The sequence below is a fragment of the Odontesthes bonariensis genome, chromosome 2 (genome assembly GCF_027942865.1).
Source record: "Odontesthes bonariensis isolate fOdoBon6 chromosome 2, fOdoBon6.hap1, whole genome shotgun sequence".
NCBI lineage: Eukaryota > Metazoa > Chordata > Actinopteri > Atheriniformes > Atherinopsidae > Odontesthes > Odontesthes bonariensis.
Window position 1 is genome coordinate 11,104,375 of NC_134507.1, and position 516,244 is coordinate 11,620,618.

The 516,244-nt window shown below is 41.3% G+C and overlaps 21 protein-coding genes across 34 annotated transcripts; 9 read left to right on the forward strand and 12 right to left on the reverse strand.

Annotated features, from left to right (window-relative positions):
• Positions 1-75,803: 75,803 nt before the first annotated feature.
• unc5b (unc-5 netrin receptor B) lies at positions 75,804-127,695 on the forward strand. Of its 2 annotated transcripts, none has more exons than XM_075476936.1 (17): positions 75,804-76,504; positions 110,535-110,765; positions 111,026-111,169; positions 111,511-111,614; positions 112,709-112,889; positions 113,131-113,298; positions 113,745-113,909; positions 115,634-115,666; positions 118,095-118,289; positions 118,653-119,021; positions 119,143-119,230; positions 119,488-119,662; positions 119,752-119,991; positions 123,386-123,535; positions 124,415-124,579; positions 124,663-124,868; positions 125,098-127,695. In XM_075476936.1, the coding sequence occupies exons 1-17, from the start codon at positions 76,417-76,419 to the stop codon at positions 125,261-125,263; spliced, it is 2,868 nt and encodes a 955-aa protein (XP_075333051.1). In that variant the 5' UTR covers positions 75,804-76,416; the 3' UTR covers positions 125,264-127,695. The 2 variants fall into 2 exon arrangements, with proteins under 2 accessions (XP_075333051.1, XP_075333057.1); XM_075476942.1 differs by having other exon boundaries at positions 124,690-124,868.
• Positions 127,696-129,630: 1,935 nt separating this feature from the next.
• Positions 129,631-135,425, forward strand: slc29a3 (solute carrier family 29 member 3). The gene is made up of 7 exons (XM_075477004.1): positions 129,631-129,744; positions 130,769-130,885; positions 130,991-131,397; positions 131,793-131,875; positions 132,116-132,342; positions 134,037-134,199; positions 134,348-135,425. The coding sequence occupies exons 3-7, from the start codon at positions 131,071-131,073 to the stop codon at positions 134,961-134,963; spliced, it is 1,416 nt and encodes a 471-aa protein (XP_075333119.1). The 5' UTR covers positions 129,631-129,744; positions 130,769-130,885; positions 130,991-131,070; the 3' UTR covers positions 134,964-135,425.
• Positions 135,426-135,606: 181 nt separating this feature from the next.
• On the reverse strand, positions 135,607-143,366 carry psap (prosaposin). The gene is made up of 14 exons (XM_075476972.1): positions 143,231-143,366; positions 140,477-140,610; positions 140,190-140,264; positions 139,959-140,084; positions 139,307-139,522; positions 139,075-139,218; positions 138,941-138,997; positions 137,807-137,965; positions 137,602-137,694; positions 137,317-137,500; positions 136,932-137,095; positions 136,750-136,830; positions 136,562-136,669; positions 135,607-136,363 (listed from the first exon to the last, which is right to left on the reverse strand). Exons 1-14 carry the CDS (start codon positions 143,262-143,264, stop codon positions 136,328-136,330), a joined length of 1,611 nt encoding a protein of 536 aa, XP_075333087.1. The 5' UTR covers positions 143,265-143,366; the 3' UTR covers positions 135,607-136,327.
• Positions 143,367-145,297: 1,931 nt separating this feature from the next.
• On the reverse strand, positions 145,298-147,440 carry mrps6 (mitochondrial ribosomal protein S6). The gene is made up of 2 exons (XM_075483940.1): positions 146,979-147,440; positions 145,298-145,417 (listed from the first exon to the last, which is right to left on the reverse strand). Exon 1 carries the CDS (start codon positions 147,315-147,317, stop codon positions 146,985-146,987), a length of 333 nt encoding a protein of 110 aa, XP_075340055.1. The 5' UTR covers positions 147,318-147,440; the 3' UTR covers positions 145,298-145,417; positions 146,979-146,984.
• A 486-nt stretch (positions 147,441-147,926) lies between these two features.
• Positions 147,927-156,788, forward strand: nolc1 (nucleolar and coiled-body phosphoprotein 1). Its single transcript, XM_075476953.1, has 14 exons — positions 147,927-148,056; positions 148,330-148,385; positions 149,784-149,923; positions 150,043-150,200; positions 150,289-150,409; positions 150,512-150,639; positions 150,764-150,869; positions 152,467-152,571; positions 152,651-152,740; positions 152,837-153,094; positions 153,239-155,128; positions 155,310-155,440; positions 155,541-155,624; positions 155,732-156,788. The coding sequence occupies exons 1-14, from the start codon at positions 147,946-147,948 to the stop codon at positions 155,888-155,890; spliced, it is 3,537 nt and encodes a 1,178-aa protein (XP_075333068.1). The 5' UTR covers positions 147,927-147,945; the 3' UTR covers positions 155,891-156,788.
• Positions 156,789-158,944: 2,156 nt separating this feature from the next.
• On the reverse strand, positions 158,945-188,046 carry micu1 (mitochondrial calcium uptake 1). 3 transcript variants are annotated; one of them, XM_075476995.1, is made up of 14 exons: positions 187,921-188,046; positions 182,996-183,160; positions 180,345-180,540; positions 178,086-178,248; positions 176,126-176,169; positions 173,737-173,748; positions 167,295-167,297; positions 166,970-167,087; positions 165,305-165,387; positions 164,722-164,922; positions 163,482-163,619; positions 162,026-162,134; positions 159,681-159,770; positions 158,945-159,503 (listed from the first exon to the last, which is right to left on the reverse strand). In XM_075476995.1, the coding sequence occupies exons 2-14, from the start codon at positions 183,157-183,159 to the stop codon at positions 159,343-159,345; spliced, it is 1,482 nt and encodes a 493-aa protein (XP_075333110.1). In that variant the 5' UTR covers position 183,160; positions 187,921-188,046; the 3' UTR covers positions 158,945-159,342. The 3 variants fall into 3 exon arrangements, with proteins under 3 accessions (XP_075333110.1, XP_075333097.1, XP_075333104.1); XM_075476982.1 differs by lacking the exons at positions 167,295-167,297; positions 173,737-173,748 and having other exon boundaries at positions 166,970-167,084; XM_075476989.1 differs by lacking the exons at positions 167,295-167,297; positions 173,737-173,748; positions 176,126-176,169; ... (2 more) ...; positions 182,996-183,160; positions 187,921-188,046 and adding an exon at positions 167,811-173,563 and having other exon boundaries at positions 166,970-167,084.
• A 6,523-nt stretch (positions 188,047-194,569) lies between these two features.
• Positions 194,570-241,259, forward strand: mcu (mitochondrial calcium uniporter). Of its 2 annotated transcripts, none has more exons than XM_075477010.1 (9): positions 194,570-194,739; positions 217,235-217,360; positions 235,556-235,619; positions 237,558-237,728; positions 238,045-238,149; positions 238,244-238,404; positions 240,108-240,311; positions 240,768-240,884; positions 241,048-241,259. In XM_075477010.1, exons 1-9 carry the CDS (start codon positions 194,623-194,625, stop codon positions 241,126-241,128), a joined length of 1,146 nt encoding a protein of 381 aa, XP_075333125.1. In that variant the 5' UTR covers positions 194,570-194,622; the 3' UTR covers positions 241,129-241,259. The 2 variants fall into 2 exon arrangements, with proteins under 2 accessions (XP_075333125.1, XP_075333128.1); XM_075477013.1 differs by having other exon boundaries at positions 217,235-217,348.
• Positions 241,260-246,348: 5,089 nt separating this feature from the next.
• On the forward strand, positions 246,349-256,164 carry oit3 (oncoprotein induced transcript 3). The gene is made up of 9 exons (XM_075483029.1): positions 246,349-246,406; positions 250,673-251,047; positions 251,165-251,275; positions 252,755-252,877; positions 252,980-253,102; positions 253,984-254,144; positions 254,297-254,709; positions 255,692-255,791; positions 255,944-256,164. The coding sequence occupies exons 1-9, from the start codon at positions 246,349-246,351 to the stop codon at positions 256,094-256,096; spliced, it is 1,617 nt and encodes a 538-aa protein (XP_075339144.1). The 3' UTR covers positions 256,097-256,164.
• Positions 256,165-256,378: 214 nt separating this feature from the next.
• On the reverse strand, positions 256,379-259,075 carry pla2g12b (phospholipase A2, group XIIB). The gene is made up of 4 exons (XM_075483952.1): positions 258,481-259,075; positions 257,919-257,995; positions 257,633-257,798; positions 256,379-257,488 (listed from the first exon to the last, which is right to left on the reverse strand). Exons 1-4 carry the CDS (start codon positions 259,022-259,024, stop codon positions 257,370-257,372), a joined length of 906 nt encoding a protein of 301 aa, XP_075340067.1. The 5' UTR covers positions 259,025-259,075; the 3' UTR covers positions 256,379-257,369.
• A 1,491-nt stretch (positions 259,076-260,566) lies between these two features.
• Positions 260,567-264,243, reverse strand: LOC142398831 (uncharacterized). The gene is made up of 8 exons (XM_075483042.1): positions 263,608-264,243; positions 263,296-263,418; positions 262,382-262,441; positions 261,566-261,824; positions 261,132-261,316; positions 260,929-260,982; positions 260,758-260,819; positions 260,567-260,667 (listed from the first exon to the last, which is right to left on the reverse strand). Exons 1-8 carry the CDS (start codon positions 264,241-264,243, stop codon positions 260,595-260,597), a joined length of 1,452 nt encoding a protein of 483 aa, XP_075339157.1. The 3' UTR covers positions 260,567-260,594.
• Positions 264,244-266,828: 2,585 nt separating this feature from the next.
• pde10a (phosphodiesterase 10A) lies at positions 266,829-304,938 on the reverse strand. 3 transcript variants are annotated; one of them, XM_075477019.1, is made up of 22 exons: positions 304,511-304,938; positions 293,244-293,375; positions 281,071-281,099; positions 279,885-280,008; positions 279,039-279,088; positions 278,806-278,946; positions 278,107-278,262; positions 277,117-277,167; positions 276,559-276,617; positions 276,203-276,254; positions 275,440-275,582; positions 274,951-275,043; positions 274,527-274,713; positions 273,476-273,618; positions 273,119-273,202; positions 272,877-273,027; positions 272,607-272,762; positions 271,796-271,968; positions 271,553-271,664; positions 271,261-271,341; positions 270,253-270,341; positions 266,829-269,048 (listed from the first exon to the last, which is right to left on the reverse strand). In XM_075477019.1, exons 1-22 carry the CDS (start codon positions 304,572-304,574, stop codon positions 268,949-268,951), a joined length of 2,370 nt encoding a protein of 789 aa, XP_075333134.1. In that variant the 5' UTR covers positions 304,575-304,938; the 3' UTR covers positions 266,829-268,948. The 3 variants fall into 3 exon arrangements, with proteins under 3 accessions (XP_075333134.1, XP_075333145.1, XP_075333141.1); XM_075477030.1 differs by having other exon boundaries at positions 271,796-271,964; positions 272,606-272,762; XM_075477026.1 differs by having other exon boundaries at positions 279,885-280,005; positions 304,511-304,937.
• Positions 304,939-334,278: 29,340 nt separating this feature from the next.
• Positions 334,279-339,564, reverse strand: tbxtb (T-box transcription factor Tb). The gene is made up of 8 exons (XM_075483964.1): positions 337,223-339,564; positions 336,878-337,142; positions 336,641-336,775; positions 336,411-336,472; positions 336,229-336,290; positions 335,952-336,128; positions 335,510-335,642; positions 334,279-335,088 (listed from the first exon to the last, which is right to left on the reverse strand). The coding sequence occupies exons 1-8, from the start codon at positions 337,426-337,428 to the stop codon at positions 334,818-334,820; spliced, it is 1,311 nt and encodes a 436-aa protein (XP_075340079.1). The 5' UTR covers positions 337,429-339,564; the 3' UTR covers positions 334,279-334,817.
• A 9,208-nt stretch (positions 339,565-348,772) lies between these two features.
• Positions 348,773-351,281, reverse strand: prr18 (proline rich 18). The gene has a single exon (XM_075483976.1). It carries the CDS (start codon positions 351,108-351,110, stop codon positions 350,355-350,357), a length of 756 nt encoding a protein of 251 aa, XP_075340091.1. The 5' UTR covers positions 351,111-351,281; the 3' UTR covers positions 348,773-350,354.
• A 1,623-nt stretch (positions 351,282-352,904) lies between these two features.
• Positions 352,905-363,203, reverse strand: sft2d1 (SFT2 domain containing 1). Its single transcript, XM_075477039.1, has 8 exons — positions 362,866-363,203; positions 362,152-362,238; positions 360,436-360,518; positions 358,969-359,050; positions 358,651-358,686; positions 358,477-358,535; positions 355,911-355,940; positions 352,905-353,653 (listed from the first exon to the last, which is right to left on the reverse strand). Exons 1-8 carry the CDS (start codon positions 362,929-362,931, stop codon positions 353,614-353,616), a joined length of 483 nt encoding a protein of 160 aa, XP_075333154.1. The 5' UTR covers positions 362,932-363,203; the 3' UTR covers positions 352,905-353,613.
• A 7,477-nt stretch (positions 363,204-370,680) lies between these two features.
• On the forward strand, positions 370,681-373,451 carry LOC142398837 (lutropin-choriogonadotropic hormone receptor-like). The gene is given in 4 exon segments (XM_075483054.1): positions 370,681-370,714; positions 372,745-373,005; positions 373,008-373,092; positions 373,094-373,451. Coding segments are annotated over 4 exon segments (738 nt in total).
• Positions 373,452-374,542: 1,091 nt separating this feature from the next.
• mertka (c-mer proto-oncogene tyrosine kinase a) lies at positions 374,543-392,409 on the forward strand. Its single transcript, XM_075477064.1, has 19 exons — positions 374,543-374,801; positions 375,605-375,920; positions 376,001-376,101; positions 376,186-376,356; positions 381,426-381,512; positions 381,599-381,714; positions 381,792-381,981; positions 382,638-382,783; positions 385,208-385,352; positions 387,710-387,860; positions 388,367-388,455; positions 388,540-388,635; positions 388,716-388,796; positions 388,889-388,981; positions 389,072-389,190; positions 389,303-389,412; positions 389,593-389,752; positions 390,150-390,286; positions 391,484-392,409. Exons 1-19 carry the CDS (start codon positions 374,726-374,728, stop codon positions 391,920-391,922), a joined length of 2,823 nt encoding a protein of 940 aa, XP_075333179.1. The 5' UTR covers positions 374,543-374,725; the 3' UTR covers positions 391,923-392,409.
• Positions 392,410-393,299: 890 nt separating this feature from the next.
• tmem87b (transmembrane protein 87B) lies at positions 393,300-403,048 on the forward strand. Of its 4 annotated transcripts, none has more exons than XM_075477073.1 (19): positions 393,300-393,468; positions 394,226-394,286; positions 394,396-394,487; positions 394,577-394,711; positions 394,814-394,867; positions 394,962-395,133; positions 395,331-395,392; positions 396,986-397,169; positions 397,274-397,373; positions 397,493-397,586; positions 397,964-398,034; positions 398,959-399,068; positions 399,162-399,220; positions 399,318-399,427; positions 399,516-399,589; positions 399,678-399,748; positions 399,887-399,939; positions 400,044-400,074; positions 401,536-403,048. In XM_075477073.1, exons 1-19 carry the CDS (start codon positions 393,319-393,321, stop codon positions 401,575-401,577), a joined length of 1,725 nt encoding a protein of 574 aa, XP_075333188.1. In that variant the 5' UTR covers positions 393,300-393,318; the 3' UTR covers positions 401,578-403,048. The 4 variants fall into 4 exon arrangements, with proteins under 4 accessions (XP_075333188.1, XP_075333209.1, XP_075333194.1 ...); XM_075477094.1 differs by having other exon boundaries at positions 399,324-399,427; XM_075477079.1 differs by lacking the exon at positions 397,964-398,034 and adding an exon at positions 398,260-398,331 and having other exon boundaries at positions 398,960-399,068.
• Positions 403,049-404,458: 1,410 nt separating this feature from the next.
• On the reverse strand, positions 404,459-414,235 carry fbln7 (fibulin 7). The gene is made up of 8 exons (XM_075477100.1): positions 413,887-414,235; positions 412,521-412,683; positions 411,009-411,185; positions 408,516-408,641; positions 408,283-408,420; positions 407,710-407,847; positions 407,164-407,302; positions 404,459-405,512 (listed from the first exon to the last, which is right to left on the reverse strand). Exons 1-8 carry the CDS (start codon positions 413,962-413,964, stop codon positions 405,140-405,142), a joined length of 1,332 nt encoding a protein of 443 aa, XP_075333215.1. The 5' UTR covers positions 413,965-414,235; the 3' UTR covers positions 404,459-405,139.
• Positions 414,236-415,012: 777 nt separating this feature from the next.
• Positions 415,013-424,153, forward strand: zc3h6 (zinc finger CCCH-type containing 6). Of its 2 annotated transcripts, none has more exons than XM_075477048.1 (12): positions 415,013-415,496; positions 417,557-417,788; positions 417,926-418,048; positions 418,138-418,372; positions 418,523-418,680; positions 419,451-419,579; positions 419,673-419,787; positions 419,894-420,003; positions 420,083-420,306; positions 420,395-420,804; positions 420,897-421,088; positions 421,272-424,153. In XM_075477048.1, exons 1-12 carry the CDS (start codon positions 415,411-415,413, stop codon positions 422,735-422,737), a joined length of 3,480 nt encoding a protein of 1,159 aa, XP_075333163.1. In that variant the 5' UTR covers positions 415,013-415,410; the 3' UTR covers positions 422,738-424,153. The 2 variants fall into 2 exon arrangements, with proteins under 2 accessions (XP_075333163.1, XP_075333168.1); XM_075477053.1 differs by having other exon boundaries at positions 415,013-415,303.
• Positions 424,154-435,788: 11,635 nt separating this feature from the next.
• itga9 (integrin, alpha 9) lies at positions 435,789-483,425 on the reverse strand. The gene is made up of 28 exons (XM_075477107.1): positions 482,905-483,425; positions 482,524-482,651; positions 481,198-481,304; positions 478,964-479,084; positions 477,334-477,401; positions 473,122-473,251; positions 472,906-472,991; positions 472,749-472,811; positions 472,107-472,244; positions 471,566-471,671; positions 470,411-470,505; positions 469,817-469,907; positions 469,438-469,483; positions 469,149-469,303; positions 467,492-467,652; positions 451,755-451,907; positions 450,705-450,781; positions 450,221-450,368; positions 444,835-444,921; positions 444,590-444,669; positions 444,348-444,431; positions 443,776-443,884; positions 443,557-443,664; positions 442,182-442,307; positions 441,908-442,027; positions 441,728-441,823; positions 438,055-438,174; positions 435,789-436,069 (listed from the first exon to the last, which is right to left on the reverse strand). The coding sequence occupies exons 1-28, from the start codon at positions 483,090-483,092 to the stop codon at positions 435,971-435,973; spliced, it is 3,090 nt and encodes a 1,029-aa protein (XP_075333222.1). The 5' UTR covers positions 483,093-483,425; the 3' UTR covers positions 435,789-435,970.
• Positions 483,426-484,797: 1,372 nt separating this feature from the next.
• On the reverse strand, positions 484,798-506,612 carry golga4 (golgin A4). 4 transcript variants are annotated; one of them, XM_075477127.1, is made up of 25 exons: positions 506,379-506,612; positions 504,843-504,920; positions 503,299-503,400; positions 500,559-500,627; positions 500,149-500,475; positions 499,993-500,040; positions 499,820-499,876; positions 499,634-499,732; positions 499,204-499,348; positions 498,921-499,111; positions 497,679-497,762; positions 497,198-497,345; positions 496,915-497,093; positions 496,608-496,706; positions 496,360-496,515; positions 492,165-495,940; positions 491,917-492,038; positions 490,807-490,874; positions 490,290-490,376; positions 488,858-488,887; positions 488,641-488,709; positions 488,224-488,299; positions 486,447-486,544; positions 485,548-485,634; positions 484,798-485,463 (listed from the first exon to the last, which is right to left on the reverse strand). In XM_075477127.1, the coding sequence occupies exons 1-25, from the start codon at positions 506,454-506,456 to the stop codon at positions 485,449-485,451; spliced, it is 6,288 nt and encodes a 2,095-aa protein (XP_075333242.1). In that variant the 5' UTR covers positions 506,457-506,612; the 3' UTR covers positions 484,798-485,448. The 4 variants fall into 4 exon arrangements, with proteins under 4 accessions (XP_075333242.1, XP_075333234.1, XP_075333250.1 ...); XM_075477119.1 differs by having other exon boundaries at positions 490,744-490,874; XM_075477135.1 differs by lacking the exon at positions 503,299-503,400 and having other exon boundaries at positions 490,744-490,874.
• Positions 506,613-516,244: the final 9,632 nt, after the last annotated feature.

A 516,244-nucleotide genomic window follows, 5' to 3' on the forward strand; every position in this document is an offset into this window, starting at 1 on the left:
TACTATGGAATTTTTTTATGATTTTAAAATAATTTTAGGCCCCTGGATAGTCCTGATTAGGCCCAATAAACTATCACCACATTTGACTCGAATTTGGCAAACTGGAATGACAGGTGCGTGACGTCGCGAGTGCCAGCTGCTGGAACAACCCCCAGTAGTTCTAGTAGCGAAGCCAGCAGTTTGCCAGACCTGGACAGCTTCTTCATGGCAAATTTCGATGTGTGCCGCGGGACGTCGCTTGGAAATATAAAACGTTGGGTTCAGTGCAACTTTTATTGCGAGTAGATGTACGAAGTGCGTGTGTTGCCCTCAGCAGCAGCAGCTCACACCACCGGGGACAGAGGAAGCAGAGACCCGCGGTCTTGTGTCTGTGTCTCCCTGTCCGCCTGCCTCCTCTCTGGTGAAATCAGCCGGAGCCATCCCGCCGTGTTCAGCTCCCTGCGGTGTGGACGCTCAGGGGGAATCCACCTGGCGGAGAGCGGATACACTCTCCGCCAGGTGGAGAGTGGAAATCTCGGCAGAGTGATCATCAAGAGCCCCGACGTGGACACACGTCGGGGCTCTTGATGATCGCTCTGCCAGCTGATTTCAGGGCAACCATCCCACGGTGTGTCCGCTCTCCGCCAGGTGGATTCCCCCTGAGCGTCCGCACCGCAGGGAGCTGAACACGGCGGGATGGCTCCGGCTGATTTCACCAGAGAGGAGGCAGGCGAACAGGGAGACACAGACACAAGACCGTGGGTCTCTCTGCTTCCTCTGTTCCCGGTGGTGTGATAAAAACTGCACTGAACCCAACGTTTTATTGCCTTCACCACTCAACAAGCATACTAATAGCGGCAGCCAGGAAAACCCATGGCACCTGTGACGTCACACGGAAGCCCCGCCCCCAGTTTGGAATTCCAGGAAGGATTTCCAAGCGGCAAATTCAAAATCGCAAATTTCATGCGTTTATTATGAAATGTTTTGGTGTAGGGTCCAATGATCATTATTGTTCCTCTGTGTATGTATTATCATTATGTATTGGGTGTAGTGTCAGCTTTCTGTAGGCCTTTAAGCTGCGTTGGGCCCCGTTAGCTTCCACGCTAGCTGCTACATGTTTAGCGTTGAGGTGATATTTGAGGCTTGATCAGCGGCGGCGCCAGCGATTTTTTGTTGGGGTTGCTATGCAGTTGCTGCATGAATGTGAGGGGTTGCTAGTCAAAACAGCACAGGTCCAACAGTAGCCTCGTACTGTGCTAAATCACACAGGCACAACATTACGTTCAAACTTGTTGCTCACACCAGTCTGTCCGCTGCCACAGCGGACACATAGCCTACTCAAGCCAATCTACTCGCATCACATTATGGCAGAGGAAGCACGCTGGCAACCTTACACAGGGCTCTCAAGTTTTCAAGTTTGCTTGGAGTGAGATTCGGGTGGGGCAGGGGCCGGGCCGTGTGCGCGGGGGGTTTCTTTAGTTTTTTTGGGGGGAGGGGGGTCCCTTGCAGTATCCCATCGCCATAAACTAGCTACTTAAAGAACAAAGATATTGTTTTATTTATACCAAAATCACAAATCTTCACTTTTACACTAAATTCTGCTATATTTTAAAATAAATTGTTTTTAGGTATGCAAAGTCTTAACAAACAAAAAAACAGACAAATGAAATTAAGAAAAACAAACATAACCCCAAATGGGCCCCTTGAGCAGTCCCTCTCTGTGTGTGTTTGTTTATGAGTGTTGTTGTAAGTGTTTGTGGCAGATTTTGATGCTTGATGACTGATATTGGGGGCTCCCATTTAAAGCACTGTGGCTCAATGTCAGCCATTTTCACAGTCATGATGGATGACAGAGTTCCATTCAGAAACAAAGTGTTCCTGGTCTTGGTTTTATTGAGCCCCACCATGGAAAAAACTCTCTCTGCATCAGCATTTCAGTGTGGCAGAACTAATACCAGTTTGGCAATTGTAGATAGCCTTGGGAATCTGCTCATACCAGTCACCTTTGAAAAAAATTAACCACGGAAGCCTAATTACACTCCTACATATTTTTCGTTTTTCATTAAGTTGCTCATGTCAAAGGGTGTGTGCTGAATATTTAGACCTACTACTCCAACGAACACTTTAATCAGCAGGTATTGGTCTTTTACAAAGAGTAGGAAAACTATAGTAACTAATAAAATATTCAAATAAATGAAGATATGACCTGCTGATGATCCTGACGGTTCTCTTCCACCTCCAGCTCGTCTACAACTTCTGCACGCATTCAGAGCATAATAGGCTATGTCCGCTGTGCATTCATGGGACGCGTGCTTGCAGCTGAAAGCTATTTCAGACCTCACCCGGCAACAAGAAATTCTGTTTTCTGATTGGCTGAGAAATTCTATTTTGTGATTTTCCGATTGGTTGCTAAATCAAGACAGCTGTACCAGAGCTATAGTTCTGAGCTGTACGAGCGCACAGTAACCTACCATTGACTCGTTTATAGCATAGGCCATTAGAATTTCTGTGCGACGAAGTTGATCATTTCTCAGCGTGAGAAATGGCATGTGTGGCGTGTGAGCGTGTGAACTTGTTGAAATGCGTGTGTCTCACGCTCATTGCGTGAGACTTGAGAGCCCTGCTTACATAAAGTAAAAAGTGTGTCCGTTATTTTCAAAAGATGGTGCTAACTGCACTGACACTAGGCTACTTAGCAAGTAGCTCTAGATAGACTGCACGCACCTATAGAGTCGACTAACAAACCAAGTCACAAGAAGACTATTTGATAATAGTGTTTCGGCGAGCATATGAAAAACAATTGGGATTTCCTACCTTATTTGTGTTACTTGAAGAAGGACATTTTCAAAATCGGCATATTCCAGTTAGAATCGCCAAATATCCATTTAGAATTGCAGTTTAGCTATGTTATGAGTGAATAGGTGCTAAAATGAGAGGAAAACTGTAACATATGACTATTCAAAAACGAATTAAACTGAGAATACAATTAAATAGGGTTTCTATTTATCTCATAAATCTGCTTTATGGAAATATTATTTTAGACCTCCGATTTCCCCGGGTAATTTAGAACAGACGTGATTGGCTGACTGTAGAATGACATCACCACAGCTACTGTAGATCGAGGAACAATGTGGATAGCTGTTTCACCAGTAAAGCTGGTGTTTTATACCTTTCCATATGTATATTTATCAGCTAAAGAACGAAAAACGGGGATAGGCTACCACGCAGCAACATACGTGATTCTTTACTTCTTAATATTGTTGTCGTTGTTGCACTGCACTTCTGTTCTTTGTGAGCAGTAAACCTGCCTCTAGCCCCAAAGTTGGGGTAGCTATGGGGTTGCTGAGCACATTCTTGGGGTTGCTATAGCAACCGCAAGCAACCCCTTGTCTCTGGGCTTGATACGCTGCGGTGATACGCGAATTCCTTGTTGCATAATCTGCACACAACCACGCTCTTGTCGTCTGTATTTAAAAAAATAAATAAATAAAATGCGTTATTTTTTTAACGCGCTAATATGTGTGTAGTTAATTAATCGAAATTAACGCGCTAAAGTCCCAGCCCTATTTTTTAATTTTATATTCAACTTCACCAAGTACTACATTATATCATTAGTTATGATGTAAAACAAGAAGTTGCTGCTGTGATGCTGTTTTGGAGAATATTTCACTTCTGTGAAATATTCACAGAAATATTCTTCTGTGCTCAAAGTAGAACACTGTGGCCATTACAAATGCAATTTTGAGTAGGAGTGAGACCAAGAAAAGGTTATCAAGAGAAGTGAGGAAATAGAGATAAAGGGTACAAGCCAAATGCAGGACAAAATTAAACATTATATTTACAGTAAGATATTTATCAGAAATGTAAGTTTTAGCCTTATCGTTATCGTCTCCGCCTCACAGATGAAACTTCAGTCTAATTTCAGATTAACATGCAAATGAGTTCTTCTCACTTAAAAATGTTTGTTCAGTTTTTGCAAAGCCAAAGTCTTGGAAGTTTGAAGCCTTGCTTAAGATTCTCTTCTCGTTTGCGATACAAGACACTGTGATATATGCAGTGTGAATAATGTAGCACATGTATTTCATACGTACGCTACATTAAAATGCTTTTTTGTTTCTTTTGTCTCTGTGAGTGTGCTTGTTTATCACGCATATTAAATATATAGAAAATATGTAGTCTTGTTTTTCTTAGGTTCCATAACATTACACTAAATTGATGTTTAAAATTTCTAGTGGCTTCTCCAAGTTTCTTATGTCAGCTTCTTTATCATGTTAACAAATTCACATGTATGGCTGTGCAAATGCAGAGTTCAGATGGAGATTTGCTTTATCTGCAGCAGGGTTATATCCCACAGCAACAGGGGGAGCCCAAAAGCAAAACGTTTACTCTGCATCATGAGGTTTTCCAATGAGGTCAAGTAAGAAAGCTCAAGGAGATTTATTCACTTGAACAAAGTAAAAAAGCTTCTTTTGTGTCATTATACATTATCTGATAGGATGACGCCTTGCTTTCTACATTTTTCCTTAACCCTCATCTGAATAGTGTGACATGACAAGCAAAAAGCTTTAAAAGAATTGCATGATTGATTGTCAAAATTTACTCAGCTTATTCCCCTGTTCATTAACACCATTAGCCATATCAGTTTCATTAAGTGATACCATGCGTTATGGGAGTGTCCAGTGCTGCAGGTGCCATCTTAAAACTGTGAGGTCCTACAAAAACAAAAGTGTCATTTCAGTCATGACCGCGCTGCGCTAATAAGGGCATAGCAGACATGTTGAAAGTCAATAGCCTTTAGTTCTCTGGTAACTTAGGTGGAACTTGTTTCTTGTTGCTACAATGCAAATGCAAGAAAAACCCTCTCTCTGGTTAGCACTGTCACCTCACCGTAAGAGGGTTTCTGGTTTGAATCCTGGCTGGGGGCCTTTCTGTGTGGAGTTTGCATGTTCTCCCCGTGTATGTGTGAGTTCTCTCCGGGTACTTCGGCTTCCTCCCACTACCCAAAAACATGCATGTCAGGTTAATCGGCAACTCTAAATTGACTCTAGAAGTGAGTTTCTGGTTTGTCTCTGTGTGGATCTGTGATGGACTGCTGATCTGTCCATGGTGTACCCTGCCTCTCGCCCAATGACAGCTGGGATAGGCTCAAGCCCCCACTCCGTGACCCTGAGTTGGATTAAGCGGGTATAGGAAATGGATGGATGGATGGATGAATCTCTCCCTTCACACTCTCTACACTCTCAAATGTTGTCACACAACTGTTCCTCCTCCATGAAGCAACTACTGTATCTCTGCCATGTCAAGCGTCGCATTTAATACGTTCTTTTTTGGGGCTGTAAATAATGCTGCAATTGGCATTGAACTGCATCGTACAAAGCTCAGTAAATCAGTCAGCCTGATTCATTTGAATAACCCCTTTCCTGAATTTTGCACTCTGAAAGGGATACTCCTAAGAAACATATTCAACAGGGTCATAGATGGCACTATCTCAGCCCCAGCATATTCACTTTAAAGCTAAGTTCACACAACAATACTTCGAGTCTGATTTTTACATCGCAGATAAATGTTGGAGGTTGCAGACGAATGCTCCGATCTGAGGCAAACTGAGTTAAGTCAGTGGGCGTCAATAGCTATGTGTGAACGCTTCAGAGATGTGATTTGTGAGGCTCACGGAGTCGTCCCAGTCTTTGACTGAATAACCAGCATGACTGATGTTTTATGGCAGTCGGCGGGGGAGGACTTGGTGAGTGAGGGTACCAATGAGAGCAGAAGGGATGCGTCAGGGGACATGACGGGTAAACCTGGGATAAGAAAATAACAAACATACAGCAAACATGGCTCAGAGCATAGTTAAGAAACTACATTTGCTCAAGAAACCGAGCGGAATTTGATTAAATGTTTGAGAGAACGCCCATGCCTCTTTGCTGTTTCCAGCATGCACTATCATGGCAGACTCAAGGGAGAACATCTATGGAGAGAAGCTGCAAGCTCTCTTCAACAACCAAGCAAAACAGATTGAATAACCAGGTGTCACTTGTGTCATCATGTGACATTAGTGACAAGTGAGACTTGTCTGCATGACAGCTGGAACTGCTGGTTACAGATCACGGAGATGCTTTGGGGGTCTTGTTTGATCTTGCAGTGTGTGCCCCCCTGTCACATATCTTTTGTGTGGTGTGAACCTTGTAGGACTTCACAACTCCAGAAAAAAGATACGTTAGTATGAACAATGCATTGTTCTGACATTACTAGAAATACTGTAGTTTGAACTTGGCCCTCCATGGGTCTCCACTGAACAGTACACTGACAGGCCCAGAGAATGGAGGACGCAGGAGTTCCCAAAAACTCTCCAAGAGAGAACAAAGTAGGCTATAGAAGTTATCAATAATATACTCCCAAAATGAGAGAAGCATATCTATGAAAAAATTATCAAAACAAGAATCACTCCACTAAGGAGGAAAAACAAAAGGATTATCAAACTTTAGTCTTAACTTAAAGTCACTCCTGCAGCAGAGGAAAACAAAAAACCTCACCTGAAAAATAGGAGGCACTACAATATGAAATATTATCGAAACAAAAAGTCACTCCACTTGGAGGAAAAAAGAAGAAAGCTATAAAACTTAAACTAGGCTTAATCAAGGCTATATTATAAAAGTTATCCAGAACAAAAATCTCTCTTAGCGAGTAGCGAGGACTCGATCAAAACGATTACTTGGAACTTGGACAATGGCTTAGTAAAGGCAAGAGTGACGCACGTTAGGACCAACAAATACAACACACTGGCACAAGACAAGGGGAGACGCAGACTCTTATACACACAGGGTTAACAGGGAACAGGTGGAATCATTCATGTGACAATCAGACTGGATCACGAGAGGAAGGGCAAGTGACCTGAAACGAGAGGAGAGTTAATCTTTCAAAATAAAACAGAAAATGACGAGACATTACATGGAGACGAGACAAAAAACCCGCTTGACCTCACCGCGGTGTGACATACACCCTGTCACATGACTCTTATTGTCAACATAAAGCCTTAATCAACCCAGAAACCCAATTTATTCAATTGCAAATTTGGTTAATTGTTGAATTTGTCTTCATCTCTTGATCTATTTTCATGCACCGAGACTGGCGAGCTTCTGTGCATAACTGTAAATTTAGAGACAAGCTGCAACCCACAACTAATGTCTAAACACACTGATCAAACTACAGATCTGAGTAAAATTTGGCAAACTGGGGAGCAGAAATGTATTCCCATCAGCAACAGTTTGCATAACTTTGTGAACCAACCTATTAACAAATCTGCAGAATTAGGCCAATAAGTAGTGATGTGTGATGCATATTTCAAGACAGTGCTAAAAGTTTTATATGAAACAAACAAAAAAAAAAGCCTCACATCCCAGCTATTGAGTGCTAGAATATATTGCAGGACTGAAATTCAGTTGATCACCTTAAAAACAATGTGCTCTTCACTACCGTAATTGTAATGTAATTGTAATTGAGTGGGCTCTGCCTCTAGAATTTAAATGTAATGTCTTAGTTGATGAGGTTTGCTTTTCCTCCCAGTGTTCTGGTTTGATGGTAGTGTGATGCGTTTTTTTCATTATTTTATCCAAAAGGTAATAATAAGACTGTTTATTAAGTATAATTAGCTCTTTCTTGTTTATTTACATCCCACCATCTGTTCCTCAGAACTATCATGATTTCATCCTTTTACATATCTGAGTCATTAGTTTCCATCCATCCACAGGACTATCTGAATCACAACTTTATTATTAAGCCAAACCCCGGACACCTATGCAAACTATAGCACACATCACACAGCGTGAGACTGACGTTCAGATTATAAAGGATCATTCCCTGGGGCCTGAGGCCATTGAAGTCCCAATATGAGATAGAGATCTCAGACTTAACCCTGTCCCTTCCTATATACCAATCAAGTAGATAAATAAAGGTTTAATTAAGAGATGCTTCTCTGAGGGGTTATGGAGCATGGGGGTTGAAGGCTGAATGGGGGAGGGGGATAAAAATGGCACTTGGATATGAGAGGCAATACTTGAGCTTCTTTAATGGAATAAAGCACAATAAAGGATATTTATTAAAACATCTGAGAGCCCACAGGCTGTTGAACATCACAGACAATATAGGCCATTCATAATGGGAAAAAAATCCATTAAAAAGAGAAAACCATTCCAGCTTAGTCATTACAAAAATATAAATTAATCAATTCAATTATTTTGCATTTTATCACCTCTTGCAAAGAGCAGAATGCATCTTACAGGTGAGGCATCAAGATTAATTGCTGTGGAAATTAATTTGTGGAGTAATTCTCATCAAAAACAAAATTACCTTTTGCTTTATCAGGATGAGTCAGGGCTGCAGTGTCTGTAGTGCGGTTGTCCTTTCTGCAGAAATCTCTTCTCTGTAGGCAGAACTGCTTTCAGATAGAATACAATCTTTTCATGAGCTCACTATTAATTTGAATGTTTTGAAATGCCATGATGAAAAATTCATCTCCGCTCTATACTGAATAAAATTGCCAGGAAAGCAAACAAATTTGTAGGGGCAAAAAATTGATTTCTTTTTTTTTTTTTTGGTGAAAGCATACACACAACTTGATATATAACACAATACGAAGGAAACTTGTGCTTTTCCTAACACTGTACTTTTTATATACTTTTATACTTTTTACTTTTTATCGATTTAGTAATTTATTTATTTATTTTCCAATCGGGTTAGCATGGCAACCATCTAATCAAAACCTAATGGAGACTTTGCCAACCTCTAGCCATTATACAGTACTTTCCATAAGTGGAGGCTTTCTGCTCTATTGTGCTCAGTGATTACAGTGCATGTGCAGTGATGTGCAGTTGCTAAGATGTAGCTCTTTCCTACTGATTTAACTATTGTCTACAACTCTAAATGGTAAAAGAACAGAAAAATGTTTTCTAAGCGTTGTTTTTTTCCTTTTCCTGGCCATCTAACCTGAGATGAGGACATGCATGTCAGAAATCTGATCTATTATATATCTATCTATGCCTCTAAGGTGAGAATAAATCACTTTTGCTTCATCACACAACCATTTCCAATCGAGTAGCTCGTGGAAAATATTCTCTCAGTGAACTCAGAGGTGACAATGCAAGACGAGTAAAAGGTGTAGCCATGCTTGCAAACTCGCACCTTATGCTCCACCTGTCTGTCTCGTTCTATTGCCCTTCATATCTCCAACACGCATTCTCACACACACACACACACACACACACACACACACACACACACACACACACACACACACACACACACACACACACACACACACGCACAGCACCACGCATTCAGTGGCTCAAATGAAAATTGTGTGTGGTTAGATCCAACTGCTGTGTGTCACACAGTTTATGGGCCTGCTCGCTTTTAAGTGGCCTTTTAAGATGTTCTGCTGAGCCATTAGTAGCACTTCATCATAAAACTGCATCATTTAGGAAGCTGACTCGCAGTTGTGCCTGTGCCCTTAAAGACTGAAGTTGCCTCGTGGGACTTCAAGTACTAGTCTGTCCTCTGTGAAGTGAGTTTGTGCCTGAGCATGCCCACTTGTTTCTGCATTTATGTACAAGGATATGTGTGCTATCTATGTTTGGGAGTGAGCCAAGACAGTATAAAAGAGACATTAGTTTAGACTTTTTTTTTTGTTAGGAGAAGAAGAATTGAACAAATGGACCTTTGCCTGAGGTAACTATGGACCTCCATAGGTAGCAAACTCATCGCCTGACCCTCAGTCCTTGCATCATCTCCAACATGAGCCCCTGGGATCCAGTTGACCCAACTCTATCCTCCATCCTCTGTCCCTCCATCTCGGTCCACAGCCATGCTACACATAGCACACATCCGCCCGAGGCCATAGCTGACTTTCTCTGAAGTTTGCCATGATGTAATGTGAAGTGTAGACAAGACCCCTCCTTCGTCCCTTCAGAGAAGGGAGCGTTCTAAGGCTGACCGATTTAACCGCTGCTGGGTAATACACCGAAAGTCATCTGTTAGAATCTAAGTGATCGCTCCACTTCCACCTCTACATTCAATGGATGTTCTTTCTGCTGTGTGAACATTCTTGAATGACAGATGACATCTGTCCAATGGAGACAGAAAAAAGAGCGGAGATGGTGTGAGAGTAGACTGAGATGAGACACTGCAAATTCTTATCCTTTGTTCCTTCAAAATATCCAGTCGGAACTGTTTTCAAATGCTGTAAAATAACACCTCACAACAAAATAACATACTCAGTTAGTTAAAAAATTAACTGCATTGAGCTGACTGCTGTCACTTGTAAAGCTTACCGCTTTCTCTTGGACCATCCAATTGAACCGGTAATCAACTAATGTTCTTTTAAGCAATTCAGTAATGTTGAAAGGATTTTTCCTTTAGGTATTGAGGAAGTGCCCTGGCTAACCCATGCTAGAAAAAGCTTGCCTTCCTGTTCCATTTACACCTTCTTGCCAAGACCATGCTTTATCACCTAGAAACATTACCTTGAGATGCAGCAAGCAGCTGCGTTCACACTCACACCTTTCTACCAGCAGCTACAACTGCCCCCAGCCCTTTAGATCCCTCGGGAGCCGAGGGGACGCAGCACAGGCTAACCGAAGCCTGGCTGACCATGTGACAATGAGATCAGGGCCATGCCTGTGGTCCACGCACCTCGGGGTCAGTCTAAATGCAATCTTTTCACATCAAAGCAATCAGCCACCACCCCCAGGCACAATTCTCACCTGCTGAGCAGTGAGATGGCAAGTGCACTATACACGTTTGCAACCCTGCTTCGTCTTTCACCTCTTTTCAGTATGTTACTGTGGCCTCAGACAACATATACAACCATACACCTTAGTATAATCATCAGCAGTGGCTTGCACATGCTGAGTGCCTGCCAACCATACACACTCAGAAGGAGGCTCTTGCTCCCTGTACATTAGTGGCAGAGAGCAAGCAGCTAATTATAAAACCACTCTGGGTGCGTGGTTGTTCCTAGGCATTGCTGCTGTGCTGCTACATGCAGAGTGAGGAAAATGAGCCTGTCAGCCCAGTCCCAGGTTGCTGTGATGAGTGCAAATGAGGTAAGGCCCCAGCATCCTCTTGGGGAACTCCATGAGAGAAGGTGGTGCTGGAGGGCGTGTAAACACGCAGACACACATGTACACACACAGAGCACATGAATTGATGGCCCTGATTTCTGTGCTGTCAGAAAAAGTGGGTCAATATGTGACAAACAAGAGGGACTTTCAGAAACTCATGCCTGCAAAAACAGTGTGATCCACCTGTACGACTGTGGCACACCAGGGTTGAGTTCAGACACTCGAGTCCACGCAGAACATCAGGTAGTTTCAGGTCGTAAGGAGATATTATTCTCTTTTTTATCAAATGTGTGATATTAACTTCCCTGATGAATGCTGCCTTTTTCCAACTCTTGATAAGCACTTTGTCTGAGTTCCTGCAGGACAGTGCTGTGTGATGATAGTCAGGAGCAGTTTGTCAATAGAGAAACCCATGGACAGGCACAACCGTCCTGAGGAGGCAAACATGTGACAGGAGACAGCAAGTGTTCTGGCACCCCAGCCCTTCCTGTCATTAATTCCCATCAGTGTCTGAGGTAATTTCATACTGACTGCCTGAATGCATGCAATGATCACAGCTTCATCTGTGCACAGTCCAGCTGCCTAAGATTCCACACTACTTTCCTTTATCATCTCTTTTCTTCCCTTTTTCCCACGTCTCTATATTTTGATCCCCCTCGGCAAGGTATTCTAAGCGGCCAAACAGAATTTTTTATTTTAGTGATTGACAGTCAGGGCAATAATTTCCTGCCATTTGCATATATGCCGTTTACTCCCTATACCTGTCACTAATGGTGGTGATTCCCAGACTGCTGCTCCTGAATTAGTATGCCCCAGCCTGGGAGTCAGGACTGCTAATCAGAGGCTGTGGTGAGAGGAGAAGGATGGCTTCAAATTACATCCTTCACAGTCAACAGGAGGTGCACATGAAAGTGCGATGTCCCGCCGTTTTTCTCCGAGCTGAGGAAGTTTGCAGATCGACAGTGACAGCACCCCGCTTACCTCTGAGACACCCACAAGAGCATCTCCAATTAAAAGCCTCCTATGATTTGCTCTATTAATAATAAATGCTTCTGAGCTCAGTGGAGCTGCTATTGGTTCGTGTCTGCGAGGCTTTTTAACACATGCACACATTTACACAAACTGCCTATTTGCTTGCTGCTGTGTTTCAAAGTGTGCATGTGCTATTTTTCCATGAGAGTGTCCATGTGCTTTGGGCTTTCTTGTACATTCACTGTGGTGTTTATTTTCATGTGGTCTCCACCTCCTGTCTGTGGTGGTATTTATCCCACAATCACAACTGAAAAACCATAAAATGCCTTTCTGGAAACTGAAGATGGCACATTGAATTTCAGCAGGAAATCTGACGAGGTGCTTCTCTCTTCAGTGCTGAGGTGGATGCTCGGAAGCCAGAGACAGTTTTCCTGGAAAAATGTGTTGCAGCAAACACCGACTGTCCCTTTGACTTCTCCACAAGCATTGATCAGGTTCCACCTGGGCTGCTGGAGCTCTTTATCAAAGGCATGGCTGCTCTGCTCCCACCGTGATTACAGTTTACAGGCTTCATATCCACATTTAACTTGAATAAAGGACCTCATACAGTAGGTTGAACTGCGCTGGTAGCTGCAGTACACCACTCCTCATCATTTAAACAATAACTGAAGAGACAGATAATGACATGTAAGTGTAGGGCAAGCTCTTATATTCAGGGTAATTTGCAAAATATGAACCAAGTCAATGTAGTGGATAAAAACTTTCCTATAAATAAGTCTGGAAGATGTCCCCCTTCACTCCTCCTTTTTTCAAAGGACAATAAAGCTGTCTGGCGAGGAAATATCTTCAAAATGACACATGCACCTGGTCGCACTGTTTCTCATTTAACAAGCACAGTCCATCACTTTGGTGTAACGTATCAGCTGACGCTGAAGCTAATGCATCCTGATTGCTGGTTTATTTACATATCCTATCACTACAGCACAGCCCTTTATATTCAGATGTCTTTAAATGCCTTTCAGTCACTGTTGCTACAACATTCAGTCCACTTCTCCATTCTCAGATTGAACTGATTCGGCTAATGCCTCCAGGACTTAATCAATATGCATGACTTAAGGTGTCAGTTATCAACACTTGAGTGGTTTTTCAGAAAACATTACCCTTCTCTGATTCCTGATTTGTACCCGAATAATGCTTTCTGTGGATTGGTAGTGAGCCCATTTAGGAGGTAATCAACAGACATTCACTGTGGCTGTCTTTCTAACGAAAATCATTGTCCGAGCACAGAGGTAAGATACACTTCATGCAAACGGCATAATACTGTGCATGAAGACAGCTGCAACAAACACACATAATGAATGGAGAGAGTATGACCTTGGAGGAGATACAAGAGACACCAGTCTCTCTAGCATGTCTCTTTTCTCTATAATGGCAAATATCATCCTATACATAACTATATAGCTATATATATATATATATACACATACACACATTGGTAGGTCCACGTTCTCTGCTTTAAACTCCTGTAAATTAAACACATACCATAGTTACACACTGAATACCTGAAAAAAAATGTTTTTCTTAACATTTCCCCTTTAAGAGAAATGTGACTTATTGATTAGAGGCTGTTGTTTTGGATATAAGCAGAGAAGAAAATACATTAAAGATCAGGCGACTGTTTCTTGTATTAATCATCAGACCATGACTACACAGGCAGTCTGGTACTTGATACCAGTGTCACACGCTTAATGCTTTTAGTTTTCAGGCATTGTTTGGTTGTGCAAACAGGATGCTGAATCAACTGCACTGAGGCAACATAATGAATACATATCAGATGTTATCTTCAGTATGATTAAAATTCTTGGTATGACTGTTCATGATTATGCTTAAGGTGTTATGACATACATTTCTGATTAAGGCGGCATTATTCATTAATGTCACATCTCCTTTTTACTAATGATAAATGTCCTGCTGCAGCTGTCAGTGATCCACTAATCACTTCCTGCTTAAAGCATTAGCCTGGCAAGAGAGCTTGAAGTCTCTGTGGTCCCATTATGGCAGGAATTGTGATTGACACGCACTCATATCTGAAAAGTGGTTTAACACAAAATTTTCTGAGATAATCTGTTCAAGTCTGTTACCTGACCATCTTAGACGAGTGCGTCTACCTGCTTTTTCCATTTTTATCTATTTTTCCTTTAGAGCTATTCATCTTCAAGATTTGACTACTGTGTGCTTTCTGTCACATGTATTGTGCAAAGGAATAATTTATTCAAAAAAGGCAAATAACCAATTCTTCGATTGAACAGCAAGTTAGCGCTGATTAGTTTGAAAATTGGACATACTGCATGTGGTGGATGCAGCCTCACTTTAAGACATTTTTCTAAAATCTGTCTTTGCATAGTTACGTATTAGAACTGCATCAGCAGGAGGGTTCATTTATCGATGACAGGTGTGTGACAAAGCAGTGCCAATTTTGGCAGAAAATTTCAACAATCATGCATGAAGATAAACATACTGTTAGAGAAGCAATAATACGTTTTCAGGGCTGACAAAGCCTTAATAGGTCAGGCTCAGTGCAGCCCCAGGACACGATGAGGCCACGGTTCTTACAACTGCCTTTACAATGAAAAATTTCTTCTTTCACCTACACTGCACTAGTTGTGGTGAGTGCATCCTTTTCTAACAGACTTTACTTGTGTGAGAAGAAGATGGTAGAAAAATTAATTAATTTATCAGAAACTGATTATCAGAAATGTGGGATCTCTCCTGTATGATAAAGCTTTCTAGAGCAGGTATGGTGAGTCTCGTCATTGTTCTAAAATGTGTAAAGCATAGAAAAGGACAGAGCCTTATTACTTTCTTTCACATCACAATAAAAAAAAGAAAAAAAAACCTTCTATGAGAATTAGAGGTCAGTCAGTTTTTTTTCAGGGTTAAACCACATAAACATATCAGTGCATGCATAAGCAGTTATTAATTGAGCCCTCTCAGTGCTTTGCCACAAGCCAGAGCAGATTTTTAAAAATCTATTTCATGCCATAATTGGATTCATTGTTCTCTCTGCCCTGTAATAGTAGAGAGTAAATGTAAAATATTAAAGTGTTGGGATTAACCTGATGCTGTTCTGCATCAAATACAAAAATCCGTCTGTCCATCCATCTATCTTCTGTACCCGCTTAATCCAATTCAGGGTCGTGAGGGTGGGGATTCTGCAGCCTATTCCAGCTGCCTTTGGCCGAGAGGTGGGGTACACAACATGGACAGGTCGACAGTTCATCACAGGGCCACACAGAGACTAATGAGACAAATAACCATGCACAATCACATTCAGTCCGAGGGTCAATTTAGAATCACCAATTAACCTAACAGCTTTTGGACAGTGGGAGGAAGCCGGGGTACTTGCAGAGAACCCACGCGTACATGGGGAGAAAAATACCATAATGCTTTGGACAAATATTTTCTATTAAAACCCAAATAGCAGAATAAAACTTTACCATTGAATGTTTCCACAACATACGATTACATGTAACTTTTTTATTTTCTTTTTAGCCTTTGCCTTTTCAAAAATAAGAAAGAATGTAAAAGCCAAGATTAGGAAATTGGACCATTAGTAGAATATTGTGGAGGTCCTTCATCTAAGAGACCTTCGTCTAGCCTTTCACAGCCCTGAATGTTCCTAACAACATGTGAACATGTGACAAGATGAGACGAGGGTCATGACTCACATGAGTCCAGATTATAAATACCAGTTTTCATGTAAAATGATAAGATTTCAACAGTATTAAAATCATATAATGATAAAAGAGATTTGTTATTAACCCTTTCACGCATGCAGGGACACATACAATGCTCTGTCTCTCTGATTAGATAGGTCCATCAATCAGGTAACACTTTGTCACTTTCCCAAATGATTGTTTGTGACATGGGCTGTTTAAGCAAAGCAACTAAAATAAAGTATAGAATAGAGGGGGAAACAGCAGCAGTGTTGAAAAAAAGAATTTAATTGGCCTTTGATTCTGTCATCTGAGTAAAGAACTTCATTTTCTCTTGAAAGATATTGGTGATATTAGCTTGCCTTTGAAAGGGAAACACAGCAACAAAAAAAGCATCACTGTAAGATTTAAAAGCACTGCTGTGGATTGTGATCATTCAGAGAAACACTACAGAAAAACACTGCCTGGGCCCGAAGAGATTTTAATGATTTAAGTTGCTGTAGGACAAAGCTTTGTATTTGCAGAACCCAGTTTTGAGAAGGCTTGCTGTGACTTTGGTATGACAGCATGTAGTCTATTAGAAGTGCATGCTCTTGTGGTGCTTGTTAGATGAAGAATAGTCTGCTCAACACAGAGCCCTTTGTCATCTTTTTGTCTGCAGGAGAGAGGTATGATGTGACCTTTAATGGCTGGCAGGCCAGAGGAGAGCACAGGACTTATAAGAAATGGCAGATCTGAAGCTGACCTTTAAAAAACCCTCATATTGCATTAAGACCCTTTGATCACTTGGATTATCCACTGCTGTCTGGGACCTCACTGGATCATTCCAACCTGCCAACCTGCATCGAGGTGCTAAAGAAAAGAAAATACATCACCAAGAAGGCACAAACTTCAGACTAAAAGCAAATTATACAATTAATGCAAAGTGTTTAGGTCCTCTTTAGTATGACCCATACATACAGTTAATCCTATGACAGAAAAATATCAGCAATATAGTTTTGAACATCATTGTTATGCTACTTTAGTTATTCCCATATGAATGCATACCTTTCAGGATGTTCTATACAATAACTTGAAGTTGTAATGAAAGACAGATGATCCAGAAATATCACACTATAAAAAAAACTGTTCCATGAACCTTGTCAGAGCAGCTGTAAAGATAATAGATTACTATGTAAAAAACTAAGTTAAAGGTCACTTACAGCGACATTTGTGTCAACCACTGAGCTTTCATGTCACTGATTCACCTAACTTTAATTCTTCCCAGTCTCTTTTCATTTGCAGAAAATAGTCAGCCTTGTCACTTGGATTCATTCAGGATGTGGAAAGTCACTTCATATATTCTATTTAATTTATCCTCGTACTGTGAAAATGCCTTGTATGATGAATGTGTTCAATTTTAAGTAGCCTCACTGTAAAAAAAAAAAAAGTTGTCATTTTATGATTTTTTCAGCCAAGCGCTTACAAATCCAAGTCTTATTCTGACACTCTCTTTAGTTCTATTTTTGTTTTTCACCAGCTTATTCTTCAAACGCTGAATTCCTAAATGTTGCTCACACTGTATCTTTGTGTATGGTTTTCTGTAGTGTTCTGTACATGCTGAGTAAGAATAAGGTGTTTTTTTTAAAGTGCAAAACTTGTGCAAATCTGGAAAAGCACAAACATCTCAAAGGAAAAGGAAGAGACAATTCACATTAATATAAACAGAAAGAATCCCACCAATCGTGTTTTATTTGGCAGCTCGTTCATGCTCGAACTATTTTTTTAGCGGTGGCGGAGTAATATCAACGAACATCCAGTACAAAATGTCAAATAAAACACGACAGAAGCAACTTTTCGCAACGAAGTTTGATATGGATTACCAGTGCACACCAGTAACCACTCCGGTGAGTTGATGATTTTGAAAACGGACGTTTATGGTGCTTTCACGGACCTTTTTGGACATGCACAAGACTGGCCATTCTGAAGCAGGTTGAGATGAATCAAAATTAGGCAAATACCGGAGACAGCAGTAAACATCAAAAAAGCGATGAGGGGGGGTTCTAAAACATTGCAGACGACTCAGAAAAGAGGCTTAATGTTGAAAATACCGCAGTTCCCCTTTAACTTCACTCCAAAGTCTGCCCACAAAGCAGATCAGTGTTCACTATGAGATCTGCTTTTCCTCAGTAGAGCAAAGCTTAAGAACCAACAATGTAGCCAATACAACTAAGAGCAGCCCACAGCTCAGATTGTTCCACAAAGTTATAAGACTGCCCCCACATGCCAGCAAAATGCTACAACATGTAGACGCATATCCTCATCTCTGTTGCAAGACACGAGCGGAGAGCATGCAATGTTCAATGTTCAGAGATCAATGTTCTGCCTGTAAGATGCTTTAACCCACCTAAACAGTGAAGGAAAGGGAAAGTAAACATATGAAATAAAGATGAGAAAATCTGGGTCAGACATGAGGCATGCAAGTTTTCTGGACGATAGATTTTCCTAATTTTTTGCATCATATTCTTTCTCACTTACAGAAAATACAGCATTGGAAATTATTATCTGTTGTATAGCTCTGCATCACGTGAGAACATATCGAAGACACTGATCTACCAGACACGACTGTGTTTCTAAGGATTATTCTGATGACTCTGATAGTGGTAGTTGGTGGCAGTCGGTCCTGAACCAGGTGCTCTATCTTCTATCTCATCTCAACTTGCTGCCAAAGCTATCACAACCAGCACAGGACCGAATCACAGTTAGTTAGGTGTTCATAAGTATAGCTTTAAGGGACACAAGATAGCTGGGGAGACCCCCATGATAAAGTCCTTTCACTCGCAACTATCTATCTTTAATATCCAAATCACTGCTCTTCCACATGTTGGAGGTAATTGACTTGGTGATTTAAAGGCACCCAACCAACTCCATTCTCTGCATGTGTCTTGGAGATAAAACATTAAAGGTTCTTCTGTTAATCTGTTCAAAGACCTCTTCCTTTCACTGTATAAATCAAGCATGCCACCAGCAATTCGAGATTTCTGTCATGTGAAAATCTTTACATCTCCCATAATTACCATGTTACAAGGGTCCCTTTTATATTATTCCAGTAATAATGGCTTTGTTTGAGTGAGTGAGTGTTTCTTTGGTCTCTGAGTGTAAGTTTACTGAAATGTATCCAGTGATGAGATGAAATGTTTAAATATTTTTTTCAAAAAAGGTATTAGTTTAGTTTTGATGTATTCATCCAAATATAACACTTTTTAATTGACTAAATTCACATAAAAAAAAAAACGCATTAAAGTGAGATTGTTTTAAAAGGTTATTAACTCTAGTCTTACTTAATACTTGTAAGAGGGGATGGTTGGCTCATAGGTGGGGAAGTGACGCTGCCTACACAAACAATACACAAACGTCGAAGGTGATCGTTAATGGCTGCCCTGATGTAAAGAAGGCAATGAAATGAAAAGAGTAAACTGGCTGTTTGCTGTCAAAGGTGACATGTTATTAATTTAAAATACTTTTACTTTTTAAAACTATTCTGTGCAATAGTTTACGTTTATGAAAGCTTTAGTATTTTTTATGGTCATATTTATTTTACATCTGTCAAACGTTCTTCTGTGAACATCAACAATTTAATGGCAAAAATGTATCTAGTTAGTGCAAAGTAATGCATGTACTTTGCCATTGCACACACATGCTACACATGTTACCCTGAAGCGAAAAGGAAGAAGTGTCACTCCATATATTAGAAGTAACACAATATGACAGGAGTGGGGATAACCATGAAATCATACAACGAAGCGTTGATTAGTTTAAACAATATGCGCATGTTAATAAAATTACAACTTAATGCTGGTTGCCACAAATCATAAACAGCAGCAAGAGAACAGAAAGAAGCAGTAACAAGCTACCTAACCTCTACCAATGTCCTTGTTCTTTTAGAAAATGTAAAGAAGAAAAATGTTCATTGAAATGTTGAAAAAAATAAATAATAAGTAATTATGCTTAAAATTCTTATATTCTTGCTTGAGATGCTTTTTGCCTTTTTCCAAAAAGACTTAGTATGCATTAGGAGAAATGGAGATGATTTGCAAATCACGTCTGACATGCCAAAGGTTAGAATGACATGACTCACCTGCTCACATGACTGACTGGCATCTTCCCAGAAATGATGACATCCCAAATATTCCCAGAGATGAAAGTAAAGAAAATAGTTCCTGAATAAGACCTCTATCCATGTTTCTTGTGTAGATGTCCACCACAGGTGTTGCCTTGTTTATTTACTTCAAACCAGTCACCAGATAACTGAGAGACAGGTGGAAAGTAATTAGAAAGGTGCAATTCTCCTGCATTGTCTCTCCTAAAAATAATGTTCTATGTTTTTGTTCAATCTGCCTTGATCTGGTGTGTTTTTGGGGAAATGATCCAAGTGCATGCGTAGTTCCTGCATTTAGTCTGCATTCTTGCAGCCTGTTGCAGATGACAATATTTATGCCACACAGGCCTTGTGCTCAAGTGGATGCAGAAAATCAGGGCTAGCCTGTAAGCTTACCAGCTGTCATAGTCCTGAGGGTAGGAAGGATGAAGGCCTGCTTGCTGTTGTGTCGTATTTCTCCCAGCCATGGCAAAAAATTCTCCCGCCGCGCTTGTAGCTCAGACAGCCAAACAATTTACATAGTTTACAAAACGGCAGGATCTTCATGGTCTTCTTTGAGTTTAACAGCATTTGGCATAACTTTATTGCATTACTTCCTCCTTCTGGCTTTACCCATATAGGTTTTTCATATTGGGAATATGTGTTATAGACTTCTGTGGCTCATTATAATCTCATGATCAGTGATTAATTAACACAAAGCATAAAATGTCATGAGTAAAGCTTGCTAGTCTGTGTAACCCCATAGTACAAGATTTTAATTTCCTCCATCAACATGGCTGTCCTTCTTTCAAAACCCGAACAATATTTGTGTGTATTTGTTAACTCTGTGATTCAGACTCAATTAAACATTGTTTTTATTATTATAGCAACACTAACACAAAACCAAACTGTGCTAAGTGACACTCAGTCTTAGCTTAGTCAATCTTGATAATTACATATCTGGATAGCAATCTAAGACCAATATTTTTCAAAGACTGCAGCTAAATATTGACAGCCCCAATCAACTGTCTATTTTCTAAAACTCCCTGTTTCCTCTGTGATGTATGACTCAATCACTCACCCATGAATTCATGATTGAACAATAGAATTTTGGACACGAGAGATAATTATATTTCTAACTGACAAATAAGCGAATAATCCCAGTCTTCTCCACACTGTGAATCAGACAGTTTTTTAATTCAGCTTACATTGTGGAAAAGCTGCAACTAGCCCATTTCAAATACATGAATTGAATGGGCACTGCACAATTAACTTTGAAATTTTCATCAACAGGGATCAATATGGGTTGATTTACAATTGTGAAATGTATTCACAATGGGTACAATAAGGTTGATTATTTGTGTGGCACAGCAGGGGACACACAAACAAATATGTCTTTTGAGTGCAAAAGAATGGCATCTGGAACTAATGCCAATCTAATTTCAATAAAAATGCTTTCTACAGCTGAAATCCCTGTTTAATTACAAGTTTGAAAATGACCATCACTTGTGGCAATTGGCATATTTTGTCTTGCAGAGAAACTGTAGCTATTTCAATCATATTACTTGTTTGCTTTGTCGACTCGCTCTGCTAAAGAATGTCATTAGGCTCCCCCACATGGTGAATTTAAAAAGGGTTGAAATCTGTGATGCAGCTGCATGGTAACTGGTCAAAACTGGAGTGTAGTTAGTCCAGACAATGCAAATGTACAGTGATTAGTTTAAAGGATAAGTTCAATATCAGAACCCACATTTAAAAAAACATGTAAAAATTGATGACCATTGTTGGCTGTATGAACAATTTTTAATGTTAGCTTTCTAGAAACCTAAATAAACACAAAACAAAAGCAAAAAAACAGGGAATGAGGCCCTGGGTTTGTCTCGCCTAACTGTGACAGAGAAATTACAAAGTGATTTTATCCATTTTTTTACTACCCACCAGATGGCGATTCATTGTTCTACTGTGCAAATGCAACAAGAGAAAAAAAAACTCTGAAAAGTATGCTGTTCTTCAGGGAGTTCCCCAGTCCCCAAAACCCTCACAGAGCCCACAGAGCTGTCTGTTCCAAAGCGCTTATCTAACCCTTTGTAGAATGTAAGACATGGTTAAAAGGTTCTGTAATATCTGCAGACTATTTTCCATTCTACAAAAATGAAGAACTGATACAACATTGCATTCACAACTTTAAATTAGTGTTCGCCTGCATCCAGACAGCAGGATGTCATGCCTCTGGAAGAAAATGGCAGCCTTGCAGTTACCGACTTGTTGTGTGTTGCTTATGCTCACCTCCCACATATGAGATTCTGCAAAACACGACAACATGAAGCTGCCTTTAAGCTCTTAAAATATGTCCCTCCTGCTCACAAATTTGTCTAAAAGAATGACCTTGAACAGTGAGCAGTACAGGCAGGAGGAAGTATCTGCCTCGACTGTTAATGACACTGCCCAGATCAAACCTCTGTGCAGCTTAGTATTTATCTCATTCATTCTCACATTCTTTTTTTCTTTATTCCTTTCTTCCCATACCCCCTCCCTCTCACTATTCTTGGTCTATCTACAACACATTCCAAATGTGTTTTTTTCACTTGTCCTGTTGACCCACACTGTCCTTTTTGCTGTTTGCAGTTCCTTACATTTACTCTTTGGTCTGTCTCCAAACAAATCGAATCTGCCAGCTTGTCTCTTTGCCTGTGTGCATTGCTGACCGATCGATGGGCATCACAGTTAATACCCTCTATTGTTTTTGTTGAGTTGTGGAATGTTTGTTGCTGATGGACACGCCCATCGGCTGCTTTCCTGTCCGTTAGATCATGTTTTTGCTCTGCTTGGGGGTGGTTTGTCGATCCCAAGTTGTTCAAAGTGATCAGAGTCACTGTCTGCAAAATCAATAGGCAATCCTACTGTCCCTTCCTCCTCATTCCCACCACCTCATGAGACTCTACAAACTTTTTCTGTACCTCTTAGTGGAGAGGACATTGCCTGGATCAGTAAATCAAATAACCATTACCAGCCTGGTGGAACTAACAGGTCAATTGCTGTATCAACAATGTGAAGTTAAAATAACAAAACACAGAGGCTTTCTGGCCATTTAAGCTAAGTTGCCTATTAGAACATTTAAAACACATTCTGTAGAATGGATTTATGCGTTCCAAATAAAACAGCACAAAGTCAAAAGTGTCAAAATATCTGACTACTTTTCAATCTTTTAATAGTTTTCTTTTCTTTCAAAGACTTCCCTTTGTTTATGTTGATACTATGAATATCTGAGGCATGCTTTGAACATGCTTGAACAGCCAAATGACACAATACCATACAGACTCATTTATCTGTATGGTTTGGGGGCCACACAGACTTTGATACAAGTAGAAAACATGATACAGTTACTTGTATTAATGTGATGTCAAATGGGCAGATTTGGGATGACCTTTCCTCTACCCTGGGGGTCAGAATATATGCAGCTTTACAGCATTCCTCAATACAGAGCCTTCTGTAAACAATTTATGCAGCACAAATGGAATGTCATGCAGTAGGGATTTTTCTCTAAATGGCTGGTTGATATGTAATATGTAATAGTGTATTGTTTATTTTTCTTATTTCCTTAAGTGTGCAAAAAAAAACAGCACAACGCACAGCAGGATATGTGTTACACATGCAGCAGACTTAGTCCATTGTTGTACAAATATGATTATGTCATTTATTTTAAGCTCCAATACATATTCTCATCCCTTTGTTGTTTTTTTAAATCTCAAATACTAGACCTAATACGGAATCACTATAAATAATCACTTTTCTTTTCTCCCAACAATGCATCAACACATATTCTGATTTCTTGTGTATCAAAATACACGCCAACTTTTGAGGGATCTCATTAATCGATTTTGCAAGACAGAAAATCTCAGTACCTTGAATTAATCAATTATCTATACATGAGGGTATGTTTTTTCTGTGATTTTCTTTTGTGGTGGTATTATCTTGTCTTTTTTTGACATGTGACATCTCTGGAGCCATTTTTGCTGAGCAGTTTCTGCCAGAAAAAGCCATTTGTGCTCTTGAAACTATACCTTCAAATATTTATAAAAAGTAATAGAATGAATTGTATCCAGATCTTTTTAAAGTATTATTAGAGAATTCTGCATTTTAATGTTTTTTGGCTCACCCTACAGTTGTTGGCTGTAACACCACTGTTGGAAAAACAAACCTCCATCTAAGCATTGTACATGCACAGCTATACACGTGAATTTGTTGTCATGATACATAGAGGCTGACAAAAGACACCTCCAGAAGCCACCAAAAAATGTCAAGGGACAAGGTAGGATGATGTTACAAGAATAACAAGAATAAAACATTGTACATACAATGATATTAATGATGAACAAATGATGCTCACAAAGAACAAAACAAAATAGATTAAAAGATGAGTAAATTGTTCTAGTTTGTCTAGTCTGTAATACTGTTATAGTTCTTTTTCTCAGAATTGTAGTTTTGAAGGATCTGAATGTGGCATGTGTGAAATCAATACAAGTGCAACATAATGAGTACTCTATATATTATAGTGCCATGTATTGCAAGTTAGCAAAGAACATTTAGAAAGCCTTTGGAAGATTTTGGTGCATTCTTACATAAGAAGAACTAATTTCCATGTTTATCTTTAACTGAGGTGGAAATCTTAGGCATCTGTGAGGCAGGGACGATAATGATAAGACTATAAGTTAGGCTTCGACTTTTAATAAGTAACAGAATATGGATGAACATGCTGCTGTAGCAATATTGTGCATTTCCCATTAGTAATGATTCAGAGCTCTAAAGTCAAATGTCTGGAGTATGTAAACATGTTTTATTAGTTTTTATTACAGGAATCAACCACAGCTTTAATCTCCTCTGATTTGGCGCCTACACAGAGTAGAGGGAGAGATGACTATGATTGCAATCTTATTATGATTATTAATTAGGATGTTGGCGACTTCACGGACAGAGCCAAATAACTCAAAGATGACAGAACAAGAAAGTAAATCAGTTATTACTTACCAATATCAACATTGAAGCTGACACTGAAGTTGAATTGTACCAACAACAGTGTCTTTTCTTTACAACTTTATTTCTAATGCAGTGTCTTCGTGGTTTTTTTGCCTTTTCTGTCGGACAAAAAAACCTGGATGAATCTGCTAAACGGATGTAGATTTACCTGCTTGTCTAATGCATAATAATAACAGTCTCAGTGCATGGTCGTCAGTTGTGAGCTGGTAACTATCCTCAAGCTGCTTTTTCCTTTCGGGCAGAGTTCATATGACATATGATAGTAATTGAACAACTTATAATTGTACCATTTTATGAGCCATTAGTCCAAGAACGGTCTTTCATGTTCTGTCACGACATTGTATTTCTAATGAAATCGCTGGCACTGTAATTGCAAAATATGAATGCGGAACAGATTTTAGTAAGTACAGACAGTAAGAAAGCATTGTATATTCATTTAGTTGGATAGGTTCTAAATTAGCACCAGACACCTGTTGTGACCACTTTCAATATGTTTTTAACACTGAGGAATAGCTAGGGGACCTTTTCAGTAAGTAAAGCACTATCAAAAAGCCCCATTAGGAGCAGAAAACTTCACAATCAATAAATCCACACTTGTAGGTGAAGCACTCAGAGGGCGTGATGGGGGGGCCAGTCACAGCTTGACAGAGGAAAGTTGTTTTTTTTTCCAATTAAGAACGAAAGTTAGAAACAAAAACTGCCGACAGACAGTTTCTGTGAGCACAACAAGCATAGAATATGAAAAGGCATCTCGAAATGAGATCAAAATCCAAAATGTTTTTACAGCTGTTGATGGACTTCAAGTCGAAAGCAGAGAGTGCAGTGTCTTTATAGATTGTGGAAAGCTTGACCTGTCTCAGTGATTGACTTTAACAGATACGAGGTGTTTGGATGGATAATGAAAACCCTCAGGGATTTTATGTTACTTCACCCATTTACCCAAAGGTAGTTAGAAACTTTTAGTTGATGATGCCACCAAAGATTTGACTTTTTTTTTTCTAAATTATCATCTCGAATCCCTTTCTATGCCTCACTTCTTTCTGGGTTTAATCACCTTTTCTTAGTTTGTACATCATCTTCCAAGTGTCCTGCTGTTGTTTTCCACATGTTGACAAAATTAAATTTCAACATTCCTTTTTTTCCTTCAAAAAAAGGCAACAATATCTGTGACTTATAAACAATAGTAGCCATCATTGTGTTGCCAAAATTGATCGATGAGATTTTACTGCCTCAGAAATATTTCTTCAACTTTTAGTTTGTCTTCATGACTGTTTATCTCTATATGGGTTGACAATTTTTTAAGGATTCTGGCAGCATCAACAATATGGGTGAGTCTTCTCATTTTGGTTTATGTGTACACGCACAGAGCTCTGAATCGTATGAATAGATCTATGCCTCCAAAATCGGGTCTATTTTATATAATATACTGTACTATATGTCAAATGACATGTTCCCACCTTCCACTCTAGACTTTCTCCGTTAAAGATATTGACAAGTAAAATAATATGCCTCCAGATGTATGCCTTAATTATTCATTTGTACATGTGTAGAGCATTGTAAGGCACTTGGAGGGAACATGTTGAGGATGTGCACTACTTATCTGCGTACTTGTTCCGTTCTGTTTATTACAGATTACATTAAGAAAATTGAGGTGCTGTAATGTTAAGGGGTCCATTTAAAAAGTCTTAGTTGGAGAGGTTGACATCAACACAAGACCGTCGTGTCCTTATTTGAATTACGCAATGATCACTAATGCATCAGATCAAAGAAACCAGTGAAGCCTGCAAATGCTAACGGATTTAGGGCACACAATGAACATCACTCTGCAAATAAGCAGCGTGGCAACATTATCCATATCAGTCTTTCATTAAGGATTTTCTGTGGGAATTCTTTGATCTCTTTATTGAAGTTTTACATCTGAGCAACTTCATTCATAGTGTAAAAAAAGATCCAGCTTTGGTTTCTTGGATGTGTAAAGCAACATGGCTCAGGCTCGTGCAGCTTACCTAGCTGCTACCTTTTCCACAATAAAACATCACACTTTAAAAGCAGCTTACAAAAATTAAATCACCATGTGTCCTGACAGCTCAATAGATTTGCACCTCCACATGGATACACAAGGAGACGTAATTAATCCGCCGATGTTTTGGGCGCAGCACAGAACTTTAAATCACAGTAATTACAGTCATATATGCCAATTTTGCACCGTATGATAATAGAAATCTCAAGGAAAGGTAGAAGTCAAGTAATGATAGAGCATACTCATCAAGTTCACTGGTCTTGTAGTGATTTTATTTTTAAGTGTACTGGCTTGTGATGACCCACTCTACAGGCCCTACTGATGTCTGCCACATGTTTAGGTTTATGTGTTTGTTTAATTGCTTCTTGTGTATGCGCTCAGCCACACTCCCTTAGTGACATTCTCAGTGTCAGCGTTGTAGTCATTCTGGCTACAGGCATCCTGTCGCTGCGGTGGATTTACTGGCAACATGCCCCCCTCCCTCACCGGTCAGCTCTTTAATTACCCTGGCCTATTGATCCTGCAGGGACACGGCACTCTGGAGCTGAAGCTGGACCTGTACCAGTTAATGACTGATTATTCCTCCATGGGCCTTAGGGAACATGCAGGCAGTATGGGGACAGAAGGAGCCTGAGAGTACTGGTCTTGCTCTGGAGAAACATTCACATTTTTCTCCAGCTCACCTGAATGCAGGATAGCTCATTAAGCATTTTGGACTAATACAAGATGATTACTTGTAGGACATTTAGACAAACAAAACAACAACATAAATGCCTACCAACCTGTTATATCACACAACCCTTGTTATTATGTCATATGGTGAGTATAGAATTATGCTATGTTTTAAGCAACAGAAAAAATATACGTTTTCTTATCTAATCTATTTAGTATTTAATAAGGGCCTAAACGTGCTAATCATTCAAAATATTTGCTTGCATTTAACTTGTATTGTATGAAAACACGTGTTTCTGTAGCAGTTGGTTTTTCAGGAAAACATGTAACAGAAATACACTGAAGGTAATGATGATAAGCAAGTATGTGACAGGAAGGAGAGGTTGTGAGGCAGTGATATGTAGATGTAATAAGGCCACAACACTAGTTCTTTTCTCCCTATAATAAGCTCACACTGTGTTTGCACTCTGACACTTTTTTTCCTTCAATTCTCTCTCCTCATCGTGCAGAGTTGCGCGAACCGCACTTGAAACCAGGAAGAGCACTAATCACTGGCAACAATTTTAACGCTGAGTGCTATTGCAGTCTTTGATTTTTTAAGTTTTCTGCGCTTGACAAGTTACATTAGCTTGATCTCTTTTGACGTGGGAACAGGTAAGAGTGGTAAAATGGAAAAACAGTAGAGTTCCTGGTTCTCTTTAATGAGAGATAATGATAAGTTCTGTCAGAACCACTCTAGTCAAAAACGAGACGAGAACAGAGATAAATTTCAGAAGCTTTATTTCTGAATGCATACAATTGTGTTTGGCGGTATGGCTCTGTGCGGAGAAAGTTCCCGACTTTTCCATGAGCTCCATGGAAGCCAAGACAGGGAACAGCAGCATCCTCAGGTGGAGTGCCTTCCATTTGCTGTAAAGGCAACATACCCCCTAGAACAGAGCAAGCAACAATGACAACAGTATGTCATTGTTTGGCAATGAGAAGTCGGTGGAGCAGGGGAGGTGGTGGGTGCAAGCAGAAAGCAAAAAGAGCAGTGACAGCAAAACCAATTTGGTAGTTTAAATGAAGCGCCCCAAATGCCAGCATCCAATTGCGAGCAGCAGCTGATTAACCATAAGCGCAGTTGGTTTGTGGACAGCCATAAGGGTTGGGTCGGCGTCAGCCAATAGGCAAAGGGCGCGTTGACTACGTGGTCTGCCAGAACTATCGCAGGTTGCTCCATTTGTCACTTTAAACAACCTCCTCATAGGACACAGTTATTGGATGAACTTCAACCCTTGTGGGGGAACCGGTTAAGGACATTTAAGATGCAGAATTGACGATAAAAATCCTTTTCTCTCACTTTTCTACCATCCCTCTTTTTTTGGCCATCAGCTATTTCCCTTTGGCATACGTGGAATACATAACATTATTGGCTTCATCCATCTCTTAAAGTGATACAGCATGCTGTCATTCAGACACAAGCAACTTTTTCATTACCTTGTCATTTGCATTGGATTGGACAGTACATCAAGTAAGTGTCAGTATAATGAATGAGTTAAGAGCCCACTGGCAGCGTAAAACAGTATGGTAGTGGAAGGGTACGGGTATACATATTGTTTTTCAACTTGCTTATGCACAGCAGCCTGTTTGATAGAAGAATCCCAGGCCCCTCTCATGTCATTCAATGAGACAGTAACTCAGTGTGTCTCTGTCTTTGAGGGGTGGAAGTAATGAAAAATAAATGATTGAAAAAGAGGTTGTATATCTGAAAATTCACAAGTTCATAGTTGAAGCAGTAAAATAGATATACATAGAAAAATGGAGTTATAAATGATCAAGTTTATTGATCAATTTAAAGCTTTTCTGATACAAATAGTTGTGAAAACATTTAAACGTTTCATCATTTACACTGCTTTTGCTATACAGAATCTACCATTCATCATTTGAGGAATGTGCCCTCAAGGGTAGAAACAACAAAAAATAATAAAATCAGGGATAAAATGATGGAAATTATGTGATAAAATGTTAACAGATAACTAACTGGGCTGGGAATTCATCGTTAACAGCAACAAACATTTATCATTTACAGGTAGCAATTTTTTAACTTGTGACTTTGCTGATTTACTCGAGTCTCGACTTTCACTGTCTGCAGAGCCCCAAGTCATACTGTTTCTTCACCATCCATGGATAGCAAAGATTGCCAACAGGCCACTCCGTTTAAAAAGTGGTCCAAAACTATGCCACCTCTTCCAGCTCCTCTGTCGGGTTATTGAGTCTTTCCCAAGCAAGTTGAGATATTATCTGGGGTCTGCCCAAAGATTCCTACCGGTGGGGCATGTCTGAAACACCTCCCCTGAGGAGCATCTGAAAGGCCTCTTGACGAGATACTTGAACCACCTCAACTGGTTTCTTTGTGAAGGAGCAGTGTTGTGAGGGAGCAACAAGTCTACTCTGAGCACCTACCCCATGACTAAAGACCTCGGTATGCTTCTCCGTCGCTATCTGTCAATCAGACTCCGTGGTCACTAAACTTTTCAAAGTTCTCCGTTGGGATGTCAGATACGCAAGGCAATTCACCTCCCGATCAGTAGGCGTCGCTACGTTAGACGACCCAATCTCGCACCGTCTATCGTGAAAGTCGGTGATTGAATGTTCACCTTCCGGCTCCGTTCCACTCCTCACAGTGAACGATGGCGACCGAGAGAGAAAGACTGTTGTTGGAGTTGGAGCTTATTAATATTGAAATGCAAATAATTTTGACCAAATGTTGACCGGCCACACAGTAAACTCTTTCAAAAATGGTGTTGTTGTTGTTGTGACTGGAAGGAGCTAAACCTTAAAAGTAATTCCGGAAATTATGTTGTTAGCCGACCAATCACAACCCTTGAGGTCTCCGCGAGTCTCCGTCGATAGGAATTTTGGCCGACACACGCAAGCGACGGAGAGCGTCTCTGGGAGGGTCTCCGTCGCTCTCCGTAGACGACCATAAATCAGGCTTAAGCTACTCACCCTATTTGTCAGGGTAAGCCCTGTTACCCTTTGAACAAAGCTCATTACTGCCTGTATATGTGATCTCAATCCTTATGTGACTACCTTTGGCTCTCATTTCTACCCCCACTCATGAACAAGACCCCAAGACACTTAAACTCCTATGCCTGAGGCAGTGACTCACCCTAAACTTTGAGTTGAAGTGCTCATTTACATCCTAGCTATGTCATGCTGCAAACACTTTACTGCAGTGCCTGCTGGAGGTCACTGCTAGATGAAATCAACATGACCATGTCATCTACAAAAAACAAAAATCCAATCCTAAAGTGACTGAACCGGAAACCCTGCGGCCCTTGGCTGCACATAGAAAAATCTGTCCATAAAAGTTATAAAATTAATCTGTAAAAAGGGAAGCTCTAGTGGAGTCCAATGCACACTTGCAATGTATCCAACTTACTGCCTGCAATGCAAACCAAACTCTCACTTCGATTGTACTGAGACCAAATGGCCCGTAAAACAAGGCCCTATTACTGCATACTTCTAGAAAGTCTTTAAAGGCCTTCACATTTGACTCGGCGCAATCAACAATGCACCAGACCCCTATGGCGTCTTCTGCAGGAAGTGGGTGCACAGTAGAATGGACCCATGTATCTTGTTTGTGCTGTGCCGGCTGGACATATTGGGAAAAGGTCTGACCACCAGGTGCTCACTAACGAGCCTCTCCTTCAGGCCTGCCTTCAGGGTGAGACCTCTGTCTCCCCAAACCAGGCGAAGTAACTGGGATTCATCACAAGAGTATTTGAACTGCACTTTGTCTGGCCTCTCACCCAGGCCCAAATTGCCTTGGGAGACACTACCAGGTTGCCCCTGGTAGTGTCTCCCCTGGGTGCCCTCAGGTACTCAAACCCCTCTATTACAATAGGGTGGCAATTCATGGACCGGCTTTATGGCTATTTTAATCAAATCAGCTTTATAATAATGACAGCTTTATGTCAATAGAAATTATTTGATCATTCTCCACTCCAATTTTTTATTTACCTCTAGTTTTGAGCTTAATTTTAAACTCCTGTAATTTCATTACCTCCATTTTTATCATTTTTGTTACTTCCACCCCTAATTCATGTCATGTTGGAATGAACACCCTTGTCACTTTTCTATTGGGGTCACATATTCAATTTTACGACATTCAGAGACACAACACCATCTGTGCTGCTGGGTTCAGCACATTATTTACAGAGGTACTAAACCCATGCGATGCGGTCAATTTCAGTAAATATTGCTCTACATCATTACCTCCAAACCATTACCTGACATTAGCAGCATACTCCACATGCCTGGGGAACTTGTTTCTGTCAGATAGCTTTCCAAAAAAGTCTTGATTTTAAAATAAAAAAAAGCAAATTTATGTCATATATTTGAGACAATTCACACATTCAGCAATATTAGCCTTTTCTCCATTTTCCTCCTGCTTGGCTAATTTCTATTGCTTTCATGGATATTCACAGCATGCAGCAGTCAAAGCTCAGCTAAAAGCTTCTCCTGTCTGACCAAAACAAGCAACACCAAAAGCTAAAGTGAAACCTAAGATGTAGCTTTTCAAAAAGCTTACATCTCTATATATCCCAGATGAAGTGAGCCAATTTTGGACACAGATTGTATCCTTCTCTTTGTGATAGTCTTTTTTAATAAAATGATGTGCTTTCTTCAAAGGATCCTTGATGCCGGGTAAAAATCTACAATTCAGCATTTTATTTGAACCACTATTATAGATTTTGAAGGTTTAACTGCAAAAAAATCTCTCTGCTGATGGCGCCATTCTGAATAACTCTAAGCTTTTCTCCCCCGTCAGAATCGGTCCCTGCTTCTCCAAACTGAGAGCGCACCGACTGTTGGCTACTGCCAATAAGAGACTGGCAACTGGCTTACTACACACAACCTACTTAAAAAAAATGGAATATCCCTCTAATGTGATTGCGGCTGTTCAGACAAGTTAGTCAGATTGCTGGCGGGATTTGTTACAATTACAATATGACACTCAAGTATTCAGTTTCTCTTAGAATAATGAAAAGCAGGGCAGGGGGGACAGTTGGTCAGTTATTTTGTGATTTTAATTAATTATTTTCAAATTCTACATGTTAATAGAATATGCTGTGTCTTTAAAAGTAACAGTGTTTGTGTGAATCATCCATCCATCTCATCTCATCTCAAAATTCATGAATATATCCCTTTTAATGTTGCACGGAAGCAAAAGACAGGAGCTATCCCGGGAGCATTTCTGCTTTATTTAGGTTTTATTATTCTGTTCAGACATGATGTGATCAAAGAAAAATAATGCAAATTTGGGTATGAATGTAGCCTTGAATTCTCATTTGACCAGCGATAGTTGCTTACTTTGCTGCAAGTCTTGTTGTACCATTGCTATTTGTCTAGGAAGCAAAACAGGCATAGCAGCCTCGCAGCACGAGAACATTTTGCACAGACATACGTTTGATGAATGTTTCCATACACATCATCCATCTCAGGCTCCTACCGCTGTATGCTATAATACCAATAACACCACGGCCTTGCAAGATGGAAGATTTTGTAGAGGAAATATATCTCTGAGTTGTATGCTGCGAGAATTTTATTATAGTAAAGAATTAACTAGTGTTATTAATTACTTAAGCGAAAATTGCCATTTTTTCTTTTTGTTATAATGAGTAATGCGGTAAGGTGCATGCTCGTTTAATTTGCCTGAAGAACTTTTTACCAGTGCTCTGGGTAGCAAATTATGTGATAAGCAAACAGTCGTTTTCTATGTTGTTAATTGTTGATTACAAGATATGTGTTTCTGTGTTAATAGAGTTTGTTTGTACCTATGTCTATGAAAGAGTAATTATGTGTGCAATTCCTAATTATCTTTAGTCACAAACAACAATGGAGATTATATAAATATCTCTCTAATCCATCTTTGGTTCTATCTCCTGCTATACATGTCTCCTTATTCGCAGCCCATCTCTTCTTTGCTTCCTCATTGTATTAAATATTCATCATAACAATTTATCTGGTATCAGTTCAACTAATTTAATTGTTTATTCTCAAAGCTCCTTAAAAATTGTAACTGCTTCATTTATATATGAGCAAAGGGACTGAGGGTCTCTTTGAATGAAAAAGCTACAGATAAAGTTGTCACGATATTTTGTGCTGTATGGCACGTGCAGTTGATTTTCCAGCACTTTCCAGTAAATAGTATCACGCTGTCACATCTCTACACCGTTATATCAGCAGAGATAAGAGCACCTCATTTTGTGTGCGTAAATTCGGCACACATCAAGAGTTCAGCACTCATCATCTGAATTGCACTCATTGATGACTTGTCCGGGGGTCAGGTGGCGGGTGCAGCAGCTTGAGCAGAGAAGCCCAGACGTCCCCAGTTGTTTCATTTATTTATTTATTTTGTGTAGAATAACATTAAAAACTAACAGCAGAGACAGCAGCATTGTGTTGTTATTTTTCTACTGAATTAACAGCAATGAAATGACAGAAATCTGTATTACTTGATAAAAACTTTAACCAGAGGTTAAGTCAACCTCTGTCTTACTCAGCAAACCACAGCACATGGGTTGTCAATCAATTCCACAACCTGCTTCACTTTGCTATCAAAGTGTCATTAATCTACCCTGAAGGTAAATAAAACCAAGGAAGTCTCACAGCAGAATGTGATACAATTACAAAAACTTTTCACTGTTTTTCTCATGCTACAAGACACAAAAATAACTATATGGAGGAGCACGAGGTCACTGCACATAAATCACAAAATAAGAAACAATGTTATGTTATATTCATATAATTTATTTGGCCCAACATTATTTTTCATCCTACCCCACAGATTTTGTGAAGTCATTCTGCTTGTGTTGAATCTATTGACTTTACTTCAGTCTGATAATTCTGTGGTTTTCCTGTTGCACTCTTGATATCAAATTCCACATTGAAGCAGCCGTCGCGCTTTCCTTTGAAAAGCTAAGAAATCCTCACAAGGAGTCAGAAGGGGTTTATGGCACGATTTCATGTCCATGAGCGCAAATACAAAGTTTGTTTACCGGGATGATTAAAACAAGCTCAGCAAATGAAATGGTCATGTCATCAAACAGATATTGAACAGCTATGATACACACAGTAAGATGTTATTATAAATCTGCAGTGAATTTAAATCCATTGACTACAGTGTTGGGAAAACACAGCAAAACAAACAAAAGTTAACAAACAAGCAGGCAAACTGCACGATTTATGAAAAGGCACATAATTTGAGTCCATTCATTTAAATTCTAAATGTGACTGAATTGTGAAATCTGAATTTTTTTTAGCCCTCACAAAAAAAAAAACTGCATTGTGTTTATTTAATGATTTTCTCTGTGCATTCTTCTCCCTTCACAGTGAGACACTTTGCCTGGTGGTGCAAGCAATCGACAGCCAGCGCAGATTGATGGACTTTTAACAGTGCTGTCTGTGTGCAGTCTTACGATTGATGTACAGCTTGACAGTGTGTACAGATGACCTTATGGAGACAAAGTGGAATGGCGTGGGACACAAAATATAAGGCAGTTCTCACTGACAGCTGTCAACCATTTGTGATATAACCAGGGATTTAAAGGAGAGTAGAAATACAGCACTACTTCATTGGTTGCTGCAGTTGTTTTTGTTAATAGTGTTTGATTAGCATCGTATTTTTTCAACCACCCCCCCATGAGCTGGTAAAGGAGGAAGTAACAAAGGTGAAACTACCTATCTGTGTATGGGCAAGCCTGCATTGCAGATCTGCTCTAATCACAGCTGATTTCCTTACACCAGCTTGATGTATGTACACACAATACCCACAGACGCATGGCCTCTGTGTGTGTATGCTCTGCTACAGAATTGTTATGTATTGTCTACCTTTTGAAAACTGCAGCAGGCTTACGTTTTGTATGACATAAAACGGTTCCACATGCTTAAAAAGTTTCTAAATACTTTTTCAAGGCTCCGACAAAGTTACTTGCCTGTGTTTTCCTTTGAAAACTGTAATGTGCTAGCATTGTGTGAAACTTTCAGAAATGGGATATTGCACAAGTAGCAGATGTTCCAAAAAGTCTATGAGAGGACAATCAGGCCTTAAAAATTATGTTAAACCACCTATTTTCTTTTATTTGTCTTTTTTGCTGTTATTTGCTTTTTCTGCAGCAGAAAAAAACCCCACATATGACACACTCAATCATAGTCGGTTAGGATGAGGATTAAAAAATACACGATTAAATGTTAATAATAGTGTATTATACCGGTGAAAACATGGTTAGTTAGGAATAAAAAAAATACATGGTTCGGCTGGAAAAATCTTTGGACAAATCTTTTACAATGGATTGAGACAAAGTGGAAAACTGTTCTGTGGTCAGAAGAATCAATATTCTTTCTGGACATCATGGATGTGGCGTCATTCACAGTAAAGTGGAGAGAGACCATGTGGCTGCACTGCATCTTTTACAGCAGTATGGTTTGGTTGTAGATCTTTTACCGATTCAAAACATTTGGAGCATCATGAAACACAAAATACAACAAAGGAGACTGTTCTCCTTGAGCAGCTTCATTTCTATGTCGGACAAAAATAGGACAACGTTCCTCTCCCAAAGGTCCAGCAACTGATCTCCTCAGTTCTCAGATGTGCACAGACTGTTGTTAAAAGCCATGGGGCTGTTACACGTAATATTTTTCACTGAAAAGCTTATTTAAAAGCTCTCATTTTCATCATTTTATGTTTGACTTAATATTCACATATAGATACATCAAAACTAATTAAAAAAGAATATATGTTTATGAGATTTGCCAATCATTACATTTGGTGTATATTTACATTTTTACACATTATCCCAACTTTTTGGTATTTGGGGCAGTATTCTATTAATATTTCACTGTAAGCCACGCTGCAGTAACATCAAGCAGACAAGACCAGGATCCTGAAAAATGAATTCAGTGATCTTTTTTTTTATTAACAACACCTGGGCTTTCCCCACTGTGACATCTCAAAATATGGTCTTTGTGAACACTAGGGCAGGATTCTATCACTAACAATAGTAATAATAAAAATACTAATAATGTTTTTACATTTAGCCAACATGGAGGGATGAAACTTTCTGCGGAGGAAAAACACCAGAGAAAAAAAAACTTTGTGTTATCAAAATGGATAATGTTTGCATAAAAAAACACATGATACTCTGAAACGCATCTTTGTAACATATTTAAAATCTTATCTTATAATACCACTGGTTAGGTCAACATTCATGACTTACCTTAATAGCAAATGTGACATATATTTGATCAATTTCAAACCACTTTAAACTTCTAATTGACAGTCCCATCCAATACAGTGCCAGGAGCAGTGTGCAGCTGTATTTAAAATACCTACCTATGAAGCTGATTCCTGGGAGACAATCCAATTAAAAAGAAATGAAAACAGAGACAAGACTATCTGACCTATAGCAACGCTGTACCACAAACATGTTTTACATGATCACTTTTAACAAAAAGACACAGTTTACATATCCCATAAGAGAAGCTAGGAATGTTTCTGTCCCAACATACTATCAGATTGTTTCACTTGCAGCTATTTTCCTTAATTTCATCACACAGTCCTGAAAAAAAATAAGCTCTCCAAGCATCTTCCAGTAACTGACAATGATTTGCCTTCTGGCTAGATTAGTGTCCAACCCCTTACTGCCTCCCAACATCCTAACATCCAAAGCACCAGACAGAATAAAAGCTGTGTTTTCATTACTTTTGTCATTAAAGTAGGATCTTCATCCATAATTGATGGATTGTGTTTGTCCAAAGCACATGTACCTCTTCTTAATTATATTTCCAATATGCGACAAATCTGGTTTGAAAACAGTTATAACCCAGTTGTTATATTTTGGTATAATCTACCTGGAGTGTGGTAGAAATCGTGTAAAATGTCATATTTAATCAGCTTCATTCCCTATTCTAATGACACCTTTCAGGAATCATTGCAACTTCATGATCATCCGATGAAACCCCTCTCACCCAATGACCGCTGGGATAGGCTCCAGCCCCCCCACGACCCGACAGACGGATTAAGCGGGTATAGAAAATGGATTGATGGATGGATGGATAAATTATTTGACATTGTTTAGATGCTTAACCAAAGATTTTAGGATTTTTATTTAATGCCGTGCCTTTATTTCAACATATGTGGGTCGTGTATACCATACGTGGCCTATGATAGGCTAAAATTTTAATTAATGACCAACCTCTGGCTTAATTGACAATATTGTGGTGAATTTTGAAGTGAATGACATGGAGTATGTACACTGCCTGGATCACCCAATAACACTTTGAAAAATAAATGCTGAAGGGTATGTGCAGCTAGCAGCCGTATGTGACCCATCGGGAGTGAGACCAGGCTGTGTCAGCAGAACAAGAGCACACCACCACAGGCAAGGAGCTCACCAGCAAAAGAAGAGACATACAAAGCTATTTATTCATTACTAAGAACATACTGGGCGTACTGCGACGACACAATCTCCTGCACAAGGCAGGTATTTTTGTAAAGCTGCTGTAAACTTCTACACTGAGTGAAAGTTAGAGGTAATATCATGTAATGAGTAATATTTCACCCTTTTTAGGTTCTAAAGAAAGCTAAATGGTGCTTTCAACCCATTGTGTCTGTTGCCGACTGTTAAACACGGCAGCCAAGCTGTAATAGTAGAGAAAGCCATCTACTGGGGACCATTAGGTCTGATTATTGCTCTACATGAATGCATAATAGCTCAGGAATACGAAGCTATTTTACACAGCCAAGTACACCCTGTGGTGCAAATGCTGTTCTCCTGTGATGTTCCCATATACCGAAATGGATGCATGCTGCTAAATAAATTAAAAAGGGGTTTCAAGTACTGGGTGTCACTGGGTGTTTGGCAATACTGAAGAACACTGTGAGAAGTGGCTTTTCACCTCTTTCGTCCTACAAAGACTGGATCCTGTCAGTGTTGAAGAATGGTTTATTATTACACAGTTTCAGGCTCAGTATGACAGAATTTCTTTGATGATTTAAGCTGTTCCTAAGGCCAGCTTCCATTCTTAAGAAGGGCTGTACCCTCAAACTTTTTATTTGTTCTGTTTTTTGCTTTACCTCAGGTCAGTTAAGTTGTAATATTGTAGTCTTTCATGGAGTGATAGCAACTTACTCCAAAAACAAGTGTCTGTCAGTGCTCACACAGTATACAGCATATCTGCCCCTTGAGACTAAAATGCATTGGTACCTGTCTGCTATAAGTGCATGATTTATGATGGCAAAGTCTCATTTATGCTCTCTATGCAGAACATGGACATGTTGTTTCTAGGTCCAACCTTCCCTGAACTTGACAGTTCTGCTCTTTCTCTTTATTTTCCTCTCAATTGACATTCTGCTCATGAAAAGCTTCAAGACGAAACAGATTTCTACAAAGTTCTTATCGTCCAAGATCTTAAACTAATGCTCTTTTCCAAGGTTTGTACAAGTTCAAGAAGCATCACCCGCCGACCATCCTGTTGAATCATTCAGACACTGCACAAGCTTGGCCACCATAGAGACAAAAATGAAGATCTCAAAATAAGAGATTAAGAAGAGAAATAAGATTACGTTTTGGGTGGAAATCAGCCAATGTGGTGAAACCATTTTGATGGAAAAAGATAGTCAATATTCTGAAGTTGTCCTCTCAGAGTTGGTACCTGAATCCCATTGAGAATCTGATAACAATACTAAAGACTTAAATAACGGAAATCTTAACATGCAGCAGATAGTTAATTTCACAGGTGTTAAGAGGTTTTCTTTGATTGCTGTGGTGGCAAATGAAGATTATTTCTCATGAAGGGTATGAACATCTATGGACATGGAAGTTTTTGCAAAAACTTAAAATCTAAAATTTACACAGTCCAATTAGGTATGTATAAGAATGCTATTAACACATATAACACAATATAAAACAGTATAAACAGATTTTATCATTGATTTAGTCTTTTCCAAAAATAATAGAAATGTTGGTTCAACTGAAATTCGCTATTAATTACTATTTGGGAGAGGATTATTTCTCAGCTTAACTGTATATTTACAAAGCCGAAACGTGCTTGTAGGATTTAGTTTTAGTTATTTTTAGTTTTCCACCATCCTCTTGTTCATGTAATTAAGTAACTGAATATGACTGATATATTTTACTGGGCAGTATGCTCCATCCTGAACACCCATAGGGAAATTCTAACCTAACTTATGAGTTTTGATTATTTTATGCTGTTTTTTTCTCTGTCAACGTAGTGATAACTATGTCCGTATTACTGAATGCCAACACAGCTGTGACATCCAGACACCTGAGGCTGCTCTGAAAAAGGTGGTTGTTATACGGAGGTCTTTCCTGCTGCACATCGCAGGGGGTGTGGTCTCTACCGTGACATCGCTGCCTCCTTACAGGAACCTATCATGTTCAGACAAAGTGCTGCTGACAGGCAGTTCAGGGTTTCGCAGCAGCCTTGCTGTGCCAGACCCTCTCCTGGGGTATTTCATCAATGCCTCCCGTTGAGACACAGGGTGCCACATTGCCAATCCCATAGTTCAATGATTCCGTACACTTCTCTCTGATTGGCTGCATGGAGACTGAGGTGAGCTCGCAAAGGTTCAAGATACAGCAGCGTGGGCGAAGTATGTGGTTTGGAGTGGGGGGGTTGACATTGGGTGTGGGCATAATTAGGCTTTTGGGAGCCATGGTGATAATGGCCATGCTCGCAGAAAGGGCGCTCAGGGAAAGCACTTTAATTGAGATATGGAAGACTTGGTTCCAGGGGTACTTCACAGGGAAAGAAATGCCAGCAACAAAAGCTTGCTCAGTGTAAACACTAAACAGTGACGCAAGACCTTTTGTCTGTATTTAGAACATTGTTTATAATACATTGCATGATTAATTACTAACAACAAATGCTACCTTTCTTAATGTTTTAATAGATGAAGGAGGCAAACATAAAATACCAATCAGTGACTGTTTGCATAAGCATGTTTGCTTTCATTCTCAATCAAATTGACGGCTGTAAATTGTGTGCAACCACACTCCCAACCTCCTGCTTTGTAATTGACTTGAAAGCCGAAACGGTGATCAGTAATCAAAAGCTGTTTCAGACTGTAGGTGTTGAGGTGGCAGATGCACTGGGCCCAGGACAGGGTGTGGCACACATAACAATGAAATAACTTCCCATTCTTCTTTCAACAGATGACGGCTGTAGTCCATGACAATGAGCCATGACACGATGAAGTAGCATTAGGCAGGTAAATCTGCAAATTCAGTCGAGCTGTAATTGAAAATACATTCAAATTAAATGATTTTGCAAATACTAATGACAAATATTTGCTTATTTAGGTAGAAACTTTTGCATTTGTCTTTAGGCTAAGTGAGAAGAATCATTATTGCATCCTTATTTAGCATGTTCTGCCAGTTTGGTTTTGTTTTTTCTGAATTTGCTTACAAATTTAGTTTTGTCTTGTCACGGCACACGTTTTGCAAATCAAAGGCTAATTTTGCTTAATTCTTGAAATCAATGTTTGTTGGTGTATCCTAGCTGACTAGTAATTAGGATATCAAAACACAGCAGACAAATACAGCTGTACATAGTGCTGCTGACATGAATTTAGATGGAGTGTGCATGTTACTTCGTAGTTTGGTATATTTCCAAGCTAACATTATCTGATCAAATCTCCAAGGCTTTCACTGTTTCCTCCTGCACCTGTGTGTCTTTCTGCACACACCCTGACCAGCGCTAATAGGTGCATTTACAAATTCACAAGCTGTGCCTTTTACACACACGTGCACACAGACTTACCCTCACTTTTCTTGGAGTCACTTCGGATCAAGACTTTGTTATTCCATTGATTGAACAAGAACATCAATAGCTTTCAAATACATCTACCTGTCTGAAGAAGAGCTATCGTGCATGAATGGCAGCGCCTCAAAAGATTTCCTCCTAATACGCTCTTTCTCTGGCTACCGAAGGCGCTCTGCTATTATTTCCAGTCTTTTGCCTTTGCCGATTTCTCTCTGTTCTGAGGTGAGAGGGCTTTGTCGTTACACGAATGCAGAGCCACCAAGACACCTTCCAGAGTCAAAGTAGAAATGTTTCCATGGTACCCAGCACAAGGTCATCTGGACAACAATATAAAATTAGCCCTCCTGGGACTGAACCTCCTTGACACTTTCCACGCACAATTCCCATTTTACCATCAGTGTTCTTTCACATCTCTGCCCCACTACCACACACAAAAACAGGGGTGACTAGATTTTTTTTTTTTTTAACCCTGCTCCTGTGGGATCTGGCTGAGCAGAAGAGCTGGCACCTGCAGGGGTAACAGAGGAGGGGTGGTGATGACTGAGGTGGGCTGAGTAGTCAGAAGCTTGAAGGAGAGTGGAATAGGTTGGCAGCGGTGGCTGGCTGTGCAGTTCTCCAAGGTTTGGTCTGATGGCCCCACGTGGCCTAACCTACTGCTGGTGGTCAGATGGCTTTCATTGCTGCGAGGCGACAGGACCCATTTCACATTCAAATCACTCTGTCATTGTCAAAGACTCTCAATGACTTTCCAAATACAGGCAAGAGGGAATTTAACACAGAAGGGGGCCATAGTGTGTGATAGAGGGAAAAAAGGTGAAATAAAAGCCTGTTGGAAGTGCAGAGGTGCAAGGGAGTAGCATATGTTGTTTTAATACTCCCTTTATAGAGCCCCTTTCCTTCCCCAATGTCATCAGAAAGGTCCTTTGATTTAAAATGAACACCAAAAATGTACCTACTCTTTAAACAGCAGCATCAGTGAGAAATACTGCGGCCAAGGATACAAAATAAATGCAATAGGATAAGCAGCAGTGTATCATTAATCCAGTCACATGAAACAAAGTAGAGAATGCCATGTCTCAAACTGTGCTTTTTAACCGTGCATCTGAGACTTTTGATGTCTTGTAATACTTTTGCTTGGCAGGCGCTGTTTATCTCAATGTGGCAGACCAATGTTCAAGATGGAGACATTATCCGTGCAGCAGCCAATGTCAGGCCGGCCCCTCCTTTGCCTCAAGACCTCCTGTCCCCCATCAGTCCCACACCCCTGGAGTACAAGGCTGATAATTGTTAGGACTCCCAGCAGGCAATGGTGCTGGTTTAATCTAGTGTGGGTGTAATCCTCATGCTCTATCTGGTGCCAAAAGGCTCTCACTAACCTACAGCATCTTAGAGATTTTACAAAAAACAGCCGAGAAAAGGCTTTAAAGTAGGACCTGCAAGGGAATCCACTTTGTGGATTGGATGAGCAAACAAGTAATAGAGGAAAATTTGATGATAACTAACATAATTTAAGTTACTATTGATATGTAGAACTGCTGAAAATGAGGATTTTTTTGCCAAAGGATATGGGCTATGAGATATACTCTAACTTACGTTAACGTCATATTTCAGTGTGCTTGGAGCTAAGCCTCCCAGGCTTTGCCCTTAGGGCTGGATAAATGTTGGCTTTTGTGGGCTCAGTGCATTGAATTATCTTGGTTATCACCAGATAATGAATAACTACAATAGCTCCACATTTCCCAATCTATGCCAAACATCCTGCACTTTAGGTTGATGTGTTTTGCATTGCAGAGCCCCCCCAGAGGGTGGCTAAATTGACTGTTGGCATGAAAATCACACATGCTTCACTTGGATCCACATGCATACACAATCACCTCCATCTGCATGTTTCCTTCTGCAGTCAAATTGAGTTAGCGTTAACAAGCATGAGAGAACACATCTCCACTCTCCTTAATTTCATCCTACAACAGCACCTATCTATTTAAAAAACTGGCCACAATTTTTAATCTGTTACAACCAGTGTTTCTTGTTGACCTTCAAATCTCCTGTTGAGACCCTGTACCATCATTGTGACAGTGTGGGCCGGGCATTTGCTGGACTCTTTCCTGGATCTGACTTTTCTAATGAGGGATATCAGCACTTTGGCACAGCTTACTGGCAGCATGCATAAAATGGATGGGAATGGTGTGCAGCTCTTCAGAGCTGTCCCACAGTCGTAGTCCAAGAAAATATTGCCCAGAGGGATTGGGTTGCATTTTCAAATTTTGAAATATGCCCATTATTTTCACAGTTATATTTAATCCAAAAGCACCTTTGGGATTCTTGTTATTTGTAGATAATAGGGGCCTCACTATTTGCGGGGGGGTGGGGGTTCTCCGATGTCATGGTATGCTGTAGATGTCTATTTCTGTCCATTTCTGCCCCTGTGTTTGATAGAGCATCAACAAATAGTAATCTTTTGGTTTTTTGACAATATCACATTTGAAATAGGGTGCCTTTGAATGTTTTTCTTGTAATACTTCTCATGGTAAATCTTAAAAAAGGACACAGTACATATATATATATATAAAAAAAAAAGGATAAGCAAGGATAAAAAATCCACTGGGGATGTTTTCAGGGGTGCTATAGAGTCATTATCTTGTAACATATAACATAAAAGACAGCTGAGGCTGACATTGGTGAATGTGCGTCCATATTCCCCCGCTGCTCTTCCTCAGACAGACTCAGAAGCAGCCTCCCTCGTGGCGCATAGGAGAGAGGGCCGCTGCCGCACACCTTGGTAAACATTATTGATTGTCTCCCCAGCACCTTCTGTTTAGAGGTCTCATTCTGTCTGTCATACTCCCACACAGGTGTGGCGTGCACATACAAGCAAATCCATATACACATAGGCAGTCACGCACACTCTTGACTCAGACAAGTAATGCCACCCCTAAGGGCCCTGCTGTTCGACATCTAGCTCACCACGTGCTCAATTAAATTGTGAAAGTGTGACGTTAATACCTTAAACCATTAACAATGGTACAACTCTGCCAGTGAAGACTCACTTTGCAAACTCCCACTCTCTGTCCTCCATGACTTTGTGACTTTTAAGCCGGCCTCTCTGATGCCCAATCTCTGTCAACACTGAACTGAAAGGCTGTAAAACACTGTGGCTTTACTGGTCTCTGCCACTCAGAGCAAAACAAACCCACTGTTAAATAGGAAAGAATGGAGATGATGGAAAGTTTACAATCCATTTTCTCCCACTCTCATTTCATTGGTCATGGCTCTATGCATTTGTGGAGAGGGCCTCTCAATTGATGACAACTGAATCATTGAGAATATATATTTCTTATTAAATCCTCATTTTACCATCAACTTTTCTTATAGCTTTCACTTGGTAACGGTGTAACCATTCAAATTAAGACTTTGTAGACTAGTAATTCCAAAGCATGTCCTGCTGAAAAAGTATGACACACATTGTTCCCTTTGTCTGATATACTAATATCATGGTTGTGATTTGCATTTGTCTGACTAAATCATGGAGGGAAATTAACACCTTTCTGAACTACTATACAAAGATAAGATATAAACATGTGCATGCAGATCCAAACATGTGCGGGGGGATAAGTGTTAATTGACCAACCTGCTAGGCAATTATTGTCGGTTGACCTCACAACCAAAATGTGTTTCTGATTATCATGCTTCAGAAGGTCTGTTGTCAAGGAAGCCATGTTTTAAACTGTTGAGACAGCACCTTCCTCGGTCCACAGGAGACTGTCCTCAATCAGGCGAAAATTAAATCTAAGCTGCAAACTAATGAAAAATGAAAACGAATATATCTTTTCTCTTTTTTAGCATATGAATTTCATTACCAAATTCTTATTATTCAAAGCTCTGGGAATTAAATGATGATTTGCATGTAACCTGATCATCTACCTGGTGGACCACGGAAGTTAACTGGACTCAACCATTCAGATTCTTACGCAGAACATTTTGCCAACTGTGAGCTGATTATTGAATTTTTCACAAGTCTGTGTAAATGTCTTAACAACGGCGTGATAAAAGTGAGTGAGATACGACTCAATCAAGAAGTAAAACCGATTTATGTATAAAACTTCCAAGGTAATTTACTCCCAGCGTACCAGGTTGTGGGGCAGTTCCTCAACAACACAAGAAGAAATGTCAGCAGCCAGGGAGGCAGGGGCTGAGCTTTGTGATAGGAAGATAGCTCCAGCAGGGTGTATGTGCGGGGGTGAGGTTACAGTGTGTTTGTCCAGGAGATAATTATCCACACACACACTCCCCAGGGACAAACACAGCAGAGACAGCACTCTAATAATGTTTCAGTTTTATCAAGAAGCACAAATGTGCACTTTGTGTCTGTTTGCTTTCCAAAGCACAAGTCACACCAAAAACGCAGACAAACATCAAGTGGTGCAGTAAATTAGAAATTCTTTTTTTCCCATATCTAAATCCTTTGAATTCTCCAGGTCCCCAAAGTAATTAGAGTCTCAGGCGAGTGGGGCTCACTGGGGCACCCGCAGTCCCTCTGCTCAAATAGAGGGAATGCCCTATGCCTGGCCATAAGTAAATGATGTCCTAGCCCTTTTCCATCAATTACCCCCTCACAACTCAAATTTACATTAGGTGACTACTCACTGGAGCAAGAATATGCTTTCCTGCATTTGCCTTTAGGCCTTATAGTAACTCAGCAAAGCCCATGGTTGGATATATGTCATGACTAAATTCAGCTTGCACTTTTCCTATGAGCAATACGGTCATCATGCACTGATGATAAGCCTCAGACATCAGTCAGGCTCAGTGTTGATGATCTGTCCAAACACTGACCAAAATCAGGATACCCACAGGGCAAATGCTATCAGCTGAGCAGACGGCTGGTGTTTAACAGGCCCCCGATAGCCTGTTCTCACCTGGCTTCAGGCACAGCATCAAATTCCTTGTCAAAGAATGATGAAGTCAACACAGGCAGTCTGCTTTGGGTTAATAGCACTAAAAGTAAGGGTCAGGGCTTCTATTATGGAACGGTGCCTTATCAAACTTGGACCAGTCACTTGCCAATCACCTGATTTACTTGCTATTCATCCGACTGAGGCATCAATAAAGAGTCAGGTGTAGCAATTCAGTCTTTTTTTTTTTTAATTTCAAGAAAATCATACAGAATCAGTGTTGCATGGTGACAGTTTCTGACAGTTCTCTTGAAAGAGGCTAAATGTTTTACAAAACGCACAGAACAAAAATAAAAAATGATAATGACAATAATTCTAATGATATCCAAAATAAATTGAAATAGTTTAGCCTTTGTTCAGAGCCACCTCTTTCTCTTTTAAGGCCACTGCTCTTCATTCGAGCCTCAGCCACTTCACCTCTCACTTTATCCTCTTGTTTCTCTATAGATCAGCCTGTTATGAACTCATTGCCACTTCTTTTTGGTCTCTTACACCTCCTTTGTGTCTTATTATCATCAGTTGCTTTTATTCTGTAAGTAAAAGCTCAATGTACACTCAAGTGCATATTTGGTGTTTTCTGCTCCTTTCATTCATCCTCCGATCTCTAAACCCACCCCACACTCTTTTTCTCCTTTGTTCTTATTTTCAATTCTTTCTTGGCCCCGTCCTTCTTTTCCTATTTTTCTGCCAATGGAATGATTTCTTTTCATCCAGGAGCGCAGCAGATTAACAGATATTGTATCATGGCCAAGACAGGCAAAGCCCCTCTCTGTCCCTGACATCTAATTAATGGTAATCCTTTAATCTGCTGCTTGTAGTGCAGACCCCTTGGTCGCCATCCCATTTGCAGCAGCAGAAGTGAATGTGATGAAGGCAAAAGATAGTGAGAGGAGGTTTGCTCACTCAGCAGGTCGAATTGGGCTGCTTGGGACAAAGACACATGAAGCCCAATGAAAGATAATGTCTTTTTCATTTCTAGGGATTACACATATTTCACTGCTGATGAATAACACAGAAACTGTCTTCCAGCTGCTAATGTGCAAAGTGAGAAAGGTGTGATATTTTGCGTCACACACCAGGTTATGTACATTAGAACTCTTTCAAGAGTTACTTGGTGAAAGTGATAATTACAATTGAGTTTGTACATAGGATTGCATGAAAAAAGACACATGACAATCTCTAACATTGACTGTGCAGAGGCGACATCTGTATCTGTGATATCAGCTCTGTGCTGTAGACTGAGATGTAATTAACAACAGGAGAGAAGGAAGCAGATCCTGTCATCTTAATTAACTTCATTAATATAAATAAATATTCACCTTCATGCATCTTCATTTTTTAATAACACCAGGTATTAATCTTTTATCTTGATTCTGTCATAAACAATATGCTTCCACTTTGTCTCTCAGACAGTGTCCCAACAGATGGTGTTTGAATGTTCTCTCATGGATCTGTGGCGTTGCCTTAATGCGGCAGCATCTTCTTGTACTTCCAATAAAAGATGCTGGAGCCTCTAATGGCGTAGTTCATGTGACAAACTTGTGTAATACCAGATCAGCAGAGGAGAAGTCTCTTACTAAACAAACATAAACACTTGGACCATCTGCATCGTATTATTTATTTGCTGAGCTGACAGGGCGCGCCTTTACAAGATGTAACACAGCTTTAGGATGTTGATGCCTGCCTCTTGTTGGACAGGTCTGAATAATCAATAAACACCTACATTTAACAATCAGTGGCAAAACAGCTTGTTGGATTTGTCCCAAGTTTGATTAGAGTCTTGCACTGCCAGAGCCAGAAAGGATGTGGCACATATCCAAGGGCAAACATAGGCAGAGTAGTAATACCTTCTTCCTGCACGCAGCAGCTGTTTTTTTTAACAAATGCACACGTTTTTGTATGAAAAGACAAGTCTTGTCTTTTTATACACAAACACAAATATTCAGTTAGTGAGCAACAAACATGTTTACACACATTCATATACAAATATCTAAAGGTTCAGATACCCGCAGACAGTGATTGTAATGAATGTATCAGGGTGGGACCCTGCTGCAGTCGGTGCTCCTGTCTTAATCACCCTCTCAGTGTGTTTCATTAGCTCCTGGTGGTCTCTGATGAGTGAACTGGCCCTGAGCGTTCCAGCATCTGAGGTGGGGCTGTCAACCAAGGGCCTGTTCTTTTGAGGTGCTAATCGATCACACCCACCTCCACTCTCATAATCCACCTCCTCCCGCAGAGAGCCCTGTCGCAGATTGGCAGGTGTGTCTGTCAGGTTGTTAAAGATATGATGTTCATGAGCACAGTCTGCTCCTGAATTCATTAACCTACATTTGAAGGATAATTCAGGCTCTGGTCGTTGGCCATATGTGCTTTGATTGCTGGAGTCTTTCCCACTTTTGGGATTTAGAGCCAAGCGACGGACTGTTTAATAACACATGCAGATGGCCTCTGGTGTTTCTTCATTCTTACTACTAGTCTCTTCTCCTCGTCTCATATGGGAATGTTGTACTCATCTTGCACTCTTAAGATGTTTAGCTTAATTTGTGATATAATGTACATTTTTAAACATTTTACCAACACTTATTCTAATGAATATTCTGACTATATAGCATGGCTCAGATTCCCTCACTTTTCTTGCCCTGATATTGTAATGTTATTGTATAAAAGCAAAGTGTTAATATGGCAGATTTGCAGACCGTATAAAGATGACAGTTCTGAGAGGTGAAATGCGCATACTTTGTCACATCTCATATGTCACCTGAGACCCTTACAGGCCACTTCACCTAAAACATATATGGAGCTGAGAATGATACTCCTGTAGCAGAAATATTTAGCTGAATGATATTTTCAAATCTGGAAAAAGACTTAAAGAAATGTTGATCTCTTGCAGTAAAATGGGCCCACATTATTGGAAAAATTGCAGCGTCAGGGTATGTTGTGGGCTATTACCTCCTGTTCTAAATGCTATTGCAGAGATTGTTGCTGAGGCAGGCATTGCACTGTTGGGGCTTGGTGGTGGAACTTGAGCAACAGAGTTTAGTCAACTCTTTTTCTCTCACCACTCTTTCAGTGCATCATGGCACGGGGGCATACAGAGCAGGGAGTGAGGAGAGAGGAAGCCGCCAGGTGGTCTCACACTGACACTTTGTGCTTGTTTCAGTTTAACCCAGCACTGCATCCAGGCTCGACTTCATCGCCTTCTCAAGCCAGGGCAGAGCATGGCCATGCATGCCACCTCTTTTGATCACTATTGGCTAAAACAGAATCTTGACTGATGGTAAGCTAACACAGTCTCATGACAGTTATTTTAGACTGTCATGAAATCTCTTGATTTGTGTTCTGGGACATGGTTCTCATTTATTAATTGACATGACATAGTGTTGTGGGTTTTCTGTGAAGCTGTCACAAAACAAGTTATCACCAATTTTAAAGGGGAAAAAAAGTCTAAATAGTGCGCATACATGACTATCATTCAGAAGACCACAGCTTCCTGTCTGATTCCTGAGTCCTTTGTTTTCTGTTTTTAGGCCAATATCAGAGTGGTGAAACCCTCCCAAATACACTTCTGTGAAATGGTTGATAATTATTTTTATTCACATCATTTTTAAAAATTAAAAGGAGGTTGTGCTTATGTATCTGTGATTTCAGGTAGTATCTTGTTTCTGCCTGTGATTCCCAGAAATAAGATTTTCAGAGAATATAACATGGGTGCATTTTTATTGCCATTGCTGAAATTCTATAGAAAAGTTCTCATGTAGATTTTCAGACTTTCCATTTAATGATCGACATGAGGTTAAATGCTCACATGACATGTGAAAGGTAACATGTTTTGACTCATGCTGTGTCATGGAGCAGTATCTTTTATTTTTTAAGAGGATTCCCTTTTCTGTTTGTCTCATGCAGCTGGTTGACATTATAAACTGTTCAATCAGAGCTTTAACATTGTTCCTCTGATTCAGATCACAGTAATGCAGCAATGTTCCAACAAAGGCAGAAAAGAAAACCGCCTGCAGGTAAACAATGAAATTTTGCAGTCAACCCGAGTCCATATACTCTTAATAGCTGCATGCTTTAAAGTTAAGAATATTTTAAGTTTTCATGACAGCATCACTAGAGAGCAAATGATTGACGATTGATGTTGAGAAAAGAATTATGGTAGGATACAATGTATTTTTTTGTCATAGGTTATTACTGAACAATTACTGAGGCATAAAAGTAAAAATTCTGGCAAAAAAAAAAACAACTTTGTAACTGACCCAATAATTTTGTCAAAAGATATAATCGAAAGTTTTTCATTTCGGTGCTATTAAAAACTAAATGAACAAAAGGCAGAGAGAAGAAAAGAGAGAACAATTATATCCTTAGAGCCCAGTTATACAGAGGGAGGAAAGGCTGATTAAACAGACTCTTGTAAAATTGTCTACCTCACCACTACTGTGTCTCCTCCATCTTCCTGCTTCCTCCCATGCATTTTATGTTCTTTCCTGCTCTCTCAGCCCCATCACTCCTCTTCTCAACTTATGCTTTCTTTTCCTCCCTTCCCAGCCAATGTGTTTTCTGCTTTTTGGAGTTTCACCAATCCCTCATGCTGTTTCACACCAGATTGTGTAGGAAATACTAAAAATATATGTGTTTGGCCCTGGCAATCCCAAAAGACAACTTCATAGAGAACAAAGGCGTTAGCAGCTCAAATAACTTGTGAGGAGAGAGAAGATGCTGCTCCTGGGGCTTTGTTGCCCAACTGACGAACATTATTACTGGATTATTGATTTACAGCACAAAATGGATGGAACATAAGTAGGGTTAAGCTCATTAATCCCTCTCTTTTGTGAATATGGACTTGTTATCTGTAATTATTTTAATGGATTGTTATGATTCAACATTTACCGTACAAGACGCCTGCTGCCAAGTCGGAAAAAGAACAGGGACAACAGAGGTGAAGTTTGCGGTTGTACAGACAGGACAAAAGGGGCATGGATGAGGCAAAGAACAGAGGTATCTGGCTAAATGAATGCACCAAAATAAATTCTCAAAACACAGACATTGGAGTTGCTGACATTTGTGTGACATTTGGTGTGTCTGTGGCATTTTAGAAGATATATGAGCAGGTAGCTCAGTTCATATCATGACAGGCAAAAAAAAAGCATGTCTAATTTTTTTGGTTTTAAGTTTTGCCGCGATTAATGCTCTTCTATTGTAAAAAGTTCCTGGCTTATTCATTGTTTTGAAGATAGTTTCTGTTATGGAGCTCATTTTAGGGCAATGAAAACTGGATGACATCCTAACCTCAGTCGTTGTCTTCTCGACTCTCTCTGCCTGCCTCCTTCATTCTTCCTCTCCTGTCCCAGCTCCACGTACATCCATCAGGGAGTGCTCCAGTGGAGCGCTGCAGGTCCGACAATTGTCCTCATAAATTGCATGTGTGTCGGGGTGCAGAGGGGCTAAGTGAGCAGTAAATAACAAAAGGCCCCGCCACCATCCGTTCACCATCGCCACGTTTCCGGCCATGCAAGATTACCCAGGATGCCCCTGGAGAGGTGTCTTCTTCCTCTGCGTGATGAATGGACAAGAGGAGGAAGGAACACGCCTTCACCACCCAGCATCTGACAGAGAAAAGGTGAGGTCCAGGAACCCTGCTGATTTAAATTGATGAGTGTCTTTATTCCACTGTAAAAAAGAAAAAAAGAGGGAAGAGAAAAAGAGAGAAAGAAGCTGTTTGTCTCTTTCTTTCTGTAATAACAGATCGCTTGGTAGATATCTTTAACTGCCTCCATTCTTCACTGTCAGTCTCTTTTTATTTCAATCCCACTTACTTTCTCTTGCTCTCTTGCACCCTTTTTCGATTTTTTTTCCCTCTCCTGCCTATTCTCTGTCTCTCTATTGACTGTGCATTCATAACTGCCTCTGGTCACTTAATTTTACTCTATGTTCCTTCTCTACATTCTTACACCACACTGTATTTAACATTATTCTTGTTCCTCAGGTAATGTTCCTCTTAACTTCTTCTGCTATAATGGTCGAAAAATCAATCAAAAACATTATCCAACCAGAGTGTGCCACTTAAGGTTTTCTTTTTCTCCACTTATAGTTCAATTGATGACACATTTTCCACTTTGATGGATATAAGTAGACCATTAGTTCAGTTATTACTCATTTTTGCTCTTACCCATTGTCACAGAGCTTTATATTTTACTCTATTGTGACTATGACCACCAGCTAACTATTTCTGGCTAAGATTCCTGGCCTGCCCTTGATCCTCACTAAAATGATATCCATCCATCTCTGACATCTTCTTCTGCTCCTCTTTATTTTCCATTTGCCAGATCTCCACATGACAAACTTAAAACAATCATACTCAATGACAAATGCTTTTTTCTTTTTTTGTTGTTGTTGTTTTTTTAATTTCCAATGTCCTCCCATTACAGATTGTGATAAGTTAATTGTGTATCATGTGAATTTTTGTTCAGTGGCTCATCCGTTTAATTGAAAAACATAGGGCTAACATGTGATAAAGAAGTGATTGTTAAGATTTTGATGTCGTAGGTTGGTTTTGATGTGAAAGATGAGCCCCTGATGAGCTCTTAAAGCCAAGAGAGTTTTCTCCCAGCTGTAAGGAGGAAGGTGAGTGCTTCAAAAGGGGACATGTAGTCTGTTTTTCTGAGATAATCTTACCATCATAGATAGCTGTGTTAAATGTAGCTTTGCCATTTTCTTTCATGTTTTTAAATGTGAATTTATGTCAAACTACATCTGAGAAATGTTAAACTGTCAGATGTTGCCACTTAGATTGACAGGATGCTCCCAAATAAAAGTAATTTTTCAATGCATGGAGCCGGCTGAATTTTAAGTAAAAGATAATGGTAGATATTTCTCAGGTCTGCGCCGTAGGACAGGGATAACATATCTATAGATTTTTCTATACGGGCAATACATATTGCATATGGATCAATAAAGTATTTAATAGTTTGATGTGTAACCTTTTTAAGAATATCGATTTGTGCAGCGTTCTGCATGAGAGCTCAATTTGGAGGGTATTGACTGTGGTGTTGTTGTGATATGGTGAGAGAAGGCCTCAGGCTCCATCCAGACGCTCCCAACGCCACAATTATTGACCCTCTTGACCTTCTCCCTTCAAAGATGATATAGGCATTTCAGCAAGGACCCTGTATTGCATATCAATACTGCAGAGATACAAACAGAACCAATCACTCTGGTCTTCTTTGGACTTGGAACACTGTAAAGATTTCTCTCAGATAGAATTCCCAAGAAATCTTTGTATTGAACCACAATTAATTTCGAATACTGATACACTATTACCATAGCACTACATATGTACAGTAAAATGAAGTGTCTTTTAATGCTTCATGAGTTTCTTATTTTTCAGAAAAACTTTCACCATATACATTGTTGTTTATGAAAATCGTTGCCTCATTTTTCTTACACTGTGAATTATTTTATTTCGATGATACTTCATGATGATGTTTCAGCTCGTTAGCTGTTCAGGAAAAAAGCTAATGCAAGTCAAGGTGTCATTTCATGAATAAAAACGAGACCGGAAAGAATCCATGATCATTTTTACAACAATGCTCTGTTTATCACTAACTGATGGAACAATTAAACGTAGTCCTGGGATGCAATTTCATCACTCAGAACTTCTGCTTTACAATAAGTATATAATGCAACACTTTACTCTTGGTTGGGTTTTGGCACCAACATTTTATGATTGGTCAGGGTTAAAATACATTATTTTTAAAAGTCACAGGTATTCTTTGAAAATCATGATTTGTTGTGGTTGTCAGCATGAACAAATGATCCATGGGATTGTTTTTGGGGAGGAGGATGGTTTCAAAATTACAGGCTACTGTAAATCTTAAATAGTCCCTGAAAAAGTCCAATGCTTGTTTAAACGGGAGCAAAACAGCTAGCAATATGAATTTCTCTCAACTTCAACCTAACCCTCTAATATTGCTAAAGCCAATTAGAATACACTAACATCTAAAAATGTAAATGTGTGGATATCTATTAATTGCTTTTTTTTAAAAATTGCCAATGAGTACAAGATTAAACAGCATTCTTGTCACAATCCATGGATAATAGAGGCAGGGTTAATGAGGGTTGTTAATATTTTCAGCCAAAACAAAAAGCACTACAAAGACAGGTAATCCAAAAAGGCTGGACAAAGCAAAAACATGGCTTAACTGGTACAGACGAAGGACCTAAGGTAGCCAACTATGATGAGGCTATTGCACTCAACAAGGACATCAATGAACTGATATACTAAACAAAGTAAAAAGTAATTCAAGGCCGATATAGCTATCAAACAGAAAATCAACTGTAAAAGGCATGAAGACAGTACTGCTCAAACACTATTATTTTCGGATCACCTAGAATAAGGTCATATTTGAAGTATGCAATAACTGGATTAAGCTACTAGTTCAACAAGGGGCTCCACATAATCACAAAAATGAAAATAAAAAAAAGTGTTTGTATGCTTTGTCTTGCCTAACAGAAACGTGATCATTGAGGAAAATTTGGTTAAAGTAAAAAAAAGAAAAAAACATCCTTGAGCTGGACAATCAAGCAGTCTATCGTTTCAATTGCACTTTTATACTTTTAGGGCCCTTTTGCACCAGAACTGTTTGGTCCACTTTAAACTGACCAGAGTTTGTTTTCCTCGGATAGTCCACTTCAATTGGGCAAATGTGAAAGCTCATCCAAACTCTGGTGCAGACCAACAAGCGAACTCTGGTCTGCCTGAAAACGTGCTTCTCGGTCTGCTTGCAAGTGAACCCTGGTTCCAGTGTTGTGCGGATCGATGCTAAAGTAGCGATATTTGCAATCCTAAATGTGTCTGTTTTAGGATACTTTATTCAAATTATTGATGTTTTCACAAATCTGCACTAATTTCGTGTTATTTTACCACATTTACCAGATTTTACCACATAAAATGCACATAAATTAACATATTTCTTCCTTCCTTTGCTTTTTTTTGATAAAATTATATTTTTGCATGGGTAATTTGGGGAAAGAAGACACAGTGTGCCATCACTGTGTAACAAAGTGGAATATTCAAATGTCCTATTTCATATTACTATCTCACTGTTTACTTGCTATTATGATTCCTTTTTACAAATACGTTTGGACGAAAATAAAATGAAATATTTTCTTCAAACATGCAAAAACAAAAGCTATTTCTAAGTTCTTATTGTATTAAATTCACATTTATACATGTTCTTTATATTTAGAAATTATTGCAGCGGAGTTTAGCTTTTAATGTTTAACCAGACAATTACATCAGAGCCCTTCAAATAAAGATAAATAAAGATAAATAAAACAATTCCCTGTAAGCCAGCACTTTGTGATAGTGGGGAGAAATAAAATCCCTTTTGACACAAAGAATCGTCCTGCAGAACCAGACTTTAGAACAATAAAGGGTGCCTAAACTGGTTGGAAAGGGTGTGAGAAGAGAAAACGGAATAGTTTTAGAGAGAGTGACACAACGGACAAAAACACATCGTACAGATTGTACAAATAGGCCAGTAAATAAGATTAGGAACATGCAGCTCTGAAGCTACAGTAACCCACAGAGAGGTACACGGAAATAGAACAAGCACAAAATGCAGGAGAGAGATGCTAAACCTTAATGACATGCAATAGTGGCATATTGGCAAAATCATGTAGAGTGAGGAAGGAGAGGCTAGGGGAGATGCTCAATGCATCACGGGAGTTCATCGACCATTACAGGTCTTTTGCAGCATTAGGCAGGAATTGCTCAATGTCACCTGAGCCACGAACTATAGGCTATATCAAAGGAAGGAAAACTTTAAGTCTAGATAAGACTGTTGGGGATTTAAATCAGTGACCTCACTGCAGAACATAACTGGTTAAAACAAAGTCAAAGCCTCAATGGAAAGGCCAATCATACATAAAGAGATATTCCGTTGATTCTGCAAGGAGATTTTTTTTTATCATGGTTTAGGTTTATTTTGCCAGTTAATCGCATACAACTTTGTGAATGTTATCTTGCTGTTTTGCCAAATGCACAGGACGTTCACCAAGGCCTGCCCAGGGAATGTGTCACCTCTGCAGGAGTTTATTGAATGACCACCAGCATCATTAATAAGCTTTTTTAATGGTACAAATAGAACTTTTAACATATTATTAGTTAGTAAACATATATAACTGATGTCTTACATTATGGTTTTAATGTTTGCTGGTGCTTGTTTTTGTATTTATTTTTTTTTTTTGCTGGACACGGGTTTGCTTTTTCAGTATTTAATTCAAGCTTAGTTAAAAGTCTCTTTGTTTAAGCTTCTTGCTCAACTGGCAGATGTGCGAGTGGTATTGATCTGCTTATATAACTTTTTTTAATTGAGAACAAGAATACAAACAACAATAACAAGAGGACAAACAAGCTCATTTATGAAGAATTCTGTTTCTGTAAAAGTGAAATTGTCAAAACAAAACCTAAGGTCACTGAGTAAGAGAAATATCTATATAATACTTGAAATAGTCTTGCATCTCAAATAAACAGACTTAGCAAAAACTTGTAAACTACACCCTGCAGAAGTTCCTAGAATCTGGTGCACACTCAGCGAAACATTCAGACCATGAGTGACATTTTTATGGCTGTATTATAATAATAATGTTCACACTTGGATGTCTTGAACAATATTTCAAAGAGATGACCCTCTAATTCAGCCTGACATTTTTGATATCCTGAGGGGCCTTGATGTCCTCCCTAGAGTTTAAAATGAAGTTCTGTAGTGCTGGTCCATACAACATAAAGAGGTAATAATGTTACCACCAAGAGGCAAATTCCTACTTTTATTTCAGCCACATACCCTGTCAAAAGTGTTACAACTGTGAAAGCACATAACAGTTACTTTTAAAAGATGAGCAGTTGGACAAGGTTTGATGGGTGAGCAATATCATTTCTCTTCATGTCTCTTATACCCTCTCCGCCCATCTTTGTCTCTCTGTGTGTCAGCCTTCCTCCTCTCCCTTCAGCTCTTCTGCTGACTTGGGCATCAGTGCAGAGGTAAGCAGCCTCCCTCAGATAGAGGTGACCCCCCCGGACCTTATTAACATCATAGACACTCTGAGTGGCCAAAACACACTCCCTAAATGAAGTCTCCTCTCCCCCACAGCCACCATCATTGCAGGAACCCACCGCTGGGTGAATTAGATTGCAGGCTTTTTAATATGGCTGTTAATGGTTTATAAATTGCATGTAATGATTCCTCATTTCCTCTCTCTCTTGCAGAGCTTTTTATGGCCCTTTGACTATCCAAGAGAGTGGGTGGGATATGATATATGTTAGAGGAGGGAGAGTGAGCAGCTGAAAGTAGACCTGCGCAGCTTTCTGCCTGCCCTTAACGCTTCCCATGACGATGAGTCAGGAGTCTTGGAAATAATGCTGGACAAGGGTAGCATATGCAACGGGTGGGACAGGAGAATACTGTATGATGAAATGGTCACCAGAGATGTCCAAGTAATCAGTAGTTGTGTTTTTACACATCCCAATTACGTGGAGAACTAATATATGGAAGATGGGGGATTACTCTAAAATATCACCCTAGCATTAATGTTAATGTACTTCTAGACCATGTTTTCCCAGTCTGTACATTGTTTTTAGCAGTTAGTTGAATCTGTTGACAGACTGCTGTCAAATATGCTCAATAGGTCCTCCAATCAAAGTTTCCTTCAGCATGTCCCATATCCTTATAAGAAGAGGCCGTATGCCCTTTTTTCCACAAGCAGATACAATTTCCTGAGGTCCTTGTGATATTCCTGTGAAATTAGTCAAAATAACACAGAATGATACTGCAGCAGCTCCTTTTTCTTCCATTGATTTACACCTTTCTTCAAGTGGATAATTTTAGAGCTTGGACTCAACTCCTCTCTTCTTCAGGTACTGCCTTTAAGATGTTGTAGCACCTTACTGATGGAAAGAATACTTAACTGGTGGATTTATATAATATCACCATTGAGAACTCACTTCGCTTCCCTTTGGTTCATAATAAATATTTCCTTGTTGGGACATAAAACATTAAACAAAGTAGGCCTACTGATGGTGCATTATTAGCTAATTTATTAAGGCTACTTTATTAAGAGAATTATATAACTAAAGAGCAAGAGTTTCAATTTCCCACCTCCAAGGTACAATGAATGCAGCATCACTTGAAGTTGAAACTCAAAATAATGAGAAAATCTCACTGAATGACAGATTTTCAGATATTTCGGGCCCAAAACAAAATTACAGAGTTTTTTTTATTTTTTATTTTTGAGTTGGTTGTGACTTCAGACCTAAATATATGCTAAAGCACATCAAAATAGGACTCTCTCCATAATATGTTCCTTATATTGAGAAAGAAGGGTGGGTAGATGGTGGGATTATGCACAGCTCTTTCAACCAAGGGACCCTAGTTTGATAAAACAGACTACTTTTTCCCCACTTCTCTGTCGTGTTCAGTCAATTGGAAGACAACACTTCACTAAACATGTTTGTCACTTTCTGGTTGGGTTTAGGCAACAAGATCACTTTCTGTCATGTCTGTGGGTTTTTGCCATGTTATTAGTTCCTGTTTAGTTTTTAGTTTTGTCATGTTTTAAGTTTATCTCATGCCTTTGTTTTTTAGTTCAGGTTTAGTATTTTGTTTAGCCATTTTTCCCACAGTTTCTGTTGCCCTGCTATCACCTTATCCACGCCAAGCATCACCACCCCCCCAGACAGAAGGATCTGGCCACAAAATGGACGCGGTAGATAAGCCTCAACAAGTGTGTAATGTGTAACTCCAGAGGACTAATGGCATATGCATCCACATCTTGTTGTTTTCAACAGATTAGAAACACACAGACAAACAGCTATGCAAAATACAGATTTATCAGTTGGATATGTTGTAATTTATATAAATGAAATAATCATACTGGGTTTTTTTAAAACAGAAGTCTAATTGGTAAATTCATCCCACCACGTCTTGACTTCGTAGCGAACATGTCCCTCCCAAACTGCCAAGAGACTGGTAATTAGAGCAGAATGGGAGGTTTTCAATTCCTAATGCAACGCAGTATGGACAGTGGCCAGCACAAACCCAGCACCTTACTTGATGGTGCGTTGGCACTAAGTGAAATTCCAATTAACTGACCTAAAAGTCTACAGGGAGTGTTTGTCAGAGTGTGGTGAGAATACAATTATTTTCCATCTTGTGCTTGGAAGTTATCCGAGGGGTGAGCCCTGATACAGAATCCTGTGGCGTGTCTGAGTTTTCTAAGGGCAGTTTTATGAAGTTTTACCTTTCACTTCTCTACTTTACCACTGTCTAAATGTAAAGTGTGATTCATTATTTGTTTCCAACGGTCTGCTGGGCAGCAGAGGTGAGATGAGCACAAGAAAGAAGTCATTTACATTGTGTTTAGTCAAGCCTTTTAAGTAGCAAAGCTGAGCTAGATGTCCTCTTGCGTACCCATTGTCATAGAGAGGTGCAATGTCTGTAACAATAAATCCAAACTAACTAAACGTCTCTTAGGAAGCAAAGCACTAAGGGTGGTGATGAAAAAAAAAACCTGCTACCTGTCTGTGGAACAGAGAACAGGTGGAGAAGCAAATCTCTGGAACTGCCCCATGCTGTGCTTTAAAGAACAGTTCAAACAACTTTGTTTGTCAAAGAGAGACCTACTTTCTTTTGTTTCCTGAGTATTTAGCTATTTCCTGTGCTACCTGCAGACCTTTTGTTCAGATGAGAACAGCTCCGGCGTTTAAAAACACTGTTGTACACTAGATAGATAGAATGAAGTAATGGAGGAAGCACAACATTTGTAAAGGGGGATGTGGTTTCTTAAAGGCAAATAAAGTCGGGAAATGTTAAAGAAAGTAGAAAATAAGCACACAAATAGAAGTATAAAGAGGAGTGGTGAAAGAAAATGCTGATCCATGATCTCTGTCTGAGAAGAGAAAAACAGGACATTGATTCTTTGAGATCCACAAATGAAAAATCCATGAGGGTAAGGAGCTCTTCGGCCCTGCGGCAGAGACAGGGCACCAGCGGTCAGGCTCTCGTATCACAAGTGACACCGAACCTGGGCCTTTCATTGGGCGGCAGTGGTCAGTGCTGGATCAGCTGGACAAGGGCCAAAACCAAGCCAACCAGCGGGAAGGCTCCATAAGTAGATAGAAAGGATAACATTTTAGGAAAAACAAAAAGTACAAGGAAGCTTTTCTCTTTGATGAAATTAAATCAAAGTAACCCCATGATATTGGAAAAGCACAAAATAATAACTTGCTTCAATCAAAAAATAAATCTAAGATGTAAGTAAAGTCCCAATAAATGTTTGAGCTTGTAATTTTCTATTTCTTTGCTGGTTGTATGCTTTATTCCCATTAATCCCTAACTCTTCATTGAAACTGAAGAAAACATGTCACTCCCTCTACCTGTAAAGCAGAGATAAAGACTTCCTGCATCTCTATCTGTGGTTCCATTTGAACTCCCTCTATTAAATCAGAGGTTTGGAGTCAGTGTGGGGGAGGGAGGTCCTTTTTTTCTCATTACCACCCTCCGTCAGCACATGTACACACCACAGAGGCTCTAATCTGTACCCCTGATATGCTAATCTCTCCAACCACCTCCTCCAACTCCTTTTAGATGGCAGCCACACCTAAATGCACAAAGAGGGAAAGAAAAGAGGAAGTCATTAAAGCACGCCCTGCAGGAGCCTGCCTGGGCCTGGCCTGGATGAGATGGGACAGAAGCAGTAGTTTGGGTGGAAGAGAAAAGGATCCCAAAGGAGAGGCAGATCGGTTAAGGCTCTATGCTGGTTCCCCCTTGGGTAGTCGAGGTCCCCAGCAGACACAATGGCAATCAGACATGCCGGCTGGGAGAAGAAAAAAAATTTTGTGCTTAGTTGTGGTGGGAGTATTTAGGTGCGTGTGTCATTGTGTGTGTATATGTGTGTGTGTCTGTGTTTGCCGTTTTGGGAGATTAAAGGTGACAGTCATCACTTTGCTTAGACCCACTCGCCTGCCACAATCTGTCAGTAACCAAAGCTGCTCAGTGAAGCATACTGCACCTGCCATCTATGAATGTGTGTTGCAGTGTGAGCATGTACGAGCAATTTGTGTGTGCATGTCTCACTCTTTATGTCATTTCACCTGCATTTGTATTGATAGATACTTACTCTCAAGAGAGGCAGTGGGGGGCAATTATGCTCCTATGCAGCTTTTTGAAGCCCAAGCTTTCAATGGTACAGATGATTATATGTACAAGAAATCCCTGACATGTATGAATTCTGACGATGTTATTTCTAATTAAATATTAACATCATTTTGAAAAACATGTTCATATTGGCAATGTGTTTGTGCACACAGACATTTTTATATTCACATTTATGAGGGAAAGAGAAAAGCTGATAATATAGTTTGCTGTTTTCTTGCTGCCAATTTAAAAAAAAATATATATCTATTTAATGTATTACAGAGAGAGATCAAGACATGAAAAGAGGTGGAAGTTGACAGAAAGACAGGCGCTACTTCTGTCTGAAGCACCTTAACTGGTCATATATGTCTTCTATCAAAAGCTATGAGCTGTTTAACAGTTTGAATATAACCTCTTCATTTGTCACAGGCAATAATCACATTGTAACTCGGGTTTAATGGTGATGTGCAAAACCATAATGTGAAATCATACTGATTATTCCATGTGCATGTGTGTGCATGCGTGGGTGGGTGGACTTCAGTGCGACAAGGAACTGTTATTAAAAATGGATTTTATGATGCCTCAGTTTTTTAAACATATTTTAAAGACTTTTATCATGTTCTTTTTTTTCAGGAAATGAAGCTACTCTTCCTGACCATCTTAATCTAAGGGTTGATACAGGAAGGTTCATACTTGCAGTCATGCAGACAAAGGGAAAAAGATATTCAGATGAAAGCGAAGCAATACATTTTAATAAGCAAACAGCACTGAGCATTGCATTTATATGCCCTCTGCATTCACATCAGTACCTCATCACTGCGTTTGTTGTAAATAAAGTCAAGCAATCAACTAAGACGTGCAATAAAAGCTCCATAAAGTGCAGCAAATAGTGAGATGGGAGGAAATTGCATTTTTGCAGACAGACCAATGGACAGACAGAGAGACTTAGATTGAAAGAAGGCAGATAAGAATACAAAAGAGAGAAGCTACAATCTTTTTCTTCTGACCTCTATGTTTAAAGACTGGATGGTGGGTCAGGAAAAAAGAAGAAGGTCATGGTATTTAGACCATTTCAGAGCAACTCCGGTAACAAAGAGCTAACAACAGGAAGCAGAGGCGGTCCTTCAAAAAGCAAAAAAGAGAGTCAGAAAGAGGTTAAAAAGATGTGTTGTATCCTCAGCTCCCTCAGCCCTGCGGCATGGGGTCACCTCACAGACAAGAGACTGAATTACCCACCAGCCCTGGCTGCTCGCAGGATCAGGCGGACAAGGGGAAAGGACGAGAGGAGTTAATGAAGGGAAGAGACAGTTCATGTCCCTTGAGGACCTCCAGGCACCTGCCTGGCAAACTTCCACTGCCCAAACTGCTCTGATTGGCTAATTATCAACATGGATTTAGCCCTGAGCCAAATCACTGATTGATTGAAGTGTTTTCAGTCTGTCTTTGGTCTCTTGCTGTCTTACCTGGCTCTCTCATAGTGGAAACTCTCAGTCACTGGAGTCCTGCTGTGGGGACTCAGGCCGTAAGCAGCAGGTGACAGGTCCTTCTGCACAATGTTAACATTCGTCCTCAACTGTGGTGATTTTGCCTCTCTGTGGACATATAACTAATTTGTTAAGAAATTATTTGGCTCTACAGATAATTACTAATTACAGCCCAATAAGTGACAGAACATTTTTCAAGAGGGAGCAAGGGAAAGAAAGGCCATGGTGTCAGTCATTTTGGGTCAACATAATTCCAGTAATAGATGTTATTTGTCATTACCACAGAGGCTATGGACTGATTAAATAAGAGTTGCTATGTTTATAATATGTTCATATTAATTCATCAGCGATTAAGGAGCTCCAGGTCCAGTAGGAATCTTGTGTCTGCTTCATTATACTGTACTATAAAAGCCAAGGGAATTAAGGCTGCACAGACTGTCGGTATTAGTCACGACTGTTTGTTCTGTCCCACAGATCTGGTGGTTGTTGATTTTACCTTATTTAAGTCTATTTACATGACAACTAGTATGGCTTTAAGCATTTTTTGTTCCGCTCAGTAATATAAGTTACTTCTTCTTTCAACATAACACCCTTGTTGTGCTTGATAAGCAAGCAGTTCAGGAAAAACATTAAAAAGTGGGTCTGCAGGATATTCCAGCAGTATTCAAATGCATAGCAATCAGAGAGTGCATATCGCTTCTCTTTTGCTTGCTTCCTTATCTCCAGTTCAAACTCAGAGCATGAAACATCATGTTACCCAACTGAAAGAACAAGAGATGAAGAAGAATCTAAAACAGGCTGATCACATGTTGCTTGTAAAAGTATGCAAGTTGTTACGTCTCTCTTCTTGCATGCATCAGATCAGTCAGAAGTCATTCTCTTTGCTCGGGGGGAAACATAACGTATGCGCCTGGGTGTTGCTCACAGAGGGATGGAAACATTTTGCCTGCAGACAAATCCTGCTGAGAGCTTTGCAGGGAGGTTAGAATCCTGAATCCCAACCTATATTGGCAAAAAAGAAGAACAAAGAGAAGTCTCCAAAGACAGTAAAATTAGCTCCATAGTCGCAGTCTGCACAACAGTCTGCACTTGGTTGTCTCCCTTGATTTTGCTGCAGTGCATCCTGGGACAAGACATCTATAGCGGTCCCGGGAAGCCCCAGGGGAGGCTGAAGGATTAGCACTGGCCTATCTCTTTAGAGCTGGGAATTAATTAAGTAATTATGAAAACCAAGCAAGGGAGATGAATTATGCATGAGCCCTGATTGGGACGATTGTGATTGTGTAATCTAATTTCAACTGGCTGACCATTCCCGTCAGCCAGGTAAAAGTCACTCCATAGGGCCACCACACACATGCACACACGCACACACGCACACACGCGCGCATCCAACCACACTCATTCACCCATACAACAGAAATTCTCTCTGGCAACACAACACATTACCAAAGATCACATTCACTGTTAGTGGAATGGATATTTTGAGTATCTCATTATGTTAATTAAAATGAGTTAATCAGTCAGGATAAATCACCATAGTAATGAGGATTGAACAGCAGATTATGTCTTCTTACCTAATCCATATAATTGTATTTGTATAACCATGAGATTAATGTGCTACCATCAAACTAATGATAAAATTACTAATAAGGCACACGTTTCACTTTGGAATTTTTTCAGTGTAAAAAAAAAAAGGATTTCTGCTTTTGTCTCTGCTTGTCAGTCTTGATGTAGCAGTCTGTGCATTCCACTGGGATTTCTGTTGCATCACAGTGTCTCTGCCGGTCTCTCTGTCACTTTATTGATGAACTTCAAGGCCTGTTTGCAGCAAAGAGCTCTCCTTTTTGCCTGAAAAATACTTCCTGTTGAAGGCTCAAACAGAGTCAATACCAGACAGGAGATCGGCAGCCATGAAATAAACCACAAGAAAGATTGTCACATTCTCAATATACATGGGTAGCACAGCCATGCAATATAGGCCTCAAGAGTAACCACCAATGTCCACACAATGTAAACACATACACACACACTCCACACATGGTTCTACAGGACTCACATTTCCTATCAGTCACCTGAAAGTCTATTGATCCAGGTGCATCCTCCTTCCTTTCATTTATTTTGCTTCTTTCTTGTATTGATTTGTACATTGACGTATATGTAAGACTGCCTTTTATAGTGTTGGAATATCATATTATAGCTTTGACCACTTGTGTCCTTTTCCATCCATCCAGTTACTTTACCAATATTCCCTCATCTTAAGCGTCACACTCAATGTAACTACACTGTATTTTATGTTGCCTTTTATTTCCTTTGATTAAAAGAAGAGAAGATCATTCACATAAATGCCTCACACTTTGAGAAAAGAATACAAAAAGAACTTGAGTTGAGCGAAAGCCAAACCTTTTTATGTTTCACTATATGCTCTACTTCACTGGAGCACTGCAGAGGGAACCTCCAGTATTTAAACTGGTCCCCAGTGTTTGAACTCTGCTCAGAAAGCAGAACATAAAGCAGAGAGATGAGAGGATATATACAGAAAGGGGAGCAGAGATGAAAGTCTGCTGTGTGCCCTAAAGGGAACGCGAGAGCCTGAAGGCACGCTCACTCACACCTTTAGTAAGTTGCATGATCGTTCCTTTGTCTCTTCTAGTGACAGAAGGAGCTGCTTTAAAGCCCAGGAAATGTTACATGAGAAGGATCGCTGCTCTGATGTTTCAATTTCACATCCTTGCCGATCTTTACATTGTTGTTGGATTACTTTCTATATGTGTTGCTTAACTTTGTAAGATTACAGTCCGGTGTCGGTCAAAATTCAAAAAAAGTTTTTGTCCAACTGACACCATCACCTTGCAATTCTTAAAATAACAATCACGTGGATGATGAGAGGAGCAGGTGTGTCTCCGCCATCAAATGTCCACCTTTTTAACCTAAGTCATGACCCACCCCGGCATAGTGCTGGCCTTTTTCTCTCTGTCTGTCTTATTTGGGAAAGGAAAAGGGCATCTTTGTCATTTCACTCAGGTAGTGCATCTGCATTCTGTCTTGTCCTTTGTCTTGTGTTTGTGATTTTGACAGAGAAAATGGCTCATATTTTAGGCTATCTACACCTTGCAGTAGATTATTTTTATATAACAGCTTATTGTGTTACTCAAGTTTATTTTTTAGTTCAGTCTCATGGTGCAGATTGTGTTGCTTTAGCTGAGCTGCTTAAGAAAAAAAGCGATCACAAAAGGGATTCTCCCAACACATTACTGGTTAAATCACATACTGAGAAGCTTGCATCCATGTCTTTTCACTGTTTGTAAGACCACCTTGCCTCCACCACATCGTGACCTTTTTTTAATGCAGCCTATGCTCCACTTCCTGATTTGAGACTTCTGTGGATTCAACCTCAACTAAGTGCTTTGCATGGATTTGACTTGTAACCACAGAGGGATTTGCATCCTTGAAATGAAAAAAACAGCTCAACAGTTTGGGTATAAAGGTCAAAGAGAAAGAAAGGAAACGAGATAAACATGCGATGCCGCTTTAGGTGCTGGTTGGTTACTCACAACATTCCAATACATTGATCCCCCCCATTTACAGATGTCCATTTTCATTTGTCACTGAGCCTAGGGTGCACAATCCCTATGAGGAGCAACCGGAAGCTGTGGAATCAGTGTTTAGCTTAATTTAATTACAAACCTGGCATTTATTATGTGTAATAATATTCATTAGAGATGTTGCACAGTTGTTCAATGCAAGAAAACATCTAGTCTTCACCCTCTGAATAGTTCACATATATTCGATCCCACTCCCTCTACCTCTCCCCTTCTCTCCCTCTTTTCCTTTTAGCTCCCACTTCATGAAATGAGGGGAAATAGGTGGGATGGGAGACCATGAGCATACCAACAAAGCATACCAAAATCTGAGCTTTTTTATAGTATAATAAGGTCACTGCTGAATATTGGTACTGCAGGGTCAGCGCTTGTGCTATCCCCTTTCTGCAGAAATCCAACCTATTATTATCAACTTGATTGGTTGTCTCGTCAGACACCTAATGATAGAGTCTACTCAGCTTGCATAAGGAATGTGGAAAAACAGCTTCGCTGACTTGTCTCTGACTTGTCTCTGTCTTAATGCGTGGAAAGGTAAATGTTAATGCTAAATCCTTGGGACTGTTTGGAGCTGTGCTGTAAGCCATGATGGCATCCTGCTGTGCTGTGCCTCTTCATGGGATGCCACTGACTCTAATCCAGGCTAGTCACATATGTGGGGAAGTAAACATTTCATCTTGTCTGTGGGAGAAAGAAAACACAACTCATTGCTGTGATTCTTGAGCAGGGGTGATATTTCCTGTTTTTGTCAGCACATGTTGCAGTGTGAAAACCTGCTTTTGTTTTGTTTTGTATAACAGCTGAAAGACACTCAAAAGTACCAGGCAAAAAGCTAAATGCTCCATAAAAAAGACACAACAATATGTATCACAAAATGTTAGCGAACGCATGGAGGATCTTGATCTTGAACATTGGTGTACCTACATTTTTTAACTGATTAAAAAAAAGTAGTGACACCAGAGGGATGTTCTGAATCAAAGTGTTTTAAAAAAAAAAAAAAAAACTTGCACATTAATTTTAATCGGTTGTAATACAACATAATTACTATATTCTTGCCTGTCTCAGCCACATTGAGAAACATCCACAATTATGCTCATCAAAATGAATATATATATACAGCCACCATGGTTATCTTTTACCCCATTAAACACCCACTCTTGGTGGCAGGCAGATATGCAGTAGCGGCAACTCTGAGGCATCCAGAGCTGTCAATGTTTCCCACCAGATCAAGGCTGTGATTAATAAAATAGGCCTCCTGGTCCCCTCCAGCCTATTCTCACCTTCTCCCTTCACTCTGCCTCTGCAGCATATGCTTGTCTCCTCGTGTCTGGCTCTATCATCTCTGAAAATCTCCTTATTTCCATTCCCTCTTTTTGAATAACATGGTTGCCTCCTTTTGTGCCTTCCCTGCACAAACAGAGAATTTCCTTTCTTTTTCTCCCCGTTCTTGCTTTACTGTTCACTATTGCTGCCTCTCTGGAGCCCTGGTAAATGATGCATGGTAGACGCGCGACGCTGAGCAATCATTAGTGAGGTGGCACAGGTGAACAAGAGCGATGGATGATGAAGAGAGAGGGATGGAGGGAGTAACAGAGGACAGCAAAAGTCATGTTTACGCCCTGAGGCGTTTCCCTATATCGTCGCAAAACTAGTAGTTGTTTGTGTAAAACACTTGTCTGTGGCATTACTTATGCCAGTGGTCATTAATCTACCCACATGCACATACGCTCACACACACACAAACACATACATACACTGGGGTACAAATGAAGCCATAATGTTGCTCTCGCAGATGAAACTCTGGCGTACTGTACAGTGTCCTAAAACCCTTTGCTCCCATAAAAGCAAGTCTGGACTGGACTAGCGAATGTGTTGAGCAGCCAATATTATGAAGTGTACTTAATGCTTCCCTCCTGAAATATCATCCCTCAACAATGCCCCGATGCCCCGAATCATAAACAAAATTTTGGTTTATAGTTCACATCAGGACTAATAAACCAAGACATTACCTCACAAAGGCCCACAGTGTGTAAGAAACTCCTACATTTGAAGCCTACTCAAGGCAAGATTCAGGAGGAATTATTCCCTCTTGAAATCAACATATAAAATGTATTTTGTTTGATACAGTAAAACTGTCGATTTTGATGGCTGATGATTTGATTGTCGTCTTGTCGTCGATTGCCTAGACCCCCACTTCTGACAGATGTTAAGTTTAATTAGTGTTCACACCTCTTCTCCTCTGCCGCTCAAGTCTCACAACCTCTCAGCAACACATTCACAGCTTTTGCACACATCTTTACATTTCCGTCTCTAACAACGCATGCTGTGTAAACACAAAAATTTCACAGGAGCACAAGTAATTGATTACATTAAAAAAAAACTGTCTTGCAGCTATTTTGGGGTTCTGGTGCTTTTCATACAGGTTCACAGTCATGGCTTAAGCAGATACTTAATGAACCTGAGCAATTGTTAAAGAAACTTGTTTCCCCTGCGATTCTACTACATCCTTTAAGAAGCTTTAAAAGACAGCTACGATGGAACAAAACACATGTACAGTTAATCTGTAGCTGCTGAGAATTATTATGGTGATGATCCTCATTATCATGCAACACATGCCAGTTGCATGTGTTATCTTAACGAACTGAAGATATGAATCAGTTGTGATAACCTCAGGGATTGGTCCATCTTTCTAGGCTCTTGCCCAAGCGTTCAGTACAAACAATCTTGTTCCTCCTCGATCTGATGTTTATTAATGATGCTTGTGTACAGCTGAGTGGAACACTCAATCTGATTATGGCCATTTGAGAATAAGATGGGGATTAAGATTTCTGGACATCAACACCCAATTCATGAAGTTAAATCCAAGTCATATTGACTATGGGATATATTTGGCAGATGAATTTTGTTCACTTAGAAAATATTAATTTCATGAATTTCTTTGAGGATGGTAGAACAGGCTTTAAATCAGTTCTCCCTAAATTAAGATATACTTGGGCAATTTTTGGGCAATTTTAAAGTTCATTGGGCAGCAAGATAAATTACCTTTCACTGAATGAAAGCTATATTCATTCGTTAGTCAAGGTGCTGTTTCTTTACAGGATAGTAAAGTTAGATTTATATGAAAAGCAGCTTGAGGACAAGTTCTCTTGTTTTCCACATTGTCCTGTCACCTTTAGTTTTATCAACTTTTTTTCTTTCAAAAGAAAAAGGGCAGATTTTCTAGGGCAACAATCAATGTAATTGTCCTAAGTCTGACACATGCAATCTGCTAAAAGCCCTGAAGCCCAAAGGCCCATGTGTACCCAGGGATTACAACAGTGGAGGACAGGTGAAGTCAGTGCACACTGATGGGGACACATACACACATTCATTCCATCTTCTCAAAGACATGCACACAGACACACACTAGTACCCGTGCAGCCATGGACACATTAAAAGAAACCAACAAACCCCAGCACAATCATTCTGAAGGCAAATTCAGTTTTACTTTTTCTTCAAATGAGTTAATGGGTAAATAAATTATTGAAAAAGAATTGATCAAACTTAAACAGTAAACAATCTGTGAAAATCTGTTGAAAGAATAGTTCAAGTAAAAACTGGTTCAGTTGAGGTCTATGGGTTATCCAAAGCAAAACAAATTAAATAACTGACATCACTGAGTGTAAACACTTTCTAATGTGTGCATCATATAGATAAATAACATGTAGACATTATGTAGCAGAATTGTAATTCATATTCTTATAAAATCATATAGGTACGTACTGTATAGTGTCTCATAAATCTTTTAACATGTAAAAAACATTTGAATTGCACATCTTGTGGTAATATATTTACACGTTTATGATTCAAAATCTAATTATAAACTCTTTATGAGTAATAAAAGACGTAGAGGAACACCAGAAGAACCTAAATGAAAATGAACCCTGTCTTTATTCTAATAACCAGCTAAGCTATGGGAATCAGAAGCTGCACTGCAGTGTTGTAGCAGCACAAAAACACAAAATCACAACATTTACAAAAATACATTACATAGTTCTAAAGTCATGAAACAGCTAGGTACATACACCAAGTTAAGTTGCTGGGTAGTCTGCTCTGTTCAATGCTTTAGTTTTATATTTCAGGTTCTTTAGCTGACCACTCATGTCCTCAGACAGTCTGCTTGGGGTCAATGTGAGGTTATCTAATTTAAGTAGGTAAGTTTGCTAAAGTACAACTCTAATCTGGTAAGAACAGACTGTATGTCTGTCTCATAAACAAGTCTATGAGACAGACATGTTAGCCTGCAATGTTGCCTTTGGCAGATAATTTATACTAATTAAATTTGTGCACTAATTTGATTATTAAGACCATCAAATCAATATAGATTCACAAAGCAGTGATTTCATATTCATAATGGATTTCCCCAGTTTCTGTTTCATAAGAAACATAAATATGTAATATATAATATGCACTCAGTGGACTGATTCAGGCCTACTTGAATAGTTTATTTTATTGGGCATATTGTTGAGGTCACAGGTATGTTCCTGTGCATGGGGCTGAGGATAATTTTCCTCTCAGTCTAAAATCCATGGAATACAGTTCATGAAGGACAAGTGCATGTGCCGTCAGAGGAGGAGTTTGCTATTTGAAAACCTGAATCACAGAAACAGTGTCAGAATAATTACTGCTGCTTGCATTTCCTTCGGTGCATCCACTCTAAAACTGCACAGCGGTTACCATAGTTATTTTCTTTCTAAAGTAACAACCAATGGTTGCAAACGTACATGAAAAAAGATAACTATTCAGACTTCAGATTTATTTTCATTTTCATTACTAAGACATATTATCAGTGATTAAATAATACAATATTAGTGATCTATTATTAAATGTAAATGGTAGAACTATTTGTAAATGGATATAAAAGTATTAATTTTAATAAATCAACAACAAGCCTTTTAAAGGTTTAACAATGACACAAAAAGTAAGTAAGATCAAATTTACTGTTTGTATTGCATTTAAGTGATTATGAAAATCCAAGGCTTGTAAAGTGTCAGTAAACTGTGAACAGCTCTTTTTGCTCTTATGGATGTCTTCTGATCAAACAAAAATATGCTTCAATGCTACTATACGCCATATGGTATTATTAACAATTTGTTAACGATTCATAAGGCCATTGTCTCCATTTAATAAAATCATTACAGGGACCTTTGTATAAAGTGTTACTTATGATGGTATTATGTCAATGTTTTTACCAAACATTAATAAAGTTTCTGAGCAGATGTGTTCAGCAACATTGGAACCTCTGATCTAGGGAAAATAGGACACCGCCCTCTGAAACAACACAAGACGCCACTCTGGAACTACTGCAAGATAAATCTGTGCTCATTCCCCAAGCCTTTACTCTAATGATGGGTATTATTCATTTTTGCACAGATACTGTTTTCTTGGTCAGCAGACAGCCTGCAGATTGGCTGCTTTATTTTCCCTTATTCACTGCTACCAGCATCTATCAAACAGGTTCTCCTCTGGTCTGCAAGAAATAATTAGTCTACTGGATAGGTCAACTTAATCATTCCTGAAAATAATATTCAATTATCTTCACAGCAACTTCTAGAGCATGTCTCCTATTTTTAGCCCGCCCCTTCTGTTTTACAGAGATAGGTAATTTGATCCTTTTTATGTCAAGCCTGCAATACAAAGCAGTGGAGAGTCAGCGGTGCAAAACAGTCCTTGCAGGATAACCTATTATGCCTTAATAATAGCCCTTGCTTTCTTATTGTCTCTTCTTCTTTATGGCGCACGGCATATGAGTTCCTCTCGATTCTGACTCTCCTCCTCTCCAGCTTTTCTCTCCAGTTTTCCATTGGACGTCCTTGACTTATATCATCAAGTCAGTCTTAGCAAACAGCAGAATAAAATGATAACTTGTGCCAAGATCAACTTTGTCATCATCTGGACAATAATTGGGGGTGTGTGGGGGGAGAAAAGGTAGAGGGACAATATTCTCTAATAAGCGCTTGCAAAATGCCAACATCATACATGACCTCATCAAGGTAGGGCATGTGTCACCAAATTCATTCATATAAATCTGACAAATGAGCTCTTTTTCCATAACTGCTATGAGTCATTGTCAAGAGATGAGATTTAAAAATAAAAGGGTATATTATCAAATACATTTAGCTCCATATATATTGGGAAACAGACTTATTTGATCATTTTAGCTGTTTACAAGGACTTTCAAGTTGCAGTTATGTCTGAATTAATGGTAGACACTTTGAACATGGGCTAAAAATGCAGACTCTCTGCTTTGATTTGAGGACATTTACATCCTCATTGGAACCCTCTCTTTTCAGGGGACTACAATGTACTGTAATTGGGAAATTCACTCAAAAGCTCTTTCATAGAATGGTGTGGGCTATTCCTTCAGTAACATAAAAAGACCTGAATGTCCACAGAAGGTAACATGCGGTGGTAGATTTTCACAGGACGTGCACTCCAGGAGGTAGACATAACATTATTCATGCCTCCCCAAAAAGAGAAGACTTTAGGGGGAAACTAATAAGCCTCAAGAATAGAAGTGACTTTGTGATTTTAGAAAAAAAAGCCAGATGAGACCGTAAAATGCTTTCTTTGAACAGATTAAACCAAGATTAGCCTGAACAAGAATAGCAAAAAAAAAAAAGTATGGAAGAGCTTAGGATGGCTCATAATCTGAAACATACAGCATCGGCTATAAAACATCCTGAGCCAGTGTGATGGTATGTGCATGCATTTTGTCCAGGGTCACTCGGTCACAAGTGTTCATTGATGAAGTGATAGAAAATAAAGTCTGATGAATTCTGAAGTGTATACAGCTATACTATCTGCTCAGGTTGAACCAAAAGCAGCAAAGCCAATAACACAGAGCTTCAGATAAACAATGAATTAAAAGTACTGTAAAAGCGACCTGGAAGAATTAAAAAATGTTTAAATAGTTAAGTAAATGTCCTGACCTCAATACAATCAACCTACATGTTGCTTGTTGAGGACAAAAATCAAAAGCAGAAAGACTTAAACAGAAAACAGCCAGGGAATACTGCAGTAACTGCCTGGCAAAGCATCACAGTGGAGGAAGCCCATTCTTTGGTGAAAAACTTTGAGTTCCATATTGCACGCAATCATTGCCTGCAAAGAATTTCTGATAAAGTATCAAAAATGAACATTGCATTTATGCCTTAGTTCAGCTTTCCAATGCATTTGAGCCATTCAAATGAATATGCTTTGGTGAACAGCTAAAATGACAAATTTTGTGTCGGCATGCAAATATTTCCACATGTACCACAAAGGAAGAAGAAGAACTCTTAATTCAAAGAATACAGAAATAAAGGGGGCAAAGCTAGAACATTTTTATATCAGATGGTATGGCATGCGCAGACACGAAAACAAAAAATGCATTTGCAGCCCCACAAGTGAAATTTGTCTCAAACACAACTTGCAAACTCCATTTCACACATTACCCTTCTTACTCTCACCCCTTCTGTCAGTGTATCCCTGTCTCCATCACTCTCCTCCCTTCTCTCTGGCTCTCATTCTCTCACCAGTCACAATAAAGACTTGAAGGATAAATAACTAATCCAGCGTTTATATTCTGTGCTCCAGGAAACAGCACCGTTGTCATGGGAGGAAAGAGTCTCCGGGAATCATCATTTGTCCAGATGGATTATGACCTTTGATGTTGGATTTGAGCAAATTATGGCAAGGCTGTTCTGTTGCAAGCTACTGTCACATCTTAGAGACCAGCTCTGCTTTAGGCTCAGCAGCGTGCATATACACACTGGTTCTCACTCAGCCTCACAACATGCTTAAAACTCCAGAATTCACTCTGATACTCTTATGTCTTTAATCCTGAGCATTTTACACTTGAATGTGTCCGATCTCAAGGTAAAAGTCATGCAAGAATAAACTTTCCTCTCATTGACCAACAATGTTATGTGAGTTAGAACAGTGATAAAAAAAAAAAATCTGTGATTTCTAAAGAAAGGAGTTGCTCCATTCTCTTTGTCACCGAATCACATTGCAAACAGATGACAAATTAAAAGAAAAACTAACACTAAGAACATCTTTAAAGAGCCTCGACACAGATTCTCAGAGTCTCTGGAGCTCTTATTGTGAGATGGAACACCATTGCTCCAAAAGTGGTTGGTGGAGAGCACAGACTTAAAACATAGCTCTGAAATCTTGGATGACAACAGGAGACAGCGAGGGCCATATGGTACTTACATCCTCACCGCAATCATCAGAGAGCAAGACAGTATTTGTGTCGGTTTATAATACTACACTGGTATAGTCAATGCTTTCCCATTCCCAAGTAATTGAGTGTTTTTAATTAAACTGAGGGGGAAATGATTAGCTCACTTGGCTACACAGACAAAGAAAACAGGGCTCCCACAAGAAATGGGAAACAGCAACTTTGCCCACATTAAACATGAAAAAGGCCAACCCACACTTAGATAAAAACGATCGACTTTAAAACACCCAGCTTTGATGCCAAACCAGTGCTGTCCTCCTCATCATCTTTGCCGGTGAGGTCCACAACAGGCACTATCACCGTGTCCTGCAAGAGACGGCTTTCAAAATGAAGTGAGGTGCAGAAGATCCAGTTACCCTTTAGTTTCTTTGCAGATGGTCTCATTTATGAGAGGGTGCTCTCTTGTGGCCACTGTGAGTAAAATATCACCAATGGATGCGGGAAGGATGGATTGACAGGGAAATATTATGCTCTAATGAAGCAAGACTTGTGCAGCTGGATTTATTTTATAGACAGAGATTTTATTCAAATTGTGTAGGAGCAACAAAAGGAAAATATAAATAAATTATTACTTGATAGATAGATAGATAGATAGATAGATAGATAGATAGATAGATAGATAGATAGATAGATATTCTACCTTACTCTGCAGCGAATCCAGCGCGGATCTGCGCGCTCTGCGGTCCGGGTTTTCTGTTTCTCCCCTCACACCTATTTCCTCCTCTCTTGCTACTAGTGTACCTTCACTTGATCAGCCTTCAGCCTGAGAAGAGGAGGAGGATGATATATGATTGGCCAACCGTGGACTGGTAGTCCGGAGGTTGGCTCTGTGAGGCTGGCGTTGTTCCCCGTGCTCATGTTTACACCTTGCGGACGGGGACAAGACAAAACACCCAGGGTCCCAGAACAAACTCGGGAGTAGTCTTTCGTTTTCGCGATCACCTGACAGCATTCACTCGTGGCACTATTATTTTTATTTTTCAATCTCTTTTTTTTTGTAGTTATAGTTGCAAAGCAACTTTGTCTTTGTTTGGAACTGGAGCCTCTCGTTTGATTTCATTTTAATCCTCCATTCAGCGCAGTGATGCGTCAAACTTTTTGGTGACTCTCGTTGCACCTCTGCGCTCACGGCTCCCAGTCAAGTAGAGTGGAGCAGGGAATCAGGTCAACCTGGAACTGTGTGGACAATTTGTTTCTTTACCTAGTGTAATATCTACGGACCTCTAAAAACTTTGCAAAAGGAATTAACGCTCCCTCAGTTTTTCTCAGACGCTGTTTGGTGATGGATGTGTTATAAGGCATAGCTGTTTGCGTTAGCGGACAGTATTAACTTTACCAAAACAACGGCTCTAAAATCCTTTCCAGAGTCATTGAACCCTTTGGCGTTTAAACCATCGTTTATAGACTGTGGAGCTCCTTGGTGTGGACAACCAGAGACGTTCCGAAACGGTGTAGCAGAGAAAGATGCGCTCTCTTCCGATGCAACGTGACCAAGGTCTCGGTCCTCTGGTTCTTCTTCTCCTGGTCGGGGGATATGTCGTGTCTGGCACGGGTAAGTTTTAAGATTAAAGATGAATTTTAATTGTATTTGAAGTGAAATGCAATACACATGGTGCAACATAAACACAACACATGTTCACAGATTCCCAAATTGTCATATTTAGTCATTTCAGCTGCGGATGCCAATATTTACTGTAGATAGGCTACTCAACATTTAACGAAAGCTGCAACATACAAGTGTTGTGAACCATCTATGGGAATGAAATATGTATTGTAGCAACAGCAAGTACAGTGCGGGGTCTGGTGTCGCCTGCTAACTAGGACTATTTTCTTTTTTTTTTTTCAAAGTCCTCAGTTTTACAGCAGACCTGAGCTCAGAGTTCTCTATTCTACTTGAAGCGGAAAAATCAAACTCCCCTGGTGCGCAGGGAGTAATTAAGGTTTTGCTCCATTCTTTCTTGGCCTCTCCAAAAAGAAATAGCAAAGCCACGAGAAAAGAAAAGGAAAGAAAAGAAAGAACACTACCAAACCTCGCGGGAGGATTTTTTTTTTTTTGCAAGATAAAGCATCTAAATTTAGTCACACTTGTTTTACGCCTGGGTATGCAAGATTTCTGAAATTCTGAACTTATCAATATGAACTATTTATACCCTTTTAATCGTTATTCAATTAGAGAAAGTTGCAATTTAAGCAGAGCATCTTAGATTGGGTAGTGCAGACTTCAATTAGTGGATTGCCAAGTGTGATGAGACCCGCTCTCACGGAGACGTAGCCTACTGTATTTGCTTGGCACACGAGGCAGTGTTAGTGAGCTGATGGGACAGGACATCAAGGTGACACTTCAATATTGGCGACTGCTCACTGATTCTTCTTTCAGAGCCGCCTATTTTTTGTTTTGTTTTGTTTTTTCTGGCAAGTGTGTATATTTCCCTTTTCTTTTCCTGATCAGATTGAAAAACAAGGGTTTAGTGGATTGTGGATTAAGCTTGGTTTACAGTAGGCAACAACAAAAAAAAGAACAATGCAGGGAATGTGTACAGAATCTAAGCTTTCCTAAAACACCACTTCAGTAGATAAAACTGACCCACTACTGAAGAACAATTTTTTTACTCAATGACAGCTGTAATATTTTGTCAATACACAGACTGTCTGGTAAGAATGCAACAGTGTCTTTGAGTACTAAGAAGAACCCATGGTTTTACCTCCCAAGGTCCTTGTGTGTATTATTCTCAGAACAGGCAAAGCAGAAAAGCAGCTTATGTTTATTAAAATTGTGGGCCATTCTTAAACCCTTGCATGAGAAATGTTGATAAAAACAGTCTAGGCTGGCAGTGAGGTCCTGTTAAGGGAGCAGAATCGGGAGGAGTGGAACACCAGGGCACAGCAGCACAGTGTGCCCCAGTAAAGTTTCAGTCTGGCAGAGAGGAAAGAGGAGATATATTTAGGGAAGGCATGATGGGACAGACAGACTGCATTTATCATGTCTCCCATTGTGTGTAAACCTTTCCTCTTCTGCTTCTACTCCAAAATCCCTTCTGCCTCTGTGCCTGCTTGTATTGTAGATGTGCTGAGCTCACATTTCTGCTTTGGTGCTCCTCTCTCTGTGTTGACATATACATTAATTACCTGTTCTTCCAGGAAAACCTGTCTGGCATTATTGCCTTGCTATATACTGTCTTGCTGTGATTGTGTCAATGCTAATGACTCAATTAAGATTAGATAATCAGCCCAAAGATGAGTATGTGTCCAGTAACATAGCAAGCAGGCAATCTGTGTCTGGACTGGGGGGCTCAAGACAGGAGGAAGTTAGTGAAGGGGCAGTCTGGTGTTTAGAGTTAGGAAGCGTAGCATGTTAGACACTCCCATAGAGACCTTAAAGAAAAGTGACACCCCCTGAAAATGTGCTGTTTCATTTGTATTAAGTGTGTGAATCCTCTTACTCATGTGAAAACAGTGATGTGTAAAAAAGAGTCTCATTCTTTCATAGTGTATCTGGGCCAGTAGAAGGCTCCTAAAATATTTGTTGCCTTATTTCAGCTTCTTTTCAATAGCTAAGAAAGTGTGGGGTTTAGATGCATGGAAAGAAAGGAATGTGACAACAGACTAACCTCAAGCAAACACTAAAGCAGATTTGGCTTCAAAGACACTCAACAGATTGAGATGTCAGATTAGATTCTGGTATCTCTGAAACATATAGTCATAACAAAAGTGCTGCCAGGCTGTTGCATGTGCAGAGGTTTTAGGCAGGTGGTTGGGCACCGTGGTGGTTAAGTAGACAGGCAGCTCTCCATGAACCCGCCGAGTCCTGTTCGCAGACCAGGCTGGGACACTGCTGCTGTCCCGCAGCAGTGCATTAGTTTTATGGCCGTCAGGCAGCAGGGGATGGGATCGCTGGCCAGCCACTGCCCTCTCTTCTCTATTATTCATATGTGCAAAGTGGTCTTTGTTAATATTTAAAATGTGCTTATGATGCTCAAATTCTTGACATCAGATATGGCAAAAGAGAAAGAAATGGGAGGGGAACGGCCGCTGAGATCTCTTTAGCGTAACTGACACGGGCGACTACAGGAGGTGGTGAAGGTTTTAGGATACCAATGGGCATTTATAAACTGTAACTGTTTGAGCGAGTGTGCCAGTTGCAGCCAGGAGCTGTTGCAGATATTGCATGTGAACCAAACTAGAAAAGGTTTATGTAGGGTAATGCAATCCATTTAAAGGCAAAAAGGAAAAAAACTGAAAGAAGAGCTGGAAGAGAAATTAATCTGTGAGAGACACATTGAGATAGATTGATCGCAGGGCTTGGCTTTTAAATATCCTCTATGGGAAAAATCTTAGGAAGAAAACTCTTTAGCAGTGGCATTCAAGCATCATTAAACCTCTGGCACAGGCCAGACACAGAGGTGGCGAAAGGTGGAGAAAATAGCTGGAAAACCTTGCAGTGTGCAGCAGAACGAGGTTACTTTTAGCAACGCAACTGAAGAAACAGTGGTTAAGAAAGGATATTGTTGAGGAGGGAGATGGAGGATTGAAAGTAAAAAGAGAAATACAAATCCATGAGGGGGATGTTTTTATTAAGGCTCTTATCGATGGAGAGAGTTCACAGTATTAAGAGTAGACATGTTTAATGCTTTGCCAATACTGTGCATGTTAGATGGGACTATAAATCTGCAGCAAACAGCAAGAGCTCTGTAAGAGGGCAGAACAGAAGGTAAATGGAGGAGTGAGCTGACTAAGAAGAATGAAAAGAGGAATTAGTAGCAGGGGAAAAAAAGCTTTGGGCAGAGATTGACAGGCCAGAGATGAATATAGCTTTATGGACAGATCATTATTTTCATCTACAGAGATAGTATCTTAAAGTATTTGGAGTCTGTGGTGGTGTTTTAATCATTCCGGTTTGAAATGTCTTGTTTATCTAAAACCAGATGATCTCCTCTGCCTATGTGCCTCCATATAAAACTGTAATGAAATACAGGAATGTTTCAGTTTAATCCAAATGTTCACAGCTGCTGATAACTTTGAATGTACCAATATTTTTGATTGAGTTGCCCAACCCAAGGTCATATAATTCAAATGAGTTGCATTCTTTTAATTATTCTGTCATTGGCTTCTGAATGCTGTGTTGCCAGATAGAATACAAAGATTTTTTTATCCCAACAAGTGAAGTAGAAGAATGTTAATGTTGGAGTGAGAGCAAGGGGGCTGGATGGATAGATGAACTGGGGGTGGAAAAGGGATAGTTTCGCTAGCAGATGGGAGCTGAGTTTCTGCTCCACCGGCAGGACAGGGTACCCCCTGCCTTTCCATCCTGCCCCGTGGGGGCAGATGGGTGGAGCAGACAGGGAAACAGGAAGAAAACCTCTGTGGGGTGCCATTGTGCTTTAGATGAATAGGAGACTCCAAAAAGCTTTTTCTGTCTCTTTGTGTGTGGTAAAGGGGGACAGCGAGAGAACACACTCATTCACAACTTCAACAGGAGCTCTACTCACATGAATGTGTGAATGTGTGCTCTAGAGGTATGTTACTGTTGCATAACCATTCATGCAAAGGAAATTACACCTGCTTGCTTGAGCTAAAAAATGTCAGAATCTCCTAGCAATTGATATGCTAAGACAAGCACTGTGACATCAAATGTCAAAAAGACAGCACTTAACCACCCCCACACACGCACATACACACCCACGCACGCACACACACACACCCACGCACAAACACACACACACACACACACTTATGCAAAGCAGAACCGCATCCTCTGATGAAGAGTTAGTATTTGTGTGTATTATACTGGTAGACCCGCTGGGTCACTTGGACGGGGAAAGTGAGTTAGTGCAGGAATTTTCATTTAAGATCTCAGCAGCACTCTGAACATCATGGCCAATAGGATCAGGATTCTCTGTGGGGGGTCAAGCCAGATCCAGAGCAACCCCTTTACACATTGATAGACACATGCACATACATATACACACATAGTAGAAGTGGCTGAACGGAGGTCTATAGAGTCGGAGGCTGTGTCAGCTTTTGAATGGCTGTGCTTTGGTCCAACTCGGTGTGTGTCCTTGTCTAAAAATGGAGGTTTTCAGACCATATAGATTCCCCTCATCTTCTAAGCGGAGGCTTTTTTATTTTTTTTCCTATTGTGTCTAAAAGGCAGTTGAGCCGAGTCCACTCTTAAACCACAGCCAGTCTGTTAATGCTCGTGTTTGTGTCTGTTTGTGTCTGTGTGTGTCATGTGGGCTCGGCTTACTGAAGGAAAATACAGCTGAAAGTGTGTTAATGGAGGAAATATGCTGCATTTAGGAGGGCTGTGGCAGTTAGTGACTTTAATGAATTTGGCATTTGAAGCTGCATTCCTCTACATCCATGTTAATAAATTGCTACCACTTGTCCCCATTTCTCTTTTCCTCTTGCTTTAGTTTCTTGATAGTCTCATCAGGCATATAAATAGCTTTATTGTCTCACACATACCAACCTCTGTTATCCATATCTCTCTCACTCTCTCTTTTTTTTTCCAGCGAGCTTTCTGGCAGAGTTTGGAAGTTTCTCTTTAAAAGGCACTGTGAAAAATCCCATTTCTCTGAGTATAACGCTTATTAGGGTCCCATCTGCCCTCGAGGTACTTATGAATGTGGGAGGTGTCTGCATTGTCGAGGGTGGGTAAAGGAAGGGGAGCTTTGTCATGGCTGTATGTAAGTGGATGTGGATGCCACGGGGGGCTGGTGAGAGGTGGGAAGGGGATCTTAACACTGCAGAGCACACACTGAGCAGCTGGTGTGTCTAAAGTAGGGGAATGACACATGGACCTCCCTGGAGAGATGGGCGTGTTGAGCATACGTGTGCATATCTCTGTCTGACAAAGGGAACAGAAATTATCCTGCATCCTTCTGTCTTTATGGCACACAGCTATGCAACAGCAGAACTTTAAAACAACTTACCCCCCCCTCCTTCAGATTTTAAATCATGGAAAATTATGTTTAGTAAATGTATTTGTGAGTGTGGGTGTGTAAAAAGGGGAGGAGGGAGGACTTGATGGGTTTCGTGTGATTGGTTGCATGTCAGAGGTCTGCTACTTGTGATTTAATGTAGTGCCTGATGTGGAGCTAAAGCATGATATTTGGCTCTTCAGCTCATTGTGCCTGTCAGTAATGGGGCAGTGATTGGCCACTTAATCAGAGGTCAGCAAGTGCACATACAGACACTCCTGGGTTTTCCTTTCACCTTCCCTTGCATCCTTCAGTACCTTGTCTCTTAATTTTTGTTGCTTATTTCCTCTTCTTTTTATTCATGGTCTCTCTTCTCTTGGATATGATCTTTTAAGACAATGATTAGGGAAAAGGTCTGCTGTGCAAAATCTAGGTTCATCCTTAAAGCATAAGCAGATCCATACAAACAGCTAAAGTTACTGCAATAATCCCTGTTTATGCTCACACATTCTTGGATCGCAACCATAGCAAAGAGAAGAGTGAAAGATTGAGATCTGGCCTCATCCACCCTTTAATTCCTCCAGCCGTCTTCAGCTCTACGACTTAATTCTTACTTCTCCTCTTGAGACTTTGACTGAGAGCCTCTGAGCATAGTAAAGATTCTGTTCTCGCTTGGATGCAGGTCTTAATCAAGGGCTGACAAGCACATCTTGGCTCGCTTTGTGTGTTTGGCGTGGGAGTGTGTACATATGATGGGTGCACCACACACTGGTGGGAAACCAACTGTATCAGTCAGGTATTACTCCTTTTTTATGCGTGGGTCACAGTGGGGTCGCTCTCTCGCTCTCAATCAGCGCACTGCTCGCAAACACACCCCACCTCTCGCCATTCTGATTGCACCAGATGAAACCTGATTTAGTTTTTTTTTTTTTTTTGCTGCATTCGCCATGCAGATTGTTATGTGACGTTATCAACAAAATCCAACTGGGTATTGGCCGCTCTAGAATTAGGAATGTGTGAAGTCGAGGGACAAGAGATCCAGATAGATAGATAGATAGATAGATAGATAGATAGATACTTTATTAATCCCAAGGGAAATTCAAATTCATATAACGTTGCAGATGTACCTGCATGTAATTAAGATTAGATTTAAGTGTCTAAGCTTGCACACGCATCAAGCATGTCAGTGGGTGTGTTTCAAGCCTCTTACCTGCTGCTGACCAGATGGGCTCAACAGCCGACCTCACACTCACCTCTCCTCGCCCCTCTGCTTAGATTAGCTGGCAAGCTGAAGAAAGGCACGTGCCCCTCTCCCCCCCTCCGCGTAACATCCAGTCGTACACACACTCACAAACATACACAGTGCACATATGCAGACCCCATTATTCATATTAAATATTCTGATGATGATATGCTGGTTGTGTGTGCGTGTAGGCATTTGTGTGTGACGCATGGCTTGCTGTTTATGAGGATTATGAAAGCAGATGGGCAGCCATGCTGACTGCTGAGGGTTCATTAACTCTGGGTGTCTCTGTTCTGACTGCTGTTGGTCAGCTTTTCTTCACAACTGATTCAGCAACAGGACCTCCTGCATGTACTTCTGTGTGTAATTAAGCCTGGTAGATATCTATTGTTTCGATGATTGAAAGATTTTTCTATTGACTGGTTCATGTAGCAGCCATGCACTGACTTCTTTTGGTTCTAAAGTCGTGTAAAACTGCATTTAGATTTTAATGAATTAATAACAAAGCATTCATTGTTTTGTTTTTTTATTAAAAGAAACATTTTTTGACATGAAAAGCATCAGGTGAAACATGTTTTTTTACAGTCATCTCACTGCCAACTGAAGAGTACTGCTTTGGCATGAATCTTCAGATGAGGAATATCTCCACAGCAGTTCGCCGCTCTGCTGTGGGAGATGAATTGTTGTAGTTATAGTGGATCATTAAACACCAAGCAGTGTCTCCATTTCTACAGCTTCAACCTTCACGCTGCAGCCGGCTCCTGCCCTGCTCTTCGGTGGCTTAATGAAAGAAACATGGATCATGTCGTGACAGACAGACATACCTGTGGAGAACCAGACAGACAGACAGATGGGCTGGCAGATTCCTGGGCAGATGGGTTGTTCTGAGCCCCATGGAGCCATGAGACACCTTGAGAGACAGAGGTGTGCCCAGGAGTGAGAAAAAATAAGCACACGGAAGAAATTGTCAAAAAACACTAAGAAAACAGTATTTAATGATCATGTTTGGAATGATAGATATAGCTCTTTATTGTGGATGTTTCCTATGTGGTAACAGATGTCAAAGGGGTGATTCTAAGGTGTTGTCTGCAGTTTCTTATAACACGGAAAAGTAAAATTCCAAATGGGTGAGGCCAGATGTTTGATGTCCCGTTCTTGGGCTGACAGACATTTAAAGTACTGCAGCTTTTAGGAAACGCACTTGTGGCCCCTTTCAGCCAAGATATTTCTAGAACAGTATTTACAGCAGCATTTATCAACAAGTGGTGAATGAAAAACAATGAAGGGTGGGCAAAAAGAGACAAAAAATGGGTTGTTGCACTTCCACTAGGCAAGAATTTACAGAAAGCCAGAGGGAAGTTGAAACAATGAAAAGGGAAAAAAACAGTTCACAAATTTAGTTATGTGGCCCCATATTGGCTCTCTTGCCCCTAGAAGTGTAAACTGAATTAGCTCTTGGCTTGAGTTAGCTGAAAAAGGGGCATTAATCACTGTCTTGTCACTTGAAATGACTTGTGTTATGTGCACACTTATTGGTTTTCTTTTCAAAATATAATATTAGAATAACAGCAATCAGTGTATAGATGAGGTCGTTTGCACTATTTCAGAAATAATTTCTGTCCAAATCTACTTGACTGACTACGCACACGACCAATGGCCCACCTTCTGTGTGTGTTGGCAGCTGCTTGATGAAATGCAGAATTTGACTGAAGAGCTGCTGCTGGTTAATGATGTCAGTTATTTCTTATATATTTTGAATTAAACAGTTTCTCAACACTGATGGGTTTTTTTCAGGCTTTAGATGTGCTGGTAGGTGGACTTTGTTATCTTTAGACTGAGGAAGGTCAGATGTTTTCCCTGATTTTTGCCTGATAGGTGGAAGTGGTGGAAACAAATTTCCTATCCACAGTAACACTTGGCAAGAAACAAATCAGCACATTTTCTAGTTTGTTCTTTTTCTTTAAATCATTAACATTTGTGATTATTAGGGTTGTACGGGGAGGATTTTTCCACACTCGTCATACAACAGAAGCAGCCAAAGTATAAAAAACACACAAACCTTTCTCAGCATGCCACTGACTCAAGCACAAAAGCGCAGATAGCTGATTAACATGTATATATCTGTTGTTTGGTACCATGTGTTCCCAAGAGTAAATAATCCCTGTGATGGAAAAATATCGTAATTTTACAACCACACAGCAACAGATTGTTACCTCACTGCTGATCTAAAGCCCTGTTTGATGTCTTTTTGTTAATTTAATTTGATATATTTATTCATTTCTAGATTTAGGTTAGAAAACCATGAATACTGGAAGGGAAGGAAATAGAACATTAATGAGTGCATTTCGGTGTCCACCTACGCTGCTGTCAGTGTCAGAGTGTGTGCATTTGTGAGTCTGCATTACCTGCATATGTGCACATGGTGTTGTTCGTGTGTGTGTGGACTGATGTCGTATTGTTTATGCTCTTGTGAGCGTGGGTATGTGAGTTACAGTTATACAGTGCTGTGGAGTGTGTAAATCTCCTGCCGTCTTAAGCTCTCAGTAGTGGGCCTGACATTAGCACAACAGTTTACACATCTGTCCCGAGGCAACTCTGAGAATAATGAAAGCCTCAGTCAAAAAGAGAACGTCTGTGCGTGTGTGTGTGTGAGAGGGAGAGAGAGAGGTTGGGGAGACTCTGTAAACAAGAGACAAGAGGAGGTTTATTAAAACCCCACCAGCACTCACCATCCTTTTGTCCCTCCATTCTCTGTGTCCCTCACCTCCTCTCCCCCTCTTTTAGCCAGAGGAGCGATTACATGCCTCTGTCTCTCTTGTCTTTCATCTCACTCTGTGAAGAGGAGAGGAATGAAGGTCTTCTGTGGCGTGTAATTACACAGAGACATCCTGGATGAGGGCGTCTGTCTCCACAAACAAAAAAAAGCCACCCCCTCTCCCTTTAAATACCTCTTGATAGGGGAAGATCTAAAAAAGAGACATTTAGCCGCCTTTGATCCACCACAGGGCTGTTGTCTTTACCTGCCACTTATAAAAGCCTGATAAGTACTATCACAAGTCCATTTATTTCATTAGAAGCCCTGACACTAACAGGCATGGCTCCGCTCCAGCACCGTGGGAATGAAATACACAGCTCCTTCATTCGTTTTAAGTACAGAGTCATAATGATGACACATTTACAGACCAGTGTTTCAGTCTTACCAATGAGTCATGTTGTTGAATGATTGTGAAAGGATGGATTTTTATGGGCATACACTGGTTGTGGCTCAACCGCTAACTGGCCCAAAGTACATTTGCATTCTGGGAAGTTAATAATGGGGCTCTTTGGTGGCACGGCAATGAGAAAGTCACTGCACTCTGACTTAATTCTGCTCATAGAAGTGCTGATGCCTCCAGATGGCGTTTTTACTGAGTGTGATATGGCCATTTTGTGTATGTGATTAGACACTTAGCCACTACTTTGGGAACTGCTTACTTTCGAGCAATGCCACTGGTAACAGCAGTATAATGTCTTTATTGCTTCTTAATATTAAATCAAAGGTTTCTCTTTTTTCCTCTCAACTTTTAGCGCCTCTTCTCTATTCATGTTCACATGCGTTTCTCATGTGTTGAGAAATAGCAAGCAATCATGCATTGGTGCCGTGTTACATTTTGGAAAGTGCACTGAGGTCGAGCAGCACCCCGCTGGAGATATAGTTGTCCTGAATGTGTTCAACACGTCTTTTTACTTGTGTAAATCCACCCTCATTCATGGAGACTTAACTGTTTCTCTAAACCCTCTGGGAAATTAAGTGAGCGTTCCTCAGCAGCTCAAACAGATCTGGCATCAGACAATAGATTCTGAGGTCTTCTATTGCACTTAACTGGGGCTGCTGAATAGGCCTGGAGTGGTGCAGCCATGCAGTTGCTGGACAATAGCCTGCTCAGCAGAAAGGCAGCAAGTGACCTCAAGGTGTGCCCTGGCCCTTTCGACTCTGATCCGCCACACAGAGTCAGCACGGGGGTGAACCACAGCAGAGACCTGCCTCCGATTGAGAAAATCAACAAAAATCACATTTACCTGCAAAATTGGTTATGCTACAAGACCGGCAGTGACACAGTTGAAAGAAAAAGAAACATTATTTCCTGGAAGATGAAGCAGGTGGTCAAACTTTGAATGGTTAAACTTTTAAGAAATACAGCCGCTATGAATGATTTAAATGAACACTTTATATCATGTTTGTTCAAACCCAACACTAACAGAAGGGTAATAATGAAAGATAGTAGTTTTATGGTTGGATACACACTAGAAATGGAATTTCTTGGTCTGACCCACATGCCACATTTCCCAAAATATTTCCTTTTATTTTTCATTAGATTGAACTATCATAGGGCATAAAAGGTGTGAGGCACTTATATTATACTGCTTATATCTCGCTCTGTATTATAATTCTACCATTTTCTCTTCATTCCTGTCCCCCTTTCTGTCTTTATTTATCCACTTACCATGGTGATATGTTTGGGAAAAAAATCTGGATCCTGTTTACATCCTTAGTTTGAATTCTTCGCTAAAACTGAACAGACATTCCATAACACTGAGGGAATCAAGCTTTGTTTGAGCAGCATTTTATCATACTTTAATAATAGCAACTCCAAGCCTCAGACGTACTCTTGCTTCCCAAAATAAACACCATCAGCATTTGAATCAAACACAACCTAACACAAATCCCCACCATCAGGAATAAAGGCATCCACACACAGGAGATTCAGCTCCCATCCCAGCATTTTGATCACATGCGGCCTCCCCTCCTCCCCTCTTGAGTTTATTCTGTGGATTATTTTGACTTAATCTCTTTAAAGCATAATTCAGATTAGATTTTGTGTTATTATTATTGCTATGTCCATTCCCTACTGTCCTGCAGGGATTTCCTGAATGCCGTAGTGCTCCTGTGTTTGGAAAATTGATTAAAACTGCTGACCATTGCCCTAGATAGTGCAGGCACTGGGAAATGGATAAAAAATATAACAGAAAAACACTAAACTAATATAGTGCTGCATTTTATAAGAAACATATACCATCTAATAGAAGTGCAGGAGCACATGCTTTGCACAGTGGCACTGTCTTTACGAGGAGTTTGCTTCTCGCTTTAACAAATAGAGAGTGGAAAAGGAAATAGAATTCCAATTCAGTAACCTAAAGCAGTGAAATCTGGGGCTTCACTTGTATTTGACCTGCCAAAGTGATGCTGATCTATTTGATATTCAGATGTCATGTTTAGTCTGTATTTTCAAGACAGTGTTTAAACTATCTGATTTTTATGCAACTTGGTTTAACCTTAGTAATCTTAACTGGATAACCCTTGAATAAATTACACAATATACATAAAGTCAGTCAGTGGAGAAGATTAAAGTATACTCCCTGTGGAGGATCTAATTTTCATTGTTTTTCAAATATAATAGTAACATTTTACCTTTCATTACTTAATGTCACTTTTGTCACCTTTTGAATATGATGTTTTCCCTTCCATGTAACTGTTTTGTTTTCAGCTTCATCAAAGTAAGAAACACCTGTAAACTGACATCCATAAAAATGAACTACATTTTTAACACTGAAATCCATTAACACTAAATGTACAGGATCTCTTTCAGTGCCAGAAGTACATGACCTTTTCCTGCACTTTACACCCCACCCACTACACCCTCCAGCTTTGTTGTTTTTTTAATTAAGATGAATTATAGAATTGCATTGGGAGAAGGAGACACGGAGTGCTTACTGTAACGTTGCCCTGAGGCACTCGGTCAATGACTTAGGGAGAAAAAACAGAGTGCTGTTGATATTTTAGTCTCTGAGCCTCACACCCTCATGTTCCTAATGGATCAAACGATATGTAGCAGCTTTCTTCAAATGTTTGAGAGCCGGTACATGTACATGCAAAGAAGAGGGGAAGGAAGGGTGGAGGTGACGCATTTATTGCTCATATGTGAAGGTGGAGGCGATAAAGGAGGTGAGAAAGTGGAGGCATAGGGGCTATGTTTGCTCTAGCTGTTTGGGACTTGGAGATAGACCGGGCTGCAGTGTACATTTCATTACTCTGTTCTCCCCAGACGCCCGGACGTATGTCGCAGCTCCCTTTGTGGGCAGCAGAGCGTCAGATGATTAGATGAGCTGCACCTCTGTAAATGGATGCTATTGATCTCCACACCTTGTTATATGAAACACCTTAGAACACGATGAGTCTAAGACAAGACGGCATGATGAATCTCTTGCAATCCAAAATTGCCTCTTCTGCTCAGCTAACTTTCTCTCTTTTTCATCTTCACACTCCTCAAATACACAGGTAGGTTCACTTCATCACATCCACTTTACTTCCGTATGTCTCTCCTTCTCATTTTGCTTCACTGATTGCTTTCATTGTCTCTACAGCCATTAAAATGATTGGAGACTGTGTAATGTATATTAATGTGCTTGTACTTTTAAAGTAGTTTCGCTGTAAATGCTATGTTTCATTGGGAAAAAAACAGCTGCAAACCTCTGCGCAGAGAAATGAAATTGAGACTTCAGTGTTTTGTTTTTGTACTCACAGTTGCTTGCCAAAGTTTAAGGACCCCTGTTCTAGAACATCTGGTTCGATATAAGATTATCTGTTCCCCAAAACATTTTAGTTAAGGGTGAAACGTTATGTTCAATATTTCAAGGGGACTTGTAAACGGGCACCATGCAACGGTTTGGGCAATTAAGCAGTGAGGTAAATTTGATTGAGGTCTCCAACCTTAATTATCTCGTTAGAGATTGCTCATATTCATCTTTGCAAAAAGCCAGGTAATGCGAATTTCTGAATCCCTCAAAGAACTCTCAAATGTTATTCCAACAATGGTCAGTCATTTGCAGTTGCCTAGAAACTAAAAATATAGATAATAAAAGTAACCATTATACCCAAGTATTTTTTCAGAAGAGATTTTTTTTCTCCCCTTAAAGAGGGTTAAGTGAAGTACTAATAATAATGTAATTTACCTGCAGAAGGTAGTGGTTGTTTTGCAGCACTAACAGGAGAGCAAAACTAAATACTTCTCAAAATAGAAGCATCAGAGGAGCACATTTTTTCCATCTAAAACAACTCAAACCCCAAAACTTTCACAGCAGTTCAAGCAAATTTTCTATATTGTCGTTTCTACAGTGTTACTTTTTTTTTTATCTTTTGTCACTTCGTCACTACATTTTCTCAATCAAAGAACGTCGTTGCTATGAATCATGCTGGCTGCACAATGTGTCCTTACTAATAGTTCTTCATCTCTATAATCTGGGTCTAGGAAAAAAAAAAGGCATGTTGTCCTTGATTTTTACAGTTTTGTAGTTATTTTTTTTCTCTGATCAGGCTGGCAATATTGTCAGCCACAGCTGATTAGCGGCAGGATACATCTAAACAAAATCTTGATGTTCTTTTAAGCTTATGGCTTTTAATGGGAATAGTGGAAGTCAAGTTGAGGTCTTGAAGATCAAGAAAACTGTCTGAGGAAACTGCTCTCAGGATTGTTAGAAAACAATATTTTTTACTGCAAAAGAGGCTCTGGGATGATTCAGCAGAGCCTGGTGCAGTGGTGTACATTCAACTGCAGAGCCACACCTGCACAAACATGACCTTCATTCATGCATCATGAATAACCACTTCAAAACCTTTCCTGCATCTTAAAAAAAATGGTTGTAAGAAGTGTGAAAATGTTCTTTGCTAACTTTTGGTGAGGTCCAAATGAACATTCACACATGTATAATGCATTTTGAAACAACTCCTATGAACTGATAAAGTCAGAGAAAAAAAAGAGAGCAAGGAACTAAAGGTAGAGGGAAGAATGGCAAGCATCACCCAGTCTTTTAAAAAAAAAGCTAAACAAGTAAACAGGACGTCTTCTACAACAATAATAATAATAATAATGACCCCAAACACACCTCAAAATCCACACTGGGCCACTTTAAGAGGCACCAGCTGAAGGTTTTGCCACGGTCCGTGAACTCTCAAAAATCTATGTATGGAACTCAAAAGATCATTGCATGCAGTGCAGACCAAGAGTCTCACAGAAGTTGTTTGCTTAGAGGAATGATCAAATGAATTGCTGACTACTTAATTACATATTAATTAATTATGACATTTTCAGGAAGCCAAAACATTTACTAAAGACACTTTTCCTAATTTTTTATTATTTTAAAACTTTTTAAAAGATGGATATAGAATAGTATTCTTGATTCAAATGTAAATACATATACCATCATTAAGTTTACATGTTTAGAGCTCAATCTTTTCTTGTACTCTCTAAACAATCCAGATTCACAGAATTTTGGACCACTGATGTTCAAACTTTTGCATGCTCCTCCATATGCATCACAGTTCCCTCTATCTGCATTGTAGCAGGATCTCAGATGTTATTGGCATTGAAAAGTCATGGGCTACAAAGCATTGTGCGACACATGCTGGGAGACCTTTCACTGTTAGCCCTGGCTGCTGTGCATGTTTTATCTGTGTGTCGTGTTGTCTTAGTGATGCAGAACTATGATGGTCATGTAATATTGAGCAGTGATGTGTGGGATGTGGAGATTATGGAAGGCTGGAACTTCTAACCTACAAATTTGCACCAATGTGAGCTATGATTAGAGAAAAAAACAAACTCCTACATGAATATTGGATTTCATCAACTGGCTTCAGTATGCTGTACAGCTGATAAACCCACACTGTCTGGCATGGATTTTTTTTCAGGCATATTTACAGAGGAACTGCAAACACAGAGTCTCTTTTCATTTACATCAGTCATTTGGTTTTAGCTTTGGCAACTATGCAAACAGCCCGTTTAATTTGGTTGAATATGGTGCAGTCCAAACCACTAACATAACTGCATATATCCCACATACTTGCTGTAATCTGGTTGGACAGACACTATATGCTCACAAGATGTTCTTCAGCACATCATCTTTACACACCTCATACAGCCACACACACTGAAAGTTTGTTCTTTATTGTTGTGGTGATGGAACTGGTGAAGTCAGCCGTGCTGAATAGATAGTAAATTGTGGGAAAAATGTAAACACTTTTATATTTGGAGACTGCCCTTGTGCTTCACAAACGATCCAACTGACTGTTGCTATGTGAGGGTCAAGCTGTTCTGTTCTGTTCTTACGATCTCCAGTGTGATTGTGTGGATATTCAAGAGCTGGGCTGTTGTTGCTCTGCGGCTTGAACTGAACCCCAAGGGAGAAATAGAACCATTTTAATTTGACACTACAGTTCTGCATAAGTTAAACTACATTATATATAACCAGTTACACATAATCAGCACTTGCATTAACAGTGGATCAACTGACTGCATTTAATCATAAACCTGCAGATAATATTCTCCACAATCTGTCGTTTCATCACCATTGTATCAGTTTAGAGATTACTCTTTCACCATTTAGCTTAACAGGAAACAGTTCAACAAGTGAATAGTAAGACTATATCTGTATAAAAAGGCACTACCTTTCACGTCCACACTCCTGCACACCTCTGGTGGGAAGGGGCTGCATGGTAGGATTTCACATAAGTCCTTGTTTTGCTCATGGAGCCTGAGCATGTGTGTACCATAGAACAGAGAGGAGGCTGCAGTTTTGGGTCCTTACATCTGTTTATTTATTTTTTTCTGGTGTCAACATGCCCTTTGCCCAAAGCGTATGAATAGAAAGGAAAATAAGACGAAGCCGTGGAAGTACAGGCAGAGGGGCGTTTCTGCAGAGAAACACACCAACACACTTAACTTAATTATTGATTCATTTCTAATGATTTTCCTGAGCTCTGGTGGCCTTTATAAAAAAAAAATCAGAGTGACAGGAAGGCAGACAAAGTGTGGCGACTACCTAGCGCTGTGATTGAGAGGAATTAGTTTCATATGAGTACATATGATGTTGTTTTATTGTTTTAGTTCTGCCTTCAAGTTTTGCTTTCTCTTTGTCTGATTCGTTTCAGCAGTCTGAAATGACAGGACAAGTTTAGGTAGGTGGGGTACGTTTCATTACGTGACATATTAAGCACCCCAATTTTCTTTGTTTACAAGCTGACAAATTGTCCACCACAAATTTTCACATGTATTCATTCACATGACTGCTATTGTCTGCAAATTAAAGTCGGTAATAACAGTTCGAACACACAAGCTTTGATGTTGCTTTTCAAAGGGGGACAGTGTCTGGTTTTTACACCAGCTACTGTCCTCAGCATTGTTTCCAGCTGCAGCATCCAAAGTACTAAAACCTCACACTTCTACCTCTCATTAGAAGCAAAACATAGAAATGGCCTTGCATTTATCATTTGTGTTAATGATGTTTTATATATTTTGAATGTTTAAAAAAGCCCCTGTTTGCCAGAAAGTTTACCAGATAAAGGGAAGTTACTTCTTTCAATTGACATTTTCACCAGTTGAAATAGTTGATATTATGTGAACGTTTAGTTATGTGAGGCCGATGGGAATATACAATTTGACAGGAGTTTATCTGCTACCTGTGTTTCATTTTATTGTGTGGCTTTGGTGGAGTATCTTTGGTTGGCGTTGGACTTTAAAGCTCATAATTCTCAGAAGCGATTATGAAAAGTTAATCTATGAGGAACGGAATAATCCAGACCACTACAGGGGAGATGGGCCTCTGTGTTGTGTATTTGTGTGTGTTTTGGTGGTTACAAACCCTCATAAATCACGCATATTCACATTCCATAGACCATACCCCATAAAGCAGAGCAAATCTCATCAGGTCATGCCGTGCCCCATATGCTACAGCGCTTGTTAAAGCTGTTTCTGCGTCTACATGTAGACGTTTCCACTTCTGACCTGTCATACCTTTTTTAAATCCATTACTGCTATTCTATACAACCGACTTGTTTTGCTCCCACATAAATTCAAGGCAAAGCAGCTACAGGTTCTGGGTGTGTATGTTCTGATCCCCATTGCTGCCTGTGAGCTTGTTCATCTAGCCTTTAAGCAGGTTTCATTATTTGGCTTTTCATCCCTGAGTAATCAATACTGGTCCGAAGAATCCAGGTCATCTTGGCTCCTGTGGCTCATTTGTCTTATCATCTCTCTCTATCAATCTCAGTCAATGTTTCTCTCCCTGTGTCTTTTTTTTTTTGTTCTTCTATCCTAACGTTCCATCTTCTTGCTCCTGTTCTTCCTCTCCTAAAAAATTACTTTTCCCTTCTGGACTAAGCCCTGCATGAACACTCCACTATTACTCCTCTTGTGGCCAAGATTAAAAATAGATCAGAGTACAAAAGAGTCAGAATTAGTCAAGACTGTTCCTTTTCAGCCTCCTCTTGTCTCCCCTCCTTATACACGAGCTCTCATGGTTAGAAATGAGTATAAAATTGAAAATGAAAAGTTGGCAACAAAATGTTCCAGTTTTAACCTTATTTCTGTGCCCAGAGTCTATATGTGTTTTTGTATGTGTGAGCAACAGTGATTGTTTGTCTGTGAGTATGTGTTCTGCCCGCGGATCTCTTTGCTGGGTGCTGTCTCATGTTGAGCCCTGTATTTGAGAGGCTTGTCGAGGTAAAGCTCCTGTCAGCGCCTGGCCGGAGGGAGTGTACTGATGAAAGGCCTCTTCATCATCCTAATGGGATACACAAACCTCTTAACCAGCGCTGCTGTTTTGGCTTCAGCTGGGTGAAGGGGATGGGAGACTGAGCGGGAGAGATGGGAAAGAGAACACTGAGTGAAAAGCCAAGGCCACACACACACTCCAAAGACCACAGTGAAAACACACAAGTGCACAGGTTAGAAAAAGGCACAGTAAACAAAACAGTGCTGCTGGGAGTCAGTTATTGTGGACGAATCGTGACTCTGGGCGGCCTTTGGTTTGTAAGAGGTCCAGCCGGCCATGGCCAATAGGATCTGGGACAGAGTTAATGCCCTGCTGTCTATGGCCATGTGCCCCTGCTCTCCACTGGCAGAGACCCAAGGAAAGGGGATAAGGACCAGAAACAGCTCATATCATACTTTTGATCATCTCAATCCTTTTAATTTCTTGTTACACTTTTTTGTAAAAACTTTTTTTATCTTAAAATTCTTAGGTTAGTTTAGCTTAGAAAAATTATTCTTTTTCAGTGCCATACTTATGTTTAAACACGTTCACATCGAGAAGGGGCTCAATTATTTTTCAGTCTGATTTGGCCTCTCACTATCCCAAGTGCTAAAGCCCATTATTCTAACCTGTAAACAACTGTGGTCCCAATTGTTTCTTGGGAATGGCTTTGTTAATTTTTCAGTTGATTGGTTGTGAAATGAATGATCTTCATATACAGTATCACTTTACTTTATTGCCATCAGTGATTTATTTTTGTTTTGTGACTTTTTTGACAACAACTGTATATATTCCTACAGAACTTGATGCATATTAGATTAATTCAGTGGATGAAGTTACACCCTCTAACAACATTTGTGGCTTTGAGTTAAACATCTAAAAAAAAAACATTCGATATTTCTTTAATAAAATTCAATAAACATATTCAGTCTTCCTCCAAAATGGATTGTACTTTTGAAAACTTAGGTATGCCCCTGACTTTTCATTTAGGCCATCATCAGATTCAAATTGCAGTGTATTCAACACACTTGTAAGTAGCAAATGTTATTTTAGCTGTAGTGGATTAGGTATCTCACAGTTATTTAAATTCATTGGCATCAGGTCAATGTATAAAAAGAGCAGGTCAAGAAAGGCTGAGTCTTTCAGAAGTAAAGATGGGGAAGGATTCATCGTTCTGTGAAAGACTGCCCGGACAAAATAATTTGGGGATGTCATCATCTGGAGCTCATGAGGTCATCAAAAGGTTCAAAGAATACAGAAACATCTCTGCCTGCAGAAGACGAGGTTGAAAACTAATGTTAAATTCACAGGTTCTTCGGGCCCTTTGGTGACACTGAATTTAAGAGCAGACCATTCTGCTGCTGAAATCATTGTTTGTGCTGAAAACCATCAGCGAACATGAACAAGTATAAAGAGCAAAAGATGGGCTGAGGTGATTTGGAAAACTGTTCTGTGGTCTGATGAAATTAAAATTTTCTTTTGAGGAGTCTTTGAGGGTGTGTCCTTCAGGCTGAAGAGGAGAGGAACCATCTGGCTTGTTAGCACAAAGTTCAAAAGTCAGAATCTGCTTTTTGAGGCTGTAATAGTGCACATAAAACATTGCACTCCTGACAAGATCCCAGTAAAGCTGGAGAAATAAAAAAAAAAGCAACAAAGAAAACAGATTCTGGAGCACGAAATGCTGTGATTGGCCTGCCAGATCTATCACCTTTTGAAAACAATTGGTGCCTTATGAAATTATGTAAATGTAATGAACTGATATCCTTCAGACAAGATTGTGAAAATGTTTCAGATTTAATATCTCATGCAGTTTTATTCTTCTTTATGCAAACATTTACACTGTGTTGTAAAGAAAAAGATTTTTTAAAAAGCTGGTTCAGGAGCTGTGCAGGTTTCCATGAACAAGCTGGAGCAAATAACTTGCTCTGTGTAGGGTCGTCAACTATTACGCATGGCTGTTATAAAATGAACTGTGCCCACCAACCAAAAACTACACTACTTGCCTTGGACATATACAAGAGAAGAATTCAAATCGGTGGTGTGAGTGACGTGCTTGCTACATTAGAATGTTCATTTATTGGGTTTGCATGATTACAAGACTGCTTGCCAATCTGATCAGATCCAAGAGGAGTGTGCACATTCAGGCTGAGGATCAAAGTAACGTGCTGCTTCAAGGGGCAGCAGTGGGAGAATAGACCGACAGGAGAAGCAGAAACCAGAGAGATCAGGACAGAGTCTCTCATCATTATTATCATAGTGTCACATGCTTTAGTCACACAGTCACCATCAGTCAACGCTGGCCCTGGGCATCTGGCGGGTGGCCGTCTGCCTCTCCTTGCATCCCACCATCTCACTCTCTTTTAGTTTATATACATAAACACGTGCAAGCTTTTTCTCTCTCACGGCCTCCTACTTTATTTGTCCATGCCAAGGGGTTTTTTGTCATGCTCTCCTCATTACTGCTCACCATCACCACCATTCCTGCCGCTCTTGTCATACTGGCCCTGGCTCGAGGCTTTGTCCTCTTTTCTGGCCCAGCCTGCTCTCCATCCTGTCCTTGGGTCAAGGAGACATTCCAGCAGCTGCAGTGGAGAACAGCAAAAAACTTTGACATCAGGCAAGAATCAAAGCCTCATGAATGATTGATGTCTTAACTGCTGACTCATCACGCAGGAGGAAGAACCGATATTTTGAACTGAAACTTAACAAGATCTACATTTGTGGCGTAGAGAAGAGATGCACACAGGTTGCAGCAGTGTCCGTGCTCTCTTCTTGTACTGCTGAGTTACCAGTTCTCCCCGTTTCACAAGCTGTTGGGAGGATTGCTAGATGTGGAAAAGTTGGTCTGGCCAAAAGTTAGTCTGTGAGATACTTGTGCTTTTGTAACTTTGTTTTGTTGCTGCACATGGAAATCAAGTGGTTGTGGGCTTTTTTTCTCCCTCCTCCTGAACTGTACCACTTCTTGCGGTGTTTGAGTTTGTCTTGGTCTTTCTTGCTTGCTGTATGTTGGAAAAACAAAAACGTGCTACAATAACAATTGTAGAAAATACTAAATCACCAACTATTTGTTGACAAGAATAACTTTGTATCAACCTTGTGTGATAATGTTTCATACGAGAGCCACATTTTGTTCAGTGAAGCAGGTGGTCTGGATCAACAGTCATGGTTGAATGTATTGCCTAGTTTGAGCAACTGTATCTCAGCTAAAGGCGGAGAGGGACATTTATTTTGAGCGAACGATGAAGCTAGGTATAGAGGGAATGAAGGAAAAAGATCAGAAGGATAAAAGAGCCATTAGCCTCTGCACAGGACTACTTTCTGCCTGCAAGACCCTGACATTCTGCAGAGTAAGGAGATTGAATCTCTCCTCTATCTGCTTCCTCTCCATTTGTCCTCCACTGCTATCGCCACATCACTTCTCGTCATCTATCTCCTCCAACGTGGATTTTCTGCTTATTAGGGTCCTAATCTTTACTGTTCCTTGCCTACCTTTCACTCTGTCCTCGTTATCTGTCTATTTCTATCTCTACCTTCTTCATTCTTATTTTCTATCCCACTTTAAGTAAGACTTATTCCTAAGGTGCTTCTTAAGGTGCTTTCAAATTACATAATTAAAGCCTTTTATCATCCATTTAACCAGCAAACTTTTTAATTTGTCATTCTAAAATGTTTATCTCATCCTCAAGCATGTTTTGTAAATATTAATTGCTTCAAGGATATGAAACATTATTCTGCTGTATTGCGAATTTCACAAAGCTAACAAACCATGTCTGCCTCTAACAAGCACACAGAGACACACACTGCCATCCTGCAGCATGTGGCTTGTTGTCTACTCTATATCTAGGGATTTCTCTGATGCAAGGGGACGCAATGAAGGAACAGAGTGACGCCAACCCCGCTGTGTTTATGTGTGGTTTGATTGTGCCTTGTTTTTGGTTTGCACATGTGTTGTCGCCTAGAAACTAGTTGGGATGGAGATCTCAGTGTGTGTGAAGCTCTGTGCACATTTATGACACCAACGTCTGCTCGCGGGCTCCCATAGACCGCTGAACCCTCTGTTTGTCGGCGTGTGTGTGTGAGAGGTCATGCGCGTGGCCTGTCGATCCGCTGTCAATCCAGCTCATCTCCTCATCTGTTCATTAGCATGACAGAGTAGCTCTCCTGCCAAAGCAGTTAGTCACAAGAATCAGCCCCTGTCACAACACATTACAGCGGCAGGCATCTCTAATAGCGCTGGCAATCGTGGCAACCATAGCCAAAGCGCACATCTCACACACGCGCACACTCTAACACTTAGACACACACACCATTCAAGGATTGCTTCTGTGTTTCTATTCAACTCTTTCTACCTTTCCATCCATCCACCATCCACATTTCCTTCCTTCTTCCCTTCCTTTCTTCCCTTCTTGCATGTCAAACTTACAGCCTCCCTATTAATTTCTCTCTTACCTTCCCCCTCCTCCCCGTTTCCCTCCATCATTGCCTTACTTTAGCCAAGTTACATGCATGTACCCTCCATTTTCTTGTCCATTCTCCTGAATTTTACTCCCTGACAGGCTCTATTTCTGTCTCCCTTCCCTCTGCTCTCTGTCTTCATAATGCTTGAAGAGATCCAGACTTTTCATTTTTAATCCATCCATCTTCTCCCTGTGGTGTTTTAGTTCTCTCTCTCCAGCTCACTAAGCACCCCCAACACTCTCCTCTCCCTTCATTATCACCTGCTCAGAGTGTCTGATGTGATTTGTACAGGAAGTTTGATCCAGCCATCATCCTGTCTCTGGGGATCTGAGTTGTCATATCATATAATAAAAAACACATATGTTGTGACGCGTTTGGCCGACTCCTCTCACGATTTGTGACTGAACACATTATAACGTGACACTTCCAAAAGACGGTTTCTTAAACATGACTTGAATCTTTATTTTTAACAAGGAACCTGTGCAGAACGCAGACAGGTCCTTTGCTGATTATAAAGGCTACTCCAGGCTAAATGAAAGAGTAGCAGGGATTGCTTAGTGCAACAATTGTGGGAGTTTGGGTGAACATGTAATTTGGCTGTGTCTGTGTCTCCAGTCTTACCACAGCTCTTAAGTGGCGTGGACTTACTGGTTTTGTTGAGGTTTGTCTATGTGTGAGGTCATGTGTTCGACTCCACCCTTACTCTTAGTGTGTGAGAGATCAGAAAGCAGGGATTTACCTTCAGGGCAGGAACTGTCTCCTCTCAAGAATTGGCCATAAACATTGCCTTTTGACAGTGGCCCCGCCTAACTTCTCACATTTACACACGCAATTACATGCTGTGGAAATGTGCCGATGGACAGCAAGAATGCACCATTATGGCTTTTGAGTGAAGTGTTTCTGTCTTTTTTTTTTTTTTTCAAGAAGGATGCACAATTTAATGTCTGAGAGATCTTTAGGAAAAAGAGCGATGTTTGTAAGGCCGCTCTGCTGTTTGTCACTCTGAGTGGCCTCCAAATGTGTGTGTATGTGTTTGAGGAGTAATCAGTTTTAAGGGGCTATGAGAGAGGACAGAATAGTGACCTGGTGAGGGGAGGGGGGAGGTGGAGTGTTGTAGAATTTGTTAGAGAGGTGGATCCGGGTACAGGAGGCAGGGAGGGGAGAAACTGTTGCCCCGCCAAGGCCGAGCAAAACTCGTGTGAGTGCAGTGGGATTGAGGGTGAAGCATGGGCTAGGGGAGGGTAGGTAGGATAGGGTGGGTAATTACAGGGACCCAGAGAGAAGAGGCCTGTAATCAGCCTGCCCTCAGGAAGGAATGCAGCTCATCTTCTCATGTAATTACGGCCATTTAAACAGCCCCGGTTCCCAAACACTCATCCCACTGTACTGCTCACCTATTCACTATACGTATTTACACGCACAGTCACATGATCAGGAGCAGAGCAGGACATATTTTAAACAAAGACTTCTAGATGGAGGAAGTGAGGTGGCACAAGACCACAGACGATATATGCGTTTGTTTGTTTGTGTGAGTGTGTGTGTGTGTTAATAGCTGTGTAGACTGCATGCCTCTTGAGGAGCCGGCTCCATGTGAACGCCCACCATGGCAACTCGCCACTCTGGGTAGATTTGCACAGCTCTTATCAAGCAGTGGCGCCTTACACTCAACACATACAACATTACTGACACAAAAGGACAAGCAGGAAAAGAAAGTGTCTCTTTGTAGCCTACAAGTTTGACCTCCAAGTATAATAGTTGTGACATTGGTCTGTAAATTGGAGTGAATAATAGGAAAACATCGTTGTCTCACCCACTCCTCTTCCTCTTCCTCCCTCTCAGCCCTCACCCCTCTCAGCCCTCACCCCTCTCAGCCCTCACCCCTCTCAGCCCCCACCCCCTCTCAGCCCTACTTGTCTCCACTTCTGATAGTGATTGATAGAACTTCTTGTGCACGCTTGTGTTCCCATGCAGTAGGTGGTCGTCAGGGCACACACAAACAACACAGGGCCACTTTTTGATGGGCAATGATTAATGAGCTCTGCGGGGGGTGGCGCCCCCTAGCTGTGACAAAGCACTCTTTCAGCATCAATGTGCAGCAGTAGGCTCACAGCTACAACACAAACCCAAATCCTCTTAGTGCTCCCACACTCAAATTCACACTCACCCACACGTTCAAAAACAGTCACAGAATTTGACTTAGAGTAGGCTGTTTGTTGCATACACTGTGGGTAAATATAATCCATAGTTTGTATCTAACGCTCCCGCCCTACCACCACTGAAGGTCGATGGGAAACAGCCACACAATTCTGCAGCATTTACCCAGTTATCAGTGAAAAACACTGTTGACTGCTACTCTTTCATTGTGTGTTATTTACTGTCTGTGACCGTGAGGTTGGATAACATGTTTACACATGTGTATCCGTGTGTTTCCCCATGGCATAAGCTCCAATAGGGCTGATTAAGTGTTATTATGACACCAAAGGGTGAAAAAGAGAGACAGAAGGTGAGTCCTTTTGAAAAAGAGCAGGTCACACTTCATTTACAATTAGAAGGTTCTAGGGCAACACACCTTTCAGCTAAGAGCATGAGATAACACTCTCTTTACAAGCAGATCTGTAAATGAGGTCTTGCATGCCTCTGCATTTGTTGTGAATGCGTGTGCGTCCGTGCATGTGTGTTACCATGTCCTCAGGCTCTCTCCTCTTGCCACCCGGACATGCTGGATGGACAAGCGAAGCATTTCTGTCACTGTGCATCTCCGTCACCTGCTCGGCCTTCTCGCCTCTGCCAATCTGCTCTCCAGCCCTCTGTCACCTACGTCTGTCTGTCCTAGCATGGTCAATGAAGGGTAAAGGCAAACGTAACCCAGTAATAAGTGAAGAATGACCTCAGGAAGTCTTAGCTTTCAGTTTTTGTGTACAGACATGCATATGATTAAATAAGAAATGTAAAATTGCAGCTCTGAGCAAGCTGTGGAGACTGTTTTGATTCTGCATTTGTACAGCAACACCAGGTGCACTTGTCTGCTAACTGTTGAATTAACAGAGGAAATGAGGTAATGTCACTGTGAAAGACTTTAGCATTGACAGATTAGATAGACTTTACTCGAGAAAAAGATTCAGGTGTGTATTTGACCAGTAATTATACACGATGCACTGTGCAACTTGTTGGAAAAAATATATTTTCGTTTGTCTTAGGTGTTGTTTTTTTTACAGGTTTTCTTCTCTTCTTATCAGCCTGCAGTGAGAAGGTCTTTGAAGAGAAAAGCAGCACTTGTCAATTTTACAAAAAGAGAGAAAATGTTTGAAAAAGACATTATGCTTTGTTTAGCAATCAGATCGGAATGTAATTTGTGGTGGTCCACTGACTCAGGCTTACATGCACTCGTGATCCAAAAACACTCTCATACTGTATGTTACTGCTCAACCTTTGGTCGCCATCTCCCTTAAACGGTCATTCCCCCACCTTAAATACGCAGACTACTCTGTTTGGTCAATTTATGGGTTGTAAATGGAGAAGTATAGGACATTTAGTAATGTGTTAATTTCTTAATTTGGGTTGTACGAAACAAGCTGTGGGGTAGGCATAATGCAAAAGTGTTTCACCGAGATCCTACAGGAAAAGGGAGAAAAACCTGAACTACAAACCAGGCTTTCCAGACAGTTAATGTGCAGCATCTTCTGTGGGGGAGAATGACTCCCTTTGGAGACTTTGTAACTCTGCAGACATTCCACAAGAATCTCGAAGGAGCTGAAGAGGCCTATATAGGCTCTAGCATGGTTGCTGCGTCTGCTCGCGCGAGCGGTGTTGATGACGTCACGAGTTTGTGCCCGCCATATATAGTGGCGCAAGTCGTTGCGCCAGTAGTTGCAATTTTCTCCGTCACAGAGGTGGCACTGCTACGTGAAGGTTACCGCTACTCTACAACCACGAAAGTGGAGAAGAAAACAATGAAGAGCAGGAACACTGTCATTAATGATACTGCTGCAGTATTCGGATAATTTAAATTTTTTAATTCAGTTAAAAGAGGTGATGGTCTGAAGCCCCCGGCATCACCACTTTTTGAGTCTCTGCCCTCTTCTTTGCCTTCACGTATCTGTCCCGTAGCTTTCTTCCACACATTCTTACAGAACTCTCCCTCTTACCCCAAAGTTCTGCCAATCTCTGTCCACCAGTTTTGGGAGTTTACGTGCTCCCTGTGCTGTTTCACTGCAGTGTCGTACAGGTGCCTGTACAAACGCACCTCCTGACTGAGCCTGGTCTCACAACGGTCCATCTGGTTTTTCGTTGGTGGCGCCGCCAAGTTACAAAAATCGACTGGTGCACGACAACGCGCTGCGCCGTCTTTTCAAGGGAAGCGCCATGCCTGAAACGTCATTTTGACGTCACAGTCCGCCACCACCATGACAGACGCGTCAACCATGCTAGCGCCTTAAGTGCCTGATGGTGTGAGAGATTTCTGTTAGTTTGAGTCCATGGTGAGTACAAAGAAACAGACTGCAGAGCCATGTGAAGTCACCCCAGGTGCACGTCTTGGTGGCGTCAAAATACCCAAACCAGAGCTTCCAGGGCCAACATGTTGAGGGCGTCATGAGAGAGCACACAGAGCTGAATCTGTGTCACCCTTAGCAGGAAGTCAACCACTGCTTCCTCCCTCCTGCTGTCTCACAGCCTTCATGATGAAATAAAAATAATGGCATGTCTGTTAGTCACTGGTGAATTAATGACATTTCCTATTAAAAGATGACCAATTTTGCCCCCTGTGCGCGCTCAAAGGGTTGCTTTAAATTGTAAGAGTTTGTGAGAGTGGGTGTGTGTGTGTATGCAGTCAGATGGGTGAACTGCATGACTCCTCACACTCCGTCTGCCTTTGTTGATGTGAGAAGTGATGCTGTGTCGGTCCAACCTGCACTCCTGTCACCTGATGCCAACACACACACACACACACATGTGATCACACACTAAGTCTGCATCCCCCTCGCACATACAGTGATTTTTCCATCAAAACCTCCGTCTAAATCTCCACACTTGCTTTTTTCTGTCTTCACTTGTCCTCACTTCATCTTTTCCCCTGCTGGTTTCTTCACTCTACTGCTGTGGCGAGTTTTTTTTCAGGCGGATGAAGATGAGGTCAGTCTGAATATCAATCACTCAGTGTAATTGTCCTTTAAGGAATGCAAGGAGAGACTGTCTCCCTCTATCCATCTTTGTCTCTTTCGACCTGCCTGTGTGTGTGTGTGTGCGTGTGTGTGTGTGTGTGTGTGTGTGTGTGTGTGTGTGTGTGTGTGGCATGTGCAACTCGTACTGTGGGGCTTCCTCACAAGAATGAATGACAGTAATGAGGTAGATAGGATGAGGATGATGTATATGCTCAGCTAGTCAATGTTACATAATAGCTGTTGATCACTATTAATTGGCCTTGTTGGCTGTGTCACCGGAGGCATTGTCATGTTTGAATGTCTGTCCTCACAGCTGTTTGTCCTTAGTGAGCTCAGCCAGACGGTTGTGTTTCATAGCTGTGGGCTACAGCTCCATCTCGATGTGTGTTTGCATTTAAGGCTGCAGGATGTCATTTGAAGTCAACTGGAGCTGCACAAAACGCTTTGAATCCAGCAGGCGGGAGGGAAGGAGGACTGAAGTGAGGGGAGAGCAAGAAGAAAAGCACTCCAGTGTCATAGATCCAACTGGAAGGCAGAAGAGGGCCATGGGGGTGGGATGCTGTCTTAATGTTTGTATTTCACCTTAAAGGACGCTTAAAAGAAAAAAGTATAAGAAAAACTTTTGATCTTGCCAAACACAACTTGACCCTGTGTCTTTTGTGGTGTGTCTTTGTTGTTTGGCTGCTTCAAAGTATTCTTCTTTGTATCCTTTATTCTCTCTTACTCCCTTCTCCCCCACACCCCTCTGCCCCCCCTAACTTCTGAGTGCTGTGTTGGGATGGCGAGGGCACTGAAGGGGACAGTAATGACTAACTCTGTAAAGGTAATGATAAAGTACAGATGCTTAAGACTCCACTCTGGCTAGAGGCGCTGGGGCTAAGAAAATTACAGTCTTCTGTGTGTGTGTGCGTGTGTGTGTGAGAGAGAGAATGAGATGCAGAGGACAGAAAGAACAACAGAGACAGTTTCAGTCAGGCAGGAGGCAAAGACAGACTTTACTCTTATTTATTTTCCTTGCCAGAAATTGTAGCAATCCACTATTCTGTGTGTGTACCTGTGTGTGTGTGTGTGTGTGTGTGTGTGTGTGTGTGTGTGTGTGTGTGCCTGTGTGTACTGCATTGTCTGTCTTCTTCTCACTTGTCTTTGATGGTTTCTTGACCTGTCTTTTTCCTCCCTTCTTGTCACCTTTGGCCACATTCCTTTCTGTCTCTCTCCCATGCAGTCCTGCCCTCCCGTTTAGCCTGGTTCCATCACTGTCATTGCGACTCTTAGGGTTGTTCTACCAAAGTGGTTGCCATCCTGGTTCGGAGCCAGGAACTAACTTCGAACCAGTTGTTTCTGTTTGGACTGCGGAAGGGTCTGGTTTCAGGCCCAGAGCAGAGACCCACTCACTTCTTGGAGTAGGGGCCAGGTTATCGAGACCAACCTGATCAACTACAATGTTGTTATGTTATGTTTAAAAATCCAGAGTCAGTGTAGTGTTGACCACAAGACTAACCTTTAAAGTAGATGTGAAGTTGAGGCAGCTCAGTGTTCCTCTAACTTCCCTTCTGTTTGATATTCTAAAAACACAGATCACGTTTTTAAATGTGCTGCTGGTTTGAAACGGAATTTTTAAAACGCTGTTGCTACCAATTCTTTTTAAACTTAGCATTAATATCTCAAACTTGCATTTATAGATCCAGTCCGAAACAGTATGTATAAATCCTATTTGCGGCATGATTTCGTGTCAGCGTTTGAAAATGCCATTCATGCAAAGACCATTCACAAACACCTATTGTTGTTTAAGAAAGTGTGCTTGGTGATATTAAGGTTATGATATTATGGTCTGTGAAGATACACTGTCTCCCTGCACAGTGGTCCTCTGCAGAACTTCGGAGTACACTAAAGGGAGGTTCAAACATGTATTGGAACAGTGACATGAAGACATAGAGACAACTTAGAACTGAACTGAACTGGAGCAGGTTTGGTTGAAAAGGGGTAGCTGTTACACCGTACTGAAAATCTGCCACATAAAGGACCAGACTCCTCCACCTACGGTTGAGTTCAGCATAGAAAAATAGGAGTTAGTGAGAAGGCACTGCATAAGCATGGGTTGTCATCTGCTGGCTAGATGTAAGTGTGTGTTTGTTCGCATGATTGTGTGCTCAGGAAAAGAATACACAGAAGTCTGTGTTTGCTGTCGAGCTGTCTGCTGTCTGTCATTAGAGTAATAAAAGACTCGCTGTGCTGCACAGCAAGGAGTTCTCATCTTTAAGGCTCCTCCATTTTGCACAAATTGCCAGCTGCTGAGCTCTGATGGATGTTTGTATGCAAGCCCCAAAACACAGGTTCCACTTTAAACCCACCAGCTTCATTATTCCAGAAAAAGAAAGGGGGAGAAAAAAAAAGTTGTCTGTCTCCTACCTCTGTCATCCAAAAGTTTTTTTTGTTTGTTTTTTAAATTAAACTGTGCCTCCCTGCAGGCCTCTGACCACTAACACACACACTCTTCAGAGAGGGAGGTTTATCCAAATATGCAGGTCTCTTCTCCTATTCTGTCTCTGTCTGAACTGCCGTCAATCTCTGTTTGTCTCTCTGTGCAGCCTCTCGTCATGCCTGAGGAGTGACAGGCTGTGTTTTCAGCCGATGTTTGAACACAGACCGATCAATGCCGGACAAAGGGAAAGAGCGGGAGTGAGGGGCGGGGTGGGGCAACACAATTGGTTATTGACGGAGAATTCAGAGTCTGAAAGAGTGGAGGCGCCAGCTTAGTAAAGGGAGAGGAGAGGAGAGGAGAGAATTGTGTGAATCGAAATGATGATTACAATTCATGTGCATTGTTAAGCCTCACTTTTTGATGTGTTAACGTTCAAATGTTACATTTGTATGTGTTTACGTGCATGTCTACCGACTTGCAGTATTGTGCATACTTAATTGAGTGAGTGCACATCAGTGTGGACACCTGCCAGTGACAGCAGAACACAAAAATCTGTAAGTGCTCTGTGCAGGTGAGGACATAGTCTCCATTAAGTGTTTACGTTTATTATTTTGTTCTACTGCAGCGTCCCTGTGAGATAAGGCTGCATAGTGCAATACCCTATATTCCTGCAATATAATTTGAGATATGCAAATAATTTCCCAAAAGAAAAATAAATGGATGACTTGAATAGATACGCAAGCCTCATTTCCAGAAAAGCTGTGAGGTTTTTTAATGCAACAAAAACTGAAATCTTTTTTTTCTAATTCGTTTGAACCTTTACTTAAGGCGCAATTGAGAAGAAATTGACTTTCAATGTTTTCACAGACCGACTCTATTGTATTCATGAAATGTAAACAAAGCAAGAAAATTTGATTCCAGCAGCTCATTAAAAAGTTGGGACACAGGCATGTTTACCATTGTGTTGCATCGCAACTCCTTTAAGTTACATTCATAATCATTTGGGAAATGAGGATAATATTTCTTGCAGCTTTGCAGGAAAGGCGGTCTGTTCTTACTGTGAGTAGATTTTAGCAGCTCAACAGTCTATGGCTGTCGTTACCTGGGTCTCCTCCTCATAATGTGCCATAAATTTTAATAGGAAGCAGATCTGGGCTGCCAGTCAAGCACGCACACTGTGTGTCTGTGGAGCCTCTCTGTTGTAAGCTCTGGAGCTTTTTTCTGATGAAATAACCACAGATCTCTGAAAAAGATGTTGCCTCGATAATAGGCATATGTCTCTCCAAATTTCCAAAATACTCCTCTGCATCAGTGGTACTTTCCAACATATGCAAGTCATCCATGCCATGGACACCGATGTACCCCCCCTCATCATAGTTGCTAGCTTCGGATGGTCTTTCACATCTTTGGCACGTAGAACCATAACTTAGGTTTTTTATTGAAAGAGCAGCTGAAACCTGGACACCGCTGAAGACGCGCCCACTGTCTCTCCATCCATCAGAGATGACCTCGTGTTCAGGGAACTCTGTAGTGTTCTGAGTTCCAATTCTGAATGCAGCAGTGGACTGTACTGAGTGAAAATGGTCAAAGGTACTGCTGAGCCCATGTGGCTGTAATGATCATAATGATTTCTCATGCAGAGCTGCCTGAGGGCTTGAAGATCCCGGCCATCCAACATTAAATCAGCGCACAGTGTTATATTCAGAGTCAGTGTGTCATTAGTTTTTTGGAGGATGACACGTATGTCCTGCTGCGCTGAAAAAATGTCTGTCGGTGAGAGTTTAGAGCAACATAGGCGGATACCTCCTCGTTGATATAAAACTGCTCTTAATTAATATATTCTGTAAACTTTTCTGTCTTTCTTTGCCTTTCTCTTACAACTTTTCTTGTAAAAGTTGTTGGCATCAAAATCTAGATTTGCCTCTATTTTCAAAATACTGTTAAGTTAGTCAGTGAAGAGAATAAAATAATTTTTGTACTTGAAAGGTTCAAACAAATGAACAAATTACAGATTAAAGTTGCAGTCCCAACTTTTCTGGAAATGACCTTTTCTGTTTGGAAAGAATCACTCTGCAATGCAATGAGATATTTACACAGCTGTACGAATAATTGGGAAAAATCTGAAAAATGACCTCAAAGTACCTCTCTGTATGACTGGTGACTGCTGTTAGGTGTGAGTCTTGCACAGGACTGGGGTCAAGAACGGGTAAAACAGAAGGAGTGCTATAATGAGAGTTTTATTCAGACTCACGGGTTAGTGTAGTAGTGAGTGAAAGAACTGGCTGGAGAAAAACAGGCAGGTGTGACAGCCAGAACAGAGAAAAGCACTGACAGAAACAGGATGATGGGTCCATCCCGGGTTAAGCCTCTCTCCATGTGTCCTGCGGCCACAGCAAAGCAGAGCCCTGAGCTGTGTGTAGTACTGCTTCAGCTTCTTCTTGCTCTGCCAGACAGAATCTGTTAATCGGAACAGTGGAATGGAAATTGGAAAGTGCCTGCTTTCCCATATTAGCAGACGATATCTTACTTCCAAAGTAGTTTCTCTTGTTCCCTGGTGGTGGAATAACTGATCAGCTTGGGCTTGATACATTTTGAAAACGAAGCACTGCAAATTTGCCCAGTTTAAATCTCACTGTACGCCGGCTGTTGTACTCCTCCCCCACACACACACACACACATACACCTCCTTCTTTATCCACTAAATGCAGAGAATGAGATTTAAGAAGTGTGACACTTCAGCTTTTTTTATGTGCCTACGTGTGTGTGTGTGCAAAGACAAAAAGTGCACTGAGCTGGATTTGCCTGTAGTTTTTCTGAATCTGCAGACTGGAGCCAACGTGGTCAATCCCCCACACTGTTCCAGTCTCTCACTTAATGCTTATTGAATTCAGATCATTTTCAAAAGCAGAAGCAAGTTTTCTACTGGAAGGTCAGAGCTATCAAACATTTATAGGAACCTTGTTTAACCTAAAGGGAATTTGATGGGAAGAGTTCAAAGAGAGACAATATTAAAACATTACATAAAAAAGTAGAAGAACCATAGCACCTGGTGAGCTATAATGCCTTTTAAACCTACCCTTTAGATATGTATATAGCTATTTATGTTCTACACTTGTGTTGTACATGTCAAGTTTTAAGCAAATTATTGTCAGTTTTTTCTGTTTTGCAAGTGTTAGTTCTGTTTTCTGTGTGCCAAACACTGTGACATAGCACATACATAGCAAAGTTATCAGGACAGATACAACAATCTGTCTACAATGATGGGCTCTAGTACTAAACAATACAAAAGCGCGACACTGACATTCTATGTGAGATTTACCCATTATTATTAAAGTAAAAAAACTGAATTTTACATTGCTTCTGCCAGGAGAAGCTTGGCAGCACTGCCAGGAGGAATGTGTCACATTGGAAATGTCAGGGGATAATGTGTGATCAACAAGACCTATATGTGGAAGGTCAGCAGCTCGCCTCTTCAGCTGAGAAGCATGGACTCTTCCAGAGACTTCCATGTAGGAGGCCTTCATTGAACAGATTAGTGGCAATACATGGAGGCTAAATGTCACAGCGCTCCTCCATAATGGCGCACACTGTCAGCACCTTAAATGCCTTCTTGAAGAAAAAAAAAAGTAATATCCCGAAGTTCTATTTAGACACATAAAACAATCAGTCACCTACACATACATTGGACAAATCCGTAATTCCTCTTATTTCTTGAAGTCCAAGTCCGAGATGTGCCACAGAGCTTATCCTGTAGATCCGCTGCACTCGTTTTTCCACTGAAGAACAGGCATCTTAATTATTTCTGTGTTGTGCTTTTCTAGAGAGCAGCGACTACAGCGAGGCAGAAGTTCTCCCGGACTCCTTCCCATCAGCCCCCGCAGAGCCCCTCCCAGAATTCCTGCTGGAACCAGAGGACGCCTTCATAGTAAAGAACCGGCCAGTCCAGCTGAGGTGCAGAGCGTCTCCAGCCACTCAGATCTACTTCAAATGTAATGGAGAATGGGTCAATCAGAACGATCACATCACCAGAGAGAGCTTGGACCAGATCACAGGTGCACACTCACACACACTGACACGTGCACAGAGGAGCACTGTAAACATCACTATACACACACATAGTAATGTCACCTTGTACTTTACAGAGATAAACATCATCCTCAATTACCAAAATCATTTTTAACTTCATAATCCATTAGGTCCTTTAGGATTTTATGTGCACGTTAACTGCTTTCGGCCTCCAGCCAAAGCATTATTTATATGCAGCGTGAAAAACACGCCTCAGTGATCCTTCCCTCTTTCTGTCTCTCCGCAGGGCTAGTGGTGCGGGAGGTGGAAATATCAGTGTCGAGGACCCAGGTGGAGGAGCTGTTTGGGCTCGAGGACTACTGGTGCCAGTGTGTGGCCTGGAGCTCGGCCGGCACCACAAAGAGCAACCGAGCCTATGTTCGCATTGCATGTCAGTATGACGGCTGTGTGTGTGAGACAGACCGAGTGAAAGAATGGCAGGAGGGGAGACAATGGAAAAAGAAATGTTTCCGATATTTTTTCTTGCTATACGTGTCAGCTTAAGTATATATGCTAAATTTGATGTAGTACTCCATCTTACTCCCTCATGACAATGTGTGGGACGGGCTGATTGACATGTTGCATGTCTATGAGGATATAGAGTGAAAAATGTGACAATGACAGAAGCTTGTCTTTGCGATGCGTGAGTGCATGTACATGTGCGAATTGCTTTGGCAGCTATTGAATAAGCAGCCTCCACTAACTGATGACTACATGTGTCGCCCCCTGTAGTCCTGAGGAAGAACTTTGAGCAGGAGCCTCTGGGGAGGGAGGTGCGACTGGAACAGGAAGTGCTACTGCAGTGTCGGCCCCCGGAAGGCATGCCCGCTGCTGAGGTAGATCTCTCTCCTCATCGCATCTTAATTTGACTGTTTTTAATCTCTCTTAGGGCTGTGTTGTCGATTTTTGATGGTCAGCAAGGTTTTAAATGTATTTATGTTTTACACTGTATGGCCACTTGCTGCAAGTCCGAGCTTCTTAGACAGACATAAAAGCATAGGGCTACCTAATCCGATGCACACATTTTCACATTGCAGACTGCAACAACATAAAACAAAAATAGAGGGAGTAAAGGGCAATGACTGACACCATCAACAAAATCCTCATTAAAACACATAAATAACAGTGAATAATATCTTCTGTTATTTCAGCAACAAATCTCAAAAGTCTTAAATCAACATCATGTTGTGCTTAAACACTTAGCTGCTCTGACTCTACGAAAGCTTATCAAATGGGCTTCATGTTTATAGATTTTTATTATTCAAGTAAGAATGCCTGTTTTGCCATTCTGTTCATTTTAATGTTTTAATAACATGATTATTATGTGATATGAAAATAACTCTTTATGGAACCATAATAAAAATGAAAAATAAGGGTCATGCGATCACATTAGAGCATTAAATTGGCATTTCAGAATGTGTTTGACTATGAATACCGCTTGTGTTGCTTGTGGTAGTTAACTATGATATGATGCTCATTATTAAGGCGGGTGTGTTGCATTTTCCTGCGGAAAGAATGCTAAAATGTGGATGTTTGTAAAAGAAATGTTTGATCATTACTGTGAGTTGTGATGGCTTAATACTCTGCAGGTTTATAGTGTTTACTGAATGGCTTTTGTCAGGGTAAGCTGACTCATGTTTGTGCATAAACAGCTGCTGATTTTACAATGATTTATGCCACCAAAACATCAGACCAAAAAATATTAAGGAGAAAAATAATGAAATTCCAAAGAAAAATGAAAGTTTTTTACCAAATTATTGCTCATCTTTGAATCAGTACCTTATTTGTTTGTTGTTTTAGATGTTAAAGCTTTTAATAATTTGTAAGAGTGAATTTTGTTAGATCCCTTAATACTTTCCTTTCTTTGCAAACGAGTTCCTGATTTTGATTTCAGTGGTGTCTAATCGTCTCCTCTTGCATCCTCCTCCAGGTGGACTGGCTGAAGAACGAGGATGTCATAGATCCATCACAGGACTCCAATTTCCTGGTCACAATTGATCATGATCTGATTATCAAACAGGCCAGACTCTCGGATACGGCTAACTACACGTGTGTGGCACGAAATGTGGTGGCTAAAAGACGCAGCAGCACAGCTACTCTCATCGTTTATGGTAACACATTCTAAAAATGTTTAGCAGAGGTACATTATGGTAAAGATAACAAATGAATCACAAATGAGAAAGTCTGAAATTTTACCAGCTCTGTACATCAATGTCTTATATTACTGAAGGAATTTTATTATTATTTATTTTTCAGCTATTTTCAACTGTGGTTGGCAGTTGGAGGGGAGTTGAATACGATAGATATGAATTTGGACAACTGAAGGCCTTTCTGTGTGTGTCTCTGTGTCAGTGAGCGGAGGTTGGTCCTCCTGGACTGAATGGTCAGAGTGTAACGCTCGGTGCGGGCGGGGATGGCAGCGTCGAACACGTAGCTGCACAAATCCTGCCCCTCTGAATGGAGGAGCCTTTTGTGAGGGCATACCACAGCAGAGAGTAACGTGCACCACACTGTGTCCAGGTAACGAAGACAGTCATTTTCCTGCAAAATAGTCACGGACTGGAATGTCTGGACATATCCCAAATAGGTGCAGTTTGTTGCAAGTACCAGAATAAATTTGAACCATCTAGAAACCATTAAACATCTTCTTCTGGTCTCTCGGGCTCACTTTTACACTTAGCCTTCAAACTTGAAAACCAATTTCAACAACATTTGCTCTTGTAGATGTTAGAGAAACAAACATGGTGAAATGTTGTACAGTCACACTCACCCCTGACTGTTTTTGCTTTGCTGTGTGTCAGACCACCCAGACTCTAAAGTTTTAAGCGACAAACTAAAAAAAAATTTCAAAAAAACTCCCAGCCGTTACATCATACACCGTGGTAATGTAATGCCCCGTTTCCCTCTACCTGAAGCGATGTAAAGATTGGGTTGTAAAATGACTCACATCTCTGTTGTCATTGCAGTGGATGGAGGTTGGACAGAGTGGTCAAAGTGGTCCGCCTGCGGGACAGAGTGCACTCACTGGCGCAGCCGCGAATGCCAGGCCCCCCCACCCATAAATGGAGGAAAGCACTGCAGTGGCAGCATGATGGAGAGCAAAAATTGCACTGAGGGGCTGTGCGCGAGAAGTAAGGCTCCAATTTGTTTGAAGTGGCTTGGTTGTTACAGAAATGTCAAGTTGGGGTAAATATTTAGCCTGATGGGATTTATCCAACTTCTTGCCTCTGCCCTTTAATACAGAGGATCCATTGAATTAAATTCACAAATTCAAATAGTTCAACTGTATGATAACTTTGGGGTCATTTCCCTAACAGCATGTTTGCTGCTTCAGGTGATTGATCAGTTAATAATGGAAAATCTCACCTGCAGTGATTTCTTTGCTCCTAGTTCACAGATTTATGAGGTATATGGTATTTCAAAACCATTTTGTGTGGAGCGGTGTTCCTGAAGTGTTAAGCCATCGCAGCACAGTGAAAGCGAAAATGTGCCGGGAGATGGAAGTTAACCAAGTCACAAACAGATTATTCATGAGGGAAATTTTAGCTTTACGAAGAAAGAAAGCAACTGATCCACATCTAAAAAGCACAGACGGAAATAGAGAGAGGAAAATAAGAAAGAGCAAGTGCAGGCTAAGAGAGCGGATCGAGTGGGAAGTGAGCATGACATGGCCGAGTCAAAAATTAGCACGAGGAAGAGCATATGAGAGTGACTCAGACTCACACTGACACCCAATGTGCAGCCTGTGATGAGCTGGGAGGAATCCAGCTGACAGTGCATTACAATCTCAAAGTTGCACATCCACAAAGGCAGTGAGAAACATTCGTGTACACGGCACACTCTAACCAAGCCTCCTAAACGCCTGTGCAGTGTGCAGCATGGGCGATCGTGTGCACACTCAGAGCAACACTGTGCTTCAGGTCTATCACTTGACACTCAAGGAAGACCCGACATAAACAGTGGCAAGATTATAAAAATACACTGTGTGATCTGGCTGATCAGAGAAAGGCACTCTCAGGTGGAAAACAACCACTCGAGTGTCTCTAACTGAAAGGGAGGATGGGAAGCACTGTTCTGTGGAAGATCTGTCAATGTGTGACTTCGCAATTGACAGGCCATTGACTGACATCTTTATTTACCCTGCATGTTCATCAGATTTGTCTGTGGTCACAAGCAGCCCTGATCATATTCCAAATAATTGAAGCTTACCCCATAGCTACTTTAATGTAATACCCCAATTATAAATGTTAAATTTTCATCACAAACTATCATCTTCATTACTTCCTGGTAGATTCTAATTGTTATTCAGACGAATGGCAAACTCCGGGAAGCCATTTGGTGTTTTGATTATGCTATAGAGAGAGGGTTATTTGATTTGAGATCCACTAAGTGACACAATCCTGAAAGATGGTTTTGATTTTCCTCAAACTGTTCAGTGATGATTCACATTGGTTTTATTTTGGAAATGACTGCTCCCATTGGGGGAGTGTTTGTTTTTCAAGGGAAGAAGGTGATATTGTACCCCTGGGGTGTGAAGAGACATGGTTTTAATCTATATTTTGTCCCACATGTACCACACAAACAACAGTCATCCTTGTTTATTTCTAAAATAGTCTCTGCCACTATCATCCAAATGCCTCTAATCTATTTTATATACGTTTCCATTTGGTTGTTTTACAAATAGTGAGTATATGTTTAATTTTCTATTTTAGTATTAATGAGCTGTTGTTTTCTTATTTTTTTCATTGCATTGAATTATCATAACTTTCATTTGCATAACAACTAGTGCATACATTTTTATGTTTTTTTTGTTTTTCCTTTTTTCTTCTCTTGTTTTTTTCTCCTGTTCAAACAGATAAAAAGATCTCTATTGAACATACAAGCCATCGTAAGTTCACATTTCATGACTTTGCTTCACATAGTCTGTCTATTTGTGTGTGTGTGTGTGTGTGTGTGTGTGTGTGTGTGTGTGTTAGGTTTGGAGTCCTAACATCTCTATTAGCGTTTCTAGTTGAACGTGTGCAGCCTTTTGTGTCATCTCAGATCGAGTTCACTTAAAGCAGGCCTCACTTTCTTATCCTGCCTGTTTGTGAGTGTTGTCTTCCTCTCATGTACAGTGTGTTGACAGAGCGTAGTTTGGGTTTTAGACCTGACTTAATGTTGGCACATTGCACCCCTTTGGTCCATTGTCTGTGAGTTCTAAAGCATTGTGTTTTTTTGGTGAAAAACATTTGATTTCTCACTAACTTTCAGTTCATCTGTGATTTAGTTTACATTCGAGTGATGATAATTCCTTTAGCTCAATATGATGTGGGCTTAGTGGAGAGTAGTCCCAGTAATGCACCTAATTTGCTATGGTTCCGTTTCTGATAATAAGTGTGGACGGCTGTCGGATTCTGTTCAGTCGCTCCACGTGAGCATGGGAGCTCCCTTCTGCCAGCCCGCCCGCCTCCGGCTTTCTTCTCCTCCACACGTCCGATACTCTCACTGCTACTCTGCAGTGTCTTTTGCTATCCTTATCTCCACTCCCCTCCTCAACATACTTATAATCCCTCTGTCCTCTCAACAAATCACAACCTTATCTTTCTCCTTGCTGTCACTTTTGCCAAATTGCTTCCTATCTAGCTCTCTCCTCCTCAGTTTATCCAGCTTGTCTACTCCTTCTTGTTTTTTTGCTCTTCTTCGTCTCCCGCCAACTTTGCTTGCCTCTTTTCTGCTGTGGTGTGACTGGCTCATGTGTCCGGGTTGGGTCTGGCTCTGCCAGCATTGGGGAGTCAGGGCTAAGCAGGCAGTAGAAAGCCCGCTGACCAGTCAAAACCAATCACCCAGCAGGAGAGAAGGAGGGAGCTCAACAGGAAGCAGGTGAAGTTCGGGCCAAACACCCCCTCACCCTGCTTCTAACCATACTTATTTTTGGTATCGGATGCGCCCCCTGCTGGCTAAGAGGAGCCCTTTATGCAGCTCTCTGGGATGATTAACCCAAAAGCAATGCTGCTTTAAACTGAACACAGTACATCCGAGCAATAATTATGCTGGAGTTGTATTTCATTGTAACAGATGAGCAAAGAAAGCCACGGACCTTTTTCTGAGTGAAAATTAATTTCAGACAAAGCTAAAACACGGGTCGGGTGCATCTGCAGAGACAGACCAGCATCTGTCTTACAGAATGGAACTCTGTGCATCCATTTTTATGTTCGGTAACATGATGCCAGTGAAAACCAGTCAGCAAGTCGCTGTGACTGAAATAACGTTGCTCACAGGAAAAGCAATAAATGTGATAATGACACTGACAAGATTCTGTAATGTTGTTGCTAACACAACACTGATCCACTTAGCATCGGTATCAGTGTCAATACTGGTTCACTAAATCAGGTCTTTAGAGGATCTTTAAATTTCTAGTCTGATTAATGCTTAATTAATTTTGTATTTTAGTTCACTAGATGAAGACTCCATGCTGAGCTTTAATAGTTCAAAGGTAACAACAGTGTGAGAGTAAACACTAAAATGACTCATAGACTCATAACAACGGAGGGGGGGGGGCATTTTTGCTCGCACAGTGTACAACAAAATAGACAGGAAATGTGGGTTGAGAGAATGGAAGAATTACATGCAGTGAGGGTCCGATCAGCAAAGAGTCAGACCGAGGACTCTGTTGCTGGAGGCAATGCAAACCATGTGATGTTTGCTTTAACCATTCAACCACTGGGTTGCCCTGAGAAATGCTAATATCATCCCCAGTCTGTCTCTATTGTAACAGCATTGGGGACGGATCTGTTCAGGTTTACAGTTGTAGTGAAGAGGATCAACTTTAGCAACTGTGTGCACGTACAAATGGATGTGTCAGTATTATCTGAAGTGAATATTCAAGTTAAGAGATATTAGTACGTTTTAAAATTTCAGATCTGGCTCAAGCATTATTTAGCTTTAGATAGAATAGATACATGTGTGGTTTGCTTAATAATTAATTGAACCAATAGATTTTTTTTCCAGCTAAAAATTACATAAAAGTGACAAAAGAAGGTTCCACATTGTGTTAAAGATGTCAATGATGAATGTGTAACTATAATATATGTTTTTTGATTAAAATAAATATATATATATATCTTGATATTAACATTAGGATTCTGGAGAAATCTTGGAAGTCTTGTGATCAATTATTGAATCAACCAACCAGTAGTTTCGGCACTAACTTTAACGACAATGACTAATTTGTTCTATTTACATCGTTCACAGTATGTAGTAAATATAGGATTTTCATTGATAGTTTTCTTGTGCTTTTGACGTGTTGACTGTCTGCCTCTTTTCCCTCCTTTTAGCCATGGTCCCTGGTATGGGTGTAGCAGTCTACACTGGTTTGGTGGTGGCCTTGCTCCTGAGTGTGGTCATGGCGCTTTGTATAGGAGTTCTGGCATACCGTCGCAGATGCCGCCATCTCCGCGGAGACATAACTGATTCTTCATCAGCTCTCACTGCCGCGTTCCACCCTGGAAACTACAAGCCTCCCAGACAGGGTGAGTTCGCACACAACATTCATACTTGTTTTTTTTGGGATTGTTTACTTTCTCAGCTTCTCTTGTTTTTACACATTTTCACACAAGCACAATGCCACAATTTGTTTCACTATCACATTTCTATTTTTATCATCACTTGAATTAATTCCCATACGCCATTATCTCCTCTCAGTCGGCTCTCCATTCTTTACCACGTTTCATTTTTTACATTTTAAGCATTTGTCACGGTGTCCGTTCTCTTGCTCTTGCCATCAAATATTAATTAGCAACATTAATCCATTTCGCCCGCGTCACTTTTGCCCAGCCTGTATCATTTCCAGTGATAAGAGGACAGCTTTTCTCCTTTCCACTCTCTGTCCACAGATAACCCTCACCCCCTTCATCCCTCAGCTCCTCCGGATCTGACAGCCACAGCAGGCGCTTTCCGGGGGCCGCTTTTCTCCCTACAGCAAGGTGTCAACGACAGCCCCCACAAAATTCCCATGACCACCTCTCCATTGCTGGACACTCTTCCTAGTCTGAAAATCAAGGTGTATAACTCCTCCACTCTTTCGTCCCTGGAGCTGCCGGCTGACATGGGCTTAGGTGACAGAGAGATCCTCAGCCTGAAATCGGTGGGCACTGTGGGTAGAGAGCGAGAGTTTCACAGCCACACTCTGTCCAGAGAGCCAGGCTTGAGCACCAGTGCTACCCTGGGAAATCTAGGAGGACGCCTTACCATCCCCAATACAGGTAATACATGGTGCATGAAGCGGTTTATTCAATGAATACTAAATTAATTTGAATCCACAGTGGATTAGTGTCATCTTATGTTGATTACACATAAGACAAGTCATGATATCTTCTCCTTCAGGTGTGAGTCTGCTGGTCCCGCCTGGCACAATCCCCCAGGGGAAGTTCTATGAGATGTACCTCATTATTAACAAGTGGGACAAAACAACGTTAGTGTCCTTCATCTTTATTCCTTTATTTCTCTCGCTACCTTTGCAGCCACAAGGCAGAACAGACCTCACTCTCACCTCAATCAGTAACTTTTCCAATACAATTCTGGCTGCTGTGAAGTTTATTTCGAGCTTTTATCACTTTACTTGAGGACAGAAATTTGAACAAATGCCAAATGATGCCACGGCAATTACCTTTTTATAAATAAAGTGTGATTTTTTTTTTGTGGCAAACCTATCTGTGGGTGATATTACAGGTTACCATCTGAGGGCAGTCAGACAGTTCTAAGTCCTGTGGTGAGCTGTGGTCCATCTGGTATGCTGCTGAATCGACCTGTGGTCCTTACTTTGCCCCACTGTGCCCAGCTGGACACGCCTACACCCGACTGGACCCTCACCCTCAAGACGCAAACACACCAGGGTGCATGGGAGGTGAGACCGCATAAAAATGGTGCCAGTGATGAATAGCTTCTTAGTGGGAGATTTGGGAGACATTGAACCCACCTGCTATGTTTCCACAGGAGGTACTGACTGTAGGGGAGGAGACTTTGTCTTCTCCATGTTACCTGCAGCTGGAAGAGGAATGTTGTCATGTCCTCATGGAGCAGCTGGGAACATACGGCCTCGTGGGCCAGTCCTGCCCTCCACAACCTGCCTGCAAACGCCTGCAGCTGGCTCTGTTTGCCCCCCGAGCACCGTGCCTCTCCCTGGACTACAGCCTCCGCATCTACTGTATCCATGACACCCCACATGCCCTCAAGGTGCTGCTTGTATCTTCACGCATCTCTTTTAGACTGTGTTGATGTGTGTTTACATCTCTTGGCTTACATTTGTCTCTCCTGCTGCTTGTCTTTACTTTTCTCCCTGTTTCTCTTGCAGTTAGCTTCCATTCCAAAGATAACACTAAAACCGCCGGGGGACATATTCACAGACATTTTTAGAATACACTCAGAGAGCTTTAGAATTAAGATTTCTTTGAAGGAGTCTTAGTTAGATCAGGGAGGTTTTACATTGGAAAAAGGATGCCCACATAACTGGGAATGACATATACCTTTTAAAAAGAATGAACAATTTAATCCAGAAAAAGAAACTACAATATGGCATGGATATAATGGACATAGAGTTGACAACAGAGTTGTTGTGTCAAGCATTGTGTTATTAGAAATATATTCAAAGCCATAGGTTAAGAGTAGCATTGAAGATATGCATACATAGAACTAAGATGCACTGATAATTGTTATATTAATTTACTTAGGTCAAGTATAGCTCAATTGTTTGGCGAACATGAAAACTGTTCTCATACAAAAGACATTACAAACTGCACTCTTACTTTTTATCTTTTCAATATATCTTATAATTTTGATCGCTTCCATTTCAATCTGTGTTATAGTTTATTGTATTGCATATCTAATGAGACTGACCACAAACATTATCCCTGCTGGATCTCCTCCATACTGTTTCACTACCTGAATATCACTCAGTGATTGGAAAACATTCCTCCCACCTCTATTTCTGCCAGACATTTCCCCCTCTACTTATGAGACTCTTAAGCCTCTTTAACACCCACTCCCTGCTCTTAACTGCTTTTTAGAGCTCTCTCCAGGGCTGAGATTCTTTTCGAGTAACTTTTATCCTCAGAAGCATCTAATCTTAAACGCAAGGACAAATTCTTGAAAAATGTCATATTTCCAATAATTTAAATTCTATGAATCAGAATTTTGACATGAGTAGCAATTATCTGTACCAGGAAGCTTAATAAACAGTGCAGTTGTGGTATTTGTACTGTGAAGATGGCTGTTTGCGCAGCTACGTGTGGGTTGTAACCCAATTCTTTCTTAACAACAAAAGAGCAATCTATGTTGTTGGAATTCTCATCATGAAATGACCAACTCATTTTTAAACTTTTTGCAGATGGACTGCCTTGAACTTTCTTGTTGAACTTTTGAGTCCACTATCAAAAAGCACTTTTATTATAATTCTTTGAACCTCTGAGTGCTCTGGATTTTTATTTATCTGAAAAAACTGAATTTATAGATTTAATATCAACAGTTCTCCACTGATTTATCTCACATTTCTGGAATAATTTTTGCACGTTAATAAAAAATATCAACAGCATAAAAAAGTTAACAAATTGAGGCAAGAACCCAAGCTGGGTTTATAAATAAATGATTACAGTGATAATATAAACTTGATTAAAATCATTTGGAATAAGTATAGGAGGTAGATGTACACCAAGGTAACAATAACCTATCAAAACAACTAATCAAAAACATGTTTAGATATTTCTTCAATAAAGATTCCTTACCTTTCGACCGCAGTTATGGATGTAGGTTCTTCCACAGATGTGATTCTGTATATCTAATTGAGTCATGATTAAGAGAAGTCAGACAACATAGGAGATGCAAGTTTGTATGAAAACTTGTAGAGAATGAATCAATGTCTGAAGAATACAGAAAAAGGTTTTGAAATGCATTTGGCAAACCACGAGTTAAATGGACATATTTATACATGAGAACAGGTCTGATGTCGAAAAACTTCAAAATATTGGTAGCTTATTATTTCTGAAAAGAAGGGCAGAGAAAGCCTTTTTTTTCCCGAAGCAAAATCAATCATTTGTAGGAATTTCATTCTGCAAAAAATTGTCTTGATAAAAGTGGGACATGAAGCAGCTTCAACTGTGTTACAATGACTGATTTAACGGTAAATGGAACTATGATAAAAAAGTTATGATAGAAGATTGATTTACAGACATAAACTTTAGGATACAAACTGGCTTTGTAGTCTTTTTATGGACCAGATCAATGTGGTTATTCCATATGGATTTTTTTTTTACCTACTATGAACTTTCTAATTTAATCTGGTAAACTTAAATCGTGTTTTGGGGCTTTTTTTGGGCAACAAGCTTTTATGACAAAAAACCATGAATTCTTTTTTTTTTTATCATTAAGAGAGTGTTTTTTCACCTGAAACCATTTAGAAATCAACATAAGATCATCATATGTTTCCTGGACCAGGGTGCTGAAATTATCATGTGATACAGATACAGACATTTACCGTCAGCAAATAAAAGAAGTTTTATATAGAGAGTTTTATATCAGTCTGAGGCTGAGGGGATGGTAAGGACTGATTGCATTTCTGTTGACAGTTTTGTTTTGTTTGTTTTTTTTCAAAAAACACAATGCTGTATATTATTTATGTCCAGATGTTTTTGTAATCCTTTTTAACACTAATTTCTCAAGGACTTTCTCAAGGACTGCTAGATTTGCCTGAATCACCTGATTTAAATAGTGGCCTGACTTTATGCTAACTAATCAAAATTTAACACAGCACAGCCGGAGAGTTCACCTGTAATTTATTGCATGATGTCAAAACCTGCTTCCTGCATTCCCCACACACATATGCAGTGGTACTCCCAAAAACTTGTAAGCTGTAATGCAGTTAAAAATGCATCCATCATGTGTGAGGTATAATTAGAACAGACCTTAGTTTAGTTTTGTTTTGCACTCTGAGTTTAAAAGGCAAAAAAAAAAAGGCTCAGATAAAGGCAAGACATGTAAAGTGAAAAAGAACAACACAAAATTAATTTCAATTGCAACAAATAGAATATAACAGATAGGCTGTGTTTGCCCTGTATTGAACTATGTCACAAAATAATAACACCAAAATTTAATATAAGTTATTTCCATAGTGGCTCTGGGCAATAGAGACATTCTGTTCTTGCACAACCCTTCAGATCCACCTTACTTCTCCTAATTAAACTTTGGTATAATATATTGAATCATCTTATCCCAAAAGAAACAGCTGCTCAGAAGTTAGAAAAATAACAGACTCTGTACTAAACGTCCAGAGAAAACTGGACTCAGTGTTATTGAATAGTTGTCCCCTCTCTGTCCATTTTACATTAAATTTTCACTGCCCGGCCAGAACAGTAAACACGAGCGTGCAGTTTACTGGCATTGCATTGCACAATTTCTGGCTCCTAAAATTCATCCAGCTTTCACAATGTTAGCTCTCACACATTTCCTCTTGAAGAACCTACAAAAAATGCACATCATATTTTATGTAAGCATTTTTGATGATTCATGATTCATGAAATGTGTTAAAGTGTTGAGCCTCATCGCCTAATAAATTTGGCCTCTCTCTGCCTCTGTGCAGGAGGTGCTGGACATGGAGAGGAGTCTTGGCGGAGTTTTGCTCGAAGATCCCAAGCCGCTGTTCTTCAAAGATAGCTACCACAATCTTCGCCTGTCCATCCACGACATTCCTCACACTTACTGGAGAAGCAAACTTCTGGCCAAGTACCAGGTGACACAATGCAACACATAGTACATCTGACATTTACTATGCATCGTATCCTTACTTATTCCTTAATCCGATGTGAAGCATGGTGGTCCCCTCAAATTGAACACATATGCAAAGGAACATTACCGTTATCAGTGAGCAGAGCCAGCAAGAAAGCAACAGCTCAATAAACGCCAGGTATGATAACTGTTTACATTGCTCGGTTACAGCAATTAGGCAGATTATATCCCCAGTCTAAGCTATATGTGAGGCTTAATAGCTGTGGCTTGAATGTAAAGCCAAAGCTTCTCAAGCTGCCACAATGCTGCTGTCCTTGTTTTCTGAGGCTGATTGTTCATCACTTGAACAAAAGCAGTTAGTTTCAGTTGGAGTAAGGCATAAATCATCTGAAGTCAACAAAATAAAATAAGTCAGATATCTTCTGTGTTATGAATGAACAATACTACATAAAGAAAGAATGATTTGGAAAAGTCATGATTTATGATTTAAAAGAATAGTATATACAGTATATCGGCTATTTTCTCTGAGAATATAGCCTGTGGACTTAATACTGTTCACTGCTGCTGTAAACACTGAAACGATGCTGCATTCACTCAGCTGCACCAATGAGATTACAGTCTGAGCCTGTTGTGAATAAACAAACAGGAAATCTGATAGTGGTTATAATGTATGGACATTGTGCTTTAGAAATAAATATGAGCTCCAACACACGCAGATACACACAGTTTTCGGAAACACCCAGTATGAAAATAAAGCATGTCGTCCACTCCTTGAATGGAAACTGTGTTCCACATGTTTCTTCAGAGAAGAGAGCCACTTCGGTTACCGTGTTGGGAATCTTTCCCAAGCTTTATTCTTGAATGTTTCTCCTTTGTGTGACAGGAGATACCGTTCTATCACATTTGGAGTGGCAGTCAGAGACCGCTGCACTGCACCTTCAGCTTGGAGAGAGGCAGCTTGGCTGTGTCGCAGCTCGCCTGTAAGATCTGTGTCCGGCAGGTGGAAGGGGAGGGACAGATATTCCAGCTGCACACGGACATCCAGGAGGTAATGGTGACAACTGAGGTCATCTTTGCTAAGCACAGATAAAATAGCAGAAGGTCAAATAGTTACTCAAAGGTTGATCTCAGTGCCCCTCGACTTCTCTGTTAAACCAGACTCTACCACCACACTCGCCCCTCCCCTCGGGAGGCACCTGCCTGCCTTCCTCCCAAGTGGGACCTTATGCCTTTCGCCTGCCTGAATCCATTCGTCAGAAGATTTGTGCCAGTTTGGATGCGCCCAGTGCCCGAGGGTGTGACTGGAGACTGTTGGCTCGCAGCCTGGGCTTTGACAGGTGAGATCTGTCATATGTTAGTTTGTGTCTGGTAAACATGCCTTAAACACTATGAAATTTTGAATTTAATATGTAATATATCTTCTATAATTTAATATATTTGATATGACTGTCAAGATTACTTGCGTTTTTTGCAGTATAAAACATTATTAATGATTTTAATTCTTTTGGAATCAGTGATGAAGTACTTTGGTCTTCTCACAAATTGCCTAATCTTTCTTCCACTCAGATATTTGAACTACTTTGCCACAAAGCCCAGCCCCACAGGTGTTCTACTGGACTTATGGGAAGCATGTCACCAAGGTGACGCAGACCTGGTCTCTTTGGCAACTGCACTGGAGGAGATGGGCAAAAGTGAGGTGCTGGTTGTCATGACAACAGATGGGGACTGTTGATTGGACAAGGAACAAAAGAACAAGCAAGACACTTTTTTTTTTCACCTCCTTGATAAAAATGAGAATACCTGCCTATGGATATGCACAAGCTGACACGGATCTTTAACCCACAGAGAATTTCAGTTGCTTTACGTGTATTCTGTTTCGCCTGCCTCACCTCCTCTTTTGCTGACCCACGATAAGCCACTGTAGCTACATATCAACCATAACGCATTCCCATTCTGGCCATCCAACCGCTGTCCTGATTCAGCTTGAAAAGCAATGTTGCATCTCCAAGATGGAAAACCAATTTGAGTGTACCAAGACGTAAAATTGGTATAAAGTCATCTGACAAATGTAATGTCAACCGTCTTCAAGTACTGAAAATGACATCATTCTTGTATATTAATATCAGTGCTTTGGGACAAAACGAAAACATCCATGTATTTGTCACAGGAGAGTGCACACAACAACATCGTCTCTAACGTGGGATTGGCCATATTTCAGTAGCAGCATGAACGTGCATGATTAAAACCATCTCACCTCATGGCAGGGACTTATATTTCTTCTCGTTCAGCAAATGACAGGCGGCGCCGACCAGCATGCAGCCCCCCAAGGCAGCACACACTCCAAAACACACACAGACACAGTGGCCATTAATCGGCTCTGCGACACACAGATGAGGATTTCTTGTCTAACTGCCTCATAAGAAGATCGAACCCTCAAGGTTTGAGTCATATTGCTTTTGGCTGAAGAAAAGCTGCCTCTTCTTTGTGGTAGGAGAATGAATTGCAAAGTTAGTTTCAGAATTGGCAGATAACTCGGCTGACTCTTCATATTGTATCAACAAATGCCTCAAAGCCTTGGCATATCGTTCTGACTCACAGGGGTGTTTCTCTTTCATCTCTGCTTGCATTCCTCCATCACTCTGCCGCACTCCTATCTGCTGAGAATAAACTGCATCTTTCCCTTAATAGTTTCCTGTGGGGAACGCCTTTTATTTATTATCCATATTTGTGGATTACTTTTTTTTGTTGGTTTGTTTGTTTGTTTCAATTGTCATCAACAGATTGATAACATGGAACCTGTTTTATCATTTTTGCCCGTTCAGGCTACTGAAATGCCTTGCATCATTTTTATCCAAGTAGAGCAAAATCAAATGGGAGGAAAAGGTGCACAGTTGATGTCTCTGTTGTGAATAACAAAACGATGTTTATGTTGTTCTTTCGTATTGTGCATCTATTCAAAATGCAAAATATAAACCGTAAGACACAATTGGAGATGATCATGGTGAATTTACTGAATGCGTTTGCTTTGCTGTAACTAAAAACAGTTTCCATTTCTAATAATTAAGTTAACTGAATAAATTAATCTCACCTTTATATCAACCGCTCAGCAAGCAAACTTATGCCAGTAATTCACTTCAAAACAAACAGAAATATGCTTCAATTTGTCTCCCAATCATGCAGCTCATTATGTATCCCTTTTCTCTATTTGAAACATACTGTTGATCTGCTTTGTGTCCTCAAGCTGTTTGTATTATCAACATTGCTCTGTCAGTTTTTGTCAGACGGGAATTGAAAATTCTGTCATCTGTAACATCATCCCTCCTTCCATTCTGTGTTACTGAGTCTTTCTCTGCCTCAAAGCAAAAGAAAAAAAAAAGTGTTCATATCTTAAAACGACAAAAACCAAAACACCGACAGTATCCGCTCCTCTTCAGCAGTGAGTCATGTCACTGCTTTGTGTGAATGGACTGAGCATGTGTGCGAGTGAATGGGTATGTGTGGGCAGGTGGGTGTACACATACGATATGTGCACATTCTTAAAATCTGTCATTTCTCTTTGTAAGTGCTATGCAAGTACAAAAGAAAAGTGAAGCATTTCCACTTCTTTTGTTTCCTGGAAGAGTAATTCTATTTTTTCAGATCAGGACATTGACAGGGTTTTCATTTTGTATCCTATAGTGGTTTAAGATTGGTTTAACATTCTTGGAGATGTTAATCTGCGTGGGAATTCTCTCTGGACTGGAAGTCCAGGAAGCTATAAACGTCGAAAACAAAAACAAAAGTGGTGCAATGGCTTCAGCACAAGTTGTGATTAACAATATGAACTTGTGCCCTGCAGGTCTTTGCTGTGAAGACATACCTGAACACAACCAGTTCAGTACTTTGGATCCCTGAACACTTCTCTCTTGATTCTTGTTACAGAGACTGGCTAGCTTTAGACTACAGTGTTTATTCCTCCAGATTTCTTCAGTGTCTGCTGGATCTTTTTGCCATATTGCTGGATAACTTATGCTGGAGCTGTACTGGATTTGAACTTGCTCCTTTCAAAGAGATAAACTCAGCCTTTGTTCAAGAAGTCAGACATTTTTATGGAAAACTTAATGGATTCAGTGACATTATTTTGCCTCTGTAAAGTACCAATTGTAAATAAATGTCTAGCCTTCTTACCTGTAACTGAATATAATTTTTATGCAATAAATTATATTTCTTAGTTTAACAGCATTGTTTGTGTGTTTCTGTTTTTACGAGTCAAAAATCACTATAGGGGAGACCAACAGCTCACTGCAAGCAAACCCATCTGAGCACTTTTCTGGACCTTTGGTACTGTAAGACAAAAGCTTGCATCTATCTCATTTACATCCTATTCTAAGTGAAAATTGTCAACCTGCTTTTTTTTTTTATTTTTATTTTTTAAACTTCATACTTAAATAGGAAGTTCCCTTAAGGTCCATTTACCTTTTTAAAGCTGTTAACTGGCACGCTGACAGGCCATCACAATTACAAGGTCTTGGAGACACTGGTCTTCAAGGATTGAGTTGGGCATTCACATGGAGGGTTGTAACCTCAGTGCTTTTTTTAATGACTCCAGGATGTGTGGGGACTCGTTGGATTAGACTCTTCTGTTAAGAGCTAAGTGAGTCATTTGTAGTGATTGTGCACTGCAGCATGGTTATAATGGCAGGCAACACTTTGTTCCTGTTTTATCAATTAAATACGCTGTTAATTAGGGACTGAGTTGGCACCTTTCAGTGCATGAATTAACTGAGCCTTTTATGATTTATAAAATGGTGGTGCAACAGCTGACTTCATCCTCGTTTTCATTACCTATTATGAGAAAGAAGTGACAGTGTGGCTAGTACATTATATTGAAAACAAGTCAAATTGAGAACCTCCTGGATATGCATGCATACAAATACATAAATAAGCAGCATGTCGTGCTTGTGTAAAATAATAACAGCAATTTCTGAGTTCACTCCGAAGCTTATATAGATTTTTGGCCTCATATAATGTTATATAGAGCATTGGGGTTTAAATTGTGATAGGGTCCATAAAGTTTAGGCTTAGATTTTATTATTTGTGTTGACTAATTCTGTGCCAGATCATGAGATGTGAGTTTCAACAACTCTATCCTTTGGCTGGTGATCATTTTTATAATGATCAATAAGCCCAGAAATGGCACGTTTAATCTTGAAGAAATTAAACCAAGTCACCTCTTGTCACATCTCACTCATGCATATTCAGCGTCATGTCTTCTTACAGGTGTTCTAATAATTTTTTGTACTCAAGGGACGAGCAGTAGCACATCACTGACTACACTACAGTTGCACTACAGTGACATCTCCTGGTAAATACAGCAAAGTGGAACCCCTAACCATGCTCTTCCCACATACTGTTTATAACGCAGAGACAAATATATTGTCAAAGGAATAAATGAATTACATTTAATTTAACAAATGTTTTCTCGTCTTTATTTTTGATGGTGGTCGTGCACTGTAGTTTTCTTCTTCTCCATGTTACATTAGAGATGACACGTTCAGTAATTGGTTCTCAATGATTTGTTATAAATTTAGACTGCAACTCTTTCAGCATATTTTTACAGTTGAATCTTCTGCATTTTATTTTAAACTACGTTGCCTTTGGATGATCAAATCCCAACATATCCCAAAAACTCATGTGAATTGTCAATGTTTTTTATAGCAGTAAAGTCATCTGTGGAAGCGTCTGTTAATAATTGTGTACCTTACGTGTGAAAATGTGTGTACACGGGCTCATATGATCTGTTTATCATATTACAGGCATAACGTGTGCTTTTATTGTACAAGGTTGTACAAGTAAATGCGCCTTTTTTCCTTGATAGAACTTCCGGTCTATCAAAGTAACAGCAGGTCTTCCTTTCTCTCTTTCCACATTTGAAAATTATACCTTTTTCCGAATTGTTTGCTGTATCTTTAGTTCTCTACAAGTAAAAAAGTAATAATAATAAATCGTCCAATGCTATTTATTCCGTCTCTGGCTGTAGCTTGTGATGGCTGCTCTATTATTTTGAAGGATCTGCACCGGAAGTTTAATTGTTGTTATTAATGGTGACCAGAAGTGACTATCAGGAAGACCGTTTACTGTCAGCTGACATGGGAGGACGTTGGCATTGAAATTGACTTTTGTGTCAGGATTTCTCTGCAAGAAAAACACACGAGCAAAGTTTCCGGCAATGAGGTATGTTTTTTTGTATTTTTTACATTTTTATTTATCTACAGCAACATTTGGCACGTGTCGGGGGGGGGGTTAGCTACGTTAGTAGTTACCAACGTAACTAGCATTTAGTATTTATTGACTTGCTTCACCGTTTCTTAAAGTGTATAAACTACACATGTAAAGCTGTTAAAGACCCTTAAAGACCGAACAGACTGAGCCTTTTTGCATGAAGCAGTAAAAATAGCCATAGCAGCACCCTCGCACTCACACCGTAAAACTGCCTGCTTTCTTTATGAAAACCCGGTTCTGTGCTGTGTAAAATTTGACTGCATAATAGTTTGTTCTTAGTTAAACATCATGTGAACACTAGTTCCTCATTGTTGACACGCGTAGAATGCAAAGTCAGCTTTCTCCTATAAAGCCACAGTACTCCTTTAGTCTGACTTTGAATAGTCAGAGAAGAACTTTTTGTTCAAGGGAGTGGTGCCAATTAAAGGCTATTTTTTTTTTTACCTTGTTCAGTGGCTGTGTTCCCACACGAGCCCTGTTCGCCGCTTGTTTTAGACATTTTTCACGTGATCGTGCAGTTTGGAATACATAAAGAGGTGTGTGATCGAAATTGCAGGTACATCTTAAAGCCTGTGTCAGGTCAAACAAACACGAGCTGCTGGGGTGTGTTATCTGATGGAGCGTTTAACTGGTTACTTGCCTTACTTGACTTAAATAAACGCCTGATAAAGGACAGTCAGGGAGCTTTGGGATCACATTGTGCTGCTAATCGGTGAGGATGCTTGGGCTCGCAGTAAAGTTACTGATGCAGCCGTGGCACATGCTCATGTGACATTCCACATTTAGATTACAAGATGAATGCCTTGTTGTTTTTACACTGTGTTCTGTGCTAAGTATGATCTGAGCAGGAGTAGAGCGTCCCTGCTACCAGTCTCCCTTAGATATTGATTATATGCATTGCAAAGAGCTATATGTGGAAGATATCTTCTGTTCTGGAGTATTTAATGAAATATGAGTGTGACTTCTGTTGCTGCAGCATTGCAGAGCACAAATCACTGGACTGATGTCTGCAAGCTACATCATGGAGACAACTCCAGGCCATGGCATACCAACTTACAAAGCAATTTTTTCCTCATGCTGACCACCATTAAAAGTAAGTGTCATCTAAGCCCTCTTTAACTGCTGTAACAGTATCACGTAACGGTGATTTTTCTTTCTTATCTTTTCTTACATCTTTTTGTTTTTACTCTCTGCTTAGGTGTCCTTTACTGCCTCAGCCCCCTCCCCCTCGCCGTCTCTCATATTTACTTTGAGTGTCCTGGTTCCTGTCCGTGAAAAATGGACCACACAGAGCCTGCGCTGCCCAGCGTCAACTCGTCCTACGTCCCAACTTCATTCGGTGACCAAAGCGTAACAGATGATGATGAGGAGGGTGAGGACCATAGTCCCTCTGCGTCACTTCTCCCAAAACATTCCCCGGCGCCACTGGCCGTGCGCTACAGTCCGGAGGACTCATATTGTCTGGTGTACATCATCTTTTTTCTGATGGGTATCGGCTCCCTGCTGCCCTGGAACTTCTTCATAACAGCCAAACATTACTGGCTCTACAAACTTAGCAACAATACTCATCAGGGTGGAGAGGAGGAGCAGCATTCAGACCTCAGTGTGAGTAAGAGGGCTGCTCAGTACAACAGCACTATATTTGTTGTCTGAGTGTACAGGAAGATGGTCATTTGTGCGATTCTGCATGCGTCTGACATGGAACTATGACTATCCTGTCACGGAGGATGGGATGAAATGTCCTATCAGATCACAGAGAAATTCCCTTGCAGCACAGTAATGCTGTTGGTAATGGCTAAAGGTCAGTGAGTAAGATGACAGTAGACAAAAGAAAAGTTAGGGTGATTAAATAGGCGGTCAAGATAAGTGTCACAAGGGAGATGCTCATTTAGAAAAATCAGCTAAAAAAAAAAAAACTCACTTCCTTTTACTTTAAGACGTCATGTGAGCACATGGCTGTGTGCTCCTATTCAAGTGTTTTTTTTTTTTTCTCTTCACAGGAATACTTTGAAAGTTATCTGGCCATTGCCTCTACGGTGCCCTCCGTGCTGTTTCTGATACTCAACTACGTCCTTGTTAACAGGTTAATTTCCCACACACACAGATTATGTTCTGTGGCTTCGTTATTTCGTCTCCAGATGTTTGGATAGTACAATGCCACATTTGTTCTATCTAGCAGCTTAGAGGCCAAATTGTGGTAATCTAATTCCTGTGTGTCTCACCGTGCGCAGCTATATGTTGCCAAGTGACATTGCGTCGATTCAGCTGGTCTTTGAAAAAACATCAGCCTCATGAAAGAATATGTGCGTGTGTTTGTTGATAGGTTGTCTCCAAACGTCCGAATCCTATCGTCTCTTTTTGTGATCCTGCTGGTGTTTGTGGTGACCACGGTGCTGGTGAAAGTGGATGTGTCGAACTCCAGGACGGAGTTTTTTATCGGCACTCTTACCAGCGTGGCTGTCGTCAGCGGAGCCTCCAACCTCTTCTCCGGGAGCATGTTTGGGATCAGTGGCCATTTTCCCATGAGGATCTCTCAGGCTCTCATATCAGGTAGAGTCCTTCTTCAAGTCAGGGCGGGCGCTGTTGTCTTTGTGACATCTATACAGTGCTGTGCAACAATTGGTTTTACTCTTTTAAAGGTATCCTCACCTCTCCTCTGGGGTTTTCTTTCCTGGTGAAAGATGATTTATATAGAAAAATGAAGAAAGTTTAGAGTCACTGTGAAATGATCGCTTCTTTTAAAGAGCTAAAGTCTCTCGTTTTATGGGTAAGATGTTGATAGTGATAGATGTATCGATGGAATAAAAAAAGAAATTACTTGCTATATAAATTTTGTGTTGGACTCATACTCATTGGGTACCTGCTTTTGACCAAAAATCCAAATAAAATCTACCAAACTAAGAGAGAGAGCCCCTGTAGAATATAAGAACAACATTTCTTACCCCAAACTTACTCAGTTACTCATATTTGGGGATTTCTCTACTTTATGTTATCAGATACAAATTCAATTCATTAGGTGGCTTCATGAAGGGTTAATTTACTTATTTACAATATTTTGTCTATTCGACTCCCTATTGTATCGATAAAGACAAAAGATTAGATTATTGTTACACTGCCTGACCAAAAGAAAAAAGAAAAGTCTCTCCTGGATTTAACTAATCAAATGATTCGTTATTGAATCCCTAAATGTTGCAGGGAGTAGCTTCAGATTTCCCAAATCAAAGAAAACCAACAGCGGGACTGCTGAAAGTTTAAGTATTTCGACTCACACAGTGCAAAGAGAACTCGAGTTACTTGGACTAAACGACTGTGTAGCCTTAATAAAAAAACAACACTTTCCAGTGACTTTAATAAACTACATTAGTTGTGCGGTGGAGCAGTTTTTAAGCATCACTTTGGGACAGCACACTCCAGTATTTTGGTTGTGATCAGCAAATATGATCAAATAAAATAGAACGAAAGCCTTTTTTTTTTTTTTTATAAATATATTTTTTTATATGAGAATTTAAACATGAATACTGCTGAAAAATGATTCCAAGGATCCTCAAGCTGTGGTGAAGCCATGCAGAATGAATGAACGACTGGCTGGAGAATCTGACGCTTTCAAGGGCAAAAATGATTGCCTGGATTTTAAAAGTAGAAAAAAAAAACGGGTATTCATTTCTCGGAAGACCAGCTTGTAACTTCAGCCGCTGATTAGTTTCTTGGGGCTTCGTGGATAAATAGAGCTGGGTGTCATGAGCATAAGCGTGGAAATGTATGTGGTGTTTTCAAGTGATATGCCCAAAGGTAGTATGTATCGGGAGAACATAATTGGTCCCAGTCCAGAATCCTGTTGAACACCTCTGGTATGTATAGAGGATTTTCCATTTGCATGTCCAAACTGGAATCTAGATCAATGATATAAACCAGTCCAAAGCAGTTCACTTAATCCCTGTGATATGTTCATGTTTTTGTCAGACCACTACAGACACTGTCGGAGGATATCTTTTTCACTTATGTCAAGGTCCAGACCTCAACTTCATTCAGATTCTTTGATACATGCAGCCAAAGACCCGTCGACGACACACGTTCTTGGCAAAAACATCGTGGCATATACGTCCAGTGATTAAAGCCAAAGGCGGTCCAGCAAAATGTTAAAAGTGTGATGTTTTGTTAGTTTTTTGTTTGCCAGTTGGCAAATAATTTTCAAGTGAAAGTGTGTGTTGACTTGCAGAATACATAAGCTGATATCTTTGTTTTAGGCCAGGCCATGGGAGGCACACTGAGTGCAATGGCATCGATAGTGAGTTTAAGCGTGGGTGGGGATGTGACAGACGATGCGCTGGCTTATTTCCTGACAGCCGATCTCTTCATCCTGCTCTGCATCGTCTCCTATTTGCTTTTGCCAAAGCTGACATATTCAAGGTCAGTATCAGCAAATATTTGCATTTTGACTCTGCAGGTACTTGATACATGTCAATGCTTGTGGTATAACAAGTGATTATTTTATTGCCTTGCATATACAGTATTTGAGCTAATGGACGGGCCAAATGCATCCCTTTTTCCTCACCAGACACTACATGCTGGCAGCAACCTGCATCAGTCCAGGAGCGATCAATGAGGGCCAAGATACTGCGGCCACCGTGCCACCACTGCGGCCAATACTTAGAAAGGCGTGGGTGCTTGGTCTGAGTGTCTTCTACGTCTTCTTCATATCCATCACAGTGTTCCCTGCAGTATCTTCGGGGATCCAGTCTGTCGACATGGACAGCGGCAGCCCCTGGACAACTACTTACTTTGTGCCCTTTACCAGTTTCCTCCTGTACAACGTAGCAGACTTCTGCGGCAGGCAGGCGACGGCCTGGGTGCAGGTCCCTGGTCCCACCAGTCGAGTTCTGCCCGCACTGGTGCTGTGTCGCTCCGTCATGGTGCCGCTGCTCATGTTCTGTAATTTCCAGCCACGGGACCACCTCCATACTGTACTGTTCGCCCATGATGTGTACCCTGTGGTTTTTAACTGCCTGCTCGGTTTATCTAATGGTTACCTAGGAACACTGCCGATGATCTATGGCCCAAAGGTGGTACCCCGGGAGCTGGCAGAGGCCACAGGGGTGGTCATGTCATTCTTTCTTACTCTGGGATTGGCTGTTGGATCTGCATTCTCTGTGGTCATCGTGCACTTCATCTGATTGATTATAAAACTATAACCTCGTCACATACAGCTGTGTTTGGAGTGTGGCACTACAGTGTACATCTGACAAAGAAGTATGCAAAAACCAGCTGCCTGCTGTGAGGGACGGTGCAATCAAGCTTTACACCACCTGTGTATACCTCATTGTTACGGTGCATTTACAGTGACGCGAAGCGAGTGGTCCGCTAATGGATATTTTAAGAGGCAGAACTTACTGTGCACATCAGGTCCGATATTACAAAACAGACACCGATTTAAGTTGTTTACCAGACCTTTATCAAGGTATATAATGAGTTACTTTGCTGTGTTTGTTTCCTCCTGGATGATAAAGACTACATTTTTAGCAGATTTGTGAAAACAAATAAATTGTTGGAAATGGGTTTGTGCTTGACTACCAGCTGTAAACTGTAACTTTGATCTTAATAAAAAAAAAAAAAGTCTTTATGAACTTCATTTTCAATTCAGTGTCTTGCTTTTAACATGGCGGCACCATGTTTCTGTTCATGTAGTAAGAAAATGAAACTACTTCTGAAGAGAAGACAGGAAAGTGCAACTCTTCGAGGACATCAAAATAACAAATACAATATTGACTTTGATTTCTTTAGTGAGCCAGAAGATCCGCATGAAAAGCTTCAGCATAGTAGTGGTTTGGGATCACTTTAATTGTTAAATTTTACAGATCAACAGACAATTGGCTAAAAGGTTCAAAGCAAACATTTGAATTTGAGATTCTTTCGTGCTTTAGAAACACTGATTTAAAAACAGTAAGAAGAGTGCAAACAATGGGAGGTTACCTCCAAATCAGCTCATAGAAACGAGAACAAACATTGTCTACAAAAGAAATCAGTATCTGTTCAAAAGGGCCACGTGTAATGCCAGTCATTAATAAGCTGAATAGTCTCTCAGACAAAAGAAAACAGATCTAGCTGCTGGGGGTGTGACCCGTTACAACAGCAGCCATCTGCTGATCAACATTATCCCAAATGTGAAAGTAAAATTATGTTCCTACTTACAATTCCAAGTAAGCAGTACAGAGAGGGGAAGAAAAAAAAAAGCAAATCCTAACAGTGAAGTTCTGACTGCTGCTTCTGAAGCAGTAACAGGTCAAGTTTCAGGCCAACATATGTAGTCACTTACTGTTTTACCCTATATCCCAAATCCCCCCCCCAAACACACCCCCCCTCCAGAAAACAAAAACAATGTCCAGTCCCTTTCCACCATGACATCATTTAAAATATCAAAGTTATTTTAATCACACATTGCAATTGTTTGAGCCTTTTAGAAATTAAAAGTGGGAAGCAGCACTACAGTATTTTTTTTCCTCTTTTAATTCCCTACAGGTCAGTTTGGGGTAATCCTCCTTTATACCCACACATGGCGTTGGCAGTGAGCCACAGCCTGGAAGACAGAAATAAGTGGTTAGACATGACTCTCAAACAGAACTGAACGTACAACATCCCCATCAACCAGTTAATGCAGTATTAGCTACTGACGTCGGTTGAGGAGTCACTGAATAGCTGGAGCTTCACAGCCGTCTCACTTTCATGCACATTACTCTAGTGACAGTTCTTTGGCGTAAAAGACTCATCTACTCACATTGCACCGAGTAGCCGTTTCAATGTTCTTGCACCAGAATTCAGGCCCCCAGGTGCACTGCTCTGTTCCCAGCAGCCTGCGAACAGCTTCGGGACACGCTCCCAATTTCTGGAACACATGCACATAAAAAGCTCAGACAAAGAAGTCCCTTTAACAGTAGAACAGTTGGTGCATCATCTCCTCCTTACCGTGCACACGAAGTCTGGGTCGAGCATCTGGAGCAACAGCTGGACAAGCAAAGGCTCATACTGTTCAATCAACTGGTCACACTGTGGACAGACAGACGAAGTAAACATGAGGCCATCACAAAAAGAATAAGGACAGGTAAAGACGGAAAAAAAAAAAAAAAAAAAAGAACATAACCACCAACCTCGGTCTTATAAGAGGCAGGCAGGAAGCTGCACACTTTCTTCACAGCCTCTTCGATCTCAGCCTCTGTGGCATTCTTCTCCAAAATGCCATCGATGTAATTAACAGCCACCTTACACACGTCGCAGAAGCCACCGGCCTTGAAATGAGCCTGGTCCAGTGCAGCTGCGAAGAGTTTTAGCATTACTCACACATGCAAACACAGATTTTCATTTTCAGAAGTAAAGAGACAAGAATTCACTGTCAGCTAGAAAACTGCCACATCATGCTACAGCAAAGAGGGACAGTTAGCAAAAAACCTATGATGCCTCCACCACAGTTATACACGTCATAGTGTAATTGGCCACAGCAAAACAAGTATTTAGTGTGCATGAGTGTGAGCTTACCGACATATGCGCGGCTGGCGTCATTGCAGAGAGCCAGCACGGTGCAGACAGTCTTGGGGTCGGCCTGCTGCACCAGCAGCTCAATGATGGCCTGGCCGTACGTCTCAATCAGGTCTTTGCACTGGCCGGACAGAGAGGAGGGCAGAAATGTGCACACCTTCTCCACAGCTTGAATAACCTCCTCCTGATATAAGACAAATAGGTTAGCAGGATACTGGGAGCTATGTGCACCAACAGTATGTTGGCAGCAGTCTGTATAGTCACACACAGTAGCACACATCCCACCTCTGTTGCCTGATCTTCGAGCATCGACTCCAGCTGTTTCATCACAAACTCACAGATGGCACATGTTGGGGACTCACGGACATGCACCATGGGCTGAAAGACAAAAACAAACAGTAAATCCCGATGACCATGCACAACACTGTGCTCCAAGTGGTTTCCATCAAATCAGATATTGAACCTTTTAAGTTCATCTGCCATCATTTACCTGAACAGGAGCAGAATCCACCTTGGTGGCAGGGAAAAGCCTGGCAGCTGGTACAGCTTTTGCTGCAGGGATAGCCTTGGCAGCCTGAAGCTTCAGCATGGGAGTGGACTTCTTTGTAGCAGTACAGAAACCAGCAAGGGCACAAATTTCCTTGGGTTGCTAAGGACAGAAACAGACGATTACTGTAGGGTATAAGGTCACAGAACCAGGGGTGCATGCATGCTGTTAGCAAAACAAATGTGTGATCTACATGCCATTCCACAACAGTGGCACCCATGCAATATGGAAATGTTTCTATGCAAAAAAAAACAAAGCGACAATTTTACCAGTATTGAACACAGCAACACACACCCAGAGTGATAAAAAAAATAAAACAGCAGTGCTGACTGAGGCATTCCCAAAAGATCAGCCTTAGCTTTTAAGGGAGACACTTTTTGTGATATGCAAGACCAGTGCATCGCTTAGCTTATCGTTTACACTGAAGCCTGTGAGTCCCACTTTAAAACAAGAAAAAAAAAAAAAAAAAAAAAAAAAGAAAAAAAATCCAACCAAAAAAAACAAAAATAAAGAGTGGTGGTGGTGGGTCAAATGCTGAAGTAGTCCAACTCATAATTAGATCAATATTCACATGCGGCGTCTGTGGTAGGCGTTTAGCAGTAGTAGTGGACAGCACAAGGAGCCAAAACTAAGGGTTAAAAGACTACAGGCTGAACACGGACTGACCTACCTGTTCCTGAGGAGCAGCACACACAACCCAGAGCAGGATGGGAATGAAAAGAAAAGGAGGGAAAGAAAATAAAGATCAGAATGACAAGGATGAAGAGGCAAAACATGAAGAAAGAACATGGGTGAAGGAGACAACACAAATGTAGAGGAATTTAAAACAAAAATTAAAAAGCAATTTAGAGCAGTGAAACAAACTGAAAACCAGCAGGCCAGGTGGTGGTGCTGCTGCGAGAGCAAACATGGGCTAAGCACCATCACAAATTATCACAGAGCCATTAGTTTCGATGGTAAGCTTGTCACTGACTATCACACTTTAATGACCATTCAAGTCACAATGTGGCTAAAAGAGGTTTTTCCTGAATGTACTTTAGATCAGTAAAGCTCATGTGGGAGGGTAAGAGGACTCACCATGGACATGAGCTGCTGAACAACAAGGGTTCCATACTGGCCAACGTACTGCTTACACTGCAAAGAGACAGTCGGTAAGTTTGACAAGTAAGATGTGCAGTTAAAAATCGACAGTAATTCTGTGGGACCCTCACCATGTCTGACAAGCCCGGGCCAAGCAGGTCACACTGGTTCTCAATATTCTGAATCAGAGAGTCGATGAAGGACGAGTTGGCCTTGGCTTCTGCTTGAGCGTCAGTCAGGAACTTGATGCAGTCTTGGCAAACTTCATCACCTCCCTACAGTTGAGAATATCAAATTAAGACAATATTCGACAACCGCACATGGAGAAAGTAGCTGGGTGGAGAGTTGAATAGAACAGTCTACCTGCTGTGGACTCTCTGGCTTGGGGGTGTCCTGTTTGAGGAACTCCTGGGGATACAGGAGCTGGGGGACATTGAGGAGGAAGGGAGCCACCTGCTGGGCAAGGTCAACCTGTGGGATCTCATTGGACACGATCTGCTTCTGGGCTTCAACCTTAGCCAGAGACGCCTGCTGAGACTTACACAGTCCCATGGCTCCACACACTACACCGGGATCCTCCTAAACAAACACATAAACAAATCCCAGACAAGTCAACTCGACATATGCCTTTATTCAGCAGCCTCATCTAAAAAGCCTAAAAGGTTAGACCAGAGTTATTTTACAGTATCTGTAATTAACCGACACTTCCGTTTGATGTTGCTGTGGAAGATGAGAGTTCAGAAAGAGACAACAATGTCTAACACACCCCCATCATGGGATTAAGTGTTGCACAATGAGTACTCTGTTCTCATTTAGACTTAAACTCACTTCCCCATCAATAGCCCTTTTTCAGTTGACTGCACTTTGCTCACACAGCCACTTCTGTTTCCCTTCCCTTTCTTCCTTACCGAAGATCAAATGAGTCGTTGCTTCATCAGTCCATACTGCAGCTGGAAAACTCAATTCAAAGCACCTTAACGGGATATTTGCATTTGATAAGGTTTAAATTGCTCACCAATTCCCCAGTGATAATGCCAATGAGGAGGGGGTAGTAGCTGTCCACCATCTCCTTGCACTGTGCAGTCAAACCTTGATCAGGGATGAGCTGGCAGGCCTTCTCCAGGTACCCGAGAATCTCAGCCTGCAATCACAGAAATCTCTCCATAACATCCTCAGCACAGCTGCGATTAACTCATTTGATAAGCAAATGTTAGGTCAATACTTTACTTTAAGTAGGATTTCTTACCTCAGTTGCATTGTCCTTCAGCAGCTGCTCCACCACCATCAACACCTCTTTACACAAGTCACATGGCACTGATTTCTGAAGCCAGACAATTGAGTGTGTAAATATAAGATTTGCAGCAAGCATTTCTTAGCAAGAATACTCCATGATACAGATAAGCAGTAGATGAAACATTACAGGGAGCACATGCGCTTCCTTAAGGGACACTTAAATACAGACAAAGTTATGTCATTAACAGAAAAGCATATGGAAAGTATGTGTAACTGTCAAAAACATCTAATTAGTCTCACCATCTGAGGCTTGTTCCACACATTCTGCTGGCAGTGAGGCACAGCTCCACACAGAGATGCCGTCTTTACATTCTGGCACCAGTAGGAAGGACCACGAGCACACTGCTCGGTCCCCAGCAGAGGGGTCGCCACAGCTTCAAGAGAGAGGAAAGTCAGATTTCAAACCTTTCTGAGAACATAAAAATCTGAAAATATGGACAAACCACATTCCCAGGATGTCCCATTAAGCATTCACTTCTCACAGATAAGGGGAATAGCCTCAACTCAACTAGAACAGGCATTTTTCACAAGTTTACCAAGTATCGGTAATTCAAAGCGGCACGACAAGTAACTTCCATCTCAAAATTCTGGTGAGTCTAGATTTCTAAGAGATAAGAGGCTCGATTTACCACACCTTTCAGGTCGGCCTGGTGCTGCCAGCTGTGACCAGATACAGAAAACTAAAGCCAACTTCCTCTAAAGCATTCCAAAAGTGAGAAGCTACTTTAGTATATTTCTCAGTACGTGTTCCCTAAAACTAAGTCTACAAGGAAGGGGGAAAAACTAAATGTATGGGGCTGAATTTGACTTTTATTCCACAAATTACATTTATCAAAGTCTATCGAGTTTAGTGCCTCTGAGCTTTCTGGTCTGATGTATGCGAGCCACAGAATCATGGTTTAAGGCGTCAAATGCAGTTTAATTGCACTGTGGGGGTCAAGTAAGATTTTTAGTTTCACATTGACCGCCTCCCAGTTTCAAAACAGGTTCCATTAAGTTCCAGAAGCAGAGTCCTCATCAGTAAGAAAGAGATAATCCCTCAAAAACAAACTGCAGCTGAGTCTTTGAGTGGCGCAAGCAAAAAAATTAATTAGTAACACCCTACAAGCTTGCCGCAGGCATTGTGGGTAAATACCACGCACGAGTGTTTTCAAAGTCCTACCAGGGGAAGGAAAAAAAAAACAAACAAAAAAAACAACGAATCTTATTAGCATGAATTGCCAACTTGCATTAGCATACGACTCATTTTGTCACTACCAAGCACCAAAGACCAGCCTGTAAATAGCAGCTGCACTGTACCGTGCACTAAAAGGAAAAGTACATGCGCATCGAAATTGCAGAAGCGAGTACTGGCGGTTGAAGATGACAAACAAATTTGATATTTTGGCCAGGGGTAGAACATTATCCACAGATTTCCATTTTACTGAAGTGAAAACAGAGGCGTGGGAAAGCACCCAACAACCTGTAGCAAGACTTCCTCTTCATCTCTCAAAGCCTGGCTCACTGAGAAGGAACGAATCATCTTGAACACATGCCAAACAAACAAAAAAAAAAAAGAAGCGAACTCAATCACACAAGCCAAGACGAGTGAGTGGCCTTAGCCGATAACAGACGAGTTTTCGCTCTAAATCTTCAATCATCCACCAAAGCAGGCAGGGACCTCCCATCCTCCACTTCAGTCACATGAGCAGTCAGACAAAATAACAAGTTGTTCTCATGCCAATGAGGGCAGTACAGTACTACAGACAACAATGTATGACTGCATAACACCACCCACCACCCACCCCCCCCCAGCAGACCTGAGCTGGTGTGTGATACATTTATGTAGCAAGCTGGTTTAACTCTGCAACCAAAAACCTGGAGAGACGCAGAAAGTACGCAGCACCCTGAACTGTGTCCGAAAAACAAAGGCACGTGCAGGAATGTGAAATGCGAAGAAAACTAAATATATATATATTTTTAAATATGGTCAAATAGAATGAAAGTATCAAATACACTAAAACATAAAAGCCATTGTTTGAGGGAGACCTTGGTAGCGAGCTGGAGGAAAGCCCAGTTTTAGCCGTGATAAGGGGAGTAAACATTACATTCACTTCAGATCCATTTTCCAAATGCCAAAAGATTGTGCTAATAGGAAGTAAAAGTATATATAAAAATAAAAAAAAAGCCTTGTTGATTTAAAGTCATTGTTAGCTTCGCTGGATACATGATCTGTGACACTGACCCGATTATCCTTGAACCTACAGATAAAAAAAAACTAGATCATAAATGCATGGGCGGAAAAGCGAAAGAAAAAAAATAGGAGAAAATGAAAATGACAAGTTTTTTTCCCCCAAGAGTTCAGTGAAAAGCTTCAAATGAAACTGCTGGTTTAACGAAGATCGCGTCTTTCTGGTAAAACTAAAGCCGGGGATCAACAAAGCAGCAGGACACTGAGGGCAACTTGTTCAAAACATAAATCGTCAGCCCAATATAGCAACACTCAGCTACACTGAAATAAAACAGTGGAATAAAAACCCTAAACACCAGTTAGTTTGCTCTTCAAATGACTAGTTCTGTTGTAGTTGTCGGTTTTTTTAAAATTTCACAAATAAAATGCTTATCGGAGGCTAACGATGAAACAGACTAAAAGCCAATTTGAGTTAGCTAGCAGGCTAACGCTAGTTAGCAGGTCCGCCGAAAGGCCAGCGGTCACAGAGTCAATCTGCACCGATTATTTGATCATTTACAAGCTGTGTCGCAAATTTGTCCAACTAGTAGTGCATGCCTTTGTCACATTTAAAAAAAAAATAACACCCGACACGTGCCAGCGTTCCTGTAAAAGTTGAATTGTTTTTAATCAAGGCTAGCGCCACATGAAAAGCTTCCGCGTACCCCTAACGAAACGCACTTAGTTACGCAACTAAAGAGCTCCTACTGAGGCCTGACAATTGTCAGTATTAAGCCACGTATAATGTAAACACAATCAGCTTTCGCGCTGTATGTTGGAATTACCTGCGGACACAAACAGCAGAGTTAGGAGCAGCATGACTGCGCTGTTTTCTTCTCCGTAGCTTCTGTTTTGGTTTCTCGGGATGCTCTTCAGAGAGCGTTGGGTGGTGCAATGCAGGCGGTGTGGTGTGTTGGTGCCTTTATGATGGCTCACTGTCAGCTGACTGCTCAGCGGGACATGTGACTCGTCATCAGCTTTGATTCGTAGAGGATTCACGTGTCAGAGGTCGTTTAGTTTGTTCATAAAAGTTTGAGCCCTTTGTTACATGGGGAGCTTTAAATTCAGGGCTCTCAAGTCTCACGCAATGAGCGTGAGACACACGCATTTCAACAAGTTCACACGCTCACACGCCACACATGCCATTTCTCACGCTGAGAAATGATCAACTTCGTCGCACAGAATTCTAATGGCCTATACTATAAACGAGTCAATGGTAGGTTACTGTGCGCTCGTACAGCTCAGAACTATAGCTCTGGTACAGCTGTCTTGATTTAGCAACCCATCGGAAAATCACAAAATAGAATTTCTCAGCCAATCAGAAAACAGAATTTCTTGTTGCCGGGTGAGGTCTGAAATAGCTTTCAGCTGCAAGCACGCGTCCCATGAATGCACAGCGGACATAGCCTATTATGCTCTGAATGCGTGCAGAAGTTGTAGACGAGCTGGAGGTGGAAGAGAACCGTCAGGATCATCAGCAGGTCATATCTTCATTTATTTGAATCTTTTATTAGTTACTATAGTTTTCCTACTCCTTGTAAAAGACCAATACCTGCTGATTAAAGTGTTCGTTGGAGTAGTAGGTCTAAATATTCAGCACACACCCTTTGACATGAGCAACTTAATGAAAAATGAAAAATATGTAGGAGTGTAATTAGGCTTCCGTGGTTAATTTTTTTTCAAAGGTGACTGGTATGAGCAGATTCCCAATAAGGCTATCTACAATTGCCAAACTGGTATTAGTTCTGCCACACTGAAATGCTGATGCAGAGAGAGTTTTTTCCATGGTGGGGCTCAATAAAACCAAGACCAGGAACACGTTGGCTCTGAATGGAACTCTGTCATCCATCATGACTGTGAAAATGGCTGACATTGAGCCACAGTGCTTTAAATGGGAGCCCCCAATATCAGTCATCAAGCATCAAAATCTGCCACAAACACTTCCAACAACACTCATAAACAAACACACACAGAGAGGGACTGCTCAAGGGGCCCATTTGGGGTTATGTTTGTTTTTCTTAATTTCATTTGTCTGTTTTTTTGTTTGTTAAGACTTTGCATACCTAAAACAATTTATTTTAAAATATAGCAGAATTTAGTGTAAAAGTGAAGATTTGTGATTTTGGTATAAATAAAACAATATCTTTGTTCTTTAAGTAGCTAGTTTATGGCGATGGGATACTGCAAGGGACCCCCCTCCCCCCCAAAAAACTAAAGAAACCCCCCGCGCACACGGCCCGGCCCCTGCCCCACCCGAATCTCACTCCAAGCAAACTTGAAAACTTGAGAGCCCTGTTTAAATGCTGATAACTCTGCTCTATCGTGTCAGATAGGTCTGTTGCAGACCCATTCAATTACCTATAAATTAAATTAAATGTAAAAAATCTGTGTATATTAATGAAAATGTTATGTACTTTTAAGTAAATGCCAATAACTCAAAGTTTAAACTGTCCCTAGTCATTAAAAGCACTGTACAAGGGTGATTTACTTAACACAGCATAACGCGCTTAGTGACATTCATGTTGTGTAAGATCTGCAATGGAAAGAAAGCCAATGAACAACTGAGGCTGCCTAAGAAAGGTCCCTTTAAATACAGAATTATCCGTAAAGAAAAAATAAATAAATCAGATGACATTCGATGCTATCTAATGACAGTAGCTCAGAATGTTTTAGGCTTACTAAAAGTGTCACGGTTATTTTCCCAGAGGACGGGGATCAAGTCCTGGAAAAAAAAGTGTTTTTAAAACTGCTTCAAACACATCTGAAACTGGGCCGAGAACATGACTAAACATCACATGGGACGCCACGACTTCAGCGAGCTCATGAGAAAAAGGCCGAAACTTGCAAGCGAGAAAAAGAAAAGTACTTTATTATCACATGAAGTCATATCGAGATTTAGGCCAACAGCCACTGGGGGAGGGTCAGCGAGGGGAGGCGTGACGCTGTACTGCCTGGACGTGAGCTGAGGAAACCTGTAAAAATGAAATGGAACAGACATTATGAGGAGTCGGGTTAGAGTGCAGTCAGCAAAAAAAAATATAGTGTGACAAGAGGGTAAAGGCAGCTCATTAAAGCTGCACCGCGAGCATTTTATGCGAGGCACAAGTGGTTCTTCCCACTACTGGTTTATCCCAGCAGCATGACAGGATTCACCCTTTTTGCAAGTAAAATCAAGTTAAAAATAAAATAAAAAATAATTCTTTAGTGATTCATTATCACGGAAGACTAAAAACCATAAACGGAAACCACCAAAAGCTGTTCGTATGTCTTATCCTATCGTGTCAACCCAGCTGAGACGGAGCCATTTAACAGTGAGATGCAAGAACAAATGAAAAGAAAATTCAACGCCTCATACTCCGGGTCTGCCACTTCCACACCCAAACTGAAACCCGACGAGGTGGGAACTTGTTGAAAAAACTTCAGCATGCACCGACACGAAAGCAGAAACACTGTTAACCTTGTAATGATCTTCAAGTTTCAGTTTGGTTTCACATCTCTGTTTCGTATGCACACAGACATTAAATTCTGCTTCTGCACATTTGCGCGGCCTCCTGTCTTTCTTCCCCACGCAGGAGTTGACCTTAGCTCAAAAGATCCACTGATTTGAACTTGCTACGCATTCTTTTTGTAGTAAACAGACATGTGACAGTATGTCACATATATGTCACGCTATCCCACTGCTGATGCATACTTCTGTACTAAATTTGGAACGTAATTTCATTCATTCTGACAGAAATTCTGCAGCGTTGGTGTTTGCGGTTTATCATCCTTGTGTGAGCACACAGATTTCCATCCGTATGGTTCCAGTTATCATCATCAGTCATTAGGAGTTCAGCCCCTGTAACCTTGTGGTGTGATGCTTCGTTGGTCTGATTTGTGTCTCTGCACCTTCTGGCACTCAACAGGCATTGAAGCGAGACTGTGTCAGGAGTTAATCTATTAAAGAAGCCTACAAACCAAGCCTTTGTAACGGCTTGCGTTTCTCATTAAGGTACCAGTCTACTATAAACTAAGCTTTTAACCTAATCAAAATGTCCAGAAGATGTTTGTGTGCGTTCTAAAAGACAGGGATTTCTGGTTTGAATCTGCAGAGCGCCACCCAGTTTCAGACAGCGGTCGTCTATTTATTTGTGTCTCTTTCAGCTTTCACACCAACATCTGGGAATATGAGGTTTAGTCCAATAATTCTTGATGAGACTTTTATGGAGAGTAAAACCCATTTTTGACCACTTTTGGCAGGCAAATTTTGTCGGTTTGCCGACCAATTGCACAAAAAGTAGATTCTGAGCCCTGAGTATAGACATCTATTAACTGCCTGCCCTTATCAACCCATCCCCTGTATTGAGGCACATTTTTGGAGGATTCCCAGTAGACTACAACAATAACACCTTTTCACTACAATCTGAGAATCAGAGTGGGGTGAGGTGGCCCAGTGTGGCACGGACGTATGAATGAAAATACTCGCGCTCACAGCCCAGCAGGGTTTTTTTTTTTGTTTTATTTTGTACAGCTAACGCAGATGACCTTCCTTACATTCAATCACTGCTGGGGACCACAGCAGTTACTTGTGGGGGCCTGGTCTTCTTTCTTCAGCACAGTGGGCCTCACGACGTCCACATCACGGTGCAGGTGATCCAGCAAGCCATTCAGGATTGTGGGCGCTGCGTAAAAGTCGACTAGAAAGTAAGTCCCTCGGCTGTGCCTCTCGTTGTGTTTGGTTATCTTGTAGGGCAACAGTCTCTCTCCCAGGTTATCCAAGTCTCTCACCACGGCGCCGCGCTCCATTAAAGTCTCCACGGTCCGCCGCAGAGCAGCCGCCGTCTCCGGCCGCTGCATCGCCTTCAGGATCAGGGCCAGTTCATACCGAGGCATGGCTCCTGAGAAGTCGTCCTCGTTTCACTGTCAGTTTAACCAGCTAGCACTGGCTCGATGTCATTGCCGTAGGTTTCAGTTAAGCGGCGACCATGTTATGACACGAGGGACAGGAAAGGTCTTTGGCGATGACGTATAAAGCATGCGCCTATGTTGACAACAACGCTGCTGATTGAATATGAAAAAATAAAGAAAAGAAATGCGGCTTTAAACGTTAATATAATCCATCCATGCTTTAAACCAGTAAGGAAGTCCACTGTGAGTGCTTTAATAGGTGTTTTTTCAATATATGCGTACATTTTGTGCAAAATCTAAAATCAAGAAAATGCATTAGCTACAGAGGTCTCACTCTATTCCGATTTTCAGAATACATATTTTCTCTAAATGGCAGAGCTTTTCGTTTTATTAACGCGTGGTATAGTCACAAATATAGTCGGTAGGGTAAAACAACTTGACTCAACTCTCTGCCATTTGGCGAAAGAGTGATTAACCGGTTTATGAGAATTTGTCATCCCTTTTTTTAACGGAGTCAACCAGCTTGTATTTGAGGCGTTCTCTTCCGTCGTCATGACGTCATGGCGTGCGCTCTTCGAGCACTTCCGTCCTTTCCAGAAGGAGCGTGGTGAAGATGGCGTCGCAAAACTCGGTGCCGAGTGATCTTTACAAATGCGTTTACTCCTTTCTGTTGGAGAACAAGTTCACCAAGGCGGCTCAACAGTTCATGAAACAGACTAAAGTTGTAAGTAGCTCACGTTGGGTGTTGAGTTGGTCGTCGTCGGTGCTGCCTACTTTCACTTAGCTTGAACTCGAGGAGTCGATTCCCACACCGGTGAAATTAGCACGTGTGGTAGCACACGTTGTGCAAAAGCTGCCACCTGTAATTGAACTAATTATTGATCTTAATATATAGTTTAGAGCAACCATATTACTTGCATTGCATGTTATGGTGACGTTTGGATGGAACAAATCGATTGGAAGTGACTGATAATACGTTTCATATGTTTCTCTGCAGAATCCGCAGGATCAAAATGAAGAGAGCCTGGTCGGCATCTACAACTTCTGGGTGAAGTGAGTTCCTTAGTCTTTTTCGACCGTTGCATAACAACAGATGGAACTAAACCGCGCTGTGGGTCTGTGTTAATATTCCTGATAAGTTGTAAAGTGTCAAAGAAGCAGAATAACTGGTATATATCAGGGCTTATTGAATTGTATGCAAGACCAACACAGTCCCTATTTATTTGTTTATTGTTCAATTTAAGCAGAGGTCTATATTAACATTTAGGACCGGAGCCATTTACTTTTACATTGTACAAATGATCTGTTTTGGGACGTATTCTCTTTTTAATGTCTTTGAGGGTCTTCAGCGTACTTTTACAGTTTAGATAATTTAGCCAATGATCCTTCTCTGTGGCGTTTCTTAGGTTTTGTCCCCATATTTGAAGCCCAAGGGTGTATAATTCTAGCCCTCGTTGATTTCCTTTGTACTGTTGAAATTCCACTAAGCAATTATATTCTACTTAAGTCTCAGCCGAAGGATGACCAGGCGGACTCTTTATCTACAATATGGACTAGTTTTATTTAGGGAAGAAATACGCAAGTCACCTTTTTGGTACAGCACCGTTGTTGAAATGTCAAAGAGAGACAATAACTTTGATGAAAAGTGGATCAGTGTTCTTAAAATCATATTTGCGTTTGTTCCTCTGTCAGCAGAATTTAACACCTCTCCTTAGAACCTTTTTCTGGGTAAAAAAAAACAATCCAATTTGATGTGACTGGGCCGTGCACAACACGTAGAATCCCACAGCACAGTGCACGGATTAGCCGTGTATCGATGTAGATCCTCAGGGAAACGAGTGTCACTGGAATGTGATCTACTGTTTGAAAACTTGCAGCACATTGTATAAAGTTGTAGTTGCTGTAATGTTTAGTATCAGCAAACGATCACTTGATGGCGGCAAACAATGCAAAAACAAGTTGATCTGGAGTTGATGTTTTATTTTTGCTCCGATAGTCCTGAAATGACCAGAAAAGGGTGTTGAACAAAATCACTTACCAAAGTCTGCGATGGGTTTGGGCACATTTTTGTTAAACCCCGTCGGTTCGGGTTTTGCTGTGCGTTGCATCTACAGCATCAACCTCAACATGGGAGAGCTGAACAAGTTCTTTCTGCATGCTACCACATTGAATTTCAGCGGTTGCGTGGCATTCAAGTTTTCAACAACATATTTACAATGTTGCCCGAGGAAAATCAGTATTTTTGGGAATGCATTTGAAGAAACCAACCGTGGCATTTTTAAGAACTTTTAAGGGGCGCTTGCTAAGCACCAGAACCATGTCTGCGTGGCTAAGTTGTCAATGGCTGCTTGTGAGAGTTGGAGATTTTGACTGTTGTGAAGATTGAAAAACCTCCCATGGCCAAGTTGTGAGTTTTTCTATATAGTAATGGAATTAATCTGACTTATCTAGGTCACCTGAGGCCAAGAAACGAAAAGCGCCTCCAAATGAGCCTGACGGTCCATCGGCCAAGAAAACAAAAACCAGTGCAGGACGCGGGGAGTCGAGCAGCGATGAAGAATCCGATGCAAAACAAACTAAGCCAACAGCAGGTAACAGTGATTATGTTAGCCACTTAAGGCTGGTTGAATTTTATTTGCAATGTTTCAATCTGAAACACAATGCGTCATTATTAGAGTTTGAATATGATTTTTTTTTTTTTTTATGTCAGCAGCCAAAGCGGTGCCAGCAAAACTGGGAGTCACTAAAGCTGCATCCAGCAGCAGTGAAGACTCGAGTGACTCTGAGGAGGAACAGGCTCCTGCAAAGGTTTCTGCAAAGGTTTCTGCAAAGGTTTCTGCAAAGGCTCCTGCAAAGGCTCCTGCAAAGGTAGGAGGAAACGTTTTGATCAAATGTTGCCAGATCTTGTTGTTGTTGGCTTTATATGCAATCATTGAGATGTAATTTGTTTTTGTAGGCTAAAGCTAAAGGATCACCAGCTGCTGCTGCTGTAGGCAGCACAAGGAAAAAGGACAGCAGCTCCAGCAGTGAGGAGTCAGACTCTGAGGATGAACAGCCTGCCAAAGCTCCAGCACCAAGTGAGTCCATAGGCAGATGATAGTAACGCAGTGTTATTCAACTGTTAATACTTTGAATTAAGATATTAATGCGAATATGTCGCATTTACTTATGTAAAACAGAAGCCAAGGCTGGTGCTGTCACCACACCCAAAGCAGCTGCTCCTACCAAAGGTGCACCTCAGAAGAAGCAGGAGAGCAGCAGCAGTGAAGACAGCTCCTCCGATTCTGAAGCTGAGCAACCTGCAAAGGTATGCGACAACTCAAGATTATTGAATACCCTTTATTATCCTCCATCTCGTCCTTATCCTCAGTCAGGTTTGACTTGTAATGTGGACAGCAGACGTTAAGTGCTTATTTCATCCGTTCTGTAAGGCTCCAGCTAAACCTGCCCCAGTCAAGAAGGCAGCAGCCGCTGAATCGAGCAGTGAAGACTCTTCGTCTGAAGATGAAGCTCCACCGAGCAAAAAACCCAAAGCAGGTGGGGGTACTTTTTTGTTTGTTTGTTTTTGTAAACCATTGTAAAAACAGCAACTCAGATTTCTATTCGGAGAAGATGAGAGGGATCAACAAAGAGCAATGTGCTGGTTGAATCACTGACACTCACCAGCTCAACATTAGACTTGTGCAGCGACCTGCTGCTCTCATCGCTACAGCCATGTAATTCCCATTTGCCCACTGGCAGGTGTGCATTGGAAGCTCACACTGGATGCGCTTTATGATGTTAAAACTGTGATAACTGAACTTGAAATTCACTTTGGGGAAGAGGAGAAAGTCATTGGGAGCCAAATCTGGAGAGAGTGGAAAGTGTGTCGGACAGCACACGCCTCACTTTAAGTCGCTTATAGTGACTTTACAGACTCTTCAGTAACTCATTGCTGACGGTCTGAGATGGGTACAGAGCTTTGAAGAGACGGGGAAGTAAAGCTCCTTGTCAGCCTCCTGACCTGATGCACTGCTCCGTGTTGACTGTAGGCTCCTCCACTGGTCCCTGAGCTTTGTTGTGGATCCGACTCTCACCATCAGTGAGGATTCTGAATATTGACGCTTTCCATTGCATGTTCGATTTGATTCCAACTTATTCATCCCTATTATGCTTTCAACTGGGGCAAAAATGTCCTTGTATACACGGACATTTCCTAACTTTTGTTTTTCTTTGCCTGAGTCTTGTGAGAATGAGGGCCTGTCTCACTGTTATCACAACAACACAGGTGAAGACTTTTTACTCGCCCCCAGACTACTCCCTGATCTACCCGTCTGCTCTGTAAGCAGCTTACTGTTGCCCGAGCTTGTCGGGACCTTTACTTACACCCATGAGAGGACGGTCCTGAATTAATGATGAGAATAAGATGTGGAGCCAGCGGGAGATTTACTCCTTCCAACAAAGTTGTGCCTGAACTCTACAGAAATGGATTGCTTGAACAACTGTGGGTCGTCTGCAGCATTTTTAAGGCACAAATCAAGTTGTCAGTCAATCAAACAAACAATATAATTTGTTGGGGCTCGGCAATGAGACCAAAAATATGGTCACTTTTCTTTTTTTCTTTTTTGTTGTTTTTAATGAATAGTTCTCGATCATATAGAATTTGATTATAATGTCAATGTGTAATATTGTTTTAGACTGTAATCATATATTTATAGTTGTGACCATTTTTCCATTACACAGCATTGCATAAGCATCATAATGCCTTCATATTTCCAGTCTCACCCACTATTATCATTATTGAATTATTTACTTAAACCTTTACGTTTTAAGGTAGTCTGTAGCCCTTTTCATTATAAAGTTTTAGTATGTACCTCTAAATTAGTCATTTTTCTTAGATTATTATTTAGTTTTTTCCTTTGTATTAGTATTGAACTTAAAATCTTGGTTTCCAGGCAACCCCATTAGCCTTGATTCCCACAAAGATCGGGGCTCTGTAGCCTGTGCAGCCCCATGGAGTATTGAGATGGCCGAAAAACAATGTCACAAACTGGTCACCTGTTCCATCCTAGAGCAATCTGTGCTTGACATGTTGTGGAACTGCAGCCACATCCTGTAGTACTTGATCCTGATGTGCTTCCTCTTGTCTTGTTAGGAGCATACAGTGCAGTCCCACCTCCTTCTTCAATCCAAAAAGCCCCAGCTGCCGCCAAGGCCAGTGACTCTTCAGACAGCACTGACGAGGAGGAGAAGGCACCTGGTGAGAGGATAAGAAAGCTGGGAAACTTAACATGTCTGTATTTTTGATAGAATGTCTAACAGTAGTGGAATCGTTGCAGCAAAACCTGCGCCTGTGAAGAAGACCGATCCCAAACCTGGTGTGTCCAAACCTGCCGCAAAAAAGCAAGAGTCCAGCTCAGATAGCTCCGGTAATGATCCGGAGTTAAAATCTCTCATTTTATTCCCAAACTAAAGCAAAACTGAACAAGTGATGTTTGACATGCTTTTCTTTGTCACCCTCTTAGATTCAAGCTCAGATGAAGAAAAAGCCAAGAAGCCTGCAGTCAAAGTTACCCCAGCTAAGGCGGTGCCTGCTAAGGAGGAAGACTCGGATGAAGACTCGGATGAAGACTCATCAAGTTCAGAGGAGGAGGTGAAGAAACCTGCAGCAAAGGTGACTCCTGCTAAAGCAGCTCCAACTAAATCTGCTGCAGCTAAGCCCAGTGCTAAAGCTCCACCTGCCAAGACTACCCCAGCTAAAAAAGCCGAGTCCTCAAGCTCAGGTAAGAGAAAGCAGAATATACATATAAGCTCATTTCTGACAGTTCTGCGTTTGGTTTCATTTGTTGTTTTTAGACCAAAGGTATTCAGATATCGATTATCTGCAAAGCTTTCTAAACAGTACTGGCCTTTGATCCCCAATTCAGATAGCAGCTCTGAAGATGAGGCTCCAGCAAAGCCCTCAACTAAAACCACAGCCCCAAAGGCACCCGTTGCTGCTTCTAAACCGCCAGCCAAGGCAGCAGAGTCCAGCTCTGACTCAGAGGACTCTTCTGATGAAGAAGTAACGGTGAAAGCCAAGCCAGCTGCTAAAGTAACTACCCCAGCTTCAAAGACTGCTGTTCCTGTTTCAAAGCCTCCTGCAGCAGCAGAGAGCAGCTCAGACTCCGACTCTTCCTCTGAAGAAGAAGAGCCGGCGAAGGCCAAACCAGCGCCAGCTAAAACGGCCAAACCAGGTTCAAAACCCACCACTCCTGCAGCTAAGCCTGCTGCTGCAGCAGAGAGCAGCTCAGATTCTGACTCATCCTCAGAAGATGAAAAACAAGTCAAGGCTAAACCTGCAGCAGCTAAAACGGCGACACCAGCTTCAAAACCTGCTACTCCCGCAGCTAAACCTGCAGCAGAAAGCAGCTCTGACTCTGACTCTTCATCAGAAGATGAAGAGCCAGCGAAGGCCAAGCCAGCAAAAGCCAAGCCAGGGAAGGCCAAGCCAGTGGCAGCTAAAACGGCCAAACCAGGTTCAAAACCCACCACTCCTGCAGCTAAGCCTGCTGCTGCAGCAGAGAGCAGCTCAGATTCTGACTCATCCTCAGAAGATGAAAAACAAGTCAAGGCTAAATCTGCAGCAGCTAAAACGGCGACACCAGCTTCAAAACCTGCTACTCCCGCAGCTAAACCTGCAGCAGAAAGTAGCTCTGACTCTGACTCTTCATCAGAAGATGAAGAGCCAGCGAAGGCCAAGCCAGCTGTGGCTAAAACCTCTACTCCAGCTTCAAAACCCGCCACTCCTGCAGCTAAACCTGCTGCAGAGAGCAGCTCAGACTCTTCCTCTGAAGATGAAGAGCCAGCAAAAGCCAAGCCAGGGAAGGCCAAGCCAGCGCCAGCTAAGACCGCTACCCCAGCTTCGAAACCTGCTACTCCCGCAGCTAAACCTGCTGCAGAAAGCAGCTCTGACTCGTCCTCTGAAGATGAAGAGCCAGCGAAGGCCAAGCCAGCAAAAGCCAAGCCGGGGAAGGCCAAGCCAGCCGCAGCTAAAACGGCTACCCCAGCTTCAAAGCCGGCTACTCCCGCCGCTAAACCTGCAGCAGAAAGCAGCTCTGACTCTTCCTCTGAAGATGAAGAGCCAGCGAAGGCCAAGCCGGGGAAGGCCAAGCAAGTGGCAGCTAAAACGGCTACACCAGCCTCAAAGCCGGCCACTCCCGCCGCTAAACCTGCTGCAGAAAGCAGCTCAGATTCTGACTCCTCCTCAGAAGATGAAAAACAGGTCAAGGCTAAACCTGCAGCTGCAAAAACTGCCACCCCCGCTTCAAAACCTGCTACTCCTGCAGCTAAACCTGCAGCGGAAAGCAGCTCTGACTCTTCCTCTGAAGATGAAGAGCCAGCGAAGGCCAAGCCAGCGCCAGCTAAAACAGCTACACCAGCTTCAAAAACCACTACTCCTGCAGCTAAAAAGCCTGCCCCAGCAGCAGAGAGCAGCTCAGAGTCTGAATCATCATCAGAGGACGAAGAGCCAGCGAAGGCCAAGCCAGCTGTGGCTAAAACGCCTACCCCAGCTTCAAAGCCAGCCACTCCTGCAGCTAAAAAGCCTGCCCCAGCAGCAGAGAGCAGCTCAGACTCCGACTCTGACTCTGAGGCAGAGGCCACCCCTGCTAAGCCTGCAGTGGCCAACGGTAAGGCAGCAACTCCCAAGACGGCAACACCATCAGCAAAGGCTGTAGCGAAGCCAGATGAGTCTTCGTCTAGTGACAGCAGCTCTGAAGAGGAGGAGGAAGCACCACGTAAAGCAGCCACTGCACCCACCACCCCCACAGCAAATGGTATGTTTAAAACCACTCCCAGCATAATGTGTAAACTGTATGTTCAAGCAGCCTTCACTTTGAGCCTTATTGTACTGCTACCTTGTGTAATTTCATTGGTTGTAAGGTTTTTGGAACATAAGTGTTTAATGTGTTTCTATTGAATATGAACACAAGTAACAGTTTCCTCTGATTCACACAGACACTAATGGAAAGAGAAAAAGAGATGAAGAGTCATCGGAAAGTGAGGAGGAGGAAGAAACGCAATTAAAGACACCAAAGAGCAAGAAAGTAACAACCACACCACAGACTTTTCCAAAAGTCAGTAAGAAGGTAAGACCTGCAGGAGTTGCTATAACTGTTGGGTTTGAACCTAAAAGTTGATGCAACTGCTGCAAAAACGGCATTTGATTGAAATCCCTTTATCTTTTAGTCCACCAACATCCCCTTCCGTAGAATAGTAGAGGAGCGAGTCAGTGTGGACCCCCGTCTGGCAGACAACTCCTTTGACGCTAAGGTGAGTTCTATCGAGGCTTCTCTCCGCAGCACTTCACTTGAGTTGTGGAGCAAATATCCTTCTGTTAAACGTTATCAAACCTCTCCATTTGATCTTTTTGATTCCAGCGCGGCGCTAACGGAGACTGGGGCCAGAAAGCGAACGACGTGCTCAGGTTCACCAAAGGCAAGTCATTCCGCCATGAGAAGACGAAGAAGAAGAGGGGGAGCTACCGCGGCGGAGCCATTTCCACCTCGGTCAACTCCATTAAGTTTGACAGTGACTGAAAACTTTCTGTCTGATCCCTCCGACTCTACCTGTTCTGTAGTCATGTGATCAGGAATTGGCTGTTTGCTCTCCTGTAAACAGTCTGATACTGTATCACCACCCAGAAGCAGCACACCGTCATATGATCCGAGCGAAGAGCCCAGGTGGCACTTAAGTCATTGAACTTCTGTTAGTTTGTAGTAGAGACCATTAATTTGATCTCTGATCGGAGGCAACATTTTTTTAATGGATCATTGGAGCTAAGAAACACATGTTCACAGCGGTGACATCAGACTGTACTGTTTGACATCTGTGTGACATTACTACTTATAGCCACTAGGTGGCTGCAGGCTCCCACTTAATGGTACAGAGCTGATGTCGATGTTATGTCCCATGTTACCCTGTACTTCTTTATTGTATGACGAATGCCCTGTCATATAATGTGACTTTAATTTTCATTTATCTACGTATGAATAACAGCCATCCATTCTAACGGGTTTCTCATTATGTGTGAAGAGAACGCTATCGGGTCTTTTTTTTCTTTTCTTCTTCTTTAGATATCAAGCGTCGTCGTTTGTCTTTTATTTGGCCACATTTGTGGAGAGGGGTTTTGGGCTTTTTCTCTAAACATTACGAGAAAACATGAAGTAGTTTTATACTATATATTTATCAAGTTTTATTCCATTTCACCATTTGGGACCTCAAGATGCGTTATCCATGCATTTCTCAAAGAAATTGGCTTTGACACTTAAGTTTTGACGTTAGGATGCCCTCGTTAACTCTTTCTCTTCTGTTCATCAGTGGTGTCGCATGAATTATTCACAAAGCGACTTCTTTGTTGAAATTAGTTGCGTGTACCACTTGTCATTTTTTTTAAAAAGTTCTTGTTGCTGTAAATAAAGGCCTTACGAAATGAAATGTTGGCATAATCAGATTTGTGGCCCTGAAGTTGGGACTAAAACTGGTGGCTTAAGGAAGGCAGGGCAACTCATTTAGCTGACGGTTTCATGTGCAAAGAAATGAAAGAGGCACTCTGCTTATTGGATATCAAGCTTCTGCAGTCTTAACAAAACTAAACGTGCATCCAAGAAGATCAAATATTATCTTTTGTCATCAGACCATCTGTGGTATTGAGGACATTCTGTGGAGTTGCACATTTTAAAAAGACAATGGGACGAAGCCAGAGAGAATATCTGGAATTTCCATCAAAGCCAACAGATGGCAGTGGGGTACCTCTGCACAGCAGTGCTTCAGCAGGAAGTAAAGCGTGCAAACTGATCGCTTGACGTCACAGGGCAGAGTCCAGGTTGCATACTCTGTTCTTTTTTTTTTCTCTGTTTCCTTTATTTAACATACCCGGTAATTTTGCAAGTGTAGAAGATCTGATATACGCTATATGGCATACTCAAAGCCATATTCAGATTGGCATTAAAATCAAATACGAGGTGCCAATAGCTGCCATTCCTTTGTCTCGCCTTCTATATATGTCGGCTTCATGATTTCATGAGGTAACATTGACGTGAACACATTTTACAGTCATGACTAACGCTCAGCTCATTAAAACCTAAACCTTTAGAGATTCACAGTCAGATTATTCTGGATGCAGCAGAACATTTTGCTCGTCACTCAGTGCTTTCACTAAGCACAAATTGTATTATTTTAACTTTAGAGGAGAAAAAAAAACCTGGTCACTCTTGGCAGTTGCAGAGAAATTTGGACTGTAAGAAAGGGACACTTTCTTTTACACTGATCACAATGGCTTGGACCGGCGGACACAGCATCACTCCGCTTTTGTTGTAGTTATTTCACTTGGGGAGTTTTATCCTAGCGGCTCTCTTTGGCAAAGTGAGTGAAGTCATGCTGAGGCTGCATTGTTTTTATGCAACAAAGATGAAAAGCTGATCTCTGTACAGTTTTTTTTTTTTTTGTCACATGGCACTAAACATACTGTGAACTAATGAAGCCATTTCTCAATATACACACTGAAGGGAAAACTGGAAATATTTCGGATGAAAATGAACCAATTACACAAAAAGATCTACTGACCTATGAGGGAGGCCCACAGTCACTCTGAAAATAGCCTCCCTACCGAGTCTGACAACAGTTACCCATGAGCACTGCTTCAGTGCTCACCAAGCAGAGAAATGTGACTGTGCGCTTGCTTGGGGTTCACACGGATGATCTGTGGAGAAGTGTTTCAGGGCAATTTTTCAGTGAGGATGCAACTGCTGCTGCCCTTGTAGCCTGTATGCTGCAGTGTATGAAGCTCATACGAGCTTGTTTTGAAACAGTTTCACTAACCTGGATACAGAGCTTTAAGATACAGCAAAGTTGAAAAGACTTTTAATCTCGTAATTGCAGCCATAAAGCAGCCACCTCTGTCTGTCAGTTGTGGTACGTGGAGGACAAGTTTGTTTCAGGCCAATGCAGCAGTGTGTGTAAGAAGGCACTGCAGGACAATCTTTTAATGGGCAGCAAAGGCCGAGGACTGCCCATCCTGTCCATTTCAATTAGTCAAAACTGCTGACTGCTCTTGCACATATACACACACACGGCCATAATTTCTTTCCCCCCTCGCACTCACTCCAAGCCAATAGATACAATCAAGTGTGTATTTTCCCCTAAACATGCTACATCGCATTTCATTACTCATGACAAACGACTTCCGAGGTGCCCCCGTGGATTAGTCTTGCTAATCCCTCGCTGCGCTTTTCTTCGAGTTAAAGAGTGAAAATGAGAACAGGGAAGCACCACAAACCAACTTACCAGTCAAGCGGAACACATTAATAAATAAAGCTTCATCAGTTTTTTTTTTACATTATTAAAACATCTTTAATAGAGCATTTCTTTTAACATCCATTTTATATAAAGCATTTCAGTGAGCAATAATAATCAGAAGAACACACACGTTGAACATTACAGTGCAGAGAAAAGACGAGCATTATTGAATATTTATGGGTCAAACAGAAGAATATAGAGGCATGTGGAGCTAGTAGACTGAAACAAAGAGGTGTTACCTACACTGTCCCAAAACAAACATGACTGAAGGTCTGTTGTCAGTATTGAACAGGCCAATAAGAACGACAAATTTCCTGCCGAGTGTAGAAAAGGAAACTGGTGTTCTGGTGTCAGCCAAACGGTCACGCAGTTAAAAAGCCGAGGTTCTATTCCTCTATAGAATATGGAAATAATAAACATACAAATGTTGTGCACTCTGAAATATACAAATACCCATAATGCCTTAGAGGGGCACATCAGAGAAGCCTTTCAGGACACATTGCACTGCACCTGGATGCTTCAGTCCCTATAATGATAGCATGAACTACTGCAACATGCGATAATGATTATTGGCGCCCCTCAGAGATGCAGTCTTTATGAGTTCAATGCAATAATTGTCTATTTGAATTGTCGAAACCTGCTGAATGAGGGAACCTGTCTTTCTCCCTTGCTTGCGCGTCATCTCGCATCTCCATTACGTCTTCGGTACGGCCCAGTCCCAGGCGGTATCCTGGGCACACTTCCACATGGCACGCACCAGCCGAGTGAAGCCCATGTCCTTGGGTTTCTCCAGCCCACGCATCAGTCGCTGCTTCATAATGGCTATGAACTCCTTATTACTAAGCTCTCCGTTCCCTGGTGCAGACAGGCGAGGGGGGAGAGGGGTGATGGACAGCGGAGGGAGATGATGTAATAATAAAGGAAGGGAGAGAAAGAGGATATGACTTCGATTTAATTTAACCTCCTGATGCACCGTTTGCGGTCCATAAATATTTACAGCGGAGAGATATAATGAGTTTGTCACCTACTTACCATCACAGTCAAACAGGGCAAACACCACATCGCACACATGATCTGACAGCTCCACCTTGGCTACAGTCCGGGCCACCTGCTTCATGGTAACTGAGAGACAGAGCCACAAAAAAGTCACCGTTACAGAAAAGGAAAGAGTGAGTGGGCACAAACGCTCTCAAGTCAGCTCACGCACGGCCCATGTGGAGAATACTGTGCACAAGTGGAACTACATTGGATCAATACAAGGCAGGGTTTCTATTCAGCAGGGAGGCATGAGAGAAAGAGGCTGATAGGAGGAGAAGGACCAGACGGCATCAGGACATCAAGCTGAGAGGTAAGATGGAGGATGTGAAAGGAAGCGTTGCAACGTAACAAAGAGATGCAGGCATTTCAGGAGTAAAAACTAGTGAAATCTAGATCAGTGAGTTTAGGATCATTCATTCTAAGAATTCAACACGCTAAAGTAGAAGAGGGAAAGAAGGAAAATTTACCCTGAATGATTAATACAAATAAATACTGACAAAACCTCCACAGACATGGTGAAAAAAAAAAAAAAAGATGGCCAAATCAAGCCAAGAAACTCATTAGAGGCCTTCTTTTGTAGCTTTCAGAAAGACGCCGTGCAGCTCGAGACAACACACCCACATATGGGTAACTGCACAGAAAGGTTTTGATATGATTGGATTTCAGAGTGTAAAGAGAGAGATGAAAGAAAGGAGAAAGAGGAACAAAAAGCAGCAGATAGAGCAGCAGCTCCTTTAGGCTGGAAGCGTGTAGAGCTGGTTCCAGTGCATGGATGACAGTAGGATGCAGACTAATGCCTGACAGCTCTCCACCAACCCGCAGCGGGCCGATGCTTTCAACAGCCCTTCAAAAGACGCTCACAAACATACGGACACACAAACACGACTTGTTAAGAGTGTAAAGACGCAGCTGAAAGCAAAGTCTGGAAACTAGCACCTCAAGGTGAATCCCTCGCTCCTGAAGTGCAGCAGCTGTTTCATCAGCGGATAAATGTGCACACAGAAAAACAAATGGAGGCCTATTGATGGGCTGATTCACTAGTCGCCCGAGACACTGATTACACAAACAATGTCCATATCATAAAAGCTACAAGTGTTTTATTAACGTGCTGCTGTCACATGAAATAGATTTTTATTGTTTGAATCTAAACAGGAAATTGAATTAGGTAAAAGTTAAAGTGTTGAGGCAGACATATGAAATCCAAGTAATCTATCGGCTGATTTAATATCTATTAATAAGTCCTCTGAAAGACAACCGAGTGGGATACTTAATGTTCTAATCTTGAGGTTTTCATGGCATTAAACCTAAAGAATGACACTGTCCATGTTGGCATGTGAAAGGGGAAATATGTGGGGGTGATTCGGAGCACATATTTGTATGTCTGAAGTTACTGTCCGCTCAAAAACTGCCAGTCAAGCATTTCTCTCTTTGGTTTTAGACGGTGTGAGTTCAGTTCACTGCATGTTTTAATGGGAGCTCTCAGGCTTTTTATGTCGTCCTGTAATTATGTGCTTGAATGTTTTAGAGTACTATTGATCTGAAAAGAGGCAGACCCTGCAGAATGGAGGGGCTGCAGTGGACTGACTGGGTCACTCCACACCCAAAAACATGCCAGTGTTGTAGAGCAGGACATTCATGGTGGAAGAAGGAGCTGTTGTACAGTCCTTCTGTTGTATTTTGACTGAAGCATTAAAGGAGACGTATCGGCTCCTTTAAGATGAAAAGATGAGGCAGGTCGGACACCCTTCAACTCCTTTGGAAGGTAACCAAATGCCCTGCTGACTATGAGAGACACAGCAGCCAACACATAAACTGTGGCCATTAGCATTTGCTGATGTATTGTGTCATACTTGGTTCCTCTAAATCAACCAGGTCTGTAAAAAGGGATACAAAGTGTTTATTGAACTGCATCAAACCAACAAGCGAAACACACCCTGCTTGTTTTTTCTGAGAAAAAGGTTCAACCATTTAATAATGTATCAGCACGGTCCCCCTCCAACCACCGACTGGCTGTGCGACGATGCTGGCATGTGTCAGAGAGCATCATTTGTCTGTACTGCAACCAAGAAGTCATCCATTATGTGTGCATAAGCAGGTCTTAAATTTACATATGCACACTACTACAGGGGAGAGGAGAATGAATGGATGGACTAACAGATGACAAGTAGCTGAGTTAGGACTGGGAGCAAAGCCAAGCAGAGAAAGATGTGGGAGGCAGATTTGGTTGGCAGGGTCTAACAGCTCAGAGGCAGACGATGAAAGTGACACGAGTTAAATCTAAAGGGAAGTAATTAGGAGAAAGTGAGAATGTCAAAGGAAAAGGGTGAGCGTGGGTGTACCTTTATCTATTGAGGCTCCGGCCATGTGGTAGAAACTCAGGGCTGTGTCCACGTCATTCACGTTCTTCAGGAAAGTGAAGAAGTTCTCCACCTCCTCAAATGTGATTCCCTAGGCGAAATGAGAGAGTATGGATAAAAACAACTTGGGTAAAAATGTCTGTCTGATCTTAAAGAAAGTCCATCCTGCAAGTTTAACTGGGCTATTAGAGCATAGCAATGCTCGTTAAGCTATTCTAAATGTTGCCTTGACAGGAGCAGCAACTGCACGGTGCCCTTTTCTTTAAAAAAAAAAAAAAAAAAAACAGCAGCGTGACACAAAAGACAAGAGGAAGTGTGCAGAAGCTTTGGATACACAAGGATGAACAGAGTCCCGTGGACGGACAGGGGAGCAGACGTTTTAGACACATATGCACACAAACACAAGACAGCAGACCTGCTATCACACAGCTGCTGCACTGCTGATGAGCTTGTTTGCAAAGAAAAGTGAGCAGCTGGTCTTTGGCAGGAAATTATTTCTTTCCAATTCATATTACTTGCTGAGCTAAAGCTGAAAGGAAGGAGGCAAGACAAAAGGGGATAAATGGTGGAAGAGGGAAAAACAGAGTGACGCGACACCGCCTTCGGCTTTTTTACAAATGAACATGCTGCTCGTTATTTCTTTTCTCCTTTAATTGCTCTATTCAACTATCAAACATGCCTCATCACAGCTCAGTCTGACCCCTGTGGTTCTTTAATGTATAATAAACAACTCTTACTGCTGCTCTATAAATCCAAAGCGCTGAAATGGGATACATTTTCTATAACACATGTGGGGATGATAGGCGTAACTTCAGTCAGGTGACGGATGGGGCTCATTACAGTGACGCAGGACTAGCACGAGACCACAGTTAATGCAAAAACACTGGCAGAGAGGAGGAGGCGAGCTAAGCTTTACATCGGGAATAATCGTTTTAGTTTCCACCTGCTTTGTCTGTCCTTTCTGATTCATAAAACAAAGCGACTGCATCTGGTTAAGGACGGGCTTTTTCTAACTACTCAGCCTAAACTGAACTAAAACAAGCTGATAGAGGAGTACAGAAGGAGCAGGAGGAAATCTGAGAGAGTTATGCTATGAAGACAGAGAAAGAGCTTACAGAGGAGCTAAGAAAGGGATGAAGGGATTATTGCTCTGTCTGAGGTGGTGCAGGGTGCTGGTGAAGGTTGGTTCAGGTGGATAACATAAGGCACTGAATGTGCCTTCCCCTTTCAGAGATGTATTACCTCTTATCCTGGCTCTCACAAACACAATTTCCAAACCCAATCTCCTTTTTCCCTTCAGGCACACAGCACACTGTCTGTCCTCCCACGTAGGTCAGTTGGTTGAGACATTCATCAAACGTTATATATAACCAAAGAGCCCCCATCATTTGTCGAAGGGTTTCATTCAAGCATAAATTAAAAGCACTGATTTATCTACCTGTGCGTCCTTGAACATTTTCTTCAAGCCCTTCTGCATCTGCTTAAGTTTACGAGATTGGACGCCGCTGTAGGCCAGCAGCATTCCCCCAAACTGTCTCTCTGTGATTCTGCCGTCCACAGGATCGTTCCGCTCAAACTGGGGAGGGAGGAGAAAGATGGGCAGTGAGTGCTATGCAGTGTGACAAACAAATTAATATGAGAAGGACAGCACGGGGAGATGGAAAACAGTAAATACTGGTGTCGGGCCTCCAGTTGAATCATGCATGGAGCTGCCATTGGTGCCATTAAATCTGCATGCGCATTTTTTACAATGCTTTGCTGGAGGGAGACCTGACAACAGTGGGCTTCGGCTGCGTCAGGTCAATACAGCAGATTTATGTCTGACCATGTTTGATAGCCGAACCGCTCCTCGCTTCTTCTTCTCTGAATGCGTCGACCACTCAAAATGTTCTTTCTTGCGCTTCTGACAGGCAGCACGTCACTAAGGCAAAAATAAGCCCCGAGTGGACATTCTAAAGGGGACGGGATGATTTAGGCAAGCATCCCGTATCTGCCAACTGTGAAGTTAAAGGCCCTTTGAGGATGGGAGATTCTGGGTCTTGCTTCATGATACCAAAGCCTCTAGAAAATCTAATAAGTTCTTGAACTGAAGGGTGTCATAAAAGTTACAAAAATAACAGAAAATAGGGACAGGAATAGTGAATCATAGCCCTGGGTGAGCTGCAGCCCCAGCAGTTATAATAAGAGGGCAAAAGTGTGGAAAAACCTTGTCAACCTTATCTGTGGTGTTATTTTACTCTCTGGGCTCTGTGGGATCATTAAGACAAGGCAGAGCGTGGATTTTGCTGGCCTATGCAGGGAAGATTCGAGTCTTATATTCCAACTCTTCTCTAATTAACAGCTGAAGCATATACTCTACAACACTGATCAATTGTGAGTGTAGAGGCACTGAGACAGATGGTGGCTTTTACATTTAACTGTCAAAGGTGTGACACTGACCAGCTCTGACACACAAACCAGAGTAAATCTCTTCTTGGAAGCCCTCACCTGTCACTGCCTCTGTGCTTCTCCTCACTCTCAAACATTTTTGGGAACGTTTACTTGTTCATTTACTGTGGGGAGAGCATTTAAAAAGGCCCATAAGATTTACTTGCTTTGTCCTCCATAGCTACAGATAAACCTCAGGCTAAGATTTAGGAACACATCAAAGCTGTAATGTTTATTTCCTTTTTCATTACCTCTAATTTGAGCACGTCATGCTGCAGTTTCCTTTGGAACTCCAGGAAGCTGCCAATTGTGAGTTTCCCTTTCAGGTCCTCTCCAAAGAAGTATGTGGTGAGTGCAGAGCTGCAGCCGGCCGTCTTCAGGGTGTTTCCTGTGGTGGAGCGGTCGCGGTGTCGCATGCCCATGCTGGTCTGGGATCGAATGATGCTCTGGACCTACAGATGTCAACCAATATGAGAATGGGTTTTTTTTCTTTTAGTTTTGAGGAACCTGTTAAAAACAGACCAATCTACTGAGTCCCATTTCAAAACTTTAATCTATCGTCTCTGAAATTAAATCCTTTATCATATGCCTGCAAATGATGAATACAGATACTTTGGCTGACATACAAAACTGAACTTTTCCATCATCTTTGAGAAAATCCATCTTTCCTCCATTAGCCAGTCAGTGTGTGTTACTGTAATGGGTTGAAATTACAGTCCAAATATGTGTGTTGCTTCTTATGAGCCCGTCTCCTTAAATATGTTGTGTTGATGGGTGTGCAACAATAAACGTCTATCCTGTTTTATCTTATCTTATTTAAGACATGTTGCTGACCTGTTCAAACTCTTCAAGGTCCACCTCTCCGTCACCGTTCAGATCGAACATCTTGAAAGCAATTTCAAAGTTCCTCTGGGGAGCTGGGTGCCGCAGCAGATGAACCACACAAACAGACACATTCTTCAATCAATACATCACAATATGAAAAGAACAGTCACACTGAATCGACCCAGAAAACAGCTAAAGACTTCAATACCATCGTTACACGTTTACTGCACACAATCTTCAGCCTTCCCCACACTGGGGTGAGCTCACAGCCTCACCAAGAGAATCTTATATCACTCAGAGTGCACAGCAATAACTGCACAGTCAGCCCCACTCTGCCAGCAGTGAACCTGCTCAAACCGACTCTGGACGTTCTATATGAAGTCATCTGCCATACAACATGCACATCAATCATAATTCATGCACCCATTTTAAAAAAAAAAAATCAATTTGAAGGTTTCGGGTAAATCTTTTTTTTTCCTTCTGTGGACACTTTGCCGTTTAACCTCACACAGACTTCAGTCCATCTACGCTGAACTGTATCTGTGGCAACAGGCCAGGGTCGGCGTGAGGAAATATTCAAGACATTACGCCACTTCTAACGCTCTCTGTGGGAGATTAAAATACGTGGAAGTAAGATTAATTTTGATTGGCGGTTCTGACCGATAAGGCTGCGGTTATGAAGCCCGGATTCTATTAGAGCCGAATGACAGTCTGGGAATTCTTTAAGCGATCCCGAGTGGACGCCTAATCATGATGAGCTGAGTTTTAATCACAATCTCTTTCTTTCTCTGTTTTTTGCTGTCTGACCCAAAGAAATAAATAAAAATATGTGAAAAAGACCAGCTTGATCAGGAATTCGGTGGCATTACACACACACACACACACACGCTTTGCTGTTTTTACAAAAAGCAAGAAAATGGAACTTTGAGCCTGCCTGCCTGCAGCGCTAAGACCCATGTGAGTGTGAGTGAGTGTATATATGCAGGAGAGACTCAGTCCTCCACTGCATTATCTTGGTGTGCATGGTTTTCAGAAACTTACTTCTGCATGATTTTGGTCAAACTACCATGTTTGCTTGCATTCTAAAAGTCCAGTTTTTGTTGGTCTAACAAAACAAAAATGCGTTAAACACCCACTTTCTGAAAATCATTCAGATCATCTGAAAAACAGTAAATATGTCCCACTAAGATGCCCTGACACAATCTGTGGAACTGGCAGCAAGAAAGAAAGAAAGAAAGAAAGAAAGAAAGAAAGAAAGAAAGAAAGAAAGAAAGAAAGAAAGAAAGAAAGAAAGAAAGAAAGAAAGAAAGAAAGAAAGAAATCCTCCATCGTCCCGTCTTCGTGCGTGATTTTTATTTCCACCAACTCCGGCACATTCAGAGCAGAGGCCTTAATGTGCAATTAGCTCCCTGTGTTTGTAGATGCAGCAAATGATTCTGTGAAACACAACACCTCCGATGAAGCTGGCTTGCCAGACACACGTTAGCGACGACAGAGACGGATATCTCACTGAACAGCCGCCAGCCATAAAACCCAGCCAACAATAGATTGAAATGTCATTTCTTTTCATGTTAATTCAGAGAGCTGAAGAGATAGTTGATGGATTTGTGATCAATTCTACAAATTTAAGAGATATATCATATTTGTGCAACATAAAAAAAAAAAGGTACTTACTGGAGAGCACAGTGGTGAGGAAGATGTAGTCAGAGAAGGAGATAAGGCCACATTCTCCCAGGGAGTAAAATATGCTGTCCTCATCAGCAAACCTCTCCCTCTCCTGGGCAATTTTCTGCTCATCCAGGACATAAAAAGGAAACACTTGCATTATAAATAGTTCCTGTTATTCAGCACAATCCTCAAAGCTTCTCCAGCTACAACTGTCATTTGTGTGCGAGACACATATGTGTGCGTCTCAGAGTTTAGATAAATAAGAGACTGGCTACAGTCAACTGTCGGAATGTATACACACACACATCGTTCTCACACACAAATGAAAAACAGTCTCGGTGCATTGGGTTAATTATGATTATGACAGTAACAGTCATGCAGCTGCTGCATACACATGAAGCCGTACAGGCAGGTGAGGATGGCAGAGATGAACAATTAGTCTGTGGTCAGTTCATGAAGAAAACACATTATCCACCAAAGGCTGTACTCACAGTGTGAAACTGACATAAAGAGGGGGGAAACATCACGAAAGAATGTCGCACAAACACACAATACTACCGATTAACCATATCTGAAACACAACCCGATGAACAGATCAGAAAAACAACAAGTGAAATTTAGCTCCCGACAGCCGACTTGATGTTTTTTTGTTTTCGTTGTTAGCATGTGTATATATACACCATTGCATGAAAGTGTCACTTTATCACATGCGCACTACACACTCGAGGATAGACTTGAAAGACAGTGTCCCACGAGTGGGACGCCCCACCAAACAGAAGGACAGAGCATGCCTAGAGAAGCAGGAGAGGGTGGGGGGCTGGGCCAATCTGAGCCCATGTGAAGTTACCTCCATCTGTAAAGACGTCCATTTCAGAGGAGGAGGAGAAGGGAGAAACAACTGTTAGAGAACATCCAGGCCTCTGCTGTCTTTAGCAGGGCCTTAAATGACAAAGACACTCATGCACTCAAACACAACATCTCGTTCGAAACAAGATCACTAAAGGGAAGCCACTCTAAAAAGAGAAGTCAATTAAGCTTTGGATTTTTACAATTTCCACCCATCTATTCTATTAAAAAAGGAGGTGTGTTTCACCTTTTTGCGAGGTGAAAGTAAGTGATGTTGCAGAAGTTAGAGATGCAAAGAAAGAGAACAGCAGTTTCTACTGTGACATTTATAATTGATGACAAGGTATAAGGAGAGAAGGGAGTGGGGGACAGCAGGGAGGTCAGGGAGAGCAAAGAAGTTATATTTGGAGCCGTGCAGAGAAAAGGGTTAAACCTGCACTTGTGGTGCCTTAAGAGTTAAATGCTTTCAGGTGTTTTCATGTGCAGAAGAGTATAGAGTGCTAAACTGGATCAACCATGAGCATATATAATGTAGGAAGAAAAAGAGTAAGAGCAGAGAGAGGAGGAGTAGTGAGAGTTGGTTCTGGCCCCTGGGTTTAAAATGATGATGCACAGACAAAGCCCCCTAAAGAGTACAACAAAACCAAAAAGACACGCGCAAAGATGTGTATGTGGGCAAGCGTGAACGCATGCCTTCCACATAGACAGCTATGCACACCGAGAGACATAAACACGCCGGGCCTTATTATAATGATCACAGCTAATGGCACATAGCACATAAGGGACGCTCACATTTTCCAGTGGCCGGAGTCAAGGACAAAAACTAAAATATAGAACAGCCCACATCACCTTGAGATTGAGGCAGAGAGATTTTAGGTAAAGAGAGGGAATAAATGGCATATTCAACTGGTTAAAAAAAGGGCAACTTCAAAGGAGCATGGTGATAAAACCCTTAAGTGCTCCCGGGTGTAGTGTGTCTTGGTCAGAAAAAGAACACAAGTTTCACTTTTAGGGTCCTGCCTGACAATGAGCTGACGAAACAGTCGCAATTCTCTCTTTGAGTGCTATCATACTGTACAGCTCTCCAATAAATGTACGATGTAACTATACATTTTGAGGCAGACACATACTATGGTAATGTGCACAGTATACCAAGCCTGTCGGTGTTTTTTTCATCGTTTATTTTTCCCAATGGAGCCTGTAGCTCCGTTATAGCATCGCACCCCATCTTCTACTTCCCCCTCCATCTGTCATCGGTGAAAATCTGAGCTTCTGACTCAAGATATGCAATATTGAATGCTCCAGCAACAAAGCCGTTCCAACAGCACAGTTATGCAAACACAACTCAGATAGACGACAAAATGTTTCATCTAAAAGACTTAACAACAGCCAAGCTTGGCAGTCTGTGAACCCTTTAGAATTTTCCTGAATAAATATGAATTAAAAAGTCGCATCTGTGGACAACTAATCAACACAGATAGTGGGTCAGTGACATAAAAGAGACATAATGTAAAAGTCATTTATCTATTGAGGAAAATGACTTTAAACTCTTGGATTCAGTATATACAGTGATCCACTGATGCAGCAGTAACTGGAACTGTAGATTTTAGGTAACAATTATCGGCCCTGCACACCCATTCTTCTGTACAGATTCAGTTTCCTCATATGAAACCACTTCACAGTACTTTAGAAACATTATTTCTGTTGAGGTTCAGTCCACTGACAGATGTTCAGACATTCTTTCATAGATGCTGTTGTACTTCAGAATTTATTGTTCCATCAGTAATAGTGAGCCTTCTTGGCCCACACGCAGCATAACATTCTATTTTGGTCTCATCCATCTACAAAACAGGTTTCCAACACCCTTCTGGTATGACCACGCCATGTTTAGCAAACTGCAGATGGTGAGCGGAGTACAGCCCCTCCATTCACACGATTGGTGTTGTCCTTGTGAGGAAGTCTTGAAGTTGCTTATAATTCTCTCTGGGCTCCACTCCGACTTCCTATAATATCAAAAGGCTTGCTCATAAATAATCTTCTCTTTTTTCTTTCTTTGATTGACTCCTCTTGAATACATTTTATACATTTTCTGCCTGACTGGGGATTGAGTTCAATCCTTTTAGAAATTATTTTGAAACATAGTGACTGATGAGCATCAAGAATACTTCCTCTGTAGTTCTTAGGAATATTTTGTTTGTGGAATGATACATTTCAACATTTGTCTCACTGCTTCTCTAAGCACTTTCCAGACTGAAGTGGGACAATCTGATGAAGTATGGGGTAATGTGTATGCTGACATTTAGTAAATTCTGAAGGGTTCACAAATGTTTAAGCAGCGCTAGTTTTTACTTGACAGCCATGTGTCATTTGTGTAGCCTTTCGTCGGCTTTAATTCATCCCCATCTAACATTCTGCTGCAATTACCAAAATGATCCCAACTACATCCGAGTTAGTATCACAGACGAATTCTAAACTTTCCTCAAAGCAGCCATTTTAAAATGACAGAAGAAAAAAAAAAAAAATCACTACAGGACATAAGCAAACTAACATCTGCTTCTTCTGTGCGTTTCTGTTCAGTGTGAAAAAAAATCTGCCTGAGCCTGATGTCTTTATACAGCTCTGCCATGAGGATAGTCATCTGTTCATCGTTTCTCCACGTGTCAGCTACGTCATAGCGAAATACGCCGACTGTATCCAAATGACAAACTGAGCAACAGCCACAATTCTGTGAGCCGAGGCAGAAAGATGCTGACAGGCGGAGGTGTGCTGGCAGCGGAACAGTGAAATGTACTGCTGTCATATACACATACGGGCGGGGTTAAGGGCCTGGTCAGGGCCAATCTCGCCCCTGCACTGAGCTAAAGAGAACAAAGAACAAAGCCAACGAATAAAGCCCATACAAGTTCAATCAAGTACTGCCGGGGGCGTGCGTGTTAAGGGCCGCCTTTATTTCTGCTCAATTCACATGAATGATTTGAGACTTTTGAAGCGCACGGCTGTAGTAAAAGGCTTCAAATACTTGAAAAGTTCCTCAGATTTCTTTATAAACCTGACTTCAGTCAGCATCATAAGACTTTGAAAAGTTTTGTATTTTCTATCAAATTTAGTTTCTTCCAGTTAGCAGTGCCACCTCACAGCAAGAAGGTTTCAGGTTCGAAACTCCCCCCCGCGACCCTAAATTGGATTACAGAAAATGGATGGATTGATAGTTTCTTTCAGTGCCAGCATCTACTTGCATGACTGCTGGCTACTTCAGATACACTATTTCCCACCTGTCTGCCAGTTTAGTACTAGCTTGTTAGATGCCATCACTTCATTATCATTAATCATTACACATTAGTAACATCTAAGACATCGTCTGCACAGTCCCCCCTGAAAGCCACAGCGAAGAGATGAATTTTTCAGGTCTACTCTGAGATCTGATGAAAAGCTAAGATGTGAGAGAGGCCGTAGATGTTCGCTCTTGCTTGATTCGTCTATGGCCCAATGCTATGCACGGGTATGTGCTACAGGGATGCCCGGTCCTCGAGGGGTTTCTCATCTTTTGCACATGTGAGTCAAGAGAGCTTAGTCAACTGGAACGTGGGTATTTTACAGACAGGGCAAACTGAGTGCAAGATATAGGGCGGGTAGGTGTAAGTGCATTAGAATAAATGAGTTACTGCTCTCTGTGGCATTTTGTTCGATGTGATAGCTTGGATTGTTTTTTTTGGGTTTTTTTTTTGCCCCTTTGGCATTTACAATAAAAGCCACGAGTTACAGAGTTAACTGAATTTACAATGACCTGGCTATGGTTAAAGTCAACCTGGAACTGAGCTTGAGTTTCTGAATTGTGACCAAAAAGCTCTGACTCGTGTTTGCTCAGGCAGAGCTTTTAGATGTCAGATGTGACCATCTGAGGCCTTGGGACCAAAAAAACCACAGAGTAAGTGGGCAAGCAGGTGAGTGGGAGTAGAGAACATTAATTATTAGCTTTCCACCTCCTAGTCCCAGATGTAACTACAAAACAGGTGCTCCATTAATAACTTACAATCACACAGGGAATACATTTAAGGAAAAATGGCTCCTAATATGGAACATTTAAATAAATAAATCTTGTTCTTACAGGAAAGAACAAACACAATTAGCTGACCAGGTTTACAGACAACCAACCTCTGATGGATTAGAAGAACAAAGAGAGTTTCAGAGAGTTTATGTATATCTATATGAGAAATTTCATAAGCACCAAAACAGACAGAGAGGTCAAAGAAAGTAAGTGGGAATTGGAGACAGTGTAAAAATATCTTAAAAGACAGGCCAGCAGAAGTCCAAACAGCTGCCCCAGGGAGCACCCTGCAAAATCAGAAAGGTTGAACATAACATCAGTCTGTGGGAAAGAGTCTCGCTTCCATCGGAGCAGCCTCCTCCACACACCCTCTGAGTGACAGATGTGTATTCTCCATCTTAGCAGAGCGCTCAGAGAACTGTGTGGCTTAACAAAGAGAGAGTGCCACAGCTAAAAGAACAGTTTGGATGAATCCTAGATGAACAGACAAGTCCTGCCTTCTGCTACTTTAAATCATGCTTCACAAAAACCATGCAGCATTGACATCTGTAAACCCAGAGGATGGATTTGTGAAGGCTTTCAAGCACATCGATACAGCCTTGGCATTTGCCGACAGAGCCATTTCCTGGGTCCAAACCCACCCCATGATGCCACCATGCGCAGAGAGGGGGCGCCACCACCAGCTAATTTCTCTGAGGCACAGGCAGTAGACCATTGCATGCTGGGAAAAAAAAAGCTACAGCACCAAAGCATGTGGAAAGCTAGAGCCAATATTTCTTAGAAGGAATGAAAGCATGAGGAGAGAAAGTGTGTTTGTAAAGCCAGACAGAGGGAGTGCAGGGGAACAGCGCTGCTATGATTTAGCATTGACCAATACCCTAAAAATGACTTCTTTTTGGCTGCTCTGTAAATCTCAGCTTTCAAGTCATGATATTCTTCCTAAATTTTAAGTATAAACGTGAATGAACTTCACTTTGGGGGACCGACTACTATAATATAAATTAAGTAGTAGTGCCGCAGCGTTTAATAATCCCTGTTGATGCAAAGTATAGTCATCACCTTCAATAATTCAGCAGGGAAAGCATTGCACAGATGCCATCAAAGAGCAATAGAGAGGAGACTTGGAAAATATCCAACACAACTAACAATGCAGGGCTTGGGTGTCTCAAACTAATTTGCACGCAAAGGGGTGTATGCTCACTTCACTTTATGACACTCCCTGTTCTCTTTATGGTGAACAGGCTATAACCCGCCCTGCGCTATGCTCTGCTTGTCCTCTTATCATTTTCACTGGCAGATGCATTCAGACCTGCTTCCAGGTCTAATAATTTACTAGATAAAGCTCATAGGTCCGTGTTCCTGTTACCATTAATGAACAAACACATACAGATTTATGGAAGGGATATGAGCAGTTCAGGTTTCCAGATATATACAATAAACTGACAGGAAACAGGTGGGGAGGCCCATGACCCATTCCTCTAACCAATCATTTGTTTTCCATATGAAGACATTTCAGAGTTTAGAGTTTAATTTAAACTATAGACACTTATCAGATGAAAATAAGCACTTGTTTCATCTGCGTGTCTATTAAATGTACAGTTTGGCTGCCGTCCTATCCATAGTGCTCATAAACACATCATTCAAAGTGAACTCGCGCTTACCAAAGCTGAGATGTGATCAAGAAAAAACACTTTTCAGCCATTCCCCTGAACTAACCAAAGTGAATAGCTATAATGCCCTTCATCACTTAGGAGGTGTGAGTGATGGACGTCAGGGTGAGAAGAGGAAAAGTATGGAGGAGTAAAAAGAGGGAAAAGGTGGTGGCTACAAAGTGCAGTTTCTCATTCAGGTACACACATGCTGCTCGGCACACACCCCATACCTGCCAGAAGTCCTGCAGAGAGGGAGGGAGGACGGAACAGCAAGGAGGGAGGGAGGGAGGGAGACAGAGGAGGATTAGAAGAGGTGGGGAAGAGAAGGAGGGATGGGGATTTTGTGGGTGGAGAACAGGGGTCGGTAGACAGAATGATTTGGGGAGGAGGCAGAGAAAAATTGGGGATGTTGGGAGATGGGGGATGACGGTTTGTCAAGAGGGAGGGAGGGGAGAGAAAATGGAGGGATTACTTGATTTGGGAATGAGAGAGGATGGCTAATAAGAGCACGGGAGAGTAATCAACTGTTAACAATGGCAACATGAGGTCACATTTACATTTACGGCAGCTAAAAGGATCCCCACATGATGAGGGTAGGAGGAGGAATCCCAGAGATTCAGATTATCAGCAGAGAACAGATGCAGTGTAAGAACTGGTGATCACATACAAACAATCCCATGTAATGACTTCTAAGGCTACAGTATTCTGATGGACAGGAGAACAAAACAAACAAGATGAGTCAATATTAACAACTGTTACACGATCAGAAAAGGCATGTAATGCTGGTCTGTGAGAGACTGATCCTGGAACAAATTAGTGTTGACAGAGAGGAGAGAGAAGGAGATAATGAGTCATTTACAGTGGCTAAACCTGTACAAACCATTCTACTTAACTGAGCTGGTTCTGCTATTTTTAAATTCAACAAAGGGAAGTGAGACACAGGTCCTTTAAAAGAGCTCTCGTGTTATACTCACAATCCTGTATTCCTCTATCATCAACTTTAGTTCCCACTGCAGTTTACCACCCGCCCAGCTGAAACACTCCTCTTTGTACACCCTCTACACACTTCCTAATTTACATGCTACTGAGAGTGCACCACTAAATGTTCTAACTATTTAATTTGAGTCTAATCCCTTGCAGTTCTCAGTTTCATGTGATCTAGATTTCATGGCTACTTGGCAGGAGTTTGTAATGCTTTATTCTTCTTCCAAATAGCCAGAAGAGCCCATTAAATCAATGAGGTGTCCCTGAGCAAAGAGGGTCTGGGCATAGCCATCGAGGGAGGGGGGCACTAGCACCCCTCTGGCCATGGCATGACCATCTCCAGAGACAACCAAAGCTAAATATAGTACCGCAAAAAAAAAAAAAAAAAAAAAAAGACATACAGCCAGAGATTTGCCTGGCAAATAAAGGGAACATATTGCCTGCAGATAGGGATGATATTTACATAAGCAGATAAGGGCCATAAAGGAAGGAGTGCACAACTTAGATTTTGGGCTGACAGAGAATTTAACACCTTTTTTCTAATTGGTGTACAGCCCCAGCTCTTTAAACTTTGAATATGGGTGAGGCAAAGTTTTGTCACGAGACATTAGACTGTGAAAAACTAAAAGAGAGAGTACAAGGGAGTGAGACTGCGTAACTGACTCTGCAGCCTCTCAGATTCAGTGTGGCTCATCAATGTGGAGAATAGGTGCAGACAAAACTCGTAACGAGGCTAGAAAATACAATCTTCTTACTTATGATTCGCTAGGGTTAGCGAATCAATGGCGATGATTAGCCACTGGGTTTGACAGATGCTCAGTGGAATCTGTGAGAGGGCCGTAATAGTCCGATATAAATTAATATCGAGGAAATGAGTAATGATAATAATGATGTTGGTATTCATGGTGATGGACCCTTCTTTTCTGATGGTGAACGGATAAATACGGTACAATCAATTAGGCTCAAATAACTGAATGCTTTAAGACCAATCAATCCCAATGAAAGGCACAATTACACATTGGTCTTAACGCATCCATTTAAATGAATGTAGAGTTTAACTGGAACTGTTTCCTAGCCAAGACTAAGTTCATCTATAACAAGCTTAAAAGGCTGACAATTAAGGTTTGGATGGTCTGCAGTAACAACAACTTTACTGGGAACACATGATACTGTTAAGTTTTGGAAATAATACTTGAGTACAATACTGCAACACAAGGCGAAGAAACATCTGGATTGTATCAGGGCTGCAGAAGTGTCAGAAGCAGATCACATGGTAAAACTGAAATTATGTCTATGGCCAGGCACCACGAAGCATTGTGCTACGAGAGAAAATATGTGGAATTTTTTAGTGTGTGAACTGAATGAGCATTTTTCACATTGGTAATTTTGGGGAAAAAGCCTCTCGTGTGTACTGGTAGGCCGTGTGGTGGAAGAAGAAAGAAACTCTAATAACACATCGCTATGACACAGCTTTTAAGGGGAAATGTGAAATTAATTTAGCTGGAAGCACACTTATTATCCCACAATACTTTGAAATGGTTTATGAACCAAGACTTAAAAAGTTTAAAATATGCCTGCCGCTGACCTTCAGAACAGCTAACTTAACCTTTTCAAAAAACAGGGCCGACTTCTTACCTTCCCATCATAGCGCTTCACCATGAACTGGTCCAGGCCCAGATCTGAAGAAGAGACAAGAAACAGAGACGTGCACGTTAGATGGAAACTATGCTAAAACTGGATGCGAGTTACATACAAAGTAGATTTATGCCTTGCATGAAGTTGAGCAATTATGTTTACTCTTTGTCAGTAATAAACCTCTGGTAATCGATGACATGCTCGAGACTGATAACACCCATTAACAACCCATTTCCATTCAGTCAAAGCAAGCAGTCATCCGCATGATCATCTGTTCTGACACGACTCTCAAACTTGGGATTTATTTCATAGCTCTACATTATGAAGTGTTAGCATCCACATACATGGTAACTTGTAATGAGTATTTCAAGGTGAATTGAGATGCCTTCACTATGCTCTGGTCTTTAAGTTTCTCATAGACTGTTGTTAAATATCACATGCATCTTTGGGTGAGGGTCACCAGCTGATTTTATTGCAATTTGGCTTTCAACAAAAATTACATGAAATGCAAAATTATTGAGACAAACAAGGTCAAATAGGGCTGATCATTACACACACATAAAAAGAAACCTTCTGATGAGCTAATTTTAAAGTGCAGAAATTGCTTCTTTTGTTTAGGGCAACATTTCAGTCATGTAGTATGTACCCTAACTACTCAGTCATTGGATCACTCCATAAAACTCCTGTTTCTGTTTAAGTTAACGAGGAACATGCGAAATCCCAACAGCGTGGATCACATTATGCTATAGTTTTGTGAGGTTTTAGTCTTTCAAAATGGGGGACAGCTTCTCTGTCTATCTGATCTCTGCATCTCGAGAGCCAATTCATCATCTATGGGCCAGAAAAGCTATTGAGCATTAAAATCAAAGAAGCGAGTCTACGGTTAGTCTCATCAGGGCTATGGGCTCTGAGATGACAGTAAAATAATTGCCTATTGTGAAGTGAACTCTTGCTTTTAGTTTAGGGGTACAAAAAAAAAAAAAAAAAAAAAAAAAAAAAAAAGAGCTTGAGTATGAAGAAGTAGGCAGGAAAGGTGCAAGGTCTAAGAAAAGAGAGCCAATGGGGGCCAAGCTAGTAGAAGTCTTAAACATGATTAACAGATGGAAATGGTAAGGTGAGCAGGAAAGGCAGCATGGACGTGACAGGCCAGGATAAGTTCCCATTAAGTCTGTTAACTGCAGTTTTGTCCCTTTTACTTCGAATGAATGCTATAAAAATAACAATTCTCACACACTGAGAATTAAACTGCAGGTCTGTGATTGAGGCTAATATCCTCCCGGCTAAAAAAAAAAAACTAAAAAAAAAAACTAACTAACTCAATCTTGGTGTTGAATAATAATGACAAGAGTGTTGCTGAAATAGATTTCAGCAACCTCCCATGGCTGAAGATCAAATATCCCTCGCTGGCTCCATGCGTGACGCCAAAGGTCTGCTCTGGGTTCAACCAGTTAATTGATATAGCAACTGCTGTGTGGTAATTCCCTAAACTCAGCGGGATTGGACAGCTCTGCACTCCCCCCCTGCCTCATACTTTCATAGCTAGTGGTATCAATATACCCATGAACTGTCATCAAGCACAGAAGTGGCATGTGTGTGGGAAATCATCGTGTAGCTGGATGGAGGAAGAGAGCGGGGCAGTGTTGGGTAATGCTTACATTTAGCAATGTGACCTCAGCACTGCTAACTGCAGTGATCATAAACAGCGTGCATGCATGAAAAGTACCATTACATACCATCCATCACATGTAACAGGATGTATTGGTGCACATACATTTTCAGTCAGGCACAGGATTAAAGTTAACATTCAGTTAAATATACAGTCCTAAGATTCAGGGAATTAAGTAGGAGTAAAGTTGTAAAAAATAAAAATAAAAATAAAAATCAATTAAATTAAATAATGAATGTGAGTGTTTCTAAATAAAATGCTCTTTAAAGACTAAGCAGAGAAGAGGAAACTTACTCTCTGGCTGCTTCTCATTGGGTGTAATGGAGCGTATGAAGTCCTGAGGTGTCATGTAGACCTCAGCATCCCCGTGCTCGCTGATGACCTTCAGTGTGGCGAAGTAGCGGAAAATCTTGTCAGGAGTTGAGTAAGCCCTTATCCTGTTCTCGTACTCCATCACCTGACAAACCAGACAGGACGCACAGTCAACAACGCAGATTTTACACGTTAAGAATTAGGCAAGAGGAACCAGTCTAATATACCAAATCATCAACAAGTCAAAAGAATCAGCAATTTCTCAATCATACAGTAACCCTCTCAGCTCGCTCTGAAGGAGAGCTAAGAAGATGCAGATGGAGTGAAGACGTGTACAGAGTAATGAAGCAGGTGGCAACAGGAAAATTAAGTTGTCACCTTTGATGGAGAGGTACATTAACCTCATGACTGATACACCACATAATCAAAACAGGAAGTGAGGTGTTATAAGGGTCACTGACTGGCAGGTTCAAATGAAGGAACAGTGCAGAGATTTCTCAGCCCCACAAAAGTGTCTGCACCACAAACAAAACTATCCGCACTTTATCCCCGACGTTTCGCACCGTTTTGGGAAACACAAAACGAATTAATTCGGCTCAGTTACACACATTATCCATCTGAATGTTTGTTTTGACAATACCATCCGCTTTTCGGCAGAATACTTCTAACAGACACTGCATTGCTGGCGTGTGTTTGGGAGCTAATCCACAAGGGTTGTTATTTCATGTGACAATGAGTGATTGCGTTTACTGCAGCAGCTCCCTGAGGAAAAAAGTAAAACCATTTTAGAGCTTTATCTTTTTGAGGTCATCATTAAGTTACATCTGGAAAACAGAAAGTGTGTGTGGGAGACTGACACAGAGTCCAATCCAACTACAATTTCCTTGAAAGGAACTGAGATGTTTGATTTAAAAGTTAGTTGTATCTAATCAAATCCAATCCTCCCTCTACAGCTGAAATGCTCCCTGCTCCACAAACTGCAAATACAAGCAAAAAGCAGGAACTAAATGAACACGCAAGGCAGTTAGCAACTGATTCCTGTTCATGTTTAAAGTGCATCAGTCAAACGGGCACGCTTCCAAAATGCATCAGGCTGATTTAGTCAATCTTTTGCATTTCTGTGCAATTCTGTGGTGAGGCGAGAGGAAGGAGAGGTCAGAGTTTCCTCTGAGCAAACTTCAGATTTGCATATTTGCAGACTCTGAAGTCTGCAGAATCTTCCTGGGGGTCTTCTGCAGTCAAATGACAGGGTGAGCAGTCCTCTCACCTGATGGCTGCTGGGATTGGCCCCCCAGCACCACCGTGTCCCTGAGGTGGAATAAGCCAGTTTACGAAATGGATGGTTTCATCTTTAACCTTTTAGACGTCAACTGACGTTCTACTTAACGAACCATTCACAGGTGGGAATTTGTCCAAACGTCTGCACCAAACTGCAAATATGGCTGCTTTTTATTTCTTTTAATTCATTGTTTTTTTCCCTATTCTGAGCAAGAGAAGTTGATCAGCTTTAAAGTAAACAGGTTAACGCAAACTATTTGAATGCAAAGTGAAGTCTCCCACGTGCTGCGTTTGAGTTTACACTTTTCAGTCGTTCAGGTCTGATCATCTTTTAAAAAAAAAAAAAAAAAAGTTAAATCAGTGTTATAAAGACAAACTAAATTTAATGTTTCAATACTTCACACGAGACATACTATAAAACTCCAAAGACAATGGATCACTTCAAGGACAGTGGGGGCATAAATTTGCTCTCCAGACGTATGCTGTCAACAGAATGCGGCTGCAGCTGCTGCTGAGGCAAGAGTGACTGCGCAATATTCACATCTGCACCCATAACTCAGATACACCTGCACAATCACATCACAATTCATTTAAAAAAAAAAAAAATTAAAAAAAAAATTAAAAAAAAAAGCGCATCAACTGTTCAAATCCCTTCTACTCACAACTCAAACAATAATATGCTGAGCAAGAAACTGTTTATTTGGCATCAGATGAAGGACTGTCGACTCCCCTTCTGTTTGTCCTTTGTCATTTGCTGCCTAATTATCAGCAATAAAATCTGAAGGGTGGTACATGTCCATTGTTTATGACAGCAGAAATGCAGGCTGATTACCTCTGTGCGTCCCTGTAAATATTCAGTCAAAATATACTAGCGTTTGCATATTGGACATTGACCGGGGTGGCCTTTCAAAACACAGCTCTTGTGACTGACTGAATGGCTGCAGGTTATTGTTTATTGATTACCTTGCGGTCACGGAATCCTGAGCGGGGCTTCTTTTTTTTCCCCTCTCCGCCGTCATCGCCTGCAGCCTCATCCCCACTGCTGGATTCAACTGATTTCTCAGACTCCATCTCTGGGTCCGTATCTCTCACAAAATCAGATTCTTCTCCACTCGGTTGCTCGGAGTGTCGAACAGAGGGTCCTGCGTCAGCATATGCTCTAATTTATGAAAAGAAAAAACACAAACAAATCAACGCATGAAAAAACAAATTGATACCCAAGGGACAGTTTTCAGCTTTCACACAAAGTAGTTTCGTACTGCAATATCTCCTTATGCTTCATTCCACCAAGTAGACTTAAAGCTGCAGTCTGCAACTCTTTTTCAAGCATAATGCCTGGAACTGTCCGGGGATTCTGAAAGTAGTACATTAAATACCCCAATACAAAAAAAAAAAAAAGAGTTCTCTAGGTCCCCTATATGTCCCGCTAGGTCCCTCCAAAGCCAGCAGGTTTGTTTACAAAATTGCAGACCGGACCGGTAAAAGGTAACCAATCAGGTTTACGAGCTGGGCTCTGCTGCCTGTCAATCACCGATTGTGCACACGCGATACAAGGTAGGCTCGTCCCCACGCTTATTTATCTGGACTATTGAACTTCATTTCGGGCTAGTCTACTTACTGTGTCTTCTATGATCGCAAATGACAGGTGAGTTGATGAATGAGGAGTCGTGTAAGCGCATCTGGCGTGCACGTCTACGTGCACGAGTTCTCATGTGTTTTGAAGGGGCGGGACAGGAAGTTGAATAACTTTTTATTTTTCGGTTAAAAAATAAGCATTTCTTGCATTTTGCGACTACGGAGGTCACCGTTTTCAACTTCAAGCGTTCTGATAGATCATGTAAACTCTTAAAATGCCAAAAAGTAGGACATTACATATGACAACAACAAATCTTGCAGACTGCAGCTTTAAGGAAGTATGCAAGAGCCTTTGCTTTGCAGCTTGTTATGTGCCGTTAGGAGGCGAGAGGGATATAGGCTGTGTTCGAAACCGCATACTTCTCCTACTACTCATACTGACTTTTTTCCCGAATGCATACTAGTTTTGCCGAAATGTTGGGTATGCATCATGAGGTTACTACTCATACTCAAACTACCCAAGATGCAACGTAACTTGACGTCGCCGATCGATTTTCTGTCAAAACGGCAGTTTCAAGCTCGCTACAACGAGGGTAGGTTCACTTGTTCACCTGTTTTCAAAACAAAAGCACCAATTGTATCGTAATGGCTTTCCCTATGACAAAAGGCAACGGGTATTTTATTTTGTGAAAATAACCGGAAGTGCGTTGCTCACTGCGGATAGCTTTAGTAGCAGCGAATTCGTCGCAACAAAATTGTAAATAGCCGGTATTTTGTCAGATTTTCAACACGTTGGGGATCTAAACGACTACTTTCTCGCCTGAAAATGTTTCAAATGTTGCTAAAGTTTACAGAGTTTAGAGCTTAAGCGAAATCAGCTAAGTTCAGGCCGGCTGATTTCGGCTCGGGTAGGAGCGAAATGCATTGTGGGTAAACGCTCTGCATACTGTCTGATCGATGAGTATGCCGTACGCAAGTATGTAGTATGCGGTTTCGAACACAGCCATAGTGTTCTGCACTGTTTAGTTCTTGCAATGTTGAGAGGTTTATCTTGCCAAACTCACACTTTACCATATTTCTGACTACACAGAAAATTGGAATAATAATAATAATAATAAATAGCTGGGCCTTTCTGGTGAAGGCTAAATGATTCAGTTTAATGCAACACAAGGAGAATAAAGCCTGAAGTGAAAGCCACAAACAGTCTCATCCCATCAGTCTGAAAAGCCTTGAGGCACCATCTATCACTCTGCCTACTGCAGATGTCATTTTGTCCCAGAAGAGTTCTACCTTTGGCACTCTCTCTAACACCCTGCCTTAACTTAGCATCCGCCTTCGTGTCAATGGATGACCTTCAACAACATTGGGAAATTATAAATTAAAAATTTGACGTGTGCAAAAAAAGTCAAGCTGCATTTGAGCAAAGCCCAGGTTACTTTATTTGATTAGGACAACACATGACATACTGTACTCATAGAGATGTGTCGTTTAGAAGAAACACTTTGTTTTGGACAGGAACTCTATAAATACACATCTCTAAAGATGTGACAAATGAATGGCCACTGTTGTGAGCCCGTCCCAGCTGTCACTGTGCGACAAACAGGCTACAAGCCGGACAAGTCGCTAGTCTCTCGCACATCAAAGCACCCGAAATGTTCCTCTTGAGGGACAAATATAGTATCTTTGAGCACAACAAAAGTAGACCATTATCATCTTCTAAGCAGTGTAAAAAAAAAACTATCCATCCATCCATCCATTATCTTCCGCTGGTCCGGGGATCGGGTCGCGGGGGCAGCAGCTTGAGCAAAGAGACCCAGACGTCCCTGTCCCCGGCCACTTCCTCCAGCTCTTCTGGGGGGACCCCGAGGCGTTCCCAGGCCAGCCGAGAGACATAGTCTCTCCAACGTGTCCTGGGTCTTCCCCGGGGCCTCCTCCCAGTGGGACGGGCCCGGAACACCTCACCGGGGAGGCGTCCAGGAGGCATTCTCACCAGATGCCCGAGCCACCTCATCTGACAACAGTGTATTTAAGAGCCCTACCTTTGCCAGAGCAGTCCGGCACTAGCAGACACACCAGTTACCCCAGCCAGGGCTGCCAGCATCAGCCTCCTTCGGTCAGTCCCTCGCACTGCCCCACTGTGATTACGGCGGGACAGCTGCGCCAGCCCCACCGAAACTGCGGACAACGCCCGCAAGCGAAACATCCTGCGGACAGAAAAGGTATGATGAGAGTTGTAGCATCCCGTAAAGTGAGACGTTTTGACGCACTTGATCATTAAGATGTTGATCTATTCATACTAGTACATTGCAGAACAATATTAAGGGTAGTGAAACTAAATCAAACTAAAATAAAGAACCCAGAAATATTGACTTTGGTTTTGACTACACCAGATTTGAGGTTTCCACTTTAAATGGAGGGTATTTGCATGCTTTTTTGCCACCAGGATTCGTGGTCAAGGTGGTATGATGGTGCTGTGCAGCTTTACTCATGAGGAGTTACAATTTAGAGCGACAGGCCGTTGAATTTGAACGTACCACCGAAGTCCCTGCAGCTACTTTGATGTATACAAGTACAATTTACAGCCCTACTACTAAAGCACACAGTGTAGGCATGTTGTGCCCACGTGCCCCATGGGAAATATCGTCAAAGCAACCGGCTTATCTAATACAAGCTGAAAACTGTTTTTTCAAATGAAAATTTTCCAGAATGTTTTTGGTTTTTTGTCCAATTTAGCAAACTTCACGCATCAAACCATATTTTAAAAATAAAACGTGATGAAATGGAACTTTGAGCAATAACATGATCAAATATACATGTTTTACATTAAGATGAAGCTTAATTCTCCTTTACAATAAATCACACAGAGTTCACAATCAGAACAGGAAACTAGTTCAATATATACATACACAGTACAGTATATACTTAGATCCTTAAGGCAGCATTCAGCTACCACTGCTCAGTCCAATCATAATCCATGGAAGTCTTTGGTAACGACTTGGAAAGCACGACCTAAAAAGTAATTAATCTATCTCAAAAGATGACCTTTGGAACACTTCATTCTTTGGATGAATTTGGGCCTATCACCATGCACAACTGGCAAAACTATACATCCATCAATCTGAGCACAAATCTCCTGAAATCCCCCTGGACCAGGAAGCAAGGCGAAAACTCATTTCCATTGGCGCAGCTAAGCTCCAGAACTCCTTGTCCGACTGTAATGCCACTTAATTCAAAAGTGTCACGGAAAGATGATTAACAATTAAGCGAACAGACTATTGGTGTGTACTCGTGGCTCCCGTGTGTGCGCTTTTCAAACTACAGGACAGATGAGTTTGCGTCGCAGAGAGCTCAGCCTACCATTGGTTGATACCATATTAACGATTCAGGCACATTCAAATGGACTCAGCAGGAAGAAAAGAAATAAAAAAGGCATGGCACATGTTAATTGGAGAGTTCAGCAGCCCGTGACAATTAAGACTAAAGGGAACAGTAAGCAATCAATCTGAATTTACGTGATTTCAATGTTATGTTTAGGCACTGTAACTTTTTTCTAAAAAAGAAAAGAAAAATACACACACACATGTATATATACAAAAACATTTGTCTGAATCCTCAAAACTAGTCTAATTTGATCATAGTCTAAGATAGAAAAACTATTTTAAATGAGTCGCAGTACAACTGTAACCTCCTCATGTGTACAGTTCATTTTGGAGGAGTAATGAGGCAGCTGGGTAGTTAAAAAGGTCCTTTTAAACATTATCTTTCTAATTAAAAATCAGTATTTATTCAAAGGATCCAACAGAAAGAATTACTTTCCATGTGGCTGCCCAAAGATTGTTCTGTATTAGTCTTGAATGGCAATGTGAGCCTTTAGTTCTTCTGAGCAGAGTTGATATAATAACCGAAATGTCCCTGACCAACTCCAAACAATATCACAATCAGACTCAACTGGGACCTTTTGAATGGTGATTGAATCAAGTCTGGGAATCTGTGGCACATACACACCTCAAGGCAAGAAGTGACCCAAACCCTTTTCTTTAGTCTGTTTCAACTTTGTCTTATGAAATCTAAAAGGTTGTCCAGTGTTGAAGCAGGCGGAGAAAGTATTGACGGAGTGTTGTTTGTTTATAGTCTTCTTTCTTCTTAACTCGATACCAAAATAATATGGGAGCGCTCGGCTCTGCCATACTTTGAACAAAATTGGCCCACGCCTAAATTTAATGGGCTCTTTTTCATTAAAGTCTTTACCAAGTTTATTTATTTTTTTAGTAAATGTAGTGAAATATAAAGATTGTGGACTCCTGTTTTTAGTCTCCTAACCAAGCACACTCCTGCATGTGATGGGACAAATTTCACCACATGGTTACACAGAAACTGTTTCGAAAATATTACTTCATTATCCAGGTTTGCAATTTCTAAAAATGACAACAACAAAAAAAGGCCCCAGTGACAGATGCTGCTGTAGCAGGCTGCCCGTGACACATTCATCAACACCAATCAGAGCTAGGGTCACTGGATTAGAAAAAGAAATTTCTTTTGAATTGGTGGATCTACATAGTTCCTTGTCATCAACATTTTATATCACCTGTCCTTTAAGCTACTCACAAAAAGTTAGGGATATCCGGCTTTAACCTTTACAGGTGAACTTATTGTGACCTTCTGTAAACTTTGAATGTACATGTCCAACTGTTCAATGTTGCAATGCTTTTTGCACAAGTTTTTGTTCTCTAACAAGGAACTGAACAACAAAATTCACAACAGGTGTTTGATCCATGAATCGACCAAAACATTTTTAAACAGTCCTCCTCATCATGCTGTTCACATTTTGACATCGTCAGACCAAGACGACACCTAACAATTGATCAACGGTACCTCGCCATTGCGAGGCTTCCAACAGGATGTTCTCAGACGGATGTGGCCACTGAGCTTAGAGTGTCATTAGCAGGTTGCAACAGAGATCCAGAGAGACTGGAAGTCACAGCAAGGCATAGAAGTGGACGTCCTTTGGCCACATCCCACACTGATGACAGCTTGATTGTGAACAGTGCCCTGCAGAACCGGATGATGAATGCCACTCAACTCCAGGCACATTTAAGGGAGGTGAGAGGCACCCAAGTGTCATGCCAGACCATTCGAAATGGTTGGCGTCTGCCAAATGCATAAAGCATCAGCGTGGTCTGCGTGCTAGACGACCTGCAAGGGTACTTGACCACACCACCAGACACAGGTGTCATCGTCTTGCATGGGCCAGGGAGCATTTACGCTGGACGAGGGACCAGTGGGACTCAGTGCTGTTCTCTGATGAAAGCCTATTCACGATGAGCAGAAAGATGGCTGCCAACGATGTTAAAGACGTCAAGAAGAGCGCAATGCATCAGCCACTGTTGTCACCAGACAAGCCTTTGGTTGTGGTGGTGTTACAGTGTGGGCAGGTGTGTCTAGTCAGTACAGAACCGCCCTACACTTTGTGAATGGTACGGTGACAAGTCCATACTACCTGAAAAACATAATTAATCCAGTCATTGTGCCCCTGCATCAACAACACAAGCCTAATTTCATCTTCAAAAACCCTCCAGCTCATCGAGGTTGCATCATTAGTGAACTGGGGTACCTCAAATGGAGTGGCCTGCTCTTTCCCTGAATGGGGGGGGGGGGGTTAAAAGAGTAAACTTGGCATTTCTTATGTACCGCTGCAATGTTTTCTGCTTCAAAATCCATCAGCATAAACTCTCAGAAGTACCGGAAATACTGACAGAAGAGTTGCACGGCCACCTCAGTGCCTCATAAAGACAACAGATATCAACTTGTACCTTGCAAGGTAGCTGGAACACAAGAGAAGCCATCTTGCCTGGGCAAAAGCTGGTAATAGCTGACATTGACAAGTATCCCACACAGGCAAATATAATGTGCTTTGGGATTTTTTTTTTTTTTTTAATAAGCCAAGTATGTTTTGAAAATGACTGCCCAAAAAAAAAAAAAAGCAGCAGCAACTGTCCCAGATGATTCTAGGTCACAAACCAGTGCGTGTGTCAGGACACATGAATTAAGGAGCAACAATAAACTACACTGACATCAAGGAGGAGGTCTGTCGTGACTTAATTTTCTATCAAATACAAAGGACAGGCAACAATAACCTGCCTGTATGCAAAATGTAGTGACTCATAAGAGAGCAATTTCTCGCTGTCCAAGAGGAATATGAAGAGAAAAACACACCTGTGCTCACTGTGGGTTAATGATGGAGGAGTTTAATCTGATGCCAATTTATGACAAAGGTGACAAACTCCCGAGGGTCCACTTGAGTGATTTATATCACCCAAACTTCTAGCTGAAGGTTGCCCAGCCCAAATTAACACTTGAGTTTAGTCTCAACAAAATCCTTGTTATCTGGGCATTAAAGTAAAAACAAATAATAAAAATAACCCCAGAAAAGCAACATCCTCCTCCATGTGGGCTGTGGCTGATATGGTTTCAAAGTTCCCACCAGTTAGTCGGGGTCTACAACAACAGTGAGCTAACGCTAACCAGCAGTTATAAATCGTGATGCTGAGGGTAATGTTATTGTTATATCAGATCAAACCGCATCGAAAACGTGAACCTGCCCGGATTTGTTCAAATGAACACAGGGACCTCGGCGTCTTGTTTTTAGCTCCAAGTTAACGTCGTAGACAATAACCAGCGGGCATGCAAGGTTAGCAGCTGCTTATCAGCCGACAACAACAAACGTTTTCAATGTCAGTTCACACGCTTTATGCTTTGTCCGTCACATGTTTAGCTTACAAGTACAGCAGTAAGAGAACTGTTTCGTAGGGCTGCAGCGAACGCTAGCATATCGCTAGCTAGCAAGTTGGAGAGCGACGGGATACATGGCAACTAATAGCTCGGGGTGCTGCTTTTTCACAGACTAGTTTGACACTGTTTCATTAGAAAGCTGTTTTGTAGCTACTGAAGCGATACGGTTACTTACTTTAACGACGACGACAAAAAAAAAAAACACTCAGTCGAAAAATGCTAAGGTCCCCGGTCTGACAGAATTCGTTTACGCCTCGTCTTTCTATGGAGATGGAGCACTAACAGTAGTTCCGTGTTCGCCAATAACTGTGCACACAGCAGGGCGGGGCCACATGTCCGCTGCCCCGCCCCTCTAAGATCAAATGGGCTCCCTCCCACCACGCCAAGGACTGATTGGTGTGAGTTGCACAGTCATTATGATTTATTAATCATAAATATAAATATAAATATAAATATAAATATAAATATAAATTAATCTATAACAACCATCTTTACAATTCACTTTAAAACATAAAACATGCAACTTCTACTCTCTGCTGCCAGTCTTCCATGACAGTACTCAAAAAACGTGAGTGGTCTATATAGCTGGCCTTCCCGTAGCAAACCGCTACAAGATAACTAATGTCTTGCATCCATTTTGGTGGACGAAGACCAAAATGTGAGAAGAAAGGCTGTGGGACGACCTGGGGATGTGTCATAGATTTACCATGGGGACTTAAAAGTCCAAAGAAACAGAGAGCTCAGTAGCCAGGCTAAGAGCTCAGTGCAAATTTCAGTTTTCCGTGACTCTACACAAAATGGCATAGTGATAGCTATTAATAATAGAGAGAAAAAGGAAAATGCAGTTCAAATACTGGTTAGATCTGTTAAGATAAAATGTCAGAATAGTTGTACCCAAACCCCAAATATCAACACAGTCCGATCAATGTGTAGAATTACTGTATATATTAAACATGTGTTTTAAAAGAAACCAGAGAAACACAATGACTTGCAAAAATATTCAACCCCTATTCCATGACAAAGTTTTCTGGCAACTGTAGCGTTTTGATATGTGAGATGACCAAACATACAAATATATTATAAAATATATATATATATATATATATTCTGTAAATAAACAGGCAATTACACAAGAAAATGATATCTCTGCAGTCTCAAAGATGAGGCATTGTTTGGTGTTTTTCCAGAACAGGGTATGTTGCGGTACAGTATGGCTCTTCTATGCTTTGTTTTCCAATATCCCCTCACTCTGAGTGGGATCAGCTTTTATGAGCACAGTGTGTCAAGCTGCAACAACACCACAATCAGACCCATAACTTTGCAGTGTGTCTTTGTTACATTACATTGATTTAGCACAGGTTTTTATCCAAAGCTAATTACATGTGAGGAGTGTAGAGGAGTGACTGAACTGTATGAGGTTATGACAGGCTTGTGGTTCAGAAGGTTTTGAATATCTTTTGGGGGAGATAACGACTGAGCGTCACAGAGCTCAGCTCCGCTCAGCAGAGAAACAAAGATCGATCTGTAAACCCACACTCGCAGGTAATAAACCTAGTCAAGCATTCATGCACAGATATCTTATGTTGTAAATTGTGTGCCAGTCTTTCACAGTTGATGATTCTCTCTGGCCAATCAGTGCTCTGCAGTATTTTCACGTCACCATACAGTATAAGCTCAGACCATGGACTCAGGAATCTGGGCTGAGATAGAATAAAAAAATTTTTAAAAAGTGGTGATGGTAACGGAAAAGCAACAGTGGACAAAGTGTGCCTGGAACCCTGCTTCTGTGTGTGGCGTACGGTGAACTGTTTCACCTGCAGTTTAAAACAACGCATTCCTTTCATTGTCTCTGTGGTAGATAAACTTTGACAAAATGTGAACGCACCGAGCATGCATTACTTCACTGTATCTGATCATCAAATTTTCATGACATTTGGTGGGTTGCAGAGTGCCATGCAGGGAGGTTTATTGGCTGTAGGTCCATGAATAAGGGATGACTTGGTAAAAATGGTGGCAAATGTTTCACCTTATAGGCTGCGTGATTTTTAAGGAGAATATGGTCGAATGCCTTTATAAATTAAACATGAGCATGTATATTGCTTGATCAATACAACCATTACATGACGAAACAATATATTATCCAGCACACACACACACACCACAACTAAGTTGACTGCTTACAATCTATTTTACAAATTACTATCAGCACTAACTTTTTTTTCACCTCACCATCCTTTGTTAAAGCACTGTTTAACTCTGGCTGCTTTTTTTCTCTTCTTGGTTTAATTGTGCATGCAGCTCTCCAGTGTAGGGATCATTAATACAAGCAATTTATCACGCGACCTACACAATATGTACATACACAATATGTAATTGTCAGCTAATGAAATTTCTCATTTAATGTGTATGGCTTCACAACAACAATAACCTCAGCATGGCCCAGGACTCCACAATGGAAGCATATATTTCTCTAATCTTGAGCCATTCATCTCATTTACAGATGCCATGTCAGTCTATAATTAATCTCATAAATATGCATACAATAATGCAAATCAGTTTTTAAAAACGAAACAAAAGACATGAAGTTTGGACAATAGAATTGATTTGGTTAGCAAATGCATACAAGACTCCGCACACAAGTCATTAGCTCCTCCAAAAAAGAAGCTGAATAGGGGTAGCTGCTAAATGGCTCATTCCTTGCACTTTTAGTTCTGTCACCATATCCAGGGCTGCTGGTTACGATTAGAGTTCAATATATTGCCCCATTAGAGATACAGAAGCGTAGAAGATCCCTTTTATTTAGTCTACTCGTGTCTCCAGTTTTCTTTTGCGACTTAAGCACACTTTCCTTTAGCATGACTATGTTTTCTTTGAAGGTCAAATGCGCCTCTCAAGTTAAGCCTTTTACTTTCAGCCTCAGTGTTGCAGTGTCACAGCCATCTATATGAGAGAAATGGACGCTGATCAAAGCAATCCTGTTATTGTGACAGTCCAAAGGTGGAGCAGGAGATAAGACGGGCCTGCAGAAGCTGAACTGCTTCTAGCAGATGTTTGACTTGTGTTTGGTGCGTGACTGTCGCACTTTTCAGTGCTACACACTTGTAAGTCCACAGGGGAGTGTTAGCTTACTACAACCGAAGCAGTTTTTTTGTGAGCCCATGACAACTCGCAGTTGAGTATATGTGGAGGCTGATAAATGTGGTGAAACTTGATCCACAATCTGTTCTTTTGTGTAATAGGGATAGATGGCTGCAGACAAAAGCAGGCTCCAGTTACAGTCATATTTCGGTGTGGTGTCTGCAAGCCCTCATGTGTGTTTGACAAAGGTAGCATACCTTGCTTTGTTAGGACCGTGTTTACACAAGCACCCGATTGGTGGTGTGATGTAATGGAAGTTACACGCCAGTGTGCACTACCTTTTTTGTTGAATAGGTAGGGCTCTTTTGTGCTGCTAAGTCACATTTCAATCATGCATAGACATGTGTGCACACAAGCACAAACAGGCATTCAACCACACCTCATTCTGTACTCTGCACAATTCACCCACCTTATCCTGACCTTGACTGGCAGCGTTTAAAAGCAGCATGGTCTCTCCTTAAGAGTTTTATTCCTCTACAGTTTGACAAAACCTATGAATAAAACAATTAGTTCTGGTGCAGATCGCATTTGAATTGCATAAATCTAGATTTGTGCCGACTGGCCATGTTCAATTTAAAACAGTGATGCATCTGGCACTTGAATTCATGAGGCACAGTTTAGAATTTAAATCAGTATTTGCATAAAATGATCTCAGGTCTGTGATTGTGAATCCAGGCTGTTGGGGTTGTCAGAGACATATTAAAGCACTCATCATCTCTGAGGAGAAGCTGTGCCACTGGCATGTGATCTTGCATCTGCACTGTTAGTACTTACAACCATATGGGAGATGATGAGTAGATACTGAGGAGATGAAAACTATGCTCTTAAAACTTACATTTTCATTTTTTACAGTTTAAGCCAGCAGATATGTTGAGGTCAGATGCTTTATTTCCCTCGTGTATAGCTACTGTTTATGGGTTTTATTACACTGATTCAACACTATAAACACAATTCGGAGAGCAAACAAAATCTTGGACAGTTTCATATGACTGAAAAGACACAGTCAAATCTAATACCTGCAGTGTTTTTTGTTTAAACTGAAGACACACCTCATGCAGTTCAGGCAGCACTCTCAAGGTTTTTTTGTGAGCCAATGCCTAGTAGTATTTGGCACAAAGAAGCACCTTATGAATCGAGGCAGCCTCTAGGCCTCAAGCAGGTCATTGTCCATGGCTGACAATTTGCATATAAATTGCATCGCCCGCAAAGCCTGATGCACTGCACCTGTAGAAAAAGAGAGGAAAATTGGGATGGCGATGAGGGGAAATCACATATTATTCTACAGTCTTTCGCAAACAGAGGACAAGCTCAATTAACATCAGAACAACAAAAATCCTGTTGTTGTTGTTGTTTTTTTCCAAATCTAATTTGTCTACTTTTTATTCTCTTAAGATAAAGCGAGTTATCATATAAATCTACGGAATGCGTTTACTCCTTAACCAATACATGTGTGGCAGGTGGTTACATGACCAGCTTGGTCAAAGATTAAGCTTTACACAGTCAATAAAAGGGAGTTTCCTTGACATTCATTGACCAAACAACCCCATTAGCACTCCTTTTGTCTGCATTTGCAGTGATTGAGCGATTCTAAAAAAAAAACAAAAAACAAGAAGACCTCAAACTTGACTTTTTGCCTCGTTGCTCTGGTACATGGTGTCAGAGGCCTTGAAATGCACGGTGGTGGTGAAAGTGGTTCTGCAATTGGAAGCAGTCTGAACCGTTTAAAAGCGGTCGAGGATTAGCTTTGTCTGATTTGATCCTGACGGTTACTCTTTGGGGACAAAGTCCCAAAGTGTGACTGAAGGACAAGCTAATATTAGACAGATGCATAGTTGCTGGGGAAAATCTCTGAAGTAAGCATCTCTATCTTGAGCTCACACATCTTCCTAATAATGGTTTAGTGAGCGGTTATATACAATGGACAACTAAAGATAGGTACAGACAGCATCTCCTATACACGTAGCTGTGTACCTACATCCATCATCGTTTGATCTTAATTAGAACAAAGGAAAGAAATGAGTAATGTGATAAAAGATAGGAGGCCATTCATTAAAAGAATAAACAGTACCATGCAAAAGTTTTGAGCAACCCTTCATTTCATTATGTTTTGCCAGGAAAACTGTTAAAAGGGTCAGTGATTTATTAGAATATGAGCAAACATTAATGGATAGAAAGTATTTAAAGTAAAAACAGTGCTTGTTCAATTCTAATGAGTTGGAATGTTCATTTTAATGTGAGCACCTTTATTTGCCACCACAGTCTGAAACCCTGTCAGACAGTCTATACTGTAACTTCTTTAAGCAACCTCCTTCATGAAGGACATCTCAAAGCTCTTCTTTGGATGCTGGTTGCCTTTTTCCCCCCCGTTCTCTGTCAAGATGATCCCACACTGCTTCAATAATTCATCCCTCCATAAGACCTGTTGCCACAGATTTTCATGTCAGTTCTTGTGTCATTTGGCAAAGCTCAGCCTTTTTTGTCCCCGTTTCCCTTCCTCAAGAATGGCTTCCTGACAGCCACCCGTCCACGAAGACCATTTCTGATGAGGCTGCGAAAAACAGTAGATGGATCAACTGAAGGGCCAGGTGACTCTTTCAGGTTTTGTGTCAGGTCTTTGCAGGATTATTTCCCTTTTGCCAAAGTACATCCCTTTCAGATACTGTTCGTCTGCTGTACAAAGCCTGCCGCTTTTAGCTAGTGTCTCTTTGGGAATCACCTTAGTGGTGCAAAAAATACCATTTTAGTTCCTGTCGAACGGTGTTATCTTTGGCAGCCATCGTAGATCATCAGGATCATCAGGCTGCAAGTAACAAAGTATATAAAGAACATAACATGTAAATAACAATTTACAATTGGTTGTTTTCAACCTTGTCTGTATGTGTAGACACAACTCAGGTTCATTCTTATGCTTGAATGATTAATAGGTCAGCTTAAAAACAAATGAATAAAATAACCATACTCTCTCTTTCTAACACTGGTTATGTATAAGGACTGGACTGGAAAGCCAACGTTCAAAGACAAACTTTGAAAGACCTTCAGACAGTCAGGGAACTATTGCTCAACACTCCTTTGAAGGATTGCAAGAAAGTCAGGCTGCCTGGAAGCAAAAATATTAAGGTGGGGATCAAGAGTTTTGCATGGCACTGTTGGTCTCTGTGTGTGTTTACCCTTTTTGAATTGTATGCCCCGAACAACTCTGGTCAAAAACTTAAAGTCGTTTAAAAATGTAACTCAATGCTGAACCGGAGGCATTTTTTGTTCCCCTGTACTTACTGGCACCTAATACAGAGTGAACGTCGACATATTGATCACCAGTTGACTCAGAACTCAAATGTATCTGCTCTGTTCGCCATATTGGACACCATTTGTATTGTTTTCCCCTCACTATATCAATCTTAATGGTAATTCATTTATTGTATTGAGCGAGGGCAGCATTATAAACAGCTGCAACACATTCTACTGAACAATAATCGATCTTTAGTGACTTCGATCTTAGTAGCGAGCCTAATGTGGGTGCAGAATGAGGGCCAATCAGGTGAAAAACAGTCTGTCCACATGCTTGTTTTGAATAAGTCCGCTTGGAGTGTTCTGTCTCTGCACACTGGTGCAACACTGGGCATGTGTATGAAGCCATAGCCCAGCCCTGCAACCCGCCCACCACCCCTCCCTCTTCTCTTCGGTGCGTCTCGGTCCGCCCGCCCCGCAGCAGTCTCCTTCCCGGCGAGGTTTCACTACAGAGATGGCTGCGAAAGTGTGCAGATCGGTGCTCCTGTTGTCCCGGAGCAGCGGAGCGGTGGCCGGCAGCCTCCCAGCACTTGTTGTGTCTTCACAGCGACACCAGCAGCACATAACGCCGGTAAGTCCCAGGACTTGTGAGCGCCCGGAGGAGAGGTGTTAGTAGGTAGGAGCCGGTCAGGCAGGCTGGACCGGGGAGGTGCAGCTGTGGCGGCTGGTTTTCTGCTAAGGAAGTATAGCTAATTAGCAGCAAGATTCTTTTCCGCTCATGTCTCCTGTTGGAATCGCGAAAAGGTGAGGCTCAGCATGAGCCACGTTACTGTGGGGTTATGTGAATCCACGGTGGGACGCGGGGCTTGACGGAGCCAATGCAGTTTTTTTTTTTTTTTTTTTTTTTTTTTTTTGGAGCGCTTGCTGAAGCCCATCTACACCCCAGTGGCGCTGCCCCGCCGTTTACCGTAACTAGGCTCACAGGCTCTCGACTTTCACATAAACCCCCGTGTCCCATTTTTTTCTCCCGCGTCCTTCAACTTCGCAGGGGCAGCCAGTGCTATTCCTGTTGCAACGTGTGTGAGCTGGAAAGGTTTTTGGATTATTTCAGAGTATCTGCAGTGCGATGTGGGGTTGGTTTTTGTTTACGGACGGAAATGGTATTTGTGTGTCTCAGTGTGGGAGTATCTCTCGGCTCCAGACTGTTGGGGCTTCGGCTGGCAGTCCGTGGCTCTGTGCTCTGACATGGTGTGTGAGCTGCGGTGGCAGTAGCGCAAAGTCAGAATAATGAACGTCTGTCCGGAGCTCGGCAGGAAAAACCACACATCTGTGTGTGTGTGAGCGCGCGGGTGGGGGGGCAGAGTTACACTCACTCTTTATGTATGCACACATATGTGAGGCATCACACCAACACGGAGGCCCGCACTTTGATGATGTCAGACTCTCAAAGCCAGCCTTGCTGTTTCTCCCCTCCCTGGGTGTTTCCCCACTTAACTGGGAGATCCTGGGTTTCCTGCATTTCCTGCTTATGCAGGCTCTGCACTTGGCCGCTGTCACAGAGAAGGTGATGACAAAAGGGAAGCTCACTGTGAGCAGGTCTCTGTGTGATCCTTCCCCTCAGCCTTTAACAGTGGCCTGGGGTGGGAGGTGAAAGCCAGAGCACAACAGAATGAGGAAGTCATTGCAACCCCGGACAGAACTGCCCCTTTACACTGACTCAGAGTACTGGCTTTTTTTTTTTTTTACAATCACTATTTGTCTTTATGATTGCTTTTTTTTTTTCTCTTTAAAATTTTTTCCTTTCTTACTCACTTCTAAAACCACATTTTCCTTGGGCCTTATGAAATGGGACCGGCCTGAGGGTGAAGTGGCTGTCAGGACGGACCCTCTTACTGTCAGCCACTGCGTGAACTCCAGCTCCTAGCAAGCTGAAGTTTGCGGATATTGAATAGTTTGTCCTATTTAAACTTGCAATGGGGGGGGGTTTCTGGCCCTGTTGTGTCTTGGCAGTGTTGATCCTGAAATGCTTCCTTATACGTCAGCCTTCTCAGGGTGCAGTTTTGTCTGTCTATCACATCGTACCTTTGTCCATTGAAGTGTTGCAGCTCCCAATCTGTCACCGTGTGACAGCCGAGCCTCTGTATTCATTTATGAGTCCTTCACTGCAGTGTGGAATTTCTGTTTCCGCTCTTATGTCTACTAAGGCCGCAGTGGGATACTTGCAGTTTCCACAAAGCATGCGCTCTCTGTGAGCCCAACACGTTTCTCTAAATACCCAAATCGGGCTGTGTAGAGGTTGATTTCAATCAAGAAGCTGATGACTGAACGCTTCTCCTTTAACGCTGTGTTCCCATGGTGGGTCGACTATCCAGGCACTGAGAGCAGACAGCAGACTCCAGAGACTCACATTTAACCTGCACTAGATTACTATTGAGTCAGCTGTCATATAAAATACCGCCGTCTTGACACGCACCGGGGGAGTTGAGTCACTGTGAGTAAACAGTCCTTCTAAAAGGATTATAAATAACCGTGGGGGTCATCGGCGGCATGAGCTAATTGAGTCAGTATTTTTGGATGCGAAAATCAAATTCTAGGATTTTTATGGGACGAGTGGGAATGAAAGAGATCCCTTTCCCCCCTTCCCTTTATGCTGACCTGTTCATTAAGTTGAGCATCTGAAGCTGTTATGGTCACAGGGTCGAGGCCCACTCCCGGCTTTTAATCCAATCAGTGTGGGAGTAAACTAATGTATGCCTGCTGTGTTCAAGTTATCTGGATTAGTGTGATAAGGGAGTGACTTTAAGCCTGTGGCTGTGCTATAGGTGATAAGATAGCCAAATGATGGATAACCTCGTCCACACAGGCAGTTTTATTAATGTACTCCGCCCTGCGCGGACAAAGTGGTTTGCCACTCCATTTATAATCTCACATACGGGTACAGCTGTGGGGTCGTATGTGAAAGGCGAAGCATTTTAGCGTGTCATATTTAGCTAATTAATGATTTTGTGTGTTTGACATTAGCTGATGGCCACTTTCGGCTTATATCACGTCTGGTTCCTCTGTGAGAGAGGAATCTTTGGGCAGCTCGGCTGTTATTTAGCCGTACATATGTGAAATCTTAATGTGCACGAAGAGATTACTTTGGTGGGCGAGAAAGCTGATCTGCGATTACTTGCAGATAAATTGATTAGGGACAGTTTCAGCCAGGGGCTGGTAGTTACAAAGTGATTGATTTACTGGATGGATATTCCACTCAGGCCGTATACCATGTTGCGTTCTTGCCACTGATCATTACAAGCCAACACATTAGTATCGAATATCAGCTGGCCTGCGTGAAGGGGAGCCTGCGTGATGAAACTGTTGGGGCTTGAAGACGTATGACAGAATAAGACGCAATCAACTGTCCTGTTGCACATATATTATGGAGACGATTTGCTTTAAAAAGCCGAATGATTTGTGGATACATTTGGCTAAATCCATACCATTTGGGAAAAAAAGATGGCACCAACTGCCGCTGGACCTTAATTCTACCTCACAAAACTGTAGAGAAACTGAGGAGTTCAGCCCACGACAGACTGCTCAGTCTTCGGTGTTCAAGTTGGTCTTAGACAGTGAGTTGCAAAGCAATTTAGGAGGAAAATGGAGGAGGGATGACCAATCTTGTAGTGCCAGGCAGGCATGACAGTTCACTCTTCTTCGGAGGCGACTTATCTTAGTTTGGCCAGCGTCCCGCTCAGGATGGCTGCATTTTCACCCCTCGGGGGGCCTCAGTACCCAGTAAAACGTTATGTTCCCTGTGTATCTGTTGTTCTTATTAGATGCTGTTTCCGAGATAAGGCAGTTTTGTTTCCGGCATCGGTATAAAAGGTAAAGAGAAGTAGACTAGAAGCTAATTTAATACAGCATTTAGTAATGGTTATCAAATTAGCGCCTGTTTGCTGACTGACAAAAAAGTTTTATGATTGTCGTGTCACAGAGGACGTTAGGAGAGGGGGGAGATCCCAGGAAAATCATGTCAAAAATGGTACTGATGTATTTCATTTCCTTGTCAGTCACTGTATGCTACCTTTACTGTAACGTCATTTTCACTCACTAACTTCTTTTCGATTTTAATACAACAGCAAACAAACTATTAGTTATTCGACAGTGATATAGCAGTGGAATGACATCGTTACCTGAGAGTGCCGTTACTCTGGGCTCTACTGTTCAGTGTTATTACAATTGATCCGTTTCAAAGTCTGCCAAACTTCCAAATTCTCCTCCACCGAATAAACCGTGTGCTCCTGCTAAGAAAAAAACAAAAAAACTTTCAGCATAGTGAGGCATAAGACCAGAGTTCATATTGGGATGAGGTCCTTTTAAAAGAGAGACCTAGAAATTTAAGTTTAGACATCAAAGCTACTTGGTTTAGTTCGGTTTTGCTTCTGATTTCACAGGGTTCGCCTCATGTTACCGGTCTCAGATCTTACCATGCTATATGAATATAGATAACAAAGAATCTGTGGCCCAAGCACAGGCCGTGTCTGCAGTTTTCTGAAGGCCAACATTTGGCCTTGAATGACAAAGTTGACTGGAGGGCTGAACATGGATCTCCATCTGCTCTTTGCTGGTGCCTTGCAAATGCAAATCTGTATGTTAGCGTACTTTGCTGCTACTTGGGGAGTCTCGTCAATATGTGGCACAATCCGAGCTGTGGGTTGCTTTTACATGTGTCGGCATTGGTTCTTTGCTTATTTGCAAAGGAGTGGAGCAGTGCAGATGTTGTCATTTTTTTTAACTTGTGCCTCTTTGCAAGCCAACGTTTCAACCAGTCAGCTTTAATCAAAGGATCTCAAGAGGAAAAGCCTTGTTATCTTTTTGTGGAACTGCATGTCTGTCCATCTGAGCGACACAGATACCTTAAAAGGACTCTCAGGGTGAATCTGAGTGTCTAGACTCTGTCACATGTCCATCAGACATGGCTCAAATCTGCATTTCTTTTGGGCCCTTGGGCCATGTCTCAGTTACAGCACTAGCCTGTGCTGTAACTGAGCCACAAGTGCCATTAGTGCTGTAGATGCGGTCCTTATGTGTCAATGATCAGCCTGATGATTGCCACATAACACCCAAAAATGTAGCTTTCCTCAATTCTTATTATTTACAATACTACTACATTGTGAACTGTGGACTAATGGATGTATTACACATTTTTTAAATGAGGCGGATTCCCCTCAGGCACATAGATGCAGTTTGTTTACTGATTTCTTCATTTCTACCACCCACTACTAAAACACAAAGATATTTTGGCCAAATTAGGCATTTATCGAAACTTATCGAGTAATTTTCCCAGGAAGCAGTTCTGGAAAAGTTCACGTACAGCCAGTTTTTCTAACTTGTCTGGAATATACATGACTAGCGAGATGGCAACTGGTAAAACGTGCCAGTATAAGCATGTATTTTTGAATAAGGAAAAACAACTGTTATGTCTTATTAATACCCGTACAACTCATTTTGTCGTCTCTTTGTGAGCCACTTCATCGTGAAAACGCCGTGAATTGTCCCACCATCAGACCAAGTATCAAGTGCGTGTCGTTATCTCGGCACAGTGGTGAAATGACGCCGGCTTCGGTGGCTGTGCTCCTGACAGAACTCCTGTCAGCTCCGGGCGGGCATATTGAGCTGAAACTGAGAGTGGGGCTTTTCTTCAGCTGCACCACTTTAAAAAAAATGTTTGTTTTTTTAATATCTCGCAGTACTCTTTACATTGAGGTTGTCAGTTTTGTGAAGAGGTTGGGCAGAAGTCTGAAATGCGCTCTTAGTGTGGTGTTAACATGGTTCATGTTGAAATGACACTCCAGGCTTAGGGCTCCAGACACTGTTGCAGTGGTATTTCAAGTGGGTTTTTTCATGCTGTTGAACTTGGCAAGGTATAGTTACGCATGTTATGCTTCAACTGCAACTCGTTAAACGGCGTCTAGTGCGGGTATTTTCACACATTCCCTGTAAAAATGGACTCATTTTATTATTATGTTACCCCACGTTTTTTGCAAACAAGGTGCTTTTGGCCCATTCCTCAGCACCGAGAGAAACACCTCCTTTTCCCTCTCCCTCTGAGTCTCTGCTAGATCCCCGAACATATGCTTGCGTCTCCTCCGTGCTTTCGTCTTCTAATTTCCCTGCTCGATCTTAGTCCATCACACTGCAGCACCTGCTCAGCGTGATAACCTTTCTCACGCTCGCCAGCTGTTTGCCCTGCATTCGAAAGACTGATCCTGGTCCGAGCTGCAGCTGCAGCGTGCGTGCACCGTGACAAGCCACATACTTCTTTCCTGCCATTGCTGTAGCCTTGTAATGGACAAGACGGTAATGATGGACAAAGTCCTCATTAGTACTTTGGAAGGAATTTTCACCCCTGGTGTTGTAAATGACTGGTGAGCCCACTGCCTTTGCCATAGACTAATTAGTAGTTTCCCATGTTTCTGTGTGTCCCAGCATGTCTCCAGTCAAGTCTGAAAAGGACATTGAACTAGGCCAATGTGTGTAATGTGATGACGGATGGAAGCGATGCTTGGTTTACCCCCTCTCAACAGAGGGAGCGGCAGCAGCCTCCACCAGGAGGGCAGGTGAGGCGGATGCTGGAACCTGAAGGTCATCTGCTGCCCTGTCTTCCAGGCCGTTAGGTATGAGATTGAGCTCATCATTATGACAAATGTGTGAAAACACTGGGCCCAAATGAGCAGTGTAAATGATCCGTGGCAAATTTGGCTTGTATGAAGGTCAGCTGTACCCAAATCATTCAAAGGATATGGGACAGCTATTTGAAAACATTTCCCGATTGAGGTGTTTTCCTGTCATTTTGGTCACTCGCACAGCTGTGCTTCAGTTTTGGGGCAGTTGAGTATTAATTGATTTAACTGTTGCAGATACCTAAGGGAAGGGGAAGGAAAAAAAGAGAAGTTGTTGTTTTACATAAAAAGTCATCTTTGGCATGTAAATGAGCAGAAAGATGTCATTTACAGGCCACAGGCTTTAGAATAGAAATTGCCTCATTGCAAAATGTCATGATTTCAGAATGTGATTTTTTTATTTTTTTTTACTTGGGTCTTATGCATTTTCATCATTTGGGAGCTTTAATAACAGGTCTTTAAAACTTTTCAGGACTATTGAATATGCAGCTAATTGGTAAGAGACTGGTATGGTTGACCTCTCCTTCAGGAAGTATTGATTGTTTGTATCATTGTTGTTTCAGGTTCATGCATCAGAGTAAGATTAAAAAAAAATCATCATCACCTCAGTAATTTGGGCCTGCCACACTTACATATTCGCTTGATCTTGTTTAAGCTGAGGACAATCACTTAGCACAGACGTCCGAATAGTTTCCATTCATCACATTTCCTGTGTTGTTCTGTCCAGCTCTTAACCCTTTAATACCCTCCTCAGCGAAAGTTAACAGAATTTTTTTCATTTTCTCGGGGTAATAAAGATTAGAATAATTTTATTTATTTATTTTTTTCACAAATAACAGGGTAATGATTTATTTATTTATTTTTAAAACGATGACACAACGCATCCATTCTTTTATAATAACATACCTTGATCAAGCGATAGAAAAGGCGCCGGCAGGTCTACTTACACAAATTTTGGATGGGATGCGGTGAAGTAACCGAACAACGGCAGAGCAGGTATTAAAGGGTTCCACTTGACTGAAACTCTTTCCAAGACCTCAGTTTGTTGTGCCTACTTCTTCTGTTGCGGTTTGATTTGGATTTGGGGAAACATGACATATGCAATAGCAATGTTGATGATTGCGATGGCAACAAGGCTTGTGATGCATAAAAGAAACACTTCAGTATTTGGTGTTAGGGTGTGGTTGATAACGAGAGCTGCGTTCCGTTCCACGTCCACCTCGGTGTGCCACTTATTTACAGAACGTGCTCAAAAGCAGAGCTTCATGTTGTCTGCGGAAGGGCGCCCTCATTAATGGGCCTGTGCTTGTCCTATTGTTTCAAGTTAAAACTTCTGCCATTGAATGCGGTTCAACTAATCTTTTTGCTATTCTGATATTGCCCGTGTTGATGTTCCGATACGTTTTCAATATATTGCGTAACATACATTTAAGATATGTCGAAATGTTCAATTCCTTTAGACCTTGTTCATAGATTGTGTGTATATTACAAAACCGTGAGAAGCTTTAGAAAAGTGTGCTTTTAAAAATGAAATGATGAAACCATTATTTATGTGACGGCTGATGTCTGAGTGTGAAAGCTTTAATCCAGTTCATACCCATCTGCACATGGTTAGACTCCTTCTTCCCTTTGTTTGCCGTGACCCTTAGAATTTAGACACTTCTGAGCTGTAAACGGCTCAGAAGTGTCATACTCTTCTGAGCTGTATGTAGCTCAGAGTATGTAGCTGTCTACATACTCTTCTGAGCTGTAGACAGCTCAGACATACTTTGAAAAGTAACCCTGGATATGCTTTACTTTTGGCTATTGTGTGAACAGCTTCTTGCATCAGTTCCTTCATACTGTAGAAATTCACTCTCCCTGAACCCTTTCTACCCAGTATGCCTGCCATGCTCCCTCTTGCCTACAATGTGTTTCTTCCTTGATTGAATAGAGAACAATATGGTATATTGACACATGCAAATCCAGAAATTACAATTAAGTAAAGGCAGAAACCAGTCATATCCTGGCAGGGCAGCAGGAGGAGAGTCATCACTCAAAGACAGGCAGAGAGATGAAACTGGTTTGGCTGTCAACAGTACAGCAGCTCCTAATTGGAATTGGAAACATTATTATGCATGAATGAGTCCTATTTTGCTAATGGAGGCATTTGAGGGAGATTGTACAGTGATTCTGACGTGAGGATTCCCTCAGCCTCGATTCGGCTCTTTAATTGAAGAGACACTGGCTGCTACTCGCTGCATAGCCTTCCATCTGCCAGCAGGAATGAAGTAATTATAAGGACAGAATCTTCTGGAACTTTACTCATTCCTCACCTTCCTTCGAAAAGCTGCCTTGGTGAAAATGCTGTGAGTGTCAGAATACTTGCATTTCAGCGCTCTGGAAAATGTGCGTTTTTAGGCGCATTCACCTAAATGGCATCTGTGGCGTGTGATGGCGAAGCAGCACATTACCAGTGCCCGACAAGTGATTTAACTAATGCTCAGTAAATGTTTTACGTGTGCACGCAAGTCTCTCAGAGGCTTTCTTGGAGGAATAGGTAATGCATTCACCTCAGTGCTGCTCCATTAGGTTATAGTTTAGCCCAAATAGAGTTCAACATGTCTTGCAGAGTCTGGAGACAGTCCTTGAAAGGCAGATAAAGTGTGCAAATTACTGAACGATTTCCTCTGAAAGTGGGAATCCCTATGAACTTAAACAGGGCTAAAAGCGCTCTGATCGCTTCAACGCCCCCCTCCTCCCAACGCCCCCCACCAACACACTAACTCACGCACAAGCTTATAAGTAGTTCCAACTGGATCGATTGGCTGGGTTAATGGCTACAGCGCTTGACATTTTCAAGTTCGTTTTTTGTTTTTTTTTTGGTCCCGGTGACTTGAGAGCATGGGCCGGTGTCTCCTCCAATAAAGCCAGCGGATCTCTGAGGGCAGGTGAGGCAGGCCTGCTGCAGGCGAATCTGCATGCGTTTTTTGACTTGATCTTTGAGACATGCTCTTGTTGACTTACAAGGTAAATAAGAGCTTCGGCAGTCACGGTTTAACAGGATGGATGGAGAGCCGTGACATCACCGTTGTGTTGATGCCGTTGTGGGGAGTGGGAGTACGTGAACACGAGGAATCGGCTCTCCATGGCGGCTTATCGAGGCTCGTTGCCAAGCATGCTGCTGTTTGTTGTTTCTTTGTAGCATGGGCACGCTGTGCTTCCTTTCAGCCTGGATGGTCTGCGTGCATAAGCCTCAGATGTCAGAAAAAGGCTGCTTAAACGTACACACATATACTCATATTTCGATGTTTGTGCCAAGAACAAATCTATGAAGCGTGCAGAGATGTGTTCACCTGCTGTTTGTTTTTTTAGTAATTGAACACCACCGCTTCTCCTGATGGAAAAAGAAAGTATATTGGTCTAAAAAAAAATATGATTGCAGTTTCTGGAAAGATTTTCTCTGTCATGCTTAGCAACAGCATTTTATCATTTATCCCTGATTTGTGGGTATTTCATGCATATTCTTGGGGAAACGTAAAGCTCTTGGGTGCGCATCTCTAAATTCACTTCTTCTGAGCTAGTAAATGAAGTTTATGATTTGATCCTAGTCAATTTCATTCCAATACTGTTTTCCTGTTTGTCCTCATCTTGTCATGCTTCTTCTCCTTGATCCATCCAAGGCCAGTTCTGCTGACTCAAAACCATATATATATATATATATTTATAGTCTCTCTATGCTTTCACAAACGATTGGCCTGCTCTCTGCCTGAAACGAGCTGTCTGTATTTTGAGAAGGTTGCTTGTGAGAGCCTCATTACACAGCCAGAAGTCGAGAAGTGAGCTTTAACTGTGATTGATCAGACTCTGAGCTCATCTACTGAGTCACTTGATCCCCAAGAAAGCAAAACTCTCCTCTCAGCTTGGCGGGCGGGCTGTTTGCGCTGTACAGTAATTGGCCAGATTGCTGCGGTGCCATGGCAGACACACAGGGTATTCACCATGGAGAAAACAAACGCATGGAGATAAACACTTCCGTCAAACAATGAACTCTGAGCCTGCAAGTCCCTTTGCATTATTTGTAATGATTATCTGGAGCTGAAAGACAAGCCAATGTTTTTTTGTTTTTTTTTTAAACAATTTCTATACACGCACACAAAATTTGATTTTATTTATTTTTTTGCCCTCTCTGCCAGGCTTGATTCTAAAAGTTATCCCGTAGAAGGCAAAAATCTCTGATTTGACAGTTTAATAGCTTGTATTAATGACTCCGGGGTGCGAGCTTTGATCCCTGTCTCATCAAATGAACTCTTATATCAGCACAAATGGATCAATGACTGTAGACATGTTGGAATAAACAAGCCTGATCCAGAGGAATGAGCTGAGCTTGTTTGTGCATAGAAAGAGCTGGGAAGGGGTTGAATGTGGATGTAAGGTGGCTGTGAAGGTTAAAACTTCTCTTTTGCTGTCGCAGCACTTTGGAATCCCATCCAAAACCAACCAGTTTTGTCAAAGGTGTTATATATTCTTTATATGAATGGAAGGATTTGACAGCATAATCCTATTAGAAGCTTTAAAAATATATCACATTTTTTCGTACATCAGGGAGCCAAATTATCTGTACTGTCAAGCTTTTGATGTCATTTTTAAAATGGGACAGTTTGGGCTCACACAAGTTTGCTGACTGTGTCAGGCTCAAACTGCTGAGGTAAATGCTCATGGATGGAATGCGTGAGTGAAAAACATGATTAACTCAACAGCATTGGGTGATTGTGGATAAAATATATTAACTCAGTTATCGTTGTGTATATTGAGATTATCATTAGTCAGTTTAAAAAAAAAAAAAAAAAAAAGAACTTTCCAGGATAAAAACTCTTCAGATATAAAGTTTGCATAAAGCCAGCCTGCCTTCCAACACCAACCAAAAATATCTCTGCTAATTAATATGGTCTCATAGTTGTTTGTGTGTTCTTATTTGACCCGACTCTTTTTTTAATCTGACATGGTCTCTTCCAAAACACCGGCCTGCTTTATGGTGTAGAGTTCTGTGGGCCTGTATGTGAAGGTCGGTGAGGACGCCCAGCTCAGGAGATACAATCTTTTCTCTGCTCAAAGGCACCTCTGGGAAGCAGACCGCTTCGGCTAAATTGCGTATGGAAATAGCTCAGCTCCTGTAATCCATTGTTGATAAGGACTGACATTAATGACCAATAATATAATTTTAATACTTTTGCTTCTTGGTTTAGGGAAAAAAAAAAAAAAAGTATTGACAGCAGTATGAAGCCAAGAAAGAAGATACTCGATGCCAACAATGGGAGCACCAGAGACTGTGTTGTTTGAATAAAATGGATTGTTCTTGCTGCCCTTGTGGTATTCATTGAGTTAGTGTGTTTGTTCATGAATGCTACATTTGGTTTGTAGTGGCTGTTATTTCCAATGCAGGTGCTCTTTGGTATCGGGAAGCAGGACATCTGTGTGGTTAGGCTAATGCTAATTAGCTGGACCGGGGGAGGACTTTTCCTTCGGGCTCTGAGCGTGTTTGCAGACGCGCAGGTCTGACTGCTGCTCATTTGATCAGCTTAGACAGTGCTGCAGGTGTGCTGCAGCAGCTCAGTCTTTGTTGTGTGACCGAGCCGTGGGGGCAGCGGGAAATATCCAGCTCATTTTACTGCCTGTGTACCGTATACCCTTTTAACACTTGCTTTGTTGAGGACTGATGGGGAAGCTGCTGACCTGAAGCCGCTGCGGCTCTCTCATCTTCATTCCACACACGGAGGGCCTCCAAAAGCAACCGACCGCAAAGTCCGGCAACTTTCAGACACAGAACGTCACTGTTGACGGTGCCGTCCGCACACACTGTTTTCAATACATGTATGTTCTTTGCTGGCCCTTCATCGGCCTGACACGTCTCATCCTGCTTTCTTATGTCAGAGTGGGGATTGTGAGTCAGCAGTTTGTTTGAAGCCTTTGACTCGCAGGGAAACTGTGACAGAAAAAGACAAGGCAGCACAGAAAAATGGAAATACTAGACACGTCCATTCTCATCGTACTGTAACTCATTTTTTTGCCAGCTCGCAAGAGGTCCGCCATTCTATAAATAGGTGTGAGGAGATGGTGGAGAGGAGACTTTGTTGGAGAAGGCATTTCCATGGAGACGGTCCTCGTCGGGCTTGGGCTTTATGATAACCCACACAGTGTTCATAGAAGTGTTTATTGTGTATTTTCGTGGTTGTTAGGACAGTGTTGTTATAGCTCACAAAGTAGGCCAAACTAAAACACGTCTGCTCCTTTCGGCTTGTTGAAGATGTTGGCGTCGACCCCAGTTAGCAGGCTCCCCCTTTAACTTTGCACACACACACAGATGGTATGCTAAACAAATGCAGCAGTGTTCCTTCCCCACACGCATGCAAAGCATCTCATCTGGATAGACGCAGAAACAGGGATTTAAATCTTATTTTCATAGATCAGATGTTAAACGGCACGCGTGGGAGGTTTTTGGGCGGCACTGACATCTCTCGACCCACAAGCGGGCCGAAAAAGACATGCGTGTGCTGCATAATGTTGCTCTCGAGTTATTTTGGAACGGCCACATGTCCAGCATGTGGCAGCTTTATCAAATTACAGTATGTGAATGCTTCTCCTTCAGCTGTTTCCTTGTTTTGCTGTTGTGGGTTACAGAGTGTGACTGTCGTCCATGGGGTGTTGAACTAATTGTGGGTTGGGCCTTCACAGTTTTTCTTTTCCCGTTGGAGTGAAAATAAAGTAAAAACATCATAAAAACTACCATGAGAATATGGAGAAACTCAGCACATACACTTTCCTGTGATCATGTTAATTGTTTGCCTTCTGTAGCACAGTAGACAATTATTAGAAGACAATGATTTGCATGCCAGCCATGTCAAACAAGTTATTCCTCCACACAGCCACTGCAAATGGAGTTCAAAAGGTTGTTATTCAGCCAGATTGCCACCTGATATCAATCTGGCTGTTTATTTTTCTAAGGGAAATATTTCAGCAGTGAGGAGGCAGAGGAGCCGAGTCTCGCATCTGACTGGATCAGCGAAGCACCTCCAGCAGATCTCTTAACCTGCGCTGTTAGAGCCTTAACCTGCCAGCCAGGATCACGAGGGGATTCCCAGCCTGGACATTAACTGGATGTAAAGCAAAACCGCTGAAGGGTGACTGTGAGAGTGGAAAGGAAGGTTAGGAGTCTCTCCCGTTTTTGATGTGTAGTGTTCGGGGCTTCTTTCAGCCAATGGCAGTGTTTCAACTTGCATTCTATTGAGTTGTCTGGTAAATCCAGGTATTTTATTACCTGACTCCCGCCCTCTGGTATTCGCATACCATCTGGGACGAGCCCACAACCGACATGATTTCAAATGGGGCTATTTTTTCTAAAACTCGTGCATGTGATTGGATGAAGAATCTGTCCGTCATCTTGACTGACACGCCACTTCACCCACTCCCAATGACTCAACCCGTGACGTAGCTCAGAGCTTACCTGACTCCCGCCCTCTGGAGCATGAATGGGCGGCCATAACGCGGCCATAACGCCGCCCATTCATCCAAAGTCCCACCCAGCGATTAATGATTGGCTCTGATTATTTTATAATCGGACGAAACACATATGACTCCCAGGCTCCTCAGATGGTTGTGTGAGGAAAGGGAACGCCCCCGCGTGTAGTTGGTGAACGCAGCCAGATGACGTGAGTCAGGTTAGATATTTTACAGCTGGCTTTTGGAATATGGGAGAACTTCCTCTTGCCAAAAGCAAAGGCCACGAAGTTTGCATGAATGTGACGAATGGGCTGTTTTATTAAGGTGAGAGGAGAAGCAGATACACGTGTTCCCAGAGCTATTCAAAGTCCCTGTGCTGCTGTTGCCCGGGTAACACTTTTTGCACCATGAAAATGTCCTCTTTTCAACAGAGGATTGAAGGTTATCCATCTCACACTCTCTGCTACTGATTTTATATTAAAAGAAAAAAAAAAAAGAAGACTCATCCATATCTCTACCGATATATATACTGTAGATGCCCTCCCTGTATTAAGTTGGCTCTTTGAAATAAACGTAACCCTCTGATTCAGTCAGTGTAATTGAATTCGAAATGCATGCGTCTTTTTATTCACAATTTCATCTAGAGCCTTTTCTCTTTTTTTTTTTGGTCAAAAATAATTATAATTGTCCTTTCCCACTGCAGGTTCTACATTTTTCGCAAAAACCCTCAAGGAAAAATGAATAAAGATTCATATTTGCTGTCTTTCTCTTTATTGCCGTTTGACTCATAACTGTGTCCTAAGCTTGTGTTCATATCAAGTCTTGCGAGATAATTCTTTGTTTGTGGTATTTTGACAACAGAGTCATTTTACATGTGAACACAGATTCAAATATTAAGGAACACGGTTCAGTCATAAGAATCTAGCTTGCTTTGAAAAGTGCTAATTCTAATTGAAGACGTGTTTTTAAGCCACACCTCGTTAACTGTGCAGTCTACATTACCCTTGTTTAGATAAATGCTTTTCTCTCACGGTCCTTCACTCACACAAACAACACGTGAAAGCAGTGTTCAGATGGATACCTTTGGCTACAGAAATGGCATTTGTGCTACGGGAAACAACATGATAACGAAAGATGGTACCTTATCCGTGTTGTCTTGAAGATGTCATCTCTGATTTCATATCGAACAAATAAAGGCTACAGACGGTTTGATGATTCAGGGCTTTGAGGAGGAAAATAATTCCTTTCTTCTATTCCATTTTACACATAAGTAGTCCGGGTATGTGAAACAGGAATGTTGAACGTTGTATTTTAGGCTAACTGTCATCTTTCTGCAGCTTTACGGCTGTTGATAAAAGACTACAATGAATAAGTACCTTGTACATAGAAACTCATCATATGAGGAAGCTGTCCTAAGTCCTCAGTTAGCCTCAGTTACTCCAGAGACAAATGACAGGCCTATAAAAACTATATTGATGTAGCCAAAGAGAGTTACAGCCCAGGCTCAGATTGTGGTAAAAGTTTAATCTTTGTTCTTGCCCCACAACTCTCAGAGGCAGTTACTTTCCATTCCTCAGCCCAATGGGGTTGCAACACGTGCAAAAAAACAGTTCGTAATTTGAATTTGTTCTTAGTTTATGATGCTTAGGCAGCTATTTTCACATTTTTTAAGTGTTCCCCATTCTGCTCCAGAATCGTCATTCACAGCAACTATTTATGTAACGATGTGCCAGTGGGTTGTTGTTGCTTTTTGTGGACCTGACTGATGCTAAGAATGAGTGCTTTGTAATCATTACGCAAACTCAGATCAACAGACATGCAGAGAAACACACTTTTTTTTCTCCTACACAGTCCCTCCTGTCCTCTCCTCTCTGATGCTTGCTCACCAGCTCTCTCTGGCTTGTGCCTGCGCTTCCTCCCCCTCACGCCCACGCTTTCACTCTCCATGCTGGTCATCAGCTTTATCTCCAGGCTTGGGAGGATGTGTGTGTAATGTGTGTCTCGCTCTTGCTCTCTCTCTCTTTTTTTTTTTTCCAATACAATGTAAACAAAACAAAAAGCACTATACTCTGCAACATTTTTACCCCCCCCCCCCAAATTCATGGCTGCCGTCTGAATCTAAATCACCTTTATCCTATTTTTATCTTCAATTTATTCTTCCTCGCAGAAGCCCAGGACCTCCCTTAGAAAATGCTACATGGAGCAGGTTTGGCTTCACATACCTGATGATAGTGCTGTTTCTCTTCCTGGTTTTAAAACTTTTTTTGGTAACGAATGAGGCAACAAACCAGAAACCATCTTCATCTTAGGTATCCTGCCCTACAGTCTCTTTTCTTTCCTTTACATTCCTCTTATAGTCCCTAAGACACATGCGGATGAAGCTGCTTTATTTCCTTATTCCATTATGAATGAAGGCAGTTTTCAGCTCATCCATTCATCTCTGCTGCTAACCTGTCAACCTCCATCTCTGCCCAGCCCGCCTGTATCCCCCTTTGAGTCTGCATGTCTGCATTTCACATGAATAAAGGGCAAAGGAGTCGCGCATCTTTGCGTCATGCACATACTGTATGCTGGCGAGTGGCCGTTTCTCAGCGTACCAGTGGTGTGTGATGTATATTGGTTTGTAGGAACCCTGGAGCGTGGCTCTGATAATTTCTCTGTCCAGCCCTGCAGCAGAGCTCCCACAGCCACACACACCTACTGTGAATGTCCACACATAATTATCGTGTCCTTGAGAGGGGAGGCTGATGGGCCGGCTCACTGGGGGATATGATTGTCTACGAAGTGGTTAGCTTGAGTCCATCACATTGCACTTATTACCTGGACAGGTTATTTTCTGTCCATCCTTGAGCCTCTGTCATGTCTCCCTATCATCAGGGAGCATCCAGGGAACCCCAGTAAAACGATAAATTCTCCTCAGCAATAAACTACTTTGATTGGCCAGCAGTCACTCAGTGGCCCCTCACCCCTGCTTACCCCTCATGTGCAGGCAGTGGGGGGTACTGGGCTTTCTTAATGTGTTGGAAATTTCATTTACGTCTCCTTCTCCTTTCCTATCTCGCTCTGTTCATCTTTCCTTTCAGCAGCGAGTGATTGCCTGCCTTTCCCTGGGGCTTACTGCCTTTCTCCTACTATGGCTGGAGATGCAGAGGGGCTGAATGAACCAGACAGGAAGAAGATCTGAGACGGGAAGATAACGGCCCGATCAAAATGCGAATCGCTTGGATAGAACAGTAAATGTTGGCCACTTTGGGGCAGAGTCAAAGAAAAGTCAGTTTTGCAATTAACACAACAGGATTTTAGACTTTGTCATCCTTTTTATGTACCCCACATACAGTATGAATTAGCTGTGTGGACATTTGAGTACCAGATGAAAATGGCCGTCATCCATCTGTGGCATCCTTTTTCCTTTTAGGATGCCGTCATTTCCAATCTGCGGCACACGTTAACTCACTTAACAGGGAACAAATAGCATTCCCATTAACTTGCTGCCACTTATCTTTCAGCAGCTTCCTGGTCCACTGGGCTGATATGATGTGCTGTGTGAAAGCACACACCATGTTCTGACACCTGTCAGGGTTCTGAGTTGTATTATTAGTATAATAGGCCAGCTTGTTAAAGCCAAGCTGAGGCATGAGGAAGAAACCTCCGTCTTCTCCTGTATGTTAAAGCCTCAGTGTGAGGCTTGTGTTGGAGTGTCCACCACAGGATCAAAGGAGTTGTAGAAGCTGTGCATGAGATCACATCATCTTCATCATACTGGTAATTACAGTGCATGCAAACGTTTGGGTTTGAGTGTTCATCCAAAGGCATAAAGTTAGAAATTAAACTTTAAAGATTTTGGTTTGTGCAGCATTTGTGTTAAAAAGGAAAGGAACCACAGTCCAGCTGTTTGGGCAATCCAGGAGTTTTCAGCTCCCAGTTAACCTTCACTAAAATCTGAGACAAAGAGAAGACCAAATTATGCAAAATTCAAAGCTTTATAAAGATTTCCTACTTTGTTCCAACAATCAGCATCTATTTTGCAGACTCTGAAGCGATGATACACAGTTCCTCTCCGTGCAAACACCCTTAAGGCTGATTCATACTTGGCGCAAACGCGCAACTGTTCTGGCTCGAGAACCATTAATGACGTCATCGAAAGCGCCAGCCCCTTCACAGTTCCTTCAGCTCATAAGCGCAGTTTGCGCCGAGAATGCGTCACATTTGCAGTTCTCTCCAGACCAGCGAGCGTCACTGTTGAGGAAACAAGCTGAAAAGCACACGAAGAAAGCATACACAATGCCACCTGTGGTGTCACGTCAGCAGAGGCTGGCACATCTGATGCGGAATGAATTTACTCTGGGTGTAGAACTGTATATGTATCTCAGAGCTAAGCGGCTGCGGCAAAAACAGAAGAGATGGTGGAATGTTCGTCCTTTGCAACAAGACGAACTTTGTCAAACGTTGTCCCAGTGTAACTTCATAGACGTGTCGTACAGATGTTTGTAGAGGCGCACCCTCTCGGTCACCACGGTCTCTGTAGTGTTCATTTTTTCTTTTTCTTGGTCAGCTGTTTCCGGTTGAGCGCGCGCGAAGTCAGAAAAAAAGTTGTGTGCGCGCCCTTGCGCCGCGCGAGGATTTTCTAGCTTGCGACGGGGGGCGTGGCGGAATTTTGGGACACGTGACCGTTTGCGCCATTTGCGACCAGCTAGTATGAGCGAGGTTGCGCCGAGTATGAATCAGCCTTTAGAGGACAACCTTTTCAGCGTGTACACCTCAAAATTTAGCTTGTGAAATACTTTTGATGCTGAATGAATTTGAATCTGAAATAGAACTTTTTGATCATGATTAATAAAGGGGAGTTGGAGAAATAGATGTCAGAATTTTTCCAATGAAAAAGCACAGGGGTGATCGTGCTATGAGATTCTTTTGCTGCCAGTGAGATGGGTAACTTTACACTGGCAGAGGGAAGAATGGGTTCAATTAAATACTATTCAATTCTCTAAGCAACCATTAAATTGCTTTTAAACAACTGGAGATGAAAAACAAAGATAGCGTCTACATAAAGATAATTATCTTAACTCACCTGGACTTCCACTATGGACTAAAACAAGCAGGATGTTTTATCATATCAGTGTGGAAAAATTCATTTGTCTGGAATGTCAAAGAACCTTGTCATTTTTAAATGTATGCCTCTTTGTCAGGGAAGCAAAAAAATTTGACGAATGGTACCTAAATATTTTGCATTCCATTATATGCTGAAGATTTATTTCGGCTCATCGACTCTAAAGTAGTCGTTTCAGAAAACGTAGCTGGACACCGACTCCTAATCCTAACAAGTTGACTCGCATAACTTAGCGTCCGTGACATCCAAGATTAGCCATTAGCCAGACATCTGAGTCTTCTGGACATTGCTGATGAGTCCTTTCCAGTAATTAAAGCTGCTCGGGAACACACCAGTCCATGCATGGGGAATGTACAGAGGTGTCAGAATGTTAGGAGTCTGGCCTTGGCTCAGAACTCATGTAAACACTCCAGTATAAGCTGTTGCAGGTCGGGTTGCGCTCAGGTGTTAAACGCGCAGACTGACAACATGAAAAGCAGCTAACTGTGGTTACGGCTCATGTGACTGTGAGCTGAGCATCGTCAGGAGTTTAGGTTTGAAACGTCTGTTGTCAATGGGGATGGGTCCCTAAACGGCACCGAGCCCGTAACGCAGTGTGCCATAAGTCGATCAGTAAATCAATACATGACAGCCACTTAATTTCACAGAGTGACGAGGAGAATAAAGCGTGCTTCAAAGTCACAAACGTGTCACACATGGTGAAAAACTGGTATCTTTCAGTTGGATCACTCAGTCTGTAACTGAGACAAAAATATAGCGCCAGATATTGTATTTGGATTATTCAGGTTTTTCTTCGATCCATTCACAACACCATATGTACAGTTTGCAGTGCATGCATGGAAATCCTATTTTGCTGCTGCTGGCAAAAGGGTAAGTTTTCTACTTTATTGAGCTGAACTTGCTGCTTTCCTCTCAACTCTCACTTGTTTGTTGCTCATTGTGCTTTATCCAGGAGAACAGGTGTTGTCAGTGCGGATTGAACCATGTGGGACCTTTTGTGTCAGGAGGACAAAGTGGTACGGTCAAGTGTGTGTACATTCAGTATGATCCGACTCTTTCTGTTGGGTAGTATCTAGAGAGAGCAGCTGTTCTCTGTGGCAATCTATTAAACGGAAATAAACGGAGTCCCTACCCTCCTTCTGTGTCTCTGTGCTGCAGGACTGGTGACACAGAGAGGTCACAGTAGCTGCTGTCAGAAACACCTATAGACTGCTGCACCTGGTACAGAGTTGAGACTCACATTTTAAATTAAACTTTGAGATGAAATGGTTAGTGGTCTGGCCTTTAGCCTCAATCGTACTGTATTAAATTACAGTCAACTCTTAAAAAAAAAAAAAAAAAGGGGGGAAAGGTTTGTACTGTTGAGTTAATTTGGTAGACCTTAGGCTCTGTTTTTTGCTCTTGAAGTCAAATTGGAGCTTATTTAACCAAATATATTATTCTGGTAATGTACTGCTATAACTACGCTTGGCTGCCAAATTGAAAATGAGACCAAGCTGCTGTTAATATTCCACATCGCCTCTCCAAAAACTCTACAGGTGCTGTTCCTCTCACCAGCAACCCACCATTGGACTCTTTTGTCAGTTTCAGGCCACTTTCATTTGTCATTTGACTGTTGAGGCCCTGCCCAAGAGTTGATGCTGTATGCCTGGCTTGTCATAGATAAGGAAGAATCAATAATTGTTGCTGCAACATGCTATCTCAGTGCAAAGGTGCATTGCCTATCTTAATGTTGAGGACGTTGGGTCTGGAAGTCTTACTATGAAATCTCACTTGACTGAGACTTCTTTGCTCACTGCTTCAGAGTACTTCGGAACCAGGTAGCTTGCCTCAGTTTGTGCTCAGCAGATTATCTCAAACTCAATTAATAACGATGGAGAGCATTTTTCAATAGGTGTCCTCGACCATCCCGTCAGGAATTAGTTCTGCTTGTTTGCACTTGTAGAAACTAGGAGAAAAAAATGCCATCAGTGCTGGTTACTGTAGCACCACTCCAGGGTAGCTCATCTTTGGGTTGACAGCTCCTGAATCTCCGCAGGTCTGCATACCGAGAAGTAAAGATTTGCCGTCAGTGTGCATCATGCTTTTATTTTAAAGGTATAAAAAACCACAGACGTGATATACTAAATTGTTCTTTGCGATGTGTTGTATAACTCCTACCTCTGGCAAAACCTCAAATGGGCATAAACTGTGCTGTCAAATGCAGTTCACCGAGGTTGAAAGTAATTTGATAAAAAGTCATTGTTTGTGTGGTGTGAAGGAAAAGTTATAAAGTACATGTCCTCATTGATTGGAGCTCTGCTGGTGGAAAGAACACACTCGCCACACTTACCATAAGAGACTGCACAGTGTTATGAATATAAATGTCACTGATGTGAATGTGTTTGCCCTGGGATGGCACACTGTTCAAACCCCGGTGGCACAGTCTAAGGCCTCTTACGACCTGTGCATGCAGGAAGAAGCCAGTTTGTGTTCCGTTGTAAAAAGGATTTAGCAATCCAAGGCTTCCAGAATCTTTAGAAAAAGAAGTTTACGGTATAATAAGCAAAGGTTATGTCCTTGCAAATGCAACATAAAACATGGCCCCTTGCCCTGCGGTGCAAACAAGAGTTGTAGCAGTGTTTTGAAAGGGACAGAAGGACCGCGCTCTGTTGCTGAGCAAAGCATTAAATTCCTTAAATTAAACAGAATTTGCCAGTTGCTCCACAGCAGTTTCATGTCCATACACACACTTCCATACAATCAAGTTGGAGGGTGAGAGGGTTATGGGAAAGTCTCCATTCTCCCCGTGAAGATGAAAAAAATGTGTGTAGAACGGATGTCTACACAGAAAACAGACGAGTGGGAGGGGATTCTGGTTGAACTGATCACTATGTTTTTATAGTCCTCACGTGTGCGCCGCACTTGGCTGATAGCTACGCTTCCTTAGCCCAAATGTTGCTGCCTTGAAATATGTCAAACGCAGCGAGAGAAGTGTTTCTTCAATAAAACACCAGAGCACGCTCCTATTGGGTCACAAGATGAGACTCTTTAAGACGAACTCCTGTACTCCTTAGACACCAAACAAGTCCTCGTCCATGGGCTGAAAATGAGTAATAAATGAGCTTCACTGGTTGTGTGAACAGTCAAGGTGTTGTGTTTAAGTTCCACTTTATCTCCATCTAATCTTTCCTCAGTGATGGGAGGCAGGGAACATCTGAGTGCATACTTTGAAGGTGAAAGTGTTTTAGTCATTCCTGTCGACCATGACTCTGTGTTATTCACTTGTCCACACACACACACACGTTTGTTCTTCTGTCTGTGTGCGGACACTCATTGACAAAATAGCCTCTGCAAACTCCTGCTTAAACTAAATAAATAAAACATAACCCTCATACGGCCCTTTTGAGAGTGAGGAGCTGCCAGCACATCACCTCTTTCTTTTAGACACAACACACGTATGTGCATATTTGCAAACTAAATCGCACCTAATCTTGGTTTTTGGCGTAAAGCTGCTGCAGGCTTTTCGTATCTTTCATCTCCGGGTGTCAGTTGCCGCAGCCTCGTGTTCTTTCCAAAACATATGCAGAAAATTTCTTGTCTTGCACACCCTACTTTGATTTCCAGAAAAAAAAGAAATACCCAGAGCCCGTGACAGGAATAGAATCATAAAAAATTTAAAAAAAAACACCACTTTCATGTGTCATTATTTCCAGCATATTTTTTTTTTTTTTTTTTTTTTTTTAAGCCCACAGTAATGTGCTGTAGATCCTGATGGTGCCTGTTTTGAAAATTGGATTTGGGTTTGCTGATTTTCATTTGTCTTGTGATTATGTTGTCTTTGTGAAAGATGACGCTGCACAACTTGACATGTCTGCATGTTTGTGTCTCTCCTCCAGCATGAGGTACTGCCTGCTCCGTTCACCCGTCAGACCATCAGGAGAGCACATGGCCTACGGTCGGCAGCCCACTCCGCACTGTTCACCCAGCCTACCACTGCCCTGTCTCCACAGGTTAGTGTCCTTGTGAGTGTGCACGTCTTAAAGAAAATGGAAGGGGAGAAAACCAACAAAAAAAAAAAAAAAGAATAGATTGTCTCACTCTGCACGGTATTGATTTCTGTGCCATTTTACGACCTCAAGAGCAAATCCATATTTCATCGATATGAGGTCAGTTTTGTGTATGTCTCTGGCTCATCAATGCAGGCTTCAGCACCGTCAGCCTTTTTGGACACCTTCATCAGCCATTGCTCTTGTTAAAGTAATTTCAAAAGGTCAGTTTTGAAATTGTTTTTCTTTTTGAAGCCAATATGTAGATCATTGTGGGATGGATGGACATTGGCCAGCTAGATGTTGTAAACTGCATCATCCTGCCTTGAGAAGTTGCCAATTATCCAAAATATTTTAGCAGCACTGGGTGATTCTTTAAGGTCATTCTCTGCCTAGATGCATTTTAGGGGTTTGTGTGCGATCACTTAAGATGCATGAACATATGATAAAGACACAAACTTTTAATACTGACCTTAAAAACACCAAAAGATATGCTTGATATAAACGAACTTTATTTCATTTCCCCTCTTGCTCCAATGCTTCACGTCAACTTCTGCTCTGTGTTTGCGGGGTTGGAAAAAAAAAAGATCTGAACCGCCACTCAGAGAGAACGGTTACGATCAGTCTTTGTTAACTTAATTTTTCTTCCACAGGTTCTGTGTGCACTTATAGATGGGTTTCTTTTATTTCTTACCTCTTTGGCACAAAATGTACCAAATGGCACTTTATTCATAAGCGGAACGTGTTAAAATCGGGAGGTGTGAAAAAAAAACAAAAAACAGAGCGACAGTGGATGCAAATATGCAACTATGCGGTAAATTAAACACTGAAAATATATGATTGAATCAAATTTGACAGTTAAAATCATCTAAATTATTGCAGAGACTGACTTTATCATTGGCAGCTGGCTTATTGATTTATTTATTTTTTTGTCAGTTGTGACTTCTACATCAATCTAAAGCTTTCTGCTTGGATCTGATGTCGGGGCATCCACATAGATTCAGCACTTTTCAGTTTCAGAGAGCCAGTGACGTGAAGGCACTTCTTAGAAACGCTGTAATCTGAAACTCTGGACATAAACCGTGTCCATGTTATGTGTTCAGCGTATGTTGCTGTGGTTAAAATAGAGCTGGTACACCCGTCAGCTGTAAGGCAAGGCAAGGCATCTTTATTTATATAGCGCATTTCATACCACAGGCAACTCAATGTGCTTTACATAAAGACAAGGCATTTAAAAGAACAGCATAAAGCAGCATAAAAACAAGCAATTTAAAGAGAAAAAAAAATAGAATAAAAATTAAAGCAATCAAAGAAGAGGGGAAAAATAAATATATAAACTCAACCATAAGCACACCGAAAGAGAAATGTTTTTAACCTGGATTTAAAAGTGCTTACAGTTGTGGCTGATTTCAGTTCTGCTGGTAGTTTGTTCCAGTTGTGTGCAGCATAACAGCTAAAAGCTGCTTCACCGTGTCTAGTTTGAACTCTGGGCTCCACTATCTGACCTGAGTCAGTAGATCTCAGAGCTCTACTGGGTTTATACTCAGCTAGCATGTCATTCATGTATTCTGGACCTAAACCATTCTGTGATTTGTAGACGAGCAGCAGAACTTTAAAATCTATTCTGTATCTGACCGGGAGCCAATGTAAAGACTTGAGAACTGGGGTGATGTGATGTGATCTCTTTGTTCTGGTTAAAACTCGGGCTGCAGCGTTCTGAATGAGCTGCAGCTGTTTGAGACTCTTTAGGGGGAGTCCAGTCAGAAGACCGTTACAGTAGTCAAGTCTGTTGGAGATGAAAGCATGAATCAGCTTCTCCTGATCTGTTTGGGACATGAAACCCTTAATTCTGAATATGTTCTTAAGTTGATAAAAGGCTGATTTGGTGACTGATTTGATATGATTGTTGAAGGTCAGGTCTGAGTCTATCAGCACGCCGAGGTTCCGGACTTGGTGTTTAGTTTCTAGAGACAGTGACTCAAGATGTTTACTGACAGCAAACCTCTTCTCTTTGTTGCCAAACACAATGACCTCAGTTTTTTCTTGATTTAACTAAGGAGAAAAAATATGCACGGCAATCTGTCAAGACCCCTTAAAAGAGGACTTCCAAGACAGACAGGAGAGACCCGGAGCTTTGGCACTGCGACTCTTCCTTATCTGCGTTGCCGCCGAAAGTCCCATAAGTAACATAAAAGATGAGCAAACAGATTTAAACGTGACATTAGTTTGTCCAGAGTGGGTTCATATCCGTTTTTTTTTGTGCTGTTCATTTTCCGATTGAATCAACCAGATTTGATAAGGGTGTGGTGGAGAATCCTTTGAAGGTTGAAGAGGCCTCTGGATGGCAGCCCTTTGATAATTCTATTACCAAAAAAATATCTATTCAAATGTATTCAGAAATGTTCAAAGCCACCTCGCTACGCTGGTGTGATTCTCTTGATTCTGTCTTGTTGAAATGAATTAGCAGCGTGTGTCGCCATATGAAGCAAGTGTACCCCATCACGTTTTATCCTGCAAACGAGTGATACTTGGACATGGATGCTTTTAGATGATAAACAGTGCAGATAGAGCCTCTTAATGACATTTGGCTTTGATGTGAAAGCAAACTTTAAACCACTTCTTCATTTCAAGGTGTTTGCCCACCTCCATTGGGCTTTCAAATCGAACATTTCTCACCTGGAGACATGGATGTGTTATAACTGTTTGCCGTTTGGTTTCCATTTGGCAGTTTCGTCTGTGCAAACTTAAGGATTTGCTTGCTCAAAATTAAAATTTTTCTTTCTGCAGTCTGCTGAGAATGATCATATAATACATTTTTAATGAGCTAATATTGTAATAATTACTGAGTATATTTAAAACCAAAGTAGATATTTGTACAGGTGTGGGTAAATCTGCTCGTCTTTGCGTGTTATTACCTGAGGATTAGCGCAACTCTGTGGCAGCGTTCTCAGCACAATGTGTCAGAACAGTGGCCTTCCAGTAGAATGTGACAAACAGCCATAAGATCCGGCAGAGCGACTTGTCACCGTTACCTCTTTGTCCTTCCTTCGTCTCTTCTCCAACTTGGCTTTGTCAGATCACAACTCTTTGCACTTGGTATTCCTGTGAGTAAGGGCCAGCTAGAATCCAATAAGGCAGACGCATTATGTTAAAAAGATCAGCTCAAGGTTAAGTGCGTATATTTTTCTCCAGGAAATGCACTTGGCCCTCTAACAAACTTGCATGGGATGAAATTTTTATGATGCGAACAGGATATTTGTTCTTTGAGTGCTCGCAATCCTTGCGCCTCGGATCGCAGTGCATTAGCTCATCCCCTCTTCTGTGTGTGCGTGTTGTGTGTTTGTGCCGCTTGCTTGGATGGGACGGTGCGTATTGTGTGTCTTTGGGCCATATGAAATGGAGAAATGCACTGTGGTTCGCACAGTGTGGTACTTGTTTTACAATGTAAAACAAGCAGGGCTTTTCTTCAGACTGTGTTTACATTTCATGCTGCGGGCCTCTCGGACAGGCGTTGGAGGGAAGTTTTGTGAACAGCAGCGTATGAAATGTATACATTTCATACGCTGCTGGACGATAGTAATATCCGCCATGGGATCAAGGCCTCGTTCACAACGGGATGAAACATCGTAGCTGATAGGGAGCCAGTCGGTAGTCCCGGGTGTCTCTCCTCCTGCCATGAATCCACCAGAGAGAGATGTTTGTTCAGAGGACAGGCGAGGACGGAGACATGGGAGGCCCAGCAGGGAGTGTCTGTCTCACCAGGTCTTCTTCTCTCTGCTAAGTAGAGCTCAGGTTGATATTGTCATTACTGCAGTGAAAGTATGATGCAATAATGCTGTACAGAAGCTTTATACAGTGAGAATCCTCTTGCACACACTTGTGAGAGATGACTCCAAACAAGGCTATTTCATCATCTGACGTGTGTGCTGTGCCCTGTTAATACTTTCCCCCTCTTTTGTCCCCTCTATTTCTATTTCCGTGCTCCTGCATTGCTGCAGTACTGTATACTTGTCTCCTCCTTGGCTATGCTGGCGCTCGCCCCGCCTCCCCTCTGTCGCTCTTTGGCATCCTTCAGTTCAGCTGCAGCTTCCCACGAGGCCTCGTGGGCCACGGCCGTGTACACACTTGCGCGCACAGAGCCACTCGAGCAGCACAATTCACGCATGAACCTCTCGACCCATCTGCGACTCAGTTCCTCCAGAAGGAGAGCCGTGACAGTTGTCAAATCCCCAGCGTGGAGAGAGAAATCTAAATGCGGAGGAAACAAGTTGTTGGCTCCCCGTTGGAGTCGAGCATCTGCAGTTGTTGTTGCTCCGTGTTTACGGCTTTGAACCGCAGGGGGACATTCGTGGATTGATTGAAGATGAGATGGATGTTCAGTAAAATAGGGAGCAATGATCAGACGGAGCTGCAGCATAAGGGGGGTACACTGAAAGCGGTAGTGCGACTGCAGTCTGCAAACGCTGTTGAGCAGGTCACTGTCAGGCACTTTGCATCTGGAGACTCCCATTTCTTCACACAGCCTTTATATGTCAAATATAACCTCTTCCTGAAAAAATACATGTACCCTGTCTTGTAGCCTTCCTTCTAAAGGTAGAGAGAACATTAGACAGTGAAAACTAACATTGTTCAGTCAGTTCAAAGATTGTGTCAGTGTCTCTTATCTCTGAGCTGGAGGATATTGTCCAGTCTCTGCGGGTGGGCGTTGTGTGAGAGCGTAATAAGACGTTTCCACACAGCTCGATGCATCAGTGTGGTGAGGAGCTGGGGAACTGGGATTGAAAACAATGGCAGGTGTGTTGTGAGGAGTGCCAGGAGAACAGTTAGTCACACTATTTAAATGCCTGACATTGACCTGCTCTCGCAGAACAAACAGACTCAAACATTTGTTTAACTCTGAAGCACAAGTAGCTGCATTTAGAGAGCATCTCTCTCTCTCTCTCTCCCTCTCCCCCTCTCTCTCTCCCCCTCTCCCTCTCCCTCTGTATATTTCAAGCACGTCTTCCCCTTTTATCGCAAGAGTTTGTTCGTCTGCATAAACTCTGTGGAATCCAAACTCTGAGTTCATCGCCCAGACAGTGAGACTCAGTAAATCTACTTATCTTATTCATTGTCGTTTGTTTTGTTTAGTTTAGTTTTTTTTACTGGGACTTATCATTTCGGAGAAGCTCTTAAAAGACACCATTAAAGGCTTTGGCTGCTGACATATCCACTTCAGATCAATGAGCAGTCATTCTCTTGTTACACTTTTTTTCTTCCATGAGAGCTATTAAACTATCGATAACGACCAGCCTAAAATTTGGTCCACGTTATTAACAATCCAAGGTGTCAGAGGAGAAATGTGCCGTAACACTGCAAATGGAAATGGATGGTGTTTAGGGGTGTGTACAGTTTGCCTCAAAAGCTCAAGCAGGGGCGAATAATCGGGGCTAGTAAACGGAAAAGATCGATAGGACCTGCTTAAAGGTCTGTCGTGACTGTTGTGTACGTTCCTGACTGTACCAGCAGCAGGTCAGGGGAGGGCGATTTTGTCAGGGGAAAAAGAAAGGCGCATAGAAGTGGATTGCAAAAAAAACACATCTGTCCCGCTCCTGTGTTTGCGTTCCCTCCCCACGTTCTAAAAGTGTCTAAATGACAAATCCTCAATTCCTCCTGCACATCCAGAGAGCTCGAGCGGGCCTCTTCCACTTTAATCAACTCGGCACTTAATTAGGATGTCGAGTCCATTCTTGTGTAACGGTGTGCTCTGAGTGGCAGTGCACAGAGTCTTCACCAGAGCTCTGACAAGATTGCCATCTGTCAGTAGACAGGAGGGAAAAAAAAGAAAGAAAAAAAAGCCAGTTTGAGTTGATATTTCAAATCTCCATTCCAGCTAGGACCAGCTGAGTGACTGAATCGAAAAGAAGACTTCTTGTTTTGTTGCATTTAAAACAAATGGATTATTCCATCGCTACGCATAAATGCTGACAGCAGTTTAAAACTACCTGTAAGTCTCAGATATCATTCCATTGTCTGATTCTGTTATTGATCTGTTTATCTCTGTGTGTCACTTCACTTTGTGGATATTAAAAACGATCCTTTTGATGCTCACAACCTCAGACAATGCGTTTAATAAAGGCAGCCCGAATACTCATATCGGTGCAAAATACATTGGCTTGACATTGACGTGTTTGCGGTGTTGCAAAACCAGTAAATGCCCAAAAACCTTTCTGCACAGAGAGATCAGATTAACTATTTCCTGCCCGATTTAAAGGTTCAGAAACCCTCTCCGTCCGCATCTGTGTCTGCGGAGAGTTTCTTGTGCTTGATCATTAAATCCATATGACAAATTTATAGAAGAAAATTTATTTTGCCCCGACTTTGCTAACTGACATGTTCTGCCTCAGTTATGTGTTAGAAAGAAAACTATTTATCTTTAAACTCCCATTGACTGTCAACGCAGCAAGTCAATAACACTGTGTAAACAATGAATGCCAGACTTGCAAAAAAAAAAAAAAATGTATGAAATTGTTATAGCAAGACTGAAGATGAATTTAAAACAAGTTGCTCAAAAGCTTGTAGACAAACAGTAAGCATAGACTATTTGAAAACTTTAATCACCTGTTAGAATGCAAAATTCTCTCATTTGTGGGTTACCGCGGTAACCAGTCCCGCTGACATTGATGTTGACGATCTTCTGTCTGTCTCTCTCTCTCTCTTTCTCTCTCTTTCTCGCTCTCTCTAAAAGGAAAACAAACAAAATCGTCTGTCATTTTAACCATTTGTTTAGCTTTTTAATTTCATGTCCATTTATTTAGTTTTGAATGCCTCCTTTTAGTTCAACACACGCCAGTCCTCACACATTTGCTTCATTTATCAGCTTCTCGATTTCATCAATCTCCTTTCTGTTGCTCTGAGATTAAAACCACCAGACTCTGATGTTAGCTGCCGCGTAGAAGAGAGATTTGAATATGAATTACTTCCTTTTTGCATTATCGTTGGAAGCTGTAAAATGGTCTCATGGTTATGATCACATGCTAGTCAAGATAAAGGACTCACTGGGGATCCACCTCGGCCATACTAACGTTCTTTCTATTAAGTTTTTCTTTGAACACTGGCTGCGTTTTCACTCATTTTCAGTCCAAATCTTATACTTGGCTTTTTTCAGAGGAATTTCTGGGATAAGCCAATGTTCTGTCAATACAAAAAAACTTTATTTGCATTTGTGAAACATGCCAAAGATAACAGTCTCTATAAAATTTGGGTGTCAAGAAGCCTGGTATAAGGCTGAGGTATGCCAGATCATACAAGAACTGGACTGACAATCAGTGGCAACGGTCTGTTGGAGTGAGGAATCCTCCAGAGCCCGAACATCAACAATACTGAAGCTGTGTGGGAAGCTTTGGGATGTCCTTCAAGAAGCCTGGAGAACTATTCCTGAAGACCCCTTAAAGCAATGAAAAGAAAGCCTCTCTAAGAGCGTTCAGACTGTGTTGGTGAATGTCCGTGGACATGTCAAATACTGACTTTCAAACGGTTTCTGACGCACATAATCTGATTCCATTCACGTTTTTTTTCGTTTCAATAAGTCAACGTACCCGTTTCCAGTTTTTCTGGCAATACAAAGAAACGAGGGGCGGGTCAAGACTTTCGCACAAAACTGTTAATCGCGTGTAAAATAACAACTGAGTCTGATTGGGAAAAAAAAAAAAAGAAATATAACCGCATACATGTGAACACTAGTTTAAACACTAGTCATCACAGGCTTCATCCCAGTTAATACCAGTGATCAAGCAGCGGACATGCCGCGTCTGGCAGCTTGCCGGGGGTGATGCTGTTCAGTGATCACACTGAAGCTGATAAACCTCTAATTTGCCGTAATGAACACTCTTGGAGATTAGCTTTACCTACAAATTATTAACATCATGTGTCTCAGCTTAATGTTTTCGATGTGCCTTGAATAATCTTGCAGCCATCCAAGCAGAGCTGCAGCACTTTTTCCCCTGTGGGAGGAAATATGATGGGGAGCCCTTGGTGCCCTTGCCCAAGTTCATTCGCCAACATCCAAGCAGCACTGAATCTTGCAGCGAGGGATGAACGACAATAGCTGTGGAACAATGACAGCAGGGGGTCGAGTGGGGAATGGGCCCCTTGAGCAGGCTGGAGAAATCGAATCAAATTCAAGTAGCAAGGAATCGAGGAGTAAAGGCGGCACAATTAGCACCATACTGTTGGTGGGGATTAAGATTGTAAATGAGGTCAGAGATGCGAAGATTGTTTCTGTCAGAGGGAGGTTGTCTAGCTCACTTTGATATTAGGACATGATATCACATGGGAGGATGAAGGGCAGATATGAGCCGAGGAGCTGGAGGAGAGATGGGTGGAAGGAAACAGACCGTCAGCAGTGGCGTCTGATCCACCATTGATACCAGCTCACGTTATTAGACTCATTTCAGCACTGTCAGTCTTGTGTGGTCTGTGAGTCGGTGTGATGTGTTTATCGGGACTCCTTCAGCTGTTTGAGCGGCTGCCGGCGCATCGCCTGCAAACGGGAGCGAATGGGATGCCACCTGGGAGTGTCTGACATCTGAAAGCTGGACTGTCTGCTTATTTGACCGCTGTGACTTCCTCCCCTGCAGCCCTGCAGGTGGGCCGAATAACAGGCGGTTCACAGAGACTGACCTACTTTCTTCTAACTGTCCAAAGTGTGCATGACGGCATGCTGCACACAACAGGCCCCCACGGTACCTGGGCTGTAAATATTTGATGTTCGTTGTGAACGGCCTGGAGTAGCATGTTTGTTTGCTTTATGTCCAGCGTCAGATTACACACGCACATTTACCAAACCTATTGTCTCTCATGGAGGATCTGAAATGACAGGACTAAAAACGGTCAGACAGTTAGAAGATCACTCTCTGTCCCCCAAACCAGCCGGCAGGATACAGGATGCAGTTAGTGGTGGTTACTGGACTGCTTCTGAATACTCTACTCGAGTTTCCATTGCTGTGTTTAAACAATGCGCATAAAAAATTGTGAATGGAAAAGGTGAAAACTGGAAAAACATCCACTGATGGTGCAAAACCATTTCTATCTTGTTTTTTCTCATTTCAAATGAGACTTGGTGCTCATTTGAGGGGCATGGAAACCACTCTTTGAATCGCAACCAAGGTTTGTTTTCCGTCAGGTCCGCTGCTTCTATTGTGTCAGGGGTGTTTCAGGCTACCCTCTGGCACTACTACGCAGCCTAGTTTTACTTGCTCCAAACTGGTCAATGGAAATGTTTCAGACTCACTGTTTTTGTCAGACTCACTGGGAAATCCATTGAATTGGCTTGTTTTAGCAGGGGTACTAACTTTAAGAAGAAGAAAGAAAGAAAAAAGAAAAACTGTTTAAAGCTGCTTTTGGTGTAGAAACGGCATAAGCTGTTTTCTTGCTGCATTGTGACACAGATCTGTATGTACCAGTGTAATTACATCTTCACTATTTGCTCAGTGGTGGAGGTGTGCGACCACTAAAACATGGGGTTGAGCTATTAGCAGCGATGCCCCCAACTGCATCAACCAAGCTCAGAGTAAAGCCTCTCTGACACTGAAGGTGGTGCAGACCCCCTCTTGGTAGCGGACAGATACTGAAAGTTGAAAATGACAAAAGATATGTTGTTCAGAAAACTAGTCCCACATTCGGCTTCCACCCCAAAAAAAACATCCCTACTATCATCATAGTAAGAAGAACATTGAGGTCTCAGATCATAGCACGTGCAGCAGTAAATGGTCACATGATGTGGGATGTGCATTACGATGCTCCCTTTCTGGTGCTCTCACTGGACTGTGCACTAATGCTGGTGGAGGGAGGGATTCTGCAGACTGTGTAGTCGAGCACTGAGCTGGCTGGAAACAGGAATTGATATTCTGGGCAATCTTAGCAGTTTTCTTTTTCTTTTTTATAGATCTTTTTCTTTTTTTTTTTGCATCCCGAGTCGTGTTTCAGATATGAATAGCCATAGGAAAGACAGAAGGAGAGTGCTGTCAAAGTTCCTGAGAAGCTCTCCCAGGCTCTGCTCCATAAATAACAGATGCTGCTTCAGAGGGAATTCACAGCGGTCCGTGAGATACTGTACGCTGCCCTGAGTGTAACCTCACCGGAGACTCTGCTAACTGTTTTTAAACCAATCATAGCAGCAGCTATCATATTAACCAGTGGACAGGTTATTTCAGCTTCCTCAGATCTCCTTACTGCTCTCAGTATTCTGGGAAACATTTTTATCTCAAAGGGCACAAGATGTATCATTTGCTGTGTGCATTTAACCTTCTCCTCTTCCACCCTGCTCTATGGTGAGATGGATAGTTTCTCTGTCTGCAGGTTTATCCACTTTTGTGGACTTTTTAGACCAATAATATTCCAAATTTCCCAAAGAAAGGGCTGAAATCCCTCAGCACGGCCAGTCGAGATGAAAAGCCACCTAGCTGCCTTGGAATCTAAATTTGACATTTTCTTTGTTGAGTTTTAGTGTTTTTTCTCAGATGACATTTAATTAGTGTGGCTCTGAAGTGCAGCAGCCCAGTGAAAGTTTGGTACTTCCTTTACCTTTTCTAGTACTGAGGACTTCGTTGTTGCACCAGAGCAGAGCTGGCCTGCATCGGCTGTCTTTATGAAGGCGCATAGCTTTGCTTTGGTGTTGCCAAGAAGAAATTTGCACTCCCTCTTGTAGACTTATCACCTGAGTCGATTTTGAATACACAGGCAATATACTTGCATGAATTCAGCGGGATATTATTACTCTGTAATTGCATTTATCTTTTGTGCTGGAAATCAAAACTATTTTTTTTAGCACAACTGATAAATTACAGTTTTATACCAGAAGTGTGAACTCACTGTGAACATAAACGTGTTGTCTGAAACAAAACCTGGGGTCAGATTATGAATGCAAGCGAAGTGAAGAGGCTGCTGAATGAAAAGTGGAGCATCTTGTGCCCTTGAGCACCAGCGATGAGAGATAAATCGCTGGTGACCTAGTACTAATGCATCCGGTGAAGACGATCATATATTCAGTGTGGGTTTTGATAAAAGTGATCATGAAATTTGAATCCCGCCGGGAGCATTTATGCTACGACTGTTTTGACGTAATATCCCTCTGAAATATTCCTCTTTTTGCTTCCTTTAGCGGGATAAAGCGATTTACACTATTGTCCATCAGTCTGATATGAGCTGAGTTTTCCTGCATGTATGTCCAGTTCCTAGTTAGTAAGCTTTAGATGGGGGGGAAATTTCTCATTGTGTTCTCATTTTGCCAGTTTTCATTGTGGCACCAGCAGCTGCAAGAGTTACTTTCAGATTCGAGACTCCTTTAGTGATGAGGGCTTAGGCGCTCCCTAGAGACGAGTCACTTCAATGGCTTTCTCTGTGGTTGCATTCACACTACAGAGAGCAATGCTGAATTGAAATACCCGCCACCAAGCACCATGAAGCTACACCACAGATGCTTTTCCCCATGCTGAGAAAGCCCCTAATGATCGTACATCACAATTGTTACCGTTGTTTGAGGATACACATGTGCCCTCATTCAGGTGTCGCTGCTGGTGCAGAGAGAAGCTCTGTTCGCAGAGGTGTCACCACACAGACAGTATGCTGGTGGGATGTGCGGATGGATGCCAAGGACTCTCTGTGCTGTAGGATAATATTTGAAAGAACTGAACTGTGTATTTTTTTATTTTTTTTAGCTGCAGATTGATGTGTGATTTGATGAGTCATTGAGCTCCACCTTTTCTTGCCCTTCCAGGTTAATTGCCAACGTCAAGACCTTCAGTAAGATGAGGGTCTGTGTATTTGATGTGCATGGAGAAGAAGAAAAATAAAGCTTTCAATGAAAATAAAGCTTTTTCAAGACAATTTAAAGGAGTCCAGTCAACTACCATATTAGCAGAGTATTGTGTTGCTGAATTATACACTGACACAAGCAGCTAGTGCCATCTGGTGTATGAGCAATCAGAGGAGGCCTCGCTGTGCCTGCAGACTGAGCGCACACACATACGCACACCTGCCTATAGGCATTATGTATGCAGGCACTGTTAAGTTTTAAGTCTTCAGCCTGCGCTGCTGCTTAATAATGCATCACCTTCCAGATGTATGGCTTGGTGGTTTGGGTATGATGGTCAAACTGGCCCACGTATCCATGAACAGATTCAGCCACAGCTGAGGTCTCATATGGTGGATTAGGCAGGCCAAGAACTGGAATGAATTAATCAAAACGTGTCTTGATCCTGAAAGGCAATCTATTGAAAGAAAATGAATGCACAAGTGGGAATTATTTATATCGTGCTGTAACTGGTTTTGGGTTTTGATAGCCTAATCGGAAGGGGGGGATTATTTTCAATATCGAATCTGCATTGCGGTGGAGTGACCAGATTAGTGCTTTGTCTCGGTTTCCCTCGGCGTGTGAGTGTAGGTTACTGAATGCTGTGGCGTTCCTGACTGCAGCTTTCACATACGTGAGCATGACCACCTAAAGACAAGGCGGCAATTTCTGGTATTACGCAAGCTCGTCACAACTGAGGTGTGAGAGGAGGCGGTGATTATCCTCCCATTGCTTTCAAATCCACGTCGCTCTTTAAAGAATGCTGAGTGCCCGCAGTAGGTGGGAGTGTGCAAACAAAGAATTGTGAGTGCACCACTCACAGGGGAAGACATGACATGGTCCTGTTTTATACATTTTTCACACTTCAAATCCAGCATCCAGGCTGATGACTTATCTGCCATTTAGCACAAATAATACAAAATGTCATTAGATAACCAATTTTCTGATTTGATTTCTTTTATGTCTTTGTAAATTTCTTATATTTGGGTTTTGCTTGTTAAAACAAGCAAAGTTAACCCATAATCCGTCTAAGGTTGAGGTGATTTGAACAAAGGGTTAGCTTGATGATCTTCTGACTGATGTGAGAGAATATCCAGCTTATTACAGTTAAGATGATATGCGTTCCAACTGGATTTGCCATATTAAAAGCCATCCTCAGCTGGCAAAAGAGGAATTTGAATAAATCATTTTTAAGCTGAAAAAGAAATTAGCTTGTGTCTGAAGTATTCTAATAAGTGCTTCCACTTCATTTTGTTGATATTCAATTATACTGTATCTTTAAGCAAATCTGGAATACAGCACTTTACAGGAAATGAGAGCAAGGGGTGTCTTAAAATGTTGCAGTCAGCGTTCTCCGAATGTGCTATAAAAGTATCGTTAAACCAGAAACGCAAGGATCCCTAAAAACACAAATCTCACTGGGTTAATCAAAGAGGTCACTGCCAACGCGTTGATTCTGGCAGGTGATAAGAAAGTTGGCGTGCTGCATTTTCCATTTAATATCTCATAAACCTTATTCACATTCTGTGACAAGCCATAAGGTCCCTACAGTTGAGTCAGCAGGCCGTCCCAGCTAATTGTGGCGATACCGTTAACTGTTCTTCACAGGCTCTGTCCTTAGTTTACTTTATCCTAAGGAGCAGGTGGCTAGTGGTTCCTCTGAAAACGGTAACTTGTGCTACCCTGCCTTTTTGTGTTGATAAAGTGAAGCTGGAACGTTTGTTCTCTTCTACTTAGGATCCTTTTATTTTCTGTCCTGTCCTCTAGACTGGCCTCATGCTGATCTAAAATTATCATTTTGACACACATGTCCATTAACGCCCCGGGGGAGTTTATCATATGTGCTCCTTTCGACATGGGTTTGGTGTAAAAGAGCCCCGTTATCCGTGAATGATTGCATGCATGATTGTGTGCGACTACATTATTTCGTCTGTGGTCACTATCCGGGGCAGCAAATTACCACAGAGATGGATGCACGCCCTGTTTAAATAAGTGGCGGAGGTTTCCACTCCCTCAGTAGGGCACCATGAAATGGGAACTATGTCAGCAACATTATTCGTCAGCATTGATGTCTGTTCAACATGTAGACACACTGCAAACTCTGCTTGGTTCCTCTAATGTAGAGTTAAAAGGATTTGTTCTAAGGAAGAAGAGGCTTTTAAACAGCTGTGTCATTTTGTGCCCAGATTCTGCTGCACCAACAAAGCTGAATGAAGAGACGGTCTTTATGTGAACTGCTGTGATTCCTAACCATCTACATCGGCCAATATAGGCTTTGAAATGAAATATCAGCATATCAGATATTGAGAATATTTCTTAAAGTTAATTTAGAATGTTCTGTGGGTAAGTTTTTTCCAGTAAATATGTGTTTGAAAAACATATTATTAGTTTATGTCTACCTGTGGGGCATCACTATGAGAATAAGCAAACTAATTGAGGAGCCAAAATTAAGTCACACGGACTTGAACCGACCGAAATATTTCTCTACTGGCCTGAAGATGAAAAACATCATCCCTTATTAAACTAAAGGAACTTGCATCCTGTTGTTCAGTATGCAAACTCATCTTTAAATCGGTGTAAAAGAATTTATTCTGAAAATCGATAACATCAGATTTGCAACTACTGTATATCCCGAACATTGTTACTATCCTGAAACTTCGACAAAACGGAGCTTAATTTGGGACTCCAGTTCCACAACAGGAAAGACGTGATATTCCGTGCTAGTAGGTGGAAAAATGTGTGTGTACATTAGTATTTGGATCATTATTCAGACCAAATGAGTTGGAAAAACTTGACTGATTGCATATTGGTTAAAAAAAAACAAAAAATATTATTGTGCATCTTAAATCCCAGAGGAATTCTCTGCAGTTGCTATTGCAGACTGTATGTGAAGACATTCAGTACATTTACATGATGATAGAAAAATTCCTATTATTGTGCCAGCTCACTTGTTTGAGCCCCGTTTGATGTGTAAAGTGATAGGTCATCGTAGGAAAAGCCCAATGCTACCAGTATGTATGGGGAATTCCAGTTAAATGTCCATGTTAAGCTATAACCGCTGCTCAGTTTAAAATCAATGCGTCCTGTGTTTTGTCACTTTCCACATAACTCTTAAAATAACCCCGTCTCTTAGCTTCTTCTTGGCTGACCAACTTTGGCTGTTGTTCTGATCCACCCTCAAAGCAGCTCTGCAAACAGTTTAGGAATATGTGTGACTGTGCCGGAGGAGGAAGAGGAGGAGGAAGCTAATAAAGCCCACAAATTTCTGCACATTTATAGTCCAGACTGAAATGAGAACGAGAATATGATTATGTTGCTGGAACATAACACTCCAAATTGAAAAGGTTACACATACATCAGGCGGTGTATTGCTAATGGGCTGAGCTGGTTGTGTGGTTGAGTGTCGGTTCCCTCCCCGTGCTGTCTGATGTGTGCCAGCACATTTATGTGAGGTTGTTATACAGTTTCTACTGCATAAAGGTGATTAATCCTCAATGCACATCAGTGTCATACCTTTAGTACATAATACTAGATAATATGAGGAAGGACCTGGCAGCACACATCCTAGACTGGTGCAAAGCCTTTTTGTTGGCCATTCAATTTTCTTCAACAGCATGTGTGGTACAACCTACTGGGCCTCTGCTTGTTCATTTACTACTCTGGCATGAAGATTATGAATCGAGGAGGGTTCTTTAATAGAAGGAAAGTGCACAGGTGCACACGAGGGATATGATGATGCACAGAGGAAGTTAAAGCGCAGTGCAGATGAGACCTGATGGAAGATCAGAAGCCGGCAAATAGGGATTCAGTGCGAGTTAGATGGATGGAGGGAGGGAGGGGGAGAGAGGGAATTCAAGGGGCAACCCCCCTTTGTAGACGAGGGATTCCTATACTGCAGTGATCAGCAGTCCTCCCCTCTCCTCCTCTCCCTCACTCTCAAGGCTTTCTCTTTTCTTATCCCTCCCTCTCTTTCCTCTCATCCTACCTCAGTCCCAACCCCCTTCCATCCCTCTTATTTGCTGCCATCTCAGCTGCACACACACAGATAAACACACACACACACATACCAGAGTCACGTTTCAGTGGTGAGGGATAGTCTGCTGCATGGTACAGTATTCGCAGCGCATGGTTAGAAACGCAAAGCGCACTCCAGCCTTCATTTGTCTCTATCACTCGCCTGCTGACCCTCCATTTATCCTCACATTTTCTCTAAACTATCTCTCCAAACCACTCGCCCTCTTCCAGCTCATGTGTCCATCTTCTACCTCAAAGCCCATTTCTTTGTTTCCCTCCCTTCCCGTGCTGAGTGACATTGATTCCAAGGTTGGTGTGCCATTGACTGCTGCCCCTCTGTTAAATATTTCAGGCAGCAGTTCAGTGGCTGCATGCCGAGGGAGGAGCGGGAGAGTTTGCTCAGTCGCTCTGCAACCACTGCTGACAAACAGGCTGGTGAACAGACGGCTGCACACACACACATGCGCACACGCACATCTACGTTCACGCATACATGTCACCCCACAGATGGACGTGCTCTCATGCCCGTGCCGTATTTGCATATGTTTTTGGATGCTGGCTGCACTGTGTCAGGGTTGCGTGGATGGTCGATGGTGAAATTTGTGTGTATTTCGATTAAATCTTTCCTCCTGGCTTCAAACGGCAGAAGTTAATGAAAGAGCGAAGCAGTGCTGGACCACTCTCTGCAGAGTGTGCAGTTATATTCCAGACGGGCCAAAGAGCCCTTTCTCAGCATGTCAGCCTATCGGCAGCACTAATCACTGTTTGTGCTCTACATGGTTCCGCGGGGCAGCAATTGGGATTCTCAATTACAATACAATCACACTCAGCCGAGCGGTGGCATTTACTTTTGCAAATATTTTCAGAATTCTCCAATTTGTTCTTCATCGCCCTCGGCATTAACAAAGTTAAGCTGTCAAAGGTTTTAGTTTTCTTTTGGGATTTAACCAGAAGAGCACCTAAACTGTAGGGCTCCCACCTTTGGGGCCCCTTGCTGAGCCTCAGAGAGGTTTGGATAGCGTTGCGATGGATTGCTGATGCCCCTTTGAAATTCTGCTGCTGAGTTGTTGGGGATAATTTTTCTTTTAAATGTCAGTGTTTTTAGTAGACGGCCATCCCTTCAGCATTGTCATCACTCGCACTTGTATCTGTCTGACTTGTCGGCACCGGCTTTGTCCATTTGAGATGGCCGGGCCTTGATTGACAGCGGGATGTTCAATCGGCAGCAGTTGACTGACGGCTCAGTCTGATCCTCAGGGCCTCAGCTTGATGCTGGGGTTACACGGAGTCCCACTGCAGGGCTCCTGTCTGACAGTGAGAGCCTGCACACATAAATGAACACAAACACACCTGCGTCCTCTGTGGTATTTTTCCTTTTGCGGTCACAAAGGAGAAGCTGTCCGAGCTTTAAATGTCTGCTGCTCCGGCTCACCTCAGCATTGGGACCATATAGTAAATCGGATATTGCAACACAAGTTGCATACTGTATACAGAGTGAGTGCATCAGCCTGCTGCTGGAGGCAGGCAGGTCTGTGCCTGCAGAAAGTAAAGGGTTACTGAATGTTTTTAATGATGAGATCCAGTTGCCAGGAAAGTGGAGCCTTATTTTCTGGTGGGGGCATCTATCTGCATGTGTGAGTGCATGACTAAAGCTTTAATCATAGGAGCTAGGCCCCCCTATGGCTCTGTTGCTTGCTCGACTTCTTATGTCTTCATACTCATTTGCTCTTCCTAGAAATGAGCAGTTGTTGTGCCCGAGGCTCCCTCAAACACGTGACAAGCTGTGTAATTTGAAGCATGTGCAGCACAAGCCGTATGGGCACTCCCATTTGGCTGTTTACAGTATCTACTAGCAACAAAAAAAAACAGAGTTTCCCTAAACTCTGTTCCTGTTTTCGTCATCCTCTCCTCTTCATTTAAATGCTTTATTCAGGCTGAAGTTTGTGTGCTTTTTATGGGCTTTGTGCCTGGATCCTGGTGTATTTACATGAGCTGTGGGAGGCTTTGTGTATTTTCATATTTTAGTGTACGCTCTTTGCAGAACATGTCAGGCACTACTGGATCTGCTATTCTTCCCTCCTCGGGTGTGGCTCCCATCTGCAAAAGGGAACACTGCCTGGGACTGGAAGCCATTTTGTAAAACGATACTGTGCCACTCGAGGAAATAAACATTTGGAGAAGTAAATGTTACAGATTAGGGTAGTGCCATGAGAGTCACACTGGCCAGCAGCAACTCTGGTTACTTGAAAGAACAGCATGTCAGAGGACAGCAGGTTGTTGTTCAAGCAGAATAAGCAGTTTGTATCTTTCTCTCTTCTTGTCTTTAGGTTTTCAGAGGCGCGCCCTCATGGCATGGCCAGAGACTGTTGTGTTCCTCCACTGCTCCGGAAGGTAAGTCGTTGCCCCTCCTCTAACTTCTGCCAACTTATACAACACTTACACGCAGTTTATGTTTGAGAATGTGAGCTTTATCAGGGATTTCCCTTTAAAGAGAACTTCCTCAGACCAGCTTCCACTTCCTGTTGGAGACGAATGAGATATTATGCATTGATCGGGCAGCCAGCATCTCTTAGTCTGTGATGGGAGGCGTGAATGGTGGGAGGAATACAAGAGCTGGCTAGCTGAGAGGAGGATGGGGCAGCAGCATTGCAGAGCAGGATGATTTGGTTTTAAAATGAGCTTTAATAGCTGTGCAGTTTTAGCAGAGATGAGCACAAGATACTCGCACTTCAAGCAGCGTGACTGTGATGGCAGGATAATTAAGGACAAAGGGAAAGGATACGAGAGAAGAGCAGCTTATCTACTTGGAGAAAGGTTTCAGAGTGTCACTGTAAAGGAGAAACAGTTGAGAGACGAAATATCGATACCCCTGTTGTCTTTCAAAAGAAAGCATCTCACAAAAAAGAAGCGTAGCTGCCAACTGATGATCCTTCACCTCCCTGTGCGAGTCCAAGCACAGATCTGCTGATTCACTGCAGTGGCTCTCAGCAGCAGGCGGAGGTTTTTGGATGCAGCAGCATCAAGGCAGTGTGGATGGTCTCCTTTATGGGCTCGCAGCTCTCTGTGTTGATTCATGGCTCTCTCGTTAGAGGCATTTCAGCAGGATAATAGTATAAGCGTTGCAGGCTCGTTATAACTATAGTTTGGTTATGGACCAACAGAGCTGCATCACAGACCTTATCAGTATGCTAAAAAGTGCTTCTGAGCAGCTGTTGGGGACAAAAATGCCTGTTCTTCTGGTAGTTTAAAAAAAATAAAATAATAATCCGCTTGTGAATAGAGAACAGCATAAACAAAACCATAATCACAAGCTTTGAAATGGTGATGGGGGTCTGTTCGGTCCGTGCCCGCAGCACTGATTCATCTTTTTCCTTTCCAGGAAATGAATGAATTGTGATCATTGCTGTGTCTTAAGGTCATTGTGATTGTCAGCCTCAGCACACAAACATCATCCAGAAGTCTTTTAAGCCTTTCTGTGGGAATAAGAAATATCAATAGTTGGCATCAAAGAATGCACCACAGTTCTCTCAGGAAAACGTGTTATTGCTGTATTAGTTGTGAGCAAACTGTCTTCTGCACATGCAGCATTGCCCGTGCATTATTTTACAGGTTTGAGGAGTTGAGTTGAAGTTCAAACAGCTCACTGAGAACGCACCATAAGTGCAGTGGGGCTTGAGAGGAGGTGAACCTTGTAGAAGTTTCAGCTCATTTGCATAAGTATGATCCAAAACTTTGTCAGATTTTCAAACGCAGCTGTTAAAGATCAAAGCATAGAAGCAAGGCAAAACTCTTATGCTTGGGCGCTGATGGAAATCATGCAATGTTCCTCTTTCGTGTGTGGTGAAAGTATGTAAAACCTTGCTTTAAGTATGTAGTGTGACCCCTTTGTTTAGCATTTACTGCTACTCTGTGTTTCTGGTAACTGTTGATCAGTGCCTCACACCAGCCTGGAGGAACACCTTATTGTCCTCTTATGGATTAAAAACAGCTTGTTGTAATTTCATATAGAAATAAAGTACCAAGTCTAAAGATCCGCATATTTTTTTTTTTGCCACTGACATATAATGTATATAATGTTGGATTATTTCTGTGTTATTTTATATCAACTTTAAGCTCTGTGAAAACTTCTGCTTCTGTTCCAGAGACCGAGCAGTTCTGAGCAAATCGAAAGGAAGCTCGTATATCATTATTAAACTTTGTGTTCGTCAGAAGGAGCAGAGGGACATCTTTTTTTTTTTTTTTTTCCTGTGGCTCAGTGTAGACCTCAGGCTGTCTGTGACATTATTTGTCTCACCCCTGTTTTCTCCCCCTTCCTTTCGACCCTCACAGAGGTGACGGTGGTGTATCAGAACGGGCTGCCTGTGATCTCGGTCAGTTTGCCATCCAGGCGAGAGCGCTGTCAGTTCACCCTCAAGCCTCTCAGTGACTGCGTGGGGGTCTTCCTGCACCAGCTCCAGGAAGAGGACAGAGGCATCGACCGGGTGGCCATCTACTCCATGGGTACGCACGCAAGCACAAGAATACACACCGCTTCTACTTAACCCAATTGTATGTGCATGTATAGTTAAGTGTTGCAGCTGTGGCTTTGTGACAGCCTATCACGGCACTGCCTACTCTCTGCTCAGGGTTCATTATACACAAACTACTGGTGCTTGAAATTTTACTCTTAGTGAGTGAGTGTATCTGCTGTTACTCCTCGTGATAATCAGATGGCAACAAGCCTGATTATCAAGAGAAGTGAAGAGCATTTGAAGTGGAAACCCATCAGCGCTTCACGACTCCAACCGGCTTCCCTCCCATTTGTCTTTCTCTTCAGATGGCGCGAGGGTTGCCTCCTCCACAGGCATAGACATCCTGCTGCTGGACGATTTCAAGCTCGTCATCAATGACGCCACACACCTCGTACGGCCACCAAGGAGAGGTGAGTACCGGCAGCGAGAAGGCCGAGCCTCTGCTGTTTGATCGGAGTCATGCCTTCACAACTAAGACCACCTGTCATCTCGCGTGCCCCTCAGAGTTGCTGCCCCACGAGGAGGCCGAGAGGTTGAATGACGTCAAATTTCTAGTGCAGCAGCTCTACACCACCCTGCGCATCGAGGAGCACCAACTCAGCAAAGAACGTGAGCTGATTCAACGACTGGAGGATCTTAACTCTCAACTTCGCCCCCTAGAAAAGGTCCATTAACAGTTATTGACTGTTTTTAAGTAGAGACGCACATTGCTGCAGGTTTTTAATGAGCCAGACGATCGTTTGACAAATCATGGAACAAGCGAAACATTTATGAGCACGCCGGTAACACATTACGAAGTAATTCAAACTGCTTGTAGTTGGCCTTTTTCATTGTGTGACTTGTGCGATGTGGTTGGTCTTTTTATCCATTAATTGAGGATTACTGCACAGTTGAGCAATCATGAGTATGAACATGGAGTGTCGCGCTTTTGTTAGATCTCCAATGAGATCCTTTTGTTTGCGTGACCACGACAAAACCGCTGATCACATGATAATTAAGTCTATTAATAAGCTGCCTAACAATGCTGCACTGAACACCCGTAATGTGATTGTTGTCCTAGAAGAAGAATTATTGGCACCTGTGAGCTCTCAGAAAAGAATTTTGAGTATCTTCAGTAATCGATCCAAAGGAACCAGTTTTTTGTTTTGTTTAGCAATCTGAATATATTTGAGCAAAAGGCCAAACAGCTGATGTGACGGTGAAACGACAGAAACACCAAATGTGTCATGGACACAGTTATTGTCCCTCTTCAGTAATATTTGTTTTATTTGCAACATTAAAAAGCCCCAAACCGTTTCTTACAGCCACCCGGAAGCTTTGTGTACCTGTCTGATAGCACTTTTAGCAAGTTTTTTAATGGGATTTAGTCGCTGACTCATTGCTCTCCAGTTTTCATGCAGTCCGTGTTTTCTTTTTTAAACCTCCTTCTTGGGCTGTTGGATTTGTGCTTCATTTAATTTCTCTGTTGAAATAGCTAACAGCATTCAACTCAAATCTAGTGTAGCCCATTTTGCTCCTCAGTGCTTTGGTTCTCAATCATTTAATACATTCAATGCTTCCAGCACTAGAAGCAGCGAGTGAGTGCCACAGCACTGCGCGATAGGGTCCAACACTGTTTACTGTAGGAATGATGATCTTTTACCTATTACCATCGTTTTCTCACCTATTTTTTTAAAAAAAAAAGCAATGCACTTATCCCAGCAATACTTTCTGCTGATATCAGTTTTGACATTTTGTGCCTTCTATAAAATTGATGTCTTCCAGATTGCTGCAGGTCAGCCTGAAGCTCTTTAGACGTCTTGTGGGGTGTTTTTTTTTTTTCTACACCAACATTCACAGAGTTCTCTCATTTAGTATCTCCCTATCTTCACATCCCAGAAACATCTTAACAGTTGTATGTATGAAATGTCTTCACAAACTACTGAAAACAGGACTTTCAGTCTTTGGCAACTGCCTTGTAGCCTCAGGGATTGTCTTTATCACAACATAAAGCATTATTATTTCTCCTGAATGGATGCACAGCCTACTGTGTATATTCCACTTTTTTTGATCAAATATTCTGGCCCTCAGGCCTTCCTCACGATCAGTGCTTTTTCAATTTTGTTGATATGTCTCCAGTGATCAGCACCTCACAACAATCATGTACACTACTTTTCCACTTCATATTTTGGAAAAACAGCATTTTTTGAACACTGTAACTGTTGTATTACTATTATTTAAAATGTAACAAAAGGGTGACAACAACTGTGCCCTGAGTCTTTTTCTTTTCGTCACTTTGTTTCTATTCTCTGTTTTTAAAATAAATAAATAATTAACATTTTAAAAAAGACCTCTGATGCTGATGCTGCTCTGTACACTGTCTGTGCAGGTGAAGGATGAGCTGAGTAAGAAGGCGGCGCGGCGCACCACCTGGGTGCTGTGGGGAGGCATGGCTTACATGGCCACCCAGTTTGGCATCCTGGCCAGGCTGACCTGGTGGGAGTACTCCTGGGATATCATGGAGCCGGTCACCTACTTCATCACTTATGGCACTGCGATGGCCATGTATGCCTACTTTGTTCTTACACGTCAGGTAAGACATGCCAAGAGTGTAAGTGCACGCGCATAAATGAACAAGAAGAAAGGTTGCTTGCAAGATGCCAACAGGAATCAAGATTATGTGAGGCCAAAATTTGATTTGAGCCTCTCTAATGTGGGCATCCACTGCTTTACGCTGCTGTTTTATTTTTAATTATTGCTGGATAAACTACATTAAGTAAGGTTATGTTGGGCTCAGAAGTTTGCAAACACTAAAATTGTGTTTTTGCAGAAATTCTAAGCAGAAATCCCTATTAGAGAGGTCAATGTGGAGAAATTGTCCTTCAGAGCTGAATTCACTTTTCATGAATTAATACAAATTTTGAAATCCAAGGACACTGGATTTATTTTAGGCCTGTGTGATTTTGGCCTAAGAACAGAACACGAAGGGCATCTGAGAAAGTGGTTCTTCTTACAAAGTGCTCCGTCTGTGTCTCTCTATAACCTGCAGGAGTATGTTTACCCCGACGCTAGAGACAGACAGTATCTGCTGTTCTTCCACAAGGGGGTGAAAAGGACACGCTTCGACATTGAGAAGTACAACAAGCTGAAAGATGATGTTGCTGAGGTACGGTTGCTCGGTGATAACTGCATGTTTTGTGATGTAAAACGAACTCTGCAGTCAAACCGGGGTCTTACACATTTTACATTTCACTTCTTGGATTTGTAACCTTCCGTTCCGTGAACATTTTCCACACATTTTCACTCCTTCCCCATCTCTGTCTCTCCAGGTGGAGTTGGATCTGAAGCGTCTACGGGACCCGCTCCAGCTCCAGCTCCCAGTTCAGCAGCTCACCACCGATAAAAATTGATGTGAAGAGTGTATCCCTCCTCTCTGAGCTCCTACAACACCCCTTCCCTCTTTCCTTCTGCTGTCCAACACCCGTCTTCCCTTCCTGAAGCCCCCAGCTTTCCTCAGACGACCCCCCCCCACCCCCCCCCCCCCCCCACCCCCCCCCCCCCCCCACCCACCCATTCCTCCGTAACCCACTAATCCTTGGTCGTTCTCGACAGTGGGAGTTTTTTTTTTTTTCTCCTGATTTGTTTTTTTTGTTTTGTTTTTCCTTTTTTCCTTTCCTGACTGAAATCTCCCGTTGGAATTGAAAGTAAAAAACTGTTAAAAGATTTAAACAGGATGGTGAGAAAACCCAGAACTGAAAACTTCTCGCAGCTGAAAGATGAAAAAGATCGATTAAAAAGGAAGGTGATGACGATAGAATCAAATTGGGCGCCATGGATATGCCTGAAAAACAGTGAAGCATCACGCCTGCAGACACTCCAAGACAGGGATCACGAAGAGGGCCAGCCTTTGGACAGCCTTTGGCTACGCTTGGACATCAACCCTGGCCGCGCTGCAGGTCAACGCAGCAGTTAATCTCTACTTTCGCCGGCAGTCAAATTATCAACACTCAGACATACACACACACACACACACACACACACGCACACACACACACATGCCTACTTTTGGCCAGTGCCAGCTCTAGGGACAAGTTTACAAGGAAGTTCTGACTGCAGTCACTCTACGGGAGGGACCTCGGTATCCCCGTGGCTGAATTCTGCTGCCTCGCTCCATCTCTGAGCCACGCCTCCTCCAGGTGAAGGACAGCTGCCCTTCCCTGCTTGACCTTTGTCAGGAGCATATCTTCGCTCACAGGATGCAGGAATGACGACGGCTCATTTCCTCTTCCTGTTGATGTCCTGGAGCGGCCCCGGCATCCGCAACTATGAGAGTCCTACCGACAACAACATCACTGTGTGTTCTTTTATTCCAAAAAAAAAAAAAAAAAAAAATTAATATTTTGGCACTTTTTATTTTGAAAGCCATAGTATATTTGTTATGAAAAAATATATGAATATATATGTATACAATCAAATAAACAAATGACCAGAGGCTAGTTTTTTTCCAGTGGGGGGAGGAGCTCTCTTACTAACGTCATTTCATGAAAAAGTAATTTGCATCTTCTGAAGATTTCCTGCCATAAAGAACCCCTCTAACAGTACAACACGAAGAGTGTAACCTAGTGTGCAGCTACCGTGTTGTACTAACAGTTTCACGTGTTCCCATGACAAAATACATCAGTCACCACGTTCTGTTAACCGTAAAGGTCAGTCTCCTGTGGACACCAAGAGGGGCGACACAATGCTAAAGCCAAAAAAGGGTGAAAAAGGCTGTGGATAACGCCATCTTTGCCCTCTGTAGTCGAATTGATGCAAAGTTTGCTCGAAAAAAAAAAAAGCTTAAGATAATGACAGGGTTAAAATGTTGACTCACTGCGGCCTCAGACAAACTCAGAAGCAAGTTGAAGTTTAAAAGATATGATAAACTACACTCCCCCCACCCCCTTTTTCAATTGAAAAAGGAAAATGACGCCATAAATCGAGTGGTGAGATGAAGGAAAAGTCCTTTCATCCTGAAGTATAGTCAGAGTTTTCTCCTCCCACTGCTGCTGTAATGCCCCTCCCCCCCTGCTCCCTCAAAGGCAAGGCAGGGTAGACTGCATGCTGTGGTATGCCCTCAGTAGAAATTTGTGAATGTGTAGGAGCATTATTGCAATTTTGTACTTAATTGGACACTTTTCTTTGCCACATCTTGCTGAAGTCTCATCCGCATCTAGCTGAAGTTGAACCCCGTATTAAGTCAAAGGTCATAGAAGCCATACGTTTATGTTGTCGGTTCTCTTTTTTTTTTTTTTTTTGGACGGTCACCAAAAAAAACCCAAACCTGTGTCAGCACTTCGTTTTCTGTTCATGGTGAGGATTGGTGGCCCTCTCCCAGGCCCCATTTGTCTCCGGGGTAACGCAACCAATTTTTTTTTTTTACTTTGAACTGATGTAGATCACCTCTGCAGAGGGGAGGATCGACGACTCAGCATTGCTCCACAGAGTTCAAGATCATCTTGTTGAATCCTACTGAGGGGATAAGCATGTTTAACTGCAGATTTCATATTAAAATGCATGATTTTGGGTCAAATCAGAAGTTAGACATGCAGATCACAAGACAGGATTTGGTCTTACCTGGTGCAGTGTGTATGTGTGTGTGTGTTATCTCCAAGGGAAATGGTGCCTTTAAGATAATCAGTGATTTGAACTGTACAGACGATGTAGCTATTGGATTGGATGAACAGCAATGTTAAGAAGATGGGAGATGGTTAGGGAAAGTTACACGGAACAGGCCGACCATATAAAGGAGGGAAAATCAATTTTCGTTCTGTGTGAACAGGAATGTTTGTTGAGTCCACATGTGTGTGCGCTGAGAGCAAAGAGCAGATCACCCTATCCGCGAATCCTTTGCTTCTAATTGCTGCTTGTCAATACCAGTAAAAATCAATTCTCCCTTCATCCAGTCTCCATCATTCCCTTTAAATTCATTTCTCCTAAATTCCACGCGCTACCACACACACATAAACAATGAGAAAACGATGTCTTTCTGGCGATGCGCAGTGGAAGGTCCTCCCCTCTGCGGTCTCTAGCGCAACATTTCTCTCCATCATCACCTCCTTTTTTTATCAGACCATCCACTGTTTATTGCCTTTTTTCTTTGTTTTTTGTTTTTTTTTCCAACAAAATATATCAAATATAGGGAAACTTTTATTCTAAAGAGGGTGTTGCATGAATGTATGTTTACATGGGAAATTATGTAAAAAGTTAAAAAAAAAAAAAAAGACGATTTATTAAAATAACTGCAAAGATAATTTAAGAACGTTGTTCGTAGAGATTCCTAGTAATAAAGGGCAGTGGACAGGGCTGCGTCTTTAGAATCTGCTCTGCCAAATGTGATTTCCATCCCAGCCAACCCACTGCTCAAACCCCAACCCAGTCCCATCTCCACCTTATTTACTCCCCCGTCCTGACGGTGCACTCACACTCCCCAGTAAATGGAAAAACCACCCCCCACCGCTGGTGCACCTTTAAAGAAGGTTTCGAGGCCTCTTGTCCAAAAGCGAGTCGTCAGACGTGCAGTTTCAGCTCATTGGGGGGAAAATCTCTGGTTCTTGTCCCTTTTCTGCCTTTTTCATCAACCCTCCAAAGTCTCATTGTTATTCTACGTTTTAAATGAGTGTTAAGTTTTCTTTTCTTTTTTTTTGTGCCCTTACAATAAGCCGTTTAAAATGCCTAAAGAGTTGAAGCAGAACATAGGATTGAACCGATCTCGCTCTTCATTCTGACCTCTCTTTCTTTGTTTGTTGTTGGGTTGTTTTTTTTCTTCAGTTGACATATGATGCTGTCATGTTGGCAAAAAAAAGAAAAATGTAAAATCCTGTATCATTTATGAAATATGTATAAAAGAGAAATGTAATTCAATTATCAATAAAATCCTTATCCAGTTTTTTGGAGCCGGTTGTCCCGATAAAGTTTTTGTTGTTGTTACGGTAATTCATGTGACACACTGCAGATGTTTCCAAGGTCTTGATGATATCCTCCGACTGTCCTTGACCTCCAGTTCCTCTACAGGACATCCTATGAGATAGACGTGTGAATCAACATACTACGCTTACAATGTTCATATGAAACCAATTATGAATTTAGGAACATAAATCCTGATATATTTTGGGGAAAGAAAAAATAAAAAGGCTTACTAAGCTATTTTGAACACAGATGTTGGACCGTGACAGTTGGATTTATAAAGTATTGGACTATTGAATGCATCAAGGCTTGAGGTTCTAAACATTGAAAATGGCATACATGGTATTTATATACAGTATTTATACTTTCCATACTTTTATTTTCAAATTTTATCATCTTTACAATTTACTAATGAATATCTTTCTCGTCACATTATGGTTTCTTTGCATCAGTCATACACAGACTTATTTGCAAACTAGAGCACAAGCCAGACATATTGGATAGTTGCACGCAGTGCTTTTAAATCGTTTGCATGTCCGAGACCAAGATATGAAACCAAGATATGTGTTTTTTCTCTTCACCAAATCACTTCTGTGCTTCCTGGTTGGGTTATGATTGTAGGTGTGGAATATTTGAGGAATCAATAGTCATGGAACAACAGAGTTACTTAGGGTTTCTTTGATGGATTGAGGGATCATAAGCCTGCAGTGTGTGTTCAGCACTGAGACCAACTTTAGAGGTTGGTGTAGACCCTTGCTGTCTTGGCCAGGTGTCAACATCTGCATCACTCAGACCCACAAGGACCCCATCGGACATGGAAACCATTAACTGGTCTACATTTAAGCTCCAGGGTACACTACATTTTGCTTGCTTTGTATCAATGCTGCAAAGCCCTCCTCCTATCCTCTCACTGTGAAATGCAGCCAGCCACGACTTAGTGATGGCAGGCCGAACACAGTCACAGGAACATGCTCAGCTACATACTCGTCACACCGCGATGCACAACCAAACGCCACAGGAAATTCCTGTGTGTTGTAAATCACAGCGCATCCCTCCAAGTGGACACTATAAGCATAATTTGTGTTTGATCACTTTGCCTGAAATTGGCCTCCATAGTAGGATTTGTGGACTAATGTCATTTGAATATGTGGAGAAACAAAACTTGAAAAAAAAAATTGCTATCAACGGAAAGTGTGTGTCCTAACTAAGGGACTCGGTTTACGGGAAATCCTGAGTATGCAGCCCTTGCTGTCATCCTAATGCGACGGATCCTTCAACATGGCGCTAAACAGATAAATCCCTTTGTTGACTGATCCTGCAGACCAGATCTTTGCAAGTATTTTGACACACTTTAAGACAAGGAAATATCAGAAAAAAAAGACGGGACATGTTAAAGTGGGATAAGCCACACTTCCTCTTAGCATGACAGCAGATTAAGTTGTGTGGAGTATCTTAAGAGCACTGAGGAAAGGAGAATGGAGGGATTCTTGTTTGAAACAATGGGAGGATGGTCCTGCCTCAGGATTCGGGGAGCAGTGTCAGGGGTTCAAGGTGACAAAGATACATAACAATATGGCTCAGATAAGAGGCCCTATTAAAGACACACAGAAGAGTTACACTTCCATATACTCTAAGGCCTGAGCTTGGATTATCTTTTATCCAACAGGGATGGAATAATTCATACCATGATTTTTTTAGTAATCATCAGTCTGCTGCAGGAGGCTTTTGCAGTTGCAGGTGTAGGTGAGTACATCATTTCACATATTTATACCCCAAATCAGAATTCCGCTACAGTTTCTAAGAAATGACTTTATATCTCTCCTGTCTGCTTTTATAATAGTTCTTTTCTGCTATAGATTTAATGGTAATGCCCAATTAAAAGACACAATTCCCGCCCCCTATTGGTCTTTCTCTAAATATTTCAGTTTCCTGTGTGTTGCAGTCAGCCTCAAGACTACTTTTTGTACTGAGCTTGCAAATCTTTAAAAATGGGCCACTAAATATATTTTCCTGACGTTAAGGCTTCACGATTTCTTAAGATGCAGTCATTTTTCAGGAAGTCAGTTTTTTAAAAGAGCTTACTCTGGGACTATTTTCAGCTGTGGAAATACATTTGTTTGGTGTGAGCAGTAGTTAAGCACTAAAACAATGTAAGTGGGGTTTGACCTAAAATTAAAAAAAAGTTATTTCGTTTACTGTAATAAATCACCATGTCATCCAATTTTTCTGTGGATGTGTTTACAATGCTTTGGGCATCACTGTGTGTCCAATGCAAGAAAAAAAAGCCTGTACATTTGTTAGTTTTGATTAGAAAAGATATGTATCACAAATGTATGAGGAATAATTTTCTATGCTTTTGGTCTTCATCAGCAGAGATAAGAGAAGTCTGACTTATCATGCCAGGTGTGGCTTTACTTTCTCCGTAACAGCCAAAGAAAGTTATTCGGACCTCCTGTGGGTGATTTAATGCTCCTATTAGCATATAACCACATGAGTCAGCTATGTCCTCTGCCCCTTCTGTGCAGCTGGAACTTGAGTGCTGTGGGTCAGTCGTACGTCTCCACAAATGGTTGTTAATGTCGTCAGAGGTTCTCAGGCTATATGGATTCCTCCCTCTGCTTTTATTGCAGCTGTCCACCAGTGGATGGAGGGTGAAAATGATATGTGTGTGCTTTGTGGCCACAAATTGGGTTCAACACATAAATGTTTGTTGATGGCTTCTGGGAGCTAAAAGCAGAACAGAATTTGGAGTGTGTGTTTTCATGTATACTCCGACAGAAGATATAAGAAACATTCTGTTATTGTTTCTGTAAATCTCTTCTCGGCCTTGACTGCAGTTACTGAAGATATTGCACTTTTCATACAAGATACTGGAAAGCGTAAAAATATGGGGATCTTATGTAATGCAATTTATCTGAATGGAAAGACCACTGGATAGAAGCGTGATCAATGCTCTAGTAAACTTTTGGAAGCTTGTTGTCAGCTCACATGCTGTCTGGCTTTGCTTAACACATCAGATGCTGCACTGATCAGCCTCCTGCTGTTTCTCCATCCCTTCCAAAAATTCACTCATTAACGCTCTCATTCCTGCCTGCATTGCCCAGGCCCTCATGGTATCTCCTTTTGTTTTATGTCTGCCTCTTAATTACGCTGTGGAGAGGCTATAAAGAGAGGAGAGACTATTGACTGTTTACTCTTCCTGTTCAGTTGTTTTCCTGATCATGGACAACTGGCTGTGGGGAAAAGAGTCGTCACTGACAAAACTCACAGGATAAAGAGTCCTTTGTGGAAAGCTTGTTTTACTTGATTTACACTTGACTCTGTTTCCTGTGATCTTGATGATAAGAACATTTGCTCCAAGTTAACTCAAATAGGCAGCATAGATCAGTAGTCGCTCCTTCAAACCTTTACTATAGTAATTAATGGAGTAACCATTCATGCTAAACGGTCACATGACCAGACACATCCTATTTGATTCCTGAGATATTTTTTACCGCCCCCAATATAATGGAGGTAAAATTAATTTTAGTTGTGGATCCTAATGCTCACAGCTCTGGAAAATGACACGTTATAGCTTTTACAAGCCAATGAGCAGCTTTCATTAAAACTACCCAGAAATGAAAAGTATAAGAGGTGAAGTTTCTGCTTATCTCAGGGAGGGATGCGGAATGACCTTCAGCAAAGCCTCAGATTGGACTCGAACCAGAAACGTTGTTCTGCATAATGTTGACGCAAAGGTGGAAATCTCAGAAACAAACACCCCAAAACCTGAGAGAATATAAATGAAAACAAAGTGCGGACAACAAAGTCTGCACAGATTTTGTGGAAGGCAGCACTGAAGGAGAGTATTGATTAAAGTATCAATGCCATAAAAGTGGCATAAGCTACGGAAGCCGAGAACGGCCATGGATTTTTAATTTTTTTTAATGCAACGTTATCTCGTGATAATGACTTATTATCTCGTTATCTCGATGTTAGAAAGATTGTTTTCTTGTGATAACGAAATTATTAATTTCTATATGTTAATCAATGCTAACATAGATATTTAAACTGACATATATTAATTAGAGTGATTAAGTGTTCATTACTAAAAGTATTAATTACTAAACAAAATAGTGGTGACTTGCTAACTTTTAACATATCATTCCAAAAGCTGGTCTTAATTTTTTTTCTTTCTTTCTTTCTTTCTTTCTTTCTTTCTTTCTTTCTTTCTTTCTTTCTTTCTTTCTTTCTTTCTTTCTTTCTTTCTTTCTTTCTTTCTTTCTTTCTTTCTTTCAATTTGTGGTTTAAAAGTACAGGTGAGTGTTTCAGACTTTTTATGGTACCTTGCATCGTAGTATCAGTCCAGAGTGGAAATATAGAGCATCACCATCTTTATTTCCACCCACAACTTCAAATCAGGCTGCATCAACTGTAACTCAGAAGTAGGTCATGTTTGGTTATATGGTTGTGAAGATGAAGCTCTTCCTGTAGTTTGTCTACTGTTTCATATTCCTGCAAAGACATCAGAGGACTTTTTGTTGGCATTCTGTATAGTTGTTACCCAGTTGGAAGTTGGAAATGTATCTGATTCTGAATGCAGCATCAGTAGCAGCAACAGAACCCAACATTAAAACGACATCAGGTTGAATACTGATTCTGGTAATGTTTCAGTCCTGGTTCTGTTGGACCTCAGCGCTGCGTTTGATACTGTAGATCACAGAATCCTGTTGCACAGGCTGGAAAACTGGGTTGGACTTTCTGGAGCGGTTCTTAACTGGATCAGGTCCTGCTTAGAAGGCCGGAGTTATTTTGTTACAATTGGCAGCTATGAATCTGAGCGAGTGGCCATGACTTGTGTATGCTCCCTTTGGGTCAGATATTGCAGAATTTTAACATCAATTATCACAGTTATGCAGACGATACACAACTTTATGTGTCTCTGTCACCGGACGACTGCAGCCCAGCAGACGTACTGTGTCAGTGTCTGGAGGAAGTAAACACCTGGATGAGAGAGAATTTTCTACAATTAAATGAAGACAAAACTGAGATCATTCTGTTTGGTAGCAAAGAGAAGAGGGTCAGCATTGATAAATATCTTGAGACTTGGGACCTTACAATCACTGACCAAGTTCGTAACCTCGGAGTGTTGATAGACTCAGATCTGACTTTCAGCAGCCACATCAAAGCTGTCACCAAGGCAGCTTTTTACCACCTCAGAAACATCAACAGAATTAAAGGTTTCCTCTCCCAAAAAGACCAGGAGAAACTCATCCATGCATTCATCTCCAGTAGACTCGATTACTGTAACGCTCTTTTAACTGGACTTCCCAAAAAGAGCAGTAAACATCTGCAGCTCATCCAGAACGCTGCTGCTGGAGTTTTAACCCGGACTAAGAGATCTGAACACATCACACCAGTTTTGAAATCTTTACACTAGCTTCCAGTCAGTCACAGAATAGATTTTAAAAGGCTGCTGATGGTTTACAAATCCCAGAACGGTTTAGGCCCAAAATACATCTGTGATATGTTCAGAGAATATAAACCCAGCAGAGCACTTAGATCCAAGGACTCAGGTCAGCTGGTCCAGTCCAGAGTCCAGACTAAACATGGAGAAGCAGCATTTAGCTGTTATGCTGCAAACAAGTGGAACAAACTGCCAGTGGAGATTAAACTTTCACCAAATGGAGACATTTTTAAATCCAGGTTAAAAACATTTCTTTTCTCATGTGTCTATGCATGAAATCTGCACGATATCTTTTACCTTATCTAGACAGTTGCTTGTTTTTAAATTAATTTAAATGATTTTATTTGTTTCTCTTTATATTCTTTTATGTATTTTAATGCTTCTTCCACTCCCTGCTGCAATGCTTTTATTTAATGTTAAGCACTTTGAATTGTTTGTACATGAAATGTGCTATATAAATAAATTTGATTTGATTTGATTTGATTACAAAACAAACTTGTATCAGTGAAGTGTTGCCCATATGAGCAATAATTCATAACAACAACCCCCCCCCCTCATCTCAGCCCTGGATCCGTGCTCTGCCTACATCAGTCTGAATGAACCCTGGAGGAACACTGACTTCCACGCCAACCAGTCGTCTGGCGGGCCCCTTTGCGACAGCCATGTGGCGGGGGAATGGTACCGCTTCACTGGCATGGCCGGGGATGCCATGCCTACCTTCTGCATCTCTGAGAGTCATTGTGGCACACACGCCCCCATATGGCTCAACGGCAACCACCCCCAGCTCGATGAAGGCATCGTCACCCTGCCTGTCTGTGCCAGCTTCAATGACAAGTGCTGTCACTGGAATGCCAGTGTGGATGTGAAGGCCTGTCCCGGTGGATACTTTGTTTACCGCCTGCCCAGACCCTCCGTCTGCTTCCATGTATACTGTGGCCGTGAGTTGGAATGAGTTTTTTTTTTTTTTTAAATCTTCTATTTATTTTCACTTTTTTCACTTTCAAGAAGCTTTTCATCTGCTTGATGTTTACTGTGTGTGTGTGTTTGTCTCACAGATTTCTATGATATCTGTGATGAGGTCGACTGCACAGGCCCCGGATGTCCGGAGTCTGACTGCCGTTGTGCGCCCGGGACTGTCCTGGGACCAGACAGACAAACGTGCCTGGGTGAGACAGACAGGGAGGGAGCAAGAGAGGGGACATATAAGTTGTTCAAGAGGAACAAAAACCCATAAAAGACAGATAGACCAGAAATGTTTTCAGAATAACAAATGCAAAAAAAAAGCCTGTTTCAGGATATTTAAGTATTACAGTCAAGTATTGAAGCTTGTAACACTTTTTTATAGTCTTTAAGTGTCTATTTGAGATATTTTTATACGAAATTTAATTGCATCGTTTCACAGGGCTTTTTTCTAAATTGCCATTGGCTTGTTTAGATGCTCTTGTGCAGTGTTGTGTTGCTGAATTTTGTGATGTACTATGAGAAGTTTTCTTTTCTCACATCCCTCTTCCATGAAGTTGCTTTGTGTGAAGGTGTCTCTGCAGAGTGGAACGGTGCACCACCACCCCGAGTCTGATTACTCCTCCTGTTGGTTGCAGTGAAACAGGATTTAATTTGTTTTTATAATTAGATGAGCAGCTCTCTCTCACAGCTTTTCTTGCAAACCTCGAGCTGACCTCCAGCTTTTCTGCTAAATGCTATCTCTTGATAACATTATGACTTGCAGTGTTCTAAACATCCTCCATCTGCTTTGTGAGCGTCAGATATTCCAATTATAAAAGTGCTGGTTTGCTGCATTGAAGAGCCCAAAACTGCTGATTGTTAGGACAAAGTATAATTTGCATCACTTGGCCTTTTCAAACAGTGACTGTGAACAAGGTCTGAGACCTCAGTAAAAGTTATGAGAGCCAAAGTTTCTCTGGAGGGCTAAACTTTAAATAGAGCTATGACTGTAATCAATAATAATAATAAAAAAAACAATGTCCCAGCTTTAAAGAGTGTAGTTTATATTACAATAACACTTCCAAACCAACAACTTCTACCTAATTTTATTCAAATGTCTAGAAATGATGACAGAAGCAACCACTGTTGATGGATTATTATAGGGTACCAAACATAAGGTCTTAAATTGCACTGTAAAAGGATACATTTTAAGATCAATGCTTTTTTGATTATGGTTGGAGTAAGTCTCCAGGAAATTAATATGAGTATGCGTAATGTCATGTGAGAAGGCATGCGTGTGTTTGTGTGTATGTGTGGTACACTGGCACCTAACGATGAATGACAGGCATGCAGGGCGATCACAGACAGCCTGAAAACTGCTATCTTTATATACCCTTCAACTAAATCTACCTCTCTCTCTCTCCTGTTCTACATTCCTCTATCTTCCCTATCTTTTCACCCTCTACTGGACTCTTACTTTTCTCCCCATGCTTATTTAATCCATCATTATTTCTTTAATAGCCCTCTCTGTATTATATTCTCCATTTTAATATTCTTTAGAGTCAATCTATCACCCTCCTCCATGAAACACAAAATGAATTGCTTGAAGGTGATAAACTCCTCCCATCTGGGTGTCAGTGGATTAAAACAAGACTCATCTGATGATAATATCATAAAAAATGTGCTGCCTATCCTGTGTTCAGATATAAATGAATGTGAAAGCGGCAATGGTGGCTGTGCGGAGGTGTGTGTGAACACCAAAGGCTCCAGGCGTTGCGACTGTGGGCGGGGTAGGGTACTGGATGAGGATAGATACAACTGTAGAGGTATGAGACACACCATTTGGTGTTGTACAGAGATGATTAAACTAGGGATCTACTTAGTGTTTGTTCTCAATACTTTGCATATCCCTCTACTGCTTCGTCCAGAGATTGCAGGCTGTCATGTCAACAATGGAGGCTGCAGCCATGGCTGCTCCTTGCTGCTGGACTCCTACATGTGCTACTGTCCCAGAGGGCTGGAGCTGGGCGATGACAAGCGCACATGCCAGGGTGTGTATGTGAGTGAGAAGAAGGTATTCTAAGGTTTAACATTTCGGAATGTAATAAAAATCACCAGCTCCTGAAATGAATCATGTCATACAAATGACAATTGCTTTGAGCTATTGTAGCTAAGGATGTTTCTACAAGTTACTGAGTCACGGGATAGACTTAGTTTTTCACTCACTGCTTCTGAATTTTGTCTTAGTTTTTGTGAAATAGATAATGACCCTGTGTAATATTATGTCATGTTCTGTAACTGAGGTATTTACCCATTTTCAAAACGTGGTAAGAACCGGCTGGTTTTTGATATGATGCTCCAGAATGTAAAACCTGAGGAAGTGGGTGTTCTTTCTTTTTCACATCAGTAGAGGGAGTCGCCAAAGAAGCTGAAGTAAGGAATACAAATGTTTCAATTTCCAGGCCATAGATATATATTATAATATATTTCAGGATGTGGTTCTTTATTTTTAGTGAGGGTTCCCGACAGAAGTCATAAACCACCCCACTTGGAGTGTCTTTTTTCAAAGAGAACACAACAACAAATTTTCAAATTATGGGTTATCAGAACAGATTTGAATTAGTTTTCTTTCAATCCGCAAACTGATTAAGTTTTTTAATGATTTAAGATCATCTTAAATTTCAATCATGTAAAACAGAGAAAAGGAGCAGCAAACCACCACATGAGATGCAGGTAATGGTGAAGACTGGTGTCAATTAGTAAGTGATTGATCATTGTAGGACTTCCCTTTCTGCTTTCAGGAGTATTCTCACACACTCTCACTTTCTTCATGTAGTTTCCCGTCAAGCAGACAGTGTGAGTTTAAAGCTCCTATTCACTTTACTTGGCAGTGGGGTTATTTTAACCTCTTCTCTCACTCCTGTCCCTGCAGTGCCAGTTCAGTGTGACTCCAGCTCTATCACAGTGTCAGTTCCTAAAGACCTTGTAGGAGGACTGGAGCTTTTTCTATCCAACTCTTCTTGCCGAGGTGTTTCCAATGGCACACACATCAACCTCAGCTTCAGCCTCAAGACGTGCGGCACAGTAGTGGAGGTCAGCTGCTTTGGGGTGACGTGTTTTTTTCACTGAGTGTGTGCATTGTTTGTGTTTGCAATGTTTTAAAAGAGTTACTCACTTTAGAGTGTGTCACTGAAGTTGTTGCTAACTGAAAAAGCCATTTAAGTGAAATAGATATTTGCTTCGAGGTGACACATGACAAGATTGTGGGGACCAACCTGGTGACAGGCCTACCCAGGAGCAGCTCAGGTAGCAGCCGGGACTTAATAGTCCGGACCAGCAAGTTACTCCTCCCGGTCACCTGTGAGTTCCCCCGGGAATACCACGTGTCGGACGGATACCAGGCAAGTCTGCGTGGCTCAGCCCTGGAGCTGGCCAGCCACAGTGAGGGAGTCTTCCAGTTCAACCTGGAGCTATTCAAGAACGCTGAGTTCTCAGAGCGCTACCGCACCCCGCCCCAGCTGCGCCTGCACGACTCCTTGTTCTTTGGGGTGGAGCCAAAGGAGAGAGTGGAAGGCCTCTCTTCCCTGGTGGAGAGCTGCTTTGCAACACCAGGGCCCAAAGCTGACCAGGCCCTCAAGTATTACCTCATCAAAGATGGGTGAGTAACTTTCACAGCATTAATGCCACATGACATATTAAACTGGGAGCAAACACAAGCAGTGAAACCAGTGTACCAATATAATTTTTTTGACTTAAAGGATCTTATTTTAGCTACTCTCTATTAGCTAAAGATACGATGCAATAAGTTGCATCCGGTTCACTTGTGCATTTGCTAGTATCAGGTAAATCTTTCAAGACAGGGTGATCTACTACACAGAAAGAGATGTTTGTGTCTAGTAAGAGTAGGATATCACCCAGTTTGGCTTAGCAAACATATTTTAATGACAGAAATGCTACACTTCATCAGCACCTCTGAATTATTAATGAGTAGCAGAGAGAAAATAGCTACTTAGTAGTTGCAGTGTCACCGAAATGATCACATGAAATTGTTTTAAAATGACTACTGCGACTACCAGTAATGATGTTGATCATGCTAACTTTTTTTTTTTTGTTTGTAAATGACTGAACTGACCAAAATGTGATGTTCAAGTACACACCGAGGACTGCCTTCTCAGTTCTGTCAAGTTAAAACTAGAGATGCATTTGGTCCTGCAACTTTATCATAAATGTCAACAGCATCATACCCAGCTGTTGTTTATAAAATCCTTAGCTTCATGCCTGACAGTTATATGACAGGAAATCTTCAGTCCTTCAGAGAAATGTCAAATTAAAAACGGCACTGGCCTCAAATTTGGATGAATATGGAGAGAAAACACAAATGCTTAAGGTGGAGAAATTGATACTGTCTTACATATGAAACATTTACTTTTGGCTTAACATTTATCCAGAGTGAGAGTTTCTAATGCTGCACTGTGGACATCGACGGAGCATGCCGGTTTAATCTATTTTTATGATTTCTCATTATCAACATCAAGGTTTAGCACTTTAGGGCCATGAACTATGATGGAGTGGTTTGTTAGAGATACTGTGTTGAGATGTCAGCTGCATGCATTGTTTTTTCTCTTTGGCCTCCTGCACAGATGCATCTCTGATGAGACAGTGACACAGTACTCATCCAAGGACCAGCTCTCCAAGCACTACCAGGTCCCCGTTTTCAAGTTCATTGGCAAGGACAATCGAGTGAGTAAAAGAAGCATGCTGGGAGCCACCTGGCAAATATGCTGCACTATACTGTGAAGATAGACTGTATGCATTAGCAGCATCCTTTATAATGCAATGGCATTTTATTCCGTCTTAAAATCTCAAAACAAGCTTGTCTCATGTGTTTACAGCAAGTGTTCCTCCACTGTCAGGTGTTGGTATGCACGGCAGGAGACACCCGCTGTGCCCGGCGCTGCCGGGGACGTGCCAGAAGGGAGATTCAGATGGGTGAATCTCAGGATCAACGCACACTGAGCACAGGCCCCATTTACATTCTGCCTTGACAAGAAACCATAACAAAAAGAAAACATCCAGAAAAACACAGTGAGAGCATGCCAGCTGTGCGTGCTTGGAGCAGAAAAACTACACTTACAGATGAACAGACCAATCCAGTTTATTTGGCAGGTAAAACACCAAATAGATGTGTATGCTAAGAGGTCCATTGCACTGTCCCTTTAAAGTACAACACAGAAACACTTAACAGTATAATATACTTTTCTTTTTTGCCTTAGTTCCAGTGTGATTCATTGTGCTGGTGATGACCCAGCTCATATGACTTTGTGTATCTTTGCCCCTTTACCTCGCAGGTCAGTCTACTGACATTAAGGTGATTGACATTTCTATTAGAAACCATTCAGAGTGGCCACAGTGCATTTCTAACAACTGCAGCACGACGAATGTTTTTCTAGGTCACACTTTGGGGCTTTTCTTAGGCTTAATTACAGCTTAGGGACTTTCTAGATTGATAAAAATGGTTCATATTTCACACCATCACTGACTTGGAAAATAGAAGTGGAACATCCTTAGATGCATTCTAAGTCATTTGCTACGTGTAATCGATGGCAGGGGAGCATGTCGCACATTATGGTGTGGCAGAAAAGAGATATTAGCGAGCTGTGCCAGGAAATTATACACACGCTTCATCACTCTGACTATCAATCTGGAGGTAATCATGTCAGTTAAACTTCAATTAGTCATACATTTATTCATAAAAAGTAGCAAATAACGGCTGAATAACTTACATCAAACAGGAACATAGTAGCTGTAATGGGCTTTGCGTTTATGTGATATAGACTTTGCGTTTGAGCTTGGCAAACTTTAGGTGTAGCAGTATGCCATGTGCACCTCAGTAATAATCTTGAGTTTATCTATATAGAGGAAATTAATCTGACTTCCATATCCTTTCCATCCTCCTATCAGGCTCTTTGTTTGGAGTCATCAAGTAATTTATGGTAATGGAGTCATAGAGGCCTAATTTTGGCTTAAAATGAGGAGTAAGGAGGCTTAAATATGCAAGAGCAACTAATGATGATTATGAAAGTCATATTTAGGCACTTGATATCTCCATGTGACATTCCATGTGAATACATCCTACGAAACCGTTCACTTGAATTCCCATTTACGTCTTTTTGATTCCCGATCTTGGAATCTTGAGCGGGGCCTTTATGAGGTGTCTCCTCTTTGACAAAAAGCCTACAAATGCACTGTGTAATAAATGGGAATATCCACAACTATGTTATTCATCTGTGAAAGTAGAGGTGTCCGTGGTGCTGTGTGTCACAGTTCGTCCTTCTCCTCTCCCTCGCAGACACACGCTGCCCTCTGGCTGTTCATGTAGGGCCTGCAACCAAAAGTCCACACTGTGTTGTAGAGGGTGTCTGCCATTGATTCACAGGCTGAGGGGAGGGGGTGAGACAGGGAAACAGAGAGAGAGGGGAAAGGCACATTTATTTTTCAATAACTCACAATTATGCATTACGGTTCTGGTGGTAAAAGTACTCAGCTTAGGAATTGGGTGTAGATAGTTACAAACTTCTCACCTTGTACCTTCGACACAAAGCCAAGACTCTTCTTAAGGTCAGAGCAGATGCCATACAAGCATGAGCGAAACTTGGCGTCGCATTCGTACTTATTCGTGCCACAAGTGTCGTAGCAAACATCAAGCTGGTTACAGCACTTTGTCATAGCAGGGATTCCCATGTCAAGCTGCCAAAACAAATAACAATGTTGCATCAGTACGGGTCACTGATACATAGGTATGGCTGGCTGAACGGCATAGCTCTGGGCTGTTGGTGCTAAGAACAGGCCACCTACAGCAGCATTCACCTGGAATCCCACCAGAGAAGAGCTGCAGCCGTTGGGCTCTGCTTGCTGGTAGCCTGGGCGAGGAAGTGGAGGTTCACCTATGAAGACAAAAAAGTTCTATTTAACACTTTCAAACTTCACTGATGCAATCACGTCCCTTCAGCAAAAAGTACAGTACAGTATATCTCTATTGTCGGGTGTGTGTCACCTCACAGATAAGATGTAACTTCTGTTTGAGAACATCTGTATTGATTGTGCAACTGAAAGGACATCCACCTCCCAGACTGATTAAAAAAAAAAAAATTCAAGCTTCAGTCACAGCCTGAGGCCAGAACATATAATCTTGAATCAAGTAAGTAAGTGGCTGTAAAATGAGACCAGATCAATTCATTTAATTTGAAATAGAACTAACCAAACAAATACCCGACACAGATTTTTGGCTTCAAAATAACACCTATGAAGGTTCATCACTGTTGTTGCATCAGTACGGTTCATTGCATTGGGTATTTACAATACTCTTCAGGACTCTATAAGACTAATGTAAAGTGATAATATGTGTAAAAAAAACAATATCCAGCCTTACCATGTCTGCAGCGGTACTGGCAGACACCGTCCCGTCCCCCGACCAGCTCAACCAGAGAGTCAAAGTATCCGTGAATATTCTGAAAACTATTTCTAATTGAATTGAGGCTCCAACTGTTTTCATCTTTTTGTGCTTGGGGTTTGTTTGGGGATTTGTCTGTCTGGACTGGTCTGATCTCATTGGCCTCCTCCTCAGATGGAGGTCTCTGAGCGACAGCTTCCTTGGTAAGAGTTTCAGTGTCAGGGGTGTCTCCAGCAGGCTTTTCACTGTCTGCTCCTGGCTCTTCGACTGTTGCACCATCCTCCACACGAACCTCCACTTCAGGTCGATCACCTCCCTGGTTATCCACCGCGAGTATTTTAGCTAAAAGTTTATCGCCAAAAAGGGAATCGGCCTCAGAGGCGCCTACATGGGCATCTGCAGCAGGTGTCGCCACAGCGGCAGCCGCATCCTCCTCCTTTGCTTCGGTCTGGTAGAAGCCTAAAGTGGCACACATGCCCGAGGACAAGCAGAGGAGGAGCAGGGCCAAAATCCGGAGCAACATGATGATGAACTGGCGACAATCCAAGCAACGGTAGTTCTTCACAAAGTGAAGCGTTGTTTCCAGGGAGGGAAGAGCTTAGACAGTGAGAGGCAAAAACGCACTCTGCTCTTACTGCCTCTGTCAGCCACAGTGCAGACTTTGACCTCTGATTAGATTGACGCAGACAACAAGACACTTCGTCCGGTCAGGGTTAAAGGTCACACCATATCACGCCATAGAAAAGCCTCTTTAATTCCGCTAATCCTCTCATTCTTTGTGATTATTGAATATATCAAATGAGTGCTTCTCCACAGTTTTGTTCACAGAGTTATAATTACATTTCTATGACTTAAGTCCCATGGAATCTGAGCCTAGAGGAAAACCCTGCTCAGATTTCATTTTAATGCTCCCCCTGCGCCTCCACCGTGACCTTTCTCAAGACATCACAGACCTCAAACTATCTTCTCTGCTTTTGATAAAGGTCACAAACTGACACCTCAGCAATGAATAAGAACGGAGACAAGCAAAACATTCTTTTTCATCCAAGAGGAATTTAACAACTTTAACATGTTGGGATCTGTCTGTTTAAGTCCATTTTCAAGGGGAAAAAAGGGAAAAAATTAAAACAACAGAAGGGAAATATGCCAAACAAATTAATTGCAATTCCAGAGTGAAGCCAGCATATTAATCCTTTTCTAGTGCGGAACTTTGTGTTTGTTCTCTGGTGCACTTTTCTCACATATCTCTGGTGCCATCTTGTGTTTATAGAGCAATTTGCTCCCAATTCTGTAAAAAAGACCTTTTTAGTGTTCCTGCCAAGAAGCATAAATCATACTAATGGGAATTATGTTATGGACTCTTTATTCAAATGATCCCTTCTGTACAAAAAATACGTACTGTCTCCTGTTCATGCAGATTACCATGTGGAAATAAATCATTTAACAAACAGACAATATTTAATGTTCTTTTTTCCTCCTTTTGTCTGTGATTTCTGTCGTAAGATGAAAGTTGCTCATATTAACAACTCCAAACTGGGTTTCCTTTTGGCACGTAAACAATATGTGAAGCGTCGAATGATCTCATTTAGCTGTTATTTAAACCGTACTTCTTACTCCATCACATAGATTTACGTTATGGAGATAAGTCCGACACTAGTTTGTCATTCAAAGCAAGCTTTTGCATTTAAAACACATGACTGTTTTTAAACTGACTGCAATTTTAAGTTGCTATTTAAGTATTGCTATATAACAGTAAAATATATATTACTAGAATTACACTCATTAAGGGGCCTGTCTGCAAAGTGAGTTTTATCATTTCTGAATCTCATGCTTGTAATTAAACCTTTCTGTTTGTCGTCGTGTGATTTAAAGTGTTCAGTGTGGTCAATTTCACACAGTTGGACAGGAATTGAAAAAAAAAATCAAAATTGGTTGGTTGGAGGCAAACATTGTACTTTAAGAGATAACACAACCACGTCACTGTGTTGCTGTCCTCCACGCTGAACGTGATGAATCAATTAAAAAAAAAGAGTTTATTTAACTGAAATTAGTATTATCTTGCACGTACACATGACTTTGAAACATTCAACTAATTATTTTGTTTGTTGATGATGAAGCTGTTCACCCTCTGTTTGGAGATCACTGTGTATTTCGCCCCACAGCATCCTGTGGCAAAACACAAGGGAGAACATGTAGGAAAATAAGGGTCACAAACTAACTAAATGTCACAAACGCTGCATGCAACATAACACATACCGTCTTATGAACTTGCTTGCTTTCTCTCTGTTCAGCACCACATTGATGTTGTTCTCCAGATCCTTAAAAGAAAACTTCAAATTAATAAAAACATTTATCACATAGCAGGACATACAATTATAATGAAAAAAAATATATATATACAGTGACTAAAACATAAGACTCCCAAACCTTGCTAACGGTCCTTAGACGGTCATTTGAGGCTAACAGTTTCACCGTCTCAGTCTGGTGGCGAACAAAAGAAAAACTAAATAAACGGCGCATTTGCATGCATTTAGAGCCAGCACGCTCGATGCTCAAAGTGAAATAAACATTAAGTTGCGCTCGTCATGAGCTTATGGAAAAGAGCCGAGGGGCATTTAAACTTTCAGCACCTTTACATCTTTGACGCGTCTTTCAGTGGCAGCTGTGGTATCAGTGGACACCAGCCTTTCACGAAACTCCATCTCCAACTGCTGGATCTCCTTCCACACATTCAGCACCTGAAGCCTCCTGCATTGGACCACATCAGCGTGACCGAAGACAGTCCCACTACCCTGCAGCCTGGTCAGAGATGCATCTGTGCACACACGCAGCGGCAACAAGTGTGAATGCAAAGCAGCGAATAAAGATGGATGTGTGCTTGTACAAATACACCCTTGAAGATAAAAAAAAAAAAGAAGAGGACTTTGACTCAGTGATACTTGTCTGCTTGCAATATAAAGTGAATATTTGTTTACTGTTTGCACCGGAGGATTAGCATGATATACAGTACTACAAATGCTTGGATGGGGTTTAATCATAATTAGATATGAAAATGTAGACTTACTCTTCTCATCACTGTCCTCTGGGCCCTTTATGGCTGGAATGTTCTGTAACTCGTGGTGGGCTCTGGGGTTACAAAAGAACAAACAAACCACTGAGAATGGCCAACATAAAGAGTTGATAGTTGATGAATAATTTTGGTACCGTTTATTGTCCTCTAGAGCTTTTTTGACTTCCCGCTCCAGCCTGCAAACCTCCTTTTCAGCATCATCCAGCTGTGTTTCCCGTACTTCTCCAATATCTTCGACCGGGGTGTATAGCAACTGAAATATAACACTCGGATCATCAAGAAGAAAAAACACTCGGACTTAAACAAAGTGTAGGAAGGATACTAGAGGAGATTACTTGTCCTATGAGTCCTGTTTGCTTCATGCCCGTGTGTTGAAAGGCTCAAAAAAACAGAGCGTATAAAAGCTTTGTAAAAATATAGGTAGTCATACTTCTATCAGTAAAAATTGAACCCTGCCAGGCCTGAGTCGGTTCTTAAAAGAATTATCACCTGAAAGGACCATAAAAAGGAATGAGACACTTTGTGATGCCTTATCTTAACCATAAGCAGGATTTTGTTGCATGACAACGACTTAAGAAGAAGTACGTCCATTTTTCAAGAACCCTAATTCCAGGCTTTCATTCTCACTCAAGTACATGATCTTGATAATCCCCCACAGCAAACATGCAGCCATCATGTTAGGCTTACTGTTAATCAACCGACAAACACAGAAGGGAATCAATGCCAGGAAATCACGCATGAAAGTAGCGTCCATGTTTTAGCTTTTGTTATAATCATTCGCATCAGATTCTGAAGAGATTACTGCTTTACCATGTTGTGTTGCGAGGACTGGGAGGCCATCAAGTGGTCGACATATAAATCATAATCTGTCTGGAAGAAAGAAAGAAAGAAAGAAAGAAAGAAAGAAAGAAAGAAAGAAAGAAAGAAAGAAAGACAATGTTATTTCACTCCATGGATTATGAACAAAATAGAAATGGAAATCGTAATTTTTTTTACTTTCTCAAGTTATTGTGATATCCAGCCAATAAAAAATGATACATAGGATGTTTGTTTTCCCACAAAGCATCATTTAAAGTGCTAATACCTTTGGTTTGATGCTTTAAAACAATTAACACATTTCAGGTGCATGGCAATTTAAAATAAAACCTCATTTTTACACTGTTTATATGGGAAGGGTTGTAATACACTGTTAATATGGGAGGGGTGTCATTTTATTTTACTGTATGGGGTTGTAATTTTGCTTTATCTTTACTTTATCTTATTTTGTCTTATTGTATTATATTTATTTTGCTCTATTGTATTTCCTGACTTAATCTTTTTTTCCGTAAACGAGTGCACTGCAGAAAAAGGAATTTCCCGTAAGGGATTAATAAAGTAATTCTGATTCTGATTCTGATTGCAACAAACGAATATTTTTGTGCAAAATGCACACAGAATGCACGTGCGATGTAAAATTACAAACACGTGAAGCTGTTTCAGTGACAGCCTGAGCAACGCTATCATGCGACTAAAAAGAAACTTGCATGACACGAAACATTTCATGCGAACGAGCAGTGACGGATTCGCTGCTCCTCTGAAGTCCTGCTCCCTGACGCACATCGACCAGGTTCTGGTGGTTGCTCTACTTGCGCTTTCTACACCAGGGACTCACTCTCTGTTGGCTCTAATACTTCTGACGGCACATGCTAAAAATGTGCTAGTGGGTACAGAGGAAATGGAAAAACCTTGATTTCCCTCAGGATGCGTCCAAATACTGGCGAGCCTTCACATACATCATCAAAGACGTCACTGAACACCGCAAGGCGGTCTCTGCTGGGCCAGCTTTGTGCTGACAACTTCTTCAACTCCTGTGTATGACAGGAAAGAACACACACACACACACACACACACACACACACACACACACACACACACACACACACACACACACAGAGAACATTAGCGAGTTACAATGTGTGTCAGAGCCTGTGCCTGCCTTTATTCATGCAAATGCAAAACTCATTTATTAAAGTCATGGTTTGGGTAACTGCTCTCACCTCTTGTAATTTCCTCTCGTGCACTTCAGCAACACTTCCTCTGGCACAGACCTCCTGCTCTCCCGTGACTTGCCTGTCAAGCCATCGTTCCATCTCCACCTGGCTTTCATTCTTCAGGTCTTCCCTGTTTGTATGGCTTGAGGAAAACTGAGGATTCCTCTTCGGTTCAGGTAAAGTGACAGATTCCTTCAGAGAAGAGGCTTTTAGCTGCTCTGACAAAGAATTTGACGAACAACCCATCTTGATTAGACTTGTATCTTCTCCTCTGACTGCATGTGATGAACAATCTTTGGCCTGATCCTGTCTTGGCCTCGAGAACCCAGACTCTACAAAGGGAGTGCCAGAAGTGTTCGCAGAGGGAGACTCTTTCATTTCTTTCTTCTTTACACAGGCCAGTATCTTTGCATGTCTCTTCTTTAGGGCCGCCGAGTTAAGAGTTTCTTCTTGGCAATGAGACGTCTCCCAGAAAAACTGCTTTGTCTCTTCGGGAGGCTGACTCTGGTTCAGGCTGCGGGGCCCCAGATGGCCAGAGGAATAGGTCATGATATCAGCCTTCTGAGCAGCTTCAGCAGCCAGCAGCAGTCCATGGATGTCGCTCCTACAGCTCTGCTGCTTCTGCTTGCAGTTGTTGGACATGGCTTGGAGGGAAAACATTGGATATTGTTGATTTAAAGACACAGAACTGATCCCTTCTGATGGATCGAATTGCCTTCACGGGAACACTGTTTCCTATATCACAAAAGACTGGTGTTGCTGAATGTGTTTCAAACAAACAAACAAAAAAAGTAATTTAAACATTTTTCATCACACTTATCAAATCTTAGCACCTCAAATTAATTCAAATAACAATGAGCAGGCAAACATCAATGTAGTTTGAGCATGCTTTCTATGGAACAAATTAAACCAATAAATAAATGAGTAAATAAAAAATTGGAGCTCAACTCAGACATCACACAAACAGATAAAGTCAAAATTTTACTTAAACCTTAATGCATGTACCCAAAACCGAAAACTAGAGTTTCGTATTTTTTACCTGAAATATGCATGCACCTTTTGCACCTTTTACTAGCATGACTTTAGGGGATTTCTATAATCTAATCGAGGAAATGCAAATGAAACAGACAACGAGGAAAAAGTAACTATAACCTCACCTGATAGCAAACTACTTTCAAATAAAAATCACGAAATCAAACTTCCTTCGTGGCCTCAGCTGTGCGTGCTCCACTTGGTTGCCAAGGAGACAGAAGTGCGTAATCCTTGCGTTGCATTTGGTGTCTTGGTGATAATCGTACCCGTGAGCTTTGAGGTGCTAAACCTTGTGGCAGGGGGTGAAGTGACACAAACAGCTGATATTACGTAAATATTACAGTAAAATTAATTAGTGCCCTTTTGTTGCTGTATATTCTTAAAGTTGAACATTGTGTTTTAGTAAATCCACATTTGTATACATTTCTTCCCTGTAATTGTATTTCAGCACCGTGAAACATGTTCTAAAAATCTATAACATTCCATTTATTTTAAATACTAAATAAGCTTGTCAACTTTAAGGGATAGCAACCCCCCCGCCCCCGAAAAATAAAAATAAAATAAAATAAATAAAATAATCAGCAATTTTTTTTTAGATGGCAGTTTTGAGAAAACGAAGTGTTTCAACCAATCTGTCCTCTGACAGAATCCGAGTTGTAACTCATTCGACTTTACTGGGCATGAGTGTTTTGAATGTCACGAGCCAGAAGCAGCACGAGTAAGCTGTTTACACTGCAAATAACTAATGTGTGCTCTGTAATCTCTTAAACATGGAAGCAGTGCACTCGAACTAATTTACCTTGTTTTTCGCATGCTTTCTTATTTCGTGACACCACACCGATGCGTTTCCTGCAGACTGTCTCAAATCAATAATTACCAGACAAACTGTGTAAACTTTGCTTACTGGGGAAATCTGATTACCACAGAGCTCTTGCAATTGCCTCAAACTATAATCTTAATTTGTTTTTTTGCAATGTAACAGGGTTTTTTTTGCGTGCAAGTAAGACACGCAGGCTGGATGGTAGCCTCAAGTGGAAAAGGGAGAGGGGAGAAGAAAGAGAATGAAACGGCCTCAGGGCTGGAGTGACCAGAATGGGAAAGAAGACAGACTGCAAAGCTGAACATGAAGAGACAGAATAGCATGTTGCACTCCACTGAAACAAGTGGTGCCAAACAACAGAGTCCATGTTCATCTGCATTATTGTATCCAAACTCATTTGATCTAGTAATGTTACATTTATCACAATAATAATAATGATAATAACAACAGGCACAAAGGTCCACATGAGTTTGCTTTCCAATTTAGGACATGTTACTGTTGACAATAAATATGTAAATTTCAGTTTCTGTAAACATGCCTTACATTAAAAGATTAAAGATGGAAATTCCTGGAACCCTATTATTAAAGATGTGTGAAAAGCACAATAAAAATGATCATGATACATTGTGATTACTCATCTTTCGCCCTTTTCATTCCATCCAGATCAGTTTAAATTTGCCCTCTGACCTCGGTGTTAGAGCCCAGGTGTTAAACGAGTTGATGAATCTACAGGTGCAGACAGCCATTTCACGGAACTCTGCAGATTTGATTGTTAATCTGTAATATCAGCTGAAGATGCGGCTATCTCATGGGACAGTTGGCCTTTTTATTTAGCTAGTGTATATTAAAAGACAATAATGATAATATGCCAGTGAGCATTTTTAAAAAGCCAAGAGAAGTGAGTATTAATAATGCCGCCTTGAGGAGGGTTTCTTCATTTTCTTTAACTATAGGCCTGTTTGATTGTTTGGTTGGCTCATAAAAGCCAGAAGAATATTTCTGCCATGTATTTCCATAAATAAATGGTATATTATATTCAAGTTGGATAAAAATAGCCAAATCATTGTCAAATTTCAAAGATGGACAACGTTCACTGTAAATGCACCAAACTGTAACCTCCTAAGTTTGTTTGACAAAAGAATGAAAGATTTTTGGATCAAGTATAGAGCATTATCTCCCGAAAAGTCATTTATCATTGTGAAAAAAATGAACTAATAGAAATAATCCCTTTAAGTGCAGTAACATGCACTTAAAAGTATTCAGGAGCGACTTTTGTCAACCCAATATTAAGTCTGTATCTGCAGCTCAGCCATCACAACAGTGAGGAAGGCGACAAAAAGAAACATAAAGTGAAGAATGATCTGGCACAGTGATATATCTTTCAGAGTTATATTTAATAAAATTCATTTGGGCTACGGCTCTTACATTTACAGTTGAGACATTCCTCAGTTATTCTGGGTAACAGTAACATGTCTAGACTGTTTACTTTATCTTAAAGTTTACTTTGTACAAAACAAAAAAGGCCAACATTATTTTTCTTTGTATAAAAAATATAAGTTAATTTAAATTTAACTCTAATTAAGAAAATAACAATAGTAATAATAGCAATAATAATTATAATAATGATAAAGATCATAAGCTAAACATAGTGCAGACAATGGGATATAACTGGTGCTGAAAAGTAGAAGGGACAGTGCAGTGACTTTACCATGTTGTCAGGTGGGGTGGGGAAAAAGCTAAATTCCACTGTCACACACGCGCACACACACACGCACGCACGCACACACACACACACACACACACACACACACGCAGAGTACACAGTCAGTCAGAAAGCGCACGACTGCCATTCTGTTTAGCACCATCAGAGCATACATCTCAGTCTTTACAAACTAATTCCTAGATTGTACCCACACATCACACCTGTTACCATATATGTAAAGTTTTATACAAACTTCAGGTAAGATGCTAATTGCTGCTCTTGGTTGAAGCTCACTGGAAGCAATTCTGAAAAGTACGACAGAGCACGTGGAGGAAACTGATGGCGCACTAATCCACATACCACCGCAGAGAATCTGCAACCAACAAAACATTCATCAAAATGTACATTCACAACACAGGAGGCCACAGTACCAGCCATACAACCAAAAAAACCAACAACAACAGATTTGAGTGGTAATGTCAGTCTTGGAGGGATGTTGTCCATTGGAATGACAGATTCAGACAAACTAGTTTGTCTTTTGGAAGATCTTGGAAAGTCATTTGAAAGACTCCAAATGTATCCCCTAGTATGACGGTTGGAAAATGAGTGTTTAAGGGGGCGGATTTTTTTTTCCTTTGACAGATCCTGGATATGAGGGAAACTTCAGTCACACACCGGCAAAAAGTCAGACAACAAAGCTGCAATCCCAGAGATGGACATATTACACTTTAGCTTAACAGGTTTGACAATGTGGAAAAATTAGAAGCTGAGTGATTGTTGTTGAAGTCAGTGTCTTTAATCCCGCCTGCTTACTTCAAAAAAATGAAAACATCACTTTCTCCTACTTTTACATATTTTGTTGTGTCAAAAAATTCACTATGTGACAGTGGTATGAAAAGATGAGAGGAGAACTTAAGTAGTATGCAGTCTTGGCTTAAGAAAAAGGGATTCGGGTTTAGATCCTGCTGATCAGAAGGATGTAGTTGTAGCAGGTTCTTAAATGCTTGGGGGTGAAGGGTTGCAGAGTCCACCTCAGACTTCAAACATTGTGATTCTCTTGTGACTTTTCACAAGAGCTGACATTATCTAACTCCTCTCATCACAGTTCATCCACATTTCTTAGGGATTTCTGCAATCTCCACATAGAATAGGCTGTATGGATTTATTCAAGTACTGCAAAGGATTTTTGCTCAAAAAGTAATTAAAAAAAAAACATTCTAATGTTCACCTCCTTGATAAGGTGTCATTACACCACAAGTCTGCTCTACACATTCCTTCTGTCTCTGGAAATACCTTGCTGAAGTAGTGCGCGTACGAAAAAAAAAAACTTACCACAGAAGGCAAACAGTACCATTTCAAAAGAGCCTTAACTGACAAGATTTCACATATCCTAGCCTTTGAAAGGTCCAGAGTAAGGCCTCTGCAAATAAAAGACCACAATGAAATCAGCTCAAATAAAGAAAAATCATAAAATTACATATAACAGCCAAAATAAAACAACTGAAACAACACAAGTCCATTCTACCAAATGAAATTCCCAAGCTGAAAGCACGCAGGGTGATGGGCTGAAGTCCCTCCCCAACGACTATCTGTCAGTCTCTGGGATCGGTGAAACCGTCAGTGTTGACACCTCCGTCACCCAATGAGGTAACTGTGTGTTTTCAAAGTCAAGTCGCTTTTAGCTGATCCAACTCCTGCTGACACAGGATGTGGGTCCCCCCCCCATCAAAGTTCCAGGTCCGTGGCAGGATTCAGGTTTTATTCCTTTGGCGGGCCAGCGACCCCTTTGGTAGTCAATTATCCACCTTGACAGGGCCTGAATCAGGAGGCCGGCTGGGCACAACGTCCTCCACCTCTCCTCGGGCAATCTGCTCCCAATGGCCAAGGTTTTCCCTGTAAACAAAAAGCTCCCGGAATCAGATTCAAACTCAGGAAATATTATTCATCATGGTAAAAAAATGGCTTAGAAACTGAAATAAAACCATGTTGGCACAAAATTAGAGACTATGTCAATACAGGACAAACGTGCAGTCCTTTAATATGCTTAAACCATAAATAATCATGTTACTTTTACACTGCTCTCAATTTTTTTAGTATGCTTATTGATAGCTGTGGTCCGCACACAGCATTGAAACATTTTGCTGCCACAAAGTTACAAGTTGCAATAATATAAAATTGTTAGAACTGCCAAAACACAACAGGAATCAAGCAATGACTTTAAGTCACAGATTATTTTTCAATATATTCAGAGGATCAAATTATGGCCCTGATGAGAACCACAGTAACATCTATCCCCGACAGTTGACAATGCCAAAACAATATTAAAATTTCCAAACAGTAATAAACAAAAATACAGTTAGTTTAAACTCAGTTTATTGAAAATAAAGTCTTTAAAGAGCCAAATGCACGTCACCACAGCCATGAGGAATTAATTAATCATACAAAGTAATGGTCCCATTACTTCTTGTTGTCATGTGTATCCATTTCTCAGCTGTGGTTTCATAAAGCCTGACATACGGATGCAAAAAGTGGCTGCCCCTCACTGCCATTTGTTTCAATTAACCAGCCTGATGCAGTTTACACGTCTTTGGCAGATCCCACAACGAGCTGTGGGGCTCCACCGGGTCTAGGCCTGCTGCCCACCCAGAGCCCGGTGCTGACGTACAGCCGAGGCTTAAATATTACACTGTTCACTTTGTTTGCATTCCCCACAGATCGAGGACGCACTTCAACAACCAGCTAAAGGGCGGGCAAATGTGCAATACGATCTTGTTTGAAAACCAGAAATAACAACCGTAAATACGTTCGTCCCACACGCTTCTCGAATGTGAAGGCAGAAATGCCGGACACGCTGATGAACCATCTTTAGGGGAAACAACAATTGCCTGCAAGATCTCTGAATTTTTGTTTGAATTTTCAGCAAGTTATAGTGTTATATTGTTTTCTTGATGTATATTTTCAGTGGACTGTGCTTTTACACATACTCCTTAACACCTACAATTTGTTTGGACAATTGGTGCTGGTCAGAAAAATTATTGATCCCATCAGATGTGAATGCTGATAAAATACTGATAAAAAGTAGCTTTAAATAACTTACTTGCAGGCTCTTAAAAGAGGATTGGATGGAGGGAAAAGCTCCGATAACGTAATGTAGCATGGAATTGCAACAGAGTTGTAGAATCCCACCTTCAAAAATAGAAACAGAATTATGGGACATTAGATTTATCTGTGGTTAGAATAAACACATTTAGACTCTGTTGGATAAATTACGGTCATACACAAGATTTCCCTTCAGTCTGTGCAGTGTTGATCATAGCTTATTTATGATCAATGACTGTGGCTGTGTAAAGAACTGTCAGTGTGACTGTGAGGGGAAAAAATGTAGTTGCAATGGATGTGAAAAGAAGGCTTTAAAACTAATGTATTTGCCAATTTAATCATCAAGGGTTTGTTTGTGCCTGTAATTTCATTCCCAAATATTTGGTGACTTTCTGTGGAACTAATTACCTTGACTCACATTTTGCATGTTAATTATTGACACTAATGGTCCTGCACACCCACACAGGTGTTTTGAATTAGTTTGTCTGATTACCCCACCAGTGCAAAGTCAATTAAAGATCGAACGCACGGAGCAGAGGGGCATCTTACTCTGTATATTGTGTTTTATGACAACACCAGCTATGCATACCGCAACCTACCCTACAAGAGGAACTGCCTCATGTAAACAAAGGAGTTAACGGCTCACACTCTGTCACAAGCCAACAGTCTCCAGTTTTTCCTGTCCACACATCAACACTGCTGAGTTTCTGGATATCTTCACCCTGGAAGTTTTTTTTCCAGTGTGTTCATTTTCAGTGACCTTAGACTGCATTTGGATGAAAAGCGTAAACGTATATAAAAAGCCACATTTTTAAAGCCCGCCTGTAAATGTGGACATGGCCTGATTCTAAACACCTGTGGTCCAGCCTGACTACCTGAGGAAGTATATACACCTTCCTCATCTGTTTGGAACATGTATATGAACCCCTACGCAGGCTCTTTGTTACAATGTGTGTGTGAGATAGAACACACATTCATAGACGAATGAGAAATGTGCTGATCTTACTTGGCCTTGTGGAACCTCATTTTTCTTGTCTCTGTCCATCATAGGGATCGGCTGAATTCCGATCTTCTTCATTTCATCGCCCTGTCGAGAAACAAAATAACAGGACACCTTTTAATTTAGCATACTGTGGCAAACATTCTGACCACCTGACAGCACTATTTTGGGCCATACAAATTGTAGGACATGCAAAGTTGCGGCAGCATTTACAAGTAAGAATAGAGGCTTGACTGTTATACCGGAGGCATGATCCTGACACTAAAACTGTTTAAGCTCTAACAGTATCCCACTGTACCTCGGCCCAGAACTCAGCATAGATGTCGTTGGCTGTGAGTCGTGTGATTTGCCACTGCTTGGTAACAGAACACAGGTCACATGCTGTCATCATCAGACCAATCACACGGTCCCTGAAGGGAAGCAGAGCCTCGTTATATCCATGCAGACAAACTCAAAGCGCCGTTTTCTGTGCTTCAGTCCAAACTTATCTACGTGTTGCCGTAACACCTGACCTGTGCACCAGTGTGAGTTGTGATCGTACCTGTGCGAGAGGTTGTTCAAGTCCAGCGAACGCGCAGTCATAAGCTCTGTCAGTTGCTGGTGGTTGTTGAAGTACAGAGCGAGGTCAGTGGCGATGATGGCCTTTCGGATGATCTCCAGCACCTGCTCGTACTCGCTGGAATTCAGGTTGGAGAAAATATTGTGCCCTTCCAGCTATGAGAAACAAAGAGATCAATAAAAAGCAAAAGCTCCACTTATGAGGCGTTCAGCTCAGCTAGACTACAACAGGTTGTAATCTCATGTTCATCTCAGGCCTTCAGCCCCAATCAGCAGGTCCACGATGTTACAGAAGAGGGCAATCAGTGCTGAATTTTCAGATTCTTTTAATGGATCTGTCATTGATAGTGTGTATAAGTTTTCTATGAATTGCATTTTCATTGAAGTCAGTTTAAAAAGTGGATTCATAAATGCAGATTAGAGGAGTAACACAGGGTAACTATAAGTTTTTAAATATCAAGTTTTTGTAACACAACCGAACCATGTCTTTAGTGGCAACATGTCTTTATGAGTGTTTCTATGACTGAAATTGTGACTTTTTTTTTTTCACTGATTAAATTTGCCCACGTATGGAATCATTTCTGATGTCCTCCCATTGCTGTGATGGATTATTTTCTAATCCCGCTGTGTCCATTGATCTCTGCTGTTTTCTTTAAGCACATTATAAGAATGCTTTTAAAAAACAAAACAAAGGTCATGTTATGTTAACTGCTTTATTTCATAATGAATATCTGACGGAAGAAAAGAATGCACGTTAGCTTCCATACAGTAAGCTTTGCATAGTGGAGCTCTACCTGCAGGATGGAGACGGTCTGAGAGAAGTGATGCTGCTCCATGGTAGAGGTGGAGTACAGAGCAGCCAGTGGGTGGTCAAACTTCTGCAGGTAGGTGTTGCTGTAACCCCGATGATCCAGATCATGGCACAGGCAGGCTATCAGCAAACCCTTCTTCTGTAAAACAGAGCGACTAAATTAAAGAAAACAATCCGATGAAACCACACATTAACCTCAGGTGTTTCTCATGTTTTCATTTGTTTTCTCTGGCAGACCAAACGCGAAGCAAACCTCTAGCTCTGTGAAGATCCCAGAGGTTTTCTGTAGGATGGCGTACATACAGTGTGCCACTGTCACTGCGTGCTTCCAATTGTGGTAGGGCACGCGGCGGTAGTTCTTCCGTACCGACATGGTGAACCTACACAGCTTCTCCAGCTCAAAGCTACATACACAAAGAACGTAAAGACAAATAAGAATAACAGTTGCATCAGAGAACAAGTGACACTGATATCCTAATGGTCTTGTGATGATACCTGGTCTTTCCACAGGAGTTATGAACCATGTAGATAAAGACGGCAGGCCAGATCTCCTCAAAGGGATTGATGTCGAAGTGGAACCTGGAGGAGGGAGAGGGAGATGGGAGGAAAGTCTGTTTGAACTGACATCCTGATGACCTGCACCCTGCACTCTCTTGCTCTCAGTACGTCTCCCTCTTGCAAAGCACCAAGATCCAGGCCAGGACTCTGTCATCCTTTCTTACACAGACAAACTCAGACTCCACTCGAAATCACAATTTGCTTATTAGATATGGAGGAAAATCTACCAAGTTTACAAGCAAATACAGAACAGATAAGCAAGTTGTCTTCAAGCAGCAAAAAGGAAGCACTCACATTTCGATTTCTTTATAAATGGGTGCAGGGAGGTTGAGCTGGGTAAGGGTCTTCCATTCCTCTGACGTGCAAATGCTGTGATAAGACAGTTTTTCCATCGTCACTCTGTAAATGCATTCAGAGTGCCGGATCCTGTGGTACATCTGCAGAGATATAACAGGGGTCAGGAATTAGTCTTTAAAATGTCAAGAGCGATGTTGAACACTCCAGTGCTGTAAATGCCACAGAGGCATTGTACATGATATTGCTGTTAAATTATTTTCTGTGTCACTGCAGGAATTTCCAGAAGGGTCAGAAAAAGTTAACTTTTTCTGTGTGTCTGCACATCTGGTTTGTATCCCTGTCCCTTTCCCAGACAAGCAGGAGTGAGACAGCCAGGTACAGGCGCCAGGCCTCACACCTTCCATCATAAATCACTACGAATCGGGAGCTGGCCAAAGTCAGTTTCCTAGAGACGCGAGGCATGAATTACAGCTAAACATAAATCCTGTCACTGGACGGATGCAGACTGCTTGTCTTAAAATATTAACATCCAGCATAAATTTTAAAACCCACTTTGTGACGTCGCTCCTGCGTAAGTTTGTCGCACGAGCTGACGGTGAGTCAGGCCCCACAGTGAGGGGAAGCTTTGACAGACAGACCACACAATGTAAGCTTTGGGAGTTAGCATGATTCATGAAAAGTCTGTGCTCCATGAAATTGATAATCATCAGTTTTTAATTCATATTTGAAGAGGTGGGGGGGGGGGGCATTGTACACTCTAAATTGAAACTGCACTCTTTGTATGGAGAAAAATGACATGGCTACAGTAGCAAGTGGGGAAGTCCTCATCCTGTTCACAGCTAAATCATGCCTTCCAGCTATGAGTTTGAATTTAGGTGACGATGAGCTCATTACATCAAAGTTCAACTGACAATAATAACCCAGTGAGAATCACCAATTTATGGTCACAAAGCGGGCCAATAATACAATCTTCACATAATGTTTTTTCCCTGAGGAACGTATCAGTATCAGTTTATGAAATACTTTCAGACCCATTCCGCGTACTCACATTTGCACAGTGTAAGGCCAGAGCACAAAAAACAGCAAACATCTTGAAGTTGTTCTCGTCCGTTTTAGTGAAGGCACTTCCGCTTAACTTGTTCACCATCTGCACCACACCTATAACGCTCCCCCTGCTCACAATGGGCATGCACAAGATGTTCCGCGTGGTGTAGCCAGTTTTCAGGTCAACCTCCCTGTCGAGAAAGAAAAACACAAATGGGAGGCATGAATTTGACATTCATCAAACAGTTTTACAGAAGTGATCGAAAGTCAAGGAAATGAATATGACTGAAGTGTTTTTAAACTAAATACAGCTGAGCAAGTTTAGAAGTTCAGAAAAAGTTAGACAACTAAAACAATGTTAATTTGTTACAGTAGTCGCTAAGCGGGGAATAGGTAAGCAAATGTGGACTGGGACAGAGCATGTTTACCGGTTGAACCGTGGGTCTGCATAGGCATCTGGGATATTTAAGACTTCCCCTGTCTGAGCCACTTGGCCAGCTATTCCCTTCTCTATAGAAAACCTACAAATAGAGAAAAAGGAGAACAGAGGAGTTACCCCTCACTGCACATGAGGGCAAATCTTGACAAAACTTATCTTAAAACAACAAAATGAAAGTCCATGACACATTTATTGTACAAATAGTATACTATAATGAACCAGTTTTACTCAGAGAGCAAATAAGACCATGTATTGTATCAAGTGCACACATTCAGCAGGTGTCTGAATGTGTTCTACTTTTACCTATTATTTTTAATATGCCACAACAGGACCTCATAAACCCCTAATTTCGAACAAAGAAATATACTTCTAAAGACAATCTCTGCAAACTGAAACTGAGACTTACCGACAAAAACACAGCCGCAAAAAAATATATAAAGTGTGTTTGGTGTTAGAGAGAAGGATGAATTTTACACACCGAATTTCTTTGGTTTTCCTAAAGACAGGTTTGCCCTCTTTTTCCTCCCCTATGTCGAACAGGTCAGAGTACAGTTCTTTGTTGTTATGATCTACCTGGAAGAGTGCACACCTGTCTGCATTCACCAGGTTTTTTGCATATATCTGTAAAAACAAAACCAGGGACAGATCCTTTGAGCAACACTGGGAGCTGGATCGGAATAACAAAGCACCCGCAACTTCATTTGATGGCTTAATCTTATCTGATATATCACTGCTGTTTTAATTGTTATTGGCTAGAACATTCAAAATAAGATAATTATAAAACGTATCGCATAATTGCAGGCCATCCCAGTACATTTTACTATTTGAACAAGATGACTTGAGATGAAACCAGTCACAAGGCAACCAAAAACATACAAACAGAGAGGAGGGGTTTTAGTGAAAGAAACAGGAAAATCAAGTTTTACACTCATGCAGATCACATTGGTTTTAGATTTGCAAAGTAGCGTGTCACAAAAGGTAGTTTAGACATAGCTAAGTGTAAACATGTATTTAGTACGTCCATGAATCTGTTATACTTGTAAGGTAAGCTTGATAATGAATTATCATTATGAGGAGCAGTTTTTGTTTATAATAATTAATGCCAAATGCTGTTAGAAAATGTGAGCAGGGTGGCTGCCTGTACTACAGCAGTGTTGCCTCTCTTTTTAACAACTCTCTCCCAAGATGTGTTGCACTGAAAACAATGTGAATGAACACGTACTTGCAGGAATCACACTCACCATAATATGTTCAAGTAGAGAATCTATTGCCACAATGTTATCAAAGTATGTTCTGTGCGAAAAGAAGAAATGACGCATTGAGATGTTTGACAAATGGGAAGCTCTGATGACGATCACATTCAAGACATGACAGCTAAGTTGCCTAAAATGTCATTACTGCTTCTGTTGTGTGAGCAGAAAGTTTTATTCAAGGTTCACCCTGCCATTAAAAAAAGATGAGAAACTACCTCTTTAGAGCTCGTCTTAGTTTTATAATAGTTTGGCTAAACTAAAAACATGGCGTAAATACACACTTCCTAGGTTTTTTATCAGCATCCATTTAGTGTTATGGAAACTTTTCTTAGAGCAGCTCTTACTTTGACACGTCTAGAAGGAAGTCATTGAGCTCAGTCTGTTTGGCAAGGCCTCTGCACACCTAGCAAAGAAAAACAGGTCATGATCAGACACAGAGGCATATCGAAAGAATTCTTACACAACGCATTTCGCATTCTGCATTTTCTGTGACCGAGCCAACTTACTATCACAAACATGACTGTGGGCTATTTTCCATTGGTTTCTGTAACAACAGAGTATCTTAGCAGTGTGCAGCTAACCACTGTGCTGCAGTGCTGTATCGCTCACTGAGGCTCAGAGGTCCACTGTGGCCAGAGCTGCAGTGGGACACGGCTTCTCTGAGGTATTATGCGATCTTTTTGTAATGCATAATGACGTCCCAGCGGAGCTGTTTGTTGAATCTATGGCTCAGTTGATTGGACTGGGCACGGTGACAACCCAGTTCTTGTACACAGTGCTTTTCCCCAGTGCAGAACCAGAACAAACAAAGTCATCTAAGAGCATAATAAGTGGGACTGGTAGGGTACACATCTGTTGAAATTCGGCAAATTCAACTCAGACCTCTGTGGAAGTTTTCTCACCTGTACTTGATGAATGGCAACCGATGCCCAAGCTAAATTAGCTGTTGCAACCTGGAAAAAAAAAAAGGAAAAGGAAACTTAGTTCCCAGGAACTTCAGAAAAAAAAAAACACAGTTCAGATACATTTCCACATATTACGATATAATCATCTGTTCTGCCCATCAGGCAGCCTCATAATCATAGAAGTTATTCCACAAATTCAGTTCCACTGCTGCCTTTGTATGGGCTGCAATATTTTGGAGACGCAAAATTAAAGCAACACTAAGACTTTTCATAGGAAAAGATGAGTTCAGGGTCCACTCTCAGCAACAAATCCTCAGAAAAGTGACCCTGTTGGACCCCTCAACTCTACAAAGCATTTCAGACCTTTGTAGAGTTGAGGGGTCCAGCTCACTGGTATGGGTTTTTACCTCTGGCTGTAATGTTGCGCGGCTGTTGTCTCAACATAAACACAACGCACTGTACACTACCTGTCCAGCTTCAAATAGAGTGGAGCATTTACAATTTAAAAAGTTAAGATGTTTTCTGCGGGAGACACTATAGATCAAACTGCTCTGCACTGAAGTGGCAAAAAAAAAAAAAAAAATAACTGATCAAGTTTCAAGACAAAAACTACGAAATTCACAATAACACTTGCAAAACTGCCAAGATATTTAGTGTTTGACAAAAACACGAAAGCAAGGAATTGTGTGTTAACTGTTCTTTAAAAAGATGGTTTGTATATGCTTTAATGATTCTGCAAAGCTTATGCGCTTGTCTAATCTTCCTTGAGTGACCAGTTCTTTTCCAGCTCACTGCACTGACATTTTACTGAATGTATCTTATTAGCCCCAAATAGAAAATCCTGTATCAAGTATTTTCCACAATAATCTCATCACCACAATGCAAATAGAGATCTTAATTAGATCCAGATTAAGGATAATACCAGGCTGACTGTTGTGAGCCATGCTCCAGCCTCCAAATCCTGTGTTTTGCCTGGGTCAAACTGACCTCCTGGTGGCTGAGGTTGAAGGGCTCCTTGCCCCAATGCCGATGCAGCTCCAGGATGGCAATGAGGTCCCCGATGGCAGTGAGGATGGGGAGGCACAGGACAGAGTGAACATGGATCCCTGAGTCCTGCCCTGTGCCGTCGGGGAATCTCTCGTCCTGCAAAACAGAGACCCATGACAGTTTTCATTCACTTCAAGCGTAACTGGTGCAATAGCTCATTAATAATTACAAAAGCCCTGAGAAAGATCTGTTCTTGAGCTTGTAGCAACATATAATGTGCTGCAAGTGTTTTGCATCGTTGAAAGAAATTCCTAAATGTTTTAACCTCTTTGATAATAGCATGATGTGTTTTGTTTAGACTTTTTTTAATTTGACCGACTTTGTTTTTGAGACATGTAGGTTTCCTATCACCGAAGACTTTTGCTGACTTTCCTTTCTAACTCTTTTTTTGTCTCTGTCCCTGTTTAGACTGTGAATAAAGAGACTGGCTCACTCTAAGCAAACAGACAAATCCCCCTTAAACTAAAAATGAAAAATTTAGATATAGTTTCTGCTAGCTTTATGGTGCTAAGAACTTGAGATAGGAAGACTTTGTGCGGAGTGTGCTTTCAGAATCAAAATTCTGTAGTCAACATTACAGTGAAACGTTCTTTTGCAGTAATGGGTGAATCTGCTGTGGTTGAAAGACAACAGCCATACCCCCATGATGTCTTCTACTAGCAGTGTTTTGCGAGTCTTGGCAACATAAGCGGCAACGGTTGTTCCAAATGCGATGGGACCAGAAGGGACGAGGCTTGGAGGGCCATCCTTGGCTGCCGTTGGAGCGAATAAACATAAACTCTGTTGAGAAGCACAGACAAAACCAGGTAATGAATAAGAAAATGCCACATGAAGCTTTATGAAATGTATCAGCTAAAGTCACCTGTACTCACATTGTTGCATTCTCCCAAGAAGTAAAGTGCAAAACCATCAGCTTTTGTTGCTGTAGAGACACAGAGATCACAACTGACATCAGCTGTCAATTTCCATCCAGGATATTAGCAAATACAGATGTGCCAGATAAGGCAGTAAGGCAGATATCTTGCATGAAAAGTGTACCAAGGAGAGAGTTACAATCCAATAACAACCTATTAACAATGTCCTACATAAGAAGGGTACCCTGACCGAGGCTTTGACTGCCTTCCAGTTCATCTCAGTCCCAGTCCTCCTTTCCAGTCCCAGTTCACACTCAAATATAGAGCATGCAATACAAAAAGACAACCGAGAGGCTGGTGGAGGAGTCGTTACACAAATGATGAAGAGGCTGGTGATTAGTGTTTTTTTTTTATTGAACTGGTACTCTTTTGATTGGGGCCTAGTTAGCTCTAAAATATTCAATATTTTTGCAAAGTGACTTTGCTCTGCAACAGAAACTGAATGAGGAACTGTGACCATTCATTTGCAAATCATTTTTATTGCTTGTTTTTCATTGGGGCAGCTTTTACCACTGTGGGCAACTTTTGTTAGAAAAGTACCCTGACTTTGACTCCTAACTCACAGCCATGTACTGAGGTTTTTCACCATAGAAAATCCTCCTCTTAAGTTGCTGCAGTGGTATTCAGAGTATTTGACCCCAAGCTCATTCAGAGATGTTTATCCAGGCATTTGTCACAAACAAGCAGGAATTTTTCACAAAAAAAACCCCCCAAAAAACATCAGTGTCACTTTTGGATAGCAGGAACGGTGCGATGTGAACTACAACACAGAGGATCAATGACTTGGTTGATTTGTATTCGCACCTGTTTTGATGATGTTAGACAACTCGTAGAGCAGGAGTTTGTTGTCTCCTCCAGTGTCCAGACGCTGCTCTATGTAGCTGTTGAGTTCGTACACCACACCCTGAATGTTTGTGTCCTGGTACTGCTGGACACAAGACGTACAGAAATTGCAACTCCAGTCTCACATAAACAGTCAGATATGAATTTCAGAAGCAGACAAATCCTAACTCAGAGAGCAAGAGCAAGAGGGGGCCGGTGGTGGTGATGAAAGGGCTTTATCTTCTTGCTGCCTGGCAGACAAATAATTTCCCTCGCTGCTGCACTGTAGCTCAGGGATCCCCCAGCAGCCGCAGGAGGAGGCCACCGGACCCACACTTCTGATTGGAGGCCAGACAATTTCTGCTGCTCAGCCTCTTCTTAAAAGCGCAGTTACGTAAAAGACAGACCTCCTGGCCCGTAAGAGGCCAGAATAATGTCTTTTTCTGCGACTGCAGAGAGTGTGAGGACAGGACAGCAGGGAGAGTGGTGCACTAGAAAGCATCCCCCATGGGATGCCTTCTGCCCTCCCACATCCTGTTTGTACAGACGTATGGATGACGCACTGAAGGGGTTGAGGGGACAACGTTTATTTTCCTATGTGTATGTGTGTGTAAGTCCATTTTACTCTGCAAGGCCCTGCAGTGGACGCTGATACCCAGCCTCCCCTGACGTGACAAACAAAGGTGTGAACATATGTGTGGCAAGGGGGATGTACTTTTTCCTATAATCGTCCAGCCAATTGAGTCTCACATAAGTGTGGAACAAATGGATTTCGGTGGGATTTTGGTGTGGACTGTAAAAGTGTTGAGTGTAAACTTCGAAAACCATTTCATGCTTGTAACATTTTTTTTTTTACACCAGTATGATGAAGTTATTTAAAGGCACTGTTCCGAAGACGGTAAGGACAAGGACAAAGACAAATTGTTGTCAATGTGTTATTAATTTGCATTTTAAAGCACACCAGGACATTTCTGCAGTTGCTGAAGGACAGTTTCAAGCTCTGTACTGACTATAAATTGGTTCAGGTATGGTGTCCATTCATGAATATGAACTCAATTTTGAGGTAAACTAATCAAGCATTAACTTTACCATGACATGTGAAACTGTCACATAAAGTGAGGCTGTATATGTCTTGTACCATAATTCATGAAATTAAGCAAAAACCTACCCTGCTGACTTCTTTAGCTGGCGTGTCATCTGTAAGGAGAAAAAACACAGTATTAACAACTTGAATCCACTTTGTGCATCAAAGACTTTGTGCTGTACTGCATCCTTTGAGCTCAGTGACCAGTTCTGTAGGGACTCAAAGCAAGTTTTCAAGCCAGATTATGTAACCATTATGAGACTAAATAAAACATTTATCCTTCCAGCATAGATGCATCCTTGCAGTATTCATTTTACTCAGTGTTACTCACTGGAACAACCAGTCTGACATTAAGAGTCAATTTGCAGATTTGCAGACTCTTGTAGCCTCTTTGACTGTTAATTATTACTTGTGGAAACAAATGAGAGTATTAAAGCAGTGAATAGGATTTGATATCAGCTTTGATTGTGTTAATAACAAGCTTGGGAGTAATTAGGAAGAGACGTGAAGTAACAGACTTGTGCTCGTTTAAATGGTAGATCTCAAGTCTGACTACACAAATGTGAAGGCTGTCATTGCTGTCAGGATTAAAAAAGACTGGCGGATACTTTGCAGTGGACTCGCGCATTGATGGATTACGAAGGGCCGTCACCACAAGCTGCGAATAAGCAAAACCATATGTCTTCCTCACAACAGTAGTCGAGACACAAGTCTAATACAAGGAGACTTTGCTTAAATCTAGGTGCTTTTAAAACAGAATTAAGAGAAATATTAATTCACCTTGACAAGTGCAAAACTTTGTGGCCTCAAATGCATTTCAGGCTGTTGTGTTTGGACTCAGATACTGAAGTATGCGATAACAATGAAAGCCTCAGCCACTCCTAACAGTTTCTGAACTTGGAGTCTGGGAGTGCTACTTGGGATGAAAATAGAACCATTCACACAGCTCAGGCAGCTCTTCATCACGCGTGGGCCAACAGCACACGAGAACTCTCGCTCCTCAAATCTCTTTTGATCATTTTTCATGTGATCAAACCATGCTTAAAGCTGGACAGACCTTAGAAACTGAAGTGCTGACTGTAGCTGGTGCTCCTTTAAAACAGACCTCTCGGAACATGTGAAGAAAGATATTACAGCCAGCTACGTTGTTTGTTGTTTCAAACATTCCTCCAGTATGCTATGAGTTTCCTAACTTAGCCATGAGACCTATTTTAGAGTGAACCCCTGGCCGGGCATGACGTCAAACAGAGGACAGAGAGCTGCACTTGAAAAAGACTTCAAACATCTTTGAAACAGAAGGAGAAGCAAAACTTTTGTGAAATAGAACTTTTCTTTCTTTTTTTTTTTTTTTTTACTTGCTGTGACCTAAAGATTTAACATCTAAATGCCTTTGAAGGGTCAATCTGTCAAGATTAATAGCTGAAAGTTATGTGAATTTGCTAAAGCAGGTCAACACTACAGCTTCCAGTACAAACAGATGAGTACATATTCATTGTTATTGTAGGATTTTCCAAAAAATAAAAAAAGAAGCAATCTAATCACATTTTCACTTCAAGCCACAAACTCTCTGCTTGTGGGAGAGACACGGTGGGTATGAAAAGACAAACATGTAGAGTCAAAAACCTAATTCACTTTTGGGTGTATCGGTTTCGTTTGAGTGCAGTATGATGTTATGTGGCATATTCTGTGTACATTGTCTAGTATGTACAGGACATCCAATGTCAAATGTTATTTGAGCTCTGTGAAAGAGGGCTGTGTAAATAAACCTAATTTGACCATAAAGATAAAAACTTTGCAAAAACATACCAGGAAATGTAATATGCAGCGCTTATTTGGACTGCTACCTACTCCAGACTATTTCATTTAAAATAAATGTGCAGTGCCTCGCTGTCTGTGGTGTTTGATAGCAAAAGCAACATGTGAAGATGCCTGGTTAACCTCAAGCTATGAGCAGCACGGTTTTCCTTCCGCTGGGACTTGAGTGCTACGCTCTCAGGCCCCCCACAACTACTTAGCTGTTGCATGAGTAGGCGGCACCCTCTCACCCTTCTCTCTGCGTCCACAGGAGGAAGAAGGATCACTGGTGGGTGGTGGGGGATGGGGCTGGGTCAGAACTGACAAATGCAGGCGGATAAAAGCATCGAGACTAAGCGGGAAAGGTAATGCAGCTAGGGAGAAGTAACATTTTAGAACTGTAGTGTTACGCACCATAAATGAAGCGAAAAGTTTGGTCTTTGGCCCTTTTAAATAAGAGAGTTTCAGTCCAGGTTGACTCTCACTGTCAAGGAGAGAAGCTTTTCACCGTCTAGTGTAGTTGGTTCTGAACAATACGATAGTATTGTAAAGTGCGGCAGCGCCAAAGACTGCAGCAATGCAGATGCACAAGATTAGGTCATTACACCAAACCATTAAAATACAATACTGATCAAAAATGCATATACCTGTAACAAAAATCAATCTAAACTATGGTTGTTAAGATATATTGGCGATAATTAGCATATTAAAAAACATGAAATATTTGGATATAATAGTTTCCAAAAAAAAGGAGATGAGAAATCAAACTATGAAGATGATTTAGTTAATGAAAATTTTTTTCATTGCAATAATATCATAATTATCAATGCTTTTGGCCACAATAATCGCGCAGTGAAAGTCTTCTGTCGTGACAGCCCCGTAGGCTTTCAGGGTCCCTAAATACTCAATGTCCTCCTGAGGAAACGGTGACCCAGCTGTGTTTGTGGTGTTGCAAGTCATATTTACAGTGGGCACACGTTCTCTGCCAACATTTCACGTGCCAGGATCCCGTGCAATCAGAGAGAGCATTCAGCACTGTGTCTGCACATTCAAATATGTGTAAGGAGCCACAAAGTAACAGAAAGGAGTTGTACATGTTGTAAATGAAGAACCTTCTCGCACCTTTAAACCACACATGGATACAATAGCAATTGCCCTTTAAATTTGATCCAGGGTGAAAACCAGGTGTCTGGTTGGACCAGTTCCAGTAGTTTGGCTAAAGTATGCATGCAGAGTCATGCAAGCTTTCAGTGGGTGCAGGTCCAGCATGTCTCTCATATTCCTGATTTTCCTAGAAACCAGAGAGAGCAGCTGGATATTCTGCCGTGAGTTTTTCTTCAGTGTGGATGAAAAGTGAGCAAGAAAATGTAAAGACTGATTTTCTTTTCTACCACTACAAAATATAGGAGAAAATTTAAAGAGAATTTGCTTGCAGCAACAATAACATCTCTGTTTCATCAGATATGTATCATGGGATTAACTCCAAAGAGACAGTTATCCCTGGGGCTGAGAGATAAGGCGTACTTCAGGTGCATGTGCAAATCTGTGGGTTTTATCCCCATTCAATGTTCTCAGTCATCAGCACAAGAACAGACAGAAACAGTCTGTTAACACTGTCCCATATTTTCTGAGACCTGCTGTGCTTTTAGTAAATACGGGGGGAGACTGCTGACCTGTTCTTTGTATTGTGAGTGAGCTCGCAATATATTTTAAGAGAACAACAAACACAACAGTCTAGCAACTCCTGAGCAAAACAGAGGCTGAACCGACTTCTTCTACAAACTCTGATACATTATTCAAACTTCCTGGTAACCTTGAAAAACTTAAGTTCATACATTTTGCTGCTCCGTGCTTGCCTGGTATCATCTCTGGATTTGTGCTATAAGGCTCCCGTTGAGATTCATTTCTGCTCATAATGTTCACCGCAGTTCACTGCCCACTATCTAGCTTTACATCTGTAACGGTTAGAACAGACCAGCGGGGCACACAGCAATGATGTCAGACAGGAGAAACGCTCTTCATGGTCTTAAACAACTAAAAACGTATTCTTGTTCCTATGCTGCATTTACAACAAAACCGTCAAAGGGTTTTTGTCACCACACAAGAATTCTTTGATAATAATAATAACAATAATAATAAACTTCTCTCCATATTTAAAGGATTAGACTAAAAACGTCAACTTGTAACTGTTTCTTATGACTGGTATTTGTTTACAACAATGTTTATTATGTTGTGAAGTAACTTCCTGCCTTCTTCTGCTGCTGCATCTAATTTCTGAACTGAACTTGAGAGTAACTATTTTGAGAGTAAAATGATACCAGATGCCAGATCAAGAAGACTCCATTTTATGTTTGTGCAAATCATAGATAAGTATAATCTCAACATTTCTGAGCCTCTGAAATGTGGACAAAGCGTTCTTTAGCATAAGTGCAGAGAAAGACCCACTGTGCAACTACACTGCAGTAATACTGACGACAAACACTCCGTCAGCATGACTATGCTAATTCCCAACCACCGAGAAAGTCCATATTAGGAGGTTGAAGGGCTGGTGGTGGAGTAAGGCATACGACCTTTCTCATTTAGTCACCCCCCCTCCCCAATTTGCTTAGCCTACTTTCGCTCATTGTTTAGTAATTTCGGCACACAGCTTTGATTTAGGTTAGGAAAAGGCTGTGCTATTGTTTAAAACACAGTATAAAACGGTATAAACCTGAACATTCTTGATGAAGTGTTAGCATATGACAACTTTGGTTTGAATTTGTTCAGAAACGTCGAGATTATATGGATTTGTGGTGTGCAAAAACTAAAATATCCCGTTATGTTGACTGGGCTGTTGGAATGAAACATTCAAAATCTTATTCTGGAGCAGATCACTAAGTGAAAATGTCAGTATCCATACAGGTAAACTCCCCATTCATGCTCGGATATGAACCGTGCTCTGCGGGTTCAGCACTATCTGCGATCAAAAACTTCTGATCACTGTCACAGTGCCCTGATCTGAGGAGTGCAAACCCTCCCTTTCACATCAGGTGATCACTCCAGACAGCAAAGTGACAATGATTCCGAAGCTTTCCATCCCCGAAACAGCGGATCACACGCCTGCCTTCATCCAGAGCACAGTTTGTTTCCAATTTTTAATGAGATCTCACCCACTCGGATATTGACAGATTGACCCTGTGGATATAAAGCGACATGTTGCCTAAATACATCTACCACATTTTAGAGTTCAAGTACTGCTCTGAAAAAAGGAGAAAAATTCAAGGCATGCTTCAAGGAGCTGAAGTGCAAAAAAATTCTGTAACAGACAGCCATATCCACAGATACTTAGATGGAAAATTGAACACTGGAGCTTTAAGTACATCCGCATTAACAAAGATTATAGTTCACATTTAAGTACAAAGGTCTCCGCTAAGCTGTTAGATGAGATGCGGTAATAAATTATTCGAAGAAGAATCCAAAGGATATGAGTGGCTCTGGTCCCTCAGTCAGCCGAGTCTAAAGTGTACAATACTTGATGGGTGCTTTATTGATCTGCCGCCACAGATACAGTCTCCTACAGAATGCTCGGCTCGAAGTGACTCAGCAGTCAACATGTGTCGACCTAGCGGTTGTCCGGCATCGACCTGCTGCACACAGGATGTGCAGCTGCCAAAAGCAGTAGTCTTCTTCTTTTTGTATAACATGCCCCCTGCTTACCAAGATGGTTGTTTACTCTTTTTCATTCCAACTCACCTCACCCACCTGTTTCATACAATACATTTTAAATATAAAAGCCTAGTAGCCTAACAGTTCATTTTTTTATTTATTTTTTTTAAATTTTTTTTAAGAATTTTATCTTTCTAAGCCTCACTTTTAGTCATTTTTCACTGTATTGAGTTAAGAATTACATTGAACATCCCTGAAATCGCAAAGATAGAACAGCCAAAGATCCTGTTCAACATTGTTTTGGAGCTGAGAAACAGATTAGCCAATTTCAACTTCACTCAAACTTTGGAATATTCTAGCATTAATTGCAGTTTAAAATGAAAAAAAAACAAAAAAAGAAAGAAAGAAAGAAAAAAAGGAGAGATATTATATCCTCTCATTGTGTGATTTCAACCTGACATTCTGCGTGGAGCTGGCATGTTCTCCCTGCGTTTCTCTGGTTGCACAGGCTTCCTCCTACAGTCCAAAGACACGCATGCTGGATTCACCTTAGGTGTGAATATGGTTGTCTCTGTGTCTGCACTGACGGACTGGCAAACTTAGGTTAGGCAGGGATAACAACTTTCACACTTTCACAAAAATGTTTGGTTCAAGATAATTTCAGTTGTTTTTCAGACGACACAAACAAGTGTTCTCAACAACCGCAGGAGCACCCACTGATCCCTCTATAGGAGGCCTGCTGGTCCTCCCTCCTGATGGAAAGCCCTGCAGGTGAGCCAGATCTCTTATCACAGTTGAGGGATATGAGCTTCCACTACACAAACGCAGCTTTGTCTGCTTGCGACCCGCCTCTAAACACAACTCAGAGACAGTGTCAGCTGCTGAACAGCTCGGCCCGGATCCTTCCCTCTGGTGATGGGTCAAGAAAGCCAAGTGACTCAGTCCTCCACAAAGTTTTCCATCTTTAATCATGCAGGCATACCAGCTTGTGGGGTTACATTACCTCGTTAAAGTGATTAGTTGATTCATTTTCAAAAAAATGTTGAGAAGTGATTACATTTTTAACGAATAAAAGTCAAAGAAACAAAATGTGAATGTTTTCTGTTAGCTGCCTCTGAAATACAATCCAAATGTGTCCCACTATTCTGTTTTAGAGGAAATGTCCAAAATAATCTGAATACAAGATTTGTATGGATGAAACAAATCATCTAAAAACTGTCACCAAAACTCTGCTGGACTGTGTTTTTATATGCATTGTTTTGTTTTTTTTACATTTTCTTGATTAAATAAAAAAAATGATTAAATCAACCAATTAATCAGTGATGAAAAGAAATGTTAATGTTAAATTTTGCTGAGGCAAAATTTCAAAATTTGAACAGCTTTTCCTTGCACACAAATGTCCACGAGGAGACACAAGATCTAAAAATAGTATGTACAAAAACAAAGCATAAAAATCTATCGAAATTGTACATTCTAAAAATGCAGCGACTACAATATACCTTATCGGACTGCTGACTTTACAACTCTATTTGTATGAGCTGAAATGCCCAAACTAAGTCTAACAAACGGACACAGCCAGTTGCATTTACACTGTGTGCCTGTGTGTGTGCGTTTGTGCACTCTGCAGAGGCCACACACGAGTATCGAGGGGCCTCTGAGTGGGCGCATCAGAGGGTTTGGGATTTATTAATTACCTCGTAACAGAGAGTAGCGTGAAGTAAACATTGCCAGTGGGACACTTGTCAAGAGAGGTGTGATGGTCAAATGACTTCAACAAGATTCGGGAAAATTGCATTAAGTCTGTTGTATGACTGCTCAGTAATCAGTCATAATCTGAAGCTATACAGTAAAATAAACAAGATAACAATACGGTAAAAACAATTATTTGGTTATTATGACATAAGGATATTTGTAAAATAAGGAGAAGCAGATTCAGCTGAATTAAGCATCAATGTGGCGGCTGTAACGCAGACACACACTCTTGTGTACACGCACGAACCAACTGATTTATGTAATCCAATGTTGTCCGTCACATGATAAGTAAGAACAAGACTGGCTTCAGGGATCGCTTGCAGGAAGCAGTGGCTATCTTAGTGATGGTCACATGATGATAGGTCCTGCTGCTGCTACAACTGGGAGAAAAAAAGAAGAAAAAAAGAAGATCGATCTTATCTCTCAAAAGAGTGACCTCAAAAATGAACATAGAAGTTCGTGTTGACTTTCATCAGGACCAGTATAGACCTGCCATGCTACTTTAGCACAAAAGGGGAGATTTATCTTTACGTTATGAATGCTGAATCCAGCCATGGTTCCAACAACACCGACCATTCAGTCTGTTTGAGGAACCAAGATTATACAGTGCTTGTCATCTAAATGAATACAGCCACTATAGAGCTATAGAGAAGCTGGTGTGGTGCCAAACTGTCTGCTCATCATGGTGTGCCAGAAGAAGTGGACTGTGATATTACTGATACAATGTAAAGATCAATCCAGAGAGGAACTTATGGAATTATAAGAACGCTGCCAGGCTGATTTCTGACGGTTTCACTGAGTCTGGTTGCCTCTAGCTCTGCTCAAGAGCGAGTGGCAGAATATTGTTTGATACCAGAACTATAGATGAAAATCAAAGGATATCAAAAGTATTCCAATATATCGGCACCGATATAAAAAAAAAAGACAAAATTGAGTCCTCCTCCCCCAAACTGTAAATAAAGAATTACATTAAAACAAACAAACCAAACACAGTGGCTGCATATGCACGTAATCAATTTCCAAATAAAAGGTCAGGGAGAAAATGATGTAATATGGATAATAACAAGCAAACCTAAAAAGGAAGAACAAAATCCAAGAAAAAGGGGCCTTGTTTTTTTCTGTTATCTCACTAATGTTTGCAAATAGAATTAATAAAAAAAAAAAAAAATTTTTACTCCAAAAAATGTCTATATTGTCGCTTGTTTTAAATATCTCACAAATAACCCCAGGACACCACATACGTGTGTGCTGTCCATCACATATACTTCAAACTCAAAACATTTATTGCTGAGGACACGGGGAAGTGCAGTGCTGAGTGTCACATTAACTGGATGTCCAATTTCAGTTTCTGTTACTCTGACAGAACTACTGCTTGCATGTGATGCATTTATGCGTCATCCACCACATGCAAATCCCCAATTTACGGGAAACATTGCAATAAAATGAGGCCACAGTTACAAGAAGAACATTTGTGACCTCAACAACTTAGTTCCTGGTTATGGCGTTAAGGCAAGCAAACAAATACTAGGTGAATTGGCACTTGATTATTATTAAGCAACATGCTTAGTTAGTATTAGCCCTGCTCTTCTGGCTCTCTTCACGTGTTTTGACTGTATGTGCAGCAACGCACATGAACTGCACATTGGGTATATTCGGAAAGCTGTCCACCTGTCAAAACAGCTTCATTATGAGCACATCTCTGTTTTCTCAGCTGATTGCAAGTGACGATTTCTGGAACCTCTGAATCTTGTAGCATCAACTAACCAAAAGTTGGCATGCGAGGTGCTCAGGGGACATACTTTGAATCATAGCAATAGAAAATAATGGTGCATTCTGTCTGCCCCTGAACTCAGAGGTCAGAGCTGGGAATGACGTTACCTCAGAGCAGAAAGCCAGAATGATTTGCTCATTGCTGTGCTAGCTGAGGAGACCAAATGTTAGTAGCTGTACAAGCTGATAAGAATGCAATATGCTATACTTTGCACATTCAAACCCACAACAATATGTTTACTGATAAAAGTGGGACAGTAGGCCGCTATGTGTGTGACTGATTAAATACGACATGAACTGTCAGAAACGATAAACGGCTTTAACTGCTGCTATAACCGTTTTTTTTAGGGTGGGGCAGTCATGTTGAATTTTTGATGTTGAGGTTGGCGTGTGGGGGGGTAGATTTTACCAACTAGAAATTGGACTTCCAAAGCGAAGACATTACTTACAAGGGCTCCCTTCGTGTTCACTAAGAGGAATTATTTGAGAGCAAAATCCTACAAACTTGTTGCATATGCTATGTACTGTATTTACTGTATTAATCATAAATCATTAAGTAATAAGTATGGTCACTATTCATTTTACTATGATGAAAAATGTTCTCTCGATCTAAAAGTTTCACTTTTGTATGACTATAAGAGCTTAATTTTGCTGTGCTGTACACTTCCTGCTCCTCCGGCTTTACGCCAATTACGGGACCAAAACTGTACTTTGCATCAAGTTTAAACACTTTCAAAAGCATGTCATCGCACTTTAAACAGTCAGCGATTAACAGGCCTTTCCGCATGCTAATCAAATGTGAAACTTGCTTGAATTAAGTTGTTCATTACAATGCAAATCAATTGCTGTTCATTGTGAACAATAAATGGCAATGGGACACCTTCCCCACACAAGATTCATATCCATGCAGACGGATTTTCCTGCCATGTTCAAAGAGAAGGAATGTAAAAACACATCTAAAATGTCAAATAGCAAATCACACAATAAACAACAGTCATGTTAACGAGGTGGATTTCTTTTTTTGCATTTATACTTTTTGAGTATTCTTTAAAAAGTAAGGGCTCTTTTACACCAAACCGAGGTTGACTACCAGCGGGATTTCCTTGCGTCTCCTGCGTTTGAGGAAAAACACAGCACGTAAACACACTGCAAAGACTACGTTCAGCTGCCAGCAATGGCGTACCCTCTACGCCTGCGCAAGAGGACATAATTCTCCCTTACAGAAGGGGCAGCAGTCTTTTTATGCTATTCAACAAAGGAGCATTAGACCGAAGTGCTTACTATCACACCAGTCGTTTGCTCACTATTGAAGTTTGTGTGTAGTTTAACGATATGGCTAATGAGAACGAAAAAAACAGGAAGAGGCAAAGCTGAAAAATAAGGAGAAACCACACCAAGTGGTTGAAATAATTGATTCTCCAGCTTTGCTGAAGAGTCAGTCAGAGAGATCTTTCTCACCGACAGATCAGACATTGATTCAATGCTGAATCTGCTGAACGCGGCCCAACAGCGCAGATGTTGCTTTACGCACCAAAGAGACAAGAGAGACAGATGTTCACAAATGCTCCAGACATTCCTGATGGCTGATTTTCAACTTGTTGTATAAGGCCCAAAATATTACTTTCATGTAAATAAGTTGGAGGAATTTTATTTTTTTACAACTTAAACTGTGTCCGTACGGTGGCCCTAAAGAGCCAAACGCAACCACATTTTACATAGCATGACCACAAAAGAGAAAACAGAGAATTTAGCAAAGGAACGGATGAGATAATAGTAGTAGACACCGAAAAGAGGAAATGACATCAGTCTGGTGCAAAATAAATCCAATCACAAGTCCAATCACAAACAAGATATGTCTTAGGTACTTTCGTTTATGGTCAGTTTTCTCTTTTGTGGCCATGTTTTGTAAACTTTGTTTGCTATTTGCACTTCGGGGCCACGGTACTTTTGTAACAGAGAGTAAAAAAAAATGTAATCATCAGGGGTGGTAGGAAATGATGCGATGTCCTTTAAAATGACAGTCTGCTTACTCAGAATCCAGATGTTGGCAGTTAAAATGTCAAAATTTAAAGATATCTATAAAACTGACAACAACAAATTGCTTTCTACTCTCTCTTGAGTAGATTTCTTTATGGATAATCTTTAACTTTACCTTATTTGAACTTGAAATTTTGTCATTTTGGAGTCAGCAGTTTGCTATAATCAAAATAGTTTGCTTAATTTTTCTGATGAACAAACTGGAGTTGTCAATGATGTGGTAACTGAAAACCGACTATAAAATAATGAAAAACATGTGGGTTTTTTTCCTCTAATAAATTATGCTGTGTTATTAAGATTTATGAATCAGTGCTAATTTTCACAGGCTACATGTGCTGTGACATGAGCTATATGGGAAAACTTAGTAATTCTTACTTGGCGCCAGCAAGGATTGTTAACATAATGGCCTCTATTTGATATCTGTCAACCTAAACACACACACATTCACACGGCATACAGGAAATAGTTTGGAAACATTCTAAAATCTGAGAAACAAACAGAAATTTTTGAATGCCTCATGTAGAAAGCAGCTCCAAAATGTGACAAATCTATCCTCTGCCAGTTTCTTCCTTCAACACACCCACACCTCGAGCCAGCACCACCCCCCACCACTACCACCAGCACCACCCCCACCCCTCCCTTGGGCCCCCTTCAGCCGGGCTGCATGTCTCTGGAGGTCGCCTCTGACGTCAGCAGCTCGACTGGGCAGAGTGCCAGCCCCGTGGGCCCTTGATGGATGTGGTTGGTCTGAGAAACAGTCTGCTGTGTGTGGAGCGCGCAGCACAAACTCAACTCGGCCCGCTAAAACACATTTAATGAACCGTGAAGACCCGACAAGCTTGTTCCCTCTCCTCCGTCTTCTGTCTATCACAGACTCTAACAATTAAAGGGAGACATATGCGAAGATGAGCGATTTGTACCGCAAATGGCCGGGATAATAAATAGAGCCGGCAGAGCCACACTCCGCCTCGGCTCTGGTTCTCCGTTGGTCTTAAAAAAAAATCTATCAGTTTTTCATAACACACACGCAGGGAAGCCTGTTTTTGTGGTGGACTAATGGGGAATTTGTATGAGATTATGGGAATTAAATAGGACAAAAGTTGAACTGAAGCAAAATTTTACAGAAATTACAACCCTGCGTCAGTGCAGCCCGCAGAAATCTGCTGATCCAATCATTACGTCACAGTGATCCCGAGAGTTGCAGCAGTGTCTGTGCATGTGTTTGTCTGTGAGTGTGCAGATGTGTAGGAGGGGTTTACCTGCAGGCCTGCTGCTGGTCTTCCTCTTTAGCCATCTGTCCAACGTCTCTGCACTCACACTCTCCAACACAAATTCGTCCAGCATCTGCGGGTGCAGCGAGAGGTAGGCCTTCACTTTCTCATCTGTCAAGCCTGTCGAGAGTGAGAAACAAAACCTGTGTTGGTTCTTGCATTGCGCCATGGTGTGCCGTTGTGACAAAGCAAAGAAGTTGGGAGATGTTGCGCAAAACTTACAGAAATGCCGGGAAAGTGATAAGGAGAGACACAAAAGTCGTAAGTAGATGGAAATCGTGTCTCACAGTAATCCAGCAGGTAACCCAAACAACTGCACAGGCCAGAAACAGCCATTTGTGTCTCTTTACTGCGAAGTGAGAGCGGCAGCAGCAGGCCCAAGGTTTCAGCTAGAGCTCTCAGCTAGCCGGGCTCGCTCACTTATGTTTACTGTAAAGCTGCATCTCCGGGGATAGGCGCCTCCAACAGAGGCAGGAGGATAAAGGAAGACTCAATTGTGCTTAATAGGCAATTAGGTTCTTGAGAGCTCGCTAAGTGCTGCTGTTTACTATCTTTGTTGTCAGGGAAAAAAGCAGTTTGCCAGAGCGTCATTGAGGGAAAGTTGTTTTTAATACACCCGCTGGCGTCTGAGAGGCAGTCGTGATGCACTTGGAAACCACCATGTTTGGGTCACTCATGCAGATAGAGCAAATGTCCAAAACAAAGACGTGTAACTGCCTGGATTCAGCCAGGAGTCGTCATCTCACAATGGGTGAAGTTACGTTTTCTCACACAACGTCTGGTTATCAGCAGCGTCGGTGTGGACTCTTCTCAAAAAGGATGCAGCTGGAAGGCAAGTGTTTCGCCACCAGACACACACACACGCACATATATAGCAAAGTCCTGGATGAATGGCAGGGCGGTGAATGGATACAGGCCCTTGTGGACAACACAACCATGCAAGAGGTTGGCATAGACTTGGGTGATGTGCCAGATGACAAAAGAAAACCAGATGATAACCAGAGATATTAAAAGTATTTCACTTGCAGGTAACCCGTTTTCAAATGTGCAGCAGAGGAAGAACTTTTAGGTTCAATTCAATTTTAGAATCATAACATCCCTTATTCCGGTAAACACGCCAAGAAGCAACAAGCAACCTTTGATCTATTCCCTCAGAACAAATCATTTGATCCTCCAACGATGGATCATCTGCTCCAAATGTTATTGCGTGTGAGTGTGTGAGTATAGGTCGAGTGGGCTTGCGGTTGTGGGCAAATAAGGCAAACAGAGGTGGGGGTAGGTTAGGAGGCAGTAGAGGACGCTGCAGTCTGACGCTGTCCAGACACGAGACACAGCTCTTCAAGAGTGCAACGCCTCACGAGACTCCTGGCTGGCTCTGACGCACATCGGCAGAATACAGCTTAATAAATCAGAAAGAAGTTTAGGGGGAGAGGGGGTGGGGTGAAGGTAGCTGCTGGGGACAGAGATACACACTGAGAGAAGAAAAAAAAGGGAGCCCTGCAAAAGACCCTTACGACTTTGTCCTATTTGAAACACAAAGAGTGCTCTATGGTTAGTGACACTAAAGAAAAATAAAAAACAAGGGCGCAGTGTAAATTTATGAATGCAAGTTTTGTGTCAAAGGGCTCTGAAAATTATGTAGCAATCATATGTGTGCACTTCTACAAAAATAGGCATATGTCTTATAACCACAGGGCAAGAAGAAACAGCAGCGATCAGATTGTTGCGATGAGCATGAAGAGGCTGCCTTTTTGGACACATGTTTGTGTTTAAAAATACACGTTCAAACGAGCAAAGACTGGTGAAGAAAAAAAAAAAACGAGGGGGTTTTATGAAGCCCTATTGGCAAAGAAAGATAGAGGCTCTCTTGAGCAGGGTACTATTCTTTTTTGTTTTACATTTAAGATTAACTTTAGAGAACTAAAGATGAAGCTTCATAAAGAATAAAGTCAGCAGTATCAGTCAGCTGATAAGTATCAGGGCAGAATTGGCTTAAAAAACTGTCAAGAAATCACGTTAAAAGCAATAAAACAACACTGTGTCTCTGTGCTTTTTTTTACTTCCCCAAGTTGTCTGTGGCTGACAAGGCCATTTGTTAATACCAGAGTCTTAAATCACAAAATAGCTTTAAAATACACATATAATTTCATTAAAAAAAAAAGAAAAAAAAAAAGAAAGGAAGAAGAAACTGACAGATACAGGCTTGTCATGATTCCCATCACTATTTCCGTGCTGTTTTGCATGCATTCAGTTTTAACAACAGACTACATATATAGGAAAAGAAGCGGATGAAGCTACTGTGACACCCAGCCCAGAAATAGTCACAAAACAGAATATACTATATTTGTGCGGCTGAACACAAATTCTGCGCTTTTTTTTTTTTTTATTGTTGTCGGGGTTTTTTTACGTGCCAACTAACACAACTTTCAAATATTTTCCTAATCTTTACCAAGTTGTTCTTAACACCTAACCTTAACCACACTGAAAGCACAAGGAAGCAGTGGATCCTAAGAATTTTAATTTCAAAGCACAATCCCTTTAAAACACCAGTGGCTCAGATGAGTCATACCCATTCCTCTCTGGAGTTAAGTGTGCATCCAGAGGAATAAAAGAAACACATCTGTGAAGGACAATCAATAAGGTTTTTGTGTTTTTACAATCTTTAACTATGAGAATGGATATTGACATCACACAATAGTTGGGAAAATAAAATTTTATCGCTTGATTTCAGCATTTGATCATCTCCATCTTGTAATTATTATTATTTTTTTTTTTTATTGCCAGATATCACCATATTTGGACAAATGATATCTGAACCTGACTGGACAAAAAAACATTTCTGTGAGGCCTTCTATCTATTTAGTCATGGTATCCTTTTAAAAAGGACCACTAATCCCCAGGACCGCCTTTATCTAAATGCCCCGTAATGACTTATCAAGTTCATAAAAGTTAACTTTTATTTAACAAGGTCTACTGGAACCAGAAAGGTTCTGGGTCCAACACTGAGCACCCCACAGTGGCACTTGCACATTAGTTTACCGATGAGACCTGGTGGCAACGTCCATGCTTTCTATCCAGTTTGAGTGGCGCTTCTTCCTCAATGATTTCACCAACTACTGTGACCAATCAAAAGCACAGCCAGACTTGTCTCAAATGTGGTGGTCCAGAGTTGTTAACCTTTTCTGGAAACCAAATGCGCTCACTCAATCATTACCGTGGATGAAGAAATGGTTCCATCACTGGTTTGGCCGAATTGTTTTTCTTTTAATTTCGTCAAACCTCAGAAAACATTTCCTTCACCCCTTCTTCTTCTTTGGGTAATGGGACATGAGTAGAGATTTAGCGCCACCAAATATTTATCTTCAGGCGCTTAAATTGTTATGTTTGAATGACCACAATTTGATGTGTATAAACTGACATGATTGCAGCTGCCGATGACAGGCCTGTGGCCTATTTTGGCAAGTACACATCATTTTAATAGTTAAAACCTATCTTTGTTAAACATATTTTTAGGGGAAAAAAACTTTGGAAACTGTTATTTACAAAGCTCATTGGTTACTGCAAGCTTACTAGTTTCTGTAAAGTGTTATTTATGTCATATCTGCTCTGTGGCATTTCTGTTTACAAAGCTTAGAAGCCAGAACAGAGATATGACTTTTATTCATTTATAGAGCGAATTACACAGCAAAGGGTCTCCGGAATAAACATATAAGGAAAGATGTTCTAAATTCAGCTGAACTCCACCAGTAACATCTATAGACATTAAACGCATTTACACTACTTATTATCAGGTTAGCAGTAATCCTACACTGAAAGGGAAAAATAAGTATAAGTATATATATATATATATATATATATATATATATATATATATATATATATGCATAAAATGAATGATTGTTTTGACCCAACATCCATGTGTGCAGCGTGGTGAGGACTGTAGTCACTTCTTTCTCAACATTCTTGCTACTTTCTGCTCACACTCCTGGCTTTCCTTTTGATTCTATCTGGAGTCTTGCAAGTAAGAGCTCAACCTAATGTGACCGCAGTGACACTACGAGTGGAGAGATATGCGTCAGGCCTGCGACTATGGTGGCTAATCAAAGGTGCAGCCAGATCTGTCCCACATGCTGTGGACCAGAGTGGTTAACCCCACTGGGAACCACACGGGCTCCTGTGGGTAGATGCGATAGATTGGTCACCGGTTTGACCAGGGATTTTTTCTTTCTTTTTTTCGTTTTACTTTGCCAGACCTCAGTAAAATTTTCCTTCCCACTCGGGCAATCCTTGCTGAAGGGAACAGCGTCATCATGATACGCAGAAAATATTTCTGATTTAATACAGAAAAAAATGTCTGACATGTTGACATTTTTCATGATATTTCAACACAAATGGCTGAAACGTAAAGTCAAATCTTTATCATCTTAAATGGTTCAAATTAGATTTGGTCATATTTTGAATGGTACAGCCATTCCATACACTTCATTTCAGAGCTATTAGATTTCCCATGGTTTAAGAATTAAAACAGTCTATATAATGTAGACTGCCTAAAATGTACGCAGTGCGGGGTAATTGCCATTCCCTTAACATTTTCATGGCAACATTTTAACTGGATGGAGGAAGTCTTTAAATTCTGTCCTTAACAAAAACTATTTACATTACCGTTTACATTTTCATTTAAAACTCTACAGGATACTGATAAAAAACATGGCTGAAAGTAAACCCCCTTCAATACATGTCACCCACTAGAAGTGTGCAGTAGTGTATTTATCAGCAAAGACAGGCCCTTGGCTTACATTTTCATTGCTTCTACTTACTTTGCTGTGTTTCAGACATTTTTGGGCTGCAGCCTTTGAGCAGAGGCTGTGTATGGGGGCGTAATAAAAATGCAGCGATCAGGTCAAATCGATCTCTCTTTCCTCTGTTCTGCTCTCTGTCTGTGTGCTACACACACATCCGGGTCTACTCAATAGAATGGGAACAATGACAGAAAATCTGCCAATGCAGCATTTTCAAATCAGGCTGTATGGAGGCACATTTATCTCTACTTTAGAATGCAACTGCTGTGAAGCAATCGGTAAATAAGTTTTATTTCTCCGATTTGTTGCTTTGTCCGTGACTTGCTGCAGGGGATTAGTTTCAGTTCCTTCAACACTGCTGTCAGTGCAAAGAGATACCCCCTGTGACTATGATGTGTTTATATGAGAAATGACTGGTAATACAGTGCAAAAGAAGGATTTTAAAGTTGTAGCAAGTAAAGCTAGTTCAGATTCTGCTTTATATACAATTCGGTGGTTCCAAACCTTGGTATCAGGCATATAAACAAGTTCACAACATAAATATTTCAGGTTGTAAGATGATTAATTAAATAGAAAAGTAGACAATGTCTGGATTTTAACAAGCGGCCCCACCATGCTCTTTAAAAGCCTAAAATGTTGTGAACATTTAGCTTCACTAGTGATTTTTAATCTCATGTTTCATTTCTTGTATGAAGTCTTGATGTGATGTAAGACAAATGTAGTAGAGTATGAAATACAGCATTTCCCTTTTAAATGTGGTCAAGCAGAAACAACAGAACAAAACACTCATTCGCACAAACATATAGGCTGGGAATTGGTTTGTTGTGTAGCATGCTCGTTCCAGGCTGAAGCCCATTTGGCAGAGATTTTTGTGGCTGACTCAGACTTGGACTTCCTGTGTAAAGTCCTGAGTTCGTGCAGTGAGGTATTGTTGCATAACACTTATCTCGACACCACACCCTGGGACTGGGAAGGGAGGGCAAAACCAGTAACAGTCTGTCTGGGTCTCTGCACTCTCGCATCTATGGTATCACCGTGAAACCACTCCTGGTTTGACAAAATATGCATTTACAAATAGCACGGCCGGGACATTTTATATAGTGTCAGCACCAGTTTGTGGTATTAATGTGGAATTTCAGGCATCAACGCGCCCTAAAAAGGGTTCAGAGCAATAAATTCTTGAGTTACAATTCAAGTTTATGAGCATTTTTATTAAGGAAATCAATTTGGCATACTCTGATTTTATTTGGAAAAATTAATGGCTTGTAGAGATGCTATAAACCGCAATTTACTCCATCTCACAATAAAATGTACTCCCCGTATCTTTTTCATGCTGTGTATGAGCAACTTCAAAGTACGGATAAAAGCAACAGTGGTACAGAAATCTGACAGAGAGAGACAGGAGGAAGCTCCTTTGTTGAATGGAAAATATATCAAGACTCCGCATTTCTTTGTACATTTACGGGTCTGTCTTTATTTTATTCTAACTGGTAGATGTTGATTCATAAATCTTGCAGAACCCCTTCAAATATTTCCCAAAGCATTCCCCATAAAGATGTTATCGTGCTCAAGTTGAAATCTTTTAAAGACCCATTTTTTTCTTTTGACATACATGTACAGTACAAATACTTGTGTGTATATTTTTTTCTTTTATCATAGGATTACTTCTAACCTGACAATAAGATGTGTAAATGCATTTAATGTTTATAATTGTTACTAGTGTGGTTCAGCTGAACTTTCAGACAGATCTGAATCTTTAATAGAACATTAAGGATGTTTTACATGTGATCACTCCACATTTTTTTTCATTTAGAGTGAAAATGGATGCATTTAAGCATCTCTTTTTAAATTAACAGCCTCTATTCACAGATTTCGGTCTTCTGCATAAACCAGAGCCCCAAAATGACTGCGCTGTCATTTGTAAAAGTTTGAAAGGTTTAATAAATCTATTTCAATCATAGCAACAGGGAGTTAATGTAAGCAACTCAAGAGCTACCCAGTGTTAAATAATATTTCAGAAACTTTTAGTCCTAAATTCAGCCTGTCAGGTCAATTCAGGCAAATCCTTTCCAAAACAGGTGCTACAGGCGTTACACAACAGTGGGAGGTTTAAAAGGCTTCTGAACTGAGAGAAAGACTTTTCAAGGAAGGCGCTCTCTGTACATTAGTGTGTCTTCATTTGTCTTGGGTTGTTTTATTTTTTTTGTGGTGCGTTTTACGCAAATAAGCTTTATAAATAAGTAAGTTACCAGACTTTTTTATGTAATATTCTATCTACATAGATTATTTTGCTTAAATACTTTAAGACATAGACACAAATCACTCTCAAATAAGCACAATAACTATTTTAAGTTCTATTTTATTAAAACTGAAAATTCCAGGATGGAAGAGCAAAGTATCCCGGGAAAGCTTTTATTCATTTGTTTTCCAAATGAAACACTAAGCTGACGCGTGTAAATAAAGGATCATTCACAGCGCAGCTAAAACCCCTAACCCGCTGCAAAGCTCATCGCTGTTCCCATGCTGAAGTGGTTAGCTTTGTGACAGTCCTGAACAGAGTGTCTTCAGCGCTCCTGTCAGACAATGTTGAGCAGCAATGTCTACGGCAGAGGCCGACACCGTCAGTTCCGATGTTTAGCGAGCGAAATGTTCCTTCTCTGCGACACCCAGATGAAAAATGCACATGAGAGAAAAGGGGAAAAGACCACTTCTCTCGAAGCGCACTCCTTCTGGCAGAGAGTCAAGGGCAAGATGCCAAGGTACTACTTTTCACTTTCCTGACATGAGGCTGAGGGAGGAAAGGGGAGGGGTGGGGAGGCGGTGGGGGACTGCAGTTGGGTGCGTGCGTCAGCAGGTCCGCCTGGGACTCCCTTGCCAGGAGGTGGGAAGAGCATGTGGTTCTTATCTTATCGATGGGAGGGCTGGAGCACTGCGTCCAACACTGACATGAAGTGAGCATCAGAGAGGAAGCGCTGAAAATGAAAGCGCTTCGATTCCTGCTGCTCACCTCATTCACTCACTGAGGCTGTGCAGGTGAAGCTGGGTGCATGTGTGCGCATATGCAGGTGAGTGAGCAAACATACACCCACCACTCGCACATTCCAAAACAGCTGATGGTGAGGTCACCTGTGAAGCTAAAAAAATAAATAAAAAATTCACCAGTCAGTCAAAATCTGTCAAATGAAGGAAATGTTCCTTCACTGTGGACTTAAACTGCAGTCCCATCACTCTCCGGGACACGCCCCCACATTGTCAACAGAAATTCCCCCGAACAAACATCCAAATTCACAACTTACACTTGAGAGGGAAACACACAGAGAGAGATTTCCATGGAAATGTAATTTGCATTATTTCCACCTGCATGGTCCAGGTCATAAGGCATGAAGGCTAGGGGCTATAAATGGCAGCCTGAGATGTAGATAAGGCATGTCCCTTGATCCACAGCTTAATAGTGAGGTCACAGGCAAGCTCTCAAACTGCAGTTAGACACATGGCTGACCACCTTTGTGTCAAACACACCTTCTTGTGCAATTCCTTCCGTGGAAGGAAACTGAACAACAGTTGAAGGCAGCCGATATTTTGTAAAATGTTGTTGACAATGAACCTTAACAGAACCTTAAAAGTAAAGCTGGAGTTCAGCATCTTGTCTGATGCTGGTTTGATGTAGCGGCATACGCCCCCCCGCCCCACACAAAGAAAAAGCAACATCAGTAATCAGGGGTCATGTTCCCTACCCCACATCTGGTCTGATGCTGAACTCTGCAGCAGAGGGGCCTGTGGGGACCCCGTAATGAGAACCACAGATCCTCGCTTCTTCTCCAGAGCCGGTTTCTTTTATAAGCCTTGACACGAGGACAAGTTGTAGAGAAATCTGCGCGCATGTGGCCTTTTCCCATCCTCTCAGATACCAACCCATGACAAGCTGACAAAGGGTCAATGGACGCCTTGAGGAGAATGTCATCTGTTTCACCGCTCAGCCTGTGCACTGTGCCCTGGCACCGATCCAGTCCCGAACACTTTGTGATACATAAAAAAGGTTCAAACCACATAGCAAGTCCATTTTCTTTGGCTTGAATTTCCTGAGAAATTTATCTTCAATGTTGTTTAAATCAACACTGAAGACAATTCCCGATGAGAAACTATTTGGCATGCGTTTGTCCCAGGCTGGAATTATCTAATCGCTCAAATACCAATCAGACATGGATTTTAATATTCCAGACACATTGAGCACTTCATGCATTTATACACTTTGGGACTGCGCTGGGAGAAGTCCTCGCTGTGTCAGAGATGGCATGCGCTGGGGCAGGAAATGTCTAGCGTGAGCACTTCCTGCCTGACAATGCAGCCTTCTTCACCGAGTTAAGCAATTCGTCGACAACCAATTGCATTTGAAAATGCCTGAGAGATCATATTAGGGCTGACCCCGACCGAGCTCCTACACTGACCAGTGTTATTAACAAACAATGCACGCACATATGCGCATGCAATTTCTCGAACATCAACACACAGCTTCAATATCTCACGACTGATTCATTATTATCTAATTAATTATTTAAGCAAATTGGGACTAAACTGAGTCAACATACGCTCTCGACAAACTGGAGTGTTTTTCTCAAGGGTGGACCGGGATGGCTGGAGAATCCAGCAGCAAGTGCTATTTCAAAAATGACAAAGAAAGAAATATACCAGATTGCGAGCTGGCAAAATAAAACATTTCATCACAGGGACAGCCCTCCGCTGCCTTTGTTACTTTTAAAATGGTCCATCACACGTCAGATGTTTACAGGAAGCATGACAGTGCTATCATAAATATGTGGAGCTGATGATAGCATCCATTCTAGTTCTTTACTTGTCTGTGTCCGTGTGTTACTGTTAACATCAAAAGCCTTGGATAAAGTATAATGAAATGATGCCAATCAAAAAGGAAACCCTGCTGGAAGAAGGAAAAACAGCGCCGTCAATTTAATCCTCCATTTAACCCCGATTCACTGACAGCTGCGCAACGTTTGGAAAAAATGAGGAGCATATATGTGAGCTCGGACTCTCACACAGACAGCCACGAACCAACGCTCGACCATGAAATTTCTTCCACTCTCTTTTGTGACTGATTGATTCATTTAAAAAGAGAGAAAAATAAATTGTACACAGCTGGATTACTTTCAGCTCATGGTAGTTTTTACTTCAAATTACTCGTCTCCCAACATGCGCAGCCACCCTAACCTACTGTTGTTTTTCAAATTCAAAACGGGTGGAAGCTTTGTGAAATCAGACATTCTTGTCCTTTCTTGGTAATTATAGCAGAAGGATACTGCACCTACATACTGTACCTCAATAACACATTCCGTGACTACCATTTACTGTTTTGTGTGTACTTTTGGCATCACTCAGTATCCCAGGCCCCAAACTACTAACTTGTTATTACAGGGTTGCCACTAAAAGGTCACTTGAGGTGCCACTGAAACAGCTGCAAGGACTGACATTATTCAGACTGCAAGTTACAATCACAATGAATGTATATACGTTGTAATAATTCCTACATTTAAGCCTCCACAACTATACCATAAACTGGTCATACCAGATAAAAGACCAACAAGATAACATTTAGCACTGAAATGCTGAGGAAAAATATTTAGCCTATTACATAGGAAAATAATTACTCCATTTACTGAATTATCTGAGCTGTTTTCTTATGCTTGCACCGTATTTATCTACTTTTTGTTTTTTCCTTTTACATTTAAATTGTGACTACGACCTATTTTAAAACAAGCCGAATCACAAAAAGTACTGATATAAACACGTTTATGTATTTGAGGATGAAAAATGTCCATTGAAAGTTATGGGATGACAAGATAAAGTGCATATTATGAGTGTTATACAATTAGCTTTGCGAGTACAATAACTCCAAGGGGGGGAAGGGGTGGGGGGTATGTAAAATCATGTTTCCATACACCAATAAGTACCTCAATATGAACCTCAAATTGTCGCTTAAGGACTGAATATTTTTCAGGTTTCTTTTCAAGAAGGAGAGCCGAAATAGTACTTTCTGTTTTCACGCTATCCGGCTCATGCTGTGGACCATGGCTTCGCATTTTGGTGCCAAAAGCTCTCATTTTTTGCAGACTCCCCCCCCCATGACAGACTAACTCAAGTCTGATGGGATCCGTAACCTTTCTCTACATTTTTATTTTAACAGCCCGTGAACACACGCGGGATATTTTCAAATTTTCAGTGGTGCCTGGTCTAGCTCAGCTCTCAGACTGTCATTCATAAAGTTGGATAGACAAATGAGCGAAATGAGGAACGCCTGCGGGACTAAACATCCCAACAGAGCCCGCGTTGTGAGATATACTGCACAGTTGGGCAAAGCGGTTTTTGACTTTTGCGCAAATCTCAGATTTTTTTTAAATTTTATTTATTGCTTTGGCACCCTTTTAAGTGTATGTCAGAGATACCTACTTGCACCCAGGAAACAGTCCGTTAACCTTCTGAAACAGCTTGTTGAAGACGGACCATCTTCCATGTCGGATTGTGAGCGCAAAGGGAGAGAGGAGCCACGGAGAAAAGTGCGCCTCTGCAGCTGCAACTTGGTGCGTCTGGGCAAGAAAAAGAAAAAAGAAAACAAAAAAGAAAGGAAAAAAAAGAAGAAAAAAAAACTATTCCAAGACGTGCTGAGGTGGTGATGTCCTTAAATGCTTGAGGCTGTGCACGGTTTAAGGAGGGTGAGGAGAGCAGTGTGCTGCCGCCCCCCTCCTCCACCAGCGCTATGACCCAGCACCGCTGGCCGAGGTTAGCTACGATCGGTCCGCCTCCCCGGCGTGGTGGCTCCGCTGTGGATGTGCAGCAGCAGACTGAGCAGGGCTGAGACGTCAACGCACAGACACAGAGAAAAAAGGGAGTAAACACACATACACACACGAGGAGAGACTGGAGAGCAGCGGAGTCAGTACATAGGCAGTATTCCTTTGTCGTTTTCTAAATAAAAGCCCCCCACAATGGGCGCCGCATCAGGGCACCTAAACATGCTGAACTGAGCAGATGCTGTTTCGTGTTGATCAACTATTGAAACACGGTGCTTTGTATCCAAGAATACATTGAATACGATAGCAGAGTAAAATGAGGGGAACGTGTGTGTTGTTGTTTTTTTTCTACAAACTAATAATTTGAAAAGTCAACCGTCGCTGTTTCCGGTATTTTTGTACACTTGTCGCGTCTGGTCAGCTCACTCTTGACGTTGCTGAACCGCTGTTCCTGTTCCTGAATTTGGCTGCGTAAAAGGGGCCGAGCCAGTGGCCTCGCGCTCTCCAGGGACACGCCGCTGTTTCCTGATCCAGTGGTCAAGGAGGAGACGACGACGATCCCCGCACTTATATTTACTAATGGATGATCGATGCACCGCACACTGACTGAACGTACATAGCGCGCCTTGATCCGGAGCGTCCTTTGACCTAATGCAATACGATCAAGAAGCAAAGATAGTCCGGAGAAGACAGTCTGTCTCGTGAAAATACATTAGAGAAAGAATAAATCGCACAAACTTTGATTTTATGCGTAATTATTTACTGTAAGATAAGATTAGTCTGTGTGCTTTTGTGTGAATTACTGTTAGTATTTTGGCCCCAAAGCCTCGCATTTGCTAAAGAAATCATTTCAACTGATTAATTTCCGCATCAAGCTCAATAGGGCATTTACATAAATCATCTTTATCAAAAATAAATGGAATTGGCTGAGTGAAAAAAAAAAAAAAAAAAAAAAATCGTTGGAATGTCTTAACAACTCTTAACAAAAACTGCTAATCCCTACAAAAATAAGACATCCGCAGTGCTACTATTGTAATTCTAATAGTTATTTAGACATGCTCACTATAGTCCTGAAGTGGAAATATAATTCAGTAATAATAGTTATTATAACAATAATATTTCTAATAATAATGATAATAACCGACGCTATTGTGACAATAATAAAAATTGATTGAATTAACTCAACTTTTGGTCAGTCACACTTTCGTGTAACCTGAACCAAGTGGTGAGATATAGCAATGAATTACACACAATCGTTTGACTTCTACTTTGCAGTGTTGAAATTAGGAAGTGGTGCAATTAAGATGTGAAACCAGAGAACACCAGAGTGCAATGCTGGATGTTTTTTCTCATTGTCTTCTTTTGAAATCATCTCCCAACAATTTCCAGATCTGTCCGACGTGTCAAAAGGCCAACCCTTTGTCCCTGTTAACTGCACACTTTTGACGTTAAAGCTTGCAGAGGAATGCACCACCGGCAAAGGTTATATTTCCACCACTAATGCAAAAAGGACATACAATTTATCCACAGTCCTCCTGACAACTAATGGAACTAATGTTGAGCCATAAATCAACAAACAACCAAATAATGTAAAGCACTGGTGGTTCAGATTACATGCTCGACAATTATCAACATATCTGTAAATTCATACTGCTTGAATTGCAAATCTGTCTTTCAGCTAGAGCCGCTGAGATCAGACTACAAGATCAAGTCCCAAATGAAGCGAGCTTTCTATCTCTACAACCTTTTGCAGATGTGTGCCCGTGGTATCAACGCTCGGAGCAGCTGAGCGGCTTTGACTCTGCAACATGATACAGCATAAAGCGTGCCAGACTCCCTCACGGCTGCAGCATCACATACTGATCATATCGAGACAGAGAGGTGTGGGGAGCTGTGGCAGGCTACGTCAGCAAGTGCACCATCAATCACCGGAATTCCTCCACTTGCGAGCAGCTGGCCCATTCAGAGGTCATGCACAACATAATGGATTCTCTCTGACACTCTCTGATGCTTTTTCTTCCACTTTAGCCAGATTTGAAAAGCCCTTAAATGTAGAAACAACACATTAGTTAATTTCTCATCTGTGAGGCTGCCTTTTATTTCTGTCTGTGTCTATCTGTTCATGTGAAATACTAATTCAATATTATTTTATGATGCCCAGAAATCCAGGAAACTGATGGTGCTAAAGAGAACTAAATACATGCATCCATTTTGATGGAGGGATAAAGAGCTAAGTCCAACACGCAAACAGCTTCTTAAGAGATAATTCATGATAATAATAATGATACTTAAACATAATTTGGATGTCATATCAGTCTAGAAAAGCCAAGCAAGTCAATTTCAGTTCCATATTTCTAGTAGCCTATGAAAGGGATTTATTTCAGATTTAAAACTGAGATCAATAAAGCATTCTGCAATTAAACACAAACAAGAAAAAAAACCCAGAAAAGTTCAAAAAGGAGCAGCAAGGAGCTCATGAATCTCTCTCAGATCCTTTAGGGCTCACCTCTCTGCACCCTCCTTTCACTTCAAATAGCTTATGCACACACATTTAGATAGAACACAAATGTTTGATAACCTTTCCCCACAGAGCTTATGACTGGACATTCATGAGCTTACGTGAGAAGATTATGGATGAAGATGAAGTGAATATGGTTGCTCACAAGGGATGCCACAACCCTGTGTGTGACCCAACAGTGAACCCCTCTGATCCGCAGCGCTCCAGAGTGGCAGAGCAACTGTTTTTCATTGGTGAATTATTGCGTAACAGGAAGTAACTGACCAGCCCAATAGTTCAACTGTGTTTAGATTAGTCCTCATAGTATGGACATAGTATGTTCCGTTCCGAGACAAAGTTCTTCATTTAGATTCTCAAATGTAAGAAGAAACCAAAGCAATAGAAAGATTTTTGGCAAATCTTGAGCTGTCAGATGTTTGCTGTTCTATTTTAAGTACACAAGGCAATCTGCATTTTGTTAGGGACACATTGTTGGTTGCTTGGGAGTCGCCCAGCATCACTGATAGTTAAGTGTTGAAGTGTTGGTTTACTAGATACAGCACACGTCGTATATTTGAACATATATTATAATATTTATTTTCCACACTGATATCTACGCATTTTAGTACACCTATTCTGATGAGATACTGTGCCAGTCAATGTTGGAAATGTAAAAATAATTTATCCAAGTAAACAACCAAAAACAATCTATCGTAAAAATCCCTCCTTTGTATTTCAGTAAAGGCTAGAATTGATTAACCGGAGCTGCTTTGAGGTGGTTTTATTTGTTTTATTGTGTTGTTAATTTTTCCTAACGGGGGCACAAAATTAAAACTTTAAAGAAAAGAAAATCAGCATAATCTTACATATTTAATCAGTAACTGCGTATCCTGTTATCACAAGTCCATATGTGAAATCCTTGTCAAATCCCTGTAACAGAGCGGCCAAATAGATGGGGTATATTTCCCTCTATAATATGTTGAAGTAGGAAAAATGCAGATATGACTTTCACCAAGTAAAAAAATGAAAATGAAAAATAAATAGAAGAGGGTATGTCATACGTAGAAAGGTCAAGAATGGGTTTTTTGTGGCAAACTTTGCTTCATGGCGCGTTTTTATTCTGGAAAGAATTTACTTCGCACCACAGATTTAAGTGCACTTCAGAATATCCATGAAGAATCTCCCCGCACTTGATCTGTATCAGTTTGGACGGGGAGCACATGCTCTTTCCTGAGTCAAGAGTCAAATTCTGAATCCATCTATAAAGGGATAGCCTATGTGATACAGAAAAAAAATATATGGAGACCAAAATCATAATGATGAATTCAGCCGAACTTTCTTATCTATCTTTATATGGGATGTGGGTGTCACATGCAGAGGCTTTCTGCGGTTGAAAAAAAAAAAAAAAGAGCTGCTTTACTGTTGTCCACTGGAGATCAACAGCTGACTGAAGGGTGAGTTATCGGCAGCCATGCTGAACTGTTCTAGTCCCTCGGTTGATTTAGCAAACACCCTTCTGATGAGTATACTGAATATCTCCCAACAGAAGAGCTGCACACCTTCAGACATGTGTGTACAAGCTCGCTCAGAGTCTTACCCCCTTCGCCCCACATGAAAGACCTCATCCACTTAAGCACATTTCGGATTCAAGGCGCTGTACAAGCTTTTTGTGCACTGCACACACACGGACGTAAGTGAAACATTTACAGATCACATGCAAACATGAACACACATACACACACACAGGAGCATACTTACATCTACGCAGGCACACACACACACACACACACACACACACACACACATCACATGCAGCAGACACACACCACAGAGACTTCCAGTCCCCTCCCCCCAACTGAATAGTCTGTTCTGACAATCCACAGGACAGCCGGAGCATTGACGTCAGAGGCAGGCCCATGAAAATACAGGGTCCCTGGGGGGGTTGAGAGAGTTATGCACATCTTCACAGCTTGGCTTGCAACTAGTTCAACAACCAAAGAGCATATAACTGCCTCTGTTTACTCTTATGTGTCGGAAAAAACGCCACAATAATATTAATAAAAAAAGGGGACATATTTACACAAAGCCTGACATGCACAAATTTGCATGCGACTGCAATGCGGCTCATCTCAAATGTGACGTCCATAGACGTCATTGCACTGTGATCCATTAGGACAAATGTGAGATAGGTGCATAATTTAAATTAATGGAAATCACAAATCACAGCACACCATTACCTGCCCTTTGTCGTCATAATCACTGCCATTTTGAATAACTACTCTCAGACTGCTGTATATTAGACATACCCAGAGGAAAGGCTTGTTTCTCCCTTAGACATCTTATGTCCCAGGAGAAAAGATGACATCTTTGTTTATCACTTAATGTTATGAAACTCGGTCTGTTTTTCTTTTTTTCTACTGAGACATCATTAGGACATGAGGCCCATTAATCGCATTGTTCTCACTCTTTCTCCTCTCAACATTCTAAAGATTGTCACAGTGTGTAAGCTGATATAAGCTTGTACAGGTAAATAGTCATCTAGATTATTTCAGGCAATAGGTTTTCATTCGCTTGTACAGCCAAGCTGATGGGGATATTTTGAAATGCCACAAAAATTAAATGTGCATCAGGCATTAACTGTTTGAAGCGGAAAAAAAACTAACCTGTGTTGTGTTGCAAGAGAATGGCTGTATAGTATATGATGGTTGTGGTTGTAATTCAGTAAAAGAAGTAGATGTCCCAACAGGAAACAAACCTCGAGGAGGAAAAACTATTTTGGTAGACAGTCATAACAGGAAAATGACAAGTCATCCGAGTTTACTGTGTGCCAGCCTAGACCCACAACAGCTGGTGAGTTCACATAAGATTTGCAAACCCTTAGTGTTTGTCAAGTCTCTTTTGAAAACTGGCCAAAACCATCTTACGAGAGTGTATATTATTCAACAAGGCTCCAAATTTAAACAACCAAATAGGCTTTTTGTTTCCGCCCTTAGATATGGCCCATGGGGGCATCCTCTAAACCTCTGCCCCTACACACAGCAGGAGGTAAATATGGCTCATGTGAGTATTTTCACATAGAAGCAAATGTCTTTCTCAAGTGTTTCCTTTAACAAGCCACAAAGTGCTGAGGAGGAAGGAGGGGGATGGATGGCACAACTATGAGCGGCTCAATGGAATTAGATTTCTTCTAAGTAGAAAAATTGGATTTGGATTTTATCTTTGTGCACTCCATCACAATATTTAGGTATTAAAAGGGCAAGAAAAAGAATGGCATTTTTGAGCTGAGTGGCCACAAATGAATGAGCACAAACATTTCAGTGTTGTAAATGACACTGAAGCTGATGAACGAAAAATAGTTTGTTGAAGATTTTATACCACTCATTCGTACTTTTTAAAAACCTGTGAAAAGAAATTTCACATTTTGCATTTTACTTATTGCAAAACTGTCGAAATTAAGAAAACACCACTATCCCTATCACATTTGCCACCTTTAACCAGTTTTACTATGGATAAAACGTTCAGTGTGGCAATTAGATTGGCTTTCAAACCCACAAAATCAAACAATAGCATCCAGCACACGGCAGCAAACACGTCATATTCAAAATGTCGTGTGTTTGGAAATCAACAGAAAAAGTGCAGCTTGGGTCTCATCTCATTCATTCACACTTGTCAGAGCTGTATGCCAACAGTTGTTGTTTTGCCTGCTCTCTGGAGTATTTCCATCATTATTTTGAGCCTTGTAAGTCCATTGTTAATGTTGGCTCCCATAAAAAATGTCAAATAAAACCCAAATGAAATAAAGAGGTGGCATGTAATGGAAACGCTCTGGTCATACTGTATGTCCTCTGAGATTACTCTGCACCAAGTATGTCTGCATGTACAAAGAACTGTGTATCAAACAAAGTATCAAAGTCTTGGCTTTTAAATACAGCCATTCATTTCAGTCTAAAATGGTGAAACAAATCCATTCATAGCCAGAAACACTGGACTATTAAAGGCATGACTTTAATCTTTGATGCCTGAGAGGTTAACTTCTTTAGAAAACTGGGCACTGATTTGGGCGTTTAGAGCTCCTAGGATCGGCAGTTAGGACAGAGAGGAGCAAATAAAGCACACAGAGGCTGGACTCCAATAACTTAACATCTATTTTCTGTGACCTTCTAAGTTGTGGAGCTCTTTTTGCGTTATTTTTTGATTCTGCAATGTTTAGTCTCTCACCGCTAAATTTGGATTGTTTTCCCCTTGTTGCAATACTTATTAGTCTAGATCCAAGCAAAGACTAATATCTAATTATAAATCTGAAATCTCCAAGAATTCATAGCTGATGCTTCTCCTTCAATAAGAGCCGCTATCATTCAGATAAGCAACGGAGCAATAAAATCCATTCTGTAATCTCAAATGTGTCAAGCTGCAGGTGATAAACCCACCTGAGCTTGAGACTGGAGCATCTTAGAAAATGTGGTCATCCATCCACAGTCTGTGACCTACACAGATGTTGCAAGCAGTAACTCAGGTTTGACTTAGAGGACATCCTTCCATATAATTAACAAGGTGACAGAACAATAAGGGTCCCAAGTAATGGACCTATTTTATGAAAGGCCGAATTTTTGTCATCACTGTTGGGTCAGTGGAAGCGGTGTAGATAAGCATTGATTACACGTTGCGTCCACTAATAAAATGTGGCTTTCTGTAATTTCGCTCTAACTACTCATGTATTGGCACATATACAGATCTTTTTATTTTAATATCCATGAGGATAGCAACTGCTAAGACTGAGGTAAATACTATCTCTGCTAAAGCAAGTCAGACAGGGGAAATATGAGCAGTTTGACAGGCTTTAGACAGATTGGGAGTTTAGCAGATTACCTAAATGACCTTATTTGGATGTAACCTAGAAAACTACCAGCTACATGATAAATGGTAAACGAACAGGGCCTTTTAACTTTTGTAGTTCGACAAAGTCTTTTTCACTCTTACAAATACACACCTGGAGTTGCCTTGCCAAAGACTTTCTGGCTTGCAGGGTTAAATGTCTTGTCTTTGGTAAATACAATTAACTTAAAAATCACTCCAGAAGCTGTGAGTTTTTGCAACAAATCATTTAGGCAATAATTTTACTGCTCATCTTCATTTCTCTGCCATGTGAATTCAGCCAAACCAGGGGTTTGTTTAAAGGGCACACGATTGACTACTGTTGTGCTGGTCAATACTTTTTCCCACTTTACAGCCATTAACTTGGTGAGCACAATGTCATTATATCCAAGAAAATCAATGACTAGATTTACAAAAAAGAGAAAGAGGAACTGCTAGTGGTACATAGCTGCTGACACTTGCCAAAGCCAAATAGGGGAATTAATCGGATAAGGAACTTTTACACTGGAAGAAAACTAAATATAAGCAATTCTATAAAAGGCAACAAAAACTTAAATCAGTTATTTGTCAGTGTGACCATTTACGTGACAGACACATGCACAGAGGGAATTATATTCAGTGATTTCAGACCAACTTTGTTGTATTTAGAAAATATGACTAGAAAATCAAGAATTGGATTCCAGCAACACAGAAAGGGGTTAAAAAACATAATAAAAAAAAAAAATAAATAAATAAATAAAAAATAGAAAATTTATAGAAGATACATTTAACACAATTCTACAAACAGCAGATTAACTGGTAACAGGTGAGGGTGTCAAGATTGGGTATAGAAGGAGCATCCACCAAAGTCTCAGCTTTTCCAAGCAAGGATAGGTGTGGCTCATCACTTTGGGCCAAACATATTGATCATGAAAATCACTGATCAGTTCAAAATAATATCTCAGTTGCAGAGAACTTTGGTCTTACAACATGTAGAGTGCATAATATTAAGAGGAGATTCAGGAAGTCCATGGAAATCCAGCATGAAAAACCGTTATGCCACTATGATCAATGTAGCCACACAGGCTCTGGGATGCCTTGGAAAACCATTGTCACACTACATAATCCATTGCTGCATCCAGAAACGTAACCTGTAACTATATTAGTCAAAGAGAAAGTCATATATGAACTCTCCAAAGAAATGGGATATGTTATTATAATGATACATGCCAAAGATGAGAAAGACCATCCAGGCTGTAACCAGCAAGAGGTACAAAAGCCACGATGATATGGTGGTGCATCAGTGTTCATTGTATGGATGACTTGTGTATGTGTCAAATTACCATTGACACAAAGGCATTCACTAGACATTTGTGGTTATTTTTATATAAATATTTATGTGCCACTATTCATACATCGCAGTGTGTAGGATTAACTGACTCAGGTCTAATTGTGCTATTAAACAGTATTAATTTAATTTAGCAAAATTAATAAAAAAAAGAAGTCTTAAGTTTGTACAAGGTTTGACAGCACTGGTGGGGCAGGAAAACACAGCCCCTTCTAAACAGACTGTTTAAGGTGAGACTGTTGTGCCTTGGTTGTGGCTTGCTGCTCTGTTTGTAAGGTACAGTGTGGAATCTAGGATTGAAGCTCATAGACTTTTGAGCTGCCAGTGGAGGCAGTAACTAGTCTGAATCAGTGTGTATGTAAGGAAGAGTTGGCAGGATGAAACACAAAGCTGTAGATACCGAAGCGAATGTCATTACTGAGGTGTTCCCACTGAAATGTGCTGTACAGTATCCATTTGGTCAGCTTGTTTGGTCACAGGACCTAAAATGGTCTCCCCACATTGTCACTATCCAGAAAAAGGCCCAGCAGAGGTTATACTTCCTGAGACAGCTAAGGAAGTTTAATCTGCCTAAGGAGCTACTGACCACTTGCTACTCGGCGATTATCCAGTCTGTCATCTGCACCTCCATCACTGTCTGGTTTGGGTCAGCCACCAAACGAGACAGGGCCAAACTGCAACAGACAATTAGGGCTGCAGAGAGGATTATTGGAACTGACCTCCCTTCCATACAGGACATGTACCGGTCCAGGGCCAGGAAAAGGGCAGTAAAAATCTCTGCAGACCCCTCACATCCTGGTCACAAACTGTTCAATCTCCTCCCCTCTGGCAGACGATACAGGGCACTGCTTGCCAAAACCAGACGACACAAAGACAGCTTCTTCCCCCAAGCAGTCACTCTGTTGAACACCCAGGAATAGCATTCCCACCCATAGTTTATATTTATAATCAATTCAACTCTTACTGTTCTGCATTTCTAATTTTTATTATTTCATGTTATTGTTGAGTGTTGTACTTTGTGAGTGAAGTTACCGGAGTCAAATTCCTTGTTTGTTTAATCAAACCTGGCCAATAAAGCTGATTCTGATTCTGATTGAATGAGCAAAGATAATTGCTGCATATAGGTTTGTTGCAATACAGAACTGTCTCTTTGTGAAAAGGGAAACTATCTCACAGCATTTTCTGCAGATGACATGAATTCCATTGGTTCATTTCATGGGACCTTAATTTCTCTTTTCTATATGTACATGAGCATGAAAAAAAACCCACGTCTTTAACTGCTGTGTCGCCATGGTACAACCTTCGAGGGATAAACAGGAAGCCAACGCAGAAGGGGCAAAAGCTGCAGTTTCCTAAACGGCCACTTGAGGATGGCCTTAAAAAACGAGTCAGTTCACGCAGGCCCCCTTTAAAAATGTCCAACTTTCAGTAGTAATCATCATGTTTACACCCTTAATCAAATGGTTTTAGCTGGCTTGTCCATTCATGCCAATTGTGTGAGTGTTGATTTATTTTTTAAGAACTCATCTGCCAGTGGAGATTAAACTTTCACCAAATGTACATTTTTAAATCCAGGTTAAAAACATTTCTTTTCTCATGTGTCTATGCATGAAATCTGCACAATATCTTTTAACTTATCTTGACTGTTGCTTGTTTTTAAATTAATTTAAATTATTTTATTTGTTTCTCTTTATATTCTTTTATGTATTTTTAATGCTTCTTCCACTCCTCGCTGCAATGCTTTTATTTTATGTAAAGCACTTTGAATTGTTTGTACATGAAATGTGCTATATAAATAAATTTGATTTGGATCTGCTTGAATTATATTCAGGCTTACACATTAAGTGAGTTATCTGTGCACTGTGTGGCTGAATTTTTGCTCTAATCTATTCCTTGCGCTACACTTCTGGCAGCAAAAACTTAGCAATATGATATCTAAACAATGAACCTGAGTCCTCAAAACTCTAGTGGCTACATTCATCCTTTATATACAGCCCGATTATACCCAGATCTGGCTACAGACACAATGCCCCGTTAGGACGTGTTCCAGTTGATTGTTGTCTGCAGATAAAAGGTATGCCATGCATGTACCCAACAAATCGAGTCAATGGACAAGTCTGAGGTCACAATAAATTTCCAGATCCACACAGAGCCATGTGCATTCTCTGATGATAACATTTGCTTCATCCCTACCAAACCACACACACTCTCCACATTACTTTGAAAGCTGTGCTGTATGTCACACAAAAAAGGCCCAATTTGTGTCCATTAGCACAAAGAGCCTATATTGATTTTCATTTATATTTTATCATGGGACCAGGCTGGTACAGAAGGGGTGAGGGAAAAAAAAAAAAAAAAAAAGGCAAAAAAAAGCAGCAGAAGCAGACTAACTGACATGAGACAATACTGAATATCAATGTCGTAATTTTTTTTCCAGGTAAAAAAAATTGTAATAATTCACCTACTAATGAAATTATCAGTGATACTTTTGTAATATACAACCCAGGCAAAAATCATGGAATCACCCCACTTGGATCTTTATTTTTCAGCTGAAGTAGAAAAAAAATGATGGAAACGTTAACCATAGAAATCTGTGAGCACTTTGTTGCATCCCCTCTGGCTTTTCGGACAGCTTGAATTCTTACAGGCTTGGATTTCACAAACAAAAATTTACGATTCACCACTTATTATCACTCTCATCCAATCATCTACAGTCCACGACTGCCTCTCTATAGGCCACTATAACCTTGCTTTCTTCCATTTAGGTGTCGTGATAGTTTACGTTTGGCTTTTCTGGAGGTAAATTCCATTACCATCTTCCGGTTTTGTAGTATTTGGTCCCCGACATTAGCTCCTGTTTTTGCCCATTTAATTTCTTTTGTTGTGTATTTTCTTTTTCCAAGACCCACTGCTTTGAGTTTTCTGGTCCTGACGCTTTGATGTCTTCCATGGTCGACCTGTATGTTTCCCTTTTTACAACGTTCCTGTTTTCTTTGTACTTGCTCCAAATTTTAGATGCAGCTGACTGGTAACAACCAACAACTTTTGCCTCACACTCCAATTGAATTACCTTCTTGAAGGATCCTTTTCATTGTTTCCACTGACAAGGGCCATGTTTCCTGCCAATCAGCTAGGTGAAACAGATCTGCAAGAACTGCAGACCTCTTTGCAGATTTACCCTTGCGCAGGTATTTGTTTTGGAAATACATACTTTTCTTCTCCATCTAAAAATATGCAAAACAAATAATAATCGTTTTTTTCTTACAAAAAAAAAAAAAAAAATCGCACAATAAACAATGACACCTCTGATAAAGATAACATTTTAATTTGGTATCAATTTATTTTTACAATTGGCATCATTCAATACTTACTGGGAAAGGCACATATAATTTCCCAGCTACATTCGTAGAGGTCAGAGGTCAGGCACCCCTGGAAGGTGATGGGTATTTTTGTGCATCACTGCAACCTAAAGGCTGGACGCTGTGAACAGTAAAAAAAAATAAAAAAATACACAAAGGACATCCAAACACTAGACGTAAGCTTGTGAGGCAGTTCTCCTGAGGGCAGTCTGAATGCTGAACAAAACATCTGCAAATTCTGAGCACTGACGAGATTTCTTGGTCTTTTTTTTTTTTTTTTTTTTTTTTTTTAACTTAAACCCGTGAGTCTTGATTTATGTAGAAAAAGTTATTTCCCAATAAATCAAAAAATCTCAGCCAGGAGGATTCAATTATTTTTTTCTTTTCTTCAGCCATTTGAGAAAAGCTTCTTATCAAAGCTACTAAATGAACACATTCTTTACAAATTATATCTTATTTATCCAATGTTTTGTCTATTCAAAGCTTGTTCACTACATGACTCACTGTGTAGTTGCTTAAAAATGTAATGCTATGATCCTTGATGAATTTCACTGTGCATTCCAATCGTTCAAATGCAGAAGCTGACAGATAGTTGAAGCTATCCTCTGCTTGTGGGCCACATGCCGACAAATTGAATGTGACCGTGTTACATCTCAGATGTTCTCAGTAGCTGGCTGTGGTTTAGACCTCACATTACACAATTTATAAGGCCAAAAAAAGGGGATGAATATTTAGTGAGAAATATATAAAATACATTTTAATAAGGCTTCTATCACTGCAAGAGACAAAACCCGTTCACAACAGGCAGGTGATGCAGAAATGTGGTGTGGAGCTGTGTGCAGCGCTGCAGTAAAGAGAACCGCAGAAGGCACATGAATCAAAAAGAAAAAAATTAAGTGGGTGAAAGAAAACGTGATGAAAGAAGTGTGCAGGGGTGGTGGTGGCAGTGATGGTGGTGGTGGGGTGGGGTCGCATTTGCGTCAGAGCCAGAGCCAATGAAGTCAGAGATGGGGCAGGCTCGAGCAGGAGATGCTGTTACTGCCACTCAACAGCACCCGCTTGGGCTTCTTGTCCTCCACATCACAGAGCTCGCACAAATTATACCTGCTGGAACGTCTGTCACACACATACACAGTAAAATGTAATTTATGTGCATTACACACATACTCTGCAACATTGACAGACACTGAAATTAGCTCGGCAGCAGATGTATTTTATAGCCCTCAGAATGAAACATCAGGGAACGATTTCCCTTTGAGTTTTTGTGTAAGGAAAAAATACCTGAAATTGTTGGCGTTTTTTGAAACATTTTCTCAAAAAGCAACAATGATCCTTACAATAGTGTTTACTCTTTAAATAGCATCATGCCGAACAACGTCAAGCTCATGATTATTCATTCAAGTAAATGCAGCATATAGGCTGATAACAATTCCAGAGCCAAATGGCTGCCACAGGATGCTAATACAGCAAAGGAAACAGAGTTTTGTTGTATTAAAACTATATTGCCAGAAAATGAAATACACTTTCTGAGGATTTGCTCTAAAGTGTGCTTAAACTTGAACTGGTTAAACGGAGCTATTTTTGAAAATGCACATTTGCTAACTTGCTAAAAAAACAAACAAAGGCAATACCAGAATAAAAAACGATGATCAAACAAATGAAGACATGTTATCTTTTTTTTTTCTGTCTCTGAAATGCATCGAGCCATGCTTACACAGAACACTTTCACATTCACACATTCAAATCCTGTTTTCAGATTAGCAGTCAGTGGGTTTTTTTGACACCCCTTCTGACCTAGATTATTACGTCCGTAATTCTAGAGGATGATGATGAGCATGTGGTCAGAGATCTGTGGGGGAGGGGGAGACAGAAGAAAAAAACCCACAACAAAGCAAACGGTGCTCGCCGGCTTTGTTGACGTCAGGCAGCGGTGTAAAAATGCTTCACTGAGCAATCTTGTAAATCTGCAGGAAACACAGGAAGTCAAACGAGCCTCTTCAGATGTTCCCATGTCTCGCAGGTAGCTGAGCTTTAAAGGTCTGCAGATGATTTTCATTTATATTTGAGCTAAAACAGATTGTAGATTCTGGCTTTTTGTGCTGCAGCAGCAGCTGCAGCTCTGCCGGCAGGAGTCACATCCTATAGGTGATGACGCAAGCAGGAGACATGAGCCGTGACCTCATCGACTCCCTATCAAACCATCACACAGCTCTCTACCTCACACACACACACAAACTGGTACACATGAGTTACTACTGGCTTTACAAGGGGCAACCGCCCTCCTTTTAGTGCTGTACGACGCTGCTTGTTCAACACACACATGGGGCCATGCTAACAATGCCTTGGCCAAAAGCATACCTTGTAACAAACAAACAGAGCATTGGGTCATTCCCTATACACGGTGTGTATTCTTGTGACAATGTACAGTGAGTGTGTGTGTGTGTGTTTACAGTGTTTGACCCCGCTTCTTGTGCCAGCATAATCTTAAACACAACAACGCAGTTCACAGCATCTAGAAAATTTTACAAATAATTTTTCTATTCTGTCTGTTGTCGTTTGTTTGATGATTGTTCATGACAAAAAAACTTTTATGCGATTTAAAGATAAGGAATTATTATTATTATTACTATTATTGCGATGATCTGCAAACAAAAAAAGTGCGGTTAAACTCTTTAACTAATATTTATTTGTCATATAGGTTAAATTGTTAAAAAAAAAAAAAGTAAATATTGTCTTTCGCAAATGAAATTTTTTTTTTTTTTTTTTTTTTTTTTTAAATTGCAATGCATTGTTTTGCTTTCATGGTATTCACTTCCTGTCAGTGTTACGAACTATGTGTTGAAAAAAAAAAAAAAAAGACAAGTACCCGTTAATGCAAAAGTAAAATAGTATGTGTTGTACGAGTTTAAAATAAATCTTCAATCTTTGCCTCAGATAAGCCAAATGACTTCAAATATAATTTAATAAAGGGAGATAAAAGAATTTGGGTACTGGCTGGGGAGCAGGGCCGTTTGTTGCTATAGGCGAACTGGGCGAATGCTTAGGGCCCCCTAGCCACCAGGGGGCCCCAAAGCTGCATGTTCAGCCTCATCTGAGGAGAATTAAAATGTCCTGTATTTATCTGTAGATATCTCATGTGTTTATTACATCCCTTATATTCTTAAAAAAATAAACATAGGATATAAATAAAATAAACTGCAAAGAGGAACTGTTGCTTTTGTGGCACTATTAGGTCATATTTGTTGGACAGCACTGTCACACATTGGGTGGCGTAGCGGGCTGCCGACAGGTATGACGGTAATGATCTACCCATCATTGCCCCTTAGCGAGAAAAGTAAACAAGACAAACACCGTAATGGCATCAAACAGAAGTTATATTAGTGGCGCGGTAAAACAGAGGAAGAAAAACGGTCTAAGGATAAAGGTAAGGCATGTGTTGGGTGATGTGGGATGGATAGCTGGAGGTGTAACGTTTTGTCTGTTTATTTGTCCTGCTAGCCTCGGATAAATGTTATGTAGCTGGCTAGGATTTGTTCATTATAAACTCGGCTTTAGTGTTTGCTTTATAAAAGTTTTCTTATTTAAAATTAAAATGTTACATGTGAATGAACAGTCTGTCCTGCCATGGGAAGGACTGACTGACTCCAGACCTGTTTATTCAGATTCTAGCAGGGATGGATGTTGTTGTCCTGCTCTGTCATTGTTCAGTGGAAGTTGTCTCTCAGATATTTGACATTATTTTAGCATTACTTAGGATTAATTTACTAAGTTTGGTGTGTAATTTATAGGCCTCTAATTAGAAGTGTGCTACTGTTTATAATTAAAGAAAATATTTTAAAGGTTTGTTTTTTAAGTGATACACAAATATTAGGCATCATGTTGATTATTTGAGAATATTGTGGCAGTGGATAATTTTTCTTAGTTTTATTACTTTAACTAGTACAATGTGTAAATTAATGCAGAAACTTCTTAAAAGCGGCAACTTTATAATTGGGTACAAGCTTTAAAGGGACGCTGTACATTACAATGTTTAATATTTTTTAAAAACACTCTAAATCTGTTTTATTTATTGATTGTTGTTCTCTTTGTATTATAGTTTTTTTATTAGTTTAACTTGCCTGAGTGGTTCAACTTAAGATGTTTAATTTGAACTGTAGCCTTGTTTTGCTCATAAAGTGTAATAGATCTTAGGGTACCATCTAAAGGATTAGGAATCTCTTCATTGTAGTTTGACAAACTAGGGGCCCCGAAACAGCATTTTGCTTACGGCCCCCACAAAGCTAGAAACGGCCCTGCTCGGGGAGGCTGAGTGGCACAGGGCTGCCTGCAGCCTTCATCAGAAACCAAACAAAGTCCATATGAATCACAGGTGAGAAATATGGGTGCTGACGTACAAGCCTGTCGGCCTCAGTGCACAGCAGATATCTGCACGGGCCAAGCAGCCAGACATCAGGTCTGAATGTTTACTGATAACACACAGACACAGTCCCAATCCATTCATGAACTTAAGGTACTTACAGACACACACACACACACACACACACACACACACACCATCACCCTAGCCTTGTCTTTTACTCGTACTTTAATCTGAAACACTTCATCTATGGCCATTTCCGGAGCTGAAAGATTTCCTTCATTGCTCAAGTTAAAACTCAAATAGGTTTAAGCTTGTTCGCCACTGTAGTGAATTTGAAAAGTGATAAATGCAGTCTGATGGAACAAAATTATTTCACTTAATGAAATGCAAGGAGGAAAGGGGGGAGGGGGGTCTCTCATAAATCAGTTATTTTTCAAAAAATCTTTCTGTAGTCCTTAGGTCTGAAAATAAAAAGAACGATAAAAGACATATTGTAATATTAAGTTGCTGATTGTCCGCTTTGTGTTTACCTGATGCAGCTCCCTGCATTTCATCTTTATACTTTAGCCCCTCCTAGTGTCTGCCTGCACGAGGACACAGAGGGAAGAATCTGCAGACTATCAACAAATTAAACACAATTGAAAGGCTAGACTTGAAAGAGAAAAAAATCCAGACAAAAAATATCAGTATTATGAAAGATGCATTTTTGGCTCTTTCCGAGTAAATCTTGGTGTGCACCACTGTGATCTGCAGTACACATTAAGACCACTAGGAGGCCTTCTTTTACAAGTCGAGCTTGTTCCAAACCGCCTGCAGACACAGCCCTCAAAGACAGAGGCTGTGGGCTGCTGTGCATCTTTGTCTGAGGAGAAGAGCATGAAGATGTGTATGTGGTTTAAGCACTAAGTGCTTTATGACGTCAAAAGGGCTGCACACAGCTGTGGCAGCCTGTGCTGCACTTCCACACACTATTAGCAAGGTGGGCACAAAGCCAAGCTAAAGAGACACACATGGTGTGCTGCTGGATCGAGTGCTAATGTATGATGCTGCAGAGGTGCCACAGTTTAATCTATGAGCACTAACCATTCTATGGGATGGGGAACTATGCTCTCAACAGTCTTAAATTCAACATAAAAATGTTCCTGGCCTTTTCTGCACCGATCTCCTGTTTTATAGGGAAACAGGTTTTGGTGTTTCTGTGAAAGGAAGCCATTTTATAATGTTCCTAAGGATGCAATATCACTGAGGTGGAGGCGCCATCATTGTGACGAATGAGAGAATGTAGTGTGAAAAGCATTTGCTCTAATGGCTGTGACACATCAATAAAAAGAAGAGAAAAAATATTTTAAAATCCCGTGACATATTAATCAGTCACCCACTTAAAAGAGATCTGCTGATTAAAGCTTTTGATCAATCAGCCAAGCTTGTACAAAAACCTTTTTATGAACCATAGTATTGATATTGAGCATATCATATCACATGACATGCATCATATAAATATAAAATGGTGCCGTTTGTGATGTAAACAGTGCTGCTTTTAAAAATAAACAGTAAAAATTAAAAAAAAAAAATCATCACACAAGTCTGCAGTGCCCCGCAGCTCCATAATCCCTTTGAACATTTTTGCTGTTAGATTTATATTACAATATAAAAGAAGCATTGTTCAATCATTCTGACTTATTCCAACCAGACTTTTTTTTTTTTTTTGCCATGAGACTGCTGCTGAAAATTGGTCAGAAGCTAAATCAAGTACAGCTGACAAAAAAAATAAACAGAAATATAAATACATTGTGTGTTACAGTAACTAGCTTGACTTCTTCACATTGCTGTTTCACCAAGACCATTGGGAGGAAATCAAACTGTAACTAGAGGAGCAGGTCATTTGCACAGCTGAGGGCTGTTAACCAGCTGTGGCGGTGGGTGGTGGGGGCTGGAGTGGGCACCCAAGAGTGGCCCTGTAATTGGCAGGTCCGGACTGCACACTAAGAAGCAAGACAAAAACTGCTTTGTGGTCCTTATATGAATATCAATGCCTTCGCCTCTACTCCTCCTCTCTTGGCCCTACTGTGGACACCTGAGCGAACAAAAAAAAAACGATCTCCATGAAAAATATACGAGCTGGAGGACTTAAATTCAGCAGTGCATGGATAACATAAAAGCAACACAGTGACGAGAGTTCGTTTTCAGGTTCTGTTCCAGATAAACGAATATATGCAGAAGCCATTTAGTTTGAACAAAACATATCAGCTTCAGGATAGGTTTGTTGACAGCATTTAGGATACTGAATTTTTTTCTCAGACCTTTGTCTAGTTCCTGAACAAATAACTACCATTTCAATAAAAGACCTAAGATATAACATTTTAGTTGAAAATTTGATATTTCTTTAACAGTGTGCTTGCATTGTTGTACTAATGCCGCATCAAAGCATCCAGGATGGCATTTCTGAGTGGGAGGAGTTCAGTGGGTGTGTACCCCCTAAGTAGTCACAGATGCCATGCACAGTTGGAGAAGGAAGCTCCCGGCTCTATTCTGTGATAGCCAAGGGAAACTCTCATTCAGGCATGGGCCCAAAAAGATACGGAGCCAAATGCTGCAAACGCTGCACTGCAAACAGGTCGCATCTTTAATGCATATGTGCAGTTATGAGGAAACATTATATTCATTTAAAGTCATTCACTACGCCCATGGGTTTGTACTGATGTAACAGAGGATTGGTTCATTTAAGTCACAAACATATACCCCTGTTCTCAAGAGGTGAATGAAACTTTATTTGTAGTGCTCAGTCTTTAGAAAACTATATATAAAACTACAGTTATGGTGAAATGAAATCCATGTTTTCACACACAAACTGTGTTGAATCTCCCCTCTCATGTGTGGGTTCAGTCACGTTAGCTTAATGAGGTTAAGACTCCCACAAAGTACTTCCAGTCCCAAAACATGCTTGTTAGTTTAAATGATACTATTTAATTGACCATAGGAGTGAGGGTGGGTATGCATTGCTGTTTTTCTCATTTCATTTGTGAAAGACTGGCGGCCTGTCCAGCGTGTACCCTACATCTTGCTCAGTGCTGGCTGGGTTAGGCTTGTGGTGCCCACGGCCTTTAAAAATTGCATTAATTCTTGTCTCTCATCCACAACACTTTTAAAATTTTGTTTGACTTTTTTTGTTAATTTGTTCTCACTCTGTGTAGTTTTATTTGCACTCCCTGACTCCAATCAAAATGACTGAACTCCAATAGAAACTCTCACAACATTAGCTTACTGGACTTACGACTCCCACTAAATCTGCAAACGACACAAAACGTCTCACAGAAATGAAAGACACCTCCCACTGAACTACATCGCTTTCAAAATTGTGCTTGGTGTTAGAAGTGACAGACACAATTTTATTCTGCACAAAGGAAATTATTTTAATTTCATACCCATTTCACAAATGACCAGATCAACTGTGTTAGCAACCAACTGCAAAACAAATCTGAAGGGAACTTTTGAAATGTTGCTTCATATAAATGCTCTTGCTTCCGTTACCTGGTGTGGAGTGAGTAAACCAGGCTGTGTAGTTTTTCATCATAGGTTAAGATGTGCATGGCTGTCGCTAGCCAGAAAAACTTCACAGAAGGAGATATAAACAAAGCCACTCGCCTTGGCAGTATACAACAGAAAAAAAACTGAGAGGTCTTCAGGAATGAATCGTCATCTGGGTATGTTGTGATTATTTTTCAAGTCAGTGTTGGCCATGTTTATTCTCAAGAAGAAGAAACAGCAGATTGTTGTAATATTGAGTAACATGTTTCCTACATCAGAATCTATTTACGCCAAGCATTTCCATTCCACCCTAATGTGCATCAGCTGGCAATTAAAGTATTTTGAAACTTTTTTTTATTTTTTTTAAATTTTGCTGCCTCCATCAAGCTTTTCTTATGCATAACTTCAAAATGCTCCCAAAGTAACTTCAGTAGAAACATGACAACTATCATAAGTTGTGCTAATATGCATCCATTTTTACATTTTAGGCCTGCGACACATTCCATAAAACCTTGGACAAAGATGATTTAATGCTAGAAAATGACGTAGAAAAATATATCACAATGTTATTTTAAACAGGTCAATAGGTAATGTAGTCATGATTTGGTATAAGAGCCCACTACAGGCTGAGTCACCGAGGAGCAAATATGATCAGAGGATTAACAGTTTGTCGACAAATGTGTGAAAAAAAAACAAAAAAAAAAACACATTTTTTTAAACAAGATTCCTCAAAGACAGATTGGAAAGCAAGTTTCTCCATCTACAGTACATAATATCCATAAACTATTCAATAAATCTGCAGGTACTTCAGTGTGCAAAGGGCTAGGACACAAGCCTAAGCTGGATTCCTGTGTTCACTGCATCAAGAACCGTCATTTATCTATACCTGATACAAACACATTGGGCAAGGAATTACAGAGGGAAACCTTTGTAAAGCTCTATAGTGTGTACATTCCCAATTTCCCTTAAAGCTTTGTTGGACAAAAAAGAAGCCTTAGGTTACACTTGTCCACAGGCAGCGTTGACTTCTCTGGACTCTGAAGCATCAGGATGGACTCTGATGGGCACAAACTGGAAACGTATATTGTTGTCAGACCAATCAGTAGTCAAATTGTTTTTTGAAAGAAATGAACTGTGTCTGCTCCAGAACAAAAATTAAAAGGACAATAAAGATTGGTATCAGCAACGAGTCAAAAGGTCAGGCTCTGTGATGGCATGGGCCTGTATAAGTGCTCATGGCAAAGCTCGGGTACACTTATGTGACGGCGGCATCGATGCAGAAAGGTTTATTGAGAAAGATATGCCGCCTTCATGATGACATCTTGTCCATGCATTTTTCTACAAGACAAGGAGGAAGTGGGTGAAAGTACTGTTGCAGATGTGAAAAGCAAAAAAATGGATGTATACTAACAAATGAAATGAAGTTAACAAAAAAAAAAAAAACAAACGATTCCACTTATTTAGACTTTGATTGCATTTTATTGCAAACATAATGAAACTAGGATATTTCATGTTTTGTCTTCTTAATTTATAATTTATTATGCATGCACATAATTTAATATACAACTTTCACACAAAACTTAAAAGATGTTATTTTGTCCCATTCTTCCTGCAAACATGTCATAAGGTTTCTGCATCGTCTTGTTGAAAAATGATCGTATGTCCGTCGAAAAGATGTGGTCTTGAAGGCAGCATATTTGGCTATAATCTCAATTCATCTGAATTATTACTGCCATCACAAAAGTGTTAATGAGCTTTGCCATCACGGAGCCTGGCTTTTGGATTTGTTGAACTGGATTGTCCTTTTCCTCTTCTGTCAGGATCACACAGCATCTGCTTCTCCCAAAAAAGAGATCTGAAATACTTATTTGGTCTGACCACAGCAAACGTTTCCACTGTGTGATGGTCTATCCCAGACACCTCCGAGACCAGAGAAGTCAATTGCTGGATAATGCTGCTCTCCAATGGCAACTCTAAACTTAGAACTTTCTTTATATTACAGGGGAAAAAAAAAAGCAGGGAAAACACCACAGGAGGTCATTTTCTCTTGTAGGGGACCCAGATATGGTTTCACACTATTTTATGCTTTTCCCCAGAGAGGGAGCTTAGAAATATATGGCACAATCATTCTTTAGTGCTAATTTTAATAAAACATTCAACTCCGTACCACTGGCCACCTTTTAGCTTATGTGCACCTTTCGTGAGGTGAACTACATGTCTGTTGACGAGCTTTGACTGTTAACAGAAAAGGAACAAAGCAAACCGGGTGGCAGCCCTATTTTTCTTTCTTTTTTGTTGCATCGAATGTAGATTGGTAGAAGACGGAGTGATTTCAAGCTCCAAGGTCTCACCTCCAAGATAAATCAAATGCAGTGTAACCTAATGCTAGCCATGGGAATCACAAAAGTATAATAGTTGTCCACAGCCCTGGCATTTCCAAGCTTCCCACTCATTGTCTACACGTAAAGCAGTGTAAGAAGCAGTAGAATTATTTTGTGTCCAAGGAGACATGTCAGGGTGACAAAATCTTCATTATGATGAAAGTTGAGTTTCAGGTTACCCAATTCAAATCAATCATACTAAAAAAAAATGTAATTCCTCCATGCATTTTCCTCCTGTGCAGCTTGAACACTGAATATTCTGCTGCAAAAATTACAAACAAGAATTCCCAATATCTATGGGTTATTTGATAATATATGGAATATAGTGAGGGAGAGACGTAGCTGTTTAGCTTCAAGGTCAATGTAATTTTACATGATGTTGTGAGTCTGTCAAATTTCATGTGATTGTATCCGTTTTTAAAAATATCTTTTGTGATGCACTTTAATGTACTTGTTTTTACCGTGCTGTTCTGGACAAAGGTTTTTTCAAAAATTAGATTTGATGTCTTAATGAGACTACCGTGTTTAATAAAGGAAAAGTAGTATTTACTTGGTATGCAAGGCCCCCGGGTCCTCAGGTGGGACACTGTTAGAAAATTCAGCTTTCACTATTCACACAACATATCGCAGCAAATCAATCCCATCTTTACAAGCAGTGAAAGTCGTATCACTGACTGGTTCAGGATTTGTGCCTCATTCTGAAGCTGGAAATTTAAGCATGTCCTGCGACCAACACAACTGTCACACAAATGTGACCCCATCAGCGACTGAGAGGAGATTATAAAAAAGTAATCCCTAACAGAAATTGCTTTCTAGGTATACTGTAAAAATACTGGTAACACTTTACAGCAAGTGCCACACAATGAACAACAACAAAAATACATATACAGATATATACTGTTTGTATTTATTCATATATATATATATCTTTATATAAAAAAAAAACAATCTGATTTAGCCTTGTATAAAAGTGCAGTGATATCTTACAATTCAGTATGAGCTTGTATTATATTAATGAATCAACAGTTTTTTATTAGTTAATCACCCATAAACTTATCAAACAAGTTTTTCTCATGACCTGATTGCTCGAACATCAGTCCTCTCAAGCAGGGCAAAACCTCACAGCGATTGGTTACTTGGTAGTTCCTCATGACTTAATTTGCTGGTTACCATAACACCATATCTAGCCTAATGTTTAATCTTTGCTGTACCATAAAGTGAAACTTTATTCTGATGGGTTAATCAGCGCTGTTTTTTTTTTAAATTACTTCACCTTTACTTAGGTTTAGTTGCTATGCTCCCTCAAGAAACGTTCAACTGATCAGTTACTCGATAGTTCCTCATACTCTTCATATTTATTCCTTTAACAGTGAATAAGAAGCTTGATCCTTGGCAAATATTTTTAATCATTTTCTGACCACACAAATATTCCACACATCATTTTGCAAGTAATCATTACCTACAATACAGACCTGATTGGGAGATATGAAGGAATTATAGTTCCATCTGTATGTAAATGTGTCCCCCTTTACCACCCCAAGTGTTACCAAAATACTTAGGTTTAGATGTCACTGCTTGGAAACATGGCCATGTCATTGTACACCTTTTAAAGTCTGTGGGTTCCTCGAGTTAAAACAGCAGCAGTTGTGCATTGGGATACTGTCTTTGCAATGCAACTACAAATAAATGCTCTGTACAGATATCAACATATAAAGGAATTTATCAAACAAATCACATACGCGCTCTGGCAGCTCAACTTTCAGACTGTCCTTTCTGATCACGACACCTACCTTGCTCGCTGCTTCTTGCGGGCGGAGGTTCTCCCAAGCCCGGGTCGTCAGGACTTTTCCGTTTCTTCGACATTTGCTGCTCCCTGATCGGGTGATCGATCTACCCACCGCTGAGTCGATATCTGCTGATAACGGGAGACACCTTCAACCGGCGGGATATAAAACACATTCAACAGTCTGGGGGAGGCGAGAAGAGAAATGCGAATGAATCTCAGCCCCATTCATTCAGATCCCGTCTCTATTATGTTCCTTTTTCAGCGTGCTCTAAAGTTACCATGTGGTGGCCAATCGAGGATCTGGGGACACAGCTAGGCATGGAGTCGGCCAGCTGTGGATTCCCGCCGTAATCAGACAAGTTGATTCTTCTGGACGGTCCGGGGCTTTTTTTCCTCTCTTGACAGATGAGAAATACTTGCAGCTGAAGTGATTTGTCGATCACGTGTGTCGCGGATTATGCTCGAACTCCGCTCGGATGGAAATTACGCACAGAGGGCAACTTGTTGATCCACGTCTATTTAAAAAAAAAAAAAAAGAAGTGATTTCCGTCACTCCGGATGTGTTAAAAAAATCATGTACGACGTTCAACGTTCTATGAGGTGTTTTGCTTGAACGCTGTTCGGCGACGTCAGACTTCAAGTCTAATCAGATGTGGATGACGCACAGCCGACACAACGGGAACTCTTGGGTATCTTCAGGAGTAAAGGCCAGTGTAAGTGGAGACAATCAGGACGTATAGTCTTCCTGCTAAAGTACATCAAGCCATGTGTTCCTTTGGTAACCTTTGAGCTCCACGCAGGGTAGAAAATGCTCCCCAGTTGCATTTGTAGGGGGGGAGATTTCTCCTCAGCGTAAAAGAAGAACCAGAGTACTACTGAAGTGGCTGTGGGGTGCGCAGTACTTTACCAGTCATTTTTACAACTGCAACCAGTCCAGCGATGGGGAGAAAACCCCGTCTGTGAGAGGTCATGTGTAAACCATCCCAGTCCAAATGTTGGAGTGACATAGATAGAGAAAATACGCATTGTTTTATGAGGAGCAGTCTTGGGCGAAGAGGTTTGTTTTCACTTGAGAGTGCCTCAAAGCAACTTGAGAATTTAAGCTGTGAAGAAATGCAGCAGGAGAATCTTGGCATTGCGCGCACTACAAAGGAAGCAATGACGCCACTTGTCTGGCTCTTACAAATTGCTTAATGGTAGTTTTCCCTTCCGTCCGACTGAGTTCTGGAAGCCGGATAATTCTTTTACTTCTTCTTTCTTTTTTTTTTCTTTTACGCTCATTTGGAGATTTTTAAGACATATCCAGCAGAATAAAACTGCACAGACCCTCTCAGATGATCTGTGACTTCTTTATTGTGACACATTCATGTTTGTGTCAGGAGAGTCACAGATGGGTGCCTGACCCCATGCAGCTGAGCAAAAGCCCCCCCCTCCCATTTGATGATTTATTTATGAACGCTCCCGGGTCAGGGGATCATATTCCATTCTCTACATCTGGTTTAGATATCCACTGCATCACCTGTACTGTTTCGCCCCAAAATGACAATACTTGGATTTTTTTCGGGGCGAATGCTTCACAAATGAAAAAGCTCGGTTCCTTGCAGCGAGCTGCGGTCGCATTCATCCATCTGACGCTGGTATTTCGTGGTATTTTCTGAAGGTAAACACGCCCCCCCCCCCCGTCCCTCATCCTCTGCAGCTGCTGACGTCAAGACATGCTTGCGTCAATGCTCCCTGCTTTGACAGAGAGCTTTTTTTCATTGGTATCATAATGGGATTATTAGGCTTAGAGAAATACCCTGCCTTCCTGGCTTTTATGGATTTTTTTTTTCATAAATGCCCCGTTTTCTTTCCTTGCTTTGAATATGATTCCTTATAATAAGAAAAAGACATGAGACACGTAATTGGCTTTTACAGCACGGACCGAGTGCCTTCCATAATCTGATGATGATGTAGATGTTTCCTTTGGCTTTCTGAGTCTCTAACGACAATGAGCATACATCTGGAAAGAACATGTTCGAATGCGTCTTTTTATTTGGGGCACGAACGCCATAACATCGTGATCATTATGGACTTCAATCTGCATTAAAACCAAGAAAGTTACAGCCTATAATCAACACTGATATGTAGCAGTTAGCTGTACTAACCGGGCAGACCGTTTCAGCTGAGATGGACTGATGTTGAGATGAATAGAAACACGAGTGAATCAGGGAGTTTTGTATTTAATTGAGGAGATTAGATATGTCTGTTCCATCCTGTTGGACTGTTGTTGCTGTGTGCATGCAGGAAAAGGAAGGGGGGGTTGTCATGATGTCCTTATATACTGACCTTGATCCCCTGAGCTGAATGGGCTCTTGTGCCTCTTTGCTGGCCTTGCTTCTTTTTTCTTTTCAGTCATAATGCCCCTTTTCACACTTCCCCGTCTCTCTCAGTTGCTCCTCATTTTGTGATACACTTTCTTTAACATTCACACAGAATGCCTCTGCGGACTTGGACATTGCCGAGTATCTCCTTTAGGTTACAGTGCTGTTATTCTTGAGAGTTTTTAAGAAAATAAATTGGCCCACAGAGAGCTTTGCCAGCCTCTAAAACCCAAAGGAATACAAAAGTAAGAAATACATGTGATAATGTGACACTGAGAATCCTTCTCATGGCCTTATAATAGCTTGGGTATGACTGTACACCTTTTTCCTTATTCAGTGAATGGAGATATATGAATATCTTAATGTGACCCTACCCACATCTCCGCTCACCAACAGATGACACTGCCTGACCTTTCTCTGCTACTCTTTGCCACGACCAGTTCCAATATTGGGGCATTTCAACAGGACTTGTTTGAAAAAAAAACAAAAAAAACGGAGTGGGTTGAGGGGTTAGCGTTAGGGTCAAGAACAGGATATTTGAGAAGTTAACTATAACTATAATGGAAAGTTGTGACGTTAACTATAACAATGACTGACTAAAATGTTTTTCACTAATTGATTACAGTTATTGATTAAATGATGGCAGTAGCTTTTAGCTTACATGTTAGGGGTGTGAATTTGACCAGAAATTACAGGTATTATGAAACACAAAAAGATGATGCTGTAAATCCACTGTAAATTTAAAGCAGTTCCTTTCGGTACGCTACTCCACTCCTGGAGCTCAGCTGAGGCGGGAGCTATGACTACAACCTGATGGGTTTTGTCATGAGTCAAACTAAGTTCCTACATATGGAGGAAAGACACTACCCCAACATCACACCAAAACATTTAGCGGCAGATTAACTGAAACGACTTTACATTATTGATTGATCTCTACAACCTTACTGCACCTGACCATTTCCACCTAGAGACAGATGGATTAACAGAAATGTTTGTTGAGTCACTTGTGGCCACATAAGGTCCATGATCAACAGCATTACAGAGTGGATTATCCTCTGCACGATGTCCAGCCAGTGACAACCCTGGCATTTATTCTATACTTGATTAGTAAGCAATCATTCCGTGCAGCAGGCGAAACAGTTCATGAAACAGACGCCTGATTGGTGGAGTCCTGACTGTCATCAGAAAGTAAGGAATATAATTTACCCGTTACACGACAACGATGCTGGATGCTGCTTGGATGGTTTCTATCCAAGCTATTTTGTCCTGAACTGAGCAACCAAACTAAGAGCCTATGATGGTTTTTGTTTAAGATTGCCAGGTTAGAGCGAAGGAAGCTGGAATTGTAGGCAGCCTGGGAGGCTGGGCTGACCGGAAGACCTTTGCTCACAACTTTAGACACGATTAACCTCAAAATTTGTGGAAGCTTCTCATCGCAACGTTTTGACCAGGAATCCACAGGGGTAAGACCTGTTCATACAATATGGGTGCGTATAAGTGCTGAGGTGATATCCTGACTGCAGAGGGAAGAAAGGAGTTCTAAGAATGTTGTTGTTAGTTCTATGTCACAATCAGTTACAAAACAAGGAACACAGATTATGTAAAATGTTAATTGAATGTCCAGTTGCTGATGAGCGCCATCAACCAAACATCACACTGAGGTGTGTCCTGAGGACATTTTTATGTCATACATTCATATTTAACCAACAAAAAAAAACACATGGGCTTGCACCATGAAAGGGTGATGAAAAACAGTGAGCACACTTAAAATAGTGATAGAGCAGAGAGCAATCCTGTACATTTAAGGCAAGTTTATAGGCAAATTATTATTTTTTTTTCAGGGTTGAGATTCCAAGCCATTCTAACATGTCTTTATTCAAAGGGTACTTTTTTTTTTTTTTTTTTTTTTTTAATTTCTGTTGGGCATCATGCTCATAAGTGTATATGTAGGTGGAGGATACCGTATGCGCATTCTGAAATAAATCATTTCACCAACTTCATACCACAACCAATATTAGTGTAAGTAATCAGCAGAGGAAGCTTGATCGTGTTACAAAAGAGTTAGAGTTCTTACCTTATGGTAGGGGTTTCTTATAAAAACATACGGAATTTCATAGTCCATATCTTTCAAGGCCGTTTTCTCAAAAGCCTTCACACTGTGAGCCAGAAACCGCCAAGAAAAAAAAGCTTACCCTTACGCGGCATATCGAAAACCTTGAACTCTGTTCGTTATGGGGATATATGCTAAATATTATAGATCTCGGTTGGGAAATATATATATATATATATTTTAATAACATTTTAAAAAACAAATTAACAAACTAACTGTCTCTTAATCCACTGTGAATGGGGAGGTTTTATGGTTATTCCTATTATTCAAAGATTTGATTCTGTTAAACGGTTTCGCAAAAGAAATACCATAAAGTCTTATTCGTCAATAACTTCAGGCTCCAACTAATTTTCCTCGTGAACTTTACGAGCAGGGACGCAGAAAAGTACGGAATAGTTGGGTCAACAGTGTGGTGAGTTTTACTGAAGCACCATGTGGTGGTGTGATTGGTTTAAACACTAAATTGCCCCAGTGAAAATGTTTCCCCTTCTCTGAATTTAATTAATATTCAAATGAAACAAAGAACTCTAAAATCAAACTGTCTTTGGTTGGCGAAAAGCTGCCATTCAAATAAATGAACCCTTCCTAAGAATAATAAAAAAAGAAGTTTAAAAAAGCACTTTTCAGGTGAGCTATACATTTGTAAGGTTAAACTGAAAGGAGCAAAATCAATTTGAGTCTGATTTATATTAGTTGGGGTGCATCTGTGTTTCTCATTCTGGAAATATGGCGGCTACATGATGGGCGCTGTGACCTGGGGAGATGACAGTGGACCGCTTAAACAGAGAGCAGCATAGTGAGCAGTAAGCAGCAGGAAGTAAAGGACAGACAGGTGAGACGTGTTTTTTTTTTTTTTAATGACATAGAAAGTTGGGTACCATCTGCATAGCAGCATACTGTGACCTGACATACAATCTCAAACAGCAATGTTGTGGTACAAAAAAGCTTCCACTTACAGAGTCTATTTACAGTCTGTAAACTTTATATGCTATGTCATTTACACTATACACATTTCTTATACTACTTTTTCAGATGTACATCCTTATTCACTTACTGCTCTGAACTTGACTTTTTAGTTTTGCTTAATATAAGCAGATCACAAGCAGGCCTTTTGCTTATTTAGTGGTAACCAGATATTTATTTGGATGCTAATTTAAGCCTTTACTTCTTCTCATTTTCACCCACCTAAAAGCGGGGCAAGTCTCTGAATGCGAACATCCTGAATCAATAAAGACTGAGCAGAGCTGAAGAGTGTGTTTTATTTGGGAAATGTGTGTCTGGATTGAATGAAACCTAAATCACTTGGGGGGGGTTGATTCTCTCTAAAAAGTCAAATCAAACATCCTGCAGACATGCACCCTCTCTCAGCTCGCACAGATATTTCCATCAAAGAGATGGAGGGGTTACTGGGGTCCAGGCTGAAGGCAGTCGGCCATGGGGGGAGGCGTCATACTGAGCGGCATCATGCACCTCTGTGGCTGAGCTGCTGTCGTACATGGGAGAGCCAGAAGGGGGCACTGTGACAGAGTGAGACAGGCTTGGATAGTGGCTGCTGGACCCTCGGAGGAACTGGGAGCCCAGGCAGCTGTTAATCCCCCCATTCTGGGGCACTGGAGTCAGGGGTGAGTTACTCACAGACCACAGGCTGGTGTACTGACTGTACAGAGAGACAGACAGAAAACTTCTTCTTTAGGATGGTTTAGAAGAAACACTCAAATGCAACATTTCAAACATGCTCTTTACATGTTTTCAACGTATCTGTAAAAAAATAAATAAAAAAAGATTCCATGAACATTGGGTTTGTTACTTCTGTCAGTACAATTGGTAATCTTAAGGTTTGTTTGTTTCATTGTCATTTGATGTTATTTGTAATGCTCTCCTCCTTGTTGATTGTTTGTTTTGTACAATTTTTCAGTGTCCGTTTTGACATTTTAAAAATCAAGATAAAATGAGACGTTTGTGGAGAAACTATCAAAATCATTTGAAAGATTTTTTTCCCCCTCTTTCATTTAAGTGTTTTGTCTCGCTTATATTTCTATGCAGACCCGCTAGAAATAGACAAACCAAGTACCACAAACCTAGAATTTGCACCGGAGGCAGAGTTGTGGGCCATGGGCATCATGCTGGAGTGTGCCGGCATCTGAAGACCGGACCAGTTATCGTGGCTGGTGAGCATCGACAGACAGGGTGACGAGTTATCAGAGTAACCGGCTGCAACACAAACACAGACACTGAGATCTAGTGGTTTCGGTTAGATTTGTCAGACACCAAATCCTGTCATTGGTTGTATTCACATTATATTGCAGGATGTGACACCCTAATATCAGTATGACAGTTGAGGTAAATCTTGGGCAGTCCTTGTGAGAAACCAAACAATTTACTGCTCTGTGGCTCCACTCCACACAAAAGCCAGAGGAATGCACAACATTCCCTACTCAGCAGCACTTGTTTGACTTTCTTGTTAATAGTTGAGGGGGAAGGAAGTGTGGCGTTTCTTGGATGCGTGAGATGGACACTCACTGGGCGAGTTGGTCCGATGGGCGTAAGGGCTGGTGTAAGGAGTAGAGCGGTGGTTCCTCAGGGTGGAGTAGCGCTCGCAGCCGTGGGACGGCGAGAGGGAGATGGAACTCCCAAACTGGCTGTGAGAACTGACAGGAGGGCAGAGGGCGCCTGTGCCTGGGATAAACCAGCTGCTCACTGGACCCACAGAGGGGAGAAATAACCAGACCAAATTAGTACCGTAAACACTTACAAGTTTAACAGGAAGCCGAACAAATTCGATACAGTTTAAACTTACATTGAGAATAACCAGACTGGTGGTTTTCATTTGCATCTTCCCTCATGTCTTTGCCGTCACTTCTGCAGAGATAAAGCCTGGTTTATTTCTACCGGACACATTTAGTTGTTTTTTTTTTTTTTGTTTTGTTTTTTTACATCAATTATCTGTTGTAATTAAATTTCAGCTTCATGGGTTCTTACCTCTCCTTTGCATCTAGAAAGGCCTTGGCAAATGGGTTGTACTTAATTTTCAGTGCAGTTATCTAAAATCAAACGACACAAACACACAAGACCTGGGATCGCAGAACAAAGAATCAAAGAGTGCTTAAGTACGGTGCGTAAATTACGCGCGTCTTTTACGCACCCAGGCCAAACTTTGTCGCATCCAAGATATTTGTCGTCAAACTAAAACGAAACTTGAAGTCGCTGACCTCTTCGTTCTGGTACGCTGTCACAGCAATGAACTGGGTCTCCGGGAAGGAGTGGCTGGTGATCATCCTCCGCGGGCCTCCGACGCGCACGATGTGGATGCGTGGCTCGTACTTGTGCAAGGAGTTTAACATGATCTTTAAAACACAACAGCGGTTATTCGATATGGCCGAGTCGTAACTTCTACTTGCGTTTCAGTTTGAAATGAAAGCCTATACACACGCAAACACTTTCCTTACCTGCCCTCCGCCGTTGAGTTTGTTTGTGAGTTTGACTTTGCTGAAGGAGACGGGAGCTTTCATCCAGTGCGCCCCGAAGTTTGGAGAGTCTGGGTGGATGTACACGCAGCTGGGAGTCTGGGGCTCGGGTTTGCCTCCAGGCACCCACTCCCCGTTCACATATTTCCACCTGTGGTTGTCCGCTGAGGCGAAGTCCAGCAAGAAAGAATACATAGCGTTCGGGTCCAAACCAGACACGTTCACTTTCAGAACCGGAAACATGCGCCTTAAGAAAAAACGCGACAAAAAAAAAAAACTTAGGCAACTATCTATCTAAACATACAATTTATGCGCGCGCAAGCTTACCTGCCATTCTTTGTAACTATCATCTCGTTTATCAGATCCTTAAACTTTTGCCACAGCTCACTCTCATCCAAGGACACTTTCAGCTCCCTTTCCGTGGGGTCGCCCTTCTCGCTGCCCACCTGCAGCTCATTCTCCACCGCACTGAGGAGGTGATCCACCCGGTACTGAACGGCCTTGCTGGGACACTCGCCAGCGCCTGTCGCCATCGTGTCCAACAGCTCCAGGGATGTGCAGTTTGTCAATACAGGGTTTATTCAAGAGCCTTTAGGCGCTCCTTAGGAAACTCTTTCCTCCCTTTGTGTGCAAACAAAGCCAACTTTTATCTCAAGACACTAGACATTAGGAGGGGCTTCAGAATATATAGGCTGAAGAGAAGCTCCATCTCAGAATGACTGTTTTGGAGCAGAGATGGTTGGCTCGCCTCCTCTTTGATCTTTGCGGGCTTGTCACCCATTGGCTGGGAGGGGCCATGTCATTGAGGCCCACAGGATGACAGCGATTTGAATAAGGCAGTTTAACCTTCTTTATTACATCAACCTGTAAATATTGACACTTAGATCAAAGCCACACCTGCAGCAGCCAAGCCGCTGCAGGCTGAGCACGGCTGGTCTTCTGCATTACAGGAGGTTTTACTTGCAGATTTGTGTCTTATTTTCTAGATAGAAATTTCGCCCAGTTTTCTGTTAGATTAAATGCTATACAGTGACGCACCCCGAGCGGTGCCTGTTTGTTTATATCAGGAATAGATACACCCATCAGTGATTGACTAACTAAATATAAGAATGAACAAAACAAACAAACAAAAAAAACTCAAAGTGCGACAATAACATGTTTCAAGGGATTAAACGAACTGTAAATGTGGATGACTGTAAATGAGTAACTTTTATGTATCAACCACTGTCACAGTTAACTTTCAGATATTCATAGAATAACTTTTATTTAAGAAAACCCACAGAGTAAAGTTATTTACAGGATACACAATAATAAATGACCCAATTTCTTCAGAATAGAATTTCACACAGTGTTATTGTCATGTTGTATTTTGTGCAAGTAAGCTGAGCAAAAGCCATGCTCGTGACGTAAAGAAGAAGGAGTGATTAAACTTTAAAAAGATACGAGACAAATCTGGATCCAAAAACTGAACCGATAACCGACAGCAAAAAAGCATACATTCGCAGAATTCTGTCTAGTTTTTCCATTGCTCACAGCCATCCAAGTATCTGTGTAAGGAAGCAAAGAAATACACGATTACAGAGGGGGCATTTTGTTCAAACATGAATCCATTGATAAACACTTGTATTTCATTATAATTTTATGACACATCTTCAACATCAGGGGCCTTATAACAGCCAACTGCTGTGTCTTAAATCAAAGCCTCAAAACTTTGATGGCTGCCAATAAAAACACCCACACGTGCATGACAGCAAGTGACAATTGAGCTTTTGTCTCTCACAAAAAGGTATTGAAAAAAAAAAAGTTTTGCATAGTTTTGCATGTTTGCTCTGATGGACCAGACGGAGGTCATCCTGCTCAGGTGTTGGCTGGTGATTCTGGGCACTTCTTGGGTGTTTTGGAGAGCAAATAGGTGACTGTTTGGTTTGACTTTTGTTCCCTATGTTTTAAGTCAATGGGTGGAAGCACGCGTGAGGAGAGAAGAGGAAAAACACTGTGACTGATAACAATGAAACTTAAGAAGTAGTTTAAATCCAAGTAGCACGGTAGTGCTATTCTCACAAATAACTACTGTGCACGGGTGACGCTGTTGCTATGGTAGGTCCCTAGAAAGAAATAATAAAAACAAATATTAAAAGCAGATCATGTGTGGCAGCTATGTGTCAGCTTCCATAGAGCTCTGTGGTGTTGTGTTGTGGCCGGTTTGTGTTACCAACCAAAACTTGGAAGCCTCGCTCTTCCTGCCAGCCTGTCTCTCTGGCCAGCAGTCTGGACCAACAGTTCTCAGCAAGCCGAGAAAAACAAACCCAACTCAGTTTAAAGAGCAGTTAAAAGATTGTCTGTCTTCATGGTACTGCATGTTACATAAAAGCAGATCTCAGAGGAAAAAGGTGGAATTATCCATTGTCCAAGCATCATATCCTCTATGTTTTCTGTGTGTAGCTGAATTCTCACACGCTGTACGAAAAGACCTGTTGGCTAGAGAAAGATCATACCTTTTTCTCAGATGTCACAAGTACATCTCTGCTTTCTGTCTTTCCTCGGAAAACTCAGGGGAATGAGAACATGATAGTTTACCCCTATTAATTCATGCAACACTGTCACATCAGCAACTAAAAGGCCCTTAATGGCTGACTTACCAAGTCAGGCTTGCTGCTCTGTAAGATCCTGATAAATGTAGGCTCCAAAGTTTAAGTGTGGGGGCTTTCATCTGTGGGTGGCACACTACATTTATTCATGATTTCCTTATCCATTAATCACTTTGCATATAAGCTGAAGTTACTATGGTGTAGAAGTCTTGGGTGTCATAACCAGTGTCACTTCCCACAGTACTGGTGTCCCGTTTGGCGCCTATCTCTTCTTCTTCAACACCCCACGCAGTTGCAAGTTTGTAGCACTGTGATTTAACTTTATTAATCTATATGGTGCTATAGAACTTCCCCAGGTCCTCAGAGTTGCAACTCAAAGGAAGCTCAGACAACACACTGAAGCGTGGACTGACTCAGTCTGGAGTAGTCTGAGATATAAATGGTTTTAAGCTAATAACTGCAAATCACACTGCGACTTTTCATTTGAGTTAAAAGAGAAAAAGGCTGGAAAAGGGGCAAGCCTAAATTTGTATAGTCTATGAAAGAAGAATTTCAAATAATTTGACATTTGTGGATCTGGATAAAGTCTCTGCATGGGATGGGACAAGGCAAAAGATGAATGTTCAATATCCGTTAACCTTTGAATGCACTTCTTTGGAAAAGAAACATGTTTGGCAGGTGGAACCAGCACCGATTCAGGTAAAGGTCTGAAAGCTGAATGAAAATATGAAATTCTTTTTTAGAAATAATGGACATCCCATCCTTTAGGTGAAATAGGTAAGGAAGAAACTCACTAGTTATCAACACACAGTTCAATAGCAAGCATCTGAGATGGTATTAGTGAGCATTTAGTCACAATAGCAAGGATAAGTCACATCTGTGAAGGAACCGCTCGTGCTGTACAAAATATACATGTGTTGGAACATGTGCTGCTGCTTGTCTCAGCAAGACAATATCATACCTGGTTGGGATTATATATCTGAACAACAAAGAATTGTATTATGTAATTACTCAAATTATTGTCACACACACAGAAAATTGTTCCTACTTGATTTTTAGGGGAAATACTCTCAGCTTAACCCTGGATTGGCACCGTGAGGATGTCAACAGGAGTAACAGATTTCAGCACAGGGTGGTAGTGAGTAATGCTCCTGCATGCCTCTTAGCTTTGACCATTTTGTTTGCCTTCCCCAGCTTTCTTTCGAGCCGGGCTCATCCCCTGTTTGCTTAGGCCCATTTTGACACAGAGGTGAGACAAAAAATGAGTCTGCATGCTTACCCAAACATGCTCATCTGAGCACCTGAGCATAACCTCTTCTCCGGGTCCCTCACTTTTCTCTTTGAAAGCTTTTCCGCAAATCATCGACATTCTCAATCCTCTAGAATGTCTTAAAATCCCTTTACGGTCCTCTCTAAAATGTATACATTCATAATTTCATCCACAAACACGTCTCTTTTTGGCATTTGGGACTTAGAAAGAAATAAGCTTCTCTTCACTATGGTTTATCATTTAATTATTTAGGAGAAACATTTCTATATATTCTTCTACATTCTATCCCAAATTAGCTTTCCATCCAGATGTTTTTGTACCTGTACAGCTATCAGAGGATAAGTAGCCTCAAAACTGTCTCACAAAAGTGGTGTCCCCAGACAAATATTTCTCTTTTTGCGAATATCATTATAGTATCACAGAATTTCATGAAACTATCAAAAAAGGAGTGATTATCATCTTTAACAGGGGAACAAGTCCATGTTTGTATGAGGGGGGCTTAGTGGGATAAACAGAAGATATAATCTCTCTTAGGGTTTAATTACAGTACCACGCAGGCATTCATCTGCGTCGCTCTCACCAAAAGCTTAATGAAGGATTTTTGATTTTCAAACAATGCAGACAGCCTTACATGCAGTCTTTCAAAAAGCTAACAGCGCACAGCCCTGGGAGATGATTCTATCTGTAGCTCAAACGTTGACTGGTTTAGCATTAGCTAGAGCTAACTTGCTAAGTTGCAACTAGTTCAGGTGGTAACAAAACAAGACTATAAAATATAAAAATTGTTACGTTGCTTTTGTAGTTAGCAACAGGCTATTTAGTATGTACAACCTTAGTGACTTTTTGTTTATACTTATCAACCACTGCAAGCTAACCAAACAAAATTGAAAGACTTTATTGAATTGTGTATTGATCATGTGGTGAATAGTGAGGAAATACAGTACATATTCTGTTTGGAGTGAACCTCTGAATAATCTAAGTTTGTGGGGCCAAAGCCAAAGTTGCGTTTGCCTCTTACTGCCCATGTTAAATGGAATTACTGCATTTGCGGTTTCTACACAAAACCTTGAGAGATAATTGATCACTTTCATCCTTCTCTTGGCTGCCATCAAAGATCTGCCCCACTGAACTTCCCCATGAAGCAGATGCTTGCTCTAATAAACTAAACACAAAGCTAGAGAGTGAAAATGTGTCCATTTCATATACAGCTGGACTGGTACAGTCCATTTACAGGAATGCTTGGTGTAATCCAGACAGAAAATGCTTAATTCTGTTACACTTTAAAACATCTTTCATCTGGGCCTGGTTAACTGGCCTGCTGTGATGTTGTGACCTGCCCGCAAAACGTGGTGTTGTTAATATATTCCTAATGGTGTGTTACTTCTCAAGAGTAGCCATAGTATGGTTCAGCTCACACCCGATAACACTGCACACTGGGGTGACAACACACTTTGTCTGCTGGGTGCAAACTGGCTCCAGGGTGGACTCCTTAGCAAGGGAGCGTTTACTCACAAGACAGTGCAGCAGGTAACAGATCTATACAAACCCCATCAGCTGCAGAAAACGCAGGTGGATGAACATGGACATGAACCTGCATGCATACATGTTCAATACCAGAGCTGCCCCGTGGACAGGTGAGAAGGTAGAAGATTAAACTGGAAAAACTCCAAACAACTGAACTGTTTCCTTGCATGATCCCACAAAAAAATAAAAAGCCAGCTGGACAAGCCTAGTCTTATGTACACTTTCCACTCATTGAGATCAGTTAATAGTAATAGACGTGGTATGTTCTGGTCCATCTAATTTTGCAGACTGTAATGCATACTTGTGAAATTCAACATGTCGAAATGACCATGAGCAGATGGCCACAAAGATAGCTGATTACTGCATCAACTGTCCAATAAATCACAGCAGCTAATAAAAACAGAAATAGCCACAAACCAGGGCAGGTTGGATGAAATGGCTCATTATTCAAAAACATATCCAAGGACTCCACATTTGGCTTCATCTCTAATTGCTTTTATTTTGGGTATTTCTCACGGATGTGGGGAATGTGCTTATGGCACAGCCGAGCTGTGGAGGCAGGAGGAGCCGCTGTCTACTCATGTTTGCCTGTGGGACGATGGGATTTCACACCGGTGGAGAACTTGTCAGCTCAACCTTTCACTTTCTTACCATCCCCAGGCCCATGTGCTGTCTCACGGCAGCAACCTTCTACTAACATCATACTAAACAGACTTCATCCCTAATTAACAACGAGGCTGACAGCGATCAACACCGTTGTGCTAGACATTCACAACAAGTAAACACAAGACGTCGAGGGTGATGCAGCAAAAGTTTTACTTTTGCAATCAAAGTGAAAACAGCAACACAGAAGGAAAACTTAGCTTGTTATGATGTAAAGAAGCTATGCGAGACTGTTACAGTACAGAAAAATGGGAGGGTTTTTCATAAGTAAAATGTTGTTGTCAAAGTTCTTTTGAGGCTTTTCTACAGTTTCCAAAATGTGGGCATTAACAGTTGAAACACCTGAAATAAAGTAATCAAGGCCTCAATTAAGTTTCTAGATGATGTAGCACGCGTAGTTAAGTTATGCATCAGGATAACAGCTGAATAACTAATAATGAGTGGAACCCCAATGTAACTTGAAGTCTAACAGGCTCTCAGATTATCTCTGGCTTTTTTTGGTAAATGGACTGCTGTTTGCCTAACAACTCATAAACCTTTAAAAGAGAAGAAACTCTCCAAACAGTTGAACATCTGCTCGCTGTGCTGGCATGAAGTGACACCACTGGCCCAATTGCCATGTTTCTTTTGTAGAGGAGATAATTACGACATTTCCCCCCTGGATAATGTTTGTAAGAGTCAGAGTGGATGTCAGGGGAGCTGAGCTTCATCAACAGAAGGGTCAGATTGTGTTTGGTCATCTCACTTCTACGTGAGTTATCAGCTCTGTCCTGCAGGAGGGTCCATGCTGAACAAGCTTCCAGCGGTACGGTCTGTTTGCTCTTAAATGGCAGGCAAACAAAGATGCAGAGAGCTCCATGTCCCTCCAGCACAACACAGGCTGTAGCTTGGAAATGTTAAACTCCAGACATACTGTTGGTCTTCTGGTGCAGGAAGTATGCTCAGACTTCAACTGTGACTAGAAAACAAGTGTTTCTGCTTATATAATCAAATTCATGTGGCGCCACTAGAGGTATAATGAACCTGCGTCATAAGATCAAAAACCATGAAGGTTTTTTTTTTAAATTGACAAAATATTTTTCTCTTGTTCTGCACTCAGCCAACAGATCAGAGTCAAATCATGCAGTATACATACACATGTAGCTTACATGTGCTCATTTCTACTGTTTTCTTTTAGTTTTTTTACTCATCTATATGGAGATATTTACAAAAAAAAAACAAGACTCATTTAACTTCTTAGTAGCTTTGGCAGCTGCTTGGTGTGCATATAAAATTCCTCAAAGAGTTTGTAAGTTTCACTCAGTGAGCTACTTCTGGACATAAGAATGTCTCAGAGAAGGTGTTCGTTGACCAAACACTTTAATATCTTTATACGGGATGAATCATGAAAAAAAATGCCATTAGGTGCAATACTCTGGGTCAAAACCTAATGCATAATACCTAGTTTTGGGGTTGAGATTTACACACGAGTAACTTGCTGTAGCTTAGAGAGGCCGTCTTTTGTCTCTGAGCAGAGAAGAGAGGAGACACAGTGGCAGACAGACTGTCAGAGAAGGACAGAGACAGCGAGTTGTGGGAATAAAGATTTAAAGTGAGCCTCGCTTGTTTCAGGGGCTGGGAAACAGAGCTCACAGAACAAATGAGAAGTAAACACGCAGCCACAGGAAGCCATTAACTGCAGCGGGGGCCAATTAGGCCTCAGCAGGTGTTCTTGCCTTGGCCTGCTTTGGTCCTGCCTCACCTCCGTCTGACAGAGCCCCGATCTGAACTGAGGAAACAACGGGTAGTTTCATTTGCTCAGCAATTTCATGCAAAGTATTCCTACTCGAGGGCCCCTAAAAGTCCTTTATTGTGCTCTCTTTTGTCCCCTCCCACCCTTACCCCCAAGTGCAAGTCATTAGAGAAGGACAATTACATCCTCCTCATGAAGCTTGACTTTTACTGGAGGGGGAGATAAGACAGGATCTCTCTCTTATGCTAGGCCCCCTCTATGCGGACACTCTCTGAAGCGTATTGCTCTTTTCACACCCAGTCAGACGACAGACAAGGCGGTCAAAATCAAAGTCAATCACAGCAGCTACTGTGGAGGGGAAACGCATTCATAACAGCAGAAAAATACATGAGCAACCTTTCACGAACGGGGCACGAGGATTAAAAAAAATGAGGAACAACTAAACACTAAACTGCGAAAGAAGATTAACATTTTGATTAAATATCAGTGAAGCTTTTCAACTTGATTTTCTTTAATGCCAAACCTAGTCAAGAAATCCTGTTTGTTGAAACTCAAACAACAACTTCAGGATATAAATAAGATATTTTTTAAACTTTTACTTTTTCTTTTTTCTTTCTGGGGTGTTGGAATGTAAAATTTTTGATACATCGGAGAGATTTTAACAAATGAAATGTTAATATTATTTTTGAAATTGCAGTGATTTTCTTCATTGGATGATATACTGATGGTATTTAGACTTTTCAGTTCAGACTTTTCACCTTGTTTTCTTATCACTGTACTATGTAATTGACTTGACTTCCACTATTATAAAGTATTGGTTACAGGCTTTCTTCACCTGTCTAGACTCTGATGTTTTGTGTAATTAATTTACCAAAAAAAAACTGCATAAATGAAGGAAAATTTGATTTATCAGTATTGATATTTACAATGTTTAAAGAACATTGCAATAATATGATACACTTCTCTGTCTCTTTGGTCGCAACAACACTGCTGTGAGTGTTTAACGTGCAATATGGTGTAAGACAGTGAAATGTGCAGGATTAACTGCAGCTGCAGATTTACTAATGATATTCACGTCGCCTGAGTACAAAAAAAGATTGCAAAAGCTGCACTGTGGAAACAAAAAACTTGGCGCATGGCAAGAAAATGGCATGGCACAGAAAAACGTGTGTTGTGATGGTTTTTTTTTGCTGCTATAGTGACATGGAAACTTTTTTACTGTTAATACAATGTACAAAAATGTTCCCGTGAAAAGAGAGGCTGTCAAACAACAACTGATACATGCTGACTCAACATATATTTTCAGAGTTAACCAAACTGATGACAGAAATTGATGCTAAAATCAGCCTAACAACTATAAATGACACGACTCAGTGTTTACTGCATGCTCGTTACACGTGAATTACGCCTCTGGTCTCGAGATCCCGCACAACTCTTTTGGCCCTTTGAGTTTTAAACTCCTCTTAAGTCTTTTTAACCTCAGATGAAGTCTCTAAACAAATTATTTCCACTACATCATTTTTTCCTTCAAATGAGTCTTTTAGAATGTTGTTTACATGCCTTTGTTTCCACTACTCCTCTTCCCCATTATGAACAATGATGAAAAAACAAATTGATGCTGCTGACCCCTGGTGTTTAGCCTACCAAAGAGAAACAAAACTGTGCCACTGCCCAGGAGCTTCAGGTCCCAAGGTTCACCAAAGTCAACATAATTAAGGACAAGGCATAGAAAAACAGAATTAATTTGAATTTAAATGCTTTCATATAAAACCATTAAAGGTGGATGTGAGATTACGGACCTTTACATAACTATCAGCCTGAACTTTACAGGTTACACCCGAAAATGTAATAATTTCCCTCCTTAGTTTGCTTCTTCTTGCCCATGTGTTTCTTTGCTGTCATCATACTTTTGCGAGTGAACCTTGTCTTTTAGCAGCGTTGGCAGGCAAAATGTACTCACTTATACCTCCAGATGGCGCTGAAGGATCAGCAAAGAAAGTTTAGGACATCGACCAGTATGAAATGAGCAGAAAAAAATTGGCCACTTGCATTTGGAGACAGATTGACTTCAGATACGGACATCCTGCAATGACATAATTTGATCAGAGAACAGTGATCTTTCACCGCACTATAGTGCCACTTCTGCATATGACAGATCCTGCATTTTGGTGATTATCAAATGTCTGAAACATTACATCGCAGGGTATTCATCAAACTGCTCTTGCTGTCAAGCTGTCTTGGTCTGGAGTTTGAGCTGCTGTCTTAAAATGTCCTCTTCTTCCTCCAGAGCTCAGCTTTGACTTCATCTGCTGCCTATCAAAAGTAAAACACCTAATTTAGATGCTGTGGGAGTTAATCAGTCAGCTTGCTTGAAGATTGAAGAAAAGAAGAATTTTTTTTTTCCCCCAGTAATCCCTCTTGTCTGCCAAGAGCTTCCTCCCACACAGCAGCCTACATCTTCTTGTTCTTGCAATGCACAACCCAAAAGACAAAAATAAAATGTACATGCAGGAGGAATATGTCCACCTCCTCTCCTACGAGGCCCTCATCCTCTTCCTGATCTTCAGCATATCTCCCTGAAAAAACTATTTAACCAAGTAACAGTATAGTTTAACTGATGTTGAATGATTTTTTTAGCAAATGCGTAGAGACACGACTGCTTCTTGAAGCAAATATTCTACAATCTGTGCAGGTAATAAAGAGAAAATGTGAGATGGAATGCAAAATAGGGTGCATGTCGGATCAAAATGTGAATGCCAAAGAAAGAGCATTGCTTCATTCTCCCTTTTAAAACCCAGAAATGAAGAAGAAACCCTGCTTAAGCTTTTATGGGAGGACTGTACTCTCTGATATAAGTCTCCTTTGGCCTGTACATGGGAAATGGCTTGTTCACTGAACAAGCACATGACTCCTGTTTATGGGCTGAGTCTGTTCAGGAAGTGTCTGCTTTGTCTTTTCTCACAAAAGCTGCTGGACATGCAGGATTTATCAGTTCTGTTGTTACAGACAGTAACACTATCGCGGCAGAGCAAAGGGACCTGCAGTTCTTTGCCCTCACTGCTGTGTGCAAACTGTCGGTGACGAAGTTGAGGCAGCATCCATCTGTGCTCCCTGCCAATATAAATCAGACCCGGATAATGTTGCTTCCCTGCTGTATTCTGTCACTGTTCTAGGCTATGATCACATTACTGCAGTGAAGTGGACAGAAGCCAGCATGCTTCTTTTTTTTTATTGTACTCTTTATCCAAAAAGAGAAGAGTTGATTGGATTAGCATTGAGACACAAATAGATCCTAAACACTGTAGATGCTGCAAGAGGAAACAGTTTGTGGCAGAGGATGGAAACACAGCAGAAAACAGACACAGCATGGGATGGATTGAACGACAACAAACGGAAAAAGACCTTAAAGGTCAGTTCAAAGAAAGTGTTTCCATCCGTAACCAAGTCAGCTGTTGTTGCCTCGATCCTGCAGCTTTTAATTCTTCTTGCTCTATTTCACTCAGTTCTTCTCAGCTACTTCTGACATAATAATGTGGCTCCTACCCCTGGGACAGTCACAATCATGAATAGCTTGGCTTCAGGCCTAAACCAGGGAGCAGTGAATACCAGACAGAGACTCGCAAACAAGGCTGCAATTGAAATGACACAATAGAAGAGGGGATTACACAACTTTTGGTCATCAAGCCAGTTGATAATATCATTACAGGAGCCATGGAGAACCAGACAGGTCTTGGTACACACTGTATAGGCCTAGCCCTGATCTCAGTCTGCACCGTGAGACAATAAAATCTCTTGTGACGGCTGAACTGGAGCATCTATCCAGGACAAGATGCTTTATTGTGGCAGCTTGTTCCTTCACGCACATGACAAAGATGAGAAAATTGGTAACGTCATGCACTGTACAATATTATTAACAAAGTCGTATTTGAAGACATATTTGACACCCTGATATGATTACCGCATCACTTACCGGGACACGATGACAGCAACAGGGAATAAGTCTGCATCAAGTGAAAAAAGACAAGTCCTTGAAAACATTTGGGGGGGGGGGGGGGGGGGCTTTTTCCATAATACATAAAACAGGTTCTTTCAGTTTTCACATTAACAGGCAAGCAGATATCAAACTGTGGTGGAGGTATCTTTTTAATTTGCATCATATCAGTTGTTGGTGTGTGAGCCTTTTCAAACAATCTGTGAAGTCTTAAACACACTCACTCCGACTGTCTTATTAAAGTATACCACACTCTGTGCAAAATCCTTGTAACCAAGTTACAGTAAACAACGGCAAGACTTCAGTTGCTGCAGGAACCTCCACGATGCACACACAAACACATTTTAGGTAGGTTTGTCACCACACATAGAAAATGAATTCAAGTCCATGGCTTGCGTGTTGCTGTTGTTTGACTTGTTTAATTTTCTGGATCATATACGGTTAATTGTGAGATAGAGAAATGAATCAACACAGAGGCCAAAAGTAATTTTATCGCTTTAATTCTTCTTACCGTGATGCTTGGTTGACTGTAAAAGCCAACATGCTTTATTTCCCCAACCAGCGTTTCTCCCTGAGCGGTACACTTTTAGAACAAAACATAGTGCGCTGAGTACAACAGATTGGAAATGTCAGGGTTAAGCTTTCAGTAAACTAACCTTTGAAGCACGTAAAACAGATCTGACATTTGTTGAAAATATCTGCCAGATTTAGGTACTATCACTGTTTACCTCTTCTAGCAATATGCCATGTTTTGTTTGAAATGACAGAAGTAAGGTAGTTTGAGGTATTTCCTGAAGGGATCTTGCACCTGGGGTCTGGAGTTCATTGGTCAACCCTGCTTAACAGGGAATCTAAGAAGCTTAGAATACTAATGCCCAAATGGCCCCAGTTGCTTCAAGTCTTTAAAATGCTCCCTGGGAACCAGCCACATGTATGGAAGAAATCTAAATGACCAGAAATCAGGCGTAAGTGATTTAAAAGTATCAGAATTTGAAAAAAGATCCAATAGAAATTCACTTAAAATGTCTGAGAAAGCATTTGACAGTAAAAATATTTAGTAAATATTAAATACTGTAGACCCAACTGACAAATCCTTTAAAATGATTTAACCCTTTTATTGGATGGGAAAACTAGCAATCCAGTTTGGCTTAAGAAGAAGGCGCATAAAGCCCTTTTGTTGACCGTTTATTGTTCTCCAACACAAAGAAACCTTTCGCGTGTCTTTACGCAGAGCTCTCCGCCAATCTAATGGCGCGCCACTGAAAACAAAAGCCATGTGCAAAGGACGAGAATATTAAGCTGAAACTGAAACTTGAAACAATAAAAATAGGGAAAAAAATCCACAATGAATTGACATTATTGTTGCAAAGCAACCTTAATGAGCATTCAGCCCTGTGAATGCATGAGACGCAGATTGCAATTCATTGATGAAACAGGCCTACCAATTTTGCCAAAGCAAGTGAATGTTTCCTATCATTCAAATGCAGATTACTGATCTATTTCATTTGTTTAAAACGTGACATTTTATCATCAGCAACATGTATTATAGTCCCGACACAAACGCACATTCCCTTGAAGTCGAATTCCTCCCCATTACGCGTTTACGATGCAACAGGCCATCATCTGATCAGTTTCACTGGTCCATCGTGTCTTCAGTCAAAGTCTAGAAATAAACGACTGAACATTAGGTGTCAGCAGCCTTTAAGGTGCGGAAGTGCGGAAAGTTTGTCGACTTTTCCCAAAGCAGCTGCGTTTTCGACCCCTTTCAGCCACTCTTTACATTTCCTAACAACAGTCTCATCCACATCTCCATCCTCCTCCTCGTACTCCACGTCGTCATATTTGTACTGGTCATTAAGCAGAGATATTTTAACAATGGCGGTGATGTCCTGCTCGGGGCTCTCCACTTTGGTCCCTGGAGCGCAGACCTTGGAGCCTCCATGCGTCTTTTTGGACGGAAAAACTCGTCGGTGCCGAAAGTCGGCGGATGCGCAGCACTTCTGCTGCTTTGCCAACATCTGCTTTTCTAGATTCCGTTTTTGGATGACAAGAATGGCTTCGGGGGTGAGACTGAGGCTAAACTGAATCTCCTTCTTCCCTTCCTCTTTTCCAAGGAGATGCCTGGCTGCGTCCATTGAGCTGGAGCGTCTCATTCCTTGGGATGAGTTCTGTGGTTTGGATACCGACAGCCAGGAGCATTTTTTCTGAGTCTCCTGCCCAGCGCCGGGCTTCTGAACTGGGCTTTTACTCTTCTCCGGCTGTGCCTTTCGCCCTAAGTTCCTTAGATTCGCCGATGCCCAAGAAGTGGACTGCTTCTCCTTATCGGACCCCCCTTTCTCTTTGCCGGTTTGTTCCGTCTGAGGCACTCCGTTAGCTTTCTTTTTCCCGAAGAGTTCTCTGCCAGGCGAGGAGATCCTCTGCTGGAGGCTGAGGGGCGGAAAGGGCATCTTTGTGCCTGGAAGTGGTCAGGACATAAAAACCTGCGAGTGCTCCAAGCGCAGACAAGGAAGACCAGCGCAAAGCGACGGGCGGCGCGCTGTGGGCATCATCCAACGGAGTGGCGGAGTGAGGCTGCAGTGCACCTGTTGTCCACACGGACTGGAGTTCAATTATGCACTCACACCACACATCCCGGCTCTTTTATGGTCGAGCTGACAGGTAGGCGTGGCCAAAGCACGCACCGAACAAAGGCGTGTAAAAAAACTAATGATGTCATTTCATCATTTTCAGCAATTTCCCCAAAGCAAAAAGCCACATCCACCCATGTTCTCCTCATCCCTTCTCAATAAAGAAAAAGCTTGAGGAAAAACGGTGCCATCTTTTGCATGTACACAACATTTTTACAAAGTAATTCATGAATATCCAAATACCAAGAAAATAACTTCAAAACAGCCCATTCAATAGGGTTAGAATAACTAATAGGTTTTACTTACTAGACCAATTACATATTTACACATCCTCGAAACACAGTTTAAGCCCACACTCTTTAGAGGTGGTGGCCCTTATAGACATGAACACAGTGCTTCCAGGGTCACATCCAGTATTTGGTCCTTGGTGTTAACTTAGTGTAGAGCACAAAAAGTAAATTGGCATACTTTGTTTCTAATATGGTATTTTTAGACCTTGATGTTGCCAGCTGATTTTACATCTTCACATAGCTCTTTGTCATTCAACACGATCGTTTAGTAGTTCTGGTGCTGTTGATTTTTCCTTCTTTCTTATTTCAGTCTCTTAATAAAACAGAAATCTTTCATTTAGCCCACTGACTCTCTCATTCCAGAGATCCAAACATGGCAACAAAATCCCTCACAGCACAAGTTATTTATTCATCTTTGCGAGAAAATCTGGAGTATTAAGCTGAGGAGACGGCGTAGACTTTTGTAATCTCTGTGGATGTTGTAGTGTGGGATCCTGACATAACCGCGGATTACTTACTGATGAAGGGGAAGCAGACGGGACACTTCAACAGACTGCTTTGGTCAGGGGAAGTACCCTTCAACCTCAAAGTTGGACACAATGGCGGGTGAAGAGAACCCATTACAGAAACAAGCGCACCCTTCTCATTTCAGATAACTATTTTGTCTTTAAAGATTACTTTGAGAGATTTGTTGGGCCTCCTCCAACCAAGTTGGAACAAGTGGAACTGAAAGGAGATTTTGTACATGCTAATCCATGATATTATACAAGCATCTAATAACCATGTAGGTGTTGCACAACACGAAAAGAAGTGCAGTTATTTAGTTACATGAAGCATGTACAAAAACCTTGAGGAATGTTCTAAAGCAAATTCTGTAGTTGACACATATGTCATATACACCTTTTCCTTGAAAAATCAAAAGAAGTTGAGATTTTCAAACCTGCTGGTGCAGGGGATTCCATAGAATATAGCGCAACTAGAGATAATGTGAACATCTGCTCCACAAATAGGGGTAGGCAGAGGCAATGCATCCTCCAGAGCAGGTTGTCATGACTACCACATCCTCAATGGCTACAAACCGCAGCAATATAGGGAAGGACGGAAGCTGGGTTATCAGGTCATGTCAAAATCACAATGCTCAGGAAAGCGTAATTAACTGGGTCATTGCGACGTATGGCAGGAAATCACATTTTAAAAAGAAGAAGCTTTTCTTTTCTTTTTTCTTAAAAGCAATTTAATGAGTGGGGGTGCAAGTGTGTTTAAATGCACACTTAAGACCGTCAGACCAGACACAAAAGCTGCATTTTAATCTCATTAGCTGAAAAAAAAAAAAAAAAAAAAAAAAAAAAAAAAATTCTCAAAAGAGATGCGGGCAACACGCATCCCAGAGCATCAGTGAAGCATTGAGTCAACAGGCAAAGGAGAAATAATCATAGAAGCATGTCAGGATATCTGAGAGTCTGCTTATACAATTATGCCTCAAACAGAATTAAAAACAAAAACAAAAAAAAGAAAACAAAGATACTGTTTAAATAACATTTTCCTGCAAGAAGCCAAAACACCAATTCAAAATAACCCAGAAGAAAATAAAAGCTTACACTGCTTGAGCGTGTAAATACATGTGTGTTTGGTGAAAATATCAACAGATATCTTTTTTTTTTTAAACTTATGAAGGCATTAAAGCACTTTCTGTTGAATATGACTTTGGAAACAAAGTCTAAATCAATTCCCTGCACAGAAACTGTATAAAATTCTCTGAAAATATTGGCATATTTTAAGTACGTCGTAAATATCTTAAGCATCAAAGGCACTCATTACTCTCACATCAAAGGAAAAGACTGGTAAGTGTTATAATCTGATTATAGTTAAATACCTTTAGCTAGACCTCAAACGCAAGAATTCACAGTATGACAGAAAGTCAAAAATCAAAGGAAAAGCATAAAAACAATATAAATGTATATTTTACAAAGTCACTGTTCCAGGAGTCTGAATATTTGGACCCGTTTTCAAAGGAATTTGGAGACTCCTGAGCTCTAACTCAGGCACGTTGTGAAGCACTTCATCACTGCATCTCTGTGGAAATGAAACAAACAAACAAAAAAAAACATTCAGTGTAGTTGCTTTAAAATCTCAATAACAACCAGCAATATAAATAATCAAATAAAAAAAACTGAGACAGAAGAAGAGGGGAATGGAGAAATGATGCCCGAGTGTGACTAATGTGATCCAGGAGCAAATAAATACAACAGGGACAAATTTCTCTAATGCGTATGAAATTTAAGACAAAACAAAAACGAGGACAACAAGAAAAAAAAGAGAAGTGCCTTCGTTCTTTGTAACGGTGCTTTGGGTGGGGTTCATCATGAATAAGTGAGCATGTTGTGGCGGGGAAGCACCACATGCTCACAGTGATGGGGGCTCCCTTTCTTCAGGTACTCTGCGTTGAAGGATGATGCAATACGAGCAATCGCCATGACAACCACAGATCGTTGCCTACTCCATTTCCCTCAACACAGTTTGTTCTTGGCGTCAGTGTGTTGCTATGCAGACTTCCCCTGCAGCCACAGTCCAAATTCAATGGAGGAGGTGTGAAACCCGTCAAGGTTAAAGGGAGACTCAGCCTGAGTGGGAGGAGGGGAGGCTGGTGGACAGACCGGAGACGTGCTCCTTTAAAAGACTCTGGTTCCCTCCCCTCAGGACCAAAATTCTCATTTCTTCAAGCCTTTTCTCATTTTATTAATTGTGGTTTGAAGCTATTTTTTTGCTCCCCTTAACACTGCATGAATAAATGATCAGTCTTAGAGGCTTCTCCCCATTTAACCTCAGAGCAACAGTTTTCCAGCACTGTGGGAAGTGCACATGCAGCAGGTTCTAGTAATTCCTTCTGCAGCCGTTAAAGGTTATAAAAGGCAACAAGGTAAAATACATTAAAGGATCAAGTCCACTGTCCATGTGGTGTCATGGCTGGACAGGTAATAAGTTAGTCTGAGCACAGACAGGGATTACTAATACTCTGGTTTTATGTGTCACCCAAATGATATCAAAATAAGGAGCATTTCAATAACAGCACTGCCAACAATAGAGCCGAGTGATCAAATCTAAATTAAATGAAAAAGGGATTAAAATAATAAGCTTACAGAGGCACGAAAAATAAGTTGATAAAAAAAAAAAAAAGTATCAAATATAACAGCAAGGGAGGGACTAATCATTTAAACAGTCATCCCAAATACTGGCTGTCAAATGTGCACTTCACCAGAGGAATTTGGTTTTTAGGGGCAGTGACGGAGCTAAAGGGTCTTTGTCTCAGCCTTGTTTTGTTGTTAGAATTCGGGCTGGGGGAGGGGGAACTTGGGGTGGTTACAGGATGTCTCTCAGCTGTCAGAAGGGATTATAGGGTCACCCAAACACACAAGACGCTTAGTGGGGGGGCTGCATGGGGGGCTCTGGACCTCTCAGCAAATGAGATATAACCCTACTTACAGCAAAACAACATCACACCTCGTGTTTGACTCTTAGGGGCGGCACACCACATGAGAGAATTTGAAAAGTGAACGTTTGAGGACGCGGGAGGACTTTATTCCGTCTAAAATGAAATACTGCGGGGGATGTACTCCACATTTACAAAATCAACAGCTTTAAACTTTAAAGCTGTTGGGCTTTACACTTTGTATAAGCTTCTACATAAACAAAGAGAGGAACATGCAACTGAGATCGTCATCCTGGTCTCTTATATCCAGCCCAGCCCATCTCCATCTAATCAAAAATTTGCATTGAGCTTTAACCGCACAGAGCTTACTATAAGCTCATTACGTGCAATGTAAAAGCTAGATTGTAGAAGAAACATTTTGGCAAATCTCTCTAAAGGAGCATTATTCCTCGATAAATCATTGCATTTTAATATTAAGGACAAAGAAAATACTATCACAGAGCTAATGCCAAGAGGAGAGAGAAACAAGCAGCTGCCATTTGTTTGACACCCGAGAGCCCACACGAGTCACAGTCGGGGGATTACAGCCATATGGTGGAGGCAAACAGTTTTAAGAGGTAAATAAAAACATGTTTTCATTGACGGGTCACTGAGTGTACTCATGCCAGTTTGTTGTGCGCGGCGCAGCCTCATCAGTAAACATCACCGAGATAAAAAGGTAAGGTGAAAATGTATAACAAAAAAAAAAACAACATCTCAGTTGACAGCATAAGGTGTCAGAAAGGGAATGAAGTGAAAGCTGTGAGTTTAGACAGAAAAAAAATAAAAAAAACAGGACGTCCAGCCGAACATAACACACACGGGACATTCATTTCACCACAATATCACACAGTGTTTTCTTACCTGGCAAATGGAATGTAAGAGATGCTATACCTGAAACGAGGAAGAAGTGGGACAATTAGTGGTCATGTCTTCTTCTAGCAAATTTAGCTCAAGAGGAAATATTCATAATAAAGTTGAATAAGTCTCCATTTCTTATCATACGTGAATGTAGAGTCAAAGTTGCATTTCTACTGTTCAGCATGAACGTAATATTTGCATCCCTTGAGCTCAAATTTTAGCCTTTTTTTAAAGATGTGAGAGCACAGGCTCCAACAAAGGACCGAACTGGATAACTGCATAAAAGGAATAACTATTCGATGAGCCACCCACCCAAATGTGCGAAAATGTACTGAAATGCTCCGTCAGGTGGTAAATCTCCTGAGTCATGATTATCAGAGAAGACTAAAATGTGGTTTTGGATTCATTTGATTCACTTTAATCTTTGTACTAATGATTGTGGACAGTTTGGGTGCCTTTTTGTACTGGATATATATGTGCAAAAGCGGTGCAGTCATGAGACTGACGTAGTCCTGCTCAGTGACGCACTAAAAAAGCCGCCCAGTCCCTACTTTTGTGTTTCTATGCAGTCACACTGAAATTATTCGGTTGGTGCCGAGTAAATATATTCAAACTACTGAACATACAAGTGCCAACGCGCTAATACACCACACTCGCAGGGCTTGTTACTCACTCTACGGTGATGCTTAACCTCAATGACCGTGTTGATGTTTCAGCACAAAGGGCGAGGCCTCCTAATTAAACATATTCTCTCCTCATCGGGTTAGTTAGTTTGTCGTCTACAAGATTCAGAGAGCCGCATTTAAAGTCAGAGTGAAGTAAAACGGCTGCGAAAGTAATTGCTTGAACATGTTCAGCTTTATCAGCTGTAAAAACTTAGTTGTTCAGAGATGTGAAGTTTCTCAATGTTTTTCTGCTCAGGGTTTTAAAAGATCGCACTCCTCGATGCAGCGGGGTAGATATCGAGGCTTACACTGCGCAATGGCTGCTACTTTAGCCAAAAATTAAGTTTGAAACATTAAAACCTGCATGACTACTGAAACTGCAACATGTAACATGAGAAGAACTGAATAAAATGTGTGAAGAGCTACGATGGAACGAGGCACATACTGAAAGAATATAGACTTATCCTTGGGGGGGGGAGTGACGGGCCAAGTAAATAATCTTGTGCCGTAGCTATGAGGGAACAGTATGTGATTGTTTCACATCTAAGCTGTAGCTTTAGTTCAAACAAACTCGGTGTTATCTGTGGCGTTTGGGCTGCGGCTACACGAAAACGTTTTTCACTGTAAACGATACTTTTTCTTATCGTTTCGCTGTCGCGGCCACACGGAGCCGGCGTTCCCACTACCCCAAAACGATAGTTTTTGAGAACGGGTTCCAGAGTGGGAAAGTTTGAAAACGGCCTCGTTTCGTTTCCATTGTTACAGCTAAAACGTTTTTGCGTCAGTCAAACGTTGACGCTGTGAGCCAATTTTAACACTTCTCTATTGTCTCACAGCGTGGCGTGACACAGTGGCGTGTGTACTGCATCGTTTCATCGTTTTCATCCGTTTTCGTCTGGACCTGAATCTTTACAGCAGTGCGTTTCCGTGTGGTCGCAAGAATTTTCGTACCCGTTTTCAAAAAAAACCTCGTTTCGTTTTCGTGTAGCCGTAGCCTTAGTTTGGACTCTCTGGAAAGTGTCAGTAAGTGTCGTCAGCATGCTCCCAAGTACCCTCATACACCAAACCAATGTAAAAACAAACAACTGAACAACTTGAGCTATTAGTTGTTTTCTGTAAATCAATAAATAAATTAAAATGTCAAACTTTGAATCAACACAGAAAGGTTTTCAACTGAGGAAAAAAAAAAAACAAAAAAAAAAAACTAAAACATGAAATTATTTGAAATGACAGAATACCTTCTGGATATTAGTATAAATGACTTCCTCTATAGGAGTCTTTTTCTTGTGTTTAATTAGTTGATGACTCATTGGTGCCAAGTATTCAGCTGGCGGTGACTTCGTCTTGCATGTAAACAAAGCAGGCATTAATACCCTCCACTTGCCAATTAGTCACATGCTGATCCTGGGACTAACTCTTACTTTACTGGCCAAATGTATACTGACCTACTATGATGCCTGGCAGCCTGCTTACTAGACTTCTCAGAACACCCCTGGGCTTAGGCAGCATTTCAAACAGATGTCACCGTCTGTGCTGGCAAAACTAGGGCACATGCAAATCTATGACACTTGTACGGTTCGCCATTTACTATTTTTACTCTGAACCGAAACAGAATGAACTACATTAATCGCTCTGTTTATTTCTCTGGAGAAGAAAAACAGTCCGTAACAGTGTGGCTCCTAAAACAACGTGCTTGTTGAATCATTTATAGTTTCTGCCAAGTAAATGCCGAGGGTGGCATGATTCACAAAACTCGCGGGCATTCGAGACGCGTCAAAGCAGCCGGAGCAAAGTTCCCTGTCGTAAAGAGATGGATCATCTTGTGAATGATTGAGTGTGAACGATGAGCTAATCGTCGACTTCTCGCAAGCGAGAATATAATCAGAGAGGAAAGCCGTGCTTACCAGGTCATTGCCAAAAACTGCAGAATACAGAAGATGATAGCCAATCCCTTTTTATGCCACTGTGAAAAAAACAAACAAAAAAACAAGACATGATAAATCTTAAAAGTTTTAAAAAAAACCTGCTGAAAAAACAACAAAAAAATTAAGACTTTATGTGGCTTTGAACAAACTTACCCAAAACACGGCACAGAGTGTTAAGACAAGGCAGAGCTGGTGGAAACAGAACAAGAGAGCACTTATCTTTTTATATGCTTGGAGAAAGGCATTTACTGGGTGACAACCGATTTTCTTCAGTATTTGATAGCAAATGTAAACTTCTAACCAAATACATCACTCGTATTTTGGACTTTACACTTAGGCAAAGTCAGGAGCTTTCAGTAAATACTCTCAGTATGAGTAACAGTGAGATACGACATTAATATACAAAGAAGCATTGGCCTAAGGTATAAAAAAACCCCAAAAACATAAATAACAGTAAAACACAATACTTACCAGCATAACGATGGTGGCTATCAGTCTTGTTGGTTCAAACATACGCTTCAGCTGTTTTAGCGGTCCCATCAGGAAGCAGGTGCTTTGGGGACAAAAACAAAACAAAACAAAACAAGATTATTACCAGCAGAGCGCTTTTCTTTGTAGTCAGATTATTTCTTTCAGTTATACTCCAGCCCACTATCTATCCATCCATCCATCCATCTAATTTTCATCACAACTCAACAGCCATTTTACTGACCAAAGGTTTATCACCTCCCGCAAAAATGCAAAGTCCCCATAATGGGATTGTATAAACAGATTTAGGTCCCCACAACACGAGTGGTACCTGCAACGTTCCCACACACACGCCCACACAGACACAAACAGCGTGAGTAACATCAGAACAGTGTTGCCATCATGACCAAATATGGACGACGTGTTCCAGTGATTAGGGGTTCAAGATTTCATTCCCAACACCACTGTGACACATTCAGAGCCCGGCGCGTGATGTCTGCGTTGCGTCAACGAAGTCGAGGAGACAAAGGCTTTCCCGAATTACACAGGACTCAGCTGAATGGGAACAGGGAACCTGTGGGGGCGTCACATCTGCTCGATGAGACACCAGAGTAGTGCGTGTGTTGACGTAGACTCTTGCCACTGCTTTGATAACAGGGATTTGCCATTTAAAAAAAATAAATAAATCAACTCCAACTGCTAAATGTGACGGAGAAACGCACGATGTCCACGCGGATGCTGCTGGACTTTGATAGCTGAGAACAGAGACTGCGCTGTCAGAAATCTAACCCATAGGTGATGCTTCGTTGCCCATCAAAGAAGACTGAAGGAGAAAAACTAAACATTATTAGACGCAGACTTTAGATCATCTGTATTAAACATTATAACGTTGGAGGCCTGTCGATATATTTCTAATCTTGCTACAGTTGCAGCCGTCTAACTGAACCACCGCCCATGTCCCAAATTCATGGGAGAAAAGTTGAGTTTTTAATGAATAACACTGATAATCTTACAGGCAGGTATAGCTGAATTTACTGCAAGGATGTTGCCTTTCAGTTACCTGGATGGTCCTTTAGTCAGATGATGCTGTGGTTTATCAGTTCTAACATGTTTAAAACGAATGAAAATGGCTTTAGTGGGAATTCAGCTGTATTAACATACATTTATATTTTAAGGTGCAAATGGATGGCCATTTTGAGTCGAGCTGAGTGTATACATACAGGAGTGATTCAGTCCTAAACCACATTATCTGGGTTTGTTAGTCCAGTTTTGAGAAGTTCAATTTTGTAGTTTTGTACAAACACAAACATGTTTAAATGGATTTTAAAAGTTCAGTTTTTTTTTTACTCTGGTGTCATGATGACGTGCTCCGTCATACGGCCTTTTATTGCCTCCATTTGGTTAGTGTAAACAGCAGTATAAGAGAGACAATGCAGCACCCACACCTGGGTTAGATAAATCAAGTCTTACCTGGACAGAGCTGCGATATTCCCTATCGTGTAGAAGACGGCAAAAAGCTTGATGCCGTTGGGAAGGAACAGCAGTGCTGAGCCCTGGTAAAGCATAAGGATCACTGTCAGCTACACAGAATGTCCCCACACTTCAATCAAGATAGGAGAAAATAAGTCAAATCACGCAGCTAAACGAATTCTGGAAATGAATTCGAAAGAAAGCTTAGATCGTTTTTCATGAGAAAAACCCAGGAGTGCCATGAGCTGTCTTGTGATTTTACAAAAACATGGCTAGCTCCCTCTAGTGCGAAAATACCAGAGGGCTCCATTTAAGTAAAACTGTTTGGTTCAAATTATAATGTAATGCATTTCTTCACTCTTTGGTTCAAGATGAAGACTTATTTTTCAGTGTACCTAAAATTTATATATTTCCCCATAGGAATAGTCAGATCTCATACCTTCCCTCATCATCTTTAAATGAATTAAGCTTTCTTTATAACTTTTTCTAAAGTATCTGTTTTTAATTAGATGGAACCAATAGTTTCCTTATTCCCAGGTACAGTCTGTCTTTAACAGAATGGGCAGTTTTGTAAATGCCTGTGTACATTTATTGCAGTACCCAAAAATGTTTGAAAGCAGTGAAAGAACTCGATATTAAGAGATCTTAGAGCGCAGTTGAAGTGTTATGTATGCAAAGATTTTGTTGGCCTGTGTGCGTCTTCTAACTCGGGCTGCGTTCTAGCCTCAGGCAGAATTATCACGGCGGCTTCGGGTGCACTGCAGGAGTAGAGACTTTCTCTCAACCTAAAGAGTTGCATGCTGAAACATGTGACATCAAGCAAGGAAAAGGTTAGTTCAGAGCACATTCCTGTCAGTGCTTGATTATGGGGATATACTGTATATGCACTCCAGGTTATTCTTTCTTAAAAAACTGGATGTGTTGTACCACTCAGCCTTACGTTTCATCACAGGTGCTACAGCCAGGTCTCACCACTGCACTCTTTATGAAACTGTACAATGGTCTTCTCTCTCCATCCGAAGAAAAATCCATGCGCTGACTTTTATTGATAAAGCCCTAATGGGTAAACTACCTTTATACATTTTTAATTTGTTTTCTTTTCAAAATAGTGTTTACAGGACAAGGTCATCAGAAAAAATACTTTTACATATTCCACTTACAAGAACTGAACTTGGGAAAACAGCCTTTTCATCATATGCACCAAAAGCTTGGAATGAACTTCAAGCTACTCTAAATCTTGAAATTCTTTCATCTATAAATTCTTTTAAAGACCTTTTAAAATTATCATTAACTGACCACTGCAATTGTTTTTAATTTCATTCCTTGATCACTGTCTGTTTTTTAGTGTTTACTATATGTTTACTTCTGTTTAGATGTGATGTAGTAGTGGTTTTTGTCTTGTCTCTTGTGTTTTATTGTAATGTAACTTTTTTAAGCCGCCTTCTTGGCCAGGACTCCCTGGCAGAAGAGTTATTGTAACTCAATGGGACCATTTCCTGGTTAAAGAAAGGTTAAATAAATAAAAAAATAAACCTTTTCACATGTCAGTTAAGGATAAGTGGCAGCAGGCTCTTTTCTGCACAGTTACGGGTATAAAAGTTGACCGCTTGAAAACTTTAAAGCAAATGCAGAGCAAACAAAGTACAAGGAAAGGTTGATGTGTTACAAGACCTTTGCATTCTCCACACTGATCATGAAAGCAGCAGAAACACTCACGAGTATTGAGCACAGGATGCCTCCAGCAAAGCATATGACAAACCATTTCACCCTGGTGCTGTAGCTGAGAGTGCTGGCATCAAGGACCTGGTGAAAACAATAGGAGGATGTCACAGGACAAACTTAATGACCTACAGATGGACTTGCAGGCTTCCTACTGAGGATTCGACCATGTTGGCCTTGAGCCGAGCAGATAACATCCACTGTGTGCTCTTAAAACACGAACACAAAGCAGCACTGCTATGTTAAGTCACATGTGCACTGATCCAACATACAGACTTCGAGGTCTGCAAAGGACACAGTACAACTGTAAGACACGACACCAAAACACAACACATAAACTTTAAAGTCTTACCTCGTCTCCTCCTCATCGTGAACGCGTGCAAAAAAAGTGCAAACACAATTTATCAACGTCAAACACTGACAGCAAGGCATAACAGCTACCTTAAAGCGAGGCTTAGAAGAAGAAAATACGTTGTTAGCTATCTGTTAAGCCTTTAAGTTAGAGACAGTTAGCTTTAACTGTCACTTTTACCAAGCGCTTGCCCCACGAAAAATGACCACTTTAACATCCTTATTGTCCGAACATCCAAACATTAACACTGTGTTTCCAACTGTCAATGCAACCCACACAGTAACTTTCAATTAAGTCATTCAATATAACTTTTAAACAGAAAGTTAGCATTAGCAGCTGTCAAACAGTAACTAGCTTACTTGTGCAGTGAGACCTAACTCCTCGTTTTCTTCTTGGCCGCTTAAGACACGTCGAAGTTTGTCCATCTCTGAAGAACGAGTTGACAAACTGGCCTGAGAAAAAGCGACGTCTAACTATCTGTACTACAAAAGGGACGTTTTGTCGTTGATGTCTGTAAATGCTGACAACAGTAGCTCCAAGTGTGACTTTTCTGGCTTCCTGGGCGGTGTGTTGTAAAAGAAAACCGACTTGTGATCGGTTTCATCTCAGTCAGTGTGCGATGAGTCCGCCGGGGGGGCGTTTCAGTTGCAGGCCGCAGATCAGCTGTCGACGTTAACTTCCTCTCTGAGCCATTACTACTGCTTTTAGAAAAAAATAATTGCATTACCAAAGTTTTAGCAAAGCAATTAATTAATTAATTCAAAAAAAAGAAAAGAAAAAAAAAGAAATTCTGAACGTTTGTCAGACTTGAAATTGCCCGTTGATGCCAGTTTAGAAAAACTGACATAAATGAGAATGGCATTTAGTAAAGAAGTAACGGAAATTAATATATAAAAGTGACATTTATTGTATTTCCATAGAGTCATATCAGGGTTCAATTTGGAAAACAAGTCGAGTCCAACCACTGTTTAACGGGCTCTTATTCTCTTGCTTTTGTCGTCACCCAGTGGAGGGTTCCTGACAGAGCACAAATAGTGCGTCTTCTTCTGCTGCTGCGTCTTTTTCTTCTTCGTCGCCGTCTTCTTCTTCTTAAAATAATAGCGTATTGCAAACTAACGTCTAGGGGCATACCGCCATCTACTGCACCAGGATGTATAACATCAGGACGTTAAAGGGATAGTTCGCCTCTTTTGACATAAAGTTGTATGACATCCCATATTAGCAATATCATTTATGAACATTGACTTACCCCCGCTGCGTCCTGTGAGCGGAGTTCCAGCTGAGTTTTGGTGTCCACGAAGCTAGTCCGGCTAGTTGGCTGGGGCTAGAAAAATAAAGTGTCTTGCTTCTCAAAACAATATGCGTTCAAAAGAGTAATACATTTGCATCATAAAATCGTTCTCGATGAAAAAGTCAGACCTCACATCGCTTGCCGCTATTTTTGCCTCCCTTGACATCAATGCGTCAAGCCACCTAGCGATAGCTGCACCTGTTACGGTGTTTGCTGCTCGGAAGCAGGGGAGTGCTCGGTCTGCTCTTCGGTCTGCACAGTTTACATTGGACGCATTGATATCAAGGGATGCAGATGCAGTGTTATAACAGAGGGGATGGAGCACAGGGACTCAAAACTGTGAGTTTTTAGGACAGTTAAGGTATGTGCTGTTGTGCATGCCTGACATGATGCATTTACAGTGGTGTTGGTTTTAGGCAAATAACCTGTTGGATAAACCACTTTCAGATACGCACAGAGCGAAGTTCCACCTCTGGCCGCCACGCTGAAATCCCAGTTTAAAGCTTTCAAGTGGATGTAGTAAGTTTAACATTTTATCATACGTTTATCAATAAAAATGGTGTGATGCTTTTAGTTTGCTTGTTTCTTTACTGCAGGATAAAATTAATTGAGAGCCTGAGCACTCTACCTTGCAAAAGCCCACTTTAACCAACACAAGCTGTTTTGTTTGTGGGAAGTGTTTTTATTAGTGTGATGCATCTAAAGCCGGTAGCATTACCATTAATCCCTCCAGTTATGTTGTAGCTGTCCTGCCTTAAGCCAAACTGTTTAACAGATACTGTTATAAGATGTTGATTCTTTGCAATGACCTCCTATCTGTAGTGACGTTTAAAAAGCCACCATGTAAGTAGGGGGAATCATGTCTATTCTGAAGTAGTTTTATTTTTGGCTTTCATTATGCTCATGTTTATCTTTCCCATTACCATAACCATGAACGCTCTTACTGTTGTCATCATTTCAATGTCAGAGGTGATGATGGCAAATTAAGTTCGAAACAACCGTGTTTATCCAGGGGAAAGTACCCACCTGCTCGCACTGAAATAACAAGAAAAAAAAAAGATTAGATGATCCCCTCCTTTGACTGAAGTATCCCAGCATGTGATCTTAACTTCATTATCTGTAAAGTTCATGTCAAGTTGGCCTCAGGAGGTCAGGCACACAGAGCAACCTCTCAGCCTACGTGGTTACCTGCATCAGAGATCAGTGGTAGAGTTCAGTTGACTGTCTCAAGCCTTCAGGTGGGGGATCTTGATCTCTGCTCTGGTAAATTACACAACCTTGAATCTCTACTGGTAGGTTTCTTTATCACCTGTCTTTGAAAACAATTTCCGGCCAATTCTTTGAGGGTTTGAGAGGAGTTCAGAGGATGTCTGTATCACATTTTTTCCGATGACAAAGTTGAACTTTTTGTGCTACTCCTTCAGTTAGAAATACAATGGAATTGATGCATGTGCAGGTAGTTATAATATGCCATAGAACACAGTAGGGAGACGTTCTTTTTCATTACTTTTGGTGCAGTGTCTCTTTACTAAATTTGGCAAGAGATTAAGCTGCAGTGTGGACACTGAATTACAGTCTTTTTTTCTTTGAATGTTACAGTTTTGAGTTAAGCTGCTTTTTCCCCCTGCTGCATACAGCAAGATTGCTCGGAGTGTGACCCTGGAAGCCATTGAGGCCTTTAACAACCTTCTCAACCCCTCTGAAATGTAAGCCTTTTTAGTGATTCTGTCAATGATTATTGTCATATTCACCGTGGTGCACCTCCACTCACATTTTTAGAGTCTTACAGCTCTATCCAGAACACAAGGAGTCTGATGCACATTGACAGAAGGGCATCTAACAACCTCCCAAAACTTCCCTACATGTGAAGAAAACAAGAAATATCTAGTTTTTGTGTTCATGTGAAATTTAAGAAAATTTACCAGTGTGAATGCAACATTAAACAAATACTGAATATCACCCATTCATTCATGCAACAATATTTTAGTAACGACACATTTTTTTTGTCACTGCAGGAGCATCTCAAATACCGGTATAACAGTTTCCAGATCAGACTTTATCCTGTAAGTCTGTCATTCAAAGATTTGGAGACTTATAAAACTAAAATCATATTGTTTGCATACCTCACAATGGGTTACTTTGAAACACTTTCTGGAAGTCAACATTATGTAAGACCTCTATGATGGATGAAACTATTGGACACCGTGTTCCTTTGCCCGGGCGTGGGTTACCGGGGCCCCCCCCTGGAGCCAGGCCCAGGGGTGGGGCCCGCTGGCGAGCGCCTGGTGGCCGGGTCTGTGCCCGTGGGGCTCGGTCGGGCACAGCCCGAAGAAACGGCACGGGTCCCCCTTCCCACGGGCTCACCACCCGTGGGAGGGGCCATGGGGGTCGGGTGCAGTGTGAGCTGGGCGGCAGCCGAAGGCGGGGACCTTGGCGGTCTGATCCTCGGCTACTGAAGCTGGCTCTTGGGACGTGGAACGTCACCTCTCTGCTGGGGAAGGAGCCTGAGCTGGTGCGCGAGGCTGAGCGGTTCCGGCTAGATATAGTTGGACTCACCTCGACACATGGCTTGGGCTCCGGAACCAGCCTCCTCGAGAGGGGTTGGACTCTCTTCCACTCTGGAGTTGCCCGTGGTGAGAGGCGTAGAGCAGGTGTGGGCATACTTATTGCCCCCCGGCTGTGCGCCTGTACATTGGGGTTCACCCCGGTAGACGAGAGGGTAGCCTCCCTCCGCCTTAGGGTGGGGGGACGGGTCCTGACTGTTGTTTGTGCTTATGCACCGAACGGCAGTTCAGAGTACCCACCCTTTTTGGAGTCCCTGGAGGAGGCACTGGAGAGTGCTCCTCCGGGAGACTCCCTCGTCCTGCTGGGAGACTTCAATGCTCACGTGGGCAATGACAGTGAGACCTGGAGGGGCGTGATTGGGAGGAACGGCCCCCCCGATCTGAATCAGAGTGGTGTTTTGTTGTTGGACTTCTGTGCTCGTCACGGACTGTCCATAACGAACACCATGTTCAGGCATAAGGGTGTCCATATGTGCACCTGGCACCAGGACACCCTAGGCCTCAGCTCGATGATCGACTTTGTGGTTGTATCGTCAGACTTGCGGCCGTATGTCCTGGACACTCGGGTGAAGAGAGGGGCGGAGCTGTCAACTGATCACCACCTGGTGGTGAGTTGGCTCCGCTGGTGGGGGGGAAGCCGGTCAGACCTGGCAGGCCCAAACGTATTGTGAGGGTCTGTTGGGAACGGCTGGCGGAATCCCCTGTAAGGAGGAGTTTCAACTCCCACCTCCGGCAGAGCTTCAACCATGTCCCGAGGGAGGTGGGGGACATTGAGCCCGAATGGGACATGTTCCGTGCCTCCATTGTTGAGGCGGCCGACCGGAGCTGTGGCCGTAAGGTGGTTGGTGCCTGTCGTGGCGGCAATCCCCGAACCCGCTGGTGGACACCAGTGGTGAGGGAGGCCGTCAAGCTGAAGAAGGAGTCCTATCGGGCCTTTTTGGCCAGTGGGACTCTGGAAGCAGCTGATGGGTACCGACAGGCCAAGCGGAACGCAGCCTCGGCGGTTGCTGAGGCAAAAACTCGGGCTTGGGAAGAGTTCGGGGAGGCCATGGAGAACGACTTCCGGACGGCCTCGAGGAGATTCTGGTCCGCCATCCGGCGGCTCAGGGGGGGGAAGCGGTGCACCGTCAACACCGTGTATGGTGAGGGCGGGGCTCTGCTGACTTCTACAAGGGACGTCGTGAGTCGGTGGGGGGAATACTTTGAGGGCCTCCTCAATCCTACCGACACGCCTTCCGATGAGGAAGCAGAGTTGGGGAGCTCGGACGTGGGACCTCCCATCTCTGGGGCTGAGGTCGCCGAGGTGGTCAAAAAACTCCTCGGTGGCAAGGCCCCGGGGGTGGATGAGGTCCGTCCTGAGTTCCTCAAGGCTCTGGATGTTGTGGGGCTGTCTTGGTTGACACGCCTCTGCAGCATCGCGTGGACATCGGGGGCAGTGCCTCTGGACTGGCAGATTGGGGTGGTGGTCCCCCTCTTTAAAAAGGGGGACCGGAGGGTGTGTTCCAACTATAGGGGGATCACACTCCTCAGCCTCCCTGGTAAGGTCTATTCGGGGGTACTGGAGAGGAGGATCCGACGGATAGTCGAATCTCGGATTCAGGAGGTGCAGTGTGGTTTTCGTCCTGGCCGTGGAACAGTGGACCAGCTCTATACCCTCCGCAGGGTCCTGGAGGGTGCATGGGAGTTCGCCCAACCGGTCTACATGTGTTTTGTGGACTTGGAGAAGGCGTTCGACCGTGTCCCTCGGGGACTCTTGTGGGGGGTGCTCCGGGAGTATGGAGTGCCGGACTCTTTGATACAGGCTGTTCGGTCCCTGTATGACCGGTGTCAGAGTTTGGTCCGCATTGCCGGCAGTAAGTCGGACATGTTTCCTGTGAGGGTTGGACTCCGTCAGGGCTGCCCTTTGTCACCGATTCTGTTCCTAATTTTTATGGACAGAATTTCTAGGCGCAGCCAGGGCGTTGAGGGGGTCCGGTTTGGCGACCTCAGAATCGGGTCTCTGCTCTTTGCGGACGATGTGGTTCTGTTGGCGTCCTCAGGCCGTGACCTTCAGCTCTCACTGGAGCGGTTCGCAGCCGAATGTGAAGCGGCTGGGATGAGAATCAGCACCTCCAAATCCGAGACCATGGTCTTCGGCCGGAAAAGGGTGGAATGCCCTCTCCGGGTCGGGAATGAGATCCTTCCCCAAGTGGAGGAGTTCAAGTATCTCGGGGTCTTGTTCACGAGTGAGGGACGAATGGAGCAGGAGATTGACAGACGGATCGGTGCGGCGTCTGCAGTGATGCGGGCTCTGCACCGGCCCGTCGTGGTGAAGAAGGAGCTGAGCCAGAAGGCGAAGCTCTCGATTTACCGGTCAATCTATGTTCCTACCCTCACCTATGGTCACGAGCTGTGGGTAGTGACCGAAAGAACGAGATCGCGAATACAAGCGGCCGAAATGAGTTTCCTCCGCAGGGTGTCTGGGCTCTACCTTAGAGATAGGGTGAGAAGCTCGGTCATCCGGGAGAGGCTCGGAGTAGAACCGCTGCTCCTCCGCATCGAGAGGAGTCAGATGAGGTGGCTCGGGCATCTAGTGAGAATGCCTCCTGGACGCCTCCCCGGTGAGGTGTTCCGGGCCCGTCCCACTGGGAGGAGGCCCCGGGGAAGACCCAGGACACGTTGGAGAGACTATGTCTCTCGGCTGGCCTGGGAACGCCTCGGGGTCCCCCCAGAAGAGCTGGAGGAAGTGGCCGGGGACAGGGACGTCTGGGTCTCTTTGCTCAAGCTGCTGCCCCCGCGACCCGATCCCCGGACCAGCGGAAGATGATGGATGGATGGAACATTATGTAACAATTTGGTTTGTTCTAGTTTGAGCTGTACTTCTCTAGCGGGGATGTGTTTGACAACCTTCATCTACTTGAAGTCCCTCCAAACGCCTTCACTAGGATGCCTAAATGACATGTTACAATGTAAGTGGGGCAGTTCATCCTTGCTCCTGTCAGCTTTGTCATGTCACTTACTGTATGATGGCTGCTTTTCAAATGAGGAGCTAGCAAGCCCAAAACCTTCAACATAAACCTTTTGTGAATTTGCAGGTACATGTACAACATAATCTCGCTTTCAATGGGACAAAGATAGATGCAGTGTTGTATAAAGTACTGAAATCTCACACTCAAGTAAAAGTATAGGTACCCCTTCAAAGAAATGACTTTGGTAAAAGTCCAAGTCACTGACTGAAATGTTACTTGAGTTAAAGTCTTAAAGTATCCGAAACGTCTTGTACTTAAGTATGAGAATTACTGTAAAAATAGATGTACTTAAGTAATGTAATGAAAAGCATAAGTAAAAAGTAAACAAGGCAAATGCAGTTTGAATGACATTTTTTATATTTTGGTAAACTTTGAAGGTCAAATACACTTATAATCTACACACAACCAAGTGCAGGCAAAATTTAGACCAGGTTTAGACAGAAAATACAAACTTTATGAACCTTTAAGTTTTTCTTCTTCAAGTAAGGTCAGTGCTGAAAATGAGGTGTACATTACACCATTAAGAAAAAAATTAAACAAAAGAGGCTGCTACTGTTATTGCCATCATTATAAACTAAATTTAAAGAAAAAAATAGGAGAAAACTGAAGCTTATCTGGCATCTGAAGAGGGAGTCCAGTTTGAAACCCCTTTTGTAAACCTTTCTAAAAAATAAATAAAATGACTCAATACAGAAAATGCAGCCAACATCACCAAGAAAAAAAGCTGCTACGATTACTGTACTTCACAAGCTATAGGAGGTGCACACACAACCGGTCATTACACAAAAGAAAAAAAGAATTGAGAGGGAACTGCAGCTTATCTGGCATCTGAAGAGGAAGACCTTTTTTGTGAAACTACCTTAAAACCTAAAAAAGGGGAGTTTCTGTTAGATAGAATTTCCACGTCTTTGGGCAGGCATAACATACATGGGGTCAAAACACTGTTGGTTTTTTTCTCTCTCTCTCTCTTTTTTTTTGTAACGAGTAACTAAACCGAACAATGAAAATTTATTGGAGTAAAAGTATGCAATTAAGTTCGGAAATATAGTGAAGTAAAAGTGAAAGTTGTCAAAAAATTTTAAACTCGAGGAAAGTACAAAGTATTCCCAAATATACTTAAGTATAGTAGTGAAGTATTTTTACTTCGTTACTATACAACACTGGATAGATGAGCTGTATTCTGCTTTTTTCTTTCTTGAACGTTTTGATAAAAACAACATTTTCAAACTTAAAAACGTTTCTTATAAACCCTGCATTCCGTTGTGCTTAGGGTATTGAAGAATAATTGAAACCTTGAAGAGATCCACAGAGATGCTTTTAAAGGAGCCACAAGCCCTGGAGTCTTGTAAGTTAGATGGTATTTTTAAATCTCAGAAAAGTCACATCAAGCTAAATGTATTTGGTTTGATTTAGGCTATTGGTAGCAAGAGAAGGAAGTCAAATTCACTGCTCAAATGTGCACTTTTTATGTATCGGTAACTTGGTTGTTTTCTATGTCTACCAGCACAATAGTCCTAAAAAGGACCTTCATGTCATATTGTCGTTGGTGTTGTTTCACAGGGACGTCTCTGCAACAGCTCTGACTAGCTGACGTCACAGGGGCCAGGGGCCAGGGGCCAGCGCTGGTGTTGGCAGCTCTGTCAGCATACGCTTTGAAAAGTTTGCTTCTGAAGGGGCCTTGTGGCCTCCGAGAAGCTCATCTCACCTACAACAGCCACTGTTGCGCCCTGCTGAGCAAGTTATCACACGACAGATTCATTCATGAATTTTCCTATTTACTTTTGCCCCCCAGCTGTAACAATTTTCTTTCATTACTATCAAAGTACACAATACAGGACTGCAATAAACTACACATAGTGGAAAACGGTCCAAAAATCTGCAAAAAATTCAGACTAGATGATGTCAGAAACAGTCTGAGTTATTCTGTTCGTTTCGTGAAGTTTTGGAATGGAAAAAAAGGAAAAAAAAACTGAATTTACAAGATTGGGCACCTCAAAACATTTTATCTCAGTGAGAGCTGTGGCTTCTTCACAGTCATGTATGGGAAAAGGACAGTTGATGCAATAAGAAGAAGTGTCCTTAGTTCCTAACGTAGTTAAGAAATGGTAGTCGATAGGAATCGGGGGTTAAGTTGCGAAATAAAGAAAACTTGCCAAGAGAACCAGTTTGTTTGGTTGCAAGATAAAAAATAAAACCACCCTGTTTGATTCATCCGACCTGTCCTCTTTACTCACCACAAAACGTGTCGAGAGTTTACAAATGAACAATGGGGACAAGGTGATGCGTTTTGGAAGCAAGCCTTTAAGTTGAAATAGAAATAAAATAAATAACAAAATTAAAATTAGATAAAAAGTATGGTTGCAGAAAAGAAGGGTTCACTATTTCATGAAGACAAATCTCCAACAGTTTAGCCTGGAGTTGGATCGGTCATCATTTGGGTTCGTACCGCAACCAGAGATGTTAGTTCTCGAGGGAAGATTTGACAGTTAGATACCAAAAATTATGAAAGTAAACTTCCAACTGTCAGTAAAAAAAAGCCAAGGATGAGGAAAGAATGACTTCTGCTACAGGATAATGATCCTAAACACACCTCAATGTCTACAACAGACTACTTGAAGAGGTGCACCTACACATCATTAAAAAAAGTATAAAACTCATAAGAGTGGTGCGTGAATGAAAACACATGAATCTCACAGAACTGGAAACCTTTTGCAGGAAGAACATCCAAAAATCCCAGAGACAAGACCTGACACCGACTATTCTTTACAAGCTGTGATATTGCCTAAGGGTGGTGTTACAAAGTGTTACAACGTACCAACTATGCAGGGTCCCCAAACTTTTATTTGAGGCTTTTTTTTCCCCCTTTTTCTCTTTTTTTTTGTCATTTTACAAATAACTTGATCATAATTTAATTTCTGTTTCTGGCTGTAGAAGCTCATGAAAGGTTTTAGGCAGCACCTTAAAAAAATCACATGAATGTTTTGGAAAAGTTAGGTTTATCTTGGATTTCAACTCTATATTTCAAGCTCTTTCATTTATGTTTAACTACCCAGAACAATTTCCTCTCCCTTTTTCTCTCCTTAAAACACAGGCTTCAGCGTGGGATTGGAGGCTCAGCAGACACAACTCCCCTTATGGGCATGCCATTTTTCTCAGAGGCTGACCTTTTTGAGAAGGATGGCAGCTTTCAAGACCTGAATTTCCACTACCCAGTACAGGACTTTTTGTAAGACCAATAGTTTGCACACCTGAGGCAGATGCTTTCAATCCCTGTGGGACGTTGCAGGATTAAAGTTTTCTCAGATTGGCTATTTGATTAATCAATAAACTGGCCATTACGGGTAACCTAATGGTGCTCCTGGTTTTCTTTACCAGCTGATGGTGCCTCGCTTCCTCATGCTTTTGCTGACCTCTGCATGGCGGTCTATCTTCTGGTGATAGCCACGGTAGACTTGCAAACACGTGGCCTCTACAGTCGGCACGCTATTGAATTGCAAACAGGACCTGGCTGTAGTGCTGCAGGCTGCCTGTCTGTGTTTGGTGGGGAGCTGTCAGTATACACGCTTTCCACCATCACCCTGGAGTGCTGGCACACCTTCACCAATGCCCTGCAAGTGGAGCACCACTTACACAAGCAGCAGGTATAATGGCAGCGGGTTGGCTTGTCTGTCTATGGATGGGCATGTTGCCACTGGTTGGAGTGAGCAGCTAAACCAAAGTCAGCATGCTTACCCATGGACATCGAGACTCCCCTAGCTCAGGCTTTCATCATAATCACCCTGCTCCTCAATGTGAGTGCCTTCATCATTGTGTGCGTTTGCTACGTGCTGATCTATCTGGCTATCAAAAACCCAGAGTTCCCTGAAAGAAGTGCAGACACCAGGATCGCAAAGCGCATGGCTGTGCTCATCTTCACCGATTTTCTCTGCATGGCACCCATCTCCTTTTTTGCAATCTCTGCTGCTTTCAAGTTTCCCCTCAGTACGGTTACCAATGCAAAGATTCTAATGGTCCTCTTCTTCCCCATCAACTCCTTCCTTTATGCAATCTTCACCAAGGCTTTTAGAAAGGACACTTATTAGCTCACAAGTGCTATGGGCTGCTGCAAAAGCAAGGCTGGTGTTTATCGTTTTGAAGGCCTATTGCTCGGAAATGCAATAAAAAACGACTTGGATTCCACTAATAAAATATTCCACATAGCTGTGTCTGACTTCCATGCCACATCCGAACTGTCCCCCGACAGAGGAGGGGAGCACTCAGCTGAATGAAGGAGAAATGCAGAACTCTTAATCTTAAAGGGATCTGAGGAGGATAAATTCATGCATGATTTGAAGGAAGTTGTGGTCATAGCTATGATATGTCAGCACAATAGGTTTCATCTGATTTTCTTAACCCCTTATTGCCCTCACTGAGGAAAAAGTCATCAAAAACTGTTTCTCGCAAACCCCTCCCCATTCTTAGGAAGAATCAACATTGTTAACAAATCGCTGAGTTTTGATTTCATGTTAAATGGTATGATATAAACTCTCTGAGCATTCCGTCTGAGTGGTAGAGATGCCTCAGACGGGTTTACTTTCACAAACTTTTTAAAAATACATAATACAGGCACTGAAAATGTGCTCTGTCAAACATTAAAGGGTTAAGAGTGAACTTTAAATCTCAGGATTTAAGTGGTTTATCACAATGGACTCAAAGTCCTTGAAGTGTTCCACAGAGCGCCTAAACATGACACACACGCGAGTGAAAGCTCCACATGAGCTTTTTGAACTGACATTGAGGTGTGCTGCCAAACAGAAGTGTCTGTGCAGTGTTGTAAACATGTGTGTGTATTATCCTGGTTATTCATGACAACGGAAAGCAGGAGCTGAAATTGACCACGTGGTGGAGGAGTTGGACACACAAGTTGTCTGTAGGCTACATAGTGATATTATAAGGATGGCTGATATTTGTATTTCTGCCACAGGAAATAGAAAACACCAGAACAAGATGAAATACGAGAAAAATAAACCTTTTTTCCCCCTGTTTTTTGAGGGGGATGATAATAACACTTATGAGCAGTGTCTCTGTAGCTCGTATCTCTTGTTTTTGCTGCTGTTTAGGCTTAGTTCAGTCCCGCCTTCATGGGATCCCTCCTGTGACGTACCCAAACAGTCAACTTTTTTTTTTTCTCCCCCTCAGTTTTGTGGAGTTATTTGGTCAACAACTCTACACGACCCGTGGAGAAGCCACTCTAGTGGGTGATGTTGCGTTTTGTCGGAGCTGAATCGTCCGTTCCGACGCAGTATATCTACATTTAAGTGGCTCGGGACAGAAAACAGCGGCCGACGTGTGCACATTCAGATAGGTCGTGGCAAAGATGTCAAACTCTTGCTGGCTTGGATTTTTTCTCTCGACAGCAACTGTGGCCATTCTTGTGTGGAGTTCGGTCAGCGGTAAGTTGTTTGTTTTCTTTCGGGGTTTGTGTTTTCCTGAACAAACATTGTGTCCCTTATGGGGGTCTTCTCAGTTTATGGCTGAGGTCAATTCTTTGCATGAAACACTGCCCCAGTGATGGATTTAAATTCCCTTTTTAAAAACCGTCGCTGGGAAACTTAACTGATGGAATTGATTAGACTTTATGTGTAAATGATAGAATCAATCAGACTTTATCTGTAGGGCTGCATTCGTACAGGCTAGAGCAGTTCAAAGTGTCTCAAAGGTCGTTGGATAAGTTGTTACTGAGACAGAACATCTTTGTAGAGTGGAGTAAAAACTTTAAAAAAAAATCGAACAACATATAAACCGGTAAAAGAAAAAAAAGTATTAAAAAAAAGTGTTAAAAGGATAAAAGAGGAAATATCTATTTCAAAGCACTGAGGTAAACTGATATTTTCCATCATATTCACCAGAAATATGTGCCCATTTGGTAAAAGCTGAAAACATACTCTGGATGAAATTTTTGGCTTTATTTAACTTTTAGAAAAATTGTTTGATTTATTTGTTTTTGCTGCAAAAGAAGACTAAATGTGACATATTTTCCGTTTTTTCACCTTTGAAATAGCATGCTCTGCAAAAAAAAAAAAATCTAATGATGTTCCTGCTCAGTTCAGTTAATTTAGATACCAACATTTTTTTTTACTTCAAGATTTTAGCTGCGTGTGATTTTAACACGTGCAGCGTCAGTCCCTTTCCCCCTTTAGTATACCACTGATGTTACATTTTGATGTGACAACTTGACATCTCCCTCTGGACACAGCTCAACATCCCAGGAGCCGCTTTCGCCGGCTAACGAGGATCTCGGAGCCCGTCGTGATACCACGCCATGTTTCAACAGTTTACCTGAGCAGAGACCAGCTCAGACAGCTGCACTTCAAGCCCACCATTCGCTCCATTCAGCTATCAGAGGGCAATGAAGCTAAATTCAACTGCTCCATCGATATCCCCGATGCCAGGCTGGACCCCACCATCATCTGGAAGAAGAACGGCGAGGACCTGCCTGCAAAGAGTACCATGGTGATCAATGAGCTCAAGACCATTGGGGATGGGGTCACGACTCTCCTCTCGACTGTTATGTATGTACAACACTGGAATGTAAAGAATAAAAAAGGTATTGCAGGCGGAATACACATAATGATGTGCACTTACATTACAGCATTGATAAAGTGCAGAGGGTGGATGCTGGAGAGTATCGTTGCACACTGAGCATCAGTAATGAGATAAAAGAGTCTCAGCCAGTCGTCTTAGAGGTAGAAGGTGAGTTTTAATAAGATGATAACCTAGGAAGCTTCTTTATGTATATTTTATAAGATTTTCTGACTGTCTTTGAAATGCCTGCAGGTCTGCCAACATTTACACAGCAACCAGAGGACGTGAATATAACAAGAGACACACCTTTCACCCTGTCATGTGCGGCGGAAGGACCTCCAGAACCTGTTCAGATCCGCTGGCTTCGTGATGGAGTAGCTGATAGTGACTTGCACAACTCTCCAAGCAGCTTTTCTGTGTCAGGTGAGTTCCTGACCACACAGTCCAGTCTTTTTTTTGTCTCTCTTAGTCTCATGCATACAGCAGATTTCACAGCAGTCTCCCTCATATCAGTTTCTTTTCTCCGCTTGTTCCTTTTGAGGTGACAAAAGCTCTAAAGAGGATTGTCACTTCTTTCTGTTCTCCTAACTCAAATGGATGACCAGAATATGACTGCAAGAGTCTGGGAGACTGAATCAGTCAGAAAGGGAAGCTGAAGGTGGACTTTGTGGCTTATCACACAAACTTTTTTTCCTTTATCATTCTGGTTTATGTCAAAGCTGAAGAATTACGTTTTTCTGTAGCTAAAGTAAAGAGATTTTTTTTTTATTAGAATAAAAAAATCTGGCTTGCAGAATGATCATGTAAGAATTGGCTGATGTCATTCTGACAGACTTCCACCTGTTACCGAAAATGGAAACATTAATGAACGGAGATGTTTGGATCTATTCTGGTAACAAAGCATGGAAATGTGTCTGGCAATACTTTTTCAGTGGTTTCTATTCTGCCTCGTCTCTGCTGCCTCAGCGTCCGTACCTTGCTTACTCCAGTAAGTTTTGCCATCGTGTTGCACTGCTGAAAGGGGCTGCACAGCGGCCATTCATGCAGGGTCAGTGCTTTCTGTAACACTGCTAAACCAGCTGTTCAGTGAATGCAGCGCAAAATTGGAGGCTATATGTCGAAATGCAGCACTGACTTCAAACATCTGTAAAGCCTAGTTCAAAGCAGAAATGCAGCAGATGGTCAGCTTAGCTTGGCCGTAACCATGAAAGGTTGCACTAGCCTGTGCCAGAGAACAACAGTGAGATCAGTCAGTCTTTTTTTTCTTAATATAACACAGAGGATAAGAGAGGAGATATGTAACAAAAGTTTCCATGATGTGTTGATATTGAATTTTTTATGGACTAAGTGAGTTATGTGTTAATTAGTAAGCGTAACAACTACCATATGCAAGAGTCTGTTCTTTCAAAATAGCTCGAGGCTCGACATATTTACCTGTTCTAAGTCATAATAACAAACTAAGCCAACCAGCAATTAGCTTTTTTTATATATATATTTGACAGCGGGATGTTAGAGGGGAAACAGTATACTCTTATAACTCTTTCCAAGAGAGCAAACATTTTACCAAGGAGATGCAAAATATTTTTCATTATGTTAAACGAACCTTAGAAAGTATTTGAATTATTCAAAACTTGATTCTAATCGTTTGATAACTTTGAAGCATAAGAAAACTAACAGCACAGAATTCCGTGAAGTTTTAGGAAACGTGACACGGATCTGCTCTAAAACCTAATGGGCCTTGCCTTCATTCATGCTTGACCTCCCCACCAAGTTTTATAGAAGTTAGCGTGATAATTGTATTTTTGATATTTGCAGTCGGAGACTGAAACTTTGAAGGTATTTGGAGAGAAATAAACCTGGCAAATTACTTTTATGATTCACTTCTACAATAAAGATAACAGAAAAGGAAACCTAATTATTGTTAATGTTGTTATTATTATCATTGTTAGATATTTTTATTTTTTGGGATATAGTCTATATGAAAGTCAAAACTGATTACTTATTATTATTATTATTATTATTATTATTATTATTATTATGTGTAGCTTCCACTTTCTGAAATAGCTGATCTGAACCCTTGCGAGTTTAATTTGTTGTTTTTCATTATTTCTTTCTTAAAAGTCATGACCTACCAACATAGATAGCAGTGGATATACCTACATACAGTGAGACCAAATGAAAAAAATGCATTTTTATTGAATAATTCCTTATTAATCTCAAAATGGGAATGTATTTTTGCCAAAAAGTACCGGTTTGTAAGTGGAGCCATGTGTATTCTGCCATGAGAAATGATATGAGCTCTCAGATTCATTTCACTTCCAGGCTGATTTTGTAATATGTGATTTTGAAAATTTGCTGGGCTGGCTGACATGCACTGGGGCTTCTGAAGAGTAGATGGGATATCGATTTGTTTGACATGGGGATGCAGCTGTGGATGTCACCAATGTGGTTCATAGAGTATACAGAGTATTTTCACGTTGGTGCCTGTAGTAGCTTTGACTTTGCCCTTGTAACGCTGTGATGCACTGTTTGCACAGTTTTTTGCAACTATAACTCTATGCTTGAAACTTCTGTTTTCAGCACAAAGAGACACCTTTGCATGTCACTAAGATGAGCATGAAATTTTTATAAAATTGGATTTGCTGTGATTGCTGGAAAGTAATTTATTTTATTATTTTTTTATTGCTTCAACTGCACTCTACAAACATTTGTTACTGGGAGCATAACCTTTGCTCTGTATGCTCTAACCCTTCGTTTGCAGATTGCTGCAGGCTAAACATTCTTGCTAAAGCTAGTAAGTGGCAATGCATCTAGAAGCTGAGGGGGTTAAAGGTTCAGAGCTGTGCTTTGGTCCAGCATGTGCAAGGACCCTGGCAGTGAGGGGATGGGGGGCTGCACAGGGAGTCTGTTCGGGGGTTGGATCTGCGGACAAAAGCCTCATTCACAGGACGGCCCACTACCCAGCAGGGAGGGGTGGAACACAGAGGCAGGCAGGCTGCAAGCACAGCTCTGTGTTGGACCAAATATTGGCATAACAGAACAGTGTAAACCCACTTCTCTGCAAGCTCAACTCATGCATACTGTGAGTCCTTGGGGCCCCTTGTTCATGAAAAGTTGAACTAGTGATATTGTGCCTTTGTTGTGGTCATTAATTACTTATCTAATTTATTGAAAATCAGGCCATTTTAAGTCACATTTCTAAATGTTGGGACAGGGTAATCTTAACGGATCAGAAATGATGATTAATGCTTACTTTCAAGGATGGAAGCCTTTTCCGTCGGTTTCTGTCAAGTGTCTAAAGGGACATTTAGCCTCTCATCCAAGAGGCTTCCTCAGCTCTTACCAACTGGGGAGGAGTTCAGAACATTTCAACTCTTTAAATTTTCTTCATTTACATTTTAAGAGTTGATAAGCTCACAAGTATGTCGCTGACCCACTTGACTAAAAACTGGTTATTCAAAACTGGTTATTCGAGTCTTCAGTTCCCCTAACCAGTTTCTCAATACTGGTTCATATAAAACATCTAAAGACCAGCTGCGTAGTGTTGTGCATGCAGGTCAGTGCAGCATATGGCTTAATACAGCTCCTCAGGATTTAGCAGTCCACCTGCATCTAAGAGATAAGGGGTTCTCTATTAATAACAGTTACATACATTTAGACTCAGGATGGACAAAGCAGATAGTTTAAAAGAGGAAGAAATGAATCCATCAATGTTAAAGTGGGAAATAAAGATTTCTAGAAATAGCTTTCTGGCTTTTGGCATCGCATATAAACAACATACAGCATAGATTAAATTATTTTGACTGGGTCAGAAGCAAGTAAGAGCATTTGATAGTCTTGTGCATTTTTTTTTACACTTTAGTTTTGAAAAAAGAAGAAACTGCTGGAGTATAAAAGCCCCTGAGCATTGAAATGTTGCAGTCTCCCTTGTACTGTAATCTGACTGAGTAGTTTATTGCTAAATTTGCTCCCTGAATAGAAAAAAAAAAGGAAAAAGGAGAGCTGGACAAACCCCAAACCTGATAATTATAGGGTGCTGGATCCACATCGCTGCCCTTCCACATTATACATGTTGGTTGTTGCAGTCCATTCAGAACTCGGCCCCAGTTTCTATACCTGCCCAGCCCATTCCATTTTTGCTGTTGTTGTTTTGTTCTCACCACATAGAGTGAAAGCAGAAATGACAGCTTTTTACCTTGATCTATTTCCTTTTTCCAAAAAATAGATGACTTTAAAATAAGTAATTTTATTGAGCCATAACCTACCACACAAGCAAGCATGATCCACTTATTCTGTTCTCCCAAAAATGCTCCAAAGTCCATGCTAACACCTCTCCCCTTCTCCGACAAAGTTTAGTCTCACGAACAGAATGGACGGTTTTGAAAATGTAGGTTTTGCGAGCATGTCAAAATTATGATACTCATTTAGGAACACACCATGCATCATCTGAACATGGCCAAAGCCACAAGAAGTAGATAACCAACTCTACACAGCGATGTTCAACCAAACCAGAGCTGACTTTCTATCACTCAGTGAGAGGGAATATTGTCTAAATATTAAGTTGCCAATGACGTTATGATCTTCACAACTTTTGGGTTGGCTCATGTTGTTCTTTTGTTCATCTGTGAAAATAATAGAGTATGATCTTTCAAAGCCAGTCAGATTTACTTGGTGCCCACTGTGGTTCAGCCATCTGTTTGCCAGAAGTCTGAAGTGAGGCACGTGGTAATTACGTTTGCACTGCTTGTCTGGCAGTGCACTGATGCATTTGCACAATTCTCTGCAATATGTTGTTTTGATTAGATTTTATTTAATTTTTTTTCAGTGGGAAAGTAACCTATGTAGTTGACGATTTAACGCAGGATAACGTATGGTAGTCGTTGTGTTGATGTAAAGGGAAGCAGCTGTATACCCCAACGATGTGGATAATATTCCACTGAATGTAAACAAAACATCCCGAGTCATTTCCAGTCGTCTCTCACGGGCCGCTCTGTGATAAGCTTTGTGGAAAGGTTTCCGAGCTGGAGACGCTGGAAAACAGAGCACAAAGGGGACATTATGTCACAGATGTCTCGGTCCTACTCTAGCTGGGCCGGTCTGGGGATGTTGAAAGAGGGAAATTTTGTTTCCAGGAAAAGAGACGCGGCAAAACGATTGTTACCACAGTACATCATATTGGAGAGGCTCAATTTGAGCTTACTGCAAGAGGCATGCTTGTGAGAACTTTTCAGGTGTAATGAAAGGGTGAGTCACCCGCAAATGTGTTTTGTCCATCGTCCTCAGGATGTCTGCGCTCTCCCCTCTTTGTTGAGACTGACATTGGACATGGCACGCAGAATCACCTTTGACACAGAGAAATCTGCTTGTTTGGGCAGAGTCCAGACAATGTTTCTTTTTTTGTACAGTAGGGTTTCACACGGTGTTGCTATGAAGTAGCACCGAAATCGAACTTTATGTGTGCTCCTTTGTCCACTCCAATGCTACATTTGTAGGTGTGGACAAGTTCACCCGGTTCAGCTGCGAAGCTCACAACAAGAAAGGTGTCACCACGTCAAGGGAGGCAAATGTGAACATCAAAGGTAAAACTAAAGCCTTTTATAACTGCTTTTTATGTCTTGAAGCCCAAAGTTTGGAATTGAAATAGGGTTTTTATGATGTTTTGTAGTTCTTCCAAGTCCTGTGTCTACTGTTACTGTAATGGAGAGGCAGTCCAATAAGCTGATGCTGAAATGGAACCCTGGACATGACGGCTTCTCTCCACTCACCAAGTGCCACATCAGGGTGAGTCCCATGTCTGAACCATCAAGGCCACCGTTGCATGTCTTCAGATCGATCACCTGTTTTCTGCTCCTTCTAAGGTTAAAGAGGTGAGTCAGAGGAAAGGGGAAGTGATGAACACCAGGTTCATCAACGTCACAGTGCCACCATTTAATTACGAAGTCCCTGGGCTGAAGGCCATGACGTGGTACAACATGAGTGTTTCCTGCAGCAACGAAGTGGGGGCCTCTCCTTTCACCATGTGGATCCAGAACAACACCACAGAAGGAGGTTTGTTGATATCTAACAAGCAATGGGAGTATTTGCAGAAATCTGTTGGCAGTTGCAAAAGATTCATGGCAGAGATGTGAAAAAAAATGATTAAACTGAGAAAGATTGAGCCTGCATTTGATTTGCGTGTCTGCTTCACAGAACCTCTGTGTTACGTTCTTACCTCATTATCTCATCATTCTTGTTTAGTTTTCAGTATTGCAACAGTATGTAATTAGCCAGCTACTTTCCCATTCAAAATGTGCTTGCTTCCTTGCCAGAGCAGTGTGTAGTAACTGGAATTTTCCTAACTTGGACGAATATTGTAGCTTCTCTGCTCACATGAGTTCCCCTTTTTAGAAAAATGTAGTGTCCACTGAATCTTTTGTTCTCTTGATGGGTCATTCAGGAAATAGGAGTGGCCATACCAAAAACACAAAGTTCTTACTGGGTGGATCCGCTCCCAGTTTCCTTCCTATTGCCACCGCAGGGGATATTTTAGTTGAAACATTTGATATGCTATTTCAGGAAGTGACCACATACCAAACTGTAATCAAAGATCTCAATGAAGTTGGATTTTGTTTCGTTTTCTTTTCTCGGTTGCAGTTCAGTTTGCAGTTTCTTGACCTTTTCATGAATCTCGCTCCCTGTTTCCCCTTTACTTACCATGCCCACAGTGCCATCTGTTTATCCCCGAAATGTGACTGTCCAGTTGAACGAATCGTGGCTGTTGATCAAATGGAAGCCTCCACCAGATGATAAGATAAACGGCATCCTACGTGGTTATGATGTTGTTGTGAGACATGGTGCACATCACAATAAGGTGAGCTTGTCTGTTGCAGAGTAATTACAGATGAAGCTGTTTGTTTCTGTTGTTATTGTTGCCCTAGATCTTTTATTAAGAATTATAGACCAATAGATTTTAAGTTGGAATCCCTAAGATTTCAGACCTTGGTGATTTGGCAACACCAGTGTTTTCCATGGTAACAGCAAAAGCTATTTAAAAGTGCAGTACGCGATACTTTGTTTCATTTGTAAGAACAAAGCAGAGCACTACTGTCGAAAAATGTCAAAATATCATATTTTTGATCCAGATAATTACTGGATTTTGATCCAAGTGGTTAAAGACTATAACTAGTGTGCATGTCTCATTCTGGATGCTTCCATCAGTACACTCATATAGTGTATACTTCGCATATAGTGAAGTGTGACCACCGTGTACAAGGTACAAGCAGCTGAATGGCTAAATGCCACGTGTGACTGTCCAGCTGAAGCAGTCATGGCTGGTGATCAAATGGATCACCAGCTTATCTTATCATCAAATCGAAGCCTCCACTGGGTGATAAGATAATGACATCCTAAGGCTACGGCTACACGAAAACGAAACGAGGTTTTTTTTGAAAACGGGTACGAAAATTCTTGCGACCACACGGAAACGCGCTGCTGTCCAGACGAAAACGATGAAACGATGCAGTACACACGCCACTGTGTCACGCCACGCTGTGAGACAATAGAGAAGTGTTAAAATTGGCTCACAGCGTCAACGTGTGACTGACGCAAAAACGTTTTAGCTGTAACAATGGAAACGAAACGAGGCCGTTTTCAAACTTTCCCACTCTGGAACCCGTTTTCAAAAACTATCGTTTTGGGGTAGTGGGAACGCCGGCTCCGTGTGGCCGCGACAGCGAAACGATAAGAAAAAGTATCGTTTACAGTGAAAAACGTTTTCGTGTAGCCGCAGCCTAAATGTCACATGGTAAGGTGACATGCTGTCTGTGGTAAGTTAGAAATTGATGCTTTTTGAGCAGATATCGTTTGTGGCTATATCATTATAATGAAATGATATAATATGAATAAACATGACAGAAGTGTAAGTCCCATGATTTCAGGCTTCTTCACAACATCCTCAAACTGTATTGACTAAAAAAGGCCCAGCAGGGGGGAAAAAAAGTATAATATTTCCATTCAACTCTTTCCTGAGAATACAGCATACAGGATAAAAGTGAAAATGGGTTTTGCAAATCCTTTGTCCTGCTCTCTGAATCAAAGGTCAACTCCCGTTATCTTTGAACAACTGTTTTCAAACTAGTCCAAAGAAAAATAATCACCAAAACAAGGAAAGTTATTCACAAGAAGTGTATTTCTAAAAGTAGATGAATACCATTGTTGATTTGAATCACTCTTTAAATGTGACTGTTTGTGCGTAGTAATCCTTCTCTTTCTGCAGTAAAGCACAATAGTGGGTTTCCTGTCCTTCCTTTATACGTTGTAGTTAAAGGAAACTGACGGTGCGAAAACTGGTCATCAGTAGTTTTCTCCATTTTGCATGTGGTCATGAGTCATCGGGGTGAATAGTATGCGAGCACAATAGGTTGTGTACCTTAGACCCAAATATCCCAACAATCCAGTCAGTTGGTGAGTAGCGGTGACTGGAAATATGAGCAAAGGTTTATTCCTCAGATTCATCTGCTCATATAAAAGTCATTGAAGTGGAGAACTTAGGATAAACAAAGCATTTATAAATTTGAGAAATGAATTGGTACAGAACAGTGCAGATTACGAATTTTTGGCAGAAGTCGTGGTTGACTCTGAATTTCATTCCCAAGTGAAGAGTTTTCTGTTGCAGGAAATTTTAACCACACGTTGTCATCTGTTAAATGTCACAAACATAATAGGCGTCAATCATGGGTTCAGCATCCATGTCAGCACTTTGTTGAAGCAAAGCAGCCCCAGATGGTGTCTTTCGTGGTTGTGAAACACTGGGTTATGTCTGTCACATGTCCCTTCCAGTTCAGCACATGTGCTTGTCCAGAAAGCACGTCTCCTTCCTTTTTTTTTTTTGGAGGTTTCATTATGTACAATTATCATCTGTATTTACTGTATTTGGACACCTATGATTTCCAATGAAAAGTTTCATACTGAAAGGACCGACATGACATCACCTCCATTTCTTTTTATCTGTTGCATTTAATTAAATCCACATCTAAAAGCAAGCTCAACAACGTCACAATCTTTCGTTTTGTATATATATATATAGATGTTCTATAACATACTCTTCCACCAGACAGTCCCCAACATGTTTTCTTTTTGTGTTCTTGCAATCCTACTTCCTTTTCAGTTTAAATTATATGATACCGTAAAACTTCTTTTTTTTGCACAAAGATAATGATTAACCATAACAAATGTTTTTAACGTAAAACAATATTACGAACAAAGCCTCAATCCACTTTCTCTCTGTTGTTGTTAGATATTTCAGGTCCACACGAACACCACCATAGCGCTTGTCGCTGTGAAGGAATTCAACACAACCTACAGTGTGGAGGTGGCTGCATGCACACAGGCAGGGAGCGGCATGGTCAGCCCACGAGTCTGGTTCTTTGTGCCAGAGGACAGTAAGCTGCTCTTTTGTGTTTATATCCTCATCTCGTGATCTGTGAGCCGTTAACTTTATGAACTGTATGATAAACGGTCATGTGAAAAGAAAGTACACCCTCCTGCAAATCCAAGGTTTCAGGTATTAAAACATCATGAAGAATTAAATGGTTCTCACCAGGTCTTAAAATGAGTTCGGTACAGACCCTGATGAATGGCACATGAAATCTTACACTGTTTCATTATTTACCTAAGGAAGAACTCATCGTGATGAAAGACGAACTATACCCTTACTGCTTCCAAAGAATTTCATAGAGTCAGTAGCACTGATTGATTAACGGATCATCAACAAGTGTAAGCACCTCTATAAGAGCAGAAGTTTTGGCAGCTTGCTGGTCTTCAGGTGCCAATGCCAAGAAGGAACGATATGAGCAATGATCTTAGAAAAGCAACTGTTGCTGCTGATTAATCTGGGAAGGTTTAAAAAGTCATTTCTGGACAGTTTGGAGTCCCACATTCCACAATCTTCCAAATCTTCAGTAGTCACCAATATGTCCAGGCGTGGACATTTCAGGAAGTTCACCTGAAGGTCAGAGAAACTGCAAGAGCTACATCTCAGAGTCTATAGGCCTCAGTTAGCATGTTAAGTGTTGAAGTTAAACACTGAACAAATATTAGGTTCCCGGCTGGGGCCTTTCTGTGTGGAGTTTGCATGTTCTCCCCGTGTATGCATGGGTTCTCTCCAGGTACTCCGGCTTCCACCCACTGTCCAAAAACATGCATGTTAGGTTGACTCTAAATTGTCCCTAGAAGTGAGTGTGTGTTGTGTGTCTCGTTTGTGTCTGTGTGGCCCTGTGATGGATTGGCAACCTGTCCAGAGTGTACCCTGCCTCTCGCTGGGATAGCTGAGATAGGCTTAATTCTAAATTGGATTAAACGGGTATAGAAAATGGATGGATGGATGGAAGGGTTGTCAGGGAAAAGCCTCTACCCTCTTAAAAGAACATGGCAGCACAGTTTACAACTTTACGAAGTTTAATATAACCAAACCACAAGACTTCTGGAACAATATAATTTGGACTGATAAGACCTAAAAACAAAATGCAGTTGGTATGAGGTGTTTGTGCTGATGTGCTGTCAGTACAGTTGTGGAGGTCTGGTAATTTTGGCTGGTTTTGCAGCCAAAGGACCTGGACACCTTGTAGTCATTGAGTCGGCCATGACCTCCCCAGAATGCCAAAGTATTCTGGAGTCAAATGAGAAGGCATCTGTGTGACAGATGAAGCCACAGGACAGTTATCCCAAATACATCAGCAAATACACAACAAAATGGCTGAAAAAGAAAAGAATCAAGGTGTTGCAATGGTCCAGTCAAAGTCCAGACCTCAACCTAAATGAAATGCTGTGGTGGAACTTTAAGAGAGCAGGGAATAAATAAATGTCTGTAAACCTCAATGAATTGAAGCAACAGACAGAGTGAGCCAAAATTCCTCCACAAGGAGGTGAGAAAAACTAACGTCATACAAATAAAGATTACTTCAAGGTTTTGCTGCTAAAGGTCATTCTACAAGGTTTTGAGTCATGCAGCGCATTTAGCTTTTCACAAGCTTATTCTGCAGTTTTGCCATGTTTTTGTTGAATTCATAATGACATGGTGTAATATGTGTTGTTCATCTCAGGTTGTATTTACCTCATTTTTAGACCTGGTAAGGACCAGATGATTTTATTAAAAAATGTCCTGATACATGAAACCTTAGGTGAAAAGAAAAGTATACATCTTTCAATTGTGACTGTGGTTTAGCTGTTGTATTATACTAAACTGTAACACAATTGCTCCTTGTCTGGATCAAAGTGCTTTTATGCGCAAAGGCAGCGCACAGCTCTTCAATCTGTCAACTACAGATTAAAGATGGAAAAGCAATGACATTTAAAAAGCCTATATAATGCTAATTTTCATGTTCATATTTTACAAGCTTTATATATATATATATATATATATGAAAAAACATGGCATTTTCTTACACACATTTCTTATACATTGCTATATTGCTATGTTTTAGCTTCTCTTGTTCATGTTGGAGAGTTACACATTTAAAAGAGTTCATGAAAATGACAAAGCAGCAACAAGGCAGCTGTTGCACGTGTGCACGCAGGTATCATACGTAGATTAAGCATGAAGCATATTTAGTGGTCATGCCTCTATAACCTTAATTTTGATGTGAAAATAATAACATAATAATAATAATATAATAATAATTGACTATGGAAATACCATTCAGAAAACTAATAAACCTGATATTTTTTTGATACCTTGATTTATTGAATGTCATGTGTACTAAACTTTGATCGTGCTTCTCATTTCGTCTTTTTGTCTCAGAATCAGGGGTGAGCCCTTCGTCCGCACCTGACACAGGGGTCCCGTACTCTGTCTCGGTTGTGCTGGCTGTGGTGTGTTGCATCTGTCTTCTGCTTCTTGTCTTCTTGGGGTCTCTCTGTTTACGCAACAGGACTTCCTGCTCTTGTTTTGGGTATGCTAACGATTACAGACTGAATACCAACAACGCTCCAGTTATAATTATCTTTTAGGTTACCATCGGTCTGTATATTTATAACCCAGCAATCTTTTTGACTTGGTTCAAAAGCGTGAAACATGTGGTGGCAACTGGCAACTTGTTAAAGAGTTTTTCCTTAGAAGTTGGACTTTAAAACAGAAAGACTTCCGGTTTCAGTCAATAAATGGCCTTTGCTTCCTCTTAGTCATCGTTGTCTGCACCGGAAGCTGGTAATAACCGTGCAGATGTTAAATCTCTGGCATTCTTTATTACGGAGGCTGTGATTCATGCCTACATCTCAGGATATGGATAAGAATGTGTCACAGGCTGCTGCACAGAATACAGTAACTAGAAAAGAAAGGCTTCCTCACTATGATCACCTGTTTTGTTGAACTTAGCTTGTGTGTGTATTTGTTTTTACCTAAGTCCCCATGCCATTAGTAAGAGGATTTTTTTCCCCTTTTCCCTGTCTCCCCCTGCAGGCTGGAGTTTGGAGGTGGGGAAAAGCAGCAGCCTGTCATCCAGTACTCAAACCAGAGATCCTACAATCGATCAGCTGTAGCAATAACACGTACGTACATAAATACAATGCTGGAAAGAATAGCATTCACACATACATTTCTGTTTACGTTGCGTATACATTACTTGTCTACAGTTGGAAACCTTGGTGTTAGTGATGAACTCCAGGACAAACTTAAGGATGTGATGATCATGAGGAACTTGCTCACAATAGGAAAGGTTCTTGGAGAAGGTGAGTGATATGCCGCACACATTTACCTCGACATTCAAACAAAACGCTCTCTGCTAATGTTCGGTTTTATTTCTCGCCAGGTGAATTTGGCTCAGTGGTCGAGGGACATTTAAAGCAACTTGATGATTCATCCGAAAAGGTTGCGGTGAAGACGATGAAATGTGAGTCTTGTGTTTTCGACAGACTTGCTTCAAATATTCACGACCTTCAAAACAAACGGGCTGGACAAATGTCTAACTCTCTCATCCAACAGTGGAACACTTCTCTCAAAGGGAGATCGAAGAGTTCCTCAATGAAGCTGCCTGCATGAAAGACTTCAATCATCCTAACGTCATCAAACTGCTCGGTAAGATGAACACATTGCTTTCATATTTCTGTGTGTCTTGGTCTCTTTTCATCGGCGCATTATTTGTCTGTGTTGACTTGTCCTTTTTAGGTGTGTGCTTGGAAGTTAGCTACGGAAATTTTCCTAAACCCATGGTCATCCTCCCATTCATGAAGTATGGAGATTTGCATAGCTTCTTGCTGCGCTCACGCCTGGGAGAGAGTCCAATGGTTAGCTTTCAGACAAAGTCTCAAATACATATCTTGCTATATATAGTACAGTTATACAAAATATTTAAACTGTATAATTTTTCAAATTTGTGTGTGCTTCGTTTTTACACAGTTCCTACCCACCCAAACACTCCTGAAGTTCATGGTTGACATTGCTTTAGGAATGGAGTATCTCAGTGGTCGTAACTTTCTGCATCGTGACCTGGCAGCACGCAACTGCATGTAGGTTGCTTTATTTTCTGGCTTTATTTGCAGCTTCAGTAGACCTGATTTTAGAAAAAAAAAACAATTGCCCTTCAGATACGGATGGAGGGCGGTATAATTGTGCAGAATATGCTTTATTACCCAATAAGTTAATCTAATATATTTCCCCTGTATGTCATTTAATTATGTGTCTTCCAGGCTGCGTGACGACATGACGGTGTGTGTGGCAGACTTCGGGTTATCGAAGAAGATCTACAGTGGGGATTATTACAGGCAGGGCAGAATAGCCAAAATGCCTGTAAAATGGATTGCTGTGGAAAGTCTGGCAGACAGAGTTTTTACTGTAAAGAGTGACGTGGTAAGTTCAAACTGAGATCTTTTATCTCAACAGAAGTCCCCGAAAAAAACACCGGACAGTCACTAAAAGAAGAACTGACTCCTTGTGTACACTCTCTGTTTCTCTTATTGATTTCTGTTTACCCACTTCCTTTAAAGAAGGTTTGTTTTCTGTGGCAGTTATCTCATTTATTTATTTATTAATGTATGATTTGTTTCAGGCTTTTAACTCTCTCTTGCATTTTCACCATGCTTTTCCTCTAAAAGTAACAGAGAGTAAAATCCATTTTTTTTTACATTTCAGATTAAAACAAAGTATAAGTATCCACGAAAGCATTCTTAGATGGGACTCAGATATGCTGCACGTTTTTTTTGTGTTGAACTGTGAATAACGGGATCTGATGCTTCCTGTCATGTAGTGGGCATTCGGCGTTACCATGTGGGAAATTGCTACACGAGGCATGACCCCGTACCCTGGAGTCCAAAACCATGAGATTTATGACCATCTTGTTGAAGGTCACAGACTGAAACAACCACCAGACTGTCTGGATGAACTGTGAGTGTTCGTTCTTTATGACAAAAATATCGAATTTGGGTTTGAATGTTTTGGAGTTAAGGCGCATTAAACAAAATGAAAACTTACAGTAGGATATAACTGGACTACACATTGGGGCATTGCTTAAAAGTGTGGCCACATTACACAGGGAAGTCAGTGTGTAATGTGAATTCCTGGATGTTGACAGCTCTCATTATCTGCAAATATGCCATTGTGCAAGAAACACAGTGATGGCATTGTACTTGCTTTATTAAGACAAGGGAAATGTACAATGCTTAATAATAGTAGGTATTGGTATAGTCCTTTAACAGCTTACTTATTTTTATTTCTTAGAAGAAAAAAAAAACGAGGACAGACTGAACACTGCTTCCTTTTCGCATGCATTGTTAATGAATAACCATTCAACTGCAGCTGCAACATTGAAAGGTATAGAAACTGTATTTGAGCTCAGATCAGAGATCTGTGGGAACACCATCACCACAGGTTTTTTGTTTTTTTAAAATCTTTTTTAAAAATTCGACAAATAAACAAGGGTTCATGATTTAATCAGAACCCTGTGATGGTCTATGAAATGACTAACATTTGTGGTGGAAATAAACGAACAAATGAATTAATTTGAAGCTAGATTAATTAGTAATATCTTTAAAAGGTTATGTTTCCGTGAAACAGAGAAACATCACGACAACAACGCAACACTTTTCAAGTCCAACGGTATAGTTCTAAGATAAAAGTAATATGGCTTGAGATTAGCGTTTTAGGACAAAAGTATTGGTAATAATCACATGTACCAACAGCTTTGGTGTTATTAGTGTTTTTCTATTATACACATAAAGCTTAAAAGGAAAAGCATAAAACCCAAGAGAGTTTTGTTGCTGGCATTGGAGCTGAAAATAAAGCAAGACAAGTTTACCCAAAGCATTCTGAAACTGAGTAACTGTACTACAGTTTATAACTGTGAAATAAGCTATGATTAGGGATAAAGGCAGGGAGGAACTAAGTAGTGACCTGAAAATCCTCCTAAATCCTAAAATACTGATGTGAAACAACTACCTTTCTCACATTTCCTGATTTTCCTAAATCCACTCCAACAAACAGCTGTCTATGAAAAGCTAATCTTTTTTCTTTTCTTTTCTTTTTTATAAACTTGACAAAACAGAAAACATTAAATGACTTGTATCCCTTATCGCCTTTTTCTAGGTATGAGATCATGTACAGCTGCTGGAGAGCCGATCCATTGGACCGATCCTTGTTTCCCCACCTGCGAGAAATGTTGGAAAAGCTTGCAGAGAAGCTTCCGGAGTCATCCAGCAGAGAAGACATCATTTATATTAACACCAGCTTTCCTGAAGAGGACCCTGTTGCTGCAGGGCTGCAAGTGTTTAGCTCCTCCCCTTCCTGCAGCCATCACGCTGCAGAAAATACAGTTGTTACTGCGGACATTCATGGGCGCCGAGAGGATGAGGATGATGAGACCAGTGATCGTTACGTGGTAGTGATCTCTAATCCTTCCATGAGATCTCCTACAGTGGACACTCCTCTTTTGTCGGGGCACTCTTCAAGTCAAACAAATGGAGATATGATTACACATGACACGGCAGTGGATCACAGCTCAAGCGACACTTTGCTCCTGCTATAACGATCCGTTTCTGCCCCTCAGATCAAAACTGTGTTAAAACTCTCACCAAGGTTCTTCGATACTAATCGTTTTTGCCTCATTGCACTGGGAGCTCTTCACATGCCCTCTTGTGGCTGTTCTGCTGTGTTGTTGGATATGCAGTTTACGCTTCCCGTGGCCAGCTTACATTTCAGCTGGAATACTTTTTTGTGCCGACATTAAACACGGTATTGCACATGTTCCATAAGCTTCAGATACACTGAACTGTGAAACCCTTTACTGTTGTGAATTACATGTTGCAATGTAAATATAGAAATGTACAGAACATTTATTAAAAAGAACTGTCTTGTATTGCAAAAATAAATATTGGCTCCTTGAAATGTGTTTTTTTTTTTTTTTTTTTAAATACCTGAAATGTGGTGTGGTAGTGATACTGTGATAATTTGACCATCTTTTCAGAAAAATATCCCAAAACGATACTCAATTAAAGATAATGCATGCAACATGACACTTAGGGTAACTGTTCTGTTTTTTTTCCGCTTTTTTGTCAATTCCACTAAATGTTTTTTAACCTCCATAAAATGTTACATCAGTTCATTATGTTTTCTGGTTATAGACGTATCTGGATGAATTTTAAAATGTTAGATTGAAGAAGTTGCCAGTTTTATGGAGGATATGTCAGATTTACAATTTTTGCATAAAATATTGAGTAAGTTTTAGTGTTCAAAAGGCCCACACAGAGACATTGCCCATCTATACTATTACTTATGAGGATGGATATGTGACTTTTTTTCTGAAAGGCCCTGGTCCTGTCAAGACACACACACAAATAAATCGTCAATTTTTTAAAATTTTGACAATTTAACCCTCACATTTTTTTGTCGCATACTTTGTCATATGCCATATATTACATGTAAATATAGAAATTCCTACTAAGAATGTAATCATTAATGTTAAAATTGTATACATTCTTAGTTATTAAAAGAAGATCGATAAAATGATTGTGTTATTTTTGTGGCCAGTGTAACGTGGTTGTTTAAGGCTGGGTGCACATTCCTCTTAGTTTTGACCTTAGAATGAACCCTTTTAAATGTCCAAATGTTGTGTATTAGAAAGTCTGGAAGAAAAAAAATGTATAAACGGAAACAGATGAAAGGGTGTGTTTTTTTTGTTCTTGTCATTTCAAAATCAGAATCAGAATCAGAATACAGGGGGAAATTCTTTCGTTACAGATTTGAATAGAGAAACATTTGCAAATGTTTCTTCATTCATTATCATTATTATTTATATTATTATTGCCGCATTAAAAAAAAACAAAAAACAAAAACAAAAACAAAGTTACCTGTAACGCAGGTGACAAGTCGGAAGCTCACATTTCTGGCTGTTGCGAAGGGAAGGGTTGAAACCCGTAACAAACATGGCAGCTGTAATCAGGATGCGGACGTGGAGCTGCCCGACCAGAGGAGTTTTCTGTCCATGGCTCGTTATTTTTGTAGTTTTATTCAGTTCTATTAATGAAATTGTTGCCTCGCCAGAGACGGGGGTTTGGCAAATTACACTTGTTAATGTGAGTATCAGCTGGAAACATTCCAGAAAACTGCAGCAGTCTTAGCTAATGCTAGCTACAACAGCCTTGTTATGGTAGCTCGCTAACAGCTGTGAGTGTGGTGACAGTCGGGGTAAACTTGTCCTGCAGCGATGGCATCTTATTCACAGCTTACTTTCGTTAACATAGTTTGTTAAAATGTTCGTACCAAAGGAGCGGGTGTCATTTAGCTAATTAGATGTTAGCCTTGTGTTGAATGGCTAACGTGCACCTTAAGATTAGCTAACCACCAGCTTCAGTTTTAGTTGACCAGCAGTACAGAGAGAAACCCTGGTGTTATACCTTCGACCTGCCACACATTGTATTGATGTATAATAATTGCACACCGAAAGCCTGTCTTCAGTCGTACTTGTAAAGTGGAGTCTCCCTCTTGTACACCGGCATGAAGGTCCAGCTCCTAGATTTTAGGACAAGTGGAAATCATTGATCAATAATTTAGCCGCCGAGAGGCTTCAGTTTCCCTCTGGTCTCTATCTGGTTGCAGTTTTGTGTAAAGCCAGGGTCCAATTTGCACAGGTGGCAAACATTGAACCACACTCACAGTTCAGTGTTGTTTTGAGTAGTGTGGGTAAAATTCATAGTTCATCTTACTGATGAGGTCTTTTCCCCCTCTTACAAACAGATAGTACCCAACCAACAAACCAAAGCAATTACTAATTAGAGACAAATCCCTGATGGCATTGTAGCTCATAAACTTTTTTTTTTTATTGTTTTACAGACATCCAGACCACTACTATTAAGGAAAGTTATGTTTAAAGACACTGATATTGAAATGAAAGGTGAGACATGATAACATTTTGCTCATGACCTATCCTAAAAGTGTTGCCCTTTTTGTGCCTTGATTAAAATCTAAATGTATGTTGTTGTTTTTTTGTTCTCATCTTTTAGTTGTATTTCTTGACTGTTCCGAAGAGGTGAACCTCACTATCAACTGGCTTTTAAAATATTACCCCTGTCACAATGAATTCAAAAATATTGACGTAAGTACAAATGCTTGATGTCAGCCTATGTGTCAGTCAGTTGTTCGACTAGATGTGGTTTTCAATTGTTGGATTGTGACCGTCTGTAGGAAATGTATGAGAGGACACCTCTGAGTCGCGGGGAGAGCCTGGATCCAAATCCTATCGGAAGGGGAGAATACATCGAACACAGGCACAGTCCAATAATGTGTTCCAGTGGACTGCACTCCTTTCCAATGCTCAGAGTGGGTTTGTCATGCCACTCTTCTCAGCATAATCAACACACTTTGATATTGTGACGTCCATTATCATCAGCAACATCCTTGACCCCTGCATGTGTTTTTCAGAAAGCCAAGGCAGAACCGCACCCAGACCGTCTGCCTGTCCAGAGTGACGATCTAGTAAGAAAACATAACCATAAATAGCCTGTCTGTGTTTTGCATCCTCTGTTGCTCGAGTGTTTGTTTAGTTTGTTGCTCCCTCGCCGTACTGCAGGATGAAAATCACATTAAATGGATCTCTGAGGAGTATGACCGCAGCAGCACCGCGAAGAACGGCAGTGTGAGCGTGAGAGACAACGTGATAGCCACCACATGGAGGGATGGGCCCTACCTGCTGGTAGTTAAGATTGTGTCGAGCAAAGAGGAGGCCAGCTGGAACTTAACAGGTGAGACGTTGATGCACAATTCAGTAAAGTTAATTTTTTTTAAAGAATTGACTTTGACTTTTGATTTCCAAGTCCACTTGTTAGTAGTACTAATGTGTTTTTCGCCACTTGTTTGTACCACAAACAGAATCTCAATGTGTGTGAAAACACTGCCTTGCTTCATTTGTCTGATGGCAGGATTTTTTTTTCTTTTCCAGTTAATGTGATGATGAGAGGCAGCCACGGCTACATTTCGGTCACAGATTGGCCTCTCATGATTGTAAGTAAATGACTTAACGAAGCAAGCATTTTTTGTGACTTTTTTTTTTTTTTTCCCTATCAAAAACATCTATTGGTTATGTCTATATCTTTATTAATATTAATCTTTGTACAATTATGTCCTGGCCCTACTGAAAGGTTTGTGTAAGTTCATTATGAGCTAGTTATTTAGAGTATGATACAGAGTTATGAGATTTAGCCGATAATGCACAATTTTACATCCGCTTGTCAAGGAGTCATGCTGCTGCTGATGCTCTGATCAGTCGGGTTGCAGACAAAGGACATCTGGTGGTGTCCTGGAATGTCTGGTTCTGGGGCATTAGTAATAGTTACCTTAGACCCTTTGGGTCGTACAGTGGTTCTGTGTGGAAAGGGCTTCCTGCCCACAGACGCTCTCAGATCCCATCTGACTGGTATAAAGGAAAACGCCTTTGTCATGGTGTCCAAGTCCCTTCTGAAGCTGAATTTATAGTTGATGCGTTGCTCACGGCACGGGGGCGGCCCATGACGTTTCAGGCCTGGCGCACGCCAGGAAAAGGCGGCGCAGCGTGTCGTCGTGCACCAGTCGAATTTTGTAACTTGGCTGCGCCGAGAACGACAAACCGGATGGACCAATTTGAGGCCAGGCTCAGTGAGGAGGTGCGTTTGTACAGGCACCTGTATGACACTGCAGTGAAAGAGCACAGGGACCAACGTAAACTCCCAAAACTCGTGGACAGAGATTGGCAGAACTTTGGGGAAAGAGGGAGAGTTCTGTAAGAGTGTTTGGAAGAAGCTACAGGACAGATACGTGAAGGCAAAGAAGAGGGCAGAGACTCGAAGTGGTGATGCTGGGGGCTTCAAACCTTCACTTCTATTGACTGAATTGTCCTGGCAATGTGCCGGCAAGGTCCTAAGCATTTCATCTTCCAGATACTGCAGCAGCATCATTGATGACAGTGTTCCTGCTCTTGACAGTGGCATTGTTTTCTTCTCGACTTTCGTCGTTGTAGAGTAGCGGTAAGCTTCACGTAGCGCCTCTGTGACGGAGAAAATTGCAACTACTGGCGCATCAACTCGCGCCACTATAAATAGCCGGCACGAAATCGTGACGTCATCAACACCGCTCGCGCTAGCCGACGCGGCAACCATGCTAGAGGCTTTAGCCGTTTCAGCATAGTCCACGTCTCTCCTGGTGGGGGGAGGGCTGTTGCTGTACATGTACGGGTCTGGTCAGCAAAAATGTTTAGGAAAGAGGCAAGTCTCAAAGTGAAATCCAGGATGCACATTTTTTACCTGCAGAATGTTGCACTGCAACAAGATAAGTTATTTACTCTTTTAATGTTGTGGAGGATCTGTGTTTTTACTGCTTTTAGGGGAACATATGCCGCTGTATGTATTGAAAACTAAATCTGTTTTTACTGTGAGATTTACTGTGTTGGGGTGATGCACTGCTGACAGATTCAAACCTCAGTCTGAACTCTGACTAGAAAGAAATAAAAGAAATAGGTTTTTTGATAGACTACTTTTTGGGAAATTGGTCTCCAGTTAACGAATAACAACTGCTTCCATATGTGATTTGTTTATGGACTAATCCCTCAATGTCTGTTTGTAGTTCTACATGGTAATGTGTGTAGTGTACATCCTGTACGCCCTGCTGTGGTTTATCTGGGCAGCCTGCTATTGGAAAGATCTGCTGAGGATCCAGTTCTGGATAGCAGGCGTCATATTCCTCGGGATGGTGGAGAAGGCGGTTTTCTGTGCCGAATATGAAAACACCAATGCCAACGGCTCTGCTTGTGAGTATTTTTAGGTGGTCACAAAAATTCTTCCTTTATCACGTGAGACAGTAATCTGTTTACTTTTTAAATCTAAAATGTTTTATTTTATTTTTTTGCTTTAGCTCAAGGCTTGTTGATCTTTGCTGAGTTGGTCTCTGCCCTCAAAAGGACTTTGGCTCGATTACTCGTCATCATTGTCAGTCTGGGCTATGGCATAGTGAAGTATGTTGTTTATATCTGTACATACACACAGGTTTTTATTTGCTCATTTAAAAAAAAAAAAAAGCAATATTCAATCAAGCATTAATCTTCTTGATTTTATTGCATCTCTTGCTTTTTAGGCCTCGATTGGGATCTGTGATGCACAGAGTGGTGGGGCTTGGCATCCTCTACTCTGCCTTTGCTAGCATTGAGGGTGTCCTGAGGATCACAGGGGTGAGTAATGTTTGACTTGTGAATGAAATGCACATTATATTACGATATTACTGTCAGAAGTTGAGGTTGCTTAAAGGCACTGTGTTGCTTTTCAAGTGGATTCAAATCTTACCAAAATACAAATCTGTCAGTAATTAAAAAAACAAACAAATTTTCAAGTTAGAGAAGTTCTAATCGGCCAATGTTGGAAGATCAACGAGTCAACGACTCGTTGTTTTCCCACCTGCTTGGTTGATATGCATGTTAAGATTTAGCGATTTCAAAGCTCTTTTAGGTTTTTTTGCTGGATTGTCTTAGACTTGAAATTAAATCTTGTGTGTGTGTTTTTTTTAAATTGTTTTCTTTTTTTTTAAATTGTTGTGGAACCAAAAATCAAGGGTCGAGACAATGGTCCAGCTCTCATTACAGCAATTGTTCTGGCTGTGTTTGAATCTGGCGCCATCTGGTTCATATCCTTCCAGCGTACTCATTAGCAGCAGTAATCTGTAGTTTTTCTGTTGTTTTTTTTCTTCCCACCTGGTGATCGTACCTATGTTTTAGTAGCTGTGCTGCCTATATATATGAATATATATATATTTTTTAATCTCCTATCCTCTTTGTGATTTACCGCCCCTACCCCCCTGCCTTTCTCCTCTCTTGGTGCACTGTGGTCCTGCTCTGTTTTCCTGTCCAGGCGAAGGATTCTGATTTGGCCTTGCTGGCCAACATTCCCTTGGCTCTGCTTGATTCTTCTTTATGCTGGTGGATATCCTTTTGTGCACCTACAACCTTTCCCTGAGTGGTTCCCTTCTGTCCTCACCTTCTACACATACGGGAGATGGTCTTTCTCCTTTTTGCCAGATAATTGGTAGTTTAAGTGTGAGTTAAGGGTACTGACATCTGTGCAAACTCTCTTTCTTGACAATTGAACTGGTCTTAAAATCTTCCATTCTCCCGTTTTTCCAACACATCGAATGACCTTTTCTTTCTGCACTGGAGCAATGAGAGTAACATTCTCTGTCTTTATCAGCATAAAATGCTGATTTGTGTCCCAGACTTTACAGGTTGTCCTCTTTACAGAAACTATAAATGTGGGTGCCTCTTTCGTGGAGATAAAAAATTGGAATGAAGAATTTGGTCAAGCGTTCATTCTTTCTCTCAAGGTGTAACTTCACTTGTGTGAAACTTTGAGGGGAAGAAAAAGGGGGAAAAAATGCTTTCATATGCTTATTTAATCATCTCCTTAAATCTTCAACACATTTCTCTAATTGCAGCGAACACATTGATCATCTTTAAAGCTCACATATAGAAGTCCTAAGGACCTGTGCTAAAAAAAGGATTGAGTGTGGTTTCTGTGTAATGCCTGCTGTTTGCTTCCCTTGACTGCCGCTAACATCTTCGTCAGCCTCGCACAAACCATCAAGACCTTAAAGCTGAGGAGAAACCCTGTGAAGTTGTCTCTCTACAGGCACTTCACGAATACATTAATATTTGCTGTTATTGGTAAGTACTACAGCCACAGTTGGAGGGCAGTGGTTAGTGCATCTTGTGTATAATTTTACCTATGTGCTCACATGCTCTCCTATTCTTTTTCAGCTTCTATAATATTCCTGGGTTGGACAACAAAAAAGTTTCGATTAGCAGATTGCCAGTCTGTGAGTATGTCTTTGCATATTCCTCATTTGTATTGTTGTGTTAAGTGATGGAAGAAAGTTTGATTATAGAATCTGCGATATCTTTTTATTTCTTTTGGCTAAGGATTGGATTGAGCTGTGGGTAGAAGATGCTTTCTGGAGGTTCTTGTTCTCCATCATTCTGCTCGTCATAATGTTTTTATGGCGGCCGTCTGCAAACAACCAAAGGCAAGTTGTGCGAGCTGGACTCTTTGATCCAGCGCCATGAACTCAACTAGTTCATGTGGAATCAAAGATTTATTTTCTACGTCTACAGGTATGCGTTCACACCTCTCATTGATGACTCTGACGATGAGGAGATTGAGGAGTTCATCGCCTCTACAAACCTGGGTACAGTAACATGAAGGGAACCCTACCCAAAGTACCATAAACGGACTATTATGTTCTTTTAATTTATTTCCTTTTTTCTGATTTTCAGCCGAGGGAATAAAATTGAGAGCAACTAAAAGTGAGACAAATGGTACAGCGAAGCCTGCAGAAACAAACCCAGTAAGAATGACGTTCTGTTTCATCAGTTTCTTAGATTTGATGAATATTAATCAGATCCAATAAGAGTAACTCTGTCTACATTGCTCCTTTCAGTAGATGGCAGCATTTACTCTGACTATTTTCTCTCTGCTTGTCTAGGATGAAGACTTGAAATGGGTAGAGGACAACATTCCTAGCTCTCTTACTGACGTGTAAGCATCGTCTTGATACACAGAATGATTCAAGCATCCTGGTGTAATCATAGAAGCTGTGTGTGATTGTAACAGAAGTTCTCTTATTCCTTTCATCTCCTCAGAGCTCTTCCAGTCCTGCTTGACTCCGATGAGGTAAAAAATATATATATATTGCACAAAACAGGATTGACAGTTGATGTTTTTTTCTTAGACCAAAGACACGTTAGTCCACATGAGTAGAGGGAGTAAAACGTGAGAAAGTATACAGTCCCCTGAAGAACCCGTCCGAGTTTCTTGTGTATTTAAGGCATACGATTGGAGCTGCTGTTATTGCAGAGAAGTCTGCCTCTTTACCTTTAAAAACTCCTGGGTCGCTGTCGCAGTGTGTTTTGGGCCATTGTCCAATCGGCTTTGCTTTATTTGGCAGAATCTGAGCCCCCAAAGCCGTCGGCTCATGTCATCTGTTAATTTGTTCCTACTAATCATCTGCTGCCTGTGACCTGGAAATCGATTGGTAAAATATTTTTCTCTCCGCAGCGAGTCGACTTGCTGTGTGTACCGATGTGAAGAGGGTTTCTTCCATTTGGCCTGTATGAATTAGCTTAATTAGCTCATCTTTCGCTGTGAAAGGGCTTCAGCAGGCAGCTGTTCGATCCTTGTGAATACTCCTGACTTTTTAAGATGTTTTGTGGCCAAGTCTAACCTGAGCTTTCTTTTTATGAGGCTTATTACACCTGTGGTGAAGACTTCTCTCTATCGTAGACATGGATAATGTTATGTCTACAGAGTGTTCTCACTTTGCTGGGTGTTTTTCCTCTTTATCCTGGAAAGAATTCTGTAATCATCTCCCACTGTCTTATCTACAGCTCACCAGTGCATTTATTATTTTTTTTCTCTGAGTGAGAGCTGTTGAATGGCCACTGCAGATGTTCCCTCTGTCTCTGTGAATTTGTTTAGCTTTGATTTGTGTTGAGAGTTGATGAAAGTATGTTGTGGAATCACAGAAACAGCCTTCTCTTTTCCTGCCTAATTGATGAAGAAATAATGAATGAATAGACTGGGACCTGACCTTGAAATAGCTTTTAGTCAATTATCCAGTGATATTTGAGGCCCTGACAAAGGGGGCTCCACATTTGAAACGCCTGTAATTCGCTACCCCTTCCTCTAATTGTGTGATGAATATATAGCAAATTGCAGTCTAATGATTTGACGAGCTCTGCCACTCTAATGGTGGAATGCATCTACATGATCTTGTACCGCAGGGATATATAGTGACACTATAAAGTAGTGTCTGAATGTGTACGAGTGTAGCTTTCAGCACACTAAGGGTAGCCACACTGCTATGCACTTTGAATTGCCTTGTGTACGAATTGTGCTCTACAAATAAAATTGCCTTGCCTTGCCTTGCTATTTCCAATGCGAAAGGAGTCAAGTGTCCCGTATCTGTAGCTGGATATGCATTTTGAAAAAAAAACAGCCACTACAGAAGATAAAGCTCAGCCAATGGTAAATTGTGCCTTCTCCAGTGAATAGTAGCGGGCAATCGTATTTGACTCTTGGAGGATTTCTGCCTGAGAGAAAATGCATAATTAACGTTTGCATGTTGTTTCCCAGGAAATCATGACGACCAAGTATGAGATGTCAAAGCTTGAGTGAGGCAAAAGCGTTTCCAGCCATCTGCGGACACGGAGGGAGAACATAGCAGCTGCTCCCGACTCTGAAGCAGGGGTTTTTCTCTGGGATTTCCTGGCAAATGGTTCTGGAGTGCCATTTCATTCTTCAGCTGATGCCGCTTCACAGGGTGACGCTGGCGACGGTTTCAGGGGAGCCTCTGCTGATATTCTTCATTTTCTTTTCTTTTCTTTCTTTTTTTTTTTTTTAAGTATTCTACCAGAGAGACTTTTCACTGATCAACAGGTTCATAAATTTCCCTCATTCGACCAGTTTTGATCTTTCCAAAGACAGTGTTTCTTTTTTATATCAAGTTGTGTATTTATTTCTATTGTGTCTATATGAATTCAACGTCCTCATGCCTAAAAAAACAAAACAAGAAAATACTCCGAAATGTACATTAAACGTCTACTTGAGTATATTTTTGCGTCATCGATGGGCTGTGAAAAGCCCTTTTGTTTTTCCTCGACTGGAAACTATTTATTAAAGTTATTTTTGCAGTCGCAGGTCAGAGAATTTTATTACGGGGATAATGAGTTAGCTTCAGTCTGGATCGTTCTTTATAGACACATTTATGAATATAGAATTAAAGAGAAGTTTTTCAGGAGGTGGGGAATTCAGTTAATGTTTTTATATGTGACTGCGAGTGTCAGAAGCACACAGGGTTTTCTCTTGTTTTTTTTTTTTTGTTTTTTTTTATCAAAAATTAAAATCTGATTAAAATGGAAACTTTGCAAACTGAAACACTGTAACTCTGAATCTGCTCTGATGCACTTTGGAGATCAAAGCTGTGCCTACATGTCATTCCCCGTGTGAGGCCTCCTGCCATTCAGTTGTCGAGAACAATATGAAGAAAAGTGTCTTTCGTGTCCCCGATCGATGCCCGCCGTCCTTTAACGTTTAGCGAATCTGTGAGAAAGGGAGAGGGACGAAGCATTTGTACAAATTGAAGTTGATGGTAACGGGGTTAGTTCAGTAGTGTAAAATTAGGGTTTTTACCGTCATGTTTGGAATTTGCTGTATGGCTGCGGGTGAGCAGGTCTTGTGTCTTCTAAAATAAGGAGCAATATGCTGTATGTGTGTTGAGACAGGGTGACTTTGTTATTTATTAGTGTTTTTCCAAGTGTACTTAAGTTAATGCTTGTTTTTACCCGCGTTTACTTGAAGTGTGTTTACAGAGTTTGCTTCCATCTGCGAACAGCTCAGTTTTTTTTTCTTTTTCCCCTGTTGGCAATGTTTGCTTTCTTTGTGATGAAATCTTGTTTTTTTTGGATTCATCGCCACCTTAATAACACTCATGTCCTTTCAGTTAAGTCTTAATCATACTGTTATTATTTTCAACATATATATATTTTATTTTTTTCAAGTGCTCGGCCTGCTGTTGTCGGTATGTGTATGGAGTTGAACACCCTCATCCTTGTGTGTTGTTCTGAATAAATGTCACAGCAGAACTTGTCATTTTTGTCTGTTTGTCTTGGAAAATCCCACATCAGAACACCTTTCACGGGTAATGTGGTTAGCAGAAGCCGATCACCTAAATAGGATTATAATGTTCCTGTTTGGTGTGTGTTTGTGTTGGAAACATTTGTGCTTATGGTGGCAAACAGTCGCTCCGTTATATAATACTGTTGACACCTGCAATTGACCTCGGATTATTTGCACAGATGGAATTTGACTGATTCTTGTTATTTCATAATTCTACGAGTCAGAAGTGTTTGAATGACTCCTTTATTTTTTTTTCCCCTTACAGGTGACAAGAAGAACTTTTTCTTCTTTTTTTTTGTACCATTGGGGGTTTTCTTCTCTTGTGTACAGTGCACTCAAATGAAATGCTATTTGAATTCAGGAGAATGTTTTCCAATCTGTTATATTCAGTATTGATTTGGAAGAAAAATAAATAAATGACTAGCTGTGAAACGGTTGCATCAAGTTGAACCTGTTCAGTTTAACTGTTTGGTGTTTTGATGCAGATCAGGGAAGTCCACTCAATTTAATTGTGGTTTTGTGCTTGAGTAATACAGCCTATTGTTTACTGCGTATCTTAAAAATAATTGATAGGCGTCCTCAAAAACTTCTGCTAGCTGCTGTGTGTTTGATTTATTGTGCAATCCCCCTTTAAACTACTACTGTCACTGAGGCGGCCACTCTGTGCTCAGGATGTATTTTCATTATTACTGTATGTTTTTCCCCATTGCTTACCCTTTATTATAAAACTACTACCGTGATAAGAGCTCAGCTCTCTCTACTTGTCCCCAACGATATATATTTCCACCTGGGAAAGAATGTAGCATGAGAACTTCAAACAGCCCAAGTAGGAGATTAAAACATAGCTATGTGCAGGCTCCCGGTGGGGTTATCGCTACCACTGAGGCACGTAGTCATTTTGAGAGCAGAGTGTAACGACAGGGCATGTGTTTTGATTCTCCATATTCGCTCCTGTCTGAAAGCATGCGACTCCTTTGGCCCCTTTTATTGCAACGTAAACCCCTGGATGGAGACACGAGAGGGAGACCCAGTGAAGCACATTTAGAAAACACATGTGGTGAGCATTAGTCTCTTTTCCCCTTTAACAAACAGACACACTGAGATGTATTTTTTTTTAAATATCCCTCTATTCATCTCAAATGAAAAAATACTTTGACACCCCTTTTGTTTCCAAGACGTGGGAAATACTTTGACTTGTTTTGCAGCATGAACTTTCGCTTCAGGGGATAGATTATTGCACAGGCATTCCTTCTTCTACAGCCTTTCATTGAGAAAACCTTTTTGTAACCATCCAGGACCTTCATTGATCAGATTCCCAAGCACCGCCACGAGGACATCGAACAGCTGGTTGTTTGGCATCAAGAAAGGTAGTTTTAACATGAAATGTTGGACTGACTTTATTTAAGTAATGTTGAGACAATTAAAAATTCCTGATAAATTGTGAAGCACGATGGCAAGTTTGCCGAATCAGCGATGATTTTGAATATACTGGGACTATTTCTGGTAAGATACATAATATGAGATATAGACCAGGTGCAGCAGTGCAGCTACTGTTTCAAAAACTCCCTTAAACATAATGACTTAAATGAAGCAAGCTTGTACAAAAAACTCATATACACTATATGATCAAAGATAATGTTGCACAGAGTATGTTATACTGTTAAAAGATGAAAAAAAAAAAAAAAACAACAACATTTCCGATAAATTAGAGCCACAGGAGCTCTAATGTGATTCAGGGATGCATCATTAAGTCAGGGCGCTGCATCCCAGCCTGGCCCGAACCCTGAGCTGTAAAGATGCTATGCGTTAAGTTAGATTTAATGAAGACTGAGCCACATATCATTATTTAGAGGCCATTCTGACACCATTTAAAGAAGCATCTATGGTAAGCAACTTTCTCATTTTATGATATTTTTGTGATATTTTGTGCCTGTGACCACGTGCAGCTAATTTCTGAAAGGGTATGAAGAGACAGTTTCAGGGAATTTGTGCCTATTGTGAGCTTCTTCCTTGTTCCTCTTCGGGTTTCAGTCTACAGTTCTCCCGCTCTCCCGGCTTGCCCTCAGAAGTTGTAAGGTGAGACCAGAACGTGGACCCTTGCCACGTGCTTGGCCTGAAAGGTGCGGTCGGTGTACTCAGACATGTCCACATCCACGCTGATCTCCTGAGGCCCGCGCAGCTGCTGCACCAGTATCAGCTCGCCAGTCTGTCTGTCTGAGCGCTGCATGACGAAGATGCCTCGGGAGTTTCCGCCAGCTATGCCGAAGCGCAGACTGTCCGGCCCGGTGCGGCCAGGGGCGGCAGCGGTTGCCATGCGGAAAAGCGTGGCAGGGGTTTGCAGGTTGGAGGGCAGGGACAGGTAGTGGAAGGACACGGTCTTGGGAGCCAGGTGGCAGGAGCGGCTGTCCATGGGGCAGGGGTTTCTCTCACACTGACTGCAGGACAGAAAGGCAGTAATATAGTGCAAGGTGATACATATTTTGGCACATACAGATCTTAAAGCTGTTGAAAAATCAACCGGATTTCATATGTACACCAACATCTGTATGGGAACTTTTTTTTCTTCATTGCCTAAAAGGTAGTTAACCTAGGCTAGAACTGGGACCCGGCTACTGTCTTACTCTAGTCCCTGTCCTCCCCCTCGTTTCAAGTATTTTCCCAAATATATTGCGGGTTTTGGGAGCTGGACTTCCCCGCATTGATGGTTCAGTAGCAGCGGACAGAGCTTTGTTTAAAGCTCTTCAATGAGTCGGCTTGTTGATGGCTGGCAAACAAGAATACAGGAATGGTAATGTCTCAGAACACATAAACTACACTACTACACGGTTTGATAGAAAACAATTACATCATCTAATGAGGTTGTTCTGCTAGGCATGCATTTAACCTGTCACACATAATTTGATCACTTATCATAATTTCAGTTAGTTTTGCACTTGAAAAAGTTCGACCCACTGGCAACACTGCAACAGTCAACACTTATGTAAGATGAAAACTAAAAACCAAAACAGAAGTGGTAAAAGCTCCTCGAACAGCCTCATGGGGCTGGTTCCAAAAGTGTGGAAATTCCTCCAGAGCTTGTTAACTTACATGTAGGTGAAGTGCGTTATTGGGCGCCAGCTTATTATTGTGTGGCCAAGGCCCAAAACAAAGCAACACAATGCTGCTGCTCCTCGTACTGCATGCGAGGCTCGCACGGTGTTACTACACTTGAAGCCAGTTTGAAAGACGAGCGATCGCACTTCGGCAAATTCCTATTGAAACCACAGAAGCACTACACTGGAGAAAAAGAAATAACGCGATCCATTTCTCTTCCTGTATTCTGAAATATAGAAAGAAAAAAAGCGTATGTGAGCTAAGCGTCTCATGTCACACACTTCCAAATCTTCTAACCCATGTCGCATGTCGAGCATGTGCCTGTACTGCAGCATGGCTCTGCGACCAGCAACAAATTTCTTCCGCATGTAGCCCACAACAGTTTAATTTAGCATTAGAACAGTGCCAAGATGATGTAAAATACATAAAAATAACTCCCTTTTAATTCAGTTATGATTGTATGAGCAGCAGTTACAATCTAAAACACAACAAGTCCTTTCAAACAAGACGAAGTTACAAGGAGAGAATTGTGGCCTCACATTAGGATGCTCACATCCTTCATATTTCAAACTCAACCCCTATGTCCAAAGGCCCAACTTTACAGCTAAAATAACAACGTACACTCTGTAAAAGAATGGTCAGTAGCTAATTTTCCACTTTCAACTTTTCCAACAACTGCAGGGCGATGAATTTTTATAGAGCTCACCCAACTTTCAACTATGCAAAGACTTTAAAGTTATGCATAATTAAAGTTGAAGCTCCTTTGAGTGATGGAAGAGGGCTGTGGCCGCCATCCAATGGATGTGGATCGTGTCCTTTGGTTCTCCTTCTCTGGCACATCTCACTTCTGTCTTTTTTAACATGCAACTGCTCGTTTAGGAAAGATTAATTAATCGTCGCTAACACAGAATTTATTCAGTTATCTTCTAGAACTATTCACCAGAAAACACAAATGTCCATTAAAAGAAATCACACTGCCATGTTTCCACTTACAAGGGAGACGTCTTGACATAGCTGATGTTGCCATGAGAGCGGGGACACTCCGGGTTGACACACTGAAAGCCTCCCCCCGTGTTTATACAAGTTGTCCCTCGGCTACAGTTGTGCTTCTGGCTTAAACATTCATCCACATCTGGAAGACAAAAAAGCAGCGGCATATAAGAAAGAGAAACGGGGAGAGGAACTTGCCAGACTGACTCTGTGCTTCCTAGTTACCACAGTCTGAGCAGGGGGTGCTTTTCTCTTTATTTGTTTTTCAGTTTAGTCTCCCACAAATGCCTCGTGTCCTAAAGATCCCTTGTGCGGGTAAAAAAGGTGAGGTCATATGTTCCAAGCACCTTAAGCTCAACGGGTGAAAACAGATGAAGTAGAGAGGTTTGAGGCAGACAGACACCTCTGCTGGAACCGAAATCTCTTCTGCTAAGGGCTCCTCGTCTTACGAAAACACGGGTACTTCTCTTTAGAAATGCATACCCAGCCAGATCCGCAGCCAAGGCCCTGTGAATGCGCCTTTGTCCTCTGTTGCACCTTGTCACTCACCTTCACAGCTCCGCCCATCTGGAAGCAACTTGTAACCGCTGGGGCAAGAGCAGTGGTATGAGCCTGGCACATTCACACACTCGTGGACACACAGTTTCCCCCCTTGGTCCAGCCGGTACACTTCACACTCATTTACGTCTGTTACAAAACAGAGAAACAATTTACTGTGATAGAAAACTGACAACTATGTTCTACATAAACAGCTCCTTGGGTGTAAATGATATGCTTTGTTGTTTCCTCAGAATTTAGGCTGCATCTTTTTGCCCTTAGAGGATCTTGTGAATTGGCATGTTTTGAGCCACTCTCGGAGAAGTCTAACTTAATTTCTCAAGCAAATAGAACTTAAAAACTATTTAACTGTGACCTACATGGATGCTAATCAGCCTGTGACCTCTCAGGAGGATTATTTTTGTTTGTCACACGCTGGTTGCACACATTCGCCAGGGAAGAAAAAGAGTTACGGGAAACAAGAAGCCCGAGGGAGCTGCTCCGTAACTGACCTCACTTTCCTATGACTTGTAGCAGGAGAATTTCCCCACAGGGATCAAATAAGTTAACATCATTACAGCTCACCCTGACAGATACTGTTGTCAGAGGTGCCACTCATGTGAAAGCCTGCGTCGCAGCTGCAGTGTTGGGCATGGTTCACTTGGGCGCAGCGAGGTCTCCGGCTGAATGCCGGATCATTCATAACACTCCACTCAGGTGGTGCTGCATTAGGGGACACAATAAGATAGCTGGATTTGAGTGATAAGCGAAAATATGAATAAACCAAGCAGCGCAGAAGTCCCCTCTGTGGCACTGACCTGTCTGGGTTTGGTGCTGGCAGTGAGAGCCACTCCAGTTTTGGGGGCAGGTGCATTTGTACTGGTTCACACCTTCCACACAGGTACCTCCATTTTGGCAGGGATTGCTTGCGCACTCACCTATATCTGTAGATGTAAAAGAGAATTACCCTCACTGTGGTTGACAAGTTAAGACATCTGTAGCGTCTTCACAAGCTTCTAGTAATTTCCAGTCAAAACCACATGCACTCATTTTTCAAAGGAAACATCTGCAAATTTGGCCAGTCACACCAGAGCTATTTCCTTTTGAGAGATATATTTCTGAGATGTAAGTGGAAACAAATTTGAATGCTACTTTTGTGATCTTGTTTTAAGCATTCCTTATATAATCTTTCACCAAGACTCAAGGTTAATGTGTACATCATTAGATATCTTCAGTTTTTTACAGTCCTTCTGTCCGTGATGACAAGAGACACTTATGTACTGCACAGAGATAGAAGATGGGATGCATCATCAGCTCAAACAGTCTGATGACCATCTGCAGAGAACAAAAGTCATGGCTGCAGCCCGAAATATGAAAATGATTAAGGAGAATGATTAAATCCGGCCATGTTAGCAACACCTTTGAAGAATTATGAAAGGCCTCTGCAGAGGATGTGAATGACTGTCCATCCTAAGGCTGAGGATGGCCAAAAACAAACAAACAATCTGCATTTTCTGAGTTAAATGTTACTCTGATTTTTCTAGCTTTGCAAAGAAGGTTGAAAAAAAAACAAAAAACAACTCAAGAGATATTTTACTTTTCTGCACTTTGCAGTCTTCCCATAAAAGTTTTCAGGGTTACAGCAATGCTGTTACACTTTGATGGAGAAGTCATTTATACTTCCGTACAAGTGTCAAACGAAACTGGAAATTTCTCTGCTGGTTTTGGTGCTGTGGAGCTGGGATAATTTCTGCTGGTAATTCTGTTACTTTTTGACATCTGTTATGATGCATGCCCATGGCAACGGGAAAGTTGTGTGCATATGGGAGCAGCTCATTGAGCTTTCCAAAGCCAAAGTAATGCCCACAATAAGACCCCAAATCCAGATGATTTGTAGAGGACATGTTGAATAGAATAGAATAGAAAAATACTTTATTCATCCCCCAATGGGGAAAATTCAAAAAGCAATGATTTAAGTTGACGATGCAGAACAGCAACAAAGTGGTGAAAACAGAGGAGGAAGTTTAAAGCAGTTCTTCCCTTGATCATCATGGGAAGTGTGAGATCACTCGCAGATAAAATGGACAAACTTGGACCCCTGATGAGGACATAGTAGTAATATCAGGACAGCAATATAATTTTTTTCCCCTAAGACGTGGCTCCAGGAACAACTCCAACAACTCTCTTCTCAGCTTTAAGTTCTTTAATAATGCTTTACTGCTTTATTGTAACAATATAATTCCCCTCTGGGGAATAATAAAGAATTACTGAATGGAATTGAATTAAATCTCAGTTGCTACAGTGTAAAGTAGAGTTCTATTACTTAGTCGACTGATGTTCAGTTTATTCTTGTCAGGAGCAGATAGGGTGACACCTCTCCTGTGGCAAAACTACAATTTGATCTCTGTTTCTGCAGTTGGCAATAAGAGCTGTGCAGATGTCAAAACTATAAAGCAGCTTCGGCTCTTTGAACTCCAGCACTCAAGCCACAGTATTCTAGATGACAACCACTTCCTTTAATTTCTATTTGGCTTCTTCAGGGGCCTCCACTGAGCCATGACATGAAAAGGCTCAATACACTTTGAAAGATATTTTTAAACTCTTCTTAGCTTTAAGGTTTTTTACTCTGTCAATACTACTTTGTGAGCATGACTAAATTTATCCCTCTTACGCTGGGCTTGAAAACACGAACAGAGATAATACTGTGCAGACTCGAGGCCTCTGGTGTTGTTTTAACTAGTAACGTCAATAAACTTTCACACATGTTCAACTGAGAGTGCCACTTGGAATTTTTTGGAGGATTGCCACCAGTGCAGGCTGAAGGGGCTATCAATTGCATGCTTAGCATACTTCTTTGCTATCAGACCATAGTTTGGGTATAATGGCTGGACCTAACCCCGTCCAAGGACTGTTGTCAAAGACCCAGAGAAACATGAGGAGCAGAGGGGAGGGCTTAACTTACAGTAGCCCAACCATTCTTGTTAATGAGGAGTAGAGACCTGAAGGGGGAAAGCACCCCACAATGGAATGCGGTACAGGTGTTTTTCTGTGGTCAGAGACATTTAATGCCAATTTAACGAGTGCTTCATTCAGTGGGTCGAGGAGCTCCAGAAACTCTACAGAATAGCTCTTTTCTTTGCCTGTTATCTGTGTGCGTGTGGAGCTCAGCTTGGCTTCTGAGCTGATGTCTCTCTCAGCCTGCCATTAAAGCGGTCCCAGACCTTGTCAAAATTGAAGAGGTGTTTATCTGGAAATACTAACAAATAACAAATCTGGAATCAATGGGACTATCTTAACACACCATGGCTCACCTTTACAGACTGCACTGACACCAGTCCAGGTGCCATTCTCCCGGCAAACCCGCGTAGAAGAACCAACAAGGTGGTAGCCCTGGGAACAAGTGAAATGGACCTCGTGTCCAACAAAATACTTTGAGCCAAACTTTGTTCCGTGAGCAGGGGCCTCCAGGGAGGGGCAGGTGGTGGGAGCTGTGGGAGAAAGAAAAGAGAGCACGAGAGGAAGGCTGGTCACATGTGGAATAAGCCTCCTGACATCCTCTGGCATTCTTCGCCTGGGGATATACACGTGTCACTGGGTAGTGCAGAGCCTTCATGGGAAACGACGGTTAAAATGCCTCATTTACAGTCGACCAGCACAGGACCGGCCAGTGTTACGGGTCAACACTGCTGTCAGAAATTATTCAATTTGTTGTGCTGTGGAAAGTTTAATGTACGCACATTACAATACACTGGGAATGGATTATATTTTTCCTGCTCTTTCTATCTCAAGTGATAACAGTTCAAATCAGGTACCTCATAACAAGTTCCACATGGCCAGAACTCAGTTATATCCAGCTCATATTTGTAGGATTCTAATAGCTAATTGTGTCCTACTGTGCCATTTTCTGTATGCATTTATGTATCAAAAACCGGGAAGAAATAACCTTTTATAAACCCATCTCATTGATGGAGGAAGTGTTCAAATCCTTATTTTCAGCATAATAATACCACTCTCTTAAGTAACTAAGTCAAAGTTTAACTGATGATTATTTCACTCAAATATGAATTAGGTGAATTCCTGTGCACCAAATAAAGCTGCTAAATAAATGAAGTAATGTCTAAATGAAAGTGATTAATAAAAATATATATAATTTCCCTCGTAAAGTAGAAAAAAGTGTAATGGAAAAACAAAAGAGCAGCGTAGAGTACAACCTAAATTTGTACATAAGTACCTCAGTCCAGTCCATGTTCACAAACTGTCACATTTTCTTCATGACGATTCTAGATTTTGATCCCAATATGAGCAGGTGGTGTGATAAAGTTTCTTGTCATCTTTTCTTTTTTTTTTTTGCTGAGGCTTTATTGCTGTAAATGCAAAATATTAACCTCTCCCTGTCTTGCATAACATTCTCCACAGAGTTATGGGCTGAACTGGTCCATCACTAACAACTTGGTCTCAGTGTTTGCTGCCAAGCAACACAATTCCACAAATCCACTTCCCCTGTCAAGTACCCAGTTCTATAACCAAGAGGGCCTTGAACTATTGGATGGATTTATTATCCTTTAATACAACAGGCTGTATCTGGCTCTCTGTTGTCACTCTTTGAGGAAAAACTTATTCGAAGGTGTTCTCAAAACAAGCGAGAGTTCCTAAAATATTGAAAATGGAATACTCTGCAATCTGATACTGGTATCAAACAGAGCACTTCGTGTTGATAATAACACCTGCTTTTCCAACAATGACAGGTCAAAATATCTGAAGCAGATGGGCCTCAAACAGTGAATATCCCGTTGATGATAACTGGGCATCTCGTTAGAACTCACCAGCGGACTGGTCAGCTTGAGGTAATTTGGAGACAGAGTTCTGAAGCGATGCCAGCTTTGACTTCATGATCCTGAGGCCCTCTGTAAATCGAATCTCCTGGCCTTTCAAGAACTTCTCCATCTGACGCAGCACCCCGACCACCTGGTGCTTATCCATGCACGTCTGTTAATAAAACACGGGGACTATGAGCAAAATTGGCAGCTATAAAAAGGAGTCTTGGCAGTACATCTGAAATTACAATGACTTTCCAAGGAAAGAAAATGAGCGCAGGGCTGAAGGTTGCCTCAGTTTAGGCCTAATTGAGGTAAAATGCAAGACATGAACGGTGAACGAGCAGCTGTGGAGAATGGTTTAACTGAAAATAATAATCCACATTACTGGCGGGCAGGCAAGGCACGGTGGTAAGATGTTTTACTCTACCTGAGGAGACAGGAACTCACCACAATCTATTTTACTTCAACCGCTGTCTTCCAGTTTTTTTCTTCAAACTTCAGTGCACTTTCATGTGAGATTCTTGAGGCCTACCTCTGTTCTTCTCTCCCTCACCTCTTTTAACTCACACCACCACCATTCCAGAGGCAGGCACAGCTGGACAAAAGCTGTCTGGCAGATGTCAGTGGAACCTAAGTCCAAAATGCTGTTCCTCTGTATATTTTGCATGGCTGTAGGAAGGCACATGCTCATTGGATAATCCTGAATGGGTAGACTCAAAATAGCACGGGTGCCACAGGCAGTTACTTTGGGGGGGAAAAGCTTGTCCATACGATTACAGAGTTCCTTAAAGAAAGTGCTACTAATCCCTCCGGGAAGGTTTATTAATCACATGCTCATTGGAACAATTTCTCCGAGCGGCATACTTTGAATTCCTCCTCTGACATTCTGAGGGCTTTGTACAATAACAGCGAGCTTCAATACATTAAAAGTGCAGTAGTAAGAAAGCCCCGTGCTCATTTTACCTGCCCCAGGCACAGGGGAAATACCGCCAGCTGACAAGACATGAGAGGATTCTTACCCAGACGCAACATTTTTTCATTCTTTCTTTATTAGATTCAAGCAGTATCAGGTCGCTTCTCTTGTGGAAAGTCAAGACTGTAATCACCAAAGTGTCACGACTTAAAATGAAACACATGCCTCTCATGGCAGCTGATGCTGGATGGAGGCTGGATGAAATGCTCAAATGCTCATTGTAGACAATGAGTGACACTCACAGTGTGACAATAGGTTGATATTTCGGCTGAAGCATGAAGATACCCAAAACATAGCCAATCTTAGTCATATTACATTGTGAGATTTGATACTGCCACACACTCTGCCAAAGCCCGAGGTGGCAGGTTGTTGCACATGCTTAGAGTAAGTTGATCCTACCTGAACGGTGGCATGGCCGCTTTGGATAGCTGTCAAACACAGCAAGAGCAAACACCTGCGTCCAAAAGACAGCGCCATCTCTGAGAGTCCAGTAAGAGTTGAGTAACACTGCTCCCTGCTTATATCATCAAATATTTAGGAAACTTCTTCTTCTCCTTTCTTTTTTTTTTTTTTTTTTTTTTTTTTTTTTTTTATGTAGCAGCTACAAAATCCGCAGGAAACAAAGTCTAAACGTGCGTCCGGTCGTGTAAAGAGAAGATGCTCATCAGGTGCCCGAGACAGAGATGCGCTCCTTCCTCTCTCTGCACTCTTGGAAAGTTTAGCCTCTGAGCTCAGCACACTACCTTGGTTTCCTTCAGCAAGAATCCCTCCCACTGAGATAGATCCAAACATATCCAACCTATCCCCCCCACCACCACGACACATTTCTGTGCTGCTGACTGGGGAACTTCAAATGAAAAGCTGTTTTGGTATAAAGTCTACGAGCATTATGTTACTTAGATTTTTGCCTACTCCGCGTCCGAGTGTAAAATTTTCCGTCACCTCTGATGTCTCACTGGATAAAAGATAACCCCCCCTCAAATAAGAAAGAGACAGGTCGTTAGCTTTTTATTTCAGATTTTATAGGTTTGGCATTTCAAGTTCACACAGATGTTCAGTTGACGCGGCTCATTTCGAATCTGTTTACAACTTAAACCGCTCTGCGCTGAATTAAGCCAAAAGCTTGTCCTTCGCGCCTTCATTTGAAGGGTCGGAGCGACACCTGCTGGTAAATACCTGGAACGCACGAGCGCGTAAAGCGTGCGAGATGCGCGCGCGTGAGCCTGGTGGGAAAAACGGGACAAGGAACACGCGTACGTTTGCTTACTGATGGAGCGATATACGACATTCACTCAAGCTGCGCTGTCGATGAAAACGCCATAAATTCACATTGTTGTGACAACGTAAAAAAACGTGAATAAAACATGAAACACTGATATGTGCGCCTCGTCATTAGATATATATTTACGTGCCGAAACGGACTGACGTTGCTTTGAGCCAATAGGAGTCTCGGATTTTGCTGCCCGTGTGATTATTTGACCAACCGCAGAATAGGGTAAGCTGTATTCCAAGTTAGATAGATCCAGTGAGGACTATAAATTTGTGGAGAACATATTGTCGAGGAATGTGCAGCAGAACTCAGAAGCCATTTTGAGATGATGTCCCTGTTGAGAAATCCTATGAAGATGCTGATATCAACGAACATGGTCACATTTCTGTCTTTGTCTCCCTCCGTCTCCTCTATTTCACCATGGCAGCTGTCAACCGACGGGACATTAGCAAAGCGGGGCATCAAGCTGTGCTCACAGGGTTAAAACGCCAATGATATGAAAGAGGAGAGTGTCTGTTTACTGTATCTGTCGAGACATGTAACACCGTGAGTCTTTTCCAGTCTGAAATCTTCCAGCATCTCTCACAAACCAACTCAGTGACTGAGTTAATTCACTCTTGTACCGGGGAGAAGGGAGGCAGATCCGTTTTCCAATGGCTTCTGTGAGCCTTGTTTCCAGTCCCCCAGCCCCTGTTCTTGACAAAAACATGACAGACTCTGAGCTTGCAGGGGATGAAAGGTCGAGTAACATTCTTGTGCAATTCTTAATGAGCTCATCTGTGCGTTTCAGTGCTGTGGGTCTACATGCTTGTGTTACTGTTTTCTCTTTTAATCATACATTGCAAACATTTCCAAGGTTCCCCTTCCCCCCCCTAAATCTTATTTTTTTTCTTGCATGCCTCTTTAGTGCGTATGCACACTGCTGTTCAGACAACCTTGAATTCACATCACCGTGTCGATGAGACTCATTCATGATCATTTCCATGTCAGATAATAGACCTCATCGTTCGGTTGTTGTGCTGCGGGGATCGATAGCTTCGTTGTTGCCATCTGCAGGATACTATGCAAATGCCTATGATGTAAATGCCACGCCCATCCTACTGGTGCACGCCACCTACCGGTCAGCTGGCTGTAGTGCTCAAACAGTCTCACGCAGGGTTGAGTTTATGCGCTTCTCCAAGGTCCAGGCCCGTGTCCTTGTGATTTGTCTGTTTTACTAACACAACAGGTGATCTCACTGACTTAGACCAAAGATAGAGAGTTGGTGCAGAGTTTTGTTGGGAGAAGGCTTGGTGAATTCCATTGCACACCTCTGTCTGGGCATCTGTGACCTCATGCAGATTAGGGCCTCTGCTTTATTTGAATTTGAATTGAATTCTTGAGATGGGATGAGAAATCACGCACAATTCACATGCAGGCTCCAGGTTTGGTTCAAGAGCACAAGAGTGTGGCTTTGTTGCACTTTGCGATATCACTTGGTTACTTTGGTATCTTCAGTAATGTTGACGAGGTCTATTAAGATTGTCCTACAATGCTCATTAACATTTCTCTGTATTATGTATATACATATGTTACGAAGCTTAACTTAGGTCTGTAAATACGGACAAATGGGAGTGGAATGCCATTTTTCCTCAAAGGAACATGCAATATGTATAAAGTGGTGTATGTTTCCTGGTCTGTTTTGATGTTTCTGTTGCTATAAAAGGCAACGGTTACATGCAGCGTTGTGGTAGCCTTGGAAGTGGAGGGATATCCACTCGAGTGGGAGGAAGAGGTTGCTGTTGTCTGTTTAAACGGACCTGTATCACCAGGGTGGACATACTTTCCAATTTCGTGGTGATTTTGTTGCACGTTCCCACCTGCTCTTTATTCTTAAAGGGGCTCACATGTTATGAGAAGACCTTCAACACCGGATGGAGTTTTATAAGTAGCGTATGTTAATAGGAAAAAGTGTTTTTTGTTTTGTTTTGTTGGTTTTTTTCCATGAAATACCGACTACATATTGACCATTTACAACTTTGGCGACCATTTTTTAATTTTGCCTTTGAAGAGTTGAAATACAGCCATGGGGTTGCATATGGTGATGTGTAACTACCAAGATGTTTGGTTCCAGCAAAATAACTCTTAACTTATTCTAAAACATCACAGACTGTAAAAGCCAGTGGTGTATGTATTACAAACCTGGTCGCCTATTTCAGTAACAACTCACACACACACTTGTGATGCTGACAAAGCCCAGAGTGCAGTAAGAATAGAGAGTGTGTCCAGCATCGGATTCTCCTGTGGAGATATCCCGGTTATTAGCCATTTCCAAACCATGTCAATGATTAATTTTACTTTACAGTCATAAAATCTTCACCGGGGATGTTTTTTTATGACCGTGTGAATTGTGCTTAATGTAGTTCTGACTTCAGGCTGCTGTTATAAAAGTGCCTGCATTTCTAATGCTTCTAGAAAACAAATGTTTTCGTGAATGTTTTTCCAGCCTCTTGTTGCATTTAGTTCGGTTTTCATAAAATAGCTATACGCTTCCTCTTATGAAGAAAAAGTATTGTCTTTGTGATTCAAATGATGCCTACAGAAGAGGCTTTGGGGTGGATTTGGAAAATGTCTGACATAATATGTGGCTCATCTAAATGAGGGCAAAAGACACTGATTGTTTTGTTTTACTTTAAGCTCGATTCTGTATTAAATGATTACTGCCCACCAGATACTTTGTTAAAGTTAAAGTCTGTCAGAGGCTGACCAGACGCAGCTTCTAAACTTTTATGCTAAATGTACTATGTTCTGCTTGTGTAGAGAGGACGGTGAACTGGAAGATGGAGAAATAGATGATGAGGGGATTGGAATTGAGGAGGAGAACAAAGAGGCAACAGAGGTGAAGGAAGACAAAGAGAAAGAGAAGGACAAGGAGAAAGAAAAAGAAAAAAGTAAAGAGAGAGAAGAAAAGGTTCACAGACACTCCAGGAAAAGATCCAAGAAGACCAGAGAGAAGAGGAGGTCTAAAAGAAGGAGACGTGACAGGCAGAAAGTAAGAAGTGATTATATATGTCAGTGGAACATGATATTTCTTATTGTAATTTTGGCATTAAATGTGAGCAGTGTGAGGGAATTTAATATTCACTTTAATTTTGTGTTTTTCTTTTGTTTCCATTGCCCTCTCCTCAGCATCATTCCCCCACCAGCAGCTCCAGCTCAGACAGCTATGAGTCTGACTACAGCCGACCAGAGAGGCCCAAGAACAGGAAGAGCCAGGGATCCAATCGCGAGTCTGATGGACAGTCCTCTCAGGTGAGTTTATCACAGCTGGCAAGCTGCCATATTAATACTAATCCAAACATTATCGTGGGACATCATTCTCTCCCTGGTTTTACCGACAGCACTCGAGGGGAGGCCATGGCAACTTCAAGAAGTCCCCGCCTCTGAAGAGCAGCGATTTCGACAAATACAGCGACTACAGCGATGACAAGTACGACTATGACGAAGAGGAGGATGATTATGAAGATGACATGTCTGAGTACCAGCAGTCAAAAGACTCAACAAGTCATGGAAAAGGACGCTACACCAAAGACCAGATGAGCAGAGGAGGCATGAGAGGGATGAGGCATCAACAGTGTATGAATGATTTATTTTCAGATAAACTCTTTTATCTTAATGTACCGAGAATGATCATAGTTTCTCTGTTACACGTGATTGGAAAGGTCGAAACTAAAGAGTCAGTAGAGTTGTGCTTCTTTGCATTTTTTCACATTCACTCATGCACAGTTGGACAGAGAGGAAGGGGCAGAGGGAGCGGACCAGGCAGAGGGAGCGGACCAGGCAGAGGACGCGGGATGCTCAACAAGAACAAGAAACTTAAGGGCAAGCCCTGGGGAGGACGGGGACGGGGCCGAGGAGACATGGGAATGGAAGACGTGGGACTGGTAAGTACCAACCTAGATGTAGCAACTGATAGCAAATAGAAAGCAGTTGGCAAAACGTTTCATTCAGCCAGTCACACAAAGCCACGCTGACACAGATAAGCCATGCAAGGCCTATAGTCCGTATCTTTCCTCAGCAGATGGACAGGAGGCTCATCATAGGTTACTTATTAACTTTTTGTCATGACCTGAGACACAGTTCAGATGGACCCAATAGCACAACTCAGAAGGCGAGGTATTCCAAAAAGATATTTATTTTCCAAGAAACCAAAGACGCTCTCAAAGAGGATTACGATAATAGTTCAAAGTAAATTGTACTTCCTTTTTCTTCAAGGAATAAAACAAAAAGCACTCTCAAAGAGGATGGCAACAATGATTCAAACTAGAATTGCACTCACGCTTGACATACACTTGGTTCGGACTGAACAAGACGAACTGACAACCAGACAAAGGGAGACAAAGACTATCTGAACGTGAGGTAGGGGGACACAGGTGGAACCAATCAGGGGCGGGGTTGACAATCACAATGAGGGAAAGCACACAAAGGGAGGAAGTCAGGATCTGAAACGAGAGGGGAAAAGGTGAGTACAAAATAAAACAGGAAGTGCATGACAGGACTGGACATGAGTGACTTGACTAAACTAAAACATACAGGACCCACACATGAAACTAAACAAGACATGACATAACATAAACATGATTAACAAATTTGACGAAACATAACACTTTTTACTGTACTTTACAAATAAGACGTTGTTTACTTTGTGTCACAGGAAGGAAAAAACTCCTCTGGCTTTCAGAAGAAACGGCCAATCATGAGCAAGGAGTTCATCAATCAGCATACAGTTGAACACAATGGTAGATACATCTGCAAGTACTTCCTGGAGGGTCGCTGCATCAAGGTACAGTAATGTAAATGTTCTGGAGCTGAAATAAGTGCAGAAGATGATTACTTCCTCGACTCGATGAAAAGTTTTCATTTTCTCTCCACGCAGGGGGAGCAGTGCAAATTTGAACATGAGCATGTGGTGCCTGATAAGAAGAAGGAACTCTGTAAATTTTACCTTCAAGGATACTGCAGCAAAGGAGATAATTGCATTTACATGCACAATATCCTTCACTAAGTGCTTTTAATGGCATTTGTGTAATTGCCTTGCATAGTTAGCATATTGTACTTTAATTTTAGTCAGTTTGGTTCCTTGACCTGGGTTTTCACATGAATACCCCTGCAAGTTCTTTCACACTGGAGCTAAATGTTATCAAGGGGACAACTGCAAATTCTCCCACGATGCTTTGACCGATGTGACAAAAGAGCTGCTTAATAAGGTAAGACAAACGTGTTCCATAGCGATTCTCAGTGCCAATGCCCCATAGTTTTACTCATTCTCTGTGACTTGTGCATCAGATAATTAACACTGAAGAGGAAAACGCTCGTGAGGACGAGTTGGAGCTAGAGGATCTAAGAAAGCAGGGCATTGCCCCACTTCCGAAGCCTCCTCCAGGGGTGGGCTTGTTGCCCACTCCAGGTCAGTGCAGTCCTACAGATGGACAAGCTGGCAAGAAGATCCCCTCCCTGTTTGAAATCAAGGTTCAACCAACTGTAGACCTGGCACAAAAAATTGGTCTGAGGTAAGCAGAATGACCTGTTTTCAAAGTCAAATAAAACTCTAAAGAGTGCTCGAATCTCACTCCGAAAGCATCTATCTTTATTTTTCAGTGGATCCAACTTCTCCCAGAATCAAGGTGATGGCACCAGTCAATTTAGTGGAGGCCCAGAGGACGCACAGAGTGGAGCTGTAGTGCCTGCAGGTCCTCCTGCTCCTCCTTTTCCTCCTCCCGAATCACCGGTTCTCATGGCTCAGCCCACTGGATCACCTATGCCACAGAGCCCCCCAGGACAGCAGCCGCCACATGGTTTTCCAATGCAGCCACCAGCCCTCTCTGGTCAACCACCACCCTTTCATGGACCTAATGTCAACCCGCAGATGAATATGCAGAGGCCTCCATTCCCTCCAATACCAGATCTGCAAATGCTGCAAAGTCTCTTCCCTTTTCCACCATTGGGTCCAAACCAGACAGAGCTCTTTAGCAGCTTCCTCCAAAACCAGGCCATCAGTCAACAAGGAGGTCAGTGATATCTAAATATGGTTATAAAATAGGCTAAGTTTTCTTTTATCTGTTATTTTCATCATATGTTTTTGTTGTTTTCCATGCTGTAGACCCCAGTCTAGCCTTCGGACAGAACGTCCAGCAGCAGATGGGTGCAGAGTCCCAGTTACAGTCTTTACCACCAGCAGTGCAGAAAGCCATCTTTTTACACCTGACACAGCAGCAGCAGCAACAACAACAAGAGTCACAGGGGAATGAGCAACAACGAGCAGATGGCCAGGATGATAACAGTGAAAATAGAGGTAAATGTCCATGCTCACGGAGCTGCTTTGATGAACTTTTTAAGTTAAAGTCTAATAACAAAAGCTCCTGAGAAAAGGAAAATGAACAATATAAATGATCCAGTAACTAACATGCTATTAGGAACGGGCCCCAGGTGTGACTAAGTGTTCAAACATTTAAAAATAATGTCATTTGTTTTGCAGATGTAACCGCAAACTGGTACTCAAGTGATGAGGAGGATGGGAGCTCCTGTGTCTCCTCCATCCTTAAATCTCTAAAGAAGCAGACTGAGATGCAGCAGTCTCAGTCCAAGCCCCCCCCGGCCGCCCAGGTGGGTCCAGCTCTGGGTGACCCTCGACTGGTGAAAGAAAGGGCCCCACCTAGTGACCCACGCGTGAAGACGGACCCAAGACAGCGACTCCCAGATGTCAAAAAAGAGACAGATCCGCGGCTCTCCAGAGACCCCAGGAAGGTGAGACCCATAGAATCCAGTTCGTATCGCCAGCACCCTGCTGGGCAAAAGCATCCAACAGGAGAGGAGGACGATGAAGGAGAGAGGGAACTCAGGGACAGAGCTGTCCTTATCCCTCTAGATGCCAGCCCTGGCACGGTGCTGCGGGACCCTCGTTGCCAGTTAAAGCAGTTTAGTCATATCCGGGTGGATATTCTGCTCCAGCGGCCTTCCTTTGCCCAGGCAGTGGTGTGGGCCCCTGAGGATCTCATTCCTTCCCTTGTTCCAAAACAGGAGCACTCCATCAACCTGCCCCTGCCACCCCTAATTGCAAATGCTCATATGAACCGAACAAGCGTGCCTCACCCTCCTCCAGTTTCCAGCCCTCCGCTATGTGACCCCAGACTGGCAGCTGCACGCCTTAAGGAACGCTTGACTCGCTATCCCTCAGGATCCTTAGAGTCTCGATCTTCTACAGAGAGGCCCGTGGACCCACGCCAGCAAAAATCTCTGGATCCCAGACTTAAGCGTACAGGGAGTCTGGACTCTAAGCTGCCTGGTCAGAAAGAGCCCCCCTCTGGGGGAGGACTTGTGGACCCTAGACTACAGAAAGCCAGTGTCAGTTCCTCACCTCAAGACGCCAAAAGCAAGCCAGAACCAGAGAGGCTGCCGCCGTATGCCCCCCGATTGGCATCCTCAGGTGGAGTGCTGGAGAGCCCTACTACAATCCTTGGGGGCATCAGCCTGTATGATCCTCGATCTCAAGCCGAGCAGGCTCAGAAGGAACAGGTGGAGCCTACTAAAAAGGTGGGGATTCTGAAACAGCCTGCGAAAAAAGAGAACCCTCCAACTCCATCACTCTCGCCAACCCAGCGGAGCGGCTCTGTTGAGGAGGTTAAAAGCACAGATGTCGCTGCTCATCAAACTCCTCCCACTTCTCCCACTGTGCCTCCTGCCTCACCCGCCAAACCCCCCGCAGTTCACAATCTCCCCATCCCGGCGCTGGCCGGGCTGATCCGACCCCAGTACACTGACCCCAGGCAGCCGAAACAAGGAGGGCAGGGTTGTACAGGAGCACCTGAAGAGACAGAGGAAAAGAGGGAGCAGCAGCAGGAGGAAGAGCAAAAAGAGAAGAATCCAGAGGAGGAGGCTGACGACAGGACACTCAAAGATGTATTCAAGACTTTTGATCCCACGGCTTCCCCTTTCTGTCAGTAAAAACTTTAATGTGGAAATAAGTAACAAAAGATTTGTATATTAGTGAGATATGTTTGATTAATCTTTAATTAGCTTTTCAAGGATCTATTTATTTCTGTATATAATCCTGTATAGATTACTACATGCCACGTTTGGAGATTATGCTGGAGAGATGAGCGGACACAGTGTATAGTTCCTTTTTATGTGATCATGCTAGAGCTGAAAGGTCTGTTTTGAGTGTATGTACTTCCAGGTCTTTTATTAATGTGTAATTTTTCACAATGTTCCAAACAATCGTAGAACAAGGCATTTTATATATCTTACCCAAATATTCCACCCTGTAAAAACAGTTGACTCTACAAGCAGACAGATAAATCTTAATGTAAGAATCTCTTTGACAGTATCTGTACTTAGCTATTGAATCTATGATACTTTTATATTGTGAGATCTAGATGTTTACTCTCACTTTTACGATAACGGATTCTCCGGAACATTTCCTTTCTCTTTTGAAACCACACACAACCGATTTGAGATTGGGATTGGTCATCCTGCGCCACGATCAGGGCAGAAAATCACATTTTTATTTTTCATAACCTATCCTGATGTCAAGATTTGGGAGTTTTTAATTCTTTACTTATAGATCCACAGATTTTAAACTCTCCACTGAAGCTAGTTTGCAGAATATTTGCACCAGAGCTGACACCTCCCACCACTGCTAAAAACTTTTTTTGAAACATTTCTTTAAGAGTGCTCTAAATACTTTGCTGGGGTAAACTTTTGAACCAATCGGGTCATATGAACATTGGTTGTTATATCTATTTGTGCCATTCTTCAGAACACTATTTTGAGTGTATTTTACAGAGAAAGAGGAGCTGCAGTATCTTTATGAAGTTGCAGGTATGTGCGGATAGGTATTAAATGTGACCCGTATGACTGTTTCTATTGTAGTATTTTGTTGGACTGGAAAATGAACCTCTGTTTGCTACAAAAGGGTGAATGTTGTAGATCTAAGGTGGCATACTGCTTAGCAGTTACAGTGACAGCTTTGTGTCTGTAATATTAGCTGCTTTTGTTTGACTGCAAAGAAGCTACTTGCGTTTTTAATCGCTTTCATAATTCACCATGTAAATGTGTATTTTGTATCACGTGTACAGTGTGTTTTAGTGAGTTTTTTTCTTGTATACGGTGATGCTTTGCTTCTTTCATGTCAACGCGGGTCAATTTGGCGATCGCGGTCGTACAACACTGTAAGCCGTTTAAACAACCCATGCCTGTCGTTTAAGGGATTTTTATTATGAATATGAGGAATAAAGAAGTGAAACAGCAACGGCTCTTGTGCAGAATAACACACCAAAGTTGTGACATCTCATCTGAGCGTGCATAAGATATCTCATAAATATCTAATACGACCGTAGTACCAAAGCATGTATAGACATTGTAAAATGTAAATAAGAATCTCATAAACCAATATCTAATTCTCAATAAAATAGAGAAAAAAGATAAAATGATAAAATTGATTTGACTATTTCAGAAAAAATACAAACTCATTTGTAATTTGATGGCAGGGGCATGTTTAATCCTGGGGAGGATAGCCTGTTCTTTCAACAGCATTCTGTAAACATCTGGACTTTGGGAGAGAAACTTCCCATTCTTGTCTGATAAGGGATTCCAGCTGCTCAACAGTCCCTGCTCTTCTTTGTTGCATTTTAATGTCATGATGCACCAAACCAGACGGCAGACAGATCAGTCCAGCACTACTTTGAAGTCATGCTGCTGTAATAGATGCAGTATGTGGTTTAGCATTGTCTTGCTGAAATATGCAAGGCCTTCTCTGAAAAAAGACTTCCTCTGGATGGGAGCATATGTTGTTCTAAAACCAGTATACACCTTTCAGCCCTGATTGTGCCTTTCCAGATGTGAGTTACTGGTTCCACAGGCAATGCACCTCCATGCCATCAGAGATGCAGGCTTTTCTACTGGGTGCTGATAAAAAGCCGGATGGTCTCTCTCCTCTTTTGTCCAGAGGATGTGGCGTTGAATAATTCCAAAAAATTCTTTGTATTCATCTGACCACAGAACAGTTTTCCACTTTGTCTTGTACATTTTAAAGGATTTCTGCATGATATGCCCTGCATTTGTGGATGGCACTGTGAACTGTGTTCACACATAATGATTTCTGAAGTGTTCCTAAGTCCACATATTTCAATGACAGAATCATACTTGTTTCAATGTAGTGCTGCCTGAGGGCCCTGAAGGTCACAGGTATCCAATATTTAGTAGCACTTACTTTTCCTGCCTTTTGTTGACTCGTACCAACTTTTTTTTAGACTTTTTTTGATCTGCCATCGAATTCATGACGAGCTAACTTTAAAAGAAAAATTAAAAATGATTTATCTTGCCTGGGGCCTTTCTACATGGAGTTTGTATGTTCTCCCCATGCATGAGTGGATATACCCTGTGTGCTCCGGCTTCCTCTCAGAGTCCAACTACGTGCATGTTAGTTTAACTGCTGATTCTAAATTGAACCTGGGAGCGAATGTAAGTGTGCATGGTTATTTGTCTCTGTGTTGGTCATCCCATTTTCAAAATCTGTACTAACATCTGTTTTCTATGTTCTTTTGTAAATTAAATATTGGTTTATGAGATTTGTAAACTATCACATTGTTTTAACTGACATTTTACGCAGCATCCTAGCATCTTATTGAATTGAGGTTGTACCTACATAAGGCTGACGTGTTTTATCAAGACAGACTTTTATCAAGTACTATATTTGATTGAGAATGACAATGCTCACTTGAAGCGCTCCTTGACATTCACCTTGGGAGCAAGGCTGGGTGCTAAAGGGTGCAACGATGTCTTTCTCAAACCCAGCTCATCAGTCTCTAGGTTAGAGGTCTGCTGAGCTCGATGGATCTCCAAGTTTCTCTTCCACTGGAAACACAATGCCGTGGCCTCTTCACCATCAGAGTTTGGCTCAGGCTGCCTCAGACCCTGGAATAGTAAGAGTAATAGCACATGTTCAAGATTTAGGAAACAATGTCCAAAAGTACATGTTATCGTTGCAACCAAATCCGAAATCGGTGCTTTTTCCACAAGTCTTACAAGTAGATAAAGGCAAATTACACAAAATTGTTAGTGTGATTTTGGATAATTTATCTACAAAAGGATATGATTCAATATCTGAATAGTAAAGTAGGTGAATTTTTATATATTTAAGGATTAAAATGTGAGTCAGTACGAACATCCCAGAACTGTGGCTGTTCTGTACAGAATGTGTAGGATTGATCAACAGTTACAAGACATGTGTTGCCCATTATTTCTGCACAATTGGACCACACCAGAAACTGCAACCAAAGTTTCACATATTTTTGCCACTCACAGATGTACTAATGGAGCATTTTTTCTCAATATATATAAATTGCAAAGTATAGAGGAATATTTTTGTTCTGATCTATAAAAGGCTAAGCAGATTTCAAGTATATATATATATCCAACAGTCAGATCAGCGTTTTGTTCGCATGGCTCTCATCAACACCAGATCCGTCGAAAATAAGACTTTTATCCTAATACCCAGTAGTATAATGACACTTTTATCTTATTTAATCTTATTCGATTTTGTTGTATTTTATTGCTTTCAATGTTTTTTTATTGTTTTTATTTGTTTTTACTTATACTTCTCTTTATTTATTATCTACTGTAAAGCACTTTGATACATCGTAATAATTGTTTGTAAAGGGCTACTATATGAATAAAATACATTTACATTTACATATATACCTATAGTACAAGGTATAGATTTGTTTCATTATGCTTGTGGGGTTATACTTACTGTAATGCAGGCTGTTTCTGCAGCATGGACCCCACGCAGCACAGTCTGGAGAAGATTTTGTGCATTTTTGACCAGGATTTCATTGGATGATTTGGACCCAGGAGTTACAGCATTGACACTATGTAAACATGAAGAAAAGGTGCCTCAGTAACTATCTGTCGTTCAGCATTCAGTGTGTCCGTTATGCGTAAAGCTCCCAGACCTGGAGATGATGCCGAGCTGATTAGTGATGGTGAGAATCTGTTCAATGATGAGGGAGAGTTCAGCCCGACACTGTTTATCTAAGCTGTGGTTGGCAATAACTCTAATGAACTGAGTGACAGACTCGCAGTTTGAGATGACATCTTTAGCTGCAGAGACGAAGCCTTCTTTGTTCTGAAAAAAGAACAAGATAATTGTGGATAAGCATGGCTGGAGGTGAGAGTTTAAAGCGTTAAAGGGACCTCTGCTGGTCATTACCGGTATTGGCCCTTTCCTCTTTAAATACTGCGTCATGTGACATATTATGTCAGCCATCTTCCTGGTCACCTGGACGATTCTGTTGTCCTTTGGATCCCAGCTGTCACTTTTTTGCTTTAAATAAAGGGACGTGTAGGTCAATGAGGCGGCTCCTTTGTACACGGCAGATGAAGCGCCATCCTGAAGAAACAACAAGAACCTGATTTATTGTGACATAAAGTAATCACTTTACTCTAAAATCTTGCAAATCTTAAGATACCTACAAATCTTTTCAGTGTTTCGGGTTCCTGTTTGGGCACAGCTGCTATATTCACAGGAGTTGGGGCAGCATCTATGGTCTCTGTGTTGTCTTTTTGCAACAATGCTATCATTGTGTCAGGAAACTGCACTTCTTTGATTCTGGATGATGTCACTGTCAATAATTTGTTGATATCCCCAGGGTCTCTGCCCTGTAGACCAGCCTTGATGTGTTCTTTGGCCTCCTGGTGTATCCCATCTTGTTTTCTTAGCTCCTCCACCACATAGTGAGCTTTTGCTGACCAGCACTGTATCTGAACATCCAAACTGAGCGTTTCACAAACGTAGTGAGTCTGTAGTATGAGCCGTGCCCTGCTGATTAAATCTGAGATCTGACACGACAGGTGGTCGTTGATAGACCTCAGATTAGAGCGGTCTCGTGGGTCACGGATGTAGTTTAAGCAGTCCTCCACTTTACTGGTTGCAGATTTGACATTTTCAACAAGTGTTTGTGCTTTGGTTTCAAATTTTTGCTCCATATCCTCTGCATTGGTCTCTCTGAAGTGTTCGGCAGCAAACAAAGCGCTCTTGACAATACTTTGAAATGCAGTGTCATAGTCTTTATTTTCTTTGCTTAACTGACCAGAAAGAACTCTAATTTTTATCAAAAGATGTCTCTGGAGGAATTCTGACTTTGCAAGCTGCATCACACTTGGCATTATGTCAAGTTCCTCTGCAGCTTTCAGATATATTTCAGTTAGTGTTCTTAGCTCATCCTGATAACTTACCAGCTGGGTGGACATGTAGGTGCTTTTGCAGTTTAAGCTGGTGAGCCTTGCTGCCTCTTGGATCCTCAGTGAGTTCTCAGACAACACTGACAGTTGTTTCTGAGGACTCAGACGGTTTGTTGAAGCTGATGTTGCTAAAATCTTATCCAGAAAATGTAATACAATCTGAATAGAGAGACTCCAGAGGATACAAAGACCCTCAAGCTGATCCACCTGTTTTTCCAACGTAGTCAAAAACTCCACAAGGTACCTTGTGTTGTTCTGGGCTTTACTCAGCTTGCTGTGTAAAACGCTGAATATATCTTGGCCGTCAGTTTGTAAGTTTAAATCAGACAATGTCAAGAGCTGGACCACGTCAGCACATAAAGTCATCACTTCGTTTAATCTTTGTGTAACACTGGTTGCCATCGCTGGCAGATTTCCTTGCAGTTCAGCACGAACCGCTTGATACCATGTTCCAGCTCCTGGCAGAAGAACCTTTCGGATGTTGTTGATAAGATCAGAAAACTGTATGCTGTGTTTGTAGATGCTCTCGGTGCTCATTGCCGAGCTCATTGCCGTCTCTTGTGCTGTCTGGACGAGCAGTGGAGTCAGTGACACCAGCTCCGCTCTAAAGCTTTCCAGTGTCTGACAATCAACTGCATCAACAATGGCTAAGGCCTCCTTTGCCGCTTGGGCGTAACAGTTCGACAGCTCAAGAACTCTAGTGCAGGCCAGGTTGAGCACTGACACGTCTTTCACTTTAGTCACAGCCACAACCTCATACAGGAGGGGTAAAAGGTCAAAATCATGTGGCTTCTGGATCAGTTCAGACTCAACTGGAACAGCTGGCATCTTTAAATCACTGCTGTCATATTTATTAGCTTGACCTGCTTCTATAGTTTCCACATCTGAGTGATCCTCCTCATGTTTGACTTGAGAATCCCTCTCCACAACTTCAAAAACAGGAGAATCAAAGCCTCTTTGCACATGACCCAGGTTCATCTCACAGGTGTCTTTCACTGGTAAAGATGACTGTGAGATTTCAGGCTTGCGTGCCAACTCTCGGAGTGGGCTCAGGAGCTCCGGGTGCTGGTGGCCGTCCAGTCCTTCTCTGAGAACCTTAAAATGCTGAATGACCATTGTAACGTTGTCTGTAAATGGAGAATATATCTCCACATGTAGAGTTGAACCAAAAAGCATGTCTCTGACGGACTCAGCCACTTTGGTTTGAGACGACTGAACCTGTTTGAGCAGAGCCAGCAGGCCGTTCCTGAAGATTGGGTTATCGCTTCTGTCCAGGTGCCTTCTCACTGAGCGAACCACCAACTTCATGTGGCAAATGAGGTTTTTGGCATGTTGATCAAACCGTTTATAGTTCTGTTTTCTGTATGCTGCGTCACATCCATGGCGATCATTGACCATCTCATTAATTGCTAGACTAGTGAACTCCTTCACATCCATTACATCACTGATAGCATCCTGTAGCTGACTAGTCTCCTCCTCCCATTTCTGACACACATCATGAAGCTTCTGAATGGTTTGCACTGAATTATCTGCCAGCTCAAGTGAAAGAGGCGCGATTCGAGCTCTTAGTCTTGTGAGGCATGCTCGAGAGTTCTCCACATTCTCCAAACTCCTTGAATCCACAGCAACAGTCGAGATAAAATGTGCCACTTGGATTATCCTATCAGTAGAGGATATGAAATCCTCAACTATTGACTGAACAAAAGTGAGATCCATGTTTGCGTCAGAATCTGCTGCCAAGATCTGTCTTGTCACACTTAAAAGTTCATCAAATGTAGAACATGCTTCAAGAAATGTGTCCAAGACTTGATACAGAACTGTAGTTATCAAGACTTCATCAAGCATCTGTATTTGTTGGACCAACAAAGTGCAGGTCTCCTCAAAGCTCCCCTCAGAATCCTTCGTATCATCTGAGGACTTTAAAATCAATTTTATGTCAGACCAGAACTGCAGAATATGACGACAGTGGCTCACCACTATTTGCTGAGATTCCCTTTTCGAAGAGTTTGCTACCATCATGCAGTGGAACACAAGATCTCTTACCATGCTGTCAAAGTTGCTGTCTTGAATTGAGAAGGTAGAGAAGCGAGTGAGTAGTTGCAACAGGCCGTTACGCCTAACAGTATAATACCCACGGGGTCCCATTGGTCCCCTGTTGCTGTCACTCCTGAGAGTTTCAGTAATGTCTCTGACTGTGCTTTGCACCTTGTCCAGAATGTATGTCTTGGCTGCTTGGGCCTGCTCACTTGTAGGATGTTTGATCGTCGTGCACATGGCTGTGTGCAGCATTGAAATGCACCTCCTCAGAGTCTCCAAAGAGTCGAGAAGCTGCTTCATTTGCCCGGGATCCTGTAAGGAATTTGCTCTGTCGACTGTGAGTCTATTGAGGAGAAGCAGAGCTTCAGAAAACACCTGGAAGGATTTGAGGAGAGACTTGATGTCTGAGGACGAGCCAAGCTCACGCAGGCACTCCAAAACCCGATCGGCTGCAGCTACAACTCTCCTTACGGTGGCATCGTCATACACCAACAGAACCTACAAGAACACAGATCACTTTGTGACTGAAATATTTCAACCAATATTTGACTGACTGTCAAGAAATGTGATACACTGTTGGAAAGATGATAATGTAGTGTAGAAATGTATGTAACTCGGGTAGACCGGCCAAGATTAAATGATGAAAAATATCAGTCAGGGGGTTAGATATGAAGTTATAAGAGATTGTGTGAATGAAAGTTCACTGCATGTATACCGCCACGACTGTCACTGCTGATTTGATCAGCGTGTGACTGTTCTCGGCCAACGACAAAAGATTAAGTTGAAATCTATAACCACGCTGGAAGTTAAGGTCAAAGATAACAAATGAATAGTAGATATCTAAACCAGCTAGTGTGGATGTTTTTTGTGTGGAGTTTTATCCCCATTTAGGGAAACCTGAGTGAAAATAAAAAGCATGCAGCTGTTCAAGGCTTAATCTACTGGAAACTGTCAGCTCTTTTAATCAACAAGCATTCCTTTCTCCTTACTTCTGTTTAAAGAAGGTAATATTTCAGAGTGTAGAGTATATTCTTGTTACATTAGCTGACACAAAAAGTCAAGATGATACTTTACTTTGACTACTCCCAGGAAGACACTTTGTGTTGCGGCGATGAGCTCCTCTCTGTGCTCAGTCAAACTTGGCTGGATGCTGAGTTTCTGAGCTGCCAGCAGCACATGTTGTCCAGACACACTGAATGACTCGAGCAGCGATGACGTCTCCATGTGCAAAACTTCATCCTCTGTCTCATTTGTTTGCCTGGAAATTAAAAGTCAGGTGTTCATTTGTTAATATGTCGGTATTTTGTAATAAATCAAATAAAGTCACATGTTGGAATGTTCCCTCTTTGGACTTTTGTGTCTTCTGATGGAACATACCTGGAGGCTACTGCTGCCATGTTCTCAGTAGCTTTAGCCACAGCCCGAGCCACCCCCTCCAGCTGGCTGAATTGTTCTGGTTCTTCTGCACTGTCGCAAAGCAGCACCAAGTGACATAAATGACTTGCGATTGGTGCAACCACTCTCTCCACAGCTGCAGTCCTGATAGACCCGTGATCCAGTAATGAGGACATAGTTTTGAAAGCAATTCTCTCAGGTCAAAAGAAAGTGAGCAGCCTCAGTTATGGTTGGGATCTCGCTGTAGTCAGTGTGGTAGTTGCATTAATAATTCATTCTGCTTTACGAAGTGCTTGTGCTTTCTTTCAGTGTTTCATAGCAACTGCTGTCACCTGATCAACCTCATTCATACAGTTGTGTTTGCAGACCTGCAGAGAGACAGCACCTGCAAGCAGAGTAAAATATGGATTCCAATTAAAATAATCATGATTAATCTTTTTTTTTTTTTATTACAACAGTTGCTATTTGTGTGACGCATTGTTTTGTGTGTGGTTGATCTACAAATAGTTTTCTCCCTCTATGACGCCTGTTTAGTGACAGTTGGTGAGTCAATTAAATGGAAAACAGGCTTAACACATTTTAAGGAAAATAAGTTGGCCAGCTTTTACAGACTGCTCACATTTTGAGTGCTGTTCCACCCTGGAGGAGGCGAGACAGATAAAGTGGGATGCATTCCTATCATATGGTGTAGTGACAGTTTGTTGTTCAAAAAGACACTAGATAATAGGTAATTATATGAAACTAAGTGTTTTGTGATAATCTCTGCAATTCAGGGTCCCAGTTAAGGTGGCAATAGATTTGACTGTGTTTTAGAGCCTATAACATTTAAATAGTTTTTGGTTCCTTTAAAAACTTTGTCTTGAAGTAGTGAGGCAAGACACTACAAATTATTATTTTTTTTTTATGCACTGGTCAATTTTTGAACATCAGGCTACATGCTTTAATAGCATCTTCTCTTGGACCGGTGAAAGCATAATTTATGAAGCCCCCTAAGGGTTGAAATATTAGTGTCATACCTTGTGCATCTGTGCATGAGACAGTTGGATGTGAAAAATAATTCTTAAGAAATGACCAGTGCAAGGAACGGTTATTTTACAACATAATAAATTAATTTCAGTTATCAGCTGTTATGGTTTCATGGTTTTATCTATAAGTGAAAATACCTTCCTTATAAGATAATTTTCTCATCCTCTGAGAGAGGAAACTCAATTTCAACAGCACTTACATACCACATCTTCCAGTTTTAGTCCGACCTACATTGTCAAGGTTTTTTACAGAGGGATTTGTTCATGTCACATCTACAAGCTGACTAACTGTACAGCACATTTTATGCCTAAAAAAACTAGAGAAAAAAAAAAGTCTGTCAGTGTGATAATGGAAACCCATCCTGTAAAAATCTGGACTGATGTAACATATCTAACAGGAATTATTCCAAACCTTGCTTTTTCCAGTTTTCATATTGATGGTCAGTAAATGTAAGGAAATTAGTACATGCTTAGATTATACCCCCTATGCACATTTACACATAAAATATCAGAGCACTTGTAATATCATGTGTAATTATAATTCAAGTTTCATGGTGATACTCTATTCAGCTGTAGTGTCTTGCCTTGGAAAGGGTTTAGCCCTTTTGGTGTTAGTGAAAGCAAATAATATTACTGTGGGATTCCAGTACATTTGTCAAAGTTTACCCACATTTCTTAAACTGACCCTGGTCCAATAAAATAATTGATTGGTATCACTTTGAGTTGTCAAGTCACGAAAAATCAAAGGGAAGAGACACACATCCAATAATCAACTAGAATGGGTGCTGGATCAAATAAGCAATAAACATGGCCCAGGCCCTTTTTAAGACAAATGGGATGGCATTGAAAATGTCATGAAAACCAGTAAAATCCCAATGTGTGGATCATTCTATTCTTTTCCCACTTAGACAGTCTAAGCAACAGTTTAAGTCCAGTTATATGTAGTATTATTTAGAGCAATATAACATTAAAAAACAACAAATTCACATTTACAAGCTGCAAGACCTCAAAATTATTTGTCACTTTTTCCAAAGAAAACGTAACATTTAAGCAAATATCAGCAATGCTACAGTGCCAAATGTCTTCTGTCCCCTCCTTTGAGTTTTTATCAGTACAACTGCTGCAATGCTGCCAGTAGGGAGCACCACACTACATAAAAAAAACCCCATAAAACAGTACAGTAACCTATGACTAAACTCCAATCATATCAATAAAGTAAGCACACATAGCTCAGAAATTTCACTCAGAAATTTATCAACAGATAAATATACAGCTCAAACAATGACTTTAAACATCAAACATACAGCACACTATAATGGAAATGATACTCAGTGACAGTAGTATACTCGGAACAAAACCCCACATAAAGGTGTGATTAATGGTGACAACAAACATCGAATCCAAACAGAATTATCACAGTTAAGCTTTTACAAAAAAAAATAGTCAAGTGTTGGTTTCTTGCAAACATGTAGCGTAGCATCGGTTTGACTGATGCAGAGGGAAGACGTGAATGTGCACAGTAAATGCTGTAAGGCCAGTGGAACTTAATGGTATCAAAAGATTCATACAGCACATGAAAGAGTGAAGCAACCATAGTGATCCTTAAAGTGACTTAGAACTGAAGTCTGAAAAGGTTAAAAATAACTTTTGTTATTTGAAATTGCACATATAATCCTTACATGTTGAATATCTGTACTAATATAATAATCACCTAATGGTTACTGAAAAAAATGTTAAAAACCGACATGATTAGCCTTTAAGGGTATGGTTTATTTGCCTTGTTCATGTTATTTTGAGATTTTCTCATCAAATGCATAACGTTGCTTATTCAGACTTATTTGGGGACTCTTTATCAAAACATATTCCACCGTGTTTACATCCACAAATGTAAGCCCAGCATTTAAAACACCCATAAGAAAACATAGGGAGAAAGTCACAGCACTGTGTAGCTGTGGAGTTGCATGTTGACAGATGTTTAATGCACAGACATTCCTCCACTTTGACTTAAAGTGAGCTTTCCCCATGAGCCCCAAAGCACTCGTTTCTGTGTAGTGATTGACTTCAGCACATTCCCACCTATTTTTAAGGCATTACTCATGCCACGGGTCCTTGTAATCCACTGTAGGTTCACCCCTTTGCTGACTTTAATCTGTCCATGGAGATCTAATTTTTCACACCACCACCCAATGCCTAATAATACAATTGCAATACTAAAGAAGGTCTGCTAAGGGTGAGGTCTGAAAAGGTTTTGGAAATACATCTTCATCAGGTCTTACGTCAAAAGTCATTCATAACAAGAACTGTTGACCACAATGTGGAGATTTCGCAAGTTCCACCTGAAAAGTCCCCTGCATATCTGAGCAATTACTTCCATGCAAAGTCACCTTTAGATTTGCTTTCCTGTGCACTGCATTTGATCTAAAACATTGAAAAGAGTAGAGACTGAAATTTAAATCTATTGAGGACTTTAACTTTTGTATATCATCACCTACAAACAGCTCTGTTAGAAGCCTGACCAGAACAAATGGGATGCAAATTGAAGTTACAAAAGCTCGAAACATGAATGGTGGTAATATTTATGACCAATCTTTTGAATTTTAGACACGGAAAATTAGGGAAACATGGTGGATAAAGTAGGAATAGAGAGCTCTACAGAACTGATTTATCACATGCTGAATGAGGTCCTAACGATCTCACAGAGGCCTTTTAGAGCTTCTGGTTGGTGACATGTGGACAGCGCATTTTGATGCACAGAATTAGCTCGGGGTGATTATTTGTGAAAGGTCAGATGCGCAAAAACAATGTTTCATATGCCGGAGAAAGTACAGAAAAGATACAATCTTTCACTCCCAACAACTGGGATGAGCTGAATATACAAACAACTGCACTCATATACTACTAAACGGGACATATCTTTGGCACAAAATGTTAAAGCTTTGGAGCCAAGGCATTCATTCTTATCAAACATCAGTGCTTTTAAGAAAACAAACTGTCGATACAGTATGTTTAAAATGACCTTCAAAACCCCAGCTCTTCTCAAAGCTCAGTTTTATACAATATGGCTTGAAGTGTATGTAAAAAAATAAATTTGCTATGTAACACAGCCCTGAGGGTTTTGTTGTCCACCAGTACTCATGCCGTCTCCACAGCCCCCCTATGGATGTGGGTCTCCATCAACAACTCCGCTCCAGTGGCTGGAAGTTACCTCCTTTGAGATTTTCTGATTTCCACAGCAAGTGTCCTCTGGTAAGCCCAGAAGCCTATTTCTTGACCCCCTCCCCCAATTCAACCCCCTCCCCACCCACAAAAAAATACTGAGTCTCCAAAAAATATGGAGAATACTCTTCTCTTCCACATATGGAAGACTTGAAGGACATGGTGCCACCAGGGCGGCTGGGCTGCGCACCCCGAGCTATTGGATCCATTTTTGACCCAATCCCTAATCTCATTGGCTCCTCTGGGACCCCCTTCAAATGTCTCAGTGGTTCTTTTCCATCCAGTCCCAGCTTTCATCACTGTCTTTCCTGTTCTTTTCAGCCTCTATGATCTCTCTGTAGCGCCGACGGAAGAATCCCATCTGTCAAGTGAGAGGGGCGACAATTTGAGAAATTAGAAGTACATCTGTGTTACCATCTGACTGCAGCGTGTTTCAGCTCATTGCCTACAAAACAAATACACTTCACTGAATATTTGACTGCATACGTAATGTAGAGAAATTTTTCAAGCAAAGTCTACCATATCCAGTCATTGCCATGGTCCAGACATTTGTAATGTTAGGACGATAACTTCCAGGCTACCGGTGAAGTAAGCTGTGCCTTCGTCTAAAACCACACACCTTCATTTTTACACTAAATAATGTGTATTAGGAGTGCTTTTGAAATAATGTGGTGAGCATGATGTTCACTTTCTCCCCAAAAATCATAGCATAAAGCTTCCAGTCTTTTTTCGAAGCTTTGCTTTTTGGTCATTGACAAAGCACTTTGGATCGCCTTGTTGCTGAAAAATGCTATATAAATAAATTTCACTTCACTTCACTGGCTGTTCTTTTCTTTAAAAAAAAACAGAACAAGGCAGTACATGAATCCAAATATCGGATGTTGGTGACGATTTCAAAACAATGCATGGTAGTATTTTCTACATTTTTAAACTAAAACATATCCTGTAAAACATAAGCAAAAAACACACAACATATAGTTGGTTTATAGATCGATTGACTAAAGAGACTCTCATCAAATGAGAGTCTGAGATGTGAAATGAGAAACTGATTACATGCTGTTGATATCTATTCAGTCTATTAAGTTTTCAACTTTCTAACAATAATATTAGCAATTATCTTTTGGCCTGTAGTATGAGAATTGTGTCCATTATAACATACAACTTATAAAATTTAGTCACATGACACCAACATTTATCATGCATGAAATAAAAAAAAAAAAAAAAAATGAGATTGCAACAGTCCCTCGATTGTTGCCTGAATTTGATTTATCTGCTCGTAAATGAAAAGCTGCTCGCATCTGACTGAGAGGAGTTGAGAGTATTGAGATAAAATACCAGTGAGAGCTTATCTAAAACAGCCCCTTGTTTCACCTGCATTATCACAAAAATAACATAACTTTAGATCAGATAATAAGTCATACTCTGAGTTTGCTGGGTTGGATTAGATCTTTAAGTGAAATATCTGCAAGTTAAGATTTCTCCTGCAGTTAAAATAATGGAAAAAAAAAACAGATTTTTAGGGGAGCCCTGAAATCAGTTTGAACATCATGGCATGTCATCTTATCCACAAGTATCCATAATTTGAAGTTAATATACAAAAGCTTGCAGAAACAATAAGCATGTAAAGTAGCACATAAAGTATTTCCTGTGCAGAAATGTGTTTCTTTAGGATTGTAAAACAGTGTGCCTGTTTACATATTGCAGAACTACATATACTGTTTAATATAAAGGAGATATGAAGATATGAAGAGAGAGCAGCAGACTCTTGGTGTGTATCTAAACAAAAACTGCCTCTCTCACTGCAACTCCATTCATTTATCTACATTTGGCTACTAAAGTTTATTGATATAGACCTTTGCTCTCCTCAGGCATTTCCTGAAAAGAGCAATACAGGACATGCGCTGCTCTTGTAAGTAGGGTTTATTTTGGCAAGGTTTGAGGAGCTGGGGTACGGGGGGAGAAATGTATCCCAGGACCAACATTCCAAGGCTTAGTTGTGGTATTCCCAATGGAAGATGAGGCACTGAAAAAGAAAAAGGAATTCTGTGCTAACAGGGCCTCGAGATATCAGTGTGATTGCTATTTCCCCTTAAGATTCTTCTTTCATGTGAGTGGCACGGTGTGAATTACTGTCCCGTCTGTGATTTGTCCTTTTCATGGTTGTCAAAGGCTCCAAGCAAGCTCTCACCCCCACGTCTTTCCCGACCTCCAGCTGTCTCTGTTCAACTGGATACTGTGCTGACATCTAACCAGAGTTAAATGGTGCTCCTGGCTGTCACACATAGCTCTGTGTCTTGTATTTACTTTTCAAGCTCTTCTACACTGCAAGCTGAAAATTTAGTTTACCTTCCAGAGTAGCACAGCTAACAGGAGAAAGATGAGGATTCCCACCAGCAGACTGATGGCAATGATCCAGCCAACGACGTAACCCCGCGGCTCCTGACTGTGGAGAGCCTCAAACACCAGCTGAAACACAACGAGTCAGTTTTAGTGAGCAACACTTAAATACAACACCCACGCTGAGACACACAAGAATGTGCATTAAGTCATGAGCTGCTGCTGATGCAATACAGTGCAAAATAACACTCAGGACACATCTCATTTCAGTGTGTTTAAGCTGTGCTCTGAATGTCTAACTTAAGAGGAGCTTTGTGTAAATCTAGAATACAATAGCAGCACAAAATTAATACCATACTATACAGTATTAGGATTCAAGCAACTTTCAAGTTACAATCAATAATTAAGTTCAATCCAGACTCTGGAGTTCTGAACATGTGACCATGAGAGGACAGGGTGGGATGGTGACCTTTGCTCCACATGCAACAATGGCGTCAACACTTTTTACAAGCACAAGCTGAAAACAATTTGTTGTGCTTTGGAACATGTTCTCATTTTTGGAATAAGTGGCCATTTTTGAGAGTTTCAAGACAAGTCAGGCCACCACAACCAAGACAGAATCATTTCAGTGACAGAGTACTGTGAAATTCATTAGTCAGACGTTCTGTCTGTAGAGGATGAAGTTTAATGACTCTGATGACCCCTGCCTTTCATCTGGGGCTCCCTTTGGTTTATAACAAAAAAAACTGGTAACCCGTGACATTTCCCGGCTTTGTGTACACAATAACTGCTAAACATAAGTGTAAATGCAATAAAAAAAAAAAAGAAAAATGTTAAATTTTCATTGGCGGGACATATCCTGGTGTGTAGATGGCACAGCACAAGACAATCAGATAATGCATTGGGTTTTGAGTTGAGTTTCAGCTCTCGCTGGAAACTCAGTAATGAAGTACTGAATAAAAAAAAAAAAAAAAAATCAGTTTAATAACAAAATATCATCCACTTAACATTTTTTTAAGGCCAGAATTAGGCAGACTCTAAGATCTATTTCAAACCGGGGGGCTTTGGCAACTCTTAAAAACATCTTTACAGGGCAATGAATGAAAGCTATCTGGACTATTTTTCCATCACATGAGTGAACATTGACCTGCTGGATAATCTGTCACTGACAGAAACTAAGCTCGCCTAAAACAGTACTCTCTGGTTTGAGTGAGACTTAACTATAGTGGAGAGAAGCGGCACTGAATTCTATATTTACTGTACTGGGATGTTTATTTGAATTTCTTATAACAACTGTTATTTTTCTACATTTACAAATATTAATGTCCCTATGAAGCTGACCGATACACACCAGTGATCTCCAGCATGACTGCTTTGATTTCGTTGGACCGCTTTGCACAGAGTTTGCTGTGCTGTGGAAAACAACACATTCTGTACAGTCACAAAACCAGTGGGTGTAAAAACCAATGGCGCTCAAATGAAGGCAAACACTGTGCATTCTCTCAAGCATCACATAACCCCAAATGATATATCGTAGTGGCAAAATTAAAGAGGTGAGTGAGTGTCACCGCATTAAGATGTACTGCTGCACAGGCTTTGAAGTCAAATGTGGCATGAGACACCAACTGTTAGTCAAGATAAAACCAAGTGGACATGTGAAGATTAATCGCTCTGTTGAATAGTTTCCCACATTAACACTTCTCCCCTCTAACCCCAAGCACTGGAATCTAACTGTTGTCATGCATGCCAAGCCGTTTGTGTTAAAATGGAAAGATGATAAAAGATGAAAGCTCTGCTGGTCATTGCTCTCAAACTTTGACTTTCCCAATTTAACTTTTGCTGCCATTTAGAGTAAAGTCCATTGAACTTCACTTTGTATTTCTAAATTTGTAACTCGCACGCTTATAGCAAAAACACATGGACTTATGTGGATGTGTTTACATATCACGGGGTGATGAAAAAACAACCGTCATGTTCTGCTGACGACCATCAGACTTGCTGTGCACAGTAAAATCAAGGAACACAAATCACATTTGCAGTGTGTACTCTAGCTTGCAGGAATCCTGAGGGAGAAGGTAACATTGTTTACTAAAACTTAAGGGGGGCAATGGTCACCGGAATGAGCACGCTCTGTTAGTGCTGAAAGCAGAGGGCTAGGAACGTATTCATAAGGGGTCTGAATTTTCTGAGCACTATTGGAGCTCAGGGTCAGTCAGGTTGCAACCCAGTCAGCACCCTAATCTCTCAAGAAATCCCATTGCAAGCATGCTGGGTGCTCAATGTAATTGTCAAATCTGATCTGGTGTGCCATTCAATCTCTCAGCAAACCAAAGAGTAGGGGGAGGGTCTGTCCTTGTGCACAGCTGAGGACCCAAAATCAGGCAATCTAAGTCACAACACACAGTATACCCACAGTCCCCAGCTGTTCCCCGCACTCATGTCCTTTATGATTCATCCTCACTGGAGTTCCTCAGTAGCTTAAAGAACATCTAATCACAGCATGACTGACTATAAATCTTATGATAATAAAATACTTATACTGTATATACTGACTGATATCATTTTTCCAGCAGAGTCATGTATTGAGTTTACAGTCTCAGTGAGCATCTGCCCTACCAACATGTCTGAAGCAAGACTGAACCAGGCCAGCCGCAGCGTATATATGTTCTGAAATGGTGAATATCCTGAATATTCATACCAAAAAGCAATTCAAAGTTGCTTTTTTATATGAATATCACAACAAAGAGTTATTATGCTTTGTCACTGATATAAGCACTATAAGCTGCAGAAGTAAGATAGATAACCCACCATGGAATAAAAGCTGTCTGATTGAGTGCAAAAGGAGTTTTCTGGAAATAACTGATCAAATCTTACTTTGTTCAACCTCAGGGAAATAATGATTTAAAATCAAGAGGATAACATTCAACAGCTGGAAACAACTGGGTGCTTTAACTCAGAGCAAAACAAACAGACAAAACAAAAAGTGAACATAAATAGGGAGCCCTTCAAACACCTCATGGAACCTCTACAAAACAGACCGATATGGATTCTGAGCTAATTTATCTCTTTTGTTGGTATCTTTCTCACGAAAGAAATTTGTTTGTTTTGTTAAAGTTTTCGTCTGACAGAGAGACTTGTGTGCAGGAAGCATGACCCCCCCCCTGTTTTCAAAACAAGCTTATGAGATGCTGTATTGAGATTTCATACAAAAACTGAACGTTCACACATTATGCAATCCATAAAAAAAGCTAAAAGTTTATGATGCGGGGGCACACACATAAAGCTGAACACTTGTGACAACAAATCTTGTGAGAAAGTAGTAAAACTGGTTCACAAGAAAGTTATGTAGCTGACAAATTATAAATAGCGGCAGACCTGTAAGGGATGAAGTTTGCGCTGCTTGTTTTACGCTGTTTTACTTTTCCTATTTGGTCATGAGTCAGCTGCTGGCTCACTAATTTGCACTGCAGAAAATATATCACTGCCTTTGAACGTGTTCTGTAATGTGACACAGTCGTTAAATTGACACGGCAAAAAACGGCCTATTTTAAATCCAGCAGGCAGGGAGCAACATTAATGTTTTTCTCACAGAGGCCTTTGTCCCCACCGACCCCTGAGAAAGATATTTGGCTCAGCTGCACTGCAATGCAGACTGTGGATCACAAATTCACATCATACTCACAGAAATGTCATCTGGCAGGCCATCTGGCACCTCTACGGCCCTGTTATTTACTTGCACGCTTCCTCTTGTCACAAACTGGATCACAGAGGAACTATCCTGCAGGTGGAGACAGTTATGTTTTATTTATTCTATAATTACAATATCACGCAGTTGGATTAAATTTTTGGGCACGCGTCTTACCCTCTTCAGGATCTCAGTGTTGAGTAGAAGTTTAATATCTATGCTCAAAGCTTCTTCTTTCAACTGTGGACCCAGACTACAGGAGATTGTCATGCATGCTCTTCCAGGCCGGTCACAGTCCTGTTAGAGAATACAGAGTGGACTTGAGAAGGAGTGGGAGAAGGATGTGTGATAAACAGATGTTGCACTGACCAGAAAAACAAAAAACAACAAGAATCCTCACAGGGGGTGAGCTCTGAAATGTCAAAGTGCAGTGAGAGGGCTGCTTATTTACCAAGACTTTGCGCCCTGATTTGGTGAAGAAGGCAAATATAGCATGGAAGATGCTTTCTTTGTCCTGGGGGATGGAGCACGGCGTCGGGTTTCTGTGAGGGGTGCAGTTCCCTCGACCATCAGCTACCTGAAAACAGGGCAGAAAATCTGGGTTGTGCTGACTTCATAAAAAGAGCCTTTTAAAATAGACTTGTGCCACATGGGCATGGATGAGTTTGGATGTGTTTATAGGCTTGGATTTGGGTTCAACACAAAAATGTCAACACAGTACTTTTTCACTATTAATGGTCCAATCCCACCATTGTTACGAGTCTCCAGGGCTCACAGGAAGTTCTCCCCAGCAACTAACTGGTACCCCTCCCAGACAGATTTCCCATATGGAGTGATTTAGAGGTGTGTGCTTTACTGCCCAGCCCCCCAGGGAGCACTTCCCCTTTCCCCTCTCCTCTGACCGACCTGAAGCTTTTGAGGTAAACTCTCCTCTGGCCTTCCTCATTGTCTGCTCTGCTACCTCCCAGCATGTCTGTTTTTTACTGCTCATGTCCTGTGTTTCTGCTGCCTGCTAGTGTGAAGATTCATAGGCAGCTCTGACGGCTGCACTAACTTTAACCTGTTGAAATCCCCACGAGAACAGAATTTTTACAGTAAATATTGAAGGCTGAGGGACTTTGTGCAGAAAGACTCGATCATATGGAGTTACAGTCGGAAACCTATATATTATCTGAACAAATTTGAGTTTGTATGAAATGTAAGAGTATCTGGCTATAAAAATATAAGTGTGCAACTGTCTATGCCACAGCCTGGACAAAGTTAGTAGTGTTTATAATATGTGGTTCTAGGCTTTGTGTGGTACGGGGGCAGCAGTCAGCTCTGCAGGTGTCCCATTCCTTTTTCATGCAGGCTGTCTGATTCCCTGAAAGTGATTCCAGATGGAATCTAGGAGGGTGGGATACACCAACGCTGTCTCTCCATTCACAGTAAGTACAATTAACAGCTTGAGCTTCCCCCATGATCTACCAATATGAAAGGAGCATTGCAAGGGTTAAGAAAACATTCAAACCCACTGGGAGTATTGGGTTCCTTTACCTAAATGCAAAATGTTGTAAAACAAACTGGGTGGCTAGTTTCAGTAGCAGTGCCAGCATTTTGGCCTCAATTTTCACAGGTCCGGTTGAGCCCCACTCTAAGCAAACTGTCCATGCCCTGATCAAGTGCCCAGCAGTTTAGCAGCTCAATCTACATAAATGCATCCTCTGAAGTGGATACAAGCACGAGGAGAAGCAAGGCCGGCAGACGTGGGCTGCATAAATGAGCTAAAAATGTGGCTCCCTGCAGGTGAACAAACTAATAAAGAATGGACTGCTGTTGGTATCCACCTGGGTTTCAATGATGTGGAACATGTCAGCTCCGCTGCCAGCTAGCCTGTTGGGTATTCTGATGTCCACAGTGGAGCCAGGCAGCCTGCTGGGTCCCTTGTTTATGGCCTGGAACCACATCAAAGAGAGAAAGAGGCAGAAGGAGATGAAGAAAAGGGTAGTGAACACATAAGGAAAGATTTTTAAATAAAATTAGTATGTGCTCTGTGCCTGAAATACCTGGAAAGTCAGATTGAGAGGCTGGAAGCTGCATTCCATGTCTTCTAACTGGATGAAGCGCGAGGCATCGATGGAGTTTCCATACACGAAGGAGCTCGGTGTTACCACACTGCAGAGAAGACCCACAGTGTTCAGGAGGGATGATGCTTTAACATATAAAGTTCTTCTTTAAAAGGCCACATTCATGACACTGAAAAACTCTGGTTTCAGTTATGTTGAGCTGGTCAGAAGTGTTTTCTTTAGCAGCTGAGATACGTGTCCAGCTTTTCTCTGAAGCCTCCCTTCACATTAAAGACAGCAGTGTTATCAGATGTCAGAGCTCTGGCAGAACTGTGCTGGTTTACATCTCTCTCCTTCCTCTGTGAAGCAGAACTATGATAAAGCATTCAGAGATAAGGCTTTTCAAGCTGACATCCTCCATATGAAGAAAAGCAAGCCTCTCTTCCTGAGAAGCAACAGATGGACACCCGGCTCAAGTCTTCATTTGAGTGGGATATGTGACATTGGACAGCTGTACATTTGTATGCTAGTAACAACACCTTTAAGAGCAATCGTGTTTGTCCAGTTCTTACCCCGTAATAGTGGTGTCGGTCTCATGGATAAGAGGGATGGAGAGATCTAAATAGTTGTCGGATAGTTTGTGCTCTGGATTGGCGCTAAAAAAATTGATGGAACAAAAAGTAGAAACTTTTATTTATCAAAAAATTCATCAAAATATCACACATTTCAGTGGATATATCTGAATCTGAATTCACAAGAATGCGCTCACTGCAAAGATAACTGTTAGATAAGTACTAAAATGTGAGACACGTACCTTTTTGCTTGGACTAAGAACTGCAATGTGTCATTTTCCCCTGAGAGCTGACTCGTGTCAAAAATGACTGCAAAATGATACTGCACAGAAAAGGGACAGATGTGATATGGGGTGTCACTTATTGCAATCTAAGCACAAAATGTTTTTTTTAAAGTTGGTTTAAAGAATGTTTTGATCTAAGCACTTTTTCTCAGAACGTCTAAAAGTGACATGCACAGTGCGTGCATTTTTTTTACTTGAGCTACCTTGGTCTGTGCTCTCATGAAGGGAAATCCCACCCTGCATTTAAGGAAGCCCAAATCAACGAATCCACAGGAAATACCCTTCTCTTCCTGGAAAAGATAGACAGATGGGTAAGAGGGGGTGGTAAAGACAGACTGAATGGAGACAGAGTGAGTGACATGTAATGAGACAGATGAAACTGTGACTACCAACCAGTGAACAAGTGACAGACTTTAAAACAAAGCTATCAGTTCTGATAAGCTTAGGAAAAAGGATCTGTGGTGGCTTTGGATGGTGAAATAAATCCAAATTTCAGCCACGGCTGCATGATTCCAGGCAGGCGTACAAGCCAACAATTACCGTATGACCAAAAAATGATCGTTATGAACATTTTTAAAGGCAAAGAAATGGATCTGAGAGTCATAGTGAGTTCTAAGTTAGGTTAAACAAAGAATACACAAAGCAGCGATGGCACACACATCTTGGCGGGTGGGTAATTGGACAACCTCCAGACTGTGTGTTTGGAGGCTTGTCTAAACAATATAGAGCTTCACCGGCTGCGCTGTATAAACACTAAGGCCTTGACCCCATGAGCAGTAGGAATTCTTTTAGCAAGAATTCAGTGAGAGGCTGTCAGCTGAGCTGGGAGAAGAGAAACCTTACAACTCAAAACATACAGATTAGTGCTCCTGGAATATTTATTAAGGCCTTTGGTTAAGTCATACACAATCCTTGCTCGGATGGGCCGCTGTCCAGTTTGAGTCTGCGTCTACAACATGTTTCCCAATGTGATAAGGAAAGAGGGGTGGTGGTTATGTCTGCTGACATATTTAAAGGTGCACATCCATCCACAGTATCATCCACACTCCAGCTACTCCTTGTTCAGCAGATTCTCAGGGTGTGGCTGTGCCCTCCATCTTCATTAAGTCAGCTTAAATAAGCAGCACCACTTGCACGGAGGCAACGGTGAGACCCGCAGAGGGAAATTGGGGGAGGGGGGGACCCTAGCATAACTGGCAATGATGGAATTTCCTGTATTCCTGTATTCCTCTGTGCTGCTGTGAAAACAACGCCTATCCCATGGGGCTGGGCAGGATTGGGGAGGTCAGCCTGTTTACCCATCACCCACCTGGCAGCCTATGACAGAGAGCAGAGAACTCAGACATGTGATGGACTGTGCCTCCACAGTGACAAGCGTGACAAAGTCTGTTTGTTAAGCACTTCTTCACTTTCGCTCTCTTGGTTAATTTCTCTGGTCTTTCTCTGTCAGGAACAAATACGTGCTGGGATTTTTACAAGTGCCAGGGCCATTAAATATAACAAGGACTGTTTACACTGTTTTAGTTACTGCCGAGGCAACTGCTGGAGTAGTATGTCAGTGTGGATGACAATAGACAGGAGGCTTGTTTTATGTCTCTTTATGTCTCTATCAGTTTTGGTATTTGGACATTTGGCTTTACTTTGGCCTACCTTTTCCAAAATAGTGTCATCACCTACTTTATCTTCTTCTGGAAGGTATGAAGATAAAGCTCTACTTAACGCTTTTAATAGCCTGTGCTATGAAAAGTGTCCCTTCACAGGCAAGGAAATCATGGATTCATCTATTCTTTAGCTGGAACGTCCACTGAAACTCGCAAATTTCTCACCTGCATTTACAACTTCAGCTCGTTTGTTCCCAAAGTTACACAGCCAGAAGTCTGCATTCAGATAATTTACTTCAACAAAAGTGGTAATACCACAGTTAACCACAAATGGTCTGCACTCAGTTTTGAACTTGAGTAAAGGTACAGTATTATACTGTAACAAAATGTTGTTTTTTTTGTTTATAGGTCTGTTTGCACATAACACACTACAGTGGAAAACAATGATATTCAACATTAATTACATTTTCGATTGTGAATCCATTTGTTATATTGTACTGTGCATAGCATTTTGGGGGGAAAAAACACCCTTAAATATCATAGTACATTCATCAATAAATACCACCAAGTCAAACTGCGGTTACTGCAGAGTGGTATAATCTAAAAAAATCTGAATTTAGATGCAGGCATCTTGTGGCTTTAAAGTTCATAAAGTTTAAAACTCATCTGACTAAAAATCTTTTGGATTTTCTACTTGCTTCTTCAAAGATTCTATGACGTATTAAGGTCAGAACATCCAGGTTTCAGAAAAGCACGTCCTGAAGCTGTCCACTTCCAGAAAGCTCCAGTTGTATGTTTTTTTGATGCATTGAAGCAGAGGATTAACGCAGTCCTTTGTGGTGCGTTAATTAGGATTTTTGGGCCAATCACATGTTATTGTTTGGTTATTAGTAATTACATTAAATAAAGTAGGTAGAATTATAGCTAAAAGGGAAAAAGGAAAATCAAAAATGGACATCGGCATTGGTTCCTTATCTACCAAGTGCTTTTCGTTCTCATTTTCTGTGATAAGCGTATCGGCTTTACTCTCAAGTGTGTGAGTTGAGCTTGCTAAGGAAAGTACATTCAATCTTGGGTCTTAATAAGAAAAGTAAGTACGTGACAGTTATAATGCGTATAAGTTTCAGACACATTCGGTGGAGCACAGCCAGAAATACAGTGGCAAAAAAGAAACATCTGCTACAGCTTTGGTCATTTAGAACAAAAATCAAACCAGATAATCAAACATTTTATTGATTAAATTAAAGTCTTTATGACCATCCCCGGGGGAAGGGCAGTGCTACAGAACCAATTCACCTCCCGAACTTTCTAACAGCTTGTATTGCAAGAACAACAGAAGAATAACACTTGATTCTTAAATATGAGGGGACTACAAGTTCATGCTGCCAACAGAAGAAAAAGCCTCAGAGGGGGGCTAGCTGATCTTAACTCTGCAAAAAGGGGTCACATCATCATCTCAGCCTTTTCCAGCAGTAATTAGAAATGTCGCAGGGAGCACATAGCAATAAAATCTCCTCAGTCGCCTCTTTGTATTTCTTTCATACTGTTCACTTCCTGTTCCTTTTGTGCAGCAGGCCACCCTGACTTATCAAGTTCCTGAGCAAAACAAGGCTGTGGGGCTGCTGGTAAACTGACACTTAATGTCAGCTTGGTTCATTAGATTTGCTATGAAACTGAAACTGACTCATTGTTTTTCTAATATTTGCCTGCAGCATGTATTCTAATTAAATTCAATTACAACTCTGTCAGGAGTTTTAAACCACGCCACAGGCTGTGTGCCTTACCGACACTGGTCTTATCCATCACAGGGGTAAAAACACCCAGCTGGAGGACAAACATGGGGCCCTTTATGAAAGGAGAAAAGCCTCCCTAATGGATGTCGTCCTAGTGCAACATCTGATGTGGCGTTTGTCTAAGTTGCGAGGAGATCCTCTGGTGTTTTTGCAACAAGTGAGCCAACAGATGCGAGCAGAGGCAGAGTGGCTGCTGTGAAATCCATTCGCATACAGTGTGGATGGAGGGAAAATCTCTCAGGTCCAATGTGGGCTGGACGTGGGTAGATATTTCTTTAGCATTGACAGAATGCTGAAATCCTTTGAGGTCAAACCATGTCAGTAGCGGGTCTGATCTGTATCTCTGTGAAGGTCAGTTATAATCAACACTTTGCATACCTGCACTCATCGAATAAAATATGGCCCGAAGAGAGTTTTTCTGAACATGAATGATGGGTTTTGAATGGTACATAATATATGGCATATGTGTGCTCTGCCATGCTCTCCCGAATATAACTCGTTGGTTGTTGACATGGTGAGTCTGTCTTGAATGAGTCACAGAGGCGTATGACAGGTCAGCCAGAGGAGCTGCCCTCTGAGACGACACAGCTGTTGGCGCTCTCGCCGGGCCTCCTCTGCTATTTATCCATTCATCTTCAGTTCTACCTACACAGCAAAAAGCTACAAGTTCATCAGTCCTCTCACAGGTTTGTCTGTGTTTGCGCTTCGCTGTTGAGACTGCACTCTGTCTGTATAATCACAGATATATATATTTACAGTCTTGTGAAGAACTAACTAACAAGAAGAGAAACGCATCTTAGTGGAGTTGCAAAGCTATTTACGCAATACCAACATTGACCCTTGAAAGTTTGTGAATGCTTTAGAGTTTTGTTTCCTTTTTTTAATCTACTTATATATATAAGTATGTGGAATTCTGGGAAATTTATGTTGCAATTATAGGCATATTGTACTGTTTAAAGAGAAGAGATTGATGCACGTAGAAGTGCACCACTGCACAAGAAAGGTTTCTGATGACCTCAGAAAAGAGGTGGTTATACTCATCAGGCTGGAAAATGTTTCAAAACTATCTCTAAAGAGTTTGGACTCAACCATTCCACAGTCAGACAGGCTGTGTACAGTACTGGGGAAATTCAACACCATTGTTACTCTACCCACAAGTGGTCAACTAGCAAAAATCACTCCAAGAGCAAGCAGTGTAATGACCTCTGAGGTAGAAAAAAGGAGCACATAGTAACTTATAAGCAATTACAGGCCTCTGTGGCATTGACTAATGTCAATGTTCATCATCCCATTGTCAGAACAACTGTGGTTTTCATAGCAGGCCTGCAAAGAGAAAGCCAGTGTAGTCCAAGAAAGCAATTGCTGCTTGTCTGCTTTTTGCTAAAGATCTCATGAAGAAAATTCTAAAACTGTTTTTTGGACAGATGAGACAAAAATAGAACTGGTATAAATAAGTTTGGAGAAAGGAAAACACTGCATTCTGGCATACTAACTTCATCCCATCTGAGAGGTGACATGACAGATTGTCGTCATTATTGGGACAATGCATTGAAGATTACGCCATAAGTTTCGAAAGTATGATTCAGCACATCTATCCATGAACTGAACCCCAAGACCCTTAGCACACAAGTTATTGTACAAAAGAATTGTTACAATTGAATTAAGTTCATGTTTTTAAATGACCACATCAAAGTCATCACCTAAATCTAATAAAACAGTTGTGGGCGGAGTTTATCTGAGAAAAGGCACCGGCTTCCCAGGGCTAGCGCTGCTCTGTAAGGAGGAATGAGCTAAATTTACTCAAAAACTCCTGTAGGACTGACTAACAGTTGCTGAGGTCACAGCACACACACAAAAGAAAGATTTACATACTTTTGCCACTTACAGATATGTAATATTGGATTATTTTTCATCATCATTTAGATAAATGACCGATCTTTGTCTAATTTGTGTCCCTGGGTTTTCCTCGTCTGCTTATCCATATAGTCATAGTCTTATATTTTTGCAGAAATGTAGAAAATTTGAAATGGTTCACTAACTTTCGAGTAATTGTATGCGTCAATGATGTTTTTTTATCTTGTTCAAACTTCAGATTCACTTGTGTGCTACTAAAGCAAAACAACAAACCGCTGCGTTACAGAAACAAACATGTGAGGCAGAGGAAACAAACAGCAAATACTTCAAGAGCAACAGACCTTCTGCCAATAGTTGATGTAGAAAACCTCCCTGGAGAAGTTGAAGTAGACGTTGGTGTCGTAGGCGTCGTCTCCTGCGTTGGAGATGGTGACGTTCAAAGAGACATTCTTCACTCCTCCCAGGGCCAAATGGGGTTTGCTATGCAATCTGGTAGGAACATAAGAAAACGATGTAATTCATGTACTAAAAAAAAAAAAAGATAAGGTCGCAAGCAAAGATACATATTAACAAGGACTCTTTTACTTTGATGAAGTTTGAAGAATTACTATTAGAGTATAACAGAATATGTGTAGAAAATCTGCTTGGTATCATGGACTGAGATACACAGAAAAAAAAAGGAACTCCCTGACTATGGAAAAACATATGGATGTTCTCCAACTATGCGTCACGATTCCAACCCACACCCACATGATGTCAGTTCGCTTCCTCAGAGCTGGGGGAAAGGCAGAGACAGAGTCTCAAGGTAAAGGAGAGAGTTTTTACCCTGAGAGCAGCAGCTTCCCATGAAGCCTCAGGTCTGCGGCACAATCGTCTGATAGGCAGTTCTTCTCAAACCAAGTCTGAAGAGGAAACAGTGAAGCGCACAGTTCATAGCACATGCTGTTCAGGCTCTGAAAAACACCGACTCCATGATCAGACTAGGGGGCAGTGTTGTGTTGTTGTTGGAGCTACCCAGCAGATCTTTGTACAGGAAAGCCAAAAAAACTCATCTGATCCGTTGTTTAATTAGTCAGAGGAGGGTATTTGGTTCGAGGCTGAATCATGAAAGAAAACTTAAATCAAGCCGTATAGCCTGGTGAGTTTCTGATAAATGGATTTTGTAGACACTGAAAAGATGTAAATCCCTTTTTTTTCCCTTCATAAAAAGTGCAGACACTGGGGAAACATGTGGGGCAGGTTAGAGGGGGTCGGAAAGAAAATAAATGAATCAGACTTTTTGGATTCCACTCAAGAAAAGCTAACACAGACAATAATAAGCGGGAAACCAAGACCCAAATCATTATAACCCCTATTTGAGCTATTTCCTTCTTTCCTTCTGGAGTCCACAGGGAGAAATGACTTTCGTTTTATTTCAGGTGTGGGAGAATCTCTCCTTCAGTGCAGTCAGTTGAGAAAATAAAATATGGAAGAATATGAGCTGGTTGAAAATAACTGATATCCTTCCACTATATGAATAGAAAACAAATTTACGGTGAGAAAAAATAAAAAAACATCCTCATAAAAAGGCTGCTTTTTTTAACTCAAACATTTTAGAATCACAATATCTGGTAACTAATTAACTCCAAAATCCAGCAACAGGAAATACATTTGTGATTTGAATAAGTAAATGTTGTAAAATACATATTGAAAATGTGTCATACTTATGGGTCTCATAGAGGGTTCCTAATGACCGCATCAAACTGCATCATTGTTTTTTTTAACTCCTATCTTTGCAGTTCTGCAAATAAAGTGGACCATATCCTCTGACCGCTAAATTTGAGACTTAATTGAACTCCTGCTTTCTAAGAAATGTGACTGTGAACAATGCTGTACCTCATTCCTCACTGCCATCTTGCTTTCTTTCCTCCATCGCAGCACTGGAGTGAGCGCAGGCAGGTCTCGCTCCTGGTGTCCAGTCGGCACGTGCTTCCCCAGGCTGTAAGCCACCTCAAATGTGATGGCTGTGAACACGTCCTTCACGTCTTTCTGCAGAGAGCACAAACCACCAGGCTACAGAACCATTTAAACTAAATGTAACCTCAAATAAATAACTGTCTTGTAAGTGTCTGGGTGATTATGGTAATTCAACATCTTTCTCCAATTAACGCGTGGTACAAAGACTGATTGCTCTGCAGATTATCTGAAGATCACACAGTCTGGATATGATGTTATTATAGTAATTGCTGAGCCAAAAAGTCACAAAGTCAAATGCAGATCCAAGTATACTGATAAGAACATCCAAATCGGTTTAAATGGATGGGCCATTTCTTTTATTTGTTGTCATTTACTTGTTAAAAGTAATAGAAGCAGAATGGCTGCAAGTTCTCAGAAAAGTGGATCTTTTTATAAAACATGCTGGCACTGCCTCTGGGAGATATCGTGGAGTTTTTCTGGTGGCTCCATTTAAGACAGCAAAAGAATTGTTTGATTTGGCGTTGGGCTTGGAAACAATGCCGACAGAATGAAAACAGAGAGCTCAATGTGATCAAATCCTGACTCTTAATTAGATGACAGTGCTGGAAGGCACACATGGGAAAAGCTGTTCGGGGTTTCATCCTCTCTGAAGGCAGTTTGATGGGTCTGGTGGGGTCTGACTGTCTAAAAGCTGCAACCTGCCTCCCGAGCCAAGCCCTCAATGTCAATATCCGGCGGTCATTTAGGCCACTCGTTCTTCAGCACTTTCTCTGTTTTGCCCTTTATCAGAGCGCTTTCCACTGTCCCCCCACCCATCCTCTTTCCTCTGGCAGGCGCAGGGCCAAACTTGGCTCTGAGCAAGTGAGGCATTACCAGAGTTGAACCCACCCAGCTCATCATCTGTTAATAGTAGGAAAGAGCCAATGCTGCAGCTCATGAAAAGACACAAACTAAAGATTCAAGGTTCAAATGGGAAATGGTGCGGCACACGGATAAAAACATTCTTTTGATGATAATATCAGAACTTTTAGTGAATTTTTGTTGTTACTAGCTTGGTTCTTCCTTTAACTCTCTTAATCTTTCTTACTTTATTCTTTAAGGAGTTTGGATTCCAGCAGTTTACAGTCAAACTATGTGCAAATGGAGGAAATGCAAGACCACTGTTACCTTCCCCCGGGGTGGTAAACCAACACAGGAGCAAGTGTGTAACTGTACACAAATTTACAAAGGAAACAAAGAGCTAAAAATTCTCCAACAGATGTGCAGAACTCTTCAAGTGTTGACAAAGTCATTAAGTCACTGTTATAGCTGCGCAAGAGGGTCACATGAGAGACTGAAAGCAAAGGCCGACAAACTTTCATACATCACTATAATTGCAATTACATTTCTTAACTGCAGAATCCTTTCCTTTACAAAAAAAAAAACATTCCCTGAGGGCAAGCTGATTTCTTTAGATTGATTGTGTTATTCATATTTGCAAGGACTGGCGGCCTGTCCAGGGTGTACCCCGCCTCTCGCCCATTGACTGCTGGGATAGGCTCCAGCCCACCCGCGACCCGATCGACGGATTCAGCGGTATAGATAATGGATGGATGGATGGATATTTGCAAGGTCTAAAGCTTCAATAAAAACTGTGCTCTGAGCTTTCAAACTAATTTCCTTGAATTTATTCACAATGACAAAGCTAAGCCAGTGGTAACAAAACGGGCCAACTGACCGACCCAGCATTGCCATCCAAAGCTGATTGCGTGTTTGAAACTCACACAAACTAATAATAAATCACTAAAACATTTGAATAATAGTTTCTGTAAATCAGCTTAATTGACTGCTTGACTAATGCTTACAGCTTAACATTAACATAGTAATTCTGATCCAACACTTAGACGGCACATCAGGCACAACTGCAATTCACGCCTCATTGGACGTACAGAGGCTGGTTGTTCCAGCCGTATGTCGGCTCAGCCGGGGGGTAACATGACACAGTTATTCAGCCCAGGACGAATGATGGTGCACTGTGTGAAGCACTGGCAACGGCTGCAGCCTCAGGAGCAATTAAAGCAGAAAGCTTGAAATGGCCCTTGTCCGCTGGCCTCTGAATGAACTGACCTCCTGGGAGATGACTGCTTGCGTCTCCATCCCCTAACTCCCTCTGCTTATCTCACATTTTCATATGCCGCAAGGGAGGCAATAGTGGACATGATGGCTTAAAAAGGAATGGGTATTTCTACACATTCTCATACTTTTTTTGCACAAGTAAATAGGCATAATCTGTCCACTGGTACAAATTTGCTGTTTAGGGATCTTAACCATTCCATTTCCAAACAGCATCTACTGTCTTATTGTGTAGATGCGGGATCTCGTTCTCCTTCAAACGCAGGAGTAAAGACTGCTAGTTAACTGGAGAGCCCCCAAGACTCACAGCATGCTTGCATTAGAAACACCAGAGGCTGTTCAGTAACATTTGGCCTGAGCTTTTATTATCCCTTGATCAATGCTGCCAATTGCCACACCCCAATCCACTCCCCTGGTCGGGTCATTTGCTTTCTCCTGATCCTGTTTTGAGTTCCAGTATTTATGGAACAGAGGAGTTCCTGAGCTGCAGCTGAAAAAGACACTGGCTAGTGTTAACTGCGAGCTACCTACAATTTTATTGAAAGAAACCCAACAACTGTTCCTCACACGCTGGAGAAGTCCACAAGAGAGAGGCCATTCTATAGTTAACAGGCATGCACTGTGTTAATCCTCATTGAAACACATAAGCCGCAGGGTGCGCCCAAGATCTCGCATCGGATAGAGAAATAGAATGGATGGGATTTCTGAAATCTGAATGCCAGTATTTAAAGTATATATGGTACATATGCCACTGAATGACCACCAATTGGTCCAGAAATTCAAACAAGTCAAGCATTGTGTCCATGTATGGCTGCTTCCATGTACTGCAGAAACAGTTTAGCCTTGAGCTTTGTAAACTTGAACATGTAAATTCATACATAGCTAACTAATGATCTTCTTGCATTCATCAAGAAGAAAAAAGAAGAGACACAAATGACTGAGAGAGACACTGCTGTAGTAGTTATTTGTGAGAAACGCTAACTGCAATATGTCACAAGGTGACATTTAAAGTCTTAGACGTCTGAAGAATATTCTGGACAGCTTGATTCAAATAGAAACAGTTAAGCATGGTCCCAAGAATAGTCTTGAAACAATATTATTCTAGGGTTAAAATGATTTATAAGGGGGTTCTAGTCACCAGTGGGGAGTTGCCAGACAATTCACTGAGAAACAGCTGTTTTCCACCATGACTGTAAATTTTCAGCTAAAGGATGAAAAAAAAATGTGCATGTTCCTGCAGTTCAGTGCTGTTATGATACACTTGATACGGGTGCTTCCTCCCTGAATATTTATGCATTTCACTCACAGGATGCAGGTCAGCTTGCAGTTCTACGTGTTTTAAAAGAAAACAACTTGCAGTTTAACTTCAACTTAAAGCGCTCTGTCGCTCTGGAACAAGTTTCTGCCAACATGCTTTCTCAGTGCTTATGTTCACACTCGGGACCCTTTTATTTGATACAACAGGGCATAACTCACACCTTTCTGCTGCCTCGCTAACTCTTTCCCAAACATACATGAAGTTAGCATACATGTCTCCGGGAACATAATGCTGCTTCTGGATGAAATAATCTGAACATATTTAATAGATTTCCACTGTAGCTGAGCTGTACTCGGGTTTCACTCGTGTGCACGCAAGCTCTGATTTTCACATATTAATCTGATCAGGAAGATGGCAACACATCAAGCTGCCCACTTCCTGCACACAGACCAGCTCCATCACAGTGGGTGCGGGGAGGTTGACGTCAGGCGGCAAAAGCCTCTGATGCTCAGTTTAAACGCCTCATGCTTGGCTGAAATGCTCAAGAGCCCCAGCCTCAGCCAAACCATTCCCACAAAAGCATATAGCTTAAGCCTGGTCATGGGAAGTCTTTATTAACTCAGGAGGAAAACACACACAGCGCTCCTTTTTAGGACAATGCATGTTTGGATGACTCACAGGTTGAGGCCATTTAATTCAAAAGTTAATGCCAGGGAGTCTAAGCTTAAATGGAAAAAGCTTTTTAGTTAAATGGGTTTAGCCTGGCCAAGGGGAGCGTTTGTGTGTACAGTGGGACACAAGGAGATAACTTAAAATCCAAAGTATTTGGAGTAATGTGCACAGCATTGTCCTTAAAAAAAAAAAAAAAAGTGAAACAATTACTGAAAGTTTTCGTAACTGCAGGTCACACTCAAGCTGCTCCTCGGCTCAGAATAGGTTAGCAGATGTTGGAAGGCCTCGAATGACAAAGTGTGTGGGAGTAGGAAAGAGTGTTGCCCAATTGTTTTACGTAGAAACTTCTTTTTTGGAGCAAAGGTTCCCCAAGCTCTTACATCTTTTGGTTTATGTGTCAAGTCAGAATAAATATTGTCCGCACCAGCACTGGGACCATAAGCTTTTTGAAATAAAAGATCTATCATTTGCTCTTGTTCAACCAGAAATGATCCATGAGGAAATCAAATGGCTTGTAAACACATTTCCCAGAATCCTTTTATTAATCAATGCTTACTTATCTGCAACAGACTTAAAAAGAATCTGTCAACCACCCCTCACATCCTGCTAAAATTCCCCAGGGAGCAACTCCCCAGTTCACTGATGCTTTTGGTGGCAGGATATGTATTCAATCTTTTAATCTATACAACTTCCTGAAAGGACACTGTCAAGGACTTCTTTGGGAGAATGAGCCCCACTGTCTTTAAACCTGCCTGGTGGTTTCTTAAAGTTCTGCTTTTCGTGTGTGCCTTCTTGCTTTTTTTTTGTCACCTTTACTGTATCTATACAGGTTAGTTATTGTGCCTGCTATTGCGCCTTAATTGAATCACAACTTAAAATGAAGTGTTTTTCCACATCTTGAGGATGTTTTTCTTAAACTTTGTTATTAACTGTAGCGTCATTTTAGTAGTCAGTGACAATTCAGAAAAGCAGAACAAACTTTTCCAAAACATATTAATCTGGAGCAGTGTCTCTAATGATCACATATCAAACACTCTCTCTACTATTTGCTCTATTTCAGTTTCCTCTGAAACTGAATCAACGGAGCAAACAAATCCTGAAAGTAACATCTGGCTGATTATCTGCTAAGGACTCTTTTTTTGTCTACTTTTTGGACTCAAGCAGCAGCTGGAAACACTGATATTCCTTTTTCATCAATATGGAAAAGATTCCCTTCTGGGTCACAAACCTTATTTTGAACCATTCTGAGAATTTAGACCCAAAGTAAATTGATTCTTGACCCAGGAAGTTGGTTTCCAGCCCAAATCAATATTTGGGTGATACTGTTTTTCGTTTTTTTCCAAAACCAGAAGTGAACATATTTGGAGAAGCAGATAGAGGGTGATACAGGGAACACCTGCACAGCAATCAGAGGGAATATATCTAGCTGACAACATAATGAATGCTGGGGAAAATTAATGACTTAATGTTTCATAAGAGAAGCTGATGCTTTTTAAATGGAAGTCTACTGGAGCAAGATATGTTTTGGAGCCAGCACCTAGCAGCCGTCAGTGGTTAGAGACACTTCTGTATCTGCTTAAATCGTTTTTTCAACAGATGAAAGAATTTTTTGGAACTGTGACATCGGTGAGCATGTCTAATTGAAAATATTGGAAAGAGAGAAAAGAGAAACAATAAAATTGGAAATCACAGCACTAGTCGGCCAAAGAAAAACAATATTTGGTAACAACTGCTAAAACAGCATCGTTGGTTAAAATGGTTAAGCTTAAAACCGGTGGAAACGCCCACTGGTTTATTGAATAGCACATTGGTTACAAGAATCCTGAGTGGAAGTAGTTCAGGTAAGGAGTTCCCAGCTGCATCGGTGAATAAGAAGACTTAGAGAGGAGAGGATTAATTAAAGGTGGAATCAAGTTACAGGAGGTAAAATCAAAACCACAAGATAAAATATCTAAAATCTAAAATAACAAACTGCAAAACAACTGTGACAACGATCTGTTAGTTCATCATAAAAAGCAGCTTGTTTCACGTCACAAATGGTTGTCAAACTTTTTTTCCCCTTTGTGAACAAAACAGTTGCTTATTTTGCACATCCAGCAAATACATGCTCTCTTTTTTTCAATTCTTCAAGATAATACCTGAATCCTGACTTGCTAAATAATCCACCATGCTCTGTCTGCTGTTAGAGGCTGAAATGGTGGTGTACCGTCATTTCTCTGTTCCCAAAACCAGCCCACATGAGGAAAAACATCAATACTGGTTGCAATGACCAATGTTTACACTGTTGACGGGACTTCTTTGTTGTAGATCAAAGAGGAGTTTTGGCTCTTTCATGTGGTCAATGTTACGAAAGAGTCGGTCTTAACCCAGACTGTGATTCCCTCAACACTTAACCGAGTTTTGATGCCTGAACTTAACCATTCTGCAAAAAATATTGAAAGGGAACTGCATCAGAAGTAAGGGTCTGACTGATTATTTTAACTTCACAGCTAACAAGCTGAAATTTAGCAAGTAAATCCTTTAAGGTCGGGGGAACTGTAAATGTATGTGATCACGATTGATTTTTGATCACATCAATAATTCTGTATGAAGTCTTGTCTGAAAAAATGAAATGAATCAGTGGAACTAAGTTTGCACAGAGTGGCTAGTTTCATAATCAAAAAGTAAGATTCTGAAAATGAAAAAAAAAGAAAAAAAAAAGATTTTGAATATAAAAACCTACAGCTCGTCCAAAACCCAATGATTCCGAGTAAAGTGAAAATGCCAGAAGACCAGTCACACCAAATGTATGCAGTATGTCTTTATTCAACATGAGCCATGTTTACTCCAACTCACTGGAAAAGATTTTACTCTGTGTGATGTTGGTAGAAGAAGCAGTGATTCTTAGATCTCTGTCCAGCTTCAGCCGCAAACCTGATAAATCACACAATTGTGCAATAAAACACACTGTGAACAGAGCAAAAGCAAACCGAAAAAGGGTTTCAAATAAAGGCAGAATAAGGTTTGAGGATCATTGCAGATTGTGTCAAGAACAAAAAGCAAACATGTACTGAGAGCTGCATTATAAGTCTGATGATAGTTATACTTAATAAGCTAAGATGGCTTGAATGAAAACTATAAAGCAGATTTACAAGGTTGTACAACGATGTTGCTGACAATGCACTATTTCACACATCTCTAAACCTTCCAGTAGTCACAGTGCCAGTAGAACCTGGAAAAATTAGAACAGTAGTGCACTTTGACAGAACTTATGGAACAATGGAAGTAATCAAGATACGAAGTTTAAAGCCAGAGAAATGTGTTATCTTTCTTCTTTACCTCTCAACCAATAATCCCTCGTCTTTCACTGACTCAATTCTAAATTAATACAGTCTCACATTTTCTTACTTTTCTTGATTTATGATGCAGTGCTGTATATTTTCAAAGACACACCATCGATTCCATAGTAGGATTTTGAGATGTTGTATCTGTAAAAACTTACTGCAGAACAACCAAAACTTAACCCAAAACTTAACCCTCAACAAAACCGTGTGCTGCTCAATGTGACGGTTTGTTGCAATGCCTCCCGTGAACAAAAACACAATTCCTCCCAGCAACACAGAGGAGCACATCACTTAGCGACAGGAAACATGGACCATCTGTGCAGTCATGCATGAGGCCATATCACAAAGAAGACCGTTTAATATTTGCATGCTATTTGAGAACCCTTTCTCACAAACAAACTTTCCTCTGAAGCACACCTATCTCTTCCAGATTCTTCTCAATAAAGATTTTGAGCGTACAGATAAGAAGATATACCTTTCTCCCTCAAGAATCCGAGTGTACTGAATTTATCGCTTTTTGAAACAATGCTCACGTAAAAACAAATTACAGGAAACTTTTATGGTCTTGTATGCATCATGAAGAAGGCATTCAACATCTGACCCTTGGACAGTAACAGCCACAGCTGGGATTTATAAAGGAGCAGAAAAAGGTGCCTCACTTCCCCGGTGGAAATAGGCACATGGAATTGCTTTACTGCTCAAACATACCAAATTCATCAGCGTGTTATTTCTACAACATTCTATCAGCAACAACTTGATTGAATGCCAATGCTAACTGCTTTATTGTAATATTTGGACCTGAAATCCAGCCAGTCGCCTATAAATACACAGATGTGTTCCCACATATCTCAGTTCCTACTCATTCAGCTCTCAGCTCCCACACTGTGATGTTTCAAAACATTATCTGTTTCTGTTCTATTTTCAGTATCACAATTACATCTGACATGAATGCAAGATTTCATTCCTTGGAATGACCAAGGATGCAAAATAAACATGGCTAAAAAAAAGGGGGGTAAATCATTCCTAGACATCCAAATGCTCCTTATTCCTCAAACTCTTGACAAAGCCTCAGTCATCATCATGAATATGGACCAATAACCCCCTCCTGATCTCCATTTTAACCCAGCTATTGTAGCGTCTCCAAAAGGACCCATCTTTCTACGAAGAATAAGATGGAAACAGAAAAGGAGAATCCAGAGGAGATCCTTATAAGGAAGCAGCTTTAGGACTTGAGAACTGGGATTCAGACAGAGGTAAGGTGCTTCAAGCCCCTTATTAGTCTGAATTATGTTTGAAGCAATGGAAAAATACTAATAATGCAAACAGTAAGAGCCATAAAAGAACAAGAAACAGGAGAAGAGTGCTTTGAGCCAACTTAATTAATAGCTGAATCCAAAGAACAGCTTTGTTCTCTAAATTAATGATTAGAAGTGAAAACTGTATTGACATTCTTCAACATGATTCATCTTTTGTTGATTCATCATTAATTAATAGCTATCAAAGGCAATGGTAGTGCATCTCATGGCAAAAATCTACTTATTCTTTTATTTATAGTGGAATTTTGTTTGACTTGAAGATAAAAATGAAGGAGGGTAAAACTAGTGCTCTCTGGGGAAACATTCAGTCATAGATAATGTTTTATTGGGCTCTACTTAAAAACCTATCTAACTAAAAGCATCAGAGTTCTATTTCTACATTCTGTTGCTGTTTAGAGAGAACAACAAGCATCTGAAGACTTCCTGCCACTGAGAGATTGACTTCCTTGAAGATCCTGATAAATCTACTCGGTGCATAAACAGGAAGCATGTCATCTGCATTGCGTAGTAGTGATTGCGAAAAATAGCTCAAATTATAAAGGAAAGAGAATATCTTTAAAGAGCTCACAATTGCTTATTAGCCACTATGTTGCAACGACAAATATTTATTTCAAATCAGTTTATTTGAAACATTTATCTGATAGATGAGATATCCGCTGGGATGAGCAGCCCAAAATGTGCAGTTTTAAAACCCTGGAGTTCAGGGTGTTTTTCAGTGTGTTTTGAGTCTATTCCATCCTGGTGACAGAGGAGGTCTCCAGATGCTTCCTGCAGCACATGTCGTCACTGTGGACAAATCAGGGGCATTTTTACTGCACTGTTATTGTTGGAGCCATTGTTTTCAGACAAACCCCTGATAAAATTGCAGCTCGCCAACACAACTATATCAACTCTACCTGAAGAGGGTCCTGTAGGATGTAGTCTCCACAGGAAAAACAAATGTCCTGTGGAGACTGTATATTTGCTGAATTTCCTCGTAGGTAATCCTGTCTGTTCATAAAGGAAGCGGAATTGGAAGTTGATGCCACCACATCTACATAATAACAAATGATAACAGTGTCTCCACCAGATTGTCAGGGAAGCCTCCCAAACATGCATCACTGCATCACAGGCAGCATTTATGCTTCCACAAGAGTTCCCACTGAACACTGAAATACATATACTGTCTGTTTCCGCTGCAGTGGAAGTGGGAATCATGGCCAGAGAAACTCTTTCATTGTGGTCGGACTTGGCCACCCATTAAGTTGCCTTGTGGTGGCATCGTGTGGCAGCGACGCGGCCAAAAGACTGCTGAAACATTCTGCCCAGCATGCATAGCTGCCAAAATCAACAAATCATCAAATCTGCCCAAGCTTTGGTCAGATTTGATATGTGTAGCAACAATGGATTTACTATGGCAACAGAGTAAGTCTAATGAACAGTCATACCAAAAATAATACCTCACTTGCAGCTTGCATGCACATGCAAGAGAGGAACCTCATGAGAAATTTGACTTGTTACAAAAGCCTGCGGACTCCGGAAACAGCCCTGGAGAGGAACTGTCTGATGTTCTTGTTGGCGCGACCATGTAGGGAAATCCTGATGAAAATGTTACCCTGAGCTAAAATTAACTGGTACAGTTCTTCTTTAGTATCCTGTAAATGCTATTAACACTATTACTTGCAGCCAAAGCATTAAGCACAACTTATTCACGACAGCATATATGACATTTTTCTACTTGATTTATTGTCACAGTGCACTGCTCTCGCATTTTTTTTTAACAGTAACTATATACTTTATAAATAGGTGCTTGACTTGCTGCCATGTGTAACAGAAGACAGCTGGATTCGATTACCTTCCTGTTCTATACTTTCACTGGATCAGCTCTCTTGGCGCGAGCTGAATGAAAAGAGGGGGACAGTATCGAGGGAATAGCACGTTTCTGTTGAACTTGAAGAGGAAAACAAAGCAGGCAGTGTGGCAGTGGCTCTGGGTTTCAACGTGCCAATAAGTGCTGAGGTTCTGGGACTTTGTCTCACTGGAGCCTGTTTGGGATGCAGTGACAGGAACTCCAGCTTCACCTTACTCTCCTGAGTTTCCTGTTTGTCTGTGGAGATCAGACTTGGGTCAAACACTAAGTGTAGATGATTTCTTAAAATTCATTTTGTCTAACTTTGAGGAGCAGTTTAGCAGATTCCACTGTAAAATGCTGGTCAAATACAATGAGATAATCTGTCAGTCTCAGAAAGGGGCAGTTAGATATTTCCCTTTCATTGCCCAAAACCTCTGGGGTGCACATTCACATCTTATGAGTCACATCGCATTGTCTGATAACCCGAAATACCTGTTGAAACACCAAGATAGTGAGCCTCTGGTATATCAGCTGGTATTCAGCCCTATGAGAGTGTTTAATGGAGTTTGGAGTCTTCTTTTCAAAGCATAATGGTATTAGTCTGCCATCATTTAAGCAAATTAAATATGAGAGTTCACGTGAGAGGCTGCATCTTGTGATAATCTTCTTGGCAATATTGCTTAAAAAAACCGTAATCAAATAACACATTTTCAAAGGGATTGTGAATTCCCATCGCATGAAGAATAACCTTCTTTCCTTTAAGCTATTCCATCAAAATTTGAGGTTTCAGAAAACTTCTTCTGTGGTAGATCTGCACAGCTGTAGGCGTCGTATAAGTCAAGTGAACCAGTGAACATAGTGAGAGGACAACAGTCCTCACATTTAGCACAGGGAATAACAAAACTGTCTACTGACATCTAGCTAAAGGAGCTATGAAGCTGGCAGCATGCAGATTAAAATACTAAGTCCTAACCAGGTTGAATTTGCAGAGGTACTGGTACACATAACCTGATTCCCTGAAAGCATCTATGCTTTCTGATAATCTCATGCATTGCATTGCACTGTCAAGATTTCCATTGAGACATATGAGAGTGGAAAGGGCAACAGTACATTTATCTTTGACAGATACATGTAGATCTTCATCCCATAGATTCCCAGTATCAGCAGCAGTCATCAAAATAACATCTGATGGACCTTTAAATACTCCAGTGGTGCCAAGCAAATGTTAGGGCGGCATGAGATATACATGTAGGACACAGTGTAATGTAGGCCAGGGGAAAGCGGGGGCAAATGGGCTTTGGATCCTTTACCAGCTAAATTAAACAGACAACTGTTACAGGCAGGGCCTTGGCTCCCTATTTTAGCTCCTCCTTGGAGAACGTGACGGGTCTGCAGTGCTTCACAAAACCTTTCGACCACAAATGGGACTGCCTTTTGGCTTAACTTCAAGGCTCACGTGGGCTCCATGGTAATAGGACTGCTAGTGTAAAAACACGTATGATGATGGATGGATGGCCAACAATGTAAACACGAATGGAGTGCAGACCATCCAACAAAGGAATGCCTACACAGTACTTAGTTTTACAAGTGATAGATCAAGCCAAGTGAGCCGTCAGCCTGAACACAAATACTAGCTGTCAGAATGAATAATGAATACTTTACAGTTTATTGTAAAACACACATCACAATTCAAAGTGGACATTACACCTGTTCCACTCTAAATTTATGCACACCGATGTCCTCCACTCTAAGTAAAACTAAAATACAACTAAAATACAACTGAAGAACTAAACTAAAGAGATAAAGTGATGTGAATGCTTTTGTGATTTAATTCATTCACACAAAGTCTTTCACAGAAACGGTTTGTATCACACCCACCCATATAAGACATATTGTTTTTTTTCTTTATCTATGACTGCATGTAAAGGCTTTCATTTCAGTATGAATCATACTACAAACATTTAAACTATTTTACTACCAAACACTCAATAACACAAGCACAATAAGATGAGCTACTATGCCTGGAACCTAACTGCAACATATCAAACTGAAAAATTCAGTGAGTCATTTCCAACTCACGCACAGCACCTCTGATCATCTGAACTTATCCTCATCGTCATTCATCAGTCACCACGACTGCTTTCCCTCCCTAAATGTGAGGTACGACTCAAGCAAAAAGCAGCATGGGGTTTATTTAGCTAAAAATAACCAAACAAAGACCATCTGGCGGGCTGGTATGCTGTTGATCGATGCCAAAGAAAACATGCTCAAAATGAACAACATGAAAGACTTGCATAATTTCAGATGGAATTACACTTGAAAAAGTTAGACACTAAACTATTAGCTTCTGTGCTCTGGTGTTCTTAGTGCTTTATGATTTAGTGAGTGGCAGCTCCAGGTTTTTACTTGATTTCAGGTGGTGAAAATTGAGAGCGTCTGCTGCATGTGTGCTACGTGCAACAAACACACCTTTCCAGATTAGCTTTTGCTGTTTATGGGGACCTATTATAGTCATTTCCAGCTCCATTACTTGTTACTCTACCAGATAAACTTCCCATGATTAAAGATAAAAATAAATGACTAAATAAAATCAATTTAGTAATTAGCTGGCCCTATATGTGACCCAAAATGTATGCCTTAATTCTGTTTTACTTCCCATCTCTTTAGCCCTACCTAAAAGCCTTCCTTTTTCTGATTGACCGACTTCTGGAAGCCTGTCAAGTGACGGCACCCAACATTATTTTTTCATCTCAGCTGATCTGCATGTGCTTTATGTGTTACCTGTTAGTAGCAGGTGACTGTATAAATAAATCGATATCTTTACAGTGGCAAAAATTAAAAAAAATAAAAACATTGGAAAAAATCCTATTCTGTCAGGCTTCATAACAGTCTGAATCTTGAGATTTTCACAAGCTTCATTATGAATATGGGAAAAATAAGAATGAGAAAATGCATGTTCTCTTTAACTGGGGTCCTTTGAAAAAGTTTAATTTATAAAGTCAACAAACCCGGTCAACAGATGGTCACAGTTACTATAAATGTGAGACCGGCTCAGAATAGCTCATGGCCTGCCTCCACCAGCCCTTGTGCATTAGGGCTTAAGCAATCAACCCTGACGTGAGAGTTTTCCATTAGCAGTTACAGTTAACACAACGGCAGCCTAGCACCCTGTTGAGACGTTACTCTTAGCCCTGTGTTTTCACTGTAGGCTTTGGTTGTGAACTGGGTGGAGGGAGGCACACAATTCCCCCGTCCCGAGGATGCAGTCCAGCAACCAGCTGGTTTCCATTAGCATAACTCTTCTGAGGAATGAGAGGACTGGCTTATGCGGGCAGACACATGAAGGAGATAGACGATGCGATTGGTCAAGCAGACTAGACCTTCTCTATGAGAGAGTGGAGCCAGATCACTTCTGATTATGGTTATTTTTTTAGCTCTCCTCTTCAGATTAAGGCTAACACATACCATTTGATGACAAAAACACATATCAAGACCGTTATCATGCTAGTAATCTCAGGCCACGCTCGCTTTCATCCACATTGTAGGCCATTCAGCCTGTAAACAGTCTGGTAAGGTTGTAATCTGGGCACCACACCTTTACGTTCCCGTGGGGTTTTCGAGTTTTTGGTAATTAACATTTTTGCTGAGCAGGTGGAATCTATCTATCTAAAAAAGTAATGATCCGCATGAACACACTGGCAATCATGCTGCACCTTGGTAAATCATTTCAAAATACTCCAGAAGTCGTCGTAAAAGACATTCATGAATTATAAATTCAAATATTTGTGTGACAGTAGTCGTCCAACATTCCTGAGGATTTCTTTATTTGTTTTCTTGTCAAGAGCTAGAAGAGAAGATAAAAAAAAACTCTGTCTATACATGAGGCAGGTGCCTGAAGACATTTAGCATAAAGAATGACAACAGGAGGAAGCAGTTAGTCTGCCCTGTGATGGTAACAAAATCTGCTTAGGTGCACCTCTAGAGATCACTGAGACAGTGCACAGACTGCTTTTCATTACCAACATCAAAGTGTATTTTCATCCAGCTATTTTAGCGCCTGAACTAACCAACAGAGAAACGAAATAGGACTCGTTCCCTGAAGTAATATCACTGCTGATGGATGGCACTTTAAGTAGAAGTGTGTTTATCTCACAGCCAGAGAAATGCCACAGGTATGTGGCAGCTACGAGCTACTACTGAGCGATAATTCGCTTGGCCACCCACAAACCTTTAGATGTTTGACTCAAGTGTTGAAATGTCGATTTATTCTCAGCAGAAACACTACTTTACACCACTTACTTTCTTTTTAATGCTGTGTTAAAATTTGGAAAGAGAGAATTGAACGTTGAATCTGCTAAATTAACCATGTTGAATATACCTGACTTCCCAAAGCAAACCTTGATAACTATGACATGTGTGTTATGCTATATAGAGGAGCTAGAATTGGTCTGAGCAGTATGCATTCATTATTGCCTGAACAGTTGAAGGAAGAGAAGAAAGCACGGTAATGACAGCCTCCCTCAGCTGGCAGCTCTGCCTCCCACAATGAAAGCGCCTCAAGAGCACCATTAAGAATGCCAGTGAAATTTACAGGCCAGTAGGTGAAACATGGATGGTGCCCTCAGGACGAGGACCCTCTATGGCCACAAGACTAATACACAGAGGAACACAATAGAGGGACTATGCGATGACAAAGGAGACTCTGTTTCCTGTTTCTGGAGGGGCACACTTGAGCAGCATGGAGTCAGGAGCTCGATGGCTCCTGACTGTTACCTTTAACCTAACCCAGCAGGGTGACACAAATAGCTTCCCAGCAGATGACTGCTGTTATGTGGCCTCTGCTACAGCAGCCTGTTCTCTTAAAACTATGAGCAATGCCACGGTTCTTATCATATCTGGACATTTTATTTCCTCTGTTGTTTTGTATCAACGTTTGTTGCTGGAAAAAAAAACGACTTTAAAGCTTCACCCAAAAACTACATAAACAAAGATAGGAGAGAAATTGCCAACATAAGCAAATAAGTCATATCACAAATGAGCATTGCTTGGTGCTCTCAGTGTCATGGGAAAGTAGCTGAGAGACAAGCTGAGGACATGGGAAGCACAAACAGAGCCAGGGGTGGAACCTGACAATCCAAACTAACCTTAACGTAGGCAGTGTAGCGCTGGCACTCCTCTCTGTTGATGTCCAGGCTCAGTTGCTGGTTCAACTGGGTGATCTGAGATCCGCTCTGGGTAAAGTAAACTCGGGAAGGCTGGCTCTTCTGTCGCTTATCCACATCAGCAGTCAAGTTATACAACAAGTCTGAGAAAAGGAAGAACATTTACACATAACATCAGCTGACAGAGATGGTTCTTTTGAGTAAAGACAACCTTGACAAACACTTGAAGCATGCAGGGTTTGGTTTTCTGGTGTTTGCCATTAAAAGATGGGAAGAAATTATCGCTATTGCAGTCAAATTAAAATGAGTTAGGGGGAGGATAGAAACATTTTTTGGTCAGATCATTGGGACCTGAAGATTAATTTGGGTGGTGAAATGAAAAAAAGTGAAAATTTCAGAAGATTTCATTGGATTTTCCCATAGTTTTGCTCCTGTAATGAACAATATTTCATGAGAAGCCAGGGAAAAAATATGTAACAGCTGTTGTGTTTTATCATTGCAGCCTATGCTGACACTACACCTGATACTACATTGTAGTAGCAACATTTCTGCTGGTTACACACATGAAATCTGTTCAAAGCAAGAAGTCAACCATCACCAGCGTTTCAGAGAAAACCATATATGGACCTTTGGCCATTTAAAATCCATTTCTCTGAATGAATCAGCCCGATTCTGTAGTTCTGTCATTTCCTCAAGAGGGTGTCATACTGCTTAGACAGTGGTAGGGGTGGTAAACACACCCTATTGGGACTAAAGCCTACTGTTTCCGTCGTCCAGCAGAGAGAACGTCATGAGCTCATTCCAGAGGAGGTAAAGGAAGGTTTCATTATGGGAGTCACCGAACACATGCTGCTGCACTTTCCATAGTGATCGCCAGACGGCTAAACAGAGAGGCTTTATTCCTTCGAGCAAGGACGTAGTTATTATGTAACAACGAGGCTCTCGCTCCCCTGGGGGGAGGCTGTGAGTAACCACACCCAAACACTGGAACAGGACTGCACCTCTGCTCCAAACAGGCGCCGCACCCAAGAACAAGTTAGCAAAGGCTGAAGGGTGAACTGTTGCCCATAGGTCAATATTTGAGAAATGTTGTCCTGTTTATAAAATTTTAAATATTTGATTGAACAGTAAAAATGAGGATAGAAAAAATGATCTACTTTTAGTTTTAACAGCATTTAAATGCTCGATTGTGTCTCCTTTTTTAAAAATTGACTTGACTGTCAGATTAAACCATGAGTGGCCCTTGACAAGCCATACACAGATATCTCTTAAAGCAGAGAAATTACATAAAAACCCAACACATTTACAACTCTAAACTTTGTTTGAACCCATTTTTGGATACCCACGGCATATAGGAGAAAAAAAAATCTGGATTTTGATTTCAGTTTTTAAAGGTAGCATATATTTAATCAATTTTGAAGAGAGCAAAGCCAGCTGCTCTCCTGGGCTTCAATTCTTAAAGCCAAGCTAAACTAATCACCCCCCTTTTGTATTATTTAGTTTCATAATAATTCATTTATAGACATGAAAAGACTTCTAATCACATACTTCTAAATATGACGGCAAAGAGGCATGTTCAAAGTCTATCCAGCTGCTTTTTAACCCAAACCTTTACTAGTAAGATAATAGGATTTGTCACCTATTTGTCCAGGCAGCTGTCTTCCTTGGAATCTCATGCAGACGGTGACATTGAAACAGTTCAGGTTCTGGTGGCCCTCGTGGCACTGCGGCACAGAGATGTTGATGGAGATGGGTAGGAAGATGGAGACATCCACTGTAATAACAGGCCGGGACCTACAACCACAGGAATCAACCAGAAACACCATGTGGGAGAGAGCGAACATTGAAATGACTGAGAAGTAGGTAAAAAATGCTACTTTGCTTCTCACAAGTAGTGTACTCTCACATGGAATTACCATGTTGCTCACCTCAGAAGCACCACACTGTCTGCCATGAAAGCTCCAATAGTGACATCTGCAGAAAAAACAGGGTTGATTTGGAAATCATTTAAGAAGCTATGACATTAATGTAACATCGGCTGTCAGCTGTCTTTACACCTGCAAAATTCAAAACAATACACAGAGGTCTTTAACTGTCATGCAAGCTCAGTCTGACTGTCAGCTGTGGAATGCAGTAAACAAGATGCCTCTATCACGAGTCTGAAACTCTGCTATTGCCTGAGAATAAGAAGCTACAACCAGAGTGAAAAATGAAAAATTCAACAATCCAGTTTCTTTTCCATTTGATGTTTTTTTCTTCTTTTTCCCTGTTTCAATGTGTGGTTAGGACAACTTGTTATGACCATACCTGTGTATCCATTGCCATCCATGTCCACATTGCCAGAGATGGACTGGCCAAACATCTGCAGGCCAGGGTTTACACTGCGCCCAGACAGTTTCTGGAACAGATGATACCAGCCTTCAGATAACTAAACATGGGCATGTGAGCAAAACTTGGGTAAAAGAGCACACTGCACAATTTGTTTTTTCAAAAATAAATGATTAAATAGCTCAAACACTTATGGCCATGAACCTTGAGTAAAGTGTGGAAGAACAAGGTGTGGCTGAAATTATTTTCATCTTCTAATCAGCTGGGCTTACTCGCTGAGATGGGTAAGAAGTTTGGAAATTCAGAGTCAGTCTGCTACTCTTTCTCATTGAGAAGATCCAGCTGAGGTTGTTTGAGCACCAGCTATGAATGTTTTTTCCTTTTGAGGCAAGGACCTCGGTGTCAGGCCCAGGCCAACCAAGGACAAATAGAACTCAATATATCTCCCAAATGGCTTCTGAGCCACTGGGGTTTCGCCCACAAGAGGATTAACAGCCTCGAAACATGGTAACCCTAATGTGCTTGGATTACTTTGTGATATTGCATCATATCAGATGAAACCATATTTGTTACCATTGAGTATTTCCTAGTAATTCCTGTGGCATCCCCATGGTAGATATACACAGCTCCCCCATAGTCATCCTCTTTAGGTGCGCCAATGGCTACATCTGAAGGGACAAATAAGGACAACAAATGTTTCTGTGAAAGGCTGTCACACAAATGAGTACATAAACGACTGAGTGAATTTGTGAATGTACACAAAAGCTTTCATTAACCCTCTGTTTACTTTCAGCTGGCCAGTGTCTGGGAGACAAACTCTAAAAGTAGGACTAATAATAGCCAATTAAGTGTTGTTAGACCACTGAGAAAGATGAAACAAGACTACAAAGTGCTGGCAAGAGCACTGAAACACCCTCTCCTCACCCCATTTTAACACAAATTTTAGATACAATCTTCCTTTTGTAAACTAAAACGCTCCTATGCCATGTGGTGCAGCATACAAGCAGAAATGGTTTATGAATTTTCTTACACAAAAGTTCATTTTTTATAAAGAAACATAATTAGATTTTATTGTCATTGAGGCCAAATGTGAACCCACAGTAGCTCTTTCAAATTAAATGGTAGCAGTTCAGTTATAAATAATCATCTGTCAGTCACCAAGTACATCTGGCTCTTTCCGCAATCCAAGAGCGATGAGTTGCAAGATGATTTATAATTCCCAAATGCCATCTTTCTGTGCACACACACACCCGCACACATGCACACACACACACACACACCCGCTTTGCCAGGCTTCCAAGCCTCCCGCCGTGTCTCACATGGAGATGAAACCAGGCAGAAGCCTCGAGCTGGAAAGTGAGACTGGCGCCAAGTCGAGACCTCAAAGCCAAGCCATTTGAGTGTCAGGAAAACAGAAAGCGTAAACGTATGCATCTGAATGTCAGTGCATAACTTAGTTCTAGTTGACTCCAGGGTAACCTGAGAAAATAGCGGCCTGATGTGGAGAACATAAACAGTGTGACTTGTCACCTTAATTGCACTGAATGCTGTCACCAAGTGTTTTCCATGGTGAAAATGAATCTATAAATTAATCTATCATCCACATATATGAGTTTCAGAAATATATAAATGTCCGAAAATGCATCCCCACAAACAACAAAAATCAGAACTCAAATGAAAAATTTAATTGTGGCAGAATGTTATGCCTCTAAGTTGCATTGTACTAACCTTGATAACCATCATCATCTATGTCTCCGATTGCTGCAATGCACTCTCCAAAGTGTGCATTGAAAGCATTGTCACCAGTCAAGACTGCATTCTCCTCCATCACGCCCTGAAAAATCCCAAAGAGGAATCAGGCCAGATGATACTTTACATTCAGAGGTGTCAGGAGAAAAAAATCAAAGGAATTACAGTAACCAGCTGGTGTGAAATTATTGCAGCGTTTCACTTAGAAAATTTCATGACCACGTCTGCAGATAGTCATCTTTTATCCAAAAGATTAAACAAATAGACAGTTGCATTGTTCGCAATAACTCTAAAATAAAAAAGGTGTAAACAGAAGCTCTGGTCTTAAATGATTGCACCACTAAAACGCACAATGTTCCACTGTTTTAATCTAGTTGCTTTATAATAAACATGGTCAGACACAAATGAAACTGTAAAGAAATGAGCAAGTGTGTGGGTGAAGGGGAAAGTGAGGACATATGGTAAAATAAAGCTGAATGTTACGGTATTAAGTTCCCACTAACCCACACATCCCACTCACATTGCCCTTGCTGAGGTACACAGACACCTGGCCCTCGTCCCGGAGCTGGCTGTGCATGGGTGCTCCCACCAGCAGGTCCGACAGGCCGTCCTGGTTCAGATCAACTGCACACAATGAGGAGCCAAAGTAAGAGCCCATCTGGAACCAAGTCGAGCCACAGAGCAATGGGTCAGATCACAGGCAGTTCCTCAGTTCATACGATTGATGCACAAATCACACTCTCACTGGACTTATTTCTGCTTTCAAATCTCTACCAGCATTAAAGGAATATTCCCGTTACTTATGTTTTTGAGCAACTGTGACATTCCTTTATTTACTCTGCATGAAAAGCATTAGCTACCTCCTTGGTTTTGGTTTGTGGTTTAAATGGCTGTTGCTGTCGAAACACTAGCAAAGACATAAACAGTGTGGTTCTAACAAAAAAAGCAATTAGAGCAGTGTGTCTGCACTGTATCTCAAGAATCAGTTACATTAGTCCTGAGGCAGACAAACAAATATGCTTGTATGGTGTCTGATGAAAGGGAACAAAAGAGTATAACAATAGCATCATTGAAAAAACACTGCATGCGCTGTATGCTAATTCAAAAAAGGACAGTCAGAAATCTTTGGAAGAATGCAAAAAAACCACATCCTGGCTCATACCATTTTCCCTGAGGCTTGAAAACTCTTCACCAAAGACACACCATCAATTTTGAAAACGTAAACCTGTGCAGGAGTGGAAAACAAAATCACTGTAGAAACCAACATGAGAAGACTTCAGCTCGACTGCTGTACATCAGGCAAAAGATAAAACCCCTACTTTTCCAACGCCGCTGTGCTGAGGTGCCCCTGCAGCTATGTCTATCACATTAGGAGAGGAGAAGTGTCCTGCAGTCACAGCATAGCCTAGAAACACAGAGAATTATTGGTTACAGTGCTTTTGTACTGATACATTGTTCAAACATCTATTTGTTGTACTTACTTTATCCTGTATTGGATTGATCATTTAACATCACATCGATTAGGCGTCTCTTACCTAGGTAGCTGTATCGGTGGGAGTCAATGCTGTCTTTGTTCAGGCTGTAGATGGTGTCAGATGTCATGTTGTACACCTTTATCGTCCCAGTCCAGTAGTACGAGCCCGGCGCCCCCATCACCACCAGCTCCTGAGGAAAAAAAACCCACATTCATGCAGATAAATGAGACTGGGACTCTCCTGCTATCTGCATTGCGACAGTCTGTTACTGAGATGAGAAAAAAAAAAGAAAAGAAAAGAAAAGAAAAGAAAAACACTGCTGGGTGAACGTCTGGTTAACCAATGGCCACAGACTGGTTTGTGCTATCTGCTCTTAAACACCAGATGGCATAACTGATGAAGGCTCCTTTGATGTGAGGAGGAATTCAGAGGAAAATCAAGAGTGAAAGCCGTAAAATGAGATGTTCACAGCGTTTTTTTAAGGGGACAAGAGCACATCAGTTAAGATGTTCTGTGTGATTACACGCACACCAAAAAAGGTGCTGTATCTCTCGTCCTCAGCCCAGACGGCTTCACTTGGGGATGATGTGGATTTACCACTGAGAACTTCTTCCTGCACACAAACAAACTAAACAGCAATGTCAGGACCTTACTCAGCAGTTTGCCTTCCTCAATGTGGTGGCGTCAAACATCTGGGCACCACCAGGCGCGTGGAGCAAGGTTCAGACAAGGATAAAGCTTTAACAGTTGGATACCTTTTTATAAATTCTTCAAATTCTTTCAAAGGGGGCTGTTCAAATGCTTTAACAGATCTACTCTGAAATTCTCCATCTATAAAAAGCCAGTAGGGTTACTGTGGGAGCAGAATCTTTGTTTTCCTGAAGTCCTCCCCTGAGTCTTTTGCAGCATACATATTGATATATTTAAAATGGGATTGGCTTAACTAATCTATAAAGCCCCTGAAAAGTGATGTCACACATTGCTGTAAGTGTTCAGCTGTGAGTCGGAAATTATTTGATGGTGCGCTACAAACACGCACATCAAACAACTTGTAATCAAATTTCCAAGAGTTTAGGACAGATCATGTGAAATACTCCAATTTTAGTAACAGTGATAGAAATGCCGCTTTTTAAAAGAGCTGTATGAGTGTCATGAATGTGTCTTTGTTCGTCTTAGTGGCTTAAGGCTGCTTTTTTCTTATCAGTCAGTATCCATATTGTTTTCTCAATAAATCATTTGATCTAAAGTAAGTATTGAAAAATGTCCATCATAGCTTCCCATGACCTAAGATCAAATGTTATTTTAATAAAAAACAGTCCAAAACAAACCAAAAAAAAAATTATTGATTTAAAACAAATATCAACGTTTAAGCTGGCAGACCAAAGAATAAGCAGGGCTTTTTGGTGAGAAAGTTGCTTATTGTTGCTACAACAATGTCAAAGTGTGAAATAAAGGAAAAGTGCACACATTACATTACAATATATGAAACCAAATTCTTTCTCATTCATGAAATGATTCCTCTCTGAAAGCATAGCTGCACAGTAAGGACACATTTAAGTTGAGCACTGCACACTACTGTATGTCCTTAAATGAGTGTCAACCGTAAACTGAGACACAAAAAACAACGCTTGCAGAGCACGGCACCGCATGCCAAACATCAGGAAAGAGTTATACTGCTAATGCATTGAAAGAAAGATGTCTAATCTTGTCAAATAAACATTTGTCATATTTCAATTCCCTTTTTAAAGCTCTTTTTTTTTCTTAATCTTGCAAAATCTATTTCTAAAAAAAAACAACTCCCTGCTGCAGCCGCACAAGCTTTCAGACAAACATGTTTGGGATACCAAATGGATACAAAAAGTGACTGTGTATCCTAGGGTGATGTCACATGTGAATAAAAGAAAAAATAGGCTACAGAGAAAAGGAAACTCTTGCTTTCTTAAATGTTTTATCTTGTGGAACCACACCAGAGGTCATATGGGCCAGCCACAGCCTTTCCTATTTGCTGATGGAAACCCAAGTTATCAGCAGTTCATCAGCAGAGCGCTGGTTGCTTTGATATAAAAACTTGTGTATATCTAACCATAGAATTTAGATTTTCCACATCATTTGACAAACTTAAACAACTGTGAAAAGACCTCAGTCTGCTCACCATAGACAACGTCTCTGCTAACTATCCACAGAATACCAGAGTCAAAGTCAACAAAGAATGGGGGGGGGGTCCTTTGAAGCCTTAGGCATGTGAAAGTATCAATAGTGATCACATTTTCAAGTGAGAAAAATTAGTCTTTGCGGAAGAAAAAACACACAGCAAGGAAGATAGTCAAGGCTGATGGTGTCTGCCGTTATGTAAGCTGAGTATGAAGAATTAATGATTAAAGGATCCTGTTGTGCTCATTTTAAGCTCATCTAAGTTCATCTACTATTTGAAATAAGCTGGTTTCCCTCCTGTCTCGTTACAGGTTTATTAGTTTACAAACTAGTAAACTTGTGATACTGCAGCTGAAGAGAAAAAGCTGAGAGAGAACACTGTAAACGTACTAAGTTGCACACTTTCATATCACTGACAACTTAAACAGTCCGTACATGTTTGAGACTGAATTAAATCCAGGCCATGAGAGTGGACGACATATCTGCAGCAACAAAGATTAGACTAAAATTTCCTTTAGTGAATACAACACTTATGTTGGGACATAACTCTTTACATCCATCTGTTCATTTGTTTGAGTTAAACTGACCTTTTACTCTTGTTGTGGACTAGCGAAAAGCCATAGATGTAAATACTGGGCTTTGAGCTTGACCATGAAAGTCAACAGTTTACCTTCGGCCACTTCATGTCACCTGACAGCAATCACACCTGCAGACCAGCAATAAAACCTACAGGAACCTCCATTATTTCTCTTTCTTTCTGCAGAACTCTCTGGCATTGGGGTCAGCTCGTTTCTCTACTCACACTGACCCGGCCCAGAAGCAGAGGCCGACTCAACTCTGATCATCACTTGGTCAGGTGGTTTTACACAAGCATCAAGGAAGGCCTCTGTAGAAACCGCTTGGAAAATGGCAGTCACCCCTTCAAAAAATACTAACAGGTGACCGCCGGAAGTATAATCTGTCTATCAAAGCAAGGCGCAGACTTCAACCAGTCGGAAGAACTAAGTGGAACAACATGGAACCAGTCAGTGAAAAGGAGCCACCATAATTGACATTCATTGCAGCTGTATACTGGCACATATCAAGTCCCCATCAGGAGTAATGTAACACAGTAACCTGTGAGAGCGCTCAGATAACTTTTTTTTTTCTAATGACTGTTAACATGTTATTTTTGCAATTCAAGAAATAAGTTATCCAGTTACGTTTTTTAAATAAATAGCATTGCAGCTCCGAAACATGGATGGCTCTTTAAGGTTTGGCTTTCTTGTCTCTGAGGGAAATGAAAGAGCTTTTGGCTGGATACATGTTCTGGCTATATGTCGGAGAAGGTTCTACATTTAAAAGTAGACATCCAGAAGACTTATGCATATGCAAGAAGTTTCAAAGATTTATTTTTCTTGGATCCATGTTTCTTTTCCCACAAACCAATGCCACAATCAAACCAGTTACTTTTTACTGGCAGGAGTTGTGTGACATAACAAGATACGTATAAAAGCGCCAAACGTTGCGTTACCCAACATTGGTCTTTACATGTCGTTACATAATGGTGGATTTAGTCTTTCAATTACAAGCCGCACTTAATATATGCCCATGTTAAAAGTCCACAAGCGGGAAATATGCTCCACTGCTGACTAAAGTAGCAGAGGTAGCTAGGCAAATATCATTCCACTGTTACCAAAGAATATCACTGTTGGTTCTTTGAACGCTGAACCACACTGAATGGCTTTAATCTTACTGAGGTAGACTGTTGAGCAAGGATGCTCACATTTACCAACAAAACCGTTGTTTGACTTTGTGGACAAGTTGTTCCAAAGCAGCAACTTTAAAAAGAAATGTGTGACAAGTGTAAGACCGAAGGCTTTGAACAAATAGACTGCTTTTCATCTCTTTAGGCATGATTTAAAACTGGTCATACTTGACATGAACATTTAACATGATAACATTACACACCTGTATGAGAGGAAATGAATGATAGCCTATCAGGACCTCTTTAAACATGGAGAACAGGGAACTGACAGATGGATTTTCAACATGGGTGTAAATGAACAACTATCTCTATGTTTGACTTACAGAAACGGGGGATTACATGTGTTATGAAGATGAACAAGCACTGTAACTGACCTCCATAAAAACTCCCGTTATCCCGGCTTGGCACGAGCCATGTTCTTCCCCATACTTGTGCTTATAGTCTGCGAGAGAAAACAAACCACAAATTATTTCACTGTGTGCTCGAGCCAGCATTTACTGGAGTTTTTCCTGCATTCCATATGGAGCTAGTCAAAGTCCCGATCCCATCCAAGAGGAATCCAGGGGCAGAGTGCAGACTAAAAGAAGGGGTGCAACACAAGTTTCAACAAAAAGAGCTATTACTTGGAGAGGAAGGGGAGCACAGTGCTCTTAGGTTACAAAAATATTGAGCTTGGATCTGTACAAAATGCACTGTCAATATGGTCCCATGCAAAGTGTTTCTGGCTTTTTCACAACTGCTGGCAGCCAGATGTACTGTAACAAAGGAACTGAAATGCTGACCTGGAAGAACAATTCAGGTGCAAAATAGCCTTTAATAAAAAAAAAAAGAACATATCAAAATGTATAAAGAAGTCATTTCCTTGAGTCACCTCAGATTTTTCTACTTTTTCATATGGAACTTGATTCTTAGGATTGCACCACATACGCAAAGGGAAACGATCTGCATGACAAATGGTTTTGATTTTGCACAATCATAACAAAATCTGACTTCTCAACAATGCAAGGAAATCTTTCCTGAAATGAACTTCATTTTCGGGTCATCAAGCATAAATCATTGCTTTAAGAAAAAAAATACCATTATTGCACCTTTGTGGAAGTGTTTTTCTTTCAAATGGCGCAAAGGATAGAAGCTTTATTGGACTTGAGGAAGAGAGATCGAGCTTCAGGGCTTCCCTGCTAATGTTTTTGCCTGAAAACCAGATTGAGGCCAGAGGCAGACCTTGGTGGTTTCACTCATGGTGCCAGCTACCGACATAATGTGCCATCATGAAATGTACAGTGATAAACAGACCAAACAAGTGTCTCAAACCTTGAGTCTGAAACCTTTTAGACGTTCCAAGATAAATCGGTGGGGTCACAAGATGTTAAAAAGGATAGGAAACATAAAACCTATCCTCCAAACATGCAGTTTTCAGCTACTACAAATGCTACCAATCAAATCTTACACAAGAAAAGATTAATTTTCCTTTGATTTGGTTACGGTTTTAGAGAGAAACACTAGCTGTTCATAATCCACGTTTACACAAAGGCATAACCTCGATTTGCTTAATTTGCAGGTGTTACAAGCAAAAAGAGGTACTCTACTTTGACAGCATCACAAAAGAACCTGAACAAATGATTGGGACTGCACCGGAACTGTAGCGCTCATAGTGGAAAAAGAATGTTGCATAAACTGATAAACATAATGGGCAACAATGTACATCCTCTACAAAATATAGAGATTAAACATCAGTGTCTTCAAAAAGAGGATTCTTCAACTCTGCAGCAATAGGGAACTGTACAAGCATTCATCCCTGCCAACAACAGCTTTGTTGACCTCTTTAAAAATATTATTATGCTCTCATCCTCATTATCTATCTATTACTTATACTGTAACAGTATAATTTATCTTTGGAGACTGATAAAGTACTAATCAACTCAATTGAATTGTTTGATGCTTGAAAGTGAAATTTGAGAGGTTAAAACATTTAAATGAGGAAGGTTCATAATTGTTGTGCTGTACCTTCATAACAAGGGATGAGAGGTTTTGTGCTGCCCTGCAGTGTTGAAGGGATGATGGAGCAGTATCCATGTGGAAGGATATGTTCTTCATAGAAGACGTTTTTCCAGCGGTGAGCACAAGCCTGCGAGAGAAAAGCAAAAAGAGAGTGTAGAACAAATTCAGGCACATGCTCATTCAGTAAAAACGAGAGCTTCAGACTGTGGGCAGGCCTTCCTCGACCACGCTGATTGTTTCTGCCGTTTCCATCTCGCTGAGCTGGAGTCAGTGGGCCTCTGTGGCTGTCGAATGATCGTCAATGAGAGGGGGAATTAAAGCCCGTCCATAAGCCTGACCAAACTGTAACAGCCATGGTCTGTGGTGTGAATATCTCATCTACAGCCTGAGATCTGGGTTTGCCGAGCAGCATTTAATGCTCTACAAGAAAATCTTCACATCAACTTTCGTGTTTTTATTTCAAAACAGCCAGTAAACTGAGGGAGCCACGGGTTCAGAAGACAAAGAACAAACTTCTACTTTATCATCCTTCTGAATCAGGGAGTATTCTCATTAAATGGACAGTGAGTAACCTTTAAACAATGTTTTCCTGCTATATTTCTATATTGACACATTCCACAAATAGGAGAATATAGCTTGCGCAAAACAGGCCACATAAATGTGTGAATGTGGTAATAATTTAGTACCCTTGGGACTGGTGGTGGAGCTCCTGTGGCTCTTGGGACAGTTCTGGATGCCTCTGCACAGACAAAGTCCACTTAATTTCCCAACAAAACCATTTTCCCTCTCCCAATAGAAACAACACGCACACAGCCATTGGAAATGAACATAAGAGCTCAGCAGATTGTGGGCATAAACACAGCATCAGATGACTATCTGAAAGCAATGATGCTATGTTGAGAAACACTTGTGTTTCAAAGGGCAGCTTATCCAAGGGACACAGCATTTCCAGCATCAACTCTCCCTCTTCAGTAGAAGCAGAGTCTATAAAACAAAGACCAGTCAGCTGATAAAAATATACACTGCAAAAGCAACTGACATCTTCTGCAGCGAATAAGGCCTACAGAATTGGAGCATGAAGCCTGTACTGCTGTTATGTTCCTGTTAGGTTTGAAAGAGCTTAGTCATCAAAAACAAGGCCTTTACTGACAGAAACAGAGAGCACAGATGAAATCACCACTGTACACATCTGCTAAGCAGCCGTTTCCCTCTGGTGAGTCTATTCAATTGAATCAGTGCTTTGGAGAGGCACAGCAACACACGGCTTTGGAAAGCCACCTCCTATGTTTTTTATCAGAACCCTGCCGACGCTCACATTCCCAAAAATGACAACTCTAAGAGCTTCTCAAGCTTTTACAGATAGACTGACGAGGAAGGCTGAGGGCACTGGTTTAAAAATCACGCCAGCACATTCCACCAAGGTATGGTGTAAATGGACCGAAAACAAGTGCACTGAAAAGAATGTTGGACATATCAAAAGTTGTCTGGACGTCTTCAGAGAGAGAAACTATTTTTCACTTTTTTCAAAAATCAATCAGCAACAAATATTCAAACACATTCACACCTGTCACGAGGGGCTCAAAAAGTTGCCGGCAAACCAGAGGCCAACGAAATGCCCTGCAAGGCGCACTAGTTTGCTCACTGCCCACTACAGGGGAGGGGAGTTAATATTTAATGAATGGCTGCTCGTAGATGGGACTACCACAGCAGGGCTGAAGGCTAAACAAACACAGCCCTATGATCTCTGTGCAAACACTTAGCCAAGAACGTCTGAGATTAGTGCCACTCTGATGTTTTTAAACCATGCTCCCCTTTTACTTTATCAAACAATCTACTTTTTTTAAAAAAGGAGAAAAAAAAGAGGTTTCCTCTGGCTCTTGCAGCTCTACACACGAGGTAAATATTTCACTGAATTATGTAACTTGCACCAGCTTCCAAATCTGTCTGGCTTCAGTTGTTATTCCAGCTTTGAACTTGCGAAAAGTCATTCCGGATCCTTAATTCAAATGATTTTATTTTCTACTTGTGCCTGTCACAGCTTGTAAGGCTGTAACAAAATGGAAAGAATGGCCTTTTTTAAACCAGAGCAAGAGAGTAATGTTGGGACCAGCTGTGGTTTAAAAGTGCGGTTCATGGAAAGACATTTGTAACAATGATGTGGGTATAAACCAGTTTGTTTTTACAAGCATACATGGTTCACATTAAACAAATGTCTTAAGCAACAGTGTCTCTGAACTCACCAGTATTTTGCCATTGGCTCTGTTCTGGCGGGCAAGGCTGACCCCCATCCACTCATCGTCCCTGTCTCCTTGGCACGTCTTCCCACACGACTCTCTCCGCTTGTTTCCTGAAAGACAATGAGAGCAGTTTGCAGATGTTTAGTCATCAGGAGGAGACGGAGGATGTCTTGGAACGAGTTCATTGTTACTTGTTAACTATTGTCAGCCTTTTGAGTTCTGAGTTTCACACTGTATTTTTGCTGATTGTGATATGGATTTTCATGTTACAGCCAAAACTGTGAGTCAAAGTTTATTCCATTTACTTACGACATACAGCGGCACAAGTTTAAATATATATGTAGTCTTCTTCAGGGTTTTCTTAGCACTAAAAATGAAGATTATTTCAATAAACAAGATACTGTAGAGTCCCGCACAAATGCTTTAGACACCTCACATATTAAGACGCTTCATTATGCAAAATCTTCAGAAAGCCATCTGATTGGTAACATGTTCATTCAACATCATAGCAAAAACGATCTGCCCACATAAAAAAGATCATCTTCAGCAACAATGATCTCCAAATCACTGAGTCAGTCTGGGGTTGCATGGATCCAGGCTGTCATGATGAGAAAGCCTTAATCCACAGTAGAACTGGAGTAGCTTTACCGCCAAGTGCCAAGAAAAACTGTGCACACATGCACTGAAGAGAATTGGCGCTTTGCTTTGACGTTTAAGGCTAGTCGTAAAAAAAAAAGAAGAGAAAAGAAAAGAAAAGAAAAGAAAAAACTGAATTTAGCCTACTGTATTTATTTTCTTCCACTTTAATGGATAAAAGAATCTAAAAAAAATTGTTTATTTCAAACATATTTGCCTAAGAGGAAGTCAAACTTCTAACACCAACAGAGAGGTGTGAAGAGTGGCACTGTGCAGAAGATTGAGATACAAATAGTTAGATCTTTTTCTTGGGGGGGGGGGGTAAGTTCAACGTTTTGGCTCACATGGTTGGAAAATATTAGCAGGCATAAATCATATCAATCAAAAATATTTATGTACCTCTGCACACAGAACCCTCTCATTTTTTTTGCATGTCTCCATAAAAGGTCCAGGGATTTGGAAATTACAAAACAAAACCAACAACTGAAGGCTGTTAGGTGCAGTGTAAGGCTGATAAAACAAAACAGTTGATTGGCGTGGGGCATTTTATGCATACAACTATAAAACTCTATTGCACTAAATTGTGAACTTTTAATACTGTTGTGTATGAGTGCAAGCGTTGCCCAGGCATTGTAGTCAGTAAATATGTCATTATGACAAGATGTGTTGATGCTGCGGGTTGTGGTGACTGACCTCTTCCCAGATCCATCTCTGTGCAGCGGCGCTCTGGGTTACTGTGAACTCGACACTTATACACAGCACCAGGAGAGTGCACAGAGCTGCTGTACGTGGAGTTTGCCCTGGGTGCCCCTACTATTAACCTGCGCACACGAGGAGGGGAGAGGAAGCGACACAACCAACTCAATAAAGCTTCAATTCATGTCAATAAAAATTTCAAACAAAAAGAGGAAAGCACGCTTCCGACATGGAATCAAATGAGGAATATAAGCAAGCTTTAAATGATCTGGATCTGGACCCAGGTCGGACCCTTGAGACATTTAAACGAGAACAAATTCATTGCATCACTGGAAGGAAATAAAGACCTTTTCAGGAACTTTAGAACATGAGACTCACCAGCGTGTGTTGTCATGATAATGTTCCAACACAGAGTAGCCAAAAAAACTAGAGTTCGGTCCGCGGAACACCAATGGGTGTTCTAAGTCTATATTGTAGGAATAAGCCAATGAAATGGAGAGATAAACATAAAAAACATGCTGTAATCCCGTTTTGTGCCTCGGCAGAGGAGCCATCCCTTTGCGCATCACGCGTAATAACGCGGCTAAAGTGTCCAGAAGTACAAAAAGAAAAAAGAAACAAAACAACACGAAGGAACTATCAGCTCTTCAGTGGTCAAACTGTCATAAAAATGCCTTTCTTTCTGGTCTGGCACAGCATGCAGGCTGTGATGGCATGAGCAAAACTTGAGGAGCAAAGGTAACGGTCCGGGAAAATAACAGTGCGTCAGCCTCTCTCCATTCTGTGTCAAACTGGGAAAGTTGTTGCTGCAAGCTCCCTGTCTCGGAGATAAATGCAGTCGGTTGTCGAGTTAACTGGAGATATGCTGGAAATGAGAGAAGTTTAGCTCAAAATAAAAGCATGGCGTTTGCCTGAGCCGTCGTTACGGCAATGGAAGGGCAGTCGGGCTTTTAAAACGAAAAGACGAACCGGAACGCGTGTTTTTACTATGGTCCACGGACCCTCGTAACGCGGTCATGGAGAGACGAGAATGGTTTTCAGGCGCAAAGCATCACATTTCACCCGTGGGCTTTATTGGGGCTCAACTCAACGAAAAAGGGAGACGAGGGCGCATTGCTGCCATCTAACGGTACCTCTCAGCTTCAAGTATGATGGTGCTTTGAAAGTTTGTATAAACAGAAAGTGGCACGAGCACACTGGGTCTCAAGTAACCCAACATGGAAAGATTTAAGGATTATAGACTGTAAAAATTATCTCTCCCTCTTTATTTATCAGTTTTGTCTAATTGAGGAATCACTGTGTAATGTAAATATTTGTGGAAAAGCAGACTTGAGCTCCAGCCATTGTCTATATACATATATAATAGGATAGTTACATTATATCGTGTATACACATTTTTCAAAAGAACATACTGACAGTCTGACGAGTGCATATCTGTTGTTGAGCCCTTACAGTCAAACTAAGATAAAGATTTGCTCAGGTTAAACTGTGTCTATAAGAAATATTAAAATATGAATTTGTCTTCTGCACCGTTTTAAATCGGCAGTCTCTTTTCTTAGTAAAATACATTACACAGTTTGACTCTAAAGGGCTGTTTTTTGTTTGTTTGTTTTAAATTGTGCTGCTAATTTTATATGTGGCCCAACTAATGTGACAGTCGATCCTCACTCCAACATGCAACTGGCATAAATCAAGAGATTCAATGGATAATGAACTAAAATACACATTTTTTTGTTTTTGTCCTCACTTTTCTTTAGAGGAAAAAAAAACACAAAAAAAATCTAAACTTTTCGTTCAAGCTTGGAAATTATTATTATTATTTTTTTTAATTGGCATGTCTTCTAACATCTCCAGGAATTTTAGTGATGTGCAATAACAACTGTGTTTTGTTGTACAATGTCTATGTATTATCCGGCAGTAATGCTGGGACTTGCACACGTTCAGAGAGAGATAACTGGTTAAATTCAGCATCCTTACCGTTGAACCACGTTCTAATAAATTCACGCAGGATCCTTCGCAACAACATTTGGTTGTTGGGGTAAACAAGAAAGAAAAACAGAGGCAAAATGACAAAAACAGGAAAACCAAAGGTTCCTCTTTTGGAAGTACAGTTTCTGACCCACTTCCTGACAAGGAAGATTTGTTGTGATGTCCAAGTTCCAGGTTCCTCTTTTAAAAGAAGCTTTTTTGCAGACCTGACCCAGTAAAACCAGGGAATGAAATGAGCACAAAACCTGTGCGATGATCAAAATAAAAAACTGACAAAAGGTGTTTCGTAAATAAGATTTAATTAGTCTGAAAATGTATAGCAAGTGCCCTATAGTACAGTTTCATTTCTCATAATAACAATTTACACTTGTGTTTTTGGGGTTTCTGTCAGTGTCGACTATAAAGCGTAAAAAAAGCTGTGAGGAACAAACAAGGTCCAGAGGCCAACATCTTAGTGGTACGAGTGCACAGTTTAAAGGGTCGTTTACAGTTTCACAGAGGAAGCGATTTAGACGACGGCACCACACAGAATCCTAAAAATCAACTGACCGTCAGCATCAGAATGTGATATCATTTATTGCACAAGCCAATCTGTATAAACAAATCCTAAAACAGGAGGGAAACCATGAAGCTTCATCTAAAACATAAATTAAGAAACTTAAATTTTAAGTCACAGAGGATTATGGAAGATTTGCATTTCTGTCAAAATCTATAACTCCCCTCATACCTTTTATGTGTCTTCACACATACTTTATCACACAGGTCACACTTATGCCCCAGAATGAGCTCTCACACACACACACACCCACAAACATACATATACATTAAAAAGACACGAGATACTGAGCGAATGGTTTGATATAATCCATGGCAGTCTTCTCCCTCAGCAGCAGTAGCAGCAAATCTTCATCAAGAAGTACCCAAATCAAACCCTCATCGTAACCATGGCTGCGGAGAGATGAATATGGAGTTTATTGAAATACAGATGGAGTCACCAAGCTGGAGATGTGCGCTAATGCAAGTGATGCTTACAACTGTTTTTGAATCTTCTTTGTCCAAAACCTTCTGTGCTTGGTCAGGCGGAAACTTGAGAATCGAGGTAATCACTTTGGCCATCGTCTGTAGGTGAAAAAAAGGAAAAATAACAAGACAATTAATAAAAAGGAAGGCCGGAAACAACTATTTCAAAGCACGTTTCATCGAAATCATGAGAACAAAATGTAATATCCATTTCATAAAAATAATAAGTGGTAACTACTACCTTTGACAGCATCACACAATCAACTTATCAACTTAACACTAACGCACACGCAAGAGCACAAAAAGAGAATGAAAATTGTCTCCATAATCAACTCCAGGCCCATCTGCCAGGGAGCATGCATTTTCCAATAAACACAGGAGATAATCAGAAACAGGGCTGCTGTGTAGGAAACCTAACCACTTGAGTAACGCTAAACAAGGCCAGCATGGCTTTAAATGGCAAATCTGCGTCATGCAAGATGCATGTGCTCACAGGCAGCCTGGAGGACATCCTTCACACAGGGGAGGTCTGCCATGTTGCCATAAAGAGTAACTGTTTGCCGAGGAGCAGGGGAAATCCCGCTGACTATAGGACCAAGTCAACAGCACACTCAATTAGGGAGATCACTGTTAATTATCGAAAAACAAGACCGGACACAAAATGACTTTTATGTGCCGTCCTAAATGGTCTCGGTTTTTGAAGCAGATGAAGGTCATCTGTTTGAAAGCGGAAGTGATACGTCACTCTTCGGTATGATCTACGACATTTTAAGTTGGGTGGTTTTAAAATCATTTGGTGGAACTGAACGACAACATCCACTTTAAACCAGATTTATCAATGTCGAGGCTATACATACAAAATGATTAAATTCTGTGCAATGAAACATAAAATGTAAGAAAGGAAAGCATACTTTAGTTTCCCGTCCCATCATGTACTCAAACAGCACCTTCCTCAGGTACTCCGTCTCAGTGGGTTCTGAGAAGGCGTCAGGAGTGTTGATCTCAGGGTCTGCAACAAGCAAGAACAGCCAAATTCAAAGAATACTGTATGAAGAATGTGACAGTTTCAAAAAGCCAAACTAAGTTCTATCACAGTGATACCCGTGAGCATCCTGAAACTAATCAAATGAATGTTCTTTGCCCATGTTTTGCATATCCTTATCTCAGAAAAGTTGTCTTGGTAGCTTTTGCATGATCTCACTGACAGACGAACACCACTGAAAACATACAGGAGTCTCTTGCCTTGGTTAAGGAAGAAAAGAGCAAATATTGCTATGCGATATAAAGCAGGGCACAGTCGTGGAACACTGCTCATTTGTATGTTGAAAGCTAGTCCTCAATTCCCCTCCCAAACACGTGTTTGTGAAAGCGACCACATACAGAAGCCCCTTTCGCACAGGTATGGGTTGAAAAATTAAGCACCAGTCGTAAGTAGAGGAAAGAATGGCAAGTCCCAGCATGAGCACTTTAAACCGCAAGAGGTGATCGGTGAATGTTTTAATTCTCTGCCCAGAGCAATAACACCATTATCTCACTCGAAAGTATGAATGGGAACGACTGTGTTTACAGCTTGGACAGGGCTGGTAACACTTAGGCTACAGTTCCTACTAATGAAATATCCCCATCAGGTCTTTAACAAGCAACAACACCCTCTTGCTTTCTGTTTATGAGAAATGATCAAACATTCATAAATTCAAAGACCGACTGTGCGATTGGACCGAAAGAAAAAGGTGATAGAGGAGTGCAAGCAACTCTCTGATCTCTGACTTGAATTAACACATCACCAATAAATCCTCTAACCTTTACCCTCTTGACCTCGTTGTGCCTGATCTGAGCTGCCATCCCACCAGTCACACAGCTGCAGACATGAAACCAGCTATCAACACCCCCTCTGACCAGCCCTGTGCCTTAAACCACTGCTCCAAGTGGCATTACGAGGCTTAACAGAGCCCCCATTGAGTGGGAAGCGGTCTGACTAAGTGTTGTAATCCTAAGGAAATACACAACAAAGTAGGTTATTAGGTTGAATCTACTATTTGCTATGGAGAGGGGATTCAAATAGTCTTGTGTGCTGGAATTTGAGGAGCAAAGTCTGCTAAACCCATTGCATTTTAAGATGGCCTCTTTATCGCTCCCACTCTAACAGAAGATACTCCGGATTACACCAGCGGGGCAGATCTAATATGAGAGCAGCACTCACTCCATCTCTCTAAACGCCAACTCTGAAGCACCATATTAGGCTGATGATTTACTTAAAGATACTGCACTGACTTACATTTTTAGTCCCTTGACATGTTCCCCAACCTTAACCACCGTGGCGTTATATACTCACCCAAACAGTGACTCTAACCTGAACCGAACCCAAATTACAACCACAGCTCTTATGTTAACATACAAGCCTACAATCCAGATCGGTTGACCGAAATGTACTCAAAAGAGCAGCTTAATGAGACGACATAAAAGATCTTACGGGGAGGTTCAATATTTACTGCAAGCTGCAAATGTTAACACAAAATATAATCATTTTTGTGATGACTGCAGTAAGAAGCAGAATACAGGTAGTATACATTACACTTTCCCATGGTAGTGAATGGTTTTCAGGAGTTGTGCATGTCATCTTTGTTGTGCTCATCTAAAAGGAAACTGGACCAAGAAGCAGAACTAAGTGATTCATGGTGTCAAGATTACCTTTGAACGTGCTCCCGAGATGAGTTACAACAGTGCTGTGGTGGAGAAATTTAATCTTGTCCTCAAGCGAGTGAATCTAGCGTGGAGAAACACAAAGGCATGCACAGATTATTTTTTACCCCTGTGGGTTAATTCTATGCATTTACCCTAATTGTCGATTGGGACATATTAAGCATACTGTTGGTCATCCTCAGGGAATGTTTGTGAGAATAATGGTGTGTGTGAGAAACCTGCGGGAGGCGTTGATCTGATTGTTTATAGGGTTAAACCAAATGTAAACAGATGTGTTTGCAATTAAGTCGGTGCAGCAGGAGAGCAGTAGCTGCTATTGCTGGAAGCCATGGATTTCTGGGAATACAGTGGAACGAATTTATTCAGTTTTCCTGCCGAGGACAGTGCAGAGGGTCCGACACCCACCTTCTCAACAAACTCCTGCTCCTTCAGCCGAGCGTCACTCAGCAGAGTCGTCTTCTCAGCGAGCTGAGCCTGCGTCAAAAGGGACGGAAGATAAATGTCCTGAAGTATTTAAACAAAGTGCACAATCATGGATCTGTACTCTTTTGCTGGATCGAACAATCGTTTGCATTTTGATGATTGAACAGTAAGAAGAGTGGAACTAAAACTACAAACATACCTTTAAGTCCTCTGGGGTCATCTCTGCACACTAACACACAAACATAGTACGTTAGAACATAACAAATGTATGTGCAGCAGTAAGGGATAAGTCTGAAAAACATAAACTACTGAGCAAACATAATCAAGCGAGCAGCATATCACGACATCTCACAACTAATAAGACAACAACAAAAACAAAAATTCTGCTGTGCCAGAAAGCTCAACCGTCTTCCAAAAGCTGCAAAAAAAACGGCGGCTGAACGCACTGACATAACAAGAGCGCCTCATGTGTGTAGCATTCACTGAAACTCCTGAATCTAGATGCTATAGGAAATGATCCTACATGTCTTTACTGGGATTGAAGAAGAAAGAAAGTCACAAACAGAACTTTGTGCTATTCGGTGTCAGACTGAGCTGACTAAAGTAGCCTCCATCTCTGAAAACAAGTGTGTGTTTGCTGTCTTTACGGACAGACACGTTGACCCACAGTGTATGTGGAGGATGTTTTTCGAGGCCCATCTCTGTGAGCATTAAGCTAAACAATACCCCCAGAAAAAGTTATTACTTCAGCTGGGAAAAATGCAGCTTAAAGAGAGCAGCATAATTCTCAGCGTTTGTCTGCATTTAGACGTGTGTAAAAAGGTAAAAGAATCATTGCAAAGGACCTGTAGCACCAGGAGACGTCTCCCTGGAGTCCGAGCTGGCTTGCTTCCAGTGTGCACATCTTGCAAGTGAGTGTTGCTGTAGTATAAATCTAAAGCGTAGAATCAACTCGTAGGATGATAATTGAGAACAGGGACCGAGGCTGGCTGCTGCCTCACAGTCTCTGTTTTCTGAGGATAGCATTCCTGAGTGATTCAAATGCGCCTCACAGCATCCGGAGGTCTTTGGAGAGCCGCCACAAGACTGCAGCAAGGCACTGATCAGAGGGGAGCTGGTAAGTAAACTGTCCCCTGAGCTCTTTTGAGGAGCCCTTCAATTACGAAGCAACGCAAAGAAAAAGATAACTGATAACTGCCAATACTGTTAACCTGGAGGTGAACTTTAAAATAGGATATCTAAATAGGTCCAGACAGACTGTTGGTATGGACAGGAAAATGCATCTGGATTAGGCCGTCATCCAGAATCCAGCTAATGGTTCCATCAGACTCGAGCTTTGTCCCCGAGGGAAGGTGAAAAAGAATTATTTCATATGGCCATTGCTGCTTAATGCAGCCAGAGGGAAGTGACTTATGACTTAAACAGAATCACCATAGAAATTGTATCAATCTCAACCCCGAGTCCCGTCTGTAATTGGGCTAAAACGGCTACAGACATGGCTTTTTCGACATCTGCGTGAAATTAAAATACGTGCGTGTCCAAAATACATTGCTCAGTTGTTACTGCAGTCGCAGATGTTTTGTGACCTGGTGAATACGGCATGAAACCGTGGGTCAGACACGTTTTTTTACCTCGGTAGAGTCCTGGCTGCGTGTTTGCAATTCTTCCAGTTGTTTCTGAACCTGCCACACTCTGTCTCCCATCTCCTCCTCTCGATTCTGGAAAGAAATTAATTACTTACTTTAAAAAAAATAAAAATCAGAGCCATATCCTATGTGTCATCTCTGCATCACAACTTAAGTATTTAAAACCTCCCAAGTGGTCAAAGAGGGCTCAATATGAAACCAGACTTTAATAGCTCTACTGTTTGATGAGACCTGAGTCATCATCCACTTTTAGGTCATTAATATGATGCAATGACATGAAAAAGAAGGGGTACTTAAGTTCATCCTGCTTTAGACTAAGGGTGGGTAGCTGCTGTGGAGTGTTGTGGTGTGTGTGGTTTTATCCCCTTTCCACAGTAAACCCATAAATTTTGGCCTTCAGGAAAATATGTTTTAAGCTTACTTTTCTTTTTAACTATACCTGTATAACTTGCTCATATTTCTGAACAGTTCTGTGCAAATCATCCTCCTTCTGGGAAATCACCTTCCGCAGCTGACTGGCTTCATCATGATGGGAACCGATGAGCTCGGCTTCAACAGCCTGGGCCTTGGCTGGGTCGAGAAAAGAAAAGAAAGAAAAGGCTGAGTTTCTGCCTAAAACATGAGGACACGACAGTCACGTGAAAAAGAAATCGCACCCTCGTTCAATTCTAAGGTTGTACGTGTCAAAAATCATTTGGTTTTACCAGGTTTTAAGATGAGGTGAATAAACAACAACACAGGGCATATCACACAGTGTCATTATTAGAACAAAAACTAAGAGAAAATGCAGAAGCAGTGTGAGAAAAACAAAGAATACGCAACGATTCACAAGCTCAGAGAAACACCTTCAGCTGAGGTGGATTTCTGAATCTCTTCTCTTTCAGTGTTGCTTCAGTTCACTAAAGCTTGCGGACGTTGGTTGAAGTGTCTGCCACAGCATTTCAGGCTGGAGTCTGGACTTTGGCTGGATCCCTGCAATTCTGTTTAGCCATTCTTTAGTAGATTTGCTGCTGTGCTGGGGATCACTGTCCTGTTGTATGACCCAGTTTCAGTTAAACCATATCTATCACACAGATGGCCTCATATTTGACTCTAGCATAGTTTGGTAACCAAAGGGGTTCATGGTCTTAATGACTTCAAGGTTTCCAGGTCATGTGGCTGCAAAAAAAAGCCCAAAAGATCACTTCTACACCACTACGCTTGACAGCTAGTATGAGGTGTTTGTGCCGATATGCTGCGTTTGGTTTTCGCTGTGCGTTATGAGCAAAAATCTCCACTCCAGTCCAACTGTCCAAAGGACACCGTTCAGATGCAACCCTGCAAACCTAACCTGGAAGCAGTGCTTAAGTTTTTCCACACACTGTTTCTGCATTTTGTCTCAGTTTTTGTTAAAGAAATAATAACACGGTGTAATATGTCCTGTGTTGTTGTTCATCTGAGGTTATGTTTAACTTATTGGTATAAAAATGTAATAAAAATATAAAAACTTCTCTTCATCTTTAAATCCCCTTACGGGAAAGTTACAGTCATATTTAACGGCACTGCTAGACTGCTGCTCTGGTCAATATGCGACTCAAAAAAAATAAAAATAAATAACCACGTGACATCTCACCAATCGTCTCCTTCACAGCTGTATCAAGCTCCCTCTCTTTCAAAGCCATTTGTGTGTTGAACTCCCTCAATAACTGCTTCATAGCAGAGTTGTGCTTCATTTCCAAGTCCTCCAACTCCAGTCTAGTAAGACAGGTAATAATAATAAAGATAATGAACTGAATGATAAAACATTGGTGAATGATTATAAAATGTTGCATTTTTACATCTACGACGGTAAACCTTAAATGTCTTATCGTCTGAACTTACTTGAACTTTTTCTCGTTCTCCGCTAACAGCTCTCTCTTTATGCACTGCAGGTCCTGCTCGTGCTCCTTCCTCAGGGATCGCATGTCTTTCTGTAACCTGGTGAAGTCCTTCTGAATTTTCTCTTTGTCATTCTTCATCTGACTCAGTTTGTATTTCAGCGATTGCAAAGACTCATCCCCATCCACCTCTTGCATAGGAGAGTGGTTTTCCATGGCACTCGTGGTTTGCTGTATGCTGCTACGTTCCACTTTCACCTCAGCCTCCGATGCAGTCTGGACCTGATGCTGATCGAGCTGGGCCTCCTTCTTACACACTTCCTCCTTCAGATTATTTATTTCTGCAACAAGCTTTCCATTCTCCTCCTCTGCCTCGTTTAGCTTGGCCTGAATCTCACGCAGTGCTGATACAGCTTCTCTGAGCTCCACTTGTTGGTCGTTATCTCTCGGAAGTGAGCTCAACTTGTCTTCATACATGTTTTTCAATTCCTCTAAAGACTTTTCTTTCTCAAGCCTCTCATTACTCAGAATCTGGTCTATCTGCCTCTCTTGCTCTTCCTTAAGCTTGACAAGAGCTTCCTCGAGGGTTTTTGTCTTATCTTCTAATGTTTCAATTTGTTTTGTGCCCGAAGTTTCATTAGTCTTCATTCCCTCCAGACTTCTCTGAAGAGCCTTAACTGTCTGCTCTTTTTCTTCAAGCTGTGTCGTCAGCTGTTTTTTAATCTGACTTATTTTTTGCTCAGCTTTCTTCTTCAGCTCTGACACTTTCCGAGCGCTCTCTGCAGATAACCTCTCCTCAGTTGCCTTCAGACTCTCCTCCTTGCCCTTGATAATCTCCCCTTTCATCCTTTCAAATTCCTCCCTTTGACTTTCAAGCGTGTGTTTACACTTCTGGTTGTCCTCCTCGAGGGACTGCAGTTTTTCTACCATCTCTTGCTCCAAATTACCATTCTGAGCGCACTGCGTCCGGATCTGCTGCAGCTGCTCCACCAACTCTCTCTTTTCATTCTCCCTGATGCCGTGTTGCTGTTTGAGGTCAGATGTGAGCTGCTCGCACTCTTTTGTCTTTAAGGCCAACCGCTCCTGAAGCTCACCCAGTCGACTGATGCAACTCTCCAGCTCCACAGTAAGGCTGTTGACTTTCTGCTCTTTTTCACTCAACACCTGGTCCAACTCAGACTTGCTGATGGACTGATTGTCAATACTTGCCGCTAGCCTCTGGAGAGCTTCATTCTTTTCAGCGATCTCTCGTTCCAACTCATTCAGCCTCGTCTGTAGACATTTAATAGTGTTGTCATCCTGGGTGAACTTTGTCTCTGCCTTGTTCTCATTCTCAGACAAGCTGTTCCTGAGTACATCTGCCTGTTCTGAAGCAGACTTCCTCTCCTTCTCTAATCCCTCTATGGTCTCTTTCATCTGAGCTGCGGCCCGTTGTCTCTGCTCTTCATACTGCTCTATCAACTGATTTATGGCTTCCTCCTTCTCTTTTATGCTACTTGCAAGCTGATTTTTCAAGTCGGTGACAATGCTTTCCAAGTCTGTGATATGCACTTGGTTTGTTTTCAGATTTTCTGATATGACTCTGTTTGCTTCACTCAGCTCCTCAATTTTCCGCATTTGTTCACCGATGGACCGAGTATGACCTTCTCTCTCGTGTGTTAAGGCTTCAATATGCTCCTTGTGAGCATTTACCTGAGCAGTCGTCTGTTCTAATGAAATGCATAGATTCTTATTCTCCTCTGTGTACTGGCGAAGATTATCCTCTAAAGTGCAAATGTTTCCTGCTTTGGCGAGGACACAGTTTCTGAGGTGCCCTACCTTTTCCTGACTACACAGCAGTCTATCATTCAGCTCTTTCACTCGACCTTCAACTCGTTGTTGCAGTTCATTCGAGGCAGACTCTACTTTGGACTGAACCTCTTTACAGTAATAGTCCGTTTTGCTGATGATCACAATCAGCTGCTGCTGGAACTCTACTTCCTTGGCTTGTAGTTGAATGGAAGTTTCCTCAAATCGACTCTGCAAGTCCCCAGCTTCTTTACTTCTGGAACTTTCCAATGCTTTAAGCTGTAGCTCTGTTTCGCTCAACTTATCTGACAAAGTCTTTACCCTCTCCCTGTTCTCTTCCCCTGCTGTGGTCAGCTCGTCTTGGAGGGCATTTCTCTCGCTCAAAGCCTGGTTGAGGTTCCTCTCTGCTGACTCCATTTTTTCTTTGAGCAATGCTTCAGCCTGAGACAAACTTTCAAGCTTAACCGCAGCTTCGTTAAGTTCTTCTTGCAGCTTTTGCACAGTGGTTTCTCGGATTGACAGGCCCTCCTTTAAATCCTTTAATTCATACAAAACGTGTTCGTTCTCCGCTCTACTTCTGCCAAGCTGCTGAGATATTTCTTCCAGTTCCTGTCCCTTCTCCTGTAATACGAGCGAGTGTTTCTCCACTAGTTCCTCCTCCTGCTGTGCCAACTTCTCCTCCCAGCGATGTACCAGCCCCTCAATTTCATGCTTATGGTTGGAATGAAGTTTTTTGAGTTCTTCCTTATGGTTAGCCTGCAGTTCTGACACTGTGCTGCTCAGGCCTTGGGAACTTTTCTGAGCCATCTCCACAATTTTCTCTTGAACTTGCTGCTCTTTCTGTTGAAGCTCGGATTCCTTTTTTGCAAGCTCCTTCTTCATGTTTTCTTCATTCTGCTGAAGCTTTTTCTTAAAGTTCTCATGCATGTCTTTGGCTTTCTGTTTGAACTTTTCCATCTTTGTTTCTTGCGTTTTTAGCTTAGCCTCCATCTCAGTTTTAGTGTTTTTCAGCTTCATTTCATGGGCAGCTGTTTCACCCTCCAGCTGTTTCTTGAGGCGTCTTTGCTCCTCCAGATTTGTGTTCAGCTCTGCAGAATATGACTTCTCCTTCTCTACAAGCTCCTTTTTAGTCTCTTGCAACTGGTGCTCTAGTTCTTGAAGCGACTTCTCTTTTTGTTGGCAATCATTCTTAGCTAACTGCAGCTGATGCTCCAAATCTCTCAAGTCCCTCTTACACTGACCAAGATCATCTGAGATCTTATCCAACTGTACATTAGATTCCTTTAGGCCCCCGTTTTCAAGCTGGGCTTGCGCTAAACTCTGCTGCAGCTCTTCAAATTCCTTATTCCTGACTTCTAATTTTTGTGCAGTGGAATGCGATTCCTCTTGTAGTGTTTTTTCTTTAAGAATAAGTTGCTCCAACTCCTTTTCCTTTTCCCTCAGAACAATTTTCATTGCATTAAGTTCTTCCTTCAGAGTTTTCTCTATACCCCCCAGTGACTGTTCATGCTTGTGTTTGATATTTGCCAGCTCATCCTTGTGTTTCGACACCTGATCTTGAAATCTTTTTACATGTTCCTGCTGAGCCAACTCTGAAGCATCTTCTGCTGCGATCAGCTTCTCCTCGAGAAGCTGTTTACTCTTTAGCACCTCTGAAAGCTCAACAGAAAGCGCCTCCAACTCTGTCTGCTTTGCATCCAGTTTCTCCAAGGTCTTCTGGTTCATGTCTTCAACATGCGCCTGAAACTGCAGCTCTTTATCTCTCAGAAGGGTCTCCATTTCAACTCTGTGTTTTTCCTCAAGAACGGCATTATGTTGCTGGGTTAGAGCGTCGTTGTGCTTTTCCAGCTGCTCCCGATGCTTTTCTTCTAATGCAGTGATTTGCTCTTTGTGTTTATTTTTCAGCTCATCCAGCTGACTGGAAAATTCACGAGACAGACCGGACTCATCTTGGGAGACCTTGTCCACGGAGCTCTCCAGCTCTAATATCCTCTGCAATCACATCACATGTAGGTAGTTGGATTAGTCTACAAAGTCTGAGACAGCTAGAAAAACATTGTTAATTAAGATATCTTCTAAAAGAGTATCAAATATTGAAAGATGCATTCGCATAAAGGATTGTGTGTGAGAAAACATCATGAGGCCCTTTTACAGCACTTGTTATTTATCTTTTTTTGTAAAATGTGAACAAAATATATTAATATTCTAAAATGTTACTTTGCAAATGTATCATGCTTTCCCCTCTCAGTTTTCCCCATAATCAACCCTCATGAACATATAAATACTTTTTGTTCATCAGTTAATATAGAAACAGGTTTTAAAGCTCGTAGTACGTACTGCAGTCGGTAGTAAACAGGTTTGACGCAATCATGCAACTCTAACTTTAGACGTCCTCGTTTAAACAAACTCACAGTTCTTGCAGTCTCCAGCTCCAGCTGTATCTCCTTCACCTTGTTGTCGGCTTCGGTTCTTATAGCCGTCTTCTGTAACTCTGCATCCTCCAGAGCCAGAGAGGCCTGTTGCTCTCGTTCCTTAGATAACTGCTCAAACTCCCGTTTGCAGTGCTCCTAAACAGCACAAATGTTCAAGTGTGAAAATAAATGTAGAATTTGATTCACTTGATTGGGCTGCAAATGTAAAACAATGAAATAACACCCACCGCTGCTTCACGGATTCCGTCTTTCATTTCCTCTTCTTTAGCAGCCAAAGCTTCACTGTGGACTTTCTCCAAACGAGCCACGCTTTCTTCAGATGATTTCTAATAATAATGATAATATCCTTAAAAAAAACTATACATGACATCGCCTTGCAGCAAAAATATACAGAATTTAGATGCTTGTCTGTCTTTAGATTTAGTTTAATGGACAATACTCATAACATTAAGCCATTTCCTGTTATTTTCTATAATAAATGCATTAGTGACTTTTTCAGAATAACAAACTGTTGCGCAGATGTAACTTTCTGACCTTCATGATGGTGACGACTTCCTGTTTGACTCGTGTGAGCTCCTGCTGAAGACTCTTCCGCTCTTCCTCACTGGCCCTTTCAACCTCTCTCACTTGCTCCTCCAGCTGAACCTGCAGCTGTTTTCTGGCCTCCTCTGCTTTCTGAGCTACACCCAGAGCTCGTTCAAGCTCTTCAAAAGCTTTGGGACACAAACAAGCAAAACCCATCGTGATCGTGTCCAGAAGATTTATTTTTTTCAAACCGTGCAATTTCAGACTTCAGGGGATTCATGATTACACTCACCTGATTTCTCAGCCTTTTCTTTCTGTTCCTGTAATTTTTCTTTCTGGGCAGCAGCCAGCTGGAACCTGGAGCGCAGCTGTGCGATCTCCTCCTCTTTCATTTCCAGCGTCTCGTGCATCTGCCGTTTTGTCTCGGCGATGACCATTCCCTGAGAAACAGCCCCGAGAAAAATAAGCAAACAAAAACAAAACAAAACATAAGCAGCATAATTGTACACCTCACAAATTAAGTTTATTCGTAAGCGCCACCGCTTTAACACCCCACCCAAGCTTAGACTTTTAAGTGCTTTCAGCGTCCATCACATTGATCTCCCGAGCTGCTGTTCATCCTGCAGAGCGGGGGTCAGAGATTAAAAGAAACAACGTGGGACTTCAAAACGTCTGACCTCTTTACTCAACAGCCTGGAAAAGCAACCAAACAAAACTGCAGAAGCTTTGATCAAGATGTGATGAAAGTCTAAATCCTGCCCCCAATCACCCACCTTGTCCTGCTCCAGCTGTTCAATGAGGTTCTTAGCATCCCGCAGTTGAGTGATCAACTTGGTCTTCTCTGTTGTATGCAGTTCCTTTGATTATAAAACATTTGAAAAACAAACAAAAAAAAGAAGTCATATATTACATATCCTGTACAAGTTCTTGTCAGATGACTTCAAAATGAGTTTTTCTTTGCACCTCCCAGGGTGCCTCACCCACAATCCAAATAACCAGAGTGTAAACCAGACCCACTAAACCAACAAATTCACAGAAATAAAAGCCCAATGTGACAGCAGTTGAATGCAGGTTTAAATGTTGGGATTGCTATATTTCTTAGCCGACTGATCCACATGTGAAAAATGATTGAGCATCTTTGAAGCATTGTGATGAAAAAGCATGGAAAAAGAAAAAAAAACAAAAAACACAGAGCAGCGTGATATTCTGTCAGCTGCTTAAACTAAAGACAGATGGTCAGTTTTATGAGATATTTGTCAGAAGCATGGGGTTACAAGATGCCATCATGCTGCTTTAGAGGACTTCACACTTGTTAACCTCTGCTTTCCTCTGACCTCAGACTGTTCCTATTCCCACACAGGGAACACAGTCAGAGGAAAAATAAATGGATTTTTTTTTTTTTTTTTTTAATAAAATCACCGAAATAAATGAAAGCAAATCCACTTAAAGTCATAGACAAGCTCTTGATTATCAGAGTGTCTTTGCAGTGGGAAAGCATTCGTTATCGCATGCTGCAAAACATCAGAGCAGCTAAGGACAAGCCACACAAGCCAAAGATACCACTGAAGCAAAATGTTTTGAATTCAATGACAACAATGGTTCAGTCATGTCAAGCTGACATGACATGAACTCTCGCTCTGGAGCCTGGCCAGAGTATTTGGATGTTTGGACTCTTGAGAACCACAGCAATCTGCTGTGTCATAGAGATAATGGAGTCACATTATCAGTGGACCGTAAGGGCTCTGGCAGACATTTTGCAGCAACAACATTAATTACCCTAAACACGCTGCTCAATCATTTGCCTCTTCATAACAACATTTTCCACCAACAGCAAATTCTAATGAGTGCTGCTGCTCATTCATTTAGAACCATCTGGGTTATTATTTAGTGATAAAGAGATCATGTGTAAAGGCATTATTCTCCGAAGCTGTATAGATTTGTTTGACTTGTTCTGATAGTACAGTGTTTCTGCAGTCTCACTCCAGTTTTACTGCTGTTAAAATGATTTAAGGCACCTTCATCTTCTCCAGCTCCTGGAGTCTCTCCTGCAGCTGCTCCTGCAGAGTTTCATTCTCACTGGTCAGCTGTGTGCTTCGATCCTTGTGCGTGCGCATCATGTCTTTGCACTTCTGCAGCAGGTTTTCTTGCCTCTTCACCCTCTTTTGCAGAGCCTCCAGATGTTTGGTTGGATCACTGTTGCCCTCTCCTGTCCAGAAAAATAAAATGCACGGCTTAAAAAAAAAGTCTGAGTTCCCCCGAACTGAGAAGCCACAATTCAATACAAAACGCTTTCCTTACCGTCAGGGACCTCGAGCTCCAATCCCTGCACCTTAGACGGACTCTGTGCTGCAGATGTAGAATCTTCCGGCACAGACTGAGGGACTTCACCTTCAGGTGGCAGCGAACCAGAGACCCCCTTGGCTCGTTTCTTCAAGAGACCAACCTTTCGGACAGGAAAAACAGCTTACAGACAAAACTCTTCTTTTAATAAGTAACGTTTTACACTCTTAACTTTGTACAGTTCAGTTTCTGCAGTGACATATTTTTAATTTGAGCGTGAGCCAAATAACTGCAAGTAAGAGTCATTTGTCTTGCCGTTTTTAACCTCCCGAGTGCTCTTTTCCAACTCTAACAACACTTTCTTTTTCAGTATACCTCGTTTGTCTATAAATATCAAATTAATGATCATGATTTCGTAAATGTAAGTGCATACTACCATTGCACTTACTTGAGTTTGGAGGACAGTGATCATCTGGTCTTTCTCTTCGAGTGCTGCATCAAACTCATCTTGTAGGTGTTTCTTGGCCTGCTGGTCCATTTGAAGCTCCTAGAGAACATTCAGAAAGTTTATCCATAGATACAACTTCTACAAATAAGACACACATCCATCTTCATTCGTAACATAAAGTCACACCTCCCGCAGCTCCCCTATCCTGCGGAGAGCTTTATCTTGGCTCTGACTGAGGATGACCTGTGGGGGAAAAAAGCAAACATCTCATTAGTTTCTAAAAATGTCTGATGATAAACCACTAAGAAAAAACAAACCCATCACATTAAGAATTCAATTCAGCCAACAGCTGAAATTACCTGGGTTTTCTCCTTTTCTCGCTGAACTGTTCGGTATGCAGTAACTAGCTGCATGACAACAAAAATGTAGTAACAGTTATTCGGGGGCACTGCTATATATGAAAATTCACAAAACATGTCGGCAACTTTAGGAGCCAAACTCCGCACATCTCTCACCTCTGAGTACTTTCCTCTGTATTTCCCCAGGCTCCTCTCCACCTGAAGCAGTCGGTGCAGCAACTGCTCTTTAGGGAGAGACTCTGCACTTCCTGATGGCTCCTCTGCTTCACTCTCAATATCTGAAGGTGGGTCATACATGGGGGCCCCCGGGGACTCGTTTTCTCCCAAAGGTGTCAACGATTCACGTGACGGGCTTCGGACCAGATTTTCCTTAGACGGAGAGCGGAACAGACTCTCTGCTCGACTGGCACCACCACGTATCAGAGACTCCATTGAAGGAACTTTCAGCTGCAGTTTCTGGGCAAATGACTGCAACTCCTCTCTCTGTTGTGAATTTCAGACACATCAGTGTGCGTAACAGCATTATGGAATAAACTTGAAGATCAAAGAGGATCTATTAAACATACATGAGGAGAAGCACTTCCATCCCCATTGATGCTGCCTCTGGGAGACCTCGCAGGTCCTTTGGGGGCATTCTGCAGGATTAAACCACATTATGAGAGAGGGAAAAGTCGTGCCAGTGAACTTGTCCTGGGCCAGTTAGTCATCCACACCCAGAGTGGCTCTCCCTGATTACTCTGGAAGGAGCAATATTAGTATTGCTGGGAGCAATGCAGGGGCAATGGGTACCCTCATGCAACTTGGAAAAATAGAGGGGTTAAATACATAAAAGAAGGCATCTCGACCGCACAATAAACAAAAAAAAAGGGGGTTAAAAACATTACTCTACAAACAGCCACGAGGTCAAGACAAACAGAGAGATAAAGTCAAAGAGGAGAGCTTGTATCTGGATTAAGATGCTTGGCAGTGCTGTGTGCACTTATATTACATGAGTACAAAAGCGTAGGTGAATACAGTTAACATTTAGCAGCCTAGTTGGTTTAGTTGACTTGTTAGCGATAGGAAAAGAGGAAGCAAATCTTCTCCTCCCTTGTCCAGCTCCAAGTTACTCCTTCCTCTGGAGTACTGAGCAAATTAGTCACTTAAATGCTAATTCCTGTTCATTTCTTTTTTCTTCTGCAAGTAAACAAAGATGTTAACAATGCAGGTGTCTGTATTAAGAGTGCTTTGGTTCCAGTGGAAACTTTTTCTTTTTAATAATATTATAACTCGGCTGGTTAATTCTGTGGAGCAGCTTAAAAAAGAAAAAAAACAAAAACAAAACCTTGGTATTTTACTTCACTTACACTGGTGTCTGCACTTCATGGACTTCGACTACTTGACCCAGTCTGTTTTTGACATTTAAATGCTTGCTGCCGTTGCCCGTCTATTTTCACATTAAAAACGCAACAGTGACTCATGGAAAACTACAGCAAAACAGTACACCAACGGTGAGCCAAGCTCTTAGCACTTTCGTTTCTGTAGTACAAACTCAAACACTAAAATCCTACTCCAAACCTGTTCTGAATCCAAAGCCCTGCGACCCACAACAGACAGACAAGCGTAGCTGGGGAAACAAGTCGGTACATCTAAAATAAAATGTTCAAAAGGAGGAGAAAAACAACTTCAATGAAATTGTTTGATGGAATTTGTAAGATGGGATTCGGACATTGACATTATGTGAGGACATAATGTTACTGAAACATGAAAAAGCGGCTGAGATGAATTTAAGATGCTCGTAGTTAATTACAAGAGGTGACTGTGACTCATGTCATCTGTGACGGCAGAGGATCTAAACTCTCCAGACTTCAGAACCGTATTCACTGCATCTCAGACATTATTCTAATGGTCTCCGGCCTGACACGGTCAGTGTAACGCAGCCTTATCGAGTATAGTCAACCCGGACGTAATACAGTAGTAGCAGAAAAGAACGTTGCTGTGCATTTATTTCACAATTTTTGCAAACTTTCCAACGAATCTAACAAATGTCAATCAGAGCAACTTATGGACCATTTCACCAGACAGAAAATATAAATGTAGGAATTGTTGAAAAAGTGGAGATGGAAGGAAATTTGTCATCTCAACTTAACAGCCAGTTTAACCCAATTCAGGTAACACAAACAGGAAGTTGCTCTGCTGAATCATAGCGTGTTACACCAAAAATTCCATTTCCTACAGCTCTTTCACATCAGCGAAGCCAAATTAAAGATGCAGTCTATCTGCATGTGAGCTTTTTCAGATTACTGGCACATACACATCTCATTTAACCAGCAATCTGCTTCAGCTGGGAGATATTTACTCTATAACCATTGTATCATCTGACAAAAACGAAGAAAACTTAAATCTGTCAATGACAACAACTATCCTTACTTATTCAGCTAAACTGACAATTATCATCAATGCTCCCAATTAATGAAAACAATATTTCCTGAACTTTGCTTCAACATAGACTTTCACTGAGCTGCTGACTTTTTTCCAAGAGCTGTGTTTACACTGCACACACTGAAATACGGCACCATTGTGATCAAATTTGCACACTCTGGAGACAGTGTTTGCAAGTTAAACTCACTTAATGTCAATAGTGTAATCAATTCACAAATATGAAGGTTCATTTTTGGAACAAAAACAAACATGTTCTTTGAATGACCCATGATGACAATTAGGCTGTGACCAGTATTATGTTTTCTAGTTCTTTTGTTGTATCCAAATACAGTATACACACATCACCTAGTTTTTGAGCAGCCACAAGGGCACCAACAAAGGCAATATGGTGGGTTTGTTCACTTGGAGGACTTACACTCAATGTAACATCCAAACTCCTTAAAAAGCCAACCCATACAGAAACCGTCAACTCTCCAAATAAACAGACTTGTGGGGAGAAGGGATAGAGGCCATCAGGCAACAATACAGGGTGTTAGGGGTCTAAAATGCAAGCAGCTAAGGCTAACAAAAGGCAAAGGGGTAGCATCTAATTCTTCTGTCACAATAAAAAGCAGGACAAAAAAAACCAACAAAGGGCAGAGAGCTTCTATCCCACAATGTACACCACATCTTGTTTAAGATGCAGAGTTAACCTATATATGAGATGCCTTCTTGTTGCTAAATCCAAAGCAAACAGGAGACAGAGAGCAGGGAACAAGCTGTCCCAACTTGGGCCACAGTCCTCTACCGATTCCCCAAAGGCGCAGAAGACGGGAGGAAGGAACAGGACAGGAGGAGGAGGAGAAAGATGAAGGAGGAAGAGGCAGGAAGTGAGGACAAACTCACCACACTGGCTACCTGGGCCGTTTTGGGTTGATTTGAATGGTCCAGAGCAAAGATAGTATACTCAGAGAGAAAAGCGGGCTCTGCTATCATCCCGGCCAGCATCTGACGCCGTCAGTGCAGTAACGGGACGAAAGGTGGGGAAAGGAGAGGAACACAGAGAGCAATGAGAAAAACAACACCATGAGCGTGAAATAGCGCTGGAGGGAGTGTCAGCCTATCCGAGGGAGGCTGGGATGGATGGAAGAGAAAGAAGACAGTGAGACAGAGGGGACACTACATGAACTGAAAGAAAAATAAGAAAAGCTGAAAAGTGAAAAACTTGATCAACATTAATGTCATGAATAACAGTTTGACACCTCGACATGAAGTCCTAATAGCTTTCACAAAACCAAGCCAAATCAGATTCCAATAATTAGGTAAGCACTCGCAGAGATGTCAAAGTGTCACAGATGTGTGAGATGAAAAACAGATGCTGCGATGCCACCAGCAGCTTCTAAGCAGAGGGCACATGAGCCTGTGGTACAACAACTCAGCTGTGTTTTTTAAGGATATGCTAGAGAGGAGAGTAAAGAAACCTGACCCAAAAAAAACATCGTCACTATTCCAGCCTTGGGTTCGCTACGTTTAAATGTGGAAATATTGTCATGACGGAGTTTTCAAGATCATTTTTCTACCGAACATCAAACCACCAAGACTGTAAATATCCATCTTCAAGCTGTTAAACAGACACACTAACCATTATGAGTCAAATAATTCAGGCATAGACTTGCCCATATCCACTGTGGCAAAATATCTGGCCACCAGAGACAGAAAAAACACAGAGAGAAGGTTGCATCAATTATTCATAAACGGGCTGAAACATGTTCTACTTTCCCTTGCCACAATTATGTTTCACCATCATATAGATAAAACAACTTGCTCTATTTTGTGCCATTAAACGAGCAATTATTATGAACCAATTATATTTTCCAACACTGCCATTTGTTCACTTTATAACAGCTGGCCAAATGCTCTTAAACATGAACATTGCCCTATAACGCATGCAATTAAATCAATAAAAACCTTCAAAATCTATTTCTACAAATGTAATAAGACCAAATTGTTGATTGAAGATTACAATGTTGCTCTGTTCCATATGTTCTCACTATATTATTAAGACTGTGGCGAGACAGCCAGAGAGTGCAGTTTAATGTGCTTTGGAGTCACAGAAGAGATATTTGCCTCTTGTTCTAATCATCAAACTTAATCCCAGCTTAGAGAGCAAGGAGTGAAAATGAATGGCCCACGCTTTTTGGTATCTGACTTCACTTGTTGGTCAACTGTGCATCGTCTCTTGGCACTGCCATCAGATGTGTTACTGGGGAGCATTAAGCAAAACACATGACAGATTTTTGAGGGGTGACAGAAACATTACTTTTGGGTAGAAAATCACAATGTAAGCTAGGAAACGAGGATGCAGCCTGCAGTTTCAGCACAAGTGCACATACAGTATCCATACTGCGAAAAAAAGACATTCATCTAACACAGGCTGACACCATCCTCACCTCTCTGTCACTGGAAGAAGGTGTGCCGTCGTGATGAAAAGGGGGGGTTTGGCTGCTGCGCCGGTCTCCACTGCCCATCTGATTAAAAACACATAAATGAGTATTAACAATGTGTGCAGCAAGACGTTGGAGACCTTCTACCACAGTGTTGTGGCCGGTGCCATTTTCTTTGCTGCTGTGTGTTGGGGAAGCAGCATCAGAGCTAGCGACTCTAACAGACTGGATAAAATCATCAGGAAAGCTGGCTCTACTAGGACAAAAGCTAGAGTCCCTGGAAACCGTGGTGGAGAGGAGGACACTGAAGAAGCTGTTATCTCTCATGGACAACAAACAGCATCTCAATTTCACACAACTGCATTTGCTGCACATTTTGCTGTACATATTTTACATACATTCCGAACTGATCTCTGCTAGTAGTGCTTTTAAGTTGCATTTATATTTTACGGCATTTTTACATTTTATAGCATTTTTATATTCCATTTCATTTTATTTATAACCTTGTCTGTATGCTGCAACTGCAAAGTAATTTCCCAGCTGGGATGAATAAAGTACTTCTATTCTATTCTATTCTATTAACGCTCTTGTTGTTTTTGTTATTAAAAAGTGGTAACCGCTATATGCATGTCAAATGTCAAACTCTGAACACTACAGGTCAAACATCAAAGAGAAAAAACGTTCACCAAAACTCATCCTTTATTGGAGTAAACCCAAACATGACTGCTAAATGTTTCCAACAAAGGACAGTAGGCAACCTTTTACATCTACAAAAGGGGGTTCTGATAAGAGAGTTTTGTATCCCAAAGCAAAAACATGATACAAGAGCTCCAAAAACACAATATGACCTGTTTTTTTTCAAGTAGGAGAGGGGTGGATTAAAATGTTATGACATTATCATATGTGCAGTATCAGGTAAGGACAGAGCGAAGCTGAGAGGTTCCACAGTAAAATCTGTATGGTACTTTGACAATTTTTTTTCCCTTATCTATTGTCCTGCAGGTTTAAAACAAAAAATAATAATAATAATAATAATAATAATAATAATAATAATAATAACAGACGCTTGACACAAGCATGTTACGTAAGGGTCAAATAAAACTGACAACTAACGTAAACTTGCATCCAAAGCAAACAACACTGTCACGCCCATACCGTGAAAGAGTTTAATATGAGATTCGTAGCGTGTATTTTGTCTCCAAAGCAGAAAATTGACTTCTACTTGTTGTTTTTTCTACCCTGGACAACGAGTATTACCGGTTAAAGATTACTCTCAACTACTGACAGCTCAGCTCAGCTCAGCTCAGCTCACTAAATGCTTTAGGCTAATGCTAACAATTACAGGATCGCGAATGAGCCAATTAACAAGTGAAGTTACGAAATGCTGACGGCTATTTTGGTGTGTTAATCAACGCATTAATAAGCAATCATTTCAAACCATTAACTATACTTCTACGACACGACAGTTAGTTTTCCGAGCTAGCATATCTGCAGTGTAAACAAATGGTAGCTCAGTTAGCTCTGAGCACAACAGCAACCAACCTGGGCCTGTTGAGGTGACTGCGCATTCCTCTGCGGTGACTGCTCCTCGTTTATTTTCTGCTTGAGTTTTTTAAACATCTTGTCACACCGACGTAGCTAACAACTGGACAGCAGACGCCGACTATCCGTTGGAGATGTATTTTGTTTTTGTTCAGCCAAACATCCAATCCTGAGGGCAAGACTTCCTTGTTCGTTTCTGATTTCCAGTAGGTGGCAGGGCTCTCTGCGCATGTGCGGCCAACGTGGAGGAAAACTGAAACGTCAGAGTTAAAGGGCCAGCGAGGGATAAATTAGCTACAGCGCCACCCTTGGAGGCAACCCAGCTATTTTGCAAGTATCTCTCATAAAAGGTCCTGCTTGTATTAACTTTTTTATATGTATATATTTGTGCAAAACCTTAATAGCACGTTGACCATTCCTTTCAAATTATCTTATCTTACAATATTTTTGATACTGCAGCCTTTGCAAGATCCTGTTTCAGATGTTTCTGTCATCGTGCCACATCAAATTGTATTAGTTTAAATATTATTGACATTTGAGAGGGGTATATGCATTAAGTATATGTAAATTAATTGTGAAACAATTTTATACAGATGGGAAAGGAAAATAATACTGTAGATGCATACAACAGCATTGTTTGATCAAAAGAGGGCAGTGTTAAAACACGTTTTTATTACTATGGTTTTGCTTGAAAAGAAACAACAAAACTGTTTAATCTTGTATGGGCTATCAAGTTTACAGCGCTGGATTTGCTTTTTCCTGAGATAAAAAGGAACTTAATCAATATCTATATTCTTTAAAGTCAATGTTGGAGGGGAAAACTGCTGTGTTACAGAGTGTTGCCAACTTAGCAGCTTCCTGTTTGGTAATTAATGCCTTTTTGTTGCTACAGCTGAACCTATGCCAGTTTTTCCAGTGAAGAGCTGTTGAACTGAGTACAAAGGACAGTATCATGAGAAGCAAATGACCTCTGCTGCAGTAGTGTCTTTTTTGCCAATGCAACACTGAGCAGAATGGAAATTTTCTGCTGTTGCAGTAAAAATTTATTTTCAAATGTCATGGTTTTCTATATCCAGTATGGCACTTCATTTTGTATGAAGAAAAATGACATCCACAAATAGTAGCTGGATTCTTACAAATGTTTCAAGCGCATTAAAGTGAGTAAAGAATATTAAATCAATAAGCCTAAAAACCACAAGGAGCCCTTCTTCATGTAGGTTTAATCATAATCATATCGTGCTGCATTACTTTGTAAAGCTTGGAGCTTGTGCATTACATGAACCTGTGCTGACAACCCAGGGATTCACAAGTCTTGTTGGTTAGAGTTTGTCTTCGCAGTAGCAACTCTTCACATGCACCATCACACAAAAATCTGTACTCTTGTTTGTCATTTACATGGTCTGCTGTTGGTCCCTGTGCCCTCGTGAGTCATATTAATTTCATATTGATCCATATCTATAAATAGAAAGAGTATATTTGTTCTCCATCTGAGTCATAATGTCCTTGAGTAATGAAAATGAAAACTGCAACAGACAGAGAAGTTGACAGAAAAGATCACATTGTACGCATGAGTCATAGTTTGAATCCATGGTATTTTCCCTCCTTTGGGATCTGGCCATGTTCAGATAACTGAAAGATCCATCTCTGACTCAGACTTTGCTGTCTGGTTTAGATAAACAATAAGTCACGTTATTTAGGGCCCCAAAGCCATAAAAATGAAAATGGTGATACGATTTACATTTTTTCAGCATTCTGACTCAAATGTTTGCACCTCAGCAGGGTTTTGATCTCTGATGGGTAGCTGGTGCAATGGGCATGATTAATGGGAGGTTAACGGCAGAGAGATGCAGCTACCCTATACCATGCAGCAGTTAATGGCTCTACCTGAGACATATAGCCCCGAGGATATGAGTACAAAGATGGGGAATTGGCTGCTGCAGGTCTTTTAGCAATTCTGTTTCTAACAGCAACTTAGTTTCACTATACTATATACTCTAGATTCTGCCCCATTTTTAAAGCAGCCTGCCCAGTAAAGAATTAGCATCCTGTCTCATAATTACTGACAAATTCCATTGACACTAAGAATGAGAGGCAATGTTTGTGAATTGGGACTTTATGGAGCGACAATTAATACACAATTAATGAACCAGACATAATTGTATGATGAAAGTAGAACAACAAAAATTATTGTAAGTGAAAATATCAAAATCCCATTGGCTGATTTCCATTTAGTTGCTTCAGTTTAAGAGAACTACTATGACTCATGTTGGCTCTATCATAGCCGACTGTGATGCTTAAATAGAACTGAGTGAGCATTAACATTACCTGTAATGTTAAAGTGTTACACTTTATCTTTGCTGTTAAAGTGGAACGTGGTCGTTGACCTCCATGGTGTGCTACGCTGACTGCAAAAGTAAAGGCATGCTAAATTCAATTGTATAAAAGTTTTTATACTATATGTTAAAGGATAAGAACTCTTGTGACTACAACAGTATTTATGGCATTTTAGATAGGTCTCAAGATAAATTGGAAGGGTTGTGAGATGAATAATGAGTTTGCAAAAAAGAAACAACACAAATATGTATCTTGTTTTTACCTTTTGCCCAATATTTGCATTTATTGTGAAATGCTGAATTGGATTTTTTTTTCCTGTTGCATAAAACTACCTTGAAATCCATCCACCTGGGCCATAATAATGAGAGACAACATTTCAACAAGAGGAAGAAAACTACAAAGCAAAGTGTTCCGTTTTCTACCTCATAATGACATTTTGAAATTCATGTGCTTCATTGTAGAGGTATCTGGGCCCAATTTTATACAGGATTCCTGGGAATTGCTGTCTCTCTGGAGGGAACCACAGTGATTAAAAATGTATACACAGCATCTCTGATTTACTGGCTCTTTTCAAAGGTGTTCCTCTCCCTTCCTTCCTCTGGAAAGAACACACCACAAAGCAGATCCAATCCTGGTTACACCTTTTATTCCTGCCTGAGGAATGGTCACCTGCTATCCTCTCTGCAGCTGTTTTTATAGCCTCTTCATCATTTCTCCTCCCTAATATTCTATAAAGAAGACAATGACAGTAAATCGTTTTCTCTACATAGGCTAAAGCAAGTGACAAAGATTTTTCAAGAGGTGAAACCCCTACCACAATTTGAATGACTCCCCCTGACTACTACCAAAGGCCAATTGATTTGTTTAAAATGTGTTTAAAAACTGTTTCATTGAGAGTCTGTGTGCCAAAAAGGATTTCAAACTCTGCTTGTTCATTTGAAAGTGACTATGTCCCGATTTTACAGATCAGGAAATAGTGCCAACAACCTGTCTTCTTGCAGAGATTTAGCATTTTGTGCGTTTCTATTTCAATATGGAATCATGATGTAAATATGACAGCTCCAAACTAAAAGAGCCAAAAAGAGAATGAGTTATTTTTTCCAGCTCTACATTCAAAGTTTGTAAGTTTATATTTGCCCTAGAAGCTGAACATGTCTGTCATGTACTGAGGTTGTAGTAAAAACTGTTTTGGATATTGATTGATTATTCAAGGCCAGTACAATGACCAACTCTTGTTCCTTCTCCATCTCCCACTGTGTCATCATCTGGCAGTCTTGTGCTCAGGCATCCTGTCGCAGCGAGCGCGTGCCAGCTTTGAAATCCTGTTTCAAAAGCACTTTCGGAGCACGTGTTTTCCACTGGCATAAGGATAAGCACTGCACAGCTGAGAGCACAGCGATGCGTTTTCATGCCCAGTTGAAAACAGTGATACATGATGATTCTTCATGAGATGTGATCCACCTGGCAAAAGAGGTTGTGTAGAGGCCAAAAGATAAAATAGATAAATAGATTATAATATATGAATAAGTAAATGAATAAATGAATAGATAAACACATTGAAAATGTTTGACAGACATTTAGAAAGCTTGCAGGATTATTGTTCAAGAAAAACACTAATTGATTTTTATACTTTGAATAAAGAAACGAGGTGTGGCTATTGAGTTTAGCTGTGCTGAACATGCAGACATACACATAAATGCATACAAATGAGGAAATGTCACTTGCTCTTGTGAATATTCTGTAAGACTGTTACCTCTGTGGTATTTTCTGCGCGTGTGTTGTTTTGATGAGTGTTGATCCACTAGGTGGAGCTACCCCTGCATCCCAACCCACCCACCTCAATTCACACAGGATAAGGCTGTGCATTATGCTGGGAAAGACAAAACAAAACCAAGTGAAAGGTTCAATAGCTACTCTGGTCTTACTGAACAGCCTATGACAATTCATTTTTGCCCAAAGAAATTGCATTTACTGAATGTCTGAGGGAGCGGTATCAGACTCTGCAGAGAAGAGACAGCACTCTAGTTTCACAAAGCTGACAACACACAAGAGCAACAAAAAAGACCAATAGCAGAGTACTCTTTCAGAGCGTTCGCTTGCTAGCTGCCTCTTTACAACGACCTATATATCCAAGGAACTGCTCACTTATTGAGGCTCTTACTCAATGCCTCTGGGATGCAACTTGAGGAAATCACAAAAATAAACATTCAGTGCAGTAAATTGAAATGCACAAGTCAACTTCTTAAAGGTTGCATCTCCACTTTTTAAGAAAAGGCTGGTGTGGTTCCCCTCTGTTTCTAGTATGCAATTTTTTTTTCTTCCAGTGAATTATGGTTTAATGCAATGTAAAGCACTTTGAATCGCAGAGTTGTTAAATGGTGGCATATAACTAAAATTGCCTTGCCTGGCCCTCTCCTTATTTTCTATTTTGGCATCCTTCAGCACAGTAATCGTTGTTAATGAGATATGGTGACCTTGCAGCTGCTAAAAGCTCCATGTGAAAGCTTGGCAGGACACTTGCTTTGCCAGATATTTTGACATGTCATACCAGGAAAGCACAGGTGGGACATCAATGGCTCTGTACCATTTAGCAAACGAGCCTTGACTGTACAGATAGTACAATTTTCCCAGTAGGCTTTTTTCCCCTCTGTAAGAAAAAAAAGAGAGAGAGAGATGATACTTTTTAGGTGTTATCAAATATACAGGGGATGTGAAACAGAAGCACCTACAAGGCTTTGTGTTTCATCTGTATTGGCTTGGTAAAACTGGGGAATACCTGTTGTGAAAGGGCAGGAATTTTACACGGGAGAGCTAATTTGCTATGGCCCTGTCACACTGTTGCGTATGAGAGAAGCATATGAGTTGCGTATGAAAATTATCACTCATACGCTGGTATACGCTGACATACGCCAGGGGAACGTTAGGCATAGGTTGTATACGTTTCAAGCACGCTGGCATACGTTGGCATACGTTGGCATACGCTGAGGCAGAAATAAATTTTTGAACATGCTCAAAACGTTTGTGCGTATGGTTAATACGCTAAGCATACGCTTGGCATACGCTGAATACGCTAGAGGTACGATAGGCTATAGGTACATTACTGATAGGTCGAGAACGCTGGACATAAATTGCCATATGTTGGCATGAAGGTGTACCGTACAGCTAGCGTATTTATAGCCTCCGCCCGTCTGCCGCCTCCATCTCCGCCAGACGGGCGGAGATGGAGGCGGCAGGCAACCGACGATTCACGGGAGCGGTGGAGGAGTTGGGGATCTTGATCGCTCAGAAGCATGTAACTCATCAGCCGCAGGTGCATCAGGCATTTCAGCAGGTTTGGGTGAGAATGATTCTTGTGTTTTTTTGCCTTTTCCTCGGCCCAGGGCCCGCGCAAACGACGATTGCTTCTTGGGAGGCATGATCGAGATGAATGTCTCGAGAGATGTTGATAGCGCGTCGTCTACAATAATGGAGCAATGTGGAAAGGCTGCTGATATAGGCGCGTTGAAACGTACGCTGGGCATGCGCAGTTCATATGCTACTCATACGCTAGTCATTTTTTATTTTCAAGGACATTTCGTGCGTATGAAAATTATATCATTAATTTTCATACGCAACTCATACGCTTCTCTCATACGCAACAGAGTGACAGGGCCTTAGAGGCAGCTGTGCAGGGGGTGTGAAAATTAGCAGCGCTGGGAAACATGACACACTGAAAATTTATGCTGGAGATTGAGGAAATAGCATGAGAGGTTAAGATCAAACTAACTTTTAAGAAGAAATAAGGTTGTTTTTTTTCCCTTACCAAATTAAATCTTAAGCAATTAAACCCTCATTTTCTCAATTTCATATACATATGATTATAGCTTCAACAGCCCTAAAGTAATAACCTTAATAATTGTGCATTCATTATTTTTCTGCCGGTCTTTTAGCTACGTTCATGACTGTTCAGCAAGTGTCCAAAAGATGCAAAAATGTCATAAGCTAGACAAAGACTTTTCCCCAAACCTTAAGCAGTACCTTTAATTTTATAGGAAACACAATGGGTCAAAGTGAGGTTCAGCATCTTTTCACAATCACTACTTTGTGTGAATCAAACGTCAGAGGTGTATGAATCACCCAAGCTATGAAAAGAGACTGCATCTTCAATCTGGGCATAAAAAAGTGCTTTATGTGACTTTAGAACATTCTGCACGGTTTTACATCTTGTGGGTAAAGTCAGAGACACACGCCATGGTCTCTCGTGGATATGCATACCAGCTGCAAGCACAGAATAGTAAACAGTTAAACTGCTGCCTCCATGAGAAGCAGAAGCCATTACGAGACATTCTCCACCACTGGGGAATCACACAGCTTCACATTTTCCCCAAGGACATTATTGTTATTTTTCCAGTTCCTTTTGTTTAATCTGTAACAGAATATCATAACTTTCTTCATAATTGCTGTGCAAAGAAGAAAAACATTAATCTTGCTCTCCGGAGGTATTGTCTCCCACCATGACACGCTAGGAATTGCAAAAGGGAATAATGAACATTAAGAGAACGGAGGAGGAAAAGGTTTATGTGTTGAGTGCGTGAGTGTGCGTGAGTGTGTTAGTAGGGTGGGTGATACATATGCTCTTTGTTCAGATTTCTGTGTAATGCCACCTGGGGACTGGCTGAATTTGCATTAGTCTGACGAGAATGATGTTGCCCAAAACAAAGATCCCCTCTGCTAAAAGGTTGAGCATATTGAGAGGAAGAGTCTACACCTGGATGTTGATTTAGTGTTTCCAGAATGCTCAGCTGGTACCAGTATTGTTATCTCTCTCCAGCATCTCTGGCCATCTCTGTGGTGGAGCCCCTACATCGCCAGATGACATGCATCCCCTGGTGCATACTGCAAATTCAACCTCATGTAAAAAACCTACTAGAGCTTACTTTTAGTTATTGGGCATGAAATAGCAAAACTGATGAACAGTAAATTACTGTGTAATAGAACATTGCACGCATATTTGTATTTCTACATTTCCTCTGGGGCTCTGATTTAACAGAGATTGTGCTCTTAATATAGTTCTTTTTACTAACTTGAATAGTCGGCAACATTCCTTAAATGCTCAGTGGGTAGCCAGTTGCTATAGATTTACTAGTTGCTGTCTATATATATATATATAAATATATTTATTTATTCATTTATTTGTTCATAAAGTGGTTAGTTTATGTGCATGCCACATTAGAGGTGTAATATATTTTTTATTGTGGTGCTACATTGAATTCCATTGTATTATGCAGCCCTCAAGTATTTATGCAATCTAGTTTAGTCTCTGACATTTAAATGGCCTCCACAAAAAAGCTTAATTGAATTTACACATTTCTGTGTCACCAGTGGAATGGCTGTTGTATTGAACTGCATCAGGTCATGCAAGTGTACTTAACTCTTCTCTGAATTTTATTCTATTCATTATTTTCATATAATCTATCATTTAATCTCCAGTCCTTTTATATTACCTCCTGCTGATGCCTAAAATCAAAGGCACTCAGTCACACAAGTGTGTCTCAGAAGTTAGAATTTACTATCAAAGGACTTGTAATTCTTGCAAAGGATAAATGGACCAAGCATGAGGAGTCACAGTCATTAACCAGACTGCTGTCAATTTAATTGACTTCCTCATTAAAGCAGCATGAAATTGTTCAGCTGCTTTGAAAGCATATACAACTATTATTTTTTCACAAAGCGGTTATCACAAATAGGTTTGCCATACATATTTGGTGTAACCATGGCCACAACTGTATGGGATCGGAGCTAAGACTGGAATCTTTAAGATTATTCAATTCAATATATATATACGTATATATATATATTGAATTGCAAAGCAAACAAGCAAACAAAAACAATTTAAACATTGTAGAGACTTTACTTTCTGGTTGAGGTCATAAAGAATTTTAGACACATGGACACTTGACCTTATTATTTCAGGAATGTAACCACAGTCTGGAATGCTTTACACCTTTATTATGCAGACATAATAAGAATCTGCTGTGTATGTATAACAGTCAGGAAGAAGCTGTGTTGCATAATAACTGAGAAAAACTGCCACTTATCTCCATGAATTCTGTCAAGGGAGTTCTAATTACCCTCTAGACTGATATGAATATGTGTCCAATTAGAAACACTTTCATGTTTTTGCAAAGCAAGAAGGCATCTGCCATCACAAACAGAGGCTCATCTGTTGCCGACAATGTGATTAGATATCACTCTTGTCAATAAAAATGTCTCCAGCATCTTTACTATGGCCATGAGAGAACAGTCGCAGGTCTGTTTATGGTGTGCAGGGAGGGCTCTTCCTTCTATAAGTGCAAGGGGTTATCTATCTGCCCTATGGTCATCATGACAGTGGTAATAAAATGCTGCTTTGTGGCAAAAGATAAGAGCAGCCATTCTGGCAACTGTGCATTTATCCCTGTTGGAACTCCTGGAGGTGGAGCTAAGACAGCAAAGCCATTAGAAGAAGAATGAAACAGTAATCTGATCATGTCCAATAGAAGCCAATACTGCATCTGTCAGCAGAGCCATATTCTTAAACTTTTGCCTGGGAGCGAACATAAATTTACCATTTCTTTCCCGTTTACATCACACTATCTCTTTGTGCTTTTGATCATATTCTTGGGCCTGTATAATTCTAGTAATCTTTACACTAACACAGAAAGGCATATGGTGTGGTTTTCAGAGTGCACGCGTGTGAAGTGAACTGTAGGCTGGTTGAGTTTTACCGCTAAAGACTGAAAAGGTTGTTCTCTGCTAATGCATAAAAATGTTACCAATATTTCTCTGAAGCATCAGTCCACATTTCACAAATGATTTTGTTTCATATTTCTGAAGGGTACCGCTCAGACTTATGACTGAAAATCATGCTCACAACGCATCACAATAGATAGCTAAATAAACTACCAAGATTACAAAGAGTGTAGTGGTGCATTATTCCAACCCTGTCATCTTTTGCACATATATAGAATATTTCTTTGCACCTGAAAGGTCTCTTTTTACAACTATCATGAAATTTATTCTGATTTAGTGATACATTGAGAAAAGTAGAAACACATAGTGTGAATGCTATTGTTTTCAGTGTGCTCATATATTCTCATACGAAATCCCAGTCTTTAATAATGTAAGCCACATCAACATTATTTGTAGTATCACTGTCGACATTACTATTCACTTGCAAGGTAGATGGATTAGTGGACTACCTTGGACTTCCCTATGACATATGGCATTGCTCATACTCCAGATGTACAAAAGCTGAAGAAGAAAGAAAATACAAAATAACTTTAATGTCACTCTGATTACTTTCAAGGAAACGAAGTATGGCAACAAAGTGATGCAAAACAGCAGAAAACGTGACACAGAAGGAACAGATACTCAGAATAGCCAAAACTTCTCTGAAAGAACAGAAAGAAATCAAAATCAAATCAAATCAAATTTATTTGTATAGCACATTTCATGTACAAACAGGGGGGGGGGACTTTCAAATGAGGCACAAAATAAAAACAAAGTTAACA

Coding starts and splice junctions, on each gene's coding strand:
- unc5b (XM_075476936.1), top strand. CDS start 76,417: ATGCGCTCTCTTCCGATGCAACGTGACCAAGGTCTCGGTCCTCTGGTT. Junction 115,667..118,094: donor TATTGAACATACAAGCCATC/GTAAGTTCACAT, acceptor CCCTCCTTTTAG/CCATGGTCCCTGGTATGGGT. Junction 119,231..119,487: donor AACAAGTGGGACAAAACAAC/GTTAGTGTCCTT, acceptor GTGATATTACAG/GTTACCATCTGAGGGCAGTC.
- LOC142398831 (XM_075483042.1), bottom strand. CDS start 264,243: ATGTCCAACAACTGCAAGCAGAAGCAGCAGAGCTGTAGGAGCGACATC. Junction 262,442..263,295: donor GCATCCTGAGGGAAATCAAG/GTTTTTCCATTT, acceptor TCTTTCTTCCAG/ACAGATTATGATTTATATGT. Junction 260,983..261,131: donor GACGCGTCAAAGATGTAAAG/GTGCTGAAAGTT, acceptor GTTCGCCACCAG/ACTGAGACGGTGAAACTGTT.
- tbxtb (XM_075483964.1), bottom strand. CDS start 337,428: ATGGCGACAGGCGCTGGCGAGTGTCCCAGCAAGGCCGTTCAGTACCGG. Junction 336,291..336,410: donor TTTCTAGATGCAAAGGAGAG/GTAAGAACCCAT, acceptor TTATCTCTGCAG/AAGTGACGGCAAAGACATGA. Junction 336,129..336,228: donor CCAGTCTGGTTATTCTCAAT/GTAAGTTTAAAC, acceptor CTGTGGGTCCAG/TGAGCAGCTGGTTTATCCCA.
- sft2d1 (XM_075477039.1), bottom strand. CDS start 362,931: ATGGACAAACTTCGACGTGTCTTAAGCGGCCAAGAAGAAAACGAGGAG. Junction 362,239..362,865: donor AGTTAGGTCTCACTGCACAA/GTAAGCTAGTTA, acceptor TGTTTTCACCAG/GTCCTTGATGCCAGCACTCT. Junction 358,536..358,650: donor CACTCTGTGCCGTGTTTTGG/GTAAGTTTGTTC, acceptor TTTTTTTCACAG/TGGCATAAAAAGGGATTGGC.
- tmem87b (XM_075477073.1), top strand. CDS start 393,319: ATGGCAGCTGTAATCAGGATGCGGACGTGGAGCTGCCCGACCAGAGGA. Junction 394,488..394,576: donor ATGAATTCAAAAATATTGAC/GTAAGTACAAAT, acceptor GACCGTCTGTAG/GAAATGTATGAGAGGACACC. Junction 399,749..399,886: donor AGCCTGCAGAAACAAACCCA/GTAAGAATGACG, acceptor CTGCTTGTCTAG/GATGAAGACTTGAAATGGGT.
- golga4 (XM_075477119.1), bottom strand. CDS start 506,456: ATGTTTAAAAAACTCAAGCAGAAAATAAACGAGGAGCAGTCACCGCAG. Junction 497,763..498,920: donor AGGAGCTGGAGAAGATGAAG/GTGCCTTAAATC, acceptor TTATAATCAAAG/GAACTGCATACAACAGAGAA. Junction 488,300..488,640: donor AGCAGGAGTTTGTTGAGAAG/GTGGGTGTCGGA, acceptor TCTCCACGCTAG/ATTCACTCGCTTGAGGACAA.
- mertka (XM_075477064.1), top strand. CDS start 374,726: ATGTCAAACTCTTGCTGGCTTGGATTTTTTCTCTCGACAGCAACTGTG. Junction 387,861..388,366: donor ACTTCCTGCTCTTGTTTTGG/GTATGCTAACGA, acceptor CTCCCCCTGCAG/GCTGGAGTTTGGAGGTGGGG. Junction 390,287..391,483: donor CCAGACTGTCTGGATGAACT/GTGAGTGTTCGT, acceptor GCCTTTTTCTAG/GTATGAGATCATGTACAGCT.
- oit3 (XM_075483029.1), top strand. CDS start 246,349: ATGATTTTTTTAGTAATCATCAGTCTGCTGCAGGAGGCTTTTGCAGTT. Junction 246,407..250,672: donor TTTTGCAGTTGCAGGTGTAG/GTGAGTACATCA, acceptor CCCTCATCTCAG/CCCTGGATCCGTGCTCTGCC. Junction 251,276..252,754: donor AGACAGACAAACGTGCCTGG/GTGAGACAGACA, acceptor TCCTGTGTTCAG/ATATAAATGAATGTGAAAGC.
- slc29a3 (XM_075477004.1), top strand. CDS start 131,071: ATGGACCACACAGAGCCTGCGCTGCCCAGCGTCAACTCGTCCTACGTC. Junction 131,876..132,115: donor AACTACGTCCTTGTTAACAG/GTTAATTTCCCA, acceptor GTTTGTTGATAG/GTTGTCTCCAAACGTCCGAA. Junction 132,343..134,036: donor CTCTCAGGCTCTCATATCAG/GTAGAGTCCTTC, acceptor TCTTTGTTTTAG/GCCAGGCCATGGGAGGCACA.
- pla2g12b (XM_075483952.1), bottom strand. CDS start 259,024: ATGTTGCTCCGGATTTTGGCCCTGCTCCTCCTCTGCTTGTCCTCGGGC. Junction 257,799..257,918: donor CTTCTCTGGTGGGATTCCAG/GTGAATGCTGCT, acceptor TTGTTTTGGCAG/CTTGACATGGGAATCCCTGC. Junction 257,489..257,632: donor CTTTGTGTCGAAGGTACAAG/GTGAGAAGTTTG, acceptor CCCTCCCCTCAG/CCTGTGAATCAATGGCAGAC.
- mcu (XM_075477010.1), top strand. CDS start 194,623: ATGGCTGCGAAAGTGTGCAGATCGGTGCTCCTGTTGTCCCGGAGCAGC. Junction 238,150..238,243: donor CGTACGGCCACCAAGGAGAG/GTGAGTACCGGC, acceptor CGTGCCCCTCAG/AGTTGCTGCCCCACGAGGAG. Junction 240,312..240,767: donor ACTTTGTTCTTACACGTCAG/GTAAGACATGCC, acceptor TATAACCTGCAG/GAGTATGTTTACCCCGACGC.
- prr18 (XM_075483976.1), bottom strand. CDS start 351,110: ATGCCCTTTCCGCCCCTCAGCCTCCAGCAGAGGATCTCCTCGCCTGGC.
- itga9 (XM_075477107.1), bottom strand. CDS start 483,092: ATGCGCAAAGGGATGGCTCCTCTGCCGAGGCACAAAACGGGATTACAG. Junction 438,175..441,727: donor GCCTGCCAGATGACATTTCT/GTGAGTATGATG, acceptor GTTGTGTTTCAG/CTGGTGTTTGAGGCTCTCCA. Junction 436,070..438,054: donor TAGCTGTGCTACTCTGGAAG/GTAAACTAAATT, acceptor CTCACTTGACAG/ATGGGATTCTTCCGTCGGCG.
- psap (XM_075476972.1), bottom strand. CDS start 143,264: ATGCTGCTCCTAACTCTGCTGTTTGTGTCCGCAG. Junction 139,523..139,958: donor GCATTATCACTGGGGAATTG/GTGAGCAATTTA, acceptor GTGTTTGTTTAG/GAGGATCCCGGTGTAGTGTG. Junction 137,966..138,940: donor TTCAGCAGCTCATGTCCATG/GTGAGTCCTCTT, acceptor TTCTGTCCTTAG/CAACCCAAGGAAATTTGTGC.
- micu1 (XM_075476995.1), bottom strand. CDS start 183,159: ATGTTTCGCTTGCGGGCGTTGTCCGCAGTTTCGGTGGGGCTGGCGCAG. Junction 178,249..180,344: donor CAGGATTCCGTGACCGCAAG/GTAATCAATAAA, acceptor CTGGTTTGTCAG/GTGATGGAGTACGAGAACAG. Junction 176,170..178,085: donor CAATGAGAAGCAGCCAGAGA/GTAAGTTTCCTC, acceptor TCTCTTCTTCAG/ATCTGGGCCTGGACCAGTTC.
- zc3h6 (XM_075477048.1), top strand. CDS start 415,411: ATGGCTTCTGTGAGCCTTGTTTCCAGTCCCCCAGCCCCTGTTCTTGAC. Junction 415,497..417,556: donor GAGCTTGCAGGGGATGAAAG/GTCGAGTAACAT, acceptor CTGCTTGTGTAG/AGAGGACGGTGAACTGGAAG. Junction 417,789..417,925: donor GGAGACGTGACAGGCAGAAA/GTAAGAAGTGAT, acceptor CCCTCTCCTCAG/CATCATTCCCCCACCAGCAG.
- nolc1 (XM_075476953.1), top strand. CDS start 147,946: ATGGCGTCGCAAAACTCGGTGCCGAGTGATCTTTACAAATGCGTTTAC. Junction 150,640..150,763: donor AAGCTGAGCAACCTGCAAAG/GTATGCGACAAC, acceptor CCGTTCTGTAAG/GCTCCAGCTAAACCTGCCCC. Junction 153,095..153,238: donor AGCCGAGTCCTCAAGCTCAG/GTAAGAGAAAGC, acceptor TCCCCAATTCAG/ATAGCAGCTCTGAAGATGAG.
- pde10a (XM_075477019.1), bottom strand. CDS start 304,574: ATGGAAGATGGTCCGTCTTCAACAAGCTGTTTCAGAAGGTTAACGGAC. Junction 280,009..281,070: donor CAGCTAAAGAAGTCAGCAGG/GTAGGTTTTTGC, acceptor TCTTGTGTCCAG/CAGTACCAGGACACAAACAT. Junction 278,947..279,038: donor TCTTGGGAGAATGCAACAAT/GTGAGTACAGGT, acceptor GCTTCTCAACAG/AGTTTATGTTTATTCGCTCC.
- mrps6 (XM_075483940.1), bottom strand. CDS start 147,317: ATGCCTCGGTATGAACTGGCCCTGATCCTGAAGGCGATGCAGCGGCCG.
- fbln7 (XM_075477100.1), bottom strand. CDS start 413,964: ATGGCGCTGTCTTTTGGACGCAGGTGTTTGCTCTTGCTGTGTTTGACA. Junction 412,684..413,886: donor GCGGCCATGCCACCGTTCAG/GTAGGATCAACT, acceptor TTTTATTAACAG/ACGTGCATGGATAAGCACCA. Junction 408,642..411,008: donor TGTCAGTGCAGTCTGTAAAG/GTGAGCCATGGT, acceptor TTACATCTACAG/ATATAGGTGAGTGCGCAAGC.